Source organism: Rhopalosiphum padi, chromosome 1 (assembly GCF_020882245.1).
Source record: "Rhopalosiphum padi isolate XX-2018 chromosome 1, ASM2088224v1, whole genome shotgun sequence".
Classification (NCBI taxonomy): domain Eukaryota; kingdom Metazoa; phylum Arthropoda; class Insecta; order Hemiptera; family Aphididae; genus Rhopalosiphum; species Rhopalosiphum padi.
This window is the reverse complement of record NC_083597.1, coordinates 42,351,488-42,818,814: the sequence shown is the minus strand read 5'-3', so window position 1 is coordinate 42,818,814 and position 467,327 is coordinate 42,351,488. Positions and strand designations below refer to the sequence as shown.

The 467,327-nt window shown below is 27.1% G+C and overlaps 29 protein-coding genes and 1 long non-coding RNA gene across 43 annotated transcripts; 15 read left to right on the top strand and 15 right to left on the bottom strand.

Moving 5' to 3' along the window:
• The first annotated feature begins 13,132 nt into the window (after positions 1–13,132).
• LOC132925820 (uncharacterized) lies at positions 13,133–18,346 on the top strand. The gene has a single exon (XM_060990185.1). It carries the CDS (start codon positions 13,133–13,135, stop codon positions 18,344–18,346), a length of 5,214 nt encoding a protein of 1,737 aa, XP_060846168.1.
• A 59,972-nt stretch (positions 18,347–78,318) lies between these two features.
• LOC132932357 (semaphorin-1A) lies at positions 78,319–246,774 on the bottom strand. The gene is made up of 18 exons (XM_060998702.1): positions 246,553–246,774; positions 224,675–225,131; positions 136,563–136,659; positions 126,821–126,866; positions 115,957–116,019; positions 107,173–107,280; positions 106,987–107,074; positions 106,212–106,316; positions 105,955–106,043; positions 99,044–99,185; positions 92,290–92,638; positions 92,088–92,170; positions 90,810–91,032; positions 89,874–90,016; positions 88,524–88,652; positions 87,410–87,629; positions 83,203–83,440; positions 78,319–82,110 (listed from the first exon to the last, which is right to left on the bottom strand). Exons 2-18 carry the CDS (start codon positions 224,784–224,786, stop codon positions 82,039–82,041), a joined length of 2,307 nt encoding a protein of 768 aa, XP_060854685.1. The 5' UTR covers positions 224,787–225,131; positions 246,553–246,774; the 3' UTR covers positions 78,319–82,038.
• Positions 246,775–259,650: 12,876 nt separating this feature from the next.
• Positions 259,651–260,871, bottom strand: LOC132928021 (uncharacterized). 2 transcript variants are annotated; one of them, XM_060992581.1, is made up of 5 exons: positions 260,742–260,871; positions 260,343–260,565; positions 260,196–260,283; positions 259,891–260,121; positions 259,651–259,805 (listed from the first exon to the last, which is right to left on the bottom strand). In XM_060992581.1, the coding sequence occupies exons 2-5, from the start codon at positions 260,555–260,557 to the stop codon at positions 259,680–259,682; spliced, it is 660 nt and encodes a 219-aa protein (XP_060848564.1). In that variant the 5' UTR covers positions 260,558–260,565; positions 260,742–260,871; the 3' UTR covers positions 259,651–259,679. The 2 variants fall into 2 exon arrangements, with proteins under 2 accessions (XP_060848564.1, XP_060848569.1); XM_060992586.1 differs by lacking the exon at positions 260,742–260,871 and adding an exon at positions 260,634–260,734.
• Positions 260,872–260,979: 108 nt separating this feature from the next.
• LOC132928037 (TM2 domain-containing protein CG10795) lies at positions 260,980–262,152 on the top strand. Its single transcript, XM_060992597.1, has 3 exons — positions 260,980–261,506; positions 261,590–261,671; positions 261,735–262,152. Exons 1-3 carry the CDS (start codon positions 261,293–261,295, stop codon positions 262,030–262,032), a joined length of 594 nt encoding a protein of 197 aa, XP_060848580.1. The 5' UTR covers positions 260,980–261,292; the 3' UTR covers positions 262,033–262,152.
• Positions 262,153–262,996: 844 nt separating this feature from the next.
• LOC132928008 (KIF-binding protein) lies at positions 262,997–270,006 on the bottom strand. The gene is made up of 7 exons (XM_060992572.1): positions 269,853–270,006; positions 267,171–268,023; positions 266,776–266,897; positions 266,427–266,664; positions 266,071–266,325; positions 265,844–265,994; positions 262,997–264,868 (listed from the first exon to the last, which is right to left on the bottom strand). Exons 2-7 carry the CDS (start codon positions 267,971–267,973, stop codon positions 264,722–264,724), a joined length of 1,716 nt encoding a protein of 571 aa, XP_060848555.1. The 5' UTR covers positions 267,974–268,023; positions 269,853–270,006; the 3' UTR covers positions 262,997–264,721.
• A 3,922-nt stretch (positions 270,007–273,928) lies between these two features.
• On the top strand, positions 273,929–275,117 carry LOC132920032 (NADH-cytochrome b5 reductase-like). Its single transcript, XM_060982060.1, has one exon. The coding sequence runs from the start codon at positions 274,080–274,082 to the stop codon at positions 274,995–274,997; it is 918 nt and encodes a 305-aa protein (XP_060838043.1). The 5' UTR covers positions 273,929–274,079; the 3' UTR covers positions 274,998–275,117.
• Positions 275,118–276,257: 1,140 nt separating this feature from the next.
• Positions 276,258–281,067, bottom strand: LOC132920017 (serine/arginine repetitive matrix protein 2). Of its 4 annotated transcripts, none has more exons than XM_060982027.1 (8): positions 280,829–281,067; positions 279,465–279,536; positions 279,289–279,400; positions 277,608–278,064; positions 277,385–277,542; positions 277,152–277,329; positions 276,840–277,087; positions 276,258–276,784 (listed from the first exon to the last, which is right to left on the bottom strand). In XM_060982027.1, the coding sequence occupies exons 2-8, from the start codon at positions 279,526–279,528 to the stop codon at positions 276,568–276,570; spliced, it is 1,434 nt and encodes a 477-aa protein (XP_060838010.1). In that variant the 5' UTR covers positions 279,529–279,536; positions 280,829–281,067; the 3' UTR covers positions 276,258–276,567. The 4 variants fall into 4 exon arrangements, with proteins under 4 accessions (XP_060838010.1, XP_060838029.1, XP_060838001.1 ...); XM_060982046.1 differs by lacking the exon at positions 280,829–281,067 and adding an exon at positions 280,500–280,820; XM_060982018.1 differs by lacking the exon at positions 280,829–281,067 and adding an exon at positions 279,679–279,943.
• Positions 281,068–284,269: 3,202 nt separating this feature from the next.
• On the top strand, positions 284,270–290,258 carry LOC132920009 (uncharacterized). Its single transcript, XM_060982005.1, has 12 exons — positions 284,270–284,707; positions 285,812–285,984; positions 286,775–286,875; positions 286,974–287,114; positions 287,205–287,363; positions 287,422–287,553; positions 287,710–287,776; positions 288,876–288,940; positions 289,021–289,127; positions 289,222–289,342; positions 289,440–289,568; positions 289,875–290,258. Exons 1-12 carry the CDS (start codon positions 284,468–284,470, stop codon positions 290,006–290,008), a joined length of 1,569 nt encoding a protein of 522 aa, XP_060837988.1. The 5' UTR covers positions 284,270–284,467; the 3' UTR covers positions 290,009–290,258.
• A 1,363-nt stretch (positions 290,259–291,621) lies between these two features.
• LOC132917335 (nuA4 complex subunit EAF3 homolog) lies at positions 291,622–297,093 on the top strand. Its single transcript, XM_060978039.1, has 9 exons — positions 291,622–291,783; positions 292,853–293,054; positions 293,137–293,315; positions 293,384–294,759; positions 294,828–294,901; positions 294,959–295,064; positions 295,777–295,897; positions 296,524–296,608; positions 296,914–297,093. The coding sequence occupies exons 1-9, from the start codon at positions 291,753–291,755 to the stop codon at positions 296,972–296,974; spliced, it is 2,235 nt and encodes a 744-aa protein (XP_060834022.1). The 5' UTR covers positions 291,622–291,752; the 3' UTR covers positions 296,975–297,093.
• Positions 297,094–299,356: 2,263 nt separating this feature from the next.
• Positions 299,357–300,922, bottom strand: LOC132917757 (ras-related GTP-binding protein A). The gene has a single exon (XM_060978641.1). It carries the CDS (start codon positions 300,628–300,630, stop codon positions 299,704–299,706), a length of 927 nt encoding a protein of 308 aa, XP_060834624.1. The 5' UTR covers positions 300,631–300,922; the 3' UTR covers positions 299,357–299,703.
• Positions 300,923–302,058: 1,136 nt separating this feature from the next.
• On the top strand, positions 302,059–303,985 carry LOC132931907 (motile sperm domain-containing protein 1-like). Its single transcript, XM_060997991.1, has 4 exons — positions 302,059–302,376; positions 302,435–302,749; positions 303,243–303,383; positions 303,470–303,985. The coding sequence occupies exons 1-4, from the start codon at positions 302,247–302,249 to the stop codon at positions 303,502–303,504; spliced, it is 621 nt and encodes a 206-aa protein (XP_060853974.1). The 5' UTR covers positions 302,059–302,246; the 3' UTR covers positions 303,505–303,985.
• Positions 303,901–306,602, bottom strand: LOC132931906 (eukaryotic translation initiation factor 4E type 2). Of its 2 annotated transcripts, none has more exons than XM_060997990.1 (5): positions 306,503–306,602; positions 305,965–306,034; positions 304,479–304,721; positions 304,244–304,396; positions 303,901–304,176 (listed from the first exon to the last, which is right to left on the bottom strand). In XM_060997990.1, the coding sequence occupies exons 2-5, from the start codon at positions 305,989–305,991 to the stop codon at positions 304,012–304,014; spliced, it is 588 nt and encodes a 195-aa protein (XP_060853973.1). In that variant the 5' UTR covers positions 305,992–306,034; positions 306,503–306,602; the 3' UTR covers positions 303,901–304,011. The 2 variants fall into 2 exon arrangements, with proteins under 2 accessions (XP_060853973.1, XP_060853972.1); XM_060997989.1 differs by lacking the exon at positions 306,503–306,602 and adding an exon at positions 306,096–306,255.
• LOC132931905 (rho-associated protein kinase 2-like) lies at positions 306,331–309,449 on the top strand. The gene is made up of 8 exons (XM_060997988.1): positions 306,331–306,932; positions 306,996–307,122; positions 307,240–307,695; positions 307,929–308,099; positions 308,206–308,420; positions 308,484–308,682; positions 308,826–308,975; positions 309,038–309,449. The coding sequence occupies exons 1-8, from the start codon at positions 306,457–306,459 to the stop codon at positions 309,077–309,079; spliced, it is 1,836 nt and encodes a 611-aa protein (XP_060853971.1). The 5' UTR covers positions 306,331–306,456; the 3' UTR covers positions 309,080–309,449.
• A 4,597-nt stretch (positions 309,450–314,046) lies between these two features.
• Positions 314,047–315,087, top strand: LOC132931502 (mitochondrial pyruvate carrier 1). The gene is made up of 3 exons (XM_060997429.1): positions 314,047–314,311; positions 314,388–314,488; positions 314,554–315,087. Exons 1-3 carry the CDS (start codon positions 314,244–314,246, stop codon positions 314,727–314,729), a joined length of 345 nt encoding a protein of 114 aa, XP_060853412.1. The 5' UTR covers positions 314,047–314,243; the 3' UTR covers positions 314,730–315,087.
• Positions 315,088–315,374: 287 nt separating this feature from the next.
• LOC132931487 (uncharacterized) lies at positions 315,375–320,924 on the bottom strand. The gene is made up of 14 exons (XM_060997428.1): positions 320,176–320,924; positions 319,961–320,098; positions 319,781–319,899; positions 319,560–319,704; positions 319,361–319,490; positions 319,129–319,297; positions 318,882–319,062; positions 318,709–318,826; positions 318,382–318,622; positions 318,163–318,319; positions 317,969–318,100; positions 317,189–317,306; positions 316,511–316,668; positions 315,375–316,440 (listed from the first exon to the last, which is right to left on the bottom strand). Exons 1-14 carry the CDS (start codon positions 320,664–320,666, stop codon positions 316,335–316,337), a joined length of 2,403 nt encoding a protein of 800 aa, XP_060853411.1. The 5' UTR covers positions 320,667–320,924; the 3' UTR covers positions 315,375–316,334.
• Positions 320,925–322,423: 1,499 nt separating this feature from the next.
• On the bottom strand, positions 322,424–338,965 carry LOC132918200 (diacylglycerol kinase theta). Its single transcript, XM_060979337.1, has 17 exons — positions 337,891–338,965; positions 333,933–334,015; positions 333,749–333,857; positions 332,810–333,030; positions 331,486–331,642; positions 331,320–331,424; positions 330,651–330,785; positions 328,895–329,012; positions 328,645–328,835; positions 328,362–328,574; positions 327,974–328,283; positions 326,582–326,907; positions 326,371–326,494; positions 324,031–324,183; positions 323,813–323,972; positions 323,650–323,757; positions 322,424–323,360 (listed from the first exon to the last, which is right to left on the bottom strand). Exons 1-17 carry the CDS (start codon positions 338,003–338,005, stop codon positions 323,241–323,243), a joined length of 2,748 nt encoding a protein of 915 aa, XP_060835320.1. The 5' UTR covers positions 338,006–338,965; the 3' UTR covers positions 322,424–323,240.
• A 15,491-nt stretch (positions 338,966–354,456) lies between these two features.
• Positions 354,457–361,719, top strand: LOC132918437 (importin-13). Of its 3 annotated transcripts, XR_009660497.1 has the most exons (19): positions 354,459–354,891; positions 355,007–355,180; positions 355,336–355,482; positions 355,548–355,620; positions 355,717–355,885; positions 355,963–356,107; positions 356,173–356,382; positions 356,454–356,636; positions 356,994–357,252; positions 357,326–357,507; positions 357,572–357,730; positions 357,790–357,972; positions 358,797–358,943; positions 359,009–359,240; positions 359,303–359,458; positions 359,520–359,694; positions 359,779–359,890; positions 360,815–360,948; positions 361,445–361,719. XR_009660497.1 is itself a non-coding variant. In XM_060979660.1 (18 exons), the coding sequence occupies exons 1-17, from the start codon at positions 354,754–354,756 to the stop codon at positions 359,867–359,869; spliced, it is 2,823 nt and encodes a 940-aa protein (XP_060835643.1). In that variant the 5' UTR covers positions 354,457–354,753; the 3' UTR covers positions 359,870–359,890; positions 361,445–361,719. The 3 variants fall into 3 exon arrangements, 2 of the variants coding, with proteins under 2 accessions (XP_060835643.1, XP_060835642.1); XM_060979660.1 differs by lacking the exon at positions 360,815–360,948 and having other exon boundaries at positions 354,457–354,891; XM_060979659.1 differs by lacking the exon at positions 361,445–361,719 and having other exon boundaries at positions 360,815–361,145.
• On the bottom strand, positions 359,808–361,424 carry LOC132918439 (pre-mRNA-splicing factor ISY1 homolog). Its single transcript, XM_060979662.1, has 5 exons — positions 361,170–361,424; positions 360,752–360,915; positions 360,345–360,698; positions 360,237–360,286; positions 359,808–360,166 (listed from the first exon to the last, which is right to left on the bottom strand). Exons 1-5 carry the CDS (start codon positions 361,193–361,195, stop codon positions 359,933–359,935), a joined length of 828 nt encoding a protein of 275 aa, XP_060835645.1. The 5' UTR covers positions 361,196–361,424; the 3' UTR covers positions 359,808–359,932.
• A 1,038-nt stretch (positions 361,720–362,757) lies between the features above and the next one.
• LOC132918438 (uncharacterized) lies at positions 362,758–369,575 on the top strand. Its single transcript, XM_060979661.1, has 5 exons — positions 362,758–363,198; positions 365,906–366,766; positions 366,845–367,080; positions 367,143–367,393; positions 367,492–369,575. Exons 2-5 carry the CDS (start codon positions 365,928–365,930, stop codon positions 367,771–367,773), a joined length of 1,608 nt encoding a protein of 535 aa, XP_060835644.1. The 5' UTR covers positions 362,758–363,198; positions 365,906–365,927; the 3' UTR covers positions 367,774–369,575.
• On the bottom strand, positions 369,564–373,163 carry LOC132918440 (large ribosomal subunit protein mL55). Its single transcript, XM_060979663.1, has 3 exons — positions 372,982–373,163; positions 369,906–370,050; positions 369,564–369,845 (listed from the first exon to the last, which is right to left on the bottom strand). Exons 1-3 carry the CDS (start codon positions 372,996–372,998, stop codon positions 369,702–369,704), a joined length of 306 nt encoding a protein of 101 aa, XP_060835646.1. The 5' UTR covers positions 372,999–373,163; the 3' UTR covers positions 369,564–369,701.
• Positions 373,164–382,258: 9,095 nt separating this feature from the next.
• Positions 382,259–388,684, bottom strand: LOC132917991 (eukaryotic translation initiation factor 4 gamma 2). 2 transcript variants are annotated; one of them, XM_060979028.1, is made up of 4 exons: positions 388,479–388,684; positions 386,143–386,829; positions 385,558–385,923; positions 382,259–384,253 (listed from the first exon to the last, which is right to left on the bottom strand). In XM_060979028.1, exons 2-4 carry the CDS (start codon positions 386,332–386,334, stop codon positions 382,562–382,564), a joined length of 2,250 nt encoding a protein of 749 aa, XP_060835011.1. In that variant the 5' UTR covers positions 386,335–386,829; positions 388,479–388,684; the 3' UTR covers positions 382,259–382,561. The 2 variants fall into 2 exon arrangements, with proteins under 2 accessions (XP_060835011.1, XP_060835020.1); XM_060979037.1 differs by having other exon boundaries at positions 388,483–388,647.
• Positions 388,685–395,400: 6,716 nt separating this feature from the next.
• On the top strand, positions 395,401–406,040 carry LOC132918121 (putative uncharacterized protein DDB_G0267716). 3 transcript variants are annotated; one of them, XM_060979220.1, is made up of 10 exons: positions 395,401–395,466; positions 395,586–395,675; positions 400,063–400,228; positions 400,330–400,715; positions 400,780–400,987; positions 401,054–401,286; positions 402,228–402,325; positions 402,402–402,634; positions 403,015–403,147; positions 405,516–406,040. In XM_060979220.1, exons 4-9 carry the CDS (start codon positions 400,398–400,400, stop codon positions 403,095–403,097), a joined length of 1,173 nt encoding a protein of 390 aa, XP_060835203.1. In that variant the 5' UTR covers positions 395,401–395,466; positions 395,586–395,675; positions 400,063–400,228; positions 400,330–400,397; the 3' UTR covers positions 403,098–403,147; positions 405,516–406,040. The 3 variants fall into 3 exon arrangements, with proteins under 3 accessions (XP_060835203.1, XP_060835205.1, XP_060835204.1); XM_060979222.1 differs by lacking the exon at positions 405,516–406,040 and having other exon boundaries at positions 402,402–402,496; positions 402,569–402,634; positions 403,015–403,078; XM_060979221.1 differs by lacking the exons at positions 395,401–395,466; positions 395,586–395,675 and adding an exon at positions 396,147–396,260.
• A 2,064-nt stretch (positions 406,041–408,104) lies between these two features.
• On the bottom strand, positions 408,105–416,783 carry LOC132918721 (stress-70 protein, mitochondrial). Its single transcript, XM_060980152.1, has 2 exons — positions 416,486–416,783; positions 408,105–410,304 (listed from the first exon to the last, which is right to left on the bottom strand). Exon 2 carries the CDS (start codon positions 410,273–410,275, stop codon positions 408,236–408,238), a length of 2,040 nt encoding a protein of 679 aa, XP_060836135.1. The 5' UTR covers positions 410,276–410,304; positions 416,486–416,783; the 3' UTR covers positions 408,105–408,235.
• Positions 413,130–414,662, bottom strand: LOC132925809 (ran GTPase-activating protein 1). Its single transcript, XM_060990176.1, has 2 exons — positions 414,041–414,662; positions 413,130–413,872 (listed from the first exon to the last, which is right to left on the bottom strand). Exons 1-2 carry the CDS (start codon positions 414,660–414,662, stop codon positions 413,130–413,132), a joined length of 1,365 nt encoding a protein of 454 aa, XP_060846159.1.
• Positions 416,784–417,273: 490 nt separating the features above from the next.
• On the top strand, positions 417,274–422,203 carry LOC132918722 (ran-binding protein 3). Of its 2 annotated transcripts, none has more exons than XM_060980153.1 (6): positions 417,274–417,667; positions 418,772–418,855; positions 419,947–420,111; positions 421,040–421,362; positions 421,424–421,726; positions 421,793–422,203. In XM_060980153.1, the coding sequence occupies exons 1-6, from the start codon at positions 417,643–417,645 to the stop codon at positions 422,015–422,017; spliced, it is 1,125 nt and encodes a 374-aa protein (XP_060836136.1). In that variant the 5' UTR covers positions 417,274–417,642; the 3' UTR covers positions 422,018–422,203. The 2 variants fall into 2 exon arrangements, with proteins under 2 accessions (XP_060836136.1, XP_060836137.1); XM_060980154.1 differs by lacking the exon at positions 417,274–417,667 and adding an exon at positions 417,883–418,017.
• Positions 422,204–422,406: 203 nt separating this feature from the next.
• Positions 422,407–425,510, bottom strand: LOC132918728 (uncharacterized). Its single transcript, XR_009660538.1, has 3 exons — positions 425,294–425,510; positions 425,053–425,121; positions 422,407–423,044 (listed from the first exon to the last, which is right to left on the bottom strand). It is a non-coding gene; the product is annotated as an uncharacterized LOC132918728 (long non-coding RNA).
• Positions 425,511–425,689: 179 nt separating this feature from the next.
• Positions 425,690–440,655, top strand: LOC132918725 (protein kinase C-like 1). The gene is made up of 8 exons (XM_060980156.1): positions 425,690–426,206; positions 426,325–426,607; positions 429,705–429,783; positions 433,361–433,514; positions 433,625–433,656; positions 433,796–433,881; positions 438,634–438,763; positions 440,528–440,655. Exons 2-8 carry the CDS (start codon positions 426,485–426,487, stop codon positions 440,590–440,592), a joined length of 669 nt encoding a protein of 222 aa, XP_060836139.1. The 5' UTR covers positions 425,690–426,206; positions 426,325–426,484; the 3' UTR covers positions 440,593–440,655.
• An 18-nt stretch (positions 440,656–440,673) lies between these two features.
• LOC132918720 (cAMP-dependent protein kinase catalytic subunit-like) lies at positions 440,674–450,800 on the top strand. 2 transcript variants are annotated; one of them, XM_060980151.1, is made up of 8 exons: positions 440,674–442,510; positions 445,558–445,778; positions 446,903–447,076; positions 448,732–448,886; positions 449,756–449,894; positions 449,984–450,172; positions 450,245–450,391; positions 450,468–450,800. In XM_060980151.1, exons 1-8 carry the CDS (start codon positions 440,845–440,847, stop codon positions 450,615–450,617), a joined length of 2,841 nt encoding a protein of 946 aa, XP_060836134.1. In that variant the 5' UTR covers positions 440,674–440,844; the 3' UTR covers positions 450,618–450,800. The 2 variants fall into 2 exon arrangements, with proteins under 2 accessions (XP_060836134.1, XP_060836133.1); XM_060980150.1 differs by having other exon boundaries at positions 440,675–442,591.
• LOC132918724 (mediator of RNA polymerase II transcription subunit 4) lies at positions 449,433–454,308 on the bottom strand. 2 transcript variants are annotated; one of them, XR_009660537.1, is made up of 6 exons: positions 454,076–454,308; positions 453,373–453,607; positions 453,141–453,312; positions 452,963–453,073; positions 450,230–451,000; positions 449,433–450,170 (listed from the first exon to the last, which is right to left on the bottom strand). XR_009660537.1 is itself a non-coding variant. In XM_060980155.1 (5 exons), exons 1-5 carry the CDS (start codon positions 454,141–454,143, stop codon positions 450,831–450,833), a joined length of 756 nt encoding a protein of 251 aa, XP_060836138.1. In that variant the 5' UTR covers positions 454,144–454,308; the 3' UTR covers positions 449,433–450,830. The 2 variants fall into 2 exon arrangements, 1 of the variants encoding a protein (XP_060836138.1); XM_060980155.1 differs by having other exon boundaries at positions 449,433–451,000.
• A 3,056-nt stretch (positions 454,309–457,364) lies between these two features.
• On the top strand, positions 457,365–460,248 carry LOC132918727 (uncharacterized). Its single transcript, XM_060980157.1, has 3 exons — positions 457,365–457,688; positions 459,082–459,180; positions 460,062–460,248. Exons 2-3 carry the CDS (start codon positions 459,083–459,085, stop codon positions 460,246–460,248), a joined length of 285 nt encoding a protein of 94 aa, XP_060836140.1. The 5' UTR covers positions 457,365–457,688; position 459,082.
• Positions 460,249–467,327: the final 7,079 nt, after the last annotated feature.

Genomic DNA, 467,327 nt, shown 5'->3' with positions numbered 1-467,327 from the left:
TCAGACTCAAAAACTTTCTCGATTATTTTCATTAGATCCAATTTTTACCAAAAACCACACTCAAAATTTAAAATCAACGCATTTCTGTTACTTCTAAAGGTAACATGGCTAATGAGTGATGAAAGATAATAATAAAAATACACTGTAAAATCATACATTGATCATAATATGACGTATTCCACTCAGAATTTAAAATAACATAATAATATTATCTATAAAATACAAAATAAGTTATAGAAACAACATACACTAGGCATAACACGAGGGTACATTTTACATCCCCGTCATTGCTTTTTTATATTATGGATGACTTAATTATTTATTTTTTAATCCCCTCGCGAGAGAAATATGGTCACGTTAATTTACAAAGATATAATATTATAATATACTCAGCTGATTGGCATGTTATTTCTTGGTATTTAGGGTCATACAATTTTAGCACCGCGCGTACATAATACATAATGTTATATAATACTGTCACCGTCTACATGACGGTAGTTTTACTCTTCGTCGTCTCTTTGGAACTTGACCTGGTGTTACCTGACCGCCTGAAACCCGCCTTTCTTCCAAACAATTTATGTATCTTTCTTGCACATGCCAAAACTAATTTCTCACATGCACACAGCCCAGTAACACCGTCGACAACCTTTTTCACACGACTTAGGAATTTGACAAATAGCTTTGTACGTTGCATTGTAAATATCAACGTTTATGAATAATATTAAAAATTTCAGTAAGTTAATGCATATAATATTGTACTTTTGCCGTCTTCTCAATACCTACGTAATTTTAAATCCATGTTTTTTGTCTATGTTTTATCGCATTGATCAAGTTTGGACTATCGACAACACATAAAATATATGTTTTTTAGAATAGATATGTTTATATACAAATATATTACTAGAAGAAAAAAATAGGACCAAATATCGTCCGGACACCCTTAGCATGACAGCGTATACTACACATATTGCATAAACATTGAACCAGAGGTAATACTATAAATATTTTTTGAAACGACATATTATTATTATAAATTTGGATCTAGTCATTTTTATTCCATGTGGCAAGATGGCAAGATATTATATTATCATAAATATTTTGGGAGAATTTCAAACTTTTAGTGCGCGCACATAATGTTATTTTTTTGTACGAGTTCAACATTTAGATAATAATATCTATCATTGAGTCTTTATCTAACTTATAATATTATATCAAACGTTTATGATGTTTTTATTGAAATTGTATTTGTATACAATATACGTATACAGCTGTATTACCTGATTTTGACAGGGAAAAAAATAAATAATGATTATAAAATGTGGCACTCGATGTATATATTTTAGTTTTAGTGTATTTCGAATCACATGCATGTAGCTTCAGAGTGCTTTATAGCTTTGTGGAGAGGAGAGCAATACAATTGAGGGGTATAACGCTTGGTGTATTTATAGGGTTGTGTATAATAACTTCATGAGTTAATCAGTGGTATAGGTGTACCTCCGTTCGCAAAAACGATCAATTTAAAAATACAAAATGTGCTATTCTTGTTAATATAATAGTAGTCCATTAGTTTATATGAGATTTAATCAAGAAAAGTATTAAAAAATACATGTTTTTTAATAGTACAACCACTAAACGTTATTCAAACTAATTTCCAAACTTTTCTGGTATCTATAAAAACAATCTCTATGATTTTTATCAAAAGCAGTTGGCAATTTTTTTGAGACTAAATCACAAACATAATAATATGCTTATTTCCTTTTACATAATAATAATATATTCATGATTCATATATTATTTTAAAAAACTATATGTTCTCATTAAAAAAAAAAAATTTTTTTTTATGGAAATACTTTTCTTTTTAAGCAAAAGCAAATTAAAAACAACCATTGAATTAGTAATTTTAGTTTCGTTTCAACATTAATGATATAAATAATTTGTATTAGTAGACATTGTAGGAAATATAGTAACATACAAATACTCATATAATTATTTATTTATTTTTAACAACATAAAATAATTTAAGTGAATATTGTTATAGGTCAATGTTTTTACTTGTTTTCAATTGATTGATTTTAAAATTAGGTAATTTAAAACTTTCTAGTCAAATTTTAATTCGATAGTAGACAATAAATAATGCTAACAAATAACTGAAAAAACTGTAATATTCATATAATAATAAATTACTGTCTTATAAAATTCGAGTTTTCCCAAACATAAAGAGTTGCGAAAAATACCAGATTTCAATTTAAAATCATTTTGTGTAGGTATTTAAAATTCTCCGTAATTCAACACACGCATAGTACTTATACACAGATTTTGTGCGTGCTACCATCATATTATTATTGTTTTTGGTTTTTCGACTCCTTTACGTGTAACAGCTGCCACCAGGAATACCTTTTTATTAAAATAAATTATTGTTTGCTGTTTTTTTTTTCTGAACTTATACCATAATACATATTTTAAATAATGGTTAATGGTTTATGCTTTATTGAACATATAACTAAATAAAATATTATAGTTATAATTTATAGGTATTTGCCATTTGGCTTAAATTAGAGCTTAAAACCATTAACTTTAATGTCATTCACAACTAGATGAATTGTTCACGTGTAGACACAATTTTAAACCACCGCAAACATTCACTTAAAATTAAGCAACTTATTTTAAATTAGACCGTTTATACTGTGTAAATAGAACGGTTCAAGAGAACTTAAATTAAATACGTTTTTTAACTGAGTTTATTCACACTAGCCATGCATGGCTCGCGGGACCTATTATTTTCCTGAGGAGCAAAGGTTTAAAAAAAAAATACATTTTGCATTAAATAGTCTATTTTTTTAGTTGTGACGTAAGTATCTAAAATATCATCGATGTGATAATAAACTCAAATATATTTAGGTGAATTAACTTAACATAAATAGGCCATTCTTAAACTATCCATGCTTTTACTGTTCCTAAAGCCTAAGGTTTTTTCAGATACGACGCTTATTGTAAAAGTTGCCAATATATGGAGCAATGTCCTATTGGATTTTATAAAACTGAGAAAGGATAGATTTTATTATAGAGAAACCCTCTGGTCTGGGATAAGAGAGGCACCATTTCTGAAACCTCAACTGATACTGAATGGATAGTGGCAACGCGTTTTCGTAGTTATTTTCATTATTATTTTTTATTAACCTTTGAAAAATTGTACAGTTTGAGTTAAAATTTTTAAATTACAATCGAATTTTACTTAAGAACGATGAATAATTTAGAATATTTTATCATATAAATATCACAAAAAAAATAGGTATACGTCAAGTTCTTCTATCAAATTTTTAAAAATAACTCGAAATCTATATAAATATTTTGAGAGAAAACTTACGAAGCCAATTTCAGTATTTGTTTGTGAATTACTGAAAAAAATATGGATGGGCTCATCAACTTCGCAAATTACAAGTTTTCCTAAAATATTTAAATATTTATTAAACGATAGGGTGTACTCGTGTAAATTTTCAAGAGAGTTTATATAGAGTAAAAAGTTATTTTACAAATTTTTAAGTCACCACTTTTCCCACCAAACTTATTTTTACTCTTTTTGAGCTATTTAAACATTTAAAATATTCGTTTTTTGTTTTTTTTTGTTTCATATCGTTTAAAGAAAAAACTTCTTGGAATTTTATATTTTTAAAAGCATTGAATTTAATATGTTAATAACAAAAAAATATCATACATAATATTAAAATCATTTATATTTAATATAGGCGATGTTTTTGGTAAAAATTATTTCAAGCTACTGTATTAGTATTATTAGCAATATAAATAATTAATAAAATATTATTTCTTAGGAAATACGCATCTTCTCAAATTCGTTTTTCCCATAACATACAAATATTTAAAATACCAATATTAAAATTACCTACTTAATAACGATTAACAAGATACTCTCGAAATTATTACTGTATCACATAATATAGCAGTTTTCTAGTTTTTTTTTCTTTAAAAATACACTATGGTTAGCAATATTTTCTGAAATTAATTAACTCTGAGCATAGAATTATTAATATTATGCAATTTTATTTGATATTGAAAAATTAAATTTTATGAAATTAATTCAAGAATATATTTGAGAAAAATTACTAGACATATTGAAATTCCGTTGTAATATTTTTAAAACTAGATAGTTTATATATATATTATATATTTAAATATATTTAGAACTATATTGTCACAATTATAGTATCAGAATATAACGTTAAAATTTAACATATTTACAATGTATCTTCTAATAAACGTCAAATATCTTTATTTAAATGTATTTCTTTCTAAAAAATAAATTGAAAAATGATACACATTTAAATAGATTGAGCTTCACTCAGAATTGTTTGTCAAATGCGATGATTTATTATTGCATTCGAATTTATGTAGTACATATTACATAATATATCAAACTTAATCATTTTTATGCATCAAGATGAACGAAGTTAGATGAATGCAATACCTAGTAACTATATTTATTTATCTTCTATTATTTGAAACAATGTATTTTAGTTTAATATTAATAACTAATGCGGTTTAGCATTTGCATGCAGTTTGTTTGACTGACAGATGTTTAAATGTAAAGAGTTTCGCATGCATTTTACCACTATATAGAAATAGCCCTAGAGCTCGACTTTGATCAAGAAAACTTCTGTACTGAGGACTGAGGAGGGCTTCAATATATTTCAAACAACGCGTATAAGTTTCTCGAGATAGTATTGGTTCATCCGGCATCCGGCATCTACTTCAGTCTTAATTCAAATTATAATACCAATATATTATTTATATATTATTATATAAACCCATATCTCAATAATATTTTCAATAACATCTCATTGTTTGTGTTCACTTTATTAATCAATACATATATACAAATCATAAGTGTTCTAGTTTTGTTTGATTTTAAAATAGCCTTATTTTATAATATAATATGAGCGTAAAAACATTGATGTTTTTAGAATAAATCGTTATAAATATTTATTTTTAAATCATAGAAGTACTTTTATAATTTTGAATTTAAGAATCGGTTGAAAAATATGGTATTTATTTTTTTAATATAATATAATATTATTGATTATCAAGTAATAAGGTTCATTGAAATAATTATTTTATTTTTATTTTACTACTAGTCCATCTATTAATATCAAATTTTGATTTAGTGTTTATACGAGTGTTTTATTATATTAATTAGAATTTTGAGTGATATAAACAACGTTTCACGGAATTTTCAATACATATTTATAAATACTTATTACTTATAATCTATTGCTATTTGTCATAATTATTAATTTCAATACAGTTTATTTTTAAGTTTGAAATACTTAATAAAAATTATCAAGTAAACAAGGTTAAATAAATTCTAGTTATAAGCTCTGAATATAATTCAATTAAATCGTCAACAGTCACAATGAAAAAAATATCACTTTATTTATATAAAAAATATTATATAAAAATGATGTACCGGTTATAAAATAATAATAGTGGTGTTGGTTTTTACTTTACCTAACTAAACATTTTTTTTTTTATATAAACTGAGTTACTCGTACATCATAATGATTTTGTATTTTTTAAGCATTGTAGATTCTTATTCGGAACGATTATTCATTGATCCAAGTATTTATTAAAGTATTTTTTACTGACACTGTGCAATATGGATCTTGACGACTCTAGATGAATAAATTGAGTGACCCGATTAAATTTAGTTGAAACTCAGACCGTATAGGAATAGTGGAATTTGAAGTATGTAGTGCGTATATCCAGTTCATTTTATTTCCTACGGTATGTGGTCAGTGTCTGGCTTGAAAATGTATTACAGTTAACCAAGGTATCCCTCTCGTTAACACTATATAATATAGTAGTGAACAAGGATGTACATGTATAATGTACATAGATATATTTTTATAACTACGGTTAACCACTTGTTAACATACTGTTCGGTATCACGATTTAACCTGCTGCTATAGTGTAATTTCATGAACTATATACTCTTTAAACGATAAAGCATGCGAGTATATAAATATTGATTGTTTTCTAGTTCGTTTTAATAATTCATTGAGTATGGTCAATTGTATTTTTTGGTAAAAACCATAAAGTTAAGAATGTGTAACAAAATTATTTCATCATAAAAGTTAATACATTTTATTTATTCCAAAATAACGTAAAGTTCAACCAGATAACTAGTCCATAATTATTATTTAAAATAAAAACATTGATGATTATTCGATAAAGATATACACTTGAATAAAATTATCATCGGTTAGTATTAATCTCAATTTATATTTGTAGTTATATTCAACTATTAACATTGTTGCCAACATCGCATTTTATGAATATTTTTTTTTTATATTATGAACTTTGCGTAGGCATAATAAACATACATTATATAATGATTATAATATTGTATATCTTAGGAATTAAATATGACAGATCTTAAGCAGTTTATTCGTGATGACTACCTGCACGTTTCATTAAGCACCCACCTAGTTTCTGAGTATTTTATATACATTTTACTGCCGTTAGTATCGAAGTTACCCTGGCAACAAAGTAATGCTGAGGTGGTGAACTGACTGAGTTTATTCCGCATGAACCCCACAAGACCACTGCGAAATAATAAATCAAATATTAAACATAAGTTTCGATTTGATTTACCAATATTAACCATTGTTAATTTCTTGGCATGTATCCCATGTGTTTGATATCCGGCAAGTGTAGTATATTATGTTCTGAAAAACAATAAATAATTATATTAACACTATGAAAGGTTAAATTAATGCGCATATTACAGTTGTTATATTTACAATTTATATTATTATTAATTATACTGAAATATTATTCAATGAGCAAGTTGCATTTTAAGACCTATCATTCATACATTTATTCATTTAAATTATTCTATTTTCATAAAATCTATTCATTAATTTTATTTTGAAAAATTTTAGGCATTTGCAGACTCGGTCCGCTCACTTTCGTGTAGTATAAACAATTTAAAAAAAAAGTTAAAAAATTACTATTCAATCAATTTGAAAGCAATAATAATATAAAAAAGTACTTTTTTCATATTTATCAATTAGTTATTACTTATTATAATAATTGTTACGTGCTATACACTGAACAATCAATAACGAATACAGTATGATGATGATAGGATTTATAGTTGAAATAATTTTAGATAATATTTTACAGTTAAATCATTGAACAGAATTTACTAATACATACTTATCGTGGAGATTATCACATAACGAATGGTAATAATAATAAAAATAATTATATCAATGTACATGTGGCTTATAAATTATTGATTTAGACCAAAACTATACAGTAAACACAAATAATGAATATTGATCGTGATATGGCTGTAGTAATATTGAGGTGGGGCATGGTACACAAAATGGCCGCGCTCACGGTGGAGATCGACAATCTCGGAACGATATTCAATACTCAGGAGAGCTCAAAATTTCGTCGCTGTCACTTAACCGTGGTTGTTACGTATTCTAATGTGATTTCGATCAGTAGTTGAGAGCGGTATGTTGTACTAAGAACCACAAGTTCGTTTCGTAACCGAGGGGGGGTCCGACGGGGGCCCTCCGTCAAAAAAAAATCTACTGGTTGTGCTTGCAAGAACTTCTACATTCGTTCTACATGTCAAAAGGTCAATTTTTCGAAATTGTATACAACCACTGTTCAGTTCCTTTACCAATGGTCAGCGGCTCAACATACAGTTCATCGATGGTCATCGGCCGACGTCCTGTCGTACCTACTCCGCGGGGGCATTCAACCGTTAGTCCTAGAGGAGTCCTCCATGGATTCGGGTTGGATAAGGTCGAGACTTGAGATGTCTTTCGGAGATCAGACATTTCTATTGGTTAAATTATATCTTGCGTTATTTATACATGTATTCGTTTATCTACGTAACGAAATTTCCAAACATTGATCATTCGATTGGATTGTTGTTGTCGTAAACACATAAGATTTTATTATTTTCTTTACATACCTAATTGTTATGTATTTATGTGTAAGCAACATTTGTCCAAGCCATATCTTATATTGTATATACAGGACAATTGAGTTTCTCATATTGTGTTTACTGTATGTTTTATTTTCAACAATTTGATATTGTCTCTATTTGTGTACCCCAATCGACAATCGACTATGGTTTACGCCAATATATTGTTAGCGAATATCTTACATATATCTTACATAGGTACTAGAGTTCTATAGTAACAATGACTTTATTTCCTTTTACCATTCGCATTGTTGGCAACGTCGTCGCTTCCTAATATCCACTGGTTCATGTTTAATTTAATTTTTCTCTGGTTGATAGTCTGCTGTTGACGATTTCATTCGTTCTTTAATTTCTTTCTAACACTAAATAGTTGTTACTGAGATAAGTGAATCGGCTAGCATTATAATTAATATTTAATAGCAGTGGTGAGTGTTTACATTTTTGGCAGCTATGAAAACCATGAAATATTGCATAAAATTTCACTGAATGTTTTTGATTGAAGAGGTATCTGGTTATGAGAGTTGTTTTTATTATTTGAAATATGACGTGAAATTTTTTTTTCTTATTGATTTATTTTTAGTCGAAGTGATGGTTATTATTTTGAGTCTGTTGTTTGACTTTGGAAGTATAGAGGTTGGTATTTGTCTGAAAGTTTGAACGCCTCTAGTAGAGGGCGATATTGTTTGTTTGTTAATTATTGTTGTTGTTGTGTGAGATAATACGTTAAATCTATAAATACCTGAATTTATCAGCACTAAAAGATGAAAAAATATATATATAAAAAACCCATATGTACAAAGAGCTTTAATATGATAACAAAATAACTATTGATCATGGTTATTAATTTACGTGTGTTATAAATATATATATACACACATTTCTATGATTATATATTTATACATGTATCAATTATAACACAAAAACCTTTGTTACTAAAACGTATTTGTTGAGATTAAAGCATCAAGCATGAATATTATTTAGTGACTCAGTGGATTTGCTTTAATCAGTTATACTATAAGGAACTTTAAAAAACGTTTGGATCAGTAAAACTAATTCGCTCTTCAATTTTATAGGGAGTTTTGGTAAAAATAAATTGGAGCTAATTAGATAGTAAATTTAGAGGAAAATAGTAAAAATTCATAATTATGAATTTTTGTTGTAATTCGAAAAAGCATTAACGAAAAGACTTAAAATTATTATGAAATATTTATAATATCAGTTTTTAAACATACTATAATTTTTTTTAAATAATTTGGCTTTTTCAAGCTATTTATAGACCTTTTTAATTTATATATGTTTATATAATTTATATGGTTTTTTTTTTAAAATAAGTTTTAGTATTTTTTTCTAGTTACAAAAGTTGAAAATAAAATACAACTAATACAAGGTACCAAAAAGTTACCCCATAAGTTGTACTTACAGTTAATGATATCTCATTAGTCATTACTAATATAAAAAAAAACAACTAGTAGTAATATATTAATAAGTTATAAAATATCCTTGAAAATAAATGCTAACATAAAGTTTCCACTTAAAATCGTTTCTCATGTACAATGATTTATAATTGAATGCAAATTATAAAATCCATTACAGTAATAAATTTGATAACGATAGGTACACTTGAAACTTACCAACTTGGTAAATTCCCAGATTTTTAATTGCGTAAAACACTGAAACCTTATTACGTTCTGAATCTGTCATACTATATAGTTTCATTACTCATTATAGAGTTGATAGATATCACTAAAAATCACTCTTAGATATTAAGATTTATGAATTTACCAAATAAAACTTAAATACCTTCATACATATTAATTGATTTCATTTTAATGATTATTTGTGTTATATTATGATCCTTGTTCTTTTTAAAGTAATATGTCACTATAACCGCTTTGTTGTAAATTACACAAAAAATTTCATAGAAAAATGTATAATAATAACTAAAATTGTGTATATTGGTTTCAGTTGTCATAATATGTATTTCCAAATGTTTAGTAATAATAGAAATATAATTATTTATTAGGTTTGGATCATATTCACTTTTTGTGTCGTAAATAAATAATAAAAAACATGGGTAGATATTGTAATTATTAACAAAAATATATATTATTCAATAAGATACTACGATGTTAAAATAATTTGTAAGAACAAAATATGTATATAGTAAAATGTACACCTTAAGATTATTAATATTATTTTGAGTTGTTACTTTTTATTTAATAAAATATAATCTATATACCTTAAAAATATATTTTAATAGAAATATAAATTCTCGAGGGTGGCCTTATATTTTAAGTACGTACTTTAAATCCAAACATTACACTACTCGAGTCTCTTGAGGTTTGTATGGACTAGTGTAAATTAGTAAAACTGGGGTTTACTACGTACAACACTTAATTTTATACTTATCTTAAAAAAGTCACTCCCATGATCAAAATAATAAACATTAGATTTATTTACTTATTTAAAAAGGTAAATAATACTATATAGTTTATATTTTATATGATATTGCATTACTATTTAACGATTCAATTGTAAATAATCAATGCATACAACTCAAGAAAAAAATGTATTGACTCACGGATATAGATAATATTGATGTTACTTATAGGTATTTCTACCTATTATATATAATGTCTTATGTAAAATTAATATTTATGTTCTATTTTAGTTCTAGTTTTGTTGGAGTTATTAAAAATAATGAATAGTACTTGCTTTTTTTTTTTTAATATTATAGAATAATTTTCTGTTTATATTTAATAAATAATTTCAAAAAATATACTTTTATATAATATTATTACATTTGTGATATTATTTCAAGTTTGAAATGTTTATTCAGTATAATCAGATGATTTATTCGAAGTATATACTCAAACAGACACAATAAGAACATTCTGATACTAACGAATTGTTTTTAATATAATGATAAGACTGACAGTTCAATAAGTGTGTCATCCGTAGATTTATTTTTGTTTCCAAAGTTAATTTATTTACAGAAACCTAGAAGAAGAGTTGAATCATATCAATAGGACGATCAAACTTGTTTTTGAACAATTTATTCAACATAAAATCGTTCATAACAAATGTTGACAACTTAATGTTTATGGTCTACTAAAATATTTGGAATTATATTGTACTAGAGAAATGTAATTGAAATTATTGGATGGAACAAAGTTTGTTACTAAGGTATGAGGTAAGATTGTTTGTAAGCACCGTATATTTAAAAAACATATAACTAAACAGCAATTTATGATGGATTTATATTTTATTTGCTAAAGTTATTTTTAATGTTGAAGAAAAATTTGATTTGACCAATCAAAAACAAAAAAACTTGAAAATATGAAATGCAGTTATTTTTATTTTCTTATAAAATAAAAATTATGTCTTTGAAAAGAATTAATACATTTAAAAAAAAAAATACGTGGAATCCATTAAAAATATTCAAGTAGGTAAGAACATAAACAAAAAAAAGTATAATTATTATATTAAAAAAAGATGTATAATATAACATAATCACCTTACTTTAAAACAAACTGAAACGAGTAAAATGAAAAGTTAGCGCTTGTTTCGGCTTGAGTTTTATATAAGAATACCCCAAGTTAGTCTTTTATCAAAGTTAATTCTCGAGTATTTAATTGAAGATATTGTATTGAAATAACGTTGTCGTTTAGTTGAAGTAAAATATATTCTACTCAGAGCTAAGTTTTTTTGAAGTTGACTTTTATTCTTTGTTTTAGTTTTTTCTTTTTATCTCAAAAAAATTAATTAATTAATTAATTATATATTTTTTTTTTTTTTGGGGGGGGGGGGACAATAGTCAATAGTTCAATACTTATATATTATATAACAATAATAGTAAAAATGTTACAGTTGTACTACCAATATTCAACAATTAATACAAAAGTAATATTTCTAAGTTTTGGATTTTAAGGACCATAAAAAATTATTAGGTGTATTTAAAATTAAAATTAAAAGTATATTTTTAAACTAAATAATCTCTACAATTTATGTTAATAAATAGTAATTATATGAATGTAATATTTGTTTAAATCTATTGACATAATTTCATCAAACCTTAAAATTAAATGAAACATTATTGTTCGAGCTTGAGCCTTTCCGCGCCTGGTGCAGACGGTGTGTCCGTTTGACACGTGTGTTTGTCGTCCCGCGGACGTCCGACGCAGAGGTGCGCTTGCGCGAACTTTTAGCGACCGGCTTCGCTGGCCACCGGTTGTCCGGGGCCCGGCCGTCGCTGTCTTTTACCAACGGTCGGATCGTTCCGTTCCGTGCCGGCTTGTGCCCGTTTTTTGTTCGTGTGCGCCGAACACGAAATCTCGGTTGAGCCTGACGCACCGCTGCGTCCGCTCGCCGCCTCGTGCCGGGTTGTGCGGCCAAAACCGCGTGTGCGGTCAACGCGTTGTCCGTGAATATTATTCGCGCCGGCTTTTGTGTCCGATTTGTTATACGGTGATACAAAACCATGTGCCTTTTTCTTATTATTATTATCCGCAAGTTTGCGTCGTAAAGTTACGGTCGTCGACTTATTTGATTATTGCTTCAGCTCTACACGGTGTACGTGTGTGCACGGTTGGTTGTCCAGTGACACCAAAAAAGGAAAAACCACGTTTAGACCAGTGAAGATTGCCAGCTTGGATCGTGGGATCGCGCCGCCACCTGAATCAGGTCATTTATTGTAAAATTCATATTTTGATGTTATTTATTATTATTATTTATATGCTATTATTGTAATTATTTTGGGGCCCCGTGTTGACCTAATATTATATTTATTTGTGTCAATTTACGACATTGTTATATTCTTGTTATATTTATACATATACCGGGTCACCTTCTTCGTTTCTAACACATTGCGAGTCGTGTCCGATAACCGCGAATTTCCAAAAGTAGGATCGGACACGGCGTCAACATTTTTGGTAGCAGAGCGTGGTTTCCGACTTCTGTGGGGGGTTCGGTAGCGGTGTGTTGGTTTTTTTGGTGGGCTGGTATCTACATAGTGTTTCCTACGGTGCGTATAGGCGACATAGTTTATTTTTTCTTTGTATTTGTGTCATATATTATATTTGTATATTTAGGTTATATTACATTTTGCTCGTAATGGCTGACGAGAAAGAAATTGAGCGTATTTCGCGCCTGCTCGCGCGTGCTAAAGTAAAGCGTACTACCATTATATCGCAGATTCGAGCTATACATGCTATGGCGTTGCGCGTACAATCGGAGCCTGATCTAGCCTCAGAGTTTGCGTTAAACGCGGCGGATTTAGACGCGCTATGGTTTCAATTTAGGACAGATGACGATTCCGTATTAGATCTTTTATCGGCGTCCGATAAGCTCACCGACTATTCACCCGAGCTGACAGCGGAGGTACGCCAACTAATTCACGCGGCTAAAAATATCGCCCAGCGGTTAATCCCGACAGGTGTCGACGCCGTCGACTTGTCATATCTCCGAAATGGGACATCAAGTGTTCAGAAACCGCGCGAGGATCCGGTTAAGTCACTTTCCCGCTTACCTGATATACCTCTACCCACGTTCGAGGGTGATTACCGATCGTGGCCCAATTTTCGCGACAGATTTTCCGCGCTTGTCGATACGCGACACAATTTATCGAACATCGATAAAATGTATTATTTAATAGGTTGCTTAAAAGGCGCCGCAGCCGATGCTGTTCGAGGCATACCGGTGTCGGCGGACAATTACGAGTTAGTAATGAACACCTTGTCCGATAAGTTCAATCGACCGCGTTTGGTTGCAACGTCACTCGTCGACAAGCTATTGCAATCGTCGACCATGACACAAGAGTCGCTTAACGACTTGAACGCATTTGTAGGAACGTGTAGTGAATCCATCTCATTGTTAGACGCGCTAAAAATACCAGACGTTGGGTCTTTTATTTTATTTTCTATAGCGTTTCGATGTCTACCTGTTTCTACCCGCAAGTTATTTGAGGCGAACAGTTCAGTAGATTACCCGTCGATAGGACAATTATTAGCCTTTCTCCGATCCCGGGTGGCCATTCTCGAAGTCGTGGGCGAATCCCACAAAAATAGTGCGAGTAATGCGCCGTCAAAGTCGACTGGTCAGTTCCGAAAGGGGGGAGATTACTCAGGGAAGCCTCGGTTGACGTCTTTAGTCACCTCCAAATCTAATAATACGTGTCTATGTTGTGCGGGTTCGCACGCTCTAACATCGTGTTCGCGGTTCAAGAATTGGGGCCCCGACGAGCGTGCTCGGTGGACGCGCGATAAAAAATTATGTTTTAATTGTTTTAGTGACGAGCACTGGGCTCCCAAGTGTAATGCTAAATCAAGTTGTCAGAACTGCACGCGCAAACACCACTCGCTTCTTCATCATAATAAATCGTCCAGTAGAGATCGCGATGTTCGAAACGAGCCACCGGCTGCCGAAGCGTCGTTATGCGCGTCCGTGCCGCGTCCCCCTCCACACCAGGCGTCGTCTGTAATTTTAGGTACCGCGCTAGTGCATATGCGCGATCGTTCCGGTTCGTGGCAAACAATGCGCGCATTGATAGATTGCGCGTCGCAGATAAGCGCCGTTACGAGTGCGTGTGCCGATCGATTAGGCCTTAAGCGCTCCCGTTGGACAGCCCCGGTAAGCGGTTTATCCGGAGTTCCTGTAGTAAATGTCCAAGGTCGCGTTGAGTGTAACGTACAGCCGCGGTTTGCGTCCGAACCTGTGCTTTCCATAAATGCGTGGGTATTGCCCGCCATAACGGGTGATTTGCCTCGAACAACGTTACACTCGAGCGTTAAAGATAGGTACTCTAATCTCGCGCTCGCCGACCCGTCATTCGATATCACTTCACCTATTGATGTATTATTAGGCGGCGATGTATACGCGTCAATAATGGACGGTCGGAAATTTTCGGTGGACAAAGCGTTACCAACGGCGTTTAGTTCGGTCTTTGGTTGGATCTTAATTGGTCCAGTGTCCGACCGAGAGGCTCACCCGTATCAATCGATGCCGGTCGCTATGACTGTTTCCATTGAAGGGTTAATGGAACGGTTTTGGCAAGTTGAGGAGCCAGAGGCTGCTCCCGCGACGTTTACCGACGAGGGGCGTTGTGAAAAGTTATTTTGTGAACAGACTGTACGTTTGCCGTGCGGCCGTTTTTCGGTACCGTTGCCTTTTCGTGCGCCGCCGTCAGCTGATACTTTTAACGGGTCCCGCGAACTCGCGGTGCGACGTTTTGACGCGCTTGAACGTAAATTGGTTACGAGCCCTCAATTAAAAGCATTATATGTCCAGTTCATGTCGGAATACATTTCGCTAGGTCATATGTCCGTCGCGACGTCCCCGGGACGTTATTTTATTCCGCATCACGCGGTGTATCGTCCGGCGATCGACGAAAATAAAATACGCGTCGTATTCGACGCTTCCGCGCAGAGTAGTCGCGGACCGTCATTGAATAATTGCTTGTTTACCGGTCCTAAATTACAACAGGACATAGTCGACATTTTGACAAGATTTCGAGTCCCCAAGTACGTTTTTACGACCGACATCTGCAAAATGTATAGACAAATATTAATTTTGCCGGAATATCGTCAATTCCAACATATTTTATGGCGACCGTCGCCACACGACGAACTTGTAGAATACGAGTTAAATACCGTTACGTACGGCGTTAATTGCGCGCCTTATCTTGCTCTACGCGTGCTACAAACTATCGCATCCGATGATTGCGATAATTTCGAGTTTGTGCGTAACGCGCTAACGCGTCAGACCTATGTCGATGACATCTGCGACGGAGCAGATACGATTTCGAACGTATTAAAATTACAGTCCGATTTAATCTCTGTTATGCACAAAGCGGGATTAGAGCTGAAAAAGTGGGCGTCAAATACGTCATGCGTTTTAGACGCGGTGCCAGCCACAGATCGTGTGTGTGCGCCTATGCCGTTCGAATCGGTCGACGGCTACGGTACTAAGGTGCTCGGCTTACAATGGCATCCCGATGGGGACTATTTTTGTTGCGCACTAAGTCTCGATTCTGCAGCACCCGTATGCACCAAACGCGGCATTCTTTCTTTAGTAGCGCGTATATTCGACCCGCTAGGTGTGTTCGCTCCCGCGGTATTTTTAGCTAAATCTATTATGCAGCGGACCTGGAAACTTGGCATGACTTGGGATGAGCCCTTACCAAACAAGATTCACGACGAATGGGTCGCGTTCGTCTCCGACTTACCGTCGTTATTAAATATTAGGGTTCCGCGTTATTTGAAATCGAGCCACGGAGCACCATGCTATTTACTAGGTTTTTGTGACGCCTCGCAACTCGGCTACGCGGCGGTCGTGTACGTGCGCATGGTTGACGTCGATGTTAACGCGTCCGTATGTTTAATTGGTACGAAAACAAAATTAGCGCCGGTAAAATCATTAACCATTCCCCGACTAGAATTAAATGCCGCGTTGTTATTGGCTCGATGGTTAAGTCGCGTTCGCGACATTTTGGCCCCGCAATTAAATATTGTCGGCATAAATGCGTGGTCAGATTCTACGATAGTATTATCATGGTTAGGTGCCCCGCACGAAGCTTTTAAAATTTATGTGTCGAATCGAGTGCACCAAATTCGCACTTTACTGCCGGATTGTCGATGGCGGCATGTTGACTCGGTCAATAACCCCGCCGACTGCGCGTCGCGTGGCATAATGCCGGCTGCCCTAGCGCAGCACGAATTGTATTGGCACGGTCCACATTTAGCGTATGGCGATCCGTCGGAAGGGGACGATGCTCATTCGCCGTTACCGTTGTGTGACCTGCCCGAACTTCGTCCAGCGTCCTGCGCCGCCTGTGTTGACGAAATTGAAGTCGAATGGTTTAATCGTTTTTCTAATTACGACCGCATGTTACGAGTAGTAGCGTATATGCGCCGGTTTATTGCCGCCGGTATTCGTCGAGTACGTCGACAACCGGACCACAATGCGCCCGCATATTTGCAAAAGTCAGAAATAGATAGCGCCGCTCGCATATTAGAGGCTGAGTCCCAGCGCGTACATTTCGCCGTTCTGTTACGCGAATTGTCGACGGGTAAGCATGTCTCGTCGAAGCCACTTGCCCGTTTAGCGCCCTTTATCGATCCGGTAGGCGTGATTCGCGTTGGCGGACGACTGCGGCATTCTTTATTAGCTTATGATTGTAAGCATCCGGTTTTGTTAGCTAAGCATTCGCATTACGCTTATTTATTGTGCCACCGTTGGCACCGGGTGACGTGTCACGCCGGCCCGCGAGTTCTTACTGCGCTTATTTCACGTCGATTTTGGATTGTCTCGCTTCGATCGGTGTTGCATCGTGTCATTACTAACTGTTCTATATGTGTAAGGTTTGATGCCAAACGTGTTCAACCGTTAATGGCGGATTTGCCCGACACTCGCGTCCAACAGCGACGAGCCTTCGACCGTGTCGGCGTCGATTATGCGGGCCCCTTACAAATGCGTGAGACCAGACTGCGCAAATCACGCGTTTTCAAAATTTATATAGCGGTCTTCATTTGTTTTATTACGAAAGCTGTCCACCTCGAAGTTGTAACCGATCTGTCGACCGATGCCTTCCTAGCCGCGTTCGATCGCTTTATTGCCCGTCGAGGTCTACCGAGCGATGTGTTTTCGGACTGCGGCACTAATTTCGTCGGGGCTGATAAGAAATTACGCGCGCTTATCCACAGCCCGGAAGGCCGGGCCGCTATTGCCAATTCGCGTGCTATCTGCGAATGGCACTTCAATCCGCCTAGCGCCCCCCACTTCGGAGGCTTATGGGAAGCGGCGGTGCGATCGACGAAACGACTTTTAATACGAGTCATAGGGACACATATCTTCACGTACGAAGAGTTTACGACTATATTAGCGCGCGTAGAGGCCGTTCTAAACTCGCGTCCGCTCACGCCCGTCTCGACGGACCCGCATGACCTCGAGTGTTTGACACCTAGTCATTTTTTAATAGGTCAACCGCTTCTCACCGTACCGCCTAGATCGGGTCCAGAGTCCACCCGTAGTTTAACCGATCGGTGGAAGTTGATGGATCAGTGCCATCAATCCTTTTGGCGCCGTTGGTCCTCTGAGTATCTGACTACGCTACAGGAGAGGTCCAAATGGACCAAGGGTGTCCCCAACGTCAAAGTAGACGATATGGTCGTAGTAGTAGACAACCAAAATCCGCCGTTGATGTGGCGACTCGGCCGTATAGTAGAGTTGTTTCCCGGTACCGATGGTCATGTCCGTGTCGCTCGAGTATTAACCCGAGCAGGTAGCGTCATACGACCAGTGGTCAAACTCGTGCTGTTACCCACCAAGTAATGTTCGTTTTGTCGCGTAGAGTACAGGTTGGGGCTTGGTGGGTACCATGCGTGCCGACATTCCAGCACATTGCTTCGGCCCGACCGTTTAATTTTTTATGCTATGCGCGATTACCAAAGATGTTGTCAATCGCTTAGTGTTGGGCGGGTGCTCAATGACCCATTGGTCAATATATAAAAAAAAAAAAAGCCATTTTGTTTTTTTTTTCATTATTATTAATTATTTTTATTTATATTATATTTTGTATTCTTTCCTATTCATTATATAGATATGTACACATATTGTTACTTTAATATTTTGTTTTATATTTCATAGTATATGTATTTTCTCTTTGTTTTATGTTCATTATTATAAACTATATGTTCACCTTATGTGATGAAGTTTTTTTATCAACTATAACCGCCGTCACGAAGATCGGATTCCATATTGAGGCGTACACCACGGTTCCTGCATTCTCGGCTACTGTTATTCCACGATATGTGAGGCAAGGCCTCCCATAGGGGGAGGATGTTCGAGCTTGAGCCTTTCCGCGCCTGGTGCAGACGGTGTGTCCGTTTGACACGTGTGTTTGTCGTCCCGCGGACGTCCGACGCAGAGGTGCGCTTGCGCGAACTTTTAGCGACCGGCTTCGCTGGCCACCGGTTGTCCGGGGCCCGGCCGTCGCTGTCTTTTACCAACGGTCGGATCGTTCCGTTCCGTGCCGGCTTGTGCCCGTTTTTTGTTCGTGTGCGCCGAACACGAAATCTCGGTTGAGCCTGACGCACCGCTGCGTCCGCTCGCCGCCTCGTGCCGGGTTGTGCGGCCAAAACCGCGTGTGCGGTCAACGCGTTGTCCGTGAATATTATTCGCGCCGGCTTTTGTGTCCGATTTGTTATACGGTGATACAAAACCATGTGCCTTTTTCTTATTATTATTATCCGCAAGTTTGCGTCGTAAAGTTACGGTCGTCGACTTATTTGATTATTGCTTCAGCTCTACACGGTGTACGTGTGTGCACGGTTGGTTGTCCAGTGACACCAAAAAAGGAAAAACCACGTTTAGACCAGTGAAGATTGCCAGCTTGGATCGTGGGATCGCGCCGCCACCTGAATCAGGTCATTTATTGTAAAATTCATATTTTGATGTTATTTATTATTATTATTTATATGCTATTATTGTAATTATTTTGGGGCCCCGTGTTGACCTAATATTATATTTATTTGTGTCAATTTACGACATTGTTATATTCTTGTTATATTTATACATATACCGGGTCACCTTCTTCGTTTCTAACACATTGCGAGTCGTGTCCGATAACCGCGAATTTCCAAAAGTAGGATCGGACACGGCGTCAACATTATAATAAGTCTGGAATCTGCAAAATAAATATACATATACATTTATATTTTTTTTTCGATATTATTTAATTTTAAATATTTTGATATACGATTGAAATTAAAAACTATAATTTTTCAAATAAGTATTTACATTTTTTTAACATGATTTCATAAATCATTTATTAACATTAAAAAGTAGTATATCATTTTTATGATTACTAAAAAAATAATATATTTTATAGTTTAATATTTCAATAAAATAATTCATTCAGTTTATTATCTCATCAAGAGGTATGTACAATATACATACATTTTTACAAAATAAAAAATTTGAAATATATAAATTTATGTTATGAAAATGTATTATGTGTTATGATTATTTACGTTATTTATTGATATTAAATATTTTAATTTATGAAGATGTTTAATGATATAATCATTTTACTAAAAACATCGTTATATCTCGAAATACAAAATAATAATAAGACAATATTTGCAATTGTATTTTATAATACAAATATCAAGTTGCACCTATTTTATATTATTAATGTTTTTAACATTGTATGATGATATATATTCGTGATGGTATCAATTTTAAAATGATTTCTGCACGTCTGGGCTATTCGAGTACGTCCGGTAAAACGATGCGTTTAAGAGATGCATTATAGTGGTTTTTGAGTAGTATGACTGGACTCTCAGCACAATAATTATTAATTATATACATGTATCCAGTATAAAACATCAAGTAACTTTCACAAGTATTTCATCGTCTAGTAAATTTAATTTTCCATTTCATCGCATAGTAAAAGTCAAGGCACAATCAACCAGAACAAAAAATTCAAAATCTATAGCTATGCTATATAGTGTCAGTGTGATGATTAGTTCATAACTCCCTCGGGTCCACTAAGGATAAGCCGTTGACACGCTCAGAATAAGATTATATTACGGTCTCATCCCTGCCTACTGACTCCAACAGAAATGGATTCAGGTACGACTATAATTCGACAAAATTGTCAGGTCAGGCTATCTCCCTCGAAAGCGAGTTACCATGCCGGGATCTTGCCCCAGGTATTACCAAGACTAAAACTTAACGGTCCGTGAATAACCTTGTTCTGACTGACTTTAACTGTAGGAAATGAGTCGATCTTTGTAAGAGAAAATATTAGACACTTATATAGATGACATTAAAATACAAGTGAAGAATATAAAAGTTATAAGTATATCATAAACATGGTCAGTATTATTATAGTTATGTTTAGAAACAATTTTTATTGTGTGGAGTACACATTATAAACCGATACACCGTATTTTAATTTTATCACATAATATGTTTATTTGCCCGCCTATAATGAACACACCTGTAATGGTGTTGTTCATCTACTATAATATAATATAATACAGGGAGTGTTTAGTTTTTATTTTAAAATGTTTACCACTCAAAATTATATTGGATTCGTCACATAACGTAATCAAATCACAATGCCTGGATATTTATAGAAATAATTATTATTTGATAACATAATAACTCAAATATAATATCACATGAAGTGTATACTTAGCAAACATTTTTTGGTTTTTAATAAAATCAAAATAAAGTATAATTGTCTTTAATAAAACTTTTTCAGGGACGTTTTCGACAAGAACTATCTTAAAGTTTTTAGTTTTATACTTTTATAGCCTTTTATTTAGCATCGATTATTATGATTATATAAAATTTTTCATCATGAACACAAAATATAGATGTTATACATCGTAATAAAATAAACACAAATACGAAAATCAAAGAAGTGAAAAAAGAGAGCTCCGTGTTATAAAAAATAATCAAAACCATTAATTATGAATCCTTTTGGGATATTTTATAATCTTTGCAGTGAAAGTGCACACTCACTAAAATAATAATATAAATGTATATTATGATTTTACCTATGTTTTTTAAAGAAGTTTCGTAAAGTTATGAAACAAGTCAAACAAAAAACAAAAAAATTCAATTCAATTATCTTATGACTTATACTACACTGCTCCGTTAAACTATTAGGTAATTTTGATATTATTTATATTTCAGATTAGGACGTCATGTTGTCACAGGATTATATACCTAATATATAAGCAATTTACACTTCCTAATTGATACTTATGTAACCTATGTTAATTATTATTGTGCTCCTGGGTTATTCAGTCATTGGTCTACAGCAGGTTCTCGTTCACAAACGCCACAGATTAACTTTACTAAACTGATAAATACTACATTACCGAGCTCAGCGTTGATGTTAAAGCTGATTTGATATTGTATTAGTTCAGTCACTGTACTAACTGTTGGTAGACTATTATTATCATGATTATGTCACGAATAAATTACCATTTTCAAATTGGATTTTGTTTAGTTGCGGGAGTAGCTACTACTATATAGTCAGTACCAGTAATTGGACTTTGTGGCAAACATTACATTTTAAAATATCTATTAAAAATACATATGAAAAACTTTAACATAAAGCGAAATAAACTGGAGCTCATTATTTGGTAACTAGATACGAAAACGAATTCACCTATTATGCATTTAATACCTGGCATTTAACTTGAAAATATGACTTCAATACGTCCATCGGAACAATGCGAGAGGAGTACAACACCGTGAACAATTATAAAACCAAATCCACCATTTACAAGAGACTATTCTAACTCGAATTCCCATAAGGCACACAATGTGCAACCGTTCATCACTAATCCAAATCCTGAAAATGTGCCAAAAAAGGAGCACAGGATCACATTTAGAAATAAACTAACGTGCCGGAATCGTATTTTAGTTATCGTCCACACTTCATCAAGGACTAATATATTTATTCTGATAAAAATACTTATTATATATTAAATTATAATAAATTTAAAGAAATATGAGTGCACAACTGATTGCATGTAATAATACATTTATGTATTTCATTTGACTAGGGTTAAATCAAAAAATTAAATATTGTAACTAGTATCAATAAAAAAATATCGTTATCTTTTTTAATTAATTAAGTAATAGATACCTATCTTTTTCTTATAAAAACTAATAAAATTTAAAACCTCGATTATTACATAAAAAATTTAAATGTATAAATACTGCCTATTAAAGTACTAAAATATAGTGTAAGGTTGATCACATAAAATGTTGCATTTGTTGACATGATAAAATATTAAAATATGGTGTTAAGAATTTATTGAGTTATGTTTCAACTATGCTTGATATCCATACACTGGAAACTAAAGTATGTATAATAATAAATCATAATAAGTCAAGATTCAGTCAGAATTCAGAATTATAGTTACACTTATCCAACTATTATAGTACGTGAAATAAATAGTAAACAAGTTTAAATATCAATAGAAAATTATTTTATACAGTAATAAATTTATAATATTAAATTTAAAAATATTTAATAATTGCCGGATAAATAACCCTTGAATAAGTCTCCATAAAATACTTAATAATTAGACAGTTATAACTTATAAGATAAGATCATAAATTATCACCGTCACTATATCTGTAGTCTATTGATCATGTTATTTAGATAATTTATAAAAAATAATGTTTGTATAAAATTCACCGTTCTAGTTTACATACATTAACTCCACGTGTGTTCAAATTAAATTTTAAAGTGTATTCTTGGTTAAACATTTAAGGATGCAAGAGATAGTTGCATTCTGTGCGCTGGCGTGTAATCACAATAATGTTTTATTTTTATGATGGTACCTATGTTAAAAGTTAAAAGATTAATAAAAGATTTTTTAGTCTTGAGCTTTTTTTTTTTACCGTTGACTCGTATTTTTTTGTACTTTATTTATTTTTATTGTTCTTTGTGTTTCCACGTGTAGTGTAAATGATGCGTGAGGGTGAATAATAGCAATTTTTTTGTGGTTTCATTTCCAACTGCACTGCCTTTGACTTTTTCTTGTCTGACGACCTACATACATAACATAATATGTACTATATATACTTGATAAATAATAAAAACTTTTTTTTTTTAGTTTTTGATACATTCTTTGAATAATATTTAAGGTATAGTTAAATATCAACTTTCGTTTACTAGCATACTAGAAACTATTCTAAAATAACCATGTTATCATGTATTACATAATAATAATATATAACCAATGCTGTTTTAAATAAAGGTAAATTTGATTTAATCACATACAATTAGTACTTAAATTTGGATTGAAATATTTAAACTGATATTGTGCTTGTAAGTTATTATATGACTTGTTATATTCACAGGGATAGATAGTATATTATGGGCATATAAAGTTAAAAATGTACTAGTACGCTATAAATGATCAAATATGCTCTTTCTATTAAATATAATGAAATATGTAAAATCATATTTTGTATTTAAATTATTTACTTCACAAAAATAATTTCCATCTTACCCAAAACTTCTATTGAGTATTTAAAAAAAAAAATATGCAAATTCAAGAAGTCCTGGATCCTAATTATTAAGAATAATTTAAAAATCAAGCATTTGTATATAAAATATAATTTATGTATTATATTTAAAAAAACTTGTACAATTTTTTTAATTTTAATTTTATATTTTTGTTTTTTATTATGACTGCTTTATGATAATATATTTTAAAATAATTATTACTAATTAATTAAAAACTTAAAATAATTGAACGCAACATTACTTTATATTAATGATGTATGGTATGTTAAAAATATAAATATCTATATATACTATGTACTATTGTACTATAATTAATATTGTATTACAGCTGTTAAAATATTCTGTATCGACCAAAGCTTTTAAAGATTATTAAAAGCATTTAAGAATTGATCAAATTTAAGATGTTTCGTATTAGTGAATAACGCTACAATATTAAATAATTAATAAAATAAATATAACTTTTAATCGTTCATGAAATCTTATATTATATTTATGTTTAAAACCATAGTAAAGTAAAATTTGTATATATTTAACTTTAAAGATATGGAAAATAAAAACTTTTGAAAGGATCATATTGCGAATAATTGGCACTTATCTCCGCTCTACCACTCCACCGGGTTAAATACATTCTTATTTTTGAAGAGAAAATCTCATGAAGATTATGTTCCCAGATTTAAAAACTCCTCTTTCACACGCATTAGTTGTGTACCCACTTGATGCAAGGCTCCCCCTTTTTTATCTTTACTCCTCTTAGGAATGAACATTATTCTCACATTTCTCTTGCAGAGGCACTACATAATAGAAATAATTATGTCATGACATTTTTTTTTATTTATAATACACATCGTTAGGATTCTATTTTTTATGTTTAAAAAATTAATCAGTATTATTATAAAATTGTATAATGTATAATAAATAGTTCTTCTTCATAAATTGAAACTCACTACATTTTTATAATTTTTTATAATATGACTTGGGTTAAACTTATCGAAACACAAAAAACATTGTACAAAATACATATTAACATTAATATTGTTAATTATTATTATTATTATTATTATTATTAAAGTTTTTGATAGCTATACAAATATAAGTTCTGAGCAACTCTTAAAAATTAGTTTAAAATGTCAATAAAACGACGAAAGGTCTGGTATGAAGCAGAAAATAAATTAGATAATTTCTTATCAAAACAAAATGTTATTAATTTCATACTTTTCAAGATCGAATATGTGAATTTTGAATTATAAATTCACTACTGACAATAGTTTCATTTATATTTAATATTTCGATCTATTACATAAATATCAATATTGTTCACTGGATTTTTATACGATACAATTTATTACAAATATAATAACCGATAGTGTATATTGACTGTAAAATTACGTTTAGTATGGCGAATGTGAGTATTTTGTTATGACAAATATAGTATTATACTCACATAAGCACGTACACAAAAAAATTATTTCAGGAGGTGAGCTAGCATACAAATATAACTATACACAATATTTATGGAAATAATATATTTAAGTAGGTAGGTATTTTAAAATATTTAGGTTTAGGGGAAGGTTGAATCAAAATTCCACCTGTATACGTGCCTTTACTCGCATATAACACCCTTTGGGTACCAATAATAATTAAATTAATTTTTAAACTTAAATTTAAAAAATAATTAACTGTAATGTATAAAAATTAAAATAATGTTAAATAAAAACGAAAAAAAATATATGTAATAAATTGCATATATTTTAATATATAGATATAATTCATATTACAAATACTTATCTGTAAACCATACAACCTGTTTTTATTAGCTAAATAAATATTTATTATATAAATTAAAAGAAAAACAATTCCTAAGTGGTCGACATCGCATTTTTTCTTGTAATGAGAAATATAATATAATAATATGTATGCATACTTTTTAAAGTTAAAATATGTACTGATAATTATTTTGTAACTATTTTATTTGATTATAATGAATTTATAAAAATAAAATAAATTATAAAGAACATGAATAAATAATATGGAAATATAATTTTCATATAATAAAATGCGTTAATAGTGTAATATTGTGAAGCATCATTGCGTTATGGTAATGCATGGTTTTTGTCGTGTTTAAATATTATTTTAATCCTATTAATTCTTCATTATTATTTAGTTGGTTTTCCAATGAAAATAAAATAATTGTATTCATATGGCTGTGATATTTTATTACAATAAAACAACCTATATCGCACCATAATAATACAATAACCATTAGCACTCGTAAGGGACACATTAGACTCTACAAGCGTAGTTTAAAATTAAGTAGATATGAATTATCAAATATTCAAATTTATGAGAAAGATAATTACTCCAGTTAACACACGCTGTTAATTTAAATTAGATTCATACATTTTTCGGTAGACTTTAGTGAATATTTTTAAAACTATATAAAATACACGTATATATTATACCGAACAAAAATAATAATATGTAATCGAAACTTTCAAACAAATGTTTAAAAAAAATGTTCATTACTTATTAAATTGATAACTGATTTACAGTATATTTTTATTATATAGATCCGTTAAAAAAATGTTAAAAATTATTTATTTTTTATTTGTTAATTTGAAAAACAATGTCTTTGATTAAAACTTAAAACGACTTTAATATATAATGAAATAATAATAATAATAATAAAATACACTTATAATGCTTATTGCAGTTGTATAAATTACAGTCTGCTAGTGAGAACTTGAATTTGAATATAATTTTGTTGAAATATATGTACCGCAAAACTACCACATTTGTACAGTTCCTATATAGCATAATATAAATATACTACCCTGATCCGGGTAAGCCACACGCCAACTTGAGCGGGTGTATTAAAATATCACTATACAGCAATATTACACGAACATTGTTGAATTTCCAATCGATAATGTATTGCTTGCTACAAACGGTTTTAAAATATAAAATTCGTACAACCATGGTTTCATAAATAAATTTAAAACGAAATAATATTTTCAGAGTACACCAATGTCTATTGGTTTGGAAATCGTAGTATCGATGTTTTATTCATAATATTACTTATATTAAATTACATGAAATATAATAAGTAATTAGTTATTAAAGGTGAAGCAGTGTAACTTAACTCATATTATCAAATTTTAAAATAATAAAATGAGATAATGACTTAAAATAGTAATTTCTGTAGTTTTATAAGTACATAAATACGTTTATCTATATCCAGGAAGTAATTAAACAAAAAAAAAACTCAATACTGACGTACCTGATGTCGTATATATAAAATTATAATTTAAGTAAAATTTGAATGTTTCAAATTTCTGCACTGTATATTTTGTTGGATTTTAACTAAATAACAAAATCGATTTCATCAAAATTTGGTGATAAGTAAATATTCTTGTTTTTTGTAGGTTTATATATTTTTTTAGCTTTTCCTGTTATTTGGAACAGTAGTGGGAATTGTTTACTTATGAGATATGACCATCCAAAGTACCAGATATTATAACTCGTAATATATAGATACATTTTGCCAACGAAAACCGCCCTCAATGTTGAATTTTACGATTTTCACTGCTCCAAAAAATGATATGTGAAGTGTGACACTCATAAAAAAAATATACACATATTTTTAAAATGAATACATTCATTGCATTATTCAGGAAATTTGAAACATTTTTGATAAAACAATTTTTATATTTATAAATGTGTATTATTTTTATTATTATTATTTTATGATGCTTTGGAATTCAATGTTTAAGACAATTAATAAATATTTAAGAAAAACACTAAATATACATATAAAAATAACAAAAGGCCAAAAAGTACGTTTAAGTCCAAGTAGGTATTCAACATTTTTAGTAGTTACCTATAAAGGTAAGTCTGTGTTTCTATGGATATTTTATGATTAAATTACTATTTTTTTTCAATATCATTGCATTTATTATAGTTTAATAAATTATCATAATATTACTTTTCGTTACCAATTTATAAATCAATAAAAACGTACAGTTTGATTACTTATTTTATAGTATAAATAATTTAAACTTAATTAAAATATTTAAAAACTCTATTATGTTAAGTGAATAGAAATATACATGTAAAGTATCAAGCTCTTACGATTCGTATTTTTGGAATTACAACAAAATAACTAAAATCGTTATATTTTATTAAAATATTCAATTCTGTAAACATTTGAACTATTAATGTTTATAAAATAAATTATTTAAGTTTATTGTGATAACTTTGAATTTATAAAAACAAGTAATGAAAATCGTTATATTAGATTTTTAAAATATAAAATTTAATAATTTTTTTAATTATTAGTGTGTAACGAGTTCAAAATAAGGTAAAAGGTTCTAGTCTAATATTTTCATAAAAGTTTATTAATGTATCGTATTTAAATTGATATTCTCAACTTATTACTTTATAATATGTATATTATTAATAAATATAAAATATTAATACAAGGAGTAAGTAAGATAGTTTTTCCTTTTTTATATATAAATGTATTAATAAGATGATGTGTGATACATATCGAAAATAGAATAGATATCACCTTATCTCTTGTATAACTTGCAGTTTGAAGTAAACTTCTTGTATTGTTGAGTGAATTGATAATTTAGGAATTAACAAAATACAAAAAATGTATACTATAAAGTATTAATTATAGTTGTAATAACTAAAGATAAAAAAATACAATAAAAAATATTTTTCAATATTTTTAAGCACAAGAAATTTAAAAAAAACTTAAAAATAAAAAATTCAAAATTTTAATAAATAGTTTTATAAGAACCAATAAAAATATATTTCTTTATCCTCACTGATTTACCATTTTGTAATATATTTTTCAATTTATACACTGCCAAGTAAAGCTGCTATTGGTTTTATTAAAATAATATTTTTCACATAATATTTTAACTTTATTCGTAACAATATTGTATTTCAATTGATTTAAATGCAAGCTAGGTAGGTTTATATACTGAAATATTTATAAGAAAAAAAAGTAATTTATTTCAGTTTTTATTTTGAGGAATTCAATACAATCACAACAATATGATAAATTTTAGTATTGAAAATATGATTCAACTTAAATAAAATAAACGGAATTTAAATTTTTTCTGATTTAATGAAAATGCCGATTGTGTATCGATTTATAAATCATCATATTATATATAATACTATAAATTTGTTTTATTTTCGGTACCTATAAAATTAAATTTACTATTTTAGTGTTTTTATTCTTGTCCAAGTCGTCATTGTTTTAATTATTCAACAATAAAAATGTAGGTTTAATTTTTATTTAATTAAGTAAAAAAAAAAATAAAAAAAAAAATAAACGTTCAAAACCTTTTTTTCTTATTGTGAGCGTTTAGTAGTAATCTGTAGCACTATGGCACCTATCCAGAAAGATATGTTCTGTTCAACCTGCCACACGACCTAGTGACATGGCGGACACTCGATTGCGCTATAGGTAAGTACTTAAAAAGCAATCCCGTACAATAACACGATTGCCACGCGTTTAACGATAAGAGCAAACAAAACAATAACACGCCATGTATAACCATAAGTGACCGATTAATGTGGATTTACTCGGTCAATACCAGTGATTTGTCTGACGATCGTAATTTTCCAATAACTGAAAAGTGTTTACACGTTTCAGACATACCGACGTAGCGTTGTCCAATCACTATACGATATTATCCAACCTGCACAAAAGAAAACTATATCTCTCGACATCGTGATGGCATTTAACACTGAACTATTCACCAAATGTACGTACAACTAAATCGACTTAAAGGCTAATAATTGAAGTTCTTCTCGGTTATCTAGCTTTCACTGTGTTTGTATCCACTTGAAAGTGTACTCACAACACATATTTGTTATACCGCATATGTTCGATACATATAGAGTTGAACGTCGTATCGTGTATTATCCGAATACGATAATAAGTATACGATATTTTTGATAACAGTTGCAACATATTTATTACCTGCTAACTATATAATATTAAAATATGACTTACATCTGTCACTGGACAGTGCTTGGCCGCATCACCATTCAGTGACTTCGAGGGTCACACCGTGATCCAATTGTATATAATAATTATTGACATTTATATACTTAGAACTATAATTTATACTAAAATAAACCGAAAACAAATCGTTGAGTTATTTTATCAACGAATTCTACTAATTCATCATCACATGGTTATATGTCCAAATTATGTTTCATTAATTATAATTTATATTTTAATTAACTACATAAGATACTATATTATTAAATTCATTCGAAATAAAAATCAAGATTAACCGAATCAAGGTTTAATATCAGTTACGAAAACTTTTTAGTAGGAAACAAACTATTAATTTATGCAAAGTTAAATAATATCACATGGTATAGTCAGAAAAGGGGATTCAAATCACTAAAATCCAGACATAGGTACAGCCGGCACAGGGTTATACATTTTATAATAATATATGATATGGATCGTGTTTGAAACGTGATAATGTATACATGTATCCGAGTAATGTGTACACTACCAACGCTTATTGATTAAAGTTAACATATTTATTTAATATATTATATTCATATTAAATTGTACGTACTTTACCTTGGTAATATATACATTATGCATGATCAAGTTGGCAAATCACTTTGATGAGTTTATCGTATACTGTGGTTTTCGATTACTACAACGTGTAATAATATTATAGTTTTTATCTTCCATTTTACAGTTTAATACCAATACTTAAAGTATTGCCCACTTAGAAACGCGTGTCAAGATTAATTTATTAATATAAAATCACGCTAAGTGTTGTTATACGAGTGTGGAATAAGTGGTGTATTTACAAAAAAAAAAAAAAATTGTTTATTCATCATCATTTGTGTAAAAATTGTTCTGTTATTATTTATTTTTTTTTTTGTTATAAAATACACTGATTGATAACTTTGTTAATATTATTAAATAAAAAATATTGTTAAATACAACCGATGTATTTAGATGTATATACCTCAGTTCACTTTGAAGGATTCTTTCCGGTTGATCGTTTAATAAAATTGAATATTATTCTATTATTTATTTATTTTTCTTTTATAGCAAAGATTTTTAAATTATATTTTATAATGATCATTTATCGATAAATAGCATGTCAATCATTGGTATATGATCTGGTTATATCGTATACATAAGAAAAAAAACACATTATCCACACATTAGGTTTTCTGGATTCACTCTGATCTCATTCTGATAGTGTTTATACTATCGGTTTTTAGTTTTTACATATTACCTATAATATATAAACGGTTTATCGTGAAATGGTAATCTGACACAATTGAATTCATGTAAAGAAAAAAAAATGTATAACCATCGAGACTAAATTCAATACTGTACAAACATGATAATACGAGTAGTTATGAGAACTGCAGACAACACAGATAAGACTTTGAAATTGAGTATTTCACAGCATTACTTGAGATTCAAGATATACTCACGGTACAAAAACTAATGGCATCAGTGGCAATCTGATTAATATGGAAACGTAGTTACTTCATAATGCATTAGCGAATCGACAATATTATAAAAACTACGATAACCCATAAACAGGATTTGAATTTGCAAATATTATATAATAATATATCGATTTTAAAAAAATATATTTATAATCACTGCAAGTACAATTAATATTAAATAGATATATTTAATAATTACTAAATAATAATTTAACAATTTTTTCCAATAATGTAGACTGTAGAGCAATTTGACAAATAAAATAAAATAAAATAAAATTACAAAATAAGTTTCTATTTATTATGATAATAATGTTATCTGAGCGCACGGCAGTACGCCAGGTCAAGTTCAAGTAGCATGCTGTGTATCATAAAATAAACCAATTCACGCGGATTTTTTTCACCCTCATGTCTCTATTTCCTGGCTTACTTAGTTTTTAAAAATTGAAACATTGATAAAGCCAAATATTTATATAAACAAGGAAATTTGCTCGTAAGATAAAACTCTGTTAAGTTGAATTTAACTTACACTAGTTAACTTTAAGTGTTATAAGTTCTATTTAAAATACAAATGTTTCATATCATGGACCATTATAGTATCCATACGTGACACAAAAATCCGTGCATTTAGATATTATTATAATTTATAGGTACATATTTTGTTCTTAGTGTTAATTAACAATGCTATAGAGATATGTACTATATGTTATTTAACAAATGCATTAAGTGCGTCGTAAACTCAAATCTACAGATCTAACAATAATAATGATAGAAGTAATGTCACTGGAAGTTTAAACCATAAAGTTAAATTCCAACTCGTTCAAATTAAAGTTGAAAAAAAAAACAATATCAAAAATATACAGTATAAATTATTTTTCTAGGAAATAATAGTTCATTATTCCACTATTCATGTAAAAACAGATACTCGTAAACAATTGAATTTCTAGAAACAAAATTAATTGATATGATGCTCAAACATAATATATTCAACCATTTACTTTTATAAATATAAAATAAATACATTATTAATTCGTTATTTAATGGTTATGAAATTTGATTAAAATATAGTTTAATAATAATATAATGTAATAGATTACTAAATGAATTATAATTTTTACTTAATAATATTACTATTCATATAGCGGTTAGTTATTTTCAGTTTAATATTTTACAGTTGAATTCGATCAGTTTTTATTATTTATTCATATTAAGATAACAATATATTATAATTCTCGGGGCTTTCACGCGAGTTTTTATCATCGAGGTCCAACAGTTCGCATTTTAAGAAACCAAATTTAAATAAAAAATGAAGTCATGATGATATTATATTATGTCATAAATTCCCATCAGCAAGAATGTACTTTTATAGTACCTTAACCAAAAGGAGTATGTTTTGCATACAAAATACGTATGGTGTTGATGAATCAAAATTATCAGAAATTCTGTCTTATAGTATAATATAATGTATTATAGCCATTAGCGGACCAAACTATGTTTTCAACGTTATGCAAAATATAAAATAACTGATGTGGCGATTAGTGACGAAATATATTTATTTATATTTACTGGCAACAAAGGACAATATAAATGGTTCAAGGATGGATCCCGAGACTATAATATTTTATTATATGCATTATGAGTACATGATACACGCTACATACTAATACAATAATATACAATACGTCCCAAAAGTCCCGTATCGCCCTAAGTATTTGCCATTTTTCAGACAGTAATCTATAATAATTTAAGGGAATACATTTACTATATAGATTACTATTAAAATATCGTATTTAGGCATATTAAAATGCGCCACAAAGACAATTAGGATTTAGGACGATACAGAACTTTTGGGACGTATCATATACTATACGGATACTCCGTATTATAATAGTATAATACACTAGCGCAATGAGCAAATTATAAATAAACTATGAATAATTCAATAGTATAATCAATTATTCAGTTATTACCAAACATAAACAATAATACTTTATACAATATTAATAAATATACACTAGGGCATGGTTGTCCACTGGGTGGGTGGCAAATAGGGGCAGTCCATTTTATATATTTATATAGACATGCAATAACCACTATTCAATGTTTCAGGTTAACGGTGATAATAATAGTATAATATTATGATAAATTACATAAATAGTAGCCAATAATAAACATAACATTTACGACTATAGGTTGTATTACAGGCATGTTAGAAGATTAGGCAACAACGGAAAAAAAATGTTTTACAATAGGTGTGTTATATATCATAAAAATAGAAAATTTGAGATTTATTTTTTATGTGCTGATGGCTGATCATTATAGACGCATAAAGACCGGCCAAATCAGCTGAGCAACTATAATACGAGCTATTAGATGTCGATTAGGTTGAGTTAGATTAGGCCGTATGCGAATCTATTGTGGAAAAATCTACTAATGGCGTAGCGTGTTAGGAATAATATTGCGACAGATGAACAACTTTTCATTATCACGAGTTTCCGCATACGTCAAAACGAATTTTCTGCTGATATATAAAAATGAGTACATTTTTTTACACATAAAAGGTACAGAAATCTCCGTGTCAATACTAACGACCGTGATTATACCAACGTATTATACTGCGCGGACGAGATAATGCAAACGAGCTAATAAATATTTAAAAGTACTATATACGCGCGCTGAACATAATCATATTATTACATGTATACCGCTGAACGCGTCAGGCTAGTTCCTTATCGGTACCCTCTGTTTACATGAAACTGCAGCCGCATGTATAAATGGGTATACCTGCCTATCGGTATTCGCCCGGAAGTGGTGCAGATAACATTTATATTATAACTTGCAACGGTTTTTGTGTTCAACATCAGTGGTGTTTAACATATGACTTGCGCACCGTTTACCCCGATACGGCGATCACCTTAAGCGTAGTAACGGTATGGTTTTAAATCGAAATAACTATAATAATAGTATGACTTGAGGGGGTCAATATATTATAGACACCGAGTAATTACTCGGCAACCGTACTGGTTTAAAAACAAAAGCATTTGAGTTCCTGGACAAAAGATGACTGCTGTTTTTAATAAATAGGTATATTATATATCTATATATATATATATATATATATATATATATATTATAGCTATGTAAGAGATTAAAAACATACAATTGTGGAATAAAAATAACAATCATATTATACATGATAGTGTTGTGTTTGACGCATGAATAGCATATTATAACAAAAATTAGAACTAACGCGTCGGAAAAAATATTTTGTTTTAAACCGAAAACAATATATTTTCGTATCGTCGAATGCAAATAGTGAATCCGAAAGAAAATGTCCCTGACATATTACTAAAATTACGGAAGAAAAACATGAGCAAACGTCAAACAACGTCAACTGAATCTATACAAATATTTTTAAAAGAATAAAAAAGAATAATACTTTTATAAAGTTAGGAAATTTCTTATCTATTCAGAACGCATGTCAAATAATTTATTTTAGAAATATATTCAGATGGCAATTATTCAAAAGTATAACACTTCGTATAGGTTATAATGGCATAATGATAAAATATTATAACAATGGTTCGAGATCGAAGCCATTGATTGGTGTAAACAATTTAAAAATAAGTATAAATATAAGTGTAATAAGTAAAAATACTTAAATAGGTATTAACGTCATAAAAATCATAGGAATTTTATTAAAATTATATTTAAATAACCGTTTACAATAACACAATTAAAAAAACTTGATTTGAGGCATTAATACACTTCTGTGCCCATAAAATTACCCAATAAATTAACATAATGCTGCATGTACATAAACCTATGCATATGTATATTTCGCGTTTTAACCCGAATCAAAGGCACTGATAATAATTGATGTAGGCACCTTCCGAAGCCTTGAATTTATCAACTAATCACCTATAATATGTTTTAAGAATAATTGAGTTAATTCTGAGGGGTCTTTCTATATATATATATATATATATATATATATAATTCAATGAAAATAAATAACCAATAAAAAACCGTGCATTATAATTGTTTATTATCCCAACTTATATAATGTTTCGTAATCTCGACGAAGGCTATCTATATACATATGAGACTATTTTACTACTCATTATTAACACTCGAAAATCGTTGTTAACGCGGCTTATATTGTTAAAATAGAATTGTTGTAAATATTTACACCAATAGACTAATAAAATAAAAAACTTGCTGTCCTGATCATATTTATCTAATAATTATAAAATATAATCAAGACAAGGCGTGACATTTTTATTTCAGATACTATATTTCTGATGAATACTATTGGTTCGTTTTTATTATTTTGTTATTCTTTAGAATTTAATCATTTAGTTAACACTTATGATAATTTAAAAAAATACCAAAAAAATACTTTTTGAAATATTGTAAATTATATCTTATGTCTTGTATTTAAAGGTAACAATAACTAAAATAGGGAAATGAATTATGATTTCTATTAGTATGAGAATTTCTCTAAAATGTTCGTTTTGAAATAGATTTTATTTTATAGAAAATAATTTAATTTACTACTTGTGTATACATATAAGATAAATGTGGTTTTATAATTTATTTTTTACCGATATAAATTCCATGGAATTTTAAAACCATTATCATCAGTAACGTTGTTTAAACTGTATACATTTTCTATCACTAAATCATAATTTTATACAATTTTACCCAGTGGAATTAATTAAATATTTATTACTGTTTTATATTTTGAGCGAAACAAAAAATGTTTTGGTTTTTAATTTTTTATTGATTATGAATATAATTTGGGGACTGTGCCATTAGTATTACGTGATACGGTAAATGAAGCTAAACGGAAAGTAACGTTTTTAAATATTTATTAACGTTATTTAAATGTTCTTTCCCTATAAATGTGGAAATTATCGTTATTTTCTAGTGAATAACATTTATAATCAAATACACGGGTAATTGTTATTTCAGAACAGATATGATCGTGAATTTAAAATTATACTAATTTAAAAATTACATAGCTATTTTTTAAAAAGAGCAACAATTTATTATTATTTATTTTATTTTTACAATTTGTACTTCCGTGGCATTTACTGTCACACAACATTTCAACCCCGCAACAGAAGTACAGAACTATTGCTGACTACTTTCCTTAGTATCAACTATCTTCTATTGGCTAATTTGATCATATTTTTCGCGACTAACAAATTTTCTTCACAATCAGCTATTTCTTGGTGTGTGTAATTTTATTCAAGAAAACCAAGTTCCTCTTCGCGGATGCATTGATTTTTTCTGGTATTGAACACATAACTTTAAATAAGCCATAACTATTGTATTAAAAAATTATATTTCAATATTTCTTATACCCTTAGTAGAAAAAAAGAGTTACCATTATCCCGTTTGGTCGTGAGATCATATTTTATTTTTCGTGAAAAGTTGTAAGAACAGTGTGTATGACAATATAGCCATTTTAAATCGGTACATACTGCGATGGTTATACACATACTAAAGTATAATTACCTAGCTAAATAATTTTTCATTAGGTATAATGTAATCATGTATGTCATATACGCGTAGGTACCTTATTTGTTCCGGATAAAGTTGTACTAGTTACACATTTTCGATTATTAGTTTAGCAGTTATGTTACCATAGTTTGTTGGACATCTATTTTATAGTCAACATGTCCCATTCCATACGGTATGAATGAAAATATTTAGGATAATAACCTACAGTACTATTATATTGTTTAAGTTAGTGTTTAAATAATATAAAAATGTTTCGGTTTTATAAGAAAATGTGAATTAAATAATTTGATATTAAGTTTGTTATAATTCATAGAATAAAAACTAGAAATTGCATACAATATATTATCTAATATATTAATATACTTACAAGCTAACAAAAATAAAATTAAAATTTTAATCATGGAAATATTCAAGTAATAAAATGCAAACAAATATGTGTATTATAATATTTCTGATGACTGGTGAAGAAGTATTTAATAATATTGACTTTATTTAGCAAAATATACATTATAAATACCTAGTGTTTGTTATCTGTGAATTATTTTTTATCTTCAATTCAATAATATTTTCTTAATAATGGTAACATGCTCATTCCGAATATATAAATCAATGAATAAGTAACTTTATGTACAGTTATGAATTTTTGTTCGTTTTGGTTTTCAAATTATAAATAAACTCTTCGTTTAAATAGCCCATAGAGAATTACAAAAAATATAAGAATAATAACATAAAGAGATACATTTTATGATTTAATTGTTAATTAAATGGTCTATAATAATTAACGAGCATAGGTATATAACTATTGGAGTCACATCATTAATGAGATAACTGAGAATAATATAATATTATACTGTCTCAAACTAAACCACATGAAATCAAAGACGTTTACATAACGCACCACATATAATTATAGCGTGGTAATCACAACACCCGGATGTTTATTGGCCTCAGGGATGATATGATTATTCAATTGTGAAAACTTACGTATTTCTTGCAAAATATGAATAAATAATAATTGAATGTGAATAAGCACATCCCGATAAACAACATCGTTATTACATCCGTACTGGTCGGCCTCGTTTCCTGTTTATAACGTAGCAGACGCCAATGTATTTTAAGCAACGGATGTCGTATTACTTCTAAATTGGGTTTCTCGGCAGTGACCCACGTGCCACAGTTGCGGATAAGTGATAACCCTAAGTCCCACAGAATGAATTTACAATTGCAATAAAATGTTACCTACGTATAAAACATACGATTTTCTTTCATGGTCAACTAGGGTCTGTGTCCAGATTACAAATAGATCTATCTTTTGTTGGCTTTAATTTGACAGATTTTACGTTGAAAACAATTTAGACTCGAATCGAGGTGCTTCCGCGGTATTTCACTGAACCTTTTAGTAGGATAATTTGTTGATTCAATAAATTATTGAGCGATGGTATCAGATTATCTTTGTATAGAATAGATTTGCAATGACTTATTGCCATTCTATTATACATTTATATTGATAATGAGCTTACTCGGTTAACTTGGCATTCAATTTGGTGGGTTGATACCTAACCTTGATTGATTTCTAATATAAAAATATTTTATTTGTAAAACCAACAGCTAGAACACACTTTACCTAAACTGATGTATATAGTTTCAACTAGTTTTAACGTAAAACATATTAAGTATCGAAATAAATTTAAAAGAAAAATTATACATATATGTTTAAGAGTGAATACAATTTTGGTATGATATACGTATGTAAGAAAACATTTTAATAAGTTTAAAATAGTTAATACAATATAATATGTATATATATTACAAATATATTTTCGCAGTCGTTTAATTTAATTTAAAACAAATATTAATGACGTTTAAACTTCAGTTAGAGCAATTAAGATTATAATATTTCTCTATAATATGAGGACACAGTGAGATATCTTCCACTGGTTAATAATTTCAATCCCAAATGCATAATATATATAAAATCGTTTAATTCTTCACTCAAAGAAAACAATTCTTTTAAAATATAATATATTGTCTAATCAAATATAATATTATATATAAATGATAATCTATTATATTTTAACTTTTATTAATTACAAATTTAAATTATTTAGCATTGATTATATAAACCATATTTATAATAAATGGTATTAATTTACTTATGCAGATAATTTTTTTATAGTTTATAACATTATATTTTGAATTTTGAATACTGTTTCGTTTATAAATAATTTATTTAAATTAAAAATACTGTGTTTCCGTATAATTTATAATACTCGTATTGTATATAATATACGTAACATATCAATGGTAAATGACATACTTAATAATATTTTTATGTTCCATACAACATTTTGAATATTTTTATCTATTTTGTATATTAATTGCACAGGATTAAAATACAATAAAATAATAATTATTTAATTACTTTGTTGCTCTATATAAAAATTACAAAGACTCCGTTTTCAGGCTCTTCTATATATTATACACGGAAAATATTATAATTTTTCCAAGTAAATTAATTAAGTTAGTTGAATATACTCTTAATATCGTATCTCGGCACATGGCGTGACGCAGTGGACGCACCAGTTGCCTGACGGTGTTAAGCTAGTGGCTCGGTTAATACTTCCCGAATGACTGGGAATTTTAGAAACACACACGCCTTGGCTTATCTAACCATAATCACCAAGATAAAAATTGTATCTAGTTAATATATCTTCCGCAATAAAAAAAAAACTCCTTATCCCACTGACGCAGTGGTTACTTGTCACAAATAATAAACATATCATAACATTTTTTTTCTATAAATGTCGATATAATATTATTTACTGAATCAAAATTAATTGAAAATGTAATACAAGATCCCACAAATGTTATTCTTATATCTGTATAAAAATATTAAAATTACACTGGCACAACTTTTTTCATACACAATTGCATTTGATTGTTGATATGATATTTAAAATGTTGTCGAAATCGCAAAAAAATGCAAACTATTTTATAGTTAAAAATTCATAAAAACTTCTTTTTATATCTAAGTTTTTAAATATAATATTATATTTTTCATAAGTAGGCATACTGAAACCATAAAATCTAAAAAGTAAATAAAGGCAATTATTTTTTATAGACATTTTAAGTTCTATTTCGGACGAAATATTACTTATTTAAACGATACATGATAATGATATGATAATTATTTTATATAATTTAAAAACATTATTCGTGGCCTCATGGGATCTTAAACTATTATGAATTTTACAATAGACAATAATATTTTTAACTAATTTTAAAATATTATCCATTTATAATAGGTATTATGATATGAATCTATTTTTACTGTTTTACGATATTCACAGGAAGACATAACCAAATTTTGAACTAAGCATATAAATTGATATATCTACTATGGTTTGAATATATATTATTATACTGGTTAAATACTAATTATATAATAAATCCAATATTTTTGAAAAAAAAATATATCATTCTACTATAATACTAAAAGTATAATAAATGACTTTAATAACTATATAAAATAAACATATTACTTGGTGATAAAGGTTGACAGACCGTTTCCGCTCAGAGTAGTTTTTCATATTCAATGATATATCATTGAATTTAAATTTAATACACATATAATAGTGACCCACTCGACATCCAATGTACAACAGAGAGATATTCACTTACCTACCCTTTTTTAAATTGAATTTTTTTTAATGCGTATATCATAAACAATCTATTGTTTATATTTTTATTTATTTAAAACTATGATTGTAAAGTGGTGTTATTATTATCTCCGTAAAACGGTTAACTATACATTAATAATCACATTAAAATGTTAATCATATTTCAAATATCACGTAAAAAAATCTTTTATGAGATGTAAAAACATTCAAGTACTGTATTCGAATAACACTACTATTATTTTCTAAATCACCCGGGTCCGTTGGTTAGTGTCTATGTCACATTACAAATTTACCTTTAGCACACTAGTATTTTGACTTTTTAAAAATACTATACACTCGCCCAACAATACATAGCATAATACCATCATTAAAACCTTAAGAACTCAAATAAAGCTCTCAAAAGTTAGTATAGGATCAATAACTTGGTAGTACTTCTGTTGTAAAGAAATGTTCAAAAATAATGGTAACTCCTTAACCTACATAATATTAAAAAAATCTTAGATCGCCCGCTATCCTACTCGTCTCTGAAATATTAATGGATTATCAACTATGCAGATATCCCAACTATTGGCGAATCCTTTGAATAAATCTAGCAACAATTCCGTATGGTGGCAAAATAGCTTGTCGTTCGTAAATAACATCCCATTATTCATAATCATTCTGTCTCAACTACGCCGGATTTCCGTTCGCGTGTAAAGGAGCTTCAGAATTATAATATTAACAATAAAGCTTACTGTTCGTGGCCTCACTTAGAGCCTTTCTTATCAACGTATTGTGATTTTATCAATTTAAGTATTTAAAACTATCATATATTAAACGGTAGAAGCAGCTGCAGTGCAAAACGATAGGGGTTGAAAATAATTCTGCTACTTGTTTACATTTTTACAAAATACTTACATACATACATTTTTAATTGAGTAGATTTTAAAATGTATAAAGGTAACATATTAAATAATTCTTATTGTATTAGTAGGAAAATGAGATGTTTTGAATGGACATATTTCTTCTGAGTAGTTGTATGAACTTATAATTTATATATTATTATCTTACACACAGCATCTACGATTATTATAATTTATATTACAGTGTTAAAATATATATTATATTATAATATGTTGCTTTATTATAGGTACTGTTATATAATATAACATTTACAGTGTTTATGAACATGTGTGTAAATCATAATATTTCCGACGTCAGATGATAAACCAACTTACCTATTTATAAATCTAACTTTACCGTCAAAACCCTCTCATTTTTTTTATACAAACAAAAAAAGAACAACTAAACTGAAACTTTATTTATTTGATATAATTATAGAAATAATTAATAAAATACATGTTAAATGTATCATCAGACTTAAATAGTTTCTAACTATTACTTAAAAATCTCAAAAATTACCTTTATAACTATTCTATTTAAAAAAAAAATATTTGCCAATGATTTTGATAAAAGTCTGTAACAGATTAATATTGATGATTCATTGTACTGTTATTTTGTGTTCACAAAATCCAATTATTGAATATTTCTTTTTTATTATTAGGTACAAATATAAATACAATTCCACTTTAAACAAGCGCCATATTATTTAATAAAAATGGTTTTCTCACAACATATTACTTATGTTGCCGTTCAATCACTTCTATCATTATCTGTAGAAATTAAATAAACATCTACAATTTAAATAAACTATTTGTTCATAAAAATGTATGTGCTTATTATGATTTTTTGCTATTTATTATTTCTTGAAAATCTTCAAAGATAGTAAAATAAATATTAACGTTACCAATGATTAAGAAGAGGAATTAAAATGTTAAGTAACTATTAAACAAATAACAATTAACTCATGATATTTAATAATATAAATACATTTAAGCAACAGTGGCTTATTGTATATGACGTGAGTTATAATAAAGTGATCAATTAATAATTAATACATTATTTTTAAACAAAGCGGAGGCGCCTTATTTGCATGATTATTTTAATAATAAATATATACGTTGGCATAAAATATGCAATGTATGTGTACATTGACAAATTTAAATGGTACCATATAAAGTCATAATTAGAAAACATTACATTGTCCCAAAATAAATCACGATAAAAAAATTAAAATAAATGATTATCCTGGTTTTTAACAATTTAATTAGATGCAAATTCTATTCCAATCAAAACCTGTGACTCCCACTTATTTTTGTGGAACACCCACAGCTTGACAATGTTTATTTATTATAATCATGGAGGATGGTTAGCTGTTCACAGATTGTGTGTTTATGCCGTTCAAATTACTTTAAAAAAATCAGTAGTCTCCATATAACCTAACTCCTAAAAATCAAATGGAGTAATTGATCTGTCACCATTGACTGCATAACATTTAATATTATTATATAAATTAATCACTTTTAACAGAGATACGGCGGTAAATCTAATTTAACTCGAAACTTTGTCTATCATTTTCCACCATAATAATTCACATTTTCTATAATCTCAGTTTAGATTACATATGTGATACATTTATTATATTTATTATGTAAATATATAAAATTTAATTTCCAACATCAGTTAAAATTTGATCAACAATAATTAAACAAATGTTAGTTTTGATGATTAACGAAGTTTTACATGCTTTAGTTATTATATTACTTATAAGTATATTGAACAATTTCTTTTTTTTATATACCTGATTATTTTAACCCAACTTCTAAGAATTATACATTATAGACCATGTGTATTATGTGATACACTCATATCATTTTGCTCAGATTGGTATAATATAAAAATAATCATAATATATAGTATTTTAATTAAATGATAGATAATATTGTTATTGGGTAACATGCAAATATGTAAAATAAACTTTCAAAACTAAAGTAAAAACTACAATGTAACATAAAATAATAAAATAATTATTATTACTTAAAATAATTTGTATTTTAATTTTAATAAATTTAATGTTTTTGCACAATTATGCTATACACGGACATTAAATTATAACGATTAAGATCCAGATAATATAATTTCCTTATTGCACCAGCAGCTGTGACTTTTAACTTCACGTCTTCACCTATTACTGCGTTCGCATGAATTATAATATGTTACAGTCAGGTTGGATTGCATTATCTTTACTTCACCAGCGGTTGTGAAACGCTGATCAAATCGAATTTGTAAAATGGATTTAATATTTTCCTAATAATAATAAATACATCGTGTGACTTATATGGTTATAGGTGTCTCACCCACCTAATTTTATCGTGAAGTAGCGGCTTTAAATTTGACTCTTTAGCTATGGCGAAGCCTATTGTATTATTATTGTAATAATTTGTATTTAATTGTTATATATATTATATAATAATATAATGGTTATTTTATCCCTAAAAATATAATGAAATTATTTATTTTCAATCGAATTGTTCATAATTACCATACTAAAATTTCTATGTGTGCCGTCCTTTTAAAATTTCTTGGTTTCTTCAAAAATTTTAGTATAATAATTATTATATGATTATAATATGTATTTATATTTATGCATATGATGTCCACTCGCTCTGTCAACTCGTCTGATGTTTATTAATGTATGAAAGGTATTTTGCGGTTCGTTTGGCCTGCTTAAGCTTAATGATGCTAGTAAGTTATCCCTACTCTTATAGTTGAGATATTTGGTAGTAAGGATGTAATTTGTGCATCATTTGGTAGTCGTATCCTATATACGATTTATATGGTACATGTGATTTAATTTACCAATTAAGAGGTATACTGTGTCGACATAAACTTATTTTTTTTTCAAAAAAATAACTAACTAAAAAGAGTATAAAAATCCAAGTATTATCTCCAAATTATATACTTTAAAAAAAAAAATCATAATTTGAATAAATTAATTAATACAATAAATATAGTGATGATAATGCTAAATGAATTACTCTGTATCCATCTTAACCATACTTTTCATAAATGTTTTGATACTATATCTCGATTCATAACTTACTGTTTACATAAACGAAAAATCTTTTCACATTGTATAGTGATTTTATATGATATTTTTAAATGTCTTAATGTTTTGAGTATAGTTAGTTTGAAAAAGTTTTATGAAAAGTTTGCTACTATCGGAGCTATTTAATTAGTTTTCACGAACATCGTTTGATGTTAGAGCCAATAAAATCAAATTCAAATAGTTCATGATATTATATAGGTAGTTAGCTATATTGCTCTGGCATTCTATAATGGTTCAAATAGTATTTCATGTTTTATTATAGTAAATTATGTTAATTTATGCAGAAGTACAATAGTGTGAGTGAACTATGTACATAATATTCCAGTGATTGAAACACATATTATTACATCTACTTTTTTTTTCAACATTATTGTTTGCAATAAATTTAATCATATAAATGGAAATACTATAAAAGTATAAGTCTAATAATATTTAATATTTAGAAAAAATTATGTTAAATTAAAACATTATTTAAATAAATTCAATCATTTTAATTGCTTTTATTGTCCTGATAAGTTATTTAATTTAAAAACAATTCGATTAAAACTGTTTGGTTGCATTTCATCAAACATTTTTTGTCTGTGGTTGGAATTTTTTTAATTTTAACTTTAATTTCGCTATAGACTTTATTGAGAGATAACCAAGACTATTTAAACAACATTCTTAGAAAAACACGAAACATTGTAAGAACTACTAAAATCTAAAAAATGTGCTTAGAAAAATACAACAAAAAGAATAAAAAATTATATAAAAGCAATACTTCCTTTATTAGTTGACGCTAATAATAATTTAATTTTAGTATTGTACAACTAATTTCTTCAGCTAAAATATAAAAAAAAATCCCTAAAAATTAAACCGTTATTCATAGTTTTCATGCATTTCACACGTCTATTATTATTTATACATAAAATTAGTTTTCAAGCAATTAAATTTAATAATCAGAAATAATTTTAAAGTCAATTATAATATATATTATAATTCAAATAATATAACTTTTAAAATTATTAAATTTATTAATCATTAAGCGTCATTAAACTATAAATGGCTATATTAACATTTTTAATGTTAACATAATTTTGGATAAGCCAGTATACAATTTTACCCACAACATCAATCATATACAAAAAAGTAAATAATAATATTTAAAATTAAAATATTCATACGTGAATACAAATACGAACAAATGTGAAATCTGTTCAGATTGGTTAGAATATTTTAAAATAAACCATCGCATGAATTAATTTGTTCGACACCACCGTTGACTAAAAATAACGCCAGTTGGTCCAATTATTATTTATGTTAATAATATAATAAAGAGACATTGGTTCTAGTAAAATAAACATATTTTAGGTACGAGATACCTAATGTAAATAAAATTGTTCATGTTAAATGGTTTCAATAAAAAATATAATGAATATAATAATATTTTATCTATTAGAATTTATGACATAAAACATAAGCTTTACATACAATATAATGTAGCACAAGTAAATTGCAGATTTTTTAAATACAACTGTAATTAGAAAAAAAAAATTATGACTAATTATTGTAATATTTTGTAGATCCAGTGGTGGCTTAATGACATCTAAGAGTAAGTTTTAGATCATTAGTTAAGTGATGAATATATTTTTATATACATGTATGTATTAAATTATGTGTTTTTTGTATAGTGTACGTATGACATTAACGTTTTGAGTGCTAAAAATGTTTTAAACTTCAATGTAAAGGATAGTTTCTGGTAATAAAATGCGTGGTATAGTCCACTCTATATGGTTTACACGTGGGCGAGTCATCTTTCGTTATGAATGGGTTGTGTGTTATAAACGTCTTACTCAAATGCCATTTTATCGTACTATATAATTTGAGGTTAAATTAAAAATTAAAAATATTTTAGTGAATAATGTTGTATACTTTAAAAATAAAATAATAAATTGAAGTAATTATTTAGACCAATTAGACCACATGTGAAAAACATACAATCTATTTGAAGAATTTGCGTCTACAAAATATATTTTAACCTTAATAGTTTGAAAAGTAACACAGTGTATTATGTCAAATATAAACTAACACAATTCAGTCAGACTCTGACAGCCCCGTGAAACGTATTCTTTAGGTTAGACTTCAAACAAGTAAATATTAAGTAACGGATGTTCGTAAACTCTTCAGACAACGGCTTTTGACACACAAAGTAGTCAATATAATTATATTATATATTATTATGGGGTAACAACTAACAAGGAACTGCATGCAATATATTATAGATATACATATAATATAAATATATAAATTATAACCACCAAAAGCGACAAGCATACTGAAATCTTCCGAAGGATCAATATAAATCCATTGCAAGAATTGTACATATAAATTTTAAAAAGAAAAACATCAATATTGTAATTCATACATATTATTATACATAAAAACTATTATAAACTATTATTATTATAAACTTATAAAATGTATATGAGTGTATTTATTAACTTAACGAGTTTTTTCTTGTATAATATTCTTAATTGCTCAATGTCGGTGAACTTTAGATTGTTATTTTAAATTTTTAAGTTTGATTATGTTTTTTTTTTCCTTTAATTCTTGTTTCTTTAATTTTAATTTCCTATTCTTGAACATTAAAATACAAGACTTTTGAATTGTTTTGTACAATTTTAAAACATTTTTAAATAGGTCACTTGTGGCTTTAAAATCAAAACGATATACTATAATATAATAGAAAACGATTCGTACTATTATGTTTAAATAATTTATTCACACATGAACAGAAAAATATAAAACGAATAACGATATACATTAAATATATAATAATATATTGTTTAAAAACAGAATAATATAATTATTACAAAACGTATATGCTTAAAATAATATTTTTTTTTTTGTTATTTAAATTTTCCTTGATTAATGTTTTAATATTGTTTTATACCTTTATTGGAAACGTACCTGCATCTATCCTGCAAACTATTCACAATAAAATAATAAAAAAATATTATTTTTATCATATTGTAACCCAGATTTTTATCGTAATAAGTTTAAAACATGATATGTTAAAACACCAAAGTCGTACACATTTTCTAGTCTAAATAATAACTCTTAATGTGACAGCAGTTGTGAGTACCTACAGCAATGCCCGTCAAGTTGGAGGCGCCAGCACATATTATTCTGGACATTATTAAGAGTGACATTAAACATTTATTATAAATTGTCTAAGAATCCACTATGTTTCCAAAGTTTTGCAAATCCAAGAGTAAACAAATATATAATAAACAATCGATGAATTGACTTTGGAAATACAAAAAAAAATATCTATATTTCATACTAATTGTTTATATTTGTGATTAAATATTTTCAATTTTTAATGCTTTCGATGCCTCATTGCATACAAGAATTTTTTCAGTAATTTTTAATACTTATGCAGTATTGTATGCATAATACTGAAATAATATAATAATTGGTAACAATAACAAACGACATAAATCATACGATAATAAACCGTAATGAACAATTCATTCTTAGAACATTTTCTTCTATAAATCGTGAATTCTGATAAGAATTTAAATTATGTTAAAATGATAAACTAATTAATATTTAGTAATTTAAAAACTAAAAGTACCTATTTCATGTACGTCATAATAATTATATTAAAATAATCATACATTACATTTTTCTGTTTAAATTTCCGAAAAGGAAAAATATTGTTTCTATTAAATTAAATGTACACATATTTAATTTTACTTGCTGATTTTCGATAGTGACCTTAAAAAATCAAAAAATAATCTACCAGAATCTTGCAAATAACTCTCAAATGTTTTATTTTGTCATAGAAAAATGGTTCGATGCCACTTTATGGACATACGTATAATATATATATATATAACAGTACACTGTCAACTCTATTACGCCTTCATCCATGTCGTTTCTTATTAATTCCGTTGAATTTCAAATAAACCATAAGAAGGACCGTGTGCAAATAATAAAACGGAAAACAGTAGAAACAAACAAAAATCAAGAAGATAAAATCTTCGCGCAAGCTTGACGTAGAAACACTCAACGAATTAATTATTAATAATTTTGCACCGTTTTCCATCAACAATGAGTGCTGCTTCTGCCGCTTTGTGCAGCCACTATTATAGTCAGGCGTAATTAAAATACATGATTCTTATACTATTATACATGTATATGGTATATCCCGAGGGTTTGAGTTGATGTCAATGACGATACGGATGACAGATGGATTCAGAATTGTATTGTAAGTTGCCAACTATAATAATACAGTCTGTAACAAACAAAAAAATTGATAAATATAATTACCAAATAAATTTGTATAACCACACAAGTTCTAAGTTCTAAATTGTTTCTATTTTTTCAATGAGTATATATAGTAAACAGGAAAAAAATAAAATACCGATTAGAAAACAATTCTACTGAGTTATTTATAACACTTTGTCAGTCCTTTAAGTTACACCATATATAATTAAACTGCATATTTGAGTTACTGTAGAATTGTATGATGAATTCACGTGATACGTGATGGTTCAAAATTCCAAAGCAGAACCAGCTGCAGTGGTTCAAAACATCAAGTAACAACCAAGTAATACCAACCATCAAGTAATAACCTACGTGGAGGTCGAATGTGTTTATGTACTTTGATAAACTGTAAAAATTTAACATAATAAAAGTTATGAAAATAAGAACCTTAATAAGTGCATAAGATGTCTAAAAAATCGATATTTTTACTAAAATATATAAATTTGTTAAATATCGAGACCATATATAATAGTAAATAAAATATTAACACTGGAATTTAATTTTTCAAAAACCATTGATTACACACTAATTACATACGACTATTTCGGCTACTGACTTTTAAATTTTTAAAGCATAACATATTGTATGAAAAAATATTATTTTAATTTTAAATTATATCTTTGAAACTAATTCATTCAAATAAGAATATTATTTTAAATTTAACTAAGATTATTTTTCTACGATATTTTGATATTTTTATTAGTTCTTGCATTTCAGTTAAACAACACATTTTCTAATTCAATTTTGTTAATAATTTATTAATTGATCAAACTTATTAAACTTGTTAATATACTAATTAAAAAATGTTGTACATTTTAATAATGTACAATCAAACTAAATTGTAATATTCATCAATTTTGGTAAACATAAATGATTATAGTTCAAAAAAAAATATTTTATAGAATAAGTAATTGATCATATTTTGTTGAAATTTTTTTGTCTATAGTTGGTTCAACTATTGGAAGGTCAAAAATAGAGAATTCCTAATATTTTTTAAAATAATCAAAAAAACAAAAAATGTTACCCAGGTTTAATCAAAATAGAATTGGTTTTTTTTGTCGTAATATAACAATTACTTTTATCAACTGTTAATTAAAAAAAATATATATTATAATAAATATCTTGAAATTGTTTCTATATTATGATGTACTTACTTAATTTGTATTAATTTATATCATATCACAGGTATACATTATTTGCATACAAGACGCACATTAATATAAATCGTATTTCGCTAAATATAATAATACGATTATAATAAATGTAATCATCACATTGCATACGTACATATACTACACATGGCCATTATCGATAATATAATATCGTTTTGTAGTTTATCTGAGCCGTTCAAGCAAACCACTTGATAAATATATAATATTATTACGAAGCAGATAGAGGAAGGAATCATATTTTGTACGTTAATTGAAACAAGTGGTTCGGTTCGTCATGTAGTAACACAGCGATAGATATTTCAGCTACAGTTGTTGCACTGTCTTTAAATAAACACAATACGATAGAATGACTCATTGTATTATAAATCGCAATATTATATATGTATGGTATAGACACGCGCTTGCGAGAACGGTGGATGGTGGTCGTCAATTTCCACGATATTCCGTGACGAGCTAGTTGTTCGGAACGATTCCGCGATTTGCGGAAACCATCCTGTCATATACACTATTATAATATTATAAACCATATTTCATATAAGAATGTATGTGCATATTGTGCACCGATGAGTGTAAATCATGTAAGATGCGCTAACATCATGTACAGTTGATTATATTTTCATAAAATCATATAAACTAAGCTCTATTCTCAGTTAACTGTACAAATATACAACACGAGGACAGACGGAGGGTGGGTATTGTGAAGATAAGACTCACTATAGACGCCGTAATTCGTCTATTATTATCGTTAATAAGTTAAATTATTTGTTAAAGTTATATATAAGGCAAAACTCGACATTAAAATTAACAGATACCAGAGAAAGATTTGTAAAAAAAAACATATTTTAGTATTATATCAATAGGTGAAAAATGGATCATTAAAAAAAAACTTACCTTTTACAGGAAAATGTTAGGTACCTATTTTGTTTATCAAGTCTCATAAAGTAATTAATTTCAGATAATACACAAGAACTGATAAACGAAAATAAAAAAAATCTCGTCTTTAAGGCTTACAATTTTACAATGTTTCAAATTATGTATTCAAAATTGTTTTAAAGTATAAGAACATAATATTTACTTATTAGTTGAACATGCAGTTTCAACAATTTATTTTATATTCTGAGTGAAGTGATAAAATATATGTTATATTTTTTTATCTGGTTACAATTCTCTTTTTATAGCAGAACATATGCTTTAATTTTGTTATTGATCGTGATTTCTAGTAAAAAATTAGATCTGGTTTGTATTTAAAGAGTTCAAAAGTAAAAAAATTATTTTGAATATAATTTAAAAAACCTAAAATACACATTACGAAAGAAGAGAATATTAATTAATTAACATCAGTTTTCACAAATTCGATTTGTTCTTAGTTGTAAATCAAAAATTAATAACCGTAGTTTGAAATATTCACAAAATAATTATATTAGGCTTATAACATTTTAGAGACATATAATAATACCTAAAACTTGAAAATTTAAGGTAAGATTCCTACTAAATTTTGCCTAGTGATATAAAAAAAGTTTAACGAAATCCACATTAAGTTTTTATAAGTGTTTGAAGTTTAAACTTTAAATATTGACGAAATTAGGTATTCAAACGAATTTTTTTTGTAATTAAAAAAAATATTGATTGCAGAAACTTGAAATAACATTTTACTAATTATAAAAAAATATTTTAATGATATATTTAAAACATTTAAATTAATTTTTAGCTATTTATAAGCATTTTAAATTGTTGAGTGGTTTTTCTATAAATGTCGATAACATGTTTTATGTTTGGTAAAAGCTTAAAAATGTTATACAAACTTCTTAATGAGGTGAATTATAGTAATTTAAAAATAACGAATATGCATATTCATAATTTTTATTTATATCATTTCTAGTTTAAATGTTTACAAATTTGAATATTTAAATGAAAAATAACGATATATCTTCCAATGATTTTAATTTGTGTTGTAATTCAAAAATTATTAATAGAAATTAAATAGGTATTTAACACTTACATAAACTGACAATTATATACGATGATTCAAATTTAAAATCAAGAATGTTTACTAGTTTAAAGCTATTTTAAACACGAATACTCATCAACACAATTCTACGGCACGTTAATATTGAACATTATATGTTTATAAAAGTTAGTAATAATGAATGAAATGATATTATAACTATACAATTGATTTGATTTATTTTTACGTAAATTAATTCTTCTTACTGTATTACTAATAGAAAAATAAATTAAAAATTATAATATAAATATTTAATAAAAATAAATATAAGCTTATAAACATTCTATGGCTCTATGCTAAAAATCATTAATCGCATGCAATTATTTATCGTTGAATTTAAATTAAACTCATCCTTTACAATAGTATCAGTGACTCAATGACGAAGTACACTCAAAACTTGCTAAACAGAAGAAAATTGGCTGGCTTCGTTAAATTTATTAAATATTTGAAAAATTATATTGAGGAAGTTAGTATTGTCTAATAATTTAATAACAATTTAATAATTATAAAAATAATAATGATATATTATTATACCATGATCTCTAATATTGAAATGTTTATATAAGTATAATATGATATGATATGATATAACATTTTTTATTCAGAATCGTTTTTCGAATGTAATGATTTAATATTAAATTCAAATTTACAATATTCATTACAGTGACCTACTTAATCACGAGGTACACTAGCAGCAGAGAAACTTCCTCGTTTTTAATAATACCTATATCCGTGTAGCGTACGTTGCTTGGTTCCATAAAACAATATTGTAAATATAAAATACAAAATATATAAGCAGTCTGGCTTTTGGCCTTTAATTTGTACCTTTGTTGAATACAAATCGTAGCACAAAATATAACGTAAGTAGTATATTTCAGGGAATTAAAAAAAAACTAATTTACTAAAATAAAAAAACTCGTCTGTTCAACATACAATTAACTTTTCTAGGTAAATATAATATTTACTAACAGGCATACTTTGAAAAATGTATTTATATATGTTACGGTATTTAAATAATAATAATACATCGACCGAATTTTAATTTGTAATTTGTATGTTGAATAGAAATCACATCAGCGTAAAAGCACTAAGTCATTCAGTTTTTTTTTTTTTAATTTATACAGTTTTATTTATATTTATATTATTATCTATGCATTTGTGATTCAAATAATAATACATTATTATAATTGTTTTGTATGAAATTAAATAATTGATATTTATTTTTATTAATTAACATTTTTTTTTCTTTTTACATTAAATGTCTCAGTATTGAACATTTTAGGTCCCCCTTTCCTCCACACATATTTTCACAGGTTTTTTGATAAGATTTTCATTAAAAATATTTCGTTGATAATGGCTAGAACAGAACTTCCCAAACTTTTGAAGGCACGACCCATTTTGTACATATTTTTTTTAACTTTGGTGACTCACGAAATACTTTTTTTTTTTTTTTTTGGTTTACATCTCATGAAAAAATGATATACTAAATATTAAATTCATATATTTTAAAACTTTACGTGACTGTTTGGGAGTCTCTGGGCAAGAAGGGTAACCTTTTACTATTCCATTATGATTATTATAATACAACCATAGTATAAAATAAACAAATAACAATTATGACAAATATACAACTGACGATGTGCCATGTCTTATATATTTTATATGAAGATGAAATATGTTTATGTTCGCTATTCAGTCTCGGGGGAAGAACGTAAGAAGAAAATGTATAGCTATGATAACGCATCACAGTTTTTTGGTCATGACGTTTATTAATAACCACGTATACGCCTCTGGCGAAAACTATATACTCACCTTAGTCAACGAATTGTGTAAAAATTATGATTGAGTTGTGTAGTCGATTTTACATATTATACTTTAAACTGGTGGCACATATGCGGTACATACGCGTCCGAAAAAACACTTCGAATGGTCGAGAATCGATCCAATATCGGCTCATCCATTTATCACGATGTCTAAAAAGATTTATCGGAGTAGGAAAACAGTTTGACGGGGCAGGTGTTTTTCTAGTACGAATTCGGTTTACAGCCGATTAAAAATTAATAAATAAACGGCACGCGTATTTGTATTGGCACTATTTTTTTTTCTTCGGTTTCGATATAATTATAATATAATATGTTACAACTAGCTCTGAATAAAAATGATGAGACAATCGTTGGGAGATGTAAAAGACGTATAGCTCACCAGTGAAAAAGGATAACATATAATAAAAGGATAAAAGTATACAATAATATAATAATATTCCACGACTTCTTCGTATTATATTACATACTTATTTTTGTCAGCTGTTCCGAACAAGCGTAGAATATTGTTATATTGACAATTATAATACTTAGACATAGTATTTTTTTTTCTATACAATTTCATACCTCAATACGTTACACATTAAAATAATTATTTTATATCATATAATTATTATATTTAATTTTATTATTTTATCTTTAGAAGACATAGAAATCGTATTCTAAAAATGAAAATAATACTTTTAATATTATAGGTAAGTATACAAAGTAATGCGTGTGCTGTAAACTTAAAAAAAAACTTGTTTTATACTTTTATTATATACTATATTAGGATGCTACACCCCTTGCTCACTATATTCACAAACCATCTTCATTATTTTATTTTGAACACTTTCCATTATCTTATAACGAATTCACAAGTTCTTAAGAATATTCATCTTGTCGGAGGAAAAAAAATCTTTCCGCGGTGTTGAAAGACTTTTTAAAATATTTTTGGTTGCCATGGCAACTTTTACACTGAATAGTATTTAAAACTAAAAAAAAAAATAAGGTTCCTATTATAAATATTTGATGTCATATTAATTAAAGTCAGACATAAACATGTGTAACCTATCGTATATGGACGGTCAAAAAACTATAAATTTAATCTTATTTTGTTTTTTATTCAAAACTCTTGGAACATAACGTTTTATGTCGTACGTCCCTACAATATATTATATGAAATTATAACACGTGCGGACGAATTTTACTTTAATTCTAAATTTCATTTATTGTCTCTAAGTGATTTTTACTTTATCTGCACGCACTAAATTCCGTATTAGTTCTATCGCAATACATACCGCACGCTATACATTTGTATTATTATAGAAACGCTAAACGCACTCCATCGCTTATCCCGCAATCGGTACACTTCACAAATCCTATGAGCCTGCGGGCGAACACAACACCGACCGATCAATTAAAATCATACCTGCAGCGGGTTCGGCAACGGATAAAAGGAAAATCGTGCAGCGATGAGTCAGTAAAAACGAAAACTATTGATAAAAATGTGTACTGCAACAACAATAATTTAACGGTACCTATTATTATAAATATAAAGAGTATTATAATAATGTATGGCCGAACTACAACTGCTGCGGCAACGGCAGTAGCAGGCAACCGTAATTTTTTTTCGTATTATATGTATACCACTTCGATTTTACGACGGTTTTTTTTTTCTTTCTTTAAATAACAATAATTCAGTATCGCACCTTTTTTTTACGATCCGTCGCACTACTACAGCTGAGTGGACTCGGTCGTGCATTCGTGTCGACGACGGCGTTGCACGGGAGTCGATGGCAATATATCAATACATCGGACTTTCGTCGTCCCGGTGGCGCCTATATGGCTATTTACTTAATATAATATATTTTATGTTGTACGTGACTGTGTATACATATTATAGTGCTATCAATACGTTTAACGATTTAGATTCCGTCGTCCCGGAGGTCGTATCTCATTCAGTACACTATAGTTTTTTTTCGTTTTATATTCTAAAATCGATTTAATCATTCCTCTGGTAGGTAATCATTTCGGTAATATTTTAATAAATTATTATTCCTCTTCCCCGACATCATTAACCTTATTGATTTTTCCCCGCTTTCTTTGGTGAATTTCTCAACTCTCCCAAGACCATTTCCCGTGCGAACGTTTATATAGATTTTAATTGTATACAATATTAAAACATTGTCTCAAAAGTTACTGTCGAAAATCGTATAGCGAAATAAAACTATTTTTTGAAAAGTTGAATTAAAATGATACGCTCAATAACAGTGTTCAATAATGACAATGACAATATTAAAATATACCAAATAATAATATAATGTCGAAGCCCATGAATTTTACCTTTACATCATAAAGTTTGGTGAAATATAATATTCCTACATAGTATTATAATATTTGAACATTATTATGCAATACAAACCCAAATAGTTAAAAAAAAACAATTAAATAAAAAAAATAATTCAAGAAATTGATTTATTTAGTATGTGAAAGAGATAGACATTTTTATACGAAAAATTAATTGAAAAAAATACCACAATGTCCCTTATTCAATTTCCACATCGTATTATGTCACCAATACGATAAACAAGCAGATAGTTCAAAGCTAGCTTTGGAACCATAATACGCTTTCTAATAATTGTCCTCAAATTTTATATTTTAAACAATTTTAAGCTTTAAACAAAATACAAAACATAAACGTATTAAATTATTAAATATTGAAACATCTTAGACATAACATGTATGTTTCAAAAATAAAATATAAAAATTGCCTGAGACTTTTGGTGATAGTGTAACATTGATATGAGTATGAGTAGATACGTATTGTAAGAGTAAAATAGAACAAACCTCAAATTGTCTACGAATTCATTCAAAAACAAAACCATCATTCCTATACCCGATACAATAATACCTGCATGTGTGGGTCAAGACTCAAGATAATACAAAAGAATATTTTTTGTTTTACACACTCACACTGGTTGATACGATAAAATTAAATGAAAAAAAAAAACCAAAATCCTTTATTCCATCTACACCCTAAAACTATTATTTATAGATATATAATCACTTGTGATGCGGTAAACTAAGATGTAAGTGCATATTATTTATTGATCGGTAGGTATTAATGCCGTGCTTATCAATGGTTGAAATTACGATGTTTAAAACAATACATTTCAATTAAACTAATGTTTTGTATTATTATACTTGGTTCAAAAAAAAAAACAGGAAAATTTAACGCGTTCACGATGTCTCTTTTAATCGTAATATAGAATTAGCATTTAAGATTTAAACTATCAAGTATTGTATCCGAATACTATAAGTGACAATATTGCATTACCAGTTTTACAAGGGATATTATTTATGTGAATATAATCACAGCATATAACAATTTATAATATTATCGATATCGAGTTGTTTCTTGTTTTATGTCACGCCATGAAAAACCCATAAAATGTTGAAAATGATATTAAAAATAAATTATTACCTAAATTATATAAAAAAAAATACACTGATAAGCATTAACATCAAGTAGAAATAATCTTGTCAGTTATCTCTGTGATAACAGTTACACTAATATTAATTTTTATAATTAATAATATTATTTATAATACAAAAATATAACTCCTAACTCAGGGGTGTCCAACCTTTTGTGAAGACTGGGCCACATCATATAGGTAGAAGTTGTTGTGGGCCACATACTTTTTTTTTAAAATAATACATTCAAATTTAATGATTAAATTATAATCTATAATACAACAATACATTTTTTTTTATAATTTTACAATAGCGAATAATAAGCAGAAATATTTTTACAAGTATTTAATATTTAATAATTCAATTACAAGTACACAAAAAAATATATTTATTTATAATAAAAAAAGTTAGGTCAGACCTAACTAATAACTTAAAGCCTTGGGATTTTAGTGTATCTATAAATAATATTTAGTAATTTAGATGATGTAACATTTTATTGTTATTATGTTCAATAAACAAAGATAGAGACTACTATATCATACTTAATGTTACGTGATTCAAAGGCTGTTGTTGATTAAAAAAAATATATATATTTCATTTACACAGTCATGTGATTTCTTTGACCTCACAACACACACACATCTAAATAGGAATTTATCGGAAGAGTGAATAAGATCACTAGAACAAAACTGGAGATAATCAAATGGTGGGTACTAAGTATGGATGGTTGGTAGTGTCACTCAAATTAGGCTATAGAACCACCCTGATTGGTACTTCCTGCTATTAGAGTGACGATGGTATTTTGTGGTCCAATCTGAAAGGAAACTATGACACAGCCATATGATCTGATTTCCTTGAGCATTTAGGTTTTAGTAGCAATTAATGTGAAACGCAGATAGTACCCAAATTACTGTGTAATTATCACCCCTCCCCCCTCTGAGGACAGATTATTTGACAAAATGTTTAAAGAAATTCCATGTGAAATTGAATTTTCCTCGTTGGGACAAATATCTCACGTAAGGTATATTAGACGATGAATACTCTTTCACATAACTCTATCTTTTAAAAATTATAATATACTATGTGCAAAAAACCTACTAGTTTCGGAGGCTAATAAACAAAACAAAATTTTAAAAATATCTCGTATAAAGATAGATTATTATTACTTTGTTTATGCTTGTGTTGTAACAAATTACGCATTATGACTGAAAATACAATGTAATGACAATGCAATGCACTCATGACGTATTTTTACCATCGAGTATTGTGCATGATAACATTTCGTTCTTAAAAATATTAATATAACATTGTCAAACACTTGTAAAATTTTTACAAAGTTGTGTAGTATTCACATCCACCTAGTATACTATTAAATAATATATGACTTATTGCAGCTAGCAAAAAATATAAATTTTGTCCACTATAATATACAATATATTTAACAATAAGTCATTGGTTTTATATTAAACATGTTGCATTTAAGTGATTCCAAAAAAGTCTTGTTTTTATTTTATAATTAAAATAATTGATATGGTAATTAATTCAGAAATGTTTCCAAACGTGAACAAATCATAATCAACTCTAAAATCGTAGTATATATTATATTATGATATATTATAGATTTTCAAAATGTACAGGCACACAGATATAAACAAATAATAGTTATGAAATATTTTATAGTTATTTATCTTAATAGATACTAATTATTTATAAACAGAAGTATATTATTTAAGTAAAAACTTTTATAAATTATTAATTTTTTAAAAGTTTTTACGGGATTTTTAATACATTATTCTTGGTAAATAAAGTTATCCTAGAATACATAAATTGGAAATGTAAAATTGCATTGGTGTTTTATTACCTTTTTATTATTAGGTATATATTATACAATATCTCGTATACAAATCCACATACTAAATTGTATTATATTTAACCAAAATCATATATTTTTTAAACAATATCGTAACAAATCATCGTTATTCTGGATTTAAAATATTTCAATAAAGCGAGATGTACGAGATGAAAATGTGATGACTGAAACTTGTTGTGGTCTCGGAGTAAAAATAATACAAATAGTATTTTATCCCTTGAGATTATTAAAAATGCATCCATATGATATTTGTTTTACCGATGTTAAATACAAAACTTAAATACAAATATCATTGAGCATAATACGCTATATATTATAATATCATATGACTATTACGTACGAAAGCATTTATATAGGACCATATTTATTTTATTATACCGTTCAAAATAGTTCTATTTTAGTTGCTGGGCTATGTATTAAATATTTAAGATCTTTGAGTAAAAGCAGTTCACTCAACCAAGTCGATAAATTCAATAATAAAATAATAATAATAATAATAACAATAAATATTAAATAATTAACTATAAAAATACTTACGAAAATGAATTCCGTAATCGAATCTTATAAAATATACATATTAGCTGTCATCCATTGAAACAGTTCGAAGTCATATAAACATCAATAATTGTATTATTGATATAAATAAATGAACACGAGTGGACAATAAGTAATAACCGTGTTTCGGATATTTTTACTATAATTACTTTTATCACTATTGACGAAAAATATTCTTTGTTGACAAAAAAAAAAATTTAAAAAGAAAATCTTTAATTTCCGTATTCATTATACATTACCTCTGCGTGCCGAAGACAATTTTACACACCAGTCACATAAAAATATAAACACCGGGGAAATCACTGCTGTATAACAAGTGTCGAGTGTACCATTTATTGAGTAGGCCACTATAATGGAGGTGTTAAATTTTAATTCAATGATAAGCCATTGTATACAATGAATAATTATTCTGAGCCAAAGACGTAAACCGTCTCAGTGTTTTATTCATAAGATAATTGAATTGTTTTATATTTATATTAGTATTAGTATTAGTAATTCATTTTTCTTATGTAATATAGTTTTATTATAGGCATTTAAGAATACTAAAGATACACATATGCATAATTTTTTTTACAAGCATTTAAAATTCAATATATTTTAACTATACTTTTCAACATCGCGAAAATTTAAAAATATTTTTGTAAATTCTTAGTATTTAATGTTAGTGTAATACAAGGTACATTCCAAATTCTCTTCTAAACGTTATTGTTTGTTATTAGTAAATCGTTAAACAGTCTTTATCTTACTGTATTCAAGTACCCACCCAATAGAATAAATGAGTCAAAGAACCATTGCAGGGCATAACTGGATAATTTTTCAACGGAAGGGGCTCATATTTTATACAGTTCAGTACCTATTAATATATTTTTACCGTAAGTTATTTAAAATTAGCATCAACATAGTCGATGATATATTTATACATTAATTTCTAGATTAAATAATCATACCTAACTAACACATTATTTTATATAGCTTGGTTGGGGAGGGTGGATCTTTGGATATGGTTCAGATATGGGCATAACTACAAATATATTAAACGATTCATACAAAGCTATAATTTAATTCTAAACACATACACACGCCACTTAAATATATTGTTGATCCGAATGTGCACTGTACTCTATAATATACGCGTGTAAATTCGTATGTTTATCGAAGGACATTTTTAAATATATTTAATGGTAACATAATCGTCAAAATCATTATAATATTTTACACAAAATACAAATCTCACCAATACAATTGGTATTTTGTCTATATTCAGGAATAAACATGTTGTATTTGCACAAATGTTATGGCTTATTTAAAAATAATTATATTTTTTCTTTAGAATTAAATAGTTGATCGTAACTATTTAAACATTGTTTTCGGCACAGGTCGGTCGTTCTTGCAGTTCTATCCTATCAGATACGGGTCGGGATGATGGTTTGGTTATTAACGTCGTTCGACACCATTACGCCGAAAACTGAAAAAGACCTTTCTCGCCGCGGAAGGCTTTAGCGCCACATACTTAAGTAGTTCAGTACGGCAGTATGTTTTTAGTGTTGTCGCATTCAGCCCGAAACGGAGAAGAAAGCTCAACGGCTAACTGGCCGTCATCACGGGTCGCGGCGCGGCGGTTGTGGTATCGGGAGCCGTTAAACGCGGTGTGTATATAGGTATTAGTGATGCCGGCCAGGAGGCGTTGGCGGCGGTGTCCCTTGAACGTTCGGCGTATAAGCGGTGGAAACGGCAGCTCTTGTAATGCGGTCTGTGGGCGCGGCGGATGGCTTTTGATCCGTATAACAATTGTCGGCCCAACGACGGGTTGTCCATAATAATAACCGTTCGACGGGTTTCTATCGTATCAGTTTTCCATATAAACGCCGCGGAGGCCTCATCGCCGGTGTACTTACCTACGTACGGTCTGGCAAACATCAATGGCCTATGCAAATGATCCATTCCGACGAGATGTCCGCTGAGTTTTCCATTACTTCTACTACACTTAAACGTATTTACCGATATATAAATAACATATATTATGTGTATATTACTTTCGAGGATTTCGACCCTAGTTTTTAGTGCATCGTGTTTTCGAATTGGTTAGGTTCGACAATATTGTTCGACGTTATCTATAGACGATAAAATAACTAAAATAACTCGTAGAATATTACCACCAATACATTACTTTCTACGAATGTTATATTTTAAGTTTTGGTCTTGTCAATATTCACGTTCAGCGTTTTTAACAGTTATTGTTTCTGACATTAAATACTCGAGTTCTCTGATTGCCTATTATTTTGACCACAAAATGCTATTAGTCAAAACGCTGTTAACTTTCTTGTGTAATTTCTGGAAGGTCTCAGACAATTCACCCGTATTATTATCGTGTTATACCATAATAAATTGTTAGGCAGCATTATTCAAAGTGAAATAACTAGAAACAAGATAGAAATCATTTGTTACATTGATTGTATTATCCATTCGAATGTTAAAAAATATTTGCTTCGAACTTATATCGAAATCTACGGATACATAATCCTATTTTAATATTGATAAAAATTTTTCAATAGAGACATAATAAATAGATATGTATATAAATTATGTAATTATAATAATTTACTCTTACTGTTATTAATCTTTCTACCATAAGTTTCGTTTTCTCTTTCATTGTATTGAATTCTCTTTGAAACCACTAAGTAAAATATTGTACATGTTATACACTAGTTTTACTTTTGTTTCAAACGTATTAAACATCACTCTTTCATCCACTTCATCGCCCCTTGAGTATAAAATTAGATACATATTTTTTATAATTTCATTCCTATATTTACATATGTAGAATGTATATTCCACAAGTATTCATAATATATTTTATATCTTTCTACTATAAAAATTAATATTTTACTTTGTTTTTAAAGTTATATTATATCTATTGCATTTTCCTTTTATTCTATTATCTCAGTAAATATGATTCTGCAAGTAGTGCAAGTAAACACTCTTAAAACAAAAGACTGCTATAATGCTTAGATAACTTAATAGAAATTCGGTTACTCATATTTACCAAAAATATGAATTTCCGATAATACTTGATTCAAATAAAATGTTGAAATTTTCATTGTTTTTGATAGATTTTGTCGACATTTTTGCTCTAAAAAGTTTGAAATAATTGCAAATTTATTATACATTTATAACTATATTAATTTGTATAGAAATATATGCATATCAAACATATTATTAAATATACCTCTATTAGACGCAATCCTTAATTATAAATATATTATACAATAAATAAACATAAAAAAATTATAAACAATACGTATTTAAACATAATATAATATTAATTACATAATAACTTATAACATGATTTTATTACATATATTATTTAACAATAGATTAATATTATATATTCATATAATAATTATCTACATATATATAATTGAATATATTCGTATAAATATGAGTAAAGCATCTATTAAAGAAGTTTCAGAAGATGGTCTCCCAGTTCTATAATACTATCTATTAACTTATAATAATTCTCGTATAAAGACAATCGTTATCCTACTTAGTAACATCATCATGGAACCCAAGTTATTAGTTTAGAAAACTACTTAATAAATAATAAGTTTAATTATTCAAATGTGATTATATTGTTTTAATGAAAGTATTATACGTATTGTAAAGTACCATTAAATATAAAATAATTTGATCTATTATTTTCCAAATTACGAATTAGAACAAACTTCACATTTTTTTCCCTTAGTTAGTAATTTTTCAATGAATAACATAATTTATAATTTTGTCATTTACGAAATATTATTTTAAGAAAATTTTTTTTAAGTAAAAATGTACAAATTTAAATCAATTTAAAATCAATATTGTAGAATGATGTTTAACGTCTTACTAGATAAATAACAATATACGGTACATTGATGTTTTTTCCACGCAATAAAATGACTGCTGGGTCAACAAGAACAGCTATAATATAAGACTTTTGCATACAATTCTTTTTTATTATTATTATTATTATTATTACTATTTTATTTATCCTTTGTCATACGTGCGTCAATATTACGTTATTTATTTTTTTTATTAATAAAACATATGAAGGTATTTATATGATATTTGTATTAAAGTTCATTGTGCGCTATTCAAATAAATAAAAAAACAATTTATGATATTATACTATTATATAAATTATATAGAATTCTATGATGCATTAAAACACATTATATATATATATATATATTAAATAAATGAATACTTATAGCAGCAGAAATTATTTTCTAATATTTTTAGCTTGTGAAACTATAAGTCAGTTGTTTTCAAAATAAATATGCAAGCTTTTAGCCTCCACCTTATGACTATATAAAATATTCATAAAACTGTACATTATATATTTATTTTAAATAAAAAAATTATAATATTATTATTATAATTATTTTATTAAATAATAATAGAAAGTATTTTCAATTTTATATTCAAGATTAGTACTCCCTATAGGATTCTTTACAATATTGATTTTATAATTGTATAATACAAATATACAATAAATATTTCGAAGGAAATAAATATAAAAATAGTATGTATTTAGTCTCACTAGCCTTGTTATTTTTTTTTTTTTTTTTGGTCTAAATAATAATGTTTTGAAATGGATGGCTTATTTATTATGACGAGGGTGTAGTAGGATGTAGGAAAACGCCAGTTATTTTCCTTTATTGAATAATAAATAAGTATTATTGTTCATAAAATATCTTACAAAAACAAATAAAGTATAAACCCATAGGTTTAAATTTATTTTTTTGTCAATTTATAAAAAAAATAAAATAAAAATTATGCGAAGGATTTTACAAAAAAAAAAAAAAAATACGAACAAACAAGTAAATCAAACATAAGCCATAATGTACAAATATACGGCATCACCTGTGTATGATCGATACTGCCAGTATTTCACATTTGATATCACAATATGCATCCCTTTTTGGGTTTATTCAAGTTTAGTATACATAGGAAGATGTATTGTACTTGGAAACACTGTATTGACATCTAATTATTATACAATGCAATGTCCTTGCGTATTTGTTTAGGTATATACATATAGAGCTTTGTGTTGGACCCCCAATATTTATATTTTGGTCCAAAAAGGTCCGGTATAAAATCGTGGGTAGGTGAGCAGACGTAAAACCCATTGAATGCAAAAGACCTGGAAATAAAATACTAACATAGTGAACGGTTTACAGGTTGAGAGGAATTTCGTATATTTGATAAAATATTAAAATGAATACCATAATCGACCAATAAAAACTTTGTAATGTTTTATACACGTACATAGTTTTTGGAAATAACTAATTGAAATAACTTTTAAAAAAGGTCTTAATTCCATCATTCATCGATACCTACATCGTTAATGTACAAAAACAAAATTGCTGTCAAAAATTAATGTCAATAAATAAAATTATTATTCATAGGTCATAATTTTGTCTTACTATTAGAAATATAAATATGAAAAAGGGGATATGTGGGTACCACTAATGTGTCAAGTGGGTCACTATTATGGGTGTGTTAAATTTGATTTAAATGATGTATCATTCTGTACAAAATATGATTCTAAGCGGAAACAATCTGTCAATATATATCACTAAGTATATTCCATGATATGTATTTATGATATAGCTATTCAATTAATTTATTTTACTATTAGTATTACGGTAACCGGAACTGTAAACTATTTTAACTATTTTAACTATTTTTTTTTTTTAATATATTGTATTTATTATATAATTATAATAATACGCATTTATACCAAATTATATAAACTTATGTATAGCACAAAATCCAATAGTTTCTTTCTGTAAATACCATAAAACAGTAAAATAAATTCATAGTATAAATATATAATACCTTATTAAAATCAATCAAAAATGTCATTGCATAATATAGTAAAATTTATATAGTAATATAGTTATATGTAAACGTTTTAAGTTCCTACTAAAAATCATTTAAATTATAACAAAAAAATTAATATCAGTGTTAATATAAGTGTATTAGGTATATTATATTATACTATAGTAATATTTTTTATTAACATTTATGAAAAAAAATCTCTTACTCGTCGTATACCTAAAAAAGATAGCCCATAAATAGCCGAAATAATTTTAAAATTTTATTCGTATAATATATAAAGTATATTAATTGAAAAGTTCAAGTATTTACGGTTATTAGCTTAAATTAACCAAAACACGTAATTTATAAATAGTGATCATGCTCGGTGAAACACTCTGTATACGAAATTCTGACACGTCCGTATCATTTACTATACAGTGTATTATAGTATACATAACAATATCGCAAAGGACGCTGTTTTTGTACTATACGTGACATCCCGTGGTTCACTATAATAATAATAATAAGTAGGTAAATAATATGTGAATAGCTTATGAAATATATGGACCGTTGTTCGTCTATTGTTATTGTCGTCAGTTTATTCTTGAAAATCGTCCGTTCAACAACAATAACGATATGGCACAATAATATTATATATGCTCGTTACTATAAAATAATAAATCGTTGATTGAGTACTATGATGATGCGGCATTTCCATAGCGCCCATAGCGAACGGAAAGCTACTTTACGGATAAGCAAAACGCTTTTCCAGTGTTCCATCGCTGTCGGCAGTATTTACGACTCGTGTACCTGTACAACAATAATGCCGTAACTAAACCTTGATAATGGGTCCTAAAGTGAACATTTTAAAATTACTTTCACCTTAAAGATTACGTGATGTATCTTTTTTTTTTTTTGAAACACAGTAAAGATGATTCCCAAAAGTTTCACCCGAATTGAACACAACGTAGAGAGCGACTTAATATTTTATATTCAATCTATCTACTTATACAGATTTATTTCAAACATATTCAACAACGTATACGTGAAAAATCAAAAAGTTATGTAGTTTAGCATTATAAGTATTATTATGTACATGATACATTTTAAATCTTTAATAAAAATAATTTTTATTTTTGGTAACTAGACATTAATTATTAATGAATTAATATTAATGATTAATATGTTAATGTTTTACACTCCAAATCATTTTTTTTAATAGTGTAATATATTAATTTTGGTATCATTTTTAAACATAATGTCAGCGCACTATTTGTTTTCTCTTTCTAGTTCATGTACGACGTAGGCATAACGCATTCCCACAAAATTATATATTTTTTTGTTTATGTTTTAAGTAATATCAAAGTTATGTCACCTATTACCAAAATTATAGATAGTAAAATTTTTGAAACTATGACAAATAAGGTATTGATTTTTAATAAATATTGTCTCAAATCAAGTTAATACTTTTTTTTAGATTCAAATTTTATTTTTTATTTCGAAAGTCGAACACAAAGTTACATAATAATAAAATATAAAACTGATAAGTATATTATCTTATACAGCTTTTGTAATAGATATTATTATTACTTTAAGAAAAAAAAGATTTTACATGGATGCGTTTTATCTGTGTTGCTTGTGAGTCTAAAAGAGAGAAAATAAATATTGCGCTGGCATCCATTTAAATATAATACAAAAACAAGATGTATGTTTAGTAGAATTCTCAGGATCAATATTAGAATAGATATAATCAAGGGACTGCAATTAACTCGAAACGAGTTTAAAAACTTGGCACATCAAGCATCACACCAGAGTTAAAATGGTAAAAAACCAATTGTGTGGTATAAATGGATTAAATAGTTACTATTTTTTATTAAAACTTGTTCAGATATATTTTAATTACTTATAATAATAAATAAAAACTTACATTTCGAAGAAACAATTATTATTATGACACCCACAATAAATGAGATACCGATTACGAGTGTCGCTATAATATGAATACTTATATTGTCGCCTTATATGTGAACGATTTCGTATTAAACATTATATAGTACAAATTAAAAATGGTTTGGTTCCAAGGACAAATTTAAAATTTAAATAAAATATAAATAGATGAAAAGTATTATAGTAGTGTAGTTATAGTTAAATATCTAACAAACAACTCATTGTAAAACCAATATATTCTTTAACAACGTTTTTTTTTCAAGTCCCATAAAGTAGCAAATTTCATAAAAATTAAAAAACTAATTAAAAAAAAAATTAAAAAACTCAAATATTGTACCTACCACTTTTCAAATATTTTATTTTAAGGATTTGCAATATACCCGTAATATTGACATTTACCTATAGATACTTTGAAAAATATATTTATATAAATAATATCTTTCTATTTAATAATATCTCCCTGAAGCGTACGTTGTTGGGTTTCATAAAAATAATATATTCAGATCAGCTTTTGGTCTTTAATTTGTGTGTTGAATGCAAATCGGAAGGGCGTAAAAGAGCTTTTTCTCACAGTTTGTTTTTATTTAATAAAAGAGTTTTTTTTAGCTTAGCGAACGATTTTTATTTAAATATATACTATCAATAAATTTTTGATTGAAATAATAATGCCTATAGTATTAAAACGAAATATTTTTAAAATCAAATAATTAATTTTATTTTAGATTCTAAGAGGAGTGATGAATGTATGAATGTATTGATTTCAAAATAATGTGTGTGTGTTATTTTTGTCAGTTATTAATTTAAGGGCAGTACAAATGTTTTCATTTTACACTACTTAGGAGGTTTAAAATTAAAAAATTCCAAGTACTTTAAAAAATAATTTGAGGGAAAAATCGGGATAACCTAACGGGTATTTTTACCCAAACCAGTATTTGACAAAATTAATTTTGTTATTCTGTTGTAATTCAAAATCAAATAAACATAGATATATTTGGAATTTTCAATAAATGCTTATGTTAGCAATTCCTACACAATATAATTTTGACTCTTTTGAACTATTTATGGACATTTGTGATTTTCAAATTATTATTTTTTTTCTTTTAAAGACTAAATGAATAATTTTTGATAAGTTAAAATTCTTGAAAATGTAGTCAAAATTCAAATATAAGTTGTTTTTATAACTGTATAAAAAATATTAAAAATGTGTTTGTAAAGGCATTTTAAATCTAAATTTTTACGAAATTCATTTGTCAAAATCACAAAAATGTACAAAATATTTTATAATAAAAAATGTATACAATCTTCAACTTTATAGCTGAGGTTTAAAAATGTAATAAAATGTTCCTCGTGAGTAGTTCCTACGGGAACCAATAAAATATTTAATATAAACTATCAACACAATTATTTTTTTTATAGACATTTGAAGTTAAAATTTGGATGAAATTACATATTTTAATGACGAATAACGATGTTAATTATTTTGTTAAGATTCAAAAAAATTAATCGTTTGGACTTAAAACTGTTATGCATAATATAAATGTTACTATGCGCAGTGACAATAAATATGTGGATTAAATTTAAAATATTTCCTATTCATTTCACGATATTATTTACACTGTTTTATGATGAGATGTTATTGATTCAAAAGTAAAACAATAATAATTATTATTATAATATGTTATAAATATCTATTATTATAATAATTAAACTTGGTTAAATACCTACGTAATTTAAATAAATTTAAGAAATCGAAAGTTTTACTTTATCACACATAGTGATCACTATATCCATTAATTTTTTTTTTTAATATAGAGGAAATCTTTATAGTTTAGACTTGTTAAAAAAAATAATGTAATTAAATTCAAACTCAAACGAAATGGGGAGATTGAGTTATGAAAAATTATGTTTTATTGCTCAGTGCGCATGTATGGAAAAAAAAGTTTCTAAATTAAAATTATTCATATATTCAAGTGTATTATTAAATTATTTACCCATTAAAAAAACTAAAATATTTTGATTTAATATCATTCATCCATAATATTTAGTATTATCTTAAATCATGATTATCATATTGTATAATATATATAAGTATATATATATTTTTTTTTATTGAACATTTTAAAGCTTCGACGGCTAAGGTTATTTAGCAATAACCCATATTAAATTTGTTTACAATTAGATAAAAATAACAATTAATATTAATTTTTTTATAATTTATGAGCGAAAATTATTTACAATGTTCAAGTTAATCTGGTATATTACTTTTTAATATATTAACGGAAATAACAATTATCATAGAACACGGTGACTTTAAACAGAAATTTACGTGTATTTTATTTTATTATTATTATCAAAATATTGATTGAAAAATAATAAAAAGATATATTTATTTTATTCTTTTGATATTAGAATACTTTTGTAAAGCACTTTCTAAAATCCAGTAAAAGTGATAATCTTAATTTTATTATCACGTCCTGTGTTTGTTTGCTCCCGATAGCAAACTCATTAGTGGCTATGCTGTGCTGAAATTCGTTGTTAATGTTTATAAATATTCTATGTAATATTCCCATGGGAGTTTGTAATTTGCACCAAAATAAAGATATGTAATTTGCACCACCACAGGTAGCCGAAAATAGTGTTTGTAGTTTGCACCAAAATAAGGGTATGTAATTTGCACCTTCATAGGTAGTCGAAAATAGTGTTTGTAATTTGCACCAAAATGAGTGACCATATATTCGATTACAAGTATTCAATTATATTATCGGTACCCTCGTTGACGTTGAAACTCGCATGACAGTAATAATTTTTCGGGTTTCTAACAAATTGCTGCCTTATCGGGTTGGGTAGATTAACAAAGTTTGACGTCTAGTACATCGTAATCGCGTTATTATACGGTATTAAATTTATTAATTTTTAATAAAAACTAATAAATTTATTATATTATTAATTATTATAATATAATAAATTGTTCATAATATATTATTATTATTATTAGGTAACTTTAAAAGTTTAAAGTCAATACTGGCCACGTTTATCTAGAGCAGCGGTTCCCAAACTTTGACGACCACAGAACCCCTGAGAAATAGTCTGTGTTTTGTTGAACTCCATTTTTTAAATAATATAAATAATCCAAATATAATATAAAATGATTTTATCAATTATCACATACATCTGGCGGAACCATTGAGATTGTCCCATGGAACTCTAAGGCATAAGTTTCCGTGGGTCACTGTTTTGGAAACGCCGATCTAGAGTATATAATTGTGATACCGGCGTGCCATATGATCTATAATTAAATAATCTGTGTATAGCTTCCCAAATCTCAACATATAATAATCTACTATCGATACGTTTAGGTAGAATACTATAAAAAAAATAATAATCATTTTAAATTTAAATGCAAATTACAATATTATTCAAATTTGAAATAGTGAAAATGACACAATATGCTGTTTATAATGTTTATATTTTAGTGAAAACATTCCCATTACCAACTAATCGTACCACACTTAACAATACTCACCACCGTGAACGACAATGGCTATATAACTCGAATACTATAACATCAAGAAAAATAAAGATAATAACACACCAAAACTCTTGATTGAAATTATATTTCCACACTGCCAATAAAAATATTGCCAAAAATCACTTCAGTCAACTACAATATTTCGATCTTCAAACATCAAAATCAATCAAAACGAATCATTCTGTTAAACTTATAACCGATTATGTCACGCACATACTCGTGAACCACATAAATCAAAATATCGTATCTGCGTGATATGTGAATTATTGTTAATTTATTACTTATTAGTTCTTTGAAAAGTTAGATGATTGTTTTTGACCGCACAAATCATATTATTATACAGACAATATTCGGGCTATTCCTATAGGGTCATTTGAATGTTCTCAATTATTGATAATTTATCATATATCTATACTCTATGCGCAAATCGCCACTGCCTTTATTATTACAACCGTTTCGATATTTGTTTTGTTGTTTAAATGCGTATACTAATAGCTAATCAATACTACTTATATTTTAAGTGTGTGTTTATCGCTGTAGATCTTTTATGATTATACTACTACACTATATTACGGGCTGATCATCGCGTCTCTTTTTACAATATTCTAGTGAACTACTTGCCAAGGTATTTTAATTTTTATAATAATATTAGTATATCGGCTTATTCGACGAGTATTATTAGTTCTTTTATGCACTGTAAAATGTCGCCTTATTGTAAATTATCATTAGGTGCTGGTAATGTTTATGATATTTTATTTAAAGTCTTTATTAATAATTCTGAACAAGTCAGATAAAATATAATTTTATTATTATTTTTATTAGCTCACTCGTCAGGGCCATTATTATTATTTTGTTTTAAACCAGAAGGACTATTAATCACTAAAATTATATTAATTTGGGTGTAAAGGATGTATATTCAAATTTTACGACAACATGCTATTGTTATTATTCTTCTCAGTGTGTAAGTACACAAAATTACATATATTATATACTACATTTATGTTACACACACACAGGCGCGAGTGCGCGGGCGTAAAACCGGATTTAGGGGAAGGTGACCACGAGGCCTTCACTAGAGAGATACCTCTCACAGGCCACAACCCAATAATATGCAAAATTATATTTGTGAAATGACGACATTTTTTATAACTGCTTTGGAAACGGAATAGAGTACATTATATTTGTATCCCATACCGGATAATAAACATCAGCAGATCGATTTATATTATTAAACATAATAGTTATATATTTAATTATTATTATTTTTTGTAGATTTTATTTGAACTTTCGGTAAACTGCGACCTATGGAATTCTTAGAATTATTTATTTATTAAAATATTTATTTAATCGTGTCGTATTATAATTATTATTCTAAAAAATTATTTAACCTATTTAAAAATAATGATTTTGGGCCTCCACACTTGTGAATCAGGCCTTGCACATCAGTATTTGTCCTGAAATGCCGACCACTGCAATTCGAGCTGCTTACATTACGTTTACACACGCACACGTCAGTGATACAGTTACAATGTATAAGTACGTATAGTATCTCTGGATAGTTTATAATAGAAATATCGTACTAAACAAATAACAAATAATTAGTAATATATTTCTGAATAGATACAATGATATGTTTGCTTGGCTGTTGCACATATTAATATAATTAAGTATGCACTTTGTGGGTGGTTTGATGAGGCCGATGAGGTGAAGTGGATAACGTATGGTTTTATGTAAATTGTGCGCAGCACCCACAAAAAAATGTAGGATTTAGCCTATAGTCCGTGATCGGGTCATTTTTCGAAAACCTCATAAGTACATATTATACACATAAGGGTTGTACGGTGTATAAATAAATGGGACATAGGTAAATATTAAAATATAGTGGTGTACGTGTGTGGATATAAACTGTACGCTTTGCTATACCTACATTGGGTCACAGGTCACAACGTAGTCAAACAGTGACCCACGCGGATCGGGTTTCACGGGTTCAATACGGTACCTAACGCATCCGTTTACGTTTTATAGTACCGTATAGGTATTATATTATGCACGATGTTGCAATAATTTACGAAGAAAAAACCAAATGTATCCGACGGATGACAGCAGATGCATATTTATATATAATATATTAATATTATATATATATATATGACGTATCAACGTATATTTATAATGCGACACATGTGTAACACACGAAATATTATAAATGTATATACGTATATACTATGTCCCGAGTGAGACGTGTAAGAAGAGAAATATTACAACGTGTCAACTGTCTACGCAGAATACACACTCGCAATGAGCATAATATATTATAATATTGTATATTACTATTATATAATTTTCTTATACAACAAATTTCTTGATTTTATAATAACCATTCTTGTGCTGCAGCTGCGGTACACTTGATATTATTATCTTTCATACGAATTTTCTGTTGTCTCTATTTTATTTCTTCAGGCATTATTATGTATCGTAATTAATCAAAAATGAAAAAAAAAATATGTTATGACATTGAGTAGGTATAACAGTTAAAAAAAAAATAACAATAATAAAGCGAAGATGTCCTGTGATTTGCAGGAAAATTATTTTAAAAATGGAAAAACATTTAATGAAGAATAGGACAATAATATTAAAAAATAAATTGTGGGATCTCCTAGAAAGAATACAGTCTGAATCATTTAAAATAATGTGGATTTAGATACGAAAAAAAGAGTTAGACATGTTAATAAATTATATATTATAATAATAATAATAAAAACAAATATGCATAAATCTAGTGGGTTGTAGGTGAACACTTATTAGATATAAAGGGGAGGAATTTGTTTATTCACAAATATTTTTAGCTGTAGGCATATTAATTTTACGTGAGCTGAATTAAATCGTTCAAAAGTACTGCAGGGCTTTTTTTCGTGTAACGGATGAACTATTAATGTTATAATACGGAATTCTTTAAGGGTAGAAATGCGTTGACGCGTATTACAAAATTATTAAACGTTTAATATGAAATATGCATTATGAATAATTTGTTACAGTATTTCTTATATTTCAATTGATAATAAAATAAAAATGTTGATATATTTTTTTTAATATAAATGGCTAATCTCAACACGTGTTAAGGTATCACAACTTATTAAAAAAAATACCCTTATGTAATGATAGTGTTTAAAATGAATAAACTTCCTGTTCTCTAAAATTACCCTCTTTACATTTTATATGTGTGGTTTGTAGGCCACTTTTAGACCATTTACTAACACAAGATTCCATATAATAAACCTAAACTAACCAAATACTGAAAACCATGTATCAAGTTTCAACTTCTAAAGTCCAGATTCATAATTAATATTTAGTATAACAGGAAGTTTAATTCTTAAAATAAATTAGTAAAATATAAATTATTATAAATTACAAATACTAATAACAAGAGTGTAAGTACGTAATTAGATGAATATATATAAGTAGGTTTAAGTAATATATTTATGAGAGAAAATTCTAATAAGACGCAAAGAAAATCAATACAGCTTATACAAGTAGCATTTCGTAAACAAAAGTCTTGACACTGAAATTAAAAAAAAAACCACTATTTAATTAAATGTAACAATAAGTATAAACATATTTTTAAGAGGTCTCTAGTTCAAAAATAAGTAATATGAGGCTGTACGTATAATACCTCTGCGCCGAAGGTTTTTATATACTTAATAGGCTAGAAATCTCTAATGAATAACTTAATTTAATTTATAAAGTTATAAAAAAAACCATAGGTATTTAGTAAGCTTAATAATAAATATATTTTACAGTGATGTTTATCACTAAGAATGAAGAAAAAATTATTACTAAGAATGTTTTTTTTTTTATTTGAAAATTACTTCAAAGTTACAATTGATTAAACGTTTGCAATTAATTCCACAAATTTAAAATATAAGTAACCATACTTTGCAAGTTGCATCCACGATTATGATAATTAAAACATGGTTAAATGCAACATCTATGGATATATTATATTATTAGGGGAACACGGGGTAAAACCGATTGAAAAAATGAAAACCTTCATAATTATTCAGGATTTTAAGATATACTTAATCTATTTGTACAGTTGTATCAAGTAACTTCTTGTTTACAATATTTAGTTGTAATACACATGAATATAGATTATATTTAATTTTTAATAAGCCATTAACTTTTTTTATCATTTTATCGATTTTGCCCCGATAGCGGGGCAATATCGATTTATAATGGGGCAATACCGATGCATGGGTAATAGGTATTAAAATAATTATAAAAAATAAATAAAATTAAAAGCTTTTTTTCTAATGGATATACAAAACCAAGTACTATAGTACTTACAAATAAATATTGTATTGTAATTGTTGTATAGTATAAAAGGTTTTTTTTAACTGTTATTATATATTTTATGAGATTAACTTTAATATTCAATAAAACTTAAATAAAAACAAAAATAGATACTTTATTCAATCTTTATAATTTTATTTAATTCTTTTAAACTTAATAAATATGCAGCATATATTTAAATAATAACAAAATTAAAGTATATTTATAATAATCAAAGCTAAAAAAAAATTTTTATAAATAATTCTACCAGTATTGATAATTTTAACAAAAATATTTTTATTTTTTAAGATTTTTCAATGTATAAGCTTTTAATAATAACAAAATTAAATTTCATAGTAATAAAAATAAAAATAATAATGAGGAACTTTCTTGTTAATAACAAAATAATAATTAGTACCTTATTGCCTAATATAAATTATTTTTAATCATATAGGTAATTACAAAAATAATAATTTAGGACTTAGAAATATTGTCTCTACAGAAATCACAAACAAATGATGTCCAATCTTCAACTCCTCCGCATAACTCATGACACCACTTCGCACACCCAATACACCTAGCCCATTTTTCTCCCCCTTTGCTACCAGTGTTATATGGTTCTGTACAGTATATACACTCATCTGTGTCATCATTGTCGTTAGGTATTATGATATTTTTGTTTATTACCTTAGTTGTATTACTATTACATTTTCGTTTTTCCTTTTGAGGTTTATCAAATAGTTTTCTAGATGTTTTCTTTTTTGAATTATTACTTAAGTTATATTAATAAAAGTAGGTATTAGGTAATTAAAATACGAAAGTAATATTTTCAAGCTATTCGTAATTAATTAAATAGGTTCATCTATAACCAAACATAAACTAAATTGATATTAATAAGTAGAAATAAAGTAATACTAATAAACAATCGATTTTGCCCCATCGGTTTTGCCCCAAAGCGTTTTATTTATAAAATTGTTGTTTACTGATACAATCTTGTAGATAAAAATAGTTTATTGAGTGCAAAACAATCTTTACAAGTTGTAGATTCATACTAAATGTGTACGATACTTGTAGTATAGCTGTATCATAGTTAAATCTTAAATTCAAAATATCTAAATATAGTAATAATTACCTTCAAAATGATCATCTTTAAATAATAATTCAAATAACAACGTTGCAGTAGATGTTAACAGTGATACCAACATTTCTCAGGATAAGGAATAATATAAATTTAAAACTGATAATTTTCATCCATACAATAATGCGTAATAAGCTATATCGGTTTTACCCCAGTATCTGTTTTGCCCCGTGTTCCCCTATAGATGTACAAGACAAATTTAATGAACACTCGTTTAGTAACTATAATGAAAAAGTTTTATAAAAGTTAAATCCAATTAAAAAATTGAATCAAAAACTGTGTTATTTCAATTTGTTTTGTAATTGAATAACTTTTTGTTGCGTTATGTTGAAATGCTGCATTTTAAAGTACCCTGGTGGTAATAATTATACCTTATTAAATGTACCTATATCGTTTACATAACCTGGATATACGTACTATAAAGGAAGTAGGTAATGTTATTTCATTAATATATTTCCATTCTTTAATAACTAGTTGTCGTTATTAATAATAGAAATGTATAAATAAACACATTTTTTTTAAAAAGTATTATTATTGTTGTAGTGTGCATTATTTATATAAATATGTAAAAACAAATGTGATGTTAAAAAAAAAAATCACGTAAAAAATATTTTCATTCGATAAAGATATAGTTGGAGTAGTTAAACTTTTTATTAAATTAACAAAATATATAATAAACTTAACATAATTATTGAGTTAAATGACGAAATTGTTCAATTAAAAGTTAGTTGTAGTTAAGTAAGTACCTGGTATCTACTACGATCACATGGTTATTTAAAATGTGCACTAGATCGTTTAATTTTGATAGCTGGAGTATTATCAAATCAAGTACAGCAGTTTTTTACTGGTTTTCCTATTTATCTAGAGTTGTTTATCAACTGAAGTTGCATCCAATTTCCCCAGCGACGCAATCAACAAGTCGCTAATCCATGGTAGAGCTTGCTACAGCAAATTAGGTAGCCATTATCAATGAAAACTTCGATTTCTCGTATAAATAATGTTGATAGAAGCACATTTGTGAAAGGTCTAAAAAGTATCCAATCTCCATAGTTCATAAAATATCTATTCTGAATGTCTTCATCATTTAGTATTTTTAGCTTTGATATTATTTAAATATTTTATTATTATACACACAAAACTAGAACGATTGCTTTATAATTTACGTATTATCCTAATTTTAAGCACCTAACTATATATTTTTTTTAAATTCACTGTACATGATGATTTTGAAACAAGATTTTCTAACCTAAACTTAACTCATGGTTAAAACCAAAAATTGGTAGATCATCTAACTTTTGTAAGTAACCTTTTACATTATGAACTTATAAATAATTTCCATTCTGCCTAACTTACCTACGCAATAAAATTAAGTTTCGATAAACATTGAGTACCTATTTTTAATTTTTTTAAAAATAATGAAGGAAAGGAATCTTATACTGTACGATGTACAATATGTACATACAGATTGCTTATAATGAATTTATACATCAATTTTTCTAAAATAAAAAAAACACATGTCGTTTCTAATAGAAATTGTTTTTATTTAATATGTAAACTATTAACCATTTTAATAACCGTAATTAATATTAGGTATATGCAATCAGTACGTTTGGTTTGATTTCATTTACAAATGAAAAAAAAATTGTACAAAAAAAATATAATGTTTAGTTATATAAATAAATGGAACTTTCACATGCTAACTTATGCGTAGATACATATACGAATATACAATATGCGGTAATTTTTAAAATTTAGCATGCAATATGTTTATATCTTAGAGCTTCTTCTACAGTCTCAGTTGCTCTTTTTCATACAAGTTAGTGCCAAGCTCTAAAGTATAAAAGACTTTTAAACTACTCTCCTAAGTAAATAAAATAAATATATTGTAAAAAAGAAAAAAGATATAAAATACAAATAATTTATTTTTTTAAATATAAATTGATAAAATTACTAACAGTTAAAAAATTATACAACTACGTGTAATGAATATATCATCTTTTTTTTCTTTTTTTTTTTATTAGAATTTTTGGAATGTTGTTTTATTATTATTAAAATTTACAATGGATTCATTATCATCTATACAGTATGCGACAATAATATTATATATTTAATAGAAAAATAAACTAAGCACAGTCAAATATTTAAACTTTACATATTATATTGTTCAACTACCTACTTAGTTTGATTTGGAAAACTAAATTCGAATTGAAAATTTAGTTTTTCTATTACAATCCACCTATCATGTCTTGTAACACGCAATACAAAACGTCTGGTAGAACCCCGTGGCAGACTATAATATTATTACAATAATTAATAATTATATTTGACATAAAAAAAAAATACAATACAATACAATACAATAAATAAATATCTCAGTAACATATTTGATCACATTACTTATCTTTACTTTTAGAATAACAAATAAATGTAAAAATGTCCTCTAGCACTATTACAATGATAGTTTTGCCAAAGACAATAATGTTTAAATTATTGAACAATACAATCTATACAATAATAATACGTTTATGAATGTGGTCTTCACATGGTGAATTATTGAAAATTAAATCACATAATCTTAATAAGGGCTATGGAGAATTGTATTATTCTCTTTTCAGCTATTATTCTATGAAGTGAGTATCGATTATTATTAGACAAAAAATACTATTGAAAATATGGTGTGATAAATTTAATAAAACTACCAAATGGAACGTGCTCAAACGTATGTTATTATTATAATAAATTTATTTTTAAAGTCAACATTTCAAAATGATGGTGGTTCGCATCCGAAATTCGAATAGGGCTTGGAAATGTAATAGAAGTACCCACGAACATATAATCACTTTATAAATTTGAACACATAATATTTTTATATGAAACATATTTTGTAATAAAAAATAAAACAAAAAATATTTACATAATTAAATATTTCCGAAATATGTTTAAGTAATTACATGAATACAATTAAAATATTATAATTCTAGTAACCGGTACCAAAAAATAATTGATTATGAGCGTAGATAATACAGAAAATGATAAGACATGAACTTTAGAGAAATAGATAGGTCACCATTTTTTTGGAAATAGGATGACAATGTTCATTAATTTAGTGATACATTTTTAAAGTATTATCATTTTCTGAATATTACATTGTGTTTGCACATTAACTCAAAAACTTTCACAATGTTTATCTTCTATTGCTAAAAGGCGTACTGTCCGTCTCACTTCTGTGAAAAAAAAATTACCGTAGCCCCAAATTTAGCCGATATGGGATTAACCTATTTATCCTTTTGTTATAGATGATGATGAAAATATTAAACTATATAATAGAAATTTGAATCCAACAGTTACAACCTAAACTATTTTAGTAAAATAAAAACTTTAATAATTAATCTTTTTGGAGTAATTCATTACACGCTATATAATAAAGATTAAACATAATGTGAAAGTAAATAAATGATTTCTCATTGTGCATTGACAAATTATTATACTATGTTGGAAGACCATAAAATGTATTAACGTGATAAAAATGTGCAAAATAAATGTGTATGGACTATTCATATTTTAAAATAATTTGTATTTAATTTGTGGGTAAATTATGTTATGTTTTTATCGAGATGAACATGTTTAACAAGAGTAAGTAGGTAGCAACTCTTTTACTTGTGATCTCTAGTTGAAAGTAAACTGATAGTTTGAATAAAAACTAAATGAGTTGTAAATATTTAAAAATGTGTATAATAATATTAATAATAAAACAAAAAAAATCAGAATTCTAAATAAAACCTTTTGATATTACAAAGACAGGTAAAATAATTTTGTTTATCTTAAAATTGGTGTCTATTTAAGTTTATGTTTAATCTAACGTTTAATTTTAAACTATAAATGATGGAATCTTATATACAATTTTTAAACTTTATAATAATAATGATAAGTAAAAAGCAGAATATAATAATACATATTTATAAGAATTGTATATGTTAAACAACAGAAATATGATAAAATAACTATTCAAAAATAATAAATAGTAATATTTAAGACATATATGTTGATTTATTCTTTAAAAAAGTAAAATCACTAGAAAAATAAGTATGTTTATAGTATAATTATTTACAACATGTCTGCTTTGGTTTTGGTAAATAAAAAAGTAAAAAAATAAAACGAAACAATAAAATTAAGACGATTAAACTTTGGTGGTTATTATTTACAGGACAAAAATTGACATTTATCTAATAATAATAATAATAATAATAATAAAACAACCTGACTTAATAGGTATAAGTTAATAGTAACTTTTCTAAAATAAATCAAAGTCTTAATATTTGGCGAAAAAAACAATAAACATATTATATAGACTATGTTTATAAAATAAATTACGTAATTAAAGCGTGTAAGTTATGTTCTAAATAAAAAAAGAATATATAATATATATATATATTTATAAAGACTTTTAAAATAACTATCACATATTTTTAATTTTTTTTTTCAGCAAATCTAGAAAAAAATGTTATATCTATATCTTACGTTTCTAAGTAAAAAAAAAAAAAAAAAAATCGACTGGGAAATTGAAACTTATGTCGACGTCTATGACATAATAATAATAATAAGTATAATAATTATTATACATAAAAGTGGATGATTATATATAAATATAATTATATAATATAAACGCGCCTACAACTGTCTACCGACGAAACGACGATAACGTTCCATCGGTGTGTGTCTGTATACATTGTGTCAAGTCATATAAGATGAATAATAATAATAATAATAAATTATTATTACTATAAACGGAGCAAAGTCATCGTCAAAGTGTGTAAAACTACACGTCTTAGTCTTTGAAAAAAAAAATTATATGTAAACCAATCGACACACGACTGCCGACTATTCCAAACAGATCATCACACGCCTGCTCTGTATATGAAACTGCACGGAGCCTGTGGTTGCGGTTGTTGTTGCAGTTGCTGTTGAAGTTGTTGCTGCTGTTGAAGTTGTTGTTGCTGTTGAATTTGTTGCTGTTGAAGTTGTTGTTGCTGCTGTTGCTGCTGCTGTAGTTGCAGCTGTTGTTGTTGTTGTTGTTGCTGCTGCTGCGACGACGGTTGTTGCTGTTGCTGCGGTGTTATGCGTGCGGCCAATGAAGGCGATGCCGGCGGTGACGGCGACGAACTCGGAGGGGAAGGCGATGACGAGCTGCTAGCGTTCGCGTTGTGTTGACGCGGTGGTCTTGCCCTCCCCTCCGACGCACCTCAGAGGTACACTTTTTTCACGCTGCGCGTCGTCCCGAAACCGTCCCGGTGGTGATAATTGTTTCCGTCGTTCTACAAGCACACAGATACGGGGTATTACATAATTATTATTTTTGGTTTATGATTTATGCACATCGTTTATTATTTTGTTTAACCAATAGGTACAAGAACATCGAAAATAACCCATACTCAATTTTTATGTTTTGTTGTCAATACGTTGACAAATTATAAAATTTGTGCTTCATTACTTGCGTTTAATGGAAATTGTGTTTTTAAGAGAAACAAATGTCGCTCAGTATTTTTATTTCAGAAATATATATAAGTCAGTATTTTATTATAGTACGTTATCGTTACAGTCAATGCGTCGAATGCAAATTACCGTCAACTGTCCAAAGAGAAGAAAAAGAAAAAGAAATCATATTACCTATATTCATTTTAAAAACCACTCAGTTATATTATGTACGCACGGATTATGATACAGATATTATATTATATAGTACCTACCAATATTTATACATTATAAAAATTCGTTTGCCACGTTCATTGTAGATAATTTTTTTATTTATTTTTCATGGCGCAGACATAACATTTTCGCAGAATTTCAAGCTAAAAGATTGTATTGTACGGGTTTTATATTTTTATATTATATAAACATCACCACTAAAAGTTCCAAACAATATTGTCAATGCGATGGATATGTAACGTTAGTATACGTGATGTATAATAAAAAGTATTTAAAAAGTTAATGAACTAGGTAACTGTGTAATATATATACACAAGAAACAATTTAAATAATTATTACCATCATTAATAATTTTACAGTAGGTACGCTATTCAAAACGAGATCAGTACGGAGCGGTGATAGTCGGATGACGTCAACCGCCTCAGCCAAGTCTTATTTGAATGAATCAAAAAACCGCTTGCGATCTCCACGCGCTAATTAGCCGTTTGGTACTGATCTCATTTTAAATATGATATATACAAAAAGGTTATACATATTGAATTGAAGAGTTATTATTTATTATAGTTAGTTAATATAGCGTTTTCCAACTCGATCGCGTTTTTATTACAATCTAAACAATCTATATATAGACAATTTCGCTTAACGCATCAAGCACTCGGGTTGTTGTATAGGTTTATTGTGCGTTATTAAGTGCTGCTTACTTTGTGTTCTCTTTGCGACCGGAGCGTGCCGAAATGATCGCGAATATTCTGTTGCTGAGAATAGTAACTGTCTTGAGCGCCGTTCGGTTGGAACTGAGTGAAGCCCATCGGTGGCATTGGCGCATGTCTCAATGTGGCTTTCGGTGAACCGTGTATCACCTTATTCGGCGGTATCAACACGGGCTCAGCGTACGTAACCTCCTCTTGTGGCAGTAATTTGGGCTCGCCGAGTCTTCTCCTAAAATGATATATGATTATTATTTTAAAATATGACACTTATTACTTCAAAAATAATTAACATATTTCGATTATTTTCATAATGAGCATCTTAAAAAAACACTCATCAGTATAATATAATTAGGTGAGTGGTATTCAGAAATGTATTAGAAAAAAAACCTGAGGGCAAAGGGTCGTCATTAGTAAAAGGATTTTGAAATTAATGTTAAATGCTTCGTCGAAAATAATATATTTTTTTTTTGTCAACATTTCTAGATGAGATGAACCCCAAATCCACCACCTATATACTCGTTTGCTGGTATTTAAACGATAATAAATTAGTATAAAATATCCACATAGTTTATTAGCAGTATATTTAGGACCTCTGGGTTTCGACTGATCTGATATATACAAAAAATCGAAAACACGAAAAACGGCTATAGTGGGAATTTAATCAAACAACGCTGTTTTTTATTTTTACTTTTTACCAACAATAATTACCTAACGGTCAACCATTTGCAAACTTAATAATTTGTATATGTTTTTAAGTAATCAACACATAAGTAAACCAAAACTGGATATTTTGGTCATTTTTATTATTTTATATAAACACCTATTTATCTTGAATGCGTACAGTATCGGACATGATATAATATTTTGACACGTTTGTACGGTAAATCGCCTATATACTTACTATAACTATATATAGGTAGTATATTTTATGTATAGTATTGTATACAGACACTATTATTATCACAGCGTCAGGATATATATATATATACCTATATCACACAATGCATACAATGCAAACACACACACATATATACATCAGATCCAAACGAATTATTATTATTACAGTATAAGGTTCTCAACCCCTTGTAGTATACACCCGTACATACTGCATATACATACATAATACATAGTACATACATACATGTGTATACGGTTCCCTTGGCAACCCTATTATTGTGTGTGTATAATATTCCACAAAGTCTGCCAAAAGAGTGGAACCGTCAGTAATACATATAAAAGCTTCCCCGAAGGGTGTTTATAATTACTTCGCATAACTATCGCTTCATTTTTTATTTTTACTTTTATTTTTTTAATGAAGTTTAGTAGGAATTTTTTTTAGTATAGAGTTAAATTTTATACATTATACAACATTGTAGCCTAGTGGGTTATCTTATTTTTGTTTTATGCAATTCAAAAACTGCTGAGTTTATACAATTATACGAACTTAGATGATGAAGTATGCAACATTAGCCCTACAAATTAAAACCTACAGAATCAAAATAAATATAGATATAAACGTGAAAATGTCATAATCTTAACATTTTAATATAAGACAATAAAAAATAATTCAATTTCAATGAATATTGCTACATAGTGCACACCATTTGCGCCCGATTCAGGACGCATGTCGGCTTCATCATTTTTATCAATGTTATTCACTTCGCTAAAATCGATGGTTATTTTTTTTTTAAATTAATATTTTGAATTTGATATTATATAATATTATGTAATAGTAGAGAGATTATTTGTGTAATACTATAACATAATTAGTTAGGTAGTTTAAATATTAATAAAACAGTAGATATTTGTAAAGTATAAAATATATACTTTAATACTAGTTATTTTATACATCAATATAATTTACAACAAATGTTAAATCAATTGTATACATTTTTATTTGTTACTTAACTGTATCTATAACATAAGTCATAATTTAAGATTTATATTGTAACCATTACTCGTCCTACATATCGGTCATAATAATAATACGTTGTTTATGAACAGAATATAAACTATTATTTCTAATATCTGTTGAAAAATATATTATATGGGTAACTACTTTAATAGAAATACAAATTAAATTGTATGTAATAGCTAGATAGTTTGGTGAAATATTTAGCAAATGATCATAATAATCAGAATTGTTCTAAGTTTATTTATGTAACTGTAGAACTATATAAAAAGACGGATATATGATATACTCGAATCGTGTATCAAGTAAGTGCATTCAATTATTCGATTTTTTACTATCGATTTTTGAAACGTGACTAGGTTACAAAAAAAAGGTATACATGGATGTATGTAGGGTATGACCTGGTTTTGACCTTTTTAATCTGGATACAACTTACGCACTAAATAAAATCTGGAACGAAAGTATTAAGCACTGCAATAATATTATATACTCGTACCTACATCGTTTATACAAATAAATATAAATATGAATTACAATATAAATGTACAAGGAAAATTCTTATTTTTACAGTGATAAACATCCATAAATAATTTTTTTTATTTTATCCAAAGAGGACAATTATTTAAATGAACCCTATTATATAATTATGACGACAATTTAAAAAATCAATAATTTATAAACACCTAATGGAAATTAGCAATTTCACTAATCATATTTATTTGTAAAAAAATTAGTTATTTCATATGTTTATATGATTAGGAAAGATCACAAAAATGCAAAAATTTAAATTTATTTTAGGTACCACTAAAGTTAACTAATAGATACAGGCGTATAAGAGTAATAGATAATTAAAAATAATACTATTACATTTCATAAAAACATGTTGGAAAAAATACTTTTTAGAAAAAACATAGTATACCTATAAACGTTAAGGATAATGTGGAAAATCTGGTCGTTCTATGAGTTTATTTTTACAAAATATTTTTGGTATTTTAGGGTATTATGAATAATTATTTAAACATTTTCTATGTTAACCAGGTATTTTAATAGAATTCTTGAATGCTCAGAGAATTGATATAATTATTGATTTATCGCAAAAAATGTAAACTTTAAAACAATATTAATTTATTCTCCATTTTATAAAGTATGATTCAAAATTATAAAATAAGTACAAAGCTGCTAAATGACTGTAAAAATCTTACGGAAATTCTACATATTATTATTATAATAAAATAATAATAATATGTAATAATATTTTTTTTAAATCGAATGATTAATTATTAATAAACAAAGTACTTATAAAATAATTGTTTTTCTCTACTTTGTAAATAAGCAAGTATAACAAATTTAAAATATAAATGTAAATAGATTTATATTTTAAATAATCCAAGTATTTATTAAGTACACAACTTCGCCAGTAACTTTTCAAAATTGAGTTGAAATATATAATATTATAAATACATTATACATATTATATAGAACATAAAATTAGTAAAATCGGTCAAAAAAACAGTAAAAGAAGTTTTGATTTTATTAATATTATAGTTTATAGGTCAATTTACTTTACACCGAGCTGTTTTAGATTGATTCTGTAGAATATTTTAATAATTAATCATAATAAAACATCAACGTATAAAAATAACTTAAAATGTTTATTTATCTAAGAAAAATTGTACCATTCTTCTTAGACAGCCAACAACAAAGTATAATTATTATCGTTATTTATTTAATTTTTATCCAAAAAATACTGAAATCATAGTTAATATTAAAATACAGTGTTAATAATACTCATAGTCATATAAACCTACTTGGTTGATTACTACCTAATTCAACATTACATTCGCAAATTAACACCACGGTAAACACCAGAGGGTAATATTTAATTCATTTTTTTGATTTTAAACAAAAAGTTTGAAATATTTTATAAATTATGATTGAGGCTAATATATTTCAATCAGAATTACAGAATTTATGAAAAATATTAATTTATATTAAATAAATAGTTTTAATAGTTATATTATTAATTCAATTCGATGTTTAAATAGTGGAATAGTAGACCATAACGTTTTTGGAGTACGCTGTCCTTCTTATTTGATTATGAAATTTCAAATATAAGTAGTATTAAAAAAGTATAAAACCACTATAATACTTAGAAAAATGTAGATTTATATTAAATAAACTACCTATAAAGGAACTTTTTATTGAAACCGTTTAATTGACTTTGTAAATTAGTATAAATGGATCTCTCTGTATTGTCATGTACGATATTTTTCGGTGGGTACTTACGCGTTCATGTTGTGCCGTTGTTCAAAATATTCATATTCGGTATCTGGGTATGGTAAGTTATCGTCCTCGCTCTTTGTGCATCGCCGGGCGCACGCGTAACCAGCCAGGAATCCCGTCAGCAACGCAGCCAAACAGGCGGCGAATACGGCTGTCAGTACAGTTTCCATAGTGTAACTGCCATCCTGGCGTTCGTCTACTCTTACATCGTCATTGTTGGCACCTTTAAAAAGGTAAAAAATAAAAATAAGAGATGAATAATGAGATCGTCTTGGGTAACAAGACGGAAAATCCAACCATTTCCAACTATTTTGTTAACACTGGTAATTGTATCACTATACTGCCAACATTTTATCTCGTTAAATATATGCGTTTATTAATAAGTATACATTTTTATGCTTTTAAAAACTAAATTTAGTTGTACAACAAATATTTTCAAAACACATACATTTATCAAAAACTAATGACTGTATACCAGAAAATAGTCAATCAGCAATTAATATTTTAACATAATATATTATCGGGAACTGATAATATAAACAGTGGACTAAGTAGTCAATCAAGTATTAATTTTTTTTTATATTAAAACGTTTTCACACTATAATTTTTATCTATTTAAATATACAAAAAAAAATCTAGTTGCATAGCATAAAAAGAAGCAAATTGATGAAATTTAGTCGGGACAATGATCTACAATATTGTAAAAAAAATAATCCTGTTTTAAACGTATGGTCATTCTAATTTATGTCCCCATAATTTATGCACTAACGCTAATTTTAGGTAGGTAGAATATGAACTGAAACCCGTGTACACCTATGTAAGTGTTGTTTCAAAATTAGTCGGAAAATGTATACACCAGAATGTATGTTGTGTAATAAAATAGAAATGTATACCAAAAACCATTTAACTTATTTTGCAAATTGAATTTTTTCCATGCATACCAACACCGCATTTAAATAAATTGAATTTGTATCACGGAAAAGCATTTGGTGATACAATGCTTTTGGGACATACTGTATCTTTGGTATGTATGTATATATATATTCACAATATACATAAATATGTACATTATATATAAATTATACATATGCACACAATATTTTTATGTAATACTCACCAAATGGTGGAGCTTGGTCATCTTGTGACAGGTTTATCGTATCACCGGCGTCTTCGATTGATTTCCCAATAGCGCCACTTTGGGCATTAGAAGCGAACCCTATGCTCGAATCTTTTCTACTGTTAGATGCTAAAATAATAACCACAAAAAAAATAATTTATAAAAATAAAATATTTTCACAGAAAAATGAATACAATGTTTCAACACACATTATATATGTTATATTACATACATTAATATCTTCTAAGAATATATTTTAATTCGAAATATTTAATTTAAGATACATTTTGTAATTTAAAAAAAATACTGTATCCTTAAAATATAAGAATATACTTATTCAATTATTAAATTGTTAAAAAAAAATTCTCATTAAGGATTTTTTTTATATATACTATTTCTAATAATGAGAATTTATTGTGAAAATCATTAATTAGGATATCAAATACACAAATATTTTGTAAATGTACTGCATATAAATATTAGTATTATTTTAAGCAATCCTTTATAATAGATATTTTGAATGTTAATATATATATATATATATATATAAATCAAGAAACATTGTGATTGACTTTCATGAAAATTAAAATGTTTAAGTATATTATACTAGTATATTATATATCCAGATACAAGTGAATTTTCTAAAGGACATTTTTTTAATTAAATATATTAATAAACTTTTCCGATGAATTTTTATGCAACTAATAATGACATAGTTTGAGTTTTAATTTATATAATTATTATTGTTATAGAATAATGTTACAACTTGTATAAAGATATACAAAATTATAAAAGTATAAAATTATGAGTTGTTGAAGCAGGTGTTTTTTTTCTATACAACACCAGTATTAGATTTATTGATGTGCAACAAAAATTACCGAATTTATAAGAATTAAATGCTTTTGTTCAGTTATATGTGTCCTTAACCAACTTTTTTTTCTCCCAAAATCATTTTTTAATTTATAATTAAATGTGTAGCGTACAATGACCTTTCTGTAGGTTTTACCCATATTGCGTGCAGGCGAAAACTTAAAATTTTTCTTACTCGGTAAGTTGAAAAGTTAAATCGAAACTTTGAATTACTTAAAATTTGAATTTCTCTCAAAAACGCACTTATTATAAAGTACTCTGTTTCTTAAAAATAAATCACGAATTAAATTAAAGTTGATTACGAGCAAATATTCGTTGTTCTTTTAACTTGGAGCAGACCCAAGCTGTTTACACCTATATAATATTATTTTATGGTATTTGTTAAACGTAAGGGACTCGTTTACATTAAGAGTGCCCTATGCGTTATATTAATCATTCCATATATATTCATCGTTTTGAAATATATTAAACTGTGCTTACCCGAAGGGCATTCGTGGTGTAATCCGGTCTGAATGTTCTGGATGAATTCATTCCATCGGGTGGAAGGCACTTCGCGCATCGAACGGCATTTCTTGTAGACTTTGTCAAACGCACAATACGGATCTTGGAGACCAATGCATTCGCTGAAAACAACGGAATCGGAACGTCATTATATTATCGGTCGTTGCGGATGCAGGGTTGTCATCTGCGATTTTTTTATTATAACTCTTATGTGATTTCGTATGCACAGCTGTTTCGCGATAACAATCGAATATAAGAGGGGGATGTGTAATAAAGTGGTAAGGTATTGTCAGAAATTCGAGTTTTTTCGATAAATTATTGTGTTTTTCTCTAAAAAGTGTCCGATAAATTATAATATTCTTTATTTTATGTTATACAATATAATACATTATTATTCTTGTTAGAATTTTGGAGAAATTAAAACTATCACAACTCGACAGCATAGTACAAGTTATTAAAAAATTTCTTTAGAATTTTATCTTTCTTTTTCCTCTTTTACGCAATTTTCGAAACTATTTACCAAAGTAAATAATAAAAATATTACTTTATTATTTGCGTTTGAAAAACAGTTTAGGAGTAAAGTGTTGAAATTTGAATAAAATAAATATTTAAAAATTTATATACATATATACGTATATATATATACAAACACATTATTACGAACAAAATATAATCAAAACTTTGATTACCTAACCAACTTTTAAAATAAAAAAATAAACTTCAGCCGAGTAAAAGTTACGACATAGAAAATATGTTCTTGTGAGGTATATATTTTAACGCAATAAAGAAATGTTAAATCCGTTTGACGAACACGCAATTTTATGTAATTATAATTATTCATTTTAATTAAATTTGACCTCAATATTATGTATTATACGTACGTATAATTTACATTATATAATGATAAATATTTACCCGCATGTGACTATAAGTGCATTTTGACATCTGTCGAGTGGAAGCGATACCACTTGTCTATCAGTAATGACCAGCAGTCTTTTTTCTTCGAGTTTAATGTTTCGCACGGCAGTAGTGGTCCCGGGACCGCCGAACTCGTATAATTCTTCAATGACGACCGGACTCACTTTTTCGTTGGTGTCCGCGCTGGCTGCGTTTATTGCTTTCAGTACTTTTCCGCTATCTATAAATCATATAAATGATTATAGATACCACCAAAATGTCCACACATCATGATTATTTCATGAATATATTATCTAAATTGAATCTAAAATCTGACAAATCTTTGCGATGACGCACCTTCTTTATACATCACGCGTATAAGTGTATAACAGTATAACAAATATTATTATTATATTATACTAATATAGCGGTGACATAATTGATAATATAGTAAAAGCGCCGTTAGTCAGGAACTCGAAAATCAAGACGATTGAAAACTAAACGGATTAAACTACAATGTAAGCGGAACGTAATGTTATATCTATATTATATAATCGCTTTCAAGGCGTGAAACTAACACCCCAGTGCGTTTTACCACGTAATAGCATCTATATTAAAAACATACAGTCGTGCGACATCAAATCGTCTGGTCGTTAATATAAACGTATATAGATATAATATATACACATATGTTTTATAAAATATATTAAACAGTTAGCGGAGTAACAAAGGGGCGAGATTAGGTTTTAATCCAAATTTAAAAATATTTAAATTTGTTTGGGATAAACACGCGTTAATGAACAGAGGATTATTATACACAAGGTTTACAGTGTGTACACTGTACAAGCACAGTGATGTGTGTTGAGTATGATAAAATATTATTCACAATTAAACAGTGTTATAATAATGTATAGTTATCGTGACCTAATTGAAAACAAGGAGAGGAGTAATAAAGCTCACATAATATAATCCTGTTTGAAGTAAAAGCGTTACTGAAAGATATCAGTGAATACCACCCAAAAGGGTTTTCAAAAGACTATTGATATAATCGGGATTTTCGGTTGAAGCATTGTGGCAGAGTGCGTAGAACGGAGAGCAGCAGTGTGTAAGTGACATTTGCAAGCTATTCGTATAACTTTTCTAAAATTGAAACATCGTGCTTCGTGCATCCTAATCGCCACCCACTAGATATTATTATATAACCCGTAACATCATGTAACTCAAATCATCCATTTTAACTTTTAATTGGTGAAGTACAATTTGTATGCAATTTCATACTTTAATTTTTGATTTTACCTGTTCCAATAAAGAGGACGTCGTAGGTCTTTCCATCGATAGCTTTTACTTGCGGGTCCACAGCAATTACCGTAAACCTATAACTGTGTGATAGGAAAACAGAGAGACGGAGAGAAAATAAAATCAAAGATAACGATTAGACAATGTTATTAGATATAATATAATATACAATACGAAAACCACGGAATGTGGCGATACTTACTTGACGCTCGTACGAACAATAATTGGCTGTTGGTAAAACGACCGAACAGCCTCGTCCATTAGCGAATGGCTCTTGATGAAGTTCAACGTGAGGTCAGGGAGTGTCCGGGAGTCGTTGGCACATTGGCCCGGTCTGGGGTCGGGCACCTTGGACCCGGGTACTGGTAACCAGTTACCGTTCATGTAAGTCTGCTCCTTGAACTCACCCTCGAACGAATCAAGCACATCAGATAGCGAGAATGCGCAAACCGCCGATCCAGTTATACTGTTGACTGGTGTCGTAAACACGCCATACATCATGAAATGCTGTTTGGTGCCATAGACACCCTGCACCAAGTCCGTTGACGATTCTGTGAGGGGAAAAACAATTAATAAATGCAAAGACACGAACACATTATGCACAAAATTGAAATTTAACTTATTATAATATGGTTACTGTCACGAGTATCGTAGATAATACGTAAACTGTTTCTAAATAATGCTGCAGGTCACAATTGAAAAATTGAAAAACAAAAATTGAATGAGAATAAAAAAAAGGTTATACCTACTTCGCTATAAGAGTGGATACGTTGGCACTGCATAGTCATCAATAATAAGATTCAAATCAAATACATACATAATATAGATTCATAATTTATTATGTTATATTTTTTCATGACACGATTGATATGATATTATGTATCATTCAATTTTTAATTTTTCATAGATAACCTAACACAAACGATATATTTATGTTTAATATAGTCAGTGTAATGTGTGTTAAAATTGATGACCTATTAGATACATAAATTACATAAATTACATATATTTGTTTTAAATAGAGTAGAACAATAATTAAATAAATAATTGATATAATCAGAAGTATTTTAAAAACAATTCGTTTGGTTTTACAGTGCATCACTATACAATATACATCCTTAACCTAAATTATAGTTTAATTAATTTCATAATAATTTAAAATTATTGATTATCTATTTTGAATCGATATCAGGTATAAATTGGCGCACCTAAAAATACCCGGGAATGAAAAGTTTCCGAGAATTTCCTTTTGGTTCGGGATGGCACCGTTTCTGGGAATACTAACAATTAAATTTCATATTTTTAAATGAAATTATTTTTTTCTAATAAGATAGGTACTTACTTTATACATTTAATTTTAAATTATAGTTTAAAATATTATTTTACCTATTTTTAAAGAGCAACGTTATTTATATAGACAAAATAAATAAAAGTCGGCAAATCAAGTAAATTTGAATCGTTTCAATATGATACAATTCAACTATTACAATTTATTAAGACAATGTTAAAATTAGTAAGTTAGATTTTCTGAAAAAAACATAAGCTCGAATGAGTATTGGTACTTAGTATTTATTACATAATATTTCATTTTTATGATACGCAGTAGCTATAACAATGTTACAATAAGTAATCTAAATAATAAATTATCAATTAACGATAATATTGATTACAAAATTGCTATGAGGGAACGGAAAATCAATTTGACAACAAATTGTCGGAAACTAACCGGAAAATTAATTTTTAAATAAATTTCGTCAGTTAATAAAAATAATCGATTTGTTTATTCTATAATGTATTAGAATAATATTTTTTTTCATTAAAAATTATAGTAAATGTGTAGTAAAAGACAAAATGTTAACATAAACTGTAGAAGTTTAATTCTGGAACACTTGGTATATCCCATAGAACTTAATCGGACAACGCGACGGTTAGGTAAAAAACCGGTACAGTTCAACCAAATCGTTGAGTATGGAAACTGTACCACTATGGTGATTAATAATAATAAGTCATTAATTATGTATTGTGAATGCTTAGGTATTCTCTGTTATTCCAGAAAGTTTCTTTCCAGGATGTTCAGTCTATTTACGATCCTAGGAATCGTCCAACTTTAGTCAGATGTCTATTCAGATATTCAAATTATTTGGCTAATGTGACTCAACCGTTTTTAAATAAGTCGTAATAATAGCTTTTACAGTCAAAGATGATCAGAAAATCGAACCCTTTTTATATAAAACATGTAGATATTAAAATTAAAATCATGCACTAAATAATTCAATTTGCCGCACGTGAATAGTTTAATAATTTTACAAAATCATGTCAATCGAGGGCTCGTGAATGTATCTTATTTTACATAATGTATTTATCACATGCGAGTTTGACACACTCGAACGCTAAAGTAAAAATTGTTTACAGTCTACTTAATATTGTACATACCTACTTATAAATGTATATTATGTGAAATTCGTATAAATATCTGGCCACTTATGCAAGTGTGTTACTGGGCGGTGATTCACAGAGAGGAGATTTAAAATAAAACACTTATAATATTAAAAGAAATATTATGCACTTATACGAAAATTGAAACAAAGGATTCTGGATTTTCGAGATGTTCACAAGATAACAAAATTAACGTTGGAATAAGACAACAATCTCATAATTTTGTAATCAAATCCAAAACTGTACATCGTATAAAATACACACATATATCTATTATATACGGATGACTTAAAACTATATAACTAATACTAATATTATTATAAATTAAGTTGCTCTGGAATTTCAAAATCAAATTGTTTACGAGCGCACAAATATTAAATTAAGTTTGAAACGGATGACGCTTAGCCTGCTTAGTGAATCACCTTGTATTATTAGCATTTGTATAGAGTTATTATTATGTAATAACTGAAATTAGAAGAAAATACAGACCGTTCGAATACGGCAGCAGCAGTGGCTGCAGTGTACAGAAAGGGTCCGTAGTATATACGTTCGATTTTTTTTTCCGTTATATATTATAATAAACAGAGCTTTGTAGTATAAAATATATAGTGTGCACACGTGCGTCACGATTACAATATTATTATGTACCGTAATGCGCCGCGTACAGTGGGTTCGGTGCCATCCCCTATCTAGACTCGAGGGGAATACGAAATTGTATTACAGAAGAAAATCGAGCTTTGGCGTGTACACACACACACGCGCGCATCTCAGCGTATATTATCGAGCTACGGTGCAAAGGGCGATTCCTAGAAAACAAGATGTTATTATATTTTCCACGGAGGAGCATTATCCGCAACACTATCCGTGTAATATCCTGGGCGCGGATGAAAATTCGATTTGCCAATTAAACATTTTTAGTAGTCCGGTCATTGACACGTTTGAACACGTCATGCATGCGCCTGAATATTAACGACCGTTTATAATTATTATTGTTACAGGGAATCGGTAGTTGGAAATCCTTTTGATCCCGTCCAATATCATCGCCATACATTATTCGCGCACGCACACACGCGCCCTTATATATTATAATATTACTTTTAACAGTTGTATATTATATACATACGTTTAAAAATATATGCTTTTGGTACGTTCGACGGACAACCTAAAGAATCTAGAATATTGACATTCGATATAAGTTGGATTTTTAAAGTGCGAATGTTCAAACATTGTTAAGCAGTACTAAAATTATTAAAATAGCTGACCCGTCCTTTCTGTTTATCAGCTTGTAATAAACAATATTATCGAATTTCCAACCACATTGAACTCTATTTTCGGGCACATGCAAGAATAGTCGGATTTTTCCGTTCCTGATTATAATGCGGCACGTATTTTGTTTTATATATAACGTCGCGTTGCGGTTCATCGGTCGCAACTTAAATTATTTGAACTTATCTGCTGTCAATACAAAATTGATGCGTAGAATTTTTTTTTTTTAGAATATATGCTCTCGGAGACTGGGGAGGTGTTTGGAAATATTCTGTGAACAAATTCAATTTCCTCGCTGGTAGAGCATTCCATCACAATGTGTCTATGGAAACACACAGGGAATGTGGGGTTATTATGTATAGTATATCTACCACCCAATACTGGCTATCGCTGTATCCGTAAAATATTTAGAAAAAAATGTTAAATCCCAAGTGAAATGTTTTCGATTAAAATGTATACTACCCTTTATTATAAAAAATAATTATAATATAAAATCAGACGGCAGTATCAGAGAAATAATAACACGCAATTAATACCTGCCTAGATAAATATAACAACAACACGGAGAAACACTGCAAATATTGTAAATTAGTAGGTATATTGTTTTAAATAATAAAACAAATTCATTTATAATATTTACGAATAACGTGTAATTATAATATCGTTTTCTAAACTTTAAAAATGTAAAATAGCTTTGTTTAAATTTAAAAAAATATATTTCTTTGTAATACAAAGTATGTATAAATATGATTGTATTTTATATAGTTTTATTAAAGTTACTTTGATAATTAAATTAATAGTTTAATATATTTTCACATTTAGTTTGACATTGTTTGTGTTAGTAATTTTAAGTATTTCTTGTCTTCAATTGTCTATAATATTAATAAGTAAAATAATTGCAATAATTTCAATCAACGAACGAACAGAACTAAAACACCATAAGATATCACAAAATAATTGAATTCATAGAATAAATCAATTACATAATATCAACTAATACAAATAGCAAAAATGCGGTGGTAATAATATAACATCATACATTTTATGATAATGGTTGGTATTGCTGATACACTATAGAAAGCTAATAGACAATTATAGATGATTAAATCGATTTTGTATTGGTGTTTTATAGTAGTACTTTTAATAAAATTGGGTGGTCATCACTGAATTTCGGAGCAGGTATAATTCCACATAACAATATAATACCTGTACTGGGAATAGCAGTAATAAGTACGTGTTTTGTGTTTATTTTATTGACTCTACTCTGAATAATCTACACGAATGGTTGAAGGTTTATATTAATGCATTCGTCATTGTACTTATGCTGTAGTTTTAACTGCCGTACATATATTTTAAGCGGAGAAGTGCAAAGGGAGACACATAAAGCCAGCGCACGTGAGAGAAAGACAGACAGAGTGAGAACAAAAGAAGTTCAGCAAGGCGAAAGTGGTTTTATAATTAAAACCATGCGTAAGCGGGTAACCTTTAATGTGCTCGAATAATTTTTCCGCGGGTGGAAACCCCATATCTCTTTCTCTGTTTCTGCCTCCCTAAGTATTTTATTCGTTTCATATAATGGTAGTGGTGGACTTTTTTTTTCCCCTTGGTGGTTTGAGGAAAATGAAAAATAATAATTAGTTTAGGGAAAAAAATAGACCGTTTTCTTTCTCGAGGTTTTTATATTTATTTATTTATTTATTTTTGTTTTTATTTTATTTCATTTTATTTTTGGAATGGTGTAGCGACAAACAAGAACATGATGTTCAAAAAGTTATTCTATGAAAACTTCAGTTTTAGTTCAATTACTTATTCGTCTGTTTTACTTTTCCGCTGGGCACACAAAACGTGACTTTTTATTCATAATAAAATCACCTCAAACGATTATTTCCTTTCATGTCCTTAGGGAATAAGCAGTACGATAATATCAAACATAACCGCATTGTTTCTACTTTTATTTATAATCAATTTCGTTCACCAGACAAATTTCCTTTAAGGCGAAAAATACTTTACGATTATGCAGGGTGATTCACCAAGCATGCTCACCTCCATTTATTCATTTAATAATACATTTATTCAGAGAAGAATAATGGGGTTAGAATGTATATAGGGTGGTATTCAAACATTCTAAGTTTGAATACCACCCTATATATTTTATGCAAGTGAATAACTAAAATATTATCCGCCAGCATATGCATACATGCCCATGTTAATATACACAATCAAAATTAAAAGGATATTGACTTTAATAATTATTATTCGTCTAATAGAATATTTTAGATAATTTAAACGACTAAACAATTATATGTTTAGAAAAATTAAAAAAAAATATAATTTAATTTAAATGTAAACGAAGCATTTAACATATTGAATAAAATATGGTTTATTTAAGCCATAGATATGTATATTGTATGTATTTCAAATTTATGGTATCCACCTACTAATATGTTGAACATCAAAGAAAACCATATTTGAACATCGTATCAATGAGACCAAACATAACTAATAATTTATTTTCATGTTAGATTTAGTCATTATAGGTACTCGTTGAATATTATAATATACCGATATTTCATAATTTGATAAAATTTATTGGCTCATAAAAACCAATAAAATATATTTTGCTTGAATTGTACAGACTTATCCTAAGAATTGAATACTATATACATATTAGTATATTACATATCATATTAATCAAAAGTTATAAATTAAACGTTCCAATAAAACGAATTATCCTTAGAAGTATAAAGAAATAAACGTTATAATAACTTATATTTTCATTCACGTATATGATAAACGCAGTTATGAGTTTTGATTAATGTTCACCTCTTAACGTTCTGTACTTTTGTATGGCCATGATAGTAAGGTATTGCGTTTGATATTATTAAAGGTACTATTATAATTCAGATGCTTTCATTTGTATTCGTTATTAGCGAGTAAAAATGTATTTCACACTTTTTCATTTTTATTTTCCGCTCTCCCTTGTTAAATAACTGTGGAATTTATGACTGAAGATATTTTTGAACAGTTTTTAATAAATTACTAATTCCATAACGTATTTCATCAACTCTGTATTTATTACTTGAAAAGCGGATATAGTGAATATTATATAATATGATAAATAAATCGATAATCTTTGTACCATAATGTATAATTTTCTATCAGGCAGAAGAAAAAAATACGACAAAATAAACCTCTGCAGTAACTCAATTATAACAAGGTAACATTTTTTATATGGCGTTGCTTGAGATACTCACGTATTTCGTTGAAGTAAAATGGAAATTCGCCAGGTACAGAACAGTTGAGACGAGACTTCAGATACGATGTCCACCGGTTTTTGAGCTGTTGCGGTCCACCGCGATCGTTTTTGCATACTCTCGCTACCCGAGAAAATACATTCTGAAAAATAAATAAATATAATAGTACTAAATAATAATCTACGTCAAGTCAATACCAATCGTCGACAACCACATATTTCACACCTAAGACGGCAATAAAATTCGCTTATTTTATGAGGTAAAAGACTAACCACGTATGACAAAAAACAAGCAATGATTTATTACGTCTGTTATACACTTTATTACGCGGTCGAGTTAATGAGCAGCAATCCCTAGAGACTGTCTCTGTGCTCCCTCGTTGGCAGCCATTTTGTCATTAAAAAGGTAAAAATAAAAAAATGGAAGTGGACATGATTAAAAAAAAAAAAAAAGGAAAAAGATATACGCACATAAATGTAGGAGAAAAGGTGGTTAAAAAAAATAAAGTTATATGTTAAAACAAATATAACAACAATATTATATTTACATCGGTATAAAGACGAGAATAAGTGTAAAAAAAGATATGTAAGCGAGTACCGTTTTGCTGTACATTAAGTGTAAAGTGGTCACTGCATTATAGGTGTGTTAAATTTGAATTGTATCATGTATCATTGTATAATAAAAACGATTCAGTGCGGAAACAGTCTATGAGTCTAAATCACCAAATGATAATAATTTGTTTTTGTTTTTTTGTTATAGCTATTGTATTGCGTATGGTTAATTTCATAAGTTTAAGTTCTCACGAATAATATTTTTGAATTAAAATAAAATAATTAACATATCGTAATTTATTGTTTAAATAAGTAAATTTATCAAAGTTGGAACTTAAAATGTCTATAAAAATATATTTTTTAGATTTTACAGTTCCAATATGAATTATGAGGAATCTTAAATTTTCAAAACTTGTAGACGAAAATATACGTTTTTATGCATTTTTAACTATAAAATAACAACTTAAAATTATATTTAATTTGTAGAATTTTGTATTAAATTTTAAAGCAAATAATTGTTAATCAACATTTATAAAAGAAAATAAAACTAAAAAATATTTTCTGATAATTTCTTTTTAATGATAATATAAACATTTAGTAAACATTTCACTGTACGGTTATTCGTTTTTGAGTTATATATTATATATATATATATAAAAAAAATTTAATTAATTTTGTCGGAAATAGGATTTGCGTGAAAATTCCTGTTTTTCTTTAATCTTTTGTTTGTATTTCTCAGTTATAAAAATAAGTTCTGAACATTTTCAAGTTTGACCTTTTTAAAGTATATATTAGATCCAATTTGATATCCAAAATTACTCCAATTTTTTTTTAAACTGAAGCATTGTATCGACAACTTTTCATGTGCTCATTCAAAAAAATAAAAAATAAATTTCATTTAGAATCTAAAATGCAAATATGTAATTATGAATAAATATTCGAATAAAAGTCGTAGTTTTTAAGAAAAATCACAACTCTACTTATAGATATATATAAACAATATACCAAGTTCTTAAACTATAATATAAGTATAATGTACATTTATGCATATTTTGTTTTATTTAATATGATAAATGATTACACGCCACTTTCTTTAACAAACCGTATCGTCATATTTTCTAAATGTATTTATGTATATTATATATATATACACGACATAATATTAACTAGAAACTATATACACTTAAGACCAAAATGTTATTCTAAGAATTTGCATTTTAACGCCATTAGTCTTGTATGACCTAACACATTTTCAGAAAATGATGTTCTTGGATCTAAAACTTTTATCTTTTTATGACACAATATCATATACATTGTACGTAGGTACCTACGGCTATCTGTACGGCCAGAGTATATGTTTTTGAATATCTACTGAAAAAAACTTCAACATTGTGGTGTTAATATTTTTGATATGTAGTGGAACAATTTGTACATATGTACGTAGGTTGTTCAATTTAAAACCTAACCTTACGCGATAATATTTAAACTGATGAAGTTAAAATGTCAATGAAAAACATCTGCTTTTAGTTTTGGAAATGCAACAAAAGGTTTGTGGCGTGATTTGTTTTACACATTAATTTTTTTATTGTAAAACATATTGTATATTTGTATAACCATTTAAATCAAGAAACGACGTAATGTAGTAAGGCAAAATAATATTATAATACATCGGGTTTTTTCCATATCACTAGAGTGACTAAAAAATAACTACAATAAATAACATGGTTGAAACAAAGTATGTATATACAAATTCGAAAAGTTCAAGGGGTATAAAATAATGGTATATATTTTAAAACATTTTGATGATAAGTAGACCACTATATAAGCTGATTTATAGCTTAGAATATTATATAAAATACAATTTTATATAAAGGTTATAAATTAGTATTGGATGCTGAAACTCAAATTGATTTCAAAGTGTCAAGTTATTTTCGTTATTTATTTCAGATATTGGCGTATAAGCTAGGTATTAAATTTATAAATATAATTATTATTAATGTTTTTTTTATAAATATAATTCTTTAAAACTACGTTAAAGAACTCGTTATTGCGTTTGAGTAATCAATTCATCAAATTGACACATTTAAAATTGTTTGGTTTCCCTAATACGTAGTAAGTAAAAAATTGCACAAATATAAAACACAAAATAATAAATACAATTAATGAAACTACGAAATATATAAATCATGATTAATATGATAGACATAATTAATATTTGTATACATTACACATTATATTAAAATGAATGTACCATTATTCATTAAATAATATCCTTATTAGTTTCCAAAAATCTATGTAAAAATGTTTATATGTACATTTTTTAAATTCAGAATATTTTTATAAAAAGGTCAAAAATTGTTACAAAAATTAAGATTCAAAATTATAAACCAGAAATGTTGACTTATTATATGTCTAATTGCTTCTATCCAAGTAACAATACGTAAAAAAAAAAGTATTAAGTGATAAATCATTTTTTTTTCTATATAAAATACTTATATTTCTACGAAAAATGCAATTAATTGATTTTTCAATGATAAACTATTTAAGGTCCTGGTGAAATGATAAACTCATTATCCACTAGCAGTAATCAAGGACTCAATTTGTAAAGACAATCTTCAGATAAATAAAAAAAAGCAATTTGATAACAATGGACCGCAAAGAAACGTCTCATTAATTATTATTTATTATAGATTATGTTCAAATAAAATATTAAAATAAAAATAACACAATGACTGGAATAATGATATATATTTTTTTTAAATATACATTTGCATAATGTTTATTAATGTATACTTTATTTAATTCTCAAATTAAAATATTATTTTAATACTTTAGATTATATACTTTAGAAGCTTTTCAATTAAAACCTTGTTGTTTTTTTCATTTTAAAATTAAAAAATGAATATGCAATGGATCTAAAAATAGTTAGAATTGCATCCACATAACAAGTAAATTCACTTAGCGAAATTAACCAATATAATAGTTTAAGTGTATCTCTATGTTCATTTATTTTATAACTATAATAATTTATAATAACCATAACATTTTTGTTATTTGAAACGATTATTACCCATATTAATGTAAGACGTTGCTTAAATGTACACAATTTGATATTTTTATGTATGATAATTATAAATGTTTATGGAATTTTATATTAGGAACCTTATTAAATTAAATTTGTTTTTTAAATAAATAGTTGAAAATTTACAAACACCAAATAGATGAAATAATATTTATTATACTTTTTTTGTTATTTAAAAGGAAAAACTACTCATTTTTAATTATAATTAATTATAGTTATAATTTTTATTGTTGACATAAAAATCGTTATTAAAAACGTATAGTTAAAATTTAATGAAACAATATTCTATATTTAATACCTAACTCGTTTTATAATTCTATTGGACATTGATGCATGGTTGGTTAATTTTATAAAGTACACATGCGATCGAAATTAAAACAAATAACATGCCATAAGCTCACACTATAAATATTCGAAAAATAATTGTTCTTAGATTTATAATATAATAGTTGTTAGCAAATATTAACATTTAAAATAGTTAATACTTCGCGTACAGGTTTAGGCCACTGAACTTTTGTTTGATTTTATATTTTGTAGATGTAATATAATTTGATATACAAATTATAATTGCCGTACGAAACCGCAGCAGGTGTACTTAATAAAGGAACAAAATAGTTGCTTTTTGACTAACAACTACAAACGATTCGCTGTTATATGTAAGTTTCTCACATATCACGTAAAATGCCCATATACGGCCCTTATACATACCACACCGGTGGCAGCCAGCGGTTTGAGAAAATTTAATTTTATTAACGGTTAGGATTATTCACAGTAGGTGAAACAGTCTGACGTAATCGTAGTTTAAAATACACACGTAGAAAGAATCACAAACGTTCAGGGAAATCCAGATGCGAGCGAACCTACTCGGTAATGATAAACATAATAAACGTAAATTCAAATATTTTTTAAGGAGAAAACAAATTTATTCGACCGAGAAAAAACTCGTTAGACTTCAAAAGAAATGACGCTTTACATTGTTTATGAACTGTATACGTATGAGAATGGAATAACGTTTGTAGTCATGGGGTGGAAGTTATTCAGCATCATCGTTTCAGTGTATGTTATAATACATAGATAGGTAGTATTATATAATTATGATATGTATTTATTTAAATTGAAAGCGCATCGATAATAATAATTGCTTACAATAAATATTGCAAGTGCATTTGCATACAATTTGTTTTTATAAAAATTGGTCATAGTCTGTAAAGTTTATGAGAATGAAAATAAAATGTTATTTAAAAATATAAAAATAGCAGATTGTGTAAATTCGATAAAAAGTGCACCCGGTCACACACACTTTTAAATCGTCATTCATATCATAACATTGAAGTGTTGTGTCAGGTACAATAGCCATTAGCTTATTCGGTTGGGATATAACCATTGGAATTGGTAGATTGCACGCACCGACGCGTGACGTGCCTGTGAACCAAAATTATTGAACCGGTGCAAATTGACTTGGCTCAATCAGTTTTAAATCTTTAAAACTGTGTCCGATCAACATTATTAAATTTAACATACATTGAAATGTAATATTCACAGTACATTATTTGATCAAATTATGTTTGTTTTAAGACGGAATTTTACGCACTATATTATTATCATTATTATATTATAATTATATACACAAAATATTTGTATAATATTATACATACAAATAATTCAAACAATTAAACAAATAACTATTGTGCTTGAATTCGTCAATTTTTGAATGGAAATATATTCCAAAGTTCGAATCATATAAATTGTTAATTTAATTTTTATATCATGTACTTAAATAATTTTGATATTTAAACATACATATTCAGAGTATTCGATTTAGAATGTAGATAATATCAATCTACTACTAACTGATCAAAATTAGTGAGATGGATGAAGCAAAAAAAAAAAAAATATAAAAATAATTAAACTGTAATTAAATATAGTATGTGAATAGTATTTGAATTAAATTATTATATTATAGATCATTTACTTTGATACGATTTATAGAATAGGTTATATAGGTAACTAAACTCTAAGAAAATAGGCAAACCTAAATAAAATTACGTAGGCACTTTATTATATTTACACATAATATTATGGTTAAAAACAATTATAATTGTAATATTTCTTTTACTTTTTAAATACCTACTTAAAATACTCAATCATCTTGATGTTTAAAATGTTTGCCATAATGCTTAATTTCTTATAATACACTGTTTAATATAGGTGGTTTGTTTATTACCATTTTTTTTTTATTCTGTACAGATCTATTACCTTTATAATTTTTAAATTTAAAATAATAATATACTCAAAATAGTGACCTAAAAATCACGTGAAATGTACTTTATAACTTTTTATTTCATTTTTTCCCCATTTAAACGACTATTAATAATTTAAATTTAACATGTGCTATGGTTATATACGTATAAATAAAACTAATTGCATATATACATATATTATAATCTTGTGAAAAAATAAAACCATCACAATATATTAGTATATATGTTACATATTAGTAATATTATTTTTTTTATACAAAGTTAAACGTTCAATCCCATACTATTACATTATTTCAATGTACGAAGTATACGTATGCACTATGCACAAAATAAAACACGACGATACCGTAAATTTCGAAGTACCAGTGATTTCTGTAGCTGATGTACACCATCAGATTGCATTCTGCCCGCGGTTCCACAGTAAATCGGTAAATGTATATATTATATAGCCTCCAGTCGACCAATTCATGCAGTTACTATTCAATCCCTGCACGGAATTTATGGGAAAATCGTGTATGCATATAACGCCCCGGACAAAAACATGTCGTCTCACTGTTTGAAGACGTTTAAACCGAATTTCCTTCCCAATTTTACGCCACTCTGAGCAAACCCCTACGGCGATGTTCATAACTATTCCGTTTAAGAACAGCAAAAGTACAACGTTGAACTTAATAATTTTCTGACGATTATTATACTTTAGAAACACATCTAACGACCCCATGTACCTACTAAAATAATTATGCATACTTGCGTGGAACTTTTTTTCTTCAAAATCTCGGATATTTTTTTTTATTATTTTTTTTTCTTTCTATAAACCGTTCGAAGACGTATTATTGTCCAGTAATCGAAATAGGCAATATATAAAGTCAGTAAACATCTGGCACGTGTGTTTGCCGTAATTTGTCATGAAAATCGAACAGAGTAAAAAAAAACAACACCATTTCGTGGGTCAGCGTACTGTAGGTTTGATGCATTTAGACTAATGTATGGAAAAAGAGAGAAATAGTAATAACTCACTTTTCCGCAGTTTATATATTCGACAGCCGTTTCTCTGAAGAAGAAGTAGACAAAATCGCCATGGGCAAAGGAATGCACGAAATGTGGAGCTAAAAAAAATAAGACAATTTGTCAGTGTCGTACGAAATTAAGATACTGTCCTTGTTCGTTCGACATGTGAATACTATGGCTAATACACATACACATACATATATATTAGTACAGAAGGACAAATGTTTATTGTATGTATATTAATGAGAGTAAAATATACTTCTTACCATTCAGGCTCAATGAGTCATACTGTTCGGTCTGTAACTGTTCTTTGTAAATAATAGGGTCCATGCTGGAAAAATCTGCAACTGTGGCGGAGAATAAATTCCCATCTAAGAAAAAAAAATCGTATGCATTAGATTGGAAAAATCTTTATTATTGATAACTGTGTAGACAGAAAAAAATATATTTTAAAAATATATCGTAATAAAGCAATTATAATCGGTATTTTTAAGTAGTTAAAAACGGTCATATAAACACTTTATAATCTATATTTTATCGGTAAGCTTGAAGTTCAATCCGGGACTTAAGGGTTTGAGGTTTGAATTTTCAGTACTAAATATAATTATATATTTTTTTAATCTTTTTTGTCTCAATACTACGTATATTGTTCTTATATTTATTATATTTTACTTGTTGTATATGTGATCTAAGAAACACATTTGATGAAAATACTTTATATAGTGACATTAATTAAAATATAATAATTAATTATACACACATTTGTTTATGTAGTAACAATAACGGTTCAACCACATGAGTAAGTATAATGTGCATATTACAACTCCAATATTATTATGTTGTTTTATTAAAAAAAAAAAAGTCAATATTTAAAATAAAAAAATAGTAATAATTATTATTTGTTATATCGAATAGTATGTACAATGTAACATAACAATTACATAACATTATTATTTATAATAAAACAACAATTAATTCTTTAAATTAAAAGAAAAATTATTTTATTTTATTTTTTAAATATCCATTTTATTTTATACTTACCAACATATGCGTATGTACTGTTATGTTTCGGGTCATACGGACATACTGCTTGGCCAGGACTCTCTTTGCTCAATATATATTTTCCAGGCTAAAATATAAAACGATAAAACGATAAAGGTTTATACTATGTTTTTTTTTATTATTATTATTATTATATTTAAAAATAATACATAAAAAAAATCTTACCTCAATAACGTATTCCCGGCAAAGAGGTTTGTACGAATTGGTACCGCAAACGAGGAGACGGCCAGCAGATATTTTCGCCAACACTCTGATATAATTCTGACAGTTATCCTAAAACCATACAATCCATAAGAACATTTTTCAAGTGAATTTATAATAAAAAAAATAATAGTCAACACACTATTTATATTTGCAAAAAGATTTGGATTTTAGTTAGTTATATGACGTATACAAGTTTGATTTCGAGAAAATTTAAAGTATATTTCTACAAAAAAAATATTTAGTCCATCTAGGAATAAGTTAATATAATATTTTACTTATATTTATATTTTATTACCGATTGAAGATTATAAGAAGACTAAATAAATTACTATAAACACAAAGCTATTGATTTTAGCATTTAATCGTAATTTTTATAAGTTGTATACCTATATTAATAATTTTATTATTTGCAACTAACGATATCATTTTTTAATAATGATTCCATTAACTGTGTATATTAATATGACAATAATTAATTCCACTAAAGCTAATTACTTATTTTATTAATAATTACACCCGAGATGATGTTTTATTGATATTGTAATAACGTTTAGCATATTAAATAAAAGCATTTTTTTTTATTCTTATTTTTAACGATAAGTCAACGATATAAGTCGTAAATCGTAATGATTCATCAGTAGAGTTCTGTGGTCTGTCATTTGCAGCAGAACTTCTTCATACAATTTTCTTATATAATCGTATCTAACCTTCATCTTCAGTATTTTTCCCATCCCCCACTACTAAACCAACCCTTCTTTATTTCTCTTTTTTTTTTTGAGGAAGAGAGTGGCAGATTTTCTGGTCACGTCTGGTTTTCTAGAGGAAGGTGATTGATGGTGTTATGTGCAGCTGAAATTTATTGATGACGTTTCGGCTATTTTCTGACAGCGAGACCCTAGTTTTACGAACATTTAACCCAAAACTTTCTATCTCGTGTAATTTGTCCTCACCTTCCTCACTATCTTAGACAATAGACCACACAAAAATGTCAGTTTTAATTTTTTAGTAATTAATAACAATATCAAAAGAAATGAAAGGCTAATGTAATACTTAGACCAAGCGGCAGGCAACAGTATTACTTTACGTAAAATAAAGTAGTATAACATAATTATGTACCGTAAACTGTAAGGGATTGTATTTCGGCATGTTTGATGAATTTGTAAAGTTTTCATTGAACGAAATCGTGCTATAATTACATTAATTAATAATATTAAATTTTAATTGCAGTTATGTAGATTATTATTGATTGATTATAACAATTTTATATTCCATTTTAAAATCCCAAATATATTTTTGTGTAGAATTTAGAAAATTATATTATTTCTGAATAGGAGTCGTGTACGCAAATTATTTAGTCATAGTAAACATAATATTTAGTTGAATTCGGTCAAACATTTTAGCTTAGAACCTGAAAACAAATGAGGCGAATCGTTAGATGCATCCACGCTACGAAATATATTTCCAAGATGTTATCTGCATATTAACTGATTGGCTCTGAACTATAAACAGCAAGTGTAATAATATAGGTACTCGAGATTGGAACGAACAATACAACACTTATTAGTGCGCACATATAAAGCCATTTATCCACTCAGATTTTAAAATTCAAAGGACTTTCAAGAGTATTCTACTACAAATGGATATCCCTATATACTGTATAGTTTATATGAACACAAACTAATAGCAAAAAGCCAATATATACATATATCAAGTCCATTACCGTATAGTAATAGATATTGGCATCGATTCGTCACAACTTATATGATATTAAACGACGTTCGGTTTGAAATTGAACCTAATATATTTAGTCATCTGAGTGAACTATCGATGAAATCGGCGATGCAATAATAATTTATAAACGTCAAGTACATGAATAATACGAATGAACGATAAAATATGATTTTCACATACAATGTAAAATACACTTTTGTGTTTATTACGACTGGGCATTCAAACAAACCACAAAAAATACTGCATTGTTGTATACCATATCAAATAAAAACCGTCTTAAAAAAAAAGTATTATTTTCTTAATGAGGGGATAAAAGTATTTAATTCCTTTGGTGCTCGTAAGAAAGTAAATTAATGAAAACGGACCAAGCAGAGGGAGAAAAATCGTTAACGCCCAAAGTCGGAGATACAATTAAATTGATAAGCACGGTGGCAGGGTTGTATGGCAGAAAAGTTATGTATATACGTAGTAAACGGTACAGGATAGCAACAAACTTTTGCTCTTTTATCGAATTTTGAACGAAACTGATATAATAAGTTTGTAATATTGATATGCTTCGACCATAAGACATAATGTATCGCTACCTATTCGCTTGGTATGTGAAGCATTTTTTCTATAACATTGGGCCATTCGCTTTTGATTTAACAAAACGATTTTCATTAAATAAAATTGCAACAGTCGGCACGGGTTCAGTTTAATATATTACTTTACCGAAAGCAATAATATTTGTGTAATAATGCGAATTCAATACAAACATATGAGCGGCGTATATGTATATGTGTGTCTGTTCAATACTGTATATTTAATATAAGGTTACAAATTTGATATCCCTATAATATATTATTCTTACGATAAGAACGATCATACTATGTTATATAATACATAGTATATGTAGTCTATAATCTATATAACCTACATTGTAGGAACACTAAATGATGTAAATTCTATTCTATATTTTTTCTATTTATTATAAAAGATTTTAGTATGGAAATAATTAATTTAATTTTGGTACTACCAAGTAGTATAAGTCGCACAAAAAACTTTTTAGTAGAGTGGTCACCCATCTGAGAACGAATAAAGGAAAAATTGCTAACTTATGATTACATTCCATAACCACAAACACTATAAAAACTTTATGCAACTTCCTTATAATATAAAATTATATAGATTTATTATATCTACCTATAGTTAATTTAATTTATTTTTTTATGTTTTGTATCAGCATGTAGGAATATTATAAAAATTTAATACAAAATTATATAGTGAAACACTGACATGTGAAACTTGTTTAAAATTGTACAGATGAAGTATATTGACTATTTGTATTTGTATTTAATCTAAATAGTATATATATATATATATTGTGTGTGTGCGTGGGTACACGTGAGTCTTTTGACAGTTATGAACTAAAAATGAATGTAGGTTGATTTTTGATTTTTTTTTTTTTTTAATTTAAACTGAAGAGTTGTCATAAAATAGTTTAAAACGTTTCATTTAGCTGGAAATTTAAGCGTTAAAATCACTCTTTGAAGTGTGAGCTTACGTTATGATAAATATAAAATATATTGTTGCACATTTTAATTTATTAATTTAATTTGCGTACATAAAAAATGTATGCATTTCACAATAAATATTAAATATATGATAAATATGGCATGTATAGTCTATTTTATTTATAGAGTAATTAATTCTATGTATAATGTTACTATTGTAGTATAAGATAATACGAACATGGTGAAACAAAATAACAACTAAATTTGTTATATAATGAACTTAATTAGAATAAATAGGCAGTCATTTGTTAACAAAGTTACAGCTAGAAAGTAAATATTTAGTTGATTATGAAGTTGTATAGTATTAAAGAAGAAGAATATAAAAAAAATATGAATAAACAATTTTAAAGTGAAATTTGTAAGTAGTTCTAGCACACTCATAATTTTATATTCTCTAAAAACGAACTTTTATATTATTCTTCTTTCATGTTTCGAAATGTAATCAACTTACTTTTTCTAATTTTGTTATTTTCAAATAAGTTTTAATTCTGTGTTTGAACATAATACGTAATACGAATAATTAAGTTTGGAATTGTACAGGTGAATTATAACCGTTATTAATAATAATATAACAACACACAATGCACGTAAATATAATATATAATTAATATTTACTGTTTAGTCTCTCAGTGTATCGTGCTTATAGATAAAATTAAAAATTATAAAATTTGAAGTAAATTAAGTTAGATTCTATTTCACCTCACCGTTTCATAACATCTATGTCAGTTAGATCATTTCGTAAAACGAATACGGACACTCTTTATGGATTTTATGATTATTATTATTACTATTATTATTTGGCTTTTTATATGCATAGTCATAAATGCTCAGAATGGCAAAAAAAAATAAATGATGAGAGAACGTGCATGAAACAAATCTCAAAATGACTCCCTCGAGGCGGCTTGTTCCTTGTCGCTACGATACCATTGTATTTATTTTTATTTTATTTTTTGTTACGTGTTTGTGGGAAATAGAGTTTAGAATGACAAAATTAAAAACAGATTTTGTTAAAAACGTATGTAACGAATATATTGGTTATTCTATTACAAACTAATATACATACATAATATTCGTGTTTTAATATTATTAGTATTTTATATTAATGATATATTATAATTAATTTAAATACATACAAATGCAATTTTTTATTTTAAAAGTAATAATAGATGACAAAACTAATAATGTATTATTATTTGATAATTTTTTTGAAGTGTATTAGAAGTATTAATGCAATTTTAGATTAAACAGACATGTAAGTAAAGTAGTATATTGAGTTAGGTTAGGAAAGATACTGAAATTATTGCAACGAAAAAAAAAATGTGATACTATTATAACAATCAAGATTAAAAATTTTTCTGTTGGTTGTTAGTAATTTATCAAGTGCATCGTTTTCTTCTGCTCTAGCAAATGGAAAGGAAAAAATGATTAAAGAACAGAAAGAGCAAATGGTGTAGTAGAAAAAGAATATAATCCCTTCATTCTTTGTACAAGAAGGGAATATAGGACTTTTTTCCTTATCGGCTTTTTTCCCCTTCACACTTTTCTTTAGTAATAGTAAAGTCTACCGTCGGATAAGACGATAAACAATATTATCAGAAAAACCAAATGCAAATAACCCTCGTTATGTGTCGAGGGTTTTCAGACCTACCAAAGACAATTTTACTCAGAAATGAAAATGTTTCGTCTCAGTTTTGGTTTATTGTTTTCATTATTCCTCGTTATTATATAGTAAGAGATAATTAACATATAAATCGTTATACATTTTTTTTTTTTTTTGTCATTTGATAGTTACATGGATTGATTGTTTATATTGTATAGCAAACGCCATATTCAATAATTAATATGATTTATACAAACACTCTTATCTTATTCAATGTTACAATATTTAAATTAACTATAGAAAATAAAATTACTACTAATATATTATATATTTTATAATTTAAAGGGTGTAATATAAATTAAAAATTAATATTTTATCAAGTTTTCAAATCATTACAATATGATTATACGTTATATTTAAATAAATAAACATAAAACGAATTAAATTAGTTTTAAAAATAAAATTAGCATTTTTAATAATAATTTTAGTATATACAAAAACAAATAGTCGAAATAGGGTTTTTCGAAAAAAATTATAAAAATAATCATATCAAAATTAACTACAAATATGTAAAAGACAAAAATGCATTACAAATTAAATTTATACGATTAAAAATATTTACTTTACTAGTTGTTATAATTGTTGTGGGTATAAAGCTACAGTTTAGACACAAATTATAACAGCATTATTCGATAAATTTATCGTATGTTTAATGAAAACAGAAAGAGTCACAAACACTAGAAATAATAATATCAATAATACGTATAGTTTTAAGTTTTTACACAAAGAAATAATAGACTATAATATCACCGAATTAATTTAATTTCATTACACTGGACGTTGGATGTCTCTTTAGAATACTAATATTCTACACAATATTATAAGTGAATAACGTTAGAGGGCAAACAATCTATCATCAAAATTGAAAGCTTTAAGATTTTATAATGAATTAAATTATAAATGAAACTCAGACAGTTAGTTCTAGATTATCAGGGTTAATACAATGAATTAGGAGTCATGTAAATGTGCTAGAATTACCAGCCAGTCTCAATACGTCCATATACCCATCATTAATAACCTTCATGTATCCATCATTAATAACCAACTAATGAATGAATTAACAAAGAATATTTAACAGAATTAATGTAATTTACTTATTTTTTACGAAAAGATGTACAAATATTAGGAAAAAATAAATTTAATTAACATTTATGCTCAAAAATGGAAGCTCCAAAATTACCTAAATAATATTTTTTTAATTTTTATAACTACCGATTATATTGAGTACAATACGCAACACTGTAAAGGTTACTAGGTATATAATAATATTATCTTTGTAAATACAATTAGGTTTATGCTCATACACCTAGTTCATTAAAATCGTCAAATTTTACGTTGTGTTTCACAATACTATCAAAATATAAAAATATTATTGTAACAATGTATAATATAATTATTAAAATGTTTATTTTTGTATTGATGTATCACATTTGCCTATACAAGACGCCGTTTTAATATTTTCATTACCATGAAACTAATATCATTATAATTTAAAATATTATTATGAAATATAAAAATATTTATAACCTATTACGACTTTTAAAGATAAACCCTTACATACACTGTTCATACAATGTTAGAATAAGCAAATAAAAATTAATCAAATTCTAAAAATTAATGTTTTTTATTTTATTTTATTTTTATTATTATTTATAAAGCAAATAAAACAGAATTAAAATTGACAGGGTTTGATCTTTACTGGGTATGAGCATTTTTTATAAAGTTAAATCATTATACTTAAAATATTTTGATTAATATTTAATTCTAGGAACCTACCTATTACAAATTATATTTACATTAGTTACCTATAAAAATGTTAACAAACAATTATAATAATAATAAATTATACCATGAAAATTAATATTTTTGTGGAATAAAAATAGCCTTGAAGTATTATCATTAAATATAATATAATATAATATTTTATAGTATTTACGTTTTTATTTTATACGTAGCACAATGTGGAATATTCATAAAAAAAACCTATCAAGTAAAATACTGATACATTATGGACTAATTAAATTTTAAAACATAAAATACAATATTTTTCTTTTATAAAATAATACTTTATTATGATACAAAATAAAAAAATAAAAATTAACACATGTTATTTCTATTTCCAATATTTTAATTTGTAGAAAAACTCCATTCACATTTATAGAAAAAAAATTATCGTTGCATTAAATTAAACTTTAATTTACTATTTGAAAAATTATTTAAAAAAAAAATATATATATATTATTATATATGAATGTTGTGGAAAATATTAGTCCAAGTCACAGGTAATGATCGTGTTCGAGACACTCGTGATAGATGACTATCTCATTCACGCTCCATACTAATCCTACCTGTCTCAACGAAAGCTCAATATCACGTCTTATTAAACTCTAAAAGTATCTTACGCCCTTGCCTTAAAAATGATCATTGAAGTACAGCGAAGCCCAGATAGGGGGCGTAGTTTGAGTATGTTGATTGATCGACAGTACCCGGAGATGACACCATATTCAGTGCCACAGGGCGTGTTTAATGATAACAAAGCTAGGAAGCAAAGAAATGCGAATGGGGGTGGATGAAAAAAAAAAACTGTGACTAAGTCTAGATGAACCGTTGAACAGTTTTTGACATGTCTTTATACCGAAAACCTTAGATGTTCCACTATTACGTACGCAATGAATACAAGTGAATCGAAATGCAGAAAGTTTTAAAAGTGAACTTGAACAAAATGTATAAAAATAATAACAATAATGACATAAATAAGATTTAAAATATGTAGTATGATAAATTTTAAATATTTGGAAAAATATATTTTAAAGAAATTACATTAATATTTTAAATTATAAAATTATCGTAGAAACAAACAAAATAAATTGTACAGTTAATTTGATGCCCATGATGAAATATCAAAATGACAATTGATAAATATCAAAATACTTAAATGAGAAGTAAAAAAAAAAAAATTTAACTCATATTATTCATAAAGCAATATTTATTTAAGACATTTAAAGTATTTTTGACACATTCTAAATAATTTATATCTTTGATAGGGAAATAAAGTTAAAACAATTAATTATCTTAAACAAGTTAGCCTATATTGCATTTCATAAATCAATTTCTGATTTTTACTTTTCAAAAAAACTGATATCTCAAATATCTCATACCCTCTCACTAGAGGACACCAGTCCTGTATAATTTAATACTCTGGTAAAAGCCACATTGTTTGTTCAACATTATGGTTTTAAATTTCATAATATTAGTCATAGAAAAGATTATTTAAGCCAAATAAGTGAACATCTATTATTAATATATACACATATATCCATTAAAAAAAAAAAAAATCTTGATAGGTAAATTATAATAAGATAACATAATATAAATTATATTAACCATTTAACTATTAAACAGTCGAGTGAGGGCCATGTTGACCTCCCCCCTCTTTCCATATAAAATGAGATCTGTCTATAACAATAAGTTATGGATTTATCGTTATTTATTTAAAATTTGGTAAATGAAATTATATTTAATTTATTTTCATAAATTAAAATAGATTAAAATAATTTTATAGCTTAAAAAATGTCTCATTAAAGTTGTAGTGAAACATATAAAAATAAATATTTATTTTATAACTTTTAAAATAATATAAAAGCTATTTATTTATTCTTAAAGTATTTAAACGGTTACCTATTATGTATAAATAATAATAATAATAATATATAAAATAAGTATCTTAAAGCATTTCAATTTTCAAGCGCTTCATTATATTACAATATAAATTTATAAACATTTATTATTTTAACATCATACCTCATCTTTTCCTTTGACTAAGCACATTTTGTAATCAGCATCAGTTGAGTGCCATTCCAATCTCTGAAAGAAAATAATAATAATAGTATTAAACGATATCATATAAAATATGATAACATACGTATTAGTCCGTAATCGAACATATTAAATGGGTATTAAATATGTGCTTATATAATGACAAAGAAACTTAAATTTAAAAATAGATGCTATAAAAACATACATGATAGTATGCACTATACCGAATCAACAAAATATGCATCATTATTATATCGTTTATGCCATGCTAAGAGATAGGGTATTCCAAAATTCTTTAAGATATCAAATAAAACATTATTTTTTTTCATACTATAATATACTGAGTGCCATATTATTATATACAAAACGAGGAGATAATATCCATCTCTATGACCTAAATGTATAATATACGTAGAATAATACAATTGAAGATGACGACTGCATTTTATGACAAAATATATACCATCGCCATTACAAAGTTTAGTAATTTTAAAAGTCAACATAGCTCGATACACAATATATTTATGTGTGTGTAGGTTTGGAACAGACGAGGGTTTAGTGAGGTGAACTTTGCCGGAAGCTTCTGCTAACCGGAAGGAAATAGAAATCCGGTAAATGCTACCCTCCGTCTCTATCGTCAAAACCAAGAAATTCTTCGTGTAAATTTCTTGGCATAATGAACACGTAATCCCTATCTGCAAAGGGTGTATCATCTTAGATTGTGCGAAACTTTCGGACAGCCCTGGCTTGACATCCGCGTTCTCCAATTAACCATATTACACGCCACGAGAAACATATGATTTCAGCAATCCCCTTAATGGTTAATTAACAAGAAACAATGGAAATTGAATATACAGTCAATTCAAATACTGATTATAATAACAGATGCGTGTTCTGTTCTAGTAGTTTTCATTGACAAATAAATTAATATATTAGTATACAACAAAATATAATTACAAACGTAATGTATATTATAAAGCCAAAGAAAAAATTTATTATTAAGTCAAAATTAAACACAGCATTACTTACATATTTTAAAATTAAAAATCAAAAATTATGATATTTCAAAACAAATGCCAACTATATAAATATTTAAAATTAGTCTTAGTATTTTAAAATCTAAATTGGGTATAAAAAATAATAATTAAGTTCATAATTTAATTTTATAAGTTACTATAATGGATTTCAAATTATTAAAAATATAATAACTTAAATTTACTGAGGATCATTATTCAATAAATAATAATAAATATCATAAAAATACACAATTGTAAATTCAATAAATTTATTTTTCCGCTCGAAATCTAAATTTTAATTATGATTTTATTCGTATAGAGTGCATAGATGTTATCATAACCTATACAATTAGAGCAAAGTTTACATTTTTAATAATGACTTTTTATATTTAAAATGTAATAACATGTAAAAAAAAACACTACATTATATATAGGTGCACATTTATAATTTAAAAATGTATAGAATTCGAATCAATACACTCTTATTTATTGGGATTCACAAAGATATTGTTTTACTGTAATATGAAAACTGAATAATATAAATTCTTGAAAAAAGTAAAATAATAGTTGTATGTGCAATATGCACAATCAGTTTTGTTGAGATTTATAAAAAATTATCATTCTAGATACTTAAAATTCAGCCAAGAAAAATGTACATATATAATATTTTAAGAATAGCAAATTGTATAAAAATAAAAAATAAATATATAGCGTACAGTAATGAAAACAGTATACAAACTGTACAATTCTCCCATTGTTTTTGTTCACCTGTCATCCCTCATTGTTTTGCATATCCATTCAATAGTTAAAAGGCCATACTAAATGAACCAATCAGAAATATGCAAGTTCAATCAACCTTTTTAAAATGTCAGAAACGATACTAATGGACCAACCAGAACAAGCTTTTTATTTTTACACAATTAATGTTTCAAACAAAAAATTTTACAATACAAACAATACAATTTTATTTCAACTATCTTTAAAAGTTATACCTTTGCAGTTAAGCAATATTCTGCGATTTAAACAAACAATAATTGATAGCATTAGATTTATATATATATACACACACATCGCAACTGTTATTATAATGAAACTATATTAAACTAATATTTAAACTAACAAATATTTTCTTAAAAAATATATACTTCAAATTTGTTTGTAATTGTATTTCATTATTTTATGCATAAAACAGACCATAAAATATTGTGAACAATGAAAAAAGATACAACAGTTAAAGGAGTTAAAATAGATAGTTATACATCAACAAAGTGTTAAGTATGTAACAAAATTAATGATCTATCAAAGAATTTAATATAGTACAAATAACGTGTATTAAATATAAACTTTTTAATATTGCGTCTTTATTGTAATAGACTGGTTACCAATGAAAATCAATTTTTAATATAATTGCCAATTTGTATAATTTAATAATAAACATAACAGGCATCTAGTTCTAATAAAAATAAATATATCTTATTCGTTTTTAAAAATAATATTATATGCAAAAATAGATAAAAAAAAATAAATATGCTTTCAGTGGAGATTTATCATCTCACATTAGATTCCTGATGACTTATATTAAACATTTAATTTCAACTCTAAATATATCGAATGTTGATGTACATTATAAAACTAATCATCTGATTGGTATATTTGCGAAATAATTGTATATCAAATTATAATTGCAATAACAATCAATATGACAAAGCTATTGTTGTATTTTTTGAAATAGATTATTAAATATTAAAATCGAAATTATATAAGTTGTTTATGTATAAATAAATACGGCAATTTAATTGAATCAATTGTTTATGTTATTTTAAATGAAAACAAGGCACACACACAAACTATTAACATATGGTACTATTACTTATTATAATATTTTAAGTCAAACATAAATGACAAATATTGTTGTATCTTTTTTTCGGATTAAACATGGCAATTTCATAATATTAGATAAATAAATAGTATCGAATATCTGAATGAAAGCTGATTTTCATCCAACCGAATGTTGTACACTGTATATTGGTGTAGATATACATATAAGTATATTTAAGTTTTACTTAATTATAACTACATAACTGAAGTAAACAATTTTCGCGTATAAACATCAAACATAGTGCTAGTTTCTTATCCTAAATTTTTGTTCCAAAATAATGTTATACCGAGGTCCTTAGCATTAAACTTTGAAGTGCGTATAACTATTATAGTTAGGTAATTGAGTTGAGTCAATATTGAAAATGGCGATTTCTATTCATTTCATAATCTCTTTAACAACATTTCTGAGAATTCACGGCAATCGAAATTTAGTTAGTAGTACAACATAACCACAACGACACCGCGGCAAGTTTAATCGCTGATTATAAATACGCCGCCATACACCTAATCGCCTTTTAGTGATTATAATTACATAATATAATTAATACTCGAATAACATACATACGTACACCGTACAAGTGTGTATACATAATTTATCCACTGTAACACATAACGGTATATATGGTTAATGGTTATAAATGTAACATAAAATACCTAACAAATTAATTTCATAAACGTATAACAAAATAAAAATTCGTTGAGTAAAAACTATGTATAATATCCATCTGTTTGCGGTCTCGTTTCACGAAGCTCAGTAAGGCTCCGTTGTATGTTTTATGATTATCGATACTTTTTACTATACATTCATCCACACATACATTATGCACCAATTTCTGTCGAACCTTGAATTTAATAAAGTAAGTTGGAAATTCGCCTCCAACAACCCCCTTGGCCAATTTCATCACGGGCACATGGAGGAGGGAGAGCGAGAAAGTAGCGGCAGCCACCGATCTGAACTTGGGCCATTCTTTATAACGCGTGTACCGAATATATAGCTATCCCGACGTTACGAGATTAGCCGAAGGGAAAACTCAGCCCCGAACCACATCCACGTCTCAACCACCGCCACCTCCATACCCAAATGTTTTCCCCGTCTGGTTTCAGTACGCTCTTCGCGCCCGCTACCACCGACGCCGTCAACTAAGCGATTGTGTGGAAACATTATTGTTGTTTATATGTTATACTCACGCGGAACAGTGAGCGGGCGAGCCTGTGCGGCGGAGAGGATCTCATAGTCGTGTCGTATGCAAAACGGATGACATTAGAGAGTGATTTATTATGCATACATATATTTTTTTTCCTCCGAAAATACGAGAGAGATGGAACGACGATCGAAACCGTAAGGGAGAAAGATATATATATATATATATGTAGATAGAGTGTGTGTCGAATAGCAGCGAACTATATGTTCTTTATCGCACCGGAAAAATGCGCGTTCCATACTGCATCTCCACCAGCAACCATTAAAGAGACGGTTACGACATTATTATCATAACAAAATCGACAAAATAGACCAGGTTTTATCCACGCTTTTTTTTTTTTTTTTTTAATATTGACGTGATTTTTTTAAGAATAATCTTTTATGTGTTATAAAGAAGAGAAAAAAAAACGAGAAACGAGCAAAAGCCACGCATTCGAGTATCGCACCGCACTAAACGACATATCGCGTAAAACGTACACGTATTTATTATCATTGCAACCACCACGCGGCGACCTGGGTGAATTCATTTGTTCGTAATGCGAATATTAATATAAAAGAGTCAAAAGTTCATAGAGCGAGAGGGAAAGACAGAGCAAAGAATTTGAGATTTTTACCGAGTTTGGTGCGAATAAAACTTTGGCGAAACAGATGGCGTACACACTATATACGCGTCATCGTACACTCCACACGCCAACCCTACATATTAACAGTTTCCAAGTTTTTCGCGGTGGTGGTTTCTCCGCCACCAACGCGCATTATCGAGGCGAAGACTCGTTGGAATCGCATTTATGGCAACGACCTTATTACATTTATATACGCAGATAATTATTATATTATGATTATTATTATTATCGACTTAAATTTATACGACTTTTATTTATCGTACAATATGTACCTAATATATTTTCAGGAAAGGGGACAAACTCATTTAAAACATTGAAAGAAGAATATGATTTAACTGGGTGTGTAAAACTATTTACATTTAAGCTTCATCAAAAACTAAACATTTAGCTAAATCTCTGTCAATACGCATAATTAGTCGATTACAATCGCCTGTGTAATACTATATGGTAAATAGTAATGCAATAACGATCACGAGTCATGTACACCGGTTAGTTAATACACGTTAATTTATTTTTTTGTGTTTATGTTGGGAAAAAAAATGTCTTCGCGACACACCGTAAACGATATCGATTACACGCGCCTATACAAACCTTGTGCATTATATACCTACATATATTTAATTGATAGCGATTTTTCCTCTTTCCGCCATCCACCAGAGCGACCGTAACGACGCGTAAACAATACGATACGATGATAATAATAATAATAATAGTAATAATAAAAAATCAAAAAAAAAAAACGGTCTAATGGATTAATTTGAACTTTTAACGACAATGTCCGTGTACATACGAGATGGCGGTGATCGCGTATTATTATATTTATTTTACGCGTAACCCCTCTCTCCCTGACACATACACACATATACACGGCGATTTTGAACTCTCGACAGGCCGGCTGGTTGGTCATCCGACACTGGGGGCGAAGAGGTCGAACACAAACATTTGCATTCCATGTTGACAATATTCGCGCGGACACCACTGGCGCACGCGCGTTCACCCATAAGTACATTACAGCGACATTATATTTATGTGAAATGTGCACACACAGCCGCCAATTCTTCCCCTCCGGTCGTCGTCGCCGTCGTCACTGCGCCCTGTGTCCATTTAGTGGGTAAAACGGTTTTTGGACGGGTTTGTAGTGAGCGGGTGGTAGTGGTGGTGGGGCGGTGAGGAATCGAAAAGGCCATCAATTATGCGCGAAACGTGCGCTTTATATGTATTTGCTCATCGTCCCCCAGCCAACTATAACTGGTGCACGCGTGAACGGTCAGCGCCACCACAGCCGACACTGCCGACGACGAAATTAATGCGAACGACGAGACAAATGAATGACATTTTGCCATTTTGGAATTCGATGAACAAAAAAAAAAAATTCAAACAGAGAACAAAAATATTGAAAAAATTATATACAACTGGGTCACGTCACTAGTGTATGTATATACGGTACAGACATTACAGTACAACGGTCGTGTACGATATTTATTACACATGTTTATGTATATAATTCGGGCGTACGAAATACGTGCGTTCACGCATCGCCATAACACGAATAAAATTGTTTAACAATGACGACCTTATATAATAAATACCAAAAATAGTTTTCTATTATGACACTATAAATGTTATGGAAATATCACTTATTTTATTTCCGAAGTTATTTACGGTTGTCTCGAAGTTAAAAAATAATAATAATGCTATAATTCGACTGCGATATATTTAGATCTGCGAATTATTTATAGATAATACATGTTATGCATTTAGTTATTTTCAAAATACATACGTGGAAATATCGTTGGATTTTTATTTATAATAAAAGATAATTATTTTAAACAGATCTTCATATTAGAAGTATATAACTTAATCAGAGTGGAATGAACGTGGAATTGATTTAAACATAATACAATTTTATTTTTATATTCTAAGCAGAAACTACATGAGATATCGTGTTATAGATATTAAAATGTAATACATATTTTATTGTCCTGACATCATTTTTTATTTCTATCATCTATTATACATATAGTACCAATATAACTAATATAACTACCATTTATGCCCATGAGGCGTAAATAAATGAATAAATAAATGCACTAAACAATAATAGACGTGTTTATAAGACAGTCAACAAATGTATAATATTGTTATGCGTGGTTTTAACAAGGTCACAGCTAATACGAATGATACCTCTCTACCCCCTGCCCACCGAAACAACAACATTATTAAGTTCTTATTTTTATTATTAAATGGTTCAGAAAAACTATTAGAAATCGTAACAAACAAAACGTAGGGCATATTAAAAAAAAAAATGTAATTGCAATTTTTGTTCTATTATATTCTTTAAAATATTAAACTACTTGTGTATATTTTTCTTTACTTAGAATTAATATATAGGTACTGCATGTTAACCATACAGAGTGATAAAAAAACTTATCATGTATGCTCACCGCTAGTTTTACATTTAAATTTTGATTTAAAAAAACATTTATATATACTATAATATTAAATTATAGTAAGAAACATTCTTGAGATTTTTTTATATTACTTAAGCAGTGTACTGTAATGATACAAACTTTTTTATCAAATGAGGACCATTTTTTTTTTACTTTTAATTATTTCGTGACTGCATTTTTTTTAAATATTCGATGGTAGATTTAATTTAACTCGAAATACGATCAAATAGTTTTTCAGCCAGTTATTAAAAAGTAATACTAAAAATCATAATCCTTAAAATTGGTTTTATAAAAATATAAAATAGATAGAATCTATTATTTATTAATTTATTATAATTGGACCAAATTTATGAAATATATTAATAGAAGTTTAAAATTTCAATAGCCTTCATATTATTTTCCTATTATGCTTAGTATACAAAGTCCAATAAATCAAATCTACTCATTCTAGTTTTGTCTTTATAAATTAACATTTTCAGAAAAATGATTTACCAAAATAGTTTACAATGGAAAAGGGGAAAGGTTCTTATATTAAAATAACAATTTTAAACCTTCACAAGATAATCATTAAGTAGTATAAACAATATCAACAGTTTTTAAATAAAGTCTTGAAATATATTTAAAAATTCCAAAAATCAATAATTTGAATAAGTTTATAATTAAATGAAAAATGGAAGTAGGCATTCTCGGTGAATTACCCTGTTTAATAAAATATATGTACTGTATACACTATACACATTATACATAATAAATATCAATGCTTAAATGGTCAATGCATAAATCAGGAAAAATCCTGTATTTGTTTGGGTACCCCTAACATCAAACTATATAAATTAAGCTCTAAGTAAACAGTATGCATTTTAATATATTATCCTATTACGCTACGCGCCATTTAAATTAAATTGATAAGGAAATGTTAACGTTGAAGAGTATATTTGATTTTAAGATCTCAGTAAACATCCTTTTACTACCATAATTTGCTACGCATATAGTTATGAACGATTATTCAATGTGACATGTCGGTGATGGTTTCACTTAAGTTATAAGTTTCGTTTTATAATTTGTTTTCATACATTTATAACTATTATCATGACATGTTATAAAGTCGAACGTTGTATTTCAATCAAAAACGGTAGCCAAATCTTGAGAAAAAAGTTAAATAATATTATACCGTAATGAAAACACGAGAGGAAATCCGTCCATGATTGATAAAACTTTCCCTTCTTAAGCTCAAAAGTTTTTGACGGTAATTTTCTTGACATACCTACATGTTCACAAAAACACAAATATAATGTCTCAAATTGCGAGCGTATATTCAAAACGTGAGACTATACCTAATATGTATAACAACAAAACGATTTCGAAAACTTCCATTAGCGGCGCCCTTCGTAGGGACAGACAATAATGCGAAACGATCGATTCCGCTAGAGTTTGCCCAAACGTCGAGTTATCATTGCCGTTTTTTTTTAGTATTATTACATCACACGACGATACGAGAGGCGAATCGACTGCAGTGGGCACAATAAAACCAGGAGTTATAAGAACAAGACACCGTGGCGGTTGTTATTGTTGGCACAGTGAAAGAGATCGTTTGTAATATCCGGGACGACGATGGGACTTACACTATGCTAACGGTTTAAAGAGCTGGACCGCACTGATAAAAGGTCGGCGTAAAAACAAAATGGCCGTCGACGGTCTGTATAAAATCGGACGACAAAAACAGTGAACGACATTGTCGGAGATCGTTTGCTGCCCAATAATCGACCACCGCCAACATTTCCGCGTGACCGATTTTTCTCTATGTCACTCCACCTCTCAAGCAGAATATATATATATATATATATAACAATAACAAAAATTTCGTCGTAAGCTCGTTAATTCCAGATCCTGACCAAAGGTCTACTATTCATATATATATATATATATATATGCGTGTGTGTGTGCGTGTGTATTTATACAATGCTTTACTATGATAATAATAATAATTATTATTATTATGATATTATTCTCTCGAATTAATACCAATTGTCTTTTGCGTGTACGCGAACGTGTTATTACCGTTATTGTTATGACTATTATGATTATTACTGTTTTTATGTGTGCGCAGTCTCTTTACGCGCACGATTAAATTCCACCGCCGACGTACACGGCGGTATTTTACAAAACAAAACGTTCACAACACAAAGGTAACTTTATAGTTTTATACATACAACAATACTTTTATTAACATTAATAAAAAAAAAAAAAAAAACTAAAATGAGTAAAATGTAAACCATGTGCATTTCAGTGATTCGACAAAGTTGTAAAATAAAAAAACTTTATAATTTCACGAGACCAAATCAGTATGTATACCTAATATTTAAAAATGTGTATAAAATAATCAATTATTAATGGCCTACGTTCAGCTGACGATCTTGTAATCGGTATACACCAATCAGCTTTAACTACAAAATATTGGTGTCTACTGAATATAAACCACGAGGCCAATTGAATAACGTAAAAATTATTTTAAACATATTTTATACAGTACGTATATAGACCGGATTCGCTAGGTCGTTTGAATCGCTCTGTACAATGTTTTCAGTCCGTCGCGATCGATATTACGCCCCCTTCTCCTAGTTGTTAGCGTCTCAAGACGATGTTGCCAGTTGAGTATTTCCGAACGCACAAAAATCCGTATGCAACTACTTATTTGTTACCCATATTTTATTATTCTCATTTTTTCAACAGCTAATACTACAACTCGTTTCTTTTGTATTCTTTTGTATCTGCCATTACTAAATATTTGAATAGTATTTTTTTTTCATTTTTATTTCTTATGCCCATGATCCAAACAATTAACTTAAGTAAGCATATCAATGGGACTTAATAAAATCATGAATAAAGCATTATATTTTATAATTAAATGTTCTAATAAATACTGAATACTTACACTAATTCTAAAGTCATATAAGTATTGTAATGATTACATTTTATTAAATACTAAAATAATATATATTACAACAATAATTCAACTTGTTCACAATTTTTTAACCGCATATCTGAAAGTTAATCAAAAGACTTAAAATAAAATATGTTCCTTACTTAACGAATATAAAAATAATTGAATATATTGAAATTTTAAATTATCCTTCACAGATATGATAGTATGCTTTTAAATTAATTTGTAGAGATCGTAATTTATTTATGATTTTATATAGTTATATAACCTACCTATAACACAACAGTATAATCTAGCATAACAAAAACCTTTTTTTGTTTCGCTTATTGCTGAGCAATACATTGAAAGATAAATAATTGGTAATTTAAGTTTAATAACAATATTTCACACCTCATCCTCACGTATGGTGTCAATATTATAATCTATAGATTTTTTATTATTACATTTAATGATGCCCTGACCATTCATTTTTGAAATTATGATTATTATTGTTGATATTTTTATATGATATAAAAATTGTATAAAAATTAGTTTAATGATACGATTCATCAACATCGTAAAAACGACACGCAAACGAGACATTTTATAATATTCACGCAATATATACATTTGCAAACACAATAGGTATTAAATATTTAATATTTAATTAATATCAGAATATGAAATACAATCTTGAATAGCTTAATAAAAGCCTCATATTTTTTTTTCAAATATATTATGGTAATAAAAAAAAAACTCACTTGATTTTCGGATAGATCAGCCAAGCTTATGTTATACACCGCGTTCCTGTTGAAAAAAAAAACAAATTAAAATAATTACAATAAACATACAACGTATGAAAAAATATTCCAATTATTTCGAAATTAATTTAAAATTAGTATATATTATTCATAACTAATTATTTCATAATATATCACAGTGATTACTTTTAAAAGTTTTATAACTCTATTATAATATATAAAAACTCTTCGCACGATCTACCTTTGCCAAACTACAATTTATATTAAAAAATAATACACCTACTTATAAATAATTCATTATTATCTTTTTGAAATATTAATATAAAATTAACACAAACTACTTTTATTTAAATTTTAAAATAAATATTATATAATTAAAATTGATTATAAACAAACAATTTAGTACCATTTCATTTTAAAGATGATATTACTTTTTTTTAAATACCTAATTTTACTTTTAAAAATTATACTGTTCACATTTATTATATTAACAATAGTAACAATAAACATTTAATAAAATTAGAATTCGATGAACAAATTTTACTATACTAATAAATTCTGGATAATGGGTTAAGTAATATTTTATAAAAACATATGCTAGTATTTTGGTAGAACTGAAAATGTCATACATTATCGTTAAACTGAAGCTGGATACAAATAAAGTCTAAAACTACCCAAAACTTTGTATCTAAAAATAAAACAATTTTAAATAGTTCAACTACCCTCATTAAACTATAACTAATATGTACGTATATATAGCACAAGATATCAAGTTTTTTTTTTAATAATAAATTTCCATGATTTGAAAGGTAAAGGTATTAAATATACATAACAATTTATACATATTATTAAAAGCAAATGTATGCTAACGAAAAAAAAAATGTTGGTTAAAAAATTGTCCATAGAATTATATATGATGTACATTAAACTTAACATTTTAATATATATTAAGAATAAATTATATTTTTGAAATTGCAGAAAATCCATTTAATTATAGTAAGATTATTAAAGGGTTTAGAGGACATGAATAAGCTGGTTTTGTCTAGTACACTCAATATTATCTGTATAAAAACAATATTCGACCAGAAGCTTTTTTCCCGTGAGATCCAATTATCAGAAGCCGATCCAGCAAAGGTCTAGCATATGTTGTATGCACGATGTAGGGTATAAGCAATATTGGCTACAAGTTTGGTGGCAAGGGATTTTCTTCGCTTGGGGACCTCCCAACGCTCGTAAGATTGTTATTTTCACTTTTTCAATCGAACACCCCTTCTTTTGACCAAACTCCAAAGCAAATAAAACAATATATAAAACATATATCCAACTCATACACATACATGTACTATATACTATACACAAGGTAATAATTATGAGCAAAAGTCACCCAAACCCCATGGGGTCAGGGCGACACGGTAACTTTTTGGGAGACATTATTGATTAGGCTATATACAGGGTGGATCCTTATATATTCCACTGTCAGATAAATATGTGCTACGGTCGTAAACATTACTGCCCACCCTGTAATGTCGCTTGTATTCTTTTTCGTATCGTAAGTCCGCCAAATTTTCTTAATATTATAAAGTAACAAGAAAAGGCAGAAATCCCCACTTCGATATGACAGAAAGACTGATTGAATTTGAGCGTAAAAACTGAGAAAAATTTTCTAATGTCATTGAAGATTAACCTTAAACGGACTTTCTGTACATATATACGCATATTGCATAATTTTATTAGGTGCCTTTAGTATTTAAGACTTATAGTATTTTATATTTGAAGCTTCTACAATTTCCATTGATTTTCGAAATAACATATTAAGCAGATTTAAACCAGTAACATAATTATTTATCCAATCATTAACAATATGTGTGTTCAACTAGACATTATTTTCATCAAATTAAAACTTTAAAAGCAATAATCAATATTAATATACTGCAGATTATTTTAACATAAGACCCTCATAATCTCGAAAATCAATTAATCTCATTGGAATAAATAATATATTTTTAAGTTATTACTTTTAAAATTACTATATATATTTCAAGTTTTTTATATTTCGAAATAGAATATTTTTATATTAAGTTATATATATATGAAAATTGAATTTTAAACAAGTATCCTAAATTAGTTAATAGTTATAAGTATTTAAAGTTTTTATAGGTATATATAGTATGTCAACATTTTCGAGTTACCCTTATCATTCAACTAAGCAAATCGATACTAATCATAAAAACTTTAATTCTATTTAATTAACAATTTTTTTTTTTTTTTTTAATTAGATTTTATGGATCACATTATCAGAAAAACTGTCGTATGAAATAAAAAATGAGATGTTGTCTTTCAAAAGTATAACACATACATACAAATTATAGCTATAAAATAATAAAATGCATAATTGTTATGTATTATATTTAAAATATCATGAAAAAATACATTTTTAATATAGGTAATACTTTTCGATATGATGAGGGTTTTATAGTAAAATCGTATAACGATGAACAGATAACAAACATCCGTAATATTAAGTTTCAAAAAAATCAAATTAATAAGTATATTTTATATATACACATAAAGTAAGTCTTAAAGATTATCGACTACACTTTTAATTTCATTAAACTTTAAATTATAATTATTAGTAAAGGAATATCAAGGAATATATTATATATATATATATTGTGTGGATTATGACTAAGAAATAAAAACCAGCATCTTTAAAGTTTACACAAAAACTGTACATTATTAAAACAAATGTTTTGTGCTAATATGAATTTAGTGATAATTAAATTCATCGTTTCCGCTGTAGACAAAAATACCTACGTGTTTTTGTATTTATGTATATATATATATATAAATAATCTTGTTAATTAAAATATTAAATAATAATAATATAAATTGTATAATAATTAAAAATTACACGTTAAATATGCAATTGATATTTTAAATTAACGTAATACTATTTATTTATATACACTCAAATTTAAGTTAACAAATATCAAAAAAAAAAAAAAAAAAAATTATTATTATTTCATAACATAATATTTGAATATATCAAATGAGTTTATGCATTATCATATCATATCATATATGATCAATTAAACAGCTAGTCAGTAAAAACATCACATTGTAGTCAATATTTTACATTACAATATTATTAAGATAATTTTAAATTACATTCACATCACGTCTTATAGTTCAGTAAAACGATTATTATAATATCGTGTGAATCAATAACGACAATAACCATTTACACACGTCTATTATCCTGTGTTTGTTTTAAAGCAGAATTGTTCTATTACGAATGGTTCAAAATATCCTGTAATATAACTAGACAATTTACGTCAGTAAGAAAATTCAATGTCGTTGAAGTACTGTTGACACTCTTCAGAGATAACAGCCTACCCTACAATCCATTCCTTCATATTCGAGTGGCTTTGGTTATTACCTGACCGAAATTTTCAAAAGAGAAAATGCCTCACAAACGACATTTTCCGTTTTCGACGAATGATTATGTGCCGTTCATTTGTCGCTCTAACGAGGCATGCTTTTGTTCAAACGTCCATTCTTCTGTCCTTTACCAATATCAAAAAGCAACACATATATGTAGTGGACTTAGGGTTCATTTGTTTTTCGCTTAACGAGACATGATACCTCCCCTTATCATTCACTTCTTTTCAAACTGAAATATATCAATTTTAATCCTTTTTTTAAAATAATTTTGAAATCTTCATTTAGTGCATATTGAGTTTCATACATAAACAGATAAAAATAATATATGTAATTGTTAGAATAAATATCATGGTTAATCCTTTTTTTTTTTTTGTTATGTAATATCTATTTTATGATGTATACTTCAATAATGTTTTTAAAACAAATAATCGAATTGTTGAAAGTATAGGACATTACATTTCATACATATATTTAAAAAAACATTAAGTTAAAATTAATATTAATAAAAATAATAAAGAGTTTGAATGGATATCTTTATAATATAATTGAGATTTGGCGTGATAATGCATCACAATAATTTATATACATAATATTACTGTAAACTAGGTAATGCTTAAAAATCAGTAATCTAGTATGATTAATTTTATTTTGTATATGTTATGCTACTGTACTTTTTTCTTTTCAATGTATTATCAATATTCTGATACATTCAGTAAATAAATAAGAAATAATATCAACTGAGATACAATAATTAAAAAATAATTATTTTCTTCAAAAAAGATCATAAAAATATAGTTGAGCAGGTAAATGAATTTGTTTTGAAAAATAATAATATATAAAATGTCGAGCTAATAATAATTATAACAATAATGTTTAATTTAAAAAAAAGTTTGGATGCTATACATACCTACCTAAATTTATGATTATTCAATCCCAGGGTATTTTAGATTATATTAATAATTAATCTCCAACATTACTTAATCATCACTTACGATCTATTTTGCATGGAAAGCTTGACTATTATATTATATATATTTGTTTTGTAAAAAACGTGTTCGAAAACTGTGTATTAATGCTATAAATTAACAATATAAATATTGAGTATTTAGAATCAAGATTTTGATTTTTTTTTAAATAAAAAGAAAAAAATTCAGTTTAATGATTATAATGTGTAAGTAGTACTAAGTATAGTCGATTTAATAATTGTTTTTGGAAAAATCCAAGCACCGCATGGAACTATTTTTATTTTTATTTTACATGAAAATTGGCAGATTCAGATATATATAGAAATATATATAGAAATAACAATTGTTAAATACTCTTTTCGAATGTATAAATGAAAGTAAACAAAATGAGTAATACAAAACCATACATATTATAATTTTATAATATGGATGGTATTTAACATTAAATTATTATTAAATTTGATTCCAACTAGATATTCGTAAAATTAAATTAACATAACTTAAAGAAATGTTGGGAATCATCACGGAAAGAATTTAAAAAAAAAACACATTTCAATATACACCCCAATTAAACTTTTGTACAATTATTAAGATTATGTGAGTAGATGACTTGATTATTAAGAACTTGAAAGTCGTTTTTAAGAACTAGCAAACTTTCAAAATATTGTTTTTAAGATATGGTTTATGCCCCTATAACTAATTTTAATTTTAAACATTTAAACTTCAGAAAGGAGAAATTTGGATTGATGGATATATTATATAATATAATACTCAGAGATAAAATAACTTCTGATACAGAAGTTCAGCAATGTACCACCCCGTCCATTTAAAATTAATACTCTAAAAGTTCATTGTCAATATTTAATTATAAAACATCATAATTTATATGAAAATGAGAGGAAAACTAAAATAAAATATTCAAATTGACATATTATCGGAATTTTATACCGTAGTATACAATAAGCGAATTGCAGTAAAAAAATGTAATCTAATAACATAAATTATCAAAAATAAAATATATGCCGGACCCTAAAAAAAAAAGAAAGAAACACTTATTTAATCTTGCATTCGACGAAAGCTTTATGATTCGATTTATTAAAATAAGATTATTAGACAAAAAAATCACCCAAACACTCATCAAAAAAATATTATGGACATAAAAGGCCGGAATTTAACATCAGTGAATATACTATAATATAGATCCATAATATGGATTCCATACCTTATAAAAAAAAATAGTAAATAAATAAATACTTCATAATATTTTTAAGACATTAAAAATCTATAACAACTTGTTTGGATTTATACTAAGCATGAAAGAGTATTATAATGAAATTATTTTATCTATTATATTAATTAAATTAATATGTCTATACTGAATAAAAATAAATAAATAAAAAATAAAGACATCCATATTTAATACAGATTAAGAGTTTAAGTTTATTAAATTTAATTATACCTTTCTTCGTAGGTACTTAAATAATAATTTATTATTATAAAATATAAACGCAGTATAATAATTAAATAACGTCTTAAACTATACTTAATACAATAACTTTGTATAAAACAATACTAAAGATCAACAAGCCAAACGAAACAGAGAATACTAAATTAAACAAATTAAGAGTTTTTTAGTAAGATATTAACAGAAAATTTAAGCTAAACTTGAACAACAAATAAATGATTTTAAATGTAAAAAAAAGAATAATAAGATCCAACTAGTACATAAAACAAAAACCAAAATAAGGAATGAAAACAGTAACATAAAAATGTTTTAAAAAGTCATTAAAATAAATATCAAACAAAATTAAAATTAAATATAATTATAATATAATATCAATAAATCGGACAAAGGAAAATTAAGAAAACAACCTTCTAAATTCGAAAATATTAACAGTACCGTTATTTTTCATTAATGCTGATGAAATTTGTACACGTAAATCTAAAGTTAAAAATAAAAACAAATTCTGAGGTATCAAAAATAAAAATCATTTTTTTTTATTTTATAACTATATCTTTAAATTGTCATTCTTCTATTCCTGAAATTATATTTTCGGCAGTTGAGACTTCTTTTGTGCGAAATGTTATACTTAATCTTTTGATCTAGACTTTTCAAAATGCATTAAAAGCCCCCTTTTCGGGTGTGACGTGCCCGTATGGATAGGCAATTAGCAACGCCGTCCACGGGGCATTCTACGGACAGTTAATGGTCGCCACAGATATTGAGAGTTATACGATAAGGGTATGAGAAGGGAATGGCAATTACTGAAGAAACTGATCTCCACTGTGCTCGTTGCCCACGGCGAGTACGTGTTCAGGATTCCGAAATTTCGGACATGTATCATATACGAACGGCCAATTCTGTAGATTGCATGGGATTTCGATGATCCCACATTGACGACGAAAGTGCGCAATAATAATAATAATATGAAACATATTATATAAGCCGAGATCGGGAATCGACCAAAACACGTTGTCACATTTAACGCAGATATAGTGACGGCGATTATTTGCTTGGATTATTTGGGTACGCTGTGAATTCCAAAACGTTATCCGTGGGGTTTTGGAAAGAGGTGTATAGCCATTAGGGGAAAAAAGTTTTTTAGGTGTGAACACTGAGATTTCATGAATAATTCTGATCGTATAAACGTGTTCACAACAATCATTCTAGTAAATACTTTTTACCACTGAATTACCAATGAAAAAATTCAAAAACAATATAAAACTGCTTGCATCTAATTGAAACTAAAATTACCAAAATAAATTTTAAATGTGTAAACTAAAAAGGTATTATAAAAATGAACATTTGAACAAATATAAAATACATCATGCTTAACATAAAAATAGAACAATATAAGAAACTTTTTATCGACATATTTGATTGCCAATATCAAATTTCCAATAAAAAATAGTTATATTTCATCCCAATTAAAGAATTAATATAATGTAAACTTTGTTTGTGATTTCGTATTATATAATATTGAATAAAGCTTTATAGTATTTTGGGTTTAAAATATTTAGCATATAAAATATAACTAAACTTTAATTAAAAATGATGAACAAAGTGAAATGCTGCATGGTTAAAACCATCATTTAAATGAATTAATTCATTAAAAACTATTTTGGAACAGGAGGTTAAATTAAAAAAAAAATATTATGTAATCATATTATTTAAATAAAAGACAGTGTACATTCAGCGGAAATATTTTAAAATATAGTGGACAATGTGGTTGGAGTAACTGTGAATTATTATCGAGTGAAAATATGAAATACTTAAAATGTAAAATAGTACATTAGTATTTCGTATTCTCACTCGATATTAATTTACAGTTATTCTAACTATATTGTCCACTATATTTAAAATATTTCCGTTTAATATATTTATTTATACAATAAATAAAAGGGTATGAAAACTATTTTAAACTATTTTAAAAATATAATTTTAATTTAAAACTAAATTCTTTCATGAGGTTTTTATCCGAACGAAGAAGAATTAAAGTAAATTTCTGAACTCGACTGAGTATATATTCATGCAAATTAATTTATTTTAATAAAAATATCTTAAAATATGTTTTAACTTTGTTGGGTTATATTATTAATTCATTTAATATATAAAAAAACATATCTGACATAATATATCTAAATATACTAAGTACAGTAGGTACCAACTTTAATTTTGGAAACATTTGTATTAGGATAAATATTAACATATTGATAAATAATATAATCACTTAATATAACAATATTCAGTGAATAAATTCCATATTTTTTTTTGTTTGTTATTATATAATTTAAAAAAATATAAAATCTATAGCAAATTTAAATAAATACAGCTATAATTTTATATATTATAATGTATTTTGAGTAAAATAACAAAGTCACTTAGTTTTAGGAAAAATTAGAAAAAAAACTTATTTATTAAAATTAACCAAAAACAAAAGAAAAGTCTAAAAAAAACATCCGAATAATAAATAATAAATATTTTAATATCTTTTTGGCTCGAAAAAAATTATAAAGTTAATTAGAATAAATACTAAATATATTTTGAACGATTTAAATATTGCTTAATAACTCTTAATTCTATAATATTAAACATTAGATAAAAAAAAAATAACTATCGGATCATTTATAAGTTAAAAAATAAATCTTAAAAGTGATATACTACAACAAATATTCATTTTTATAATAATTCATGTTTGCTTGAATATGTATCACAATTTAAAAATATATTCGGAGCTATTAATTAATTTCAACAGTCATTACACGATAATTATGATCCCCCGTTAATGATTCAATTAACATCTCAATGCTATTACAAAAGCTTGGAATTTATTTCTAAAATGAACATTTATTTTATTTCATTATTTTAAAGTATAAAAATAATCAGTAGTGAAAATAAATATGCATCTTATTCAAAAAACACTATTCACATCGAAATATTATATGAATGTTTTCATTGCAAAAATATGAAAGTTAAAATAAATTGGAGAGGGCCGCTTTCACTTTTTACTTTACTCTAATGAAGAGTCTTTTGGAAGGTTTTTAAACATAGAGAACATGTACGTACTCAAAGAAACGATGAATACACCCCACGTAAATATAGCATATTACATTTGCTTACTATAAATATGAATTCATTTTAAACACGAATGTACAATATTTCTTTTCTTTTCTTTTCTTTTTTTTTTAATAAGTAAATATTCTTATCACTAAATAACATTTGAATACTTACAATATTAGTGACAAGGAAGTAAAGCGCTTTCTTGTACTTATATTTAGTAATAAGTACATATATATATCCTATAGGGGTAATAATAACTTAATATATAATACCACAAATTGTATACTATACACCATTATTATTTTTACCACAATATTACTTTTATTTGTTTTATCATAATAACTACATTTTGAAATTACTATAATTAGACTTCATTTTGAAAGTAAAGTATTTTGAACTTCAACTATACAAATATTTATTTTAAAAAGATATGATCGTAACTATTAATAAAACTGTAAAATCTGTAATATCTAAGTTCTCAATCAATATTTGTTAAGTTAGTTCAAAGTAAAGTCCACAAATAATTTGTTGACAACTTATAAGAAAATAATATTTCAGTTGTTGCTTAACTATTTAACACTATAATATTAAACATTTAACATGTACGAAATAAAAGTTATAAATGATAAATTTATGATATACCTTATAAGATAATAATAATTTAAATACCCCAGGTACTGTATGTTATAGTTAAATATATATCTACGAATAACTTAAATTATTGTAAGTACATATTATAAAAATTTTACATATTTTAATCAAAAATATTTACCTGGCTCCGATCAAAATATTGTTACCATCCCTGAGCAAAGTTTTAAAGTAATCCGTGTGTGTGTTGTTACCAGAAAATATCCTACTATGTTCGGACACTGAAATAATAAAAATAAATAATATTAGATATTTAACGAAATATACATAAATATGCACAATAATAATTTCAGAAATTTCTCGGTCTTAAATATAATAATTATAATAATAACTTGACATATTTTATTTATATTGAAGATATTTTTCAAAATTGTATTTCCTCGGGCTTTCTTACGCGAATGGTCCCCTACAAAATTCAACTTATAAGAGTTAATTCCAATACTATATATATATATCTATATATGTGTATGTATATATATATACCTAATATACATTAATTTATTCAATGCAATATTGGAATGTGCTTTAGTTATTCGTTTAACAACGAAAATAAACGAAAATTCGCACGTAAATAATATATAGTAAACCGCAGTTGTTTAAGATGATTGTTGCGATTTTCGAATTCTCATTTACTCGTCCACGTCATGCACCAATGGAACACTAATCCAGAATTTTTACCACAGTGATCGCTTTTATAGTGACAGTATTATTATGACCTGCAGCAATACCTACGTCAGACAGTCGTTACCACGTCGACAACTGAATACGCTACGTCGACTTTCAAATCGCAACTTGAAATAATAGCTACGATGTTTCCGTGCGTTTGGTTTTTTAAATATTATGAACACAGAAAAAAATCCGAATTAAATGCGAAATTACGTTTTGTCACAGAAGCATGTATTGATACACAGGCCCAGCCCAGCGACGAATAACGACAAGACAAATCGATGCTTTGAAATCGGAATACGCACGCAAAGCCGAAAATAATATATATTCTTATTTGAAATATACGTAACGTTGCCGCCATCACCACCACTCTCACTGCATATAACAACAACACGGGAACCATCATACTACTAATACCACTAATTCCATTGTCATCAAGATGCTTTGCCTCTATCATTCTCTTTACAATTTGACTTTCAATATTTTCACGGAAACCCGTCACAACTATCATATTATAATAGTTTAATATTTTAGATTATTACAACTGTTATACGCATAAGACTAGCTTATATTTAGAGAGCTGTGCGCTGATGATATTAAAATATTTATAACATTCCGCGATAATGACACGTTTAATATTTTTATATTTTTAAAAGGTATAAGTAAATATTATTTTATTATTTTGTATGACATACTTTATCTGTGAAATAATTTAAATAAAAACTTGGCGATTGAAAGAAATGTACCTATAATCACACATTTAATTTTGATAAGCAAAGAAAACAGATTTTTGGAATCGAGTAACGAAATTGCATAACCGAAGCGCCGTGTTTAAAACTTGTCGGAAAAATACCATCGGCAACCAATAGAAACGATTTTATTATTATAATGATTTTATTTGTGTAATCGTGGAGGATGCTAAGAAGCCAATACGAGTATGCCTGTTCATGTTCATTTGTTAAATACATCATTTCGGCATAATACGAGTGTACCACGAAAATGACAAAAGAATATTTATTTTGACAGATGCCAGCAAAACGAAAGATCAATAAAATAACATAATATTGTATATTGACGATGACTTGGCAACAATAATTATGGTTTCGTTAGGATTTTAAAATATAAAATATTTGTATTATTAATATTACAACAAATACATTACAAGAAATTTCACCTCGAGATATGTAAATAAAAAATAATATGTTTTATCATTTTAATTTTAATATGATATAAACGCATCATAATTTAAATAATAATAATATTTATTTAATAAATAAATAAATTCATTTTAAAATCAAAATTTAATTTCTTCTTAAGTCAGTAAAAACATAATACTAAACCGATCTGATTCACGTGCATTTTTTTTAACCTGTTCAATTAATTTTAAACAAACCTTTTTTGGCCAACTGTACAATTTAAAATTATTTAATAAAATACTTTTAATTAAAAATATATAAAATATTTAAATTAAACTATTGTTGTTTCCTCTCAATACGAATGAATAACAATATTATTTATTAAAATATATATTTAAAAAATAAAAATTCCTTCTATAGTATATTATTTTAGTATTTTTTTTTTTACATAGTTTAAAAAGTTATACATTTTAAACTGAATTACGAAATAATCTACATTATTATCAACATTTTAAGTAATTAATACATATTGTATACATTATTCATATTGTAAATAAGTCGGCTTATATTAGGTATATTATAACGATATGCTGTTTCGCATAATTTATTATGATGTTTGAAAAATGTTTTAGTTTTGTACATTTAACAAGTAATATTATTTTTACAAATTGCATTTTGTCAAACAGTCTAACCACACATGAAAATCATGGACAAAGCTGGGATCTTAGCTGATTATTCAAGCGTAGAGTGAGACGATTTTCAACACCCATTCAATTGTCCTCCATTCGTTTCAAAGTTTTCCAACCGAAAAAAAGAAGGAAAAATCGGAGCCATTTCTTTTTCTTTTCTTTTTTCACAACTTGTATATCCGGTGACGATTTTTCGTCCACTATAAACCTTTTTATAGCGTATAGACTTTGTCGATGTTCAATCCATCTAAGTTCTAAGTCTGCCAAGTTGTCTCATAAATATTGCAACTTCGCTACCAACCATAGTACCAGATAACAGCAATATAATATAGTAAAGGTCAGTAAATACACGATATTCAAGCACAGACATCATAATAATTCCCAGACCAAAACCGTTTTTATTTTACGTTTTGTATTAGTATAAGTTAAGTGCAATAAACAATTGATTTTATAGAACTTATTACAAATATGTATTATTATCAATAGTATATATTTATATGTGTAAATATGTTTCCTGTCTACACGAAGTCCCTCGATGATGTTATTTACTAAGCATTTAATGATAATTTCTTCTGCGGTATCTAATTTGATAAAAAAAGCGTTCCATGAGTTCCAAATAGCTGATTTTTACATTTTATTTAGTAAGTATTTTTTTAAGAGGTAGTAGGAACATTCGGTATTATTCGAGTTAGTATTTTAAACGTAAAAAAAATTACAGTAAGTATACAAAGAAACTAAAATAAAACATTTTAAACCTAAGATAGATACATCGTATCAAAGTAAAAATGTACTGAATAAAATAAAAATAAATAGACGATTTATATGCTATATTAAAAAATACTGAGTTATTGATATCTGTGAATTCTCACGAGACGCTCCTCTATACTATGATCGACTTTGTATTATTCTTGTTTAAAAATTTTTTATAGAGAACAATCCTATTTGTCTACATGTATTTTTATGTTACGAAAGCGTAATACACCGCGACAGAGATGATGATGATGATGATGATGATGATGATGATGATAATTTACCGAGAACACTGAACTACATTTACGGCAGCGGGGTGAAATACAATGGCGTTTCTATTGCTCTGTCGCAGCAAAGTAACTATGTTTAGTGAAACTTTCAAGTTCAAAAACGAATACAAACGTTTATCTACAACTCTTTATATCTGCGTATTATATACGCTTATGTCCTTTAGTGAACGGCAACGATAAAACTTCCGTCCGGACGTCCGGAAAACGACATGCATCTGCCTCTTGGCAGATGCCGAATCATATATGGCGCGCGCTAGAGATATCCGAGCGTCGATGTGACGCAGCCCCTAGGGTTGGTTTTGATTAAATTCGGCCAATGTAGTTTGCTTTCTAGCGAGCGCCATTCCCCGGCAATATGGCAACGTAAAAAAAAAAAAAATGCTACGAGAACGATACAAAGGGAAAGAAGTGCCGATTGTACGGATGCCAAGGAATAGAAATTCGAGAGTTAACGTTTCGGATGTAAATGACTTGGCACTGTTGAGGCACTTATAGGAGCTCTTGAAAATAGACAACGCCGACAGTGAGAAAAACATTACACGCGCTTGAATACGTATGACATTTGATCTAATAGTGATATAATAGATGTTTTCGTTCGGAAAAATATGTAGGTATATTTCTACCAGTGTATCATCAATTTAGTCAGATGCTCAACTGTCACGTTACATTTTGAAAAAAAAAAAAAATACGAAAAATGTAACTTTTTTTAGGCCATTTAAATTAAAGTAATTAATTTTATGTAAAAAGAAAACCCTAACATCTAATAACTTACTTAATTAATCAACAACAACAAAAAAAAGTACAAAAGGCAAAATAATAATTTTTATTTATCTCTTTGTTAAAAACAGCAGGAAAAATATTCAAATTGCGTATGATATAATAATAATTATGATAATATAACAAAATTTAGCAAGAATAAGAAAAGAAATATAATGTGTCTTATTTTACGAATATTAAATGAATAAAAAATATAGTTAATTGTATGTTTTGCAAATAGATAACAAGGCGATTAGTAGACTATACGGTTAAATGTTATAAAGACAACTTTTGCAGAATTAGTTTAAATTATCGCTAATTATACCATTCCATCAATGATTATGTTATAAAGATGTTAACAAAACACGCAATAAATTCACATGCAATAACAAAATTTTATGTTCTTGTTTTAATATTCACCAAGATTATTATCTAAACATTTTAATGTTTTATGTAATTAGAACGGTTACTTCGTTTTTCTGTCATAACTTGACTATTACTTACCAATGAAGTACTTTATACCCTTGTATTTATCAATGTCGAGGATAGCGAAAACAGATTTTAAACTCAACACAAAACAAAATAGCAAATCCGACGTCATTACAATGACATCTCGTTTATTATGCTCAACAAAGTTTTCATTTAGGTTGGGGCTATTAATTTTTTTATATCTAAACTCTCCAATGTCAGCCATAACTAGCTATTCATTCGGGTAACGATTCCGGTTTTGCTTACTTTCTTATCGAATTTTAAGCATTGTAACAGATCTCTAAAGGGCACATCATTTGTTAAAGGTTTGAAGAAACAAATTTAGATATTACTGCGACGCAGTAACTAGGTCATTACTTTGAGAGCATTAGTTATTTAAACAAGTATTTCGGTTGAAACGTGAATACTAACTATTTATGTATGTATACAAAAACAACTTTTCCACTACTTCCCGGCGCCTGCACTAATGGAATTGCATCGAGAATTTAAAAACGTAATCATCCTACAATTTGTTTTTAAGAACTAACGCAAGTCCTGTAGTTGTGTATTTGTTATTTGTTCGTCGTCTACATCTGTAATAGGTACATCTAATCTAAAACGTATCTTTATAACGGTTAGACTCGCCGGTAAATGTGTGTATACATATATAAAGAGAAAGAGAGAGCTAATGTTAACAGTAATATTTTCAGTAAACCGAATACATTGTCATCGAATTTTGTGAGCATTCTGCAGAGTAGCAACGTCCAAAATGACATTTATCCACTCCAACATACACGATTCGTCTTAAATTCTGTCAATGCAGTATAAAATACAAGCTGACATAGCCCACTGGTTGATTACCTTGCCATACTTTACAACGGTCTTACAATTCAATACGGTCAACAATAACATATTGCCTGTACATATCATCCTCCCTAACATCAGGCTAGTCCTTTTCATGTCTACTTCCACTGTCCAAATTTCTACCAACACCACAAAACACCACAATAGAAAACACTGGTATAAACAAAACATTAAGCTATTAAATACACATCTATTTTTATAAATGTATAAAAAATTAAAAATATATATATTTTTTTTTTACAATTACTGGCAGTCATTGAACATTATGCATGTTCTCAATGATCAAATAATAATGTTCACTATTTAATAAATATCTGCTGCAGAAACTAGAAATTAGTAATGGATATCTGCTACCGATACCGTTGCAGCGGCGTTGACTTAATCATTCTTTATGTCCATTGTTTGCAAAATAGCACGCAGTTTTACGTAAGTAATCGGGCAATTATTTCCGGATAACGTCCTTATTTTATATTGAACGAAACTGGAAAATCCGTCTAAAGATCTCCGAAGACACCGAGCACATTGACATGATATAGGCCAAGTAGGGAGAAATAAAAATATGTGACTGTTTTTCTTAAATTTTTAATAAATTAAATTAATTCCGTCGTTTTTAGTGTTTAATTTTTTTTTTGTAAAAGTATTTGTTTTTTCTATTAAATCAATGATTAAAAGTCATTAAAATTAAAATGATACATGTTTATTGTTTATACCCATATATATAATTTAATGTTGTATTGAATACTTAATAAACACATAGGTATTATAATACATTGTTTTGTTTAATACAGCGGCTCCTGTACTTTTTAATTAATACATAAAATTATTCGACATGTATATACATTTCAAAAGTAGGTTAACGCGAGGGCGTAACTTCAATTGTTAGTTATGTATAATAAAAATGCATTTAAAATTTAAAAAAAAAATACAAAATATAAGTTTAAAAAATATATTTTTGAATGATAAACAGAAGTTTATTATTTTTTTACGCATTTATAGACTCAATATAGTTGCCACCATAGTCTATTTAAGCGTATTGATCGTCAATTGTATATATGTAAGAACGAACTTCAGCCAACAAGAATGTTACGCACAAGAAAAATGAAGGGAAATCGATGTGTAGAAGATATTTAAAAAGGAAAAAACGCTGTCAACCCTCCAGTAAGAAGGAGAAAAAAGACAGAATGTTAAGTACGAATAACTAACGTAAGAATGGAGTGATCGAAACATATAGAATGTTAATATGATATTTGTAAGTATCGCGGGAACACATTTCTTGGAAAATTCCAGTTTACGGGAATACAATCATGTATTAAACATAAAAATGTGTGAACAAAAACTAAATCGATTTGCAATTAGAAGAATCTTCTTTGCATACGTAATTTACCAAATGAACTATGTAATAAAAAAAAAAATAAAAAGGGAAAACTATAAAAAAAAAAGAGAGAGAGAGAGAGAGAAAGAAACGTTTAAAATTAAAAACTTCTTTTTATTGCACATTGCCGATTCGTGATAAGAATTAATAATATTCATTTCGAATACAATTTTAAAATATTTATTTGAGTTTCTCTTTATAAATACCATACTTTTCTTTTAGGTATAATCAATTTATATGACTAGAAAATGTGTATAGTGTTAAAACTGAAGTTAATATAGGTACTGAAAAGTTATATAATGAAAATTAAAGTAGGCAAACATAATTTTAGTAAAGTTTACGATCTAGTACAAAGAGGATATAAATTAGGATTTATCAAAGATAAAATAATTATGTATAATGTTAAACGAACCAAGCATTAAAAAATCAATCTTACCAAATTAATTATAGGATCCGTCAGGTTAGATTAAAATATAATATATATTTAGTACTAAAATAATATCAACCGTTAAACGCTAAATAGAGAAAAAAATATTAATTCATCACAGTAATTAAACCAAGAAATGTTTATGCACACAATTTCTCCCTCTAAATTAGGATTATAATATGTTATTCTTACACAGCTTTGAAACCACAACGATTCACTCTCTCAATACGTTATCCAGAGGATCGAAAACCCAAAAATAAGCCAATTTGATGGGTATAAATGTAGAGCAGTAGGCTTAATTTATATTCATATACAAAACCTAAGGGTGTCGTCTTTATACTCCTTATAGTCTTAAGTGTCAAAACCAAATGTTTAAATAGCTGTATCGAAAAAATGTGCTACTGCCGGTTCCGTTCAATATCACAGTGAAGAGTTATCTGATTAGAACTGTGTTATCTTTTTATAACCACATGCGATTGAAAAAAATATATATTATATGCATGTTAACATACAATTAAATAACATAAAAGTATAATTAATAAACAAAATACAAATAGAATAAAATAAAATAAAAAATGATTTTATGCAAAAATGTTTAATAATTCAGTAAAATGTTCAGTTACCAGAGCCTTCTTTGACATTATTTCAGTAATACATAGATGGGTGAACCATTTTAACATCTATAATACCTGCAATGGTTGTATCAAATGAATATTATAATTTTCATATTTTACACTTGTACGATAATATGCATTTTGCATGACTAAAAATAATAGCTATCGGACATTAAATCAATTAAATTACACACTTGATCATTTACATTTATATATATATATCACTGTAGCAGTTTATTACAAATTAGTTTGAAATAATCATAACTAAAATACTATACTATAAACTATAGCTCTAAAGGTATATTATTATCTGATTGTAAGAGTCTCTTCAACTGCATTGTTGTAATAGAAAAATAAAACAGAATGACATAAAAATTAATGTAATATTGTAATATGCAGCTTAAGTAAATTATTGAGTAACTGCAAGAGAATAACTGAATAAGCCATACACTTTGCAGTGATAGGACGAACTATTCTGAGGCTCTCGTATTATTTATAACTTTGTCTTTGTTTCCTTTCTCGAACTACTCACTTGATATTGCATAAGTAGTAATTAATAATCTAAAATGGAAGACAACGAAATTTAACTACAATAATAATTATTGTTCCTCATTTCTCCAATGACATTTAATCATTAGCTATTTCTCAGTTAGAAAATAATTAGTAATCACTAATCACGTATAAAATGGTAAAGTAAGAAGGATACTATGCAATGTATTACTAAATTATTTCATTTATTCACTGTTTTACAATATTATAGCGTATTTATAAAATGTAATTAAATTTAGGTTTACTTTAGGAAAATTAATAAATGCGCCTATTTACGCTTGTAAAACACATATTTTTTATTTTTAAATTATGTGCTAGTCTTAAAAATAATATTAGACGAAAATATCTGTCAAGTCAGATACAATTATTTAAACAAAATAAAATTAGTAGGTATGATAATTGTTAAATCTAATATATTAAAATATATAAAATACAAATAATACATTGATAACCCAACCGTATTAAAATATATTAAACAAATGCATTATATTCGTATTTCATTTAAATTGGCATTATATTATGTAATATTATTAACTGTAAGGATTTATTTAACATCACGATTATACACAATACAAACCGATAACCAACCCTTCAATTGCATGACAGCCAACTGGAATGAAATAGATAACAAAATGTTTCATTCTCGGGATCTTAGAAAAAAGAAATAGGGGACATCATATATAATATATATACATCATATATCATGGACCCTGATCTTCATTGAATAGAACTTTAGGAACAAAATATTACTCATCAATGTCCAAGCCATTTATCGAGAGCTATTTTATAGTATTCTATACACTAATGATTTTTCACAATTTATGAAGACTTAAATAAAATACGTTGAATACATTCATGCATCAACTTTGAATTCCGCGAACGATTTAATAGTTTGTATGTCAAACAAAGATTTTAAATATTTTTTTCTTTGAATTTTAACTTTATACTCTTCTAAAGCACAAATAAAATGTATATTTTATTTGTAACGCCAAAGTAATTACATTTTACGATTTTCAGAATTCATGAATATTATTCAAAATTATACCTTGTGGTTGTAACCTCTCAGTAATATATTACGTTAAAATTGTAAAAGTAGGATACACATATAATATATTCAACACTGCTCTCAAAATTGTAAACAAAATGTTGTATCTAAACATGACCTCTATTTAATTAAACATGTATAAAGTATACACGATGCATGATGTTGTTGGCTAGACAATTATGATTTTAATTATTTGTAATAATTAAATTTAAAAAGTAATAATAATTAATTTCCATTCTTATTTTTCTTGTTTTATTACATATACCTATCACAGTATACCGAAAGTGAATAATTTTAAATATTTATTTGTAAAAGACGATTCATTTATAGTTAATATTGTAACATATTGATAGGTATATTACAAATATACATTACTAGTTAAAAAAAAAAAAAAATAAGGTATTTCAAGATCGCGAGAAGGAGGACCTGCGCTCGTACACAATCGCATTAAGACCGGGGCGTTATTCAATCGTACTACCAAAGAGATTATAATATAAATCTAATTATAGTGCATACAGTTTGTTAACAATTACTCACGATGTAAAATCGTAAAGCCAGTGTAGGGCGTGATTAATGATGTATATGTATATTAAAGATAGAGAGACGCCCTCGATATTAACGTCGGAGTTCAACAAATTTGAGAAGGATCGATGGGGCCTTATTGAAACGAAGAGAAGACAGCGCTATGTAGACGGGGCTAATTTTTGCGCGCGTGTCTTTACCCAATATTGAAATCAGAACCCGGTTTTTTCTTTTTTTTTTTTGACAGGATATATACACGGGGGGAGAGGAGTTGTGGAAAATGAAGAGAAATCGTCGGTCGTCTGTGATGCCATTTATAAGGATTTTCCATCGGCCTCCGCCACCCGCCGAGGTCGACGACTGTTCTGTACAGGGCGCGGCGTACATCGTATATATACATATAATATGGTACGCGCACGGTACCGGCGCGACGGCGACTTTTGATTAATTTCGATTATCCTCCGCCGCCGTTAAGCACGTGGAAGGAACGCATTGCGTCAGCTGCAAAACGATGGCGTGTTTTGACCTACACCCTGCTCGCGTCGTCCTCCGCGAACGATATACACTCCATGACAACCGTGTAAGTCAAGTTATATACTATTATGCACGAATATCAAAATATGGCATATTACACGTAAGTGCAAACCGTTTTGTGATCGCAGTGATTAACTAGTAAATATAGAATGTTTGGGGGGGTACCCGCGAACAAAACGACCTAACCTATAACCTAATAACCCTTTTTGGCCGATGACATTCATAGGGAAACACACCACGGTCATTATACTGTACCTACGCGTATATAATGTATAATATCACCTTTTGGATCGTGTAATTATGGGGTTTAGTTAATATAACGACATCGTTACACCGGGGAGGGGAAGATAAAAATTAAATTAACATGCCGCATACAGTATACGTTGTATCTACGCGTGTGTCGCGCCGTCCCGCCATGATTACATAAATTATCGTCGTGAACTTAAGAAATTCTCGATGAACATATACATACATAAATTATCAGATATATTTTATATAATTCATCGTTTCAAGTTACAGACAAATGTTATACATTGCTGTTGGGAGAACGAAATGAATGCAAGCAATTAAACAAAGTAAACAACGCAGTATAATACTATATACAATATTAACAGACACAAACCACTATAAATTGAGATGCGAAATAACGAAGAGTATGTAAATGGCAAGTTTGTAAACAATCATACAACAATTATTATTACACTATCACAACACGTCTGTTTAAAATTTGCAAAGTTATGATCCTCAAATATTTGGCTACACAGTAGAAGTGTAGAACAGTACTGTGGTATAATGCAGGATGTTATATATATATATATATATATATATATATATATATATATATACCTACCTACTTATTAAACTACCGTTGTTTCATTCGACAAAATATACAGACGCGAAATTAAAATACTCTGTTGAGCGCTGCGGTCGAAATTACAAAAATTAATTTAAGAACTTTTGTTACTACATATAGAAAACCATGTATTTTTCAAATTGAATAATTTAAATATTGAAAAAAATTACTATTAAAAATAAACTTTATTGAGTATTTTGTTCTATTGACACGTATTATAACACTATATGTGCAGCTGATAGAATCACGATCTTATTGAGTAGTTAAAATTATTTAATTCATACACAACCAACACTGATTAAAGAAATTGCAGAAAAAAAGCAATGAATATCGGAGAGGTGTGATTTACATTTCAAAACTAACTTTTAAGGTACCACCACTATTGAGTGTGTCTATTCTGGTAAAAATTTGGTTGTATAATTTTACTAATTTCTTGGACTTCAATTAATTAGGTCACTGGTAGTCCAAAAAGGGATAGAATATTTATTGAAATTCCATCCCTATAGATATATACGCTGGTGGCGGCGGTAAAATGAATATTCATTGCAGGACCGGGGATGCGACGACTGCTATTGTTCAAATAAGAGTTTCTAACTCGTCGGAAACGATGTGCGCTAATGGATTTTGTATGCATGCTCATAAAATAATCGGGTGACTGACATAAAAAAGTTTGATTAGAATTACTTTTATTCGCCAGTGTCACACGTATGTTATACCAACCAATAACTACGTTTGGATACTTGATTAAAATTTAAAGCACGATTCACGATTAATTCGATAACGATGGTTGTACGGTTGATGAATTCACCCTGACGTTGCATAATATGCATAAATGAATCATATACTGCAGTTAGGGACAAAAGAGATAAAAATAATTTCAATGACGGTAGGTCTATCGTTATTTATTGTGTACGGTTTTATTTACGAGTAGTACTTACTGCGATTTCCTGGAGACAAATAATTTAATCTGATTAAAAATAAAATGCTTGTAATATTTTATTAATTTTAATTGTTAATACTATTTTTTTTATTTCATTTACCTTTAGATTGTGAGCTGATCGACGGATATATTATAGGTTTCAAATTGATGTATGGGTTTTTTTTTTTGTGCACCAGCTGTCACCTTTAGGTCCAGTTAAAAGCTTCAATATTTAGTTTTAAGGGCAGTTTTGGGTAGCAAATTGAATCTATATTGTACTTTTAGAGGGAGTAAAAAGTACAAAGTTCCAGCACTTTACAAAATAATCAGAAAAATAAAAAAATATGGGAAAACGGTAATATTTTCGCAACACTAGTTTTTGACAAAATCGATTTTCTTTTCTTTTATCGTCTTTAAAAAACGAATAAATTCAGTACTATAAACGCCATTTTCATAAAACATTTATACAAGAATATTTTAGACAATATTACATCATTTGTTTACTATTTATATTTTATTATCATTTATGTTAAATTATTTTCCTGATTATCGTTGATAATTTTTATTTTATCAGTCAAAGAACTTGATAATATATATATATATATATATATATATATATATATATATATATATAATACAAGTATCTCATAGTTTAGTCTCTCAGAAATTAAAATACATAAATCAAAAATGTTTGTAAATAGTAGGCGATTTTTTTTTATGAGCGTTTGAAGTCAAAATTATTAAAAAAAAATTGTTGAAATCACAAAGATTTGAAAACTAATTTGTAGTTCAATATTCATAAAATTTTAATTTTAATACTTTAGGTCTGGAAAATTTAATACAGGATCTCTTAAGTTGACTAACTGGAATAAAAAGTTTTGCGTGAAGCCACATAAATTTGTTGATTAGAGTTTGAAAATCAATTATAAACATTTGAAATTTAAATTATGGTCTACCTAATTGGATATTTTAATGAAAAATAACGAATTTTCCATGAACAATTTTAGTTAGTTTGTTGTAATTTAAAAATCATTAATCATACATAAAATTTACACTATACAATTAGGTTATTTTATATATACTGTGATATTTTCTAGATATTTAGACTATCAAGCTATTTACATCGTTCTACGGTACATCCATATTGACTTATAAGTTAATAACTACCTATACTATGACAAATATATTTTGGCGAAAATGTATTCAAATGCCGATTTTACATAATACAAAAATAAAATTACTGCAATTAACAATGCATTTATATATATATAATATATATACAATATGATTAAGCTGATACACCGTCTTTTCCGCTCAGAATCATTTTCCATATAAAATAATTTGCCTTTTAATTCAAATTTAGTACATCCAATGAATATTATATGAATCATAAAATGACCAACTCAATGACGAAGTACTCTTGAAAGCTAATATATTTTAGAGGGACTATCTTAGTTTTTTTTTTTTATTATTATTACATCTAATTTTATACGACACTTATAACAATAATAAATATATATTTATATTCATACAAATAGAAATAACAAATTTAAATTTATCAGTTTTCACCAAACACCGACCAATTATACAATATTTTTTTTTTCATGGAATATAGTAAAATCTCATTTTATTGTACGAAAATAATATAAAAATATAATAATTATTTTATGTTAAAATATACGAAAATAATTGAGAAATTCTGAATTACGCAATACGCATTAGCTTTAGTTACAAGCATTTTCATCATTATTAAACATAAATTATACGTAACGAAATTTTATAATTTATAAGCAATGTATTTAACATAACAAAGGCCATTGAAAATAATTATTTACACAATTGCTATACTAAAAATATATTTTAATAATCTATTTAATTAGCTCTACAAAAAGAAAACTATAAAAAACAAGAGCCAAACTCAGAATCCACTCCAATAACGAACCCATCCCTAACCCCCCTCCTCAAAAAAACATATATATAAAATAACAGGATACAGTTTTTAAACATATAAATAGATTCAAATTTTAAATAAAATATTATTCATGTAATGAAAATAAAAATTATTAATTTCTAAAATTACTCGTATATTATGTATTATATTTAAAAGTAAAATATAAACATATAATTTAGTATTTCATAATAGATAATATAAGCTATTAACTGCAGATTTTTAATAACGACAGTAATCATAGTTTTATCAAACTGAAAATAAATAATTAGTTCACTTATTATAAATAAAATAAATACTGAAATAAAAGGTCACAATAAATCTTAAAATTTTAACAGTGGACAAATTGAGTTTCAAAACCTATTTGTTCTATTATTATTATGTAAAATGCATTAATATCAGTTCGCTCTCGCCCTTTCGAAGTAAAATGAATATTAAGAAAACAATATTAATTAGCTACCAAAAACAATCATAATTGAATTCCTGCTAATGTATTTTCATTATTTATTTATACAGGATTAGATCACAATTAGTGAATTAGTTAAATAAATAATGAGCAATTAATTAAACTATCATAAACGAATACATCATAAAATTATTTAATAATGAGAAAGTTCCATTAAATAAATGACAAATTCACGGAAAAAATATTTTGTATAAATCAATAAATATAATTTGTATAGAGATATTATGAAGTAACAACTTTTTTTTTTAAATTTCGTGTGAAACGCCACAGAAGCTTTTAATCTGTTTTAAATCTATACAAGCGTTTCGTAAATATTATACAAATAATTTACATAATGCTATAGTATTATTTCAACGGGGATATATGTATATATACTATATACTATTTATATATAAACATTTATTATTATTATTATTTTTTTTTTTTTTTTAACGTCACCCTAATTTGAAAATAATCACCAAAGTCCATCAGAGATTTTTTTCAACAGATAATATAGAAACAATTCGTAGGCGTCTAATTAAACAATGATAATACTTAACTTGAAGTTAATATCTCAATTAAAGAACCAACAACTGAAAAACATAATCGAAATATCATAAATAAAGTTGTTATCTAGTATTGATCGATGAAATTTCCAATAATAAAGATATTTTAATATGTGAATATACTATAATTTACATTATACATTTGTATTATATTTATTTCATAAAATATCGCATCATTGTGTAGCTAGGTCACTAGTATAATTATTTTTACGAAATTACTCGAAACACATCGTGGACTAGAAGCTTAAAACCATCCAATTTCACGGTCGGTTCGTTTTTGGGGCGAACACACATTATCCTGAGAGCCGTCGGAAGTTACCCACGAGATAACGGAAGCACATGCAAGTCCAAAACACAGCAAATAGAACGATGGTGTTTTTTATAATATATACATTTTTTTTTTTACATTTTAGATTACAATATAATATATTAATATGTATAATATTTGCATAGAACCATTAATGTTATATATATTTTTTTTTATTTCGACCACAACATTCACGATCACAAAAATATGAAATCTGACTATATATATAGACGAACAACAAAGGGAAAATAAGGGATTTATTTTGTTAACTCCCGACAGCAAGGGCCAAAATCTCCATTCGCCTCGCCACCGTAAAAACCATGAAAGTCAAGACGAGGGAAGGGACCGCAAGCCTTCACGCACTGCCGCACACGTTATATTATGCGAGAACACGGTCCGATGGGCCAGAGACACGCAGGCCTAAAGTACGCAGATGCACACACGCGCCACGGTCTTGCGTGCAACCAAATGATACATTATTCTTTGGGATTATGTCAATAATAAAACCCGAAACGATTTGTACACATACAATATGATTACCAATAAAAACGTATCAATACACTCAAGGACGAACAACTTTAAGCAATAAAAATATTAAAGTCCTTGCACTGTAATAAAGACAAATTATTTATACAAGATAATTTAATTTACTTAATGTACGAAAAATACAAATACCGACCAACTTTATTCTGTATTTAACAAAACGAAAAATTGATGGCAATCATTATGAAAATATAAACCGCTACGTGAAATACAATAATACTATTATACTATTATTATACGTTTGGTATTTGAAAATCTATATGTATTCTTTTAAAACAATAAAACGTTAAATTGAAAATAAAATAACTTTTGAGGGTACAGTGGAGTTTTTTTTAGGTCATGATTGTATTTTTCGTAGTGAAATTGTTTAGTATTTCCATAACATTAAAACCCGAGGGCCCTGGGTATATAATAATTAAAATTGAATGATGTGAGAACATATATTTTATGACAGTACAACTGAAACTAAAAATATCAATGAAAAAATAATAAATCAATACGTACAGGGCGTTTTCATCCTTTGTTTTTATAAAGTATTATTCATACGCCATGAACAATATATATATATATAACTGAATATTTAAAAACTTTGAGTAATATATAAAGTTCAAGAAAACCTAATACATAAATAAATAGACTTCCATGCCAAGTAACTATTATGCGTCTTATTTCCTCCATTTATTCATATGTCCTTCAAATCATAATTTATTTACGGTATGGATACAGAAAATTCCTATAAATAATAATATATACCAGGAGCATTGACTTATTTATGGAATTTAAACGATGTCTAAAAAATACAATTACAGCAGTTGCATTTAAATTTATGGAGAAAAGGAATAGTAGGTATTTAAATATTTCACCGTACACTATAATACTCGGTCTCAATATAACAAACAACGTTATACCACTATATACCAACGTTTTCGCTGTATAAATGTCATCACTACATTATAATGGGATATTTGTATTTCCATACCAATGTTTTATATTATTTAATATGTATGTGTTTATCTCACTCACGCATATATATATACGTTAATGTGATAAGTAATGTAACCCTATTGAGTTCAAACACGGAGCGCTTTTCATGTCAGCACGAGGAAGCTCCGACGAAGGGTAGCTCCGTATTTCGTTTGTGTAAACAATATAGGTCGGAGATACGCTTAGACCAATACGCACATATCCGTTAACATAAAAAAAAATATTTATATACATAACAAATACAATGTTTAAATAAATAATATTATTGGAAGCAGACTTTCAACGAAAAATCCAATTTTTCGAAGAGATCGTGCACGTATGAGAAAAACTAATTTTATAAAAATTCCGTAACTACAATCTTTTCTAATTTACCTTTAAAAATATTACTCAATCGTAGATATATCATACAATTTAATTATAGTTCGTTATAATTTATTATAGAAGACGCGAATAGTTTAAATCGTATGCTGTATATTAAACTTGTCAGTTCAATGAAATACAAATTTCAAAGTTCATTATCGAGAAGTGTTCTTTGTAAATTAAGAAAAAAAAAAAAAAAACGATCATTGTTAATTGCAGTTAGGAAATATATGGTTGTTCGCATTTACACCAAGATGCACGCTCTTTTTGTAAAATATAATCTCCATTAAATTCGCACGAATCAACATTAAATAATATAAATGCGATTATAGTTGAATGTTATCGTTTCAGACGGTCCCATTCGCTTCACGGTAAAATAATATTACATATTATAGCCGATATAGCATGAGCATATTATCATACGATAGTACGGTGAGACAGTAAAACGCATGGCACATGTCAGAACGCCGAACACCGATATATTGATAACCGATTTGATATCCGATCGAATGCGGCTTACTATCGTCAGACCACTTCAGTTGATCATTCCGGTCGATTGGCCACGCACACATATTATGTATACATATATATATATATATGTGTATACTTATTATACTGATGCAATTATTATAGCATCCAATTTATTTTCCGGGGTAAATTTGTTTTATTAAAAAAAAAAAAAAAAATTATCGTTACGCACACGCATATTATTCATTATTCATCAACGCGCATAAAACAGCGTTTTCCGCGCCCTAGTCCTCCGGGGAACGAAACCAGAAGCAACGAGAATTAGCATAATCCCCATTGGCGTTCTAATAATGTCAAAAAAGGGACGGAGTGTGGTCAGGAAACTGCCGAAAGTCAAGAGCGCATCACGGCGTACCACCTTACCCACACCACTGACACCGCAGGCCCACACGCCCCGTGATACGACGACCACCCGGCAACCAAGCACGAGCGGAAGGGCTCAGTACCTATGTGTGCGTGTGTTTGCGTATATATATATATACACATCATATATACGATGGAAGCGCCGACTCATCGTCTAAACGCCAAAATATTCATATGCATTCATACAATAATGCACACGGCGGGGAGACGATGTATCTGTCTGTCTGTCTGTCTGTCCGTCCGTGGGGGGAGAGAGGGTGAATTAATTAAAATCAGTTATAAACGAACTAGGGGATGTTGTATACGGTTGGCTTCACGCGCTTATGAAAAGTATTCAAAATCCGACAGCTTCTCAGCGCGTATGTAGCATATCAGTTGAGCGTATACTGTCAGCGACAGCGAAAGTGCAAAAAAAATAAACATTGTTCTTGGAAATAATAAAACTGAATATCCGAGATCGGAAGTAACTTAAAAAATACTAATGTTTACGAGTGAAAATATAAAAATCGTTAGCAATTCAATTTAAAAAAATAATAATCATCATTCGATTACATACAATTTAATCGAATAATTTTGATACAAAACCAAAATAATCTTATCTGACGAGCAATATTAACCCAAAGAATTATTAATACAACGTTTAAAACTCTAATTTCAATTTTACAACAATATAATTAGATTTTAGGACTTAACAAACATGACTTAGGTCAAACAAATTATAAATATTAACATTGTATTTACTACTAAGTCCGCCTGTATAATATATATATATATATGACATATAAATGTGCACGAATAAGAATAAACATATTATGTAGAATCTTAATATATTTGTATGTTCTATTGCGCATAAATATAGATTTACATGAAAAAATAAAAATATGTATTTCCAAAACCAATAAAAATTAGTTATTATAAGCTATCTAACAAGTGATAAAATATTATAATACGATATGTATAGTAAATAATATATACTATGCGATTTTATCTATACCAAAAAATATTTTTAAAAAACCTAAAAGCTATTACAATAATAGAACATTAATAAAGGGGTAAGTACTAACAGGGGTGTAGCAAATGAGGGTGATGCGATATCAGATAACTACATATTTGATCAGAGTTAAAAAAAAATATTAATACAATAAAAATCAGGGTTTTTAGAGCTATAAATTGAATAAATAACGAACTACTATTGGTTACTAGAATTGAGCTGATGTGAAAAACATTTGATTATATATATGACATAAAAGCGTACCGTCAAAACGAGTGTCAACACGATAGTAATAATTTATTTGTATAAATGGGTGAATTGAATTATATTTTTCATTTTCGATATTTTTGAAGTCGCAATATATCATCAATATTGTTAAATATTATTATTTATTAGTAATCAGACAAAATTTAATTAAAAAATAAAAAATACGAAAGTAGGTACAATCATTTGAAATTCATAAAATTAACGTATAGTTAAAATCAAGATTACACAAGTAATACAAATCAATTCAAAGATTGAAAAATCTGTAGTAATCTATAATAAGTAATCTGTAAAAATACAAAGAATCCAATGATAAAATCCAATCTAATAATTTTTACTGATAACTGATAAGCTTACAGAATATTAAATGAAATAAATACACCATGGCCTGCAGACACAATTCATGATAATCGTCATGAGGAATCAGCAACATATTTCTATCTAGAAGTGAACCGTACAAAGTTCTTAAGTCGATTATATTATTCTTGACCCCGCTACCACATCCCAACGAATGATTTACAAAGTTAACGTAACGTGTTCAAAGTTTTATCCAAACTCCATTCACTTAGTTCTCCTGCGAACGCCACTCATATTCAAAAAACGATTTCATCCGGCAAAACTTTCATAAAAGTTTAAAGTAGATGTTTTTTAGCAGGAGCAAAAAATGTTTTAAATTGTCCCAACGACTTTTAAAAGAAGAATACATTTCTTAAAATAAATTTAAAAGTTACATGCAATGTTCATATATATGATTTGTATATATATTTATATCTTCAAATATACTATAGTTACGAATTCTAATTACAAAATGGTGTGTACACGATTAAACAAAACACAAGTAGATATATGATAAAATGTATTTAATAGCTGTAAAAAAAAATGCAGCGCAGAACAAAAACAAACCACTATAAGTAATAATTATAAAAATAATTAAATTATCTTTAAATTAAAATATATTTCATCATATTTAAGCAACTTAGATGTATATAAATAGTCGATCAATATTAAGTTTACCCGTTAATTTATACTTAAAACTCAGAGCACTTCATTTCAAAATACAAATACAAATTTAGTATGAGCTAGTTTTAAAGGAAGTATATGATGTATATGTCGATATATAAATAAAAAACCAATGATAATTTGCAAATTTTATCAGTAAACAAATATATTATATAATATTATACACAGTATAGTGTTTATTAAGATATCGCAAGTAATGCAGTATATCATCAACAGTGATATAAAATAATAGGGTTCACTATAAACCTTTATTGTATTATAGTAACATTTGTAGGTACAAAATACTGCTTTTTACGATATTACAAATTGCGATAATATTGGGAGAAACGCTATTAAATTGATGATTTCTTATCGTTTATTGCAAAAACCATAAAATGTAAACTTAACTTAAATAGGTACACCAGTCGACCTATTTTATGAACTTGAAAAGGTTTATGCCATCTAAACACTGACTTAACAATAAAGTTTACATAAATATATAAAATATGTGTATACCCTATTTATACGTACCGGTACAATTAAGACGTATATGACAATGATACATTATTAAACATGTGACATTTTAATGTCCTAAATTATAATTATATGTATTTAATTATAATATAGACTAGCAAAATTATTATCTTTTTTAATAAATGGATATTTTAATTAAGTCTTTGAGCAGAGTAATGAATGTATTAGTTATACAACAATGTTTATCAAACTTAAATATGAAAATTTAATACAACATTTCCTCACAATTTTATAGATTTTTTAATTTTAAATTTAAATACAATTGGATATTTAAACAAAAAATAATAAGATTAGTTATTTTTTCATAAGTCATTTAATTCATAGAGATTTTCGAAAGTCTATTCATTATACGTATATTATTATTTACTGTACACAATGTCATTTTCAAAATATTTAGATTAATTTTAAGCCATTTATACCATGAACCTATTCAAACTGTTCAACAGTACACTGGCATTGACTCATAAGTGTACTTAAAATAATTATTATACAATAGGTGCATGAGATTTGTTTTTGACGAAAATTAGTTCAACCTGCAGTATTACTTCCAAAATATCCATTGAAATAAAAGCCCGAGTGCCGTAAGCCTCAGTATTAGCTCAGAAATGTTTATCATTTACAGTAGATTATTATTGAATTTGAATTTAATATGTTATCAATAACTTAATCAACGATGAGTTACGTATCTACACAAAAAACCAAATTCCCAATTTTTAGTATACAATAAACAAAATAATCTGTATAATAAGTAATTATGATGATATAATATTGTTAAAAGTGTAAAGATAGTGAAGAGGATTACTGATTGATAATACCCCATCAATGATGGACTATCATATACTGCATTTAACCACTAATACTGATTAAAATAGTAGTAATGTAGTATTATACAGGTAGGTATATGTATAATAATTAATATATCATAATATATCTATATAATTGTATTTTTCAAAACTTCAAATCTTAAATACATTTAAATAACACAAAACCAGCCAAAATTATTTGAAAATTATTTCATGACTAGAAAATATACTATTATAATTATTTGGTAAACCTTTTAAGTCTCTAAAACAGTAAAATTATCTTTTTTGAATTAGAACGAAATAAGAAAATATATTTTGTAGAAAACTGGTTTTGCTCAATTTTTTGTTCTCTTAGTTATTTTAAAAGTGTTTTTTTCTGTACTTCTAACTCTCCAGGGTACCAACTAGATCAAATTTGCTACCAAAAATCACACTCAAAGTTGAAAATTAAACTATTTTTTTCTAATATCAAAGTAAATAACATAAAAAAAAAACACATATACACATAATTCTCTCCTCTTATAAACTAAAATATTAAAAAATATTAGTTTTCAATTGAGATCTATATCATATGTATATTACCTGTTCTGGAAGAATAGATGCTAAATTAGTAAACTTGTGGGTATATGAATCAGCTGGTCTCATTACAATTTCATGAATTTTTATAACGTATCAAAATAAAATTACAGATAAAGTTAAGCAATAGACATGTCAAATACTAAACATCAATTTTATCCTACAATTCTTTTAAAACAGTGAATAATAATAAAATGTATAAAATAGATTAGCCATTTTTATTTCTCGAATATTTTAAATAATTTTTAACACTCAAAGTCGCAACTGTAAAATAAATGGGTTTAACGACAACGGTTTCGGTTTAATCAGGATTTGTATATTATAATAGTATGGTCCTGTTGTCCAAATTAAGTGTTTTTCATGGAATCAAACTTTAATAATTCCTGTTCAAAATGTGTCGTTTATAAAACATTTCTAGTAAAAAAAATATAATTGTTTTGATAAATAATAAAATAATCAAGTTTACTGCTTGATAAACATACGAAATCTATGTTAAAATTATTTAATCGGTTTAGTGATGGCAAATTGACGAAAGCATTCATTGTTTTCTTATACCCAACGCCAATTTTTATTATTGGTAATTGATAATTTTGTCGGCTACTCAGCTACTCATTGCGATTTGTAACATTAAGTTAGTTTTTACTTTAAAAACATGTGTCGTGAATATTATATATAATGGTATTCCTGTTACTGGAATAATATGTTAAAGCTAAAAATTGACCGTAGTAAAATAGTAAGATTTTTTCCCATAAAAATTACGCCAAAAAATATTGTGCTCTTTGAGCAAAATACTCAACCCAAAGTAAAGTTAAATACAAATATAAATTAATACACATACTTAATTTAATTTAAAAAAACTACTTAGAATTTATAAGTTTACTGCGTTTAAAAATAAGCTTGAGGAATTTAAAGATTCAAATATATCATTATAATTATATTATAGGTACAATATTATCGACCGCATTATAATAAAGTAAATACGGAAACATCGGAAACAGACAGTAACATATTAACATGTTACTAATATCTGAGTGGAAAATAATCATACATTGACGCGAAAACAAATTATGTAGATTAATGACCTAGAAGTTGAATCCTTTATATCTAATAATTGGAGAACATAAAAAGACTGAACATCATAAACAAATTAAATATTCATTCAATACGTTTTCAATCAAGATAATAAGTGAGCTACCATGTTATCATTAAATTAATTAATTATGTAATAGGTTTCACACAACAATAGAGCACAGCTGAGGCTTTAAACTATATGTAACGTTGGCTTCATGATGTCTTGATGAATCTAAGTTCGAAAACTGTGTTCTAAGACAAACCACTGAACGTTTAGTATTGATAGAAACTATAACAATTTATTGTAAACATATTAACAATTAAAAACGAGATGATCATCGTTAATGTTATCCAATATACTTAAATGAAAAAATGATGATTGCCCATAATAATTATTTCTAACAAGCATGTATATAAAAAAAAAATTATAAACAATAATAAGGTAATAATCTAAATAGAGCTCATCGCTTTCTATCATGTTTTTAAAACGTTTTTATTTACCCTATTTAAAATTAAAATATAAAATTAATATTTGACCCTCATAGCTAATTGTAATATTTTTAGCCTGAAAGTGTCAAGCCAATGTTTAATTCCACGTCGCCTACGAAGGTTACTAATATATTATAGTTTGATAAAGGTGCCTGTATCATCAAGGCATTTTAGAGGTTATTACGGTGTTTAGTGACATTGGATGAAAAGGGTTAGATTGAGTAAAGTTAGAGAATTTAAACAACAAAATATGTTTAAATTAAAAAAATATGTCAACAAAAATGTGTATAATTTTCTTTCGCTACGGCAATATTATAATGATAAATTATTAAATACATAATACACAATACATAAAATATTTATAATAGATAAAATGCATGTTAATAATTTATAGAGATCGTATACAATATAGGAATAAAAAAAATAATACTAGTGTAGTATGAACTATGATTAAGTGGAATAAATATTATTGTTTTCATAAAAACTTTATAAAATTCAGCTCATTTTACGTTACATCGAAAAATAGGTAAGCTGCGTTGTGCACACGGGACACGAGTTAAAGTGGTCCGCATTATATACTCTCCCCACTGTAAGGTCTTGCGTATCGTACTATCATCATAATATTTATTACGTTTTATTGCTCTTAACCGTTTTATTTTTATTGCATAGCTTGCAGGTTTGCGTTCAATATTATTTATCATAGTGTCCCGGCACTTAAGCGGAGAAAATTGAGCACAACTGATATAAGCGCAACAAACAATTAAATGTTAAATAATCGATCTAAGTTCAAATGCTTATCTCAAAGTTCTTTATGCTCTTGATACAAGTTGGTCCACAAACTCCGATAACCAATATGCGATGAATAATAAAATTAAGATATAAGTAAAAATCTCAATTGTTGATAGCTTTTTATGGAATATAAATAACACTAAATGATATCTCAATTCGATGATTAAATTTTCAAATTTCAAAATTTGAATAACAAGGTTTATTTTTAAAGGCAAGTATGTGATTGTATAAAACTAACACCATACATAATATAAAACTATATAAATATATAAAATAGTACTGAATAGGAAAATAAAAAATGAGTATGAAAATTCGTTGACATTAGAATAGGCATGTTGTTTATAATTTTAAAATGTTTAAAAATCAGAAATTTGTAAATTAAAAAATATAAAAATTATGAATTTAACTTAAAACTATAACGACAAGAGGTTTTAAGTTCGTACATAAATCAATATTTTTTCTTGATTAAGTAATCGGATTGGATTAGATTTTACAACATTGTGTTATATTCTAGATGCCTGTCATCACGTATTGTAGCAGATAATTTACTTCAATACACATTGATGGTAGTTTCTAGTTAACAAATGTATCTATGTAAATATATAGATATAAATCTTAATACTATTCGTCAAATTTATACAAGGTTTAATTTTTTAAATATTTTAGGTTCTTATTCTACGGTACTGACAATGTACTTTAGTTATAATTTCTGAAATTAAGATATAATTCTTCTTTTACCATGATTATTAAAATTATTTTTAATTTTTTATACCTATTGATAAATGGTAAATTAATAACATATTTAACAACATCAACGTCATCAACTTACTACATTGTACTACATGTATTAATTGCATTCAAAAATATTGTCTTTATTACTTTTTTGTTTAACAACCAAAAATTAATATTATCAAATTTATAAAACATACAAATAAACAATTATAATTTATATTTATTGTTATACGGTAAGATGAGATAGATCGCAATACTTTTTAAATTCATGTTTTGTTTGTGAAAAAAGTGCACAAATAAAAAACAAAATAATGGTGAATAATAGAAGAGAAGAGAAAACAAAATTTTCAATTATATAATATTCTATTAGACATTTTCATATTATTATGAAATCCATGAGTGGAAATATATATGAAAAACCACTAACCTTGACAACGATGACCAACATCATTGCTGGTAGCCAATAACAATAACCCTACTGCTGTGAAGTTCGCACACCCCGTCATGTTAAAAGTAAACACAACGAGGCCATTTAAGTGAATTACGGCTGTTCTTTTAAAATATGTTCACACTCGGTTGATTTCATTCACCAATAGCAGTAGCCAGTAGCAAAGACGAGACGTAACTCTCTAAAAGCTTCTGAACGAACCCGGACTACTGTATTTACTGGAATATAAATCATTTTCCCTTCCTTTTTTCTTCCACCCTAAATCTGACGAATTTAATGTCTATAAATTCTCCATTAACATCAGTTTCTAGGGTGTGGAAATGGCCACTAACCGGCCGATGAACTCTATTCCAACAGCAATTCAATATTTAAAACTTAAATAATTTCTCTTTAGACTTCCTTTTAAAAGACGATTAGTTTAGTAATGGATTTATTGTATATCGTGAGCATGGGTCTATTCATCGTTCTCAATCCAACTCAATGATTGAGAACAATGAACATATAATATTTACCGTTATATTATGATTAAAATGAGTGTAAAAAAAGACGATTTAGTAAAGGACACTAAATATTGATACAATTTTAATGATTTACATTTATACGAAAAAAAAATACACTGTAAATAATACATTATAACTATATATTATTATAGTATATAATTTATTTAACTTAACAAAAGCAATTACAATTGAATTGCAGGTTGAAGATAATACTTTATTTTTGAACCTACTGACTGACCACTACATTAGAATCATTGGTTTTTCAAAACCATGTACCAACAATTCCACGGTGAGTGAATTAGCTAATGTTACCTTTTATGGATTTTTATTTACCCACCAACCAGGTTCAACCTATACGTATCCCATTGTATAATTTGATTAGCTTTCTCTAACACACACATAGATTAATAACCGTATGCAATTAATGTAATTAACTTTCAGACACACAACAAAGTAATCTAGTTTAAGCTATATTAGACACAACATAACAAACACAATAATTATTGTTTATTTTGTTCATCACATTTTACTTGAAATCTTTGGCAATAAACTAAAAACTAACAATATATATTTTTTTTAAATAAAAATATATAACATATTTGTGTTAGAATGACAGAAACTGATATATCATTTTTTTGTGATTAAAATTACACAACAATTGTAAACTTGAAACCAATTATAGGTACAACATAGCGACTTCATTGGTTTTATAAATATAATTAGGTAATAACGACTTGATAAGGTTAAATAACAGTATACATAAACTATATATATACATAGCAATAAACTTTCCTTTTATGTACTTGAAATAAAATTTAATTGAGATTTTAAAATATTGTTTTAAATATTAAAATAATTGCAATAATGGTGTTTGTGTACGAGTATAATGAGTATATTTATAAAAACTGAATATTTGACAATGTATTATACATATATTAAGTTTAGTAACAAATTTTAATTTAAAATGATCTAAAATTATATTATGAACCTAAGAACAATTTATGACATATTAGGTATTCTATAAAAAAAATAATAAATTATTCAGTATTAAATAATTTATTTGAGTTAGTATTAATTCTAAATTCAACTTGCTATAATATTCAATATTTGTCGATATATAATAGCTGCTTTTAATTGCAATTCGAACAAGATCAATCACGCAGACAACAAAAATGTTAACATTCGTTAATTTATAAAAAAAAATATAATAATACAGTCTAAATAAGGACCTCGTTTCGTAAAAACTATTTTATATATATATATATACATATAATATAATAATAATAATGTAAAGCAACATTTTGTATTTAGGAGGTATATAATTGATATAGACTATACATATTAGGTATGTATTGTTGTTATTATAATTTTATATCTCTATTCCCAGTAAAATTAAAATCAATATCAGCAATTCATATTATTAAGTAGATAGACAATTTCATAAAATTAAAACTTCAGTAACCATATGCAATTAGTGTGTAATACGATTTCGTGGCGTATATTAGTTGACAACAATAATTTCAATCAACCATTTGTTTACCATAAGTTATGCTCCCCAGAAAATGAGAATTGCGTGGTATTTTATTTTCAAGGGTAAGGAATAAAATCGTTTCAAAAGCCATAAAAGTTTACAATGTTTAGTAAACAGCATAGTAAAGAACTGATGGAAGAGGGAGAACCGTAATCCGAAGTAAAACAGGAAGTGTCTAATGCAAAACGATTGCTTATCAGTGGTTGCAGCACTCTACGCCGAATCACAAACAATATATATATTATACATATTAAATTTAATCCTCGAAATAACGATGAGAAACAGCAAACAAAATTAATAAAAAAAAAAAAAATTAAAAGGAAATTTGAAACTCAGAAATTATTAGTTCTAAATTATGATGAAGAATATATTTTGTTGAAGAAATGTCCTTAAATAACACCAGAACAAAAAAAAACCAAGTTACTCCTTAAGATCTTACAATCTGAAACATAAAAAGCTAAACAATTTGCAATTAATGTTTGTTTATATGCTAAAATAATGAAGTGATACAAATATTCAAAAAAAAATTCCAAATAAAATACTATCAATCTATAGTGTACTTTTTTTACAAATGATTTTAAATAAATATATATGTAGGTATAGCCTTAATATTAATATGTATATACTTGCTTAATGCTAGTAATAACATATCCAATCCGATTTCTACTTAAACGAACTGTTGCAATGAATGCTATGTGAGATTCATGAATAATATGATATTGGTCAGAGAAACATAATAACGAATTTCTTCAGCGCTAACAGTCATTGGAGCAATACATTTTTTATCCCATTCATTGATAACAATGTCAAACCGATAAAGTCAACGATAAGGTACTGACGTTTTTAACCAGCCAGTTTTCGGTTCAAATAACTATATTTAATAATATATCATATATATTATATTACATGTTATGTATCAAAAGAAATATTTTTATATAATTTTTTTGTTCAAACCATATTTTTTAAAACTTCACAAAACTGTTTTTATAATCAAAAATTGTATAAACAAAATCATCTGATAACTGTAAAATTATAATTATATCCATTTTCCAAAATTTTAAACCATCAAAACCTGTTTTATATCATACCACATTAATATAAGTATATAAGTTACGGAACATATCAAATCTCTGGGGAAACTTGACATTATACCTATGTACAACAATACCCTGATGATGTTCTACTATGTTAAACTTTGAGCAATATTAACGTTATCCACACATTCGTGGGTAATATAAATTATAAATAAAAAAAAAATGAAATACATACGATTGTAATTTATAACTTTATAAATAAACTTAAATTTAATCACCAGTATTAATTTACTTACTATGAATAAACATTATTCCCTTTGATTATAACAATTTCCATATTGATGTAAATTTATCAAAATCGGTATAATATATCCTACATATCGGATGTTACCACAATTTGACCTTGCATTCCGTATAATCAAATAACAATTTTATTCATGAAATTGAATAATAATATAATATAAAGTAATATAATTAATCATATTGATGGCATTTTATTTTCCATTATATTCAGTTTTAACTATGTTTTACGTATATACTTATATATAATATACATATTATACATAGCATTTGGTTATTTATACTTTGTGAAACCCAGAGTACGTAACAGTTTAACAAATAATATATACTATTTTATTGTTGTGATGATGCTTTCCAGGAAACACATTTATTTCATATGCAAATATTAGATAGATATGTGAATACAACATTTTTTCAACTTATTTTAGCTAAAACACTGAATTGTTTCGTAAGTTAAAATACAAACATAAAACAACATTATGTTTAGAAAGTTTAGAATCTAGATTATTAGCAAACAGCGAGCGATATTAATTTGAAAACGCTCCACGCAACTATACTTGTATCTAACGAAATCTTAAATGAAGTATGTGATACATTAACTTATATTATTATACTACGTGCACTAATTAAGATAAGGGTAACAAAATTGTAGGATTGCAAAGGCGAACTGTTTTATTATTATTATTATTTTAACACGACCAGAGTTCGCACTCACTAGTATTATTATTATTTTTTTTTTACTTTGGTCCAATGTCAAAGCACTCTACTATACTCATTAACTCGTAAAACTTTCAGTTCTATAAGCGCTTTGAAGGACTGAAGATGGCGTCTTAAAAGTATATGCAAAAGAGAGAAAAAAACGTTTTTAGGCGACGAGCTGCGCAGAATAGACCGGGCAATTTGACTGAGGGCGAGGAATTCGTAGAAAGCTGGCTTATGGATAGAGGGGTAGAGGGTTAATGGCGCCCGGATATTCCCGGGGGAGAGGATATCGCTTCTCCCTCTCTTCTTATCCTCATCCCAGTATTACTTTATTGTCGCCCCGAGATTTATTTATATTTTATTTATTTGTCGGCCCACCAATTCTCCGGACGTTGTTCGCAGTGGCTTTTTATCGTAGTGAAATCGCTTAGCTTTGTTTTCAAACAGACCAATATAGTTGTCTTTTATCTCATATTTAGTTTCTATCTAATTATCTTAGAATTTGTTTTATATTTTGTCTGATCGATAAACTGTGCTAATTTTTTTCCATCATTAAAATTGGTTATATTGAGATTTTCAGAAACTACTACACACTCGTATAACTAACATTATAATTAGTAAAATACTGAATAAATTGCATGTGCTTTGAGCAATCCTATAAATTTTTATTTTTTATTAATTATTCAATAAGACTATAAAGGTTGCTAAGAAGATAAATTCTACACAGAAAAAAAGTCTGGCTCAAATCCATAGCGTTCAATAGAAGAAGGGAAGGGGACATCATAAATGGGTGTTGTTGGCGAAAATTTGGTCTTTAAAATAAAAAAAATAATGAAAATAAACAAAACGACTGCCAAAACTTGGTGCCAATCTATAGTTCTAAATGATGTCGTTATTAAAAACGAATTTTATTTGTTTCAGTTTTTAGTCAATGATTTTTTATACAAATCTTAAAAAAAGGTACAAACAAAATTATAAATTAAATGGTATCAATATATCTATCTTAACCATAGCAAGCCGTGTTCAGTTTTCATCCTAGAATGTGGACTATCAAAATAATTATTTTCAAAATAAAGGATGATGATATACATTTAATAAAAGGTTAGGTTATTATAAAATATACAATATCAATTGCTACAAAAAATTTAAAATATGTACAAGTACAAATTTTATTACTATGAAATAATACTAATTTCTTTTTTTTTAATAATCATAATAAGGTTCTGTTACTGAATAGTAGCTTGTACATAATTGTTCTTATCTATTTTACTTAATGTTTATGTAAAACAAATTAGGTATATATTTTTTAAATTAAAAAAAAAAGTCATCAATTTGCAATCTTTTATTATTTGGTTATCAAGATAGTTCACTTCAACTCACCTTATATGTAAATATTATATATTTTAAAGAACCAAGATATATCTAGCACATTAAAATATACAACTCGAAACAAATTTATTATGATAAAAATATATACTTTTAATAACAATTTTTTTTTTAATCCAAACTCGAATACCATTAAAAGAATAAACATGATGCGAACAATGGTAATATACTATCTAGATGGTGTCAAGCATTAAGTTTAAGTAGAAATGAGTATAAAATATACACAAACAATGAACGAAACTCCAGTTTTTGCCAGTATCTACCTTACCTTATTGTATCGGATTACAGGCCATACCAAATATTTAATTTCCCCTAATATTATCCATCGTTGTGGGCACGTCTCCAATGCAAACATCCCTTTCTTTCCCTTCGCTCCACATCACAACACCCTTCATCCAAACCACACCCGAGTAACGATATACACAACTACGGCACTGTCTCCTCTTTCTCTATCTCTCTCTGCTGTACAAATATTTGATAACGGTTTTCCGTTTTGGCTTCGCAGCGACATTTTAAAATGATTTATAACCGCCAACGTTATGCCATATTTCTGGCCACCACCGCCGCCGTGTATATCCAAAATAATAAATTATTTATGGAAACGGCGGATGAGATTTCCGTCGGTCGGTTGCTTTATCCCCGGAGGAATCTTATTATAATAATATGAGTTACGCTCGTTTCTCTTCCTAACTCATACCGACTAGTTCGTCTTGCTTCGTCGCCTGCACTCTCTCTTCTTATACACAACAACCACGAATAGCATTTAATTCACACAACAAACCCGCATCGCAGTATGTTTCGGTACAATAGGAAATCCACCAAACCCTCAGCTCGGGGTATTACGACGTGAGTTCTGACTGATGCTATAAAGTGTTTATCATTTGTCACACATCCGCTTACACCGAGATTCTAGATAAATATAACTGACTTTTTGTTAGTATGTACGATGTACACGCATGAATGTCTGTATAAATTAAACGTGCTTTTTTGGAACAACGCAAAAAAATTAAGTTTACATATTTATATTATACACACAATAGTAATATTTAAATTTAAAAAATAATACCTACGTACAAAAATAAAATAATATAGGTTAAAAGTACACCTGATCGTCAAATTCAAATTTATATAATCTGATTAAATTTGTGTCGTAAATAATCGTTAAACATTTTTTCGACTTGTAATAATTTTAGTATTTTACGTGTAATAATGTATTAATAATTATCAGTACCAGAAGTTAGTTGATTAAAATTATATAATATTATAAAATATTCACTCACAAAACTTACAATACATATTATACCTATCAATATATTATATAAAACGATATTTATAATACTTATTCAACTTATTAATAAGTTTTGATATTAAATATTGAATGTAAAATATTTTATAACAAAAGGAGTGATACAAAGAATCAATTTAAGTTAATACAGAACGCTTTCACAGAAATATAAAACTTTAATATTTTTCATTAGAACTAAACAACACAAAATGTTGAACCCACGTTTGCATAACTAATATGTTTAAAACAAGAAAAATATAATAATTATTATCTTGTTACAATAATAATAGTTTTATAGCATTCATTAATCATTAATTTCAAAACTTAAAACAAAACTACTAACGTACATATTTAAAGCTTATATTTTATATTTTCAAGAAGCCTCATAGGTATATAGAGGTTTTCGCATAACGAACAATATATATATATATATATACTGTGACCAATGTAATTTGAGGTACTTAATACAGACTAAAAACTACACTGCCAAAGAAATAATACTAAGAAATTTAAAAGATGAAACATGTTACATTTTAAAGTAATGCTTGAAAATGTTTATAATAAAATGTACTAGTTGAATTAAAATATCTCATTACAAAACTAAAGTTTAAGGCAAAAACCTAACCTATCGAATATATAAACTGAGAATTTTATACTCGCAGAAGATTTTCGAAAAAGTTAATAATGCTATCAAAAATATAATCTACTATTATTTAAGATTGAAAGAGATAAGAAGCAAATGAAAAGAAGAAAAACAAAGAAATAGTATAAAATCGTTACACTGTCGTAAGTCTGCACGTTTTATAATGTATAAATCCGATTATCTGTCATTTACAAGGCAGTGTTTTGTGTACCACTTAGGACGTCTCATTTTACGCATGGACTGTATTATGGCCAAAGGAATAAATATAGAGGCAAAATATCACCGAAATACTTTTGAATGGCAAATCCTTTAGATTTCGACTTAATATAACCTAAGGAGTGTGATAAAACTATATTTTAATTGTTTATAGATTATCTAAATAATGCGATTAAATAGTAAGTACTATAATACGCTTACTATACGCATACTTCACATTTATTTATATATATATATATATATATATTTTTTTTTTTTAATGGATAAGAAATTATAATCATACACACATACTTCTTAATCGATATTTACCATGAATAACTATTACAAGGACAATAATGGTTACTTATTACTACATTTCACGGTACGTAAATACGCATACATTTTTTTTTCCTTTTTAAAATGTAACAACTACGACTTTTTAATATTTATTATGAGTTTATAAGTTTATTATGAGTTATTCTTGGCAAGTGACTATCGTTGTTAGTAATAAATTACGAATATTGAAATAAATTACAGTATAGAAGAACATATTTTAGTTAACCTCTAAACATCTAAACACCAAACACAATTACAAAAATATTTATTTTTAAGTAAAAAAAAGTATTAAAATTTTAGAAAGATATTAAAAGCTTATACAATATCCGACTAATCATAAAAATTACACTAAAGATATTAGAACTCTAAATATTTTAAATATAAGATTAACATTCTAACAAATATTTTAAAATGCATACATCGTGCTGTCACAAGTACAAAATAAAATAGTTTAAATATAGGTCATCCCTTATTTTAACGACTCAAAGTAAAAATTCGCAACAATTTTCAACGAAACAGTAAAAAGTTATCATTCTACCTAATATAGTTAAATTGTATAATCTAAAAAAAAAATCAAAATCAAACTGTATCGGAAATAAGTTATAATACAAGCCTGCTCTTCGATACAGTACCTACCTAAAAAATGTAGCTTAATATTAAATTTTTATGTTACCCAGATTATTATTTTTGAAAAAGGATTTAAATTAAAAATTAATATTAAATAACTTAAAAATTAAATATTTTAAGCTACCTACCAGTTCAAATTTAAAATATTTTAGTACTTCTACCTTTTACGGAAACAACATCCTCTCGAGCTAAATTACATACGAACATGAAACTTACCTGAAAAACAAAGAAAAAAAATATTAGAACTAAAGTTTATTATTTAACGTGACATTAATGTTGATTAACTTCTTAAAAATACAGTTATTAGTTGGTGGTAAGTATAAATTAAAATTTATTTGATTACGTAAATTTTTTTTTACACCATTAAATGCTTAATAAGCAATGAACATGTGTTAATATCACATTTGTAAAACACTGGAGAATACTCCCCTGAGCTAGAAAGTTGAAATACTCGAGAATATCATTTTCTGCAGAAATAAAACATTGAGTGGATACAGCTCGTCAACACTCACATAATATAATGAAACAACGGATAACGTCAAAAACAGCATTCTCGTTTCGTATTTCAAGAAGGCAAAAATTGAGTACGACAACATCATACATTTACACAATAAAAAATATAACATAAATAACACATTGTTGTATTCTTTATAATTCAAATAATATTATATGATCATTTGGGTTTAGAACTATTTTAAGTATAAAACTCAATATTATTTTTACGTTGGTATCATCATCACAGTCGAATATTAATTTGACGGTAACGATGTAAAGTGCATTTAATTTAAATCACGCAAATATGCAAAATATTATCTTATCGACGATAAGTTATGGACTTACCTTGTTGTTAATCTATTTATTATTATTCGTTAGTAAAGTTTTATATGATTAAAAATTTACAGTATTTTTAAAATGTTTTGTTCGGCTTAAAAAGAGGTTTTTTCGACATTTTGAATAATTTATTTTGCATATTTAACATTTTTTATGCATATTTTACCATTTTCCGTTCATATTTTGCCTGTTTTATCTCCTATAACTTCCAAACTCTAGTTATTACTTATCAATAATAACTAAAGTCCATTACAATTAGATGACCCCGATGAGAATTGTTAAAATATACAAACAAACAACTTAACTGATCGGACTATTTAACAATGCCAATATATCATATACAAATTAAAAATACTTTTTAAAATTTTAAATATTTAAACAAAACTAACTTGGAAAAATGTATAGAAGAATAATATTTTTCAACGTAAGCTAATATAAATAACTCGAGTATTAAATAAAATAATAGTACAATATATACAATAAAAGTTTTATAGTTTTAATAAACTAATTATTATAAATATAATGCATGTTCAATATCCAATTGAATATTTTATAAAAACTTATTATACAAGCTACTTAGCCAAATAAGATAATAATTAAAAATATTTGATAGCTTTTAAATAGGGCACACATTTATAACACATAATCACCTTATGGCCAAAATAACCCCTCTTCTAGTAGGTTAGAATATGGGGGCATATTTGAATCATGTGAAATGGATTACACAGTCAAATACATACTAACTGAATGCTTAAAGTTCAAAGACTCAAGAAACAAACACCACATACCACATATATTAGGATAAGCATTAAAATCTAACCTCCAATCAAACATCAACGTCATCAACTTCTTAAAGGAAATTAAATTATATAACCTAATATAAGCTTAAAATTCACTGTGAACTGATTGTAAATATAATGTAAACTATTTAACTTACGAAATAATATGAATATATGTACATAAATATATAATTGGAAATGCTCATGCTATAAATAGTTCAAGAAATAAAATATTTTTAAAAACAAATCATACATAGAAAATTATAATAGTTATTTTATTTACGGATGAATATGCAATGTCGTAAATATTTGAACTTCAAACGTTGAAAAAAATTTATTTGACTTCTAGTAGAATTGTTTAACAATATAATTTGATAAACTTATAAAGAACTTTAAATTATATTTTCAAATTGTAGGTATGAATATAAACATTTTTACCAAATAATTTGCTAAAACATTACGCGTCCGAAATAAACGAAGAAATTAAGGATTAGAGTACTTTGAATTACGCCAAATAACAGTGACGCTCCGTTCTACTCGCGCGGCTGCACTGACAGATTACTACGGTAATTGCTTTTTCGTGTTGACACATACCACACGTCAATGGACTAGCAGAATAGGAGTAGAAATGGACTGGAGATTCACGAGCTTCAAGCAGTGGCAGAAACAAAGCCAGAAAAAACACTGAATTTTCACCCTATCCGCCGATCAACTTTTCCATCACTTCATAACCACCCTTGTCGGCCGGTCCATGCAGCATTTGTGACTTGTGTATAGCAGAAAAGAACAAGCCATTAATTATTACTAAAAATCCGAGTGATTTGTCACAGGCAGAGTCCAAATTAACAAGGAATACACCATAAGAAATCAATAACTATTATATGAGAGATAACAAAATATAATTTCAATTATCGTTAGTGCAAAAGGCCAATATTTAAATTTGATATTAATCAGATTAACCCAACAAATGAATTGAATTAAAGTTTAAAACAATAAAATTAAAATCTAATTTAGTTAATTTTTAAATATTAAGTATTTATAGATACATAATAAAAATATCTAATGCATATTACATTTTATTTTTATAATCACATAATCACTTATAAACTAACACATTTTAATAAATCATTACATATATAATTAATTTAACAATAATAAAATATATAGTTGTATAAAAATACAATTGTTATTGATTTAAAATACGACAGTACTTAATTTTATTTCAATTTATGGTGTACCCTAAATTCAATTTTAAGTAAGTTGCACGAACAACTGGTGTATCATACTATTAAGTGTACATATATTATATTATGTTGAAATAAAAAATATGACATAGGAACAGAAAAAATAAGCATAGAAACGCACACAAATAATCATATACCTGCAAATCGAAATACATCGATCCCTCCCGCCCGAACCGCGCAAATTTTCCCAACGGAATTCAACAAAATAGAGCCGCCTTCTAAATCCTCCCAACTTTGTACTGGAAACAGACACATAACAATAGCTTGAACACTGTACTATTGGCCCTATGCATCTGTTTAAAAATTATATTAATTTACGTGTCATAATGTTCTGTATCCATATTATCATATACTTAATGAATAAATAAATAGTGTATTATTTGGTTCCGTGTTTTTTTTGGAATTATTTATCAAACAATAGGTTTTGATGCACGTTTTTGGCTCGTAATATTATATTAATACTTAGTATTAATAAAAAAAAATGTAACATGAAACTAATTTTGCACCTTGATACTTACGTACATAATAAACAACCAGAAAGCCTGGAAACGTAGATATAGATTCAATAGGGAAGATTTTATTGTCGACAATATGAGAAAAATAAGAATTTCACTCGTATATAATCATACACAACGGATAAACGAGCAGAAGATAAGGTAAACCGTTTTCATCGAAAATACTAAGTAAACAGACAGCGGTAAACAGCAATTTAATTTTGTCCCTGTGCCATTATTTATAACAGAGTTTTAAATGTGAAAATAAAGTTAATATAAGATAAACACAATTATTTCACAATGATAACAATACATTAGCCAAACAAAAAACATGACTTTTAGGAAAAAATTAAATACCTGATCTACAATCAGTAAAAAAATAACACATAGTTTAAAAGCTGCAATAAGTAAACGCGCGATTCCAAGTTATTATTTTAAATGCACCCATCTCTCGGATAAGTGCAAAACATATTTAAACAGTATATTAACTTAAAGAAAATGTTGAAGTAAAACCAAGAACAAAATAATAGAATCTTATGAAAAATCTAACATGCTGAGATATATTTTTATTTTTTTATATAATACAAAATGTAAACTAATAAATTAACTGAAAACTAAAATAATGTTAAATTTGGTACCTCAAAATGCATAGATAAAAACAAGAAATAAAGTATTTTTATTATGCTTAAAATTTTGTATGACTTATTAATTTATGTACATTTTAGTATACTTGTTGTAAAATACATACGTGATGATAATAATAATAATACGACTGAACGTCATTTTGTTTATAAAGTGAGTGACTTGTGTTATAAAGGTACTTATTATAAAAAATGACGATAACAAATAATCTATCGGGTATTTATAAACAATAATTAATAAAACAAACGAGTACGACAACAAAGACCATCAAAAAATAAAAATTAATTGTGTCATGAATAACGATTTGTATACATTGTACTAAGAATTCATCTTCGGATATTTTACATAATATATTTTATATAACCAACGACGTTGATGGAACCTGTCAGCACCTGCGATATTATACTGTTGACCCTGTGAAATTCAATAGAATAAATAATTCCTCTTCCTTGCTCATTCGATATTTGCTTTTTATACATGTAAATCGGTAGTGAATATTAAATGATACGATAGCATCGTATCACTCGGAAGTTGCGTGACCTCCTCCGTTATTGTCAATATTTTACACGTCCACATATACTCACACAACTTCGCGGAACTTCCGGGCCTTCAGACACATTTTTTTTCACGTGCTAACTATTTTAATATCCGCCGATAACCTAACGCTCGCATATTTTTCCCCACTTCCCACCATTTCCTGCACTTCTATCTCCAGCAATACTAAACTTTTCTCTTAAATCAATAACGGTAACGTCCAACCCTATACGGCTATATAGTATACATATTATGTATCGTTTTATTTTATTTTCACTCTCTGTATTACATAACCTGCTCGTAGTCCAATAGCCAACAAATTATTCGCGTTAAAATCGTTAAAAATGCAATACAAAACGAAAATATGAAAAAATTAAAATAACTACGTGTTATATAATATTAACACACAATTCGAAATCACAATTGAATAAAAAATATATAGTTGATAGGTTTAATTAAATAAATAAGATTAAATAACATAAAAAAAAAATATTTTCAAAACCAGTAAGCAAATAATCGTAAATAAAAAATTTCAAATGATATTGCAATAAAGGATAAGATTCCTTGTTATAGTAAATTATGCCTGCTAGATCTGTGTCACTGACGTGATAGGCCAACAACAAAATATTACTTTTTCTAAATTAGCAAGAGACCAGATTGTCAGTATCATTGTTAATCTATTGTTTTAGTTTACTACATTTAACTATCACATAACGTTAAGCCTACATGCATCAACATTCGACATTGTATTTTATAAGACTCAAAATGATAACTATATCTACTCAATCCGTCAGACGAATATGATTGATACAGCCAACTGTTATTTATTTTATGAGTCTGTAAATAATATTCAACTCGTCTTTTAGAAATTCATGCTATTTTTATTTTACTAGTCCTTAAAAATGAAAATCAAATCATTAACCGTTAAACTAATTCAAATTACTTAAAAAATAATAATAACGGTTGGAAATCTAAATATAGTAATGACACAAGACCGGATAACTGCCGTTGTTTTAAATTCAAATAACATCAAAGTGGATAATTTTATGAAAGAGATAATGGTTAATAGCTTTCTGTAAGCTGACACTTGGCTCTCAGCGTCGGGTGTAACAAGAAGGTTTTTGAGTGGTCTTTCCTAGTTGGAAAGACTACCGGAGTAGAATTGAAATGAAAAATCTATAGTGGTCTCAGTCGATCACGATTGGAACATCATTTAAAAAATAATGCAAGGCATTATAATCCTCAAACGATGCGGAATTTTCTTTAAAAATTGCCTTGTATTTATATCCCATTTATAGATAATGGGCCGTGGAAAGACGAAAGAAAGAAATAAACCAGACTATTAGCACTACAGTAAATGTATTATATTTATCTTTCTATGAAAAGTACAAATAGCACATACATAAAATGTTTCTAAAGATTATAGTAAAATTAAAATATTAAAAAATGTATCAGCTGTAACTAAATTATCATATGACGATGCATATAGTTTCCAATAGTAGTAATTTAAATTATATAATAATACACAATTAATAAAAATAAATAACTTAGAAATCGAATAGATAAAAATAAGTATTTTAAATTTTAATGTGTATTCACTTTATTACTTAAAAGCTTTTGGGAATGAACAGAGACACAAAAATAAAAATAATGTACTATTCCAGTAATACTCTATTAATACTTATCAATTATTATTTGAAACTTAGAGCGAATAAATAAAAAACCACAACATTCATTAGAATGTTATTATTATATAGTTTCCATTCATATTATGTTAATAGGTTAGCAAATATCATAAAAAATATATAATATAATACCACAACTGTCTTTCTTGAACAAATATGTTAATATATTATATTTTATTAAAATGAATGAAGTGTAAATATAAATGGTGTATTTAAATGACTTCTCAAATTTAAGTTATTTACATACGGATTAATAATAATATACAATATAGATTTCAATGTTTAATATTATACATGTATAATTCCTAATATCAAACCAAAATATACGATCTTTTTATAGCCCACCCTTTTTATCATAATTATGCGTACATGATGCTAAAGTTCCTGTTAATTCTACTAAAAATATGACAAATATATTTGGTCAAATAGTATAAATGGAATAATAAACTTTTAAAAATTGTATTTTTCTATTAAGATATCACTAAATAGAACCTAATAATTACGTTTACTTAATCATAATAAATAAATGAGAACATTACCTAAAACCTATGAAAATGAATTAAATGCATAATATGAGGTTTCTAGATTGTATAATATTTAGTTGTACTTTACTGTTATTAATTAATATTTGCGGGTTTAAATTTTTTTACATATTGTATAACTTTAATGATAAAATTTATTTACAAACATAAACAATTTCTATTTTGCATTATTAGTAGGAGATTTTGTTTTTTGTGTACATATTGGCTGTTTAATTATGAACTAAAATGTATGTAATTGGTTTACAACGCGTGACGTTTCGTAAGCATATGTTTAGAATATTCGGACGGGCCGACTTGATACATTTGTCTAAGAGAGAATCTAGGAGAGAATGCATATATTCAAATGGGAAATACAAGGAACAAAGGAAAGTTGAAAAAAATAAAATAATGTATTACTATATGTATATTGTATAAGCTGCTGGAATCACAAAGGGGTTTGAATGATGACCGGGTGTGGTAATGTGCAACAAGAAAACGGTTGTAGGGGAGGAAGAGAAGGTTAGAGATATAATTTTGTCTTGTACGATATGCGTCTGACGTTAAATTATGCGCATGATGATGCGAAATGTGCCGGCCAAGATCGTATTTAAATCTCGTAATTTCTCAGCTCGTGTGCCAGTTGGTGGTGGGAGACATGAACTGTAATTTATGTGCTTCTCAGAAATGTGCCAACGATAGGGAAAAGATCCACCTCCTCCTCGGTCATGGTCGTAAACAGAAAGAATTCAAAATATAATATGGTTGCAGAGAACAATTTGAAAACAAAAAATAAATTGGTGTTATGTATTTGAGTATATATGTATGTATGTGTATATGCAGAATACAGATAATATTAAAACAGTTATTCACGTAATAAATGTTATTTTAGTTTTACTTGGAGATATTATTAACATGTAATTATATTAAAATTATCATTATTAAAAATAAACACCTAACATGAATATAGCAATATAAAATTGTTGAATATTTTTTACTGATACTATTTCAGCATACATTTTTTTTCTATCAATCACACAAATTCTATTGATCATATTATATAAAATAAATAAAATCAACATTCTGCATGTGTGTTATAAATTTATAATAGTATATTCAGATATGAAGTTATTGAGACCTAAATAATAGCAGTATAGATATTACAATGTACATATGTCGTGTGTATATAGTACAAGTTAACAAAAAAGTACTAAAATTGTTTTGTTCTTAAATTTCAAAATTATTTAAAAAAAAAAAAAAAAATAGTTTCCAAGCAAAAATACTGTTTGTAGTCGGTTTAATTTTAGTATATTAAATGTATATGGTTATCAAATACTTCACAAAAATATTTAAGCATGACTTGAGTTTAATTGTATGTAAAAAAAAATATTTAAATAACATTTTAAATAGTTTTTGTAAAAATATTAGGGAATTTACTCAAATAATTATATTTTTTTAAATATTTATACAAAATACAAGTGTTTATTTAGTCTAATTTCAACTATTATAATAGATTAAGTTAGGTTGAATATCATCATCAGTACTAGAACTAGACGGAAGAAGGATATTATAAAAATAGTAAAACTTATGTTAGCCCTACGTGACACTGATTTAACACCAAACATAGAAACCATGAATATTTTGTTTATATATATATATCATTGAACTAATGATTAGATATCACATCATTTTAAATGGAATAAATAACAGTAAACAACTATAATGCTATTTACGTTTTTTTGAAGTCATAATCAAAATGATTATAACGCTGTCTCAAATTAGGTGTTATAATAATAACTATTATTGTTATTATTCTATTTTATACCCAAAATGAAATAGTTAAGTTAATAAAGAATATAATAATAATGCTAACATATTCAGTTATATTTATGAATACAGATATAATTATAAAACTATAAAACTATAAATTAAATATTTTACCGAGTAAAATAAATGATAGACATTAATTTTAATTCTATTAGACATGATTGGCTATGATAATTTCTATGCATTTAAAATGTGTTCTTAATTTTTGAATAAAATATATTTTTCAGTATTTAAATTATAAAAATAAGACAATGTATTAACAAGAAAAATAATAATACAACGAAATCAATAAGGATAAAAATAATAACTTCAATAGTCCTGCAATGGGTCTGCTATAAACTACAATATATTATATTTATATAAATTAAAAAACGGATAAAAAATGATTGAAGTACATACCTTCAACAATACAACCACGACCTTATATTCACGTTATATGTAATACTGTTTGTTGAAGGTAATCCCTTTTTTTTCAAGAGTTTATATTACTTTATAACCCCTATTGTACATTTGTACATATTATAAAATATAAAATCGATTCTATAATAGATTGAGAAAAATGCTTTTATAGCTATGTTAGTATAATCATGTAGTTAGATGTGAAAATTCAAATAATAAAACGCCATTCGTCGTTATTCGGTCAATTTACTTCATTGTACCGAGGAAGCGTGAAAAGGGGGTAGACGTCAGTGGCGGTCACATTGGTCATCATTTGACATGTAATCACACACGCACGTGTGCGCGCGCATACATGCATTGTGCTCACAGCTAGACTAATTAACACACATGCCCACGCCCACCCACACACACACACACACACACACACACACACCTGTAACGTAACGCTAGTAGCATAATAATAGCTTCGGTGATTACCCTTACTGTTGTGACCGCACGTGCCCAAAACTGACCTCACCTATACCACGGTAACCAGATAGGGTCGGCCCGGTGTCGGGTTCCGATAGCGACTGTGACGAATAATTTTTTTCAAAAGTCCCAGAGGACGGAGGAACAGTTTCGGGTATCGTATACGCATTAGCCGACACGAAAGCACAGTGGTACTACGCTATACACTACACCACACCCACCGACCCCAGTCGTAGGCAAAAACTAACAATCAATACACCAACAACGGCGACGGCGACGGCGACGACGACGACGACGACGAAAGCAGTAGTGCCTATAGCTGGGGCTGCTGAACAGCGTTTTCTCGTTAGAATTTTACAACTCCCCCCCCCAAACAACAGAACTGTAAAATGTTCCCCTACGTCGTAAGTTCATACACCACTGCGTTTAAATATCTTTGATAAAATGAATAATATAATACACATAAATAAACTATTAAAATACTTAATAATATACTGGCGTTTAACTTTGAATACAATGAATGGGGTCGTAGATTATCTTCATATTTTTATACACACACGATACACCGCATAGCCCAACAATAAATAAACTAAATATTCATGGTATGCTAAATCAAACATTTACAAATAGGTTAAGTTAGAACACAATATTGGTGTTGTGTTTGAATTTTGTACAGGAAAAATTTGCAGGCGTTATTAGTAAATTTTGAGATTTATTCCATTCAAACTAAAATTTATTTGCGGGTATGATAAGTTATGCTTATCGTATTACTGGAACAATTACATTTGGAAAACAATTTTGAACAAAGTTCGATTTAATAAATAAATGGTAAAGATTTAGACAATTTAGTTAAAACCATAAAAACTGGGCGCATGGACATTTATTCACTGTTATTTTTTCTTACATTTCTTTATTTTCTGAAAAACTACTTACAGAAGTTAAGGAATGACCCTTTGAAGTACCATCTGTGTTAAATTCCTAATATATAAATAGGTGATACATACAATTTGTTTAGCTTTTATACTGACTATATTCTAAAAAGTATTTACCAAAAAAAAAAATTTAACTAAAATACGCAGTGGAAAACCAATAACTCCCTAGTCTCTAAAATTATGATACTACAAATAAACACAACTCATTCAACATATTATAGCTAATTTGAAATGTTCAATAACAACTGGAATATAATAATATGCATGAATATTTCATGTTTACTTTAATAACACACAATGCACATAATAAGAATGCCAAAACCAGATTTCCCAGTATAATTAATAATATATATTATGTACCCATCTAAATATTTTGAAAATAATAAATTTCCCTTCACTATTATTTGGCTTATAATTCCAATACATAATATATTATGGACAAGCACAGCATGTTATTCAGTATAACATTTATTTGATCCCTTTTATCTTTCAAATGCAAAAGTAATATTACATTTAAAATGAACTAATTTTATTTTTTTGACAACAACTCGTTACTAAAATAATAGTATGCATATAAATTATAATAATCATATTACCATAATAAGAGTTTCTGTGTTTATAAGGATCAGAGTATAAAATGGTAAACATTACAATAATACATTTGTATTGTAAGAATAAATCATAATATTTATAATCAAAAGTCCTAACTATATTATCTAGTCTTTAAGTATTTTATAATGTTTAACTTATATATAAATAATTCTAACAATCATATTATATTATTCCGAAATACATTATGTTGTTCGACTTATCTAGGTAACTATTTAAAAGCGAACAGTATTTTTTTTTTTTCGAAAAATGTTATAAGTTTCGAAATATTATTATTATTTTTTTTATGTAAGCTCCATACAATTATAAAAAGAATTGATTTTTGTTTGCAAACCCAGTGTAAACTCTTAAATTTTAAATGTCACTTATAATTTTAGTTATATACCTAAGCAGAAACAGAAATTGTTTATGTTTATATATTAAATAAATTTATTGTATATTAATCGAACAATAATTTCGTTATTTATATTAGTATTTTAATTTTAGATAAGAGAAGTACTTCATAAATGTTACCAAAGTACCCCTTTTGACACTTCTCTAATTCTAAAACTTAAATGCTTAGATTAGCTTACTTAAACTATTGCTTTTATACTTGGTATATTTTACGTCAACATATTCATAAAAATATTTTACTTCAGAATATATAGGATCAACAAAAATAATATTATAGATAATAGCGATTTTAGCAAAAATCATTATAGTGAACCAAATAAAAATAAAAGTAAATATAAAATATTATAATTTACACTTATTATCTAGGATTTCTGAAAATATGATTTTTTTTAAATATAAATACTTTTTAAAATAATGAGTGTTTACTGTTAAAAGAGTAATTCTGCATATAACTTTGATTGTTTTATAAATAAATATTCGGACCAATTTTATTGTTTTATGTGTTTGAGTCAAACTTATTATAGAGAAAAAAAAATCAACGGCAACGTTTTGTTTATATATTTAATCATTTCTCGCGTTTTTTCTACCCTTATACTCCACACCTCCACCCAGAGAGCATTTCATTCTGTTCAATTTTTATTTTATTAATTCAGCTTCCTTGATTTTCTCTTTACTCATCTGAACACGGAAATTATTGCATTCTTTTTTTTTCATCTTCGTGAAATCATAACCGTTATAAGATCACTCCCGATTTTATTTTTCAGTTTAATTCGGATCAGTAATCATACATAATAACATCTTCCTAATAATAATACTTTAAACTTTCCAATTATTTCCAATATATTTAGTTGTCTTGAACAGAAGGATTTTTTTAAAATATAACTTAACATAAAATGTATAATAAAAACAAATAATGTAATAGAAATATTTATGTGTATACGTATACTGTATATTTATAGTTTTAAGTAACTAGGTCACGTGACATTTTTTTAGTATATAAATCATTTATATGTATTACATTATATATATATATATATATGAACTCTAAAGTCTAAAATATAATATATATATAATACAAGCAAAAACGAATAAATCTTGATTGCTAAAACATTTTTAGAAATATATTTATATTTTACAACATTTTATCTTAAATTTATCCAAAAAGAAAATAAACAACTACGCCTAAATATATACCTATATAAAACATGAAGCATTATTCAAACAACACTAATTTTCTCAGTTATTTTGAAGAAAACATTATCTTGTAAAACTCGAAGTACATTTATTTAAAAATCTAAATTTATTTTAAGAGATTTTTTAGATTTTTATTTTAAAAAGGACAACATATTTTTAATCTCTCACTCCGGAGAATTTTTGATTATATTATGAATAATCGCATATCATAAGAATATTTTTTTAATTAATAAGCAATTAAAGTGAAGAAGGGACATTGAGTGAAGAAGTGCAAAACAATTTCATAATTAACTTTTATTTTCTGCCACAGCACTTAACTTATACACAATTTAAATGCCCACATATAAAAAAAAAAAAACTATAATATTCAATATACATAGATAAAATGTTTAAAAAGTATTCAGATTATGAGATAAAAAATATAAATTTTCATTAAAATAAAAGCTCCATACCTAATAAAAAAAGTAAAATACTACATTTTTATGCATTAACGTTACAGTGATAATCATATACATAGGTACTTCATACCGCATTTTTCAAATATACAAAAATTAACTAAAATATAATGTATTTTTAATGAAACACCACGTTATTAACGACACAAATACAATGAAATAAATTGAAACACTGTCATCACCAATACTCAAACGCCATACCCTATTAGCCGTTACAATCAAATTTATACATGTCATACCATCTTGCTTGAAATACAATAAAAATTATGCCAATTAACAGACTAAAATATTAAAAGAAAAATATAAAAATATATATATATTTACAACAGCGTCAGCACTTATTAGTGATTGTCAACAGTATCACATACCATACACTGATCATTATAAGACAAATGTCAATGCATTTACCTAAAGTAAGTCATTGAGGGAATTATTTTTAAATTTTTTTACTGAATAATTGGAAATACGTTAAATTTAATATTATACCTTCGTATATATCTAATTAATATAAATTAATTTAACTACACAGTGGAAACGAATTAGATGCAATATAATTGTATAGTGGTATAAAATTATTATAATCATTGGTCACCGACAACTCCAAAAGAGGGGCCACAGTGTTGGGTAATATTAAATTTCGGATAGGGTGCGTGAACCTAAGGAATAGTTGTTTTCATCGCCGCAGTCATTAACGACAAATCGAATGAGTCACACGCGAAGCCCCCACTTCTCTACTAGAACTTATAGAAGGAACGTGTGAGGATTAACAAAACAAATACAGAGACGTCCAACAGAGTGCTTGCAGTAGTGAAAAGCACGGGGCCGTAAACAAGAAATTACATTATCATCAGCCAATAAGGTGCGGTAGTACGTACGAGGAAAGGGAAGCTATGGTAGTTTTAATTTAAGGCGGGAAATTTGCATTTTTTGCATGAGATAATATAAAAAAACCCAATCAGTACGAAATGTTGGAAAATTAGATTACAAATGTAATTTTAGTATTTTTTGATACACTTACTGAAAATTTAACAAAATACAATATTAACATAAGAACTTTATAAAAATATATAAGCCACGATATGTTGTGAGAATACTGTAAGTTACCAAAAGTAATGAAAATATTTTAAAAAGTAATAAATTTAAATTCATTAAAAAAAAAATCATATATTACTTTTTGAATATTATAGGGTACCAATAAATTTATATATAAGCACAGAATATTAAAAACTGTAGTGTTAATAAAATAAAATACCATAATGTTTTCAGCAAACTATAATTTAAGATAAATGTATATGTGAGTACCAACTTTTTAGTATTTATGCGTCACATGCAACAAAATCATAATTATTATTAATATTAACAATTTATTTTTATTAAAAATACACCTCGGTCGCTAGGCTATTAGCTGGTTTTGATTCTACTTACATTTCATTATTATATTAGGTACATTTTTTTCTACTGTTTGGTATAAAAATATTCAAACCAATTTCATTTATTTTATAACATTTTTTTTTGTTTAGAACAATCTTCATTCGGGCAATCTTGTGATAACTATAATTATTTAATACAATTTAATTAATTAAAATATATCAAAGTATGACGGAACATTCTGTTTAAACATTATTCTTTTATGCATCTTGTAAAATCATTTTTTTTATTTATTTAATACATGTAATGAGTTGAAAATATTATATTTAAATAGAATATATGTATTTTTAACAATTTTAGGGCCGCTATAGAGAACAAACAAATCCTAAATAATAACCATACTACAGAATGACTGATATTACAAGTTTATTTTCGACAATAGAAAAGGTTCGATCACATATTCATTTTATTATTGTCCATTAATTTTAAACAAGAATAATAGCAAACATATAAACAAAATATATTAATACAAGCGGGAAAAAAGGAAAACCTAAAGAAAAATATTGTACAAAAAATCATAGTAATTTATCAATACCAAAAATGTCCAACGGTTGTTAACAATAGTTTTCGTACCTAATTAAATGTTATTACAATATACAACATACTCGTATTTTATAAGTTAGGTGCTCAATAGGATATAACAAAATAAATAATTAATTTCGACTACAACGAATTCTAGTTTTATAACATATTATCTAAACACTAGTTGCTATAATTAATTATAGTAATAATATTATATAATATAATATATTATACTATAATAATTATAAATTATACTTTATACTATTAAAATAGAATTCTGCAAATAACGTATAACGTGTAATAGTTAAATCGACATCTAAAACTAGTTTGGTTTAGTTTTCTTCACAATGTTCACAAAATAAACATCATTAAATAAACAGTGCACAATCAGATAAAAAAAAAATCACTTGAGGGGAACATTTTGGCATGCATCCCGGAATGAGGAACGGATATTGTATCCGGACATAGTAAGGATTGAATAATTCATAAGTATTTGCTCACGGGTTAGATATATATTATATTATATTATGTTACAATAGTTAAGTAACAAAAAAGTTTTAAATACTTATCACTATTTCATAACAAAGCTTTTTTTAACAACCCATTTTTTTCAATTTACCAGCTAATATCAAGAATCTAATTTTAATAAACTAACTGTAATCAGAAGTAAATAAAAATATATTTTTTCCTTGAAAAAACACATACAAAATAATTAAATACTTTTATAAACATATTATTATCATAAGTTATCTGATAATACCAAAATTAATACATATGAATTGTCATTAAAATCCGTAGGTATGTAACATGAAAAATCATTGTTCATTTAAAAGTCGAAACAATAATATAGGTGTCTTTCATAGACGAAAAAAAAATTATTATAAATAGCAAGATACTAACTTTACAAGACAATTAAAGTGCATATTATACGATACCATTGCATTTTTATAACCAAAAATCAAATTTACATGGGTATTCAAAAATATTTCTATACGACACTTTATATTTTATCGATTAAATTATATGGGATCCATTGTATCATGTAAAAATAATGACATAATATGTCATATGGCAACTCTGTAAAATTGACAACTGCATTATTCAACGACTATCTAATGAAATATAACAGGATTGAGTGGTTGGAAGAAAAATAAAAAGCTTATAACATTTTTAGAATGGGGATCTTTTCACTATCTGACATGCTAACGATCGTGTTATATACAAGAATGGCATCTGAATTCAATTTGCGAAACGACGTCCGCGGAACGCTGCCTTTCTATTATTTGTCTTCGGCAAGATAAGCGATAAAACTTTTGTAGTCACTGGGGAGTTCTTTAAACTTTTTACCCTACACCAAAAAATATATCTATTCGTCATAACCACAGATAATGTCGGTATTTGCTTACAAAGAAACAATCGTGGAATATACGCAATTAATTCTTCGAAAACACAATTATAAACAAGCCGATAGAATTTCAAAAAAATTAATTAAAATACAAACCAAAATATAGTAACCGGATGTTTATTGATAAAATACAAAATTAAATGACTAACAAAACAGTTTAAATATGTGAAAAGGGTTCCGATGAGTTTACCAGCAAACGAAAATAGTACACGGATAAAAATACTGTCCTTTCAGTTGTCATGACGTTTGGATTCCAGATAAGCAATGTACTTGTGAGGTTGAAACATATGGAAAACTTTACCAACGGATAAAGTGATTGATGATGGTACCGCCGTTGCGGCAGCTAAAGGTTTTTAGCGGTTAGAGAGATAAATTGTATGCGACTGATAGTATAAAAACCTCTAAAAATACATATATTTTTATTTTTCCTGCCATCCAAAACCAAAAAAAGGGAAACCTATTTCTGATATGCGACAATGTTGAAAAGTTTACATACGCTGATGAAAATCATAAATTCTGTTGTCAACCTTATTGCTGAGCACAGGGCCGTCAAATAAAATTCTTGTACATAATATATATTATACACAACATACATACTACTACATATAAATAAACGAAACGAGTACCTATATGAACCATAAACAAACAGTTCATGGATGGAAGGGATGAAAACAGTAACTGTTTTACCCTTTCAGCAGGTTTAAAAAATATGAATCATGAAGCATACACACAAATTTCAAAAAATAATGGCTTCTATTATTATTCACATGACAGTCGACATTACTTTTTATAAAGAATTTTTTTCCTTTAAATGCATGTAGTAAGTTTAATTTAAAAGCAAAAGATCATTAATAATTATTGTTTAATTTTTTAAATGTATTTTTCAATAATATTTAAATTTGGTTTTAAAATAAAAGATACATGCACTGCCAGTGTAACCAATAACACTATGATACCATTGTTTTAAAAATATTTGATATACATATAAGTAATTCGGAAAATTATATATTACCTTTTAATCAACTTTTGCATACATATATATAATAATATTGAAATTATACAATTTTCATAAAACCAACATTATAGTATACTTAGCTAAATATTTAAGAAGGTTAAAAAGTGTAAGGCTTTACTTTAAAACGACACAATTAAAAGGTTCAACAAATATATTTAAGAAATAAAACGGAGAAATTCTAGTATTGATAATTATTCTAAAATGTTTATAAGCTTAAATGGTAATAATTAAATATCAAATAATTACACATAGTACAGTTCAAGTGTTTAAAAGAAAATTAAACATTTTCAATTGTTATGATACCTAGTAGATTAAGATATTATATAATATATGCAGTAGCCCTTACTTTCATATAGTATATTAACACTACGGACTAAATAACTCATTGCTTATATTAATGTTTGATCATTAAATACTTTTAAAAATATATCATTTATATCACCAATTAGTACAATTATTTCAATCCATATCAATGAATTAAATTTAATTAACTAGCCTTCCGGGAGATGCAATCCAAAGCATCTCTGTCGACTACTGTCATAAAGCTAATATAAAATACCACTCCTGATTGGTTGACACTTACAGTCAAACGTACGTTATATATGAAATAGCAGGAAAATAATAAAAAAAAAAAAAGTAGTAGGAAAAAAACAAAAACAGAACATAAAAGTATCTCGTTGTGTTTTCGTGCTCATTTAAAAGTCAAATTCGTTTTGTAGATACGCGGATGAGCGTGCACACGCACCCCCTCTCTAGAGCGTTATTATTAAAGCCTCCCGGACAAATAACAATTGCGGGAAGAGATGGTTTAGCGGTTCAGTACGGTGATTTCTACAAAAAGTTTTCGCGGACGGTATTATTAAAGTTTTATTTGCTACCGCGTACGTGCATGGATGTATGAAGCTAGAGCAAATAATATACATGTACATTGTACATAATATGCAGGCATAGTCCTATTATAACACCAGCACGTGGTGGTTTCAGCGTAGAATAATGATTATTCATTTCTACATGAAAAAATTGTTTTTGAAGATTTAATAACAAAATTTCTTGACATTGCATAAAAAAACGGATTTAATAAAATAAATAAAAAATAAAAAACGTTATTTAGATCTATTAATTTATATTAATAAGCATCACGGTTATGTTCAATTACATAGCAGTACACCAATAAATTATACGGCAGCTTAAAAGAATGCATTATATTAACTATGTATATTAATAAGCATCATACAATGGACGTTCATTTTTCTCACTGATTATAGACACGTAGATATTAGATAATTATTATCGAATTTAAATCTTTATAACAAAAGTAGCAATATTATTATCTAATAATTAATAGTTCAGAGCAAAAAAACCTTCATAAATACCAATGAACAATCATTTTTTTCCCTAAGGTACAGCATTAATGTTATAAAATTTAACATTATATAATACTCTTATATTATGTTTACATTTATCTCTTACTTTATGCACTGCACAACTTGTCATATTCACCGAACACTTGAGTAACTTCAGTTTTCAATATTTATCAAGTTTTTTTTTTCTTTAGAATAAGAAGTTTTTATAGAGCATATTTTTCTATTTTTTTTTTTATCCTTATTCAGCCCCAAAATATCGATCGTAAGGTATACTAAGTATATAGTATTACATTTCTCTAAGAACAGTGCATGCTATATTATTGAAAAATATAAAATTGTATTAAGGATCTTAAACATGTTGCCTTGAATATGAATTTTTTTTTAATTTATATATTTTACACGTGTTGGTGTCTCCAATTTATTATATTAAATTTTGTCGCAGGGTAGTGATGTATATAATGATATATATATATATATAAATATGAATACCTTTGTTTCAAAATAAGAAAATACAATTCAAAAAAATATGAAAACATGAAAAAAAAAAAAATGATAATTTCAAAAAACTAAATATTTATATAAAAATATTCGAGCTCCCTAGTTGATGCATGTAATCACTGGTCTCGTTAATTAATATATTATACATTATATAATACTTACGATATATCTTTATACGACATTTAAAAAAATTAATGTAGCTATTAAGTTATAATGAAAAACCACTATGAATAAAAATATAACTTATTTTTGATATTCCCTACACTGGCTACACTGTATAATTTACAAAACTAATTTGTCATTCAATATTTTATATTGACTTTTATTTAACAAATTTAATTTAAAAAAAGAAAATTCTAACATTTTATTACGACAAAAATACCTATATCAGATAAAGTATTACCAGGAAACGAAATAACCGTAGTACGTACTATCTAACGTTAGCATTACGGCACATATTATATATAAGATGTCTAGAACAAATAAATTTTTCCTCTGCCATGGTCGGTAAAACTGGTGGTTTTCAAGCCACATAGAAAAATAAGAAAACCCTATATTGGTCGGAGGGGGCAAACGGCTAAAGGGCGTGCTCTGCGCCAAGTACGTGATCGGACTTCCGTGTATTGTATGAAAACTAAGGTGAAGGGATAACGATTGATTTTTCCGATATACATTTGATGGTGACGATATAAAGAACAACGTATATTGGCAATCCAATTATTATACTCCCACATGAAAGAAAAAATAATTAATATCGGCAAATTACTTTCGGGAACAAAACGACAATATCATCAAACAAATTAACAGACACAAAAACATTAAGTAAATAATTAATTCGTATGTAGTGTATCATATTAATACAATTTCAAATTCTATGAAAAATTAAAAAAACCATTTATGTTAATGAACCAACATAGATAAACAAATATATACTTATATATTTTTCGAACCAAATTTAAAAAAAAAAAAAATTAAATTAATAATCAAACTTTTGACGTGATTAAAATTATTTTGATATACTCAAAATGTTCGCAAAATATATGGTTAGTATCTTGATTTTGGTAAAACAAACTGCTAGTATTTATAATTAGGTCTGTTTGGTCTAATAAGTTGTTTGCGGTTACATTTAGGTCGATGTTTGTTTCTTTGAGTGTATTAATTATAGCCTTTGAAAATTCTTTTTTGTTTTTAACAAGTCCCTGGGCTTGAATCACTTTTAAACTATAATGAATGAGTATTTCTTTAATATCTATTTTGTTGTCAAATGATTTTTTTTTTTTTTTTTATAAGGCTTTATTGTTCCCCAGTTAAAGTTTTTTTCGATATCGTCTAGGTCTACTGTCCCTGTGTAGTATCTTGATAATCTTGATCTTAAATTATCTACAGTCCCAATATTTGTAATCCTTTTAATTGACACAAATTAATAAATTCTGTTTTTTTATGTATATAATTATCTGTTCATTTATTATATTAATTATAAATCTGAACTAGTATGATTTTCGTCGTCCATATCATAATATAATACAATTTATAAATTATGACTAGATTTTAAAAAAAAAATTAATAAAAAAAATAAACTACCTAGTAAAATTAACAAAAATGTTTGGCTTATTTAAATAAAATGTTAAGTGTTTGTGTGGCAAAGGAAAATGTAGTAAATAACAAGCCAATAACTATTAATTAAAACAGTCTTCCAATTACATTTTTATGGGATGATTGGTATACAGTGAATTCCGCTTAATGTGGGCACGTCGAGACCAGCCCTGTTTGCCCACATTAAGCGGTAGCACATAAAAATCGAAATTAGTTGTATTAATTATTTGTATTGGGACCAGACCATTTTTCCCATATTGCCTATATTAATCGATGTCCACATTAGACGAAATCCACTATATTTATAATTTACTTTTAAAATATACTATGTGAAATTCATTATAAAATATAAAGTTATTTAAATTAAAACGAAGAATTACTGACCAAAATCCTACTAAATTTGTAAAATAAATAATCCAACTCGCGTCTTAAAAATAATATAATGTAAGGTATTATCTAACCTTTACATTTATTTGTTCTGTTGCACAGTATAATGCACTCTGTGAAATTCTTATTTATTAAAATAGAATGCATATATATTTACTCACACATACACAAAAAAAAATGTCTTCAGATTTAAATTATCAAAAATACTTAAACAATTTACTAAAGTACCATTAATAGCAAAAAAAAAAAATATATATGTACACTGGGTTACACTAACCGAAACACGTAAACACACAAACACATAATTTTCAAACAAAGAAAAATGTCTCCGACTTTGAATTTTAAATCTACGTTCGACGCCACTTAGTCGTATTGAAACGTCTTACCCTTGTACGCTCTAACTAAAGCAATGACCATAACCGAAATTTAATTCAGCCGGCACTTTCACCTTATAATGAGATACAAAGGTATACGTTTATTATTTAACGTACGTTCCTTTAGAACTTATGACCATATGATATTTATATCTCATTACAGTAAAGTCATAGGACCTTATGACCATATTATGATATATTATATATATATATATATATATATATATATATATATCCAGGCGCTGTAAGAACTTATAAAAGTAAGGACATCGAGCAATTAACTGGATACTCCTGTATAACACAAAATATAGTAGTCGGAAACACTTTTATTATGAAACAAACAGACACACAAAATATATATAATTTGATATTTAAGCCACAATAATAGCACACATGTGTACTATCGAGTGCTCCGTCTTTGCCGTATAAACAACAACAACCGGGTTCCCTGTGCCTGAGGGAACGGCGGTCTTAAATGGTAAATATTTTGCCATCTCAGTATATCTCACTTCATCGGTTTGATCTACATTAATTACTTACTAATCTAAAATAAATTTCTATGTATATTTTATAAAATAATATTATTAATGCCTGTCTACATACACGACGCTATAATATAGTGACACACACAAATCTTGAACAACATAAAAACAGTTTTGAAATCTTTTATATTATATAAATAGTGAAATAGTTCAGTCAATTGACTTAATTACAAACTTAAGTACCAAATATATTTTCTATATAATTATGAAAAAAGTGATTATACGACCATATTGTATTGCTTTTAAATCTATCATAATAATACCTCTAAGACACTTCATGGTAGGTTTATAGAATATTATGTATTTTATTAATAATAAAACTACTGTAATTTTATTTTTCTTTCTAAATAAGAAATATAAAAACGTCGATTTTAGAATTAAGTTAATAAATTATTCCTATTTTAAATGTTCATAATTTTTTCGTTGTATAATCCATAATATTATTATCTACTAATTTATGCTACGAATTAATTATTAAATTATTACAAGTATGGTTTTGCTACCTACGTATGAGATTGTTAAACGAAAATTACACTTTATAGTACCTTCATTTTATATTTTATAGACTCAATTATATTATACAAAAACTGTACGTGTATATTATCCCGATTATGTCTATTTAAAAATCTTAAGTTGGTATTTATTATTAAAAATATCTAAAATAAAACCTACTTTTTAAAATTAATATACTTTATATTGATATGATAAAAATAACTAGAGTAAATAAAAAAATAATTAGCAAAATGCACTTATTCTAAGGCTCAATTCTAAAATTAAAAAATAAAACCAGTAGTTTTCCCTACTAACCAGTAATTCTAGTAATTACAATCAACTACTAGAATTAAACATAATAAAACGTTATTAAGCATTAAATGATTATTACATTTTTATTTTTAATTATTGACTAACGAAAAATCAAATGTTAAAACGATTTCGCTACAATTAGTAACGAACTCTAATTCTATTTATATTTTTTTACGCCTCATTCTAAAGAAAACAGTTTATGTTTTTTATTTTTGGTATAAGGGAAGAATACGAAATTAAAAGGGAACATTTATTTCACTCGGATGCTACAAAAAATTATTTTAAATGATACTTTCCAAACTTTTCTTCGTCAAAATATCAAGGATCAATGACAAAATAATTCTTTATTCGACTCGTGAAACTTACCTAAAACAGAAACAAACAGTAAATTAATATTTAAAAGTAATAAATCACTATTATTCAAGATTATCAGTGTACGAGATATCTCAACAGATAAGCTGATGATTATTCAAAGAATAGTGATTATAATATTTTTATTATAAGGCATAAAAATAACTATTTAAATACCCCACACACTTCCAGCAAAGCTTGAAAACATATTTCAATAATATTTTTTTTATGCTTAAGAAAAAACTTTTTCAGTTGGACCATTACATAATTATATATTTATTTATTTATTTTAAGTCAATATAGTGACACCTCACAATGTTGCACACACATCAAACATAACAATGATAATAATTTTAAATGTTAGACAATAATAATACTACGCATTGAACTTTTTTATTATAATATAATAAAACATACAGCTTTTTTAATCTACCTTTATAATATTAAATATATAACTAATATAGAAAAAACATTATTTTTCATATTGTTATAAATTGCAAAAAAATCGTTCAAATGGTTTTCTTATAAACAGTATGGGAGCTAAAAACATTTTTTTTAACACAATTAAGGGACTGAAATGTGTGAATCTTAAAATGGTGATAAAAATAAAAAGGTAAGACGATAGTAAAACACATTTAAACATTAAAATTTTAACTACCTATTCAACAATAACTAAAATTACTAAAGTTGAGAACATGATTGTTTTAATAATAACAATGTAGGTGTAATACGTTAATAACTCTTCGGTTGGTAGTGTTGGTACCCTTCCTATAAGATAAATTTAATAAAAATATCATACAACTCATCCATTATACTTTTTTTTTTTTGTTAGTCGTGTTTATTATACATAAAATGGTTATAATAGAATAAATAATCCCCTTACTTAAAGTTTCATAATAAAATTACTGGTAAAAAAAATCACGTTTAAATAAAATCAAAAATCAAATATATCCCTAGATTTTTTATTATCACACTATTTTCCTCCGTAACTTATTCAATAACAAATGCCGCACACAATAATATAATGATGATTGTTACTCAAACCATTTAATACATATTGTAATATATTGTAATATTTTCAATATGCACATACAAATGAAAAGATGTTAGTCAACATTTGTCCTACTTATAACAATTTATATTATAAAATATTATCTGATACAAAATTCACTACTTAACAAATAATTATCATTTAATATAATAATCATTATTTTTATTGATCACAATGGAATATTAATAGTATCATTACTGTGGTAGTGTGGTTATGAAAATTAATATATTATTATTATCACTATATTAAACCTCAACTTTTAATTTATTATAAATATACTTTTATAGTTCTATAAATATGAACAAAACAAATAATTAATTTACAAACGAACAATAAATAATGCCGGCATCGATTATATTATATGCTAATAAGAATAAAATATATTATGCCTATATTGATTTACAATTATTAGTTACAAATTAACCGTAAACCAACGTGGACGAAGCACTTTTGCACCTCGTTGAATCCTAGAGTCAAATTAACGAAAAAACCTTTTAAAATCTAGTCCACTTAGTACCACTTAGTAGATTTATTTTCTTTGTCACCGTCCTCTTTACCAGCAAACATTTACTATGCCTACTTGTGAAACTACTATATACTGAATGATAAATTATTTAAACATAGGAAGTAAAACTTTTATTTTTCTGTGTACTTTTAATTCCTAATATATGGAATATACATATATTTCTTTCCTCAAATTAGATTAAAAGCAAGACTGATGAAAGATAAAGTTCATTCTTTATAATTGCCTTGAATATTGCAAATATGATTATAAAGTTACTAAAATAAACAAACATTTTCATCTATAATATAAATGATGCTCGAAAATTTTAAATTCATAAAACATTAGTTTTATATAGTGTATTCTAAGGTAAAAACTATTAGTCACAGTTAACAAGTTTATCTATAATCATAGAATTTACAAAGATAAACATAAAAAACAAATCTTTTCGATGCATACTTTTCTCTGAAATATAACCCGAGTATAAATAACCCTACGGCCTACTCAAATTAATATTTTTTTCAATGTTTTTATAGAATGCATAATGACAAATTTATACCATAAAAAGTTTGAAACTGTATTTGAGTGTACAAATTATGAGCTTAAAGTACCAAAAAAAAAAAATTATTTCTTCTCCAGTCATACACGAATACACATAGGTAGCACTCACGTAACGATTTCACTATAAAATAGAAAATATAACGTTTTCATATAAAAATTTGAACGTGAGTGTTAGCTGACACAAAAGATTAACCGTTTACATATTAGGATAAAATGAATTATAATGCAAGTCCTAAAACCGGATGATGCCAGATTTCCCATCCCCACTCATATGTTGATGTTATTCAAATCCTTTTCAAGCGGCACACACATGTGTTGAATAGTTTAATATCCAAACGCGGACAGAATATTCAAAATAAACATTTAAAGACGGCATTCATGGATACAAGTTAAAAACCCACCATTTTATCGTCTGTGTTGCTATACTACTACTGTCCATTAATGGTAAAAATGCATAGATTTATGTTAATTTCCGCTGTGATAATATAATGGTTAAAAGTTTAATTTCAGTTCGAAAATATATCTTCTGCGTCGTAATTATTTTTTTATTGCATTAATGGTAATTAATTTAATAATCAATCAATCTCTGTAGCTTAAGATTTTTTCAAACATTTATTCACGCGGTGAATCAAACAGTTTTTAAAAATAAAATATAAATTTTTTTAAACAAATATACAAAGTATAAAAATAATGTCTACTGTTTACTTATATGTTATTAAAATATAGAATGGATATTTTTAGATTCTTTGATAAATGTTTTATTCGCATTTCAGTGAACAAAGTGATATTGTGTAAAAAAAAAAAAAGATTTAAGTAACTTCGACACAACGGAAATTGAAAAATTATATGTCTCTCCTCTCCCTTGGTTAATATTTCTCTAGCATCAAATAAGACTTGTCAAGTATGAATGCACGAACGAGTTTCTCTTTCCATTGCAAAATTAAATTAAAATTAAAAAGTTTAGAAGACGTTTACAACGGATGATAGGAAAGGAAATGAAAAAGGAATAATAAAGGGAATGGATACAATGAATTAGGTCAATAGTACCATACACTGAAGGATATAACTTCACTATTCGCGACACGAGTAGAATTAGAGAAAACTTGATATATATTATTCAAAATACGTTCGTGATGGAAAGTTTGCGTGCAATGTGTGTAGGTGGTATATACATATTCCCGAGGTCCCTTGAAGACTTTACCACGCGATAAGGGTAAAATAAAAAATACTTTGTATACATACGAAAATAATAATGATTATTAAAATGTCACGAAAACAACAATATTATATATATACATCACAAATGTTTGAAACCAAAAACTCATCGTAAAAATACACGCGTTGAACTTATATACATGCTTTCATAATTGACAAATAACGTTGATAACATATTGATCTAAGTCTACGTGCATTTATAAAATAATCTTTATAAGTTACATTAAAAAAAACTTTAAAACACTATAGGTACCTACAAGAACATGATCATTCCAATTCTGTGTTACGAAAAGTTTTCACCGTTAAATAAATAAATTAAAAATACTGTTTTAATGTTTTGTGTAAAACTTTTTATATGCTATAAATTATAACAATAAAAATATTAAAATCTGCATATTTTTTCATTTATAATATAGTGTGCATTTGAAGACTTGAATTTAAATTTAAAGCAAATTATTTCACAATATAGTTAGCTGAATGTATCTAATATTAAAATGTATAAATAATTAATATCCTTAAAAAAAAAAATGTTTTTGAAACTTGATATACAAATATATAACATATTAATGACAATGTGTCTGTCACTTATTTTTAATGAAATACAATTACCATAGTAACGTTATATCTGCATGTGTTGTCTCTGTCTTATTAACATACATCATAGTAAATTTAAGTTCAGCAGAACACATTTTGGTTTATTAGCTTTAATATTAGAGTAAATTTATCTAGTTAAGAATATTATATTACCTAGAAAATGTCATATGTTTTAATTAATATTATTTGATTTTAAAGTGAGTTATAGCTAAGTAAAATAATACAACTTTGAAATGTTCATAACTCGTTTTAAAATCATAATACATATCAATAAAAGCATATGAAATTATTTAGATAATATTCTTACCTTTAAATTTTATAATAGGCAAATTTACTCTTATATTATAGTTAACATCCCAAAATGTGTTCTGATGAACGTTAATTTGCTATGATGTACGTTTGTAAAATAAAGACAACACATGCAGGTATAACTCCTCATAAGTATAATATTAGATGAAAAAAATATTTTAATTTTCAAAAAATCATTATTTAAAAATAAAAGCGGTTAAATATATACTCGGTAAATTACTCAGTTTATAAAATATGGATATTGGCACTACACTATATTAATTATTAAATACGAGTATTTGCCTTTTAACATATTATATTCACACGTCGACTATGCGTGACCATTCTGTAAGACCCGACTAAGTGGCGTACAATTTACAAATCTACCACAATTACATCACACATAAACATTAAACACATAGACATAGTGAAAAACTTCTTGTTATAATAGATATTATAATAGACGAGGGAAAAATGCAATCAAGACCCAAATAGAGGGTATGATGTCGTATCCTCATTGTTATACTCCACCCTCGGACGTCTAATAAATTATGTCCATGCCAAAAGTTTTTATATATGCTCGAGATATGTTACTTATATCAAACTGGGTTTGTTGTCAAACTAAAATGTGGTCAAAGAAAGAGGAGGAACAGATTTTTGGCAAGAAATATATCGTTTTTAACAGTACACATAGAAAACCCTCCTATCGTAAAAGGCTTTTCAAATTATTTATGACTACTCGTGTGGTCATTTAATGAATTTCTTCTCATTTTCCCTGTATCGAACCGTTGTTAAGACCCATAATTTAAACTGTCCGATTTACAATAATTCTTTATGACAACGAAAAGGAAAACTGAAAGGCTTTGGTTTTTTTTATTATAAAATATTAACAAATAGCTAAATCTATAGTTTTGTGGATACACATACCTATAAGTGATCAAAGATTTAATTAAACGATAAATAAACCGATTTACCTTTATTTATTTTTAATTATATACTATCTAAACAGTATAAAAGTAAATAATCTAATTAACTTAAAAATAAATATTAAAGAGCCGGAAAAAATATGAAGATTGTCTGTTGAATGTTTTAAAATCCACAAGTAAATCATAGAAATCATTAATTATTAATTGGATATCTTTAACATTCGTAACATATTATACACGTGTATAATAATAATTATTATGATAATGTCACAAACACCTTTTTATATACCCCTACAACTTATTTATCTATAATCTTATGATTAAATTTTATTAAACTATTAGGTTCTATTAATAAAAATTATAAATGTAAGATTGAACTAAACTTAACAATAAATTTAGTTAATATTATTTTACCTCCAAAAAAACTTTCTTGTTAGAATAATACTAAAAAAAAAAATATCAAGTGAAAATTTCATCTCTTGAAATTATTCTATTTTTTAAATTAAAAGTTTCAACAAAATAATTAAAATAGATTTGTTAAAAATAATTATGCCATATATTTTATTGTCTGTTTCGGAAAATTTTGGTAGTTTAACTTTACAAGAAACTACACTCAAAATCAAATAATGACCTCTCTTAACTTTCATTTAGATGATATTTTTAAACACGTCATTGTAAACCGATATAATTAAATGTGGGTACTCTAATGAATTACAATGAAATGTTTTCCAAATACACAATGTTGTTACATTTATTTCATCTATAACAATGGAACAGAATCCCATTATAGAAGTACCTAATTATTCAACGACCCATTCTACAATAAAACATTATATTTCCAAATATAATTATCACTAAAACTATTCACATCACTCTTTATCAGCATTTCAAATAGACAAGATTTAATAAAAAATAATAATAATATCATATTTAATTATAAGCTTGAAATTTATCCCTAACTCGTCTAAGTAAGAAGAAACTGTAAATGAAAATATATGAAAAGAAAAAACACAGAAAATGCTTTGTTTCCTTCTTCTTTCAAACCGGTAATCCAGCCATACCACCGGGTATGATTAATGAATTCCACCAAACGGCTTCATTTTCTGTTATATCTCTGCCCCATCCCAACTGAACAGCCGAAAACTAAAAAGAAATGTACTTTTATAATTAATAACTCTTTCGATATTGTACTTTTTCTCACCGTTGTTTCCATTTTTTATTTCTTTAGTACCTCTCCGATTTGTTTCTTTTGCACATAAAAAAAAACTTTTCAGTTGAGTTAATCGTGTTTTTTGTATTATACGTAAGGTTATTTGGGAGGTGCAAAGCACAAAAATAAAATATAAAAAAAGGATAATATCCCATTCGTATTCAGACGCGCAAGATTCAAAATAATTACGAACTCGCATTACCCGCTGCGACGCCTGGAACACATGTAAATGTTTTTTGGACCGTATCCAAATTCGGCTACAGTTCTTAACAAAATAATAAAAATATATTTATATATAAACTAGTAATATAAAATAATTATGCTGCTTAGAAATGGAAATAATTCACCAACACTTCAAATGTTTACTGGAAAACAAAGATACAAAAAACGAATGTTAAGCAATGTAGAATCTTAAAATAAATTATAGTTTAGATATTTAAAAAAATATTATTGTACAGTGAAGATATTTTAGGTATTAGTAACCTAACTTCGTATTATCAAGACAAACTCTTAAATTTTATATACAAAAAAAATGAAAATTAAATAATTACATTTCATAAATATATCTTGTTAAATTAACATATTTTACTATGTACGTATTTTAAACGTTAAATACAAATATGTATACATTAAAAATTTCTGTATTAATTATTTTATAGTAAATAACAAAAAATATACTTTAAAATGCACTCAAATTATAAATAATTGTAGTTTCAGTAGGTATATCTTAAAAATATATAAAATATATAACCTTTTTTTATACTTTTACTATGAAACTAAAATAATTTAAATTAATTCAATCTGAATCTATAAAATATTAATTAAAATATTATTGAAAAATGTAGATATTATAACTTAATAGTAATAAATTATTTATGTAAAAACACCTTTAACATATACTCACTAACAAATTACTCTTATTCTCAATTTAATTTTAGTAATTAATTACCTCAAAAAAGTCTAATTAATGAAATTAACAAGTATCAGTATATAAATGCATAAAAATTTAAATATATATCTATGTTTAGAATTATGTAATATACATACATATATATAAGGTCCGTGTGACTTTTGCTCAGGCATATCTGAGGTTTGCCCGATTTTGTCTTTTAACCGTAATATATATATATATTATAAAGAAAGTAAAACAGAAATAACTGACAAATGTATTAAATAAGTAATTTTTTCTAATAACATGGAAAATAAAACAAACAATTTTAATATCTATAAGAATTATACTAAAAGAATTAAAATATTAATTAAAACTAGATTAATTACAAAAGTTTGTAGTTCTTTCTCATACATCCTAAATACACCATAGTATATACAAAATATATACTGCATATATATCTATATATGTATTTACTGTAAAATATGATAGGACATTGCTTTTAGTGTAAAAAAGTAAACAGATCGAAGTTTTGTTTGTACCAAATCGGTTTTACCGTTTATCTCATAACACAAGTCACAAAACTCTTACAATTTACATAATAACGCAGTCCCTAGACAAAACGTTTACTTCATTGACATATCTTTCTAACCAAACGTATGTCCTGCGTAACTTTGAAATTCAAAACTTTTCAAACCATTTTCAAGAGTTTATATCATGAAGACTTTATTCGACTCTATTATATATAGCAAACTGATTTAAGACATTTTCAAACTCATCCAAATAGTTTTTTTAAATCTAACAATCTAAAATTAATACAACAAATTAAAATTGTATAAATGTTTCCAACTTAAATAATTTTGATATTCTATCTACCAAACATTGTTATATTATGTAGTTTACTAGTATATATGCTACTTACTAATCATTGTATGTTAATTCAATTATTATTCATTACACCATGATATAAAATTATTATTTGTTTCACTCATTAAAATTAATCTATTCTTAACGCTTTCAAATTATCTCTGATTCGTCAATGAGTTTGCCAAGTGTTCTAAAAATGTATAGATCTTAACAGGAAATAAGTACTTGTTTTTTTTTTTTTTTTTAGTGAAAATTTTAATATTTATCTAACGGCAGATACATCAAAGCATATAATATTATATATACCATCTTGGAACACTGGCCAGTACTATACAACTACAAAGACTAGATATTCTGATACTATTTTTATATTCCGTAATGAACATAAATAAATTGAGTAACCAATTTCCGAGATCCAAATAAATAACATTATATTCAATACATATTTGTTCAGCGATTGTTTCAGTAATATTAAGTTAATATAAACTATAGAATATGTTAACAAATGATCAAATTCAACGATATTTGAGCGACAAAATGTTAATATTAAATCACTTAACTCTATGATTTTTTTTCAAACAACTAGGTACTTGCACACAGATAACATATTATCTAGATACTATATTGAATATTGATACCTAAGGTAGTGTTGGCGATAAACAACCTTAAGGCTGAATATATATATATAAATACACATTTTGAGATACTTTTCATACCAATCCAGTCATGTCATTTTTGTTTATCTATATGCCCTTGTGTAACGGCTGTTTGAACGAAGAGACTAGTGTGCCCCACCGGAGATCGGAAAAACAGTCATAAAACTAACCGAAAATATCGCACGCCAAACATCCACCCCCGCACAACCACACACATCCTTTGAAAATACACTTATACATATGACCCGGGTGCGTGTTATAGGCCTCCGGGTATTAAATTCGCTTTTTGAAAACATAAGAAAAGAGGCACAAAAAACGACGACGTACTATCGTAGGTAGTGGAGTGACGAGAAGAGGGGGTTGTAGCTACGTTATTTATACTGCGTCCCCGGTGTATATGTATACAATTTTAAACGTGCGTGGAAATTAATATTGTAAAAGTTCAGAAAGGGGTTGGCAGTAGAAGATAGGGAGGAAACGCGTGGAAATGGCGGAGCGAGGTACGCACACACGAGCGAGGAATCCGTTCGGTTATCGGTCCCGCATAGTAAAAAGGAAAATAGCAATTCGTTTTGCTCGGGAATTTTTACTAAAACATATTATAACATAGGTATTGTACAAAATAAAAAAACAATGTAAAGAAGATGCTTTTCTGCTTACAAAAAAAAAAACAAGGAAAAAGAAACTATCTCAATTTATATTTAATCTTAATAACTTAATAGTAATGAGTTTAATACAGTACATTATACTTGCTCACATTGTAGCAAATACGCCAATACATTAATAAACTGATTAATACATATACCTATTATACCTACTACTTAATGATTAGAATATGTTTAATTGTATAGAACATAGTATAGAACAATGAATAATATTTCAATTAGAATTAAAACTAACGTACACACTTGAATTGTATGGATTGTTCTTTCATTCAATTGTTGATTTGTATACCATTTTAAGAAAATGCACTCAAGTTTTCAAATCAAACTATGCACAATGTTATGGTGAAGGTATTATTTTGTATCAATCACTTCTTTAAAATTTGGGGTAGATGGGTGGACATAATGAAATATTGTAAAATAAAATTACATTATCAAAATATTACATTTAATAAGAATAACTTAAATAGTTATACAAAGAAAAGCTAATTGTTAACATTATTAATTTTGACTTTAATAAAAATTACCATATGCATCTATTTTATTAAACCAAGATTCAAGTCGACTAATGAATAAAGTAAAATAAAATAACTAATAATGTACATTTATGCAAAAATGTCGGTACAAGTATACCTATATACATTTTGTAAATATTAAATTTAATGTTGAGAGGTAGGGAATTAAAATGGCCCAAATTAAAGAAATAATTCAGTTGTTAATAATTCAACATACTACTTCTATGCAATATTTTCATTATATAATTTATCAACAAAAAAAATATTTATCTTAAAATTTAAGCCTGAAGAAAATATTATCATAGAAATTGTATAATTACGAAATCCAATAGATTATTTAATAATATTAAGGTAGATAACCCAATTACTCCTTAAACCAAATTCAAATTCTATTCTAATTTCCTTTTAGCTCCCTTGTAAATAAATAATTTATGTAAAAGCAAAATCGATTCTACTCGTAAACTAAATATAAATCATTTAACGAATAAACATTAAGATCACAAGCTCAATTTCCAGATGGGTTACTTATAACTTATAAGTGTAAAATTTGCTGTATTCATACGTAATTAATAGGTACCTTTATTTATCAGTCATATATTGAACTGCTTTTTGTTTACTTAATTATGTTTCTAACTAAAGTTTTGGGTTCAAACTCAATGGAATATCCCTCAATTAAATTCAAATCATTAAAATAATTTATAATACTAAAATCATAGTAAAAATAATTCCACGGTAAAAAAAAAAAAAATTACATATAGAATACGTATATTATCTCTCCAAATATTTGGTACACACGTCGAATGTTAACATCAGAAATAGTCTTTTACAACTGTAATATTCTCGCAAACGACATGCCTAATCTAGCCTCGTTATAATACCCTTCTTCCTCTGCATCAAAAAACCAAAAGCAGTAATTTGTTTTTATGACATTCAATAAACAAAAAATAAAATAAAAAACGAACGGCAAACGTTTAAAACGATTTATGTGCGTTCAGGCACACCGTGAGAAAACACAATCCAGCTGTCGTGAATGCCGACGTTCAATTGGCTTATTGAAAAGCAGAAATAAAATGAGAGAAAAAGTAAGAGACACGGTGCACAACTGCGAGAGGAAGGGAAAACCTGACAAGCATTTTGTCGTTTTATATTTTAAGATTAAAAATATATTGGCAGCGTATTTCATGATATTCACCGACGATTACCTTAATACACAACCAACTAGCCTCAATCCAAAAACTTTAACAAACATTATTAAAATAACACGACTTTCAGCGCAATCAAAATATACATTTTAACACGTTTGAGTTTTTCCAATCATAGATTTACAAGATTATATTTCTACCAATTTCTGAAGTAAAGTTTACAATCATTTTCAATAAAAATTGCGATTTCTATAAACAGATGATGTATTGAAGAATATATTTTTTGACCATTTACGTGTAATAAATATCGTTTAATTAGTTCATCAATATATTAAGAATATTCCTATATGGGCAACAAAAACCTACTGTCGAATCAACTACTCGACTACAAGCTAAATAAATATGATACTTAAGTATATTTTTATGATAATAAAAACATTTAAGTTTCCGCGCATGAGCCTTTCATCATAGTGAATACACAGCTATAAGGTAATCAGACAGTAGGATGTATTAAAATATACATAGCGTTAATTAGTTTTTTTAACAGGTAAGTGTTCAAATCTCTTGTTCCCCAGAAAAAAAACGTTCATCGAACACTAACTATAACATTTGCATTTTTATCTCTCAAACAAAATGGTGTTAACGCTATATTAAAGAAAAATTTTAACAAATATGACAACAACAATTAGACTTGATATGTTATCAAGGTTTATATTTTTGATATACTTACTTTTTCACAAAGGCGTAAAAAAATTAGAGACTTATTTACGTGTGATACATTTTTAATTCATATTATTTACACTTGACAACGCATTATAAACAGCGAAAAATTCAATGAAAAAATCAAATTTAGAAAACAAACTTATTAGGCTAACATTTAGGTAACACTTACATTTTTTTCGTGTATAGAAAACTGAAAATGTAATAACAATTAAATTATATATTTCTCCAAAAAAAATACATATTTCATTATTCATTATTCTCATTACTATACGAACTAAGCACGCTATTTTTATAATAGGTATATCATATACTATCATTCATATCGTGAATATAATGGTATATTATATATGTATATTGTATATAATACATAAAACATTATCAGGGTTAAGTAAGGTTATATTTATATTTAACTATTAATAATAATAATAATAATACAAGTAAAACCATTTTAAAAACCACTACATTTAACAATAGCAGCTTTCCTTCACAAACATTTTATTGGCACATAATATTACGACGAATAAAGAAGTATTTTATACAATGAATTAAATAAACATTTGATTATAATTCGTTTAAATCATATTATATCCACTTAAGAAGGTTTAAAATAGATTGATTTTTAAGGTAGATTTTAAAATATCTAAACATACTTTTTAAGACATTTTAATATTTATTCTTTTAAACATGCAACCTGTAAATATGTAGAGAATAATTATTTATTATAAATTATAATATAAAATAATTAATAAATATATATGAACAATGAACAGATATGTTAAAAAGAAGTCCCCAGTAGAAATATTTTTTGTGTTATGTCTAAAATAGAAAAAAAAAAAAAAGTAAATCATCTGTCTAAAAAATATAATATTAACATAATATAAAATATATAATAACTATCGTTATTCTTAACACAGATATCCAATTTTTTTGTCATTTAAATGATTCTAAGTTCTAACCTATACTCCTGCCAAACTCAATCACTGACATTCATTTTTTTTTAAAGCTAAGAAGACAAGGGTGCATGACAACTTTGGATAATTCCCATAAGTACACCTCGACGAATGGTTGCCAATAACTAAAAGCGAAAAGAAAATGACCTCAAAGATATGTTTTTTTTTTTAAGGGGTTTCTCTATAGCATTGACACCGAAAGAAATTCCCATTTCAGGTCACTTCATTGTTTGATTAATGTTGGCCAGTTCGGACAATGGGGAGCAGGGATGGAAAGTCGGATGTCTCGGTGGGACACTCTTGCTGTTGAATTCCAGCAGCACTCGAAAATATATAGGCCAGCGGCTATATTAAATTCCCAAAGGGACAGTAGTCCGAAGAAGGAGACCGAAAACAAAAGGCAAAAATCCAGGCGACAAAACTTTTAACACACGCATACAGCATGTGGACGTCATAATATGTGAGTTATGAAGATCTCGAGAGACAATAGTGTATCCCTACTACTTTCTCCACCAGGTGGAGTAAATTCATGAGAGCTTTTTACTTTTTTTGTACCCAGATTTATTTTTTCTTTAACTCTTGTCAAAAAGGTCAGATCAATGTCAAAAAATAATATTTTTTTCAAAATATTTTCTTAACATCAATGTGCATATTGAATAAATATATTAGATTTAACTAAATTATATACTCCATAGTGTATTTATTCTAATGTTTATAAATTTAATTTTGTATTGCTGGTACAGTTGTTTTTTATTAAATAAAAACAACATTAATTTACCTACAAATTAAAATAACTTTTAACAAATGATACGTGAAAAATAAATACAACAAATTTTATAATTCAGGAGTTTCAACAAGTTTGAATTCAATAGTATTGTTTAGAATAATGATAGATTACTAAATTTTATAATTAACGCACTCATTATTAACTTTTAAATAAACAAAAAGCTTAAATATATTAAATAAAAGAAAATATAAGTATATCGCAATGGCTAAGATGACTAATTAAACAAGACTTAAAAAAAAATCCAGCTGAAAAGAATTTTGTTTCAAAAATGACGCATTTTTTTTTCCTTTTTGAAGCGTGTCATCAAAAAGCTACCGCTTTTTTTTACGACTTTCGAGTATAAAACAAAAATTCATCAAATAATTGTAGATAACTATAACTATAAGTAGTGATAACAAAAACTATTTAAACAGTATTAATATATCATATTTACATATAGGAGATACAGATAAATGTTGGTAAAATGAAGTTATTTTTCTCATTAAATAATAATAAACGTACTTTTATACGCAGTCAACTCGTTCAATTTTTCGGGTAAAATGCTACATTTAATTTGATTTACATAACAAAAAAATTGAAACGTCAAAAAGGTAGGTAATATCTAATAGGTCTAAAAGATATATATACTATTACAAAGAATATATAGGTACTATAAATAATAAATATAAGATTAATCAAAATAGACTATACTTTCAAATAACTTATGACATATTAAATAGATAACACAGATATTAAATATAGCTACAGTGATTATTTTATTATGAGCCAGACAATATCTAAAATAATACTGGGGATATTTAAATTATAAAAACAAAAAAAATCATAGAAAAATTTAAAACATAATTTTTAAGCGTTTAAATAAAAAATAGTAAAAAATGTCTTACGTTTACATAAATAATTCCTGGTTTACTCTGTATATATTAAGAGTTTTATATCTGTACATTAAAGTATTCTTTTTTTAAGAAATATACGCAATGTCTAATATGTAGTTGTTAAAATTCAAAAGGTTACACTTGTTTCAAGTAAAAACATACAGTGTTGTATACTAAAATATTTTTATTTATTTTTATTAAAAAAAGAAAATTTTAAATTCATCAGACAATGAATTTTTAACAAACAAAAATTTTTTTTATTTACTTTTAATTTATTTTACGAAGTACATTATTTTTAATAAAAACTCAACAGTAAAAATTGCGCACAATATAATATATCAAAAGAATAAAATAGTAATTTTCAAAATATCAGTCGGAACACTTTTACAAATTAAATGAAAGGGTTTTTCTCCCAAGATAAGCGATTTTAATAAGAAATATACTTTATTTTTTAAACACAAAGTATTTTCAACTGCTTACACTCCTCTCCCTATTTTTGTTTTTAACAATCTAATTAGGTATACAGTAAGTTGAAATAGAAACGATACAAAGTTTTAAAATGATTTTTTGCGTAAATACATGCCTAGAATTATTTTGTAATGTAAAGAGAAAAAGTTGAAGTGTGAAAACATTTTTATATAATAATTGTTTGTTACATAAATAATAAAATGATTTCTTAGAACATCTCTGGGGAGTGGGGTACAAGTGTTTCAAATTATTTTACCCAAAAAATATATAATTAATCCTACATAAAGAAGAAAGGGTCCATATCATTTAAATAAACTTTTCGAATAAGATAGCTTAGTCTGGTTTTAGTTATTTTTAAACACAAAAACACTTCGTTAGGAATAAAATGGAAATAAAAAAAACCAATTATATTTTAAAATAATATTACAGTTCTGGTTTACAACAAAACACTTTAATTTTATTTTTTTACCTTAAAAACGTCCACTATTCAATATCATAAAATGTTTTTTCTTACCATGTATTAACCAAAAAATAAATAAAACAAGAAGTGCTAATTTGTATACAATTTAATTAATTTATAAATGCACAAACAATAGATAAAGTTTTTTTGTAGGTTTAATTAAAAATAAAATTGTTTAACTTTTTTCACTATTTAATATAATTTAATCCTTAGTAGGTTTAAATTAATGTTTATCATACACCTAATCTTAAAATATATATTACATATTATTTTATCTATTTACATATACATTCTTTCGATATATATATCTATAACTCAATATGCAAATTATATATTTATTAAAATATAATAAATACTTAAAGATTATTGTCAAAAGATCTATATGATCAGTAAATATTAATAATATATTTCACCAATCTTGAACAATGTAAAGATAAATATAATATTAGTATATTACTCATACTTATATGAGTTATATTTTATTAGGTAATAGCATTTCTTGTTTGATTTACTACAATAATTAAATGTATAATACAAATAATAACATCAGTTAAAATCATTTCTTTTTCCTTTAGAGTCTTTAGACTATCAACATAATATATTTACTCACAAAATTACACCAGGGCATTTTGTTTTGTGCAATATAATAAACATAAAAAGGATTTGTCAGACAGTGAAATTATCAACTCTAGGGAAACAGCATTTCTACGTGAGCCTCGAAAAGGGTGTGGATTCATGGTATCAACCTCGCGGGTTTAATAACTGACAAGTTCCTTTGGTTTTTGGGTAGTTTCATATGTTTATACATACTGTATGTATTATATATACGTACGCCCATACACTATATCTACGTAAATATAAAGTATACACACACACATACAAATGAACATAAGTATATACAACATATACGTATGTCGTATATATATATATATATATGTATGTAACATATAAAACACATACGAGTCCACAAGTACGGCCGCCGTCGGCCTCAGCGATGAAATATTTACAACCCAGGGGAATCAGAAGCCCGATGTATACAATGTACGCTCACTGGTATCTATAATGCAACGGTTCCAGATTTAGGGCTCATGTTATATATTGACATAGTCATTCAACCAGGGAAGGCGAAAGGACGAAGGAGTTGTTCGTGCTATTAATACTTGACTAAGACGGTGTAGTGACTAATAAACCCAGAGGCGACGTTAAAAAACACAGTTTACTATCCCGGGAGAGATATGTATAGCAATTTAAAAGTGAAGTTATATACTGATATTACTTTACCAGTCTATAAGAAATAATATTCATTTTTACTGAAAGTAAGTACAACCATGAAATTCGTAGTGAGATAATTTTAATTTAGTCAATCAATATTATCGATTGATGCAATTATTTACAACTCATCAATATAAGTTCTATGTCAAATTCGAAAATCACGCTTTTACAAATTTTGCTAATTTTATTAAACTTTATATCTTTATTTGAATATTTTTTTTATTTTTAATTTTTAATTATTTAATTATAATACTATAGTTTGTACTTATATTATAAACATTAACTTAGATAACTAAATTAATTTACTTTGAATATTTTATTATTTTTTCTTCTAAAAATAAATATTAATAAATAAACAATTTTGGCTACCTCGAATAACAATTTTAACAAATACAATTGAAATGTTACTTAATTCTTGAAGTTTAATTTATTAAAACTTAACAAATACAAAATATATTTACTTATATATTTTTATTTTTATAAATATTTAAGTATAAAATAAATCCTAAGTTTTCTATAGTCGAAAACACTTTAAAAGTAGAAAAAATAAAATACCAACAGTAACTTGCAAATTCAGCAAAATAAAAAAACTCAATGGAGCTACTAAAATTGGAAAACTTTTATTTATTTTTTAGTAAAAAACATTTTTAGAAAAGTCAACTAAGAAGCATCGATTTTATTACTTTTAGTTGTTGTGTGTACTATGAGAACTTAGAAATGAACTAAAAAAATATAACCTCTTAAAATAAGTGAACAAATGAACACGAGTTAGTTGGATACAATAAAAAAAGTACTAATTTTCTATTCGGACTAGCCCACGACCCCACGAATACCAGAAAGTATCACTGAGGTATTACATATTATTGTGACAACCAAATCTTAAGTTAACTAACCAACATTTTTTTAATAAAAATGTACAGTTAAAATGCATTAAAATGTATTTACAAAAGCTGATACATTTTACAAATATTAAAATTTTAAATATCATGATACATAGCTTAGGTACTATAAAGTCTAAAAACGTAGATGAAGCCACAATGATAAATAGCTATATAATAGACAAAAATTATCATTTCACACATCTGAATAAAAGGCAGAATTTTAATATTGTCCAATTGTTTTTTATATGTATAAATAAAATATAAATAAATTGGTAATGTATCTATGTGTTAAATTTGAATTTAATGATAAAAATAAATCATTGCATGCCTACAAAAAATGATTCTGAAAAAAGCGAACTGTTAGCCGACTAAATAATTGAAATATGTACTCTAAAAGTTATACAGTTTTGAATACAATTTGTACAATACACGACTTGTCTATTTTTTTACAAAACTATACTCTAAACTAAAAATTGTATATTTGTTGCTAACGCTCATTCATGAATTTGCCAATAAAATAATAAAGGAGCGTGTGAAGTATACAATTGAATTAACAATTTAATACCAAGGAAACAAAGCGCATGTTATTAATTAAAGGCTGACGTTTAAAAACAGCAATACAATAAAAATGACACTTTTTTAATGATGAAGTCATCATTGTAAATTGTAATTAACGAAACATCATTGCAATATACCCAGCGTATACAAAATGAGACAAAACTAATTTATCTATCAAAATTAATACAGTTGTCAATTAAATACTTTAAAAAAATATATATTATGTTAATTTATTAAAATTTAAACAATATAAAAAAAATCAATCGGTACCTAATGATTTTTCAAAGTTACTGAATATTATCTAAAAACTTTTTAAATGTTTATTATTAATATACTTTTAAAAAAATAAATAGTAGGTCATAATAATTTAATACTAAATAGTTATTACCATGTATTCATTAAAATTTAATGTGAATGACATTCAACATTTAAAAAATATATATATTATCTGTTTTTAAAATGACATACTCGTAAAATTAAAAAAATAACAAAATTAATAGTTAGTATAAAAGGTTTTTCAAAAAATATTAAATACCTCTACTGAAAATAATATATAGTGGTTTATTTATATATTTTGTATATACATTTAGTATATGATTACCTATATCACGTTTTAAAATCAAACGCAATTGCATAATATAAAAATTTCTAATTTCAGCTCCATTTTTCATTGAATATTATATAAAACTTTATCAGAAGTATTATACATACACAATAATTTGTATTAGTTATAATTAATACAGCCTATACATTAGTAACATGTAGTAAATGAGTCAACTATTTTGACAAAAAGGAAAAACTGTTTAAACCTAATGTAAAATTGAACTTTTATTGTACGTGATTTATGGATTGTCACATGGATTATTAAATCTAAAAGTCATGATAATTAAGCTTTGTCTTTAAACAATATTTCTGTAGAATCAAAAATAATTATTTTATAATAAACATTTTTTACATAAAATTCATTAAAAAAGATACCTTAACAATGAAACATTTTTTTAACAACGTATAAATCAGTTATAAAACATGTACCTATATTATGCAATTATGAACTTTTATATGTCAAAGTAAACGTTAACATCCCATCATTCATATTCAGATGCGTATTTAGAGGTTAACACTTTTAGGGGCGACAGTTTTGTTAAGTAAATTATTATTTTTTTTTTTCATTATTGATTAATAGATTAATTAATCATTGATTTTATTTTTCCAAGTACCTAATAGGTAATTTTTGTAAGCATAATAAGTGATAACATCGTATCAAATAATTTTTTAGTTGATTATGATATGAATAAAACGATTGATAACGTAAAAAACGAATTATTAACGTTTTATCATTTTGCTTACGTTAAATTTTAAAATTGATATTCAAGATTTGTGGTTTTTATGGTAATTAAGCGCTGCTATGTTGGTGTTATTTTATAAAATATACCTAACAACTTATTATACAAAATACCATATATTCCATACCTAAACATAGATGATTTTAGAATAATCTGTATATAATGTATATCTCTTTGGCTTGTTAGGTACTATGATTTTAGTTACCAATCATTATGGGTGGTTGTCAAAGTGGTGCTGCCTACAGAAAGACAGTACTTTTAAAGCAAGCAAAAAACATGATTGTTTTTGATAAATATAGAAATATTGAAGATAAGTTTAAAGCTAAATCACAAAGTAAAAATTGTTAAATTATGTATTACATTTATAGCTCGAGTTTAAAAAATTGCATAACTGCTTTAATTGTATTTTGGTTTTAAAATCCGCATCATTATTAAAATTAAAATTAAAAAAGTATCAAAAATATGAATTTGAAAAATAATTAAAGATATTTAATAAAACACCAATCGAATTGTTGAAATCATTATCAAATGTTAAATATTTGTATAAAAAAAAAAAAACAATTAAACAAAAAAATAACAAGTATAGTCATTGTGTAAATAATATAACAAAAAAATGTACATTATGAATAAGTACATATAAATTTAATTTCTTAGCAAAATACAAAATAAAATGAATAAATAATATATTATATTATATTTTAGACAATATTCAAGTTGCTGAGAAATTATAGTTAAACAAAAAAAGTTTAAATATTAAAAAAAAAAATACTGTTTATTATTCAAATACACAGAGTATAGATAGCCAAAATAAAATCAGTCATACCTAAATTATTTAATTTTAATTATTTGCATTGCTAATATGTTGTATTGTGTATAGATATACTAGGTAATATATTATTGTAATAAATACATTAACAACAAAAAGTTAGCAGCGTTAGATTAGTTAAAAAAACTTAATTTTAATTAAAAAACATTATAATGTCATTATATATAAATTTATTTAACTTTAAAAAAAACATAATAACCCTTCTAAGTAAGTATTAATTACGTAATCCTTCTTAAAAAAACCTACAACCTACGACGCTCTACAAATTTGACAACAATGACGGGGACGACGACTAGAAAAAAAAATATAAAAACTTTTCAAAAGAAAATATGTTAAAACCTTATTCGATTGTCATAGTTAACTATAACATAGGTCCTACTTATATTTTTCTAAATTGCCGTGACCCGTATATTTACACACACATTCACATTGTGTGACGGTTTGTATTGATCTTCGGAGCACATAAACATTCACCCCTTTTTCGGTTATACTTATTTCGGCAACTTTCACCGACACTCGTGTGCTAGCAATGTCGACGAGTGTGGTATGGGGGTAAGGGGTAGCAAGAGAGAATCCCGACGCCGCCGATTGTGTGCTGAGGCCATTACGCCGCCACTGCCGTTCTAATTTGTAGACACCGCAGGCGCATAGTACTCACTCATTCTCACACACACACGTGCACAGACACACACATATACACACAACAACACGTGCGCAAAAATAAAGGGTATTTTTCACTCAAACTACCATTTTTCTTTTTACACGTTATGGTATTATATGTATAATGTATAAGAAGATGATACAGTCTCGACTTTATACGTTTCCTTTCACTCGCAATAATTAAATAATTTAAACTAATTTATTAAATATATAAGGTTTGATTAAAATCATAATATATAATGTATAAAATACTAACCTAAATGTACCTAATTCAAATGTTAGTACTAGTATTAGTATTAATAACTTTTAACCTTTAATGTACACAATGCACATTTACGCAGTATAATATCTCAAATAATAAACCACGGAACTTACTCTGTGATGTATGTAGTAAGTTTAAAGTGTACCTCACCATTGTGACACTATAACGGGTGTATTAAATTTGGATTCAATAAATTATAATTTATAAATTAATACCGACGAGCAGTGGAATAATGAAAATAAGTTTGTTATATTGTAGATTAAAATTAGTCTAAATATTTTGAACATTTTATTGTGAATATAGAAAATAACATAATACAATAAGTGCGCATAATGTCTAAAACTTCTAGTGATTTATACTTATTAAATTACACCAAAATAACTTAAGGAATTTAGTCAAACGAAAATTCAATACATCAACAAAATTATGATAAGAATAACAATAATTGTGGATATTACAAAACTTAAACATATAAAAAGTACAAACCGATTTAAGAGTGTCAAGTTTATCAATTATGATAAAAATTACTAAAATAAAAACCTCGTAGATACAGATATATGATTTTATTTTTCAACTGAAGTAAATTACTTTTTGATACTATTAAACGTTCTTTAATGTGCTACAGTCTTGTTTGGTCGAAAAGTTGGTCAGAATAGACAATAGCTTTACAGCTTTAAGCCCAAATATTTTGGTCATTTTGGGTGGTGCGCCGCTATTGCGGTTTAACGCGTGTGTGGGTTACTCAGCTGGAAGTGCACCCATGGGGAACGCGGTCGCAGAAATGTAAACCCATGTCGGCCATATACAACTTTACATTTGCTATATTACTTGTTTCATTGGATACTACGAAAATTTTACTTTAAACTACACTCACGTTTTATGGGCTTATGGTTACGAAGTATTTCAATATGATGAAATATTTTACCCCAAAAATGCGTTCGCATATCAATAATTTTTATTAAAAAAATAACATTCTAATATTAGGATTTTTCAAAATTTTATTATCAAATATCAAATAATTTTTTTTTTACAAAACTTAGACATTAAGTACGTACAACATTACTTTGAAATTATATTTTTATATTTAATTAACACCACACAACATTATTAACTGTTCACTTTTATGACTAGTAGTAAAAACCTAACAGAGTTTGATTATATACGGTATACGTAATATTAGACTTCTTACATCCACAAGTTAATTGGCTTAAATAATTGAGTATGTCATAGATAATAAATAGTTACCATTTTAAATACTATATTTTAATTTTTAATATTTGAGTAATAATTGTTGTCCGTTAACTAAGATCTTTATTTTCTATGTAAACAAATATTACCAATATGTTAAATACTATTATATATTATAAAACAAACTTTAAAAAGGTAGTATACTCGCAAACAATAAGGTAATGTTTTGTATAGTTAAATTGAAATAAAGTTTCTTTTTTAATCTATTTACTATATAACTGATAGTTAATTTATTCTTCATAATCTTATCCTATAAATAAGAGGTAAGTAGTTAACATTATGTACTCAGACTTCATATTAGTAAATATAATTGATATTTAATTTAATATTAATTATTTATTATTAATTAATAGCTAGATAGTACATAATTGGCAATTATTATAAACACATGAAGAGTTATTACGAGAATTAAAATAGTATTAATTTTAAATTTTAAAAATAAAAATAAACATCAAAATCATAAAAATAGTTTAATTGATCTGTAATATGCTCTTTCAATACACTAATATTAAATTAATGTAACTATACTCAAATACACAATTCAGAATTCATTTTAACGAAAACAGAAAAATACAATTTTCACTATCGTATTCAGTAGGTATAAACCAGTAAAATTAATTTTTGAATATTTGATCATGGCAATTAATTATTATTACTCCCCCACAAATAATACCAAAGGCCACAAAGCCGGGGCAACCCTTACCGTGCGGTCGAACGGTTAGAGCACACACAGCTCGGCAATTACATAATTGTATACCTATACCAAGCACATTTTAGCAATTCGCTAAACCCATAAAATAGCTTGTATTATGGCAATTTTGTACAATTTCTAATGGACCATGACTAGTACCTGTAAATACCCATTTTAACTTTAACGTTTTAACAGAAATAGTTTTTAAACAGTTTTTAATTATTATTAAATAAATATTTATTATTATTTGTATTAAAAGATAGTTAATACTATATAATATAAAACAAATATAAACTCATTTACAAGTAACAAAAAATTGAATTTAAATTAAACCTAACCTTACTTTAATCAAGTAAAATTTAAACTAAAAATAAGAAATCCATTGCATTTATTATATTTAAGCTTTATTTACGCTGTACTAAATACTTATAAAGTTATAACATAAGTGATGTAACTGACAATTGTGTTAAAATAAGGGGAAAAGTTAAAAACAGCAGCTGTGTAAACATTTTCTTCGATGAACTACAAATGATTATCAAGTGATGACCGAGTAAGAGTTTTCGAGATCGATTTCTAATTTCTGTATTATTCATTCCCTGTTAGAATGCAGTAGTTATATACACAAAAAAATACAATAGGCGTCTTTCTGCGTATCTGTTTCCAATTCTTACATCCCCTAAATTTGAATCGAATATTGTTACAGAAACATAAGAAATTATTTGGAAACTCTAGAGCTTTTCTTTATTTTGCAATATTATACACTAGGTAAGTTTTTCTCAAACTTCAAAATAAATCATCTCAAATTTCATTGATTTCCTACGTTTCAAAAGGATCTCATTAAAAATAAACAATATAAATTCATTTTTTGAAAGCCGCACAAAACCAAACTACACTATTAATCAATTTTTGATAACACAATAAATGCCATTACACAATTTATGAAAAATATATTTTATTTAAAACTTTAAAAAAAATATTATATAATATTTTTATTTAATTTCAAAAATATTTAATTTATGACATTTTTAACATATTAAAATTATTTTACACAATATCGGCTATTTTTAATTTATTTACAAAGTATCAATAAGACCTTTATAAGAGATTTTTTCCTTAGTTCATACGACATATAATAATACTTCTTTTTTTTTTTATCGTAAAACACAAAATAGCCAGAAATTAACCCAGAATGTAATTAACCAAAGTGCATTGTTATATACCTCATCAAAACTGAATAGATTGTCTTTACTAAAATCAAGAGTTCCTTTATTTACATAGCATCAATTGAAAAAAAGTATTCCTTTTCTAATGGAAAAATTTGAAACACACCGATGTTAAAGTGAAACTATAGAAGATAACATTTCTAACAAACAAAAATAAAAAAAACTTTTGATAAAATATTTTTTAAATACCAATAATTTATGTAAAAAATTCTAAGACATGAATTAAAATGAAATACAATTAATTGTTTATCTATTTAGGCTGTTTATTAATTTTTATATAAATACCTTACAATTATATTAAATATTATTGAAAACCCGCATCTGGTTGATCACGATTTTGAATGGTTCATAAAAAAAAGACTGATATGCCGTGAAGTACGAACAAAATATAAGGTCTGGCTTTCTTCTTCTGACCTTCTAACTTTACTTACCTAAACGTAAAACTAATGTACTCCCAAGGTATAATAATTTGATTTAAGAGCAATAATAAAGTAACGTAATCAAAAAATGGTTTAGAGTAGTATTCAACTTACAGTATTATTTATTTCGCTCAAATATTTCAAAAAAATAATGTAATACAATCGATATAAATTCAAATATATACTGAGACGTTCCTACACATTTTATTAGAAACGAATAGAAAATTAAAAATTTATAAAATTGGAAAATAACTACTAATTTTATTTTGTATCTATTATATAATATAATACATAATATTATGTATATATGTATAATGTATTTAATATTAATTTAAATTAGTTTTTGTCATTTTTAATGATGCGAATTTATTTAATAGTATAATAGTATATTATATTGTAGCCTTATGGATAATACCATATTATAATAATAGAAAATAAAAGTAATCGAAATACTTAATACATTTTTCTAATTATTTAAAAATAAAATAAAGGTCCCAAAAGTCTTAAGTAATCATAAAATATGCTCAAATAATATATATTTATATTCATTATAACTACCATACAAATTAAATAAAAACTTGTAAGCAAAATATTATAAAATATTTGTGGGCACTGTTACATTTAAGTAAAGATAAACAATTTTATATTATTTTAAAATTATATTTATTCTATTATCTTAATATTTTATAAAAAAAATAAAACGGTATTCTAAAGAATTTATAATACTAATATCAAGCTTGATACAATTATGATTAAATTATCATAAATTAATGATATATTTTTATACACACAATTTAGTAAATTTCTATTTACTATAGATTATATTATTTTCGGTGAAACTAAGAAAACAAAAATATATTTTTTTTTTAATGATTAAATAATCTATGTGAGATAATAAATTAAATAATCTAAAAGTTATTTCTGTATAATTACATCGAAAATATAGTTGAAATATCGTTCAATACTTTTCACGTGGTTTTAAATTCAATCGATAAAACATGCAAATGTATGCAAACTAGTATTATTCAGAATACAAAGGAGACTTTAAGCAGAAATAAAAAAAATATTCATTTATGCTTTTTTCCTTCCTTCCACCCTCATCGTCCAAGCCTTTAGTCTATACCCGTACCCATCGACGTGTTCTTCTAAGTGGCCATTTCGACAACCTTTCAAAATGTGCCCACATATTTCTTCCCCTATTACATGTAAAATACTATAAGTGAAGGTCATGTAACAAAATTGATTTTCACCCTCACTTACCGAAAATCCCGTCATAGCCACAGGGATACTAAACCATTATCGGTGAAACATTAATTTCGTGTTTTTTTTTTTACACACATAGAGGAGGAAAATGGACCTTTTTGGTTTGATTTTTATTACAACAAAAAAAGGCGAGGAAAATTTTTTTGAACTAACGACATAGGACCTCTAACGCTTAATTATTCCCTTTTCTCTAAACTATCTTTGTAATTAGTGACATCCTTGTAACCCGGTTGGTTTTTTTCCTGTTATATCAGATATTTTTATGGTCTTTCATTATTTTTTTAAACTAAATATTATTATTTATAAAAAGTTAAAAACAATTAAATTATTACATAAATCCATACGTATAAAGATGTTATTAAATTATTAATACCAACAATGAGAAAAAATAAAATTTTAGAAGCAGTAATTTATAATTTTCAATGAAATGTATATTTTTACAAATTGCGTGTGGGTATTTTCTTTACATAAAATATTCTCTAAACAAAAAAGGACGACAATTTGTTTTGGTTTTAGCATCATGATAAATAATTGTTAGTATACTTTGTTTCATTTAATTTAAACACGTATCTTGGTTGAGACTTTAGGGTAAAAGGAAACAACAATGGTATAAAGAATTATACAATGAACGTGAAATAAAATTTAAAAAAAAACTCCATACAAATGTCAAAACTCTGCAATAAAACTTTATATTTACTTATTTAGTTGGGTCAGCCATGAATTAATCGAAAGTTCATAAATTTATAAATTAAGTTTTAATTTTTTTTTTTATAAATAAGTTATTTGTGTATATTATTTTATTAACGAATCCAAAGTTTATAAAAGTTATTGCAAAGTTATTGTCGGTCAACAGTTTTTTCTTGTTATCAGTAAATAATCATGCAGATTAAAAAATAATAATTATGTAACGTGACATTGATTTTTTGTAAATAGAATTTTCTTTTAAGCGGATAATAATATTATATTAGTATTACTAAGTACCTATTAAGTACCTAAAAACAATTACAAATAATCGTAGAATTTCATTAATTGTACAGTGTTTTTTTTTATTATTATTATTGTTATTTGGGTTAGATTTAACCACATACTTCAAATATTAGATTAAATAATAGAATATTATTTTACTATTTAATATTCAAAAATATTTTATTCAGATAGTGAGGAAAATCTAGAAACAATATAAATATATAAGAAATTTCATAAATTTTATGAATAATATTGAACAGGTTATTTTATTTTTTCAATTCCATAGTATTCACTTAAATTAATTAATTCCTGCTAAATTTCAAAATTTAATAACTGAAAATCTTAATAATAACAGAAGCCAATTACCAATTATGCCACTATTACACGACAAATAGATACAAACGATGACCATTATACTGGTGACCTAGTTATACACACGTTACGTTCCTAAACCAGCAAGCAATTAAATAGATCTATCCTCGCACTCTAAAAGTGGAAACTTTGGCGTAAGAATTGCATAGCCACTTAGCCCCTTATTCTCCCTTGGGGTCTAAGCGAGTATTTTGAATAGCCGCCTAAGGGTTTAAATAATTATGATAATTAATTTAACTACAGTCATCAGTAAGTTAAGTAACACACTATGAAATAACTAATGGAAATTATATTATTTGTTTTATAGTTAAAAGAAAAAATAAACTCATGATAGCTAGATATTTACCTATATTATACCAATCCAAACGACATTTGTAATAAATGTGAATTGTTTGACAATTTAAAAAATAATAATAATATTCATACAAACATAAAAATATATATCCCTAATATTTTACCTAATATACTTTTTCAAATAAGGCCTAAACACGTCATCCAAACTTATTTAAACAACTGAATTGGTCTACATGGGTTTATCTATGACATAATAATAGCCCCTAAAATATAATAAAAGCAAATTTTAGTTTTGGAAATTTTTAGGAGAAATAAAAAAGTTAATATTAATACATAAATATATATTAGGTTGACATTTTTAGAATCTGAAACCATTAAACATATGGTGTTTTAATTAGAACGTACAACAAAAATACGGGGTATAATTATTACATGATAATTTAAAAAAATATATTTATTGAAAGTATTAAAATATTTGATCAAATAACTATTCATTTTAAATCAATTAAATTTTTTAGATACCTAAGAAATACAATATTTAAACAATGAATAAATAATCAATTCAGATGAACAAAAAGTTTTTTTACATATTTTCAAAAAAAATGTATTAAATACCTAAACCTATTAACAAATCTAAAAATGATTCAGAAAATTTGGCTAAAGATATCACTATCATATTGGATGCAATTCGCACTCAACTGAAAACTATATCACATAATATTTTTACATCCTGAAAACACCTTTAACGTAAACCAATAATTATTATTCTCTTTTAATTTGAATTTAAAATAAATATGACTATTATTTTATTAATATATTTAAATCTATACATATGATTTCAAAATAATTTAGATAGTAGGTGCCTATAATTTATCAAATATTTCAAAATCTTATTAATTTAAATTAATGATTATAATTAACACCTAAAAAACTTTAAATTTTAATAAATTACCAAATTGTATTTAATAATATTCTATTTTAAAAGCAAATAATTTAAAATTAATATAGTTTTCATAAAAAAAACCGTGTAGCAGAGGATCTACTTAGGGATAGTGATTTATCAATTTAATATAAGTGATCTACCACAAAATTCAAATACAAATATAAATTTATTTATATATATTAAAATGTATTTAAATAGTAGTTAGTTATGAAATTATAATAAAAATAGATCAAATAGTCAACAAAATGCTATTAAAAAATACAATGTTTCTCGTCATTAGCCAGTGTAATTTATATTAAACTCTATTTCATTGATAACACAATTATCGGAATTCAGTATACAGTATACAGTCATAATATATTATATAATTATATCATCATTCGGCGTAAATTTCGTATATATTATATTATAAAATCAATGTATGTATTAACTATAATAAGTGACCAATAATACAAAAGCTAAAACTCACTTAATCAACTTTACTACTACTAAAAATAAATGTATAGATAGCCGTTGAGAAATATTTATAAAATCTAATAGATCACCAATTATTCTTAAAATTAAAACATTAATCACCTGCCATACGATTATACGAATACATTTTTATAAATTTAAATATTTCATATTAAATATATAAATATCAAAAACTATAATGTGTATAAATTACATTCAAAAATAATAAGACTAAATCTAAAAAATATTAAAATACACGTTTAAGAAATAAAACAAACAATGAAAACGTTTGAAATTAATTTGTTCACTGTAGAAAAACATCTAATTTAATATAAACACAAAACATATATAATAAAAGTTTACAATTGATGATATAAAATAATAAAATAATGAATCATTAAAATGTTAAAAATATTTGTAACGTAAAAACAGTAGGTATAATCAATACTATAGGACCCAAAATAATCTAAACTGAACAGATGTTCTTTGAAGAACACAGTTCATTATCAGCGTCGAATAGTGACCGATTGTAATACCCAGTAATTTATTATTTTATCAAATATTCAAATTATTAAAATCATCTATTAAAGATAATTTTATTTAAAAAGATTAATTCTTCAATCATAGAATACAATATTAAGTACAGTATTGTATAGTGTATACATATTTTCTTATTGATATGTAGCATATTCAGTAGATAAAATGTAATCAAATAAAATCAATTATTTTATGCTTGTACTTAAAAGAAAATCTAAGAAAAATTAGTTATAATATAAATCATTTTTAATTTATATAAATCTAATAAGCTGATAAAAGTAATATTTCAGTATTTTATAATATATTATATTCGCAATGAAAACAAGATAATTCTTATTATACGAATTGATATTACCAATATAATATAGGACTATTTTATATAGGTAGGTATTATACAATATTCTCAGTTTAAAAATTCGAATGATTCATCATTTCATCAATCACTGGTTAAAACTTATATTACCCCTCAGTAAAAATATAGGATTCGTGCGATTCATCCATTGCGCATCGAGTTTACTATAAATTAGAACCCCTGTAGTACAGAGCACCCCTTCTGAAATTACATCTGCCCAAAAGGGCAACATATCCCTTGTGGGTCCGATGAATTAACCGTTAATTGAACCCTAACCCAAAGAGACAAAAAGGAAAAAATAAAAATAAAACTTACTTCGAACTGCCGATATTTTTGGTCTCACGTTCTCTTGCCATCCTGCGTTCGCGGGTACCCACCACTGCGCATTGATCAGTAGTAAACCGGCGACAAATAATGCTCCTTTCATTGTATAGTCCGCGGAAATGATTCACATCGAACTAATTTTTTATTAAACGTGTAAAAAAAAAAACTAGAAACCTTGTAGCCGAATTTTACGCGACAACGAGTATTTATCATCCACACTTGGGTATAACAGCGGTTATACTCTATTCGATCGGCGTGGTGACGTTCACTGAATATTTTGATCGAGAGAGCGCGCGTACACGTTATTAAACGGTTGCGGCGTTACTGTCGTCTGCGGTTCGACTTAGCACCACTGACGCAATGCGAACCCGAGACAACGACCCGACCGGCGCATGGTCATCTGACGACGGCAGCGGCGGCGCTCCACACTTTTGTCAACCACATGGACCTGAAAAGCAAAATGTATTGCATTAACGTTATGTACGACAATAAATTATTCACTTCTAGCTAATGTTGTACAGTAAATGCATTTAAATAATTGACTATAACTTAATCGATAAATTAAATAATTAAACACAAATTGTCAAATCCATAAGATATTGATGACCTATAACTGAATGTAATCCTCGTATCAGTATTCAACATCAAGTATTAAGTTAGTATCTTTAAGTAGTCACTGAATGCTTCCTTCTATCATGCGACAACGTTTTGTTATTTATTTTTGCTATGTAAATTTTCTTATTAAATATATATTCTATACTTCGATAGATAAAGAGGATTTAACACAGTCTTACATATACTTATAATCAAGTTGATGGAGTAAAATAATAATATAAGGTACCGGTCTTCGGTTATTATTTAAATAATTTATAACATATAATTAATTAAAACAAAAATGTGTGGAAACTGAATACCAAAACAATTCATTTAAAAAAATTTAAATCAATTGATTTTATTGTAGTAAAGATTTTTTTTAAATAAAATAATTTTGTTTTCGTGTTCTTACAACAATTAACAAATATATTTAAGTACCTAATAGTGAACAAAAATAAATATGATTCGTACATTAACAAGGTAATTATTCAACTATAATTATGCACAAAAAAATCAATATTAATAATAAAGAAATACAAAAATGTCAGCTTTATTCTCTATTCACTTAATTTTTATTAACCGTAAATAATTTTTAGAATTTTATGAATGCTTGTATAGTTGTATACACAGTTACTTAAACAATAAACAGTTTACACAAAAGTAAGTTTTTATCCTATTCAATCAATTAATATCTTGTCAAATTTACTAAAAATATCTTGTTTAATTAAACAATATAATTTCTTACACGTAAAATGCATCTAGTACTTTATTTTTCCTTCTTATACCTACAACAAAGTTTTGATTAAATTTTAGAAGATTATTATATGATTATTGACTTATACTTTATAGATATTATTATAAACGGCAATATTAAATAAAAACAAAACAAACAATTGAAGAAACATCTTAAAATAAATTAATTAATCGTTATCTGATATAAAAATAAAACTTGTATGAAATACTTCTATTTCAAAATATCCAATTGTATATGCCATGCTTATTGATTTCAAAAAAGTTATACAACTGTTTGACCTAAAAAGAACATTTTGACAAAACTTCTAAGTATCAATGACGTAAACTCATAATTTTAGATTTACGAGTTAATTCTAAAATTTAGAAGTAAAACACCTGTTACAAAAAAGTAAAAAACAGAAAAAAGACAAACTTTTTCGTGTTTCTATTATTACACATTTTGGATTTCGATTGGAGTGGAGTTTTGATGATAGTCTTTTTTTTTAATTTTTGTTTTTCGAAAAAAAATGTCGAGAAAGTAAAAAGCTCAGAACTTTTAAATAGTCTCGCTATAAACTAGAAATTTGGTAGAAAAGATAAATTGAAAATAAATAAATTTCACAATTAGGTATAAGTTTGAAGAAAGGATTAAACAAATAACAAAAAAATGTAAACATGAAATTTACATCAAAAGCCATTTTAATTAATTTTTTTTTTTAATTCAGAAAATAAAAAATAATACTATTGTCATTCTATTAGGCTTTAACATTTTAATCAATTAATTATTTATAATTAAAGTCGAGATACGATTTTTTTTAATTTTCATGTAGGTGTCTAGTCATCATAACATTTTGAAACCTTTTTGTTATTTATATTTTTATTTTAAACATATCTTTACAACTTGTATATCAAATTTAACTTAAAGAATGTAACAAATTATAACAAAATATATTATACTAGCTGAAATTTAAAAAAAATTGATTATTAAAAAGTGGCTTCACGTTAAATTTAATAAAATATAGTCAAATTTTTTCCTTCAAGATAATTAAATAATTGACTGCAAACAAAAACTTTTAGAATTTCGTTTTTTGATTTTTCCTTTATAGTTTTTAATGCGCAAATACTTTTTTGGTTATATTATGCATACATTAACCCAATATTAAATGCTCATTTTTAAATATATATCAACAAATAATATATAATTATTTGTGCATTAACATTTTTTTAAATATATTTAGATATAGCATTTTGAATAATTTAATTTCTATTTAAAATACAATATTTGATACTTGATATAGTATTTCAAATAAGGAAAAAATGGAAATATTTAAATATTAAACAGATTACTCCATAATTTAAAAAAAATATGGATACAAAAATATGTCAAGTAATAAACTTTAAAAAAATCTAATATCTTTCATAATACTGCAGGGTATGGTCGTCTGGGGTAAAACCTCATTTAAAAAGTAGTAAAAGACGCTAGTCGTCTACAATCTGAAGTATCAACACCTTAATTACGTTGTATATAATAGTTATTATGTAATAAAAATACTCATGTTTTGTAAAAATAAATAAAAAATATATATTATATACCTAATATATTACATTTTGAAATATGACTTGCATTAAAAGAATTATTATTTATTAGTTATTTATGTAGATTGTACATAAAAAAAAATATTGATCTGCGAAATGTGAAAACAAAACTCAATAAGTAAAATTTACTTAACAATTTAAAGACACATGAATGTATCATTATTAATTTTATACAGTAAATTCACTATTAATTAAAATTATTCAATAGCACTCATATAAATTAACAACTTGGCAATTAATAAAAAATGCAATATTACTTAAATAAAAATATACCTGATTATTAGTTGGTATAGCTATTTAATTTATTTATTGCTAAACATTATACATTTTTAAAACAAACACATTTATAAGTATATGTTAAAACTGTAGAAAATTGTTAAAATTAAAAAATATAATATATTTGGAATAATAGTATTATTCTCCATTAACCAAATAAAATCAATTATTAATATAATATAAACAATAAACTACCTTTTGAATTTGAAAACTTCCATTAATTGTTCTTAATTTTTTTTTTTTTTAATCAAATTTATTTGGAAAATAAATAATATTAATTGTTATACTGTAAAATAGGCATATTTTAGTGTTTAAATTTACGGTAAATCTTTTTAATATTTTTCACCAAGTTATAAAAATGACGTTAATACTTCTAATTAGGAATAAATATTTGAACAGTTAATAATATTGGTATGATAAATTATCTTTAATTCTCCCTGTAAAAATGTATTATCTTCCAATTTATTTTATATAAGCTCTTCAGTATATATCCATATGGTAAATCAATATATTCATAAAAAAAAAATTACCTATTCAATAGAATAATAATATAGATTATAGACCTTATCACAGAATCTATAAGGTAAATTAAAAAAAAATATATTTCGTCATTCAATTGCAACATAATCAATATAATTCATATAAGCAAGTTTCAATAATACTTTGATAACAAAATATACACATATTATGTCAAACAAATAAATTAAATTAACTAATACAGTAAAATCCCGTTACAACAAACTCCAGGGGACCGAATTTTTTTTCGTTATAATGGAAATTTCGTTGTAACGAAAATTCGAATAAATTCTTTATAAGCTCTGATTTTTGGCAGAGGACGTCTATGACTTTCGTTATAACAGGATTTTTCGTTGTATTGGTATTCGTTGTAACAGGAATTTACTGTATTTTATCCTTACTACAATAACATTTTACCACTAAAAAAATTAAACTACTAGATAGCAACAATAATACCTAATAGTTATAGTGTAGTTATCTATACATTTAAAAAATGTAATTTTTTATAATATTATCATTTATCCTTCACGTGAAATTATCTATTTATACAACAAACTTAAAATATAAGTTAGTTTAATAAACCTTTTAATTATTAAAAAAAGTATTTTTACGCCACAAATATTAAAATAATATTAAAAATTAAGATATCAGTCATCCAACAATACCAGTTTTTGAAAAAACTAAATTTAGAACAATAAAACTATTCAGAAAATAGCCATAATTTAAGTGTTTAATACAGAGTACAGCTAAATAGACTGTTCAGATAAATGTTGTTCAGAATTTGTATTCTATAAATAAAGCAATAAATCATTATTTTTGTAGTTTGAACTACGGACATAAATATTTACTTTATTTATTTAACTATAGCTTTTATAATTTAAAAAGAACTTTGTTCCAAAAAATATTTTATGTTCCGTAACAACAACTATATTAACATTATTACATGTTTAAATTGTATTTTTTCAAAGAATACATAATAGATTATTTTCAATTATTTTCAAAATAAAATATGATAATAACGAATTTATTACAAGGTCTTATCGGTGTTAGTATATTTGACTATAAAATATTGTTTATGCTTCCATCTTTCTGACATGTTTTTTTATTACGAATATATAGTATATTATAGTGATAAAGAAAAAGAAAAACCTACAAACCATTTATTGTCAAAAGTAATGGATAAAAATTACTACTTGCTTTCCACGATTTTTCTCTTCAGTTCCAATCCCTCCTATCCTTATTTAATAACAAACAACGGGTGTTAAAGTTGTAACGATGACTGGAGAGTTGTCTCCCATAACCAGAAATCGTTGTTCCCAAATGTTTTTCTTAAAGTTTAATGTGCGCTTTCGACATTTTCAAGCGCAGAAAAACACTAACACACAGTCATTATATTTAGTATGTGGATATACCTTCATCATCGTCACGATTGCTGTTAAAATCATCATAAAATCTGTTAATACAGTATACAAAAGAAAATGAATAAGTAAAAATATCACGAAATCAAAATTGTAATAAATAATATGCATATAAGAAATAATAATTAAATAGGTATATTAAAAATGTTATCAACGATATTATAATAAATATTTAAATTACTTTATGTTTAGTACCCAATATTGGTAATTTACAAATTTAATATTCTCATGTTCATGTATTATTTTTTTTTTTTAACTAAACAAATCCAGTCAAATAACTCTTACATTTTGGATAAATGTATTCTTTATTATATATTTTAGTTAAACACAATTAAGTACAATCATATAATTTTTTTTAATGAGACAGATTTTAATTAAATATTTAAGCAAATTAAATTAAGTCATAGTATTCTGTAGACATTACAATCATTTAAAGTCTCCGTGGATTAATTCAAATTTTTTATTTATATTGACCGTATACTTGATTTTTAATAATATAAAATATAGATTATTATATTAGTATACTTTCCTTATAGATCAAATAAAAATTATTCAATGAAACTTCCAATTATTATAATTTATCATAGTATTTAATATAATATAATTATATATATACGTAAAAAAAATATAAATAATTGATTTTTGTGGAGATATTATACACTTTCAATTATTATTTAAACTTAAAAGTTTATAACTATTTTCATTTTTACTTCAAACTTTTTATAGACCCCAAATAAGGGTTTCTTTATATTTTTATGAGAATGATACACATAAGCACCACACAGACATTTAACATAAATAGATAGGTGTATAAAATAAAACTGAAAAAAACTTAAGAGTTGCTCCACAATGTTTCCACTTCCAATACCTATCCATTTAGTGAGTTATATATTAAAATTAAGTAAAAACAACTCCATAAGAAACATAATCATATTAATATTTTTACTTTTTATATTAAACCAAAGCTTGAGAATTAATACTTTGTGTACATACTTTATTAATTTGTAAAGTTTTTTTGTTATTTTTTTTTGTTTTGCTTTAAAATTACGAAATTTAACTTTTAAACCATTGGAAAAACTAAAATAACAGTTTTATTATACATCTACTTCTCATTTGATAAAACCTAAGTTATTTTACTTTAATTATAACCCAAGCTGAATACAATAGGAATACGACAGAATACAGTATTTCTTATAGAATTTCTAACCTAACAACGCGCGACGAATGCCCACACCGGTACGTGTATATTGTCCTATCAACTTTTTTATTTATACTAAATAATATAAATTAATAATTCTGTATATGCCACACATTCTAGATCAATATATGAGTTTTATTAAATTATTCTGAAATTATTTTATGTTATACAATTTTATAGGTAGTTAACATTAAATTTAACTAATTATTGATTCATAATTTAAAAACTAATAAAAATTACTCCTGATAAGCAAAACAGTGTTTTAGCCATGAAGTTATGAACAATTAATACATACTTCAGTCAGAAATAAATTTATAGTTTATAACAACTGTCAAACACAATATATTAATTTATTTTAATAATAATTAGGTCACAACTCAAAAGACAATATATTGTTTTTAAAAAATAACTGAATCATCACTCATCAGTTAACAACATAAAAATATAAATATAAATCTTTATTTATGATCAATAAATAATCTTTATGTCGATATAAATTCGCAAACTATTAAACATAAAATCATACATTTTATTTTCCTTGATAATTTATTATAAATTAATTTAATTTTGAATTATTAATACATTATAATATTTGTTTAACTTTAAAAATATAAAACATAGCTTTGGTTAAAATAACCATTTATCATAATATATTCATAACATAACTTCAATAACCTTTTAGCCTCTACTACACTACCTATTTCATTAGTTATGAACAACCAAATGGTCTGCCAATGATGAATGAAGTACATACATATATTATATTATTATAATAAATTACAAATTACAATTTATACAACTATATTAAAAACAAAATGTTTGTTAAGTATAATTTAAGTAGTTTTTAAATAGTTCATAAACGTATAATATAATAAATAATAGTCAACAGTAAATATAAATGAAAACCAATAGAACTGTATGAACAGATGATAAAATGAAATTATGATTTTACTTTTACAAGTTATATAAAAATTACTCATGTGTTAAGGAAACAAAACTATTGAAGTATAAAAATATGTTTAACATATCAACCAAACTCTTAAAATAAAACTAAAAGAAATTGAATCATTGAACCATGAATTCACTTGTCTAAAAGTATGCTTAATTTGAATACATTTATAAATGAAAAATATTATTAATCACGTCAATAAGCAAACAGCAAAAATGTACAACGCATTATAAATTATATAATATAAAACATAAAAAAATAATATATAATAATATATACATAATATATGTCACACTTGTTCGAAAATTGGATAAAAAATAAAATATTAGGATACGCACACATATATTACCTAGGTAAACTATTCATTTATATCTTTAACTATAAATATATAGTTATTAAGGACCCGTCAATTTTGTTATTTAAATCTTAAAAACATACAATTCAAATGGCTTGCATTGAGCATAATAATTTATAATACATAGAAATATTTATTAATAGTTTTATTCAAAATATCATTGCTTAAATTATTTACTTTAACTCAAGCTGTGAATGTAATTTACCATAAAGCCTTAAAAAATGCATTTAAACTATCTAAAAATACAGTATAAAATTTAATAAAAAAAGAAAAATGTAAAAAAATAATTTTCTATTAAGAAAACTACCTTTAATGATAAGTTAAAAAAAAATTCACAGCCCTATAGTTACAACAAAATAAAATGTATTTATAAAGCCATATACCTTATACTTCAAACATATCATCTATACAATTTTAAAATATATTAAATAGGTATTATATATATATAAATATATTTATATATTTTTTTTTTACTTCAATCAATGTATGCGTAGCAATTGCTAACACAATAATACTATCTTTTTAGTAGAAAATATAAGTGAAAAATATGTTTTTATAATAATGATGATTGTCTGTGGACAAAGTATTTTCCGAATCCTAACCATTCTAAATGGAGTTGAGTATCGGTTTTGTTCATTATCTTATTTATCACACATCCCACTTTATTTTATATCTATTACTTTAGACTTTAATTTTTTTATTATTTTCAACGTATACTCGTAACAAATTCTAAAACACTAATGATTCTAAGAATTTCAAGTAAAATATATACATCACGATATATTTTTAATGAGGTGTTCTTGACAATATCCCAAGAGTCCTTACGTTTATTATGAGTGAACTACAAAATGTCAAAGACGATATCGACGAAATTATGTATTATTATCTCATAAAAAAAAAAAAAATTTTTTAAGTATATCCAATAAGTAATAATTATTGTTTATTGCAGGGGTGGGGAAATTGCAATTCTCGTATCAGGCGTGAAATTTTGAATTAAATTAAGAAATGTTTATCTATTTGAAAAAGTTAGAAAATTATTAATTACAATTAATATAAAAAAATGTATAGGTGCCTAAAATGTTCTAATTATTTTGAAAAATGCATGGTGTTTATAAAATATTAATATAATTATTCAGTGAGCGTTTTTTTAAGTCTCTACAGTTATTAATTTTTTTTTAGTTAAAATATCAAAACAAAATCTATACTGTTAAAAACTAGTTTAGCGGGAAAAATTTTAAATTTTCCTTATATTTTTTTTTTTTTGTTATTCCCAATTATTATGAAAAATACTAAGAATTTTTTACTTTTTATTAGAAGTAATTCAGTCCTTTCACTACAATGGTTCTTAAATTTCAATTGCTATAAATATTAATTACTATATTATTTATCTACTGTAATACTTGTACATTTTCAATAACGTTCAGTAAAAAATATTTTGTAAAAAAGAATTTTTTTGAAAGTCCTGAAATAGATCTTCAAATTTTTATGTTGAAAGATATACTCTTAACATTTCATTTTTGTTGCTATTTCTATAAAAATATCTTCCATTTTTTAACTATGGAAAATGATTAAAATTTTTTGTTCTTAAGTCTCTTTGAAAAACTTACTCTGAAAACTCAAAATGACTTGTTCCAGATTAAAGCAATTAAATGCGTCTTGTATTCACGTATGATATACAAAAGACTCATTAGATTTAACGCGGATAATTGTTTTGAATAAAATATAATCCATGATCATACTATAATGTTATTATCTCGTTTTACTTGTCTCTTAGTATCAAACTCTTATTACAGTCATTTGACAACTATACAAATTGCATATTACCGAATCAAAAATTCGCCTATCCCAACAATTAATACAAATTAATTAGCTAAGTTTAGAATGTTAAATAAAAAAAACCAAAACAACTAATAAATCTTAAATTAATATACATTTTTTTATTCTTTTTAAATTATCAGATAGCACTTACCACGTACATATAACAAATAATTAGTGATATTTTATTTTACTATAAATATGACTAGATGAACTAACACTAAAAATGAAGATGTAAGATCCTATCACACAATTTGCCAAGAATATTTTTCATTTCACTGCAGCTTTACATAGATATTTTTCAAAATAAATTTCATTGTACTTATAGTAAATGTACCTATATAAATTTAACTTCTTTTTAACTTCTCATAAGTTTGTACATACCCAACTCAAAAATAAGAATTTGTGAAAAAATACAATTCGAGTGATCAAGGTAGTAGATAAAATCGACATTAAAGACACATACAATAAATAAAATAAAAAGCTAGATTTTGACGCTATTTATAATAATAATAATGAAGACAATAAATCACAACAAACGTAGTTATACCAACAATTATATTTAATTATATATATATATATATATATTATATAACTACTAAAATAGCTTATACAAATCTTAATTTTAAATACATTCTTAAAGTGAAAAATAAAAATAGGTAAAAAATTAGAATCTTCTATAAAAAAGTAAATTCTCAATTCTTATCAACATTTAGTTATCACTCAGTTTAAAAACTTTATCTGATTCTTCAATATTGACATTTTTAAATTTATACGTATTCCAATATTCGTTATAAGTTATAGCTATAATTTCAAATACATTGGGAAAGTGTCTTTGATTCTCAAACTTTGGTCAACAACAATTCTGTGCGTAATGCACATATGTACTTTATAGCTTTGGCACAGTTCACATTAATAATGCCATAGCAGTTTGGTTAAACACGTCCAATTAGCCTACGCTCAGAGGTCTTGCCGGTATTTTCTGTTCACTGATAAAGGCAACTGAAAAGTAGGAAGGCAAGGTTTAGAACTGCAAAACTTTTGTTAGAAAGTATACGCGCCGCAAAGCCGGATGATGGTGTAAAATGTTTTATGAAATATTTCGTCCATTCCGCTTGCACAGACCTGCTATCAGCGTTTTGAACAAAAAAGAAAACTTTTTAATTATCCAGTACTAATACTTTTGCTCTTTTAACTTCCAACACAATTATTCATTCAAGTTTGCACACGCCATGCAAACACCCAATATTAGTTTCGGACTAGTTCTTATCTGACCATATAATAAAAGCGTATAGTTATTACTTATTACAAATAGTAGCAAAAGTCTTGTCTGGATTTACAAACACATGGTGATGAGTGTTAGTTTCACTTCGCACACAACTTCGCTATACAATAGATTATTACTTAAGGAAAAATGTATCACAATACTGGTGTATTCAATTTGTATTTACATGCTATACTAATTTAAACTACAGTAGGTAAGTACAAATATCTAGTTTTAAACCACCAATAAAACCGTTTTCTGATAAATAATTGTGCAACACAATTTAATCGACCAAACTAAAGAGCATTATTATCCACGATCGGGCTTATTATAATGTCCACCCACCTCACCGGACCATATGTTGAATAAAAACACGTACCTACCTACAATGTTTACACGTCGTGACGAAACAATGACCTGTGTTTACCATCGTCCCTTATTATGAAAACGACTCTCCCTTTAGACCGGATAAAATATCCATAAACACGCCTTTTACAAGAGATTTCTCATCCGCAAAATTAAACAAATTGATGAATTTATTCAGTGTTAAACATCAAAATGATAATTACATAACTACATCATATTATAGATCATTTTTTAATACAGTAATTATAATTATATATGGCTCATATAAATATTAGAATATAATAATTATTAATTGGACATTAAACTTGCTTTTCTACAAAAATGTATGAACATAAATAATAAATAACTGATAAAAATAGATAACGACTATCACATATATTATACAATGTATTGTACGAAATTTAAATATATATATAGATATTAATATATTATATTACCTTAAAAACTATTTATCTACTTAATTAATTAAACTAGTGCTAAAAATTAATTAAATTTTACAAAAAAATAATGGAAATTCTGAACACGATTTAAATTATATATTATATAATACAATATAATAATAATAATAATATAATATATATATATTAGGTATATACAAAAAGAAATAAAACAGAATCTTTTCATGGAACTTCAATAACAATTTATAAACATGATTAAACAAACTTATGACCACAATACATGACTATAACAAATGAAAATTATTCTTCTCACAATGGATAGCAAAAAATTTATGGTGAACTACTTATAGGTAGGGTGTTGTGATACATATAGTAATGAATTAAACTATAGTAAATTTAAAATCAGTTATAAGACATATTTTGAGAGTATTTGAAAAAATAAGTAAATAAAGAGACTTTTTTATAAACCTATAAAGTATAAATTCTATTGGAAAATTAATAAGTCATTTGATAAAAGGTATATCAAGTTCTAGTAAAAACTGTGAAGTACTTACATTATAATATATAATAAATTTCAATCCTTCATGTTCAAAAAATGAATATCAACAGTAAAAACTGAATTTTTTTTGAAATATAAGTTTGCAAATAAATAGATGAAAGTTAATACTTTGTGTAGTGTAATACCAATTTTAAATTGAATATGATTTTTGATTCTTCTAAATTTTGAAACTATTGTATCATTTTGTATTGAAATATCTATGTAGCTATAATATAATTCAAATTAACCACTGTATTGTTTAATAATCGTATTATAATAGGTATCCTATGCATGATCTACGTTTAATCATCTAATGTTTAAATTTAATTGTACTATAAACTATAAAAGATACAAAATACTATATTCCAAAATAAAATATCCAGCTTTCGTTTGGTAACCTAACCTAATTTTAAAAGTTTAAATAGGTTCTTAGGACAACGTCGACCTCAAATTAGACGTGTGTCTGTGTGTGGGGGGGAGTCGTGGTAATGAACAGCTGTAACTGTTAGTCGACATGCACGGAAACTAGGTATTCTCTTTTAAACAATGTAAAGTATCTACTTCCTGATTCATGATACGATTTTACAATAATATTATAATATACACTTCGTAATTACTATTCAAATATTCAAACAAAACATTACAATTTTCTTAATAAAACTGATCAGAAAAGCATAATATAATATACCATTTTTTTTAAACTTGACTTTTATAGGTACCTACAGCGAGATAGGCGATCACTAAGGGCAACATTTAAAATTTTGATTTATAGAATTATAAAAATATGCTGTTAAAAGAAGAGGCTGTAAACGAGATGACAAAATTAAAATTTTCCTATATCTATCTATTATACGTATACATTTTTAAACGCTTATGGGTGATGTGCTAATAATAATGAAACAATACGTAAGCACAACAAGCTTGTGCAATAACATTATAATATATTATGCTTCTATACAAATTCACGTAGAAATAATGTGATGAACAATAAAAATAATGTGAAAATTAAAAATTCGACGTATATGTAATATGTAAATTTTACACACGCATCGACGAGATGAAAATCACGAGTTGCATAAATATTAATGTATTAAAAAGGATAAGCAGGATTCAATGATGAATACCTATGTATTGAGCATGTGTCTCGCTTCACTAAGCTCATAACAAGTATCTTGTATTATAATTATCATCACTTTACATTTAAGAATGTAATGATAAATCATTATATTAAAAAACGATTATAATTTCAATTAAGATCAACAATTTTGAGATGACTAATACTTTTTTCACAGTTTACGTCTTTTGATAGATAATCTTTGGGGAAAAAAACTAAAAAAATTAAAAAAAACTACTACCTCTTAAAAATAACATCAAAATAAGGTTACCGTAATAAAAACTAATTTGTGCAACTTCCTACACAAGTATTTCAAACTATATACATATACATAAAAAATTCTTACAATATTGATACAAAAAAATATCAAATCCCATAAATAGCTAATATTATTGTTTACTAATGTTAAGCGACAAAATAAAGAATGACGAGATTTTTAAAAAGTACTCTACTATAATCCAAAAAGAAATTAACAGAAATTGGCTTCACATCCAAGATTTAACTTATTATCAATCTCAAAAAACAAACACTTCAACCAGGTTCCATCTATAATTATTCAAAATCGCTCACCAATACATCAGGGCTAAAATAACTGTATGAAACTATAATAATTGCTTGAATACGTTTAAACGATTAAAAAACAAATAATAAACATAACCTATAAATAGCTCTAATAAGCTAAGAAATGATAAGTAAAATTGTTTGCTACGAAAAATAACGGGAAACCTTATAATATTGTATAGTTAAAAACTAAAAAATCAAGTGCATATTAAGAGGCGCCTTCACACGTAAGCAAAATTTTATGTATGCACATTATTCTCAATATAGACATTATGCGAGGTTTCGCGTTGCGATATTGAGCAATGTAAGAATAATAAAATATATAGTCAATATAGTAAAGAGAATATAATATACCGTTTATAATTAAATATAATAATAATAAATAATATAGTACCGGAGAGACACTAGCTTATAAGGCGGTAATTTCGTAATAAACGCAATAAATATATATATTTTTTTTATATATATCAGTTCATTAACCAGTTTAATGTTACGCTATTACAAAAGAAAATTGAATAAAAAATATATTAAATAAAAATAGTATAGTTTTTATTCCTGCCACTCGTCATCGGCAGGACGCATTTCATAGCCGATTTAAGGTATATATATTTTTTTATTTTTTTTTTTGCATTTCAAACCGTCTTCAACACAACGTCACCGTCGTCGTGGGCGCAGCGATGTTTGGGCGGCGCTGGTACGACGACGACACGTGCGGCGGCGAATAGTCGCCGAAACAAACACCCGAGAACAGTGGCGGCCGGACAGAACAGCCGCAGCGGTGGGCACGACGACGACGACAACGACGATGACGACGGAACAGCGGCAGAGGAAACGGATGAAGAGAGCGAGTGAGCGAGCGAGCGAGCGAGAGACGCGGAAATGGGTGATACGGGAATTGTCGCGGGGTGAGGGGCGGGGTGACCGCCGCCGCCCCGGCGAGTTGACCGCAATACGGGCGGAGAGGATGACGGCGCGCGCCCGAGAGGATCAATAGCCCGCACTGAGCGCATGCGTCATTCGGTCGGACACGTGCTGCCGACATGACCGCCCGCCCGCGCCGCCCGCACATCCACCACGGTTAGGGCGCGGCGACGAATACGCATTAAAGCCCATAAATCGGTATACGGCGCATAGCAATTTAAACGACGTATTGTAATCGGTTTTAATTTGTATAATAATAATATAACGTCGGACACCGGGGCAGAGCACCACCGTCGTACATCGTCGGTCCGGGCGAACGCCGCGCGGACGTGGTTTTATCGTCGCGTTTAATTCCAAACGATATAATCATTTCGTAATAATGTTTTACGAATATTAAACGACATCCGAATCGAAAAAACCGTGGCCAAGGGATAATAATGTCATGCTTAAAGTAAAACCTACCCCCTCCCCTCCGCTCACAGTACACGTGTACCGACCCACTAACCCAACCCGCTTCCGCCACCAATCGCGCCGTAGTCATCCTTTGTTTTCCGCGCCACCCGACGGACTCTGTTTTTACGCGCGTACACACGTGTAACCGCACTAGTTGTGTGCGCGTCCGATAAAAAAAAAAAAATTAACAATAATAACAATAACATTATTGTTTTAACCGTTTTAAATTGTACGAAAAATATCATGATAAAAACTACTCCGGAAACGCGTACAATGGATATCGTTAAATTATTTAGTCGGATACGCAACAAAAACCGTTTTTCGCAAACTTTCAATCTTACGCATATTTTTTAATCAAATAAAACCCCCATAAGACGTTGAAATAAAAACATAACATGCGTATACTGAAACACAGCTGAACTGCAGGTAAATAATTAAACGAATGCCAAAAAACTACGAGTTATTGTTTATTATTATTTATTATTTATGGTTTTATGAATAATTAAATTATTTGAAAATTATTTTTTCTTTCAACACTAATATAAGACACATTTTATCGTACTAAATTATTACAACAAATGCCGATAACTTTCTCATTCGTTTCATTATACTTTGATTTAGAAGCGTATACATAGGTATAATCCATAGAAAATATAAGTTCATGATTTAAATATATATTATTACATATTTAGTGCCTCCCAAAGGTTCACTTTAATACTGGATAATGAAATCTATATTACCCTAGTACCTTGCCACTTTAAATTGCTAAATATTTATGGGCTATACAGCCCTTTAATTAGATAATATCATCGAATATAGATTAAACATTAGACAATGATAATATACATAATTATATCCATTAAAAATAAATCGCATAATAATGAAGATTAGCATTAAATTGTGTTAAATCAAAACCAGAAGTCCTGTTATATTTTGTCAATTATTATATTATCTGCATTTATATTTAAAATACAGTAAACCTATTTTAAATCAAACAATAAACAATAATTAACTTAAATTTAAATAATTAAACAAGCTTTAACATTGAAAATTTAGGCAAATTACATCATTCTATACATAAAGTAATAAAGACAGTGAATCATTTAAAATTGAAAAGCTAAATTGAGTTTAAGAAATGTAGAACACATATCGTATAAACTTAATAGTTAACAAATTGTATTAACTTCTGTCTATAGTTTAAAACGTTTAAATTCGAAACGATAATCATTTATTTATTTCATCATCTTTATATTATATGTTATAAACTATGTCTTTGATGAAATTACTGAACTGTTTAGAATATCTTGATATATCCTAATTCCTAATACATTGATGAATTGTACAATGATGAACGAAGTATATTATTTACCTAAATTGATAAAAATCGTAGTTTCAACTTCATAATATATATACATATTTGTTTTTATTTTTTCATACAGTGTTAATTTTTTGATAAAAACTATAATAATTATTAAATAAACTATATTTTCAGTTTTCAATATTTTCATAATTACAAGTTATAGTGTGACAAGAAACTTCTATCTTAAAAATATATTCATAAATATACATTTTTTTAAATAAATAAATAATACAATTCACTATATTAAAATATTAATGTGTTGAGGAAACTGCACATTACAATGTTACAAGGTTCTTTTTATAATGTCCAGACTCCAGACTTTTACTAGATGGTTGGGTAATAAAGTATAAAGTTTCCAAAGACCCCTTCACTTAAGACATCACTTAAAAAAGTTTAAAAAACCGTGAAACAACCTACATTATAAAAAAAAATACCATATAGGCCCTTCATTATATGCTGATGTTCCTAGTACTCCAGTAATACGAACTCTAATCTGATTACAATAACCGTATACCAATTGTATGTTAACTAATAACGTCCCTGAAGGGCTTTAAATTGTGGCGAAGCGTATAAACGGGTAATCATATAAAAACTTATAACACACGACTAGACGAGACAGAAACGACAAGATAATAACAACTGCGCTTATTGAGAATGTGAAATAATAATAATATTATTATTTAGCAATAATGTGAAAATATTCACACTACGCTGATAATATTAATTTATAAACCTGAATAAACAGAAAAAAATAATAATATTTACTTACTTTATTGCTCAAATTTCATAAATTATTAATTATTATATAGTTATATTAAATTAAATAACTTTTAAGTCCTAATTAATAAAAATAAAAAAATAAACTATACCACCCTATAATTAGTTAACTAGTATATATATTAAATAAAATTATTCATACCAAAATATTTGAATAATTATTAACAAAATACAAAAAACATAAATTGATTCGCCATGCAAATGTCCGGGAAAAATAAAATGTACGTGAACAAAAGGCAAATGTTTTGATAAAGGCTTATTTTCTTTCAAAATTAAATTAATGTTAACGTAATTTAAAAAACTAAAAGATAAAAAATACTACTAAAATTTTTACTTAATCATTAAATTTAATAAATTTTCTTATTTACCATACATCACAACCAATAATAAATTTACTTTACTTTTATTCCAAAAAGGCATTTATAAAAGGAATATAAATTATTTAATAGAAGTAAATGTTATCATTTTTTATTATATTAAGTATTTTATTATTACATATAGGTGGTATATCTATGCGCCGTGGAAGCTATGCAAAAGCAGTTTCCACGGCGTCGTCGGTTAAAAACTGAAAAAAAGGTGGTATATCTATAAAAATCACAGTCAAACAGAAGCTTTGGAGTTTTAAAAACTCGTCTCACTATGCTCACGCCAGCAAATTGTTTTATGTAGTTTCAAGGAAACGGGAATGGTGATTTTCCGTCCGTCTACAAACACAAGCGTAACCAATAGGAAAATTAAGACACGTGTTCATTGCATCGAACTTATGACCGATTGATCTAGTAAAGCAATAAAGACGCTAAAAACATTATCGAATTTATCAAATTGATAATTATATCTCTAAAAATTCTAAACATTAAAATACATTCATCACTCCGTTCAGAATCTAAAATATAATTTAAAAATTGTCATTTTTTAATTTTTGGAGAAATTAAAATCAAAAATAAATAAATTGTGGCAAAGTTTAACTGAGGAACACTTTAAGATAGGTTCAAATCCGTTTAAAGAATAATTTTTGCTTCACTAGATCATTCAGTAAGTTTAATAGAATACACGTCTAAATTCCTATGTTGCGAGTGTGCTAGACAAAAAAGGAAAATCGCCATTTCAATCCCCTTAACTCAAAAGCAAATAATATACCTATTATGTGATTAATCTTGAATTAATAATTTCAATTCCTTGTCAGAATTTAAAACGTTTATACTTTATGCAGTTTTTTCGAATTCCTAAAAAAAAATCTAATTATGTATATTGCATAACTAGAATTACTTTACTAACTTTAAATCTAATATCTTATACACACACATATTGAAATATTTTTACTTAACCTACACGTGTCAATCTCTAAAAAAGTTCATATTCAAGTATAATCTTTGAATGGTTTATTATATATATTATATTTAAATTGTCAATAAATACATCTTAATACATATTATTTTTAACATTAAACAGTTACATTTCAAGATCAATTATTTCGTGTTTGATGAAAACAAATAATATTGAATTGTATTTCAATGATATAGTTATTGAATTATACAATATGATTAAAACAAAATACTAAATTCGTCATTATTGAAATTTATCATACTAATCTCAACCATGATACTAAACATTTTGTATACAATAACCCTTAAATACTTTATACACACAAATTATCAGCAACAGAAAATAATGTATCTACTTAAGTATTTTTTTATACATTGTAAATTTGTACCAATTATACAAAATAAGAAATTTAAATTTTTCTCTGTGATAGTAAAATTTGAAGAAAAAAATAGTTTAATCAAATTTGATTTTAATTTTTTTTTTGTATTTACATTATAGCATAATAAATATGTATTTATGTATATCATAATAATTTATACGACGAAAAATATAACTGATTGCATAATTGAACATTGTACATTTGTACCTTAATGATTATACAAATAAACTAGGTAAATAATATTATATTATACTGTTATTTAATATGAACCACCTAATCATTTTAAAACTTTCGAAATCCATCTAATTGTAAATATAACACAATATTGATTTCTATATAATACAATATCTTAAATTGTTACATAATATATGTATTCTATAGGTATAAACAACAATGTTAATAATGATTATTAATCATAATTTCATATCACAAAATATTATAAGTTATAATTATATATTATTCAGCGAATTAAACATGCAAAAATAAATACACTTAAAGTATACCAAAATTTCACAATTATAAATTCAAAATTTGTAAATAATACAAAATACTTTTATTCGAATAGATTTCAAAATAAATAGCAAAAAATAAAAAATAGAAATATCCGAAAAGTATTTATACTTAAGCACTTATAAACAACCATAAACTAAAAATAAATGTTAAGCACAACAAAAACAATACATTCTAACGTAATCAATGAACTTTGGAAACCAGACATTAAACAACTAATATTTAAACTTGATACAATGTTTTATGGATCATAATGTCTACGACGTTCAGAAACATTCAAACATTTTTATAACATGATGTCATAATGTATACGTTATTGGAAGTTGAAACACGCGAAGGTATCTCACCCTTTATGTGTATTAAAACAGTTTTTTAAACCGGTTTTTAAAAACCTCTCCACCAACTATATTATATTTCAGTGTTACAAAATGTTTATAAAGTTATCACGTAATTATTAAACTCAAAACCATAATTTATAAAATAAAATTACCTATTTGAATATTTTATTGAAAATACCAAGGTAATTCAGTCTGCGTTTTAATAAAATAAGTAATAACCAAATATTACTTCCTAATTTTCTAGTCCCTTTTGATGCACTAGATGGAAGTTGCACACCAACAATGTTTATAAATGCGATTATTTATTCATAGAGTTCACAAGTAAAACCCTTTGTAGACAGCAAACTTTGAATAAATTACCTACACAGCGGAAGGAAAATACACAGGTGTCTCTGTAGAATACATCCAGATATCCACTTTCCATGCCGGATAAAGATACGTTGTCATTCTAAATAAAAATTTCAATGCATTATTGATACAATGTATGCATTATCATAATGCTTCAGAATGAATATATTTTGTGCAAAGAATATTATGCAATCAAATACTATAGCCTTTACCATGTAAAATAGGAAAATTGTTCCAATATTAATTCATACAGAAAGCCCGCAGAGACCTGGAAACACAGTATATAGATAGGTATGTACACGGTAACCAATCGAACATCCAGAGTAAAAAAATCTACATTGGAAGTTTAACAAAATTATCCCATTAACCGATCACTGGGGTCAATTCGTTTTGGTCATACGGTCGCAATTATTGCCTATATTTAATCGTACAATACTATATACACCAGTGACATACTGAAGAATGTATTTTCGTGACAATTGCCTCGAGTCTAAAATGGGTGAGTGCGTAAAATACATATTATATAAGTATAAGAATGTTGTTTTTCGGTGTGAAAAAAAAATAATTCATAGAACATAAAAATTCAAATTGCGGGTAGATGAATACTTAATTTTTTTGTTTTACCTAAAATTTAAAAGTCGTTCAGCATGCCATTTGTACACAGTGCGAAGGTGCCTAACCTCCCAGTACATTCAGTACAACAATACCAATTATAATATATCCCCCTCGACTGTTGATGTTACAAAAAACAGCAAACCGACGATCGGCGGGTGTCAGATATACATCCCGCAAACATGTTACTGGGACAATAAATGTCAGTTGGATTTTGATAACCAAACAAACGATGGAAAAAACATACGGACTAGACATTAATTTTTACTCAAAACATCGTTTGCATGTCCATTAATAGACAGGCACCTCGTAGATCGTAACAATTCTGGTAACAGTAATATTGTGTAGGTAACGACCGTCGAAACAAAACGTCCACAACGACAACGGAGACAGCAATAATTAGTGCAAAGGACGTGTCGTAGCCTCGAAAAAACACAAAATATGCAAGCACCTATAAACCCAGAGATTTTATGCTATATAACGTTTTTTTTTTTTTTTTTTTAACGGTGTACTAATTAATAAATATAATAATAAATTAAATGTATAACAATAAACACGTAAAATAAGTCACGACTAAGTCCTTAGTCAGTACTTGTGTATATTAAATACTCAATCGACCCGCCACACCATCACTGCAACAGTGCGTGAAGGCTTTCAAATGGTAATCAAATAGTAAGAACTGAAAATAGTTTTTATAAACGCAATTCAAATGAAAACGTCCGAAAATATCTCAATTAAAAGAAATATGCCTCAAAAGGCAAAAAAAAACCTTAATTACGTGTCTCAGAAAGTAAAAATAAACCTAAATATGCAAAAATATGCAACATAAAACTTCAGATCTGGCTGTGCCGTAACATTAAACAAATTTGTTGCTATCTGGACTCTTTTTACGATTGCGAAAAACAACATATTTAATATGTAAACGGTTGAAGTCATCTGCCCTATCACCCCAACGACAATTAACATTAAAATAATATTGTTGTCACGCAATAAGACGACGACAACGACACTACAAGTCTACAACATTATTTAACACTTAAGTCGGCGAAGATAGTAATATTATTATTATCAACGAATCGACAAGACCCATCGGGCCCTCGCGTGTTCCAGAACAAGACATCGGCTGGTCATGATATACAACTTAACTGCTACACTCACCATAACGTTATTTTTGTTATTGTTGTGATTATTGCTGGTGTTGATACCGTTAATCAGTATACGGGTCTGAAGCGTCGGCACGAGCGATACGACGGACGGACGGACGGTAAACGGGACGAACAACGCAAACGACTGGAGCAGCAGCAGCTGACAGAGGCGACCGCGACCGACGACCGTAGACACAAAAACTCGTCAAAACACGCCGGCCGTTTATTTACATCACATCTGTTCCATTCTGTATCCATCATTGGCACAACATTATTGATTAGCGGCACAGCCGACCGCCCAGTGCCGACCCGTGCACGGTATTTTCCGCGCGCTCAAATAACCGTGCACGACGTCACACACACACACACACATCGCGTGCGCAATGCATTGCTATTCAGGCCAGATGTTGGCGACGAGAAATGTGTACCAAAAGTGCAGTATCGAGTGCAATGGTTGACTTGACGAATATAAATGTATGTGCGGTACTGCGGTTGGAATAAAATAAACTAATCGCGAATTATTCTGCATACCAACATTCTCGCGATCACGTCCTCTACAAAATAATGTATAAAAAATAAATAAATATAAGTACAAACATTTGTTTATTTTACATATTAAATAACATATCGTTCCTTGTCCATCAAAGTATCAGACATTGACATCCTGCATAGTGATTACTGACTAAATATACATTACCTTATTGGGGAATGGGGAAAAGTCCTCAGAACAAGGCCTGACCATTATACCAAAATATATATAATAGCATAATACATCATTATTATTTCCAAATTATTGCGTGATCATAATCGTCATACTACTCTTGACGTTTACGGGAAGCGCGTTGCTGGTCACGCGACGAGGCGAGTTCGGCCGGGCCACGCTCGAATATTATTATTGTATGCGGAAAATAAAGTCAAGAGCTCGTCGTTGTACTTCCCTTATACATGTATGTATACGGTTTGTTTGAACATGTTTTTAAAACTCATAAACAACAGTTCAAGAAATTAACGTGTTATGAATATATTATTCAGATGGAAATGAGAACACGATACAACTATAACGACGTATATTTTTGGGTGCTATCTATAGGTTGTATAGTCTAAATACATCTAAGTGTCTGGACAAATTATAAAGACATGTGAAATAAAATGAGTGCATGTCCGAAAATATGTTTGGTATTGTACGCAATATGAACGAACGTAAATGTCAGATGCCATATGTCACCTACATGGCTACATCCTGCAGTAGATATATATATTATATAATAATGTTAAATTGTAACAAAGTCAAAACTATAAAGTAAATATACCTACTTACTTGTAAGTTAATTTATCCGATAATTTATTATACTAAACTAAACACAATATGTAAACAAACTGTTTATACCTGTCTCCGCGATAGGCTTTTATAGCATGTAAATAGGATTTAATAAAATAATAATTATTAACTATAATTCGACTTTCAATGCCAACAATCAACATAATTATTCATTTATGTATTCATCAGCCGATTTATTTATTACTATTTACTACATTTTTAAGTTGTTGTAGTAAAAAAAATAGTAAATGTATAAAAACAACCAATAAAATAATTAATAACTGTAAGCTTTAAAAACAAGCATAAACTTTATTATTTATTATTCGGCTACTATACGTATTACTACATAACTGGATTAAAATTTCTAGAGCTGTGTGTAAGCACATTCACATTAATGGACTAGAATAAGAAGTCTTTATCCCTTTTAACAAATAAATTGCCTTTTTGAGTATTTATTTTTAAAAGTATCATGTTTTACATAAATTAATTTACAAGTAAAATTTAGAATCTACAAATATACATAACAGTTTAAATTTAAATGTATATTTTAAAATATATAAATTACATATTAGTAATTATGACGTCTACATTGTACTCTAAAAAATTTTAAAAAATATATTAAATTCTACATTATTAGATGAATAATGAATAAATAATTGTTATTATTATTTTTTTTTTTAATATAATTTGGATTAAAACAAAACTTATTAAATATAGTTAGTAAATTACATTTGTCAGCTATTTCTGTTACACTCGTATACCCATAACATTTAGCCCATTATTCATACAATACTACAATTTATTTACTGATTACTGATACCTAATTATAATACAATTGATACGGATTTTGCTTAATGAACTCATTCTATGATACATACACCTAGTACCATAAGTACCATAGGCACAATTCGAAGGAACTTTAATAAGCCTCAGGCCTCTTCGAAAAAGTATATACAAACCCAGTTATAAATTCTATATAAATAATAAATTTCTGTATTGAAATAGTTTTTTTATTTTCAACATAAATTACATGTTTACGAATTCAATAAATAGCCTTTCATATTTATACAAACAGTTTGCAGTACAAATATCCACTATTTGGTCCAAGAGTTATATGATGATAAATGTCAGATATATATTTTAATATGTCATCATATGTTGATAACAATATGGTGGCAACTGACTTCACATACATAGATTTGTTTGACTTATAGCTACCAGTTTATGTTTGTTTATTATTTAAGGGTCTTCGTATAGTAAATACTAAATAGCATATAACAACAATAAAGTAGGTTACCTATACCTAATTATTAAACATTATGCGATTCGTCATTATATTAATCAAGTTGAACTTATGGACAAATTTCTACTTGAAGTACAATATTATAAGTGATGAAAGAGTTATGTAGAGAACTACGGTTCCACTCGCCAATTAAAAATTGAAGTTGCGCCTGTGCTTAAACACAAAAATACAAAATGTGCTTAAACTCGTCAATGACAATATTAATGGAAGTTAAAAACAAAATAAACGGGTAGTTAGTGACCCACCCTTCAGTTACTGATAACTATTCAAAACCCGGTATATTATTTATGTATATCGTTCACACAAAAAATTGTATAATTATTTAATCCATAATATAAAAACGATGGATGAAATAGTATAGGAAACAGATAATAAGAAAAATATTGTAAATGCATTTGATATAGATACTCAGTTGTTTTAAAATATCTAGGAAAATAAATAAATTTGTTGTAATACCTACACTATTGGGTATAGAACCATCTAATAGTCTAGTGAAAGGTGTATTCAATATCCACCAATCACCAAATTGTTTGGCGTTGACTTCAGTAAACAAAACGTCATAGGTATTGGTACAATTAGTCAATTATCTATAGCCAATGCGTTTTAACATTATAGTTTAATTAGGATTAAATAATGATTGATCTACATAATATGTTTATACGTATAATATTATATTACTACCTACGCGTTACTGTCTATTGTCTAAATATTTATTGCAGGCTGTAGCAATTAAATATTTCATTTTATTGTTGAATATCATATTAGTCATTACTCATTACACTCAAATGTATTAAATCATAAACGTTGCTAACAAACCAAAATTCCTATTATTTTATTCATCTGTTCATCTGTAGTAAATTGAAATTTTAGACAATATTCTTTAGATTCTTTTATCGGAAAACACTCATTATTTCATTTATTCAAGTTTTTTAAAATATTTTTTTTTTAATAATTTCCTGTCTAAATATAACAAACATTTTTTTAAAAGAATATAATATATTTTTATACATAAAAATCGAAATTAGGACGAATAGTTTATGAGTTATAAGTATTTAAAGTTTGTTAGAGTAGTATACCAAAATCTTGCAGGTATCCGCGTATCACTCCACATCGCACACATAAACTTTAAATACTTATAACCAGAGATGGGATTTTATATCACTTAAAATTGAAGACATATGCGCTGTATTATAATCTTAAATATCGCTAAGTATGCAATAAAAACAACAAAAGTATTAAGGAATTTTAAAATGTTCAACCGAAAACACAACTACACAACTATAGTATAATACGTGCACACATATCGACTGTATGTTTACATTAATATTGTATACAACTAGTAAAATTAGAAAAAAAATCAAAAACACGTTTATTGAAATTGTATTTCATTAAATATGACTAATTTAATTAAAAAAACAAGTAAAAATAAAAAAAAACTCAAAAACTAGAAATAGCTAGCACTAAAATCTAAAAAATCCCGAAATATACAAAAATAAAATGTTCAGTTTCAGTTCTATGAAACATGAAACATATTTTAAGCTTATTACTCTGCTATTTCTTAATCATGTCATAAGAAACATGCAAATGCTATAAAATCCCTACCCTGCTTATAAATCATAAACAACTCGTCTGAATTTCGATTTCTATTTATCAAAATATTCTGAAAAATATTTTGCTTCAGAATATGAAACAAAAATATATGTCATTCTAAACAATAAAAAATTTTATTTTATTTTGACTATAAATTATACATTTTTTCAAAAACGTTAACAGATTTTGAAATAATGAGCGTTGTTTAAGAAAACAATCACCTGTATACACATAGATATAATATAACAATATGGCTAATAGTTATTAAGTATGGGCCTTTTTTTATTTTTGAATTGGATGTAAGTTGCAACTGAAGGATCTATAGATCATTTTTCATTCATTTCTCTTAATTAATATGCTTTCTCAAAATAGCAAAATAACAGATACTCATCATTTATTTTAAGATCATTCCGCCAAACATACTATGTCATAATACACATCGCTATTATAACTGCTATTATTCAACGTCCATTATTACCAACGCCATCTCTCTCCACGCCCCTTTTATTCAAACTTCTCTGAACGACGCCTTTCTGAGTACCTATATAATATTAGTACAACAAGTTATAGTGAAGTCCCAGGTGAGACATCCTTGTTAGCTGTCTTAATTACTAACTTGTATTTAAGAAGAAGTTTTAGAAATAATAAATATAAAATAATGTATGTTGTTAAAAACTATAAAACATACAATAGTCAACAGTAATCCTATAATTGCCAATCTAACCTCTAAAACACTAAAACAATATATACCTATTGGCTATTTGCAGTAACCCCACTAGTGACCAAAATTATGATCTTGAAGCCGATATAATTTACTCGTTAAGTCGTAACTTAAAATTCTGTAAATAAATTGAATAATACATACTAAATTTATATTTTATATGATGTTAACTAATATAACTATTTTTATTATACAATATATTCATATATCACACATATTTATCATTTTTACAAATATCTTTGTAAATTAAATTTTTAAAAAACTGAATAATAGACGGTTTGGGCAATTTATTATTGTAGAATATCAGACGTATATCTCCCAGACCTGCCGTCCTAATGGCCAAATCATATAGAAATATGAGATCAATTTAAAAATATGTAACACATAACATAAGATCTATAAACATTTTACATTAAAATATTTTCGTTTTGACATAAAACATAATATAGGTAGATACTCAAAAGTTTTACTGACCTGTGGCACAGAATATTTTTTAAACACACGGACACGGAATACGAATATGTTTTGTGTGTTTGGCATTTACTATATTTACACACCACATAACAATAACCGAGATACATCGTATATGAAACCTAACGCCCGACACATTGCTGAATATTGCTGCAGATGACTCCGACGTGATAGAAATAACTAATGAAATATTATTTATCCGACATGAATCAGCTGCATATCATTTTTATACTTTATATAATACTATACATTTTAAAAGCAAATTGTGTTGTAATTATAAAAATGTAGGCAAGTGAGGTACCGCTCTACAGCCAGTACACTAGGTGTGGGATGGGTCACTGTTGTGGGTGTGTTAAATTCAATGATATTATTATATTATTGTAAGCGAAAACAATTCTGTGAAAAATAGTCTATCGTCATTCAGCCTATGTCACTAAGTATTAAGTACATTTCATAATATGTTATTTTGATAAAGCTATTTAAGTCATTTATTTAAAATTGTTGATATAATTTTTTTCGAAAATATTGCATTTACTATATTATTAATATTTAATTATTTTAATAATATATAATATATTATATATTTATTTTTATATCATATTGTATCAACTTATATAACTCAAAATCTAACCTAACAGTAAAAATAGGTTTATTTAGTATAAAATATATAGATAATATCTTGAGATAAATTAAAAATTTTATTGCGAATATTAAAGTTAATAATACTATTTAATATATGTAAAATGTTTTCCACGAATAATGTTTTTAATTCATAACAAAATAATTTGGTTGTTATTCATCATTTAAATAAGTAATTTTGTTCAAATTTGAGCTTAAAATGTTTATAAAAAATAATTGCCTTTATATATTTTTTAGATTTTATTATTTTAGTAAGTAAATAATAATTACGAAAAATATTATATTACATTTATTTTTAAACCTTAGATATAAAAATTGAAGAATTTTATAAATTTTTATTACAAAACACTTGTAGTTTCAAAAATGTTGACTCATCGAATATTTAACTAAAAAAAACCGAAAACTTCTCATACCTATGAATAACTTATAAAAAGTATGAAAAATTCAAAATATTTTTAAAACTATACCATGTATAAAAAAATTATAATATAAACATTTGCTAAAAAATGCAAGTTAATTATTCGTTTTTAAATTAGACCAAAAATAAAATCGTTCAATGAAGAGAAATATAGTTATTATATGGATGATAATATACAATGTCGTTAAAATTTTAACTTCAAACGGCCACAAAAATTTAATTTGACATTCTGGTAAATATTTTTATTTTAATATAAGTTTAAAAACGTTTAAAGAACCATGTATTACATTTTTAAATCATAATTATATAAACAAACAGTTTTTTATGAATTTATAAGTAGGTACAAAATAATTTGTAATTTTCAAGATTTTGATAAATTTTAATCTAACTCTAATTACCTATAAAAACTATTGTGATTTTAGATGTTTGATATATTTTAATTAGGATATGAACCAGTTTTAGGAACTCTATATTATATTAAATTTTCAACCATTCTTTTACCGTGAGTTATAAAAAAAAATTTTAAATTTAAATGTCTGTAATTAACTAAAAAAGTGTTGAAATACTTTTATAATTTTATTTTACCATAGATATATAATAATTATATAAACACTTGGTGAAATTTTCAAATTTCTGTGATTATTCGTTTTTTAATTATTATTATAAAATTAAGATATCAATTTGTCAAAACTGGTTTAGCGTAAAAATTCCCGTTTTTACTTAACAGTTTTTGTTTTACTAGTTAAAAAAAAGTACTAACAATTTTTTTACTTACACCGTGAAGTACCAACCAGATTTGATTTCCTACCAGAAATCACCTTCAAAAATATATATGCATACATCCATTATTATAGAAAAAAATATTATTTTAAATAAGTAGAAAATGTTTTCTACAGCTATTATAATGATCTATAACCGGTAAATATAAATGTATTAACAAAAGTATCTGACAAGTTTTTTTATCAATTAGTTATATAATTTTAAATATATAATTTTTAATTTAATATAGAGTAAAAATATAAAATAATTTGGTTAATCCTTGTACAGAATTTAGCTAACAAATATATGCGTATTCATTTTTTTAGTATTCTATTTATTTTTAAATATAAGATCACGTAACTAATACTCTACATTTTTTTTAAAATTTTATTAATATATTTTAAAAACTTTTTAAGGCCATCATTTTTATTTTATAGATAATTAGGTAGGTGTCAATTTGATGATTGATATTGTAAATGAAATATTTTTTATAGGAAATATTTGCTGTACCTAATGAATTTGATCAGGAATCATAACAAAGTATGTTTGAATAATTGTGTTAATTCTATAAACGTCTCACCTATATATACATAAATATATTTAATGTATAGATAATAATATATTACATAACATTATGTACTATTAGTGAGGTATTTAAAATTTCCGTTATTCTATATTATATTATTGTGAATTCATATTAATTATATATCAATATATCATATTATGTATAATTCAATAAATATAGCTATAAATATGTTTGTTCCATACTAACCATGTTTAATTCATTTACATCTAGGAATAGAAATATATCATTTTTATGAAGAGCCTACATAATTTCAATCATCTAACCAAATTAAAAATAAGAATGTGCATAACAAATAGAGTCGAATTCCTGGATAAAAAAAAATGCCTAGAGAGAAATATATCAACCCTCGTATCAATACACTACGGTATATGTATATTTTTTTTCATTTTAAATCGAATACGAGGGGGACACTATATTTCGGGTACCTAAAGCCGAAGGGAATACGTTTTAAATGTTTCCCGACACGCACTCAGGCGTTTAAATAACGTCCACTATATAATACATAATTATATATTTATATTATTGGTGGAGCATATTATATTTAATCGAACATCGATCAGCAATGCTAAACTTAAGGATAGGCACGAGGGCATTAGCATTCTCTCCCCCCCTCACCCCATACATGTGAATTAGCTCTCACAATATAACTCCTCAAAAGAAGTTAATATGTTTTTCTTATAGTACCCTATCAATAAGCTTAGTTATTTCTATGAATTATTATTCTCTCCCAGAGTCAGATTCAAAGCTAACATATTTATAATAAAATACAATACACAATACTTATGTCATACACTGCGACTTGGGTATGTTTAATGCAATATATTCTATATTCACAATATTCTATTTATATTTCTATAATACCTTCCTCGTAATAAATATTATTATTTTTTAAATATATATATATCAATATAAACATTACGCGGCATTGTAGATAGGCAATTTAGCTACACTACGGCTGTAGGTCAATTCTTTGTATCTATTCAACCGAACATAATCAGTTCGATAAGGAAACTCAATCTCTGGTTACTTCTCAATTTTTCTCAACATTCCTCCAGTAAATGACTTGTCATCCAATTTATTAAATATATACACATTAGATATTCTTATAACATCAAATAAAATTAAAGTGACCTATGCTGACTATTATACTAACATCAAGGACTCCGTTCAAACATAAATATCTTCAAAACTTGGGTAACTAGGTGCAAAACTCCAAAGAGTCAAGATACTTAGATACCTACTACATTTCGGTGTTGTTATTATTAGAATATTATATTTTTGATAATCATCCTATTTACTCATTGTGTTAAAAATATAATCAGTATTTTTTTTTCGTTATTATATTATTTACATGGGACCCGGGTTGTAAAATAACAAGTTTAAAAATATTTAAAATTCAATTGAAGTTTGGATTTTAGGGTCAGTTTACAATTTTGAACTTGGAGAGGGCTTGAGTCGCTCCTGCGCCCTTCTACTACTTGCGCCAATGTTTAATAATAAATAGGTAATTCGTTTTCACCGCTCTATTAATACAAATAAGAGTACCAACCAAATTATTTCAAATATTAGTCAATAACAATAACTAAAATATTAATAAAAAAAAAGAAAGAAAAGTTTAAATAGAAACATGGTCGAGGACAACTTACTGTGATTTATTATTTAAATATATGAACTACGATAGGTGCTGAAATTGATATATTACCTCAAACCAAAAGAATACGTGAAGCAAAACTAACCATATTGAGAACATTTTACCTACCTCCTATATGTGGATTGGGTTCTCACATCTTCATTCATTATAATATGACATTTCCAGACTTCACTATTGAAAATAAATAAACTTATATAATAATCTATTAAAAACTAAATTTTAAATTATGTATAATTATTTTATTATCTATCTATAAAGTCAGCTCCAAGACTATTATCTTTCGATGTCTAGTAATCATTAATCAAATGATATCCAAGACCGGGATCGCAACACATATTTTTTCTACACATAAAAGTCAGTTAACTTTATTCGAGTAAAAAAAATATATTTACTTATACCATATACTACATAGTATTATATAACAAATTAATAACTTGTGTAACTATTAATTTAACGAATACATAATACAAATGTCTATGTAGACATTATAGAGTACAGAAAATTCTGGACTATTAAAAACAATTAACTTCGACGATTCGGTAATCAAATAAACAACTACCTATCTAGAATAGCGCGTAGACATAATATATAATTTATTGTTGTGCCTAGTGATATTGATATAGTAATATGTCAAAGACCATACTCGAGACGTAATCTCAATTTTGCAGTTACATTGTTGTTTCCTATTAATACAAGTCTTATACAATTCATAAATAATGTTATTATACTCATATACACCTTATATTATGTATACGTACCTATGTGTTTAGTTATAATCATTGCACGATGGATGTTTATGCCGTTCGTCTTGATTTAGATATAAACATATTAAATTATAATTCACAAAATTAGATAGTACCTACATATTATATTGTACATTTGTACCTAATAGCTACTAAACACAATCCATAAATAAGTATTATACACATTGTCTGAAACAACCAATACCAACTTAACTATCTACCTACACATTGTAAAATAATCATCATAGAGAGTGGGGCAAAACAGACAGTGTACTTTTGAAAGGCAATTAAAAAAAAAACTACGCATCTTTCAGAAATTACATCATGCCATTTTATGTATAAAGTTTTTAAAATGACATCAGAAAGATGATGGCCGCCAGCAGGTTAGGTGATGAATGCGATTTTTGAAGTTTTTAGCCGCATTTTGACTGGTATAGTGGTATAGTGCCAATTTCCTTAATAAATCCTTAGAATCCTTTAGAAAAACCTTTTCCTTTAGGTAGCCCCACAAGCAAAATCACAAATGCTCAAATCAGGTAAATTAGATATTTTCCCCCCCCCCCACCCAATGGCCAAAATACAATGATTATACATTTCAAAATTTGTAATATTTTTTTTTGTAGACAGCCTTATAATACATTTATATGGTTTTTTTTAACATTAAATAGTGACTTATATTGAATACTATTGTAGAAATTTATGCAAATTACCGAATGGTTAGCCAATTTAGTTGACTGTTGTGACATTGAAACAAAATAATTTTAATGTAAAGGGTTTTACATTATAACTTAACTAAAGGCCATGTGAATAAAAACTGGAATTGTGCAAGTTGGATAATAGTGAGTAGTGACTTAATACCTGACTGACCAGCCCTGAAAGATTTCTTAGACATGAATGAACAACTCTAAACAGGACAAGAAAGGTGTGGAAATCTTCTATTATTAAACACAAAGATTAAACAATTAAACATATTTCGAATGATTGCCCAAGGAGGAAGTTCCATGGTGTAATACAAAAAATAATATAATTAACAACGAAAGCTCAAGACTAGTTAAAGTGGGCACACTAATTATAATTTGTTGTGCAAACATAAAATATGTTGTATTTTATTTTTATATTTATTTATTTTAATTGTTTACTGTACTGCTATTATCTTTTGTGATTTATATACGATAATAATAACAGTCAGGTTGTTTAGTATATAATTTAAAATTTATTCTGCTAAGCATGGACCATAGCCATTCAAGCACACAAATAAAAGTACTAATGTCTAATACATATATAAACATTTTAGTTCTAAATATCTAAATAATATGGCTAATAAAAATAATACTATTTATTCTTGACAATTTGATTCTACTGTTTACAATTGTACTAACTAAATACATATTTCCACTGCAGCTTAAAAATTAAGACAATTTTGTTATTATATTATATTATATTTTTGTTATTTTTGCTATCATTCTTAGTGTCTAAAAAAAAAAACAATACGAAAACAAGGATAAGAAGAATCAGTAAGTAGGTGCCTATAATAGTACTTAATTGTTAATCACTAATCAGATAACTTTTAGAAAATAATTTAGTAAAATTGGGTCTCCGATAAAAAATGTTATATATTTTTTATACTTTACCTTACAATATAATGCCTTTTTTAAAATATCAAAAGTAAAAGTTATAATTGTAAGATAGTTTTATTTAGCTTATAAGCTTCAAAATTTTATGTTGATGCTATTTTTTTTTTTTTTTAATTATTTAAAATTATTATATTATAATCTCATAAATATTTATTAATGTATAAATTAAAATTTATGTATTAAGTTTGGTAAGTACTTAAATTTAAATTAATAATTTTTAACACATATCATATAATTTACTCACACCCATACTCATAATTCATTATATTCATTTAAAAATTTAGATATATTAGACAATATTTTTATTAAAATTATTTTAACAGAATAATATATAATCGCATAGATTAAGAACACTAAAAAATAAAAACCTTTAAAATTAATTTTTCATATTAATAAATCAGTTTAAAATGATCAATAATTATGATAAATTAATTTTATGAAATTGAAAATATTCTTGAAATACATGATAGTTTTAAAATGAATACTTTTATCAAACAGAAAAATAATACAATATAACTTATTTTATAGAATAATATAATAAGTTAGATAAATATAAAAAATAATAGGACAAACCAATAAGTGGATACTCAATTCAAAGTATTTAATACATAGAATTTAAAAACAAAATAGAAAATACTAAATAGCATTTTAGGCCAATACATGTTAAGACGTTAAGACAGAATTTCATCAATTATAAATATTAAAAACGTAACAAATTAGACAAGAACAAAATTATGACTTAAAGGTTTGTTTAAAAAGTTTACTAATTCCAAAATACACTAAATACTTGAAATTTAAAATACACTTTTAATACTAACAATGATAGACTCTTCAACAAAAAAAATATTTATAATAGAATAACATCTATACCACTAATTATTGTTTTATTAATATAATAATATAATTACTTAAAATGCTATCATTTATAATATGTATACTCAGGGAAAACAATAAATTTAAACATACACCCTGACTGGTACATTCAATTTTATGAAGAAAATATATTATATTTGAAAATAAAATCAACCTATAAAATACCACAGACTTCTATACTTAAAATATAAGCAACTCATGTCATCAAATTAATTTTACTGTACCATTTGGTTAGCAAATTTACATGGATACAATATGAATATCATCGGTATATCAATATAATAAATTCTAACCCAAAAATATGAAGAGCAAACTTTAATAATTTTATATTCTTATATTTAAAGGTTGCTCATCTAGTATATTCATAACTTAAAACATGTTTTATATGTTTAAAATTACAGTATAGAAATCTGTGTTAGAGACACATAAAATATTTACATGGATACAGATTTTAAGAAATTAATTTCTCTTTGGATATTATTCCTAGCCACTGATTCATATTTATCTCTGTAGAACTTTGTTGCATATATGTTAGGAATTTGTAGAAAACTTTCAAGAACCTGTAAACATAAAACAAAATTTACAAATAAAATAAAAGTATACCAGCACAACAGTCAACAGTACTAGAATGTAAATTCAACTTACTTTTATACGTAATTCTTTATAAGTTTCTTCATCTAGGAACGCATATTCTTCTCGAACATGATTTGTGTATTTTTCATAATCAGCTGGTCCCATACCTAAGATGGCCATGTCTACATCCAAAAAGTAATGTTTATCCTCACTTCCATAACATCCTTCAGTTTTATGTTCTTCTGTACTATTAATTGCACCAACTTTTAATAATGAAATAACATTTTCACACAAAACTGTATCCTAAATAGAAAAAAAATAGAAAATGTTTTAAAATCAAAAATATAAATATATTAATTCAAAATTCAAACATTTACCGTATTAAGTTTTGATTCTTCAGAGAACCTTCGAAAATGATTTATATTGTCCTCACTGCAGTCAGCTAACTTAGGGTCATATTCAAAACTAAAAAATGTTTATAAATATGTTATATATTTAACCGAAATTTTAGTGTTCCTACTTACTATCGAAATATTATAGCTAAAATTACTGCATTTGGACTTTTTACTAAGCTTCTGGCAGTTTCAAATTGTTGCAAACAGTCATTCAAATCATCCAAACCGTGACATCTACGGTCTGGTGCACTGTAACGATCCAATAATGCTCTCACCCAAACATCTCTGACTGATTCATGCACATCATTCGACAGTGATCCATTAAAATATTTTCTCAACATCATGAAGTTTTCTAATCAAACAGTGTACAAAATATATTGATGTGAATAACACAGAGTACAGAGGGATTGATTCACACACTATTTCAGTGCTCAGCTGTGCAGGAGGGTATACAAGTTAAATTATTGATTTTTGAGTATAAAGAAAATTGAAACTATTTAGTAGAATCTCTCATAGTAAAACTCATACCGACAAATGTATCTTTTTTCTTTTATTGATGTTATATTTGAAAATTAATAGTAGCTATGTAATAATAATTATGTGAAACTGTAAAATGAGTGAAAAATGAAAATAATAATAGTTATTTGTAAGTTTAAAATTAAATTGCATGAAAGACTAATACAACATAGTTATTGTATCGACGTTGGTCACTCTGTAAAATGTTATCAGGAAAAATTGCACAATCAAATCTACGGTCTTATAGATAACTAAGAACAAACGTCAACTTTTAAAAAAATTACGATTTTGGTTTTTAATGTTTTGAACATTAGTTTTTAATTATTTAGTATTGCAAGTCTATACAATATCGCTGAATGACGATTAACAATCGACAAAACAATATTAAATTAATTAGCATTTACTTACTATAAATTATTATAAGAGTAGTTGTGATAAGATTTGTAAATTATAATTATTTAAATATAAAAATGTTAGTTACTGAGCACTATTAGTAATAGATAGTTGATAGTAATTAGTAATATAGTATTATTTTCTCCGAAGCTGACGCGATCAAGAATGCCATGAACTTGGTTTGCCCACTTCTGATCATTGTCCTACTGACATTCTGCGTAAATTCTGCACAGCCATCTACAGGGCTCGGGAAAACTGTAATCTACGAAACAGAATGTAAACATCTGCGAATGGGCCAATTCATGTGCCCCGATGACGGGTATGAATTCATCGACCCAGAAACACAACAGTTGCGTGGATGTACTAAAGACAATGTTGCTCAAGGTTTTAAATAACTCAACTCAATTAATATTGTTTTATGTTGTCATCAAACTTAATTTTGAAACTATTGTTAATTTTTTTTTAAGTTCGGTGTAAAGCAAGTGACGGTATTGTCTGTTTAGAAACTAAAAACTCGACATTTTGGAAAGAATTCCCATGTAAATGGACGTAAGTTTATATTATTTAGAATCTCAACTAATCATCTAACCTAAATTACAATTTGTATTATAGCAATGGTTACCATTATGACACAACACTGTTATTGTCCATTTTTTTGGGCATGTTTGGCGTGGACCGTTTCTATTTAGGTTATCCAGCAATTGGTTTATTGAAATTATGCACACTAGGGTTTATGTTCATTGGCCAGTTGGTCGATGTAGTACTTATTGCAACACAAATTGTTCGTCCGGCTGATGGATCACATTATATCATTCCTTATTATGGTCCTGGCGTTAACTTTATACTCATGGACAACGAAACTTACAGACAACCACAAGATGATTGGTTTGTTGATCATAATGAACTTTAAAGTGTTATAAAAATTAAGATAAAAACTACTATATCCAGATTAAGTTTTATTACTATTATTACCAATAAAGTTATAAGATGTATTAATTATTTTATTTAATAAATCATGTTTGCTACCTAATTTGTTTCAATTACTACCTTAAAAAAAAAAAATCTAAAATAAAAACATTTTTATGAGCATAAAAATATATAAAGAATATAATGTATTATGTTTGTTTTTGGAGAAATTTGTACAGTATCATTTTATTCAGTCTACAACAAGCTGTATTTTTGTTGTGGTGACACGGTTTTCCAAACTGCAAATAGGCTGTGATATTTAATAATTATCAGTATATTTTTGGAATTCAATGTAAAGCTTAAATATATTGGCAGTATATTTAAAATATTAAAAAAAAAAATTACTTATATCTGAGTTAATTAAATAATGATACAAAAAACAAAGCCCTACATATTAATTGTATAAATATAAGTTAATTCTTCTATAACATTTAAAAATAAACAAGTTTGAATAGCTAATAATTTTTGATGAGGGAGGAGAGACATTTTGGCCTACCTTTTTACGATTTATAGTTTTGCCTATACATATCCCTAACATACATAATGTTTTAAAATACAGAAAATATTAGATTAATAGATACCATAATATAAGAATATATAATATCACTTACTTTTTTCAATACGTTACAAGTTATTTGATACCGTAAATTTATACAATCAATTCTCACAATTTGCAAATATTTATAAAAGCCAGTTTTATAACTAACCCAGCAGGTAAATAAACAGGTTTCTTCCAAAAAAAAACTTATAATTAGGACCTGTCATCATTTTTAACTGACTATCAGTACCACAAGGACAAAATATTTTAAAACTATAATTATTTATTGATGTCAATATTGTAATTTATAATAGACTGGATAAAGAATAACAATAAATCTATAATGTGTATTGATAAAAAACGAGTTAAATATGATGTTAAAAATATATTTTATTAAATGCTCCAATTAAATTATAGGTTCATCTTGATACAATTGTAAATATTTAGGTCGTAATAAATTATTTATTAGGTATTATACTTAATTTATTATTTTATCAGTTACTATAATTAACAAATCACAATATAAAGTAACAGACAACAGTAGATATTGTTTTGTATTGTTTCAAATTTCAAAGGGTCTAATTACATAGGTACTAGTAATGGTTCCTAAAAATGGTCATACAAGCCAATAGATGCATTATTAGATAAAATATAATAATATTATTGATCAAATTATATTAACTATAAAGTAGGTAAATTTAATCAATATTAATAATACCTAATAAAGTATTATGGATTATAAGGTCTGTATATTGTATTTTAGACTTTAGAATAGAGCAATACTATTAACTTATATAGTCTCATAATATTAATTATAATGCACCTATTTAATTATTTAATTTCTTTAATAATACTATTCTACATAATTATTCTTTGTAATACATTAAAACTATAAAAAAAAATTCATTGAATCATATCACTTATAGTCATACTTATAAAATTATAATTACCAAATGCTTAGATAGTATAAAATTTAAGTTTTTAAACTCGGTAAATATTATTATAATAAATAATTTAGTATTATAACTACTAACACACATTAGGGCATATTATGCAAATAATTTTACTTACTAAAAATACGAATAATATAAGTAGGTAGGTAGGTTTAAGTTATGCATTGTTCATAGATACAAATAAAAAAAAAGTTAAATTAATATTTAAATATTACAATTAATTTATAAATATTTTAGCCTAAATAAACATTCTAAGTTTTTTCAACAGTATAATACCTGCTTATATATTTTATTAAGGATGTAACATAAATAATAACACATGTAAAAGTAGTAAGTCATGATAAATACAAAACAGTAAATAAAAGCTGTGTCTACTGTCTACATGGCGTAACTATTGAGCAAATGGAGGCTGAAGGGTGCAGTAATAATGGAGGTAGTATGGTAGTCAGTAATACCTACCTGTATATTGTAATATATGTTTTTATTTGATATCATGTTAACAGTCTTTTAAAATTAAAATTAATCACTCATTAGAATATAGCTGAATAACAACCATTAAAATTAACCAGTATAATTTATTTATAAATCTTTAATCACTCAATTCGGTCAAATCAAAACTAAACGTAGGTATAAAACAAGAGTTAAGATGTAAATTTTTTTTTAAACATCAAGACACCAATAAGTAAATAGGTACCTACTTATTACAAAAGTATCATTGTAAAACCTTTACATTTCTCACAGCACCCACCACATAGATAATCTCTATAAAGAGAAACCTCCTGAAAATTTCAATCTTGAACCCAACTTTTAAAGTTACGCCATGGACTATATTAAACAGCAATATAACAAACAATATACATTTTTTAAAAAGGTAAAAATTGATAATGAGTAATATTATTATAATGCGTTAAATTTATTGTTCCTTAAATGGTTAAATAATTTGTCAATCTTTGCAAGAATTTAATAAATATTTAGATTTATATTAAATAAAATCTTAAATTTTTTAAATATAAAATAACAAAACATAATAAAAAAAATTACATAATATTGACTGCTTGAGAGTAGGGGAATAGCATTTTTATATTAAATACAATAAAGATCTTATTATTATAGTCACTTAGTTCATTATTTGGCTTAGAATATTAAACATAATATTTTACTGGGCCTTGTGTCTTGAGCAGTTGATCTACCCTTGATGGAATTGACAGCAATAATTCTCTACAACTAGTCAATTCGACAGGAATCATTGATTCCAATCTAGGATCTCTCTGGCAGTAATCCACAACAGTCTATAATGAAACATAGTTAACTGTTAGGTATTGGTATATTATTAAAACAAACCATCCAAAATCTAGAATTGTAAATTAAAAGTGACTATACAAAAATAGCTTCTTTTATTGCTAATTGTTGAATCAAAATATTTAAATTAACTAGGTATAAAACATAATGTAGTGATAACTATTTAAACCTAGAGTATATTTTATAATATTAAATAAAAATTATTTTTCTAGTTTTCATAATAAGATACTCTGACATTATTATGCATTATTAAGATTCAAGAAAGACATGTGTAATTACATATGTACAATTTCTAATTTATTTTTATAATACATAAGTATTAAATCAAATAAAAATAATCTTATACTTGTAGTTATGCCAGAATAGGGAGCATTTAATATTGAAAAAAACAACTTGCTGTGGCCATAAAATTGTTTACACAAGCCTGCAGGTGTTCCCCTAACTATAAACTAACCACTAGATCCATTACTTTTCACTGTCATAGAGTCACTTATTAGTTATTATGGAGTTCATAAAGGCAAATTTTAGAAAAATATGTTAATATTTAAGAACAATGTCGAAACAATTTATTCTATTTATACCATAATTCGATGACAGTCTTTGCAAGATTTTTTTATTGAAAAATTTGTAAATTTAATTTTTAAAATTGTAAATACTTACATAATATCTACAAATAAATATAAAAATATATATATTTTTTTAATATGACACTTTTTAACTATTTTTATTATTTTTATATTATTCAGATTTAAGATTATGTTATAGTACATTGTTAAAACTTTTTTTTTTCGAGTAGGTTTTTAAACATAACATAATGACTATTAGGTTTAGGTACCTATAAATGCTACGGGCAAATAACGAGAATTCGACAAAACAAAATTAAATGAAAATTGAAAATGCTTGTAGGTAATATCTAACATTTTTAACCCAAAAATAAAATGACATAAGTAATGAATTAGTTATACCTGGTAGTATTGTTTACACTGAAACAAAATCTCTAATTTAACATTCTTTTGATTGACAATCTTTTTGTGATTACATCTAGCCATATGCAAATGAGCTAACAACACTGGTTTCACATATGGATCACATACATGTTCTGGTAACTTTCTTTGCCTAAAATCAATAAAAAAAAAATGTTAAAAAGATAATTTAAATATTAAATAACAACAACACCAAAAATTATACATACACGTAAAATGATTCGATGAATCTTAAATAATATTTAATAGACGAGCTCGAGTACAGATTAATCTTTTTAATTGCGTATTCTGTGAGCACTAGTTTATTCTTGACGTGTCGCTCATACTTGATATCCATCATATCGCTATACACTGTTCCCAATTCGTACCAGATTCGTCTGCAAATATTCATACAATTCTCCTCGTTGAGTCTATTGACCGTTAACTCTAAGTCCACAATTCCTTTTTTGAAAAGCTTTCCCATCCTATATATTTATACAAACACAATATTATAAAACCAGTGCACAAATTCGTATAAATGACATGCATATATGATATAGATAACATAATTTATATAATTTTATACTTGTCTGGGTTGTCTTGGAAGTAAGACAATAGTTTGTACGTGAGGCATGTGTCCATACATAGATCCGAATAGTAACTAGCAGACTTTTCAAATGTATAATACTTTTTCGTACGATTAAGGTTTATCAGTATGCTATTAGCCAACAATTGCGCATCCTCGTAATTATTCACGTAGTACCGTGTCACCCGTTCTTCATTCCACATGTTGAAATTCTTGAACAATAAATTATTAAAGATCACTGAAAACAGTTAACACGTAACATATATTATTACATAGTACATAATAAATTTATAATATTATTCTTATATTATGAATAATTATCCTTTAAAAACTGCGAGCTTATACATACTAGGCGGTTGTTTATGCGTTTTCTGCTTCACCAATCTGGTTTTGGACTTCTTCAGTAATCTCAATCCGTATCTGGCCCAACAACGCGAAATGTCTGCCGAATATTGTTTATATGTTTCTGAACTGAAACATTTTTTTTTTTTTATATATATGTATTATTATTAAAATTATCATCCAAAACACCTCATCGAATGTAAATATGTATACATTTTATAAATTATTAAAAACATTTTCTTTTCTCTTCAATATCCATCTAAAGTCTAAACTACATATTATACTTTTTATAATTAATATAACTAATTATCTTAATCATAATATTATAATTTATTATTGTTATAATTAGGTACCTTTCAGCACATAGGTATTTATATACTCAATAGTTATAAAAATACATACTTGTATAGATTGATGTATTGTTTAGGTATAATCTTTTCCATGAACGTTGATGCTGCCGCCAAATGATGTCTAGCCTGTTGGTAGGCATTCTGTTGACAAAGCAAATTTGCAATTAGAGCAGAAGACAGGGCCCAATCTAATGGGCTTTGTAGAAACAAATTGTTTTCCAGTTGAAGCTTGAGTGTAAGATGTGTGCACATCAGCGCGTCGGTGATATTTCCACGGTTCTTGTACACCTCGATGATATAGAATAGCGTAAACAGTCTTGAACTTATCAGAGGATTCTTGTTTGTGATCAACGCGCGTTTTTTTGGACAATTAGGCAGCAGCTTATTAACGGTCGTGGCCGATCCCCACCTTTGCTCGTTGTACTCTTGGTACACATACTGTGCCTCCAGTAGGTATTGCAAAGCTTCTTCGTGATCATCGTTATCCTTTTCCTTGATGTAACCCAACATGTTGAGGGAGTTTATGACGCTTAGTATGTTATCAGCTTCTGATTCGTGATCTTCGACAGTATCTTTTGCCTTGAGAAACATAGACTCGGCCATTGCTGAATCATCTTCCGTGTCATAGTATATTCGTCCTAACTGATAGCACACGGCCGCTAGACGTGAACTAAATTTTTTTACGTCAGGTCCGTTTAATGAATTGACCTGCAGGACAAGCATGTGATACATTTCTTCTAGGTTTTCTTTTAAATTTGGGTTTGATTCGTATGGCTGGAGAGTTAAATTTGAAAGACCCAATAATTCGGAGTGATCTGACGTATTACAGTAACCATACGTGTCGGAGTGAGCCATTTTGTCACAATGAATACTCTCTCTAATGACCTTTGTAGAAACTTTAGATTCTAAAAAAAAATAAAAAAATATTTAATCAAATATCAATTCCATACGCGGAACACATAATAATTATAGTCCACAACTAAAAACTATTTCCAATTGGTTTTATATTCATTCTAAATGATTAAATAGTCAAGTCTTCATATAGTATTTAGCCTTTATCAGTGTACATAATCGCAACGTTATGAGTATAAAAATATTTAACTTTTTCAAAATAACGATATCCTTCGGATTTCTCAAGTAGGAAATTGAAATATTATTTTATTTAATTAATAATTGTTCATAAAATTGCCTATATATAATCCCTTAGAAAAATTATGCCGTTTAAGAAATCGTATAAATATTATAGGTATCCAGGGCCAGATTGGCCCATCGGGAAACTTCCCGGTGGGCAGGTGTGCTTGGGGGCAATAACCGCAAACGGTTTTTAATTTTGCCATAAATTGTCAGAAATTTTTTTTTACATTTATTAATATTTATTATTTACTAATTTATCACATTATAATTATTTTAATTTCTGACACGGACTAAGATATACTATATCTAGTAATAGACCTGCAAGGGCCATACATTTACGGCGCAGCCCGGTCCTACAGATTTTTCTAAAGCCCGGCCCGGCGAGTCCAAGAAATATTGTGAAAAACAGCCCAAGCCCGGCCCGAAAATCACCCTAAGCTCTTAAAAAGCCCGTTCCGGTCCAAAACATTTTTTGATAAAAAAAAAATTGGGTTGAACCCCAAAACCCCCTCTGTATACGTGCCTGTATAAAAACATGTGTTATGACACATTATATATTAAAATTGCTTATGTTATTTGATCTCAACATTTTATTTATTGAAATATAAACATTTATGTTAGAATTATAGGAAAATTAAGTGAAAAGGAATTAGATTTAACAATCTTTAAAAAAACCTGATGCCCTTGTTTTGGATAGCTTTTTTGAATTAAAAAAAAAAGTGCATTACTTATAATAAAGAACTCATATTAAATTATTTTGCTATATTATTTATGTGCACATTTTATTTTAATAAATATAAAAGTCGGCAAACAAAATTGTATATGGGGGGGAGAGTTGCCTTCTATTGCCTTAAAAAAAAATACTAGTACCTAATTTTTGTTTTTATGTATAATATTAGATATTATAATATAGAGAGCCGGTCTAAATAATTTTCCAGGGCCGAAAAATTCTGCCAATCCGTCCCTGTTAAGGTACCTAATAAAGAAACTTTCTTTAGTGATAAATCTATAATCTATATAATTATTGTGTTTCATTCATAACTTCATAAGCGCATGATTAGTTAATTAATTTAAACACCATAAGTGTTCTGACTAGGTCCGGCCAGACCGACTTAATATAACATCATCTAAAATCAATCAAAATCGAGTACTATGACGCAACCTGTAAAGATGGAGTCGTCCCTGGATCTACCGTCCCCTTCCTCACTCGTTTTTGACCCGTACTAAAGTAATATTATCAAGTGATAAATGTCATTCAATATTGAGTATAAATTCTAAAAATAATATTTAATAATAATAAAAAGAGTATAAAACAAAAATATATATAGATATATAAATATATTATTGACCCGTCTCAGGAAATTTGTAGTTACGATACTAATCTAGTAATTACTATCATTATACAAATTGTTATGCGCGTACACATTTCAGAGAATGAATTAATGTAGCAATTCGAAAATGTATATACATTAATATCGATATACTGTACATTTTTGAATCGCCAATAATATGATATAATAATTATATAGGTAATATTCGTGTACATGCGAAACACGGTCATTATTATACAAATACAAATACACAACAATACATCACTTACCGGACGTGTGTTAGGGCCTGAGAATTAAAAATAAACGAAATCTAAAAAGAATACGATGATAAAAGGAACGCAGAGTGGAAGTCGGTTCCGATCGTGGAAAACTCAGTATAATAATATTGTGGGCGTGTGTGTGTGCGTGTAAATGAAAAATCAATAGGTACTCGGTCGTCCCGACTCCCGGGAAAACCTTAGGTAGGTATATATCAATTTCGCGATGCAGGGAGAGTTGCCAACCTGTTTTGCTGATCGTATTCTTAAGTAATAAGTTATCATAATATATACTTATATTTTGTTGCATATACGCCGATTACTTCCGACCTAAAGTTAGTTGTAGCGCATAGGTACTTACTAGTTACTAATAAAATAAAACATAATATTATACACAATTGAAATAATATTACTTAATTATTTTTTATTTTAAATTTTTTTACAAAGAACGCATCCACACGATCTCTACCAAAGAATCCTTTTTTGTCAACTCTAATTTTGTATGAATTAGTACCTATTTGTATACAACTATGTCAATGAAGACAGAACAATTTCACTCCATGTTTACCCTTAAGACGAACAATTTGTACTACTTTTCGTACAATAATTAATTATTATTATAGTAAAAATTATTTTATCAAATATTTATTTTAATTTTTTTTTCCTTAACATTTTAGCTATTTGGTATTTTCAATTTTTTTACTTCTAGGGATCTCAAAAAAAAAGATTTGCCCCTGGCATCGGAAGTCTAAATCCGGCCTTGGTATCTACGATTTATTATTTGAAATAATAATATTATAGTTTAATAATAGTGCTTAAGCACTTCGCAATGTGCGTGTACGCAATACTATGTAAAACTATATAAAGCACCAACTATAATATTATAGTTTGTGAAAGTCTTTACCTGATTTAAATAGATTTTCGTTTTTGTGTAGTAAAACTTAAGTCTAAACTAACACAGTGTCACTGTCGACGTAAAATCGTAGACTACAATGTATCATGAATGCGCGATCTATCGATACATCATCGATATATAAGGGCCGTCCCATAGGCCATAGGGCAAGGCGAGCGGGGCCCTCACCCTGGGCTTTCGCCACAATTGGATAGGCCCAACTTTCATAGGTACAATAAAAAAAAATCAAATTGATGACCAAAAAAAATTTACATATCATTTTTTTTCATGTAAAATTGTAAAAGAAAATGTCACCAACTTGACTATAATCTCTTAGTTAAAGAAATTGCTGACCAATTAAATATGATGATATTATTGATTAAATTGCGGATTTAAAAAGTAGAAAAGTTAATTTTTAATACATTTTTATATTGTACCTATTACTATATTTCATATTTATTGTCTTATATAATATTGTCAATATTATTATTTATTATATTAATAGTTTGTCAAGTTTGATTATATGACATGTTGCGTTATTAATTAATTTACTTATTCATATTGTTGTAGGTGAAAAGTACTATATTGTCTATATTTGTTAAGACTATTTGCGCACATTTGAGTTTCAAATTTGGGGAGTTAAACAGGGTAGTTCTTTTATCATTAAACACTCATTATTTTGTCAAGTATTGACTTTTTCATTATTTTTTTCAAAATATTTTGTTTCATGCTTTTCTCAAACTGTATGAAATTTTTATTTTTGTCACCCTTTTATTTAATAGGTAAACCACTATCAACTTTTTATTTTCAACTGTCAACCTATATTTAAAATGTACCTTATATTAATAGGACTATTTTTTTTATGAATTTTAACTTTCAAATTATTATTTTTCGTTAATTTTTTAGCAAGATATAGCTTTTCAAAGTTGAATGGTTTTCAGTTTTTATAATACTTCTTGATTCATATCTCATATTTAATAAACTCGTTTGTACTGTACCTGTAGTTACTAATTCCTCATAGCCGTAATAATCTGTAGGACAAACTCCAAAAAACCTCAAACTACCCAACTTTGAGTAGTTATAACTCATGGTTAAATGAAAAATAATAATGATGTCGAATATTATAGTTTTAATCTGAAAAAGCAATAACGAAAATATTTCTTTATTTATAAACTCGGTACCTTATGTGGCTGAATAAAAAGAAATACATACCAAAAGCAAATTGTATTGCCTTGAGCCCTTGACTGTAAATACATTCAGTGGCGTACTGGCGTGCTGAATAGTTATTTTTTGAGGCGGTTGTCTCGAGGGAAAAAAAATGCGGATTGGTGTGTGGGTGGATTATTAGGTTTGTCGTGTGCAACTCAGCACATGTTATACTATTATATAATCTTATAATGGTTGATATATTTTTTTTTAAATATGGTCTATTTTATCGTATATATAGATACCTTAAAAAATATATAAATATTTATAATTTTTAATAATACAAAATAAATATCAAAAAAACTGATGGTAGTAGTGTTGATGGTCAAATTGTATGGTTTGTCTCAAGTCTGAAAAATGTTCAGCTCGCAACTGAATATATATATAACTTACTATAAATACGTTATTTAATTAATATAATCAAAATATTACATATCATGCATTTAAAAACCGTCTATATATATGCAAAGAAAAATCTTAAAATACAGAAATATGCTGTACGCATCGAAAAAATGGCAAAATATGTAAAAATATGCAAAATAAAACTTTGTATTTCAGATCTATTGACTATAATTCAAACTTTTTTTTAACTATGATTTTTTATTTTTTTTTTATATACAAAAAGTACAACTAATTATAAATCTTGTATTAAATTTTAAAGATTTTTTGGAATATCTATCAATTTTTTTTTATCGGCATTTCAAAAAAAAAACTTAGAAAAATTGAAATTATCACCCAAAATCCTAAAACCATTATAATATTATATAAGAGCTAGTATAAGAGTAAATATTAAAAATTTGTCATATTTCAATTTTTGGAAAAGTTAAAATCAAAAATCAAAAATTTGGACTAACCGATTTCAAATTGTTCAGTAGACTTGATGACAAATTCAAATCTGTTTCAGAATTCTTTTCGGTACACTATATCGTACGTTGGACATAAACACGTCTAAATTCTTATGTTGCGCGTGTGTTAGACAGAAAATCATTCTTATGTGAAGCGTGAATATTCAATTTTAAATAATTGATAATTTTAACATACCAAATAATTGGTTACCACTTACCATATGGTAAACTAGAATATATTATTATCCACAGACACGATAAATAGGAAAATAGGTATACGTATTATATTGCGTAGTGATGTATAGACGTATAGTAAATACTAAATGCTAAATGTACATATAAGTATACTTAATGCTTAATGTATCACGCATTATATTATAAGTATTTACTTAAATATCAACGTAAGCTCGACTATGTGTCGAGGCAAACTATGTTTAACATAATAGTAGCAAAGATTTTAGTTTACCCACCACTCAATATTTTATTAAAAAAATTTGATCGACCACTTTACCACGCCAATGACTTGATAAAAAAAAAAATGTGGATTAACTGATCTCAAATAGACGTAAAATGTATGTAAATCCTTACCTATATTTCGACATTCGACGTAAATTTGACTAACCAATAATCAACATATCATCAATGTAGAATAAACGTAAATTTATCACGAAAAATGTACGATTATGTACATACGTATCAGTAAACATTATGAGAATTTTTTTAATTTTAAGTTAAAATATTCTAATCTATAATAATAAGGTAATAACTAATAAGTAATAAGTATTGCGTTTACTTTACTATATAAATACAAGTAGCACTCACTATTACTTTTTTTACAGTTTTATTTTTAGGTCATAACTTATAGGTACATGTATGTGTACAATATAATTTATAAATTATAATATTAAGGCACGACTATAGAAGTGTAGAGTTCTTAATACCTAATAAGTACGAATAATAATAACCTAATTATAAGAAATACGAATATAGTGAATACCGAATATACGATCGTGATCTGATGTTTAAATGATCCGTTAAAAATGATCCATAGTTAATAGCACGAATTAATAGTTTCATTTAATTATTGATAGCGTGTTCAGTGATAACAGCAAGTAGATAGTAAAGAAATTTAGAATGATAATATTGATATTGGATTTTCGTTTTTTCGATCATGAAAAATTCAATAATCAACATCTAATCAGTTCATGTTCATGTTCAAGATCATTCGTATCTCGTGACGTGTTCATTGCCTGCGTCTTTTTGAAACTCGTCACCCATCCCCTTTTACGCCACATCATGTACGACCCGCCGCCGGAACGTCCGTCCGAATCGGACTGCTGCGGTAACGGATGCGCGGAATGCGTGTTCGACGTGTACGACCGGGAGTGCGCGGGTTGGCGACATCGGCTCCGGACCGGCGGCGAAGGCGATCGGCTGCGGCGGGATTTGCTGTCGGCAACTAAGCACAAGCCGTACAGGATCGTTTCCACGGTGGCTCTGGCCAACGACGTACGCGCGTACACGTTCGCGGCCACACCGACGGCCGTTGGCCGGCTGCCGATCGCGTACACACAGCACGTGCACATCCGGCTAGCGGACGGCCTCAGCAGACCGTACACACCGGTGGCTCTGGGCGACGACGATTGCTCGTTTGACGTCCTTGTCAAGGCCTACCCAGGCGGACGGTTCACTGGGCGGTTGTCGGAAATGACCGTGGACGACGTCGTCACGGTGCGCGGGCCTTTCGGTGGCGTACGGTATGACGGATACGATTCGATAGTTATGTTTGGCGGCGGTACCGGTGTGGCCGCCTTCGCGGGTCTGATTGGGTCGGTGTTAGACGATGATAAGTGCGAAACATTGCTGAGACTGCACTACTCGTGTAAGACTCTCGACGGGGTGCTGATGCGTAAGGAGCTGGCCGGTCATGCAGCTTACTGGAATTGTGCGGTACATTTGTATTTGACAAGGGAACAAGATTGGTCACAATGTTCAAAATCCTTTTGGTACAATGAAAATATAACAGAAGGAAGAATATCGAAAGATTGTATAGCTAAAATAATCGATAAGCAACACAATTTGAGAACGTTATGGCTCATTTGTGGAAATGATGAATTTAATCAATATGTCTTGAACTCATTAGTAAATTACAATATTAAACAAGACAACATTCAATTATTAAATAATACTACAAAAGATTTTGAAGTATCTTGATATTGTATAATTAGGTATCCTACTAGAAAAATAAGAATTTGAAAATTGGCAATAAAATTGCTCATTTGCTCGAACAAATTGTTAAAATGTAGCTATTGTCATTTAATATTTTAAAACTTTAAAAGAATATGAATAATTTATTTACATATTTTTACCATTGGTGACCAAAACGATAATTTATCAACATTCTTCTTTTAAGTAAAAATTTCATAGTTCAATCAGTCACTCTAAGTGGTAGGTGAAACATTTTTCTGTACCCAATACACAATTCATCCAATAAAATATGATTTGTTATTCACTATACAACAGAGCAGTATGGTATGACTTGAGCATAAATATATTTGAGTAGTAAGTATAGATTAACTGATTAAGGCTTTGCTTAATACTCACAAGTATAAAAAATACCCAACATTTTACCAAAAATATTTATACTAAAGTCCAAAAGTAAATCTAAATTTAACACCATTTTACTGAATGTTTCTTTAAAACAGATTGTGAAATAATAAAAACTGAATACAATCGTTTGTCTATCATCCATGCATTCTATAAAAGTTATAGTAAACTCTTATTTATTTAAATTTACTCGATTTATCATGTATGTAATTCAAATGTTGACTACAAGACATTATACAATTAATAGGTAGTGATGATATTTGACATTAATATCATAGCGTTTGTTCATTAATCTTGACTAATCAACTACCATTGATTTTATTACAAATATAAATTTGTTATTTTTATCATATTATTATGCACCAGAACTTATAGTTTTCCTTTTTTATAATAGGTAAAATTAAAACATGACATTTTTATTAATATAATATTTTATTTCAATAAATAAAACAAAATAATCAATGTAAACAAATTATATTTTGGGAATTAAAAAAAAAAAATTAAATCTCAAATATTATATTAGAAATTATTTTATTTAACAACAACAGTAATTCAACTGGGTATTAGTTTTCACTAAAATTAAAAATATAATATAGAAAATATATATAATATATAAATATATATATATATATATATATATATAAATAATGTTTTACTTAATAATTAAAATGATCAGTAAGTGACTCAAATATTTTGTTATACACGATAAACATATTTTCTACTCATTAAATTTTTCTCACATTATCTTTTACATAACAATTTCACTTTATGAGTAATTTAAATGTTTACAAATAAGTAATAACAATACTCAAATTATATCTACTACATAAAAGCTGCGATTTTGTCAAAAATTATAAGAAATTAATATATGTTATTATAACTCAATTTTGATTACCTACTTAATGATCTAGGTAAATATTTATAGTAAAAAACACTTATAAGCACACCAAAAGGAAAGCTGCTTAATTCATAGGTTTGTTGGTATCAAATGTGATATTTCATAAGTCATTATTTTTCAACAATTAATATATTTGTCTATGCACAGATCACAAGTTTTCATTGATAACTTTGTTTAACTGTTAATAATTTTCAATAATATTGTTATTACTATATTTCATTACACATCATCGTCAGATTCCATATATTGCTGATGACCACGCATGGAGTTTTTCTCATGTCAGAATATAGGAGGCTCATCTCTATATCGTCTATCTCTATACCTATCCAAATGAGCATCATATGCACGTTCTGCTTCTAACCAATCTTGGTATTTGTACCACCATTCTTCCCACTTGACATAATCAGTTAATGTTAGATCACCTAAATACCCTTGATCTTTATAATAAGCATAACGACCTTTAACATCTTCAATAGATGTACCTTCTGGTAATGACCTAATAAAAACGTATGATTAATTTTGACAGTTTAATTGGTTTTTCTAATATTTACCCTAAAGCTGGAGTAGGAAATGGATGAGGAGGTGAACCGATTTCAACTCTAAAATCGTCACCAGCTGTTACACGAAGACTCCTTTGAGGTAACTCATGGGCACGACCCATTTGAGCCATCTTACTAAAACGTTCAGATAATGTTAATTGACCTCCAGAAGAAGAACTCATTGGCATATCTGAACCACCAACACTAGATTCTTCTTCAGACATTGATTCTACCTTTATTGTTGGTTGATGTAAAACAGCCTAAAAGATTAATACATTATGTTAAACTAAAATATAATTTAATATTAAAATAATATGTGTATACAGTTTCAATTTGTGAAGACTTTGATCTATGTGATTTTTTCTTTTTGTGCGATTTCACTTTCTTGATACGTTTAGTTTTAGTAGTTATAGGCTCTGGAAGTGGACCAGCCTTAGGTAATCCAGTAGTAGAACTTACTTCTACTACAGGTGTGTACCTTGGTACTGAAAATGATCTTGATCTAAAATTAAATTAAAATATTAATAACTCAAAAAAATACAAAAGTAACTAATTACCTAGAACGTTCATGTATGGGAATAACAGGTCTGGACATTTTTGGGGATTTTGGCCTAGCTAATGGTTCTGGTGGTGGTTCACGTCTAGCAGCAGGTATTCTAGCTTCACATACCGAACAATGAGAATCTGAACATGAACTTACACTTGATGATCGTACCTAAATTATTAATTAATAATTATATAGTCATAAAGATAGTTTTTCTTATAAAATTAAAAATATACCTCCTCAGCTGATGATGTTCGAATACGTTTAAGACCATGTTTTTTAGACCCTCTTCTTTTGGGAGGTGGTGATGTTATTCCTATTCTACGGCTGCGACCAAGTAAAGGAGATCTGCGTCTTCTACTCAATGATCTAGACCTCCTGATACGTGAACCATTGGCTGTTGGTGACTCTGAAGTAGACCTACGTCTTCTTCTAGAATGTAAAGTTAAAGGAGATTTTCTTGTTCGGTATGGTGAACGGCGTCTATTTAATGGAGAACCTCTTCTAAGTGATAACGATCGACGTGATCTTCTTAAATCAGGAGACCTTGAAAGTGGTTTACGTCGCTTATGGGAAGGAGATCTACGCATAGATGTTCGGGAACAACTAGAAGAAAAGCTACTAGATGAACGCCTACTGATAGATCTAGATCTTCGATCACTATACATTTCTTTAAAACCAGAATGTTTCCATCTATGACAAAAATATATACTTAAATAAGTTATATGCATATAAATATTTTAAACGCTTGCTAAATTAAACATAAAATAATATAGTATTTAATTTAAAAAATAAAGTACTTCTCATAATACTATTACAGTAAATTCCCGTTACAATGAAAGTCATAGAAGTCCCCTGCCGAAAAACAGGGTTTATAAAGAGCTTATTCGAATTTTCGTTACAACGAAAAAAAAATTCGGTCCCCTGGAGTTCGTTATAACGGGATTTAACTGTATAATAATAAAATATCACAATTACCATACTCCATTCCATAAGAGAATACACCAGTTCTGCATACTTTTTTCCCTTTTTTACCTATGCTGTTATGTGGGAGATGTATGCCGCCTGATGTAAACCAATCATTACCTGGTTTATTATTTTTTAGGGGGGAGTATATAATACTATAGTCTAGTCTGTCCAGGGAGAGAATGCGCCAATTCTGCGCAACCCCCCACGGCACTATGCTATCAAAACTGGTTCGCTTATGGCTAGGTATCATTGGGGAATGCGCAAAAACTGATTTCGGTTGGTTTGCATCGTGTTGTCTCGCTGGACAGAGTATAATAGTATTGTACTGATAACAATTTCTTTGGCAATTTAAAAATTAATGAACTTTAATATTATAGATATTTTTATTTCCTTAATTAAAATCAAAATTTAAATTCTATTTTCTTGATAACTTATTTGTTAAAACTGCTTAAGGAATAAGAAAAAGTGTTGTATAAAATTATTATCAACCTGATATTAAATTTATTGATGTATATCTACCTAATACATATAACATTAAGATAAAGAAAATTAATTTTAGAAGGCTGCAAATGAAAATAAATAATATATTGGGAATTATTATATCAATCGGATTTCAAATCATTAATATAAAATTAACACAATTAAAATTAAATGATTTTTTAGAAATAAAGCACTTAATGAAGTTAAAAAAAACTCAAGTAGACAGTTTTTTGTAATATCAAGTGTAAAATGATCAAAAATGCATTGTTAAATATTAAATGTATACAACTATAATTTGTCCTAAAAATATAATACTTTACAGTTGAACTAATTTTACTTTATTGTTTATAATATAAATATGTAAAATAACATATTATATACTAAGTATAAAAATTTAAATGCATCATTAATCTCATAAATTCTAATTTAAAACAAATAATATAGATATCATAAAAAGATTTAGTATACCTGTTTGGATCTTTTTCTTCGGCTTCTAAGACTTTGTTAATCCAATATTGACTTTGGTCTCTATCTTTCCGAGCTCTCTTAACAACATTTTCCAATTCTCTTCTTGGTGATTCTAGAGTTAGGTATAACACAATTGTAAAGTATTTAAATTTCAAAATCTATGAATTTTAAAATACCTTTAGATCTGGCACGACTTGATGAAGCTCTCTTATCACCTCTATGCCTTTCATTTCTAGACATGTTCAATCCTATAAAACATTACATAATACCATATTATAAAATATTAAAAACAATAAGTAAATGTTATCAATATATTATCACATGTAACACAACATGGCCATTAAATAATATGATTATATGTAATTGAACAATTTTTGACGTACTTCATACCATTAGTCGAGCTGTCAGAATTACTTGGATTCATATACGCCCAGATGATGAGTTGCGACTCATAAATGAAAACACCGAACGAAAGGAATTCAATGGATTTTGAAATAATAGGATAATGTTTAGTACTCAGTTACTATTGTTTTTAATGGTTAAAAGCAAATTATTAGGTACATATTATATATGTAGAAAATATCAATTAGGTTACATTTTATTATTTATGATATATAGTACCTACTTTTGATAAACTCAATATTTAAACTATTTCAGTTTAATTTGATACTAACACAACATTAAATGTAAAAAAAAATGTTTTCATGATTTATAGAAATAAATTCAAGCAATAGGTATTTAACATGAAAAATATAAATTGATTATATGAGTATGAATATTTTTTAAAACACTATTATAATCAAGTGAATTTATAATTAAAAATTAATCATATACATTATTGAAAATGATAGGGTACTAGGAATGTCTACTAAATTACAATTGGACATAAATCTTATAGCGATAAGAATACCTATATAAATACAACAGATAATTTCACAAATTTCTGCATAAAATTAAAAATATTCAATTTACTTATGTTTATAGCATTGAGTTAGGATGATTATCCAAAAAAGGTAAAAGAAAACAAACAGATAATGAATACATTTTAAGATATATTGGTTGGATACAAATTAGCAAAACCGTTTGCTAAGGCTTAAATATATAATATACTACTAGCAGCATTACATATGCAATTAAGTTTTGAAATAAACTTAAAATAAAATCATAGAACACGTCGAACGTAATACGAATGAGAATTATTGAGAAGTTACCCGTACGCTCCGGCAAGCGAAATATCCACTAGATTCGCGACGACCGAACAGCAAACGGATTTTAATTCGACGAACGGCCCCCGGCAATACGCGCCGGTCGGAGGCACAGTGTAATAGCGTCGCGCAAACATTATACAATAATCGGACGAAAACGGCTCGCGAACAGCTCGACGGATCGGATGACTTAACATTCTACGTGCACGCTCTTAACAAGTACGTAATTTTATTTATTTATTTTTTAATTACAATAACATTAGAACTTAGATCAAGAAAAAAAATTAAAAATAAAAATCATTTCAGCCATTCCAGATTGCCAACAAAATACATACTTATTGAACCAACGAACGTGTCACTTTTTTACTTTTAATATTACGAATTTAGTTTTTCACACACAACACCAAACAGTTGAGAACACCAATCGAACTCGAAAAATACATTCACAATCCCATTGGAATGTGATTGATGTATAACCGACCGAGCTTTTTTTCACATTAAAAGCGTCTTCGAAACGATAGTGCTTTACATAACAGTAACAGGCAGCAGCTACATAAAAAAAAAACACAAACCCAGCAATAATTAATAAAAAAAAAAATAAAAACATCGACCCTAGAATAGCATTACAGGCTGTCTCAGACGAGTGCAACATACTCTACAGTGTCGCCACCACCGACTATAATCAGCTGCTGAAGACTAATATTTTAATATTGTACCTAATGAATCACGATAATATATAATAATTATAATATTTGTATATTTGTATATTTATAGTTAGTACCTATACTTACCCAACTTTACACTCAATTACCATTTTCGGTATGCATTTATTTTTTTTAATTCGGGAAAATGAGGGTACAAACCGGTACAGTACTTAACTAGCAAGGACTTTGCAAAGGATGTTTTTCTGCAGATGACCGATTTCTGGACATTCTTTAATCACTCCCGTCTAAGTCCCGAGATCGCCAACACCGAGGCGTCGAAGGAAGCTTGCAAACACCAGGATCAAGTTACACCAGGCATTGGTAACTAATACAGTAATACCAAAAAATATATGATCTAATAATATAACGCGGCTGTGATTTTATTTTTATTATTGTAACTATAATAAAGTATTCATAAATCATCATCGTCGTCGTCGTTGCCACATCACCGTATCGCTAATTTAGGATGTAATAGTTTCAGTCTAACCAATTTTTAAAATAAACTATGTGGGACAAAGCACTACATTTCCCACCCCATACGAGTATCACTAGTTTAACAGTCACAATAGAAATCCTGTAAAATCGAAGTCAAAAATAAACCATAACATGCCAAGTTGACTTTACCACGCCCTCGCACAGCCTTTAGCAAATTAAAAAAAAACATTATTGTAACTTAGGTAAGTAAATCAAGTACGTATAACGTATAGTGTATACCATCTACCATCGTGCACCCGTCTAACAGAATCTCCGAAGATCCGGAGACTCACAACCTTTAACTATAACAATGTGACAATGTTATAAACTTATAAGAGATCCATATAGGACCCTGAGTTTTTGGCACTGAGTTGTGTATAGGGAGCAACTATTCGTGTAGTCACTTTAGTCGTGCTATTTTAACTGGCAATGTTAAGGTCTGTAGAACCTTGTCTATGATTTGCGACCGGAGCAGGAAGACCTAGGGGAAGAATTTATTCAACAACTTAACTGGTAAAGTCTACTAGTACTTTAGTTATGATTTTATAACTCTATAACTTAGTATAACTTTTAGTATTAAACCTAGTTTACAGCTGTTATCTGTCATGTATAGTGTGTGTGTCTGTTAGATTTTATGATTTTAGTATGAACTACTTATGAGAAATGAACTCATTATTACAAAAAAAAAAAAAAATGATATGTAAATTAATATAATAATTATAATCATCAGTATAAGGATTTTTTTATAAACTTGCTTATGTAGAGAAAGTAATCGATGGTATTATTGATAGCAGTGACAAACGGCGGACACGATTGTGTTTATATAGTATATAATATATACCCTACATCTATGTAGAGTAAATAAGGATAGCTAAACTAAAAAATTATGTGTGGTATTCCATGCATCAAGCAAAACTGAACAGGCATATTAATGATGTAATAAAAAATCAGGGGCCCGGTTAAACTGAACTGGATATAAAGAAATAAAAATTATCGTAGGTTTTACAATACGCACATAAATATGCATTTTCGATGATATTATAACAAAAATGTACCATCAAATAATAGGTTGACATGGGTTGGGAAATTGCATCATAATTACCAATGAATGTAGAGGTGACTTATCGAAAATTAAAAAAATTAGAATTTATTATTTTTGTACTGTCACAATAAATGAGAAAAGTAATGGTTAGCTTTCAAGCTATTAAATACCCATCGACCTTATCAGAAAAAACTAATAATGACTTAATATAAACTATAACGACTTACGATTTTTCCATAGACTGTCTAACAGGTGGCCTTTCTATATAATAAATCATACAAATCATACTTAACGTATATGAAACAATTGAATACCTAAACTGAAAAAAATAATAAAATACCTAAAATTAAAAATATTCCCAATGCTGTTTTAAATATATTTACGTTGGATTTTGGTAAAAATCGTATGGTTATTTTGGGAACCCACTATAAATACTATAAAAATTAACAGACAATAAAGGTGTAGCTAAATTGCCTATACAACCCGCCGCGTCGTCGATGTGGTGTGTGATTATAATATTATTTTGTTTTGAAAAACAGAGCCGTATAAAGACTATATAAATCTATAGGTACTTAAAATCTACTTTGTAGTGTGTTTTATAAATTTAAAAACCGCTTGGCTATTAGATAAATGGTTCCAGAGCTGATCATTATCATCATTCAACAATTACGAGTATATATATATAATCAAAAATCTAATCTAATTTTTATATTCGTGGGTTAAATAAAGATACACAAATTTTCAAAAAATAAAAACTTTAAAAAAAATGCGAAATGGAGTCGCATTTGACCTGTTGGCCACCACTGCTCTACACAACATGTATTTTTCAGTAGGCTGGGCACATTTCTAAATTCTAAACAAAAAAAACAGTACACACTAAAGCACATTAATTTTGAGGACTGAAAAAGGTCTTTCCTTCAGAATGGAGTACACAGAATACAATACCTTAACCTTAGAACCCCCCCCCCCCCTCATAAAATAATCCTAGATTCACCACTAAGTATAACAAATAATAACTTATAAATTTATAACCATATAGTAAATATTTATTAGTTGATAATTATTATAAAAGATAAGATATATCATGCTGGGTGAGGGTGAATTTCGTAATACTCGTACATTACTAACTATATAGTGCCACACAAGATGAAATAAAATTAGGTAATAATATGTTTTATTTCTGTAATAATTTGTGTCAGCTTTAAGTGCTTAATAATTAATTTTATTTTTTATACTAATTAATACCTACCTATATATGTATTTGTATTTGTACACATAACTATAAAAATTGAATTTATTTTAATACAAATAAATAAATACTGGTCGGTTGTTTAACCACGTTCATCCCATTATGTGTTTATAAATTATACATTATATATTGGTTTTCTAGTTTTCAACATTTTCCAAAAAAATCAAAATTTAAATAGCTGCATAAAAATGAGATGAAAAAAATTAAACTTGTATTTCTAATATTTAGAATTGTGTTGTTATTAGTTGCATATATATAAATATTTATATTATCTCTGTGAGTATAGGTATTAGGTCGAGTACAAAATGGTGTGTATATCGATCGAGACGTCCGCCACCTATCGGCAACAGAAGTAATACGAGAACGTAGTGGCGGTGACGGCAGTGCTATTCGCGGTGCACCATCCACGCTCATGCACGTCGTACGCGCACATAATATAATATTAAATTATATTGTACAATAATATACAGTTCGACGTACGCCGAGTTTATTTATTCGAGATAGTATGACACCTGTCGGTTTTCTGTTCATTTGTGCGGCGGTGTGCGCAGGGATGGCCGCCACCGTCGATCCATTTGGATGCGTGAACAGGTTCGAAGTGCACGACGATAAGATTATCCGGACGGAAGACTCGAAAAAGCTGGGCGCAAAGTTCATAGACTCGGTGGAACAGCACGACCGTGCCGGGTGCCTAGAGCTGTGCTGTCGGACGTCCCAATGTGACGTATTCGTGTTTGAAGAAAAAGTAAAACTATAAAATAATTCATCATTTATTAAATTATTAATGAATATTATGAATTAATATCTAATTGCTTATATAAATACATATAAGATAAAATGTCACTCGCGGCCACAATCCAAAATTTCCAGATTATTGTGCTAATGTGACCCACCAGACGTCCCTCGTTGTAAAGAAGGACTGTCTCAAATTTAAAGAATGAGTATTGAGTACTTCAATTTGCAGGATTTATTATAAAATTAAATGCCAATTGTATTTTTTTAATGTAAGTTTTTACTCTTAGTAAAAATTCAATACCAGTCAAATGATTTTGTCATTATTTTTATATTTAATTTTAATTTTTTTGGAGGAGGAGGAGGGCTTATTGTAACTAGGAACTGTCAGTTACGATCAAAATCCGAAATAACATTAGTTTATACCTAATTATAAAATAAATTTAAAACAATTTTTTCAATCTATTAGTAGGTACTAGGTTGTACACATAAGTAGTTAGTTTTTTATAGTGATAGTAGAAAATATATGAATTTTACCACCGTAAGCAAGTTTCTACCGTGGCTTATCTATAAATAAGCATTTAAACTACTTGTGAAAAAAATTTAAATATTGAGATGATGTTGTTTTTTTAATCTATTTACACTATGTTAAGTAAATCAATGCGATTATTTAATTACTAGTTATGTATATTTTATACCTTATAAATAGATGATAATATACTAAAATGGTTAAATCTAAAATATGATGTTCTTAATATGAATAAATTAATATGTATAACAATATTACATAATATACTCAACACTCGTTATTACTCGTTGTATACTTGTATCTAATATCTGCTATCGTATTCTTAATTTTTAAACAATTCTAATAAAATGTCAACTTATAATTAATTATTTTCAATTTCGTAAAATTATTTCTATAATTAGTAATTACTCTATACACAAAAGTGACTGCATCTAATACTCAATATATCATACTAAATGTACTATATGACCATAAACGAGCAGATATTAATATATTAATATGTACATTTAGGGGAGGGGCACTCTTAACCTTAAAGATTAAATAATATTTTATAGTTAAATTTATTATTTGAATTTCGATTTTATTTAGTCACCTGGGACATGTTACCTGTTTGAATGTGGACCATCAGATGATTTTAAATGTAAATTCACCAATCATAAGAACTATAGCAGTGCATTAATGCTATCCAGACATGCAGCAGAATTGGAAAATCAAATTAAGCTCACGCAAATTGAACATGAGCATGAACTTATTCAACTCAAGTAAGTAAAAGTACAAAGGAAGTTATAAGATACCAATTCGTGTGTTTGTGGCCTCTTATCAGAAATCATGATACACCGATGAAATTGTATACATTTATCAACATCTTTTATTTTCTATTTTGGTGAATTATTATGACCAATAAGTAGATAGATATATCATAAACTGCAGTAGCGTATACACGGGGAAGTGTAATCCTTTCCCATTGTATTTTTTTCATCATACGTAATTACTAAAAATATCTAAAAATGAATAAAATTACAAAAATTATGATATTATATTAATTATATTTTTAAATTAGATATTGTTCTATGATTAAAATAAATTTTTGTTAATAAATATAATATTTTAATGTTTTGATGTATAAATTTGTATATATTTTTTTAATGTAAACCCCATCCCTTTGAAAATAACTGTGTATGTCATTGATCAATTTTAGTACTGCACTATTGCACTATGAAAATAAAAATTAATCTTTAAAATTTTATTAATTTTATTTTTTGATGTTGGTGCTTAACACTATATCACTTTATTTTAATATAATTATATCGCCGTAGAATTTTTATCACGAATTGACTATTATAAATTATAATATTATTCCGATTTTTAGATCGAGTATTCTTAACGTAAGTTGAAAATAGTTTATTTTTAGAACTGACAATAAACTATAATAGAATAATGCATGCATGTATGCATTCATTTATAAATTATAACACATTAGTTTTTGACCTATTGCATAATAAATCTCAATTCCGAAAACATCTAACATAATTTTTGTTTTAAATTATTTAGGAAAATAACTGCATTTACAACATCTTCGACAACTGTTGTACCAATCTCAAATATTAATAAAGAAACAGAAATAACCATTCCGCAAGACAAACATTCTGAAAGTACAATAAGTCATTGTTTAATATAATTAAAAAACAATGCAAATTATACTTAAGATCAATAACTTAAAAATTCTTTTTTTTATTTAATTATATCAAAGGAACACCCCGGTGTAGCAGATATCAATTTGAATGTAAAACATCCAGCGAATGTATTGCGATTTACAATGCTTGTGATGGAATACCTCAATGCAGCGATGGTAGTGATGAAGCTCTTGAACTGGCTTGTCCGACCACTCCAAGTAAAATTACTGAATCAATAATAAGTACCTATATAAGCGTATTATGAAATTAAAGTTTAATATAAAATTTACTTATTTGTACAAAAACAGGCAAACAAGTACTTATGAAAGATGTAAATTATGGATTGTCACAAGGAAATAATTACATACAAACATTACCAATCCCGAACAAACCAATGGATATAACGGGACAGCAAGTAAATCAACCAATTCAACAATACCAATGGAAAAATCAACAACCGATATTTAGTTAGTTAAAAATATATAAGCATTTCCGCCATCAAAATTAACATAATTTTTCTTCAAGGTTCTAATGTAAACTATAATAATGCAAAAGTAGATAAACCTTCTTATGGCAGTAACATGGCGTCTTCTCAGTACGGAAGGGAAGGCGAAGGGCTCAAATGGGCAGGTCAAGATATGGTTCACCAAAATTACGGTTTGATAATTTGATATACATATATATAAGGTGTAACAAAACTATTTAATAAACTTCCATTACAAATGTTACTTTAATTATTAAATAGTCCTGGTACACTCTGTTTATTCAATATTGATTAATTTGATAAAATATTTATTCTAATTAATTTTATAGGGAATAATCGAATATTCACACATGTCAATGGAGGAATTTTACCAGACTATAATCGACAACAAAATAAGTAAGATTAAAAAAATTGCGAGCACTTAGCTGATCATTATAATGAATGTGCTAAATTTAAATTCAATGATATATCATTGAATACGAAAAACGATTCTGAGCAGAGACGATCTGCAGTCAGCCTATATGTTATTACTTATTAAAAATAATTTATAGTAAATATAATGAATTAATGAATACAATTGGTTAAATTAATTTTTGCTGAAAACAATGATTTGAAAATATGAAATATCATTGGAATTTTTTTTTAAATTAGAACAAAATATCAAACATTGATATTGAAGCAAAATATAGATAGAACAATTTAAAAAGAATCTTATACAAAGTTTTAAAATCTTAGATATTAAAATTACATTTTTATGAATTCTAATTACTTAATGATTTGATACATTTCACAATTTTTAAATTTTAACTTTCGACATAATGTTGTGACAGTGTATTTTTATAGTACTTATGGGGAAATTTGTATTAATTTTTGAAGTTTTTTGACCGAACGGCGAATGATAAATATTAAATGATTTATTAAAATAAAAAGCATACAAATTCCCGTTATTCCGTAACTTTTTTTTGTTCTTCCCAGTTAGTTATTAATTTTTTATTATCTACCTACAAAGTACTAGCTAAATTCAATTTTCTACTACAAACCATCTCTAAAGTGGAAAATCGAATTATTTTTATTGCCTAAAATAGCGATGGAGGCACAAAAACATACACACATCATTGAAAAATCAATGCTCAATCATTGCTTCGCTCAGAAATTTAAATAGATAAAATTAATAAAAAAGATGTTGGTGCTCATCTATACTTTTAGAAAAAGTACACGCAATTATATATAGAGAGAAATAATTATCTGAATTAATTTTAGTGTATTAGGTTTCATTAAGTATGTTGAAAAATAATTGTAAAAAATGTATGATACCTAATAACGCATTTAATTTTTTTAATTTTACTAACAATACTGTTAATATATTAATTATATGCTTATCCAATTTTATATTTTATATTAAACTTTTGTTTTAAACAATTTAATATAAAGCTATATATTTATCATTTACACGTAATTTAAAAATAGGATTTTAAATAGTTTTAATCTGTTTTAGTATGCCGATTAGAGTATATAAAATTGAATCGGGGATGAATCATGAATTCCATCACTTTAACACAGGTAATTTATATAATGGCTTTATTAAAAAATAAAAGTTATGCTTTCAGTAGGTAATAAAAATAATATTTTGAATATTATAGGCGATAAAACTAATTATCAAAGTCAAAACAATCCAGATTATTTCTACGAAGAACTGAGACCTAAGGTTATGCTTGGTGTGGATCAGTCAAATATCATCCCTCAACTAGTGAGTTTAAATAATTAAATATATTCATGTATAACCTTAACTATATTTTTTTTATAATTGACAAATTAAAATGATGTAACTTTGGTAATTTTAGGGTTCTGATTATCAGAGGCCAATTCAATTAGAAGTTAAAAAATCTGAAATGTTAATAACTGAAAAACCAATAGTTCAAAAACTTATTATCAATGAAACCTCTACTCAATCAACAACAACAGGTTAATAAAACATTATTTTAAAAATGTTGATAATGAAACTATACTTAATCCAAACTGTGTACAGTTTTAACTCAATTATATGGTTTTACTATTTTAGATTCTCATTTGCATCGAAAATTAGTACAACCCCTGACAGATGACTCTAATGTTCGTGAAGTATATTTTGAAAGTAGCGATGATGGGTATGCAATAATGCCAAATGGAGCATTCATTTCTCTTGTTCTAGGTAACAACAATATATTATTAAAAAAATGTATGTAAAAATACTTTTATCATTTCAGCATATTATAAACTGTAAAAACTAAAACCCACAATTTCATAACAGCTTAACTAATTAAGTATTTATCTACCAAAAGTTTAAAATTACAAACTGTTTAAATCATACATAACTAGGTACCTATCAATAATAAAAAATCACAATCCAAAATCATACAAAGATAAACCTAGAATGTACATTACCTATTTATTAATTATTGCAGTTATCAGTTATATCGCTTACCTATATTTTTCTAACATCCATCAATTCTTTCAGGTGTTATTGCATCGAGTATAATGATAATTGTGATTGGTTGTCGATTAAGAGTAATGCGTAATCGTCATCGAAAAGGAAGTAAACAATCATACGCTCATGATGCAGACTTTTTAATTAATGGCATGTATTTATAAATGTGTATTAACAAAAATTGGAAACGCATATTGTGATTTATGAACATATATTATTTTTTTTTTAATTAAGAAGAAACACTATTTTATTTAATATTTATACATACTTACCTATTATTATTTACTATAATATTGTGTTAAGTATTAGATTTTTATAATATTAATTTCCTGTTCTGAAATATTATTTGGCTTTAAAACACTAAAGTGTTGTTTTAAAGAAGATAAATAAATCAATAAAATTTGTAAATATTAAGTAGGTATATATTTCATTCTATTCCTTCCAACTACATACGTGGTAACATAGTAAGTGTGGTAGTACCATACTACCACTTATAAAATATAGAACTCATTACATTTATTCTACTCAACTACTGTATTATATATGTGTATATATAAAGGGTGTCTCAAAAAGAACGCCGGATTTAAAACTGATATAGATCAAATTTATTTATGTAAAAATAACAAAAAACACATATCATTCTCTTCAAAAGAGGTCGAGGTTTAAATATGAAAAATAATATCTGGCATATGCCAGACACACGATCACTCAGTCTATGAAATTCTTCATCACCCGATCACGTATTGGCACTATTGCCCCAATGCCCCATCAAGTTCCTATACGAACACGTCCAAACACCAAACCTACTCATTTCGATATTGCGATTTTATACCGTGTGATTTTTTTTCCTATGAAGATACACAAAGTCACGAGTTTACTAGAACAAACCACGCAATTTGTTGAATCTTAAAGACATAAAATATCAATATGTTATCGGGTGATGAAGAATTGCATGGGCCGAGTGATCGCGTGTAGGGCTAGTTAGGGGGGGGGGCATATGTCCGATATTGCAAGTTTAAAAATATTAAATGTGATTCGAAGAAAAAAAAGTTTAAACCGCCAGTCGCCACTGATTCCGATCACTGCAGATGTTTATTGAGTTACTTATTACACCAATTGTACTTATACAGTACACAACAGTGAATCGAGTGTAACGTGTAACTTGTCATTAAGTCGTTTACTGTAATGGACGAATTAAATTTTAGTTCAATGATAAATCATTAGCCATTGCATATGAAATAAGATTTTTAACGGGGATGGTTTGTCAGCCTATTATTATATTTATATAAGTATATTATTATTACTATTTGTCTATATATACAATGTGTAAAATATTTTTAAAGTACAACAAAATAACGAAAGAATAAACTTATACTATGGTTTGTATATTGTAATAAACCATGATGGTTTATAAATCGGTTATTTTGTTAATTACCCAAACTATTTTAACACACTAACACAGAACATACAATTATATATACATCCTAACATAGTAATTAGTAACATACTATTATGTAACCATTGTAATCTAACGGCTAAAATACATCTTTAGCACGATTTAAGATTTCTTAAATCATGATCTTTGAACAAGATTATCCCGTCTAATGCCTAAAAAGTTTAAGTCGCAGCTGTAATCCGTGCGATGCACTGCGCCCATGCGTGCTATCATTTTAAATTGATTAGCTGATTAGCATGATTAATGATATCTTAAACCGTGATAATCAGTTATCAGTGTTATCATTCATAAATATTATGATGCTGATTTGAATTCCGATGATAATAAATATAAAGTAAATAAACAATACAGAAATCTATATTTCTGAATCGGCATCTTCTATATTGTTTTACATTTTATTATTAAAACCTTATACAATTATATTTAGTTGTTACTTTATAGTTTAGAAAATAATGGCTGCAGATAACTACCGATTTGCAGAAAGTAAGTTGATGAAAATATATATTTACATATTATACGTAACCGGTGGCGGACTATTAAAAATATCCGGCAGGTATAGTCCGTCAATGCACGTAAGCACTAAATATGCTTGATTCTTCAAGTAAAAGAGATAATCACTACATGTTTTCAAACTATTAATCTTATAATATTGCTTTTTATGTGGTTATGTTTATGTTACATATCATAATATTTTGGCTGCGACACACTAATATTATGTTACAGGGTAGGTCCAAGTGTGTCATGAAGTATATTAAACAAGTACAAATTTTAATTTAAAATTTATTTTTGAATAAATAGTTAATAATGATCAACTATTAATTTGATTACCTATTAATATGTTTACTACAAATAATGCCAAATTATGTTTTGTACCTTATTATTAAATTTACTACATTTTGATTAGTGTTATAAACTTATAAATAACTATTTGGTTTTAGTTAGTATCTTAATACTAATATATTTTATATTTTAGTATAATTTCATAAATATGCGCAAGTTGTATATTAGTATTTCAATTTTTCAATTTTTTAGAATTATTGACTAATATTTTTAGCACAATTTATTTGTACTTGAATTAAGTATGAATTAAGTATCCAGTTCATTGGTATATTTACATAAGCCATGAATGATAAACTGTTTGATTGTATATTGTATAACAGTATAAAACAGAGTATAATATATAATATATCCTTTTTAATTGTAGGCATAAGTTTATAATATTAATAATAGTACTATAAAAGTTGAAACAAAAGACATATTCTTAATTATTATTATAATATTATACATATTTATCATTTTCTTGATAATTCTTTAGTAATATATATTTTCATTTTTAAATATTTAAAATAGTTTAATATGTTTTTTAAACTTTAAAAATTAAAGTAGTAGAATTATGACATATACAGGGCTTTCTTAACTATTTTAAATACAAACTTGTTATTATTATTTAGAATAAAAATGTAATAGTCATTAGGTACTGAATTCAAATAAATTAAGAATAAAATGTTAATAAATTACTTAAATATTAAATAAATAATAATTTTTTTAATAGGTGATAGTTTACTATGTTATCATGGACCAATGTTATATGAAGCGAAATGTTTAAAAAGGAGGAAGGCAAATGATGGTAAAGCACAATATTTTATTCATTACAAAGGCTGGAATAGTAAATGGGAAGAATGGGTAGACGACAATCGAGTATTGACTGTCAATACTGCCAATATGAACAAAATGGCATCATTAAAAGAAATACAGTAAGAAATTAATAATTTCTAATAATATATTAAAATTTTAATTATTATTAAAAATTCCAATTTTCACATATTTTATACATAGTTCAAATACAAAAAAAAGTGGAGCAAAACGTTCTATCACTATAGTTAAAGAAGAAACAATACGGAATGTTGTAACGCCTCCAATCAAGGGAAAAAAACGGAAATATTCAGAAATGTCATCTGAATTAAATCAAATAGTAAATGTTCCATCGCCAACAGAATCAAAACCAAAGAAGCGAGGCAATTAATTTTTAACTAAATAATTACTTTATTCTGAGCATTTAACAGAATTTTTTTTTTCTTATTAGGCCGTCCTCCTAAAATTATTACTCCTAAAATTGAAGAAACTGATGCAACAAAATCAGTTGATACAACTATAGTAACTGAAACAACTGAAGTAACAGAATCAGCTGAATCAACTGGAGAAAATAAAGTGATTAACAAAGCAACTAAAGAAACTAAAGAAGTAGCTAAAGAAAAAGACAATGTCAAAAAAGAAAACAATACCACAATAGAAGATGTTGTTAAAAAAGAAGACTTGACTAAAAAAGTACACACTCCAAAAAAAGAAGACATTACTAAGAAAGAAGACACTCCTAAGAAAGAAGACACTCCTAAGAAAGAAGACACTTCTAAGAAAGAAGATACTCCTAAAAAAGAATGTACCTCTAAGAAAGAAGACACACCCAAGAAAGAAGACACTCCCAAGAAAGAAGACACTCCTAAGAAAGAAGACACTCCTAAGAAAGAAGACACTCTTAAGAAAGAAGACACTCCTAAGAAAGAATACACTCCTAAAAAAGAAGATACTCCTAAAAATGAAAACATTCCTAACATAGATGACACTCCTATAGAAGAAGACACTCCCAACACAGATGAAACTCCAAAAAAAGAAATCGTTCCTAAAAAGGTTGGAGTAACTAAAATAATTGATGAAGTAACCGAAGAAATTGAAAAATCCGAAGAAGTTTTAGATACTGAAAAAAATGAAGCAAATAAAGATATTGAAGTTACTAAAGAAGTTAAAGAAACTGAAGAAGAAGAAGAAGAAGTAGGAGGAGAAGAAGAAGAGGAGGAGGAGGAGGAGGAAGAAGAAGAAAAAGTAGAAGAAGAAGATAATGATGAAACTACTAAAACAGTAGATGAAGAAATTAAAGTACCTGAAGAAGTTGAAAAAGCTACTAAAGAACTTGAAGAAACTAAAGTTGTTGAACCATGTACAGGATCTAAAGATGTTGAAGAAATTGAAACAATCAAAGAAATTGAAAGATCTGAAACAGTTGAAAGAACTGAAGACATTGAAGAAACTGAAACTGAAAATATGGAAGAATTTGAATCGATTGAAGGTTCTGAAGATGAAGATCTTGAAGCTGAAGATGAAGATCTTGAAGCTGAAGAGTTTGAAGCCGAGGAACTTGACGCATATGATGAAACTGAAGAATTTGAAGAAACTGATACAGATGAAGAGATTGAAACAGATGAAGAGTCTGAAGATGATGAAGAAACTAAAGCTTATTTATTAAAGTTAACTGAAGCTTTTTCAAAACTTGTAGATACTGAAAAGACAGACGATACATTTACTGTTCCAGCTCCAGTAATAAAAATAATACCAGTAATCAATATACCAGATATCATAAAAAGAAGAATTGCTTTTGATCATTTTATGATTGTAAAAAACAATAAAGTAAATTTAATATTGATTTAGTAGAATACAAAATTAATTATTTTTGTTTAACTGTTTGCTTTTTTTAGGTATTAAAATTTTCAAAAACAATCACTATCGAAAATTTGGTACAAGATTTTATGAATTCATTGCCTGAATCTAAGTAACTATACAATTATTTATTTACATTTTTCCAATATAAACATTATTATTGTTTTAGAGAGTCAACATTCAATATTGGTACAACGATCATACAGTATTTCAATGTTCTTATACATTCACGATTATTGTATCCGCCAGAGAAAGAAATGGACATACGTAATATGGTAATAAAAAAATGCAAATAAATACATAGTTTAAATTTAAGTAATATTTCTTCATAGGAGTGCTTTTCTAAAAAAAACTTACTAAAATATTGCTTGCAGGAAAGGTCCAAAAATGTTGATATAGTTTTTTAATTTTTCTTGGTCTCAGTATGATGCAAGATATGAAATATTATATTTATATACATAAATTGATTTTAAATCAAAAAGATTAAATGTTTATATTTTGTAGATAGTGTGACAATGATAATGTAACAATGTAAGACATTTATTATTTTAGAATATAACTGATTTGTGTATTATATTTATTTGAACAATTTTAGCTCATACCAAAATTCTGAGTGTTCATTAAAATAATTTCTTTACTATTCAAAGCTAAATATATTTTTTAATATTGGATAATTTATCCCTGTTATTCCATTTATTATTTTAAAATATTTATGTAATTACATCTAATTTCAATCTTATAATTTACTATAAAACATTAAAAAGATATAGTTTTAACAAAATTAACATATAGAACTATTGCAGAAAATCTATATAATATTTTAAATTTTGAATGGAGCCAATATTTGAAACAATATTACTATCAAATAAATGTATTATTTACAATACACATAACCAAAATGAACCGCAGCACATTGATTGGATTTGTTTGTGGTTGTGATAATACTTATACTTTATAATAATTATGATGTTTATTTGTATGTCATAGGCAATACAATTTTTAGACGACAATACAAATTTTGGTGAAGAATACCACTTTAGTAAAATGTTGTATCCTCAAAAAATGTGGCATTTGGTGTATGGACCTACATATCTACTACGATTATTTGGTTTGTATAAATCCATAATAATTTTATTTTAAAAATAATAAATAATTTTATATTCTATAGCCATGCATAGACAACATAAATTCATTAGTCTATACCAAAGATGGTGAACTTATGATAACTTTTTTTGAAAAATCATAAATTGCTTGGTGTTTAGTTAGGTAGTTTTTCTATATTCTGCTTTACTGCGATATCATAAACATATATTTCAACTGGAATAAATAATAATAACAAGTATATATACCATTTTACTCTTATTTTATATTGCTTTTTTTTTAGAATTTTTCTAGGCATTCAAACACTTAAAAGAAATTTATTTTATAAACTCTATTTAAATTTGGTTTTTTCACTAATTCTTTCAATATACCGTCACAATCTTCATTATTTTTAACTCTAGTACAGTATTATAAATTATAATAATGAATGGACATTTTTTCATTCTTCCTAAATAGTATTTTGATAAAAGTTGTCTTATGTAGTAACCATAATAAAATAATCACTACAAATAATTAAAATGATAAAAAAATATACTAAGGGTCATTACTGATATTCTGTTCATATTTCTATATTAGATGGGTTATATCATATTTTTACTTAAATTATATAATTATATGCATTTTGTTTTTCAGTTTTATTACCTGAAATTGTATCATCCTATAATTATATTGAGACTGATATAGCTAATGTTATTGAAAAGTTTGAAGATTTTATGAAGTAAGTATTAATTTATAAATATGATAAAAAAAAATTAGTTTAGTATTTGAACTATTTAGTTAATCAAGATTTTATATAAAAATATTGTCACCTAGCACTTTGTACATTTACTTGCCTGTTATTTTCTGGTAAAACAATATTTTTTAAGAAATAATACCCAATAGTATAAGTTTATACTTTATACAAATATTAATCAGATTACATTTTGATGGCTATTATTAGACCCAGTCCGGTCTTAGCAATATTTAAAAATAATTTATTAATATTAATATTAAGTTACATTTTATAAATAATTTTTTTTTCAGATTTATTGAAATCAATTTTGATCAATATTTCTCAAACGTTGAATATACTGATAATAAATAAAGAATTGACTGTGATGTATTTGAAAAAAAAATATTATTACATTACGAAATAATTAAAATTAAAACTAATTAAATAATTGATAAATTAAGAGCGTAATTTGTGTACTATATACATTAAATATGTATATAATTAAAATTAATTATATTAATAATTTATAATTTTAGTCAATTTTTTTTTTTTTTTACTTTCAAATAACAATAATTTGTTTAATTTTAATTGTATTCACTATGATAATAATTATAATATATCAAATAAATATAGTTATATTTTTTAATACTAGTGTATTTATGTTTTACCCATTGATTAAATATACTTAATCAATGGTTTACCTATTTAAATTGTATTATGTTAAAATGTTCAGCATGTCTGTCAATCCTTGTACAAAAAAAAATTTTTAGTAGTAATAACATGTTCCTAGATATTTTTTCTCTGCAAAGAAAATTGAGAAATCTGATATAATTTTGTATATGACCACAGACCATAGATAAAAGATAAATAGAACGCGGACCATGGGGGTACAACCATAGATAAAAGATACAGACCAAGAATGATGGCCGATGAATATTCAGTTGATATAGTAATAGATTCCAATAAATAGCATTATATGAAATCGGTTATGAGTCAGAAAAAAGTTGTATCCATTCCAAAAATATACCTATCTTTGTTGAAAAAAAAAATTAATTTCATCGATAAATTACAATTGGCGTGACCTCCTCTTGAGTTTGGAACATGATATTACAGGTACAAAATAAAAATGGAAATACTGAGAAACCTGATTTAACGAATATCTGTATATTATGGTCACTTCTTTCAACAAACAAAATTATTATGTTTTAGCAAACAAATAGGCATTCCAGCATATTTTAACTTGTCTATAATGGATTTTTTCTATTGCAGAAATGAATAGTTATACCCAGGGCTTGGGACTTATAGCATTTTAAATCATTAAAATAAGCGCTTATAAACATTATTATAAGCACTCAAATAAGCATTTAAAAAACTTAAATTTGATTAAAATATTTATTCAAAAACAAAAAAACTTTCTTTTTACATGATAAAGTAGGTGCTAGATTTAATTTGTGACTGTGTTAAAAATAATATAAATAAAGATTACAAAAAATATTGAAACAAAATGATTAGGAAAAGTTTCTAACTAAAAATAAAAATAAATAAATAAATCTTTTTAGAGTCTTTATAAAATAAAACTTCGTTTCTAAGACATTTTGCCTTAATGTTTCTAGATTTTCTGAAAAAACCATAAAAAGTAGAAAAACTGGCTAAAAAAATAAAAAAAAACCACTCAAATTTCATAATTGAACGTGTTGTAACATGACATACACTTCCATAGCACTATGCTACATTATAAGTCAATCTTTAAAAATAAGCAAATGCTTTAAGTCCCAAGCCCTGGTTCTTGATACCTTGACAATGAACCACAATCTTAGTTCTAACTAAAATATAATTGCATATACATTATGTACATTATGTATAACAAGTCATAACGTTGCCAGTCACGAAAATGAGAGACAAATTACAACTGAATATTCAAGCATTTCCATAATCATATATTGCTAATCGCAGGTATAATTAAGATTACATATAAATATATAATATATGTCTAATTATGCGTGACCTATAAGTAATATGTATTAAATAAATACACATGTGAGTTTGACTAAAAAAATACCAAAAAATTTTTGAAGATCCTGTGATTGTTCGTTATATACAGGTTTCATTATATTTGGTTATCCTTGGACTGGAATCAGAGGTGTCATTTCAATATTTTTTTTGGTACGCATAAATATTGAGCAGGGCACTATTTATTTTTTTTTCGACATATTTGACATTATTGTGATGTGGCCGAGCGGGCCAAAATTTAAAATTTAGAATTTTAGGTATGCAAATGTATACCCTGTGTACCGCAAATAACGCCTCTGACTGGAATCCAAATAACTAGTTTTTAACAAACTGTATTGTAAAGATTTTAGAATTTAAAAATGTTTTTATATTATAATCAGTTATCACCATTATAATATTGACTCAATAATAGAATCTATTAACATTTATTAAATAAATTAAAAGCGATGATTTTCTATCTGTAACACCAGGTTTTTTTTCTATAATCTTCAATATTGTAATTTAAATCCAAATTGTATTCCATCATTTTAATTTTTATTTAGATGGAATATAAATATTGTAACCAGGGAATTGGTTAAATATTATGTTAATTACTTATCCGAAATTGCTCAATAAAATTGAAAAAGAAAGTTATAATAATATGTAAAGTACAACCAATATTATGCTTAAGTACCAAAACAAATTTAAATATAATTATGGGTTTTCTAAAAATTATGAATTTGTTATAAATTAATAAATTAGACATTTAGTAAACAAAAATATTTTTACTTGTAAACATTTTAATTTGAATAAAAATTAGAAATTAATAAATCTTATAAAAAAATAATTTACATATATTTAAATATTTTTTTATTTTATTCTGTTTCAATAAAAATAAATTTATGATAATTATTCAATAATAACAATGAGAGAAAATATAAAAATTAATATAATTCTCAGGATTCAAACAAAATATAATAATATAACTTATCAAATAGTAATTTTATTATATGTGTACAATAGTACACAAATACTACACTAAATATTCACAAATTGATATTCTTGTCAAACTAAGACTTCTTTGTCTTCTAATTATGCTTATTCAATTGAAACTATTTATTGTTCTGTTGAGTTTGGCTTGAACGTTCTAATTTTTCAAAATGTTTACGAGCATTTTTTATGTTTAATAAAGTGGCAGCTGAAGGAATATGTGGATCAGACATGATAACCATAATATATGTATTTGTAGTAAATACATCAATGAAAGCTGCAAAATTAGAATTTCTTACTTCCATGCTTTGGAATTGAGCTGCTACTTTGCTACAACTAAGTTTAAATTGTTTTATGATGTTAGAAACTTTTTCAAATCGATGAATATCACGTTGTAGATTTCGTTGACAATGAGAAATAACAAGGAAAGTTGCCCTTTCAAACAATAATACTTCATCGCCATCCATTAGATCAGCAAACAATGTCAAACTTTGCTCGAGTTCTTTCACATTAGGTATCAGTTTATATACAATTGAAGACCAAGCTCTATATAATGTTTCATCCCAAATTGATGTCTTGAAGCAAGAACAATCAACTGGTTTGGACATATTAATTATTTCATTTTCACGGTCTGAAAATATCTTGTCTCGTTGATCTTCTTGCAGTAAATCCATTTTATGTATTAGACAAAATACCTTAGCAGACGGGGAATTTTCGTAAATTGCACTAAGACAAGTCTCATAGTACCTTAAATCTCTTTTCAGTTCCTCATCGCGACTCTCCACATCAAATACATAAATGAGTACTTCTACATTGCGAAAAATGTTCTCTCGTTGACTGACAAAATAGTTTTCCATAAATGCTTCTTGTCCTCCACAATCCCATAAGTTAAGAACTAGGTTCCCAAGAAATCTAACATGGGAATGTTCAACATCAATAGTCGCACCCAAGCGACTAGTGTCTTTGGCTATGTAGTTGGCAAAAATTATTGATCTCATGCTTGTTTTCCCGGAACCACTCTTGCCCATCAACAACACCTTTTTCTTCATTTTAGAGCCTTTGACGCTTGCTAACTATTTTCAAGAAATGCAACAATTTTTTGTTGGCCGAGACGTTGGTATCGTTAGCTCAACCGATTCCCAGATCGTAAGAACGGTATACAATATTCGAACGAAATGCCGGCAGTTTAAAAAATGTTTGGCAAGTATATTTTACAAATAGCTTAGTTTTTACGATGAATATACGTAAATTTATAACTTGAAAGTTGAAAATCAAAACATTAGGTATAATTCTAAATCAAACAGTGTTTCGACTGTTTTCAAACTGATAGCTTTTGGCATGTTTATATATATTACCATCTGCAGACTACGACGGGTTGCTACAACTACCACTACTACCACAAAATAAATGATATTACTCCGAATGTAAAGTGTTACGAATACAACTTGGTCGATAATATACTACTGTCTACTCTGAAAACTGAATACAAATATAAAATATTACGAATACCAGAATATTACACTCCTAACTCCATTGGGTAGTGGGTACATCATCTATGGGGTGGATTCGTGGAAAATGTATTCTAGTATTCTACTGATAAATGATAAACCTTATTATACTTAGATAAAATTAATTTTTCATAATTATACAAATAACTACCTATTTAATCTGAGCATGTGACATGCTTTCATAGTTTCATTTTACATAATATGTACTATTTTTTCCCCTTCTTAATAGTGGATACTATTTAGAAGTTTGGGCATTCGGAAGTTTTACTTTATAATAAAAACACTATTTTTTTAATCAACATTTTAAATTTAAATTTAGACGAAATTAATTGTTTAAATAATATTATAGAATCTAGTCTATAATTTTAGTTATTTAATTATTTTGTTGTAATTAGAAAATATTATCCGTGGGGATTTAAAACTTTTACATACCTATTTATATTATTAAATTTTATATAAATATATAAGTGATTTTTTTTAAATATTTAGATTAATTGTAAGCTTTTATCTATTTATATACCAACAGTCGGCAACCAATATAGTACTATACAACCATAGTCCAAATCCAGACCGTAAAAGGCAGAAAACTGAACTGTCAAAATATCTCAATTAGATTGTGTAATTAATTTATGTAGGTACTGTATATTGTTTGGAAAATAAATAATAGTGGAACATAAAGGCGAAATGTTTTAAGTCCCTATGGTTGGTATAATATTATGAATTAAAACGACCGATTATAATTCATAGCACGATGCCACGATATAATAATATAAAAATTAAAATTTGAAAATACTAAAATAGTACATTGATGATTGATTTATGTTTTATAATAAAACCGCGTGTCCTTGTTTACAATATTTGCCATTTGGTGTTGATGAAATACAAATAAATAATATGTATTTGATAATAGAGTGACAAAAAAAAATTATGTAAAATAAAATGATAAGAGATTAGTGATAATAATAACAAATGTTTCTAGTTTTGTACATTCAGCATTGTGCTTTGTAGGTACTATAGATAGTAACTAAAGTTGCGTATTTAATTAATTTCATTGAAATTACATCACTAATAGTTTATTTACGCCAGAACGTAATATATACCTTTTTAACAATCACAATACAATGCAAAATATGAGATGCCTATTGTTATAAATAGTCATGATGACCGAATGTAAAGTCCCTGTATTTGTTAGTCCCCAATCATTAACTTTCAGTTTGGAGGACAAGTCATCCCACAGACAAATAATTACACTATTTAATCCATACGACTTTCCTGTCAGATTTAAAGGTAAATTCAATATTTCGTTTTTATATCTATTAGTACTTTTATGATATTGTTTGTTCAGTTTTTAGTACTTGCACTAAAAAGTATACCGTAGTGGAACCAGAAGGTTCAATAAGTGCCAGTTCTCGAGTGGATATAGTTGTCAGGCACAATGCTCCTGCGCCAGCATTCTGCGATATCAGAGATAAATTCCGAATACAAATGCAATATTATACTACCAAAAAAGTCATTGGACACAAAGATGTTGAAACTATATTAGTAAGGTCTTCCGACAATTTTGAGTTACCACCTGAAAATTTTAAACAATTACTCAGAAGCGATGTATCTACAGATAACTTTGATAATGAATCTGAAATAAGACAAAACTGCAATACAAGTAAGCTGTTTTAAGTTTAAATTAAAAATTGTAATTATCCTATACATTTTAGTATAATATGATTCAAATCTTAATTGTAATTTAGAAATGAATAATTTAATTTACATTATTTTTCAACTTTATGATACATGATTACTTTTAAATTTAATACTACAGCTAGAGACTTCTTAACTTCTATGTCAACCCATCATTTTTTAAATATAGGTAATAAAAAATATTTTAAATTTGTAGTTTTTTTATTTTTAACTTTTAACAATTAATAGAAATAAATTATTTTTGGTCTCTGTCCCCTATTGGTTATATATTATTCAAAATTATTTTGGGGCTCAATACCTGCCTTTAGAAATTCTGTAAATCAGTGTTCATTTTTTTAGTTAGTAAGGTAAATATAGAACATCAATAATATAATTAATATTCAATATCTACATCATTACATAGTATAGTTAAATTACATTATTAAAAAAAATTTGTCATCTTTTTAAAAATATTTTAGATACTCCTGGACCAAATTTTACAACTCTATTAATAGCTGGTGTATGTATTTGTGGATTACTCTTACCATCATCTGAAGATTCAGACATTCTGAAATTTCGTATTTCTTTCAATTTAAAATTAGCGTTAGCTTTTGTTTTGGGTAAGGATGTATATTATAACTAATTAGAATTTGAGTAGCCCTATTATTGTGCATTGTTGCAATTAATATAATATTTATTATTTCAGGTATGACCACGATAACAATATTACAACATCAATAATGCACAGGGATATTGTTACTTAAGAATTCGCTTGTTAACAATTGTTTGAAACTTTTTTGTACTCAATATGTATGTTTCCATTATTAGTTATAATACATTAATCTAAGCTATTTAATAGATTAATTTACTATGTTCTTGCTATACATTTAAACTTCTTGAAATATTTTATTATTGATTATAGTTTTAAGATCTGTATTATGTTCAAAAATTATCACTCATTACTGACCTTTAAGAATTTTAAATTTCAATGCCATACAATTTGCATTAATTGGTACATAAATATATTAAGACTATTATACATTTTTGTTTGTATAAACACTGCCACCATTTTTTTATGGATATTTTTAAATATCTTATCAAACATTGGATAATTGGGTTTTGTAAAAAAAAAATATATATTGTAAATAATAAATTGTATTTTTTTTTATATATAATTAATATTTAATTAACTTTTTTTCAATAAAGAATTTTTTATGAATAATTCATGTTAGTTTTATTCAGTGCAATTTACATCTTGTAAACACTAGATACCGATTTGATACTTTCATTATGTGTTTTGTATTCTAGAATTGTATTGGGTGGCAAATTTAATACTCGGCGTAATGTATCTCTTATTCTGTTGGTAGCCCCTTGATCATATGAAGTTTTGTTCCAAATCGATATTATATCTTCCTATAAAAAACAAGTGTAATAATTATAGATACAATCATTAAAAAAATATATATATGTTTTAACTTACTTGAAATCTCAAGGAAACAACAGCTCCACATATCTCATCACCCACCATAAACTGTTCACCTAACATAGCTAAAATGAGATTTTCCCAGCACCTGGATGCTAGGCCTTTACGTATTCGTAAGACCCATTTTCCACCTCTGGCATTTGATTCATCCTAAAAATTAAAATCAAGTAAAAAATTACTTCAAGTTTTTTCCATTAGTTTGATGAATAGATGAATGTGAACAATATTTTACCTCCCACATTGGTTTGATTCCAACTTTAAATAAATGGAATTCACTGTGTGATTGCAAGGCACACGGCCTTACCATATGGCTATATATTGTCCAAAATTGTTCAACTGAACCAAACCTTGCTAGATATTTAAGATTTTGGTCATAACTAGGAGTGTTTCCAGGCTTACCAGGAAATCTACGACTAAACCAAAACCAATATTGATGTTGGAGTTTATGATCTCCAGAAGGTATTGACAATGGTATCTAAACAGAATTTAAAAAATATTAAAATAAAATTAATTTAAATTAATATTGTTATATTTTTTATATTATTTATCACTAAACCTATTCTAACATTTTTTAAATAAATTAATATCACTTTATTTAATTAAAAAAAAAATTTAAGTAGCCTACAATTTAGTTATATATATACGATTGGAATTAATAATTTATAGCTTATTTTTAAATTGTTATTTTCTTAAGTTACTAAATAGTAAACAGAAATAATAATTCTATGTTAGATTCAATTTTAAATCATATTTGTGCCTGATTCAATTCAATCACCTGCTATACTATCAATTATTTAGAATATTAGTTCAAATAAATAACTAAAACACAAATTAAAATGTTTACCTTATTTAATTTACTACTAATAATTTTCTACATTAATGACAAAAAATAAAAATAATTTTCTTAAAATGCAGTTATATTTGTTAATGATATGTAAAGAACCCAGGGATTAATATTTATTAGAAACTATACTTAACTATCATAATTATTGAGTAAAATATTGTTTTAAAAATCAAGATAAAAATATATTTATTAATTATTTATAATAATGATATACAATTGAATTAAAAAGTAATTAATTGATTCAACCGCAATTATTCAACAACATTAATGAGTATTTTTTAGGTTATAACTGGGTACATTTGTTATTATTTAACAATATTCAATATATTAAATATGATAAATGTTAATTTAAAACCTGATACCAGTTAAATACAAAACAAATTAATGTTTTAGTAAGGTACTTTTTATATAATATTATCAATTTATTTAAAAACCTTAATTAGTTGTTAGTGTTTTTACCGTTAATATATTTCACTTCAAGTACAAGCAAAAAAAGTTAATATCATAAATAATTAATTATAATTACCTACATAAATGAAGAAAATCTAACTTTTTATTTTGATTGATCGGTAAAGTTAAACACAATTAAGTTAAAAGAGAAATAACTTTAATATACTGACTACATAGTAGAATTGTAAAGACCTACATTATTGATCATAAGAAAATAAATTAAACTATATGCATCACTAATTAACTAACTAAATCTTATTTATTATATTTGACCATACTCAATACACATGTTATTGGCACAATCAGATGTATAAACGTGTGTTAAAATCATTTCAATAAAATAATTACAATTCAAATTGTTTCAATAATATTTCACTTAAATTACTAGTCTATTATTAAATAATTATAAAAAAATTATACTAACATTAATTAATTTGTCGGCAAGCGTCATATCTTTGGATGTAGTGTTCTCGTCTTCACTCACAGTTTTCGATCTAAAATTAAATATATTACATTTTCATAACTAAAAATAAATATATTAATCATTTTACTAACCCTTCAAATTTACTAGCCATAGTATTTTAATTAAATGTTATAATAATAAGGTTTATTCAACTATTTCAAATATTTACAAAATAATATGGAACTCAAATATTCACAAAATTCACATTTCACAAATCACAATGGTTTGAACACGTTATCACGGAAATGCTCGATTTTTAGTTTATCGTGTGTTGTGGCGATGTAAACAAAAAAAAAAAAAAATTCAATGATAAGCGGTAACAGTAAAAGTAAATGAATGGGATTTTTATTGTAGGATTGTATCTGTATGTAATGATTTCAAAATATCAGTACTTTGAAAGTTCTATTTTTAAATAATTATGACAATAGACTTATCGCTACAAAATAATCAATTATGAGCGACTCTTGTAGTGAAAATACTGATTTCTTAGTGTCATTACCGTCAGATTTCTTTCAAGTCCACTCTTCAGATAGTGAAACTATTGAAGACGCGGTCACTGAAGAGTTGTCGATCAGCTCAAATAGTTTCAAAGGCGTAATTGACAATTTAGTAACAAACTTAGATACTTTATCACATCAAATTAATGAAATTGAACAAATGGAAACTAGCTACATCAGCAATGGTCTGTCCAGCCCTCTTAGTGCTTCCTCACCTCTTAAGCGAAATGCTGAAAGGAAAATAAACTATAGTTCGATTGATTCCCTGATGCATGAAATGGTGAATACTTACGAGTACAATAATAAGTTATTAAGAAATATAGGTAATGGTCATGCTCAGCGTAATGTGAGTTTTCAAGAAAAAGATGTAAGATCTCCTGTTAAAACTAAAGAAACTGATTGCGATGGGTTAGATGATAACAAATTACAGAGGTATTTAATTAATTTGTTATTTTTTTATTATATTTATATACCTAATATATTTCTTTTTTTAAGTTTATGTGACGACTTGGAAAATGTAACCCCACGTGTAACTACAGCTTTAAATGATTACCAAAAATTGGATTCTGTTTCAAAAGAAAATTTGTGGTTGAAACTTGGAAAAGAAATTTATCGTAGACAAGTAAATATATGTATTTTTTTTTCTCTACTTATATATTTTAAAATACACAAAATGATGTAACAATATTAAAATAAATAATTTAACAATACATTTTTTGGTATGTATTGAATGTTACAGAATATAGAAAAAAAAGTTATAGATTTAGAAGAAAAGTTAACAAATTATGAAAAAAGAATGGTTGAATATAAAGAAGTAGATTGCCAAAAAAATAATCTTCTTGATGATCTTGCTGCACGGTCTGCTATGATTTTAAGTCAAGTTAGAGCATATAGTACAATCAATGAAAAAATTAACAGAGATTTACAATCTGAACGCAAGAATAAAAAAGAAATTTTGGAAGCAATGAAGGAAAAAATTGAACATTATAAAAATGATACAGCTAAAGCTATTTCTCGAAGTAATTCTTACAAGGCTCGAACAGAAAATGCTGAAAAAAAATTAAATGAATTATTAATTAAATGTCAAAATGTAGAAGAACAAACAAAACAATTACAACTAACTATTGAAAAAAAAAATGAAGAAAATGAAAGACTTCAAAATGATTTGGTTAAATTACAAGAAAAAAATAAAAGCGTAAGTTTAAATCCTGTAGAAATTGTTTAATGTGACATAAAAAAGATTGCCTAGTTAAATCACAATGACACAATAACTAATATGTTGCATACAATTATATAAATAAATATTGGAAATACAAATAAAATTTAAAATTTTGTATCTATATGTTAAGCAATGATATACTAAACAATTTCTACAGTAATAATTTAAAAATAATATTAGTATAAATTTAAATATTTAATTTTTTTTAGATAAGTGAAAAATGCAATAGATCAATAAATAGGTGTAGTGAGTTAGAGAAAGAAGTATTAGTATTAAATCAAGAAAAAAAAGTACTTTGTGAGAAAACATTAAAATATGATCAGCTTTTAGATCAAAAGCGTAGAATTGAAGACATTGTAGATCAAATGAAAAGTACTGAGGTATATAGATTATCTTAATAGTAATTAAGATTTAATAAAAAAATATTTAAATGTTTTCATTAATAAATATTATTATTATTGTAAATTTGTAAATGTTGTTATCTAGGCACAAACTGCAGAGGAACTTAATGCAGCAAGAGAAGAAATCAAAACTGTGAAAAATGATTTAAAAAGCTTTTATCAAAAACAGTTAGATGCTATGCTGGCAGAAAAAGTATCTGATTATCAACGTAAATTAGATGGAATTGTTCAAATTACTAATGAGGAAAATAAATTGATAAAACTTCAAATGAATAACCAAATAATTAACTATAAAGAAAGGTTGAAAAAACTTCCAATTTGTTTTTAAAATAAAAATAAATTAAAAAATTATTTAATATTTAGGTATGAAAAAGAAAAGGCACAATTAAATTCAAAACACAGAGAAGAGTTGGAAAGTTTTGAAGTACTTATAAAGGATAAATTAGAATGTATTTCCGCATTAGAAAAACGTTTAGAAGCTGAAGTTCAAGAAAAACGACAATTAGTCAAAAGTGTAATGGGAGTGGTAAAAAATGTAAACATTGATAGTCGATCAAATTCAGTAAGCAAATACCTAATTTAATATAGCTAATTGTACTTGCTTGAATTCTAATGCATTTCATATTATTTTATATATTTCAATTAGTATTAATATATATTCTTAATAGTAATGGACAATAAATAATTTAAATTCTTATATTTCAGAAATTAACTAATGATATTAAATATCAAAGAAAAAACTCTAATAATAATAGCAATTCATCTTCAAAATTAGAAGATGATTTTTCATTTTTTGAACAAGAACATTTATTACACCAAGTGACTCCAACAGAGTTAAGAAAACATATTGAAATTGTAAGTGAAGTATATAATATTTATTATTTAATAAACACTAAACTGTTTTAATATTTTTTCAGCTTTTAAATAAATACCCAGGAAATCCTTTGGCACAAAAATAAAAATGTCATTGTATTATAACTATTGTTTATTTGAGTACTGCATAAAATGTCCAACTATATGTGTATAAACCTTTTGTTCCTTCAAAAATTCTTTACTTTAATGTATACAATTATATAATTTATATATACAATTGTAATAGCTTATAGATATAATATGTAACTTTATATAACTTTTTTAAATTTTATAATAATATTTTTTTTTATTATTATTATTGTCAATCAAAATTTAAATATTATTTTTCAATACTAGTAAAAATAAGTTCAATTATATTATAATTATATTTATTATAAGTACATTAAAAATTAAATGTATATTCTATATTTCTGTATTATTAATTTTGTAGTAAAAATATAAAATTTATTGCAAGTATTTATACAACATACCTACTTATATTCTATTATTTAGACTATTTAGAGTATTAATTTCTTAAAATATGAAACATTGAATAAAAAATAATAACTTCTAGAACAGTTTTTTTATACCATTCGTCATAAGATATTGGATAGCATGTTACCATAATTAGAGTTAAAATGTGTTTTCACTTTTTAATTGATTTTCAAGTATTTTATAGTTGATATTACAAATCAACTAGACTTTTTTAAACTAAATTTTCAAAATTCACTTAAAAGTTATAAGTAAAACATATTTAATATGTTGTATTAAACAATTTTAAATACCAAGAGTAGTATGTATTTGTATGTTCTGAGCACTTTTGGGCAGGAAGATTTTAAAAGTTTAAGGGGGACTTTCCCACTCAAACCGTTTGTTTTCCCTGTATATCATACATATTGGTTACACTGTATTTTTTTTAAAAAAGTTATAAATTGTTTATTTAATCCACTTTAGTTCAGTTAGTACTTAGTAATAAACCTTCGTTTGATCAAGTTCTGTAATTTTTTATTACAACATTTTCAACCGAAAATCGTGAACTTCGTAAGTCTATAACTTCAAAACTAATGGTTCCGCAAATTTATTTTTACACCATCGTTTAAGACTCGTTAAAATACATAGGTTTCCGAAAAAAAAATCGAAAAATTCGAGTGGCCGCTAAACTAGACTTATGCCTAATAAATATTTATTTATCATAGCATAAAATAGTTAGAAGTTAGAATCATACAATTTGTCAGCAAACAGTGTCATATGACCTAGATTCACAATTACATTCACAAATGTTGTTAATATTACCGTATTTTTTTATCACATTTTCAAGAAACTGATTTCCTTTTGATGATAGAACATATATACATTTCGGATTCCATCTTGAGTGTTCGATCCACGGATATAGATATAGTATCTACATCCGTGGTTCGATCCACGGGTTATCATGTTTTTCACAATTATGTAAGATAAGTCCACAGCAAAAACATTCGACGATATCTTTTTAGTTTTTTTCCTGAATATATAAAACCGCATTCAGCTAATGAGTATTTATCTTGAGATGAAGTTAGTGGAAATAAATGAATGTTTTCAATCTTGATGAAAATGTAGTATATTATTGTGGATGTGCAGGATATACATTGTTTCGTACTAAAGTAACAAGTGAGCAAAAATTATTGCTAAATTTTTGAAAATTCATTTTTTAAACTGAAAATATTCACTTACTAAAAAAAAAAAAATGTTGTAACAAAAAATTACAGAACTTGATCAAACGAAGGTTTATTACTAACTGAACTTTTAAAATCTCCCTGCCCAAAAGTGCTCAGCACATACAAATACATACTACTACCCAGGGAAGTTTCTTTTTTTGTTATAAAGTAGGAATCTGGTATAATTCATCAGTCTTTGTTGCAATTGGCAAAACTTAGGTCACTGTAATGACTAATGGGTAATGGGTAATTTTCATACAACAAAAAACGATTCTGAGCAGATGCCAGACAAATAGACAATTTATATTAACAATCATTTTTTGAACAAAAGACATGACTATTTTTTAAACACTATCTAAGTTTTAATAATAAAATGTTGCATAATATATCCCGACATCCAAAATACATTACAATGAATTATTTGTAGAAGTAAATATTAGTCATAATCTACTTCAAAGGTATTGTTTATTAACTAATATGTTTTATGCCCCTTGCCCCTTGTTACTAAATACAGAGACAAGGTGGAGGAAGCCTTGGTTATTTTTTATTAGGCAGGGACACAGAACTTAATTCCATTCCATTCACAGAGGCCTAAATGTTGTAAAAAAAAAAACAAAACAACAAGGACTGATGTAGGTAATAAGTATTGTTCCTATAGTTAACTTTGTACAAACCCGAAATAATTCCGAGTAACGAGTAAAATTTTTTATTATGTTGCACGGCACAATTTTTATTGCTATATTTTGTAACCCCCCCCCTAAATTTTGTTGTATACGTGCCTGAACACATTCATTATTTTTAAATTTAATCACAACTTTTCAGGAATTTTGACCGAACATACCATGTTTTTATTATAATTACCTATCAAAAAAAAATTACAACTTTAAATTTTTATAAATAGATTAAAATTTAAAAATGTATGTTTAGGGGTGATAATTTTTAAATAACTGTGGTGGTCAACGGCAAGTGTTTACTTTGTTAAGCATGCTCAAGACATTAAATTTAATATTCGATTACAGTAATTGAAGCGTCAAAGCGAAATAACGTTTTTCCGTTTAGCAAACAGTTTACCTAAATGCTTAATACGTTATGTCTATTTTATTAGCCAGATAGATGGATTACTCCCACAGTAGCTACTAGCCATAAGCCATATATCATAGTATTGTGCTTTCTACAAAACGATTTGACGAATCTACACATCGAAAATGATAAAGAAAGTTCGTTTTAAAATTTGAATTATTGCCAGATCCTGAAAACCTACACCGTGATTATAACAAAATATAATTATACCTACCATTAATGCAGTAATATTTGTTAGAAACACTATATAGAGCTGCAGAAATGTGACAAAAATTAGCGTGTGTGACTGAAAAAGATCAGCAACACCTGATGCACATATTATTATCTGACGACCACTGATCAGAAACGTTGTTTGAATGTACATAAATACACGATTAATCATAGAAACATACTTCGAATTTAAATTTAAATATTTTTTCTGGTAGGAAAGTGAATCAAACAAAAAGGATCACCTTTTGGAAGTCAAACTTAAAAAGTCACTTAAATTTTCAGAGCAATCAGGAAAAACAAGTACAAATTTTTTATTAATTATTTAAAATATTCATTTTTAATAGATAGTAAAATTTTAAAAATACCTTGACTTTTCTTGAGCTATTTATTGGGTTTTGATTTTTGAAGTTAATAATTGATTTTAGTGTTTTTACCATGTCATTAAAGGTTTTTTATTGATTTTATTAGTAGAATTAAAAAAAAAAATGATCGTAAATTTAAAATAATTTTTTACGAGTGTGAAGTAAAAATTTCGTCAAATTCATGAAATCAAACTATTTTATAACTTAAAGCAATAAAACACTATTATATTTCAGAACACTGAATTAGATTTATTTTATGTTTTTGCTTATTTTTGTACCACAAACATATACTTATATACCCATTATACCGATTACCATTATACGATTAGCAGCATCTATGCTTACAATTTTGTTCTTCGTACGCGATTATTTAATCAATGTAATCGATTTTAACACAGGCAGTAACGTACTTAGACCTGATTTTTTTTTTTTAGTTTTGGGAGGTGGTGAGGGGGGTCTAGTTTATAAATAAACAATTATAACTAAAAATATACATCTCACAACTCGCAAAAAACCAAGCGCGGATCTAGAAATTAAATAAGGGGGGAGCTAAATAAAAAAAATTACTTCAAGCACATAAAAACATAGACATTAGGTTTAAGTTTTGAAATATTTTAAGTACCTAAGATTTAAGGGAGAGGGGCTTCATCCCGCATATATCCTTCCCCTTGTATCCGCGCCTGCAAGAAACTAATTCTTCCTAAAAATGTCGGTTGGGGAGAAGTTATTCTCCCCCCCCGTTAGTACATCACAGCATTTAAATACATTACAGACACAACAGAGGTTTTAATTAATATATTTTACCTTTTCATTTTACCTTCACCCAAAATCATAAAATATATAATAAAAAAATGTATAAAAATGTACTTAAATACAAATTGTACTATACAATACAAAAAAAAAAACGGCAACAGAAGTATATTTTAAAAATCAAAACTGCAAAGCAATTTAATTAACTAAAATTTCTTGTAAAATTTAGTTGTAGTAGAATCTGGGGACTAGTAAATTCACACACTACCTATTAGTAACCCTATAAATTCAGAAATTCTTACTTAAAACGTTTATAAAAATTTTAGTGTGTTGTTGTTTTTTTTATAATTATAGTATGCAAGGCTGTAACTGGAAATTAATTTCAGGGGGGAGGGGAGTTAAACTAAAAAAAATAATACTTTATAGGTATACGAAAATTTTTTGGATGGGGGGTTGAACCTACCATTATCTTTAAAGTTAAAGATCGAAGCATTTCCATCTATACTAAAACAAAAATAAATAACTATTAGAAGATTATTAATTAATAATTGTACACGAATACACAAAATAATTATTCTATTTTGTGACAATAATATAATATTTTCTTAAATGTTACTCGTGAACATTATAAAAAAATGTCCATAATCGCTTTATTGCATAGACATAATAGAATTATTATGACTATTACGTCTATGCCTTATAGTTATTAGTTATATATAACTGTCTAAGTTACTATAGTAACTATATAGTATATTCAAATACTATAGATTATATTAATTTTTATTAATCTATAGTATTTGCTATATTATAGTTTACTCAGTTGATAAGATTTTGGAATTGTGACGTCATATTTTATCATGCGTATCATGGAGTAAAATTGTGTAATACAATTGTAAATACCTAAAATATTTGTTATCGTCAACCACCAAGTAACAAATCTATCTTATAAGCCTTATCATTGTTTAACAGAAAAAATTGTTTTCAGTTTTTATTCTATAGGTCTAAGTTCTGAACCCAGACGTTGACCTCTAGGACTTCCAATAAATTTTTTTTTCAATTGAATATTATTAGTTTCACTAATCACTCATTAGTTTAACCTTCAAAACATAAGACTTTTTCGAGTTATAAAGTATATATTTCTCATATATTTTTAAAATCATTAAGTACAAAATAATATGGCTTCCATGGGTAAGAAATTGTTTGAACAAATCAAAAGTAAAGAATTCCGTACTTATTTAATGAGGTAAAAATTATTTAATTGTTTTAATAAGTTATGAATGCAATTTAAATAATAAGTATGCTTTTTTGTATTATTTTAGTACTCATTTTTGGGGTCCAATAGCAAATTGGGGTATACCAATAGCAGCACTATCGGATGTTAGAAAAGATCCAGAATTAATAAGCGGTAAAATGACTGGAGGTAATAAATTTATTTTTAATTTAATTTTGTATTTTAGTTGTAATAATTTATTATGTTTTCAACAGCATTATGCTTATATTCAATGGCATTCATGAGGTTTGCATGGAAAGTCCAACCGCGTAATATGCTTTTGTTCGCTTGCCATGCAACAAATGAAGTAGCTCAAGTGATCCAACTTTCAAGATTTATTAACTATAATTATTTATCTGATAAAAAAGAAAAAAAAAACGAAATAGCTTAAATATTCCATTTTTTTTTATTTTGGTATACTATGTAATTTATTTTTTAAATCAAAATTTCATTGTGATAGGTTTCTGTAACATGCATTTATAGAAATGCATATTAACTTTGACATACTGACATCCATTTGTCATTATTGTAAACAAAGGTTGACAATAAATTTAGATAATGTATTCATATAATTTGCTCATTTATGTATAATGAGATATACTTGGCTGTTTATAACGATTACAATTTGAAACGTGTATACTTTAATTTTATGTTGTTATAAAGTTTTTTTTTCTTTATAATACCGTTATTTATTTTTAATAAATTATAATTGTAGTCTATAACTGCATTTATAGTTTTGAAATTGTTAATTTGCAGTATTATCTATATTGTATTTGACGATAATCATAATTATTGTTTATATACTTTTCAGAGGAAAATGACAAAATTCACAATATAAGTTTAATAAGACTTGTATCGTGTATGGTTTTTAACGATTGCTAATTAGTTTAGCGTTTTTTCACTGACTTTTAAATTGTTCAACATTATTATCTTATGAATATTCTCATAAAGATATCTGTGATGTTATGGTCAGTTACAATAATTTGTTTGATCTTGAAAATAAAATAATGGATGTTAATAAATAATTAATAAACAATTATTGTTTGCAAAATATATTTTTATCAATTAATAATATAAATATCAGTGTACAATTATTAATATTTAATAGAATAAATTATATTCCATTCATCTGTATCTTTTATCTAAGCAATACTAAATACTACTTGTAATTTGATGAATAAAATAGCATTCACGTATTATGTAAACTACAGTGTACTATGTAGCACATTAAATAAATCATTATGGTCAATTAAAAAAAAAAAAAAAATCAAAAATTAGAATTGTTGCTTAAAAATTTTAAATATATTTTACAACATTGTTTTTAATATTATACTACTCTATTTTTTAAACATTTTAATGATTTGTTGACAAGAAATTTAACAATGATTTAAATTTGTATAATGTAATAACTGTTTTATAAAGTTTGTAAAATTGTTAAGTATAATATTATAATTTAGTAGATCACATATTACATGAATGCTTACATGATTGTAAACAAAATATAAATAATAAAAATGGTAATTATATTATTATTTCACATAAAATATAATACTGATGTGTTTCCAACGTAATTAATCAGAATATCATATAAAAATTAAAAACTTAATTATTAACATTTACATAGTTAAAATTACTATTTGATCACATTTAATGGACGGATTTAGTTTGAACGTAACATATGCACTGCATTTGTTAGTTATAGAACATGATAAAAATATCTAAAAATAAAGTATTACTCATTTAAAGAAAGTACAAATAAAAATACATTAAAAATCCTTTAAAAATATCATATATGTATAAAACTTAATTCTATTCAGAATATTAATGTCAAATTGATGAGTTTCAAAATAAGAGATTCAGTCAAAATTGATTGAAATTAAAAATAAAATAATTGAAAGGTTATAAATTTAAGTAATTTGTAAGTATTCATTTAACTTAAAAACAAAATTAAATAATATATTTTTGATAGAACACATCAGTCTAATTTGCATATTAGTTATTTAGCCCACATTAATAAACTACATAAAACTAATGCCATAACATAAAAAACATTACTAAGAGGAAGTGCAGCTCCAGCTATACGACATTTGAAAGTATCATACCTATGAAAAACCATAAGAAATTAAGAATACTTATTTTAATCTATTAATGGAGAATAAAAAATATAAATACCTAGTTTTATTGTTATGTAACATATGCATAAATTCATCTTCCATCATTTGGCCGTCAAAATAAGTGAAATCTTCTTCCTCAAATGGAAATTCATAACCTTGTATACATTCGCATTTATAACCACCAGTGTCGTAACCACGCCCTTGTATTGGTACACACTGAAACATGATTTTTGTTAAATTAAATATTATAAAAATGGATATAAATTAAGACATAGAATAAAGTATCCATATTAAAATTGATATTTATATTTTAATTATTTAGTTCAAAATGGCCAATTGTTCATTACAAATACTTTAGAAACTTAAATTAAAAATACTTAGGCAACATTTCATTTTGAATAAAATACTGTTCAAACATCAAACTTCAACATTTAAACAAATTTATGTTAATTTCAATAATTTAAAAATCCATTTTTAAAATCATAGGTGTTTTAATAACATTTTTGATATTAAAATTCATGTCATAATTATATATTATAAATGTATAAATGTATAACAATTGGATATTGATCAAAAAATCATCATGTATAAAGTTAAGTTATTATTAGCAAGAAATTTATATTTAAAAATAATAAACTGAAAAAACCCAATTTTATTAAAATGTATTTTATAAGAATACTTTATCCTGTATTTTTTGGACTATTAATAATAGAAAAAAGTTAATATATTTTCATACGTATGAACTGCGTTGATCACATTTATGTGTTCCTTTAAATGCATTGGGATCATAAAATTTTTGAGGACACTGATTTATGTCCAAATTTAAAAGTGGCATAGTAACTGTAATTGCTCCTCTGAAAATAAAATATACATTTCATTAAAAGTGATCTCAAAATTTTAAATTCTAATTAAGTATGCTATATGCTATATTAAATAAAAATAAAATAAAATATAACTTTTATAAAAATAAAATTAAGTAAAATAAACTGAATAAACATAAAACACGTGAAAAGACCATTCAGATATTATTTAACAGTAATTATATTTATTATATTTGCATGTGCTGTCTCCATCGTAACAAATATAGCAACATAGTATTTTACTCTAATATTAAAGTTAACGACACAAAATAGGTTTTACCATGATTAACTAACTAGGTATGTCAGCAACTTTACCGATTCTAGTATTAATACGCGCAGCCAGATTATTCTAATAGAATGTGACGTCAGCCGCCAAAGATTTTATTTTTGGCGGGATTGCAGTAGTGTGGAATATACTGAATACTGATAACAAATTCTTAGCAGATGACGTAGCACGATGAGTATAATTTAATTGCTGACATACCTAGTTAGTTAATCATGGGTTTTACTAAACTCAAATTTGCTTTGTTATATGTTTGTAAGACGGAGACAATACATACAGGTGTAACATCTCTTAAGTATTGAGCAATGGACACCAATTACTGGAAAGCATTTAATATATTAATACACTAAATGCCAGTGTAGATAGAACTTACTTAAATTCCAATTTAACCTTAAGACTATCCCAGCCAAAGAATGGAACAGCATAACGAATGAACCAATCTTTTGCAGGACCGTTACAATCATAATAAGGAGCTGACCAATAACCATGATCCAAATTTGCAGCTCTAAAATTTATTTCAATGTTATAATAATAAAATAGTATTTTTATTTGTTTATAGTTTATTACTTATAAAAAGTAGGATAATATTCAAATTTGTTCAAATGTCCTCCTTCTTCAGTATATCGTAATTTTAACTTGACATAAAACTTTTCTAAACTATCAAAATTAGTAGACCATCGTTGTTTTGTAAAAGTAAACCATTCTTTATTTGTATATACTTCATCTAAATATTTGAATAACCATTACATTCTTTAAATTATATATGAAATAATAATATTAACTTACCAGACTTGTTTAATCTGGCTAAATCTTCAACAAAGACCTTACGACCATAATTTACTGTTTTATAAGCATATGGAGCAAATAGAGTACGGTTGGGAAATTTATTTGTATCCCAAAATATACCAGCTGACCATATTTTAAAATCTGCCATTACAATAGCCAATGCTTCTCCAATCATTTGATCTTCAGATAAATGCTTGTCAGCCAATCGTGTACCAGAGTAAACTTCTTTTGGATCAGATATCTGAAAAAAATATTTATAGTATAAGTATAATAAAATGAAGTGTAAATATATATAAAAATATGTTTTATAAATACAAAAATAGTTACTTGTAAAAATGCACTAATAAAATTAGCAAGACGAACCGCCATTTTAGCTTCATTAGCAAATTGCTGATGTGCTCCAAATCCATAGTCACCTAATAGTTGTAAGTCTTCTTTGCGATAACTAAAAATTTAAAAGTGAAATTTAATCTATTTAGATGTTTTATGAAATGTCTTACTTATGGCAATTAGTTGGATTTACTCCTCGTATGGCATTGATAACTTCATGGATATTAATATGTGAATCTTTAACAGATCCTAATCCTGGAGTAAAGTTTTTGTACTCAGAATTTTTTTCTAAATATTGTTCACGAAGATATGGATCCATTTGACTTGGGAAAACAATTTTACTTTGAAGCCCTTAAATGAAAAAAAGATTTATGTAAGCCAATGAACTTGGTTTTACATTTTATTAAAATAACATACAGCCAATCCGTTTACAGTCAAATACTCCACTGTAATATTGTTCAAGTGTAGCCCGTTCTATAATTTCTCCAAGGAATGGACGACGAACTGTATTTCCCAATCGATAACCAGGTAAACATCGACATTGATAACCACCTCGCCGAAAACCCCATCCATCCAATGGTTCACACTATAAATATATACATATATATATGTTATTATAGATAACTAACTATGTTTAAAAATTACTTACTAGTGTAGTTTCTTCTTTACATTTTGCCGTATCTGCAAAACGATTAGGACCAGAATTTCCCGCACTTATAGGACATTGATTAATATCTATTCGCTCAAAATCCATTTCTATTACTGATACAGCTGTATAACTAAATAGTTAACATAATATTATCGCATATTAATTTAATAGTTCATAATAGTTTCAAAAAATAACTTACGTAGGGTATTCAACATGTCGAAATCCAGTATGTCGAGGATATATGTCAGCAATTGGTACAACAGCTGCTACTAACCACTTGTTACTACGTCCACAATCAAAATATGGTCTTGTCCATTTGATTGGACCAGGAATATCATCAGCCCCTAATGCACAAAAATATTATATTAACATTGAAATATTACAACACTGAATAAAATAGTTAAAATTATTAAAAATTACCAGGTGGTCCATGGAATGTGTGTGTTTCATTTGTGTTATTGGCATAGCGAATTTCTACCTGGTAAGTAGTCTTAGTATCATGGCGCCCAACAACATTATCAGGAAGCCATTTTGAATACCTAAAATATTGTTTTTAATTAATACATAATCATTCAAAGATTAAAACAAATAACTAATTACCATTCATTAGTTCCATAATGTTTTGATGTATAATCTTTTGTAAGACTTTCATTAGAAAATGCACCCAAATCTCTGACAGTAAACGTATTTAAGGTTGACATTTTTTCCAAATGTATAGGATCATTAAAATCATCAGCTCTAATTATTAATAAATCCAATAATTAAAATGTATTAACCATTACATCATATTAATTTAGTACAGATGAATTAATTACCGAAATGTCCTGGGAGCAAAGTATGGAAATGTCTTATTGAAAAATCCTCTGTAAGATGGGGAATAAGACATGTTTGGTGCAAAATATATAGCACTGGCGTTAATGTGAGAATTAGCTGACACATCAGCAACTGTCGATAAGAAATAATACATCATACCTGGATCGTATGTATCATTGATTGCTGGTCTTATAAATCTGGCTTGTGATATATAACTAAAGAAAAACCCTCTATTTAATGCCATGTTGCTTAAATGCAGCAAAGCCGTACGATTGGGGAATACAGGATTGATCACGACATCTTTTATGTCCGGTATGTGCGACACGGTGTCTTCGGGTAAATATATCTCACTCAATGGTTGAAAACCGCAGTTTTCAGAATTTATTTTGTCTAACTTAAGCCGAATTTCATCCACAGCGTCTTTAGGTTGCCATTCGTATTGGGCGTTTGTCCAACAGACAAACATAAACAACAAATACATCAGGCGAAACATATTTTTTTTTTGTTTAAGCGCTCTTTTGGACTTTTACACACATTTAAAAAAAAAAAATTAATAGAAAACGAAAAGCAATAATTAAACACTGGACGATCAATTAAACGAAAAAAGCATAATGAATAATGATCACGATTGTCGACGATGTTAATTATTTATATTACAATGTTACATAAAAAGGAACTTGAAAATTCGTCGTTTACAGGTGTAGGAATTTTTAAATATAACTGGGTGGAGTATTGTTTTGTCTGAATTGTTTTGTTTACATCGGTCATAGTTCTAGGTTATCAACAATTGATGTGATCACTAATCTACGACTTGTTGCTGACAGTGTAACCAAACTAAAACTGTTTTTTATCATCTATGAAACGTACACCGCCGTACTTTAATTTATATTTTATGCTTATATAGTTATACTGCATGAGAAATATAGTAAAACAATAAAACATATTGAGTCCGTTGGGATGTCCAATGTCCATTGAAAACAGAAGTTTTTTAATTACTTATGCTCATTAGGCGTGAGTGGTGATTTTTGGCACTTCGGGGTTTTAAGTTTCCTGAGCCAATCGGATACGTCTATATCATAGAGTAATTAGGTTACCTACTCCATGGTCTATGAATCCCCGAACTAAAGTTCGGTAAAAAAGTACGATGGAATAAAAGTCCCAAATTTAATAGTTACCTAATAATATTTGCTTAGGTCTAAGGACTAACCATATTATATTATGTTATAGATTATCACTTTAATTCGAAAGTCGTAAATTACAAATTTATTACACACATTATCTTTACTTACTACTTAGCTTTCTTTAATTTTAAAAGTTAATTTATCTGGATAGTAATTAGGTTATTTTGGCAAACGCTCAGTCTGTGTCATCTGTCATCTGTGTGTGAAAATGTCATTAAAAGTAAACTAAACACAAGTTCCAATTTCACATTTCGTCGGACTTTTTTTACCGGACTTTTAAGTATAATACCATGGTATATATATCTCTTAATATCTGTAGTCTAACAGTCTGTACTACCTATTACCTACTTATGTATCAATTTTCACACGTATATTACTGTTTCAAGTTTCAGCACATCCAAATTATTTTTTAACGTGTTCAGTACATGCTTAATGTCTATGATTTTTTTTTCAAAATGTATACTGTATTACTGTAATACTGTGGTATTTAAATTTAATAGTTATTATTTATTAATTTGTAGTCTGTACGACTGTACAACTGTAGACCTCGATTTTCGCAATAAACATCATATTTTTTGAATTGTCCAATTTTTTATGTTAATATAGTATAAAAAAGTGTAGCCTTACCGTAATTCACACTTCAGAGTTCAGACAGTGTTTTGACCTTTTGCGGATTAAAAGTATTCAACAACATTATATTTCTATTTTCTAGTTTAAAAATATCAGTTAGAACCACAAAAAAAAAATAAAAATTTAATTCACTGTAATAAATAATAATTAGATAAAAATGAAAAAAATGTTTTTAAAGTGACTATGAAAAACTATTGAGCTCACATTAAAATATTAAATACATAGGTAATACATACTTATATAATAAGTATACTTATCTAAAATTCTAAACTCAATAATTTATTAATACCATAGAATAAATAAATATTTTTGTAAGATATTCTTAAATAACGGATATCTTCTATAATTTTTTGTGTATCACAAATTCACAAAATTTAAAAAAATGAATGTATAGGATTTAGGAACACTGAACATTTAATAATAACTTAATACAATACAATTTACAGGGGATTTTTTTATTTTTACATTAATTAAAATATTACAATATAACTCGATGAAAATCGATAAAAATAAAATTACTATAATCCTATAGTTAATTAATTGCGAACAATAGTAGTTTAAAAAAGCAAAAATTGTTTATTATTCTTAATATACAAACTTAAACCAAAAACTTAACCAACGAACGATTTAAATCAATGACGTAATCGTTTGAGATCCATTATGACCACTCGGAAGTCGCCACAACGAATTGAGCCCACAAATGATTATGCCACCAATAATGTTGGTTCTAAATAATTTTATTTTAATCAATTACCTATTTAATAATAATAAAAATAATAAATATTTTAAGCAACAATTAAAATTCTAAAAGAGCATTATTTGCTTTGTGCATATAATTAATTTTATTTCCTCAGATCTATGTAGTTATTAAATTAGGTTGGTACTTTGATTTAAGTACAGTGTCACTATTTTTGAAAGCATATGCATAACATTCTCGTATACGAACGCCATTTAAATGTGTACAGAATTCGTAAACAAATAATTTTTGTATACTTTCAAAAATAGGATCTTGAGGGAAGTATAATTAATACTAAAATGACAGTCGGTAAGCAATATCCAGGAATCGTCTTAAAATAGAGCACTGGAGCTCCTATGCTATGTTTTGTTTCTATAGTAATTATTTTGTTTTTTTAATTTTAGTTACCTATAAAAATGATCAAATGCATGAATAACACAGATATAATATTCGATAACCAGTTTGACAATTTGTTGCTGTCGAGGGATAGGTTACTGAAAGGAATTAAGAATTTTTAGATTCATTCGTTCTCACTGCCATTAACAGATGCAACTGCTTGTAGATTAGCCATGTATCTAACAGCTCGAGTCCGAGAGGTTTGTTTCCGTTCTGTACGTTTTACTTTCTTAAGCATGGTCGCCTAAAACAAATTATTTTTATCATTATTTGGTATATATCTTATATATTAGTAGTTTAATTTTAAGTTGTATTTCCGTATTGATTTAACTAAATCAAAATTTTACCAACTTAGCTAAAATTTGTCAAAAATGACTTTGAATAAAGATAGTTTATATTATATATTCGTTATACATACAAAGCACGAATATAAATAATTATTAATTAATATTTAATATTAAATATACTTTAATATAAAGAGTTAAAATTAAATATTTATTTTTTTAGGTTAAACCTATTATTATACGACATACTTTTAAAGCAGATTTAAGAATTACTAATTCACCAGGTCCTTGGACCCAAGGTTCACCATCAATTTGTACGGGAACTTCATTAGTTAAATGAATTTTAACGTGTCCGCCCTGAAAAAATTATTAGATTTTAGATAAAATAAAATAAAATAATTATAAAACATACCTGAGAAATTCGTTTAGCATATCTAAGCCCTGTTTGGATTTGTCCTAAATGAACTACTCCAGACACAGCTACAACCTCTAGCATTCCATCCCAGTGATTTGGAGTAGAAAATTGTTCTTCATTGCAATTTCGTCCCCATGGTTTAGCTCCTGACCCCCAACTAAAAAAAATAACAAGTATTATTGTTTGTTTTTAAAGTAATATTAAGAATTAAAAACCTCAAAATATTTAAAATAATAAGTCCTTCGAGTTGAGGAAGCACTACTAATTTTCCATCTACTTCCAGGCGAACTCCGTGTTGAAGATTTTTACAAGGTGGATGGATTATTTTACGTAATCCAACGTTTAAGTATTCAATCTTGTTACCGATTCTATAATAAATAAATGTTAACGTTTAGACTTTAGATATTAGGTAATGGTAAGAAAATATTCTATTGAATCTAAATAAATAAAAAAATATTGATAATATGTAGGTGTGCGGCTTTCATTTGGGCGAATAACCCAAAATAATATATGGTTTGGGCGAAATTTACACGGAACCCTAGCTAATTTATCTAATACATCGTTTGGGCGAGCCGAGATATTTATGAAATTTATATAGACTACGCTTTTATATACGTTTTCCTTCCCATTAATAGAGACTTAGGACTCTCAGTTAACTCTAGCTGGTATGAAAACTTTTTGTTGTAAAAATATTTATTTAGCGAAGTTAAATCATTTTATAAAATTGTCAATTTAGAGTCTAAATTTTAGACTATACATTTTATAAAATATTCACATACATGACGTATTAATTAGAATATACATTTTAATTTTGAATTATTATTTAATTATTATAATTTTATACATTTTATTAATATATATATATAGTATATAGAATTGAATATTTTAAAATATATGCCAGTTTTGTCTCCGTCTTAGTACAATCTAACAAATTATTGTTCACTATATTTGAAATTGGTTTTGACATTTTAAAATAGTTATCACCGTGGTTAACTTTTTAATTGTATTGAATTATAAGTATGGAATTCTAGTTTAAAATGTTATTACTGGTAAGTGATCACATATTTTGAATGTACTCGTGATGCCATAACTACTATACGACTTTAATTGCAATGTATAGTATGTGATCGATTTCTGGTAAAATATTATTGGATCTACCTAGAACTTTGATGAGTCAAAAGTAGAAATCTCACAGCATTTTTTAAAATAATCAAGAAAAACAAAAAAAAAAATCATTAAATAGGAAACCGCTCTGTTGTAGTGTTGTACAGCAGGTGTCGAGTGTATCATTTCATTAATTAGGTCATTGTAATGGATATGTTAAATTTAAATTCAATAATCAATCATTGTAAACGATGTAAAATGATGAAAAACGATTCTGAGCGAAGACAGTAACTTTTTAGTAACTACAATATTACCAAACAATTATTTTTAAAACAATATTACGATTTTAACAAATATTAGTAATTTCTTTTCTTGATGATTTAATAAAATATTAACAATTTTCAATTTTTAGCTGTTAAAGAATCAACTGAGCGCTCTAAATTAGATCTAATTTGTTACTATAGAAACCTCGCACAAAAATTGGAGAATTTTTTCTATATGATAAAGTGTCTTCTCAGAGAGAAAACAAAATAAAACAACATACATCATAAAATCAATACAAACATACGAATAGTTGTTAAAATTGGTAACCTTGGTTACCAAAAAATTTAAACCGCCTCCGCTTAGAATCGTTATTCATTGTATAGGTACAGTAGGTACACTGATTTATTATTCCGGTGTCAAAGTTGAAAATACAATATGTTAATGAATTGTATATTATTAATCTGATAAAGTATGAATAGTGTACAGTTGATAATTTTGCACAAGTATATGAATTAATACAAAAAAAAAACATATTAACCTAATTGTTATGAATATGGCGAGTATCTAAACCAAGATATGTTTGAAAAAAAAAATTCGGTAAAATTTGAGATTTTTTTTCAATATATCATTAACTTGTCAAGTAACTTATATATACAAATTATAAAGATTATAATTTAATATATATGTATATTGCATATAGTATATAAGTAATATAAAATTTATTGTAAATAACTAATTTGGTCGGAAACAAGTGGTGATCGTGTAAAAAATATATTTTTTAAAAGACTATAAGAAGTTCGTTAGCCACCAAAAATTGGGTAATGGTTTGATGCATTTAAATAATATATTTTTGTTATTTAGAAGTACAGGGAGATTATAAAAAATCATATTAAAAATAGATATTATATGTTATGCGAGTATGTGACTAAAAGGAAAATATTAAATATAAACTACACTATATAAGACTGTTTTTAATCTGAAACATAATTGTAAATTGTACTAAAGGAGTATAGTATATTAATAAATGCCAAATTGTTTTAAGTATTAAATACCATAATTGTTAATTGAGCTTATACGTAAAGTAAACCATTATGATTTTTAAGTCATATTAATTATAAGAATTTAAAATAGTTTTAAACTATATTTCATGTCAATATACGTAGTTGATTGTGTAGTAAAATGCTTACCGGCTATTAAATCTTTCTGGATTTTTTTCTCGAGCTTTATGAAAGGCAAGGCATAAATCAGCATCAATACCAATGCCAAAATAATTATTCATAACAAAAATTTGAGTGTTATCTTCACTCATTCCTACAATACAATTAATAACAAATATATTAATATAATACATATTATATATACGTCATACATATTATACACCTATACGTATAAACTTACCAACTGAATTAGGCACATGTATTGGTCGACCATCCGCCCTATCTTCATGGTGAATAACCACTGTCCATCTATCTAATCTAATTTTTTCTGCTTCAATGACATCCTCTAATAAATGTATAGGTTCGTCCGAACCATTGTACCCGGCTCCCCATTTAAGTACACGAGCTAAATCATTGCCAGTTCCTAATGGAACAATAGCACATGGCGGTGATGAACATTCACTGTCTTGGCCTACGTTATCCAAACACTGAAGCACCCAGCCAATAGTACCATCACCACCACAAACTAAGATTTTGTAATCTCTAATATGTCTGAACACATACAACCTAAAAATGAAATTTTTACGATTAGGATACAAAATAAATTATTTAATCTATTATTATTTAGTCAAATACTAATTTTTTAATTTATTAGTCTTATAAATTATTTATGAACCTACACATAATCAAATTGAATAATGTGCATTGGCTTTATATGGCAATAAAATAATTTTGTTATATAATCAGCAATATTTTATTACTGTGAACAATATATTATCGACACAGTTTATTTATGTTTTTATGTTTATTTTATAATGATGAATACAAACTACAGAGGATTCAGCTATGTATTATAACAAATTACAATATAGATCAAATAATAAATAAATATTTAAAAAGGTGGGTGAACCACCAGATATGGATATTCTGTTAAATTTGAATTCAATGGTGTATACGAAAAACGATTCTGAGCGGAGATGAGTTTTCGGTCTAATATGTCACTAAGAATATTTCACATTTTTTTTATATTACTATTAGCAATTTATTTTATCAGTAGTATTAGAGTAGGTTGATTTAATTTTTTCCGAAAACATTGCATTTATTAGATTATTGGTAGGTAGTTAAAAGGAGTCAACATTTTTTGAAAATTATACACTGTATAGAAAATGATAATATAAGCACTGGGTGAAAATGTAGTTTTTATGGTTATCCATTTCAGAATTATAACAAAATAAAGAAATTCATTTTACCAAAAACTAATTATTCTCCTAGGTTTTTCTTAATTTTTTTTTGGTTTATCCTCGTTTTTTTTTAAAAGTACAGGAATTTTTAAGTATCAACTAAATCCAATTTTCAACCAGAAATTTACTCTCCACACCAGGTGGAAAATCAAAGAATTTTTACTGTCTTAAAGAGGATGATAGACACACAAAAAACACACATCATTTTAAAATCAATACATTCTATCGTTCCGCTCAGAATCTAAAATAAAGTATGCAAATAATTGTAAAAATATATTCATGAAAATATTATAACCCAAAATAACCTAAAATAAATAATTTAATTTCAAAAAAATCATACTATAATTTTAAATTACACTTAATTGTTATTAATAAATAAATATTTGTAATACCCAGGAAGTGGTCCGCCGTTTCCCAAATCGAAAACTTGATAAGGATTAAGCAGCTTTCGGAAACTAGATATCAAGCTCAAACCTTGGCAACCCCCTGATTTGACATTTACAAATACTAATAATGGTTGTGTTTCTGCTGGTACCATTACTGGGTCAATGTTCGGCAATAGCATAACTAACAGATGTTTGTGTTCATATTCTGCGCCTCTAAGAAGATACATTGCGTTTACAGCAATTTTAGTGTCATTGTACATAATTACCAACGAACCATATTCGTAATAAATTGGTCCAATAGTTTCAAATCTACAATCTATAAAAAATAAAACATAAATTGAAAATATATTTTTTCCTCATCCTATATTAGGTTATAAGAATTAACATTAATTACCTCCTCCTAAAAATGTCATCAAAATATTTTCGTATGTTCGCTGAGATAAATTTGTCGGTAAATTTCCAACAAATAAAGCAATATTAGGTCCATGCGGGTCTTGCTTTAGTTGCAAATAGAACCGCATTAATTCCATTTGTCGAAGAGATTCTTGCCCAATATTTTTTATTATATCTAATGGTTTTTCATCAAAATCTAGTACTCGTTCCGTCACTTTAAAATAGTAAATAAATTATAAAATAATGAAATAATAATTGCATTTTGCTGAAGCTTGGAAATATACCTCCATGTTCCAATAAAAGCTGACTGAGTCTATAGTCTGTTGAATTGTGTGAAGTAAAGCCGAAACGAGCCAAAGATTCAACGATCAGATCTTTGGCCGTAGTTTGTCGATCGACAGAAACTACGCAAAATGGTATATCAGTCTGTAAGCGACCAGGATAAACTCTTACCAAACCACCGTGACTGTCTTGTCTAAAATAATATTTTAATAAATAGTAAATAAATTAAATTCTAGTATCAAGTTAACTAACTTTAGACGTAGAAAAACAGCAGGCTTCTTGCCTCCTAATCTAGTAACGTTATTTATTGGATTAGGGTCCTCCAGTATTGGTTCGTTTAAGCCATACGCGTCAGTCAAATAAAAGTTTTCTAAAATTATAAAACAAACAATTTATTAAAATAACTTATAAAACAATTAAATTATAGTGCAGTATTATAGGATATGTATAAGTATCGTATATTACGTATGTATTTGTCAAAAGCACAGTTACGAAGTCTAAGGATCTTTGAAAGAAAAAATGGTACTAAGACCGATTAAAAATGGTAAGGAAATCGAAAAATGTATAATTTATCGGTGTAAGAAATAAACGGAGTACAATAAGGAGCGTATAACTCTTGAGTGGTTTGAGCCTGTTTGACAAGTGGATGGAAACTCGTTGATAATAATAACTATAATTATATAGTTGGAAAAATTTTAGGAAGAAGATCCGGACGTACTGCCCCTACTGGGAAAAGCATTAACTACAAAAATACAATTTTCGGGAAATTTAACTTTTTATAATTAATTGAAAACTTTAAGTACACTTTTTCACTGAAATAGATGGACATTTATGCTAAAAATTCAAAAATGCTATAAGTTTTGTGATTAATAAATTATTTTTAACAATTTTCACATAATATTACAGTTACTGCTTTTCTTTTTAGCGTTACTTACATTATATCATAAAGTGGTACAATGTATAAAACGCAATATTATCAATATCATATTATTTATCCATTTTTGTACCATTTGACTTTATGATTCTTTATTCGTTTGCATTGTTACATTGGCATTACATTTGATTGTTTTATTTTTAACTGTCTCTTTAATAGTTATACTAGATTAAGCAAGGTTTAATAACTTTTTGGCTCTGTTTGATGGGGCCGACATAATAATTATAATTTATTTATAAATGTAATTATTTAGAATAATAACAATTCAAATAAATATATTTGAAAATAATAATTAAACATACATTTTACTTCCGTAATATTATGACAAGTTATCATTAGATTCGTAGATAGACAAAAACAAGTTACGACAGTTGCGCGGCAAATGATAATAATAAAGTTGTTATTACTAGATAAAAATGCAGTAAAAACATTTAATATTTTGATCCTAACGGTAAACGCAGTAATTTCAATGCACATACTGCTTTTAATTGTAGGAATTGTTAATTACTGCGTTTTACTCTAGGAAAAGTACGATTTTTGTAGATTTTTGTAGTCGTAGTTACGACTTTTTTTAGTTGCATTTTAAGCCACTAGACGTCAATTTTTGTGTATTTAACCTTAATAAAATTATACTCAGAATAATCTCATTAACAATATTACATAAAAATCTCATTTTTGATATTTTTGTAGTTACTGCTTTTCGCAGTAACAGGGCAGCGTAGATGGCTAGTACAGTACAAGGGAGACGTATGGAAGGAAATATACACGACACAAGTGATAGACTGATAGTAGAGTAGTAACTGGTTTTAAAAAGGCAAACATTTTATGAAGTGAAAAAAATACTATATGAAATCTTTTTTTATATAAGATACTTCTGAAAATTAAAATAATTATTTCACTTATATTAAAAAAAAATATTTTTTTTTCATCTACTATAGGTATTTATAAAATGTTTAGTTATTTCATTATTTGTACAAATATGTAATTCTATTTACACACTAAGACAATTTTATCTTGTAGTTGGTTGCAGATTATTTTACAAATAATAATGTTACTCGCATTCATAATAATTACCTGCAGATTGAGAGATGTTTAATGATTGAAGTATTGTAGAAATGAGCGTCTCGGTTTTTACTGCTTTTGGAACTTTCACCGTAAAACTTCTATGTTTAAGATATGATGCGTCACCGTCATATACTTTAACAAATTCTACATAAAAAAATCGTGTGTAACATTAAATATAAAATATATCTAGACTACTTAGTAGTTAGTATAATTAATAATGTATGTGTACCCCAAGTTTTCTAAAAGAGGGACGCGGGAGGGTTGAATTTGGAATAGGGCCCGAATATTTTAGGAGTCCGTTGAAATTTGTCATTTTTGAAATTTTGATATGTGAGTTTACCTAAAAATTATCGTGTATGGGACATCTATATTGCTTGTAGTAGGTTATAACTATTTTCAATTAAAACTATTAGATTTATACATCTACTACTTAACTCTTATAGGCTAGAATTGATCAGTATTGTGCAATATACTGCTTTTTGTTTAATTTATCGTCCGAATCTGAATTATTTAAATAATATTGTAACTTGTGATAAAAAATACATTATTATTTTCAAAATTCTCGATGAATTAATAATTTATGGTACATTTTATTATTGGAAAATTTGTAAAGGACCCGCAAAAATATCTAGTATAGGTTAGAACCTAGAAATGAAGTTGAAGGGGCCTGTAATATACCTTCATTTTTATCTTCTTTAGATTTTTCAAGTTCATACATTTCCTCCTCTTCAATGTCTTTAGTTTTACTTTCACCACTATTAAATTCGATTGAAATACTTCGAGCTAATAAACATAATAACTATCAGTTAATTTATTATTATTATTATTTTCGAATCCATCTTACGCGTAGCTTTTTCTTTTCTTCGCACTTGTACACCAATAATTGACTCCATTGGCACTTCAGTTCGTGGAATGCTAACTGCGTGTGGTGGTAAATATATTGGACCCAGTATACCGAAATCACATTCGTAAGGTATTTGACTACGACATGTTGCATGAGCCTGAACATTTAAAAAGAAAACGTATGGCATATTATGCACATTATTAAAATTTAAGTCTAAATAGATTTTTTGATAATAATAAGTAAATTGTGTAATTAAAATATTTTTATATAATAAATCAATTTATGTAATCTAGTAGTATCTAAGTATATAATATACTATACACTAAAGTGAGTAGTATTTAAATGAATAAGATATACTTTTATTTTTGAACATGTACCACCTATACTACCTATACTAACAATCGACCTAGTACATTATATACTTGTTGATCCAAGATATTATCTGGTCTACTAAGAATATAATAAAATATAATTTTTTTTTATTATTTTAAAACTATAATAGACATGTTTGACAATGGTAATTATGATTTCCCATCGTTGCTTTCTGAATTTAAATTTACTCAATGCTTAAAATAATAATACAATGTACTTATTAATAATTGTTATGAAATAAATTAAGAAAAAATCTTTAAGATTATATATTATATATTATATATATAAATAAAAAATATGTACGTATATTATATAATATGTGAAGAAAGAAAATAACTTAAAATGCATAAAATAAGAAATAAAACTTAAACTAATAGAAAAAAAAAATATTTTTTGTAGATATTCTTTATGTTTAATGTTAAACTAAATTTTAATTGCCGAAAAAAGTGTCAAATTACAAATTTGGAAATCATTATTTTTTAAGTATTAATTTATGATAATATATATATTTTTACTAAAAAATAATTTTAATTAATTTATATTTAAATTGTAAAAAGTAAATTGTATTGTACATATACCTATGGCTATTTATAATTGTTGAAAGGTTGACATGTGTTTGTTGTTTAAAGTTCTAAAACTTTTTATATAATTTTTATGTTGTTAAATTTTAAATATGATAAACCATATCTTTTGGGTTTAATTAATTAATTAACACATAAAATATCAAATATAATATATAATAATATGTAATATAACTCATTTCATCACGTCAAACATGATAATATTCATTATTCATATCTTGTAAAGATATATTATTAATATAATAATATTATCGTATAATTAAAATTATCTTTTTTATGAAATACCTGCAAATCTATTTCAATTATTATTATACTATTCACTTTTGCACATATATATATTAATAAATTAATTTCAGCTACAATTCACTTACCGTTATACCACACCATTCACATCGGAATCCTGCCAGACAATCGGTAGTCCAGCATGGTTTGGCACAAGCGTAGCACACTGCACCAGGTCTAAGATTTCCTTCTCTCCAATGGTGTTCATGATGCACGGAATCCAACAACTTCCCCGGATGATAAGTAGCTGTTTCTTTGCAATCGGCCACTGCCGATGGTATACAATCGACATGGGTATAGTAATGACAAACTGTAAAAGTTTTATATATTTTTAAACTTTATATAATAATATAATATAATGGATGTAAATCTTCAGAACTTTTATAACTATTAAGTAAGAGGTGGTATTTATAAATTTTAAAAAGTATCATAATGATACAAATTTACATTTTTGTTTAGAAAATATGATATGAAATAATTTTTGAATTTCTTTTTACAGCACATTTTTCTATAGACATTTTATTTATTCTATGATGTATTTTGTATGTTTTTCTATTCGGTATTAACATAATATATTATAAGATAGTTTTATGTTTTAAAAGGTCACTGCCTTTTTTTAAATTCCTAAGTTTATTCAGTTGTTTTATCAATTAAAATAAAAAGATTACATATTATATTATAGATTTTTTTCTTATCATAGAAATCACAAAATGTAAAAATATAAATATGAGGTACAATTTGTTTATATTTCAAATAAATTATAGCGAAGCAAAAAATATTGTTTCTTTAAAATAAATAAATAATAAGAACATTTTTGATTTTTAAGTAAAACGTAGATTAATTAATTCATAACTAAAATAAAATATACATTCTAAACTATTATTCATCTATAAAAATTAATTGATAAACGTATCAAAAAAAATTTGAGGTATTTTTAGAGGAGTTAATTTTAATACGCAAATATTATTCTAGTACTTTTGATTTAATCATTTTATAACATGATATAAGGATAATCTGGGCATACTTACTTTCACATGTAACGCTAAATGTACGACCATCAATTCTTTTTCGACAAACGTTACAACATCTTTGGTTTCTAATTCTTACTGGTTCGGACCAACAATGTGATACTGGATTCTAATGATAAAATAAAAAATATAGATACCAAACTAAAATTTAACTATTTTATGAGGTATATATAGTGTTACCTACCTTAATTAAACTAGCTGCTAGACTATGGCAAGGTGAAATGCCGGGTTTTTTTAGGCAACTTTCGTGAGCTATATAATTACATACTGAAACATTAAAAAGCAAAAAAATCAAAGGCTGTAAGCGATCTACAGTTTACACAATAATATCAACAGGATTAAAACCAACACGTTTGTAGGTTTTTTAAATATCTACATTTTTAATCAATTCAATTGTAATTTGACATTTTTTTTTTCATATAAATTTCTCAAAGCCACAAATTAAAGAATATAAGTTAACCAATACATAAAAATCATTATTTTTCAAACAGTAAATCAAATAAATATATTTTTTTTTTAATATTCACTTAAAATTTTACAAAATTTTTGTTTCCTTAGTTCCTGAGTGCTATTGGCAGTTATAAGATGTCACTCTACCTACTAACTTTTTTATGCAATGCTCAGGAGTTAAAATCAACAAAATAACATTAGCGAAAGTTAATTTCTTTATACCAATTTAAATATAATATATATAATTGAAAAATGTTCATTGTAAATATATAATACATTGTACAATTTTGTACCTAATTAAGTAAATAAGAAATAATATTAAAAAAACAATTACGTCAAGTAATACGCTAAAAGTATAAATTATATATGTAATTTATTATTTATCTGCTTAAAAATATTTGTAAAATAATCTGACTCATAAAATGTGTTTAATTTATATACAAGTTTTGAGTATTAAAAAGTTTAAAAAATACTATTTATCAATGAAAATGGCTCTGAAAGAGGTAATGAATGATACTACCTACTTAATGCCGTTTAATGTACACTTCGCTAGCTAATTATTTGTATAAAATCTCTATACCATACAATAATATATTTTTAATTTATTAATTTTTTTTTCTTCTATATTTTATATTTTGTTCTTCAACTTGTGCAAACATTAACTGAATTGTGTTGGACTTTGTTTATTTTTTTCTTTTATAAGGTTTTTTGATACATTTTGACCAATATACATTGTACTATTGTAACTGCCAATTATATTTTGTATTATCTATCGATTTATTTAAAACTAACATTGACTACGGAATTCTTATAGAAAGTTTAGTAGTCGTATATGTCAATTTATGTTTATTAAAATATTCACGTGTATTACGTTGCAATAAATATCAAAGCCCTTACTTTCGTTTTTCATTAAGGTACCTACACATTTAAATGTCTGTACATAATTGTATTATTAATCTTATAATATTTATTTTACATTTTATCTTAGTTATAGACTATAGTCATACCACGAATATTTAAATGTTTACTGCTGCTCATAAAAGTTTTTATTGTTTATTATAGTAAAATAAATAAGTATAGAAAAGATATTTTTCAAATATTTTAAATAATAAAACAATCACAGTTGGATATTACATTAAAATTCACATTATTTTAAACTTTAATCATAATCATTAGTATTATTAATGTTTCAATTTACTTGGAATCCTTTGGGATCGTACTAGGTATATTAAAAAAAATACATCTAGAAATAAATTTTAATCATAATACTAGATTCCATATGATTTTAAATTAGATTTCAATTACTTTCGGAAGTTCGTGTCCTGTCATGTACAGGTTGTTTGTACTCTTGGGTAAAATTATTTTTTTAACTCCAATTTATTAAATACATCTATCCATTGTTATAATATTACATATATTTTTTTATAGAAGGGGAATTATAATAATAGTTATGGGCGTTTTGTAAGAGAGTAAAATTGTCGGGGGGCAAGTCCCATAGGGATTATAGTGCACCGGGAATACGGGTTGAGCAAGTTTTTGCCTTTGACGTCACGAAGATATTTGCTAACAGTGTTGGAAACACAACACGTTTACGGTGAAAAAATTTATTTAAGTAGAAAAACAAACTTACGTTCATAAGCACATTTTAACAATAAGGATTTTTAAATGAAATACAATCGAATAAAAGTCACCCGGAACAAGCACTATAATTAATATGTACTATTATTGCATACACAGAACGCCGTTTAATAATAATTCCTTATATGTAGGAAATTATAAAAGGTACCTAGTACAAATTATATTCATTAAAGGTAAATTGTTTCAAGTTGAGGTTATTGTTTTTGCTGTGATATATCATAATATTTATAAATAAATATTTTTTTTTATTAGTTTTTATTAAACCCTACGCGTATAAGTACAATTTATTTATATATTTTATTTTATAAAATGTGTTCATATCGTCATTATATAATACAATATCTTGATTTCATAAAATGTTTTAAAATATATTTATTGACTAAATTTATTTATATAATATGTTACACTGGATATTAGTTTGTTGATACCATTTTATCATTTTCCAAATGATACAATGTGAAAACTTTTAGAATTTATTTTACATTTGAAAACTTAAAAAAATATATTTTTGATCATAGTAACCAGCTGGCATTTATTTTAAATATATTCTATTTATTTAGCACAATTGAATAATTTTTTTTTATTTACTTAAAATTATATAATAAATATACTTTAAATTAGTTCGTTTCTAAATTCATTTTTTTCAGTTTAATCTAAACATTTTTAGACATTAAACACTGACAGTAAAGATCAGTAGAAAAATGAATTTTTCAAATAAAGCGTGTTGAGTATATTATATCGTTATATTTTGTTTGTCTTTCTCTCATCGTTCTATCGGCCACTCAACCGCAGATCAATGTTAAAACTTTTCAGTGACGTCGACGAGACCAAATAGGTCATAGCTACTACAATAATTACCGTGCATTAAACAACATTTTATATAGGTACCTACATGTGTATTTATATATTATGTGGTTAATAACAAAATATACAAAAGAAAAAAACCGATTGACTGTGTTTGTCTTTTACAATATATATTACATTGTATTTAATTTATTGTTTGGTTTAACATACACCACATATGTATGGTTAACTTGTTATCATTTTAATTGAACAATTCTAATTTTTTGAAAGTATAGAATTTGTGTATTAGACTCAACACTCACGTATATTTGATTGCAAGGGGACCGAAATAGTAATCGAAACAATAAACTATAAGATTAATATACTTAGACTTAGAAAAATCTACCAGTATTAAAGCAGAAGAGTATTGGCCGAAATATTGAACATTACTATAGAATTTGAAGTGAAGCCTCTCATTGAATAAATAATGATAAATTGATAAGTATAACATTTCGGTCGATGTCAATTTATAACGGACTGAACAGGATGCAATTCATTCAAGGCCAAATACTGTTTCTAACAAATAATTTTTCTACAACCTGAGGAATACACAATTATAACAAAAGAGTTTATTTTATCATTTTGAATCATAAGCACCGGTTGATATAGGGGTCAACGAAATCGACAAAGTACACCTGTGGTATAATCGGCGTATGCACTACATAGTATATATATATAGAGAACAAACAATATGTAATATTAAAATGTTTAGTAAATAAACACAGGTAAACATACTTTATGTATAGGTAAATTATTAAATTTCAGAGAAATGGCCATAAGGTGCTTAAAGGCCCACAAACGTGTTAATTGTACAAACCCTTCTCGACTCTCCTGTTAAAATGAAACAAAATATCTCATCCCTGAGGTAGAAATACGCACCGCCACTACCACCACCACCACCACCACCACCACTATCACTAGCACAGCTACTACCACCACCGCCATCACCACCAACACGTCACCACTGACACTCGTGTCATACTCATAAGTCGTAATAGTAATAATAATAAATATGTATAATATGTATATATATATATATATATTTGGATACTCGCCGCAAAGTGGATGGTGTCAAGGAAATTTATATCAGGAGGGGAAATTTAGTGGGGTAGGTTTGAGGTGGGGGTGGTTGGCACGCGCGTGGGGAAGAGAGAGAGAGAGAGTGAGAGCGAGCGAGTGGGCGAGAGAGCGACAAACACGGGGGGACAAACCTGTGCAGAAATTGCCCTGCGTCACGACGCCCCACAATAAATTGGTGCAATTGTGACAGTAGGCCGGTAGGTGGAAGGTTTTCTTGGTGAATACGTGCCCTCGGCAGTCCGCCATTGCGCGAACAGCACTGCCGCCGCCGCCGCCTTCCCCACCGCCACCCGCACCGGCACCCGGCCGCTTCCGTCCCAGCCAGATTTCCTATATGTGCCGAAACCCGGTCGGCAAACACGTCACTACGACCGCACCGCGCACGCACACACACGCACACGTCCCGACACACGGGACGACGAAGACGAAGACGACGACGACGACGACGACGATACCGCAATCAAACGGCGCCGGTTGTCGGAGGTTAGCGTGTTCGAAGTGATTGATGCGTTACTACATTGTTCGGCGGCGCGGTACGTACGACGAGCGAGCGGACGAGGCGCGAAAAAAAATGTCGCCGCCGCCACCACCACCACGGCCACCTGCACTGGGCGGCGCGATGTACGCGATGCTGCGCGCTATATTATATTACGTGAATTATTATGCCACGCGATGATATTATTATGGTGACGATATAATAATAATATTATACGATCAGCTGCGAGCGCGATACAACGCCACGACCACCGCCGCCGCGTGCGATCGGCACAGCGGCCGACGCTCGTGCAGATTAACACTACGGCGACGCGTGTCGCGCGGTGCCGCAGCCGATGGTCTCTGGTGCGCGGCGGTGTAGCGATCCGCCGCCGACGACGACGACGATGACGACGAGGACGAGGAGGCCGTGGAAAATACGGCGCGCACACACGCGGGGGGGCGCTATTGCAGCGGGAGTGCCGGCAGACTTGTTATAACGAAACGAAAATAATACAACGCGGAAAATAATAAATGATAAATAATGTGTAACGGTATAAAACGCGACTGCGATCGCCCACGGGGCCGCGCGGATAATCACGTTATTTCTGGCCCGTATTCCATCGTCGCGGCACGACTAACACAGGACGAGAGCACCGTCGTGGTATCCGTCGTTGGATTATCGCGCGCGTCACACTCTCGCACACTCCCGCACGCGCCAGCGCGAGCACACGCACACGGGCACACGGGACCGCACGCGCGCACACGCAAAAGCGTACACACTCCAACACAAGCGCAAGGGAATACGAGCGGGCGCACGCTCGCGGGCACACGCACACGGGCGCAGCGTACAAACCGTCTATAAGGAGCGCGCGGCGCGCGTGCGCGCGTCATGTCTGCGGGCCGGCAGGCGGGCGGCGGCGGCGACTTCAGCGACTATATCGTCGGCGGACGTCACGGGCTGTACGCGGGCGCCGCGCACACGCACAGCTCACCGCCGCGGCGTGTACGTACGTATATGCATGTATGTACGTATGTATATGCGGTGCTATATAGCGGTGGTGGCGGTGGTGCCGCTGGGCAGCCGACGACGACGCCCCCGCGCCAGTCGGCCAGGCCCATCCGTCGACTCGTCGGCGTCGATAAAGTGTCACACGGGGGGCGCCATCTGACGACCAACGCCGAGAGTGTTACGCCGCCAGCTTTTACCGTGTGTGTGTGTGTGTGTGTGTGTGTGTGTGTGCAATGGCCGCCCGCGTCCGTATAATAAAATAATAGCCCGGTGCCGGCCGCGAACGGCGGGTGGCGTTATAAAAAATATGTAATTGTGGCGAAAAAAAATTCAAAAATCGCCGTAATGTCATATATCGTAAATAATATATATATACGTATGCCTTGCGTGCGTGTACTGCATCTCTGGAAAATTCATCGAGAAATGTTTTACGGGGAGGCGGCTGCGGGCGGGCATATCAGTTGCAAGTTCACCAGAGCACGACGTATAATAATAATAATAATATAATATAAAATGCGAATTCACAGAGTAGTCTCGTCGTGTGTATATACATGTGTATATTTGTGCGTATATACATTTATGGGTAATTGGGGTAATTTCGAAAGCAGCGGGGTTGATCTGGGTCTTCCGTCGATGCAGTGTGTATAATATTATATACGTCATTATATTATGTTATACAAAGTTGTATGTGTATAATGTATATGTAATATATATATATTATATTTATATAATAATATACGCTTTATACATCAATACATCTGTACATAAAAGAGTGTGGACAAAATAGTGTATATATAATATATCCTTTGACACGACAGACCACCAGTGTGTATGGGTTGTTTTCGCGACGACCAAGAAACATATCTACGCTTAAATATATGTTGTTTGTTACATAATATGTGAAGAGAAAAAAAAACATTATTTTCATCAGTATACTACATTTAAACAATATTTCATTAAATTGATAGTTAAAAACGTATAGGTGTATATAATGTATGATTTTAAACATTTAAGCAATTTCAATCGTATCTAGTTTTAATCCATAAATTGAACATTTAACGAAATCATTAAAAGTTTTTAAAAAAAAATTTTGAATAATATCATTTTTCTATTCAGTATCAACCAAAACCATAATATAATAAATAATACATAATATGTGCATATTGTGCATAAATTGATTTTGGAAAAGTATACGACATTTTTAAATTATAGATAATAATTATAGGGGCTTATAATATTATTTTACGCAACTTGATTAAATAATGCCTTTAAATACTTATTATGGGTTATAACTTATAACTTTAAGGAAAAGAAAATATATCTTATATCGGTTATACCTATTCATAATACAAGACTATTGACTGTTCGTCTCTCTTCGATGATTAGTACTAGTGCACAATGAATATATATTGGATACTTTTTCATGTATAAATTTAAATATTTAATGTTTGAAAGTTTCTATACTAATAATTTTAGATTCTGGTCGGAACTAAGAATTCTCAATGTTAATACCAAAAACTTGGAAATTTCATACAAAATGTATTATAAGTATGTTGTTCTGCAGAAATAAATAATATCGAAAGTACATCACTTTTTTAAATGTTGGATATTCAAATTTTGACCAAATTGAATATTAAATAAAATATAATACATTTTTGAATTAGTTATTATAATTATTTTGTTATTATTCAAAATATACTAATCCTACAATTAAAGTACCTACGTACTATAGGTATCTACTTAAGACTTTTTACCATTACATGTATTCAATATTCATATGCATGATATGAAGTATGCATCTCCATCATCCATGTATACTTCCATACCCCCTAAATTCAATATAAATATTACCCTAGTCATAAATCAAAAAAAATTCAAGATTAGGTTTTATAATAAAAATGCCTTAAAAAATTAATAAATAATAATTTTGATCGACTTAATGACAAAGTAAAATTTATAATTATTAAACTAATACATTTTTTACTTTAGCTCACGAAAATATTTACCAAAGTCAATGTGATCTTTAACTATAAAAACATCAAAGCATATACCAAAACATCAAAGTATGTCCTAATATCCCAAAATGTCAACTATACAAATATATTATTTATTATACACTACATATTATTTTGGTTATACTTCGTTATGTAATAACATTGTAAATTGTATTTTTATACAATTTGTATATGCCGTTGACACCCTTTACGCTTATATTTTTAGAGTAATTAAATTTGGCTTTAATTATATATATGTATACTTTATTATTTTAAATAAAATATCAATGTTAAAATCAAAAAATGTTTAATTTCGTGGGCATGAATTAAGGCTACGAGTGTGGTCATAACTCATAACAAAAGAAAAGATGATTGGGGATGAGCAATTTTGATGGATTTCCTTTGCTATGAAAGTGACGATTATGGATATATTATTATTTTCTTAGCACCATGAAATTTCGAATTATATATCATGAACCTCAATATTAAGTTGATATAAGTCATAATTTCATCAATATTATAAATTATATAATTAATAATTAAATTTAGATTCTGAGTGGAGCAATAAATGTAGGATTTAGTTTGTACTTTGGGTGGGTCAAAAAATAAAATCCACAATACTTAACTAAATTATCCGGGGATTACAAAAAAAAAAATACAAACATTTTTTAAAATTTTAATATTATTATTAAATAATTGTTTAGTAACCTTAGTAACTTAGGTTATCTTGGTAAAAATTAGACCCAGAATAGATGAAAATATAGTTTATTAATTTTATCTATTCTATGATTAAACCATCATCTTCGCTCAGAATCGACTTTCATCATAAACAATAATTTTTCATCGAATTATAGTTCAACGCATTCATCGAGATGCACTCAAAACCTATATTGTTCAGCAAAGCGATTATCTACCTACTTAAAAGTTTTATAAATCTGAACATAGCGACGGACCTATCAGGAAATACAAAAAAAAATTAAGGAAAATCGGGAATTTTCAAACAAAATCAATTTTGTTTTATTGGTGTAACTCAAAAACAAATAACCGTAGATACTTGACATTTAAACCAAATGTTTATATCATAATTTTGTATTTATGATACTTATGATTATAGGTAATTTTAAAAATATTTTGATTACTTCTGAGCTATTTATAGGCATGACAAATTTTCAATTTTTTTTTCATATTTATTTCGTTAAATATCTATGAAAAATTATTCACTGGGTTAAAATTCTTAAAAGTTTAAAAAAATATCCTATACGTAAGTTGTTCTTATATCTGTATAAAAATATTAAAAATACATATTATTATACATAGTCAAGATATCAAGATTCTTGTATTATACAGTGAAACTTCCATAAACGAACTTCCATTTTACGAAATTTTCTGTTTAACGAAATATTTTTAAGAACTATATTACGAACTTTATTGTTAGAGAATACGTAATTCTAATTAACGTATTCCTCCACATTAAGAATTTTTTTTTGTTGCGCTTATTCGACTTCGTTGTATGGAAGTTTCACTCTTTCACTGTATAATACAAGAATCTTGATGAATCATTAGATTAGTAGTTCATTATGAAACCGTAAAATCCAATAAATATTTAATACATTTTTTTATAGATATTTTAAGTTTAAAATTGGATGAAATTAATTATATGATAAATGACGATTTTAATTATTATATATTTATTATTATAATATAAAAACATTATTTATTTAGGAACTTAAATTTTTTACGTACTTATATATTTTATTATTATGAATTATAAAATCCGCAATGACTTTTTTGATTTATTTTAAGACATTATCTATATTTATACCATGAACCTATTTTTGGTGTTTTACGGTATTTATCTAAAGATAATATTGAATTAAGAGTTATATTATATAAGTCGATATATAATATGGTATAAATACAGTGGCGTGCTCACGGGAGTGATGGGGGTGAGGGTGGTATATCCCCCTTTAGAATTTTTTGTAATGATTTATTACCTACAAAAAAAAAATTTAGGGTCTGTGACAATAAGTCAAAAATGAATATCCTCTACTTCAAAAAAGCTGAGCACGCCACTATATAAATATATGTATATATATATAAATATATTGTTATTATTATAATTAAATATTGATAATATAATAAATGCAATGTTTTCGGGAAAAATTAAATCAACCTACCGCGTGTAATACTAAAAGTAAAATGAATACTTTTAATAGCTATACCAAAAAAAAATATTATGAAATAAATTTGATTATATAGGCTAATAGATATCAAGTACAAAGTATAAAAATTACGAAAAATTTTAAAAGTTCAAACTAAACACGGGTTAACTTGTCTGTTTGATCCAATATTATATTGTATGTAATTCATTTTTGTATGTATACACACTGTGAGATGATAAAAATGTCACCTTGGAATTTTAGGACCACTTTAATGTATTAAATATAAATATAATGTAAATAGACACAATGATATATACGACTAAAAATAGTTTTTATACCTATGCTAGCAAAGTATATTGACCTAATGTTTTTTTCCTATAAATACTTTTTTTTAATTAAAGATCAAATAACTATTTACAAGTAGTTGAGGATTCAGAAATGGTACTTTTAAAAGGGCAAAATTGCGTATTTTGAAAATTATAGATACATAAAATACCGAGAATATGTAAATTGGATCTGCAATAGTGTATGTTTTAATTTTGAAAATCCTGAATTGAATCTTATGGAAAAAAGTGTTCTTTCCTTTAATTATTACATAATATGGCTAAATCACATTATTAACTGGAAAATACGTGAAACAAATCTTAATTAGTTAATTTAATTTTGATCTTACCATATTAATATAAAAATTGATTTTAAAATTAATAATTTATATAATTCATGATTAAAAATATTAAAAATATATAATTTACTTTTCCTGGGACTCGATTTAACTACAACCTTTCTTTTCGGGGCTCAACTTACATACCATCTATTTTCCGATTTTTAACCGAGAAAAATCATTCGGTGCCCAATTTACCGATCCCAAAACTAACTATATAAAAAACAAAATAACTATTGTCTATTAGTTCTATAAACTGAAATAAATTATAAATACATTTAAAATTTGAGGTTTTAACAAAGTAGACATTATAATGTTACAACTATAGTTAATCTGTTAATAATTAATATTTAAGCATTTCAAGTTGTAAAGTGATAAATAAGAACATAAGTTTATTTTTGTTTTTTATTATCACTATAATATATCGACTTCACTAGTTGTTTTATCAAGGTGTGTATTGAGCAAAGTAATAGATACTTGTCCGATTTAAAAAAAAATTATATTTTAAAATATTAAAAACGTAAATTAAAATCGTATGTACTTGCAAAATATAATTTTAACTGCATCATCGTTATATGTAGCAATATTATATTAAAAAATATCTCTTTACAGAATTTATTTATTATTTCAATCTTATTTTAAATTTCCATGAGGAGGAAAAGGAAACTGTTTTGGCAGAAAATAGAATACCTCGCTATCTCATTTAACGGAAAGGGTTCGATTTGATGAAAAAGGAAGTCGCCTACATCAAAACTGACGAATCACGATATACCATCTTCAGATATCATAAACCATCACATACTAAACACGACAATCGTTACAGTATATCATATAGTATTATTATATTATACATATATTATATCCTGGTGTAAGTAATACTATATACTATATAGTACCAATCAAAGTTTTTCAAAATGCATATATTTGGTTGAATTTTTTTGAAGTTTTAAAAGTTGCTTAAACTTGTATATTATTAAAATTAAAAAAGCTTGCTTTATATACAACATCGCAAGGCTAATAATATAAATATTAGTGACTTATATTAACCTTCTATATTATATACTAAATCAAGCTTTAAAAATGTTTAGTTTTGAAAATAAAAATAATAATTCACACCTTCAAATTTCGTATAGTTCAATTTTAAACTAAAACATTTTAAATTAATATATATATTGATGTATTTCATAATAACTATAATAATTTGTAATTTGACTACTTTGAACTACTATGTTGATTGCAAACTGTTATTTATTTATTTTCTTTTTTTTCGCTGAACCATTTTAAATTTTTGGTTTCATCATTTTGGAAAAAACGAAGATAATCAACCGGATTTTTTAATTTGAAAACAGCAATATAATGAATAATACAATACACTGAATACACAATAGCAGTGTGAACTGTGACAATATTCAACTAAATTATTATTATTATTATTATTAGTTCATAGATATTTTTATTTCATTTACATGCGATTTATAATTGATAAAATAAGTCTGAGTCAATGTATCATAAACACCGCATATTGCTGTAAATAACTTAAATGCATCGATGAAATAAGATATATTAGAGCGTGAACGATTTCCCGTGCTTTTGTAGGTATTTAGTTAAGTTTTTATCGATAAAAAAATGGTTTTTAAAAAATATAGAAAAACTATTCTATAAAATCACAGAGAAACGTGTATCAGCTTAAAATTGTATGGGCCCCTTTAACTTTAGTACTTTAGAGGGCCCAGGGCTTCCACCCCAGCTAGATCCTCCTTTAATCTGGGCTTGTGTATTCGTATGGCTGACAACTGATCAGCACTAAAATATAGGTGAATGAGCTTGTTATGTACTCTACCAATTTTGATTTACGATTTACTTTGTTTTTTTTTAGGTACATAACTATTGATTTCCCGTATAATATAAGTCGTGCATCACTACATACTCTCAAATCTACGTGTAGCTGCCTTATAAACTATTTTAAATAATTATGTAATTATTAAATATTGACATAATATTGTTTACCTACATGATGTCATTTTTGGAAAAGGCAGACGTCGAATTTTTCTCAACCTTAGACTTTTATGGTTTGGTCGGAATTTTTTACAGGTGCTCGCCAATTTTACTTTTAGCTTGGTTGAAATAATAGAATAAATAGAAACATATGTTGTTTTCATTTTTAAAGCTTAACCTAATTGATTTTATATATAATGATTGCTATCGAAGGCCATAATAAAACTTCAAAAATCGATCTACAAAAAGTTATCGATATATTTTCTGAATTAAATCTTATAGAAAACTATACTATATTTAAAAACTTAGTTGCGTTGTAATTACTTTTAAATAACTACTAACTGAGCTAACTATAAATTATAGGTTGTAGGTATTAATAAGCATAATAAGTTTATATTGTTCATAATATTTATATTTTTTACACTTTTATAATATCATAAACTTAGCCCATATTTGGGAAAAGTGGAATGTGGGACTACAATTGCACAGCGGTATGATTTGAGAATGATTAGTACTTTTAAAAAATCCACACTTTAAAACAAGTTGTGAAATGGTAGAAGAAAAATGAATAGCTCAAGAGTGTAGCATATTACAATCTAGTTTTGTTTTATAGATGTCAGTTTTATCAATTTCTACTTATATTTTTAAAAGTAACCAGAAAATGTAAAATGAGTAACAAAGTAATGATTGGAAGTGTAAGGAGAGGAGAAAAATCATACATATTTAATATTTATAACCTGTGTTGAATTTCTGTACTCCTTGGTATGATGTTTGTCAAGTACCACGCTGCCATGTTAGAACTTATAGACTTTGTCGAATAGTTATTTTTTTAATTGTTTTTTATCATTTTCCCAAGCGTAGTGAAAGGTTTTATTGTAATCTATCTACCTATTATTTTACTCAAACTAATATTGTTCTGATAAGAATTTTGCCGCACTTTGAGAAAATCTTAAATGACGCTCATATTATTTACCATTGCAATAGATTCTAGCTAGTGTGTAGAGCGATAAATAATAACAATAGACGTATCTCGTACTCTCGTATATAATCTGACTTAATATCGTATGCACTAAATGCATAAATATGATATACCCTTCTGAAACTTGCAATGGCAACGCAAATAGTGACTTTTCTGTGAAACTTCTGGGAAGTACAGTTAATCATAAGGTAAACCATAAATGAGTTACCTATATGGTTATATACATAGCGCAACTGACTGCCGACATTGGTAAACACTAAACATACAAATTATGAGGACTTACACACTTGAAATCGTACGAAAAACTTACTTTGTACCGGCGTCCAAATCACGAAAAAAAAAACAAAACCATGAAAATATAAAACCAAATTCTTATATATTTCTAATACCTATTATGTCATATATTTTATTAGTAATTAATTCTAATTACAAATTTGATCAATAATCTAACTGGCCCGCGGGTACTCTGATTTATATGATTTATATATTATATATCTATAGTAAACTAATGGTAAAGTTAAGAATATTATCCTAGTCAAATAATATTACTTTCCAAAAAAAGACTGATAATAAAGATAACAAACTATGAATACTTTGAATATCGATGCTAATTTGGACTTAAAAAGCACACAATTATCTTTTATATTAATTCTTAATAAGCTAGGGAAATTAGGTGAATTAGTTTTATTTTTTAATGAAATAGCTTTCAGTTGTGAAAAATTGACGATTTTTCTTTATAACTGGACATTTTATTCACTAATGTTATTAATAACACCAAAAAGATTCAAGAGGTTAAAAATAAGTTCCTAAAAATGGAAAATGAAATTTACTTTCTGAAATCCAACTATAATATTGCTAAACAGTTTAAACTATCCATCATCTTATACATTATAAATAAACCTAAAACAACTAATGAATAATTACTTAACATTACCTCAAAATTAGTTAATTTATTAAATATCGATTAAAAATCCAAGATTATCAAATTTTTTATTCAGTAGTTAATATTAATCAAAGTGATGAGGTATCAGTGACTAGTGTTAGTTAATAATAGGACATTTTCAAAATATAAATATATATATTAGAATAATATTGAAATATAAATTATAAATGACTGTAGTCTGTAATTCAATTCAATTATTGATCTATAAAAGTGATGTTCTAGATTCTAATTTCATAAGTGACATTGCTATGATGATTACTATTTGGTTAAACACAATAATATTAATTTTGATCTCTTAATCTCTTAAATACATTATTATCTAATAATTAATACTAATTGGAACTCATTGTTCAAATGTATAGATATTATTCATTCACTAATGCAATTATAAAATATAAAGTTAAAAACAAAAATAAAAAATTAAACATTGAATTTGTAAAGGAATTATTATTTGAATTAGAAACCAAGAGAAACTTTATTTTTGAGAACGTAAACAATCTTTTAATGTAATATTTAAGCATATATACATTTATTAAATATAGCAATGTTTTAAACAAAGTTATTCGACTACTGACTAGTGACGAACTTTTAATTTGAAAATCGTATTAATCTAGCAAGTAATAACTCTAAAAAAGTATAGAATCTTGTTATAGATGCAGCTAATACTAATAAAAATAATAAAAATGTAGTATCTCATTTAATTGATTATAATAAATATTAAATAACATACAAATTACTGATAGTAAAACAATTGCACAAGGTTATAATAATTTTTTTTCCCAAAGTTGATACAGAGGTATCTAATAAATATTAAAAGTTTTAACCTAAAAAAATGTTACATATCTGACTTTATATCTTAAGAGTTACTGAATCGTTACAAATTGGCATCCCATTTAAAAAATATAAAAATTTTAATCCTTTTTCGGAAAATTCGATTGCAAATAAAATTTAAAATAGACTAATTTTATATCTTATTCTCTTTCTGCATATTCAATATTCTTATTAATTATTAGTAATGCCAAATTTCTATGATCATTCAAAAAATCTGGTTATATTCTTATTCTACGAGTTTGACCTATCCATATAAGTGGTGAAAAGAATGATAATGTTTCAACCATAGACTTATTACTTATTAGCTTTATTCTAACTGTTCGGAAAGTGTATTAAAATAAAATTGTTAGAATTTCTAAGTATAAACACCAATTTTTTTTCATATAAATTAATCTGACTTTGGAAATAATTTATCAATCAATTATATACGCCCATGAAACGACACATTTATGATATTATTGATAATAACCAACATGTTCTTAATATTTTTCTTGGATATCAAAAAAACATTTGGTTCATTTTATCAAATTTTTTAAAGTAAATTGTACTACTGTGGTATTAGAGGAACTTCCGACAAATTATTTAGCTCATACTTAAATGGTAAAACTACAAAGAGTAAATAAATTGATAGCATAGTCAATGAAGAAATCGATGTATTAATTCATCATTTCCTCAGTACCACGAGAGACTATTCTGGGGTCGATTTAATTTATTATATACATACATATATGTTATATATTAATACCAAAACTTCTCAACTACCTAATATGCTAAGGGAAAAATAATTTGTTTTGCTAATAACACTATAATTTTATTAAAAAATAATTACTTAAATTAATTATATAAAATAGCTGATGATAATTATTCAATTGTTAAAAAATGTTTGGATTCATTAGAAATAAACATGAATAAATGTAAATATAATATTCATTATTCATTTTGGAATAAGAAAAACTTCATTTTTAAAGAACTATAAAATGAATGTTCGTTCTTATAACTGTGTTGATGATAAATATTCTAGTACTATATGTAATTCTAAAATTTGAATAAGCTCTTTATAAGCCCTGATTTTTGGCAAGGGACTTCTATGACTTTCGTTATAACGGGATTTTTCGTTGTATTGGTATTCGTTGTAATGGGAATTTACTGTATTTTTGCACCTAAGGCGCCAAAATCTTAAATACGCCTCTAAAGGTTGGTCAAATAAAAGTTTAGTTGATCCAATAAAATAAAAATAATAAATACCAAATACAAATGTCATCATATTTATGTATGTATATATAATATATATAATATATTTATATGTATCAGCATCAACGTATAAATTAAAAATCTAGTTTGGTATAAAAACTAATTACCTATATTAAATATTTTTTTTAATTACCTATTCAAATTTCAAATGTAAATTTAGATAAATATAAATTTATTTTAACTATTAATACTTACTACTTATTATTATTAATCTGAATTTTGAATTCAAATTAATGTCTAATAAAATATAAAAATTCGTTTTTTATTTACGTGGTATTTTTGTTCTTGATTTTTATCCCACCTACACTAGTATAAGCAATAAATATAATGATTTAATTATTTTTTTTAATTTTCTAACAATAGTATGGACTTGGACATGGTACTGGTATGAGTACCCAATGGGCATCGGACAACGATAAACTAGTAATTAACATATAGATAATATCACGAAAGTATGATGAAAAAATATTTTATCAACATTTTTATAAATTAATGAGTTTCGAGTTTTGGAGTGAAGAAGCTGCGTAACCAAGGCTCCAAATTAAAACGTATTAACACATTGTAATACACCTTGTTCAATGCAGCTTTATAAAATACGTATATACATCTATAGGTGCCAAGCAAGCCCGAATTAAGGATCGCTTGGGTCCAAGGACATCATAAACTTAGTGAAACCCCTTAAAACTTTAACTTCAAAAAAATTGTATTACTGCATTTTAAAGACTGTATATTATTGTATTATTTTGTACAATATAAAAATGTATATACAAGGCTATAAAAATAAATATTTATGTAATAATTTATTATACACAAATTATATATATATATATAATATATACCTATAGGTATATATTATAAAAGCTTTATTTGTTTAATTTATTACTAAAGAATTCTAAGTACTTCTAACTTACATTTTTTCCTTGCTTTTTCTTTTGCAAATTATTGTATAGTTTCATTGATATCAATCAATTGCAAAATATCGTTTTCCGAGTATACTATCATTAATGATGTTAAATTTTCTTGAGTCTGGTTTGTTCTATTTTTATTTTTTATTCTTGTTGAGTTGAAAATACTGTTTCGGCCGAACAATTGGCCACTGTGATAGTTAAATACCTATAATTTAACAGCAATTAAAATAATTGGGAATGCTTCCTGCAATGATTTTTTGTAAAATAATTTGATTATTATATATGGATACCTCATGCAAATAGATAAAGAATACCTTATATCAATTATTACTACACTATCAACTACAGTGAGCGCCGCTTATAAGACTCACGGATATAAGGTTCAGTCGCTTATTAGACTCAAAATCGTTTGGAACGGTCCGGGCGTATTCAAATACATTATAAAAATACGTTATAAGCCTCATCAATTTATTTATAAGACTCAAATTCCGTAAAAAATAAACATTTCTGGTTAAAATTTAGAAATAAATTTGTTGTCATAAATTACAAATTTGTTTGGGTTATTTCTGATTTCGATTCATGTTTAATAATGTGTGAATATATAACAAATTTTATTGCATTTCACATTTTTCGTAATAACGTTATTGTAATAATATGAATACGAGAAATATATTTTCGGAATATTAGTTTATAACAATTAGTTTAAATATGTAATTAAATGTTTTTCCCACTTCGCCTATAAGATTCATTCGGTTATACGTAAGACTCATTTTGTGCTGGTCCCAAAGTGAGTCTTATAAGCGGCGTCCACTGTATTAGAAATTAAAAAAATCAATTTAATATTTATTAACATTTAGTAATTTTTCGTGATATAAAATTAAGAAAATTTGTATTGAAGATAAAGATGGGCCCCGGGACCGTGCCCCCCTTAATTCAAGTTTAGTGCCAAGATCCACAGTCTGTCATTGAACTTTATAGATCTTGAGGCCCCTTCCAAGTTTTTTTTTAATTTAATTTAATTTTTAGTTGGGGGGACACAAAACAAGTTATTTAATATTACATTATAAAAATAAATTAAACATTTTTTTTTTATATATATTGAAAATACATCTACGTTGAAAATGATATGATTTAAAATTAAAAAGTATCACTGTCTAAGAGGACGTCGTACCCGTATGTATTGTTAGTTTGTCACCATCTTACTAACGCCTATACCGATCATATCAAAATATACGTTCAACAGTTCCAATTTTGTGTGTGTATAGCTTAAAATAATAGAGTGAAATTACCTATTGTCTTTTAAGTGAGTTATGAGTATGTAAAATATTAATATTTAAAAATCTCCACAATTTATTCAAAATTAAAATGTAATGTAAAAACCCGACAAGAGAACACACTAATATTTTTCTTACCCTTAAGTTTGATAATAGGTCATTTTTAACTCTAATATTTCTACTAAACGCAGAAAATGTTAACTGCTAAACGTATATTTTGGAATGGACAATGGTATACATTAGTAAAATGGAGACAATACATACGAGTTCAGCATTCTCTTAATTCCTGTGTTTAAGCCGTTTAAGGAGAGCCCACATTTGTTATACAAATCATAATAGTCCTATGCACTATGAACTATAAATAATAAAATTGGAATAAAAATACAAAATATTACTATGAAAAAAACGCTTGCCAAGTCAGAGATCGGCATGTAAACTTTCTTGATTTTCAATTTTTAGAAATTTATTAATTTTATACAATATGTATGTATAATGTATTTTATTTTCATTTTCATTTAGTGAGATAGACCTTCGAAACCGGAGAGCAGATTTTGTTGTTTGAGGCCTTATTAGATTCACATTGTCTAGGAGAAGTGCAGTGAAGATTTTAAGAACTTTATTTATAGTTAATTCATTACAGAGCTTCAAAAAAAAAAATGAAAACACATTTTACTAGGCGTTTTTGTTTTATGTTTTCAGCTTTATAGCTTTGTAGTGAGTTAACGATTAAAGATAAAGTTCTGAAAATCTTAGCACTTCTAATCAATGTGAATTTAACAAGACCTCAAATAACAAAATCCGTTCTCCAGTCTCGGTAATCTACCACGCCAAATGAAAATCTAGCAAAAACTATTTTTTTTAACTGTGAAAAATTAATTTATTTTTATATGAAAATTTTTAATCTCACATTTTGTATCTACTTGATAATACATTTTTAATGAGCTATCAACCAACTATTTAGCTATAATGGTTTTGGAGAAAAGTTAAAAAATAGAAATTTTGGGACTGTTCACATCGACTTTTTGTGGATTCAAATCGTTATACCGCTTGGGTGTGATATCGGCAGGGCCTAATTTACCAATTCGTGGGCCCTGTACAATTTACAATTTTGGGCCCCAAATTGTCCATCTTTATTTTGTTCAATGCTAAAATAAAAATGTACGCATAATATATTTTTAAACTAATGCTGTAAGTATCTAATTAGTGTATATGAATAGTTGGATCATAGAAGAGTATGACTTCATATTGTTATTAAAAATGTATTACCTGGCGATTGTGCGCTAGTAGATCAATTAGTTCTAAATATAAATTTATCCAAACTACCGTGAATTTTTTTGTTTCTTGATCTCGTTTATATTTTAATTTTCTCTTCATTAAACCACTTAAATATTGTTTTGATATTTTAAATTATTAAAAATAATTCACAAATGACTAATAAATATACAATATATGATTGACGTAAATCGCAGGACTGAATGCACCACGCAACTACGCAAGACAACGTCAATAGTATTATATAATTTATATTGCGATTATTAGTTATATATTATTATTATATAATATTACGACGATAATAACGACAATGAAATTTTGTTATCGTCAATGCTGACTAAAACCGTCGTTTTCGAGAAATCCCCATTATACTTTTTACATACTGTATAACTCACCAAAATATCCAAGTAAAATTGTGTTTTCTCAAAATATTGTGATAAAACGGTATATAATTAATTTTATATGACTGAAGTCGGTGGGCCCCTCTTACGAGTGGCCCCAGTGCAAATGTCCCATTTGTTCTTGCATAAATATGGCCCTGGATATCGGATCTCTCTCATTAATAGTTTATGTTGAAGCTAGCCTAATTATCCACCTACTCATTACAATTGAGTTACATTTTTATCATTTTCCTATTTAACACAAATTCTTGAAGTTTTAAAAATTCAGACTTTTTTAATTTCAATTACCATACTTGATAAAAATCAAGAAAGTAAAAATAGCAATCTGCTGCAGCCATTAGGCTGATCGTATCGAGCAGTGCCAAATTACGAATTATGAAACATTTTTCGGATTAGGAACTCAATTTTTACATTATTTGGCTGCACTGTTTTTTTATCAAGCTATTTGATAATTCAGATAATTCATAATAATATGATAAAATTGTAAATTTGTAGTTTATTATCTATTGGGCAATAGACATTGACTAATACCTAATACCTATTACTTATTTAATAATTCTTAGTACTTATTAGTTACTAAAATTTTAAATTTTATAATACATTTGCTATACAATTGCTAATTTTTTGGTATAGACAATAATATTATTATTATTTAGTGTTATCAATAACTATAAATTAACTTTAATGTAATTTTGATATTCTAAACTATTATTTGTTTTATTCAATTCTCAACATCATTTTCAGAATTTGATGAACGTTAGAATTGAATATTTATGATTTATACAAAAACTCATGTTCATTTATTTTTAACATTATATTTTCATTGAGAAACCAATAATGTCTCTAGAAACTGTTGAACATGCTTTAGCTGAGTTCTATTGCAATCAGAATGTGGAAGTTCATAAAATTTTATTAGATTTTCAAAACTCTGTAGATGCCTGGAACCTTGTATGGAGTATGTTAGATACATCTAAAGTAAGTGGTAACTGTGACTACCAGAGGTAGAAATTGTCACCTAAGGACACCTCCTAGTATTAGTATTTAAATAATATTTATTCAACTGCGAGAAATTATTTTAATTTTGTTCCAGCCTCATGAGATACAATTTTTTGGTGCTACTACACTTCATATTAAAATTACAAAACAATGGCTACAATTGAAAAGAACTGATTATGTGCTTCTTAGAGATAAAATATTAGACACTCTAATTAAATACTACAATTCATCAGGACCAACGAATGTAATAAATAAATTATGTTACTGTGTAAGGAAAATACTAAATATTAAATTTATATTTATAGTAATAATTTACATTTTGTAATTAATGTGCCTTATTGATTTACAAATAAAAGTTTTTACAGTTTTTATTTTCTATTTTTATAATTACTAATTAATGTAACTAAACATTGTTTTTTGTAGCTTTGTGCATATGTAGTCCGTACAATACCACATCATTGGCCAGATGCAATTCCACAACTGATGGAAACTTTTAGGAATTCTCTATCTCAATCATCTATAAATGTCAGTGTTATGATATTAGAAATATTAATGGCTCTACCAGACGAAGTAAGATTTTTATTAATTTATACACCAAGAATAGTTTTTAAATTAAAATTAAAAAAAAAATTTAGTTTGGTGCAACCAAATTAGTTCATACACAGCGAAATGAAGTAAGGAAAGAATTACAACAATCTTCTCTACAAGGTAAATTTTTATTATTTATTAATTATTGGTATTTAAATATGAATATGTATTTTATATTTTTTATTTATTTCTAATCGTTTACAAATATTTATTTAGTTTTATCTATTGTGGATAGTATTCTTCAAAGCGACAGTTTAGACCCAATTGTAGTGCATGCTTTAAAATGTGCTGCAGCTTGGTTGGATATAGGTTTTGATCTCATTAAATGTCATCAACTCACGGATACATTTATATCTGTCATTTTAAACCCTGAAAGAAGTCAAGTGTAAGTTTAATATATATCAAATACAATTATTAATATTAAAACTAAGTATATAATTGAATTTAATTGATTCACTTTAGATGTGTTTTATTGGCTATTGATGCTTTGAAATCATTGTGTACACACCCTCGTACATCTGTATGTGTGGCAACTGTATTTGAAGTTTTAAGTAAAGTGATAGTATTATCTGATAAATTATTTCATTTAGAAATTACAGAAGAACCAGTAAGTAAATCAATTAATATTTTCAAACTAATAAGAGAAAAATAACAATGATTTTTTATTTACAGAATATTGTAGTAGATAAACTTTTTGATCTATTTTTGGGTATTGGTGATCAACATTTTCGTCTAATAGTACAAGGCCTTCTAAACGATAATACCAGAGAGTTATGTACAAAATTTTTTAATTTATATTTAACTTGTACAAATGCACCTGGTTATTATCCTGTAAATGAAAATTATAGTGAGAAAACATTTACATTTTGGTTTTTATTACAAGTAAGTATTTTTTATTTTACTTAATTTAATAGTCCATATTATTTATTTTTAATAATTTATTTTTATTTTAGGATGATTTATTATCAAATGATGCTGGTCCAGATAATACATTACTAACTATTGTTAAGCCATTATATATATCCTTAACTCAAGTCTTATTAAAAAAAGTTGCATACCCCGAAAATTTAGAAACATGGACTCCAGATGAAAGAGAATTATTTCGATGTTATAGACAAGACATATCTGATACCTTTGTATGCATTTTTATTTTACTTATTAGTTATTAACCAATTTATTAAATAATGGTATTTTTTGTATTTATATATATATGTGTGTGTATATAACTTAAAAGGCAACCGATACTAAAATTTTCTTTATTATGTACTTTAAAAAAAACACCACCTTCTACCTATCAATATTTTTGCATTTTATGTACTTTTTAGTGGTTTTTCTATATTAGAATTGACTATTGATTTCTGATCATATGTCAGACTTATTCGCCTACATTTCTTAATACATTACCCATAATATTTAATTGTCTTGCATCACCAGTTTTTGTTGTAATATTAAACCATACCTAATATAATATTTTGTATTAAATATTGTTTCAGACTTACTGTTATTTCATCTTACAATCTGAGATGTTAGATGTGTTGCTAACAATCTACAAACAAGTAACATGTGACCATGAAACTGCAATTGCACAATGGCAAACGGTGGAGGCATGTTTATATGCTTTCACTGCGATATCAGAACCTCTTCAAAGCCATAAATCCCATCCTCATATAGAACAATTAATGTCATCTTTAGTTTCATTACCGTATGAACAAATAGATCAAAAAGCTTCCATAGCTGCTATGGACACTATTGGTATACAAAATATTAATATTATTTTATTATTGCATATGGTGTACATGGTAATATGGTATTATATTATTTTTAGGAGCATATTATTATTGGATGAACACGCATCCATCCTATTTAGAATTAATTGTACCTCTACTAATGACGGGTCTTCATAATAGTAATATGTTCTCTTCAGCCTCTATTGCTCTTAGAGATATAGCTAAAGAATGCAGAAAATCCATTGCTCCTTACAATGATGTTATATTAAACACAGCAATAGTAAGTTTTATAAATCTGAATTTAGTGTTTATCTATAAAAAATTAAAATGTCAAAATATTCTAGGTTGTATTAAAGAAAGTAAAAAAACTTAAAGAAGAAATACGTTTAATGAATACTGTTGGAGTTATTTTGTCAGTTACATCATATCCAAAAAATAAACCATTTTTGGATACATTCATTAATCCTAATTTGGATGCTATAGCAAATATATTAGCTATTGAGGTTAATTTATATTTTTTATTTCATTTTTTAAATAATTGATTTAAATTAAATTTATTTAGGATAATGCTGAATTTACCAAACATAGATCACAGCTACAAGATAGAATCAAAGTTCTTAATTCATTAGTATCAGCAATCGATATAAACGTTGTAGTCTATGAAATAATACAAAACATTTTTAATCTTCTTCAAAAGACGGGAATGAAATATTTCATTTCTTCTCCAGAAGATACATTATATGCTGTAAGTTCATTGTTTTAGTAAGATTCATAAGTTGATGTATTTAAATATCAAATGTTTTATATTTAATATATTTTTTTTATGTGATATTTGATGTAAAAACTATTTTCACTATATTCTGTTCAAAATGAGATTGTGACTCAGTGGGTTTGACAAACAGTTATTGTCTGACTCTGTTCGATGAAATCTGGTCGCCGCCATGTAACAATCTCATTTTAAACAGGATATAGATTACTAAGTTTATAAATGTACATTTGTGTTAATGCGTTTTTTACATTGTATTAAATTCTGATGGGATGTAAACCATATTCCAATCAAAAATGCATTTCCCACCAAAATTTCACATACCAATAATATTGAGTCAGTCACATCAGGTTGCTGCTATCAGAGCCAGTTGTACCGTCTCCGATTAAAGTTAATCACAGTTTAATCGGCCGAATTAGCCCGGTTAAAATATCTGTTGTCAGTGATTAAGTGTAATCAGAGTTTAATAAGAGATGGTACAACTGGCCCTCAGTCTTCTAGTGAAAAAAAGGTTTACTTTTCTTGTGGGCTATAGTATGAAAATATTAGGAAATTTGAATTTCATAAAAAATAAAAACTATCTTAACTGGATTTTAATTCTGTACTATCTTCAATAATAATTTATGTCCATCACATTATTAACTTACTATTTAGTTTCAATATATCCATAAATATAGTATGGACAATAATATTAATATGGTTTTTTTTATCATTATTCAATGATAATATAGGTATTGTTAATAAATTTTCAATCCATCTGATAAACATTATATAATCTATTTATACTATAAAAAAAATTTCAGGATGTTTGTGAATTGTTAAAAACAATTATTTCCAAACTAATGCAAGAAAGAGAAAACTGCGTGGTAGCTACAACTATGGTTATTGAAATTCTTATGATTGGATTTAGAAAATCCCCACAACCAGCAGGCTTGATACTTTTCAAAGAAGTAATTTAGTTATTTATTGAGTAATAGTATTAATCACTTATGATGATAATTATTGTTTGTCTTAGGCAGTTATAATGTTTGGACAATATGAGGCAAGTATTCCACTTCTTAAATCTACGTATGAAGAAATTTGTATGAGAGTAAAATTTATGTTTGAACAAGCATCTCCTGCTGATCAGTTTAATCTTGGAGATGTAATTGAAGCTTATTTATCTCTTCAAGGGCATATATTTAGAAAATGGCCATTTATTGCTGTGGATAATCCAAATGTAGATTTTATATTTGTTTTCAAACTAGGTAATAATTTAATCCGCATACAATTTTAATGCATCATAGATTAAATGTATTTCAATTTTTAGCCTCTGAAGCATTATGTGCTAATGAAATATTTCTGGCAAAAACAGCAACATTTTTTTTAACTGCATTTATAAATTCAAGTAGAGAACATAGATCATTATTTAAAGTTATAGATGATAATGGTCAATTTCTTGTTATGAAAATAATATGCATTCTTAGTAAGTTATTACAATTCTAAATGTAATTTTAATATTAAGTCAATTTTTTATTTATTTACAGAGGGCGATGTTGTAAAAAGAAATTTGGATACTATGTGTGAAGTTTTGTATGTATTGAATAGAAATTATGGTGAACATTTAAGTAGATGGTTTCATGATATTGTAACAGTACAAAATATAGTAATACCAAATGTAACAGAACAAATGAAATCTAAATTTTTCAAACGTGTACTTAAGTTAGTTCAATGACTATTTTTATGTGGTTAATAATTATTAGGTATTGTACAATTACTGTAATTATTCATTTTTTTGTTTTTCAGAGAAAGAAGCAATAAAAAAACTTTACAAGTTGTAGTAAGAGAATTTTCATTTATTTGTCGAGGTTTAATTCTAATAGATCCGACAGAATGAATATATTAAATGCATTAAAAGGTAAATTTTAATATTACAAATACTTCACATTTTACATGCAGTTTATTTAGTGTATGCTTCATCATCTGATGATGATATATTGGCTAGATCTTCTATTTCTTCGTGTTCCTTTCCACCTTGTATACCAGCAAAGTTTTCTAGTAATTCTCGTTTTTTATAATCAAGAATTAAATTTTGAATATCTTGATCACTTGGAACAGGTGGTGGATGTATATAACGTGAACTACTAAACATAGTTGAAATATCTTCATCGTCACTGTCAACTTCTTCAAAAGCCTATAATACAATAATTATTATAAAATATCAAACTATGCTCAAGTATTGAAATATTTATATAATTATTTACCAAATCCATCTCGTCACAAATTGTTGACTTTTGACCCAAAGCTTCTAACACTAATAAAATATGAAAAAAATTATCAATTGATTTTTGAACTAATAGTTTTAAACATACTTTTTTTTTCTTTTTTTGTTTCCATGGCCAATAGAAGACCATCTTCCTCATCCATGTATCCATAATAATCAGCATCTATATTTTTCATAAGTTCTGCTCTAGTACGACGTGGAGGTGGAGGAGGTTCATGTTCAAACAATTCTCGAACACCCGGTAAATCTTTAGCAGCTCCAAAATATTTATAACCTCTATTACCAGGTACTTCTCTGCCTTCGTGATCGAGCATTCTTGGTCCCATTCGTAAGAAATCTGGACCACCAAGTTCACGTATTTGATATTCCCAATGTTTTTTTTCCCGCAATAATTTATTGATTTCGTCATTAAGATCACGTAATCTAAACTCTCCCAGTCCAGCTAAAATTAAATAAATTGTAAATATTTGAAATATGAATGTTAAAAACATGTACCATTTTGTATTTGTGCAACTTTTTTTGATATTTCTCTGATAATTTGAACTCTCCATTTTTCAGCTGCTTTCAAGTCTGTACATTCAGTAGCTAAGTATGGCCGTCGTTCTTCCTTGCCACCATGTTCCTTCACCTGAGCTGCTCTCCACCGAGCCAAAGTAGTCCTATGAATAACAAAAATATAATAAATTATTAAGGTATATTATGTAAATATTAATTTTTAATTTTTTTTACTAGTTCAATTCTCAATATTTAAATAAAATAGAATAAATAAATGTTGAGAATTTTTTTTTTTTTTTCATTTACTGTTTTGTAACAGTTTTTACAATCTTAAGCATGTTTTAATAATATTGATTGTACATTTTAATTAAAATACATAGCATTTACAACCGTATATGTTTTAATTTAAAAAACTCACATTGCTTTTTCCGCGTTCCTAGCCATGGTTGATGTTAGGTTTTTAACGTTCAATAACACAAATACGTTAAACACTAAACGCTAGGTATTTAGCGACATTCCAAAATATTTTTGGAAAAATTGAAGCATCAATATTCAATTTACATTATTAGTATTTACTTGTCACTCAATAATTCAATAAGTATTGAATAATAACTGTGAATGATTAATTATAATGGCTAATGCCTAATACACGGTCTTTAAAGATAAAACTTTAAAACAATTATATTTTATCAGGACTTAGGTTCGGTGCAGTCTAAGATCGTATACCAGTACCCGTATACCAATAACATTGGCCACACTGAACTGAGAAAATTCCCCTATGAGAACTTTACAATGTAAGCAGTGTCACCACACACAATATACGCGGCTAAATTGAACCGTAAGAAGAACATGTGCATAGTGCTTATTAGTTATTTGTGCAATTGTGCATATTATTTTCTTGTATTGCAGCTGCTATTGTTATGTTCTGTATTGAATGTAGTAAAGTAAACTAAAATATCGACTAGTAACTAGTAACTACTATATAACTGCCTATGTATAATGTATGTTTCCACATTTGTACCGGCACCCGGAGATCGCAGCTGCTGTCGGGCTAAAATAAACATCAATACTAACTTAATAATAAACAGCATATAAATTACTAACAGAAACTGAGTGAACGAATAATGATAGTATTTTTTTTACACATCGAGTTGACTTGTGTTCGGAATTGAACACGTACCTCAAATATAAATCGTACCACGTAGACAGAATATTATTGTATTGTTTTTTATTTAAAATTCACGTAGCGCAACTAAGTAAATATATCATGAATAATTTGTTTATAAAATGATGTACGACGGCAGAACGGAATCCCGAGAAATTGCCCTTCAGTGCCGCATGGCGGCGAAGTTTCGTTTCAAGTATTACGACAGTGACGTAAACTTTTACGAAGAACTATGTAAAAAATATTCACATTCGGTAAATGGTTACAAGGACAATCAAGTGTTAATGTTAATAATTTTCCTACAGCCCATCCCCACGATGATGGCGACAACAGTTGAACAATCAAAATTAAATAAATGGTCCCGCACCGATTGTCGTAACGGCGACGACGATGTAAAATATTGTGTACTATACAGTATACAATTCCACACAGGGCGTTTAAATTATACAAGTGGCAAGTAGTAAGTACCCACTGTCCAAGCGTCAAGCCCCAAGTGTCGGGAAGCAGCTTCGCCAGCTCGGTGAACACCGGGACGGCGCGGGACCGAGCCGGCGGCGCGTGCGATGATTATCGACTTTTATTTGCCGGGCGCTTTACTCGGTGTACTCAGTGGAAGTGCCGAACGGTGTTGCCAACACGACGGTCCGTTCGCGGGCGATGAATGGCACATTATGGTGGGAAGCGCGGCGGTCGCGGGAACCGCTGCCATTGGTCCGTCTAGGCCGGGTACGGGAAACGCGTTCTTTGTCCGGCACTCCAACCATATAACGTATTTACGCGCAGCGCTTTCGCCTCCATCACCACCGCTCCCCCGCGCCACCCGTTGCAGTGTACGCACACACACGAATGATCGTCGTTCCCGGTCGTTCCACACCTAGCGCGCCAATTTTTCGTCGTGTTTATGTTATTTTTTGGTTTTTTTTTTTTCTCTCGTTTTCACGTATCACTCGCGCCAGTCGGCCACGAACGCCGATAATTACGCGTAAGTCGTCTTTTACTCGTTTCGACGTGAATAAATACCGTAGTGGTTGTTCGGTTGATCCAGTAGCGGCATATACCGCGCTAAATATCGACGTTGGCGGCGGCTATCTCTAAATTTATTTCGTTATTATCGTTATTGTAATATCACCGGTGTACTACTACCCCTTGACCACCAGTCACCCACACACCACCGACAACACTAGACATTACCACGACTGCACAGGGAACTGATATAGAATCATCACGGCGGCCGAGATAGCATACCCGGTTTACTACACACGGACACGTTTACGACGTACAGGTGAGCGAACTTTTGGCGGCAACTTAAACGGTATAAACCTAGTGAATCTACATTATAGATGCGCGTATCGCGTCGACCGACCGTAGTCGTTTTAGAAAATCCCAAATTGCGCCGCCCCGGCAAAAACGATAGTTCGGCGCCGGTTGCCGGGTCCCGCGCTCCGCCGGTAGATAAAAATTCTACAAGGTCAAGCCCGGGGTCCCGCCATAATGGATCGTGTAAGCCGATGGTGGTTGCCATGACGACGGCGGCGACGAGCAGTTCCATGCATAATAATAATAATTTTTTTTTTATTATTATTATTATATTATTGTGATACATACGATAAATATTGAACAATGATAATAATATTATAGCGAACTTTGTGCCTTTGTGTATGCCGTCGTATCACTGACACGATAATATCGGGATTTTATCATCGCATACGTCTGTTGTCGTTTCGCGCGCACGGCGTATGCGGTACCGGTCAACATAATGTGATATCCTAGCTATTCCTTTGTTATTGTTGTGGTCGTTGTTCCACCTTATGCAGACTGTCCGGAAACAAAAGAAAAACACGTGTCCCCTTCCGGAACGGTGGTCGATTTAATGATTTATTCGTTTTTTATGAAATGGTACATGGATGATACGTCTCGGGTAAATCTTTCTCGCGTCTGGTATTTATTATTTACTGGTCGAAGGTTACGGCGTGTACCGCGACCGGGATAATTCACCGGCGGTCGCGAGGGCCTTTCTTCTTTGTTATAGAAAGTCCTCCCGAGTACATGAACGAAATAAATGGTTTTTACTGTGCCGGTGCTAGAGCGTGTTCAATCTTCAAGGTCCGTCTCACCCCCTCTCGCTTCGTCACTCACCCGTTTCGCTCCACGTCCGTGGTTCCGCTGTCCGCGCGCGCGGGAACGTTCAACGTTTTCCCTCCAAACGGTCCACAAACCGAGCCGTCTACGAAATGTGTGTCTTGTTATGATTATTCTACGCCCAAGGTTACCCAATGTTACTTGTTGTTGTTTTGGTGGGCGGTGGTGGTGCTATCTCCTTTGATTTCGTATCATATTTATGGTTTAGGTATTTAAGTTTTTCGTCGTACTATTCAGAAACATTCAAATTATTTTTTCGTTATCGCGGTATTCGACAGACACTACGTGTATATCATGCCAACAACAATACGCGCTTTAATACACATTATTTTTGTTGTTATTAATAATAATAATTATTATAATAATTATTATAATAATTATTATTATTATTAATAATTGTCGTTACAATAATTATTATTGTCAATGTTCTGGTATTACATTATGTACAACGCGACGCCAATAGTTCGTTTGTTGTACACCAACAGCTATATAACAGCTTATTCCCCTAATAAAAACCACTTATTAAACCGTTTACACACGTTATCGGTTTTTTTTCTAATTATTTGTCAATTGAACTTCGTTTATTGGGTTATGTTTGTTTTGTTTGTTACAAAGACATTTGTAGTAGACTTTCGTTATTTAAACTTGGTAATAATTATTACGATCGACGGTGTTTTTAATTTTACACTATTATGACGTGAATCGATAACAAACATTTTATAAGAGTAATAATATTTAATAATTATACAGATCCCGTTCACGTGTGTAGTTGTAATCATTTAATGCGAATGTATGTCGAGTCATTTTTGATCGATGAATGAATACCGCCAATTCTAACTGATCTTTTATTTTATCAATACAATATAATAACATTTCGTGATAATGACGGCGATAAGATAATTGAATTACTCAATGCACAACAGCGTAAGCGCGTAACGTGCGTGCCTGCACGTATGAGATGCCATATCATAATATTTTAAGGAATGAGTCAATCATAACTTAATTGGTAAATTTCCCATCGGTTATAGGTAATAAATGATAAATAAAACTAGGTAGAATGTGTTATTATACATTTAGCTCGGTATAATAGTCGTATTATTCAATTTTAGGATTATGGACGACTTGCTTATTGCTTAATTTACCTAATATATAGGTATTAACAATAATAATTTTTTGATAAATCTCCATTAATTATTAAATAATAGAGTAGACGCGACCATGCCGTGCCAGCGGTAACAAGTGCCTAATTTCTCTAAATATATTAAAAGATATTTATTCCGTTATGACTTTAATATAATAATATAAATATTAGACGGAAAAATTCTAGTAGCAATATTTTTTGTATTGATCTATAGAAAAACGAAGTAATTCATATTTTGCTATTTTAGAAAATTCAATAGAACTATAGAAGTTAATGTAGATACAAAACTAAATTTAAGAATAAATCAATAAAAACTGTTCTTAAAATATCGTATTCGTCATTGATGTAGGTTAGAATTATTCATGACTGAAAGCATAATTTCAAGTACGTTTTTAGAACAAATATAATAACATATGTCGTAATTTAACAACCAAAGGCCTACCGTCGTCCCCCTTTTTCAAAGACGAGTTTATTGATTTTTTAGTATTAACCTGTAGCGCCATCTTCTGGCTTCAAATGCAACTTATGAAATAACTGTCAAAATATGCTTTGAATACATTTTTTCTATGGTTTATGTTTGAATTTTTTATACAAGGAATCTAAAATATATACAAGTCTATATTAATTTGCTATGTTAATTCAATATACAACAGCAATTATAGTTAATATCAATTGTTTTTAAAATGTTCAACATTTATTTTTTTTTCAGATATATTAATTAAACAATCATCATGGATCTTGGAACATTAGATAGTCTTACTTTCTATCAAGACTGTATAGACTTTGACATGAAAAGTGATTATGACCGTGTTCTATCAAATAATAGTTTCAACTATGATGATTCATTGTCATTGAATGATGACAATATGATGTCTATGATGGATCCGCTCAATTCTGGATTATGGCTCAATTCTGATTCTGATTCACATCATCACTTAGACTTTATGGAAGGCGATTTAGAGTCAGCTATCATGGTTAATCCTAATTCTGTAATACCATCATCTGCTGCAGCAGAAATTAAGATTAAGGATGAACCAGTTGATGTACCAATTTTACCAAAAACATATCTACCTATTACGATTAAAAAAGAGAAGCTTGACTCAGTGGAACCTCAAGAAGTTATGATAAAGTTTCCTGAAATTAATCCTGAAAATATAAAATCTGAAAAATTGCCATTAGAAATAACTAAAGTGGAAGAACTCAAACCTATACCAAAAGCTATTAGGCTATCTGATTTGTTAAGTCAAACATCAAGTATTGGACAACAGAAGACTGAATTAATGACTGTACGTGTAACAATGCCATCAGCTTTGCCTACCCTAAAGACAACTGTAACTTCTAGGACAGTTCCAATTTCTTTTGTGAATAATACTATTTCTGGGCATTACAAAATTGTTAGGCCTAAGCAGCAAATAAAACCAATTCAATCGAGAATCAATGGCAACAAAATGAATGAAAGTATGGGTCTTTATCCAAGACCTACTTATTCCTACTCATGCTTAATTGCTATGGCATTAAAAAATTCAAGTTCTGGATCTTTGCCAGTTTCAGAAATTTATAATTTTATGTGGTATGAATTTGAACATATGTATTTAAATAACTAATGGTATATTGATTTAATACTTTAATAATTGTGTTGTTTTTTCAGTAAACATTTTCCGTATTTTAAGACTGCCAGTAGTGGGTGGAAGAACTCTGTTCGTCACAACCTTAGTTTGAATAAGTGTTTTGAAAAGATTGAAAAACCAATTGGTAGTACAGGTGCCCCAAGAAAAGGATGTTTATGGACAATGAATCCCAGCAAAATATCAAAAATGGATGATGAGATGCAAAAATGGTCGCGTAAAGATCCCTCTGCAATTAGACGTGCAATGCTTAATCCTGGTAAGCTACAAACAAAATTAAATTGTATAATTTTCCATTAAATAATTATAAATATTTTCTAGAACATTTGGATTTACTGGAACGTGGTGAGATGAATGAATGTTATGATCGACGTGACAGTTATTTCTTTGATGATGAAGAAGAGGAGGAGGAAGAAATAATCAGCCAAGAAATGACATCTGAAGATGACAGAATCAGTGATGTTGAAGAAGAATCTGATAATGAGTCAAGAATCGATAAGGATGATTCACCATATCAGCTAATAACATTTGGCCTAGATGATTTAGCTAACCTTAATGACCTTGGCAATGATGTAAGTTGTTAAATTCAATAAAAGTTTCTGAGGAAGATTCAATTTTAATTTTTAAAAAAAAATTGTTATATATATATATATGTATTTAATTATTTCAGATTGATGATGAAGAAGAAATTGAAGAGAGTTCAAATGATGGCAGCTTCGGCATTGAAGCATCAGAGTATAAAACAAACTTTGACGATTTGATATCTGTTCAAGACATGCCTCTGACATATGTAGTTCAGCCCCCAAATAAGACTGTAGTTAACAATAAACGACCGTATCAACAACCTTTATTTAAGGGTAGTTATGTGTTGACTAAAAATGTTACATCAAGTGTACCAAGCCCAAAGCGAAAATTCATCAGTAGGCCAGTATCAATATTAAGAAATATTTAATATGAATATGTGATGTAATATAAGAATAACTGCGGGCCTTAATTAATTTCAATATTGGTAAGGTGCATAGCTTGTTCTGATGCCCCAATTTTTGTGTGTGTGAATATAATTTTGGTACCTTTGAGTCTGAATAGTCAAATTATAATAAATTACATATCAATTGTGTTATGTAATATAGATTTATACCATTTTATTTTCTGAGGATATTCATGATTATTGCAGAGGTTTAAATCATGTATATACTTGTTATTTGTACCTGTACTACAGATATAATTTTAGACTGCTAATCTAAGTTCCCAATAGTCAATTACTAGCTATTACTTCTATAACATTTTTATTTTATTTTATAATATTATAAATATAAATTAATAGTTATTTTAACTAGCGTACTGATATTTTTTCAAGGAAGTATAAATATCGTATTTAATTAATGTGTATATTTATAAATATAGGTTTTACATATTGCTTTCTAAAATATATTAATAATTATGATTTCTAATTTGTTCTATTTTATCAATTTGTTTCCATTTTAATAGCTTAAACTCAATATGATTTACATAAATATAAATGTATTTTTGTATAATATATGTTTGAAGTTGATGGTCTTTTTATAGTTCAAACAAATTTTTAAAACAAAACTAAATTGAAATTTAATATTATTAATTATAGTTAAATGATATTGATACTTCCTTTAAACTAATATATTTTTATATTTTATTTTTTTTGTTTAAATTACAGTTTCAATGTAATAATTTTTGTGATTAGTATTTTAACTTAGAAATAAAATCCCAGTCAATAAAATTTTATTTCAATAATGTACTATATGTATCTGTTATAAATTTAATAAATGTTTAATGTAATCAGGATAAGTGAAAATACTAATTTGCATTATTATTACTATGAAAATATTACGATTTGTTATACTTGACTATTCAGACTCATTTGTTTTTTTTTTTTAATGTACTATTTAGTTGATTTATTTTACCATTCAATATATTAACTAAATCTAAAAATAAAGCTTGGGGTTAACAGTACAACACAGTGTATGTATAGAAATTAACTTACTTAAATAGATATAAAATATTTTGGTGACATCCCAATTGGGGGATAACTATATTTGTTTACAGTGAGATTAAATCTTCCAATATTTGGTACGAATTAGTTAAAGATGTTTGTTATTTTGATTACATTTTGTATAATATGGGTTTTTAATGTTGTTTGTCATTGTCTACCTTCAGTTCACTATTTATAATAATACAGATGTGGAATTACTTTGTAATTCTTTTTATAAAAAAGATTTTGTCTTAATATTCTATACTGTATTGCATTCTGTTTTAGTAAGAAAAACGTGCCTATTTTGATTACCAATACATATATTATGTGTTTTTCTATCAATATATAATTTTTATATCTTTTTTTAAAAAAAAATTACCATAATATTTGGTAAGCTAACTAAGGATTAAGTTAACCATAGAAGACATTTTCAATAGAAAATTAAATTATAAGACACAAAATGTCAATAAATTAAGCATTATAGTTAATTAAAATATATTCGTAAGTTATTAGTTATAATGAAGTAGTTTTTTTGAGTGTCAGAATTATTGTAGTATTGTGTACATATAACATATGAAAAGTCTGCAGCCATCGGTCAGGTGTGTACCAGAGTTCGAATTGCATTTATATTGTTTAATTTATTTATGAATATACTATACTAAATATATATATATTTGTACTTTTTCCTGCTTAATATTTCATCTGCCGATGTGTCAATTCTATTAAAAATAAATGTCTTGAATTTTAAATTTTATTTTATTATGTAAATTATATATTATATAATAATTTTTGAACATCCTACATCTAATTATTGATTATCATTAATTCATATTTATTGTACAAATTTTATACTCTGTATATAAACATGATTATAGTCACTTTTTAAAATATTTTAAATACTTTGTCCTGTCAAATGAATCTTCTAATTCCTCTACTATTTTGACCTTTTGTTTTGGCTTTCTCGCTTCCATTCTGCGTTTGCGTTCTTCTTCACTTATTAATTCCATGTCTAAAGGTAACTAAAATCAAAAATTAAAATGTATTGTTTAATAAATATATTTTAACAATAAAACACTTACTTTAATTATCATACGAGGATCATTAAATCTAATGGTAAAGCTTGAACCATCTGGTTGAATTACTTTAGTAAGGTAATGTTGTGGATAAATATTTCGATGGATTTTTGTAATAGCAGCTGATTTACTACTAAAAAAACGACAAAATCTAAACAAAAAAAATCCTAAGATGAATCAATAATAAAATTAATATATTTAATATGAATCAAGTATTTGTTGATTGTCTATTGATACTGTAATTTGAACAAAATATATATGAGATTTTATATATTGATGGTTTGGTATCAAATTGAAAAATATCCTGCAGAGAATTTAACTTATAATGGCTATAGGCGCTAACAATTTGTCGTTCCTATTATAAATAAACAAGTCATAATGCACTCTTAAAATATTTTAAATACTAATCGCATGCCTACCTACAATTCTTCAGTCATTATTTTTAATATAACGATTGCGGACGTCAGACAATTAGAGTTTGATATCGATGATTTAGCATTATTGTTTACAATATATAAATACTTTATTAATGATTATAGTTGTGCCAGTGCTTTTGAGTCAAAAAATGTTTTAAACAATTATATGGTTTAAATATCTTTCGTCTTTTGAAAGACAAATACTTTAAACCTTACCTACCAATTTTTTTTTTTTTTATAACTTGTATTCAGGGCATTATACCAGCATTTGTTGTCTCAGTCTTATGAAGTTACGAACGTTCGAACGTAAAATAGCAAATTTGTGTTTAGCAGACTCAATTTCATGCTGTTAGAGTCAATTTACCTATTTATCCATGTTCACAATTACGTTATAAAGAATTGAACAATTCATCTACAACTAGTGTGTAATCTTAAATTATTTGAATTTTTGAACTATTTAATTCGCTTTTTAGTTATTTGGCCAACTTGGAAAGCATTTTTCTACAGATGATCACCAAATTTAAAATATACAATTATAATTGGTTTACTGATGTACTTAGTACACTTTGAGTACTTTTTTATTGATTTGTAAACTACACGCACACTCTACACCATCTCACGATCTCTTAAGTACAGACCAAACGAATAAAAAATAATATAATAATTATTTATTACCGACATTGGTTTTTGTCGTTTTTAATTATTGTTATGATTACCTTTCGAACATGATAGTTTATTAGAACAGTAAAACCACTGGTCGAATTAAAGTAAAAAATACATTCATTCTAAATAGTATACCCATTCCGGCTGGGACAAATCCGATATCTAAAAAGTAAAAATGGTTTTTTAACGATGCACATACGACTTGAAAGTTGTCGATTACTTTAATGAATTTATCATGAATAAATTAAAATTAATACAAAATATTAAATAGGTGTATATACTAAATACAATTATTTTTCGTAAATATAAAATAATGATTAAAAAATGTTCAATTTTGTTTTTATACGAATTTTTAAAAAAACACTACAGAAATTGCCGCCTTAAGTATTTCCTGTATTAACAAACTAGTCTATAATACAACAAATGTATTTATATAACTTATTTTTAAATTTTATTTACATGATTAAATTTTAGAGCTGTTGTAAAGTTAAAACTTAAAAGTTTACAACGGTGCCCACTGGAAGGACAGGTAAGTAATCCGTTACCAACTTGGTTATCAACGTTTCGTCGTCGACCACTGCAAACATGTGCTATCATAATTCGTGGTTGGTTATAAATTATAATTTACAGTTTTCTTATTAATTATTATTTATTTCTGATGTTATATTGACATTAATGTCTAACCAATTTTAGAAATATCAATTAAAATTAAATGCCCAATTAATTTTTTGTTCAATGTCTTCTAAACTTACATAAAAACGCATGTTTCACCACTGCATATAAATTGTATTATAAATCAAAATACCTATGAAATTTTAAAATGCAACATTTAATGATAAGTATAATAGAAAAAAAATTAGTTCCTGCAATTAGCAAGACCATATTTTCAAATTCTCGAGAATTTTTCGTACTACTGAAGCAGGTGATACAAACGTCTACTTTTTTAAATTAAAACCACTATTTTACTATGAATTTGTAGATACTTTTTTTTAGAAATATTGTTATACCTAAGTTAAGATTTTAGTGAATAGTTTTGCAGTTATTAAAAAGTTTAAATTAAGAATAAGCCCTTGAAATAGTTTTACAAAAATAAAAATATGTGTAATATTGGTTCTAGTGCAAGTATTTATTGTACTTAAACTATTTTTATAAGTTTAAATTGCTATGGTTCCCATAGAGCTTCCAGATCCGTTTTTATGGTTCTATTGTCAGCTTATCGGAGGGTTGCAAATTTTTTACACACACTTATTATCTTAATATATATTTTTAATTTAACTCATTATTAATTGTAATATATAATTTTCTGTAAGATATATTCTATGTAAAAAGAAAATTACTTACAAATAAACATTATTATTATTATTATTATTGTCCTTAGTATATAAAGTTAAATAACTCAAAACTTATCTATTACAAAGTTTTTAATAAATACCTAACATTTTTCAGAAAAATTATCTACTAAAAATATGTATTATTTAAAAGCGGTGTTGTTATTTAAAAAATAGAAGTCTGTATCTTCAGAGGACAATTCTTAAGTATTACAAAAAAATCTTAAGAATTTGTAATTGAGTATATTTAAAATTCCAAAAGTCAGATTTTGAATAATTGCCTTATTGGAGAAGCATGGATGAGCATGTTTGCTGAATCACTCTTTACATTGATTTATACTTGAGTTGAGATTAGATTAATTTTAGTGTGTATATAGATTTTCATAGTGATTGTTAATGTATTTTGATATTTTAGAGTAAATCAGTACAAAAAAAAAAAATTGAAACTTTTTTATTCGTTCTTCTATCACATTTCCATTCATACTTTCACTAGTTAAATTGTAAAGTTTATTGTGATTTACAAAACATGTTAAAACTAAAGTATAATCAATTTAAATTGAAAAATAATTTTTCTTGCTCTAAACAAGTATTATAATATATATTATTAATTTTATATTTTACATTACTGTTATATTAAATATATACAATAACATACACAAGCTTTAAAATGTTTACCTGACGATATTGACCATAATTTTCTAATTTACTGCACTGGTACCCAACAATGAATCCAAATGTGATGTTTGTTTGGAATTCAAACAAAAATTAATATTACATAGGTAGGTAATAGTGTTGTTGAACAATTTTTGAATTTTAATATTTTAATATTCTCGATTCTAGACAGAAAGCCAGTGATAAGAATGATAAAAATGATAAGATTCCGATAAATGATAAGGATTGGAAATCGAAAAAGGACTACCAACTTTTAACTTTAGAATAAGTAAAGAGAACAGGACGTGGCGTCCAAGTCGGTGATACTCCAATTTTATTGTCACTGATCGTTAAGAATAAAAAAAATCGGACACAGTTATAATTATATAAATTTTATATATCAAGGCTCATCGCTAGATCGGTAAGTTTCAAATTAAAAATTACCAGCTCACCAAATTAATAATCTTACATATTTAGACCCAACTGTACAACCAACCAAATAACAAAAAATTTCTCGAATTCAAATTTATTTATTTATTTTCTAATGAAAATATTAAATTATTTAAAATATTTAATATTAAATAGCCATTTAACCTTTTAATAATACAAAATTTGTTGAAATCTGTCTGACAATATGTAAAACAACAGATCTCTTGCGATTTACGAAGTCCTAAAACTAAAATCAGTGTTTGTTTAAAAAAAAAAAAAAACATTTTTTTACGAGGTCCTGCCAATGGTTTACTTCCATTGTCATCTCTTAAATATTATCTAATTTATTTATTAACTTATTGTATAGCGTGTAAATACAGGTTGTTATAATTATAAAATTTAGTTTCAATAAAAAAAAAAGTATTTATATGACAATTTATGAATCACGAACATTTAAAAAACTAGATTATGAGTAGTTATAAGCGAAATCGTAAAGAAATAGTGCTAAGTACCACAGCGATGAAGTTAATCCTTGTAACCAGGTTACATATAATGTGTTATGTGTATTACCTATGTATATTTTAGATTTGTAACTAGTATACGACATTATTTTACAATCTGTACACAACTATTATATAATAAGTAAATTTGAATAATTTGGTATACACAAGATAATAATGACATACATTGACGTTGAGGAAGAATTCTGTTGTTAATAAGAATTATGAATTCGTTAATTAATTTAATAGATCTCTACACTATTTACGCTTTAATCTGTATTGCGGATTTTTAAGGGGAGTAACCCGAGTAATTGTGTTTAAATGAGATACTGCAAGTATATCACACTTGAAGTGTGTTGTTTATGCGCTCTTACATTTTGGTGGAAACGTTTGTACAATGTTTTGATTAGTTTGGTGATTGTACCTATTTAATTTTAATTCAGTACCTATATAAGGAAATTTTTGTTACATAGGTATATACCATGGGACGTGTGTTAGTAGCCCAAACGCAATTAATTGAAATGCCGCCTAAATTAGCCTGATATTCTATGATTTGGCAGGATCCCAGATTGCGATTTCATGATTTTAAGCCAGTTTTATGATTGACATATACAAACAGTTTGTGTTGAAGTGTTATAGTGGAGTTTAGTAGAGGACGAAAGATATGAAGTGTATCATCGTTCAATGATTTTTTTTCTTCTAAATAGAGAACCCTGAGAACCCGTCTCCGTGCTAGTCTTTTGTTATAATAAAAGTATTATTTTTATTTCTCAGAAACAAGTATACTGGGCCCCACTAAAACTCGTGTGGGGGCCCAGGAAATATGCTTAAGTATTTTATTTTAATTCGGACTAGGGTCTGGGATGTTGTTTATCATTAATAGAGGACATTCTCGGAGAGATCTTTTTAATTTTAAAGTAACTTGTACAGATTTGTTTTTAATTTTGATTCTCAATAATTTCAATTGTTTAGTTTAACTAGCCTAAGTGTCGATTTTACATTCTTGATTCTGAAGTACTTCCGTAACTTGATTGGTATTTGAACTAGAGATGAGAATAGCGATGTTATCGGCGTATATATATCTAGTTGGTTAATAATTCAGTTAAATAATGATATATTCAGTATTCACCCTGGTCCCTGAGGTATTAAATGATTGATTTCATCTCATAAATGTAGCCCACTAATTACGATATATCTATCACAAACATGAATAATTACCTATTTACCTAGACACTTAGTCACTTAGTAGTTTCGATTGAAGAGGTAAAGATATATTTTAAATTTTAAATCAACAAAATGTACACGTGGGACATATTGGGTGTACCACATGGAAAATACACGCATGACGCATGTAATAATAGGTAATATATTAATATATTATTATATATACCTATATCTTTATATTATATATTATATACACATACCCAACATATATGTATACTAATCTTTTTTTATTTTTTTTTAAAAGCTACAAATAGATAACTCAACAATTACTTTACAAAATAATAAAATAAAAAATATATATAAATTAATTTATATCAAAATTCTTCAGATTTTTTTTTAATTAGAAATATACCTATAATAATATGGTTCATTAAGTTATACATAGTTGACAAAGTTTAGACTCAATATATTAAATATTATTGTTTTGATTTCATACTATATTGTTACCTATAGAAGACAATAATGTAAACCGTAATAAATATTTGTATCAATTGGGTTAACGATAGGTATAGGTATGTTGCAAACGTTTCAAATTCCAGCTGTTAAATTTGAATGGATCACGTATTCACGTATTCGCATGGATTTCGACTTTTCTTTAGTAAGTTAGTAGAATTAGTGTCTACTTCTCTGTAGGATACAAGCAAGCTATCATCATCCTCCCCATTTTTTTTTGTATACCTTGTATTTACATAAATTAATTATTTAGTCTAAAGTTTAAATTAATATAAATACTATGTAAATTTTTGGTGATATAATAAGTTGAAAAAATAATAATATAACTATAACGTACCAACAATTTACAAGTTTTTTCTGAGTTTTCGTAGTGCACATATTTAAATTTGAACTTAGTTATATTTACTATTATAATTATGAGCTAAATAGTAAATTTTATTTTTATTATAAAAAAATTGCTTTATAATTGTTATTTATTTTAAATGGTTTACCTTAAAATTTCGGTAAAATATGCAGGACGAATTTTGCTCAAAAACTACGATGATCTGTGTTTTATAAGTGGTTGTTTTCTTCGCATATTATTATTATTAATAATAAATTATTTTTTTATGTAAAGTAAAACCTTCGAGTTTAATATTTATTTCATAATCTTCAAAATTAATTGAATTAAATGTTTTAGTTTCAATAATAGAGTTACGTCCTAGGTATGGTTGTAGAATTATTATAGTACTATATATTATATATACTACATAATACCTTTATAAAGATAGTGCACATTGTATTTTCGTGTTGCAAATTTGCAATTTTGTAGTACACAAAATGTCGTAGATTCGTAGTACCTACACACAAAAATATCTACTGTAGTGAGTTACAACTGTACCTAAATAAACTTTTTTTATTTTTTAAAGATATATATCTTACATTTTCTCAAAACAAAACATTTTCCTAGACTTTTTAACCGATACTTATTATTATCTCTAAATTCTTTTTTAGCAGAAATTTTTCCTTGAAAATTTTTTTTACCATCACATTCAATACTGAATTAGATAATATATAATATAGATTGATTTCTATTCAATGAATAATTCCGTATAAATATTATAATATTCGTCTTGCTAACTGCTGCTGTCTGCTGTCAATGTAGACACGCATTTCATATTATAAACTATAAAAACACGACATTATTACTAAAAAATCGTTTACTTGATATTGGGCCGCTGGGATATCCGGATATCCATTATATAATATATAATGTATTAATATATAATTACAATTCAAAGAGATATGAAAGTAACATTTCCTAATTCCCAGAAGAACAACATTTATTGACAAACTTATGTAATAACTTTTGGGTAGGTTATTCAGCTTTATTAATTTTATACTTATAATACAAAACGTTAATCTTAATATAAAACATATATTATCATAGGTATTTTTTGTACTTAGAATTTAGATATCAATATATTTATTACTTGCTGCACAATAATTTTGGGATGAAATCTTATTTTTAATTTTAATATTATATATCTGCAATCTGCGTTTATTTATAAAAATATCAATCCACCCTTATATATTAAATGTATTACAAAATACGAGAGGCTTATGTTTATTTATGGTTTGTAGATATACAGTATACACATATTAATTTAATCTTTATGCTATTGCCTATTACATTATATATGCATAGTAGGACATAGGTATAAACTATATTTTTATTCATGTCACCGTCTTCAATCTTCGACCAAATGTGTTACTCTGACTAATAAAATCGTAACATGCAAATATAATGTTCAGAATGATTTTTAACGAAATGCTGAAATTAAATAAAACATTCAATTTAAAAAACGGGAAAATATTTACTATTTAATCGTTTTGTTGTACAGTAGGTGTGGAACTGTCGAGTTTACCTCGACATCTCATCTAACGATCTAAGATCTAACTTTATAACTATATCTTTACAAACTTTTAAAATCAAATTATATGCATGGCATCCAAATTCGATGCCTTGCTAAAAAATCAAACCTAAACATTACACTAATTAATCTTTCGTTTTATTAAAAAATTCTTCTATATAATCTCAAAAATCAAACGTTGCACGTATACCTAAATAAAAATAGTATTAGAAATTTAAAAACTGTATTTAAATCCTACATACGTTACACAACCCACTCAATGAGTTATTTTACAGTCTCAGATTATCCAAACATCCTAGCGAACCTATGTTCCCAGTAATCTTAAATTTTACCAAAATACCAAAGAGGAATGGTGTAATGACCTATGTTTAAAACCACTATTATAATTATAAAACTAGTATTGGTGAATTAAAAAATTCTCAAGATAATAATCTTTTTTGTAAATAATATCATTGATTATAAATACTAATATTTATAATCAATGATAATATTAACAAATAAAAATGGGCAAAACACACTCAACAATATATTAACTTATTAAAAACTATTTTGATTTTATTAGAGAAAACCAAAATTTTCAAAGCAAAAATCGATATACTTGAAAAGAAAGTTATTCTTTATGAGTGTCACAATTTTATTGTCTAATAGTTAAAATTTAGTAGCTTAAGTACTATAGGCACATGAAAAATTACGTTTTTGCAATTTGATTATTTTGATTTCCTATGTTTAATTTACCTGAGGTTAAAACTTAAAACTGTCGTTTAAAATACTGATATTGATTTTAATAGAATCTCAAATATTTTTTAATCAATGGAAGTTATTATAATATCTAAAAATGTACTTTCACTCTTCTTGGAAAAGTTATCTTAGATAATCTCGAATAACCACGTCCTTTAAAGATAACTTATATGTGTTATATTAAATAACTCACTTTACGGTTACAATCAAATTTGCGTAATTCTACATCGTGGTCTAACATTCCTATTTCTTCAGATCGTATACAAAACATTCAACGTGAACAAATGAATAAATTGAACCAAGAACTTCAAAAACGTAGAGATGATGAATTGATGATAGTGAGTATAAGTATTGTAATTAAATTTAATATATCAAAGGAACTCTAAATTTAAAAATTGTAAGTAAAAAAGAAATGTAATCTTCATATTATTATGACTATCAAAATGTTCGAACTTCGAAGCCTAAATAACATTAATTTTAAAATATACGTATATTTTAAAATCAATGCTACATAACAAGATTTTTCATTTAAAATCTCAAGTATCTAATTATATTTTATGGTATTGTGTTAATTTTCACTGAAACATAACTTAGGAGTCACGAGTAATGTTGAATCATATTATAAACTGGGGCAACTGCCAACTGCACATAATTGGATATAATACAGTGAAACTTCCATGTATAACGAACTTGCATTTTACGAAATTTTCCGTTCAAAGAAATATTTTTAAGAACTATGACCTTTTCATTTTTAATAATAGGTATATCTTTAATCGTGCTGTATAGTAAAGTTCTATACCAATTACTTAATTATGTAGAAAAAATTCTTAATAAACATCCTTGATTCCTAGCTGATGCTAATTTTTTATTAAGTGATTACTGATTGCTGATTACAAATTACAAGATACCTATAAGTACCTTCTCTAGCTTGTATAGTAACATCGATATACATATTTTAATGATACAATATCATATTTACTTTTTTCAATACAATAACCAATAACCATAATTATAAATATATAATACTTACACACAATTTGACATTTGTTTATTGTTATCCTTGATTGTCTTAAATAACTTTTTATTTATTAATGTAATGGAAAATAATTAGCCTATTGTCCCTGTTAATTTGTTCCATCTTTCATCCACCACTTAATCTAACATAATATGTGGTACAACTATATTAATGATTTACTGATTTTAATTTATTTGAATATTTTGATTATGTATTTAATTGGAATGCTAGAGATTACGTAGGTATCTATTGTGTCTTATCTAGTCTAGGTTTTATAAACAAAAAAACAACATAGATACTTTTTATTCCTATATAAATAATTATGCGAAAAATTATTTTATTCTGAAAATTCGTGGACATATGGGTAATTATAAATTCATATCCGACACCCGTCTTGGTTTAGTAAAGAATTAACAATTTTAATTTAAGAAAAATAAAATGCTCATCAAATTTTCAAAACTTTAAAAACACTCGTATCTTGTTTAAATTTTAATATTCGTAACAAATGTAAAATAATTACAATATAGGTATCATGAATATAAATTATTTATTAATTTATTTTTTATTTTTAAAACTTTTTATTGAGTTTGATATAAAATAGAACAATATGAACAATTGATGGAAATATTTATTAATAAAACTCATGTTGAGTCAATCAACTGAGTCCCTAAATTATTTTGGAATTTTTATAATTTACAAAACTCTTCCGTCTAAGGAGTTGCCTGATTTTATGCCTTATATAATAATGTTGAAGCTCTAGTATTAATATTGTTAATCTATTGTAACTCTTCTCACACGTATAAAAATGAAATATTTAAATTTCTTAATGAACTACCTATATGTGTGATAATAATCATAATTCATAATATTTTTGAAAATTCTTCATAATTTGTAAATGTTATAAATTTTTCTTTTATAGAGATGTTTAATGAATTATTACTCCACGCCCAACGGGTCCTGATAATATTTTCTGTAAATGTCTAAAAGAAACAGCATTCATTTTGTTACCAATTACAGGGACGTCATTTAGTGGAGGGGGAAGGAATATGTAATTTTTTATGCGGACTTTCTTACCGCGATTCCATTTGCCCAATTCTAGATTTTAATTTATATTCCTATAAAGTAAAGGAATATTATATTATTGTACGTACAACAACCAGAGGTGCATCCAGTTAGTTTTTTGGGGGAAGGGGGATTATTAAAAAAAAATTTATATATGAAATGAAAAACTATAGTTTTAATTATATATTTATATGCACACTACACGGAGCTGAACTTATATATTATTAGTGTAAACTGTGAAGCGTTAACACTTTATTCTCTTTTCAAACTATTAGTATTTATTTTTAATTTTGAAAACATTTCAAGAGTTTTACCTACTAACCACCCATTTGATACAACCACTGACAACAATAATATTAATTATTGTATAATATCAGTAGTCAGTAGATAATCATTAATCATATAGTTTCTGGTTATTCACCTCAACTGATTTGGATAGTAAGGGCGAATGTAAGTTCCTACACGAGACCTAGCAGGTAAACAAGATACATATGTTAGTTCCTACACGATAAAATAAGGTACATGTGTAAGTTCCTACACAAAGTATGTTATAAGTTATCAATCTAATATTAGTTATATCATATTCTAATACTGTCATACATTTTAACCCTTTATTCTATATAATATATAATTCTTTATAATATTTAATAATTTACCTTATAAATATTATCAATTTCATAATTTTAAAAATAATAATTGTAATAATATAATAATAATTCGTCATTTATTGTAAAAAAAATTATACAAATAAGGCATTCTATATAATATTTAATAATTTTAAGTATTTTATAGACGTAGATTGATAACTTATAATGTTCCTAGTGTAGGAACTTACACATGTACCTTTTTTTATCGTGTAGGAACTTACACAAGTACCTGTCTTTCGTCGTGTAGGAACTAACATAGATACCTGTCTTCCGCCGTGTAGGAACTAACATACGTACCTTTTTTTTTTCGTGTAGGAACTTACACATCACATATGTAGGAATTAACGTATGTAATTGTCTACCTGTTACCCTCGTGTAGGAACTTACGATTCCCCGAAATGACTCTTTGGCGCACATCTTTATCCGCCTCTACCCAGTTGCGACCACTGACAGACATCATACATATATACCAGCCACGATCACCAGACCAAAGTCCTCACGGACGCTGGCCTGTCAAATCTTTTTGTATGCCCACCAAAAGTTTAATCACAGAATTGATTATTATATATTTATATTTAAGCCATACTCCGCTATTCTGTGGTTTTATTTTTGTGCAGTGGATATATTAAATAATGAAACAAGAAGAATCCACTAATAGCTAAAAAATATTTTGTTGTAAAAATTTGAGAAAACTACTCAGATGGTTGGTTATCAATTTATGATTGTTTAAACTTAAAAATATTTTACTAATATCGTCCAACATAAATGGATATTTTCTCCCATATATATGAGGACCTGTGAAAATGATGTAGATTCTGTAGATTGGCTGATAAAGCCATAGTTACTTAAACCTATTTAAGTGTATTATATTCTATATTTAAGATAGATATGACATTATACAAGACTATTACAGCAAAAAATCAATTAGGTACAAGACCGTATATAATTTAATATATAGGTAGAACATAGATACACTATCAGTAGATTAATTTTATTCTAATAGATTTTTAAAAATGTAATTAATAATAATAGTCAAGTTTATTAGTCACACTGTGAACCATGGGACCTATTAAAACGTCTACTCCTAGGAAACCTAGGTTTGTACTATTTGTAATAATTCATAAAGCATCTATTTATATTTTTTAAACTAGTCTAAACTCGGCAATGTTATAAGTACTTAAAATTTTTTTGGTCATCAGGATAAAGGATAGTTTTTGTAGAAGTTGAACAATTTTAACTTATTTTAACATGAATGATATTAAAATGAAAAATTGTTCAATGGATAATTGAACAAATAATTGGTGTTCAATAACAAGCAAATAATAAACCAAAATGAGATAATATAATTTAGAGTATAACACAGACATTTGTAATTTTTCTTTAGATGGATTAAAAATTATAATATATAAATAAGAGGTTGTCAATTTATTTAATGTAGTGTCATATTTAATAATTTTACTAGTAGCATAAGACTGGTGGCAGTATAAGTGATTTAAATGCCATAATCAAGGCACACACAAAAGAAAATAAAAGTTTTGTAGAAAAAAAACAAACAAACATTAGAGCTACACAAGAGGACCAAAAACCATAATAGAATGATATTTAATTAGTTTAACTAAAATTTCAATCGTCATCGTCTTCTTCGTCTTCAGATTCTGCCTCAGCCAACCAAGTTAGCCAAGTGTTTACTTGGAATAACGCTTTGCCTTTGCCCGGATATGCATCGGTTACATCTTCACGCCACTTTAAGAAAGCTTCCTCTTCAACAATTTCCAACTCATACATCAAATTGAACCATCTTAGCAATAAGCCTTTCGGGAAATCAAGTGAAAAAAAATATGTTTGTAATGCATAGATGGCATTCATTTGTAGATCATTTTGGTCATCAAAAAATGTTCTCATTATTGGCTTGAATTTTTCTAGAAGGCTCTTTTCTTTTTCCAAATCAGCTTTTGAGGCATTTACTTCTATACTATTGGTCTCTTGTGTTATAAATTTGACCATCACTGTGGTCAAGGCTGTAATAAAACCAGGATCTATATAATGGACTGGATCTAAATTTTCTTTAATCCATTTATAAAATTGTGTTGGGTTTGGATCACTAGTTATTTGTTTCCACAAGTCAGATTGTATACGTAGCAATGGAAATAGGAAAGTTAGATTACGTTCTTGTAAAATTTCTGCAAGCTGTTCTTTAGTTCTTAAAGATTCAGGTAAAGTATTTAGTAAATTAACTTTACTTTCTTTGAACACTGTTGTTAGTTCATTTTTTCCTATGACTTCATTTAAATCTTGCAAGACCATTAAGAACGCTGGATATCTTTTACCATTCTCCGATACCTCAGCTAGTTCTGAAATAGAAGACACATTTTGACAGATTTCAGCAGCATATTTGGAAAAACGTTTATATAATGTTTTATCATCATCGGACTCATACTCAGGTCCTTTCAATATAAAACGTTTTAGACAATCTATAGCTATAGATTCAGAAATAATACTTTGTTTCTTGGTCTCTTGAGTGAAACGGAATAATAATTCTTCATCCAAATCAACTCTTTTGCGAAACCGTTCAAAAAGGAGAACATACATAACGTCTGCTAAAAACCTATCAGGCACTTTGATATCTGCAAATGCTTTTGCTGCTTTCGCTGCATCCATGGATGGATCTGTGCCAAGTTTATCCAAAATGTCTAATCCTTTCTTTATAGCTTCTTCTTTAGAAACTCCCTTATCTTTTTTCATGTTTTTATGCTTATCGTGTGAATTTTGTTTAATTTGAATCTGTTGTACTTCTGTTAACTTTATTTGATTTGATTGACCTATGTGAGTCATAGATAATGGCGGTGGTTTTATTTGAATTTGTTTACATAACATACTATTTGCAGCTGGACGTAAGGACATATCTTCTGGTTTAGTACCTTGTTGCACACGCAAAAGTTTTTTAATATTTGGACCAAGATCTTTCATATTGTTATTGTTCATATTATTATTTGTATTATTATTATTTTGCTGGGTATTAATAGTATAGTTTATTCTAGCAGGTGGATAATAGTTATTGCCAGAGTTAATATTTAATAGTCGTTGGTGGTTTTTATGACCATTTACATTATAGTAATTACCAGAATTGGTAAAACCATTTATGGAATTAAATTTATCTGGCATTGTAGAATTGAATGGTAATACCGGAGTAGAACTTATCATATCATCTCGTATTTTTAGTGAACGTCTGAACATTTCTTTAGACTGATTCACATTTTGCATTTGGTTGTTTCTCTGATTCTGCCCATTAGTTTCTCCACTCACAATATCAGTCACCTAAAAACAAACATTAAATTAATATTATTATTTGAATTAAAAATGTTGAGTAAGCACTACTATACTATTGTTTTATAAAAATTTTTATTTATTAAACTTTTATTTTAAGTTTAAATCAACATACATTTAATATTGTAAGGCTGAAAGTTGGTCATTAAATGCTATTAATAAAAACTTGGAATTTTAATATGTATGCCATAACTGTGAAAATATATCCTGATAATTACAACCTACACCAGTGGCGTATTTACGGGGGGTGATATGGGTGATATCATCCCCCAGAGCCCTTTTTTTTTAGTTTAGAGATTTATAGATAACCTAGATATTTGTCCCCCTGGCGGCCTGGCCCTAATGTGCTAAATAGTTTTAGTCATATCGCCCCCTAGATAAAAATCCTAGATATGCCACTGACCTACACTTGTGTTAATTTTTGTGATGATCTACAGCACTTAGGTTTGTGCAAAAAGTATATATTACTGAATTCATATACTATTGTGCTATAATACTATTAATAATACAATGTTTACAAATTGCACGTTATGTTGTTTTGATATTTTAATGATTGCAATACAATTTACATACTTCAGATTATAGAAATGTAATACTTGCATACACACGTAAATTGTAAAGGACATTCTCTAATTTAAAATTATTATAAATAGACTACAAAACTGTTTATTCTAAGATAAGCTAGAATCATTTCTTTTTATGTTTATAGAAAGATATTTTAAATCAAATTAACAAAACTTATTGATTCAAATAAAAGTGTGATTACTTTGATTCATTAATAATTAAAAAAAAGTTTAATTCATATTTTCTTATGTCATGTAAATAATATAAAGTCAGTTATTTTGTTGTCAGCGCCAGATTGGCAAGGTATCGGCCTACAATTTAAGGATTTCTAATGTTTGATTATACCTATAGCTACTGTACAGTTTAGTAATTCTATTTAATTACATTTTCTACTAACGATTGTCAGTACAAATAAATGAGTTTTATCATTACCTGTTATATATAAAAAAAAAAAGTTATTACCAAACATTCATATGATAAATAAAACTATTTAGCAATTTTTAAATTTATCATAAAAGATTTTAAACTAATATATGAATATTAATGTCCAAAGAAATTTTATTCATCAAATATTTAAGACAAAAAATTACTCAATTGCTTCCAAATATAATTCTAGACGTTTTTAATTTCCAATCCAGCAAATAATTAATAGGTGTAAAAAATATAATATTATTTTATCTATTTAACAGGACCTGAACCTAAGAAAAAGTTAATACATGATTAAAACTAACCTGATCCATGAGCATTGGACCTTCTGTGGTAGTAGCTTTTCGTGGTACCCAGTTGTCCTTTCTCAATTGCATGGTGTCCAACAACATAAATTTGATTCTCAATGGCAGTTCAGGATTTTCAGCATACTGAGCAATTCTATCAAAATACTGATTCATCAGTGGTTTTGCTTTTTCCGTGTCCAATATGCGACCACATGTTTTCATTATCTGACACAAGCATTCGAGGTCCTCCGCCGCGTCCTTGACATTGGACTTCCTCGGGAATAACTGTTGAATGCACAAGTGCAATATTTGTTCCGCCACGATCTCCAACTTGCCAAGTTCGCCGATGAAGCGTATGTTGCCCAACATCTTGCGCTTAGCCACCTATAAATCAAAATATAATATAGGTAATTGAATATAAAATATTTATTATATAATTTAAATTACACGTGAAAATATAAAAATTCATCAGATTATGTATAAGAAAAACATAAAAAACTAATGTTAATATATTATAATACTTAGTTTGAGGTCTCCAAAGAAACGCATTTATATCCACAAATAAAATTATTATAAAAATAGAAGTTTTTTAATTTATCTTACCTGTCGTCGTTCTTCATCTTCTGGAGATAATGGTGTTCCATTGTCATTGTCAAACTCAGCAGTTGCTTTAGAACGGTTATCAAATTCGACCTTGCACCTTTTTAGTAATAATTCGCGAAAAGTGTTTGGATCTTGGTCAATTAAGAAGTTTGATGCCTCGTCGCTAAGCCGTTTGCACAGCTGTGCGTACATAGAACTATACTTAGGTTCATCGAGAGCTTTTTCAAAAATCAAAAATATGACACCCTTCAATACAACACTGGTGTTTAAGCCAATTTGTAAAATATCATCACTCAGTTTTTGAAATTTATCAGGCGTAAGCTTATTAAGAATGCCGCGCACCTTGCGAAACACGGCATCATTAGCGTCCTCTTGGGCGAGTGCATCGCGTCTGATTATCGAGGGAGGTATCCAACGCGGTTGCTGATTGGATTCGGAACGGGCGTCGTCCCTTCCTCCGAAGACACGAGAAGCACCCCCGCGTTCTGCGTAGACGTCCGTCGTGTCTTTACGTGTCACCTGCGGGGACGAATATGTCTCTTCCTCCCTATTATCCAACGTTAAACTGGATATTTTAATATGAGACACCACTATAGGTGTATTACGGTAGACTCTTACAGGTAAATATGAACTACGCGAAATCTTGATTTTTGGTTGAGTATCACAGTTACAATTCCATGCAAATTTCTGAAAAATATAAAAATGCATAGATAAATATTATATTAATCCAACAGTTATATGGAATAATAAGAAATCATAAAATTGTGTATTTTAATTGTTTAAAATAAAAGTTGAAGAAGTACCTATTTATAACAATTACAACTTAATAAACTTGATTGTAAACCTATAACATTTAAAAAAAATTCATTTCTTTCAGATTACTGCTTCAAAGTACTACTATATAGGTAAATTATAACCATAAAATCATTAAAAATGTATACATAAATTCAAACAGCTTGTAATTTATATTTATAATTTTCATTCAATTTCTAGTTAAATAAATTTTTAATTCCTATTTAGATGCTTGCAGATAAAAGAAAATTCCCTTGATAATTTTTTTAAAATTTAATGTTATTTAACAGTCCAGTGAAGTATCTCTCACATAATAAAACTATTTTAGGCCTAAACTTAGTAACCCAAACATCTAATTGATTAGTGATATTATAATAGGACATTTATTCCACGAGTTCTAATAGTAACTTAATTAAATAGGTATACTATATAGGTTATCAATTTCAATTAAATAAAAGTAATGAAAATAAATTTTCAGCAGATTTAAAATCAAGTATTATTATTATACTAAATGATCAACACAATTAAGTAAAATGAACTTTTTACAAATAAAATGGTGAATCGTCGCCCGACGTCAAAAATATAAAAATAAAATAAACAAGACGGACACCGGATGTTCGGATTTCGTTGTTCGTAAATTACAATTATGGAAAGGGGTAGGGTGGTGTTTTACCTGCGGCGGCGTACAAAATAGTCAGAACGCGAAGTGGGCGAATGGTCCCCGAAGAATCACCGATAGATCACCGCGATTATTCTAGGTTAAGATCAAGCAGCGGACCGCTGACAACAGACAATGGATCACGCGTAATGAACGTCATCGAGATTTATAACACGTTCTGGATCACCGAACGGCAATCGCACGCGGAGGACGAGGACAAGGACGATGGAGTATAGCAAAAAAACCAGTGTGTAATACACGGGGCGGGACGGGGGAAGAGCGGCAGTGATGACGATCGTCGCTCCCTCAAACGGCACACTGCCGGAAAAAGGGTACTTTCCGATCAAAATTTTCGAAACACGATGGCAATGTAGGTCCACCAATATATTTATGTATGAACGACGCTAAATCGCCGAAAATCCGTCGTTGATCAACAGGTACACAAGGAAAAACGAAAAATCGCAATGTCTTGAATTGGATTTACACATTCTTTACCAGACGACGATGACTGCACACACACACACACACACACACACACACAACACGCGCGCGCGTGTTAGTGTAAATGCATACAACAACGAACGTGCAACACACGCACGCGCAAGATATGTCTTTTTCTTGTTACCTTTGTTTAGAAGAAATCCATCGCGGAAAACGGAACGCTAGCTGCAAGGTTAGGTGTACTGATGGAATGACAACAATAAAATGTAAAATAATTAAACAAAATACACGACGAAAACAACGTCCGACGGCGGGTATAAAAGATCGAACAAAGCAACAACAAAAAAAAAAAAAATCAAAAATAGGAATTATAAATAAAACGTAAAAACAGTCTAGAACGTAACGTTTGTTAGCGTGATACTGTGTAGCAGAAAAATCCACTTACGTACTTGGCTGCAGTTGCGTTCGGACTTTGTCGGGCAATCGTGACGGGAATTGATTGCGAGCCGTCGTCGTCGGTGGGGGGCGGCGGCGGCGTTGATGCCTCGACGGTGAGCGCAGACGACACGAGCGCACGGGACGACAACGCTATCGACAATATACGGAATTGGTAATTACGGAACCAACATCGGACGTTGCGCGTGTGTGTCGCAGTCTCGCAGACAATTTATAATACTCACCAAGCACCGCGGCAACAGTGCCGGCAACCGCGTGCGATCGGCGTGACCAACGTAAACGCCCGGCGGCCCGACGATTACACGAATTTCAACGAACGCATCCGTGTCTGTAACGCACGGAAACTTGTCGTTTTCGTACTCGCCGAAATACGGAGTTGCATGCACTGCGGGCGTCCTTGTTTGACGGCGGCTTCTCTCCCTCCACAACAGCGACTACAACTACTACTACTACTAACGTTTACTACTCCAACAATTTAACAAACTTCAACTCCCCGGTTCCGAGTTTCTGACGTCGATCGCGTAGACGGTCATCCGCGCGTCACGAGTACTCGCGACTTGCGATGCGACATTGGCCGTTGACCTATAGTGGCGATCCACGCGCTAGACGGCCATTGGGCCATTGACATTTTACACGGTCGACCACTATTAGTTATTACACTATGTTATTATTATTGTTATTACTATTTTTATATCGTACCACTGCCACCCGCCTACCACTTCATTCGCTTTGTAATATTATAAATTATTATTTTTTTATTAATGCAGTACACTTCTACGTATTTTATAGATTTTCTCCGACAATAAGGGGAGCGTTGACTGTTGAGGGTTACATTTGAGTAGGCTGGATAATTCCTAAACGTAGACATTTCTTTTTTTTTTACTATTTTATCACTACCTAGTGGCTAGTTTATGATTAAATCGGTCCCCAAGACCAATGTTATAAGTACCTACAGGCTACAGCAATTGTACGGACTGTGACGGATGTCTATAATACCATCTAATTTAAATTAAATAAATATTGATAAACAACAAATAATAAAAATATGCCATGCAATACGAATTACTAAGCCCGAATTGAAGAGATCCATTGGGCTTGAGTCCCGGAAATCCTAACACTTCTCTTAAAGCCCCTCTTAAACTACAACCATTCTCACTTTAAAAAAGCTCTAAATACTATTTTAGAAGTTGTATAATTTTATTTTTTATTTTTTACTTTTTTAAATAATAACAACTTATATGACTAGTTAATTTAACTAAATTAAATAATTATCAATACCATAATTTTATATAGGTATACTCAAATTTATTAAAGTCACCTCGACCAATGCAGAAGCCACCAGCCAGTAGTATATAATTAGAAAATTATATTACTGTTTATACTTTATACCTACATTAATATAAAATACCTATTTCTAACTCGTGCGAATAATATGTCTAAAATAACTAACATTATATGAATTGTCGTCTGTCGAATTGATAATTATTATTTATTGTTAAATTTGTATAATTTTACATTATATAATTCAATAATTGCATTTTAAATTGTAATAAGTATATATACCATACACGGCAACATACACTACAATCCAACTATATACTGTTATATATAATTCCCACTTTCACTATTTTACAAACTTTACTATTTTATTGTGAATTAATGAATTTAACATTTTATCATTTTTCGCGATATAAATATTTTAAATATTGCGAGATCTGAAAAGCAAATAATGTACTGATTTTTCAATTCGGTATGCGAATTTCTTATATTAAAGCATTTTCTATAGAATGTTTAATTTACACAATATTTAAATTCTTTTTGAGCTATTTTTTGACATTCAAAAAATTTTATTAAAATTGCAAAACTATATAAAAATAATTTTGTAGTTAAAATTTCATATAAAATTTAGTATTTCATACCTATAAGATTTCAAAATTTAATTCAATATTCTTAGCAAATTATTATTGCATTAAAAAAAAGAGTAATTCCACAAATAAATATTTTTTTTTTTAATCATTTGATTTTTAAATTTTTGACAAGATTGAATATAATCGAAAAATCATGTGTAAAATAACGATTTATTAACGAACGATTTTCTTCAAATAAAAACCAATCATTACAATTTTACTTATTAGTTATTTTATTGTTTCATTTAAAATGTTATTTGTGGCCTTGTGGACGAAATGTAAAGTCTTGAAACTTTTACCATTGATTATATGTATAATTCTTGTATTATATATAATTATACTATATTTTAGTATTTTACTATACGCAATAACATTTAAAAGATATTTAGATTAGTTGTAAGCCTAATATTAATACAACAATACTTACTACATTGTAGGTATATATTGTTATAATCTGTGATACGTATATAACCAGGGTCGGAATGGCTTATAGAGAGGCCAGTTGCACGTTTATATGCCATAGGCCATTATAACGCTTACCAAATTACTAATAGTAAAAAAATTGATATGTTATGTGCCAAATGTAAACACATCAGACAAATGTTCACAAATCTCTTTTTTCACGTTGTAACTCAAATTTTAAATTTTAAAGAATTATTCCACGAAAAAAAACTATAGATATAGTATATACTATATATATACCTGGTTTAGTTGGTTTTCATGTCGATCTTAGTTTACTTAATTGTTATACACGGGACAACCTGCAGGGCCAAACTTCCGCCTAGGAAAACCAGGCAGCTGCTTGTAGGGGCCCTCAGGTAAACACCACAAGAAAAAAAAGGTATCACACATAAATTATTGATTAGCACGGTCGCACGGAGAAATAGAAATAGAATATAAAAAACGATTGTTAGCATTTACAAGCTCATTTGTTGTCCACAGAAGCTACAAGAGAAAAAAATGTCATTACTGGAGCTATATAAATTTATCCTAGAAAATGGCTTTTTATAGACATTTATCCAAATATAAGAATATTGCTTAGAATGCTGTTGACTGTTGAGTACCCTTATATCAAACTGCTCAGCAGAACGGTCATTTTTTGCTCTTAAAAAAATTAAAATTATTTAAGATCCAACAGAGAGGAAAAAACATTTATTTCACTCGCCGTGTTATATACACTTATACACTGAGTCAGAAGGTATAATGCAAGGAATGGACTACAGTGAAGTGATACGTTCTTTTGCAGAACAAATAGCTGGTCATATAAAAATGTGTTAATTATTTTTTTATAAATCTGTTCTTTTATGTTTAATGTATATATACATATTTATTTTATAATTATGATAATGATATAATATGTATAATATTTGTTTTATTTAAGTATGTTGAATATATACAAATTAAAAGCAGTTTTTATTAATATATATATATATATAAATTTAAAAAGGCCCTTCTTTAGTAGCTGCACTGAAGCCCTGAGACCCTAAAGTTCGGCCTCGGTACAGCTCTATTTTTAGTTAAAATTACCAACTGTACGACTGTACATAGTTTCAGTAAAAAATACTAAATTTACAACTATAGAAAAATTACATTTGTTTGGTTTGATTTGAATATTATTGCATAATTGTCTTAACAAAGATTTTTATTGCATTTAATTTTGAGAAATTTTTATTTTATTATTTTTAAGTTAGACGGTATTTTTTTTTCATGGTAAATTGTTTAAGAATATAACATTTTTATTTTTACCGGTCCGTAAACTCTTTTTAATTCGTGAATGTGGCCAGAAAATCCAAAAAGATTATCGACCACTGGGTTAGAAAAAAATTAGGTACTTTTCTCTTATACGAGATTGTCGAGAATACGGCTATTTTCGCGACTACCACCCAACACTATATACCTCCGTTGTTGAGATTACCACAGTAATTAACTTAACGATATCCATGCGCTGCGTTCTAGCGTCGCAACTCGCAATTCACAATTTTTATATATCTACTATATTATTATATATGTATAACTATCATTATACGTTTACATATATTATTAGTTTTTGTAATCTTATTTTTCTCAGGTGACTGAAAGTAGACTGTTTTGCAGACATTTTGCAGATGTCTAGTCAATTGGCATTTGGCGCAATTTGAGTTTTAAATTTGGGGGGGCTATTATAATTTGCATGTATGTACTTTTTGATTTTCCCTGAGATATTATACCCATAAAGGTGGAAGGGGATATATACTAATATTTCCAAGCCCCTCCCCCAAAACCCCTCAAACTGTGCTTATGGTCTAGTCCAGTGACGTATAATTATCCCCCCCCCAGACGTTATTTTATTGAATTACCATAATTAAATTCCCGTAAGCACTTAATAGCTTTAAAAGATTTTAAGATCAGAAATATTTTAAAATAAGATATAAGAATTCATGGATATTACCATAGTTGAGATTTTTTTTTTTATTTTACTAATATAAAACTACGATAGTTCAACTAGTACAATACATACATGTTAAGAAAATTGTATAGCTCATAGTTAAAAGATAACACTGATAAAATCTACAAATTACAACTCTTGTTATCATTTTTAACTAAAACTTTTTACAAAAATAGGTACATAAATTATATGAACGTGGTATAGACTGGTAATGAATGAAAACATAATATTATTTATTCTGTGGTATAAGGGATTAACTATTTTTCGAATATTATATTACTGTAACCCTTGAGAAACAATGCAACATAAATGTCTATTATAATAAAACGAGTAATAATCATTATTTTTGTAAATTACATAATAATTATGAACTTTTAATAACTTAAATACTTAATAGGAATGCTTGAATAGACTTACGAAGTTATCAGTGCATCGGGGCATTAAGTTGAACCCCGATGATGTACTGGATATTTTAGCGAAAAAAAACAAAAAGGAAAATGGACTTGATATTATAATTTATGAAAAATATATTTAATTTAATTTAATTGTTTAGGTACTTTATTGTCTTTGAAAACCATTATTATACCTACCATTTACCTCATTTAATTTATAATAAGTAATAACAAATTAATATGATATTGTGATCTATGAGATTTAATGGTCAAGGGGTGGTGTGTGGGGCGTAGTCCTACTAGAACGATAATATAAACTTACATCCCAATCCTACCCCAGAATCAATTTCAAATTACGCCACTGGTCTAGTATAATGAAAGTTGTGATGTTTGCCTTTTTATTAATTTTAATTAATTTTGATATATAGACATTTTATAAATTTAGATAAGTATAATACATCACTGGAAAACATTTTTTAATGTAATTGGTGGCAAGGCGACAAACACCAATACACCATTAATTATTGGGAGACATTGCACCCACACTTATTTTATTTTATTTTATTTATTTATTTTTATTAGTATATGTATATCCGTATTATAACCTCGGCTATTGTTTCTTTATAATATTTTTCTGATTATTTTAAAAATAATGGTAATTTTTTCTTTTGATTCCCCGTAAAGTACCAATTATATCCATTTTTTAATTTTAAATTACCCACAAAGATGCAAACCTAAGAACTTTAACTGTCCTAAAAAGTAATGACACAGAAAAAAAAATTGTGAAATTAACACAATTATCGCTGTTATATGTTTGAATATTTTATTTATTTTTGGATAGAACCGTCAACGTATTGTGACATCTACTGAATAATATAAAATTATTATAAAAAAAACAATTTAGATTCAGTCGATTCAGATTAAGTTTAAATTGACTTACACAATCATTTTTAATTAACTAGTGAAAAATGTATTTTTGGTTAAGTCGTCATAATTATTAGTATCACTACTATTACTATACAAATAATTTTAAGTCATCCATGTCCTATATATTTCATAACAAATTTCTATATATAGTATAGAAATCTACAATCCAATCCAATCAACTAGAGGTTCGTTTACTCCATTTTATCAACTAATTATAAGCAAAGTAATATCTAATACGCTATAGTCTAATCGCTTTGATAGGTGAAAGTTCAAAGGTCAAAACCTGTTTTTACCAGTTTTAGGTGTCTACACCAACACACCCATTCAAATTATACCTATGTCATTTGTCATAGTTGAACCATAATATCCCCCCTGACACTATTGTTGTACCAATATAAATAATAATATTGTGTTTTAAATCAATTTAATTAAATAATTTTAAATAACGAGTGATTAAAAAAAATTTATAAAAATCAAGGTTTTGTTGTAGATAGGCCGACGACCTTACGTATATGCCAGTGTGTATGTATTTGTGTTCGACGATATGCTATTGTCATTAGTCCACCGTCAATAAACTAAGCTCTTCCGCATTGTTTTTCTACATTTAGAATAGAGTGATTGATCGGTATCTTACATAGGTAGTTACACATTATAACAATTGGAAAAATAACAACAAAAGGACGATCTTCCCTAATGTGGAACGTCTAGTCATTTAAGTCTTCTCAAAACACACGTTACATAACAATATATTTAGGTTTAGTATATACATAGTTATCATAAATAATTGTTTTATGTTTATCTTACATTCAATAATATTTTAAGATGTTCTGAATTCATAATCATTAATTGTTAATTAGCAAGGTTAAGTTTTAATTACGGACTAAATAAGCCTTTGTTAGATAGATAATAAATTATATAATTTTCAATGTTTAAGCAGTTAAAATCAAAATGCTACAGGTATTCAAATTTGAAATTAGTACGCAGCTAGGAGAGAAAATAATTCCAAAGACGTTGTAAAGTAAACCATACGTAAAACGAAAAAACATAAATTTAAGGCGACTTCATAATTCTCCGTGATAACATATACCTCGATTTACTTTAAAAAAATAATTTTTTAATTTATAGTAATTTTTAATGTGAAAAAATATAATATAAATTCATGTATTTGTATTGATGTAATGATGCAATAAGATGGTAAGTGGTAACTGGTATAACCTTAGACTTGATAATAAATGTTAATTATTTTTTAGTATATAATCATTGGTTGTAAAATGGTCTCTTATAATTCTATTCTATAATCGAAGCCTCGAAGGTACAAAATATTTTGTAAGTACGATTACTATGATTGGATTCATCTATTATATGGCATTTATTTGTATATGAAAATTACTATAATAACATTATTATAATATGCCTCATAGCTACATAATAACTGCCATTTTCAGCCAATCACAGCGTCAATTTTTTTCAAGAAATCGTGGTATCATGGAATAATGTGAAGTCACCTTAAAGGACAAATATGTATTTTGTACAAGGTTAGTATTTATATCACAAATTAAAATATCACTAACTTTCCTCAAAACGTGTGTTGAGGTCATAAAATCATAAAATAGCATAACAATTTATAAATGTTATATCAAATTGATAAAAAAAAATTAATGATAACATGATTTGATTCTTTGTATTTTATTTATTAGTCATATATTTTTAAAATATAATTATATAAAGCATAATTTTTAATTATATATTGTTTTTTTAATGACTATATAGTTTACCTATTAGCTAAACGAATTCATAAACCATTTTATATTATAACCTAACATAATATGCAATATTATAATTTTGGTAAGTAAGTTGGTAATGACTATACTGTAATGGTTTAAATGATAATGCTATCATATTATCATTTGTATGTGTAGTATTAAAATTGATACTGATTGTAGTACAGACATTACCGATAAATTATTTTTATTTTAAAATAAATAAAATCTATCAATGATTGAATCAAGTAATAAATTGTTATTTATAAATTATAAATTAATCATATAAACATATTGATATGAGAAGTTTTTTTCTAACAAATGGAACTAGATTTAATACACTGCGTTGTGATTTATAAGGTAAGATATTTTTGAATGGGTATATTGTTATTTTTTATAAAATTTTGTAGGTAATCTATATGTGAATAGCTTCTAATATTTACCTATACTTTGAGCTTGTGCACGATGATTTAATACTCTTCTGATATTTGATCGGACCTTTATTAATTTTATAATGGTAAGAGGGTATGATTTTGAACCTGTATTCATTGAAATATTATGTGATTTGTATGTTCAAACTATGTTTCTTTAATTGTATAAATAAGTGATTATTGAAATAATATTTGAATTTGTAATTTTAAAAATATAGTTTTGTTACAAAATGTTTGTACCTGTGAGTCGTGACTCATATATAGTGTTATCAGATTGTATTTCTTTATTGTTGTACATAACCATTGTTATCTAATTATTATCGCAATAAGTTATGTTGGTAGTATGTATTATTTAATATCACATGCAAGCTTACAATTTATTTATTTTTGCAAAAAAGTTATCTCCTACCTATGGTACATATTTATAGATATTTTCCGGTAAAAATCATTTGAAACCATTTATAATTATTTTTAAAACTTATTTTATTGAATTAATTGAATCATTTATCCAATTTTATATTTTAATGATCGAGTTGAATGACTTATTAAATGTATTAGAGTTTAATTAAATTGATTTACCAAACAAATAACTAATAAATAGATTTACCATGTTGTCTATTGGAAGATGATTAATGGTATCTCAATTCTCAATTAGTGTTATTGTTTTTATAAACTTAATATTTTTGTTTAGTATAATTTCTATTTTAAGAATAATTGTAAAGGACTTCTACTTAAATAATTTATTAAGAGAACGTTATACCCGTGTGGTGGACAACGTGTGTTGTGTCTATCTTACTAACGTACATCATAGCAAATTTGCATTCAGCAGAACATATTTTGTCGTGTTAGCTTTATTATAAGAGTAAATTTACCTATCATCAAATTTAAAAGTAATAATATTATTCAGGAAATATCATTTGCTTTTATTTAAATTATAATTACAGTGATTTATAGTCATAGCTAAGTAAAATATTACAACTTTAAAATATTCATAACCCAGTACTCATTTTAAAATTATAATATCAATAAAATCATGACATTTCCTAGTTAATATTGTTACCTTTAAATTTGATAATACGTAAATTTACTATTTTACTATAATATTAAAGCTAACATTACAAAATGAATTCTGCTGAACGATATTCCATATCGTATGTAACTCAAGGCACTACTTTCCTATTGGGCACTTTGGGCACGTGCCCAGGGCCCCGCGATTGATGGGGCCTCCTAGCTCCTGTAAGATCACCAACCAATAATTGATATTTATTCCCGATAAATAAATTTATCTCGAGAAAAATCAAAGGATAATCGCTAATAGTAATAATTAGGGCCTGGATTTATATGTATTTGTATGTTTTTTTTTAAACAGTCCAAAAAGTAGCTAGATAAGCTACAAGTTTGAATTACATTCAATAGATTTGAAATACAAAGTCTTATTTTGCATATTTCGCCATTTTTCTACACGTGCAGCATGTTTCTGTATTTTAAGATTTTTTTTTGCATATAGATGGGTTTTAAATACACAATAATGTAATATTTTGATTATATTAATTAAATAATGTATTTATAGTTATATTTACAGTCATTACAATTTGCTTTTGGTATGTATTTATTTCATATAGGCTATAGCCACCTACCGAATTTATAAAAAAAGAAATATTTTCATTATTGCTTTTTCAGATTAAAATTATATAATATGTGACACCACTATTGAAAATTTATTATAATATAAAATAATTTTTTGTATTAAGATATTAAAAATAATAAGGTTAGGTTAAAAATAAGGGCATAAATGCATAGTTTTAAGGTTTTTAGAGCATATAAATCTGGACCCTAGTAATAATAATAATAATAATAAAATAAAAAAATGTATAGTTAAATTAATTTAGATTTTTTTCTTATCTATTGACTACCACCACCCTATTTACCTGTTTTAATAAAATATTACTCTGTCCTAGTCATAGGGGCCCCAATATACCATTGCCCAGGGCCTCAAAAAGGTTAAAAACGGCCTGTATGTAAGACAGAGAAAATACTTGTGGGTATAACATCCTCTTACTAGTTATTCGCTGTTCGTCATTACTTTAGAATAGTGAGTCTCGAAATTCTATTTTCTTTTTAAATAACAGTTCAACTTAACCTAATAGTAACACAGTCGTTAACACCCCCCGTTAAAGTATATTAAGAAGTATTCAAATTATTAAAAAAAAAAATAACCAAAAGTAAAATAAATCGACGGAAAAAACTATAACTCATTTAAAAATACTTTTATTACAATAAAAATTAATTAGACATTCAAATATTTTTTATTATTTATTTTGGTCAATCTATACATACTTAATATGTTTAGTTATGAACTCTATCTATACTCATATGATATATAAATAACTGTAAGCAATAATACAAATTGTGTGGATCTCTATTAGCTTTAGCTGTAGATACTACGCAATAATTTAATATATCCATAATTAATTAAATATTTTGAAGAAAAAAAATAATTCAAGTATAAAAATAAAAAATTTACTATAGATTTTATTTTTTATGTTATCGTTTTGTATTTTTCTGAGTTTTTTTCCATATTATAATTATTATTATATTATTCGTGCATTACTGACTTTTAATTTAAAATATAATTATTTGGTTTATTTAAAGGGGTATCTGCTTTATCATAGTAAAAACCATACAAGAATAGGTAGTGCATAAATTAACTGATTTTTTTGTTGGGTCTAATGTGACAATATTTCAACTTTTCTTAAAAGATATAGTTCTGTTGCTTGTTTTTGATTTTTCTTATTTTTATGATTTAGTGGGCTAAAAGGCTCTATGTATTTTCTCTGTTCGTGCGTTGAATCGTACCATTTTTTTTTCAGTTATTTTTAATATACATCAAATTACCTATTCTCAAACTTAAAAGAATATGATTTGTGTTTATACGTCTGGGTTTTCCTTAAATTATATTTTAATTTTTTAGCTAGTTGTAAATTTAAACAATTTTTATTTATTTTATTTATGTAAATAAACAGTTAATAGAAAATCCTTTAGTAAGGTAATAAAATAATGTGAGGAAAAGTATAAGCTTAACTTAATAACAGTAGGTACAAATATAAATTAACTGATATAGAAAGGACAAAAAATAAAAGTATATTAAATAATATTTCTATATTATTTAATATAGCATAAAATAAAGTAGAAACAAAAAATAAAGAAATAAAAATTATATTTTAAACAGTTACTTAATTATAAATTATAACTTACTTAAAAATATATGAAGTGGGGTGAAAATCCAAAGCTTAAATACCAATAATATTCTTATCTTTAAGATTGATGATGGGTCTATACATTCTTATAAGATTGGTTCTGCTAAATACAAATTTATTATGTTGTATATTTGAAGACTTGAAGTAAAAGCAGTGTATGATATTAAATGGTTGGGGTAGTTGTCCTTTTTCTATTAACAATATTGAATACATTTTTATTACAAATATACAAATTATACCCTATTATTGCATATTATATCCTATGATGACAATTTTTGTTTTCTAATAAGCCAATAGTTAACAATTTAACATAAATATATAAAAGCTGATATTATACATTTATAATAATACCCAATTTCTAATATATAATTATAAATTAAATTAATTTTTTTTTTTGCAATTGTAAAGTTAAATAATAAGAAATAAAGTTTTTTTTTTACAATTTATTTAATTTTATTGGTTTTTTTTATTTAGGTAATTTCCAGCATTCAAGAATTTAAAATTTAAGATTTACATAAATCAAGAAATAATAAATAATTTAATTTGAACAAGAATTTAATATAGTTATATAGGTATAACAATAGAATTTATATTGCAATAAAATTATTATGGATTGTTTCAGTTTATAAATTAGTCACAGGTAAAAAAAAAAATAATTATATCTATATCATATTACTTACTGGTAACTTATAGGTATACAAATAATGAGAAATACATTTATAAATTAATCTTTTTATGTAGTGATTTAAATGAAAATATAAAAATAAATATCAATCAAAAATCATATTGAAAGAATAAATGCTGACAATATGACAAAACCCATTCAAGAAAATCTAAATGAAAAATTGTTAAAAAAAAGAAAAAAACCACAAAACAATTATGGTAAAAAAAAAATCAAGTATAATGTCATGCATGAACATAATTACTTTCATGCTGATAAAATAAAAAATTGTCGTTGGTCTAAAAAAAAAAATCATACCGAAAAGATAACAAATGACTATGATGAATGTGATTCTACATTAGATTGGTACAGAGAGCTAAGTTCAAGTGATGAAGAGGAAGATATAAAAGATATGTCTCTTTCTCATTTATTAAAAATAGAACTTGAAAAAGACTTACTCAAAGAGGTAAGATTCTATTAAATTATTTTTCAAATGTATCTACATTATAATTAATGTTTATAACTTTCAGTGCAAAAATAAAAAATCCTCAAAAAACCAACTAAAAAATAAAAAATTAAATAATAAAAATAATCATAATATGTTAAATATTTCTAATGATTCAAATAATGTAATAAGTGAAAATCATATAATTAACGATGGAGAACAAAGTACAATTGTACAAATTGTTCCATTAACTAATGATGCATTAGTTATACAAAATCAAAATATTACAAATGGTAGGTGTCTATAAATATATTTAACTTTTAGAAAATATAAATTTAAAATACTTTTCTTTGGTACAGAATCTCAAACAATATTTGGTCAATCATGTAAGGAACTTGTTAATAATAATTTTACGTATATTGGATTATTACCAAATGTTTCAATGAATGAAGAAGCAAGAACTGATCATTACAATAATAATATGCAAAATTATTTTTTGAGTTTTTCATTAGATACAAACAATCTAATACTTGAGAGAGAAACACAGCCTTCATATAATATTGTTAATGTTACGAAAACATCTGCAAACAATGTAATTATAAATTATTAATACCTATACTTATGATTTTAAATTACAATGATATACTATATTATAGTGACTATTTTATTGTCATGGAGGTGGAAGCTATGGTTCAGATTTAAAAAAAAAATTTTGTTTTATAAAATTCAAATATTTATGTTAAATTTACAGGAAAAATTAAGTGCAAAAGAATTGGATTTATCAATCTTTAAAATATCTGGTGTCCTTGTTTTGGATAGGTTTTTTGAGTTAAAAAAAAAAGTGCATTACTTAATAAAGAACTCATATTAAATTGTTTTGCTATATTATTTATGTGCAAATTTTATTTTAATAAATATAAGTCAGTAAACAAGATCGTAATTTTTAAAATTGTATATGGGGGGGAGGAGTTGAACCAGCTATTTCCTTAAAAAAACACCATTACCTATTTGTTTTTATATATAATATATATGTATAGATATTATAATACAGAGGGCCAGTATAAATAATTGTCTCGGGCCAAAAAATTTTGCCAATCAGTCCCTGCAAAGAGCTAATAAAATAGCAGCATTATATTTTTCATACTCTGTATACTATACCTAGAGTTTTTTCTATGCCTGCTCACAAACTAAAACTTGAAAAGTAAGTTCAAAGATCATTGATTACTTATAATAGATTATATAGATTGGCTACTGTATTTATTTATTTACCTCTTAAAGTCTTAAAAGTTGTATAATATATATATAATATCATTGAATTTTTGAATTTTTTCTCATACTATCTTAATAAATACATCTAGTAATATATCTTATAACATTAGTTTTACAAGAAGCCATATTAATAAAAATAAGACTGAACTCGATGAATCAAATAATTAATTAATTGTTTTATTACAGCATTGCACTAGTCTTTATTGTATATCTATAATATAAAAATAATTTTATTTACAAATATTTGTTATATGAAAATTTTAGGTGTGTCCACCGTTACATTGGATTCATTTAATATATTTAGCTATAAAAAATTCTGCTACAGAGAATGTATCTTGTTTTGATATACAGCGTTTTGTCAGGTATTTGGTATTTTGTTAAATTTAATTATTTCTTTTGTTCATTAATAATATTTTATTATGTTTGTATTGTTTTTAGATATTGGTTTCCCTATTTTAACAAAGATTCACATATTAGACTTATTCGTACAATATTACGCCATTTACATAGATACGGTGAAAAGTATTTTTATTGTAATTTATTTACAATTGAAATAGATAAAAGCGATACATGGACTATTAATAGTTTCTATATACATTTTTTAGAAAAAAAATTGAATGAAGTTGTTAAAAATAATGAAGATAAAATCAAATCAGCAATGACCAATCCTGGTAAGTAACTTATATTAATACCCTGTATGAGAAATGTGCAAAACTTTTTAAGAGCCAACAATTATTGTTAAACAAAATTTTCTATGTAATAATATTATGTTTAATTTATGTGCTATACATGTATATGCATTGTTGTAAACAGTAAACACAATTATTTAAAATATTTTATATAATACTTTACTTTGTTTTATCATATCATGGTTCCAGTAGTTTGCCCATTCCTTAACACTAGTTTATATGTTTTAATAACTCACATTTTAAAATAGATCCCATAGTAACTAATGATTTTATTCAAGACAACTCAAATATTTTTTATTACATTTACTATGCATATTTTAAGTAAAATATACAAAATATAATTACTTTATATTTAATTTCAGATAAATTATCAACAATATTAAATGGATATGGTGTATTTTATTTGGGATTGAGCCAAAATCTTTCAATTATTACTGTAAACTGAATGAACAATACTATTATATGATTTAATCTGGAGGCAACAAATAATGTTTGGTAATTCATTTCATAAAATAGTCATTGAGTTTTTAATTTAATAACTAAAAAAATGATAGCTGATAGAGTTATTGGTTATTTATTTTAATAGCTAATCAATTATGTAATTGGTGATTTGTTTTTAAAACGAATAATAAATAAAATTTGTATCTGTGGATAATAATAAACCATTTCTATTGCTATATATTAATTATAATTTATAATTACATACCATAATATATTATCAATTATCATAAGTATTCAATATTTATTAGTAATAAGTAGAGAGCGGATGTTTGTACTCTAAAAAATTTAAAAATATGCATCAATAACATTTTTTATTTATTAAAAATTGAAAATAATAAGTTATTAATAATTTAAAAAATAAAATTTATTATTATTAAAATTAAAAATTAAAAAATATGTTTGCAAACTGCTGTTGAATTTTTTGTTAATCTGAAAATAATATACATGGGTATATATTAGAAATCAAGTACTGATACGAGCGTAAATCAGCTTATCCTGGTTGGCGCAAATATTACATAGGCCTACAGCCGCGGACATTTTGATCTATTAATATTAGTCGTGTTAAGTCCGTTATATATTATGTAAAACCTCAAATATGCACTAAAAGCATGATCAATTTTTTATGATCAAAAAAGTAAAAATCTAACAAATATGCAAAAATATGCAAAATTAAATTGATAAATTTGAATTCTTTGAGTGATGAAACAAATTTCTATCATACCTCGAATTAATTTAGATGCTATTAAAAAATATGATAAATGCATAAACATCCGCTCCTTAGTAATAAGTTATTACTTATGCAATCACATATTATAATATGTATAATTGTCAATGGACATGCTGTTATAATAAATAAACTAATGGGTGAAGGGAGCCAGGGTCCCTTCTGGTTATGCCCTTGATTATCTAAAAATAACATAATGTGATATCATATATTCTTTTATCTGAAAAATAAAATTTTTTCTCATATAATGTATACTTTTAGTTTTTGATGGCAATAATTTTTATGTCCAGAAACTTGAACACATTTTTTAAAGTTAATTCATTAAATTCTAATTTTTTCAACTATTTTAGGTTCTGGGCAGATGAATGTATTGATTTTACATCATGTATATATATATATATAATCCATATTTTATTGTAAAATTATGTTTCTATTTTAACTTTTGGTTTTTGGTAGTAAATTGGATTTAATATGGTATTTTAAATTCATAGTACTTAAACCAAATTGGAAATTATACTCAAAACTCGTTTTTAACAAAATTGATTTTGCTTTAATTAAAAAATGAACTTTAAAGACTTGAAATTTTCAACAAATATTCATAATCACTAGACATGATATCATTTTTAAAATATTGACATATTTTGTGCAATTAGTTATATATACAATTTTAAAATTTGTTGCTTGATAAAAAAAAAATTGGGAATATTTAGTTCAAAGCTTATTATAAGTCGAACATACTTTAAGAAAAATATTTAAAATAAATATCAAAAATATATTTATAATTGTGTTTTAAGTGTTAACTTAAAGATCAAATTTTATTTACAAATAAGTTTGTAGTTAAAAATTCAAATTATTATTCATTTTTACATTTATAGTTTAAAATGTAAACTTTTAAGCTTTATTCACTGTTATTTAGATAATACTGTATTTTCAGTTACTGTAATAAAGTTGCCTATTTTTTATGAGATTAAAATTTCTAGTGATACTGAAAATTATTGTTATTTATTTTATATTCATAGTAAAATTTAAAAATATTTAGTCTAATTTTAAGTTATTTTTTAACATTATAATTATTACGCTCAATTTTTTATTAACTTTATATAGGTTTAAAATTAAGTTTTTTTTCTACCAATTGGAAATTTCAATCATTAATTATATGATATTATGCAATATAATAATATGAATAATTTTGCTCTCCAACCCCCCTCCAAAAAATTAAAAAATCCCAAATCTGGCACTGCAACTATTTATGTTGTATGAAATCAAATAATATTTTTAGTAATTATCATATAACATTTGCTATTTTTTTTTGGACTAAAGTAGTTAAACTTACCATATAACTAAATTTATAGCAATATAAATATAATAAAATATAATATCTTTAAAAATATAGGTTGGTAGACAATCTCTGCTCAGAATTGTTTTTCATTATATATAATGATTTATCATTAAATTAAGTTTAAATTTAAAACAACCATTATAGTGATCTACTCAATAAAAAGAAACTACATACTTTAAACTTAGCCAATAGCCATTATATAAAAAACTAGAAAAGCAACTTTACGACATTTTTGTTTTTGTTCTAGTATTCTACTATAGTACTATATATTACTATTTTTTTATTTTATTAACTTATAGATCAACAAGAATCATTTAATCCTAAATTGTCAATTTGTTGAACATTATATACAGTTCAATTAAAAAAAGTGTACAGTACATCAGGATATACATCATATTTACACAAATATAAAATACTCCTTTTGAAAAAATTGTTTATGTAATATTAATATTTGATGTATTTTTTTTCAAGTCAACATTTAACTATTACTATGTAATTTATTATGTTAAAAATTGTTTTAATTTGGTCAGTTTAATTAATTTGTTACTGTAATAAATATAATAACAATAGTAAAGGATGCTATAATGTTTGATTTTGATCGTATTCCCAAATTATAAACCTAATTTGTACATCTAGTCAGTATATAAAACTTATATTATTAGTAAAAAGATTGGATAGTACAAGAATTTAATTAGACTTATTTTTATTGTATTAAAATATATGAAGGTAGTTTGTTTAATCAAAGTAATATGTTTTTTTTTTTTATTAAGTTAAGTTAGTATTAATGGTTTTTATAAAAATATTTTTCACCTATTATATTTAACATACTTTTACTGATGTAGTGATGTGTATGTTTAAATTGTTTTATAATAAAGTGTAATTAACATAATATAATATTGTATTATATGTAAAAAAAATCACATTAAAATGGTATTTATATAAAAATAAATTATTATCAAATATTTTTTTTATTTAATAAAATAATATTTGTGTTTGAAAGATTTTTTTTGTCGATTACATAATTTTTGTTCTAATATTCTATGTATATTTTCCTTACACACAGCTAGAGTTCTATTTCTATAAAATATATACTATATAGTATAGAAGTTTGTGATATAAAGTGGCATATTTGATATTAAACAATCAATGTTTTTACCTACCAAGTACCAACTGTTATACTGTCGGTCGTCAATACAGTATTGAAGTTAATAAGTCGATGCATTTTATTAATCAGTATGCAAGATCAGAAAAAAAAAATGATAATAAAATCTTAAAAAATAAAACTATAGATATTTGAAATTACAAAGACGTGGAACTTGGGGGTGCTTAAGCATCCCCGTAGTCGCGCCACTGGTCTGAGTGTGAAGGCGTCACACCCGTATGTGTTGTCTGTCTTACAAGCAGGTACGCAACATTGCAAATTCACGCTCAGCAGACTAGTTTAGCTCCGTCAGTTTAAAAATTAGAGTGAATCGATCTATTATGAAACTTGATGGTAGAAAATTATCTGTTTGTATGTTGGTGTTTTACGATAGTTCAATATTTTAAAAAGTTATGCGTACATAACACAACGTAAATTAAAAATGCTCATAACTTGCTACAAACACAGATAATTCACTCTAATTTTTAAATTGACGGAGCTAATCGTGATCTGCTGAGCATAAATTTTCTATGTTACGCACTTGTAGAACGGAGAGAACTCTGCCTGACTCTGTTTTAGATACGCGTATCGTATATATTAGATTTTGCGTTTAGTAATTAGTATATATTCCACTCTATTTTCAAAATTAAATTCATCAATGATGTACATACAAATATACAATTTAAAGGTAAGATTTATTACCTAGGGCATTTTGGAGTTTTATTGATATTTTAAACATGAAGCAAGTTGTTTTAAAGATCATTAACTAAATGGTCGATCTCCGAACAAACAACTTTGCAGGTTAATTCATTTTACATAATATTATTGATATGTATATTATAATTCAATTGTCATCCTTATCAAAAGCAAGGCAGTCAAGTTACTGTAAAAAAGTTAATCAAGTTATTAAGTTAATTGAAAATATAAACTAGTTAGGTACACTTATCTTGCTAGTTGATGTTACGGACTTACGATCTAACTTTGTTAATATATTGGTCATTGTACTATGTCATAATTCGTAACTACAAAATTAATTAGGAAATTTACTCCAAAATGGTATATTTAAGACTTTACTGTTATACAATGTTGTTGTATAGAAGTCTACTAAACAGAATGTTTGCACTACAAGTCAACAAATAAGAATATAATTTATGTTCTTACCTTAGTATTGAAATTTGATAGTAGCATATATATTATATTATGTTCCAGACGTTCCAGTTCACGTAATTTTCAATTTTTAAGTTAATAAGATTTTTCTTATTTCATATACAATTTTAATTTTTTAATTTCTCAAGTTCTATCTAGACGAGACTTTTTAATAGTACTGATTAAGAGTTACAACATTTTTCGTGTATAAAATGCGACAGTGTTTATTACATTTTTAATTAAAATTGAAATAGGAATGCTTTCTTTATTTTTTCCATAATTTTTCAAAATAGTACCATAATAGTTATAATCAGAGCCAGATGGAAAGTTATTTGACAATTTATTCAACATCTACAAACATGTTAAATTATTTTTGACACTATCCTTCTTTTCTTAAAAGGATAAGTAAGTGTAACATACATTTAACAAATATTTTATATGAGATTGTGAATATACAAATAAGACTGGCCGAACCAATAAACATATATTAACATTTTGAATTTTATATAATTCAATGTTCAAAAAACTTAAATCAAGTTCTAAATAAAGTTACCATCAGGAGTGCCAATGTCAGTTCATATTAATAAAATAACATATTAAATTATAATTATATATAAAATGTGTATAATTATAATAAAAATATATACAATATTATTTACATACTATGAATAAAAAACAAATAGTAATCGATACTACTACAATTTGGAGACAACTACCTTATTAGAAATTATTTTACTGTTCTTTTTTAGTTTCTTGTTCAGTTGTTTGACCATCTCCACTTTGGTTTTGATTGCCACTATTTTCCTGTTCACGTTTAGCAGCCATTTTTTTGTATGCTACTTCAAACATTTTCAATGATGCTTGTTGTAATTTTTGTGTACTAGCTTTTAATTCTTCAGGATCTTGTTCATTAGCCTGCGCTTGTGCTATTTTTTCTCTAACTTCTTTAATTAGTTCACGAATATTGGTAGCATCTTCTTCAGGTATATGTACCTGGTATTCTGTTAATTTGCTCTCAGTATCATTAACAATTGAATCGGCTTGATTAAGAGCTTCAACACGGTCTTTTTTAACTTGATCTTGTTGGGCATATTGTTCAGCATTCTTCACCATATTTTCTATTTCATCCTTACTTAGACCACCAGAAGATTGGATTGATATTTGTTGTTCACGACCAGTACCCTTGTCACGAGCAGAAACATGAACTATACCGTTAGCATCAATATCAAATGTGACTTCTATTTGTGGAACACCTCGAGGTGCAGGTGGAATTCCAACCAATGAAAATTGGCCGAGGGGTTTATTATCAGCAGCAATTGCTCTCTCTCCTTGGAACACTTTAATCTCTACTTGAGTCTGAGAGTCAGCAGCTGTAGAGAAAACTTGACTTTTCTTGGTTGGAATGGTTGTATTACGAGAGATGAGACTAGTAAATACTCCTCCCATTGTTTCAATACCAAGAGATAAGGGAGTAACATCAAGCAAAAGCACATCTGTAACACTTCCAGACAGCACTCCACCTTGAATTGCAGCTCCGACAGCAACAGCTTCATCTGGATTTACTGCTTTACTAGGTTGTTTTCCAAATATTTCCTGTACCAATGACTGTACTTTAGGCATTCGAGTCATTCCACCAACCAACAATACGTCAGAAATATCAGAAAGTTTTATCTCAGCATCCTTGACAGCTTTTTGACATGGTCCTGTCGTTCTTTTAATCAAATCACCAACTAGTCCTTCAAATTTGGCTCTAGTTAATTTCAAGTTTAAATGCTTTGGGCCAGAGCTATCAACAGTTATGTATGGTAAATTGATGTCAGTTTGTAAAGAAGAGGATAATTCAACTTTTGCCTTTTCGGCAGCCTCTTTTACACGTTGTAAAGCCATAGCATCTTTATTTAAATCAACACCTTGCTCTTTTTTGAATTCAGATATTAAATAATTAACCAATAAATTATCGAAATCTTCTCCTCCGAGTAAGGTATCTCCATTAGTCGATTTGACCTCAAATACACCTTTTTGAATTTCCAGAATAGAAACATCAAAAGTACCACCACCTAAATCATAAACAGCAATAAGCTTATCACTATCTTTCTCCATACCATATGCTAACGCAGCAGCAGTAGGTTCATTAATAACACGCAAGACATTGAGTCCTGCAATTTGTCCAGCGTCCTTAGTAGCTTGTCTTTGGGAGTCATTGAAATATGCTGGAACAGTAATTACAGCATTTTTAACATTTGTTCCTAAGAAAGAATCAGCTGTTTCTTTCATTTTAATCAAGACAAATGCTCCTATTTGACTAGGGGAGTACATTTTGCCATCTGAACCTTGCACCCAAGCATCTCCATTAGTAGCTTTTACAATTTTAAATGTCAAATTTTTTAAGTCCTTTTGAATTTCAGGGTCATCATAACGACGGCCAATTAGCCTTTTAGTAGCATAAAAAGTATTTTGGGTATTAGTTACAGCTTGTCTTTTGGCAGGAGTACCAGCTAATCTTTCTCCATCTTTAGTGAAAGCTACTACTGAAGGTGTAGTCCTTGAACCTTCAGAGTTTTCAATAACTCTGGGTTGTTTTCCTTCCATAACAGCCACACAAGAATTGGTTGTGCCAAGATCAATTCCGATAACATGACCTTGGACACCTTTAGATGACGACTGCCGAGTTTGAAATGGACTAAGACATAAAGCTTTAGATATTAAATCTTGTTTAACAAGAAGAGACTGCTCTGCAGCTCGACGTGCAACATATTTAGCGGCGCTCAACATTGTGATGTGATCTTAAGTTCTACAATAATCTGTAAAATAATAAGTTAAACAATAATATTAATTTAAAAAGTCACATATATATATTTTATTTCTTATTAATAAAATAAATATAAGTATAATATTATATAAATATAGACAGGATCAGTCACAAAAAGAAAGTGGAAAAATAACTATAACCAAAGGAATCATTAGCTATAATAATTGTAATGGGAAAGGAACATCAAAAATAGGTGAATTAGCAACTTGTAACACCCGAACAAGTTTTATATTAAAAATAATAATAATGGTAATTAAATCATAAATTATAAAATTCAAATGGTAATTCTAATTGTCTATACCATAAATTATTATTTTAAATGTAATCAAATGACATCAGAAAAAAATAGCAGCCAGTTGATGTTTCATCACAAATGAAAATTTCAAACGGTAATTCCAACATTATCATAAGAATAATAATTAAGTATACTATAATTTGTATCATATGCACTAAATGAAACAATACTAGATGTTAATTAATTTACCTAAGATTTAAAATATGCCTAATACAAACAGAATCATATCTATTAAAAATCAGATATTAATATAGCAGCCAGTTGATATTTCATCACAAATGAAAATTTCAAACGGTAATTCCAACATTATCATCATTATGAATACTTAAGCTTTAAAGTACGTTTAATACAATTATTCAAATATAAATCAGATATAAATAGCAGCCAGTTGATGTTTCATCATAAATGAAAATTTCAAACGGTAATTCCAACATTATCATCATTGTGAATACTTAAGCTTTAAAGTACGTTTAATACAATTATTCAAATATAAATCAGATATAAATAGCAGCCAGTTGATGTTTCATCATAAATGAAAATTTCAAACGGTAATTCCAACATTATCATCATTGTGAATACTTAAGCTTTAAAGTACGTCTAATACAATTATTCATATATAAATCAGATATAAATAGCAGCCAGTTGATATTTCATCATAAATGAAAATTTCAAACGGTAATTCCAACACTATCATCATTGTGAATACTTAACGAGTTTGTTTAAAGTATGTTTAATACAATTATTCAAATATAAATCAGATATAATAGCAGCCAGTTGATATTTCATCATAAATGAAAATTTCAAACGGTAATTCCAACATTATCATCATAAGGGAACACTTATGTTTTAAAGTATGTTTAATACAATCATTTAAACAGAAATCAGATATAAATAGCAGCCAGTTGATGTTTCATCATAAATGAAAATTTCAAACGGTAATTCCAACATTATCATCATTGTGAATACTTAAGCTTTAAAGTACGTCTAATACAATTATTCATATATAAATCAGATATAAATAGCAGCCAGTTGATATTTCATCATAAATGAAAATTTCAAACGGTAATTCCAACATTATCATCATTGTGAACACTTATGTTTTAAAGTATGTTTAATACAATCATTTAAACAGAAATCAGATATAAATAGCAGCCAGTTGATGTTTCATCATAAATGAAAATTTCAAACGGTAATTCCAACAGTATCATCATAATCATAAAAATAATAGTTAAGTAAATTATAATTAGTATTATAGGCATTAAATAAAACTATACTAGATGTAAATATAGCAACTTGTGTCATTTTGAAAAATTAATTCAATATTACCTATAGTTTTTAAAATATGTCTAATAGCAATAGAACCATTATCTATTAAAAATCAGATATTAATATTGCAGCCAGTTGACATTTCATCATAAATGAAAATTTCAAACGGTAATTCCAACAATATCATCATTAACAATAAGTTAAGGACAAAGGAGTTTTTTTACAGTATAATTAAAATAAAATGGACAGTAAACTATAATATGTACATACTAGAGTATTTACAAAATGTTTTTTTTCGGTCTATTTATTAAAGGATATTATTTATTTAGATTAATTAATTGCAAATATAATAGGTATGTTAAGAGTAGGTATGTGAACTAGGATATAATTATTTTATCCATTTGTCATTTTATATTTTATAGAAAATATTTAGATTTACTTCTTAAGAAAACCAAACTATGAATTATATTATTTTATACAAATTATCGGCTTTTTTTTATCAATAGGAAATAAGTTTATTGCAGTATACCTATTAACTATCAGAATAGTTACCTAATCATAGTTAGAATTATAAAACCTTATTTTTAACTTAAAAAAACATCTTTATTGTAGTAATACATAGTATACTAGAAGAAGAATATATAAAATATAAGTTCTTTTAGTATTGATGTTATTAAAAATTAGTTACCTATTATCAAGTATTTATCATCTATATTTATTAAATAAAGAAATTATTCACTAGTTAAAAGACATATTAATAATCTTTATTTATTTTTAAATCTTAACAAACCTAAACTATATTTTATAAATATAGATCTTTACATAAAAGAAAATTAGCTATACAAAATAAATGTCATATTAAAAAAGTATAATACATAAAAATAAAAAAATAGGTTTGATAATGTTAAGTCTTTAAGAGTATTAGTATTAAGCTGAGTAAATTTGAATTCTTAAACTTCTGATCAATACATTTTTTGATTATAGTATAAAGGTTAACAAAGTGATAATTAACAATACAATTTACAAATGTCGCTCAACATGATTAAACCACAGAATAAGGTTAAACAATATTTAAGCACAAAATTAATAATAATAAAAAAAAATAATAATAATAAAATATATTATATATTCAATATCCTAATGAAAACTAAATAAATTCTTAAATTGAAAAAAAAAATGAACTGAATTATATAAAAAAATATATATTCTAGATTATTGAATGCCATTTCTAATGTACTAAGAGGACAGTTTACAAATTATTGAAATGAATATTTTTTTTTTAACATAAAGCTTAAAACACATTGAGATGGTTCAGGAATAACATTTTTATTTTCAACAGCTATTTTTAGAACTTCTAAACATCTACCAACATCTTTTCGTAATTGGAATTTTTTGTCTTCACTTTTAATTAATCCATGTTTTACTAACAACAAATTTGTTAAGTCAACAAACTTTAATTCCTTGGTGGCATTAGTATAAGCTGTTTTATACAATTCAAAACATTTATCCAATGTATCTTTATCATCTGCATTTTGATAACGACCAGCAATATCCATTAGTTGATCAACTAATATTTCAAAACTAACAATATCCGTGGAATTTTTTACTAATTTAACCTCACCAACAGCCATATCTTTCATTAAATCAGCAGTTTTATCGGCATAAGAAGTAGAAATATCACCATCTTCAGTATCAGTATCAGTTGAACTTTCTTCAGCTTCATCATTATCATCTTCTTCATCAGAAGAACATTCACCTTCATCACCGCTGAATGATCCCAGAGTTTCGTCTTTGTTGGATTCTTTTAGTGTATTTGAAATTATGTCAATAGTTTCCATTCCAAACCTATTGCCATTAATATTATACTCTTTCAAGTTTATTTTGTTACATAGTACCTTTGTTAATATAATCCCACTTTCACCATTGATTTCATTATAACTTACATCCAAATTTTCAAGAGATTCATGAACATTTAAAGCTTCTGCAATTGCTAAAGCACCTTTAGATTTTATTAAACAATCAGCAATATTCAAATGTTTGAGATTTTTTAATTTTGGCAAAACATTGGCTAATGCTTCTGCTCCTAACACAGTTAGTAAATTATCTTGAACATCCAACACTTTTAACTTTGGATTTTGTAGTAAGCTCTTAGATAGTGCTAATATACCTTTGCAATAAATCCCATTTTGAGGGATTGTTATTTCTTCCATAGTTTTAACAAGACTGAAGAATTGAGACAAAGCGATAATACCGTCATTTTCTAACCTGTTTCTACCAGCTACTAGTACTTTAAGTTTAAATGGAGTACCAGCCATGGTACTAGCATTATAATTATCAATCAATGCTTTTGCAAGCATTTTAGCTCCACCAATTCCTAATCCATTGTTCATTAAACGTAATGTATGTAATTCATAACACACAGGTGAATTCAATAGTTTAACTAAGCCTTGCATGCCAATTGGTCCAAAAGCATTATTACTTAAATCAAGTTCAGATAAACGTACATTCGCTGTTAATAAACCAGCTGATAAATGTTCTAGAACTATTGGTATTTCAGATTTGAGTCGTCCAGTAAACATATCTTGCCATAATGCATGTTTAAGATGAGACCCATGTTTAGCAAGAGCATGACCAATTTCTTTAGCAGCATCAATTCCTAAAGTATTTCCTTGAAGATTGAAAAAAACCAGGCACGGACATTTTTCAATTGCTGAAACTATAGTTTTGGCGTCTTCAGCAGAATTGAGTGAAAGAGATTGATCAGCAAAACTTAAGCCCTTGTCTTCCATCTTTTAATTAGATTTGAATTGCAACAAAATGAAAAGATTTGTTGTCAACTAAATGGTTTTTGATTGTAGTTTTTATATAATCTGAAACGTACCAATGTCCTAAGTTGGTCGTTTGTAAATGTAAACAAAAATACAAAAAGCTAATAACCCAAGATTTTATTGAATGTGCAATGAAATATTTAAGCTGATTGTAAGTAATCGAAATAATTGATTACTTAAAAATCACTAGGTACTTGAAAATAGAAAATGCATGTACAAGCGGATAGATAAAAAAGGTCTGGAACCTTAAACTTAATAAAAATACTAGTTGCAGTAGCTTTATTATTTATTTGAATTAGAAATTAAATCATTAAGTATATACAATATTATACAAATAATTATAAGATAGGTATAACCATAAGAAAAAAAGTTTTTATAAGTATTTCATCACAATATGTTAAAATTTATAATAGGTCAACTACAAGCTAATATATTTTGTAGATTTGAGTTTCAATCCCATTTTCAGTTTTATATTTAATTACCAATATTTTAATGTACCTTAAATAATTATTATCTATTCAATTTCTATAATTAAATAGTCCTTATATATATTATAGTTTAATTAGAAAAATTTACAAATTAGTTAACTCAAGATTATTGGAATAATAAAATAAGTAAGTTTGGATAAAAATAAAATACTTATTTATAATAGACAATGGAAAAACAACATCAACAATATAAAATTGTATTGTTTTTATCATGTACATACTAATTGAATTCATATACATATTTTTTTTTAAATGGTAATTTTAACTATCATTCAAATTCAATAATATGGATGTACAATATAAGTGTACTCCATAATATACAACAATTATCATATCTATAGAAGTTTATTAATTTTATTGTAGTTATGAACTTGATTTATACTAGTTTTTAGCAGAAGACAGGTTTCTTTCTTTATCACTTTATTCCGGCTTATGAGAGAATGCATTTGTTTAGCGCATGAAGACAGATGCCAATGTTATAAGTATGTGAAATTTATGAGGGATACGCGAGATTAGAGTAAGTTTGGTTACTGCCCAAATATCCTCTTTTAGGCCAGAGTATAAAGATAGATAAGAAGTTTAAAAAACAAATTAGTAATAGGTAGGCATTTAATTATGTATACGCATTTATTACACAATGAGTACCAAGTTAAAAAATGAGATTTGCATATAACTACTGAAAACAGTTTTAATTATTATTCAAACTAGCATACATAATACAATATTTTATTACAGAGTACCTAGAAAATGAGTGAAATAGTTATTAATTTATTTAAAAAAATGTTTCTGGTTAAGATATTTAAATAGTTGACAACAATTAGGTACCTACCTAAAATTTAAAAACGGGGAACTAAAATCCTAACCTCAATTCATAAACAATTTGAATTTCGTATGGACTACAGACTTCAACATCTAACGTTTTAAGAAGGTTACGCAATACTATTTTTCGAGTAAAATTAGCATGAAATCTGATAAAAAAAAAAAAACCAGTGACCAACAGTGAATATAAAAGTAGCGGGAGAGGAAACGTGGTGCGGTCAATCCGTGCCCGGCATGGAAACCGGCATGAGTGCATTCAAAGCTCTACTGTATGAAACAGTACAAACATTATTTAAGTAATAATTATATTTTTTTTAATAGAATCGAGAGTAATTTTTGGTAGGAACGGTGTCACTATAATACATTACCATTTTTTATTCTATCAATGGCCTATTCGGCCATTAAAACGTTCAATTAAAAATCTCAAGGTTTCTATTTGTAATGACACATTTTTTTAATTGATTTAATATAGCTCACCTTTGGTAGAAAACCTGAGGAGATCGATTGGAAGTCGTGTAGTACAATGAAGCCTCTGGAACGTTCTAGAAGCACCAGAACAAACACGTTGTGGAACACGGGCAATGCACTAGTTTACGTTCAACGCGGTTTCACGGAAATGGCTCCTAGTTCGTCCTTAGTCAGCGCTCAGCGGCAATGGGGCGGCGCTCGCAAGGTGGTGCAATAGGGAGGCAATTATTGTAGAGGTAATGGAAAAGAACCGGCTGTCGAGTGTGACCAACCATCCAATAGTTAATTCTCGCAAAGCTGCGGTCAGAAAAGCGTTTCAATTTTTGGTATTGCAGTCTATGATTTTCAATAAACATTCTAGATTGAATTAAAAAATTTTGCAAATCCACATTTGTCATGATTGAAGTGTTTTTATACGTTGTTGAATTTTGGCACATAGATATTAATATATAATATATGTATCATGTATGTTTTACTCAAATGTCGAAAAAAAATGTCCGGCCTAGTTTTTTTTAATGTGGCAGCACTGTTCTTGTCGTTGAACATCAATTCTGATTTTTTTAGCGTCTCTGACGATTATGTTCTCTGTGGTCTAAAATATCAAGTAAATGGTAATGGTAATAAGCAATATTATTATTAATTTTTATTATACTTATCTATGGTGACTTCCGTTGTTTACCTCTAAGCGTCAAGCGTTTTCCCAAATTTTGTAATTTTTTTTATTATTTTACCAATATTTTAATGATTTCAGTCACACTGGGATAATTAGACAAAATATAATTTGTTATTTTTGTAAGAATAATCATGAGCATAACGCGGTTTTTATCGAACCGTAAAGTGTAGTTGTATACTATTTCATTTCGCTAATCAGCTGTTTCTCAACGTTTTTGTCCAGGACCATAGGTTACACTTGTGCTCTGATAAAACTTTCATAATACAAATAATTTGTTGTACTCATGTTCGTGTAATGATTTTCTGTTGATTAATTAAAATTGGTATATCCGTATTGTGAATCTGCTTAAATTAGTCATATTATTAAAAATTTTATACCTAGCATTATGTTCCTATTCTATAGTTTGTTTTTTTTATCTTTATAAATTGTAGGTAAATAATAATTTACTGTGGAGATTTCCGGTATATTTTATAGTTGGTAAGCTCACAAAAACATGACTGAACAAGTAGAAGTTAAAGGTAAGTAACTGCAGCAAACAATTTATATATTATATATTTAACAAATTGATCTGTATATCTGACATATCTTTTACACATCTGTTTTTTTTTTATCAAATTTATATAAAATAGTTAATTCAATAATCTATACATTTGATAATGGCACCTTGTTGGTATATTAATGTTGTGTAATAGAGACTATCAATATTTTTCCATATATTTACAATAAAAAATAAATATGTTTATATAGGAATAGTTAATATGATTTATTTTAAGTATTTTCATCGATTTTCTTTTCTTTTTACTGAATTATATAAATGTGTTTATTATTTCTATAAATCAGTTTTATGGCCTATCTGTGATGTTATGTAGTAAGTTTTGATTAAAATACTATAAAACATAAACATAACGAGACATTTTAATGACACAATTCTATTTTGTAGATAGTGAATTAGTCATTCAATTTTATTTTTAACTAAGAGTTTTAACCTTAAAGTACTTTACAATAAATACAATATATAAAACTTATTATGGTTTTTATTCGTTCACTTAGTTTAGATATTCTTCAAGGAATATAATATTTAATTTTTGTTTCTCTTGAAATATTTAAAAAAACATATTACAGTTATAATAAATCCCATAATTTTAAATCTAATAGAAAACTTATTTTTACAATAATTAAGTAAATTTAAGTACAATAAAAGTAGATTATTTTTTTGCATTAGTTATTTTATTAAGTATATTAATTATTAAATATTATGGATCTAAAAATATTTATTTTATTACCTGATAAATAGTTTTATTCAAATAACAATGTAAGTATAATACTATATACTTATTATTGTAATATTTTAGTTGCATTCTAAATATTGCATAAAAAATGTATTAGCATTTAAATAAATGCGTCATATAAATACTCATAAATGTTTTTAAATTAGTTAAAATATATTTTATGCATATAAATTAATAATATATTTAATTTAATCTGTTAATTAATATTTAATATATTTCATTAATTTTGTCATTAGTTTATTGTATAAATTGTAATTGTATTTATATTTTAGGCATCTAGCATACTGTATGAAAGTGTATAAATAATAATTATTTTAATTTTAAATGTTTCAGAAAATCTATTAAATAGTGATCATGAAACACCAGAAAGAGTGGTTAAGCCTTCTACATCAATACCAAGATATCAACACAAATCAGGTAAATAATATTAGTTGTGTAAAAATTTTTTTTTAGTTTTGTTTAATATAGTTCTTGTTGAGGTATGTTGTATGATGCATTTAAACATAAACCATAAACAATTTAATTATAAAATATTGAGACATTTCTTCATCTTCCTGTAATCAATCCTACAAATTTTCCACATTTCCTTGTTTTTTACCTTTATTTACCAATTATCCATGTTTTATTGCTTTAAAGTATTATACAATCATTGCCAGATAGATTGACACGATGGTTGCTGCGCTTTTAGTAGGTGTAGTCCAATTTAGCCGTGGTGTGTTTATAGATGTCATTATTATTTTATTATTATTATTAATTAATACAATTTATAATATATATATTTTTTTTAATAAAAGAATATTACTAAAATACTTGGTTTTAAATTAATAATGTAAAATTAGTTTTAAATTTTTTTGTGACAATTGTTGGTTTATATATATATTTTTGATAATAATATTCAAGTATGGAGTACCCCTAGGTTTTTTGTTATCGCTACTGCCATGTCAATGTATCTGACAACGACTGTACTCTTGTGATATATTTTTTAAGATTTTTTCTGATATTTCTTGATGTAAAGAGTACCATTTTTTATTGGGCACTCTTATTATTTCATTTTTACTTCTCTTCCATCTGTTCTTTTGATAATACCCAAGTATGTAAATTCTTCTAAATTTTCTATTATTAGGTTTTCTCATAGATGTTTATTATATTCATGTACTGGCATTATTATACCTACTACACAAAAGAACTATTAATCATTTTCATATTTAGTTTAATAAACTTTGTTTTTTCTATAGTTCCTAAAAAAAAAAATTAATTTAAAAAATGTATATATTGCTTTACAAAGTTAATGGGTATTGCCAGCTGTTTAAGGTATATAACTAAGCTATAAGCACTTTTATGTAAGGTTAAAATTTATTTATAATAACTGTTTAATTGAAGTTTAATCAACCTAACAATATTTAAATTTGTGTTATCTAAAATATATAAGCATTAAAAGTACTTATTGTATTAAATTACATTTGTATGATTTAAGATATTTATATAATTTTTATTTTACTATTTTGTAGATAACCAGACAAGCAGTCCAATGTTTTTACGCCCATCATTATTGCCATCTTCATCATCATTTGCTTTTGAAATGGGTCAAAGAAAACCAGATACTCCAAGACCTACATCTAAGTCATTTTGTTTAAATCCATCTAGATTAAGTTTAAACCCATCTACATCTACTCGTAAGTTGGTCATTTTATTTTTAAATAATGGCCCCAATTAATAATTATTGTTGTTGGGTTTTATAATGAGAATTTTAGTAGCTTCAAAATAATTTATTCAGAATTATATGTTCATGTCATAGATGCATAAATATAATATAGTATGTGGTATTGGAAATTTACTTGTTTAATGTAGACATGGTTGATTCTAGGTCAATATTATAGATGATTAATTTACTATACAATTTATAATTGAAAATATCATATATGTTCTACTCTTGAGCTTTTTTCAATGTCTTTCTTTGAAAGTAAAATATAAATACTAAAATTATTTTTTCACTAACATTGATCAAGAATTGTAGATATCTGTATATTTTTTTTTTTTTTGCTACCATTAAAACATTTTTTATTAGATATTTTTCTATTATAACAGAAATAATACATTTTTCATGGTAATATATTTTTTGTTGTTTGAATAAACATTAAGAGGACGCTACACCTAAAGTGAAACGTATACAACGGCCGAGAGAAAGCGCTGTTAAGTGTTTTCGCGATCCGCAAGCGCGCGGCGTTTAAGTCACACCTACTATTCGCATTCGGCGGTCGGCCGATGAGTTCTCGTTCGGGAACACTGTTTCATTATTCTATGATCGTTCGTCTAAGACACTTAGCGTCAATATAAAATTCATAAACGTAAATGCGGCCGTAATATTTTAAATATCCGCGCGTGGCATGTACCTATGAACTAACGTTTACAATGTAAGCCACTGCTTACCTAAATATATTTAACAGTACATAGATCATAAAAACTGTATTATAATATAGCTTGATTTGTATTTATTGAATTATTACTTATTCAAATATAATACCAATAGTAAAGTATTAACTGAAAATATTTTATTTTAAATGTTCTATTAAAATAAATATTTTGTTCTTTTATAAACCACAGCAAAAACTTCAAGTTCTTCCAATCAAAATGATACAAATACTGAAGAACCACAGCCTAAAAAAGATGTACCTGTTCCATCACCGCCAGCTATATTTGGTGCTGTTATTACCAAAAATCGCACACAAAAACCTGATGAAATTTCATTGGCTAGTGGCTTTGTATTTGGTCAAAATCTTCATGAACGTGTTGAATTAAATAAAGAAGCTGATTCAACTTCAGAAGATGATAAAAAACCTAATGATACTCAAGAAGCTGAAGTTTCATCATCTTCAAATGTTATTTCCCCATCATTTGGCAATCTTAAAAATGATGAACCTGACGAAGTATTCTTATATAAATATAATTTATTGTGTACAATATTAACTATTTTATTTTTTATTTTAGAATGGCAGATTGGATGAATCTGTAGAAGAATCTAAAAGAAAATTGGTAGAAGCTGCTAAAGAATATGAAGAATCACGTGCAACTAAAAGAAAATATGAAGAAGTTGATTGTATGACTGGAGAAGAAAATGATGTAAACGTATTCCAGTTAAATATATGTAAACTCTATGTGTATGATAATGCTAAATCCAACTGGGTGGAAAAAGGACGTGGACAATTACGTGTAAATGATATGGATGGAGGACAGTCATCAAGAGTAGTTATGAGAAGCAATGGAAACCTTAAAGTTATTTTGAACACTAAGGTATTATTTTGAATTTATTAAATTGTTAGGTATGGTGCTTATTTATTTTATTAAATATCTTTTTAGATTTGGGCTGACATGAAAGTTGAAAAAGTTAGTGAAAAAAGTGTTAGGCTCACTGCATTTGAAGAAGATTCAATTAAAGTATTTCTTGTACTTGGACCTGCAAAAAGTATTGATGAATTTATAAATGTATTACTGACGCGTGTAGAAAGACATAAGGAAGCAGATAGAAAGAGAAATCCATCTACCATCAATGATGAAGATTCATTAGAGGGTACACTTGTATAATATGCTGATAATAATTTGTTTTATCATAAATATCAATACAAATTATATTTATGATAAAAAATATTTTATTTCAGTTTTTTTCCACAAAATATAATATGTTGTATTTATATATAAGAATAATTCATTTATAAACAATCATCAATTTCGTATACCAGAAAAAAATATACTAAAAGTATTGTTAATAACTTTTATGATATTATTTATTTTCTGCTTTATTTGCTCAAGTTCTAATTAGTTAGAACTATTAACCAGTTGTTACATTGTTTAATGTGGTTGAAAATGTTTTTTACAAGTATGTAATCAAATTTAAACATTGATTTTGTACAAATTATTTGACGTTCATTTGTTATTGAAGTACATTATTTATAGAATGCTTATAATTAGGGTTTGGATTTGAAGACAAATGCCTTATTATTTTGATAATGATAGAAAAATAATTCTTTTCATGAAATGTGTTTCATTTAATTTCTAAGGTATTGGATAAACATTGTTTTTGAATATTTTTGCCTTTTGTAAATATTTTTATTGGTTCCATTTTTTATTGTTTGTGTTTAATTATCAATTGATCATAATATGTATTTACAATTTAAATCGATAAAAGTTTGTGAATATGACACATTGTCGATTTTATGTTTAAAATTATCTTTTGGGTATGCTTTATTATCTCTGTTAGACATTTTGATAAATTTAATTTAACGTTTATTTAAGTATACATACTATAAATTTAAATGTGTTCTTGAGTAGATTTAAGATTGTCAATAATTGATTGTTTTCACATTTTAAGTGCATTTTTATTGTTTATATATTACCTTCAAATCCAAACCTTACTTATAATAAATTGTGATCTATTCATTTATATTTCGACCCAAAAGAGAACGCATCTAGGTAGTGACCAAAATATGTCCAAGTTTGCGCATCTCCACCAATTCTATATACCGATAATGTTAGCGTTGTTCAACATAGGATGATGCTGTCAGTCTATGTGTGCAGAACTGGTTCTTTCATGGGCCGGAATATAAATGTCAAACTAAAACGTGTAAGTCTGACATTATGTTTTGTCTATTGTGTGTTTAATAAATAGAACAATTATGTATGTAATTTAGCTATAGCTATAGTTGCTGAAGCTAATAATATCAATAATAAAATAAAATAATTTTTATGACATAATTATATCCTAACCAGTAACCACTAACCAAATTGACACGCCTTGATTAAAATCTAAGTATTGGACATTAGTATGATTAGAGAAAGAATAATAATCAATTACAAAATGTTTATTCGTCTAAGAACAGAAGGATAACATTAATTTTTTATTCATTTTTTAATCTCATACGAGCAAATTCTAAGACTGATTAATGACCTAAGAATCTGATTTCTTTATTAAATTTAAATTATTTACAATATACTTTTTTTTATATATATCAAATCTTATTAACAAAGAGTATTTTATAACAAATGGGAATTAATAGAAAAATGAATCCAACTTCCATCAAATATGAAAATTTACTAAAAGATACACTTGTCTTTTGTGTTTTATCATAAATATGAATATAAATTATAAAAATATTAGATTATTTAAATATATTATGTATAAAACATATTGGTAAGGAGAAAACATTTCCAAATGTTATTATATTATTGTAACTTACTCTAATAATTCCGATAAGTTGAGTTAAGTTTGAAGAATAGATCAACGGTGTTTCATAGACTTATGATTTATCAACAAAAAGAAATGTTAATTAAATTACATAAGATTTGTTCAGAAATACTAGAAAAGAATTTCTCTAGTAGCTCCAGTAGTCTAAAAATCATATTTTATATTATAAATGTGAGATATACAATTAATATTTAATGTCACAATAACACATATGTACAATAATAAATAATATTGGTAATGTATGTTGAATTAGATCAATTTGTATGTGTTATGTGTAAGATGTATCTATACATGCAACTGCTAACAATTGTATTATTATTAATTATTTCAAATTTTCAACAGAAGTTATCCAATTAAATAGTCTTAAAACTGTGTAATATGTATATTTAATCTTTATGAACTTAATTTAATGAAACAAATAGGTATATTACTGTTTATAATAATTTATATAGGTACTAAATTATTGGTGATGTTATATGATGTATTTATGAAAGGTGATTATAACAATATCATTAAATTGAGGTATGTATCTGTACACTCTCTCAAATTGGTACAATGGCATAAATGATAGGTATACCAAAATCTATTTGTAAATTTTAATATTTACATAAAAAGAATTAAACAAACCCTGGGGATGGAACCTCCATCAATATGTTATTCTATGACCTATGTATAATCAATGGTAATACCTATGCTATTCACAACATTATAAATACCAATTAGAAGATATACAAATTTTTTATCTTTACTAAGTTAAATTAATTTTACATTTGACAAAGTTAAAAAATATTTTAGGTAACTTTTATCTTAACTGAAATCAGTAGCGGATCCAGAAGTCACTTGGGGGGGGGATTTAAAAAAAATTAAATTATCTATTTTCATATAAACTGTAATTTATTGGAGGCCAATAATTATTTGCATTATTTCAACAACTAATGCTCTATATGTTATTAGCAAATAAAAATATCAGCTTTGAGCTCAATTTTATAATATAAAAAATACGGCCCAATGAGGGGTGATCGCCCCATCATCTCCCCCTCCCGTATCCGCAAGGTTAAACGAGCTAAGCGAAAAGTAGTTAATTTGCCATATGCATAGCCTTGGATTAGTAGATAGGTATCATAAAAATGGAATTTATTACTATTATTGTGTACGTTTAATTGTCTATCTACAACGCCGTTAATTTTTATTGATATATCATAATTGTATGGGTCATAAGATATACTTAAGCGTTTTATTATAGGTATTATAAAATCGAAATAATTGAATTCTTAAATATTTAAATTATAGCCAAGCATTATTAATTTTTAGATGATGTATTATACTGTTTATAGTGAATAGTGATCTATTTTGTATGGTAACAATCTATATACCATACATCATGTGTTCATGTCGGGCGTCATCAGTGGGCAGCGTTGAATTTGATATTTAACTCGCCAGTCGCCAACTAATTGTACAGAAAAGTGACGATGTTATCATTCTTTGTAAATGGTAATAATTAATAATCGCACTCGTCACGTTATTGTCTAAACGGTTTCTAAGTGTGTTTTATTCATTTATTAATTTTATATTATTATTTCACACTGTTGCACAAAGAAAAAAATTCCATAATATTATACCTTGTACACGTATTTACATTCACATCGATCCGACTTGACGTGTTTGTTGAAGGGAAAAATTCAAACGTGAGTATTTAGTGTTTATAAGTTACATAATATATTATTTTATTTTTTTATTGCACTTTTTACATGCATACAATTACACAAAATAATATTATGAACGATTATGAATTGCACTTGAAACGATATCGTAAAATGAAAAAATGCGAAGAAAAAAGGGGTCACGCGTGGCTGTATACGCAACTACGCGAATACGCTGTGAGCCGGCATGCTTCATGTCTTCCATCGGGTAACACCATGAGGTGGGAGTGCCGAAGGGACAGGGAGGGGGTGGTGATGTAGCCATCGGTGTCGCAGTCAAAACAACGGGCGCGAAATTCGGCCGGCGCGCACTCCAGTCATGATGCGACCGCGGTTCATCCGAGAATTTCTATTTTTAACACGCGCGCGACCGACCACCGTACGACTGTCGTCGTCGCCGTCGCCGTCGTTGTGTACGCGTGTCTCGTTTTTCGCAATAATATTATAATAGTCCTATTGTATTATCGTATTGTGCACAATGTATGACCACAACAACAACAACAACAAACAATAATTAACATTGTACTAGTCGGCGAGCAAAAGGACGTAGGTACCTTTTATATAAAATATATTATATACGGCTCGTTACTTTAATAAATCCACGACGGTCGGCGTTTTAATAATCGTATATTAAAATAAAAAAAATTCCGCTGCCCCCTCCCTCCTCTTCAACGACTATTCGCCCGGCACCCACCCCATCGGCATCATGGATCAAAAATTTCGGTCCAAAAATAATTAACCATGTATTCTAAGTCGTGACCTATAAACGGACGTATATTCTCATCGACTCGGGCAAGCACTACTTCAATTATATCGCGTACATTCGTCGGAAGTATGTACATAATATATCTATTGAGTATATAACAATCGTAATATTTTTCCAATATCGATTTTTGTGTCGTTATATATTATTTTAATGTATTTTACATTTTTATTAAATATTAATATAGACGAACGGGAGATACTCGAGGTACGTTAGATACGCGATATAGGTATTACGCGGAGCAGGTGGTCGACTGCACGCGCTAAGATATAAAATAGAGACACGCCGGGCGGGCACGACGTCGGTCCGCAGCTGATGAGGGCCGGAGCACCGCCGGTAGTCACAGAATGAGAATACAACACGCCGACATCACGATGATGTTCACTGGCAACAGGAAGAGGAGTTGTAGCAACAACTCTCAAAAAAAACAAACTGCAGACAACCGGTCCCGCAGCAACCACCGTTCCGAGGTAATACAACAAGTCTACTGTAATACATTAACCCTTAATGAGTAATGACATCAATAAATAATAAACAAATATTTTATATAATTTCTGAGGAGGAGGGAGAGAGACACGGTACCTGTGTTGTAAGTCCACGTGGTTGGTTTTTTGCTGTATCGACCATTTATTCGTGGGGTGGTTTACGTCAGATAGTTAGTTTCGCAGTGTTTTTTTTTTTTTGGAAGTAAACTCGTACCTGTATATATCTTTGGACTAACGTTACAACGTCATAATACATTTAGTTATGAGTACACGACATTCATTTCCGCGAATCAATGTTTTATTTTGGCTACAATATTGGTATAACCCGCAACATTAGTTACATATGATATTATATAATTATTCAAAACTCAACTGGATAAAAGACACTTTCTCCGACATACCCATCACATCTAGTGCCGCAACTGGGATCCTGTTTAAAGGACTAAGACACAGATATAGGCTACATGACTATAGCTCTAGCATTAGTAACGTAAATGAGACACGTGTAAAAACACTTAAAATAAAATATTGTCTTTGCTAAGTAAATAATTTTACATTAGGCAATTCAAAAGCTTACATTATCGTATATTGCTTATAATTACTAAATTGTAAATAACAGATTTGTATAAAAAAAAATAAAATTTTCACACGATCAGTCATTTCAAAAGCCAAGTTTAAAATTGTAGTTGTTGCATGAGGCCCCAAGCACGCGCTAAGGAGACCTTTTTACTCGTACATTGCTCCTGTGGTGTTTGCGGCGCTGTATAGATAACGTCATCGTTGGGCGGACCAATAATTTGATACATATTTTTATTACGATGATACTTTATTATTTCACGTGAAAAATTAAAATGATATTATAATTATAATAATAATATGACGACGCGGTGCGCACACCGCCGATGAAAATATTCGGACGATCCTCGGATGAGCCGGTGGACCAAAATAGAACGAAGACGAACGGACGGATATACCGCCGCGCCCACTTCGCCACTGTTCGGCACCGCTCCTACGTATGTTACAACACAATAATAATGCAGTGGCGGTGCCGTCGCCGATGACGGCGAACGCGTCATTTTATAAACGAGAAACGGCTCAGAAGGGACATACCGTCAAGAGGATCGAAATTAGCGCGCGTTTCTTACGGTTAACGATTAACTATGTCACCCACTGCACCGCCCCAAGCACCGTTCATTAGAATATTTAGATTATTATATAATGCCAGATTTAAGGATTTTTCCTTTTTCTGAAGATTTTCCTACAGCTGTGGGAAGAGAAATGTTCAATAGAGAAATTAATACTTTTAGGGGTTTTAAGCATTGGCGGAAACCGGAAAATCCCACTAAGCTTATATTCTTAAAAAACAAGAAATATAACAAATAATAATTTTTATATTATAAATTTGTTTATATAATATTTTATACGAAAATTAAAATTATAAGTTGGAACACTGTCGTCCTATAGTGATTTGTTTTATCGTCTGTCGAATAAAAAAAATATATAAAATTATATTAATTTGGAAATACAATATATATAAAAAATTTTCATAGTTAAAAAAATAGTTATTTTTTGCTAGATTTTCATTTAGAGTTGTAGATTACCGAAATTGGAGAACGGGTTTTGTTATTTTGGGTCTTGTTAGATTTACATAGTCTAGGACTCTAGGAGAAGTGCTGTGAAGATTTTCAGAACTTTATCTTCAATCGTTAAGTCATTACAAAGCTATAAAGTTGAAAAACTTAAAAAACTCCCAATAAAATGTGTTTTAATTTTTTTTGAAGCTCTGTAGTGAATTAATTATAAAATATAAAGTTCTGAAAATCTTCACTGCACTTCTCTTAGCTAATGTGAATCTAACAAGACCGCAAACAACAAAATCCGCTTTCCAGTTTCAGAGATCTATCTCACTAAATTAAAATAAAAATAAAATCCATTATACATACATACGAGTATATTGCATACAATTAATACATTTCTAACGACTTTGGTTTATGAGAAAAATCGTAGCCCCCCAACTTTTTCAATGGATTTCCACCTATGTTAAGGGCATTTTTTCAATGTTTTGTTTTATTATAATAATTAAATTGTATAATACATAAAAAAAATAACGCCAAAATTTTTGATAAAGGATTTTTTAGTAAATTTTGGGGTTTTTATAATATACGTTAAGTCTTATCAAATGTTCATCAAGGCAATACTATTTGTGCAGTATAATATGGAGTCACGTCGGCTAAAACACTTTCACAATAGATAATAATATTTTGTATCATACTCATTTGCGCAGGGTCATGGACTCATGATCCGAAATTTGGCTCAAACGTCAGAAAAATTCGGGTTTACGGAAGAGTAAAAGAAAAAAGAAATTTTGACTGATCGAGTGCTTGTTGAGCTTATTTTTTAGAAATAGTTTTGCTGTATTATATTAATAATTCTTTTTTATAATTCTTGATCGTTTAATAATAATAAAATATTGAAATATTATACTATCTAAATGTTGCAGTGGCGTACAACGAAAATTATTGTCTACCTACCTACTATAATTTATTCAATAGATTTTAGAAATTTTATTGTAACAGTGTAGTTCCGTTTTTTTGAATAAATTGTTTTTTGAATATTAAAATTCTGTTAACAAACAGATAAAATCACCGTGACACCGTGAATTGCCAAACATAATAAGTTTATTTATTTACGTAGATTTTAGACATATAACAAAGCCATTTATACATAAGGTGAGTTCAAATATACCTTAAACTTTAAAGACAAAAGTACCTATAGTAAAAATATACTTAACGCGCGTATGGACAATGTACGTTAATAAAGACAATAGATAATTCCTTTAAAGTTACTATTTTTCTTTAATTACTTTTTATACTTTCCAGCAATAAGGTTTTCGGTTTAATGGATGAAATATACTAATATACATTTATATTTAATATGTTTTAAAAAGTAAAATTAGCACATGATAAAAAATTTAATAGAATCACAATTGTATTATAAGAATTTATAAAATAATTGTTAATTTTATACTATAATATTATTTAATTCCTTGATTAATTATAATTATGTTTTTATTAACTTATAGAGCAGAGGTCGAAGTAAAATTCCACAAGGGTTACTTCCAACGAGTTACAATTTAGCTGATGCAGATTTAGCAGACAGCTGTAAGTATATATAATGAATATTGAGTAAAACCTTGATACATTTTTTTACTAAATAACAATTTTATTTCTTCCAATTGTTAGTTTAAGCAAAAGTGGACTACCATAAAATAAAAAAATGATTTTTGTTTTTGATGGTTTTTAATTTTTAGTATCTATTATGTGTTAAAGTAAATATTTACTTAAAATCTAAATATTGGGTTTTAATATATCTTATTTACATTAAAAATAAATGTTTACCGTTATAAATTGTGATTCATTATTTATTGGTTTTTAGACTAGGTATAACTAAATTCTATATTTTTGTGTTTACTAATACTTTACTGGATTTGTTTATTGGCCTCAATTTTATAGACTAAAGCCTAAAGGAGTTACGCCAAAATCTATAGCCAATTCACTATATTACTATACTAGACATTTTTAGATACTTATATTATTTATCAGTGAATAAATCTTAAAAATTATTAATTCATTTTATGAGTCTAAGATTTATTCAGTTATAATTTAAAATAGATCTTACAGTTTTATATTTACCTATTTTTTTTTTTTTTTTTTTTTTTTTTTTTTTGAAATATTAATATTAACACTAGTTTAATAGTGGTCCTGAATATATTTCTCGTACTGAAAGACAGTAATAGTATATTTTTAAAAATAACTATTAATAACTAATTTATTTAATTAGCTTTAACTAATTTAATATAGTATAATTTATTATATCACATCCAATTGGATCATGGACGGTGTCTTTTATAAAAAATATATATGTTTATGTTACGTTATATATCGTAATATAACGTTATTCGCTGAAAAATGTGGAAATTATCGTAATTATTTAGTAAATTACGTTAATATCCTTATGAAATATTAATAATAAAGAAATTCATTGAATGCGGTATAAATTTTAAAAATAATGATATACTAACAACAAATGAATTTGTTATGATTATAATGTATGTCTGAAAGTCAGAAATCGCCAGTCTACACCGCGAGTTTGACTGCCTTTAAATTGCAATATATACTTAGATATAATGTAAAATGAAAATTTTACTTTTTACTAATGCTTCTAAAAAAATTTTAACGAGAGTTTTCAAATTACTATTTAATAATTTAATAATATAAAGATAAAAATATAATTAATAAAAAAATAATAATAAAGTATTATAAACAAACTTAAGATATTTTTTTACTTTGACCACTGCTTGCAAATTTATACCAGTTTTTAAGTGAACATTTTCCACTCTGCCATTTGGTTTTTACATCGTATACCTAATAAATTAATAAATTAATACATTGATAAAATAATTAAAATTTATTATCGAAAAAAAAATACTAAATTTAATTTAGTTTTCAGTGGTAACTAAAATAATAGTTTTTAGTTTTTTTTTAGTTTTTAGATATATAATTCATAGAACTGTTGATTTTATTAACAATAAATTATTTATTTATTTAATAAACGCCCGTAAACTCAAATTTAATACAAATAATACAATTTATTAATATGTAGAATATAATTAACGGTGAATGAACCACGAATTAATAAAAAGTTAAAATAAATGTAGTGTATCCATCTATATTCTATATAGTTACTGGAATAAAGTTGTTTCTAATATTTTATATTAAGATTGTATAGAGTTATATTTTTATTACTCTATAATTTAAATTCAATTTTTAATAATACGCTTACTATCAATGATGTTTGACACAACAAATGATCATTGTCAATGTAACAACCAGAGTTGGGGATCATTTGAATAAAATTTTATTTGGATGATTATTTATATAGGTAATATTTTATTCGAATAAAAAATTATTCAAATAATTTTCAGTAATTTTTTCTTAGTTAACATATATGGTTGGTATTTTGATAATCAAAACATTTTTAAATTAAAAAACAATAGTTAACATTGTATTTTGATTTCACGATTGTAAATCTTCTTTTATTTCAAATAAATAGAAAAATACTATAAATGAATCAAATATTGAACTATCTAAAGAAGAAACTAGAAACTAAAGAATTCAAATATTATATTTATATTTTATATTAGCATTATGTTTGAAAATTATTCAAATACATTTTTAAACGAATAATTTTCAAATATGTTTATTCGAATAATTTTTTATTTGAATACATTATTCTTATTCGATTAATCATCTAGATTCTAGATAATATTTTGCCCAACTGTGTTAAGAACATTATAAGTTAGTGTCGCTCATATAGGTGTAGGGAGATTATATAATTATATGTAATTATATATAGACTAGTTAGATATTATTAGTCAGACTTCAACTAAACAATAAGTTATCGACAGACGAAAATGTCAACACATTATTACTAGGTAGATAATATGGAAATAAAAATTTTACGATTCTGCACAGCGTTTGTTTCAACTTTCAACGATGAAACATTTTTGTAACCCGTGTATGAAACCTGCACAGTCATCGCCTAACGGCCCTCTGTACCTCAAAGTCCAAAGCATTGTCATATTAATGCAGCGAACGAATTGCGTCCCGATAAATGATGATATTCAACAACCACACTGATAGAGTTCAATATATAAATAAATTATTTTCCTTCCCATTTAAGACAGACTTATTACTGTCAATAGCAACATTAAATATTTTATTGTTAATGGTAGGTTAAAAATGTTGTTTTCATCGATTCGTAATTATGTAGGTACATCAAAAATATTGTTTTCGTCGTTAATTTGTTAAAAATACAAGTAAGATTAGGTTATTGTATTATTATATTAAAATGTTATTATAATATTATTTATGGATTGATAAAAATTTAAATGATACAGTTTTAATATAATCAAAACGTGTTTTTACGGTAACGTCATTACCTAATATTATTTTTTATTCATTCTGAATTCAGGGATAAAAATAATCGGGACGCAATTAGTATGTCACTAATCGCAATTTTAAATAGGGATGCAATTCGTATGTAACCCATATTAAGACTGGTTGCAAACTTGCAACAATAAAATATGTATTTCGAATACTGATCAGTTATGTAAAAAACAACAGTAAATGTCACTGAAGTACTTCTTGTAAATTAAATAAGTTATAGTATAATGTAATAATACATTGTTTAAATTTAAATTTAATACCTATTTTATATTTTAATATTTTAATTTGTAATATTATTTTATTATTTGGGATTCACTTGAACAACTAACGTCTAGTTTATAATGATAATTACCAATTTATTTTGGTCAATAACGTTGATAGCAGGGGAGTAATGGCATTATTTTTCATTTAATGCCATTTTTTAGCATGAATATTAGAAAATATTATTTTAAAAGTTTTTTATTATCGATAAATAATTATTCAATAATGATATTTACACTTTACACGGGGTTATATGAACTTGTACTATTTTAATATAATTAAAATTATTAAATTCATTAGTTTTATTAAAAAAAACTATAATTATTTAGTTAATTTATGTATGATGTATAATAATACAATTTTAAGATAGTTAGAAATAGTTAGTACATTTAAATTATTTATTATTACTAGTAAGTAGTAATAAACTGAAGTAAATGTTGATTACATTTATTTATTTATTTTTTTATAGTACAACAACGAGTTGATATAGCCAGAGGCCATGCAATTACTAGAAGACGTGGTGCGATTAAACATCAAAAAGTACATATCGTAAAAGGACATAAGTTTTTAGCTAAATTTTTCAGACAACCGACGTTTTGTGCCTTTTGCAAAGATTTTTTATGGTAAAAAATAGAAATTAAGATTTACCTTTAAAATTTAAATAGCTAATATTTAATTTAATACAAATCTTCTTTATAAAATTCTTCATTATTTTATCATTTTAATGTTATAGGGGTTTTGGAAAACAAGGATATCAATGTCAATGTAAGCATCACCATTCATGTATTGTATAATATAGTATATAATAATGATGGTTTAACATCGTCACTATAGAATTAATATATTGTCAAACTGTAAAATAATGTATTTTAAGTATATTTTGTTAATTCAAGTATTTTTTTAGCTTGTCAAACAGCTGTACATAAAAAATGTCACGACAAACTTCTTATACAATGTCCAGGCACCGGGCGCGATACAGAAAGCACTGTGGTGAGTCGATCAAACTACGAATGAAATAGGCTATTATTAATAATTTGTTCGAAGACATTATTAAAATGAAAAATTGTAAAGTATTAAAAAGGTGTCTTGTGAAATGGTAAAATACTAAAAAATATTAATTTTATTATTGATGAGAAGATTCCAAGAGCTAATTCTAAAAATTATCTTATAGTATAAGTTGACATATTTACATTAAACACGTGTTAACCATGTTGTCGTACTTATGAAATTACTATGGACTATGGTCTAGCTATGACTAATGAAAAAACAAAGTAATAAACAAAATATAAGTATATCAACACGACAACACATGGCTGAGAGTTGTTAAATATCAGCAACAAATTACATTTAGACTTTTATTGTTTATTTATCAAACATATTATTTCCTGAATATAAAAATTGACATATCTTTTAAAATTTATTGATACATAAATTTATTACTAATTTTAATGAAATAGGTATTAAGTAGTTATTTTTAATATTAATCTTATATAAGCTTTAAATTATTTTTGTTTTTTTTTTTAAATTATTAATAATTTTTAATAACACATATTATAAAGAAAGTATCTTCTCTCAGGTATTGTGAAACAAAATCAATAAATATTTTGTTAAAACGAATTAGTATTTCTGGTCATTTTTCATTTTTTTCTATGGACACATTTTTTAAATTTAAAAACACAAATAATACAATTTTTTAATATGACCGACATTAGTAATTAATTTATAAAACATTAACACCTTTTATTATTATAACATTTTTTAGTTTATTTTAAATTCTGATGTTTAAATTAAATGAAATACTATTATGGCGTGCGTGGAGTATAATATTAATAATATTATCTTTAGTAACTTAGTATCAATTATTAGTGCATTATTTTTATCTGTATTATTAAAATATCATAAGATGATTAATTAATCGAAACTATATATTATTCACTTGTATAATGGATTTTAAATTCAAAAGAAAAAACCTATTTTTAGGTATAGGTTCATAGGTAATATTAGATAGCGTAATGTTGTATAAACAATAATGATTGCCATAATTCAAATAAATTAAACTAAATCTATCGATATTTATAATATGTATTATTGCATTAGGTTATATTCATATATTATACTTAGTAGTTCTGTATTATTTTATTAGTATTTAACTGTTTTATTTTACTTTCTGTTAATAACATTTGTTTTCTCTTTATTTTTCTTTGTACACGAAACTTTTCTAAATTACCTACGTTCTTATATAAATACTATAATCATTAATCAGATAGTTATTTTGTTAAGTAAATAGTTTAATTCTCTATATTTATACATAAATTATAAATAGAAGTACTATTATATAAAGAAATATTTCAAGTCTATTTAATTAATTATTATTTTTTGAATTACAACCAAATTATTAAAACCGTTAGGTATGATGAAAAATCGTTAATTTTTAAATAAAATATCCAATTTTATTGAAAAAAATTGTAATAAATAAATTTTTATTATGATAGGCATCTTAAAATACAATAGTTACATTTTAATGAATTCAATTTCTACTATAATTCGTTAGATCGAAATTCGAAATTATTCAAAATAAGAACAATATAACAATCAAGAACTGCTGTAACTATAAGTTTTGAGTTCTGTGTAATAGTAAAATTGTGTAATATTGTACTATTAATGAGTAACTAACAATTATTGTATAATTATTATAGTGTTGATATAGTCTGTACTTTGAAAAAAAAAATGTACCTTTGCATTTATTTAAGTTTTAAAACAATAAAATCAAGTGTTGTAAATATTCTGATGAAGGAGGGGTGGATGGGTTGCTTATTTCACCCCGACACATGAAAAATAAAAAAAAAGTCACGATTGTTATATAAATAATATATATTGATATAATGTGTTAAAGTAGATGAGCAAAGAAATATCAAATTTTTGAAAATCCATTGATAATTAATTTTCCAAGTGTACGAATGATTAATAAAATATATGTTTGACTATAATTTGATTATTGACTAATTGTTTATTATAATGGTTCGCCCATTTTTATAGTGTTTTTTATAATGGAATATTGGTAAATTTAAATATGATATAAATTAATTGCATAGCTATACATTTTATTTATTGTACAATACAAATTAGCCCATAAGAAATCTTAAATGAAATATCAAACTAACAGCAAAAGATTGATTATATTTTATAAAATTAAACCCTAAATTATAGAAATTATTACACATATAGAGTGGAATATAATCAATTTAATTTAAATACATTTTAAATTAACTATGAATTACAAATAAATTAAATATAAAGTAAAACTCGTCCCTGATAAAAGTTATATTTATGCTACTGATTAAAGCAATGAAAAAATCTTGCGCACGGGCCTGTCTGAAGTAAATAAATAATGTTAGGTATTACAGTGGTAGTAAAACGCACTAGCTGAAAACTGCTGTTTCAATGTAAGGATATAGTTAACAGGTGATTTTATGGGCTGTAGTCAATTTGCACCAAAATTGACCCAAAATATATACAACATGTGTAATTTGCACCACTTTTTTAAAAATGCGTTTGTAATTTGCACCAAAATTAAAATCGATCATTTTTTCGATAAGTTTCTATATCCTAATATAAATTACAAATTCTATTTTTGACTACCTGTCGGTGGTGCAAATTACATATCCTTATTTTGGTGCAAATCACAAACTCCCATTTTATGAATATATAACATTTAAAAGTAGAGACTCACATATTTTAGAGACAAAATATTGATTGGATATCGGATAATAATTAGAAATAATAGACTAGTAACCAGATTTTAAAATAAGCTTATCTTAAACATTAACGGTAAAACACTAGTGGCGTAATTAGAAATTTTTCTCGGGGAGAGGATTCAATTTTTTTAGTAGAAAACTGTTAACTTTATTTCTAAAAAAAAACCTTAAATTCTATTAAAAACAAAATTATTTAGAATATTATAATAATTAAAATAATACGGCACTGGGGAAATCTATCCCCACACACCCGCCATAATCACCGCCCCTGTAAAAAATCTACATCAGGCAACTGCCTAAAAAAATATCAGAAGAGCAAAGACTAACCTTAATTCGAATATTAATATAATTAACGAAATATAATTCGGTTAGTATCTACAATTTGTAAGTTCTTGGCGATACTTATTTATCATAATTTTATACAATTATATTTTATTTTGTCAATTAAAAAAACTTTTATATTTTAATTATATATGATATTATTTTGATGAATGTAATTATAATTTTGCTCAGTTAATAGAAAACTATGTTCAATTTGAGTAGAGACTTAAGAAAAAGAAAAAGAGAGAATTTTAATCTGTGATAAATTGTAATTTTTTTATTGTAATTAAATATAGAAAATATATAGAATATAGATAGTATTAATAATACCTATTTAAGTATGTAAATCATTTTTAGTTTTCTAAATTTTGGTTGTTTAGTGATTGGAACATTTTTTTTTTTAAATCGCACGTACAAAAATATGTTGGGTAGTTCTAAAAATTCCTTAGCACTATTTCTGCTCCACTGATTGTATCATTTGTTTATGAGTTTAATGTATAATATGCATAAGCAATTTATAACTAACTTAAGGAAACTATTACCTTTATTATATTTTTTGTTATTTATTACAAATTTACATTAATTAATTTATATCACTTATAACTTATAAGTGTAATGTTTATATAAAGTTATATTTCAGAAGCCATTTAAAATTTGATCAACAAATTGTCTTGTTATTAATATAGGTAAATGTTTTCACCCTATTTATTTCCACAGTATATTGATTTAAATTTTACATTATATAATATTATTTATACAAATTAGACTTAGAGTTTAGATTTCAATAATTACTATTTATTTTAATTAATTCGCATTTATTATGATATCTATTAAATTTAATATAATTTGTGTTTTCTATTAGTATACAATATTCGGAAGGATTATAATTTATAATCAAATTAAGATCCATCTAAGTAATAATGAATGTAAACACTTAGTAATACAACTGATAATGATTATTAAAATGTCACATACAATTTGATAGGTATGAGGTTTCTATAGTAGTACCTATACATAGACTATTTTTATGAGAAAGCAAATAAGGCAAATACTTTTTGCACTTATAAAGGTAATTTAATTATCAATAAACGCATTATATTTAGTTTCTTTTTTATATAAGTAAACATTTAAGTGACAATAGTTTAATATGTAATGAATGTAATGATTTATGAGACGATGACTAGTATACATTAGCCATTAGTAATCTTTTGGAATTACCTACGAGGTACTCAGCATGCATTATACAATTACACAATTTGTATTCTGAAAACATGATTTTACGCTATACAAAATCCATGATTTTGAATGGTTATTTTTTATAATTAAGTACTAGACTAGTTATTTTTAAAATAGAAAAATATATTGCTAAAATATGATGGAATTTAAACTGCAGATAAATGTGTGGATAATCAGACTAAATTTATAACTATAACATCAACAAGCATAAGGGCCTAAGTTATAAAATAAATAGCCAATTATGTTCTTCGAAGTACTTACATTTTATGTGGCTTAGTAGTATTTTACCACGCACAAATGTTTTTAAAACAATTGTTATGTTTAATTCAGTTTGTTTTATGGTGTATCATGCACCTAGTTGATTTACATTAATCAATAATACTATTTTTTAAGCTATAATAGTGTAATTTAAATTTATATTGATTTACAGTATTTAAGAGAACGATTCAAAATAGATGTACCACATCGTTTCAAAGGATATAATTTCATGTCACCAACATTTTGTGATCACTGTGGTTCACTTTTGTACGGGTTGTTCAAACAAGGCCTCAAATGCGAAGGTATGACAGATTTTTATGGTATACTTAAACACAGTACGTACGTTATTATAAGTAAAACACAACATTTAAAACATATAAACAAATAATAACATATAGGTATATTTTAATATAACATTTAATATTCATCTTGTGGCTAGCTCAATTCATGGGAAAGATGTCGCTGTAGGTATGAGGTTTTTTTCGTGGCAAATATCCAATAAAAAACCAAGTTCGTTAGATATATTTTACTTAATATTGTGCATTATAACAATTATAAAGTCAAACGCATTTATGTTTATAATTTCGAAATAAATCAATGGATAAGGCAATTTTTTACGACATGGTTCAATGTTTTGTCTATGTAAATAAACACTACGAGTGTTAGTATTATTGTTGTTGATTATCACGAGAAATTTAATTGCGAAAACAGTCCGCGCGTTCCGATGTGCCAAGAAAATGTTTTTATAATCAATCCGGACTAAGTCATTTTTAGCTTGACGTTTCGCCAAAACTTAATTTTTTCAAAAGCTATCCTATACTTTATACCACACGCATTGCATTTTGATTAAAGATTATAATATATGATGATTTCAAACGAAAAATACAATCGGTTTTTAATCACCATCTTCTAACATCTTTTGCACTGGGGTGTTATTACTACTATGTTTATTGGAACTTGGAAGATACCCAATCTGTCAATTCACCGTAGCATAAATCTGACATTACTTTATTTTTTTAAGGTTTATATGGCATTTGGCATAAACTAACATTCCTTATAGCCAACTTTCAAAGTTCACATTGTTTAGGTAAACGAGTACAAAAGTATTTTGCATGTAATGGAGAAAACTGTATTGTGTACTTAATAATAATAACATGTTTCTGGTAACGTTTTTATATTTGTTTATACTTATGTAAATATATATTCATTATATTTAGTATTTGAATGCAGGTATCAACTTCACGGAACTTTAAGGTTTAATAATCTAAATTTAGATAAATTAAAATTATAATATTTATAATTTAAGACTGAACTTCAATGAGTTATTGAAATATAAGTATAATATCATTTGCACTACGTAGTTGTGTCATAGTTTATCGTAGTTGCCAAATTTAATCTATCAAAAATGTCGTATGTATTAATAAGTATCCATTTTATTATGTTTGGTCTGCTTTTTAGACAATCTGGTGTTTTCAGGTGGGTGCTTTGGCAAAAAATGTTATACTTAAATCTTGCAATAATGCTTGGCAATGATAATTTTTTTCATAGTACTATTGAATATTGACCTTGGTAAAGTTTATAACGTAAGTGAATAGTTTCGGGTAATTTACAATCGCCGCAATTGGGTACCTACTTGTAATGATCCTTTTTTAAGTACAATGTGAACATGTAATGTTTGGTGTCCCAAAAAGCTAAATTTTTATAGTTAGTACAATTCGTTGACCTTGGCATAAACTAGGTGAGACTAACTATTTTTGCACGGTGCAATGTTTCATTTTTTCTTCAAGTATATTCTTTAAACCGTTGACGTGTGCTGAGTGATGAGTTTAATTTTAAGTTTCTAAGTGAACAAAATTGCCATTATCCGTAAAAAGTTTTAAAAATATTTGAACTAATTTAATATATATATATATAAATACAAATAACCTTGACCAAAGTGTTTTAGAAAAAAATTAGCTAAAACGATTTTCACGTCAATTTCGGACCAAAAAAGAAAGCGAAATTTGAAATACATAAATTGATGCACTAGAAGACGAGTATATTGAAACTAATTTTTGTCATTTCAGAAATATGTTTGTGTGTAAGCATTTCGTGTTTTAAATTTCTTTTGGCAGTCGTTCAAGCCGTTTAATTCGCTTTCGGAGCTTGCCAAACGTGCCAAGACATCAGCTCAGCCGTACGTTCGGTCGGGAAGCGCCCGTAGTCTTCAGCGCGCATTAATGTCGCATCAGTATCGTGTTCAAAATGTGCTTGTTATTATTTTTGAAAATCATCTAACTATCTCGGTCAGTACAACCCATATGACGAATGATCCGTAATAATGCATTTTTGATTAGAACTTAGCGTAGGTATATACATACTAATTATTTGCACAATTTGCACGATGCCGTTTTTTACTGACTATGGCAATTACATGCACGGCTCGGCCCCGTTCTCCTCGCAGTATTACAGTCAGCTGCTGCCCTATCCCGGCTCGAGCCCCGGTGGCCGATCCGCACCACGGGTGCACATGGCCCGCAATTACAACTCGATCGCTGTCGAGCAAACGCTGAGGGCCATACGCAGGAGCCCGGGCGCGGTGGCCGCCCGACACTACGCCCGGCCGGTGCACGTGAACACGTCGGAAATCGACGTGACGTCGCCCCGGCGACCGCGACGGACGGTCGCGACGGAAACGACGGCGGACGTCGGCGGCGGCGGCAGCGGCGGCGGCGGTAACGACAGCGTCAGCAGCGGCGGCAGTGTCATACACCGCGGCCGTACGGTGGTCCGGTTGCACACGAACAAGAACAACAACAAGAGGTCGGTGGTAAAACCGGCGGACAACCGGCCGGAACCGGTGGCCGCCGTCGAGACCGCCGGGCCGCCGGCACTGCTGTCCGAGGAAGGGCTGGCGAAGAAGGGCACCATAAAGCGGCACACGTCCGCGGGCGTCAAAGTGCCGGTGAACGACGACCGCCGGCCGTCCGTCACCGACGAGATATTGCGCGAGCAGGAGGCGCTGTTCGACACGATGATCATGGAGGAAATGGAAGGGCAAGAGAAAAGGGTACGGCGCAAGAGCTACCCGGTAGACATGGGTGGAGGCGGTGGTGAGGGTGGGAAGCAGCCGCACAGGACAAGGGAAACGCGAAAAAAATCGGTGGCCCCGGCAATGATGTACGGTGAACACGCGAGCAAACCGGCCAAGAGTAAGGCGGGTAACTGGAAGTTGAACTACGACGTGATCATCGAGGAGAGCGGGATCGAACCGGTAAGTTTTACGTTCAAGTTGAATAATACGACGAAAAAAGAGAGCGACAGTCGCAGCGGCGATAACGGTAAGCTTGACGCTAACCATAACGTAGTAATCAGCAAGTCGCATGATAACGACAATGATAGCGACAAAAAAAACAACAGCAACAAAAAGCATGCAAAAACTTTAATTAATAAAAATCAGAGTAATAATGATAATTCGGAAGGTGGCGTAGTTGGCGAGCCGGTAAAGAAGACGAAAGTGGTGAAAAAGAAAATAATCGTTAAGAAGAAGGTGGTCAAGAAGAAGAAAAAGGAGGGGGAGGAGGAAACAGAGAAGGAGGAGCAATCCGAAAACAGGCAGGATAAGCAGGAGTTACAGAAAAAAAAGACCCCTTCACCACAACAAAAAAAGACCCTTTCACCACAAAAAAAAAAACCCCTTTCGCCACAAAAAAAAAAAAACCCTTCACCACAAAAAAAAGGGGGTACAACGAACGCTGTTGCGGTGTCCGCGGTGATTACGCCGTTTGTGCGCGCGTCTTTTGGTAAGACGTTCATATCACCGTCGCAAGTGAGCAGCACGAAGAGTAAATTCGAAAAGCCAAAGCCCAAAATCAACCTGGAAACACCACCATCACCGCCGTCTCCGCCAGCTCCAAAAACGCCACTCACCGCCGACGACGGATCTTCGTCCAACGACGACGAATCGTCAGGTGAAGATGACACGTCATCGTCGTCGTCGTCGTCGTCATCGTCATCGTCGTTGTGCAGCGGCAGCAGTGGCAGCACGTTCTACGACTCGGACGATTACGGTGACAAGAGAGTTGCATGCAGTAATTCTTCATTCGATTCTGGTTTGCCATCCTCGCCCGTACCCGCACCAGATCCCATAGGTAGAAATACAACAACACTAACACCGTATAATATAATAATATTACATATCTACTTTAACTACTACAATAACTACTACTACTATGTACTCAGTACTCAGTGTTGTAAAGGACAATTTGAAAATGTATTTAAAATACTGATCAAGTTCTATTTTTTTTCGATGAATTTCAGTAATAGAAAAAGAAATTAAATTTACTTTTTCGTATATTATTACTATTATTTTACACAATTTATTTATTAATATTATTTATTTGAAATATTTATACTTCATGGATAATATTTCTATGGAATATTTTGTCCTTTTGATATCATGATAATTTTATGTTCAATTGGAATTTATAATCACGATATTATCATGATTATTAATTCATGATAGGTACACAGAATTATTATTATTTAAAACAAAAAAAAATTGACCACCTGAAAATAAGAAACAATGTATTTAGTAAATATTAATAATTTGATACCAATACCTAATTAGTATTTTAAATACTTGATGATAAAAGTATTCAAATATATTTGCTCAAATATACTTTAAAACACTGTTATTACTACGCGTATTTTAGTCAACGTATGCATGTTTTTTTTAAATGTTTTTTTGGTTTTCTTCCGCAAATGCGCTTTCCTAAACCGCACGTATTGTAACCTCGTATAATATGTAGATAAAACGAGCTAGCCACCGGGTGAAAAGTCAACTGCCCGTCAACTATATATGTTATGTCGAATCAAAAGTCCTTATGTAAAGTTGTACTGAAACAATATATAATATACCTACTGTGTTATACGATATAATAATACGTAGGACTGTGTTTTAATTTATTTTTTGAATACCGGTTGGTTTATAATATCAGAGAGGGTCATCTGTGGGGGGTTGTGTGTGTGTTGTGGATTAGATTGTGACGTCAACTGCCATAGGAAATGCGAGAAGCTCATGCCAAACCTATGCGGCGTCAATCAAAAGTTGGTAGTCGAAGCACTAGCTACGCTTAAACGAGGTAACCCCAACCAGATACCTATGTATAATCTACATTATAATATCTTATTATATAATATAATATTGCCTAAGAGGAAACAAAAAATATATTTTTCGAAGTTTTCTTTTGATCTATGTTGTCCACATCGTCTCGAACTACAGAAGCATGTGCACTTTTCATTCGTTGTATTAATACAATAAGCAGTTTCGACTTGTAAAAATTGAAATATATATCACCGTGTGAGATTAAATCTATCTAATATATATACAGGGCGATTCCTTTAATGTAAAAATATAATCATTATTTAAAAAAAAACATGAACAGTTTACCCCTAACCTGGGGACAATGGCTTACGTTCAAAAATCACCCTGTATACATTTAGATGCCTACTTCTACTTTTTATCATAATAACATTTTAAGAACTAGAAATAAATATCCGAAAAAATTTATGAAGTGTTAAATTACTAATGGATTTTATATGTTTGTTTGCTTTTTTAAAAATATGTATATTATAGCTGTTGTTAATTATGTTTTTTTTATCGCGAGTTTGTTATTATAGTGCGATTGCACGCCGTTGTATGTTATGTGATTATTATTATTTTGAGTCTCAGCCTAAACAAAAACAATCGTGCTCAAACCAAACATAAACGTGTGCATTTGTTGACGTATTACTAAACTAGACTACCGACTGGATTCTAATAATCCGTGAAAATAACTTATTTATACACAATAGTGTGCACTGTGACTGTGCATTGGTTCATCGGTCCATGGCGGAAGGATAGTGTCATAAATTGTTCTGAAATCAGCGCCGACGTCGTTTCGGGCGTTGATATTTTTTTTTGGCATTTGTCCTCCCGAGTCTCGACGCTATTCTGTGTTATAAATATAAAAATTGTTTTAGATGTGCACCTTCGTGTTTTGCTCGAATTTCCGTGTTCTAATAAAGTTGCAATTTTCACCTAAAAATAACATGCTTTTTTTTAAAAATATTCATCTAATATTTGTCCGTATCTATTAACTACGTAGGTATCATACGACCGACATATAGCCAATAATCTTCATATTAATTTTAATGACATTCGGAAAATATATACTTAAAGTATACTATGATCGTAATCAAAATAATATTTGTACCTAATGCTTTAGTTCAGTGATTATGATTTTTAATATTATGCATATTTGAAGATATCATATTATATTGGTTCTTTTGTTACATTTGTTTTATTAGTTAAAGGATTTTCAATGAAAAAGGTCCAAAATGTTATAAATAAAATTTAAAAAAAACTGTACAAAACATTGTAAGTTGATATGTGCTCAAACTGTTTATCTTGGCGGACCACATTAAAACTATAATTATCGTTCTAGTTAATTTTATAAAAATTAGTGTAATAATCGCACCGTGGATATAGGTGCATAAATCTTTAATAGTGTTAACATTTATCTAGAATTTATAGAAGCAGATACTTTAAGGAAGAAACTCCCGGTAAACGCAATTTATTCTTCGCAAGTCGCAACGTATTCTATAAATACATTCAGACTAAATTTCAAAAAATATATTTAATTTATTTTGGTTCATTCTCGCAATTAGCAATTTTATTAACCTTAGTTATATTTCGAGTTTTCTAAAACGGTTCTATGATGTATATATTGTTCTATAAATAACAATAATAAATTGTTAAAAACGCCCATTATATATAATGAACTTTCGTAGACGTCTCAAATAAATCATCGTTTTATGTACATCAAGTATAAGAATTGGGTATGTCGGGGTGGAGTTCAAGCATATTGGAGACTATGTTACACATACATTTGTAATAGGCACTATATGGTCAATATAATATGATACACGTAACACTTAAATGGTCGCTTTAACCCAAGGTTTTTGAATTTTGGTACTAAATCATATTATAGTATTATAATATCATACTTCATAATATGAGAAATTTTGGCTAACGTTGCATTGTTGTTTTATGTTGTGTCTCGTGTGGATTTAGACTCGTCGTCGTCATCGGACGCAGCGACAAATTCTTATCAAATCGGCGGCGGCGCTAGTAACGCGGAAGGGGCTGAACGATCGCTCCGTTCCTACAGTTATCGACACCATTCAAGACCTAAACGGGTAGTGCCACCGGCCACCAGCATACCGCGGTTCCGAAAGTATGCAGTTGATGACTTTAACTTCTTGAAAGTGCTTGGCAAAGGCAGTTTTGGAAAGGTACGGAGCAACGTAATAAATCATAAATTGTATGTTTTCTACAAGACCATATATCTCTATATACATTGTGCCTATAATATAATAAACACCGTTCGTTTTATTAAAAATAATAAAAATAGAGTGAATCTGATAGTCAGTTGTTGATTCTTGTCTAGGAAATGAAAACGCGTGAAAAATGTAAGAGCTCATCTAAATACAAAAATATAACGTCAAGAATCGTTATTATTGTAGCTACTGGAGTAACTTTAGTATAAAAGCGGGCTGAATCTTATCAAAATAATTTAAGGCTTTGTCAAAAACAGATATACAATTTAATAATCCGTGGTTATGAAACTCTCTCGTCTAAAACAAAAAACTTGTATTTGTTGCAATTTTATATGAATAATTATAACATAATAGTGCAAACAACTATAAAAATCAATAAAATAATCATACACAATTTCAAAAATTGTTGTTCAGTTTCAATGCTCTTCTCCCTTTTGTTTTTGAGATAAATTGTTAGTTTTGTTCATAAACGATGAGATTTGGTGAATTTTTCTTAGACTTTATCAAAAGCTTACATTTTGAAAGTAGGGGCGGGGTTAATGAAATAGAGTTAATAATCATATAGCTCTAGTATAACTCTAATACGAGTCCTGTATAGTTTACTACTTATTCATTACAAAAAAAAATAACAAAACTTTAGCTTATACACTTATATTAGCTGTAGACTATAGTATTATACGCATGGATAATTCGTAATAGGTAATAACTAATAATAATTTATATGTTATATCATTGATCAATGGTAATATATTATCTATTTCGATGGACAATAAGATTGAAAAATTTGCAATTTCGGTTTTTAGTTCATATTTGTATATGTACTTATAAGTTATAGGCATTTTTTATTCTTTCATCATATTATGTGTGTATTTAACGTAGTTTTATACTATATATAATATATAACATATATGTATATCGTATAGTAATATAGTATAAAGTTTTATACATTTGTGCTTGTAGTGATAATCATAGATAAACCACTATAGAAAAACAAAAATTAATACCAAATAATTAATATGATATACCTACACTGCAGCTTACAGGTATACTGATATATATGTAATATCTATTATTTATAGGTATTACTGGCTGAACTCAAAGGTACCGATTACTATTATGCGGTCAAATGCCTGAAAAAAGACGTAGTGCTAGAGGATGACGATGTCGAATGCACGCTCATCGAACGTAAAGTCCTGGCACTAGGGACGAACCATCCTTACTTATGTCATTTGTTTTGCACCTTTCAGACGGAGGTAGGTTTATTATATTTTAATACTTTAAATACATACATACAAACAGGGCCGTCCTTGGCGTCCTTAGAGGGGGGCGATCTGGGCCTCGCGCATTTTGTTTAAATTAGGGGCCTCGCGTTTGAAAAAAGTAGTAAGTTAATTTTAAAAATTATTTAATTTTCGTAGAATTTAAATTGTATGTTTTATATAATTAGTAAATATCAAAAATTATATCAAAATAAAACAATGTAGGTTTAACAAAAATGTGTTACAAGTATTTTTGCCCTGGGCTTCGCAAATTCTAAGTACGGTCCTGATCACAAACTCTATTTTTTTTTATATTTTTTTCGGTTTATAATATGAACAAATTTTATGTGTTTGATGTCTACGTACCTATACTTATTATTACATTTAAGGATCTTAGCGGAGCGATGAATGAATAATGTATATATAACTTTAAAATTAATTAATATTTTTATTTCGAAAAGCATATACGTATACGTATTTGTAGTAATAATTTTTTAAATAATAATATTATATATTCTGAAAATACCATCATTACCATCGCACTATTTGTTTTCTATCTCACACGCGTGGACATAGCAAAATTTGCGTTTAGTAGAATCAATCTTGTGTTTAAGCTTTAATATCTGCAAGAGTAAATTGACCTATTACTAAACTTAAAGTTAAGAATAATATCTGTGTAATTATGCGTTGGATTTTTTACGATATTAAATATTTAAATTTTTATGCAACTTATGAGTAAAAAATGCTCATTTACAATATACAGTATATTGCAGAAAAATTTAAATATTACGGCCAATATACAAGAATACATAATTTTCTCAATTTTAAGTTTAGTAAATGTGCACAAAAATATAATTGGTCAATTATTCACTTTAAAATTAGCTTTCATACAATAAGAATGGTTCTTCTAAACGACAATTTGCTATGATGCGCATAGATTAGATTACTCAGAGAGAGAAAATAAATATATAAATAATATACGCAAATGCGCAGATATAGTAACATGAGTGAGACATATAACAGTAATGAAAATCAAAATGGTTGTCGTTCTGTTTTATACCTTGGAATTATTACCTACTTAATTATTAAAATTAAGTCGTCGATCAAATTTCGTAAAACATTGCAATAATTGGTGCTCGAAGCATTATAATTAACTTATAAATTATTACAACATTACCTAAACGTCTTATCTTTAAATAAATTATTTGTTCTACAAATCAACAAAATAATCTGGTTATATTAAACATTACCGAACGTCAATCAAGAAATCACACACGTCAATTAAATAAAAAAAACGCAGTTTTCTATAGTTTATTTTTTGAAAATTTGCCAATTCCTAACAAAATGAAGATAAGTTGTTGTTAATATAGCGTGACCCAAACCAAAAAATTATTTTAAAAATTTCGCCTTGAAAATAATGCTCCTCTTCATTAGATAATTAAGAGAAAACCAATTATAGCCCCCATAACTTATACATATTTATTATACCTACTTGATAGGTAGGTAGGTAACTAAAAATAAAAAATTAATAATTTTATTTGTATTAATATTCATTATAAATAACTATTTAATTTAAATTTGAATTATATAGTACATTTTTTGAAAAACTATGTAGAGAAAAAAAAATTTACAAAATCCAAATTTTTCAGTCTCATTTGTTTTTTGTCATGGAGTATCTGAACGGTGGCGATTTGATGTTTCATATTCAACAGTCTGGACGGTTCGACGAAGGCCGATCTCGATTTTATGCGTCTGAAATAGTATCAGGTCTCAAGTTCCTGCATAAAAAAGGCATTGTGTACAGGTGAGAACGTAGTCACAGAGACGAGTGGGTATTAAAATAATTTAGCTCAGCAGGGGGGATGGAGATAGGTCTGAAGTCTTAGGAGTGTACTAACATTATAATATAGTCGTATAGATATCTTAGATCAGTGCTTTTCAAACTGAGGGCCGTGGCTATATGACTGGTAAGCCGTGAAATATATAATATATACCTATAACCTAATCCTGGTAGACCATAAAATAATTAACGATTTTAATTAAGGATGCCTTGACAGTTTCACATTAAATTTAGAAGGGGGGGGGGCATGACAAAAAGTTCGAGAAGCACTGTTATTGTTATAGATTATAAATTAGAATATGATCTATAAGATAAAGATATAATACACTACACTTATGGCGCAAAGTATCAGGTTTATAGACGAGATAATAGGTTATTTTTTATATTATATAGTTATAAATGTTATAATAATACGCAATAACAGCACAGCAAACTGATATGCGACCAATTACACGAGTGCCCGCAGGTAATTTATCAGGGAGGGGTATAATAAAATCAAACAGCAAGAAGTGCATTAAAAAAAGTTTATTCTTTGCAAACTACAAAATAAAAGTAAAAAGTACATAAAAAAAAAAAAAATTATATCAAGTCAAAATATCAATAAAATAATAATAAAAAGGTTAAAATTTTCAAAATTATAATGTATTTGAAATCCGGGGAGCTGGGGCAAAGCCTGTCTTGCCCTTCTCGGAGTTCCCATGACCAATTATTATTAAATAAAATTTATTTAAATATTGTACATTACTTAAAAATTGCTTATATCGATTCGACGGTCCCCTAAAAATGTTTGCGGGTTTTCTAATCAATAATCATAATACCTACTCTAATCGCAGGGATTTGAAGCTGGACAACATATTGTTAGACTTCAACGGTCATGTACGTATCGCTGATTTTGGAATGTGCAAACTTCAGATATACTTGGACAAAACAGCGGATACATTTTGTGGCACGCCTGATTATATGGCGCCAGAGGTAAGACATTTGCGACGACATTGCTTTTTGTACATATTGCGTCGCAGGCAGAACTGCACTCACATTCTCACCGTTGATTTACTGTATAGATAATCAAAGGCCAGAAATACAATCAAAGTGTAGACTGGTGGTCCTTTGGCATTCTGCTGTACGAGATGTTGGTTGGCAAATCGCCATTCAGTGGTTGTGACGAGGACGCCCTGTTTTGGTCTATATGCAACGAACAACCTCAGTATCCAAGATACCTGTCGGTCGATTCTAAATCTGTTCTGGTAGCTGTAAGTAATCACAACTAGATTTTTATATGTTCTCAAATTGTTATTTCATTGTGTTACTTTTTGGACATATAGTTACTAGATAAAGATGCTTCTAAACGATTGGGGTCTTTGGAAGCTAACCATTCGGCCGAGGATGTGATCAGACATCCATTTTTCAGTTCAATGGACTGGTGTAAATTGGAGAGACGAGAGTTAGAACCTCCATACATGCCTAGAGTTGTAAGTATCAATGATTATTATTTTTGACAATCCACAATGTTTTCTTATGTGTAATACAATGTTTTCTTCTTCTTAGTATCATCCTTTGGACACTCATTATTTTGATAAGCACTTCACTAAAGAGAAACCGAGACTGACACCTGTTGATAAAACCATACTTCAGTCGATGGATCAGTCTCAATTTGATGGGTTTACTTACACCAATCCAAATGTCACAGATTCATGAGTCATTGGGCACCTCAATGTTTTATATAAATATAACTACATCTTATAATTTTTATATTTGATAAATTCTTATTTTTATTCAATTTTTTTTTTTTTGTGTATAACTCAGTCAGTACAAATAAGATTGATAGAAAATGTTTAAAATGTGATACGTAAACATAATAATACTATCACCACTTTTTAATTTGTATGTATTTATTTTTTATTTTTATAATTATTGAGAATCACTGGACGAAGAACTGCTACTATCTGTTGACATAACTTCAACATCTTCCGCAACATCTTTAGAATGATTTCTAGTATCTATAACTCCGCTACCAACTCCTAAATGCATATCACCAGTTGAATGCCAAGCAAACTGATTTTGTTGAGAAGCTTGACGATCTAAAAATTAAATTTTGTTTTTTATTAGTTTAAAACAAATAACTAATATACTTAAATAAAAAATGATATCAAATGATGTAGTCCTAAAATAACAAATAGCAAACTAATAGACTTTCCAACCATCAATTGAGTTAACTATACTATTGTACATATATAAATAACTTTAAGAATGTAAATATTATTTTAAATTATTATATTTTAAACATAATATTATTTATTTTAGTAAAACATTGAATTTTTTAGAAAGAAAATCATTTTTTTATTTATTTATAAATTCGTTCACAGTTTTAAGGATTAATACAAACAATTATGAGCATAACATTAGGTTAGTTTAAATTTAAGTTATAAAATCCTTTTGGAGTCATAATATGTGTGTAATATTATAAGATAATAATTTGCAGACGTACAAATATACAAGTTGTATACTTAAGCATATTATTGCTTCACAAATTTAATAACAGTTATAATTTCATCATGTTCTGAATAAATAGTATTAATTTTGAATTTATTAAGTATTATTTTAATACAAATACACTGTAAATGAATAAATAACAGATATTAATAATTATATTTTAAAACCTATTTAATATCAGTACAATAAGGCCACAAGTTATCACAATATTTTCATAGATAAATTATTCAACAATTAATATGAATCAATAGTTATATAACAAATTATCAATAACTATTGAACTTTAAAATTTATTTTCTGAAAATCACTGTTTATGGTTTGTGGCTTTATTGAATTGGTAAAGCTAATTGATTTATTTAATATTCAGAAAACAATTTATTCTACAACAACTAACTTGGACCAGTATAATGTTTTTTTATTTATTTAAACTTTATAATATGCCTAATTATATGATAATAAACTACAATTTGCAAAAAAAGTTAATACCTACTCTCTGTAAACAATAATCATGTGGTGAAATGAATACATTTATACATTAATGTTGAATATAAAAAAACTGTAATTTAAAAAGACTGTTATGTAAATTAAATAAGACATACACTGAAACTGAATGTTTAATATCTTAATAGCTACCAATAATATAGTTATGTAAAATGTAGTATTTGTCTTATATTTACTATAAAATATAGTCATTATTTATATAGTCACAAGTTTGAGATTGTCCAATAAAGTACTATAGATTAAAATGTATACTGTTTAGATAGGCAATGTCTATAAAATTTATATTATTTATTTTTTTGAGTTTACAGTGACATCATTGATAAACTAATATTGGTTACAATTGGTACATTAGTAATGTTTATCAAGAGTATATTTTATGTATAATAAGAATTAGTGAAAAGTGCTGTTAGAAATTGCAAGTCAAATAAAGTATGAACTAAGATGTGAATAATGGTAATGTGAAACTCACTAATAATTGTATGAGTGTTTGTGAGAATTACATACATTTTAAATATTGAATTAAATTATGTTAACATTTGTTGAAGTATAAAATACATATTATAATAAAACAAAATAATCATAGAACACATATTGGTAGATAGTGATACATTGAAAATAAATTATTCAAAACCTAGTTTAAACAATAGACCATCACAGTAAAAGTGAAACAATATTTCAGAGATGGCATAAATGCTATGTATTGCTATCGTCATGGCAGGATGTAACCATGCCTATTCTATCCGTGATAGGGTTTACGCATTATTATTGAGGAAAAAGTATATTATTATTTTATGGATAGTAAGTACCTAACTTAAATAAATAGCTTAATAAATATATATACATTTCAAATGTGAATGCAAAAAATTTAAAACAATTGGATAATAAATCTAAGCTAAATTGTATGTACATTAGATAATTCTAACCACAATGAGTCTATTTTGTTGCAGTGATGACATTTAGATCATCATAATAATAATTATAAGTATCATAGTAGTAATAAGAATATTTAATCATAAGTAAAACTATTCAAAAAATTACTACCAATATACCTATTTGATTATTTGATCGCACCATATCAGCCAGACCTTGAGGCTGCATTATATGTCCATTAAGTGGTAGATCACTTAACCTGCCCAAATATCCCATTCGCATTTCAATATCTAAAAAAAAGGTAAAAACTTCAAGTGAAATAGAACATATAAATTGCAATAAGTGTTTAAATATTACCAGTGGGATAAGGTCTACGAGCATCACCCGGTTGCCATGTAAGTGGTGCACATACTGCGTTTGAAGCACTTATTCGGTGGGCATATTTTATGAGATCTTCTGAGGATACAGGATGTTTACTTGCTTTATTGATCGATTGTAATTTTTGTTTTGCTTGAAATAACGCTGTTGCCTAAAAAATAAATAAATTTTACTATTTTGAGTCAAGATAAGAAAGTTATAGAATAATTACCAATATGTTTTCTGCTTCTTTAAAATGTTTTTGCATTTGTGTGATATGTTGGTCTTGTGTTTCTATTTCTTCCTTAATAGCATTTACTTTTTTTTCTACTTCTGCTTGGTGTTCTGCAACTTTCAATGTAGCCTTTATTTCATTATCTGTAGCTACAAGCTGTTCTGTAAGGAGTAACTGATGTTGAACATTAATCTTTTGTTGTCGCCCAGCACTCAAATTTTCAATCAATTCTCTATGTAATTTTAAACAAAAGATTATCATTATTTTAGTTTTGAATTAAAGATTTCTAAGTTAGACAATAGTAGATAATATTATTTACAAAGTAAGTTATATATAATAAATTTAACTGTGTTCATAGTAATCAGAGTATTAACTGCTTAGTATAGTTAATATGTTGTGTATAACTTTAAGAATTTAATTAACAATTAGCTATATTTTTATTTATACATGTAAACTTGCTAATATGATATAGCATAGGGTTTTTAAGGTTTCTTTAAACATTTTGCAATCAGCTAAGGTGGATTTTTTTTAACCAAGAATTATTTCAATAATCATTTAAAAGAAAATGTTGATGTTAACAGTTTTGATTCGAATTTAGAATAGCTGAGTACAAACAGTCTGTACATAATACGTTTAATTTGAAATATGTTTAATATACAATTCAATCTTTTAAATCATCCGAGAGTAAATTTAATATTACCTGCTTAACAGTTCGAAATCGTCGAGCAAACCAAGTAATTTATCCCGAGTACTTGTGTTGGCCGACATTTTCAATAACTCAGATTTTCAGGTGCTTAAATGCTTAATAGAGCATGGTCGTACACAAATCTGAAATCAAAATACTCTCTCCAGTGTCCAGACTCCAGTAACCGCAATTTTCAATAATCACGATATTGTTTTGATTATTAGTTACTACATATATTTATTTGCGTTTATGGTTACTCTATTATCATTATATCAGTATTTATATCTTGAGATTGAGGGTATCTTTTATCTATTATTCTGTGGTTAGGTTATGTTGGGTTAACCGAATACCAAGATTGTATTTTGTATAATTAAATATCTAATATAATAAAACGTGAAGGAGTTCGTTCGTTGTCCTCCGGAGCGCTGCCGGTACTTTAGCGGAGAGCCAATCACAAAATTCCGACCTTATCGCCTTTTCGCTGTTATTATCGCCGACGGCTTCACCCGTCGCCGCCGTCGCCCGTGCCGACGGCCGCGCGACTCCCGAAGCCCGCTCTTATCACCGCCGTCCGGTATCGTGCTCCCGCGATATTTTAATGCCTATCATTTTTTTTTTTTTCCGAAAATTTCGACTTTTGAGTAGCCGTTCGTGCGGTCTCGACGTGTTTTTCGCGTCTTCGGTGTGCTCTCTTTTTACGCGTTTGTTTTCTCCGGGTCGCGATCGCGTTGACCGATCTCCCGAATACGATTTCACGGCCTTTGAGTTATTTTTTTGAATAATAAATCATGTTTTATACATATTACGCTAAATGTGATTAAAAAAATTACGATGTCTCGGCGGACGTCGTGGGCGAAGAAATAAAAAAACGCGTTTAGAGTCGAATCGTACGGATTTCGTGGGTAAAACGGTGCTAGACGCCCGATTCGTCGCGGCTCGGAAACGGCTCAAGTGCTCGAGATTCGACGTCGGTTTTCAACTCGAACTGTAGTCGATAGGTTTAGGCGTTAGGATAGGATACAGGATTAGGCAGGTGTGACGAGAACGAATCCCGCTCCGGCGGTATTTCCGGCGGCGCTTTGATTCACACGGCCGCCCACATTTTTTGCACTTTTTTTCGATTTTTTTTATCACGCGATTTTATATCTTAAAATTTCGACATTTTTTTTTTCCGTCGTAGATCGTTGAATTATTATGACTTAATAATAAATAACCTCATTATATCGGTTTTACGTACGATTTTATTTTACGCGTGTGCTCATTGCCGTCGTCGAGAGTCCAGTGATCTGTCGATAGCGGTGTACTGATATGACGGAAGGTTTATTCGACGGTAAATTTCCTACGACTTTATTATATATCACACGTATTTCGTTTTTTGTACGTTATAGTTAAGTCTGTTATACATACATAATAATAAAATATTTAAAAACACGTCACGTTTAACGATATTAATAGGTTTAACTATATACATATAATTTGATATACGTCCACGATATATAAGTGGGAAATCGTATAAATATATTTGTGCGTGTGTTTGTGTATGTACTATGAAAAAAAATGTGAGTAGGTATCAAATATAATTAAAATTATTAAAAAAAAAAGAATCGAATACATTACAATAATAGTAAAATAATTTATCATAATAATTGTACGTCGACTATGTTCTGGTGGACTTAAATGTTACAAACGTGATATGTTATAAGTGTATTATATGTGTAAAACTCATACTCTCCTCATCTGTACACAAATTGTTGTTACACCAATTATGTAATATAATAAACATAAAATAATTAAATTAATTATATTTCTAATGTTTTATAAAATATATATACCTAATAAAATACATGCAATTTTATGTAATATTTAATTTTTTTAACACAATACATTGCAAATTTAATCACGTGTATTATATTTAATAATAATATATTATAATATTAATAAGTGTATTGGCTGATGTTAGTATTTAATATTAAATTTTTAAATACACATTAGGTATATGTTGTAATGGTCACGATCAGATTGCCTACATAGGTGGCTTTATTATACATAAACTGATTTACACCAGTGATGACTGATAACTAGACATTAAAAAGTCAACATCATCATAACTTAAAAAACTTTTACTTTGCACGATTATTTTTTTTATTTTTAAAACACAAATACGATAAATGTGTGGTTATCCATTTGTAAAGTTTGTGTTATTGTGAATTACTCATCAATTAATACCATTGTCGTAGCGTTGTACACTCAATATTCAATACATATAATTTTCACCCGTGCGTCGACAAACCTAGCTGGTTTGGTTTTCCTTAAAGCTTTTTGAAAGTTGAGTTCATACAACGTTTTGATTTCACTTATTGCGCCGACGGGGTCCGCGATCCGACGCAGTCGGATTGCCTACCTGGTAGGCATAGTAGTTGCATATAAATTTATTTTCACGAGTGATTACTGATTATTCAACGCTCAAAAGACGACATTCGACTATAACATTTTTTTCCTGCTTTCGACGCCAGGAGGTCAGACAATCCGCCGTAGGCGGATTCCGCGGCCGGTTATCGATTTACACCGGTAGAGGGCTGATAGCTAGACACTCAAAAGTCTACGTCTCAATCTCGACTTTCAAAAACTTTTCACATTCGAAAGAATACCGCCAAACAATCGACGACTTATCATCATCCCGATAGAAGACTCGCAGTATTACTAATCAGTGGTACCAACACCGCGGACTTATTACCGCCAAATCTTTCTTTTTTTTGAAAACTTTCCGCTTTCAAGCTCTTCCATCCGTCCTAGGGTATTCACTTACAGCGAGTTTCACTCAAAGCGAGGCACACTCACAGCGAGGCACACTCACAGCGAGGCACACTCACAGCGATGCACACTCACAGCGAGGCACACTCACACCGAGGCACACTCACACCGAGGCACACTCACACCGAGGCACACGGGCAGCTAGTATTTATATAAAAATGTATTCAGCTTTAGAGCGTGTTATAATTATATCAGTTGAAATGAGTGAATTTCATCCATTCTGTATTTCTGTCGTTTAATAGCCGCCTGCAATGCTGCTCGTTTGCTCTAAAGAAACACCATAACCATGAATTAAGATCTTAATTCAAGGCCATAATCTAAAACCGAAAAGTACAGTGATCCGATTGGCCGAACGAGTGCCATTTTTGGATTGTCCTAAACATTTTGAATATTATTATGGTTTATACCAGGTATAAACCAGGTTTGTATGAAAAAGTTATCGGGTTTCGAGAATTCGATTGTTGTTGTTGTACTAGGTATACTGTATAGTTATATAATAGGTGTTTTGTTATTGTTATAATATTACTGTGTAGTGTTATCTGTTAAAAATATAAAAAAAAGGAATAGTACTACGAATAATATAATACATAGGAGGATAAACGATAAACCAATAGGCAATAAGTAATTACTATAGGTGTATACTATTTTCGTTTCACTTTCGTCAGTCTGTGTTTGTCACTGTTGGGAATTACAGCTGTGGATTACGACTTACGAGCGACGAGTATATTTAGTTTAAATTAAAGTACTACGCATTGTGTTCGTAAGAAAATTTTTGCTGTTGCTTTCCGCCAGGATTTAGTGACCAACAACCCTCCAAGTAAGTAAATACCTATTCAATAGGTACTTTATATAGTTTACTTAGTTCATTGGTTGACTTCATTTGTCGAGTCTTGAAGTCTGTGTAATTTATTCCTAGACCAGTAGTTCATGTTGTTATATCTCGATGACCCTATGGCATGAAGAAATAATATACTAAAATCAAAATTATAAGGGAGGCTTCAGCTCATATTTAAATTGTAATCCATTAAATCGGTGGTAAATTGAGGTATTTTCTCCTATACTATCCTGTAACACAATTGTTATGCTGTCTGTAAGTTTTAATTTTTAAATTTAATCCTTCGTTTTTGTGTTGATTTATTTTACGGTTAGTTGCATCTAGGTATTTTTGACAGCTATAGTGTAATATAAATTGAATATAGAAAATAAATTATTTTATTTTATTCATCATTAACAAAGTGCCCAAAATATTAGGTTTTACTAAATGTAGTATCAAAACGTATATTTCTGTTAATTGCTTATTTACACTTTACTTTACATTAGTTTGGTCTACATTAGGGAATTATTCTTTTATTTGGAATCCTTATTTGGCTAAAGATCAAAGATTAGGATGCATTTAAAACTGTTTCCTTTCTTATACTGTACATTCATGGGCGGATAGGCTATTTTTGGCTTACCGGGAAATTTTAAAAAGGGGCCTCCACATGAAAAAAAAAGTCTAAGAAGGGCCCCATTACCGAAAAACGAAGGGGGGGCCCCACCGGTAAATGTCCGGTTTCCCAGTAGACCTATCAGCCCATATGTACATTTTATAAAATTGACCACCCATCTCACTATTATTCTCTTATTCGGTCTTGCTTAAATATTTCTCTTCTTTTCATTCTGATGCCGACACCAAATTAATTTCTTTTATTCTTAATGACTCCACTCCTTGGACCCTATATTTTATCTAATTAAATAAAAAGGATATGAAGTTTGAAAACATATTCTTAATAGATTATATTAATTAACTGTGTATACTTGACCTTATCGTAACTAATGATGAGTTAACAGAATTACGCAAATCAGTATTAATGTATCAACACTTGAAAATCCATAAGGTTTTTTTTACTAATAATTAATATTTTTAAAATCATATTACCGTATTGTATTGTATTAAGCGTGGAAACAATTAAAGAATTTGAATAAGAGGTCCTAGAGATATTTTGATAACATTTATTTTCTTATTTAAATATTACTTAATTTATAATTAGTATCAATAAGAATATTAAAACTAAAAATTTTAATAATTTAACAACTGCTTTATTTACATTTATGATTTATTAACATATTGATTTTTTTAATGTAATAATATAGAATGTGGATTTTATATTTTGTGCATTCATTTTTTGATATTTAATTGTAAAAATGATATTTTAATTATTTATTTATAGAATGAAAACAGACAAAATTAAAATTGAATCTTCGGAAGATTTAAAAATCCCTTATGTCCGTTTGGAGCGTTGCAGCTTAGAAGAAATTAATGGCTACAAGTCAGTATGATTTGAATAGTATTTGTTATTTTATTAATTGTATTAACTTTTTATTTTATAAATTTTCAACATAATATGTTAACAATTTAAAATAAAATAAATAAATATATAGTACTTGGGAATTATAGGGACTTCCAGAATATCTAAAAATATTGGAAATACCTGTTGGTATCTAAGAAATATTATTATGTGTTATTACTTAATACTAGTTTATTTTTGATATCTATCTGTCTTGACTGAATATTTTATTGCATTGGTCAGATTATTGTTAATGTTGAGATAAACTGGTAGTAAAGTATGTACCAACACTACAAACAATTTTTGACTTGTATCTTGTATAGTTGTATATTATCATTTTTAAAGTAAGTTTCATTATAAATTTATAACTGATTTTTAGTAATCAAATAAATAAATATTATAAATATAAAATAACACACATTGGATATTAATTGTTAGTTAAAATATAAATTAATAAATATGCAGGCACATATACAAGGGGGAGGGAGTTTGGGGTTCAAACCTTCCCCGAAATAATTTCGAATAACGAGAAAAAAATTGTTTTATTACATTGCAGCACAATTTGTATTGCTAAATTTTAAAAGCCCCTCCTGAGTTTTTTTTTGTATATGCGCCTGTAAATATGTATCGATATACTTAAATTTTCATTAGTTTTATAATTGGTGTACTATATTATTAATATTAATATTTACTAATTATTATAAATTTTTTTAACTTCAGTTATTTTTTTTTGGAGTATTTATAATGAAATATTTCATTTCACTGGTAGTATTTTAAACATAGTAAATAATATATATTAAACATTTCTAAAAAAGTGTAAACAATTATGATTAATTTTTATTTGTATATTTTTACTAATATAGATTGAAACCAGAAAGAAATGCTTATTATTTGATCGAGCCTGGATCAGAGGAAATTAATGAAGAAGAAGGTGATGATAATATGCTATCACTGAACTTTATGACTGTATTAGATGATTATGAAAAATTGTACCGTTCCTATGTCTTACTTGAACGATTATCTCCACATGATATCCAACATTTATTGTAAGCAAATATATTTATTAATAATTAGAATTAGAAATAAAATGACTAAACAACAAGCTAAACAAATTATATGATGGTCTATGCTAACTTTTGTTTGTATGGAACATCGAATTATCATATATTCATATTATTTTTTGTACTTTTAAGTCTAATTAATTTATCTAAATTTTATTTCATGTAAATACCGTTAAAATTAATTTGACTTAAGACTTAATTATTATAATACTATTAATATTATTTTATTATACACTAAATATGTACTTAAAAGTTGAAATACTTGAAAATTATATAGCATCATTACTACTGTAGTATTATTGTAAATATGTTCCTTTGAGTTTCTACTCAGTACTCTCTTTGATAACCTCAACTACTTTTATCATTATTTTTTTTTTTTGATTGAAATAGATCTTTAAACAACCAATAAAAATTATTTAGCTATTAAAATGTGTTCAACAAATAAATAAACTCTGCTAAGAGTAAAATAAATCTGATAACAAAATACTTGTTTTATTAAAATTTAGGAATTCAAAGTACACAGTAATAAAATATAAATAAAACACATTTTAAATAATCTTACCTACAATTGATACTATTAAATTTAATACAGTATAGGGATCACATAAATACCTTTTTTCCATAGATACTTAAATATTAAATACGATACATTTATTATTATTTATATTAACTCTTTTCAAATTTTTTTTGCACAGTTTACCAAGTATGTCCTCTGTCCCAGAAGAATAAACCACTTAATCGTTTTTCTATTTTGTGTCTAAATACCGGTCATATAGTACTTATAACATTATTAGATGGCATCTAATAGATGCATACATGAATAATTTAATTTATTTCTCATCAAAAACTATTACACAATAACACATAAAAAACAAATTACGTACCATAGTCATATATAAACTGAACACTTTTAATATTTATATATTTATGATCTAAAAAATGAGGTTCTTAGAAACCTGGCTAAGCTGAGTAACTCGATTAGTATTTAATATGTTTTGTGATCATTTTATTTTGTTTTAAATAATTGACAGAATAAAAAATTTAATTATTGACCTAATTTTTTTTTTCTAGGAATAAAAAGAATTAACTACATATTCATCCAATGGAACTTAAAAATGATGATAAATTTGTAAGTTCACTTTATTGTTTTAGAATAGCTAACAGAGTTACAATGTAAATTATTATTATCAGTTCTCTCAATAATTACTGTTATAATTATTTAACCTAACTAATTGCTAAAAATAAAAATGGTTAACTAAAAATAATGGTAAAAATAAACTTAATTATAAATGATTTCTACATTCATATTTATAGATAACTATTAATTATTATTAGTACTAATTGTGATATGTTATTTTAAGCTGTAAAAGGAGTAAGGAAGATAGATTTTACATTGAAATATTGAAATTTTTTATTTTTTATTTTTATAAATGTCAAGAAAAAGTTAATGTTTGAGTCAAAATTTCTTGTAAATTTAATACTAGTTCCTTTAAAAGCTATTCTATATCTGTATAAAAGTGTTAAAAATACATAGGCACAATTTTTTATATGCATTTGAAGTTAGAATTCCGACAGTTAATGTACTGCAAAGCGGTACCCACTTGCATACTTTTTTTTTAATACTTTTTATGACAGTATAAAAACTATAAGTTTTATTCAGTGCTCATTTTAATAAACCATACTGTGTTTAGAGTAATTTTTTAAATATTATTATTTCAATTATTTATATAACATTATTCATTAATATCTGTATTTCACTATATCTTATTTGTTTAAATTTTTTTTTAGTTGTATGGTATGAATTTTAGTTTTGAACAAAATTCAAATGAAGAACAATTATATTCACTTAAACAAAATTTTTTTTTTTTGACATAGCAGTTAATTATGTGTCTTTATTTGAAGGATAAATTGAATTTTTTTTTTATACATCATTTATTTCTTAAAAGATTTAATATTGTTTTGTAATGTGAGTTTTTTTCTCATTATATTTTGTGATCATAAATTGTTACTAAAGTATTACGTTGAAGATTAATTCCAATATTATTATTTTTTTGTGAATGTATTATTTATTTGCTATATTATATGTCAATTAAAATTATTAGCTATAATATATGTGAATGTGTATTTTAACATCAATAGACAAAGATTTGAAGCCTATGGTCAATAGTTTTTAATTTATATTGAACTCAAAAATAATGTAAAACTAATTTAAAATCTTAAATATGGTTAATTATATACTTGATTAATTATTTGAGTATTGGTATTTGATTTTTTTTTAATGAGATTTTTGTTTTATAATTTATCTAGTATTAAACCGTCAGTATAAAATGTATCTTATATCCAATAACTCATGTCAAATCATTAATCATTTACTAATCTTATATATTGAATCAAACTTCTAAGAATTGATATCTGACATTAACCTATACTGATTTAATGATACTCTGTTTTGATGCTAAGATAATGGTGTTTATTGATATCATAATTATTTTAAATATTCAAATTAATTGACATTTTTTAACATAAAATTTAAAATAAAAATAAACATCAATTATTTATTTTTCAAAATAGATTATCAGTTAAAAAATATAGTCTGAATACGAAAAATCAGTATGGTGATACTTAATGAAAATTAATGAAAAAGTTAAATTGTTAAATAACTAAAATAATGATCATTGTTGGATTTCATAATAAATTAGAAGTTGTTTTTTATTGTTTAATCATTAACTATGTAGTTATTACTTTATTAGTTTACATTAAATTAACATTTTATTAAATTATACATTTCAACATTAATAAAACTTTTGCTTAGTTAGATATATTTTTATAAATAATGGCAGTTGATGATTGGTTAAGTGAGGTAAACCTTAGTTGTAGAACTGTAAAAGAATTTTTAATCATTATTTTATAATTTATAACTTTAATTTCATTATTTCAATATATTTGTAGATCAGAATTAACAAACAAAACTGACTAAAGTGGCAATTTTTGTGTATTACTGGGTGAAGGTAGCTTTTAGTTGTAAAATGTATAAACTATACAATATAACATGACACATTTTATAACTAAAAAATAAAAAAATATATTAGAGTAGATATCTGATATGTTATAGTTAATTTGTACAGTTAGAAATCTTTATTTTATATTTTAAAAGATTGTTTTGTATGAACAGTAATCAGTGGAGTTAGTATGTACTATTTAAATCCATAAAAACAATTATTGAATAACTACTATGTATTATTAAAATTTGTATTTACTTACTCCTTTGACAAACCATATTACTATATTTTAAGATAATTACATTTTTACATTGTTTATAAGATTAATGCCACTGATTAGATTAGGTAGATGGAAATATTCAATAAAAATAATTTTAGAAAATTGTACAACTTTATATTACGGTTTGTGTGAAATTTATATTTTAAAATTATATTATTCTGCTTATTTATTATTTTCCATAGATGTGTTCGGTTGATAAATAGTACTGTATAACTTTTCTAACTAATTTCTAAATAAAATAAATAAACATTGTGGAATAAATGTATTGATTATTTATTTATTTAATTTTAATGTTACCTACTAAAATAATCCTTAATGGTCTATATTTTTTTTAGGTAAATCTGCAAGAATATTGCTAATCTGAAATCAATAATGTGCTTCCCATCAATCGTTAATAATTCGTTATATGCTAGTTTCTTAAAAGTTTATTTTGATTAAGACTGCTATAAATATTAACATGTTACTATTATTATACATGTATCAATCGTACGATATCGTTATTTCAGCTTTGCGAAAAATAGGTACGTGATGAAATCCATTCTGTTCTGTCATCTAATCCTCACTAATTCGCTATTCTATGACCAAATGACTTACATATTTAATTTGTTGGTTAACTAACTCGCGTATTGTAGTCTATATATATATACGTAGGTACCAGACGTTCCATTGCCGTCGAAGGTGTTACAATAAGTATCTTGTGTATAGTATTTTTTTTATATTACCCACCCATTCAAATATTGATCCCTCAAAATGTTAGCTCTCATACAAATACATACTTTTACTTATAAACTATATGCCTGTATGGCTGTATAATTGGATACAAATAATGAAATGCCTGCAGTGTACTCGACTGTTGGCACACCGCACTCGGGCTAAACCGTCTTTTGTACAATATTGCACTGTATAATATCTTTATTTATATTTTCATCTCGGGAAAAGTCGTTTGAAACGCTGCCAAAATAACGGGAGAAAAAAAATAGTGTTCATCTCTAGATCGCGGAATGGTGGCGGTACCGAAGATACCGCGATCGTCGAAAATCGCCTGCCGCGAGATAAAAAAAAAAAAAACCCCGAGTGACCCGCCGCCGCCGCCGCCGTTGCTGACTCCTGCGTGCAAAGGATTATGGGTAAATCTCGGCAATTTATCTCGGTTTAGGGCCACCGAGCTCTCGGGCAATAAGAGCGTTAACGACAGCGCGATTTATATATTGCACATAGTGGTTTTACGGTCAATCGCTGCGCCCGCGGAGACAAATGGTGGGACCACGCGACTGCAGTGAAAATCGATTTGAATAATTTATAACAGGCAACGCAAAATAATGACGATGAGTCACTGCAGTCAGCGACGACAACGATGGCAATCACTGTTTACATATTTTACATCTATACACTCAATTAACGGGCGTAAGTATTACGTTTAAAGATTTATACAAACTAATAACTATATATATTTTATTATGTACCTACGCTGCACGTTCTGAAATCGATAACATGTAGGCATATTATCGGTATTAATAGTAAAAAAAATAAAAATTCGATACACCCTGTTTAGACGTGGCGAAGATGACTTATTATGACGTTATTGGTGTTGAAAATTAGGCGTCTACCGAGAATTATTAAGGGCTTCTCTGGCAGTATTATGATTTAAGGGGCCTCGCGACTATAATATGGTAGGTAAGTCTACTGCTGTACGGTTACACTAATGATGGCGGTCGTTTACGATTAACACGACGAGGGTTATGCTGACGGCCGAATCCATAAGAAGTAGCAGCCAATACACGACGTTCGTTAAAGACCAAAAGTCCCGAGGCTCATAGAGCCGTCGGTAATCAATTTTTTCTAATTTAAAAACGAACAAGGTATACTATACCTACTCGGAGTTTATATAGTTCATAGAACTTGTAAAGTCGTAAGTGCACTTGAAAACCTGAATTCGGATTCTTTGCGTTTTTATAAAAATACAACCCGTATAAAATATGTTTGGTTATTTATCAAACTTTTCTCGGATCGCACTGGTCTTAAATAGTCATAACTCATAAGGCTACATGACGTGTCACCGGGCGGATCTCGAAATCCGGCGAAATCTTCAAGAGTCCCATCACCGATGACTGTGAAAATCTCGAAATCAGATTTATCGTTTTATTAAAGGCGGTTTATGTAAATATATTAAGTTTATTTTTCATATTTTAATCGATAAAAATATTAAATTGCTTCAATAAATTTTGCTATATTAGGTACCTATCTGATATTACTTTTATTGTCCGGTTGAATACGATTATTTTATTTGGACGGATGAATAATCGTGGAATAGAACTGTATAGAAATTGCCATGAATCAAAATAATTAGTTTTATAAATCATCTTTATTGCATACTCGAGAACCATCTACCGGTAAAAAGCATTTATTAATAACTGTTACAACAAGGTACCATATTGATACCTATGGTTTTAAGTTAGATTCTGAGCAGAGAGGAGATGAATCAATATTATTGGTGTTATTATGATGCATTGATGTATGTTGAAGCAGTAAAAATAAATCATTCTTATCAATATTGTGGGTGGTTTCTGCCGTTTATGGTAATTCATTTTGTTCTGTTGGTACTTTCCGAGGTCATATAACTGTTGACTGTTGTGAGTAGAAAATTCCCAGTTATTTATAAAATAATCGAGAAAATTAAAAAAAAAATATTGAAAATGGGAATACTTAAACAATAAAAATTTCGATAAATAACTAATAAGTAATAACAATTTAATATTTTTATTAAAATTCAAAAATAAAATATCGTAATTTTTTGAAATTTCTTCTAAATATTAAATTTTTTTTTAGAAATGATTTAATTAATAAAATTTTTTTGTTATATTTAAGTTATTTATAAAAATTTAACATTTTAATCTTTTTTTTAGTAGTTGTTTTGATATTTGATATACATAATACCTACTGTACCTATTTCGATCAAAAAGCTTGTAAATACAATCTTTATAAGTTTTTCCTACAGAATTTTAATGCTGTTTCTCATACGGTAGGTACTTACCTACATCAAATATGCATACAGGATACACACCGTCATACATCTTATATCTTAGGTAACTTACGAAAGTTAGAAATTTATGTAAATATTTTAAACTAGTAAACTATTTGATATTAGGTTAACCAATGTTTTACTAGTATAAATAAAATATAATACTATTAATACTATAATACAGGGATGGTAAATCTATTGCTCGCAAAAAATTAAAATATTTTTATAAATCAATAAACCAAATATCAACAAATTGGCATCAAAAATTAAATAAAAAAGTAGGTAATTCAAAAATCGGTAAACAAATAACAAAGTAATGTTATTATATTATATGTACATAACCTAATCTTTTTCATAATAATACATTAGTTATACATACAATTAAGATAATTTTTTTCTAACAATAACTATAATATTTATAATATTTTTCATGGTACGCTCGAAAAAAAAAATAGGTAATTTTTTACACGTAGCGTTCAAATAATTTGCCGCCCTTGTTATAATAGGTATAAATTGATGACATTTTTATAGTATCTTAACATCAACAGTCAGGTAAGTACCGTACTTATTATAATAAATTGTTCGACGTCAGACAGATTGGTAATATTGTCTGTCATGTATCGCAAATTTAAATATACTTAAGTATTTATTTATTTAAATGTGTATAATGTATATAATATTATTGATTATGAGGGAAATTGGGGGTAGGTACTAACATTTTTACACGGATACTAACCATTTTATACAGTGGCGGCTCGTGTGCTTTGAAA

Coding starts and splice junctions, on each gene's coding strand:
- LOC132925809 (XM_060990176.1), bottom strand. CDS start 414,662: ATGGAAGACAAGGGCTTAAGTTTTGCTGATCAATCTCTTTCACTCAAT. Junction 413,873..414,040: donor AAATGGGATTTATTGCAAAG/GTATATTAGCAC, acceptor TAAAATCTAAAG/GTGCTTTAGCAATTGCAGAA.
- LOC132931906 (XM_060997989.1), bottom strand. CDS start 306,115: ATGGCTAGTAAATTTGAAGG. Junction 304,722..305,964: donor TTGCCGACAAATTAATTAAT/GTTAGTATAATT, acceptor AATTCTGTTTAG/ATACCATTGTCAATACCTTC. Junction 304,397..304,478: donor GAATCAAACCAATGTGGGAG/GTAAAATATTGT, acceptor TTTAATTTTTAG/GATGAATCAAATGCCAGAGG.
- LOC132920017 (XM_060982018.1), bottom strand. CDS start 279,712: ATGAATCCAAGTAATTCTGACAGCTCGACTAATG. Junction 277,543..277,607: donor GAACATCATCAGCTGAGGAG/GTATATTTTTAA, acceptor TTAATAATTTAG/GTACGATCATCAAGTGTAAG. Junction 277,330..277,384: donor CCCATACATGAACGTTCTAG/GTAATTAGTTAC, acceptor ATTTAATTTTAG/ATCAAGATCATTTTCAGTAC.
- LOC132918727 (XM_060980157.1), top strand. CDS start 459,083: ATGAAAACAGACAAAATTAAAATTGAATCTTCGGAAGATTTAAAAATC. Junction 459,181..460,061: donor GAAGAAATTAATGGCTACAA/GTCAGTATGATT, acceptor TTACTAATATAG/ATTGAAACCAGAAAGAAATG.
- LOC132931907 (XM_060997991.1), top strand. CDS start 302,247: ATGATGACCGAATGTAAAGTCCCTGTATTTGTTAGTCCCCAATCATTA. Junction 302,377..302,434: donor CTTTCCTGTCAGATTTAAAG/GTAAATTCAATA, acceptor TTGTTTGTTCAG/TTTTTAGTACTTGCACTAAA. Junction 303,384..303,469: donor AGCGTTAGCTTTTGTTTTGG/GTAAGGATGTAT, acceptor TTATTATTTCAG/GTATGACCACGATAACAATA.
- LOC132918725 (XM_060980156.1), top strand. CDS start 426,485: ATGAGAATACAACACGCCGACATCACGATGATGTTCACTGGCAACAGG. Junction 429,784..433,360: donor TGCAGATTTAGCAGACAGCT/GTAAGTATATAT, acceptor ATTTTTTTATAG/TACAACAACGAGTTGATATA. Junction 433,657..433,795: donor ACAAGGATATCAATGTCAAT/GTAAGCATCACC, acceptor GTATTTTTTTAG/CTTGTCAAACAGCTGTACAT.
- LOC132931487 (XM_060997428.1), bottom strand. CDS start 320,666: ATGTTTCGCCTGATGTATTTGTTGTTTATGTTTGTCTGTTGGACAAAC. Junction 318,320..318,381: donor AGCCAGATTAAACAAGTCTG/GTAAGTTAATAT, acceptor TCAAATATTTAG/ATGAAGTATATACAAATAAA. Junction 316,441..316,510: donor TTACATAACAATAAAACTAG/GTATTTATATTT, acceptor GGTTTTTCATAG/GTATGATACTTTCAAATGTC.
- LOC132917991 (XM_060979028.1), bottom strand. CDS start 386,334: ATGTACGCACAGCTGTGCAAACGGCTTAGCGACGAGGCATCAAACTTC. Junction 385,924..386,142: donor AAGATGAAGAACGACGACAG/GTAAGATAAATT, acceptor TTTGATTTATAG/GTGGCTAAGCGCAAGATGTT. Junction 384,254..385,557: donor GTCCAATGCTCATGGATCAG/GTTAGTTTTAAT, acceptor GTTTGTTTTTAG/GTGACTGATATTGTGAGTGG.
- LOC132917335 (XM_060978039.1), top strand. CDS start 291,753: ATGGCTGCAGATAACTACCGATTTGCAGAAA. Junction 294,760..294,827: donor TGATTGTAAAAAACAATAAA/GTAAATTTAATA, acceptor TGCTTTTTTTAG/GTATTAAAATTTTCAAAAAC. Junction 296,609..296,913: donor AAGTTTGAAGATTTTATGAA/GTAAGTATTAAT, acceptor TTTTTTTTTCAG/ATTTATTGAAATCAATTTTG.
- LOC132918121 (XM_060979220.1), top strand. CDS start 400,398: ATGACAAAACCCATTCAAGAAAATCTAAATGAAAAATTGTTAAAAAAA. Junction 401,287..402,227: donor CGAAAACATCTGCAAACAAT/GTAATTATAAAT, acceptor TGAAAATTTTAG/GTGTGTCCACCGTTACATTG. Junction 402,326..402,401: donor GATATACAGCGTTTTGTCAG/GTATTTGGTATT, acceptor TATTGTTTTTAG/ATATTGGTTTCCCTATTTTA.
- LOC132920032 (XM_060982060.1), top strand. CDS start 274,080: ATGTACGACCCGCCGCCGGAACGTCCGTCCGAATCGGACTGCTGCGGT.
- LOC132931905 (XM_060997988.1), top strand. CDS start 306,457: ATGAGCGACTCTTGTAGTGAAAATACTGATTTCTTAGTGTCATTACCG. Junction 307,123..307,239: donor AAGAAATTTATCGTAGACAA/GTAAATATATGT, acceptor TGAATGTTACAG/AATATAGAAAAAAAAGTTAT. Junction 308,100..308,205: donor ATCAAATGAAAAGTACTGAG/GTATATAGATTA, acceptor GTTGTTATCTAG/GCACAAACTGCAGAGGAACT.
- LOC132928021 (XM_060992581.1), bottom strand. CDS start 260,557: ATGATGTTGAGAAAATATTTTAATGGATCACTGTCGAATGATGTGCAT. Junction 260,122..260,195: donor AAGAATCAAAACTTAATACG/GTAAATGTTTGA, acceptor TTTTCTATTTAG/GATACAGTTTTGTGTGAAAA. Junction 259,806..259,890: donor ATAAAGAATTACGTATAAAA/GTAAGTTGAATT, acceptor TTATGTTTACAG/GTTCTTGAAAGTTTTCTACA.
- LOC132918440 (XM_060979663.1), bottom strand. Junction 369,846..369,905: donor ATCCTCGTATGATAATTAAA/GTAAGTGTTTTA, acceptor TTTTGATTTTAG/TTACCTTTAGACATGGAATT.
- LOC132918720 (XM_060980150.1), top strand. CDS start 440,845: ATGCCGTTTTTTACTGACTATGGCAATTACATGCACGGCTCGGCCCCG. Junction 449,895..449,983: donor CTGATTATATGGCGCCAGAG/GTAAGACATTTG, acceptor TTTACTGTATAG/ATAATCAAAGGCCAGAAATA. Junction 450,392..450,467: donor CTCCATACATGCCTAGAGTT/GTAAGTATCAAT, acceptor TCTTCTTCTTAG/TATCATCCTTTGGACACTCA.
- LOC132918437 (XM_060979660.1), top strand. CDS start 354,754: ATGTCTCTAGAAACTGTTGAACATGCTTTAGCTGAGTTCTATTGCAAT. Junction 355,621..355,716: donor ACAACAATCTTCTCTACAAG/GTAAATTTTTAT, acceptor ATATTTATTTAG/TTTTATCTATTGTGGATAGT. Junction 358,944..359,008: donor GCTTGATACTTTTCAAAGAA/GTAATTTAGTTA, acceptor TGTTTGTCTTAG/GCAGTTATAATGTTTGGACA.
- LOC132932357 (XM_060998702.1), bottom strand. CDS start 224,786: ATGAAAGGAGCATTATTTGTCGCCGGTTTACTACTGATCAATGCGCAG. Junction 107,281..115,956: donor TAGTCAAAGGAAAAGATGAG/GTATGATGTTAA, acceptor GTATGGTTTTAG/GATAACTGTCAGAATTATAT. Junction 107,075..107,172: donor GCCGGGAATACGTTATTGAG/GTAAGATTTTTT, acceptor TTTATATTTTAG/CCTGGAAAATATATATTGAG.
- LOC132917757 (XM_060978641.1), bottom strand. CDS start 300,630: ATGAAGAAAAAGGTGTTGTTGATGGGCAAGAGTGGTTCCGGGAAAACA.
- LOC132928037 (XM_060992597.1), top strand. CDS start 261,293: ATGAACTTGGTTTGCCCACTTCTGATCATTGTCCTACTGACATTCTGC. Junction 261,507..261,589: donor TAAAGACAATGTTGCTCAAG/GTTTTAAATAAC, acceptor TTTTTTTTTAAG/TTCGGTGTAAAGCAAGTGAC. Junction 261,672..261,734: donor GAATTCCCATGTAAATGGAC/GTAAGTTTATAT, acceptor TTTGTATTATAG/CAATGGTTACCATTATGACA.
- LOC132928008 (XM_060992572.1), bottom strand. CDS start 267,973: ATGGCTCACTCCGACACGTATGGTTACTGTAATACGTCAGATCACTCC. Junction 266,898..267,170: donor CAATACATCAATCTATACAA/GTATGTATTTTT, acceptor AAAATGTTTCAG/TTCAGAAACATATAAACAAT. Junction 265,995..266,070: donor TTCATCGAATCATTTTACGT/GTATGTATAATT, acceptor TATTGATTTTAG/GCAAAGAAAGTTACCAGAAC.
- LOC132918438 (XM_060979661.1), top strand. CDS start 365,928: ATGGATCTTGGAACATTAGATAGTCTTACTTTCTATCAAGACTGTATA. Junction 366,767..366,844: donor GAAATTTATAATTTTATGTG/GTATGAATTTGA, acceptor TTGTTTTTTCAG/TAAACATTTTCCGTATTTTA. Junction 367,394..367,491: donor TTAATGACCTTGGCAATGAT/GTAAGTTGTTAA, acceptor TAATTATTTCAG/ATTGATGATGAAGAAGAAAT.
- LOC132931502 (XM_060997429.1), top strand. CDS start 314,244: ATGGCTTCCATGGGTAAGAAATTGTTTGAACAAATCAAAAGTAAAGAA. Junction 314,312..314,387: donor TTCCGTACTTATTTAATGAG/GTAAAAATTATT, acceptor GTATTATTTTAG/TACTCATTTTTGGGGTCCAA. Junction 314,489..314,553: donor AAGCGGTAAAATGACTGGAG/GTAATAAATTTA, acceptor TGTTTTCAACAG/CATTATGCTTATATTCAATG.
- LOC132918721 (XM_060980152.1), bottom strand. CDS start 410,275: ATGTTGAGCGCCGCTAAATATGTTGCACGTCGAGCTGCAGAGCAGTCT.
- LOC132920009 (XM_060982005.1), top strand. CDS start 284,468: ATGACACCTGTCGGTTTTCTGTTCATTTGTGCGGCGGTGTGCGCAGGG. Junction 284,708..285,811: donor TATTCGTGTTTGAAGAAAAA/GTAAAACTATAA, acceptor GATTTTATTTAG/TCACCTGGGACATGTTACCT. Junction 285,985..286,774: donor CATGAACTTATTCAACTCAA/GTAAGTAAAAGT, acceptor TAAATTATTTAG/GAAAATAACTGCATTTACAA.
- LOC132918724 (XM_060980155.1), bottom strand. CDS start 454,143: ATGTCGGCCAACACAAGTACTCGGGATAAATTACTTGGTTTGCTCGAC. Junction 453,608..454,075: donor GATTTCGAACTGTTAAGCAG/GTAATATTAAAT, acceptor AAAATTACATAG/AGAATTGATTGAAAATTTGA. Junction 453,074..453,140: donor TCGTAGACCTTATCCCACTG/GTAATATTTAAA, acceptor CCTTTTTTTTAG/ATATTGAAATGCGAATGGGA.
- LOC132918439 (XM_060979662.1), bottom strand. CDS start 361,195: ATGGCTAGGAACGCGGAAAAAGCAAT. Junction 360,287..360,344: donor AACAAAAAAAGAAAAAAAAA/GTATGTTTAAAA, acceptor ATATTTTATTAG/TGTTAGAAGCTTTGGGTCAA. Junction 360,167..360,236: donor TTTGTGACGAGATGGATTTG/GTAAATAATTAT, acceptor ATTGTATTATAG/GCTTTTGAAGAAGTTGACAG.
- LOC132925820 (XM_060990185.1), top strand. CDS start 13,133: ATGGCTGACGAGAAAGAAATTGAGCGTATTTCGCGCCTGCTCGCGCGT.
- LOC132918722 (XM_060980153.1), top strand. CDS start 417,643: ATGACTGAACAAGTAGAAGTTAAAG. Junction 418,856..419,946: donor AAGATATCAACACAAATCAG/GTAAATAATATT, acceptor ACTATTTTGTAG/ATAACCAGACAAGCAGTCCA. Junction 421,727..421,792: donor AAGTTATTTTGAACACTAAG/GTATTATTTTGA, acceptor ATATCTTTTTAG/ATTTGGGCTGACATGAAAGT.
- LOC132918200 (XM_060979337.1), bottom strand. CDS start 338,005: ATGGCGGACTGCCGAGGGCACGTATTCACCAAGAAAACCTTCCACCTA. Junction 328,575..328,644: donor GCTTTTATTGGAACATGGAG/GTATATTTCCAA, acceptor ACTATTTTAAAG/TGACGGAACGAGTACTAGAT. Junction 324,184..326,370: donor CCAGAAAGATTTAATAGCCG/GTAAGCATTTTA, acceptor TATTTATTATAG/AATCGGTAACAAGATTGAAT.